The 566293-nt window shown below is 50.8% G+C and overlaps 9 protein-coding genes, 1 long non-coding RNA gene and 1 other non-coding gene across 41 annotated transcripts; 5 read left to right on the forward strand and 6 right to left on the reverse strand.

Annotated features, from left to right (window-relative positions):
• Positions 1-12530: 12530 nt before the first annotated feature.
• ZZEF1 (zinc finger ZZ-type and EF-hand domain containing 1) lies at positions 12531-143976 on the reverse strand. 7 transcript variants are annotated; one of them, XM_070061242.2, is made up of 55 exons: positions 143623-143976; positions 125396-125540; positions 120184-120378; positions 116804-116975; positions 115238-115437; positions 113690-113900; positions 110517-110633; positions 109301-109479; positions 107090-107188; positions 103726-103817; positions 103197-103345; positions 98327-98438; positions 97124-97336; positions 96076-96176; positions 95442-95611; positions 94413-94546; positions 91220-91287; positions 89638-89752; positions 86502-86661; positions 84490-84611; positions 84275-84397; positions 82914-83080; positions 82753-82834; positions 81793-81994; positions 80372-80520; positions 78545-78785; positions 74868-74947; positions 72752-72845; positions 70521-70989; positions 69280-69444; positions 65863-65982; positions 65064-65225; positions 62886-63015; positions 60774-60912; positions 58773-58938; positions 57906-58168; positions 56932-57089; positions 54360-54492; positions 54035-54174; positions 41733-42010; positions 40936-41110; positions 40288-40420; positions 34121-34320; positions 31473-31592; positions 29823-30014; positions 27846-27946; positions 26462-26597; positions 26003-26362; positions 23213-23356; positions 21884-22052; positions 20625-20723; positions 20027-20192; positions 17106-17259; positions 16430-16501; positions 12531-14784 (listed from the first exon to the last, which is right to left on the reverse strand). In XM_070061242.2, exons 1-55 carry the CDS (start codon positions 143974-143976, stop codon positions 14704-14706), a joined length of 8871 nt encoding a protein of 2956 aa, XP_069917343.2. In that variant the 3' UTR covers positions 12531-14703. The 7 variants fall into 7 exon arrangements, with proteins under 7 accessions (XP_069917343.2, XP_069917341.2, XP_069917345.2 ...); XM_070061240.2 differs by having other exon boundaries at positions 56920-57089; XM_070061244.2 differs by having other exon boundaries at positions 54432-54492; positions 91220-91290.
• On the reverse strand, positions 113241-113347 carry LOC127484587 (U6 spliceosomal RNA). Its single transcript, XR_007911639.2, has one exon. It is a non-coding gene; the product is annotated as a U6 spliceosomal RNA (small nuclear RNA).
• A 154-nt stretch (positions 143977-144130) lies between the features above and the next one.
• Positions 144131-160460, forward strand: CYB5D2 (cytochrome b5 domain containing 2). 13 transcript variants are annotated; one of them, XR_016224245.1, is made up of 5 exons: positions 144146-144430; positions 149099-149239; positions 153585-153771; positions 155764-156668; positions 158844-160460. XR_016224245.1 is itself a non-coding variant. In XM_089318237.1 (4 exons), exons 1-4 carry the CDS (start codon positions 144217-144219, stop codon positions 158866-158868), a joined length of 567 nt encoding a protein of 188 aa, XP_089174363.1. In that variant the 5' UTR covers positions 144131-144216; the 3' UTR covers positions 158869-160460. The 13 variants fall into 13 exon arrangements, 7 of the variants coding, with proteins under 7 accessions (XP_089174363.1, XP_089174365.1, XP_089174362.1 ...); XR_011383631.2 differs by having other exon boundaries at positions 144215-144411; XR_519247.5 differs by having other exon boundaries at positions 144291-144798.
• ANKFY1 (ankyrin repeat and FYVE domain containing 1) lies at positions 160452-237401 on the reverse strand. 2 transcript variants are annotated; one of them, XM_070061246.2, is made up of 25 exons: positions 237257-237401; positions 211236-211428; positions 204542-204660; positions 199677-199812; positions 193239-193362; positions 191781-191930; positions 189147-189312; positions 185750-185954; positions 183424-183492; positions 183015-183214; positions 180542-180639; positions 177078-177306; positions 175973-176071; positions 175569-175722; positions 174079-174247; positions 173235-173353; positions 172424-172580; positions 171293-171493; positions 170321-170497; positions 168854-169001; positions 168392-168482; positions 168002-168126; positions 166395-166541; positions 164514-164604; positions 160452-164130 (listed from the first exon to the last, which is right to left on the reverse strand). In XM_070061246.2, the coding sequence occupies exons 1-25, from the start codon at positions 237264-237266 to the stop codon at positions 163998-164000; spliced, it is 3510 nt and encodes a 1169-aa protein (XP_069917347.1). In that variant the 5' UTR covers positions 237267-237401; the 3' UTR covers positions 160452-163997. The 2 variants fall into 2 exon arrangements, with proteins under 2 accessions (XP_069917347.1, XP_069917349.1); XM_070061248.2 differs by lacking the exon at positions 204542-204660 and having other exon boundaries at positions 237257-237304.
• A 7166-nt stretch (positions 237402-244567) lies between these two features.
• Positions 244568-346591, reverse strand: UBE2G1 (ubiquitin conjugating enzyme E2 G1). 8 transcript variants are annotated; one of them, XM_070061252.2, is made up of 9 exons: positions 301779-301821; positions 301000-301118; positions 298634-298778; positions 274787-274859; positions 272751-272853; positions 269705-269797; positions 265126-265304; positions 259706-259830; positions 244568-245668 (listed from the first exon to the last, which is right to left on the reverse strand). In XM_070061252.2, exons 5-8 carry the CDS (start codon positions 272806-272808, stop codon positions 259744-259746), a joined length of 417 nt encoding a protein of 138 aa, XP_069917353.1. In that variant the 5' UTR covers positions 272809-272853; positions 274787-274859; positions 298634-298778; positions 301000-301118; positions 301779-301821; the 3' UTR covers positions 244568-245668; positions 259706-259743. The 8 variants fall into 8 exon arrangements, with proteins under 8 accessions (XP_069917353.1, XP_069917354.1, XP_069917351.1 ...); XM_070061253.2 differs by lacking the exons at positions 274787-274859; positions 301779-301821 and adding an exon at positions 346202-346591; XM_070061250.2 differs by lacking the exons at positions 274787-274859; positions 301000-301118; positions 301779-301821 and adding an exon at positions 346202-346591.
• A 50996-nt stretch (positions 346592-397587) lies between these two features.
• On the forward strand, positions 397588-446460 carry SPNS3 (SPNS lysolipid transporter 3, sphingosine-1-phosphate (putative)). 3 transcript variants are annotated; one of them, XM_002718858.6, is made up of 12 exons: positions 397591-397841; positions 400714-400779; positions 406669-406805; positions 407306-407457; positions 408025-408091; positions 409113-409261; positions 409991-410143; positions 416703-416892; positions 437621-437686; positions 443681-443779; positions 443862-444033; positions 446111-446460. In XM_002718858.6, the coding sequence occupies exons 1-12, from the start codon at positions 397655-397657 to the stop codon at positions 446182-446184; spliced, it is 1512 nt and encodes a 503-aa protein (XP_002718904.4). In that variant the 5' UTR covers positions 397591-397654; the 3' UTR covers positions 446185-446460. The 3 variants fall into 3 exon arrangements, with proteins under 3 accessions (XP_089174370.1, XP_002718904.4, XP_089174369.1); XM_089318243.1 differs by lacking the exons at positions 397591-397841; positions 400714-400779; positions 406669-406805 and adding an exon at positions 407034-407193; XM_089318244.1 differs by lacking the exons at positions 437621-437686; positions 443681-443779; positions 443862-444033; positions 446111-446460 and adding an exon at positions 430551-430710 and having other exon boundaries at positions 397588-397841.
• A 7215-nt stretch (positions 446461-453675) lies between these two features.
• SPNS2 (SPNS lysolipid transporter 2, sphingosine-1-phosphate) lies at positions 453676-487923 on the forward strand. 3 transcript variants are annotated; one of them, XR_011383633.2, is made up of 13 exons: positions 453676-454243; positions 466964-467029; positions 476474-476610; positions 481196-481347; positions 481466-481532; positions 482597-482739; positions 483040-483192; positions 483285-483474; positions 483705-483770; positions 485406-485504; positions 485582-485745; positions 485965-486119; positions 486500-487923. XR_011383633.2 is itself a non-coding variant. In XM_051825348.3 (13 exons), exons 1-12 carry the CDS (start codon positions 453871-453873, stop codon positions 486113-486115), a joined length of 1653 nt encoding a protein of 550 aa, XP_051681308.3. In that variant the 5' UTR covers positions 453721-453870; the 3' UTR covers positions 486116-486119; positions 486500-487923. The 3 variants fall into 3 exon arrangements, 1 of the variants encoding a protein (XP_051681308.3); XM_051825348.3 differs by having other exon boundaries at positions 453721-454243; positions 486073-486119; XR_016224246.1 differs by lacking the exon at positions 453676-454243 and adding an exon at positions 457609-457631.
• Positions 487793-501479, reverse strand: MYBBP1A (MYB binding protein 1a). Its single transcript, XM_008270864.5, has 26 exons — positions 501192-501479; positions 500922-501017; positions 500356-500439; positions 500200-500274; positions 499995-500102; positions 497409-497584; positions 497147-497314; positions 496915-497032; positions 495873-496162; positions 495562-495672; positions 494766-494891; positions 494507-494674; positions 494312-494411; positions 492586-492682; positions 492317-492468; positions 491997-492083; positions 491758-491916; positions 491499-491672; positions 491259-491410; positions 490470-490698; positions 490247-490372; positions 490092-490160; positions 489762-489875; positions 489526-489627; positions 488866-489011; positions 487793-488729 (listed from the first exon to the last, which is right to left on the reverse strand). The coding sequence occupies exons 1-26, from the start codon at positions 501381-501383 to the stop codon at positions 488096-488098; spliced, it is 4053 nt and encodes a 1350-aa protein (XP_008269086.4). The 5' UTR covers positions 501384-501479; the 3' UTR covers positions 487793-488095.
• Positions 501480-501584: 105 nt separating this feature from the next.
• Positions 501585-502163, forward strand: LOC138846190 (uncharacterized). Its single transcript, XR_011383634.2, has 2 exons — positions 501585-501723; positions 501893-502163. It is a non-coding gene; the product is annotated as an uncharacterized LOC138846190 (long non-coding RNA).
• An 843-nt stretch (positions 502164-503006) lies between these two features.
• On the reverse strand, positions 503007-506298 carry GGT6 (gamma-glutamyltransferase 6). The gene is made up of 4 exons (XM_008270862.5): positions 506036-506298; positions 505232-505434; positions 505032-505145; positions 503007-504821 (listed from the first exon to the last, which is right to left on the reverse strand). Exons 1-4 carry the CDS (start codon positions 506164-506166, stop codon positions 503800-503802), a joined length of 1470 nt encoding a protein of 489 aa, XP_008269084.1. The 5' UTR covers positions 506167-506298; the 3' UTR covers positions 503007-503799.
• Positions 506299-533347: 27049 nt separating this feature from the next.
• Positions 533348-552604, forward strand: SMTNL2 (smoothelin like 2). The gene is made up of 8 exons (XM_002718852.6): positions 533348-533839; positions 539580-539667; positions 540122-540364; positions 540882-540957; positions 541720-541908; positions 542918-543035; positions 543282-543433; positions 551039-552604. The coding sequence occupies exons 1-8, from the start codon at positions 533441-533443 to the stop codon at positions 551163-551165; spliced, it is 1392 nt and encodes a 463-aa protein (XP_002718898.2). The 5' UTR covers positions 533348-533440; the 3' UTR covers positions 551166-552604.
• Positions 552605-566293: the final 13689 nt, after the last annotated feature.

Consider the following 566293-nt stretch of genomic DNA (forward strand, 5'->3'; position numbering starts at 1 on the left):
AGATTGGGCTCCTGGCTCCCAGGTTCAGCATGGCCCAGCCCTAGCTGTCATAGGCATTTGGGGAATGAACCAGTGGCTGGAACATTCTCTCTCTCTCTCTCTCTCTCTCTCTCTCTCTCTCTCTGTCTCAAATAAATAAGTAAAAGTGTCTTGAAACACTTCAGGTGCCTGTTCTAGATTTCTGCAGCCTGAGGACGCTGACTGAGCCTGGCACGTAGCACAGGCCTACGTTCACCCTGACATCTGTGTCCTCGACCGTTTCTCCCGAGGCTTGGGGGCTCAGAGAGGTGAAGTGACTTGCCCAGGATGACGCATCTCTTTTTAATGTGCCCCCCAAAGCTCAGGGGTTGGAAACTTGACCCCTAGCACAGCAGTGATGAGAGGTGACCGGGTCACAAGGACCACGCCTCCCTGAACGGATTGACGTGGTTATTGTGGGGAGTGGGAGTGTGATCCTTGGGGAGGTGATTGGGTCCCCTCCCCCACTCCTGCTGTCTTGCCTATGTGACACCTGCTGCCAGGTCAGGACACAGCAGGGTCCTCACCAGACAGGGCCCCTCTCCTCCAGAACTGTGAGCCAAATACATGTCTGTCCTTTCCAGTGGCCCAGTCTCTGGTCGCCTGCGGTAGGAGCACAAAACAGCCCAGGGCTTGAGCCCTGAGAGTTGGGTTCCGGAATTCACATGGCACCTCTCACCCTGAGATGGGGTCAACGACTTTCCCAGCAGCTGGGAAGAGGGAGCAAGGTGCTCTGAGCGCCATCACCCACGGAGCCTCATTATTCTACAGGCCCGTTTAGGGGGCTCCAGGCTTCCTCCTGTGTCTGGTCTCAGCCTCACCCCCACCCCCAGCTTCTGGTCTCTCTGCTACGCTGAGCTCTCTATGTTGGGGCGGCCCCCCACTTCTGGCCAGCCTGCCCCCCTGGCCCCCTGATTTTCAGTGCCCTCTTAACCTCTCCCATCTCATTCCCCTCCCACGTTGTCTTCTGCTCCTGCTCTCTCTTCGAGCCTGACCTTCCCCATTCTCTCAGCCCCAAACCGTCATGAACTGAATTTGGTCTGTGGTTAGGACATTGGTCCTTTCCAAAATAGTGTAACAGTGCTCTTCTCCGGGGTTCTCAGGGGTCTGTGTGGTGTGGCTGAGACAACGGGGCGACCACAGGCCAGAGAATGAGGCTGGACCCTCACTGTATACAACAGTTCATGAAAAGAGAGCAAAAATGGTAACACTCTCAGAAGACGGCACAGGGGTACATTCTCATGACCTTGACCTTGCCCACGGTTTCTTAGATAGGACAGTGAAAGCACAGGCAAGACAAGACAAATGAGATAAACTTGGCTTCATCAGAATATAAAACTTGTGTGCACCAAAGGCCACTCACAGAACAGGAGACAGTAAGTCACACATTCGTTGGGAGTCCCGTTTCCAAAAGTCACCGGGGGGAAAACATGACTGGAATGCTAAAGCCTACCTGTAGAGCTCGCGACATGCACACTACCTCTAAGCTGCAATGCAAGGCACGGAGTCTGGACACTGGAGCCAAGCACTTCGGAGGGGTGAATCCAGCCCGCTCTTCCGCAGCCGCAGGACTTGCTGGGAGAGTTCACTGGCTCTGCAGGGACTTTGCGTATGCAAGGATCAGGACGCCAGCTTGCTGTGGGGCTGCCGGGGAAACCGCAGGCAAAGTCAGGGCCCTGGAGGTGGCCTGGCGCTTCTGGGCTGTGCGCCGTGCTAGGCAGTGGCGGCTCTGCCAGTCACAGCTGCATCTCTGGGCCTTGCAGGGCTCCTGGCCCCTAGTTCTCTGAACTAGTTAAGGCCTCTTTGGGTTGTAAGCAACAGACTCAGTTCAGGGTAGCTGAGCAAAAAGGGGAAAGTCTTGGCTCCTGCAGGTGGCTGGTCTCAGGTTGGCTATACCTAAGGACAACTGAACAGTGGCCTTCATTCTCAGACAGGGTCTCGATAGGCGTGGCAGCAGGCTCACAAGCAGCTCCAGCTGATGCTCTCGGCCCCCAACAAAGCAACCCCAGGGGAGAGAGAGAACGTCCCTCTCTAGTTGCAGCGAAAGTCCTGGGTCTGAATTTCATTGGCTGACCTGGGTCACATGCCCAACCCTGGACCAATCCCTGTAGCAAGGGAATGGAAGTCTCTGATTGGACAGGCTGCAGCCACGTGCCTAGTCCTACTCAGGGAGCCATAGCAAGAGAAACACTGGGGGGAGAGGGGGAGGAGAGCAGCAGAGGCCCCAGTGACCTCATCAGGGTGCTCCCGTAGATACAGGTGAGTGAGAGCCACAGGCCTGGGGGCCTCCTTGCTCAGTGTGGGTGGCTGTGAGGCCCGGCCAGGGCAGCAGCCCAGGGCCCTGTGGTGACTGCGGCCCTGGGGCTGCCCAGCTCAGGGCTCCGTGAGAAACAGGCGCGGGCAGCGCCTGTTTGTTCCAAACTCCCAGTGCCTCTCAGGCAACCTGGAAAAACACAATTCCCCAAGCAGGAAGCCCGCCATGGATTCCAGCCTGGAGCCCAGAATGCCAAACCCTGTGACAGATTTAAAAACAAAACTTGAAAAAGTCAATGTTCACAATAGAACATTCAAAAAAAAAAAAAAACCCTTTATTTTCCTTCTTTATTCTACAAGGACTACACATTTATTGTAGGACAAAATTCAAAATACAGATAAGCAAAAAGTGATACAATTTCCCATAATCTCACCAATAAAATTTTATTGCAAATTTTGTCAGACTTTACAGACAAAAATTATAGTTTTTCTCATATAAGTGGGATTGTTGACATCTCTAACTTGTTTTTTCACTTAGTAATATGGTGTGAATATGTTTACATATCAATAAATATACACATGCAATATTACTTTAATTATCTGCATTTTTAAAGATTTATTTATTTATTTGAAAGTCAGAGTTACACAGAGAGGAGAGGCAAGAGAGAGAGAGAGAGAGAGAGAAAGAGAGAGAGAGAGAGAGAGGTCTTCTATCTGCTGGTTCACTCTCCAATTGGCTGCAACAGCCAGAGCTGGGCCGATTCAAAGCCAGGAGCCAGGAGCTTCCTCCGGGTCTCCTACGTGGGCGCAGGGGCCCAAGGACTTCAGCCATCTTCCACTGCTTTCCCAGGCTGTAGCAAAGAGCTGGACTTGAACTGGTGCCCATATGGGATGCTGGCGCTTCAGGCCAGGGCGTTAACCCGCTGCACCACAGCGCCAGCCCCCATTTTTCTTTTTTTTAAGATCTATTTGAAAGGTAGAGTTACAGAGAGACGAGGTCTTCCATCTGCTGGTTCACCCTGCAAACGTCTGGGCTTAAGCCAGGCTGAAGCCAGGAGCCCGGAACTCCACCGGGTTTCCCAGGTGGGTGCAGGGGCCCAAGCACCGGGGCCTCTTCCACTGCTTTCCCAGGCCCATCAGCAGGGAGCGGGATGAAGTGGAGCAGCCGGGACTGCTCAGGGACTGGCACGCATGCCACCTTCCCTGGCGGTAGCTGTACCCCTGGGCCCGTCTGCACAGTGCTTAATTGCACTTAATACGTTCTCTAACGTGTTTGTGCTCAGGCCTCCCGTGCGGTAGGACACGCATCCTGGTGCCTTGCCCGACTGCTCCATGCACGAGCCCTGGGAGGGGAGCAGGGGGCGCCCGGAGACCCGCGCCCACCCCCCGCCTGGTCCCTCCCTCCGGCCCTCGCCCACGCAGTTACACCTGGCCCGGCTGCCTCTGCGCGGGCGGCCCTCGTCCACTGGAGTGCTGGTCTTCGGGGACTTACCCTGGCTGCTGAGCGCTGTTTCATTGATCCCTCGGGATCAAACAACCTTTTGTTTTTCCGAGTTTACATCTATTTGTGATTCTGTGGACACATTTCAATCATGAGTAACCTCTGCGGGGGGGGGGGGGGGTACAGAAGAGCCTTTCTCCCCTTCCCCTGGGCCCAGTCTAAGCCCACCCGCCCCGAGGCTGCGGGACTTTTTCTGTCTGAAGTAGATATTTAACAGTCATCCATTCAACTACTATTTGGCAAGCGCCGGGCTCTAATCTGGACACGCAGTGATGAACAAATGGGTATTGGGTCTACCCCCGTCCAGCTAACAGTTTCACAGTTTCAGAGAGTCTGATGAAGAGCGACCCGTTAAGTCCAGGAGGACCCAGGAGGACCCAGGAGGACCCAGGAGGACCCAGGAGGACCCAGGGCCAGCGGCGGCCTCCTCCAGCGAGCCCCGCCCGGCTGAAGCTCCGCCCCCCGAGCGTGGGCGGGACTAACCGCCGGCTTTCAGCGATGAGGCGGAAGTGGTGCGGTGCCCCGTGGGTTTGTGGGTTATAAAATGACTGTGGCTTCCGGCCCAGGCGCGCTTGCTCTTGGGTATTCCCGCTGAGGGCCGGCGGCTGGCCTGAGACGCGACCTCTGGGGAAGCCCAGGTGTCATGGCGGACCACGGTGGCCCTCAGTTCAGGGCCCGGGGCGCAGGCAGGTCTGTTAGCCCAGGAAGTCTGCGAGGCACAGGAGCCCCGCTCAGACCCCGAGCCCGACGGGGAGAGTGTGTGCAGGGTGGAACTCCCGCCCTGTCGCTCAGAGCAGGGCCGGCCATAGCCACCCCGGTCCGTGACGCTGGCGGGCTTTTCCAGTTTTCAGCAGTGTCCTGCGGTTTTCACACGAAGTTTTGCACGTCTTTTGATACGTTTATTCATAAGTGCTTTACTCTCTTCAATGCTGTTGTTAATGGAATTCTTTTTAAAGATTTGTTTACTTATTTGAAAGAGTTACAGAGGAGAGAGGGGGGACAGAGGTCGTCCGTCTGCTGGTTCACTCCCCAAATGGCCACAACAGCCAGGGCTGGGCTAGGCCAGAAGCAGGAGCCAGGAGTCGTCCACATGGGTGCAGGGGCCCAGACACTTAGGCCATCTTACGCTGCTCTCCCAGGCACGTTAGCAGGGAGCTGGATCAGAAGTGGAGCAACCGGGACTCGAATCGGCGCCCATATGGAATGCCAGCAGTTCAGATGGTGGCTTTACCCACTACGCCACGGCATCAGCCCCATGGAATTATTTTTTGAAAAAATTTATTTTATTTATTTGAAAGGTACAGTTACAGAGGGAGAGATTTTTTCCATACAGTGATTCACCCCCCAAATGGCCCCAACAGCCAGGGTTGGGCCAGGGGCCTGAAACTCTACCCGAGTCTCTCACCCAGGTGGCAGGGGCCCAAGGACTTGGGTCATCTTCTGCTGCTTTCCCAGGCACTGCAGCAGGAGCTGGACGGGAGGCAGAGCAGTTGGGACTAGGCTGCCGTGCTCATATGGGATGCCCGTGTAACCTGCTGCACCACAACACTGGCTCCTGGAGTTTCATTTTTGGATTTCCCATTAGAAGTTTAGAGAAATGCAATTGATTTTTGTGTACTAATATTATATCCTGAAGTCCGGTTAATTCCTTTGTTAGTTTCAGTAAATTTTCATGGATTCGTCCGTGTTTTCACAAGTAAAAGATCCAGTCATCCAAAAGAAGGACTGGCTTTGCTTGTTTCCAAACTGGATGGATGCTGCTCCTCTTCTGGCCTGGCTGCCCTGGCTGGACTCTCCCACGTGATGCTGAGTAGAAGCAGTGAGAGCGGGCAGCCCTGCGTGGCTCCTGACTTAGGGAGAAGCATCCAGCATCCAGGTGTTTCATAGCCGCCCTTCACTGGGTTGAAGAAATTCCCTTCTCTCCTGAGGGTGTTTTTTTTTTTTTTTCTTTGAGAGTTTTTATCAGTAAATTGTTTTGCATTTTGTCAAATGCTTTTCCTCTATGTTTTGCAATGAACAGTTTTTTTTTTTTTTTTATCCTATTGATATGGTATGTTACATTGGTGTTTTGGGGGATGTTAAGCCAAGCTTGCTTTCATGTGGTAGATCTCTCTTGGTCATGGTGTAGAATTCTTTTGGTGCAGAATTTTTGATGTGGATTTATCTGGCTCTATCATGTTGAAGACTTTTGTGTCCTTACTCATAAAAGATGCTGATGTGTTGGCCGGCGCTGTGGCTCACTAGGCTAATCCTCTGCCTGTGCCGCCGGCACACCGGGTTCTAGTCCCGGTTGGGGCGCCAGATTCTGTCCCGGTTGCCCCTCTTCCAGGCCAGCTCTCTGCTGTGGCCCGGGAGTGCAGTGGAGGATGGCCCAGGTGCTTGGGCCCTGCACCCGTATGGGAGACCAGAAGCACCTGGCTCCTGGCTTCAGATCAGCGCAGCGTGCTGGCCGCAGCGGCCATTGGGGGATAAACCAACGGCAAAGGAAGACCTTTCTCTCTGTCTCTCTCTCACTGTCCACTCTGCCTGTCCAAAAAAAAAGATGCTGATGTGTGTAGTTTTCTAGTGATGTCCTCACCTGGTCTTGGGGGTCAGTGTAATACTGGCCTTACAGAATAGGTTGGGAAGCGCTCCCTTCTCTTCTGTTTTTGGAAGGGTTTGTGAAGAATTGGTATTAAATCTTCAAAGGTTAGGACTCCCCAGTGGAATCATCTGGTTGTGGGCTTTGCTTTGTGCATTGCATTTTGATTGCTAATTTAATCTCCTTACCTGTTATAGGACTACTCAGATTGTCTGCTTCTTCTTGAGTTAGTTTTGCTAGTTTGTATCTTTCTAGGAATTTGTCATTTCATCTAAGTTATTCATTTTGCTGACACACGATTGTTCATATTATCCCTGTAATTTCTTCATTTTTCTCCCTGGAAGACAGGTATTAATTTCCCCCTCTTTCATTTTTGATTCCAGTAATTTGAATCTCCTCTATTTTCTTGTTCAGTCTTGCTAAAGACTTCTCAATTTTGTGATCTTTTTAAAGAACCAGCACTTAGTTTCATTGATTTTCTCTGTGGGTTTTTTTTTTTTTTTTGTATTCTCTGTTTTATTCATTTCCACTCTAATCTTTATTCTACTTTCTTTAGGTTTAGGTTTAGTTTGCCACTTTTTTTTTTTTAAGATTTATTTATTTATTTGAAGGGCAGAGTTACAGAGGCAGAGGCAGAGAGAGACACAGAGGTCTTCCATCTGCTGGTTCATTTCCCAAATGGTCTTAACAGCCAGAGCTGGGCCCATCTGAACCCAGGAGCCAAGAGCTTCTTCTGGGACTCCCTCATGGGTGCAGGGGCCCAAGGACTTGGGCCATCTTTTGCTGCTTTCCCAAGTGCATTAGCAGGGAGCTGGATTGGAAGTGGAGCAGCTGGGACTCGAACTGGCACCCATATGGGATGCTGGTACTGCAGGTGGAGGTTTTACCTGCTAAGCCACAGCGCCGGCCCCAGGATCTTAAATAGTAATTCTCTTTAGTCTTCTTGTCATGGCACTGTTTAGTCCATTCACATTCAGTGTCATTATTGATACAGTTGGATATATGTCTGGCATTTCACTTTTTGTTTTCTGTGTGTCTCACATCTTTTTTCTCTTGTTTTTTTCTTTTGCATTAAATAAGTATTTTTAGTGCAGAACTTACATTAATATTCACATTTACTATTTCTTAAGTAATTCCTCCTCCCTCCAGCCCCCGTTTTTCCTGCATTATTCCCCTAGTTGTTGACGCAGGTATCTTAGCAGAATGGTTTACCAGAGAGCTGGTGTTCAGCGCAGCAGGTTGAGCCACCACCCAGGACACCTGCATCTGAGTGGCAGTTCGAGTCCCCTCATGGAAAACCCGGATGGAGTTCATGACTCGGGGCTTCAGCCTGGCTCAGCTGCAGTTGTTGTGGCCACTTGTCACTCTGCCTTTCAAATAAATAAATTGTTTTTTTTTTTTAAAGGAACAGTTTATCGGAATAGCTTCAGTTTCAATAAAACATAGAAACATTATTCCTATATTGTTCTCCCTTTGCATGTATTGTTACACATAAAATGTTACAAAGTCAATACATTATCATTATTACTTTATTTAAGGTTGTTGTTTTTTTGCAGAAGCTGAGAGAAGAAACAAGAGCACACATACACACATATATATATAGTGAGATCTTCCATCTGCTGGTTCACTCCCCAGACGGCTGTAGCTGGTCCGATCCAAAACCAGAAACCAGAAGCTTCTTCTGGGTCTCCCATGTGGGTGCAGGCACCCAAGCACTTGGGCCATCTCCGTTGCTCTTCCAGGCACATTAGCAGGGAGCTGGATCAGAAGTAGAGCAGCTGGGACTCGAACTGGTGCCTGTATGGGATGCCAGCACTGCAGGTGGATGTTTAACCCACTACACCACAGCACCAGCCCCACGTGGTGAGTTCTATGTGAACTTTTTCTCATAACTTTTTTGCCAGGGCTGGCATTGTTGCATAGAGGGTGAAGCCGCTGCCTGCAGTGCTGGCATCCCATATGGGTGCTGGTTGAGTCCTGGCTGCTCCACTTCCTATTCAGTTCTCTCCTATGGCCTGGGAAAGCTGCAGAAGATGGCCCGAGTGCTTGGGCCCCTGCACTCATGTGGGAGACCAGGATGGAGTTCCTGGCTTCTGGCTTTGGCCTGGCCCAGCCCCAGCTGTTGAGGCCATTTGGGAAGTGAATTAGCAGGTGGAAGATCTCTCTCTCTCTGTAACTCTGCCTTTCAAATAAATAAATACATCTTTTAAAAAGTGGAGGCAAAATAAGGACATTCCCAGATAAAAACTGAGTGCGTTTGTTCTAGGAGACCTGCCTTCCAAGAAACACGAAAGAAGGTTCTTCAGGCTGAAAGCGAGTGACCTCAGCTGGCTACGTGACCCCACGTGAAAAACCGGAGTGTGCGGAGAGAGGTAACCATGCAGTTATGGAAGGCAGTGTCGGCGCATACTGTCTCCCCTTAACTCAGCTCAAAGACATGAAACAATGAGTACTCAATACACCATGGGCCTGTTACATACAGAAACACAAGTAACAAGACAGGGGTGGGGTCTCCCTCTCTCTCTGTCTCTCTCTGTAATTGTGACTTTCAAATAAAGAAATCTTTAAAATAAAACAAAGTGAAACACAGAAAACCCAAAGTGAAACACAACACGGTGAGTTTTAGCGTATTCATCATTGTGTGCATCAGTACCTTGACACCACCATCTAATTTAAAGACACTCCTGTTATCCCCTATCTATTAAGATTGTTTTAATTTATGTTTTTATTTTGTTTGAAAGGCAGAGAGACAAAGAGATCTTCCATCTACTAGTTCACTTCCCAAATGCCTGCAACAGCCAAGGTTGGACCAGGGTGAAGCCAGGAGTCTGGAGCTCGAGCTGGTCTCCCACATGGGTGGTGAGAACCCAACCACTTGAGCCATCCCCTGCTGCCGCTCAGGGTGGGCATTGGCAGGAAGCTGGATCCTAAGCAGAGGAGCCAGGCCTTAAACCGGGTACTGCGATGCAGGACACAGGCATTCCCAGTGGTGTCTTAACTGCTGTGCCAGATGCCTCCTGTTTTTTTCCTTAAGATTTGTTTATTTATTTGAAAGGCAGAGTTAGAGAGAAGGAGAGACACAGTGAAAGAGAGAGGTCTTCCATCTGTTGGTTCAGTCCCCAAATGGCCACAACAGCCCGCACGGGGCTGAAGCCAGGAGCCAGGAACTTCTTCCAGGTCTCCCACGTGGGTTCAGGGGCCCCGGTATGTGGGACATCCTTCTGCTGCCTTCCCAGGCACATTAGCAGGGAGCAGGACTGGAAGTGGAGGAGCCAGGACTTGAATCGGCATCCATAAGGGATGCTGGCATTGTAAGTGGCGGGTTAACCTGCAATGCCCAAGTGGCCACCCGGCCATCTCTGTTTTTTTAAACAGTATTACTGAGAAGCACGCTCACACTAGGTCAAGTGGAAAGGAGACTGTCCCTGAGATGAAATGGGCCAACTAGAGCCAACCTCAGAGCAACAGGAGGCAGCAGGCCGCTGCTGGAGCGCTGAAGCCTCTCACTGTCATTTCTCTGACCTGCGGCAGCGTCTGCTCTACGGAGCTGTGGCCCCGCTTTGTAGCACAGGGCTCACGGCCGCTGCCCCAGTTTCACACACTCTTTATATCCGGGACTGGACACACAGTCTGTGTGTCCTAAAACTCAAAACTTCAGGGCTGGTGCTGTGGCACAGTGGGTTAAGCCACTGCCTGCCACACCGGCGTCCCATATGAGCACCAGTTCAAGTTCTGGCTGCTCTACTCCCCATCCCCCACCCTAGGAAAGCAGTGGAACACGGCTCAAGTACTTGGATCCTTGACACACACACACAGATTGGAGAGGGGAGAGGAGAGAGGGGAAAGGGGAGAGAGAGAGGAGGGAGAATGGGAAGAGATGCAGTGTTCAGCATAGCTAATACAGGGCTAAAATAGCAACTTTTAGGACCCTGTGGGCGCTGGGAAATGGATGCGTGTTCACACACACTGCCCCGCTTACTTTAGGTCCATGTAACCGCAAGACTCCCTTGTGCAGAGCTGGGGTGACTGCCTTGTGGTTCAGGTGCCCTCTTGGGTAGAGGGTGTCCCTGTGGGAATTGGCCCTTCCCATGGTCCCTCAGTCTGGAAAGAACTGAACTTGGGGGAGGCAAGAAGAGGGGCTGGTGGGAGGGGCTTCTGGCAGTGGGAAAGGCCATTCCTTCCCCTTCGGAAGCCTGCAGGGAAGGTGGCCCCTCCCCCAGTGACTTGCTCTTGACCATGGCACGTGCTGCAGACCCTGCCTGGCCTCAGCTGCGCAGGGGGAGTGGCTGAAAGGCTGTGCTAGAACCAGCCAGCATGACGAGGCCACCAGACCCCTGGGCTTCCCGGGGGAACAGCTTTGTGAGCAGGCTTCCTTCCCTCCAAGTGTTGACATCCTAAGGTAACTCACCTTTTGCAAATAACGTTAGTCACTGAGAAAGATGATGTCTCCATTGCTTGCTTGATTCTCCACAAATTTCAAATGACTTTTGCCTGGTGTAGAAAGTGTTCTACTTTTGTTTATTGTAAATTACATGCTGTATCCAGAGAGAAGAGACACACAGAACGACTGTCTAGCAGCTTGATTTTGTCTTGAATCCCATGGCCTGCCACTAAATGACCCTTTCTGTTGGCACCTGCTTGATCCTGGAGTTCATTCTTTCTCATGAAGCCTCATGTTTCCACACCTTGTCCAGATGCCTGCCAGCACGTGTGGACTTTTTTTTTCTTTTTTAAATATTTATTTATTTACTTATTTATTTGAGAGTCAGAGTCAGAGAGAGGAGAGACAGAGAAGGAGGTCTTCCATCTGCCGGTTCACTCACCAAGTGGCTGCAACGGCCGGAGCTGAGCCGATCCGAAGCCAGGAGCCAGGAGCTGCTTCTGGGTCTCCCTTGTTGGTGCAGGGGCCATAGCCAAGAGCCAGGAAACAGATGCTGGCGCTGCAGGCAGAGGCGTCACTGCCTACGCCACAGCGGCAGCCCCTTGTGGATTCCTACACTCACTAAGGGCTCTGCTTGCCCGCTGCATGTTGGGCACCTTGCCTGGCAGATGGCTGCAGTGACTCACGGTGGCAGCGGGAGGATCTCCCAGGCACAGCTTCTGCCCAGTGGTCCTGGATGGCAGCCTGCGGACTCCTGGGCCTCTGCAGTGGTTTTTTATGTTTATTTCTTAAGAAGTTATCTGTTTATTTGAAAGGCTGAGAGTGAGAGCGAATCTTTTTAAATGGCTGCAACGGCTGGGGCTTTGCCAGGTCTAAGCCAGGAGCCTGGAACTCCATCCAAGTCTCATGTGAGTGACAGGGGCTCTAGTACTTGGGCCATCTTCTGGTGCCTTCTCAGCCAGGCGCATTAGCTGGGAGACGGGTCAGAAGGAAGCAGCCTGGACTCGAACCAGTGCTGTGCTATGCGATGCCAGCGCCACAGGCAGCAGCTTAGCTCGCTGGCCACGCTGGCCTCCTGAGTAGCTTGCTAAACATGAAGTTCCATCAGGGCCGGATGACATCGGTGTGAACAGCTCAGAGTGAAGTGTCACGGGAAGGCTCGGTGACGCCCAGCAGCCAGGTGCAAAAGGAGCAGGGAGACACTGCTGGGGTCCTTTCAGGTCCACCCTCAGCTCAGGAGCCCAGGAGGGAGCCGGCACCTCAGGGGATATCATGTGTGTGTGCGCACCTCTGGAGAGCTGTGCAGAAGGGAGAGGCCCAGGTGAATGAGAGCCCAGGGATCGCCTGGGGAGGGAGGTGCGGCCCCCTCCCTGAGGGCTGCAGTCCTGGCTCCGTGTGATGGGAAGGGGTTAACGGTCCAGCAACATTCAGGATGGGGCTAGAGGGCCTGCTTCCGTCCACTGACCCTGAAGCCCGTGGGCGCCACTCCATGTGCAGTGCGTGTGGAATGATCTCCACGAGAGAGACGTGAGCAGGGAGAAATAAAGCACACACACAGCTGTGCTTTTTTATATAGAATTTGTACAATATATTTCTCTTCATTTGCATATTTTACTCATAGCTTAACATTCTTTTTACAGGCTGAACTCACTCAGCTCATATAATCAAAATTCTTTCTTTCAACCAAATAAGAAAAATTCAAAATCGTAAACCCGTAAGAAAACAAATTAAAAACAATGATGAAAATAAGTCACTCCTCTCATTAGGAACAGTGTCTGTTTGTACAATATATATGATTTGGAACAGAATTTCTTTAGAGATTAGGCACATGTTTCCACAACACCTTATGCCTGCCAGGTTTCTCTCCATCCAGGCAGTCTTGCCTCCTAAGAAGGGTCAAAAAGTGTTGATCTCGATGGGAATCCTTTGGGATGCTGCTGCTCCAGGCTGGAGACCAGGAAGGGAGTTGGCCCGGCTCTGCAGTGCCACCAGGTGGCCAGAAGCAGGGGCACGATGGGCTGCAGGGAGCCTCGCCAGGGCCCAGGCAAGGGCAGCAGCTGTGTGTGAAGGAAACTCAGGCCTGTTCTATGCAAACTGAAGAACAGGGAGACCAGAACAGCGAAGGTGGGGCGTGGAGAGAAGCTATGAGGAGTCCAGCATTTATTTACAGTGGCTTTTCCTGATGAGTGGTTGGGAAGAGAGCTGGTGGTAGCTGTCACGAGTGGGAGGAGGTGACCCCTATGCCCTAACAGTCTGCCCTGTTTTAGTCAGTCGGAAGTGTGGAGGGTGTGGGTGGCGCATCTTCCCATTTGCCTTCCAGGCCCAGAGTGGGGCCTCTTCCCAACACAGACCAGCTCTGTGACAGCCCTCCAGGGAAACGCCTTGTGGTGACAACTACTTGAGTCTGAGTGGCAGAGAACGTGGGACCTCCGTTGTGGGTACAGGCAACTTGCAAAGCAAGATTGGTTTGCCCAAGACCAAAAGATGGGATAGGGGTTTCCACCCAGGAAACAGCACTGCCGCCTCACTCCCCACCCCCACTCCCCAAACCATGGGAATCAGGCCAGGCATGCCTGGACATCAGGGCAGAAAGGCCTGAGGCCACGGAGCTTGCCTGTTCCTGGCTCCTGTGACCACCCCCCCCCAGCCCCACCCTCTGCAGGATGGTTCCACCTGCCTGGGGCTGGGACTTGGCCGAGAACCTGATTTTGAGCCTGAAGGCCGCTGCACCTTGGCCTTCTCACAAAGCAAAAGTGCAGGAAGATGCCCCAGCCCTGCAGGCTCCAGCCTCCCAATCCAGACCTGTGCAGACGCTGCCAACAGGTCCTCAGAGGTCAGGGGCCACGCCAGGCCACGACTAGGCCAAGTGGTCAGGCGTGGCCCTGGCTGTGCTGGCCCCTCGGGTCTGGCCCAGACACTTGCCCTTTCATGGCAGCGGCCGCAGGCATTCTGCCTTCCCGCCAGTCCCACTGCGGCTGGTGCGGCGCCTGCGTGCCAATCCTGCTCACCCTCCACAGCGCGACTCTGGCAAGAGAACAACATTCAGCACTTCAGGGCAAGATGAAAACCATAAAAAGGAAAATGGGAAACAGCATATGCGAGAGCTAGTGTGGTTATTGCTGGATGAGCGACAGCCAGATGACCCCGCCGTCCTGGAGGTGGTGGCGTGACACTGTCCCCAGGCCGTCGCCCAGAAGTGAAAGCAAGCGGGTTTCTGGTTCACTCCCACCACGAGAGCTCCCCTGAGGGCACCTCAGAGCCATAGGTGCAGAAGCTAAAGACGATTCCTTAGGCTGCCGCTCGCACACCAAGGGATTTGACCGCAATGACTGGTCCCCTGGTCACTCCCCTGAGACCCTCTATGGGAACTGTGTGGCTTTGCTCTAAAAACACGAGGTGGGAACTGAACAACAGCTAACATGCTGCGCGGTGCCAGTGTGTGGGGCGCTCTACAGGCTTTCCTGAGGGCACTTGCTCTCAGCCAGGAGTCCCCGGGTGGCTGCGGCCAGGCAGGGAGCTAGCGTGACGCCTGCTTTTGCCTTGGTTGCTTGGAGGTCGGAGGAGGCTGGGAGGGGCTCCCGCCAGGTTTGGTCTGGTTTGAATCACCCAGACTCGAGAAGCAAGAGTGAAGAGGAGCTCCGGGGGAGGCCACTGCTGCAGAGGCCCTGCTGGGAAAGGTGGCCTGGGCCTTGCCTGACGGCAAGCGTGCAGCTCCAGCTCAGCTGAGACAAGGCCTCTCCAGAGAGACGGCGCCAGGTTTCCTGGCACCTGTGGCTTCTGTGGGTCTCATCGTGGAGATGGCCGATCCCTGAACAGCCGTCTCCGGCACCTCCTGAGCGCCCTTCTGAGGAAGTCTGCTCGGCACATCCGCACGTCTGGCCGTGCACGGGAGTTCCTGAATGAGCGCAGGGGTCTGCTCCACAGCCCCCGTGGACAGTGTAGCTGGTCCCATGCATGCCACACCGAGGGCTAGCATTCCACATTCCAGAGGCAGGTGGCCTTGTTCGGGTAGTTGATGGCCAGGCTGATGGCGGCAATGTTCTGCAGAGCCTGTGGGTGGAGAAAGAGTCGCAAGCCAGCCTCTGGTTGACGGAGTGCTGAAGCACCAGACCCAAGGCTGAGCACGACGGAGGGGACGGGGTGGGCACCTGGGATGAGCCGGACTGGTTTCCCTCCCCCGGGTGCCACAGGCTAGAGTTAAGAGCTGAAGAGCTACTGGGACCACAAGAAAACTCCACATTTAAGGCGGAATGAGCACAGCCCCAGCAGGCAGTCACAGGCCCAGGTGGGGGTGTCTCAGAGGGTGCCACCAGTCGCAGAGGTCTGGGGAAACAGTACAGACGCGCAGGAGAACAAAGCACTGGTGCTGGGGAGCCCAGGACACTGGGGTGGGAGGGCACTGGGAGTGCGGGTGCCTGGAGGCCAGACTGTCCTGTGTGCTGCAGGCGGCAGGAACGGGGAAGGGGTGGCAGGTGGGACATGTCTGGATGCGCAGTCTGAACCCTGGGCCAGTAAACTGGATGTGCTGGGGGAGGGCAGCTGAGGGCCAGGAAGGGTCCTCAGGGAGGCTGCCCTGCTGTTCCTGGTGTCTAGAGTGTCACGGCTCTGAGACGTGATGTCAGGAACTGGAGTGGTGGCAACATGGGCGGCCATTTGGAAGGAAAGGAATTGTTACTCTGCCTGGGTCTCAGGAGAAACCCCCCCTCCCCCCCGTGCTTCCTGTGTGGCTCAGCCCCACCCCGCATTAGCAAAGGAGAGCCCTCCTGTCGGGAGCAGTTGCCAGGGACAGAGTCCCAGACCCGCAGCCGGGTGCCCACCCATGTGACCCCGGTGGGGCTGGGCCCATCTTCCAGGTGTGCTAGCCACCTGTGAGGCCAAGGTCTGCAGATCGGGCCTGGCGGCTCCCAGTGCCATCCTGGGGCTGCAGGTCCATTCTCCACTTTGGTCCTCTCATGAGGACACGGTGGAGTCTCCCAGAGGCTGCTGCAGATGCGAGATTGAATGCAGATGAGACCTGTGTGCAGCTGTGTGCAGTAAGCCAGATGTCAGAGGGCCGTGAAACGGAACACAAGGCTAGCCTTCGCAGTGGTGTTTTGAAAAATAAGAACTGTGCTTCACAAAACAGGCTATTTATGTTAATATGAGATAGACTGACTATTGCTTTTTTAAAACAAATCGATAGCTAAATGTTTAGACGTTTTGTTTCATTTCTGAGCTGAGCTGTACATTTCAAGTTGCATGCACATTCTAACGGTATACACTCATCTCCACAGTGACCACGCACGCGCTTTCTGGGCCCTGAGCAGGTTAGCAGTGCGAAGGGTCCTGAGACCAAACAGCTGTCAAAAGAGGGCTCTCACGCCAGGGAAGCAAATGACATCCAAAAATATCTGCAATCTCACTCGATGGAAACTTCAGGGACCTGCCAAACTAAATTCAAGGCAGGGGTTGTTTGGTTTAAAGACACACATTCCTGCTAGTGTGTTCTGACCCCCGGCTTAACACGGATGACGCTGACAAATGGCCCGCCTGCCTCCGAGCACCAGGAGGAAGTGACTGACTTGGAACAGAGCTCCGTGTAAACTCGGGCTGGATTCTGCACTCCTGACGCAGTCTGTCCTGGCAAGGGGGAGGTGGGGACACCTGCCACTGGGAGTTGGCCCCAGATGGCCAGCTCTGCGAGGGGAGGGAGTACCTGTGCCGCACAGCGGAGAAGGTGGTCGTCCGTGGTTAAGGCCAGCAGGTACTCCTGCAGCAAGCCGAGCTCCTGTAGAGAAAGCGTGGGCTCTGTGAGGCAAGGGTGGCATGAGGCCGGATGCCCAGCACACCTGCAACAGGCCACAGCCACGGGGCTGCCCACCCGCACACACAGAGGCCTTGAGGCCCCTCATCGCACTGCCTCCTCGGAGCCACCAGAGGAGCCTGCCGGGGGGAGCCAGGTGCCTGCTTCCAGGGTTGGCTCTGCCCTGACCCAGCCACAAGGTGACCGGAAGGGGATGCCTCCCTGATTCCTCGCATATGAAGGGAGGGGATAAAAGGCCCTTTCATCTCTCACAATCAATGGGTCCATTGTGCTGGCAGGGAGGGAGGAGGAGGAAGGAGGAACTCATCCGTTTTATTTTCCAAAACTCACTATTGTCAAGGGCTGAGACCAGGCACTTGTCCCCCTTTGGCTTTAGGCCTCACAAAATAAGCAGGGTTGGTGCTGACCCAAGGCCCTCCCAGGGCTGGGGCGAGGCAGGCACCACATACGTTAGCCACACCTGCGCCCTAATGCAGGGCTACAAGCCCCCAGCAACGGGGCTGTGACCTGAGCCCTGCCCTGCTGCAGGAGGCAGCGAGCGCAGGGTGGGAAGCAGGCAGGGCCTCACCTGGGCACGGTTCTCGGTGACAAAGAAGAGCTCGGTGAGGGCACGGTGCAGGGGGAGAAGAATGCCGGGCTGCGTCACATCCTCAAACAGGGCGTACTCCATGTGGGTGAAGAGCTGCCACAGGGGCCTCAGCAGCGTGAGGTCACAGAGGTCACTGTGGGAGGGGCCAGGGGACATCAGGTGGTCAGGGGCAAGGCTGAGAAACCGCAGCTAGTACAGTGATTACAGACAGCGCCCTGCCCCCAACAGCTGCAGGTCGTCGCCAACAGCAAAGGAGGAAGAGGATGGGACCCAGGCTTCAACACGGGGCCCCGAGGAATCAGGACACCCTGCAGCCTGTGCGCGGGCACTGCGGTGCAGCTATAAGAAGGGTGGCTCTGGAGACCTTCCAGGGACAGGGCTGACCTCAGGACAGGTGTTCAGCAGGGGAGGCAAGAGAGCAGATGGCGTATACAAGATAAAATTTAGGGGTCGGCGCTGTGGTGTAACGGATAAAGCCGCTGCTTGCAGTGCCGGCATCCCATATGGGCACTGGTTCGAGTTCTGGCTGCTGCACTTCCAATCCAGCTCTTGGCTGTGGCCTGGGAAAGCAGTAGAAGATGGCCCAACTCCTTGGGCCCCTGCACCCATGTAGGAGACCCAGAGGAGGCTCGAGGCTCCTGGCTTCGGATCAGCGCAGCTCCAGCCATTGCGGCCAACTGGGGAGTGAACCAGTGGATGGAAGACCTCTCTCTCTCTCTCTCTCTCTCTCTCTGCCTCTCCTCTCTCTGTGTAACTCTGACTTTCAAATAAATAAATCTTAAAAAAAAAAATGAAAGCCAGAAAAGTAACTGCTGAAAACCCAATGGTGACAGCCAAGATTCTGGTCCTGGGCCCATAAACACCAGAAGGGCACACACCAGTCACTCAGCTGGGAGCAGATCTTCTGTGGCTAGCCTGGCTGAGAGTCTGGACAGAAGTTTTGCGACTCCAGAGGAAGTTGGTGTCAGAGGAGGAAAGCTCTGAAATGAGTAATATTCTGGGACTTACGGTGTGGTTACAGATGCATATACAACACTAGATTCTGCTGTTTCTCTTGTGACTTGAAGAATTCTGTTCATTTCAGGGTTGCCTTGGAGGCACTAGCTCCCCGCTCAGAGGAAGAACCCTTCCCAAAGTAAATAAGTGGGAAAATCTGGTTTGCTTTACAGAGCCAGCCTTGGAGCTGGGTTTTCAGGAAAGCTCTCAGAACGTGAAGTCAAAGGCACTGTGCCTCCGTCCTGGGGGCTGCCCCTCTGTCGGGGCCTCTGTGCCCTCAGACCAGCACCTCTCCAGTTTCCAAGAGCATTACAGCAGGGGTGACGAGGCAGGCTGCAGGCTGGGGATGGACGGGTGCAGGAGTGTCCCTACGAGAAGGCAGGCTGCCAGCAAACCATGCAGGGGTGGATCTGTGCTGCCTGCAGGAAGGGGTGTCTAAAGACCAAGGCGACGTTACATGCCTCTTGCATACCACTCAGTCAGCAGTGCTTACTGGAATATACACACAGCCAGGCCCGCGTGGCGCTCAGTGCCCCTGACAGCTGATGTGAAGACATGGTGGGAGCAGCACGCAGGCCCAGCTTTTGCTCTCTCCCTCCTTCCCACACACAGCCTGTGGCCTGCTCATGACAGCCACTGCTCTTTCTTCCCTGACTTGAAGAGTCCTTGATTTTTTTTAATGTCAATTCCACATTATATGAGAAGACAATCTGTCACTCTGAAGATCGTTACCCACTCTCACTGGCATTCTGTGTGTCTGTGTGCCTTAAACATGCAAGAAAGGGGACCAGTGCTGTGGCGCAGTAGGTTAAGCCTCTGCCTGTGGTGCCGGCATCCCATATGGGCACCAGTTCGAGTCCCTGCTGCTCCTTTTCTGATCCAGCTCTCTGCTGTGGCCTGGGAAAGCAGTAGAAGATGGCCTAAGTGCTTGGGCCACTGCACCTGTGTGGGAGACCCAGAAGAAGCTCCTGGCTCCTGGCTTCAGATCGGCGCAGCTCTGGCCATTTCAGCCATCTGGGGAGTGAACCAGCAGATGGAAGACCTCTCTCAGCCTCTCCTTCTCTCTGTGTAACTCTGACTTTCAAACAAATAAATAAATCTTAAAAAAAAAAAAAGCTTAACTATCAGCAAAACCAAAAATAAAAATTTTAATAGCAACAAAAATATTAAATACCAAGGAATAAATAACAAAATGTTGCACAAATCCTATACCTTGAAAACTATAAAATATGACTACGACCTAAACAACGGAGTGATATCCAAGTATAATGGTCATGGATTAGAGGACTCCGTGTGCTAAAAACCTTGATTCTCCTCCAGTTAACCTACAGTCAGTCAAAAATCTCACGAGGCAAGATGGGTGTGTTTGTGAGCAGATAGAAACTGACATACTAATTCTAAAAGTATGATATGCAGAGTTAAAGGTGTCCAAGACAATCTCAAAGGTGTAGAACAAAGCTGAGGGACTTATCCTAGTAGGTATGTAAATCTGAGCTACGGTGCTGAAGGGGGCGTGGTCCTGGCACACACACAACCAAAGGAACGAGAGGCCAGAGGCACCCGTACGGGCGGGGCGGGGCTGCTGCACTGCATGTGGTGAGAAGTGCAACTCCACGTGGAAAAGCGCACTCAGCCCCTACACCTCACAGCACGCTAAAATCCATTCCGGGTAGATTAGGGACCTAAGCAGGAGAGGAAAACAACCAAGCTCCTAGCAGGTCCCACGGGAACTACTGACGTTACCTACACAGGACACTAAAAGCGTTGTAAAGGAAACACTGATGAGGCAGAAGACACTGAAGTTACGTGCATCTCTTCACCAAGGACCCCACGGACAGAGCGCAAAGGCAAGCCACAGAGGGAGGGACAGCACAGTGCACGCGCCTGAGCCGGGACGAGCCTACCTGTGGGAGCAGCAGTGCACGATCCTCAGCAGCAGGTGGATGGCTTTTAACCGCTGATGACCGGTCTGGCGGCAGGCCACGCCCACCAGCCACTCCCAAATTTTGGCTAATGGGAGGTGAGGCACAACTCGTTCTTCTGACAACATTTGTTTCAAAATCTCGAAACCTGGCCGAGACCCCAAAACAAAGATATTTTACAAATAAACTGATGGTTGTGTACATTAACAATGACAGATTTTATAAACTGCTCAAGTTTTACTAAAAAGGAGGATGTAATTATGGTCATTTACATTTTTGCTGAAATGAAGACTTCTAAAGAAATCACAGCATTTTAAAGAACGAACATTCTTGGTGCCTCCTTTTTCCGAATGCCTTGGCAGACTCCGAGGACCAAGCACATTTCTTTGGCCCCATGAGAAGGCCCTTTCGTCAGCACATTCAAGTTTACAGCTAGCCAACCACAGCACAAGTGGAGAGACACACGTGGTCTGTGGGACAGAGCTGTGAGGGCTCCGAGGAAAAGGTCAGCTACATGAGGGTACCTACAGCCAGAGAGGCCCTGCGGCAGGCAGTGCAAGTGGGGAGAAAGCACACACACCTGTCTGGAAGCGCCCCAGGTGTCCAGCCGTCACGGTGAACTTGTAGCCCCATTCAGTGTTGCTCATGTCGGAAGTGAAGCGGTAGTACAGCGTGTCTCCTGGGCCACACGAGAATCAAACAGATCAGCCAACTGCAGCCACAGGCAATGGCAACTGGCCCGTTTTTGATGAGATGTATTAAACCCAATGATTTCCCTTTGCCATGTTAAGCTTAAACAGGACCAGGGCCGGCGCTGCGCCGCAGGTGGTGAAGCTGCTGCCTGTGACACCAGCATCCCATATGGGTGTCAGTTCGTGTCCCGGCTGCTCCACTTCCAATCCAGCTCTCTGCTTATGGCCTGGGAAAAGCAGCAGAATATGGCACAAGTATTTGGGCCCCTGCCATTCATGCAGGAGATCTGGAAGAAGCTCCTGGCTCCTAGCTTTGGCCTGGGCCAGCTCTGGCCATTGAGGCCATCTGGGGCGCGACCCAGCACATGGAAGAGTCTCTCTAACTCTGGCTTTCAAATATATAAAAAAAAATTTTTTAAGATGTATTTATTTATTTGAAAGGCAGAGTTACAGAGAGGCAGAGGCAGAGAGAGGTCTTCCATCCAATGGTTCACTCCACAGACGACTACAATGGCTGGAGCTGTGTAGATTCGAAGCCAGGAGCCAGGAGCTTCTTCTGGGTCTCCCATGTGGGTGCAGGGACCCAAGGACTTGGGCCATCTTCCACTGCTTTCCCAGGCCATAGCAGAGAGCTGGATCGGAAGTGGAGCAGCTGGGTCTTGAACCAGCAGCCATATGGGATGCTGGCACCACAGGCGGTGGTATTACACTCTATGCCACAGCGCAGAGCCCAAATAAATAAATCTTTTTTTTTTTTTTTTTTTTTTGATAGGCAGAGTGGACAGTGAGAGAGAGAGACAGAGAGAGAAAGGTCTTCCTTTGCCGTTGGATCACCCTCCAATGGCCGCCGCTGCAGCCGGCGCACCACGCTGATCCGATGGCAGGAGCCAGGATCCAGGTGCTTTTCCTGGTCTCCCATGGGGTGCAGGGCCCAAGCACCTGGGCCATCCTCCACTGCACTCCCTGGCCATAGCAGAGAGCTGGCCTGGAAGAGGGGCAACCGGGACAGAATCCGGCGCCCCAACCGGGACTAGAACCCGGTGTGCCGGCGCCGCAAGGTGGAGGATTAGCCTAGTGAGCCACGGCGCCGGCTCAAATAAATAAATCTTTAAAAAAACTTTATAGAACTACATATTTTTGATACTACCTGGAAGCTCAAAATCTTTCCATTTCTGCTGAGACCCGCTGAAATTGTGTCGATCTTGCTGAAAGTCACTACTGCTGGACATGGCGAGCTCATCACAGCCTTCCTCCGTGTTGCACTGAGAATCAAATTTGATTGAGAGGTAGATTGCACCAGGAATGTGAACTTTATCCTGGGGAGGGAAAAGAGAAACCCCTCTGTCAGTGCTGTGGGCTGCCTCGTGCCAAGCCCTGCCACAACTGGTGAGGCGGACGTGAGTACGGCACTGGCCCTCCTCTGCAGTTCTCAGTCCAGCTGGGACGTGGTACAGGGCAGTGCAGGCTCAGGGGTCCCAGTGAAGGGGTGCTCAGGCTGTTATGATCAGTAGAGGTGACGGGAGGAGCCTAAGAGAACTGGGCAGGGTGGGGGCGGTGAGAGCACACGGGGTCCATTTCAGGAAGGGAGCAAGCTGGGAGGTCTGGTGCTGACATCTCTGGGGTAACTGCTTGCTCTGTGGATGGGGTGCTTGGGGAGGGGGAGACAGCGAGACTCAGCCTGGAAAGGTTGGCAGGGAAAGACACTGAAGGCCTTGTGCACTAAAATAAGGCCTTTGCACTGCACGGCAGGGGGGCTTGGGAACGTCCACAAGCAGCAGCAAGGCTTGTAGGGCATCCACCAGAGAAGGGCCACTCCGCCACGGGTGTGGAGCAAGGCCAGGGCAGGCAGTCAGAAAGGAGCCACACAGGAACCCCAGACAAGTGAGAGAGAAGTCTGGAGGTGATGGAGAAGACAAGGCGATCCTCTTTGTACCCGTGTTGGGTGGAGGGAGTGGGGACGGAGCCAACAATACCGGGAGAGAGGAGGCTTGGAGGAAAGAGGATGAAGAGGTTCACACTCTGTAACCCAAACCTCAGTTGTGCATGGGGCTGTGTCACGCACGGCTGTGGCCCGGGCAGACGCCTCGCCAGCCCCAGCATTTGCTGAAGGGCTCAAGAGCCATCGCAGCGCTGTCAGTGAGAACGACCGAGTCTGCAGCACCTTGGCTCATCCAGAGTCCCACCTCTCCGTCCAGATACGAGGTTAGGATGGAAAGGATGAGGATTTCACTCTGCGTCATGTACAAAGGGGTGGCCAGGTCAGCGGGAGACAGTTAAGAGCAAGGGCTGGACCCAGACCCATGTGCAGAGGTGTGGCGGGAGCCGCCAGGGAAGAGTAGACTCTCACAGGGCGCCTTTCCCATTAAGGCAGGAATGACCAGGAGAGGACTCCGGCGAGCAGAGGAAGCGTTCTCTCGGGCAGGGGTGTTGGGGTGAGGAAGGAGGAGCTGCGAGGAGGCTGACAATAAGGCTTTACCTCAAAGTTGGTGTTGTTGTTATAGGGGTGCTTCGATTCCCTCACTTGCACCTCCATCCCTGGCTCCTCCATGAACTGGCAGGCGGCCAGCGCCATGGTCCCCAGCATGCTCTCTCGGCAGCCCTGAAGCACCTTCTGCAGGATCTGGTGGGACACAGGTGGGTACGTCAGGGCCTGCCAGTGGCATCCAGGAGAGAGCCTGCTTCAACCCCAGGCCCACCCGGAGAGGCTGCCATCATCTCGGACCCACAACAAGCTTCTGCAGCCCCAGCCCTAAAACCAGCTCCACCGGCCGCCTCGTGACCTGTCCTTGTTGTCAGTCAGGACACTGCAGTCCTTCTGGAATACACCACAGCAAGGAGGACTGGAAGAACAAGCGGGACCAGCCAGCAATGCTGCTGGCCCTACAGAGTCCCCAGCAGGGCAGGCGAGCGGGTAGTCACGGCACAATGATGAGTGGCCAGAGTGAGGCACTATGGGGACAAGAGAGGGGGAAGGACATGGCAAGGAGAGGACCCAGAGGGGCACGATAGGTCCCTTTAGCTTTTCAAAAAGATAAACATGGCCTGAGCCAAGCAGCTAGCTCATCCAGGCTGTGAGGCTGGGAAAGAATGGAGGGGAATAAAACAGGTCGTGGAGGGTGAATGACTCCTCCTGGGCTGTGTGTATGTGTGTGTGTGTTTGAGAGAGAGAGAGGGTGGCACAGGGGGAGGGTGACGGGGTCAGGGTGACAAGATTTCTACACCTGGAAACTGGAAAGATGGTGAGAGACTTTCTGCTTCAGCTGGAAAGGATCTTCTGAGGTCTAGATCGGGACATGTGCAGTTACTCTGGGTCTCTGTTTCCACACAGCAGGTGGTGGAAGGGATGCCTCCAGCCCTATGGAGTTTTGCTGACCCATTATTGTTTCAAAAGAACAAGGTAGGGGGCTGGCACTGTGGCACAGTAAGCTAACCCTCCACCTGTGGCACTGGCATCCCATATGGGTACCAGTTCATGTCCTGGCTGCTCTTTTTCTGATCCAGCTCTCTGCTTATGGCCTGGGAAGGCAGTGGAACATGACCCAAGTTCTTGGGCCCCTACACCTGCTTGAGGGACCCAGAAGAAGCTCCTGGCTCCTGGCTTCAGAGCTGTTGCAGCCATTAGGGGAGTGAATCAGCAGATGGAAGACCTTTCTTTGTCTCTCCCTCTCTCTCTCTCTCTGTAACTCTACCTCTCAGATAAGTAATAATAAAGAGAGAGAGAGAGAGAGAGAACAAGATAGGGGCTGGCATTGTGGCTTAGTGGGTTAAGCTGCTGCCTGCAGTACCAGCATCCATATGTGCGCTGATTTGAGTCCCAGTTGTTCTGCTTCTGATCTAGCTCCCTGCTGATGTGCGTGGAAAAGCAGTGAAAGATGGCACAAGTCCTCAGGCTCCTGCATCCATGTGGGAGACCCAGAAGAAAGTCCTGGCACCTGGCTTTGGCCTGGCCCAGCCATGGCCATTGTGGCCATTTGGGGGAGTAAACCAGTGGATAAAAGATTTCTCTTTCTCTCTACCTCTGCCTCTCTGCAATTCTGCCTTTCAAATGAATTAATCTTTAGAAAACAACAAAAAAGAACAAGGTAAACACTTGATTAAAAACAAAGAAAAAATAGTCTCCAATTTTTAAACTGAAACTTAAAATGAGAAAATTGGACTTGATAGAATGGCACTGATCCTCTTGAGAACCCCTCTGCCACTCAGAAATTAGAAGTCTTGGTCAAGCTTCCCTGGCCTGTTTTTCACCTGCAACACTTCCTCTAGGTTGCAGTGAACACAGCAGTAGGTGCTGGCAGAGTCTCTGACCAGGGCTGCAAATTCTACAGACAGTGGTTTAAACAGAATACAGGGCAGTGTTTGGCCTGGCAGTTAAGACTCCTGCCTCCCACACTGGAGTGCCTGGGCTCGACGCCTGGTTCCAGCTAATGCACACCCTGAGAGGCAAATGACCGGGTCCCTGTCACTTACATGGGAGGCCTGCACTAAGTTCCCAGCTCCAGCTTTGGCTGCGGTCTGGTCAGGAGCCATTGCCTGTATATCTTTCTACGTATCATCCTCTTTCTCAAAAAATAAAATAAAACAGAAGGCAAAAATCTCACTGGAAGCTTTCCTGTATCACAGGGAATAAGATACTAGAGAGTCCTACCTAACCCTGACCCCCAGCATTTGTATAACGTGAGAGTCTAGGGAACGTGGAAAGAGACAGGCAGGCTAAGAGTTATTAGGCTTGGAGGTATGAAACAAGAAAGCCAAAATGCTAAGGCATGTTTAATAGAATCATTATTTTTTAAAAAATTATTTGTGTATTTGAAAGGCAGAGAAAAACAGAAACAAAGAGAGCTCTTAGCCACTGGCTCACTCCCCAAATGCCTTCGATGGCTAGGGGGCTGCGCCAGGCTGAAGCGGGAGCTGGGAACTCAGTCCTGGCTTTCCATGTGGGCGGCACCCAAGTATCTGAGGCATCACCAGCTGCCTCCCAGGGTGCGCACTAACAAGGAGCTGCAATGGGAAGAGGAGCCAGGACGCAGAGCCTCACACTCCCAAGCAGTGTCTTCACGACTGCACCAAACGCCTGCCCCAGATCCTTACTTCAGATATTCTCTGAGCACTAAGCGTATGCTAGGCCAATCCCTGGGAGAAGCCAACAGTGCCACACCGGTACCCTCAGTCCAGAAAGCACTGGCTGGGGGTGTCTGTCCAACCCCCAGGGCGGCAGAGATGCGCAGGAAGGGGCAAGGGAGGAGCCTGCTCTAGTCGGTTGCCTTACCTTCTCCCACTGGTGCTTTTCTTCCAGCTGCATGAACATATCCAAAATGTAGGTCATATGGGCTGGGCCACTTAGCTCCAGGATGTCTTCACTCACTGGCACGTGCCCAGGCCACTCGGCAAGCAGGGACGCAAGCACATGGCGGGCGTAGAGGACGGCTGTGGCTTCATTGACACGGAAGAGGTAGTCCCGGACAGCCCTCTTGCTCTTGCAGTTCAGCTCCTTGTGCAGCAGGGCGGCGCTCTTGCTGCGGCGCTGCTTGGCGTAGCTCTGCTGCAGCTCACTCTCTGTGCTGGAGATCAGCTTCTGGGTCACCGGGTTGGACTCAGCAGTGGCTTGGTCGCAGTGTGCAGGCCGGGACTGTGAACCCAAGACCACCATTACAGAGGCCCAGCCTTCTCACAATGGAAGGAGGGGGTGTGGGAAGTGTAGACAGCATATCCAAGGTGGGTGACATACCAGGCACGGCAAGATAATCATGTCTGTATCCACAGCTCGGGCGCTTTGCTCTTCCAGTCTCAGGCTCCTACTGGGCTGCCATTTTTGAGCCAGGGACCGAATCCTTTCATCTGTAGTGAGTTCATCGCCATCAAACCTGAAGAAAAGGATCACAAGTCGGCTACGTAAAGTATAGACAGGCCAGAGTACACCCTGCAATCACACTTTTCGGAAATGCCGTCAGAGCATCCTGTGACCACACGATCACATTACTGCTTTCTGTGCTCTGCGGACTGCATTCACGGCGGGCATTCGTTCACGCACGCAGAGATGCACACATGCCTCGTGGCAGGGCATGAAAACTGCCCCCAGAGCCCATTCTCCCCTTTTCTCCTTAAGAAACAAAGCTCCCTGGAGCTTTTGCAAAGACACAATTGCCCAGCTACAGAAACGGTCTCAAGCCCCCGGCAGCTGGATGTAGTGATGTAGCGAGGGTCCCGCCAGGGAGAGGCAGGTGATGGAGCCTGGCACTTCCAGAGCCTCCCCTCAAATCATCGGACGAAGGACACACTCGTTTCTCTACCTTCCCCCTTTCATCGGCTTGGAGCCAGGGCTGGCGTGGGTGAGTTTCCTGACCATGCAGCCGAGAACACTACTTGGTGGAACAGAGCTGGCCCCACCCTGGATTGCTGTCCACCTCCAACTGTCAAAAGCAATTCCCTCTGCTGTGACTCAGGGTGCCTCTGCTCTCTTAGTCACAACAGCTCAGCCTGTGCCCTAACAGTTTTCATTTCACAGTATCTGCTTCAGTTCACAGAATTCAAGGCAATAAGTAAGAAAAACACAAAATAAAGTAAAAGAAAAATGAGAATAAGATGGCAAAACTAGGATATGAAGGTGTGGAAGGGGTATTCAGATTGTAGAAATACGAAGTTCTACACAATATGAACAGCTGGGTCCAAGCACTAGCTCTGAACCTCCCGGCCAAAAGAGGGAATTCTGTTAACTTTATAGTGACCTTCGTGGGAAAATGATTTGCAGTGGTGAAAAACCCATCTGTAAACCAAAGCCCTTGAGTGGCAGCTCCTACTCTGCAACCTGCACACAGAGGTGATGTGAGCGACATCTTGGTGTTCGCCTCCACATCTCAGTCCATAACAAGGGGTTACTCCAAGAGGCCGCCTACAAATCCAACGTTTGTCCAAAGAAGCTGGTCGCATGCATCAGAGACAATCCAGGCAGTGTAACATAGGTCACCTTTCACGTCCTTTCGTGCAGAACTACACACAAGTTCCATGTCTGCTGCCTGGCCAGTCAGGGTTGCTCCCCGGGGTCCCGTGTGATCCTCCTGCCCTCATTTGCTTCCTCACTCGCCATATTTTGGCTCGCTCTACATGCTCCTCACCTCTTCTGAACCTCCAGGAAGAAAGAATCAGTCCTTTTCATCTGCAGTTCATATATGGCCCGGAGGATGTGCAGGGGCGCATTCAGAGCATCGTGCGCCATCTGAAAGCAGAGCAGGAAGCAGGTGAGAAGCAATCCAAACGGGACGTCAGCATATCATGGATAATCTGAACTCAGAAGTGATCTTCAGGTGCAGGCATTGTGGCATAGCGGGTAAACTGCCACCTGCAGGGCCAGTATCCCATATGGGCACCAGTTTGAGTTATGGCTGCTCCTCTTCCGATCCAGCAGCCTACTAATGTGCCTGGGAAAGCAGCAGAAGATGGCCCAAGTGCTTAGGCTCCTGCGCCCACATGGGAGACCTGGAAGAAGTTCCTGGCTCCTGGCTTTGGACCAGCCCAGCTCCAGCCTAGCAGCCATTTGAGGAGTGAACCAGCAGATGGAAGATTTTTTATTTTTTTAAAATTTTTTGACAGAGTGGACAGTGAGAGAGAGAGAGACAGAGAGAAAGGTCTTCCTTTTGCCATTGGTTCACCCTCCAATGGCCGCCGCAGCCGGTGCATCGCGCTGATCCAAAGCCAGGAGCCAGGTACTTATCCTGGTCTCCCATGCAGGTGCAGGGCCCAAGGACCTGGGCCATCCTCCACTGTACTCCCGGGCCACAGCAGAGAGCTGGCCTGGAAGAGGGGCAACCCGGACAGAATCCAGCGCCCCGACCGGGACTAGAACCCGGTGTGCCGGTGCCGCAGGCGGAGGATTAGCCTAGTGAGCCGCGGTGCGGGCCGGAAGATTTTTTTTTTTAAAGATTTATTTATTTATTTGAAAGTCAAAGTTACACAGAGAAGAGAAGGAAAGGCAGAGAAAGAGAGAGAAAGGTCTTCCATCCACTGGTTCACTCCTGAATAGACCATATTGGCTGGAGCTGCGCCGATATGAAGCCAGGAGCCAGGAGCTTATTCCAGGTCTCCCATGTGGGTTCAGGGGCCCAAGCACTTGGACTATCTTCTACTGCTTTCCCAGGCCATAGCAGAGAGCTGGATCGGAAGTAGAGCAGCCGGGACTTGAACCAGTGCCCATGTGGGATGCCGACACTGCAGGCGGTGGTTTTACCTTCTACACCACAGTGCCAGCCCTGGAAGATTTTTCTCTCTCTGTCTGTCTCTGTCTCCTTTTCTTTCTGGAAACTATGCCTTTCAAATAAACACATTTTTTTTTAAAAGTGATTTTCAAAAATCATAAATCAGTTTATAATTGAATAACATTATATGGGCGTTGAAAAAAAGGAAATCAATAAAACTAAAATAATGAATACTAAAATACTAAAAAAATTTGCATTGTTATTGTAACTTCAAAGCAAACTATAAACACTAAAACATCAAAGGAACATATGGCAGCCAAACACAATGTTGACAGCCAACACTTATCACACTGCCTGCCTGCCAGCTTCCCCACAGCTGCCTCACACTCAGTCTGACAACTGGCACACAGCTCTGGGTGCCACACTCTGTTGACTTTTTCTTTTTTAATATCACTTGCTCTTCTGGTATCACTCTCCACTCTTTCTTCATGCTTCATATAGTCAGACCCTCTGATATCCAAGTCCTCACCGATTTTACACCGTTTTGAGCAACAGTGAATTATCCAGAGATGGTAAAAGTAGGATGAAGGGACTATAATGTGGGCCTTCCAGGATGGAAGCCCTTCCAGGGCTTTTGGAAAGCCTGGGCATTGAATGTAAAGTTTCCCACACACAACTGGAGCTTTTGAGAGTGTGGCCCAGAAATGTTAAGAACAACTGCGATGGGGCTTCTCTGTTCTTCTGGGTCGGTTCAGCACTACACAGAGTGTTTTTAAGAAGTGAATTCTCAGAATATCACACTGAAGCATTTCCCTGTTTTGGCTGAAAAACAGCCCATGTCAAAGAGCATGCACTCCTCAGAAGCCCTTCCTTGATCCCTAAGATGGCCTGAGTACGTACCAAGAAACATATTCTGGTGGGCTCGTCCAGGCCCTCGAGAGGGTCTAGCTTCTTCTGCTCTGGCTCACCAGGGCTGCTGACCGGCCGCTCCGCCTCTTCCTCTTGCTCGCCTCGCTCACTGAGCTCCAGCTCGCCGTGCTCGGCCAAAGTGTTGATCTCCTTTTTTGAGGAGTACAGCATGATGGACAAGATCTGCACAGAAGGAACATCAGGGGGTCAGAGAGTGAGTGGGGAGTGCATGGGAAGAGTACAGAATATTTGACCGAAGACCTCAGAACTCACACAAAGAATGGAAAATTCATACAGAAACATGAACACATGTGCAACTGTATTGTAATCAAACAAATGCTAATTAAAAACTATGGGGGCCTTTGTGTTTATTAACTTTTCCATTGACAATGTAAACTCATATCATCAAATGTTCACATCCTTTGACCTAGTAACTCACCTCGGAGGAACAATGTAAAATACGTAAAAAGTCAGGCTTTCAATATGTCAATAAAGCGTTAGTAATGGTGAAATACTGAAAACCATCTTCATGTACTGCATACAGCCATCAAAAAAGGTGGTTATGAGAACTATACAGAGACTTAGAAAAATGCCTACTGACTCCAATTTATTGAAATATTATATTCCTCATTCAATCTAAACTTGCATATACCCTCTGGGTCCATGGGGAAAATTAGAAGAAAACACACAAACGTGCTCATGATGGTAGCTCTGTTTAGGGAGTGATTGTCTTTCCCTTATATTTAAAAAAAATTTTTTAAATGGTTCTATTATTTAAATAATAAAAAATTTAATAAGTATTTTCTAAGAACAAGCATTCAAATGGTTTCCCAGTTACCTAGCCAAATCATTTTGTGGTAGCTGAAGGTTGTTCTTTTTTTTAAAGATTTATTTGAAAGGCAGTTATAGTGAGAGAGAAGGAGAAGCAGAGAGAGATCTTCATTCTGCTGGTTCACTACTCAAATGGCTGTAAGGACCCGGACCTGGGCCCGGCCAGGACGAAGTCAGCAGCCAAGAACTCCATCCAGGTTCCCCCCAGGTGCATTAGCAGGAAACTGGATCAGAAGTGGAGCAGCAGGGAAAAGAACCAGAACTCATATGGGATGCTGGTGTCACAGGCAGTGGCTTAACCCACTGTGCCTCAGAGCTGGCCGAAGCCTGCTGGCCTGTGAGTGGCTGGCTCACTGCCTCCCTGGCAGCAGCAGTCGCTCCTGGACCTGTAGCATCCGGCACAGAAAAGGCCACAGGGAACCGCGGTGATCTGCTCTGCTAAGAAAAAGCTAAGGTCTAGGAGGAATACCAATAAAACTAAGTGATCAACTAAAATCCTACATCCAATAAATGTAAGTGAAGACAAATTTAGAAAGCAATCTTAGCTCAAAGGAACTTTAAGGAAGAAATAATAGTTCTAGCGTATACTTGATTACCATGATATAATGGTCATTCATATGTTTCCATAGAAGATTTCTCTTCCAAGTTTCTTTGAACAAACATCAAATTCATTCTCCCTGACAGGGGAGGACAGATGTCAGAATCCCTATTTCCGAAGGGGAAGACAGCAACTGTACAGAGCCAGCTGGAATCAGCTGATGCCGCTCATGGCCCGGCAGGTAACCATGGGCGGGCAGCAGAAGCCCTTACTTCCAGGTCGCGGAGGAGCCACGTCTTACTGAAGCCAGTCCCTTTGCTGCACTTCTTCACCAGCAGCCGGAGCAGGTCGGTCTGAAGGAGGGTGGCGTGGATCTCCTCAAATCCGTTAGCCTGCAAAGCAAAGAAGGGGTGGTCTGCAACTGCCTCAGCCCGAAGCAGATGAAGGTCAGTGTCCCACCCCAGCTGGTACCCCAAGATGAGCTTCCAGTGAAAACTCAAGAATCAGCGGGAAGAACAAACTCTGAACCTTAACCATAACCCACTGTCCACTCATCCACTCTTCAATTTGTCCACACTGAACAAATACTTTATATTTATTTTAAAGATTTTATTTATTTATTTGAAAGACAGAGTTATAGAAAGAGGGAGAAGGAGAGGGAGAGGGAAGGGGGAAGGGGTAGGGGGAGAGGGGGAGGAGGGGGGAGAGGATGAGAGGGTGAGAGAGGGGGGAGAGAAGGGGAAAGAGGGAGAGGGGGAGAGAGGGAGAGGGGGAGAGAGGGAGAGGGGGAGAGAGGGAGAGAGGGAGGGGGGAGAGAGGGAGAGGGGAAGGGGGGGGGGGAGAGAGATCTTCTACCCACAGATACACTCCCCAAGTGGCTGCAACAACCAAAACTGGGCCAGGCTGAAGCCAGGAGCTTCTTCCAGGTCTCCCACACAGGTGGCAGGGGCCCAAGGACTTGGGTCATCCTCTGCTGCTTTCCCAGGCATATTAGCAGGGAGCTGGATTGCAAGTGGAGCAGCCCAGACTTGAATTGGTGCCCACATAGGATAATGGTGTTGCAGGTGGTGGCTTTACCTGCTACACCACAATGCCAGTCCCATTATTTTTATTTTTTAAAGATTTATTTTGGGGCTGGTGCTGTGGCATGGCAGGCTGAGCCACCACCTGTGACACAGGCATCCCATATGGGCACCAGTAGAGCAGTCCCAGCTGCTCTACTTCCCATCCAGCTCCCTGCTAATGTGCCTGGGAAAGCAGCAGAAAATGGTCCAAGTGCTTGGGCTCCTGCACCCATGGGGGAGACCTGGAAGAAGCTTCTGGCTTCAGTATGACCCAGCTCCAGCCTTTGTGGTCATTTTAGGGGTGAACCAGTGGATGGAAGCTTTCTGTCTCTCTCCATCTCTCTCTGTTAACTCAGCCTTCCAAATAAAATAAGCCTTAAAAAAAGATTTATTTTATTTATTTGAGTTGCAGAGAAAGAGAGAGAGGAAGAGACACAGACAGAAACACACACACACACACACACACACACGGAGAGAGAGAGAGAGAGAGAGAGAACGAACTCTTCCATCTCTGGTATACTCCCCAAGTGGCCGCAACAGCTGGGACTGGGCCAGACTGAAGCCAGGAGCCTGGAACTCCATCCAAGTCTCCCATGTGGGTGACAAGGGCCCAAGCCGCCAGGATTCGAATCAGTTCCCACGTGGGATGCTGGTGTCCCAGGCAACGGCTTACCTGCTGTGCCATGATGCCAGCCCCTCAACACACACCTTTAAATCTTATTATATTTAACTCCCGGCTCTGGACCTTCCAAAAGCTTTGCAGTGCTCTTCAGACTGCAATCCACGTGCACGCCTGCCCGCCCGGCCCCACCCTCCTCTCTCACAGTCCTACAGCACTGGCGCTGCTTTTGCTCTGCCAGCCGGCCTATTCCACTTCAAGGCTCGCTGCTCTGTCCTCAGGGAGTGCTCGGCCCAGTTTCCCCAGGGCTGACTCCTAATCTATCGCCCCACATTTTACCTTTCCAGATAGGCTTCTTCTGATTCAGGGCAGTTCTGCCAGCTCCCTGCTGTCTCTCTTGCCAGTTAGACTGTAAGAGAGTAGGGGCCTTCTTTCTGGTTGACAACACACTCACACCTTGGCACTCAACATTTACTGAATGACGGCTTCAAAGAGAGAGAGGCTCTCGGCCCTCAGGGAGCTCATCCTCCCTTTCTTACTGTAGTGTACAAAATGGAAGCAGCACATGGATGGTCTTAACCCCATCAATGCAAACCCTCAGGACTGGACCAGGGCCACTTAGCCCAGCCTGTGGTACAGTGCAGCCACTGAACACGAACTCACACACTGCGCGCCTGAGCTCCTTCCTTCATGAGCAACTCTGCTGGGAAGAGATCCTAAGAGTGCACTGAAACTTTACTTAAGAGATCTTTCCTGCGCATCAATGCCCTCACATACTGGAAGAGTCATGCTTCCCACATTCAAGGCATCTGATCTCCACACCAAGTTTCAGCCTGCTCTGTAACATGCCTGCTTCCTCCTTGTTCAAAGGTCCCAAGGTGCCAGCTTTATTCCTGCTTTTATCTCCCACAATAAACCAAGGGAGCCTCCCCATTTAGAGAGAGAAGTGAGGGAGCTTTTAGCTCATTTTTCTTCTCATCTCCCAAAGTTATATCCCCTTGAAGTAGTATAGGACCCAATTCCATGAGACAGTATTGAGACACAGAGAGAACCAAACTGGTAACTTTTACTACTTCTTTAAGGTTATTCTGTACAAAGCCCCATCCATCTCTAAAGATAATCAAGATCCCATGGTTAATCATCCACCAAAATCAGATGTCATTTCCTCCTCATTAATCCCCTGCAGATGTCAAATCACAGCCAGGTTCATTGTCAAAGAGCAGCAGCTGCCCATTACCTTTAGTGCTTTATATAATCCTTTGAGAGCCAGGGACAGGACCCACGTTGCCTCCACTGCCTCAGGACAATGGCTGTCCATGCTGGTTTGCAGAAGGTGACTGGCAATTAAGGCAAAGTGCTGGGAGTACTGGCTCAGCTGGGCCTGAGCGCTGCCGACTTCTTGTCCGCCTCCCTTCTGGACCAGCTGGTAGTCCTTCACTGATGTCAGGCAGGAAGAGGAAAGCACAAAAAGTACAGTTAGTGCTTCCTGCAGCTCAGTTCTTCCATTGTAATGTGCCTACCAAACGGAGAACTGCAAAAGCAAAAGTTCTCGAGCTCCAATGTAATTATGGATATTATTTATTTATTTATTTTTAAAACATTTTATTTTTATTTATATGAAAGGCAGAGTTATGGAGAGAGAGACAGTGGGAGAGACAGAATCTTCTATCCACTGGTTCACTCTCCAAATGGCCACAGTGGCCAGGGCTGGGCCAGGCCAAAGCCAGGAGCCTGGAACTCCATCTGGATCTTCCCTGTGGGTGGCAGGAGCGCAAGAGCGCCTGTCATCTTCTGCTGCTTTCCCCGGGCCCGTTAGCAGAGAGCTGGACTGGAAATGGAGTAGGTGGGACTTGAATCTGTGCTCATAGGGATGCTGGTGTTCCAGGCAGTGGCTCAACCTGCTGTGCCACAATGCCAGCCATATTTGTAATGTTATTCTAAATGTTTATTTTCATCTGCGAGAGCGGGAGAGAGAGAAAGAGAAAGAGAGAGAGAGAGAGGGAGGGAGGGAGAGGGAGGGGGAGGGAGGGGGAGGGAGAGAGAGAGAGAGAGAGAGAGAGAGAGAGAGAGAGAGATTGATTCATTTCCCAAATGCCTGAGGCAGCCATGGCTGGGCCAGGAAGCCAGGAGCCCAGCATCCCATCTGTGCCCACCCTGTGGATGGCAGAAGCTAAGCACTTGAGCCATGTGCTGTGTCCCAGGATGCAGCATCAGAAAGCTAGACTGCAAGCAGAGGTGACTGCGTATGAATTAGAATTCCTGACATGGGATGTGGGCATCCCGAGTGATGGTTTCACCTGCCGCACTACAGTGCCCACACCTGTAGGTACTGTTTTTAAGGCTAACTTACAGGTGAGAACAAAGATGTTGATGGAAATTTTTTAAAAAAAGATCTATTGATTTTATTTGGAAGGTAACGTTACAGAGATACAGAGAGCAAGAAAAAAGAGAGAACTTCTAGCTGCTGGTTTACTTCCCAAATGACTGCAATTGCTGTGGCTGGGCTGGGCTGAAGCCAAGGGCCAGGTCTCTTCCAGGTCTCTCTCATGGGTGCAGGAGTCCAAATACTCAGGCCATCAGCAGGGAATGGACCAGAAATGGAGAAGCCAGGACTCAAACCAGTGCCCATATGGGATGCCAGTGTTGCAGGTGTCCACAACACTGTCCCTTTATGGAAATTCATGAGAGTTTACAAGACTTCCACTTCCAAATAAGATGGAGTAAGAGGAGTCAGATTAAATAATCAGAACACCAGAAAACAAACAAACAAATCCACAAACCAGTCAAACATTCGACAACAGACAGTGTAGAACTACAAGCTCTGAGAATGAACTTAACTTTGGTTGGCCCTCCAATAACACCAGTTATCTGTAAAAATCCAAGCAGCACACAGAAGTCTCAGTGGATTGTGGAGATGGAGATAACAATGGCAGAGTATCACAGATAAGAAAGATTCGTAGGGACAAACGGGTTGGGGAGAATTTGCTGGTGATCCAGAGAAGGTTCCTCATGAATTGGATGAATATTGATTGCACATATGAGAGAGGAAATTAGGGCAGGAGAAACAACTAGCAAAAAGCAATAGAAAATTCCTGGAGCTCACAAAGAGCTGGGAATATTTTACCTTCCCATGAGTGTGAGTTAGAAGTGTCCTGGTGGAGGGTAGAAAGAATTTGAAGACATAGTGATCAAAATTTCCCCAACTTTGTGATCCAAATTTTCCCCAGCATTGTGGCACAGTGGGTTAAGCTGCTGCCTGCTAAGCTGGTATCCTATGAGTGCCAGTTCGTGTCTTGGCTGCTCCACTTCCGATCCAGCTCCCTACTACTGGTCTGGGAAAAGCAGCAGAGGATGGCCCATGTGCCTGGCCCCTGCACACATGTGGGAGACCTAGAAGAAGTTCTTGGCTCCTGGCTTCAGGCTGACCCTTCCCTGGTCATTGCAGCCATTTGGGGAGTGAACCAATGGATGGAAGATCTCTCTGTCTCTGTAACTCTGCCTTTCAAATAGATAAATAAATTTTCCAAAAAATATTTCTCAACTTTCCAGTGATAAAGACAAAACAGAGAAAGCAGTCAGGGAAAAAAGACACAGTAAAAAGAGTATCAAAGAATGACAGCAGACTTTATACCACAATCCATGCCAAGCCAGAAGACAGCGGGTCAGGGTCTTTAAAGTATTCAAAGAAAGAACTCTCAGCCTAGAATTTCTTTTCTTTTCTTTCTTTCTTTTTCTTTTCTTTTCTTTCTTTCTTTCTTTTTTTTTTTTTTTTTTTTTTTGACAGGCAGAGTTAGACAGTGAGAGAGACAGAGAGAAAGGTCTTCCTTTCGTTGGTTCACCCCCTCAAATGGCCGCTACGGCTGGCGCACTGCGCCGATCTGAAGCCAGGAGCCAGGTGCTTCCTCCTGGTCCCCCATGGGGTGCAGGGCCTAAGCACTTGGGCCATCCTCCACTGCCCTCCTGGGCCACAGCAGAAAGCTGGACTGGAAGAGGAGCAACCGGGACAGAATCCAGCGCCCCAACCAGGACTAGAACCCGGGGCGCCGGCACCACAGGCGGAGGATTAGCCTAATGAGCCACCTCGCTGGCCTCAGCCTAGAATTTCTAACTCTACAATGTCATCCAGACATTGGACAACAGAAAATGCAGGGCAATTTGAACACCTACACCACAAGTAATGTTAAAGTAAGTTTTTTCAGGCCAGATAAAAATGATATCAAATGAACTTTAGCCTACACAAAGGAAAGAAGGGCACAAAAAATGATGAAAATGCAGGTAAATGTGAAAGATATTGTTTTCTCATTTAAAAATATCTTTGAAAACATTTGGCCCTTTAAAGCAAAATTAACATATTGTGAGATGTATATGGAGAATCAATCAGAGGATGAATGCTCTCATGAATGAATTCATTCATTCATTAAGTTTTTTAAAGACAAGGATTGCTGGATTAAAAATAAGACTCTACTATGTCGTATCTACAAGAAATCCAGTTTAAATATAAAGACACAGGCAGATTAAAGGTAAAGGGTAGAAAAAGATATACCATGAAAATTCTGGGGCCAGTGCTGTGGCGTAACAAGTAAAGCCTCCGCCTGCAGTGCTGGAATCCCCTGTGGGTGCCAGTTTGAGTCCTGGCTTCTCCACTTCTGATCCAAGCTAGGGCCTAGGAAAGCAGCAGAGGATGGCCCAAGTACTTGGGCCCCTGCACTGCATGGGAGACCCAGAAGAAGCTCCTGGTTTCAGATCGGCTCAGCGTCAGCGGTTGTGGCTATTTGGGGAGTGAAACAGTGGATGGAAGACCTCTCTCTCTCTGCAACTCTGCCTTTCAAATAAATAAACCTTTAAAAAGAAAATGCTAACAAAAAAAATCAGAAGAGGCTATATTAACTGTTATCAAAACAAGGAATATTATTAGAGATAAAAAGGTACATTTCATAATGAATTGAGAACTAGACATACTCACAATTAATAGTTAGATACTTCAACAATTATCTTACAGTAATTTTGAAAACATGTAGACAGAAGCACATGGAAGACTTTAACAATACTTTCAATTAACTGACTTGACTTGAATGACCTCTGTAGATCACTTCACTGACAATACAGCAAGCACAATATCTTCAAGTGCACATGCAACTTTCACAAAGAATGGAAAGTCACATTGTGAACCACAAAACAAGTTGCAATACTTTTTTTTTTTTTAACAGACAGAATTAGACAGTGAAAGAGAGACAGAAAGGTCTTCCTTCCATTGGTTTACCCCCCAAATGGCTGCTATGGCCGGAGCTACAGCGATCTGAAGCCAGGAGCCAGGTGCTTTCTCCTCGTCTCCCACGTGGGTGCAGGTGCCCAAGCACTTGGACCATACTCCACTGCCTTCCTGGGCCACAGCAGAGAGCTGGACTGGAAGAAGAGCAACCAGGACTAGAACCCGGCGCCCATATGGGATGCTGGTGCCGCAGGCGGAGGATTAGCCAAGTGAGCCACAGCGCCGGCCCTAGTTGCAATACTCTTAAATAGGACTGGAATAATTAAAACTATGCTCTCTGATCACAACAGAATGAATGAATGAATGAATAAGAGAAATATATCTGGAATACCTTCCAAATATTTGGAAATTAAAAATAACCTTTAAAATAAGAGTAAAAAAGAAATCATAAGGTAAAGTAGGAGATATTCTAACCTGAGTGAAAATAATAATATAACATCAAATATTATGGGATATGGCTAAAGTCATACTTAGAGCAAAATTCATAGCAAAATGATTCTATTTGCAAGGAAGCGAGTCACAAGTCAGTGTTGATGTCTATCTTCAGAAACCTGAAAAAAATAAAAGCACAGTATACCCAGAGACAGCAGGAATAATGAAATTAACAATGATCAGAACAGATATCAATGAAAGAGAAAACAGAAATAATATAGAAAAACAAATGAAACTAAAGTTGGTCCTCAGAAAGATTAAAGAAATTGATAATCCCCTGGTTAGACTTGTGTAGGAAACAAAAGACAGAATACAAAAGATCAGAAATGACAGAAGGTAGTTAACATCCCATGTTAGGCTGAGAGAAACTACAGACCTAAATTTTATGGACCTAATTTTCTGCCCTAAATAAATGGAAGATATACCATGCTCATGGATCAAAAGATTCAATATTTTCAAGGGGTCAGTTCTCCTCAAACAGATATATAGATTCAATGCAATGCCAAGTAAAATCCCAGCAGGCTCTTTTATAGAAACTACCAGCTGATTATAAAATTTACACAGAAAAGCAAAGGAACTAATAGAACCAAAAAAATTCTGAAGAACAAAGTTGGAGGAGTTGATCTCAAGACAGTAGAGTATACATTCACAACATTCAAGACAGTGTGGCACTGGAGAAAGGACAGATACAGATTAATGGGACATAAAATAATCCATAAATAGATATATACATTTACAGAACAATTAATTTGCAATAAAGGTGCCAAAATAACTTGGTGGAGAACAAATGGTCCTAGAACAACTAACTATGCTCATAATGAAAAAAAACTCAGACATCCCTCACACAATGTACATAAACAGCAAAATCTGCCTAACGCTAAAGCTGAGTAGGAAAGAAAATCATTAGCAGCAGAACTGAGAACATAATAGTTCCAAACTCTAGGTGATTTGGCAAATTCAATCAAAAGGGTTTATTGGTTACAATGTAATAATCTTAAGTGTCCTGATGAAACAAAATGGAAGTCCATGAATGTCGATGCATTTGTTCTAAATACCTGACTCCCTAATATGATTAAATCAGAAAATAAGTGACAGTGGCAAATGGAGAATTAAAAACAAAACAAAACAGACTCCAAAAAACAAAACCATACACATAGCAACACAGGAAGAACCTTTAAAATTACTCCATTTTTGGACTGGCATCATGATACAGGTTAGGCAGTCTGGCATCGCATATGAGCAACAGTTTGAATCCTGGCTGCTCCACTTCCTCTCTGACTCCCTGCTAATGTGCCTGGGAAAGCAGAAGATGTCCTGAGTACTGGGACCCTGACACTGTAGGGGAGACCTGGATGGAATTCCAGGTTCTGGGCTCCTAGCTCCTGGCTTTAGCCTAGCCCAGCTCTGGCTGTTGTGGCAACTTGGGGAGTAACCAGCAGATGGAAGATCTCTCTTTTAATGTTTCTCCCTCTCTCTGGAACTCTGCCTTTCAAATAAATAAATGAATCTTTAAAAAAAATTATCCCAACTCAACCTTATCACTTCTGAGATAAAGAAAAAGAAGCTCAAGGAATGATAAATTTCCTTTAAAAAACCACATGCAAGAGGAAGAATCAAGACATCTTCACTGATTTTAAGTTATGCAGGGATCGGATAATTTTGTTAGATTCTTAGAAACATAGGAGACCAATAATGCTTGGAACCTGTTTTCCTTTTCCGAGTTTTGACATCGACGATCACAGCCCTGTTCTTCTCAGTGAAGTGCTTCAAAATGATCACGTTATGGGGTTCATTGGCATTATCTATATAAACACAGCGAGTTCCCACACACAGAACCTGGAACACGAGAAAGAATTCAGTAGCACCTTGACACAGGAAAGAATACTTCATTAGGCACAAGCCCCGCCCCTCCTTGCTGCACCTCTGACTTCACAAGCACTTAAGGACAAGGTTCTTCTCATCTAAAGGCCTGGCACAGAATTCGATTAAGTCCCTGTTGGGTGAATTCAGGCTTTTCCAGCCTCTTTTCAATCTCAATCAATTGAGATACAGGAAGATGCCAAAGAAAAGTCAACTGCTCTTTGATTCTTTGTAATTTGTTACAGTTATCAATGATTCAAAACCTTTTTATTAAACACTTGTTAATAAAATGAGCCAAATGGCTAACGGTTAGAAATCTAAACTGACGGCTGGTGTTACGGTGTGGTAGGTTAAGCACCCCACATAGGCGCCCTTTCAAGTCCGGCTGTTCCACGTGGGTAGCAGGGGCCCTTCCTCACTGCCCTCCTGGGCGCACTAGCAAGGAGCTGACAAAGATGAGAAGTGGCGCCCAGGCCTGGGCAGCGGCCTACCTGAGGGAAGCCGACCAGAACGAGCAGCGTGAAGATGTTGGTGTGCTTCAGCTGGAACGGCAGCTGCTTGATGCAGTGATCTGTGAAGGCAGCAAGGACGTCACGCCACAGAGGGGCGCTGTTGAGGGACCGCAGGATCTCCGCCATGGAGCACGCCCAGTCTAAGCCCACCCGGCTGGAAGGCAAGAGCTTCATTAGATGCCAGTGCACAGGCTCCAAACTTAACAGTCATTGCTGCTCTCCAAGGGAGACCCAGGAGCAAGCAAGCAGCTGTTATTATTCAACTTACAAACTACCAGAATGTTTTGTATGTAACAATAATTGAAACCCCTCCACAAAAGATTTGTAATTTATATACTTAGTCTACAACCATGTTTTTGAAAACCTCAGTAAGAAATCACCTACATGTGTGTACACATATGCACACTCACATTCACATATACAAAAAAGGCCTGGGAGGTAATATAGTGAAACAGCACTTGATGCAAGCCAGGGTGATTTCTTCCTTCATTCCTGGTCTCCAAATTTGGTCCTGTGGCTGTTACTCTTATAACGGAAATAGATTTACTTTCTTCCACTCCAACGCCTACACTTACTGCCCTCAGGAAAAAACAAACCAGGACATAGATCATGAGAGAGCCGAGGCAGAAGACAACGTGAGGCGGCTCAGCTGCTACAGCAATGGTTGACGGCACTGCTAACAGAGCCAATTTCATCCTCACAGCTCTGTAGCAGGCTGAAATGAAGAAAGGAACTCCAAGGCAGGGAGTGGCTGGGGAAGGAAGAGCCAAGGCTACCTGTCCAGACACACAGCTCCCAGGCTGCAGAGCAGGTGGGTGGTCTTCCAGCCATCGGGCACGACGGCACTGTCCCCTGCAGCAAACAGGTTGTGCTTGGCCGAGAGGACCTGGATCACGGCAGCGTCGACCTCTGCTGGTAGCAGACGGACGATCACCTGGCCGAGGAGGCCCAGGGTGAGGTGGTAGGTTTCGTTCAGGTGTCCTGCATTTGAGATGACCACCTGGAACATGAGTGGGAGCACGTGCTCGAGGTCCATCAGCGGGATGGTGGGGTCCTGCCAAGAGAGGGAAAGGCTGCTCAGGGCAAAATGCGTGTAACCACGGGCGACGGTGTGAACACAAACCCCTAAGTCAATGGCAAGAGGAGGGTGGAAACCCAATCCATTTATGTTGACGGGGGGGGGGGGGTGTTAATGAGAGGTCCTTAAGTCACTGGAGAGGTCTCCCTCAGAAGGCCGTTCTCAGGAGAAGGCTGGTCCTAAAAGGCTGTGTGTGGGGCCGCTGCGTGCAGTGCCAGTATCCTCTATGGACGCTGGCTCAAGTCCCAGCTGCTCCACTGCCTGGGAAAAGCAGAGGCAGATGCTTCAAGTGTTTGGGTCCCTGCCACCTATGTGGGAGACCTGAATGAAGTCCTGGCTCCTGGCTTCAACCTGGCTCAGCCCTGGCTGTTGTGGGCACTTGAGGACTCTCCATTCTGTAACTGTGACTTTTTTTTTTTTTTTTACAGGCAGAGTGGACAGTGAGAGAGAGAGAGACAGAGAGAAAGGTCTTCCTTTGCCATTGGTTCACCCTCTAATGGCTGCCGCGGCCAGTGCGCTGCGGCTGGCGTACCACACTGATCCGATGGCAGGAGCCAGGTGCTTTTCCTGGTCTCCCATGGGGTGCAGGGCCCAAGCACTTGGGCCATCCTCCACTGCACTCCCTGGCCACAGTGGAGAGCTGGCCTGGAAGAGAGGCAACCGGGACAGAATCCGGTGCCCCGACCAGGACTAGAACCCGGTGTGCCGGCGCCACAAGGCGGAGGATTAGCCCAGTGAGCCGCGGCGCCGGCCGACTGTGACTTTTAAATAAATAAATCTTAATACAGTCTGAGTGGGGCCCAGCCACACTCTCTGCTTCCTGGCTCACCATGTGATGGGTGGTCTGTGCTCCGCCACTGCTGCCCTGGTCAGGGCTGCCTGACCTTGGACTGTGAACCCCTAGAACAGGAGCCAAAACCAACCACTCTCCTCCGTGAGTAGCTTCTCTCAGGCACGCCTCTGTAGTGACAAACAGCTAACACACCACGCCAGCTAAATAGTTCATCTTCATGTATTATTTACAACTGACCTATCTGATGGAATTATGTAGTAGCTTTCACAAATACCACATGTACAATCAATTATAAAATAAACATTCTCAGGCATTATCTTTTTTTTTTTTTTTTTTGACAAGCAGAGTGGATAGTGAGAGAGAGAGAGAGAGAAAGGTCTTCCTTTTCCGTTGGTTCACCCTCCAATGGCCGCTGCGGCCGGCGCGCTGTGGCCAGCGCACCGCACTGATCCGATGGCAGGAGCCAGGTACTTATCCTGGTCTCCCATGGGGTGCAGGGCCCAAGTACCTGTGCCATCCTCCACTGCACTCCCTGGCCACAGCAGAGAGCTGGCCTGGAAGAGGGGCAGCTGGGACAGAATCCGGTGCCCCGACCGGGACTAGAACCTGGTGTGCCGGCACCGCAAGGTGGAGGATTAGCCTAGTGAGCCGCGGCACCGGCCCTGAGACATGATCTTAAAATCCTCGAACATTCATTTACTCTGAAAAATAAACTTAAAATATTTGTTTTCTACCCCTCTCAGGAAACGTCCATTGTAAAAGAATTCAGAAATACACAAAAGTTAAAGTTCCCCATAACCTACCCACTCCCAACACTCAGGAGATAACAACATCAACACTTTGATGAATAGCTTTTCAACATTTTTCTATATACATTTACATGTAACATATGTAAAATAAATATTTTAATTAAGTTGTTTTTCTTTAACATTATCCTGCAAATTACTTTGTTTTCAATTCTACTTTCCAATTCTGCACTAGTATAAACATCATTTAGCCTGACAGCCTAGTATATAACATTTCTATACACTGTTGACATTTGTTATTTTCACAGTGAAAAAAAAAACCACAAAATTGGAGAAAACCTTCAAAATTTCTGAGTTATAACCCTTTGTGTGATTCAAGAGGGCATTATGCCCACAACATGAAAACAAAGTCATTTAAGAACACAAAGTTGAAGAAGGTCTCGCCCTGAAGGGAAGGCTGGCAGGGGCCTCAGAACCACGCAGGGGAGAAGAGGCTCTGTGGAGAGGTAGCCTGGCAGGGCTCCGCCTAGCTGGGGTGAGGAGGGCATGCATGCTGGGAAATGGCCATGCCTGGAGTGCCAGAGCTGGAGCGCCACATGGGGTGGGCAGGGCTCCAAGCTGGAAGGGCAGTGTGGCAGTGTCAGGGTCCAAGTGGAGAGGTGAGGGCAACCACAAGGGGAGTTCAACAGCCTGGCACTGGAAGGAGCTCAAGTAGCATAAGCAGAATGCTGTCACTTGTCACAAAGTAGTAGCCTGCTGTGGACGACAGTGGCCTCAGTGCGAGGGGGCAACCTGACAGAGAGAAACAGGCTCAAGTGTAGTATGGAGGCATCTACATTGAGGGAGGCTCAGAGCAGGGTGTCAAGAGTCCAAACAGGGAGGGGAGGACACCCTTTATTTCTTATTTATTATTTTAAAGAACTACTTATTTAAGTCAGAGTTACAGAGAGAGAGAGAGAGAGAGATCTTCCATCCATTGGTTCACTCCCCAAATGGCCATAACAGCCAGATCTTGGCCAGGCCGAAGCCAGGAACCAGGAGCTTCTTTTGGTCTCCCACGTAGGTGAAGGGGCTCAAGCACTTGGGCCATCTTCCACTGCTTTCCCAGGCACATGAGCAGGGAGCTGGATTGAAAGTGGAGCAGCCAGGACTCAAACTGGTGCATATATATGGGATGCCAGCACTGTCACAGAACTGGTACCTTTTTTTTTAAGATTTACTTTACTGCTTTTAAATTTATTTGTTTTAATTTTACTTATTTGATTTTTTATTTTTATTGTTTCATTTAATTGAAAGGCAGAGTTAGAGATACAGAGAGAGGAAGGGAGGGAGAGAGCTCTCATCCACTGGTTCAGTACCCAAATGCTGCAACAGGGCTGGACCAGGCTAAAGCAAGGAGCTTGGAACTCCATCTGGATCTCCCACATGGGTGCAGGGGCACAAGTATTTGGGCCATCCTCCACTGCTTTCCCAGGTGCTGGATCAGAAGTGGACCAGCCAAACCCTGAACAAGTGCTCATATGGATGCCCAAGTCACAGGTAGCAGCCTAAGCTGTTGCTCCGGGAAGCTCCCCCCACCCCGCTCCGCAACATTCTCTGAGCACTGTGGCCCCACGGGGAGTGAGCCGGTCGATGGACGATCTCTTTCTCTCCGTCTCTTCTTCTCTCTCTGTAACTCTGCCTTTCAAATAAGCAATAAAATCTTTTTAAACGAATAAAAAAGGAAGAATGGCAGTAGGGATGGGAGACAGAATTATACAAAGCAAAATGGGATCCAGGATCCTCATTATTTAAGAGCTATAAATATAGGGCCGGCGCCGCGGCTCACTAGGCTAATCCTCCGCCTTGCGGCGCCGGCACACCGGGTTCTAGTCCTGGTCGGGGCACCGGATTCTGTCCCGGTTGCCCCTCTTCCAGGCCAGCTCTCTGCTGTGGCCAGGGAGTGCAGTGGAGGATGGCCCAAGTGTTTGGGCCCTGCACCCCATGGGAAACCAGGAGAAGCACCTGGCTCCTGCCTTCGGATCAGCGCAGTATGCCGGCCGCAGCGCGCTGGCTGCGGTGGCCATTGGAGGGTGAACCAACGGCAAAGGAAGACCTTTCTCTCTGTCTCTCTCTCTCACTGTCCACTCTGCCTGTCAAAAAAAAAAAAAAAAAAAAAAAAAAAAAAAAAAAAGAGCTATAAATATAGAAAAGGAGAAAACCATAATGGACCTGGTAGTTCTATATAGGAATTAGAAGGACTGAAGCGAACCATGATTTATACTGACCCCCCTCCCTAAATCAGGGGCATTCAACTTTGACACTACTCAAATTTGGTTTTGATACTTTTTTTCTGTTTACTACTTATTTATTTTATTTTTTTAACTTATTATTTATTTATTTATTTTTGGACAGGCAGAGTGGACAGTGAGAGAGAGAGACAGAGAGAAAGGTCTTCCTTTTCCGTTGGTTCACCCCACAATGGCCGCTGCACTGCGGCTGGTACACCGTGCTGATCCGAAGCCAGGAGCCAGGTGCTTCTCCTGGTCTCCCACGCAGGTGCAGAGCCCAAGTACTTGGGCCATCCTCCACTGCCTTCCCGGGCCACAGCAGAGAGCTGGCCTGGAAGAGGGGCAACCGGGACAGAATCCAGCTCCCCGACCAGGACTAGAACCCGGTGTGCCGGCGCCGCAGGCGGAGGATTAGCCTAGTGAGCCGCAGCGCCAGCCTATTTTCAGTCTATTTAAAAGGCAGAGAGACAGAAAGATAGATCTTCCAACTGCTGGTTTACTTCCCAAATGCCTGCAATAGCTAGGGCTAGGGCAGGCAGAAACCAGGAGCCTAGATTCAATTTGCATCTCCCACATGGGTGGCAGGGACCCAAGTACTTGCACCATCACCTGCTGCCTCCCAGGGTGTACATTCTCAGGAAGATGGATTGGAAGCAGAGTAGTTAAGACTCAAGCCTAGGCAATCTGTTATGGGCTGCAGGTATCCCAAGTGTTGTCTTAACTGCTGTGCCAACTACCTGCCTAGGGTCTGATGATTCTGATGTGTGTGTGTGTGTGTGTGTGTGCAGGGGTGTGGTTGTGCATTTTAAGATGTGTAGTAGGCCGGCGCTGCGGCTCAATAGGCTAATCCTCCACCTAGCGGCGCCGGCACACTGGTCGGGGCGCCGGATTCTTTCCCGATTGCTCCTCTTCTGGTCCAGCTCTCTGCTGTGGCCCGGGAAGGCAGTGGAGGATGGCCCAAGTGCTTGGGCTCTGCACCCCATGGGAGACCAGGAAAAGCACCTGGCTCCTGCCTTCGGATCAGCGCAGTGCGCCGGCCCTGGCGGCCACTGGAGGGTGAACCAACGGCAAAAGGAAGACCTTTCTGTCTCTCTTTCACTGTCTAATTCTGTCAAAAAAAAAAAAAAAAAAAAAAAAAAAAAGATGTGTAGCAGCATCCTTGGCCTCTACTCAAGGTTCCATTTGCATCCCTCCAAGCTGTGCCAACCTAAACTGTTTCTAGATATTGCCAAATAACCAAATGACACAGCTTCCAGCTTGAGAATCTGTGCCTGAAACATAAAAATAGAGGTAAAGTATAAAGGTATAAACGCTCACACACCCATACACCCACACACTAGTTCTAACCATCAGGAGGACTTAGGAGCAGAGACACACTGTTAGTGATCACCCTGCCTGGTGCTCAAACCTTGGTTTCCAAATGCTGTTCTCTACCAAAACCAACCAGGTCATGTTGAGAAATGATGGAGTCTGGGGCTAAAAGAGGGAGAGTTCAAGGAAACATCTTATGCCAGAAAACAAGGGAAGGTTAAAAAAATGATGAGGAGGAGCCGGCACTGTGGCGTATTGGGTAAAGCGGCAGCCTGCAGTGCCGGCAGCCCTTATGGGTGCGAGTTTGAGTCCTGGTTACTCCACTTCTGATCCAGCTCTCTGCTATGGCCTAGGAAAGCAGTAGAAGATGGCCCAAGTTTTTGGGCCCAGCACCCACGTGGGAGACCTAGAAGAAGCTCCTGGCTCCTGGCTTCGGATCAGCACAGCTCCGGCTGTTGTGGCCAACTGGGGAGTAAACAAAAGGATGGAAGACCTCTCTCTCTCTGCCTCTCCTTCTCTCTCTGTGTAACTCTGATTTTCAAGTAAATAAATAAATCTTAAAAAAAAAAAAAAAAAAAAAGATGATGCGGATACATCACACGGCCATAGAAGTCAGCCTGGTTGGGCTTCCCTAGCCAAATCCAGGTTAATTTAGGCATTGAAATAAGTAATCTGAATAGTGGATTATAACCAAATGAATAAAATAGGAAATCATGTACCCATTCTGATAAATAAGTAAATTATTAGTTATGAGAAACAGGATATTCATGTAGTTTCAAGGACTCTCCCAACTAAATATTTACTAGTAACAAAGAGACTGCATTGGAAAAGTCTGACACCACTTAAGTGACCAGAGTGGACGCAGCCAGTCATGAAATGAGGCGAAACTGTGTTTTGCTTGATAGGCTGCAAGGAGAAGGCATCACTGCTCTGTCACATTCCTGCCCAAGACACAAAACCCGAATCTAATCAAGGGGAGACTCCCAACAAACCCAAAGGCCTGAAATCTTCAAGTGACAAGGTCTCAAAAACTAAGAAAAGATAAACTGGTGAAGGTTAGAGGAGACTAAAAGGGCAAGACAACAAAATGCTACATATTAATTCTGATGCTCTTGCTTTAAGACATTTTTGGAGTTAACTTGGTAAAACTTGAACTGGGTCTAAGTACTAATTTGTCCAACTTTTGTGTAAGTCTGTAATTGTTTCAAAATTAGAGAGGGTATGGAACAAATGAGTTTTCAGATGGTGCTGTGGGAGTGTAAACTGCTCCAAGGAAAACCTTGCTAGCACAAGCTTGCTCTGTGCCCTTCTGTTCGCCAAGTGACATGCACAGCACTGTGTGGAGCGGCTCCAAAGTGGAAATTACTCACATACCCAAGAACAGTAAAGTGAACTTGAAAATTAGAGTATGCTCACAGGAAATGCATCAGAGTAGCAAATGCACAGACAGAGATGGAGTACAATGTAGTCCATTGACATAAAAAGTTTAAAAACAGGCGAAACCAATCTATGGAGACAGAAATCTTTGTATTATTGGATTGTAATAGTTCTTTATATATTCTAAATACAAGTCTATGTAAGTACTTTTTACACTAAAATAATAACATGTCTTCCCAGTTGTCTGTTTAGGAAAAATAAACAAATCAACAAAAAAAGCCAAGAGTGGCATATACATTTTAAAAGCTGAATAAAATAAAGATGGCTCACTTAAAATAATAATAATAATAATAATAATAATAAAAGCTTAGCAGGGGGGAGAGAATAGCCACCACAGTGGTGATTTCAACAAATCAACTTACAGAATTCTCTCAAACAAAAGATGCTGTATGTCAAGATGTAAAGTGTGAGCAAACTGAAGGCAAGCAGAGGGTGGACGCAGGAAATCCACTCTGCACTGCAGGAGATGCAAATGGGTGAAAGAGCAGCAAAGTCAAACGACAGGAGATGCTCCCCAAGCTCAGCTCAGCAGAAGAGCAAGACCATGCTAAGAAGGTACACAGCAAGAGAACAGCTACTTTAAATGGCCTGATGGATAACTGCACTCTAAGGAAGAAACCTTTTAGGAAAAAGAGATCAGTTTACGTCATCTTGCTGCTGGGCTTCTCATCAGTTCCTCTAAATGGCAGGAGACCAGGGGTTTGGAGGGGAAAAGGCTGGGTCTCTATAATTTTATGCCCACGTTATCTTCACAGGGGAGAGGGAAAAAAGACTTAAGCTTTTGGAAAAAAATATTGAGGAAGTATCCTAGTAAGACAAAAAATGAATTAAGATAAATAATCTGGTCATTATGAATTCATTTATTACCTATAGAGGAAGAAACAGTAGCCAATACCAATAATGTGCAATCAAAACAATAACTATCACAATTAATTCTAATGTGGTTCCAAAATTCTACAGAAAATAAAAGATGAAAAATCTAAACAATAAAGTAAAAAACTCTCAAAACAATCAACAAACCAAACAGACCATGTGGAGCTAAAATGATGGCTAACTTGAATATTTTGGATTAGATGAGTAAAACTAAAAGCATGCTAAAAGTCTCATCTGGTTTGAGAGAAAAGGCAAAAAGGTTACACACTTAATTGAGAGGAAATAAATGGAAAATATTTAACTACAACTACAATTAGATAATAAGTACTATACAGACTACATAAACCATTAGAAAAAGTAGGAGCACTTGCTAAGTGACACGGAAGAATGTATATGGAGTAGGCCAGGGTTGAGGGCATAGAGCACTTAACTAGCCCACCTCATAAGAAGTATACTATGTGAACAAGCACAGCTGGTCAGAACAAAGCTAAGATCAGCTTAGAAAAAGATCACTCTTGCGGCTGGTGGTGTGGCGTGGCAGGCAAACTTGCTGCCTGTGATGCCAGCATTCCATATGAACACTGGTTCCAGTCCTGGCTGCTCCACTTCTGATCCAGCTCCCTGCTAATGCCCTGAGAAAAGCAGTGGAAGACAGCCTAAGTGTTTGGACCCCTGCTACCCACGTAGGAGACCTGGATAAAGCTCCTGGCTCCTGGCTTCAGCTTGGCCCAGCACTGGCTGTTGAAGCTATCTGGAAAGTGAACCATTGGATAAAAGATCTCTGTGTCTCTTGCTCGCTCTCTGTAATAAATCTTTTATTTTATTTATTTGAAAGGCAGAGTTGCAGAGAGAGAGAGAGAAAGTCTTCCATCTGCTGGTTCACTCCCCAAATGGCCCTAACGGCTGAGGCTAGGCCTATCTGAAGCTAGAAGCCTGGAGCTTCTCCCAGGTCTGCCATGTGGGTGTAGGGACCCAAGGACTTGGGCCATCTTCTACTGCTTTCCCAGGCCATCAGCAGAGAGCTGGATCGGAAGTGGAACAGCCAGGACTTGAACTGGTGCCCATATGAGCTATCAGCCCTACAGACGGCAGCTTTTCCTGCTAAGCCAAAGCACAGGCCCTGATCTTCTTTTCTTTTTAAATAAAGATATCACTCTTAGAATGAATAACCAGTTGCAGAAAGGCCTCAGCTAGAGATGGCTTCCTCAGTGTGCAGCCCAGTGAGATGTGGAGGAGGAGCAGCTCTCATCCACATCAAGCCAGAGTCAGCAGAAATCAGTCCTGGCTCTTAGCACAGAAGCAAGCTTAGATGAGGTGCTTGCTCATAGTCTTCAAAGGTTGGCAAAGGAGGGCAAAGACCACAGTGGTGACTGTGCTGTCCTGAGTCTGAGGCTGCTGATGACAGAGCCACATGTGGACTGGACAGATTTACACACACACAAGGAGAACATACCGATTATCCTGCCAGACACCAACCCCTGTGAACTAGGACAGAGTTATAAGCAAGCTCCAACTCCCATGCAAATGTTCATTCCCTTGAGTCTGAGCATCTCTGGACAAACTGCTAAAGAAGTCCTTGGATCCAGAGATTTGAGAATTAGACGTTAGATTCTGGGGCAACCACTCTTCCTCAAAGGCCTGGCAGCTTGGGAAATTCTGTTTCAGTATCCTGCTGGCTCTGTTTCCTCTGTTTACTGGAAAAAAGACAGGAGACCGATGGAAAGATGTCAGCTATCCCTAAACTAATATATAAATTTGACTCCAGACCAATGAAAAGTTAATAGGATCTTTTCTTTAATGGGATAAACATGATATAAAAATTTATATAGGGCCGGCGCGGTGGCTCACTAGGCTAATCCTCCGCCTTGTGGCGCTGGCACACCAGGTTCTAGTCCCGGTCGGGGCACCGGATTCTGTCCCGGTTGCTCCTCTTCCAGGCCAGCTCTCTGCTGTGGCCAGGGAGTGCAGTGGAGGATGGCCTAAGTGCTTGGGCCCTGCACCCCATGGGAGACCAGGAGAAGCACCTGGCTCCTGCCTTCGGATCAGCGTGGTACGCCGGCCGCAGCGTGCTGGCCGCGGCGGCCGTTGGAGGGTGAACCAACAGCAAAGGAAGACCTTTCTCTCTGTCTCTCTCTCTCACTGTCCACTCTGCCTGTCAAAAAAATAAATAAATAAATAAATAAATAAAATAAAATAAATTTATATAGAAAATATGTAGGGGCTGGCACTGTGGCATAGAGGGTAAAGCCACCACCTGCTGTGCTGCCATCGCATATGGACACAGATTCGAGTCCTGGCTGCTCCACTTCCAATCCAGTTCCCTGTTAATGCACCTGGGAAAGCAGTAGAGGATGGCTCAAATGCTTGTGTCCCAGCACACATGTGGGAGGCAGGGATGAAGCTCCTGGCTCCTGGCTTTCGCCTGGCCAGGCACTGGTCATTGTGGCCATCTGGGGAGTAAACCAGCAGATGGAAGATCTCTCTCTCTCTCTCTGCCTATGCCTATGCCTCTCCCTCTCTGTAACTTTTCCAAATAAAATTAATCCTAAAAAAAAAAAAAAAGCATAAATAGCCCAGAAAACTACAAAAAGGGGGGGGGATAATGAAGACTTAAGTAAACTATCTAGATTATTTAAAGGTGTCAATGTCATAAAAGTTATTTTATTTATTTATTTTTTTTGACAGGCAGAGTGGACAGTGAGAGAGAGAGACAGAGAGAAAGGTCTTCCTTTGCCGTTGGTTCACCCTCCAATGGCCGCTGTGGCCAGCGCACCGCGCTGATCCGATGGCAGGAGCCAGGAGCCAGGTGCTTTTCCTGGTCTCCCATGGGGTGCAGGGCCCAAGCACCTGGGCCATCCTCCACTGCACTCCCTGGCACAGCAGAGGGCTGGCTTGGAAGAGGGGCAACTGGGACAGAATCCGGCGCCCCAACCGGGACTAGAACCCAGTGTGCCGGCGCCGCTAGGCGGAGGATTAGCCTAGTGAGCCGCGGCGCCAGCCCATAAAAGTTATTTTAAAAAAAAGGTAAGGAAAGTAGATTAAAGGAAACTAGGCCGGCGCCGTGGCTCAATAGGCTAATCCTCCGCCTTGCGGCGCCGGCACACCGGGTTCTAGTCCCGGTTGGGGTGCCGGATTCTGTCCCGGTTGCCCCTCTTCCAGGCCAGCTCTCTGCTATGGCCAGGGAGTGCAGTGGAGGATGGCCCAGGTGCTTGGGCCCTGCACCCCATGGGAGACCAGGAAAAGCACCTGGCTCCTGGCTCCTGCCATCGGATCAGCGCGGTGCGCCGGCTGCAGCGGCGGCCATTGGAGGGTGAACCAACGGCAAAGGAAGACCTTTCTCTCTCTGTCTCTCTCTCTCACTGTCCACTCTGCCTGTCAAAAAAAAAAAAAAAAAAAAAAGGAAACTAAATGAGCATGACATCTAAATGCAATGCAGTTCCCAAGTGTATCCTGACTTTTTTTTAAGGCTTGGGGGATAATTGGGAAAATCAGTATATAGGCTACACACATATAAAACAAATTATTACACCAATATTAAATTTTTACATTATTTAAGTATGATAATGATTGTGGTTGTACAGAAAAAATATACTTTTAGGAGACACATGTTGAAGTACTAAGCGTAAAGTGTTAATAATGGTTTCAACTTATTAAAAATCTAGGAGCAGGTATGCGGTCTAGCAGTTAAGCCATAGTTAGGATGCCCGTACCCCACAGCAGAATCCCTGGGTTCAGGTCCTGGCTCCACTCTCCACTCTAGCTCCCTGCTAATGTGCACCCTGTGAGGCAGCAGATAGTGGGTCCCTGCCATCCAGCTTCAGCCTGATGCAGCTGAGGCCACTGCAAGTCTTTGGGGTATAAACCAGCGAATGCAAGATCTATCTCTGTTTCTCAAATAAGTAAATAAATAAACTTTAAAAGGCAGATTTATTAAGTAAAGATGAAGCAAAATAAGATGAATCTAGGTGAAGATCTTCACTCACTGTTCAAGTTTTCTATGAGCTTAAAACTTTTAAAAATAGGGGCTGGTGTTGAGGAGCAGCAAGTTCAACCCCTGCCTGAGAAGCCAGCATTCCATGTTGAGAGGCAGTTTGAGTCCTGGTTTCTCCATTTCCAATCCATCTTCCTGATAATGTGCCCAGGAAAGCAGCAGAAGCAGCCCAGGTGCTTGGGTCCCTACCACCTATATGTATAACCAGGGTGGAGTTTCAGCCTCTGGCTTCAGGTGGGCCCAACCCCAGCTGTTGGGGCCATTTGAGGAGTGAACCAGCACATGGAATAGTTTTCTTTCTGTCCCTTTCACATCTCTTTCTATCTCTGTAATGCTGCCTTTCAAATAAATAAATAAATATTTTTAAAAAAACTTCTCAAAATAAAAAGATAAAAAATGCTCAAAATAATTAAAAATAAATCATAATGTACGTATTTACAAAAGATAGAGAGGGTCAAAGAAGGAAATAACTTCAAGATCCTACCCTCAGGGATACAGATACAACTGTTTAGTTTGTTTCCAACAATGCTTTCCAAACTTTTTTTCTATGCATGACACCAAACCCATCATCTCTCTTACCGACTTTAAGGGCGGTAACATGGCTGCTAGTAATCCCAAAATCCTCTTCTGGGAGCACTCAGCAAACACTTGCTCAGGGTGTGGAGTCACTGCCTTCTCCTCTATTGGCTTCTGAGATGATGCTTCTGCATTTTCTGTATCTGAGTTGTAAAACACCAAACTTTTAGAACCAGAACACTCCTAGTTCTACATATACAAAGAGGCAAGTAAGTCACTGTCCCTGTGCCTGCACAGAATCAAGCTGGGACCTAAACACCTGCCTTTGTGCAGATGCGCCTTTCTCAAGGAGGTCCGCCTGATCCCTACTGGCAGGGGCAGCCTTTACCTGGAAGTCCTGCAGGTGGGCCAGCATTTGCAGGCGAGTCTGAAGTCTGGGCCGTTAAGGACGCATCCTCACCTGCCTTGGCTCTCTGCTTGTCACCTGAAGGGCTGACTTCCTTACAAAAGGCTTCTTCCCCCTAGAAACAGAACGTTAAGTGTAAAAGAATTAAGGTTTCTTAAGACAAAAGTTTAGTCCATTAATATTATAACATTATAAAGTTATTAGCCAGTCTCCATAGGCCAAAAACTTTTGAATTTCATTAGAAAATGCCACTTGTTTCTTATGATAAGCTATACTTTAAAACAAGGTTGTCCAATTTCCTTCCTGTATACTGCGGTAATTATTTTACACTTGATCTTAGCCAAAAGGCTGAGAAGCAATGAATTATTTTAAAAAAATTATTTGAGAGGCAGAGAAACAGAAAGACAGAGACCTCATGCTCCAGTTCACTCCCTCAAATGGCCTGCAACAGCCAGGATCCTGTACTCCCGGCCTTCGGCCTTCGGGGCACTTTGCCCTCTTGCCTCACAGCTTATCTAAGTCACTGGGGAAGTCCTCCGGCTCCAGGCCTGGGAAAGTCAAACTCAGCTCCTTGGAGCCAAAGGTGGAGTGTTACACAACAGGAACTCCCCGGGAGGAGGTACTGCGCCCTCCGGCTTCCACACTGATCTCACACTCAACCTCCTCCTGAGAAAAAGGGGGCTCTAAGATTGTCCTGAGGGGGGCTGAGAATGGGAGAGGCTCTTGCCAGTTCAAAGCGTACCCTCTGAAATGGACTCTTCACGCCGTGTGGTACTCCGTGAAGACAATTCCAAAGCTCTGGCAAATAACTAGTCTCTATCTGCTTTCCTGTTAACACAAGACTTTACAGGGTCACTGAAGTGGCACCTTCTGGTATCCAAGGGGGACTCTTTAACTGGCCGAGGTCACTGCAGACAGAATCTTCTAGCTGATGCCCCTGGCTAAGATCGGTTTCTCGGTAGTTTAAAACAGAATACCCCTAGTCCCTGGATGGAGAAAAGGGGTAGACACACTCTTCTTAGGGCCTGGGATTGACTAGGAGAACTCAAAAAACAAGGGAGAACTCAGGAACAAGGCACTTAGGGCCCCAGAGGAATTTAGCCCTAGGGGCTCCTCACAGTGGCAACACTTCATTCTGCTGTGGGGATGGCGCTGGTAACTGCATGGAGACTGAGACACACACAAAAGTCCTTGGTTCCCTCCACTGCTGATGAGAAGGGAACCCAAAAAGTGGCAACAGCTCAAGAATAAAATAACGCCCTGAGGGCTCCTTGGAAAAGTCTCCTCCCAGTCCTCAGACCTAGGTCAGTCCTGAAACATCGTTCTGCATAAAGAATGAAGGAAGTGTTCTGAGGATAGTCGTGACATAACACAAGGATGTAAAAGGCAGGTGAGAGGATTCCCACTGGCCAAACATGGGGCAACATGAGTATTCGAATGAATAATGAAAAGCAAGAGACTTTAATCCACTGAATTAAAAAAAAATCCATGAGACCCTCTTATGCAAATGAGGAAACTGATGAATGTGGAGCACAGTGCTCAGAGATGGCGCGCCACAGGTGCTGAGAGTTCAGAAGCAGTCACACATGCTCCCAGCCTCAGAGGTGAAGACTGCTGATTCACCCGTCTCCCTGGACACATTTGCTCTTTCCCATCGTCATCGGGGGTAGTGAGACTGCCTGCAGAACAGGCTCGAGGGTCAGCAGTACTGACACTTGATACAGGCATGACATGGCCTGTCTTCTGCTGGCTCTCGGCTGAATGAAGCTACAAGAAATGCCCACGTTTTTGCCAGCCATCTTTGCTTCTGTCTCCCTCTACCTGACAATGGGATCCAGTGAGCTATAAACAAACGGGGGAATCTCTGAGCTAGCAACCTATCGGAGACAGAGGACAGAAACATGTATGGCTCCTGAGACAAAGCCGGGAGCATTCCCAGTGTGAAACCAAGCTTTGGAGGCACCTAACAGAAGCAATGCTGTGCTTGTCCACAAAACAGTCTTCAGTATCCACAGGTTACACCTGGACCCAGAACACCTCTTCCGTTCATACTGCTCTACATAAACCGCTCTGTTTACTTGGCAGTTTCCAGTATCACCTACTTGTTGACTGGATAGAAAAACAGCCATTCATATACAGGGTTCAATAAGAGCTGGGAACCAATCTATTTAAGTGCATCATCTTGTTCATCTTTACAGGGGGAAAAAAATCAACAGGAGGCAAGTTCATGGAGGTAGCTAACACTGGTGTGGAGCTTACCACACACGCACTCTGTTCTAAGCACATTCCACGTGCTTCTTCAGGGTGTAAGGTATGTGGCTTCTCACAGCAACCCCACTCCAGGTATCATTATCATTACTATCCCCAGCTTACAGGTGGAAAATGGAAGCAGAGTGACTGAAAGAGGTCTGACAGAGCAGGGATCTGAAGCCTTTGCAGCCGGGTCAAGGGTCCGTGCCTCAGCTACTCTGCCATGCTGCCCGAGGTGATCAGCTCTCTTAGCATTCAACCTATGACTGTGCCTAATAAACGAGTGATTTACATGGCAACGCACGCAAGGGTTTGCCTCTGGTGGCTCCTCAGCCGCCCGCGTCCCCTTCTTTGGCAGCGGCTCCTCTGATATGCAGCAGGGCCCAGGGACCGCCGGGGCCTGATGTTCTGGGGCAGAGTTGCCATCTGGCAATATACCAAGAAGAGCTAGAGCTTTAAGACCTACAGGAGAGGCAAATGAGAACACGGTTACAAGTTTCATAACGAGGGCTATTTCTTGCAAATGCTACAAAGCACATTGCTACTATTTGGAAATAGATAGCTGAGTTCTTCATGTACCAAACCCAAGAGCACTAGAGCACCACACTCCAGATCTTAGACAGAGAAAGTCTGGATGATGAGGGATATCTGCACTAAATTAATAACAGAAGACAAAAGATGTAACAGGATTGTCTACTTAAAAAATAATACACACTGCAACTTGATAGCCCCGTGCAACTAGATTCCTAAATGCCCCTAGGCAAGTGAATCACAAAATCTCCCTCAAGCACTGGTATTATCTGCCTGCTATGTAACACAAGTCCCATTCCCTGTGGTTAACTAGAATTGTTTGAGAGAAATTCAGCATTCACATCACTTTCTTCCTGGCACCCCTCAGTGAAGGCCGCATCATCTAGATATTTAGTGAGGCTATTTTACTTGTAAACAGCTGTCATCTAGAATACAGCTGTATGGAAGCAGATTTGCACTCCAGGCTAAAAAAAAAGTCTGCATTCTTTCAGCACAGTTTGGTAAATTACAAACTCTACCCACAGATAAAGAGTTTTAATTATTAATTTTTTACATCTTCATACACATCTAGAGAAACTAAATGGCAACATTTCTCTCAAATGAATCTGGGAACTGAAAATGAAGTTCCACACTAGGGTGAGCCTCCTATGGAAGACTGGAACCGAGTGCAGAATGCACTCCTGCCAGAGCGCGGCCTGCACCAGCAGCTGAGGGCTGCTTTGGTCTCTGCGCCTGAGCAGCGGTCACCTTTTCCCTGGTGAGCCTTCATCAGACAGTCCCCGACGAGCTTCATGCACTGGCTCCGCAGGGTGGCGGCGCTGCTGCGGGCCTCGGGAGCCAGCTTCTCCCCGTCCACATCCTCTGTACCGGCCAAGTGGGCACTGTAGAGCGCCAGAGCAGCGAAGAGCAGCCAGGAGTAGTTGTGGATGTAGGGCTGGATGAGCCTCTGCCGGTCGCTGATCCGGATGGTCACCATCGGGTAGGCCGTGATGCTGTGGGTAGGCAAATGGCTGCAAAGGCAAGATGTTTTTCAAGGCTGTAAGAATTTTTGAGGCTCCAACAAAGAGCCAGGGCCTCAGGGGAGCTGGCACTAGTCACCTCTAGGCTGTGGGTACTGAAAATTTAAACAGAGTATGTATGGGCCTCTCCCCTAAAACAGAACAAATACAGACACTGGCCTTACCATTTCAGGATTTCACAACCCCAGAAGACTGTCTATGGAAACCAGGTGACAGAAGAATTCCTGACTGCGATATTTGCAAAGTATGGTAACAGTATTTTGGTCATGTGAGAAGATGCCCATAAGTTTTAGAGACGGATACAAAGTATGTAGGAAGGAAATGACTTAAATTCTAAAATTTGCTTTAAAACACTTTAACACAGAAAAAAAGCAATAAACTAAGCTCACATTAAGACAAATCTTCCTAATTCTCACATCTGGGTAATGGGGACCTGGGGGTTCAGACTAGTCTACTTTTGGGTATTTTTAACATTATCTATTATTAAAAACTTTCTCTCTCTCCTTTTTTTTTTTTTAATTAAATAGAAGGTCCTTTCTCAAGTGAAGGAATATGTGAAAAAAGGCTCCCTGACCACAGGCAATCTGAGACGTACCCATAGGAGTATTTCTTTGTGGCATAGCATCCATAGCAAAGATCAAAGTCATCACACACATTGCAATTCATCCTCCGGCCTATGATCAAACCCTGGCAGTGGTCACAGGTAAACTCCATGTTGACCATCTCATGGTCATCTCCATGGCCCTCTGGCTTCACTCCACCTAGGGGAAAACCCAGCAGCATGAGGCAGGGGAGGCACAGGGCTTCTAGAAAGGCTAGTTTCCAAACCCAAACCAATCAAGACACCACGGCTGCTCCCAGTGGACTGCTCAGGAAGGCAGGTGCCACAGCCATCCTCTGCAGGTCGAAGTGCTTTGCCCAGGTGGCTCAAAGCCTAGGAACAATATGCTAGGCACGGAACCTCAGGGCAACAGGACACTGGATTTGACAGTGCAATGGTCTGATCAAATAAACTTGAAGTTCCCACCACGACTGCTGTTGCGGTCCCCATGCCACCTTGTGAGCTTCTCTCAAGACCCCACCCCTGACCAACCCTCAGCATCCACTGGATATTCCTGTTAGCAAGCACTGAGGAGCCAGCAGGTTTGTGCCCTCACTTCTTCAGTGCAGAATCACAGATGAAAACAACCTGCACAACTGCAGACCCACAGAGAGAGAAAACATCAGGACGGAGAAAGGGCACCATGGTCTCCACCTCACTCGAGTCCAGCGGGTCTCCAGGCCCCATCACAGATGCTGCTGACCCACTTCTCTTTCCACTGCTGCAAATCTAGCGTAGGCTCTCTTGTCATTGTTGTTACTACAACCATCTTATCTGTGGCACCATCTAAGCCCAGGAAGCCATCTTAGGCTCTGGCCTTGGGTGCTATCTTGCACAGTAAGCTTTGGGCCTAAGCCCAACCTGGCTTGCTAGGAGTATCTGTTTCTGGCTTGGCCCAAGCTCAGCTCCACCCCCACCCTAATGAGATTCACTGCTCCCACTTCCATACCCCCTACAAGGCTATAACAGGACCTGATTCCCGCACACACATTCCCTTGACCTCTCTCTCTCAACCCCTCTCCTTTTTGGCCCTCGTTTTGCTCTCCCCCTCTAGCCTGTAGGGTTCCCCCACCCAACAATAAACCTTCCCTTTAACTCTGGCGTTTGGTGTGTTTTGTGGTGGCCTTTCACTTGTGAGTACTACAATGGATTTCCTACAGGAAATTCTCAGACAGACAGAACAGCTTTCCTCCCACAAGCTCCGATCATGTCAGCATCCTGCGTGAGAAACACTCCTCACTGTTGTACACTGTTCACAGTCCTCAGCCTGCTACCGTAGGGCCGCCCTCAATCAGCACATTCAAGTGGGTCTGTCTCAGCTCACTGGAGGTGCTCACTGCTGTCCCGGGCTGGCTCTGCCCTCCATGGTGATGCTCTCCTCAGCGTTTCCTTCACATCATCCAGTTCTCGCTTTCCATGAAGACCAGCTGTCATCCCACCTCCCAGGCAGCACTCAACTTTCCCAGAAAAGTTCACATGTACCTTATCTATGACTCAGCACACACACTCTTGGACCAGAACACACTCTGTGGGCATGACCAGGCTCCCTGCTATGTGGGAGATGTTTCTAGGGAAGGAGTGGTGTCTACTGCTGGGCCATCCACACAAAGAGCAATCATTCACTCCTGTTGATCGGCTTCACCTCAGCACCTACAATCAAGTGTATCAAAGCATCTTTGAGGTTTGCTTTGTTTTCTGGGTGTGCATTTCACTACTTAGAAACACCCCATGATTCCGAAGCTAAAGCTATTTCTTGGAAACTCAAGTTAATGCACATTCATTGGTCCTAAGTTTATCAAGTGCCCACACCCAGCAGGATGGAAGGCTATCAGCTAACAGCCATGCAGTTCACCACTTAGTTGAGGAGATAAGGTTCCTATTTGCCAACAGAGAATGCAATGGAGCAGTACTTTTATTTACTACAGTGGCAGTATCACAGAAAACAGAAACAGATACTACTTTCTGGATACAACATACTCAATCCATGACAATTACCGAGGAAGCAAGTTTTGCAGAGATCCATATCACTGCATTGCAGGCACCGGTAGCGATGCCAGGGGGCAATCTCATCACACCCGTCACAAGAGATGTCCACGTTCAGCAGGTCACAGTAGCGAGCAATAAACATGTGCATCTGTAAGGTGAAACAAACAAAATTAACCATCAGGCTCTCTGTGGGGCCATCACTCATTAATCGAGTCAATCATTCATGAGGTACTTAACATGTTTCAGGCATTGTACTTGGTACTAGGGAATGAACCTGAGTGAGCTCAATGTCTAGCTGGGAACTTCCTCAAGCAAACATGCAAGATGAAAAGTGCTTTGATGGGCAGCCGGTGCTGTGGCGTAATGGGTAAAGCCGCTGCCTGCAATGCTGGCATCCCATATGGGTGTCGGTTCAAGTCCCGGCTGTTCCACTTCCAATCCAGCTCTCTGCTATGGCCTGGGAAAGCAGTAGAAGATGGCCCAAGTGCTTGGGCCTCTGCACCCACGTGGGAGACCCAGAAGAATCTCCTGGCTCCTGGCTTCAGATCGGTGCAGCTCTGGCCATTGCAGCCATCTGGGGAGTGAACCAGAGGATGGAAGACCTCTCTTTCTCTCTCTGCCTCTGCCTTTGCCTCTTTGTAACTCGCCTTTCAAATAAATAAATAAAATCTTTAAAAAAAAAAAAAACAAGTGCTTTGATGGGCAAATTCAGGAGACTTAGAGAATGCAGAGGGTGGCTATCAATGTGGATGAGAAAGGTCAAGGAAGATTTTCCAAAGGAGATAACTCCTCAGCAAGACCTAAGAAATAAACATGTATTAGCTGGGTGGAGCCTAGGGCAGAGGACATGTCAGAGAGAAAGCATAGCAAGTCCCACAGGGAAAAAATAGGGGCAAGACAAGGGTTTAAGAATTTGGTAAGAATTCTGTACGTAGAACACAGTTTGTCTAGGGAGCTACCAACTGTTTATAGATAGAAAACGAATGTGCTCAGATCTTAATGTTCTAAAAGTTCCTGTGGTTGTTGAACAAAGAATGGGCTGAAGGGGGTAAGACTAGAGTCAGGGAGACTGACCACGACAGAAGCCGACAAAGTGACCTGTAGGCCATAAGGGCTGGGACTGAGCCGAAAGTGGCATGCTGAGAAGTGGGCAGACCTGAGGGGTTTAAAGGAGGCAGAAGTGAGGATTCTTGGGGACAGACTGGATATGGGGTCAATAAAAGGGAAGAGTCAAGCACACCAGGTTTGTGGCCTGCATGCTCTGCTGGACAATGGCAGTGTTTGCAAATACAGGGGATGCTGTGAGCTCGTCCCAAAGGACTGCTTCCTAGGACTTCAAAAGGAACACCCTCTGGGGAGACAGTTAAGGAGCAAACAGACTGTTTCACTGGGAGGCACCTAAATGCTACAGCAAAGTTGATCTTTAGGGCCTGGAAACAAGGGATCCAAATTAGTAAGTCATCTTACAGAAGCAGACCAGTGCCTACTGGCCGAGTTGCCTTAGGACTACAGAATGGCTGCTAATGACATATTAACGCACAGGAGGGAGAGAATCCCAAGGCCCAGCTGGCGTGCCCCATGCAAGCACCACAGGTGCTGGCACACAGGAGACACCTAGTACCTAGAACACGAATGAACATGAGGCAGCAGAGCCTGGCACATGTGGCCGTGAGACACTGCACCTAACATGGATGAGGACACGGTGGGCTGTCTGAGCCTGGTGCTTTCCACGTCTGAATTGTGCACTTCAGATTCTGGGCATATAAGGCAGCTGCCACACTCAAGAGTCCTCGCTGAAATGTGGCTTCCCACAGTGCTGCTGCAAGGACACTCAGGCCTTTCAGCTGTTCTAGTTCTTGTTGTAAATTAATAAACTGCCACAGAATACTGTACATCAGCCCCATGAGCCCATTTTCTGCAAGTCTAGCTGTATGGGAGGAAGCTACGGGTGTGGTCACATTAGAACTCAGCTCCTCAGGCTAAAGAACAGACTCTAGAGACAAGAGAGGAGACTCTGGGGGCTTCCGGGTCCCCTGGCAGCCCTCCCAGAGGCAGCCCCCTAGCATTCTCTCTGCAAACCCTAGCACATCATTTCCGATTACACTGGTGAAGAGGTCTTACTTTCCTCTGCTTCTCTGGGTCTTCCTGGGCTATTTTTTCATACCAGGCCTCAAACATGCCATCCTGACACTCATCCATCCATTCCGAATTCTGCTTGGCATCAGCAAGTTCATCTTCTTCACTCCACTGGCTGAAAGAAGGACATAAAGAGAGAAAAGCGAGTCTTTCCCAGTAAGTTAAGTGCTGGTTAGTGGACGTTTTAAACTTCTGAGGGGAAAAGACCATGGTCTGTTAGATCAATAAAAAGGGAGAAGCCCTTTCCAAGCAGACAGCCAAGGGGAAGGACTGGAGCTTGAAAGGCTGGACCTACATGGCAAAATCCCATTTGAAGCCACTGGCGGTGGGTGAGCCAACAATGTGCCAAGCACAGGAGCCAAACAAAGTGATCTTTATACAAGTTTGTCTGGACATGCTCAGCACATCCTAGTGAATTGGCATGAGAAGGGAGTCAGGAGATGCTGTGCCTTCAGCTGTATCACATGCTGCTGCCAGCCCTTGACACATTATTTAGCCCAGGTCCTCAGTTTCCTCATTTCTAATAAAGGGCTTCAGGCCGACAGTCTCAGGGGTTCCTTTTACAGTTTGCTGTAGCAACCAAAATTTTAAACACAAGAGGATTTGCTTGACAGCAAGTACAAAATATTTACCAACCATCAAGTCCGCATTCATTTGTGCATTCTAAGAAAATGGTTTTAGGCCAACTCATACGTAGCTTTGAGTTAGCTGCTAGGAGAGACTGGTAGGAAGGGGGAGGTTCCACCCTCAAGGAGGACTGCATCACATGGGTGCAGATGAACCTTAAAACACTGAGCAGACTGACGGCTGAAGAGCCAGCATGCTGATGCCTCACCGCCCAGTGCCATTCCCCTCTCTGTGCCAACAGCACCTTCTCACAGCAGAGCTCTGGCTAAGGGGAGCTAAACAAGCAGAAGGCTTTAACTCGATGACAGTGCACACACTGTCCCAGTGCTGACTCATTTATTCCCTTCTTCTCTTAACACTTGCTCTTCTTCTCCTATTCTCTCTACTCCTTTCTTTTCTACACATACAAATGGCTAACAGATAAGAAGACTTGAGTGGGATGGAGAGATAGTTGTCAAAACTGGAAAGAGGGGCCAGGTGTCTGTCCAAGCTGTTAAGACACTTGTATCCCAGAATGCCTGGGTTTGAGTTCTGGCTTAGCTATTGACTCCAGCTTCCTGTTAATGCACACCCTGGGATGTAGCAGCTATTGGCTCAACTACTTGGGTCCCTATGTGGAAGACCCATATTGAGTTCCTGGCACCTGCGTTCAGCACGGATCAGCCCTGGCTGGTACAGGAATTTGGGGAGGGAATCAGAGGACAGGAGCTAGCCCTCTCTACCTCTGAAATAAATAAATACATTTTTAGAAACTGGGAAAGAAAAAAAATTTGAATCTTTTCTTCTAATAACTAAGTTCTTATAATGTGCAAGAGGTTACAGTAGCAACCATCATACACAAGTGTAACAGAAGGGGTCGGTGCTGTGCACAGTGGGTAAAGCCAGTAACTGTGGCACTGGTATCCCAGACTGGCACTGGTTCGAGTCCTGGCTGCGCCACTCCCTGGTAATGTGCCTTGGAAAGCAGCAGAGGATGGCCCAAGTCTTTGGGTCCCTGCACCCACGTGGGACCCCAGCTCCAGCCATTGCTGCCATCTGGAAGATCTCTCTCTCTCTCTGTCCCATCACCCACTACGCCGCCCCCCCCCCCAATAACTCTGCCTTTCAAATAAATAAATAAATCTTAAGAAAAAAATAAGTTTAACACAGAAAATACAGAAAAGGATTCTTCAATTTAGCAAGCTGGGCTAGGATGTCCGAAAATGCAGGGGATCTATGTCTTCAGAGTTCCTATTGCCGCCACCACCAATTTACGTGGCACTGCCAAGTGCCAAATCTGGCTGTAAAAATTTACAACTACAACTCACTGTCATGTTCTTTAGCAAAAGCCTTGGAGGTGGTACCACAGTTATCTCCAGCTTTAAAGAGAAGTAAACTTAGGCACACGGGGGTTAAATTACCTGCCAGTCACCCAGCTGGTACGTGGCAAAGCCAGGCTCTGACACCCACCACGTGAGCCTAGAGTCTACGTCCTCAGCCCTGGCTCCATGCCTCCTGCATTTCACCACCTACTGTGGGAGTGCAGGACGTTCTTACCTGATCACACTGTCATGGACACTTATGTTCTCCTGTGACATTTTCATGAGGAGATCTGGTAACTGAATATCAACAAAGAAGGCAAGATCACTGGGTTCCCAGCCCATATCCAAAAGATGAAGCAGGGCTGTTTGAACGCAGGAAAAGGCAGGCAGCAAAGACCTAGAGAGGCCACAAAGGCAAGAGTCACCAATCTGCCTGTCATCAGCGTGACCACGGGAGCCCTGTGAGCAGGCGTCTGCTTGGCGTGTAACTGGAAAGCAGCGGGAATGCTGCAGTGCTGGTCTGGGTTCCTTTCAAGTTTCTCAGACTCCACGGAAACATTTTCCAAAGCCGAACAAATGAGTTCTGTAAGGTTCGCACCCTGCCAGTACTACCACACGGCACCTTGTGGGAAAGGACCCAGTAGTAAAAGTCCCCTGCTCAAGAGCAAGGTCGGGCACCCCCAAACAAGCCGAGGTTACACAATTTAGATTTGCAGATGATCCTTTGGACCTAAGGTTTACTCTAACCCACTTGCTCTTCCTAAGGAGAAGACTGGAAGTGGCAGGTTTCAAAACTGTACTCAATACATCAAAAACTGAAAATAATATGCTATAAATTCTTATATAAACCCACACCCACCCTCTTTAAAATGTACATGCCAGATAGAAAACACTGGGAGAAAATATACTGATAAGCTAATGTTTATGATTAACTCTAGGAGGTCAGATTCCAGGTTATTTTTACAATACTTTTTGTGCTTTTCTATGTATTCAATAAATATATTCAATATCTAAAACATAAAGTTACCCAGTACCTGTCATTGATGCTACTAAATCCTTTAATTGCTTTGACCAAAAACAGAACAAGTTGATAGTAAGTGTCTCGAATTTCTTTGTGTAGCTCAGCACCACAGCCTTCCAAGTGTCCAAAATAACTAGAAACAGAAGAAATCACCAACGTACTTGTCAGAACACCTTTTACTTATGATAGTCACTACTTCTTACATGAAAAAGAATCAAGAGGAAGCAAGCTAAAGACAGTGGTGCAGAAAGTTAGGTAAGCACAAATACAGTAATTTTAGAAAGTAATGAATGGGGTGGGCATTTGGCATAGCAAACAAGACACAACTTGGGATGTCTGAATCCCATACTGGAGTGACTAGGTTCAAGTCTCAGGTTCACTTCCATTTCCAGCCTCCTGCTAACATGAACTCTGGGAGATGGCAAGTGATGACTCAAGTGGGGTCTTTTCCACCCATGTAGGAGACCTGGGTTGATTTCTGGGCTCCTGGCTTCAGCATGGGCCAGCCCTAGATACTGTGGACATTTGGGAAGCAAAGCAGCAGATGGAAGATCTGTTCATTTCTGACTCTCAGTGGGTCTTTCAAATGAAAATAAACAAATGAATAACTGTAAACACACTTTAGGAGCTGGTGTTATGGCGTAGCGGGTAAAGCTGCTGCCTGTGGGGAGTCCCGGCTGCTCCACTTCTGATCCAGCTCCCTGCTAATGTGCCTGGGAAAGAAGTAGAATATGGCTCAAGTCCTTGGGCCCCTGCACCTGCATGGGAGCCCTGGATGGAGCTCTAGGCTCTGGATCAGCTCAGCTCTTGGCTGTTGTGGCCATTTGGGGAGTGAACCAGCAGATGGAAGATCTCTCTCTGTAACTCTGCCTTTCAAATAAATAAATAAATCTTTAAAAAAAAAAAACCACCACACTAAAAAACAAGTAGTGGACAAAGCAGGAAGTGCATCCATTTGACTGAGTTAAGAGAGTTAGCCAACACAAGTCTGGGGATGATACTGTCTATCTCTGTTAATAAGCAAACCATGACTTGACAGACACTGTGCTAAGCAGTTTCCTCAATTACCTCATCTAATGCTCTCACACGATCATTCTTCACTGATGACATCAGCACACAGCTCACTGTCTTTTCTACATTGATACTTGTCACCACATCCATGGGAATGATGTCTTCATTCCCTTTTCTCTCAATTCTTGGCCACTGTTGCCTCCAATCATCTTCTCTTCCATCCCCTTAGTCATTCGAGTGTGATGGTCACTGCCTTGACCTTGTCGTCACAGTGATGGCATCACCTCTGAAATACTGACTTAGAACATCCTCCTCCAACTGCAAACCCCACCCTCCTCACCTGCCGTGTGCTTCCCAATAGAACATTTCTCAATCCCAATGAGTCCCTACCCATGAGGCCGCCTCATGTCACCATCTACTACTCCCACCGTGCTTTCTCCTTGCTCTCTTAGCTTGGATTCCATGGCCCACTACCGTAATCACACTTGAGCAAACACCAGCTCTCTTCCCTCTTTCTTCTTCCACCTGTATTCAAACAACTGAATGTTGCTGGGGAAACCATGCTGTCTAGTATCACTTTAAATTCACACACAAGGTCAGGTGTCATGGTGCAGCTGGTAAAGCTGCCAAATCCCATAGAGGAGTGCTGGTTCAAGTCTCAGATTCCAATTCAACTTCTCATTAATGTGTACTCTGTGGGTAGCAGATCAGACACCTGCTACCCATGTAGGAGATCTTGGTAGCTCCTAGGTTTGGCCTGGCTCAGACCCTGCTGTTACGGGCATTTGTGGAATAAACAAGTAAATGGAAGATTCTCTCTTCCTCTCTCTACTTTTCTGTCCCTCTGCCTTTCAAACAGATGAAATAAAAAATAAACATAGGGGGCTAAGCTGTGGTGCAGCAGGATAAGTTATGGCCTGTGGTGCTGGCATCCCATATGGGTGCTGTTTCAAGTTCTGGCTGCTCCACTTCTAATCCAGCTTCCTGCTAAGGTGCCTGGGAAAGCAGTGGAATATGGACCAAGTCCTTGGGCTTCCGCACCCATGTGGGAGACCCACAGAAGTTCCTGGTTCCTAGCTTTGGCCTGACCTGGCCCTAGTCGTTGCAGCCACTAGGGGAGTGAGCCAATGAATGGAAGATCTTTCTGTGTCTCCTTCTCTCTCTGTAGCTCTGCTTTTCAAATAAACAAATAAATCTTGCAAAAAAAATCCAACAAAACAAAAAAACCAACCAAACTATGGGGCTGTTACTATGGTAGAGTAGGTTAAGTTGTTGCCTGCAATACCGGTAACCCTTTTTGGATGCCAGTGTGAGTCCCAGATACTCCACTTCTGAACCAGTTCCCTGCTAATGCTTCTGGGAAAGCAGCAGAGAATGGCCCAAATACCTGGGCCCCTGCCACCCAGTAGGAGATAGGGATGGAGTTCCAAACTCCTGGCTCTGGCCTGGCCTGGTCCTGGGCATTGTAGCCAACTGAGGGAGTGAAGCTCTTTCTTTCTCCATTGTCTCTCCTTTCCCCTTTCTGTTAACTCTGCCTTTCAAATAAATAAAATAAAAATCTTTTTTTAAAAAGTTAACATTTAGGAATTGGCGCTGTGGCACAGCAGGTTAACGCCCTGGCCTGAAGCACCGGCATCCCATATGGGCTCCGGTTCGAGTACTGGCTGATCCACTTTTGATCCAGCTATCTGCTGTGGCCTGGGAAAGCAGTAGAAGATGGCCTAAGTCCTTGGGCCCCTGCACCCTCGTGGGAGACCTAGAAGAAGCTCCTGGCTCCTGGCTTCAGATCAGTGCAGCTCCAGCCGTTATGGCCAAATGGGGTATGAACCATCGGATGGAAGACCTCTCTTTCTCTCTCTCTGCCTTTCCTTCTCTCTCTGTATAACTCTGACTTTCAAATAAAAGAAATAAATCTTTAAAAAATTTTAAAAAGTTAACATTTAATATTGTTTCTTGTGTTTTTCTTTGTTGTGAATACAGTGCAAACTCCATGAGAGCAGGGACCTGTCTGCCTATCACTGTACGTGTGACACCCAGAACAGTACCTGGTCTGGTAGACTCACAAAATATCCTTGTGGACAAACGTCAGACCCATTGTGTGAGGTGCCTGGACTACTGTCGCTGCTCCAAAGTGAGCATGACTTTATTCCCACCTTCCAAGAGCCAAATGCGTATGGATTTGTGAGGAATACAAAACACTGTCTGGTAACATAAAGCTGATAAACTTGTCAAAAGAGTAAACATGTTTCTGGTACTGACTAAAAGGATATAACCTGTTTGTCCTTGGGATGAGGGGATGAATTAACTGAAAATGTGGATTTGCATGCTACATGGAAATGGTGGTGTTATCAGAGAAGACAATTACGTTGTTTTTTACAATGGCCTCTGCCTTCCTTACAGATACACCGCTTGTACTTACTTGGTGAAATCTTTCTGGCAGGTCAGGAGTTCCAAGAGGAAAAGTATATATGGCGGATGAAAGCAATGGGGCTGTCCAAGGGACTCTGCACAGTACTGAATTATCCTCAGGACTTCAAGGATGCCCTGGGCTTGCGCTTTCTTCAAGGCAAGAACCTGCACAACACTGGAGACAGAGCACAAGTCAGGAACATGCACAGAACTCCTGAGCCGGGACAGAGCGCAAACAGACCCTCCAGCCCAGTTCTCACGCCATATTCACAAAAACGAAACACCACTGCGAGGGATCGGCAGCCGCACACAGGGAGAGCACTCACAGTCATCACTCCACACGCATTCTGTCAGCTCACACCAGTCGTCCCTAAGTCCAGCAACCCATTTTAAAGAATTAATTCATAAAAAGCAATTTTGATATCCTTACTTCCCCACAGAAATAGCTTAATTATTAGGACAGGGAATTCTAACTTAAAACATTCAATACTAGGGCCAGAGCTGTTAGCGGGTAAAGCCGCCGCCTGTAGTGCTGGCATCCCATGATAGCTGCCGGCTGGAGTCCCAGCTGCCCCACTTCCTATCAAGCTCTCTGCTATGGCCTGGGAAAGCAGTAGAAGATGGCCCAGGTCCTTGGGCCCCTGCCACCCACATGGGAGACCCAGATGAAGCTCCTAGTTCCTCACTTCAGCCTGACCCAGCCCAGCCGCTGCAGCCATCTAGGGAGTAAATCATCAGATGGAAGACCTCTCTCTGTCTCTCCCTCTCTGTAACTCTGACTTTCAAAGAAATGAATCTTTTAAAAAAAAAGAAGTAACACTTCCAGAGAAGTATTTGCCCATGGACAAGCGATTCTACCAGAAAATATCAAATCCCAAATTTCTCCTAGGGTTAGAATAAGAAAAATATGCAAGCAGCAGCTACCAAAAGAAGGACTTCCTTTAAAACAAAAAAAACTTATGGCACATTATTGAGATATACTTGCATATAGTATAATGTCTAAATATTATAATGTATAAATATACACGTTATACATACATACTTTATATGTTAAGTATATTTTTAACATATAATGTATAAAATTTCCCTTTAAAGGGATATAAATCACCCGTTTTTTTTTTTTTTTTTCTTGAATATTTTAAAACAAGACTTGATTCAGCTAATATCTGCTTGTTTCAGCAGGAGCATTAAGCCTGTGCACAGCCTGGTCTCCAGGCTTGAGAGGAGCTGGGCCAGTGATGACGGGCTCACCTCTCCTGCGAGAGGGACTGGTCTTTGATGAAGTCCATGACGTCCTTCAGGACAGGGTACTTCTCCTTCACAGTGGGCACAGGTCTGGCCTCCTCCATGGATCGAAAGGAGAGCAGCCGGAGTCGCCCTCGGGTGAAGGGAGGCCGCCGGGTGGGTGTGGACGGTGATGAGGGCTCCTCGGCTGCGGCACAGGACCCTTCTGCAGCGGGAGGGCCGCTGCCAGGTGACAGCCTGGCCTGGACATCCACGCCAGGACTCCGCTCTCCGGCAGTGGCGGGTGCCGCTTCAGTGGGAGATGCTGAGGCTTGGAAATGCTCTTCCACCACAGAGCTGGTCCGCGGGCGCTTATCAAGGGGCTGGAGATGGTCCGGTTCATCCACAGCCACTTGTTTGTCACTGCTGTCTTTAGAATGTATGCCGGTAGGCAAAAATTTTAGTAACAGAAGACTCTTCTGAACACACTCTTTTGCTAAATGCGCAAAACAAGAACAACAATGGGAAAAAAGTCAAAACTAAATGTATGGCCTACTTCTCGAGAGAAAATAATCTAAGCTTCATAATTTAGGACAATAAATAGTTCTGCTATTACAGTAATATATGTTTATATCTATTGACAGAGCAAATCAAATCTTATCTCATATAAATCAATATCTCATCAGGAATACCAGGACATTTTTGGGAAAGTTTTAATGTGGACATTTCCCAACATCAAGACAGAGAATAGTACAAGGAGCCAACTGTGATAATTATCAAGTCATGGCCAATCTTGTTTCACTCCCCACCAACACCCCACTTCCTGAATAATTTCCATGAAGGAATCATATTATTTCATCTGTAAAAACTTTAGTATATCTCTCTAAATAGAAATAAGGGTTTTATAAAACAATATAAACTATGGTATCATTTTAAAAAATTAAGGATAATTTTAATTTTACTGAGTATTCAGGGTGAGCACATTTTAAAAACATAAGATTGGGGCCAGCGCTGTGGCACAGTGGATTAACACCCTGGCCTGAAGTCCCAGCATCCCATATGGGCGCTGGTTCAAGACCTAGCTGCTCCACTTCGAATCCAGCTCTCTGCTATGGCCTGAGAAAGCAGCAGAAGATGGCCCAAGTCCTTGGGCCCCTGCACCTGCATGGAAGACCCAAAAGAAGCTTCTGGCTCCTGGCTTTGGATCAGCGCAGCTCCAGCCATTGCGGCCAATTGGGGCATGAACCAGTGGAAGGAAGACCTCCCCCCCCCCCCCCGCCTCTTCTCTCTCTGTGTAACTCTGACTTTTAAATAAATAAATAAGAATCTTAAAAAAAAAAAACATAACAAGATATAGCTCAAAAAGCACCTGATGGGAGCAGAATTTGGCACAGCATCCCAAATCAAAGTGCTTCAGTGAAGCCTCATGTCAACCCCCTACTCCAGCTTCCTGCTAACGCACACCCTGGGAGGTAGCAAATGATGGCTCAAGTACTTGGGTTCTGCCACCCAAGTGAGGAGACCTGGGTAGAATTCCAAGTTCCTAGCTTCAATCTGGCCCAGCCCCAGCTGTTGAGGCATTTGGGGAGTAAAATATTGAATACTTCTCTCTCTCTCTCTGCCACATTCTGTCTCTCAAATAAATAAAATAATTTCTTTAAAAAAACACACAAGCCGGCGCCGCGGCTCACTAGGCTAATCCTCCACCTAGCAGCGCCGGCACACCAGGTTCTAGTCCCGGTCGGTGTGCCGGATTCTGTCCCGGTTGCCCCTCTTGCAGGCCAGCTCTCTGCTGTGGCCAGGGAGTACAGTGGAGGATGGCCCAAGTGCTTGGGCCCTGCACCCCATGGGAGACCAGGAGAGGCACCCGGCTCCTGCCTTCGGATCAGCGCGGTGCACCGGCCGCAGCACGCCGGCCGTGGCGGCCACTGGAGGGTGAACCAACGGCAAAGGAAGACTTTCTCTCTGTCTCTCTCTCTCACTGTCCACTCTGCCTGTCAACAAAACAAAACAAAAAACAAAAACACACACAAAACAACCTGATACCTCCTAAGAGAAGTAGTTAGAAAAACGCCTCATTTGGAGTGTGTTACTCCTTTCTGACATCTTCTCTGTGATAAGACTTTGGAAACTATACTTGGCACCTGTATTACGTTCTCTAGATCAACACAACCTCAACCAAAGTATCCAAAAGGCAAGTTGCTGGTCCTGCAATGGAAACGAAGGGCTGGCGGGACAGGGGACACGGGCACACTCACCCAGGATCTCGGGGTTTGCTTCAGCCGCTTCTGAGCCACGTTGTTCTTCTGTCTCATTGCCCAGGCTCATCAGAGACTTCTGCTTCATTTCTAACTGAGGGGAGGATTTGAGCCACATGATTATGCTGTCCTGACAGGGCTACAAGGGCAGTCACAGCGAACCACTTCAAAAGTGCACAGCACTGAGGTCATGGAGTGCTTTACAGCTATGGCCCAGCAGCTGAGGACACAGGACTGAGCTACTGATTGTCCTGGAACAGGCTCTGCAGCTGTCTAATCGTGCAAAATTACCTTCTTTTCAACTAAGTGTTACTTGGGAGGGTTTCATACCTATGACTTGATTATTTAAATAATCCCAGAACACTGATGCCGGGGTCCTTCAGCCAAAGCCCACCTACTACACATAAAGAAGCTGAGGTCTAGGGAAGGAAGAGGGCTTGCGCGGGTCACACACCTAGCTTGCTATGGAGTTGGGTCACAATTTCATCTCTACTCTACCTGAATGAGCGGACACCTCTAAGTGATGCTGAGACTTCCAGGCAGAGAACAGTGCTCTCAGGAACAGCTCAGGCAATGGGCACGGCGATGCTGACAGCTCAGACAGGAGGCAACATGGGACCCCGTAGGGGCCAAGGTTCTGGGGAGAACGTGGGCATCTTACCCAGCTGTTTGTCCAATGCTAACCCAGAAGCTCAACCTACAATGTGCCTTGTCAGCTGGCAGCCCCTTTGACTTGAACTGTCTGTGGTAGCTGATGTTACTGGAAACACTTTTTCTTTAAGCCACTACTTTTGCTTGGATATCTCTGTTGACACATTCCTCAGATGTTCCTCCTACCATGCTGAAGATATGGCTTTCAGTCTCTTTTGAGAAGTCCTCTCTTCATTTTGGTCTCTATGGAACCTGTACACATTGGCACCAAGTATGCTCTATTCACCACAGAGCCTGTCCAAGGCTGGCTGTTCCTAGATAAACTCATACATATCTTTTAACTACAGGCTTTGAACTTATCTTTATCTGTGCCTTGATATGTCTATTAAGTATCAGCCATTTAGATTCTTCCATTTATTAAATTCCTCATTTAGCTGTCTCAGATAACCTAGACACCCGCACATTCAACATGTCCAAGACTGAACTCACTTCCTCACTCCTAAATCCAAGACCACTTATCCTGATCAGTGTTTCTACCACCTAAAAGTCACTCACCAGGGGCCTGGGGACTAAGTCCCTCCTTCCTGTTAACCACTCAATGATCAAAGATAACAACCACAAAACTGATTCCTCATCTCCTAAACTGCAGAAGCCACCCCATCTAACTATTGTCATTACTTCTACTTCCAGTTTCATTATCCATCCTCTAATCAGTCAAAGGTTTTTGCCCCCAATTACTATACAATATTTGAGACACATGTAAATATATAAAGAACAATACTAACATATAGGTATCCATCTCCATGCCTTAGAAAGAAACACAGTTCTCCTGAACTTGGTGTTTACCATCCCCGTGCATAATTCTGCTACAGATTTGTATGTGTAACATATAGACCTGTTCTGTGCTTAAGCTTTACACAGCACCATACTTATGCATTCTCCCACAAGGTACTTTCCTTTTGCTCATCAGGTTTGTGGGTCATTCATGCTGATGACACATGTAGCTCTATTTCACTGTGACACAGCTATAGTATATTAGCATTGTATATTATTATAATTTCTTATCCATTTTCCCACTAACCAACATTTGGCTCCTAAATGTTACTGTTGTTGCAAGCAATGCTGCAGAATCATTTTTCTCAAACGCACACAGGAGAGGCCTCTTTTCCACCTACAACTGTCAGTTGCTGCCTGGTGGCAAGGCAGTGTTTCTCCCCACCAATCTAAGGAGTTCCACAGAGGGCTCAATTGAACCCTGTTCACTCTGAATATTTGTAGCACTCACCAAATGACTATCTCAAGGGTTCTAAATAATTTTACATCTATTCATGTCACTAAACTTCAGTTCTTAAAAAAAAAACTCTGAAGTTATATTCTTGAGAACAGAGCTACTTACCTTAATTACATGATATCATGGTGGGAAAACCCAGAACATATCAAAATGACATGCAAAGGAAAATCTTACCATCCATATTCGAATCCCATCGGCCAAAGAATACACCTGTGCAAATTCTTCACTCAGAGTTGTCTTGCCCCCGCTGTTTACTGGGGAAAGAAGGAGAGAGGAGGAGATAGCATTCAGTTAACACAACTCAACCCTGCCACAATAGGCACAAAGTGTCACCCATTTCTAAAGTTCAGAAAAGTCCTCCTGACACTCAGATATCAGGGGTGGTTAAAAAAAAAAAAAAAAGGCCTAAAGAAAAATCATCAGTTAAGCCACTAAAAACTTTATGGGCTCTGCTACTTCAAACTAAATTATTTCAGACTAATAGTTTCTGAAATGAAAATTATACTTAAAAGAGCAAAATATTTTTTAAAAGTTTAAAGAAGTATTAAAAGTGAGTAAAATATTATCAACACAGAGAAGAGCTCATGGTATAGTGAGTAAAAAAAGGCAAGTTACATATAGCACAAACAAAATGGTCCTATTTTTAAAGAGTATATGATAGGTCTGGCGCTGTGGCGTAGCAGGTAAAGCCACCACCTGCAGTGCCGGCATTCTGGGTGCTGGTTTGAGTCCTGGCTGCTCTACTTCTGATCCAGCTCTCTGCTATGGCCTGGGGAAGCAGTGGAAGATGGCCCAAGTGTTTGGGCCCCTGCACCCACGTGGGAGATCTGGAAGAAGCTCCTGGCTCCTGCTTTGGATTGGCGCAGCTCTGCCGTTGTAGCCATTTGGAGAGTGAACCAGCAGATGGAGGACCCCTCTCTCTCTGTCTGTCTCTCTGTAATTCTGACTTTCAAATAAATAAATCTTAAAAAAAAAGGAGTATATGAAAACATGGATGGATATTAAGTGTATGTGTGTGTATGTACAAATATTCTTAGGTAAAAGGCCTTGTGGATACATAGGACAATACTAAAAGAAGTGCTAAATGGTGAAACTGTAGTATTTTGTAAGTTCTTACATGAATGCGTATCATTTTTATAATCAGAACAATGAAAAACATTTTTTTAAATAAAGACTTATGAAACCTGTCTTCCCTCTTCATTCAAAATAAAATATCCTGTGGCCGGCGCCATGGCTCACTTGGTTAATCCTCCACCGGCAGCGCCAGCATCCCTTATGGGCTCTGGGTTCTAGTCCCGGCTGCTCCTCTTCCAGTCCAGCTCTCTGCTGTGGCCCGGGAGGGCAGTGAAGGATGGCCCAAGTGCTTGGGCCCTGCACCCGCGTGGGAGACCAGGAGGAAGCTCCTGGCTTTGGATGGGCGCAGCACCGGCTGTAGCGGCCATCTGGGGGGTGACCAACAGATGGAAGACCTTTCTCTCTGTCTTTTTCTCTCACTGTCTAACCCTGTCAAATAAAATAAAAAGAATTTTTTTATAAAATAAAAAAATAGGGGCCAGCGCTGTGGCGCAGCGGGTTAATGCCCTGGCTTGAAGCACTAGCATCCCATATGGGCGCCGGTTCTACTCCCGGCTGCTTCTTTTCCAACCCAGCTCTCTGCTATGGCCTGGGAAAGCAGTGGAAGATGGCCCAAGTCCTTGGACCCCTGCACACGTGGGAGACCCGGAAGAGGCTCCTGGCTCCTGGCTTCGGATTGGCACAGCTCTGGCTGTTGTGGCCATCTGGGAAGTGAAACATCAAACGGAAGACCTCTCTCTCTGCCTCTCCTCTCTCTGTGTAATTCTGACTTTCAAATAAATCTTTAAAAAAATTTTTTTTAATTAAAAAAATAAAATATCCTGGGGCTGGCACTGTGATACCACCTCTGTGCCAGCATTCCATATGAGTCTTGCCTGCTCCACTTCTGACTCAGCTCCTTGTTAATGTGCCTGAGAAGGCAGCAGAAGATGGCCCAAGTAGTTGGGAGCCTGCCATGGGAGACCCTGCTGGAGTTGCACGCTCCTGGCTTCAGCCTGGCCTGTCTCCGGCTGCTGTGGCTGTTTGGAGATTGAACCAGTAGATGAAAGGTCTCTTTTTCTGTCTCTCCCTCTCTCTGTTACTCTGCCTTTCAAATAAATAAAATAGATCTTTAAAAAAAAAACCATAAACTTCCTAGAAGAGTGTGACACTCTCTGACACATCGAAGTATAACTCAGTAAATATTTTCCAAAACCTAGAATGTGCTGGGCTCTGTAACAGGCACCAGTGTCCCCGCTCCCATGCAGCTTACACTCTGGCTGAAAAACTACTTCCTGCACAGGTTGGAAATACTCCAATGTTTGGATAAAGGTGAGTAAATCAGCTAGACGAAGTCTTTTCTCAATGTAGTGCAGTCTTAGAGAACGCACAAGTGGTCCTCATGTTTGTTATCTATATCATAAAGGTCGCCACAAAAAGAGCTGAGACGAACTATGCCTCCCTCGCACAAACCGTCAGGCGTTCAGGAAACGGCCAACACACAGGGAGATGTTTCTAGCTCCCCCTCTGGTTGTAGGCTTCTCCACTGCAAACAGGTGTGAGGTACGAATGTGGTCGACCTCTCCCCTAGCAGGAAGCCTTGTTTCCCAGCTTTTTACCCACAAGGCTTTTATCACTCTACTGGGAACTCCCTCAAATAACAAAGCGTGGGGCCTTCTTATTCTAATTTGATTACAAAGTGCATAAAGATTTTGCCCTTCCATAAAACCATACAGGTTACCTTCCCCACTCCATTCCTCAGCAAAGATATACTCTTCTCTTATGCCATTTGTTTCCATAAATCACTCATGCCTCAGTGTAGCTTCCTTTATTTGAGTACATTTTTAAAGGAGATAGTAAGATTTGAGGGAGTAATAGCGATTTTAGTAATCAGGAAATAAATACTCCACAACATGAACTCTACAGGACTGAGTACAATGGGTGGCAATGATAACAATATCAATAATAATAATAATAATAACACGGTTGGCAATTACCCCCTCTGATGGAAGGAGTATCTGTCCTCACTTATTTATCCACATTGTATAAGGAACACATCCCTTGCCAAAGTGCTGGGGGAAAGCCCCACCTCATCTGTAAGTAGGGTATGAAATGCTTTTCCCCTAAGTGAGCATGAGGGTAGATAGAGACTCTCCCTCTCTGTGGGTCCTGTGAGGTGACAGGCTATGCATGTGGTAAATACAGAGATGGTATGCCTGAGGGACAGGAGGAAAAGGAAGTGGTGAGGACAGAGCAGGCTACGGACAAAGGGCCCCTCCCAGGGCTGATGCGCCAAAGCAGCTGCATGCCTACTTCACACTCGCGTTTTCCTGTTGGGTTGTTAGCCTGTCAATAACTCATACAGCTGCAGTTTTAATTGGAAACTCTTAGAATGTGAGAGCCAACCACCTCTAAATCAGTTGTGTAAGATAAGGTCATAGGCACAGGAGATTGTCTGATTAATCTGAAGCTGCACAACTCGAGTTTTGAGCTGGGATTATAATCCAATCTAAATTTTCTTTCCAATAAATTTCTTGGCAGTTTCCTGTGAGAACTCTAGATAAAGACAAACCAGCTGCTGATTCTTGATTCTGAAACTCAACATTACTTGCCACAAGTTACACTCTGTTAACTATAAATAGCCATGAGTTGTTTGACTCTTGGCAAAGTATGACTAACAAGATGAAGTTTATAGTTGCAGAAATGTGTTTATATTTTAAATTTTCACTAAAAACAGGCTTCCTTAAAACTTAGCAATTAGCCTTCAGATCAAAAATATTCCCTGTAATATAAGTTACCATATTTTTGCAGCTTCTCATATAAATCTGGAGTGCGATACACCAGAGCAGCAAAGGTGGCGTTCACAGCTTGATCAATAGTGGAACCAGCAACTATATCTGTCTTTGGGGCCTGTTTTCTACATGCCTGTGTGAATCCTTTGAAAAGTTCTGAATATGGCCCACAGAAGTTCTGAGCAGGCTCTGACTGGGCAAAATCAAGGAGAAAACGGCGACAGGGATCATCAGGGATGTTCTTAACCTGGGAACCAAAACAAACAAACATCACATTTAATACATTCATTCAAAAAATAAAACTTACTGAGCCTCTACTAGGCAAAAGCAGAAGTATAAAACATGGTACATACTCTTGGAAAATTTAAATTTATTTTAGGGAGACCAGACAGAAAAATGGGTTTTAAAAAATTCAACATAAATAAAACATTAAAAGCATTAAAATTAGTACTACCATCAAGCAAATGATTACCCAGTGCCAAATGCCTAGAAGGAACACTGGGTACTGAAAATTCAACAGAGAGAGGTCCTGGCAGGTCAAAGTAATTCCAAAAAGCCTCCCTGGAAGATATGGGCTCTGGGCTGGACCCTGAGCCAGGGACAGGTGTGGCCCAAGGAACATAACCCTTAGCGGAGGTGGAGAGTCAGTGGGGAGACTGACCTGGCCTGGAGTCTCAGCGGGGGAGTGGTGGGAACTAGAGTCAGATAAGGAAGGTGAAAGGAGGCTGCAGGGAGCCTTGACTGCACACTGAGGACATTACACTTCACCCTGTGGGCAACAGGGAGCCATTAATGGTGCTTGGCAGTGGAATGACAAGATAACGCAGCGATTTTACAAAACTTGGTAGGTACCAATGCAATAATGCAGGTGCAAGATGAGGGCCTTGATAACGATGGAGACAGCAGAAAGGACAGAGATAAGCATCCCCAGGAAGAACCCCAAGGGTTTGCAGCTGACCAGACAGAAAGGGTGAGAACAGGGTGGGGATAAAGGGATGCTGGAGAACAGGGGCTTGAGGCCTGCGGGAATAACGAGACAGTAACAGAAGCAAGTGGTCTGGTTTCACACTTAGGAGTTAACTGACCAGGCCGCTGACAGGGAAATACCCCGTTGGAAGATGAAGATAGAGAATCGGAGCCTTGGCAAAGAACTGGGGCTGGAAACTAATACTTAGGCACTATTCCCACAGATGTGCAAGTAAAGAAAGTAGAGAGGCTGGAGTCCCGGGGGTTGTGGGAAAGGGGAGGCAAGCCTGAATGAACCTACCCTTTAGAGAAAGAAGAATAAAAAACGGTAATAAACACAGCAGCAGGGGCAGCTGGATACAAGAAAAGACAGTAGGCTGTCACAGAATCAGAGGAGAGAGGGCCCAAAGGAGCCATACTTAACAGCAAGGTATAGGAGAACACAAGTCGAGGAAAAGCCACTGGATCTGGCAACTAACTACTGAACCACTAGGGTTGTGGGAGAAGGGGAGATCATGGGGAGGAGAGAGATGAATGGAGAAACAGTAGGACAGAAATAGAGGAGAGACAGAAATTCAGAGCGTGCAAACTTGTTTGGTCTTATACACAGAAATAATGTGCTAAATCTAGGGAAAACAAAAGGCACAGCACAGATCATGTACTCTAGAGCCCACAGGTATTAGAAGAGACTTATTTGTGTCCTGACTCCAGCAAGGGATGTTGACAATCTTTCACAACAAATGAACCAGGGATAGCTTCTGCCCTCAAGGACCCAACAACTTAACAGGGGTGATAAGAAATAAACACAAATGTTTACAATTTGAACAGTTACTACTCCAAATAAAAAAATAATGGAAGAGCAAGTACCTCCTTACGATCGTGGTGTGGGTGAGTGGGCCAGTTCGCTTCTAATTCCAACTCTGGACAAATCTGATGCCGGAAGACAGGTTTCCACAAGGATGAGTTTAGAACTAAGGCCATTTTTGCCTGGGTTACTGCCATGTTATGTCCTAGCTCTGGAAAGAGAAGGCTTATGAGACATCTATTTCCCTTAGTACACTGAGGAACCAACAAAGAAAAGGTTAAAAAAAAAAAAAGTTGGTCATTAAAATTTAGAGGAAATTCACCTACATCTACCAGAATGTAACTGTGACACTTCAGAGTACCCTGGTAAGTCCTGAGATGCTGCTGCTGTGTGGAATTTCAGCTACAAGGTGCTTGTGAAACAACTAACCTGTTGAGTAAGCTAAAAACAGAATGTGAACCACGGCTAGGATGCAAGAGGAGGACACTGAGGTCACCTGCACTCACAATTTGTCAACTTATTTGGCAAAACAGAATCGATAACCACCACAGATGTGTCCATAAATAAACAGAGACAAAAGACTAGGGGGAAATAATCAACAATGTTAGTAATAGTTATCTCTGAGTGCTGGGGTTAAGAATGATACTACTTTTCTTTGGTATTAACCAATAGTAATTTTTCTTTTACAATAGGAAGTACTCAAAGATACAGAAATAAAATATACTAGAAAGCTTTATTCTCGAATTCTTATTACTTGGAAGAACTTAATTGTTAAAGTGAACAAGTCACTTTCAGACAAAATTCATATTCACATATCTACACATTTATATAACTATTCACATATTTAAAAGATATATAATTCATTTTATATTTTTGCTTCTTGTTGACTCTATGTAAATCTACTCATAAAAATAACGATCATGGGGTCTGTGCTGTGGTGTAGTGGATAAAGCTGCTGCCTGCAGCACCAGCATCTCGTATGGGCGCTGGTTCAAGTTCCAGCTGCTCCACTTCCAATCCAGCTCCCTGCTAATGTGCCTGGGAAAGCAGGGGAAGATGGCCCACATGCTTGGGCCCTTGCACCCACATGCAAGGCTCAGAAGAAGCTACTGGCTCCTGGCTTTGGATCAGCCCAGCTCTGGCCGTTGGGGCCATCTGGAGAGCAAACAAGCAGATGGAAGACCTCTCTCTCTGTAACTCTGCCTCTCAAATAAAATAAATTTTTAAAAAAACTGAACCTTAAAATATAATAATAATGACCATGCTGCTAAAGACCAGCCCCCACCCCTGGTGGGTCCTCCACAGAGCAGGGGAACTCAGCAAACCCTTTGTGAGGTGTTCTCAAGTCCGAGTCAAGAAGCTTCATGCCAATGGTGTCAGGCTCGGTTTCAAGGAAACCAAAAGGAGATATTATCAATTCCTTGCTCTGCCATCATGTGGAGATGTCTGCACGAGAAGGGAAGGAACAGGGGCATGGACTTACGATGCACAGATCTGAGTGCCATGCACTGGGAAGCCAGGCGTCCCATCAGTCGGGAGACAAGGAGCTGTAAGTCCAGCCCCCAGGACACAGCAACATCAGGCAGGCCGTAAGCAGTGACAGTGAATTTGTAGCCCCACTCGTTGTTACTGCTGTCAGAGTGAAAGAGGAACTGCAGCCGAGGACCAGCCTTAAAAGTCACTTTCTAGAGACAAACACAAGTCGTGTGATCAGACAGATTTCAGGAAGCAGCATTTCCATAAGAAGCACCCTTGTTGTGACTCAAAACATCTCAGATTTAAAATTGGGCCAAAACTACCAGGGGCAGCAGAAAAGGGTGACAAACAGAAAATTCCCAACAGCACCTTGTGCGGCAGCAGTGGTTAGAAAGTTACTGCTCAGTTTTCTAAATCCTGGATGATCAGCCACGACCTACTCAGCCAGTGACAGCAGAGAGCAAGTCAACAGTCTGCGGCAGCACCAGCCCTGCACTCCAGGAGCTCAAGCAGACCTAACCGTGAGGTGGACTCCTGGCTTTCCCTGCCGTGGTCTGGGCCTCTGGTGTGCCCACCGGGCCTTTCTTGCTAAGGATGACAGCTCCTAGTATACTCTGGACGGCACTGATACAGACCTGTGGGTGGCAAACTTTTCCTATAAGGAGTCAATGTCTTGGATTTTGTGGGCCATAAGGTCTCTGCTGCAACTATCCAACTCTGCCATTGCAGGAGTGCAGCAGCTATTAAGAAATGCATAAGCAAATGGGAATGGCTAGGTGCCAAAACCTTTGATTTACAAGACAGGGCAGACTCTGACATAAACCCACTTTTTACAGAAAGTCTAGTGAAAATGCCTCTTTCCCTTCACCCTTCGAAGATCATACTTCTCCTGCCCCTGCAAACTGACAGAGCGAGAGGAACTGGTGCAAATGTCGGCATTCCACCCCTATCTGGGAATACTACTCACCTTGGGCCACTTCTCAGTGCCAACTTTGGTGTCATAGCGTGTTTTCCCACCTCTAGCATCAGTAAACTCCAAATAATCATACCTGTGAAGGCACAATCTCTATTACTTTCCTTCTCTCATTTAGGATCCACCATTGCTTGGGGAAAAAGAATGTGTCTTACCTTTTTTCAGTTTCACATCTCTCATCAAATTCCACCTCAAAATAGGTCGCTCCTGGGCTCACAAAGACAGATACTTCATGGCAGTTGTTTTCATAGTTGTGGGCAGATTCCTTAGTCCAGGTATGCAGCACCACGGGCTGCTCCTGCTGCCAGGTCTCCACATCCAGCTGGGCAAACAAATGAGTCAGGAAGCGGCTCACATCACTCACACCCAGCTACTTCTGGCAGACAGCTCCTCTCTCAGTGCTCCAAGCAATGGGCTTGCACAGCCCTACAGGCTAAAAGGCATACATGCTGCCCCTTCGACACAGACAGATCAACATACCTCTCTCATTCTCCTGTGCTCACGTGCACTTTTATTACACTGTAGGGACTCTAGGGCCAGCTACTATCTTTTGACATCTATGACAGACTTTTGTTTTATAAGTCATTCCTAACATGAATCTCTAGTGGAAAAAGTGCTGAATTAGGAGTTTAAAGACTTCATATTCCTACCTGGGACCTTGGCAAATATAAGGCCACTTTTCTTTTTTTTTTTTTTTAAGATTTTATTTTTTTATTTACTTAAAAGCCAAAGTTACAGAGAGAGAGGAAGAGACAGAGAGAAGGCCTCCATCCGTTGGCTCACTCCCCAAATGGCTGCAACGGTTAGGGCAGGGCCAGGCTGAAGCCAAGAGCCAGGAGCTTCTTTTGGGTCTTCCACTTGGGTCAGGAAGCCAAGCACTTGGCCATCTCCTACTGCTTTCCCAGGCACATTAGCAGGGATCTGGATTGGAAGCAGAGCAGCGAGGACTCCAACTGGTACCCACATGGGATATCAGTACTACAGGTGGCAGCCTAACCCACTGCACCACAATACTGGCCCCTAGTCTTTTGTTTTTTGTTTACCTATTAAATATATATGCTCTTTCCATTGCTATAGGGCTGTTTTGAAACTCAAACAAGATAGAGAAAAAACTTCTGTGTACTGTAAAATTCAGTAAGGGGGAAAATTCCTTTAAATACCAACCTTCTAACTTGGTTTCAACATACATTTTTTTTTTCTGGACTTCAATCTGGTTATTCACTTACATGCTTTTTAAGTACCTTCATATGCTATCAAATGATGAGATTATCTACATATAGCTTCTTCTCTGTGTCTCTGCTTTTTAAACTAGTTATTTTTGTCTTTTAATTTTAAAATATTTCAAAGTACAAGGAAAAATTCAATGAGCCCTCTGTGTCTCCTTTCTAATGACAAGCAGACCAAATCAAGTTGGACTGGCCTTTTCCTTGTTGGGAAACCACTGATGAAAGAAAGAGGCTCTTCCAGCGGCAGCCTGAGGGAGGACACACAGCCACCCCCGGCCGCCCCGAGTTACCTTATTCAGTCCTCCTCCAGAGTCACTGCAGAGCTTCTTCAGCAGCTCCGTCAGGGTGCTGAACTCTCTCAAGAGTGTGCAGTGTGAAATGTCTAATGGGCACAAGTCCAGCAGGAAGATGACCTACAGGAAGATGAACAAAGCCCTTGGCATCTGGCTGGGGTGCACTCCCGCCCCTGGCCCCACTCATTACAAATAGCCACCCCTTTTCTTACCAGTTGACGAGCTGCCATGGAAAACACCGAATTACATAATTTTTCGACTATGGTTTTTCCACTATACTGCGACAAGAGGGATTCCAAAATTGCTCTCATGCTTGCCAGAAACTGACCCACATCTACCAAGACATAAAGAAAACAATGCATCTCATATAGGGTAGAACATTACTTATCAGTTACCACCAAGGGCAAAGCTGGGCAGGGCCAGAGGGGTAAGGACTCCATAGCAGAAACACCAGGGGACAGTCAGGCATCACACAGTGTTCTCCTCTGGTAGAGAAAAGCAGCACTGCTCTCAGGAGTTTGCTTACAAAGTGAGTGATCTGCTGTCTTTGCTACTTTTCAATGAAGTGGAGATACTACTTTGATGAGTGAAGCCATCAACCTCTCCATTTTTTTTAGTTTCACAATGGGCCCAAGCATTAGGGGCACAAATGCAATGGGCCAAGCTCTAGGTGGCAGGACCTATAACAGAAGTATATTTTTCTTTTCTTTTCTTTTTTTTTGGACAGGCAGAGTGGACAGTGAGAGAGAGATACAGAGAGAAAAGTCTTCCTTTGCTGTTGGTTCACCCTCCAATGGCCGCCGTGGTCGGCGCACCACGCTGATCCGAAGGCAGGAGCCAGGTGCTTCTCCTCGTCTCCCATGGGGTGCAGGGCCTAAGCACTTGGGCCATCCTCCACTGCACTCCCTGGCCACAGCAGAGAGCTGTCCTTGAAGAGGGGCAACCGGGACAGAATCCGGTGCCCTGACCGGGACTAGAACCCGGTGTGCCGGCGCCGAAAGGCGGAGGATTAGCCTAGTGAGCCGCAGCGCCGGCCCAGAAGTATATTTTTCATAGCTGCTGGGACCAAGTGTTTCAGAAATGAATTTTCCATATACAATTTTACAGAACCTACTAGGTTTCTACAATTTACTTTGGGTGTACAAGTCATAAATCTCAGTATTCTCCATAATTAGCAAAGGTCACAGCAGTGCTCACAAACCTTATTTAAAAATTCAGGACTTTTTTTGTACAATTTGAGCAAAACAGGAATGATATAAACAGACTTTCCTGAAGAGTGAGATACCATCCAAGGCTGCTGTATGATCATAGAGGTGAGGCCTAAGCTATAAAATGATCTGACTCTACAAGAAAAAATACTTAGGTACACTATCAGATTCAGACATGAAACTTCAGGAAAAAGACATGCGATGAGGGCAGACATTCCATGCAGTGATTGAGATGTCCATGTCCTATATCAGAGTGCCTGGGTCTGATACCCTGTTCTGGATCCTGACTCCAGCTTCTGGCTAATATAGATGCTGGGATGCTGCTGAGACGGCTCAAGTGGGTTCCTGCCACCTTTGTGGGAGGCCTGGCTTGAGTTCATGGCTCTTAGCTTTGGTCGGGCCCAGTCCCATCCATTGTGGGCATCAGCAGATGGGAGTACTCTCTCTCTCCTTTTACTCTTCTCTGTAACTGTCTCTTTTTCTCTGCTATTCTGCCACTTAAATAATTTGTTAAAAGATATAAAATTCTTTTTTTAAAAAAAAGATTTATTTATCTATTTGAAGGCAGAGTTAGAGAAGCAGAGGCAGATAGAGGTCTTCCATCCGCTGGTTAATCCACGGATGGCTGCAACGGCCAGAGCTGCGCCGATCCAAAGTCAAGAGCCAGGAGCTTCCTTTGGGTCTCCCATGCAGGTGCAGGGACCCAAGGACTTAGGCCATCCTCTACTGCTTTCGCAGGCCATAGCAGAGAGCTGGATCAGAAGTGGAGCAGTTGGAACTTGAACCAGCACCCATATGAGATGCCAGCACTGCAGGCGGCAGCTTTACCTGCTACTCCATAGCGCCAGCCCCAAAAGATATAAAATTCTATGTTAACATAAAAATAAGCAATCATCTGCATTATAATAAAGAAAATCATATGCACACTTGGTGCTTCAGTTAACAATCAAGACAGTATACACAGAGTTGAACCCCAAGCACCTATCTGTCTTCGTGGAGTTTGAAGTGACACTCACATTTTTCAATGAGGTCTGCGGCAAGATCTTTGGCTGCAGAATCGGTGCTCTTCAGCTGCAGGTAGCACCAGGAGAGCAGGCTGCCTTGGACAGACCAGAACAGGGAGAAGAGCACCGAGCCAGCCTCCCCTTGGGCCCCATGAAGCATCACCAGCTCACACTGCAAGAGAGAGACAAACACAAAGTGTTCATGGCAAGGTCATCCACAGGGCACAGCCAGGGCCCTCTCACTGGGAGCAGCTGTCACCGGCAAAACAAATTACTAAAGACAGGGGACTGGTCAAGGGAAAGCTTTCAACCTACACGTGACCCATAAGGACGGTGCTGGGAAACTCCTCTCCCAGCCTGCAGCCTCCCAGACCTTCACGAACGGTCACTGCTCCACAGGACATCTCCGTATGCCACCTCAGGAGCCCTGCCCCACTGCTTGCCTCTTTCTTTGCTCACATCTTCAAATCTCTTCTCTTTCTGGCTCCTTCCCAACCCTCCAATCAAATCTCTCTCCACTTTGAAGGACAATCCTTCATCCCTCTCTAGCTCTCCAATGTTAGCTTTTTTTTTCCTCAGGATTTCTTTGATATGCATATCACCTGACCTCTAGTGATAAACTCAAGATATACTCAAGAACTAGATAGTATATTTTCCCATAAGCCCAATTGGGAGATTAACCATACCAAACTGAACCAACCTAACCATCCCTCCAAAATGCAATGGAGAAATATATGGTGGCATGTTCATGAATTGTGTACCCAAGATAAACTACAGCACACACACCAACATGGATGGCTCACAAAAACACTGTGGAGTGAAAAAAACAAGTCACAAAAGGCTGTCCACCATATGATTCCACTGAAGGTCAAAACCAGCGCAAGCAGACCTACTGTGGAGGAATGGTCAGAAAGAAAAAGCAGTAGATGATGAACGCAAGGAAGTTAGAGGACCGGGCCTTAAGGACCCTGATAATGTCTAAGTCTATTTCTTTAAGTCACTCACCCATACTCCTTTGGGTGTGTACCTCATCAAAGTCACCTGCTCTGGTTTTGCTTTTCCTCACCCTCCCATTCCACCCCCTCTAGTGACACCACGCCCCAAAGGTGTTAGTTCACTGGAGCACACAGCCTCTACACTTCGCCTCCGGGGTTCTGTGAACCACCACCCACAGAAACTCTCTCCTCCCTCGACTTCTGTCTTCAGAATTTCTTTCGGCCACTCTTTCCTATTCCCCTGGTTGCCTCTTCTCTGTACATCTCTTGTGATACCTACAGGTGATATGATGCCACCCACAGCTGTGGCTCCAACTGTCACCTGTTTGTTACTGATTACAGTCTCCACACCTAAGTCCAAACACCCGTGAACTCAAGCTCTTCAAAGTCTATCCATTACCTTTCTCCCTCCCTTTCCGGTCACTGCCCTTTAGCCGCTCCCTCCACCTGGAATATCTTTTCTTCTCTGCTTAAACCACCACCTTCTCCGCAAAGCCTCTGGCCTGCCCTAGTCCCATCCCACTGACAAGGGAGGCACATTCCGTGCATGCTGCAGCGCACTGAGCCTGCTGCTCCAAAGCCACAGCGCACGGCCAGGGCCATCTAACAACAGTGCTGGCCTGCACCGCAAGTCAGCCTCTCTTGCATCCCCCACAGCTAGCAGGGTCTGGCCGAAGTAGGTGCTCACTGGATACTTACGGAATGAACAGGCTTATGAGAAAAACTTCAGACTAGGTACATTTCTGACTAAGCTTAAATTTTTTCCCTAATCTAACTCTACCCCTCTAGTTAATATAACTACAGATGTTCTTACTGAAAGATAATTCAAGGTAATAATTCAAGGCTGCAATAATCCCTGGCCCAGAAGGCTCAATGACATAATTAATTCCTTTGTATCACAAGGGAAAAAAGGACAAACATTCGATCTCCAAATGGTAAATGATGATGATAATTCTCTTGAACAAATGCTAGCTCATTTCCCCATACAAATCTTACAGCAAGTATGACCTAGTGGAAAGAAGACAAAACCCAGCCACAAGGCCTGGGTTTCTCTCCCAGCTCTAGCACCTACCAGGTCACATGGGAGACAAAACTGACACCTATAAAAACCAGGTGAGATCTCTATGTCTCTCCCTCTCTCTCTGTAACTCTGCCTTTCAAATAAATAAATCTTAAATAAACAAAGTAGCAGGAGTTCTAAATAGTGGTCAGCCTCAGAGTGACCTTGGCCAATGACAACCTACTCAGACTACAAGCTCTCTTGGGCCCATGGAAGTGAACTGGAGGTAAGTGCTGACTGGCCTATCCCTCTAGGGAGCTGGGAGTAAAGAAATCACCACTCTAACAGCACCTTGGAAACAGAAAAGCACAATCAAAAATGTAAGCAATTTAAAGATACCAAGTTCAGCCACAAGATACAAGATAAGGTATCTTGAAGCCTACCTCATGAAATACCTCAAGGGTGTGGTCTGGAATGTTTCACCCAAAGCTTTCTTACACTCTCTGGTTCCCACACTTCATACAAAGAGGAGACTGCACCTGCCCCTAGTGCACAGCTTCTACCACTTCAGAGTCTCCTGTGGTATGTGGTGAAAGTACAGATTCTTCAACCCCTACTCCGAGATCCTGAGTCAGTAGCTTGGGGCGGGGCCCAGAAACCCCATGTAACTCTGATCCAGGCGGAGCATGCACTGCACTTTAATGTTAAAAAAAAAAAAAAAAAGGCAAAGTTAAAAAAATTATCTTTAGGACAGGAAAAGGAGAAGTAGATTTTCAGATTTGACTGGTCTGTGAATCTGCTATGTGATTTTTGTTTTAAAGTCAAAGTGATTCTCCACAAAACACACACCGTACATCGACAACTATGAGCCGGCTTTGACTGGCACTACAAGGAAACTTGGCACAAATTCTTTCCTCTTCTTCACAGCAAGTCTCAGTACATCCATGTTTTTGTCCCTGGCCGACCACCCAGGGACAGAGAGGGGGCCCCCACCTGTCTGCAGGGGCCGACAGGGATATCTGTGCCTGTTGCTGACGGGCAACAGCAGGCACATTCGTAATGTAAAGAAGGGCGCATGGGAGGTGCAGGGCCTGCCAGATCACGTTCTCCTAAAAGCACGGGTGCGGAAAGCAGGGAGGCAGCAAGGCGGTACCTCTCGGGCAGCCACAGAGAGAAGCGTGTTCATGACTGCTAGGACTTCGCTGATGTTCATGTCGGCCAGCTCACTCTTCTCAGGTAACAGCAGGAGGCCACCTGGATCCTTATCACTGTGAGGACACAAATGAGTCATGACATCTGGCTCCAGGAAGGGGATTTTCACACTTTCTGCTTTAAAAGTGCCAAAAAAGAATCTAGGAAGATTTCACTGTCCATTCTATGAGGTGGGGGATTTGGGAGTCAGGAAGAGGCTGTGGTCCCAGCTGGGACTGTCACTGCCTGTCCACATGTAAGGGTAGACTCATCAATCACCACAAGCACTGATATGAAATGCACCTGATCTCATGACTGCTAACTTGACACTCCAGGCTAATGATTCCCTGTGTCTTCAAACGGTCTTCCCCTAGCAGCCCCAGGCTCTCCTCTCATCCCATTGCTCAATTCTGAACGTGTTTATACAGACAGTCCTCCAGGCCTGGCATCCGCATCAGTGAAGTGCTGCTCAGGCTATTAGCCACCTCCCTCCTTCAAGAGGCTGTTCTTGGAGCCAGCACTTGGATTAGCACTGGGCGCTGGTTCAATTCCCGGTTGCTCTGCTTGTAATCCAGCTCCCTGCTAATGCACCTGGGAAAGCAGTGGAAGAGGCACTCATGTGGGAGACCCAGATGAAGCTCTTGGTTCCTGGCTTCAACCTGTCCCAGCCCCAGCCGTGCGGCCATTTGGAGAGTGAAACAGTGGATGGAAGAGGTCTCTCTCTCCCTCTTTGTGTCTCCCCCGTCTCTCTCCCTCTCTCTATGTAACTCTTTTTTTTTTTCTTTCTTTTGACAGGCAGAGTTAGACAATGAGAGAGAGAGAGAAAGGTCTTCCTTCCATTGGTTCACCCCCCAGATGGCCGCTATGGCCGGCACGCTGAGCCAATCCGAAGCCAGGAGCCAGGTGCTTCCTCCTGGTCTCCCAAGCGGGTGCAGGGCCCAAGGACTTCAGCCATCTTCCACTGCCTTCCCCAGACCATAGCAGAGAGCTGGACTGGAAGAAGAGCAACCGGGACAGAACCGGCACCCCAAACGGGACTAGAACCAGAGTACTGGTGCCGCAGGTGGAGGATTAGCCTAGTGAGACACAGCACTGGCCTGTAACTCTTTCAAATGAATAAATCTCTTAAAAAAAAAAAAAAAAAGTCTATTCTTCCAGTAACACAGCCTGCAGGCCCATTAGCTTCTTTGGTAAGTATCTCTAAGTCTTCCCCTCCTGGCTCATTTCCTTCTGGAGATTACCATTAAGTCTTCTGCAATTGTTTTAAATGTAGTTGGGTTTGCAGACTTGAGTACAGGAAATCACTTAGAAACTGACACGTTCAAAGAGATTCTCAATGGGTTCAACTAACTTGTCTTACAATCACTGGGACTTGGATTAAGCTCTTGGCAAGAGTATTATTCTACCACCATTCACTCTTGTGAATGCCTAGTATCAACTCCAGAAACCCGGCTTGCTAGCTGAGTCAGGGGACGGGCTACTCTAAAAGCACGAGAGGGAAGGCAGAGCTAAAGAAGACCAATTGCAGGGAATTACAGACTTACCTAAAATACGTGCACAGTGAACGGAAAGTGAGCTGCAGGGACTGCTTGTGCTCCTGCTCGGTGACATTCTTCTAGAAAACCAGAAACTACATTCAGAAATCTATTTTATGGCATTCTAAAGACCCAGAGCACCAGGAAACACACCACCCATGGTTCCCAAATATGAGGAAAGCCAGGGCAGAAGGCAACCTCACAACATCCAAATAACAAAGCCAAGAAAGAACAAAACTGACCACCCACACAGATGGTGGCAGCTTGACTTTGGTCCACTGTCAAAGTTAACATCTGCAAGCTTTCCTTCAGGAAATCCTGACGCAAACGTTTACGAAGAGGACCTCCAAAAGATGTGTAGTTTTCATCCCTGGGCATACCAACTTGCAAGCAAAAGGCAGGAACAGTGTCCATCCCTTGTGAGCTATTTTTAAATAGGATTGAAGCTCTTTCTCTATTCTGTAGTTTTACAGTTCATGTGACCGAGTATTACATCTGACAGGACTACTGAGTGACTTTGGGGGTTATATTGGTTTCTAAATTCACTAAGTGTATTAGAACATATTGCCACGCAAGATACCAAGGAGAGTTTCCAGGGGATTGAAGACCCAAGACTCTGCCTGGCACGGGACAGTGGGGGAGATCAGATGTGGTCACAGTCACAGTACTCATCATTACCTGGAGAAGCACTGAGACTGAAGATGAGTTCAGCAGCGCCGTCAACTCTTCAGCATGAGAAGGGAAAAAAGAACCTTCCCCACTACTGTCAGAAGGGCCGGGCAAAGGGAAAGATCAATGGCTCTGCTAACAGACACTAGTGTCATTCATGCAGGAGGTCAGACGTCCTCTCTCTACTTCTCTGTGTGGGGCACATGCGGCACAAAAGGTCTATTTTCTACCTGGGCTGGCACTGTGGCACAGTGGGTTAAGTCACTGCCTGCAGTGATAGCATCCCATATGGGAGCAGGTTTGAGTCCTGGCTACTTCACTTCTGATCCAGCTCCCTGCTAATGTGCCTGAGAAAGCAGCAGAACCTGTCCCAAGTCCTTGGACCCTTGTGCCCATGAAGACCCAGAAGAAGCTCCTGGTTTCAGACTGGCCCAGTCAGCCATTGTGGCCATCTGGGGAGTCAATCAGCAGATGGAAGACCTCTCTCTCTCTCTCTCTGTAACTGCCTTTCAAATAAATAAAAATAAGTCTTTGAGAAAAAAATGCTCCTAGTAAAGCAGTGGAACATAGCCTAGGCCACTATAGTCCAGTGGCTCAGGCTGGCTAGTGCTGTCAAAGGTTGCAACTAAAAGATGTGAAAAGGGATGCCCAAGTTGATACACAAGCTTTACATACAGCTGAAATACAAAGACACTGCTCCTCTCTGAAATCTTCATCAACTACTTAGCCTCAGGATGATTCTCCTCTATAAGCCTAGTGCGCAGGGGTCAACATTCCTCAGCGGCAGGTACTCCAACTAGAGTGTGGCCCTTTGGCATAGGAGACAATTCTACGCTTCTTTTGTTCCTTTAGGCCTTTTTGCATACAGAGCTTTTTCATGTTTTCTAATTGGTTGTTTATGTATATAGAAAAATGTTTCCAGTTTTCTCAAATTATTTTTTACTAATTCTGTTAGTTGTCTCCACAGACAATAGAAAGCAATTTGCAATCAGATCTTCTGCATATAATTATTTGTCTTATTCTTTCCAATTGTCAATTACAGCTTTTCCTTGTCCTCCCACCCTGGTGAGGCCCTCCAATTCATCAAACAGAGGAAGTGACAGTAAATACCCTTGATTTGCTCCCCACGTTGAAAGGGACACACCTAGCGATCCATAATCAAGTGTGTTTATTAAGGCTTTGACAGTTAAGACTGTTCCTTTCTATTTTCCAGTCTGCTTTCTTGTACACTCTTATCTACTTTATCTCCTTAGATGGCTTATGTTTTCCTGCAATTTATCATCGTTGTAAGACAGGAATCTCCAAAGTTCCCTAATCTAGATAGTATGTTATGATCTAGAAAGATAATTTTTTTAAAAGATTTATTTATTTATTTGAAAGACAGAGTTACAGAAAGGTAGAGGCAGAGAGAGAGAAGTCTTCCATCCACTGGAATACTCTCCAAAGGCCACAATGGCTAGAGCTGAGCTGATTCAAAGCCAGGAGCCAGGAGGTTCTTTTAGGTCTCCCACATGGGTGCAGGGGCCCAAGCACTTGGGCCATCTTCCACTGCTTTCCCAGGCCACAGCAGAAAGCTGGATTGGAAGTGGAGCAGCCGGAACCAGAACTGGAACCCATATGGGATGCCAGCACTGCAGGCACTGCACTGGCTTTACCGGTTGCTCCACAGCGCCAGCCTCCGAAAGATAAATTTTTGTTGTTCTACATTAACATATTTGTAATGTGTCATACTCATTTTCATATAGAAATGCTTCCTTCATAATTTAAAACCTGGGAGCCAGTGTTGTGGTACAGTAGGTGAAGACGCCACCTGCAATGCCAGTATCCCATATGGGCACTGGTTTCTGTCCCAGCTGCTCCACTTCTGATGCAGCTCTCTGCTAATGCATTTGGAAAGGCAGCGGAAGATAGCCCAAGTGCTTGAGTCCCTGCCACCCACGTGGGAGATCCAGATGAAGCCTTAGCCTGGCCCAGCTCTGGCTTTTGCAGTCATTTGGGGAGTGAACCAGCAGATGGAAGATATCTCTCTCTGTCTCTCCCTCTCTCTTGTAACTCCACCTTTCATACAAATAACCTTTAAAAAAAATGGATCTTATGTACATGACATTACATTTGGTAACATGATGCTTTTATATACTGGGAGAATTTCTCACCCCTTTTACTACATGTCTGAAAGACACAAAGAAGGAAGGGGAAGTAGGAAGATGGGAAGTTTACAATTTGGTTTAATTAAATCTACTTTTGTATGCATTTTAAATTTTGCAACAATACAAAAGAGAAAATGTAGTAAGAAGCAAATTGCAATGATAGACTGTAGTGTCACTTTGTGAGGCGTCAGGTTGTAAAACAGATTATCTGTCATTCCCACGTTGAGCACACTGCCACAGCCTTCAATAGTGTGTCCCACAAAAACTTTGCATACAGTATTAATGGGAAACTGAAACATACTCAGAGAAAACAAAGACTATAAACTGCATCCCAACAGACGTCACAGATGTCAGGAATGGAAATAACACCTTCAGTGAATCATTACCATCATGGCGAAGAGATGGTTCCGCCGAGTCTGTCGATCAGGAAAGAAGACAGCAGCCCCATTGAGTAGAGTGTTTCTCACTTCCTGTTTCAATATCTCCATGGGCACAGAGTCTCCAGCTGCCCTATCTACCACTGACAGAATTGAATAGTAGAGTCAATATAATATAGTCCATGTACTCACTCACAATATATGTCAGCTAGGACTAGTCTATAAACCCACTATACTCTATTCTGTAGTTAAGACAATAGCAAAGAAATACTTTGCTATAAGTTAGGCAGTGGAGATCATTTGTTTGTTTACATTTAACTAAAATATGCACTGCGGAGCCAATGCTGTGACATAGTGGGTGAAGCTGCCACCTGTGGCACTGGCATCCATATGGCCACTGGTTCAAGTCCTGTGGACTCCACTTCCTGTCCAACTTCCTTCTGGTGTGCCTGGGAAGGCTGTAGAAGATAGGCAAAGTAGTTGGGTCCCTGCACTCCCATGGGAGATCCAGAGGAAGCTCCTGGCTCCTGGCTTTGGATCAGCTCAGGCCCAGCCATTGTGGCCATTTGGGGAGCGAACCAGCGGATGGAAGATCTCTTCCTCTCTCCCTATGACTGTGCCTTTCAAATAAATAAATAAATATTTTTTAAAAAACACCAAAAGCAAAAAAACCATGCACTGTATGTACCAGGTTTTATTTCATTGTTTCCCCATCCTTTTGAAATACAACTTAGCAAGGCCTTAAAAATAACTTCAAATAGGCATATGTGTTTCATTCTCAATTTATCATTATAAGCTCCTCCCTAAATCTATCAGCCTTATTCTACTCAGATGAAGCTAAGTATTTTCAGTATAACACAGCCATAATCTGAAACCAAGAGGCAAAGGTCAGTTGATGAAGGAATAAATCTTGAACTACAAATAATACAAAAGAACATCAGAGAAAGCACTCCTCTCCCAGAGCAGCAATCCCCTTATGGCTCGCATGACCGCAGGAACCCCCACAGGGCCGCATTCAAGGAAAGCTCCAAACCCTACCATTGCACAGGTGTGTGTAGAGTGCCTTGGCAGCAGCTGCGCCCGCAGGGCTCTGGGCGGGAGGCTTCCCCTCCTCTGCGGCAGCTAGCACATCTCTCTGCAGCACGGGGAAGCAGCTCTGCAGCAGCTGCAGAAGCAGGGTCTGGGCACAGATGCATTCTTCCCTCGGGCTGCAGAAAGACAAGAATGTCTAAGGGAAAAGGCAAGTGCTTTTACACTCCAGAACCACACTCTCCTGTAGGCCCTCGGCTCAGTAAAAACAAGCCAAGCCAAAGAAAGCAGGGTGGGACAGAAAGGACACTGTCCTGGGGGCTGTGAACACAGACCCCATTGCACTCTGCCCTCTGAGGGGAAGGAAATTCACCTCTGATGCTGCTTCTGCAAAAGGAGGATGAAGGCTGAGGGCTTGGGGCCAGAGCACTTTGGATTTTGAATTTTTTCAGATTTTAGAATATTTGGGCACATACAAAAAGATATCTTGGGGATGGGACCCAAGCCTAAACACAAAATCAATTTATGTTTCATATACACCTTATACACATGGCCTGAAGATAATTTCAAACAATGTTTTAAAAACTCAGTGTTTTTAGTAGTTTTGTTTATGATTATCACTTTATAATAAATTCTGACCTACTTTTTCTTTAATTTACTGTAAAAATTCCAGAAGATCTGCAAATCAAGACCCGCGAAGTCCAGAAAAGATTTATATTTTAAGCCACTTTCCTTTTGCTGCACCTAAAAGATTAGAGACCAGAAAAAATAAAATTTAGAGAAATATTGTGATTCCCCTTTTACTTTTCATTGTTAAGGGATGAAGTGGCTCCACATAGGTGACATTCCCATACAACTGATGCTTACTCTTCACCACTAAAACACTTGTAATCAACTATTTCTGGGGTAAAACTTTCTAAAATATGTGTGTGTGGTATATACGTACATATGTACTTAAATTTATTTACACACATAACCTGCATGTCCTCACACACACAGGCTTCCTGACAGTGCCACACCCAGAAGGTATTGTCCATCTGTTTGACAATGACTGCTGTTCAGATCTGCACGTGATCAGAGGGTGTCAATTCTGTTGTAAACAGGCTAGCTACTCCTAGGCCTCCCTCTCTAATCCTCCTGTCTGCTGTGACAGGACATTTGAATAACAAAGAGCAAACAGACCACACATCAATGGAGTCACCAGCCTCTGAAGTCGCCCTGGAGCAGTAGGCCACATACTTTATAGCGCTGGCTGTAAGAACCTTCCTATGAGTGAGCTGTCATTAGTGACTGTGAAAGTTGGTATCAGTTATCCAAGTCATCTCAAATTCTGACATTATTTAGGACTTATAGTGAATTCACCCAGACTTTACTAATTCTCCTAGGAAGATGAACCATCCATGAACTTGCTTTGTCTCCCTGGGGCAACCATGGCTGGGATCTGTAAGACACATTGATAGGTCTATTCGAGGAGACATCAACAGAGGCCACTCAGTGTGTACTGACTGTGACAGAAATGCCCCACGTCTCTTTCCTGGGTCTTTCAATGCCATCAAGCAGCATGTCTGTCACAGTCATTCACACTGCATGGCTTCAGCAGGGCTGGGTTTCATTGGATGGTGTTAATTTTCCTTAGCACTGTCACTCATGTTTCCTAAAGGAATGTAGTCTAATAAGTGAGGACGCCCTACCAGGTCATGTGCAAGCTGCTGGATGAACTGGAGGGTCCTGAGGAGCAGGGTGGCCCCAGAGACACCGTCTGTGTCTTTCCTGCAGTGGGCACAGAGGATGCTCTGCTCTGCTTCTGCTCTTGCAGGCCGGAGGTACCCACTGATGCTCAAGCCTTGCACTCCCAAACGCTCTGCGGACTCTTGACGGGTACAGAGGAACTTCACCATCAAGTACTAGAGGATAAAAGAGATTTCAAAAGGAATCAGAACCCATAGATATGATAAAAGGATGAAAGGTTTTTCTGGAGAGTTCCCCTATAATTTCCATAATTTATCAATATCACTCTGTCCAGTCAAAGGCAGACAGTGTTTGTATCTTCTCCAAGCAGAAAAAAAAGACAATACAAATGCTGAGTGTCAGGTTATGATAAAGATTATAATAGGTAGGGGCCGACACTGTGGCACAAAGATTACAACAGGCTAACAGGATCATGCCTCTTCTCCAAGGCAGTCACAGGGTAAAATGAAAACAGGTGTCCTACAGAATCATCTCAGAGCTGCTGGCTAATATATGCAACTCACGTGCTGGGAGCCCAGGAAGGGCTCTAAGTCTGCTCAAAGTTGAGGCCATTTTCAAATTTCTGTGCATACCATCTGCACTTTACATGAAGACGTCTTTGTTACAGGCCTCAACAATCCACTACTCAACTGCACACACATTTACTGGGCACCTACTAGGTAAGCCCTCATTTAAGCCTGTGATTTACCCCTGAAGTACAAAAAAAGTTAAGTGGCCAGATACTCACCCCTTCTTTCATAGCTATGGAAACACACCTCTCTCGCATTAATGCCTGTGCAACTGCTGTTCTTTTGGCCCTAGGTGCTCATCTCCACACACTGCAGCCTGACTAAAGGTGATGGCTCAGACAACCTCCGACACTGGCACTGCACTGCCTTTCCTGGGAAGCCTCATCTGGAGTTCCAGGCTGTTAGATATTCTTCCCGGGGACTCCACTTGCTTCCCCATATCTCCCTTTATCACAGCCCGTATCACACTGGCCCAAAGGTCTGTCTGTCCCACTAGCCAGGACTCCTGGAGGAATGATTCATCTCTGGGGCCCTAGTGTTGGCACAGGGCTGGTACACAATCAGCATGTAATAAATGCTTACAAAATAAAAGGCGGAGAGTAGGCCAACGTGAAGGGCAGGATCCCTAATGCTTACTTTGGCAACTCTGCACTGTTGTAACTTCACATCAGCTTCATCCCACTCTTCTTCCAGCTCAAACCAGCCAACAGGATCATCCTCTCCAAGGTCAGCAGATGAGCAACCAATCCTGTAAACACAATGGCAATCATAAAACATTTTCTTATTTCCATACTTCTCAGGAGTCTAACAAATAAGTCAAGTGGCATTTCATGTGCATATGCTCATATAGCCTGTCAATTAACAATCAAGGTCTGGGTGTGGACCTGGTACTTCTTTGAAAATACTTGGTAGTTGCTGGACATTTCTCAGCCTCATCTTATTTACTGGGAACTATATCAGCCCCCCAAACAACTAGGCAACTATGGAGAAGTTTTCCTTCTCTAGGTAATTGGTTTATCTGAAGAATGGGAGATGAAGCCATGCACTTTAGATGAGATACTCAGGATTAAAGTAAAATGCAATAGCTTGGTGTTTCTGGAAAGAACCAAAGGAGGGGGCTGGCCCTATGGCATAGTGGGTAAAGCTGCCGCCTATAGTACCAGCATCCCATATGGGCACTTGTGTCCCGGCTGCTCTACTTCCGATCCAGCTCTCTGCTATGACCTGGGAGGGCAGCAGAAAATGGCCCAAGTCCTTGGGCCCCTGCACTCATGTGGGAGACCCAGAAGAAGCTCCTGGCTCCTGGCTTCGGATCTGCATAGCTCCGGCCATTGCAGCCATCTGGGGAGTGAACCAGTGGAGGGAAGACTTTCTCTCTCTCTCTCTCTCTCTCTGCCTCTGCCTCACTGTAACTCTACTTTTCAAATAAATAAATAAATCTTTAAAAAAGAAAAAAAAATTAGTTCAGATGGAACCAGGAGCTAAAGTCACTACAGAAAGCATGTATTAGCCTATATATAGGTTAAAAAAAAATCATCCCTGGGCCGGCGCTGCAGCTCACTAGGCTAATCCTCCGCCTTGCACACCGGGTTCTAGTCCCAGTCAAGGCACCGGATTCTGTACCGGTTGCCCCTCTTCCAGGCCAGCTCTCTGCTGTGGCCAGGGAGTGCAGTGGAGGATGGCCCAAGTGCTTGGGCACTGCACCCGCATGGGAGACCAGGAGAAGCACCTGGCTCCTGGCTTCGGATTGGTGCAGTTCTGGCCGTTGCAGCCATTTGGAGAGTGAACCAATGGAAGGAAGACCTTTCTCTCTGTCTCTCCTTCTCACTGTCTGTAACTCTACCTCTCAAATAAAATAAATAAAAATCTTTCAAAAAAATCATCCTGTAGAAGATGTGAAAGACCTTGTCTGTCAGCAGGTTTAGAGGAAAACATCTATTTTTATATGTCCCATGAGTTGGACATGGCTGCTTAGAATTAAGTGTCATCTCTATCTATGACTAAAAAAGAAAAGCCATCTATGAAAAAAGTATATAAATACAATCGAAGGAAGATTTTAGGAGCAAGGGGCATTTGTTCTAATTTGTTTAAAGAGCTGAAGTTAAGATTGAGTAGAAATTACAACGTAAATTTCCAGTGGATGTATTCTACTCGCTGCAGTGGCTTGATATGTAGTGAGTTTTCCATCACTGAGTGTTCTACAGAGTCTACAAGATCATTTGTCAAGGATGCTGACAAAAGAATTTCAGCAGAGAATATTCTAGATCCTTGCTATTGGAAGTGTCGTCCATGACAGATAGCATCATGGTCACGTGGGAGCTTGTCAGAACTACGGAGCCAGAACTTGCCCTTACACAGGGTCCCCAGATGAAGTGTATGCACAGTAAAGCTATATTGGATGGCACCTGGACACATCCATCAAAGCCAGCACTCAATTCCATGGGGACTATAGTGGCATACATGGCTGTCTAGGCTTCTGCTCCAAGACTTCTAACTTACCAGTAGCAAGTAACAAGGGAGGCAGGACTACTTGAGGGGTTGTCAATGACCTCCGTGGCTACATCCAACAGACCTACTTGAAGGCTTTATCTTGTTGATTACTGGATAACTTTTTTTTTTTTTAAGATTTATTTATTTGAAAGGCAGCATTACAGAGAGGGAAAGAGAGAGAGAGAGAGAGAGAAACAGAGAGAGAGAAGGGGAGGAAGGGAAGAAAGGTAAGAGGGAGGGAGAGAGGGAGAGGCAGAGGCAGAGGCAGAGAGAAAGGGAGAGAGAGAGAATCTTCCATTCGCTAGTTCACTCCCCAAATGGCTGCAATGGCTTTAACAATCATTTGGCTGGGCCAGGCCAAAGCCAGGAGCTTCTTCTGGGTCTCCCACTTAGATGCAGGGGCCCAAACACTTAGCTGCCTTTGGCTGGTTTTCCGGAAGCGTATTAGCAGGGAGCTGAATCAGAAGTGGAGCAACCAGGATTTGAAATGGCATCCATGGCATTCCAGGTGGCAGCTAAACTGGCTGTGCCACAGTGCCAGTCCCAACTTCTGAATAATTTTTTACTCCATTTATATTCCCTACTCTTTTTTTTTTAAAGATTTTATTTATTTGAGAGAGAGAGTTACAGACAGTGAGAGGGAGAGACAGAGAGAGAGAGAGATCTTTCGTCCACTGGTTAATTCTTCAAATGGCCACAATGGCTAAAGCTGTGCCGATCCAAAGCCAGGGGCCAGAAGCTTCCTCTGGTCTCCGATGTGGGTGCAGGGACCCAAGGACTTGAGCCATCTTCTACTGCTTTCCCAGGCCACAGCAGAGAGCTGGATCGGAAGAGGAGCAGCCGGGACTAGAAGCGGCGCCCATATGGGATGCCGATGCCGCAGGCGGAGGATTAACCTACTGTGCCACAGCGCCGCCGGCCCCTCTATTCCCTACTCTTTAACACAGATGACCCCTGGTTTCATGAGGTCACAGCCCAGGCTTACCTGCTGCTTCTGTGGCTGAGTTCTTCTCTGTTGCCCCTTAAATTCTGGTGTATCTCTGCAGGGTGACCTAAGCTCCCTTCTCAGTCCACACACTCTTTAAGAATGATCTCTTCTATTCCTTCTAGTCCCACATTTAAAATGATCAATGATTCAAATCTGTACCTTCAATGCAAACCTCTTTTAGGCTCCTGACCTCTTTATTCAATTGGTAGTAGATACATCAAAGGCCTCCTAGAACTTCAAACTCAATAGGACCAAACCAAAATTCATCCTCTTCCTCACAAACCTGTTTTTCCCTAAAGTAGCTTCCATCTCAGGTAAGAGCATTGCCAATTTTCCCACCTGCCGAAGGCAAACACCCCTGACTTGCTGCCGCCCAAGCTTTCTTCTCACTCCCACGTGACATTCAGCTGTTACCAGGTCCTGCTGCATCTGCCTTCAAGCGTGTCCACCAGTCTGCATCACTTCACCATGGCTGCTGCTGCTCTAGCAGAGGTCACGCCCTCTGACTTCTTGGGCCACAGAGATACCTCTTCCCACTCCACCTGTCTTGTGCTCACTCACAGCACAAAGCACAGTGGTTCTAAAACTTCAACAATACACTCTACCCTCATTCCTTGCCAACTTTAAGGACAAGGCAGGGTTGAGGCTCTGAAACAGAGACAAAAAGACCTTTTTTTTTTTTTTTTTTTTTTGACAGGCAGAGTGGACAGTGAGAGAGAGAGACAGAGAGAAAGGTCTTCCTTTGCCGTTGGTTCACCCTCCAATGGCCGCCGCGGCCGGCGCGCTGCAGCCGGCGCACCGCGCTGATCCGATGGCAGGAGCCAGGAGCCAGGTGCTTTTCCTGGTCTCCCATGGGGTGCAGGGCCCAAGCACTTGGGCCATCCTCCACTGCACTCCCTGGCCACAGCAGAGGGCTGGCCTGGAAGAGGGGCAACCGGGACAGAATCCGGTGCCCCGACCGGGACTAGAACCCGGTGTGCCGGCGCCGCTAGGCGGAGGATTAGCCTATTGAGCCGCGGCGCCGGCCCAAAAAGACCTTTAATGACCTGGCCATTTGCCCGTCATGCCGCTTCATCTCTTACCACGCTCACCTCACAGTGGACCTCAGCAACCAGGTCTTACCAGTTGCTGGAGTGTGCCAAACTCTGCCTCGGGGCCTCCTAGCTGCTCTTTTCTTTGCCCAGGGCACCCTATCTGTCTTATGTAGCCTTCCCAACACAGTCAAGACTGCAAGTGTTATTGGTTACCTTCTGAGCTAAACAATAAGCTCTACAAAAAGCAGGGATGGTGCCAATTTCCTCATCGCTGTATTTCCAGTGCTTGGCATGAGGGTTGACACACACTGGATGCTTAATAAATATTTTTGACAGGAGTACTGGGGATTGTGGCAGGGGGAACCTGGCTAGGGGTGAGTCTCCCAGTGGCTGCCCACAATTTGGGCATATCTCATGACCCTGCCATTCTTTTTTTTTTTTTGACAGGCAGAGTGGACAGTGAGAGAGAGAGAGACAGAAAGGTCTTCCTTTGCCGTTGGTTCACCCTCCAATGGCCGCCGCGGCCAGCGTGCTGAGGCCGGCACACTGCAGTGATCCGATGGCAGGAGCCAGGTACTTAACCTGGTCTCCCATGGGGTGCAGGGCCTAAGTACTTGGGCCATCCTCCACTGTACTCCCTGGCCACAGCCGAGAGCTGGCCTGGAAGAGGGGCAACCGGGACAGAATCTGGCGCCCCAACCGGGATTAGAACCCGGTGTGCCAGCGCCGCAAGGCGGAGGATTAGCCTAGTGAGCTGCGGCGCCAGCCAACCCTGCCTTTCTTAAGATGTGTGCCCCTGGTCACTGAGGGTGCCGAGGAAGAAGCTATGAACAAATTAACACACATGTCTTCATATTTGCTCTAGGAAGAGTGGAGGTCATGGCCACTGAGGTGGGATATAGCACCTTTTCTACAAAGGCAAGAAAGTTTAGTTCACCAGTGAGAGAATGGATACATTCTTCTGAATTACAAAGATTTTTATCTTGCTTTTTACCTGCTTTTTACAAATTGCCTGAGTTCCTGAAGCTTCCATTTGTCATATTTTTCAAACCTTTTGAAGTGTTCTTCTGCACGGAATTTGTCAGAAGAGGAGTTATAGGCAAACACTAACCCACACTGGGCGCCAATGCCACCACGTCGGACCTGGAAACAGAGAACAGGATAAAGTATATTAAATGGCCAGAGTTCTGTTGCTGTTTGTTTCCAAATAATATGGTAAAATTCAAATAGCTTAAAGAAAAATCAAAACAATGAGACAATATTTCAAACACATTAAGTCCTAGAAAAGTAGGAAGACTGCTGCCCAAGAAATGCTTCCTAACTTTCCCAATCCCTATTTTCACACCATTGACACACAACCATCTGTTTATCCTCCTGTCTCTGCCCTCTGCTACAGGCCTGATGCACAGTAAATAATCATTAAACGTGTGATGAAAAGCCAATGACATGGACCTCTGAAACATAAAACATTTACTAAGAAACAATAAAAATAACACGCTTAAAGAAGGTAGCACAGGAATTACCATAATTCTGATCTGTGTAACTTGGATGGCAGAGTCAGTTCCTGTAGAAAAAATAGTGCTTGCTCTGGTTTTTCCAGTCTCTGTAAGAAAACCTGAAGAAGGGAAAAACTAAAGTTAGGATGAATGACTCGTTTTAATAACCCCAAGACCTAAGATCTCTAAAAACAAACCAGATTCTCTGAAGCAGGAGATTAAGTTCATCTGGTACCTTCATAAAAATCAGAAAAAATGTCCCCTTTGTACAGATGCAACCCACTGATGAAGCCCTAAGTAAGTAAAGCACTGGCCAGCTTCCATTTCTTCAGGCAAAATCCCCACAACCTTACAGGTACCCCTGCTCCAACAATAAAGAAATAAACACCTAAAGTCAGTTTCCAAGATGTTCTGTCACCAAAGACTGTGAAACAAACAGAAAATTATCACTGGGTGTCCCCTTGAATGCATTCCTTGGGTTATCTCCACTTACACTGACTCCAAGCTATTGTACATTTCTCTGTGTTATAGAATACTGATAGTAATGTACATGATTCATGTGCACAAAAATTAAAAAATTGTGTTGTATGGAAATGTAGCTGATTATTCCTAATGGATACCGAAATATTTGGAATATAATTATAAATTAATTTCAGCATTACTATTGGTTTACATATTTTATAAATTCTCTCTTGAATTGTCTGTAACATCTTCCTGGTTCCCTCAATAATTAATAAGCTAAAAAAAAAAAAGTGTGACATGAGTCCATCAATACTTGTATGAGTCATGATTTATCCCAGTTGTTGTTGTTAATTATCCTCTAAAACTCACAAGAGCTGTACTAGAGCCAAGGCTACCTTTCTGTAGCCTTTACCGTCTGTAAATGACATATCTCACAGACACACTCGAGTCAGTGCTAAATAATCGTTCTTCCTGGGGCTATGAATTGTTCTCAACTGCTCTGCCTATCAAAATAGGAAAACCAAGACTAATCCACGCAGCTAATTTCATTTCAATGGTCCAATAAAACAAAAATTTATGAAGTTGAGTCTCCAAATTATGTGCAAAATTTGTCACCAAAATCAAGGAAACTAAATTCAAAGGAATCTTTACTAATTCATAAAAACTATTATATGATATAGTTCTACCAAACATTAACTCTGTAGACAATTTTAGAAACCATATTGCCAGAAATGCAAACAAGTCTAATAACAGTAGAACTAAAAACCACCCCAATTATTTTGTCACCTTTTCCCAGAGGTCAGATGTCTATTTAAAGAAAGGCTGAAATACTGCCTAGAAGTTAGATGATTAATCAGCAATTTTAGTCAGTGACAACAAAGTAACTGAAGTCAATAATTTAAGTCAACAGAATCAGACAGCTTTTAAATAACACTGCCACCAAACACATACTTAAGTTTTTTTTTTTTTTAAAAAAGGTCAAAACAAATATATGAACACCACTATAAAACATAAAATCTTTGTTTTTCCTTTTCTTGGTGAGAAATCAGGTCACACATGAAATTGTGATATTTGAATCTACAACTATTTTTGACATCTTCCTTTTACTCGCCAAATTTATTCTTTAAGAAGACAGGAATAATCACGGATTTCAAAGCTTTAAAAATCTACCACTTCAAAACCTATTGGCCTGGGCTGGAGCTGTGGAGTGGTAGGTTAAGCCATCGCCTGCAATGCCGGATCCCATAAGGGTGCTGGTTTGAGTCCCAGATGCTCTGATCCTAATCCAGCTTCCTGCTGATGTGCCTGGGAAAGCAGCAGAAGATGGCCCAAGTGCTTGGGCCCCTGCACCCACATAGGAGACCTGGATGAAGCTCCCAGTTCCTGGCTTCAGTCTGACCTAGCCCATTTGGCCATTTGGGGAATGAACCAGCAGCTAGAAGATTCTCTCTCTCTCTCTCTCTCTCACTCTCACTCTCACTCTCTCTGTAACTCTGCCTTTTAAATACATAAATCTTTAAAAACAAAACAAAACCTATTGGCCAGTGTACCAGACTAAAAGGCAGTGGTACCAGGAACATAAGCCCTCCAGGTGCCAGCACTCAAGTTCTCTGGGCACTCCATGAGCACTGTAGTGCACTTGTCCATATCTGGCATTCGAAGTACACCTGTGAAAAGAGCTTTTACCCATCTAAAGGGAAGAAAAAAATTACTCCTTAATACCCAACAGTCCTGGCTGTGAGAACTTGCCCTATCCTATCTCTCTAGACTCATTTTTGTAGCAGAGCAAGGCAGACAAACATGGAAGCTGAAGAAGAAACAATGATGGCTAGGAAGGAGTGCCTGTGAGGAAATGCACCCATTCACATAGCACTCTCACACTTCTAAGAACCACAACAGAATAACAAAACCACAGATTACAGCTGGATTTTAAAAATCTACTCATTTAGGGCGTAGCAGGTGGAGCTGCCACCTGCAGTGCTGGCATCCCATATTGGCGCCAGTTCAAGACCCTGTTGCTCCACTTCTGACCCAGCTCTCAGCTATGGCCTGGGAAAGCAGTAGAAGATGGCTCAAGTCCTTGTGCTCCTGCACCCACGTGGGAGACCTGGAAGAAGCTCCTGGCTCCTGGCTTCTGATTGGCCCAGCTCTGACCATTGCGGCCATCTGGGAAGTGAGTCAGCAGTTGGGAGACCCTCTCTTTCTCTGTCTCTGTCTCTGTCTCTACCTCTCTGTAACTCTGCCTTTCAAATAAATAAATAAATCTTTAAAAAAAAGATAACATGACAAATTAAAAAAAAAAGACAAGCTAAACTTAAAAATGATGACTTTTTGTATTCCAAGTGGAAGAGTCCTCATTTTTGAGAACTTCAATTTTGAAGAGACTTCTGGCCCTCAAATATTGATAAGTTGTGACAGGTCATTAACATCTAGACAGATTATAACTAAGACATACAAACTGTTCAGAAGCCATGACCAACTGAAAAGCAATCTCAGGTAAAGACTGCATACCTCACGAATGTCAAAAAGATCAGAATGTGGGGTGGGTGTTTGACACAGCAGTGAAGTTGCTGCCTGGAATGCCCAAACGCCACATCTGAGTGCCTGGGTTCAAGTTCTGGCTCCTCTACTTCCTATACACCTGCTAATGCACATCCTGACAGGCAGTAGGTGATGGCTCAAGTACTTGGGTCTCTGGGACTCATGTTGGAGACTGCATGGAGTTCTGGGCTCCTGATTTCAGTTTGGTCCAGCTCTGGCTAAAGCAGCCATTTGGGGAGGGAAGCAGTGGATAGAAGATCTCTTTTTGCCTTCAAAGAATATGAAAATAAATAACTTTTTAATGAAAAAAACAAAAACAGAAAATCAGAATGTAACTTCACACAGCTGTCCTCTGAGCACACTGGAGACAGACAGTCCCACCACTCACCATCCCTTGTCCATGGCTCAACAAGCAGGTTTTCAGGGCCTGACTTCTCTTCTTTCCCTTTGACATCACAGGCCTGAAGAGTCAACTGGAGAGGTTTACCTGACAAAGGAAAGACAGAGAAGCCTGAAACTAGCACTGTGAAAACATAAAAACAAGTGTAAGGATCTGTGGAAATGGAGGACCTGTCATCACCCAGGCTGCTAACTACAGATTTGCCCATTCATGGGTGTCAGACTGAGTGGTAGACACTGCATTCCGTATCGGCATACCTGGATCTTATATCTGGCTCTGCCCTGAGTCCAGCTCCTGCTAATCTAGGTTCTGGGAGGCAGCAGTGATGTTCAAGTCATAGGGTTCCTGACACCCGTGTGGGAGACCCACATCTACTTCCGGTCCCCAGCTTCAGCCTGGTCCCACTCCCATTGTTGCAAGCATTTGGGGAGTGAATCAACAGATGGAAGCTCGCTCACTCGCCCTCTCTCTCTCTCAAATACATACATACACACATATATACATACAATAATTAATCACCTGTTCAAAAGCTAAAATAGGCAGTGATATCAAACAAAACTTGACACTATCTCTTTGTGCTTTTCTGAAAGAGACAAAGCATAGCTTATGTCCTGGAGTGATTCTAAGGAGAGGTCGTGAGCTCTCTGTCTCTCTGTGTTGCTCTGCCTTTCAAATAAGATGAACAAAATAAATAAATAAACATTCTTTTAAATTCAGGCAAATTTTGAAGGTTTCAAAAATTATAAGACTCAACTTTTGCTATAATGATCTAAAAGCTTTTTTTTTTTTTTATAATGATATAAATAGGGGCTGGCACTGTGGCACAGGTTAAGCCTCTGTCTGTGATGTCGGCATCCCATATGGGCACCACAGTCCCGGATGCTATACTTCTGATCCTGCTGCCTGTTAATGTGCCTGGGAAGGCTATAGAAGATGGTCCAAGTGCTTGGGCTCCTCCACCCATGTGGGAGACCTGGAAGAAGCTCCTGGCTCCTGGCTTCCGATTGGCCTAACTCCAGCCATTGCAGTCATCTGGGGAGCGAACTGGCAGAGGGAAGACCTCTCTCTCTGTCTGCCTATAACTCTGCCTCTCAAACAAATATATCTTTTTTTTTAATCTAGGGTATTTAAAAAATAATGTAATGAGTATGCATTACCCATGTAATGAGTACCCATTAACTATGTACCTACTATATAGCCCAGAACTAGAACATTCTTAAAAAAAAAGTATACTCCCCCTTTGCATTCCTCAATTATCCACTGTTAAACAACCATTAATCTGGAAAACACTTCAGCTCCAGACACTATCTAGCCCTCTCATCCAGCCATGTCTCTCCTGACCCCTTCCCTTCCAAAAAAGAAAAAAAAAAAAAAAAAAAGAGCTTTCCCTAGTTAGGAGACAGATTTGATTGACGAAACATCATCAATTGTCTGACATTAAAAGCTAAACATTAAGTCTATTAAGACAAAGCTCCATACATCATGGAAGAAATATCACAGTAAAGTCTCCATTACTGAGGAGGGCAGGATCTGACACCGCACTTGGACAAAAGCTTTACCACTGGAGGCTGGGATAGCAAACAAATCACCCCTCACGTGCCAACTGCAGGCAGCTGGGAGTAGTTGTGTGGGTTCCTGTGCTGAGATGGATTGGGAGGCCCCAAAGGAAGCTCAGAGAAAATGCTAGGATGGGTTACTGCTGGCCTGGAAGGGAAAGCCATGGCAAGCACTGACATGAGTCCTTTCTGGCAATTGCAAGGGGGTGCAGAGCGAAGCATTCTCAGAGAAGCACACCCCTGCATCATGTCTCCCTAGATTCCTCCTTCCTCCAGATGACAACTCCAACATCCCAGCTCTCCTGATCTACACAGTAAGACTCTCCAGTACCACCAAAGATGTGTTCAAGCCATCACCAAACTGAAGTGATTATGTCAGTGTATCTTGGGAGTATAGCCCAGGGGACACTCTGGGTTCCTCTTCTGCTGATCCTGCCATAAATGAACCAATTTCCTCTTCTTCCCCCCAAGCCCAGTCAGGCACATCCTTAGAGGATATGTTCAACCAGGAATCATGGAACAACTACAACAACCCAGTCTACAAACTACCCCAAAACACTAGAAGATGTCAGGAGGTCATGTGGTGAGGATGGCTGTAGGATGTGTCCAGTGCTGGCCCCTCTAGCACGCCCAGGTCATTTACCATATTTGAGGAGCAGGTTCTGCCTGACTGACGCCATGGATGAGATGAGGGAGGAGGCTTCGTACTGTGTGTCCAGGTGGTCAGTGATGGTACAAAGAGAGCTCATCACTTTGGCAACACTTCCTCTTGCTAGTGCAAAAGCCAGAAGAGTGAGTTCTACCTCTGGTGTAGAACAGCAGCTAGAAACAGAGAACACAAAACTCCACTTCTTAAAAACGTAAGATCCAGGTAGCTCCAATTCCCATATAATTGGCTACTGTAAGTAAAATTAGCCTGTCATATGTTTTCTATATGTTTATGAGAAATTGTTTTTCAAATCCCTTAAGATCATTTAAGGAAAAACTAAATCAAACCAAAGGACAAGGGAACGAAGCCCTCACTTCTGTAAGTGTAATCTACGAGAATCACTAATACTGATAAGCCAAAAATAAAGGCATTGCTGTGACAAGCCCGTGCTGTTAAGGAGCTGTGGGTAAGGAATTGGGAAGATCAGAGTCGAGCGTTTATTCCTTGAAGGACCAAAATGTTTACATCTGACTTTTTAAATGCATGACACTGAGACTTCTTAAACTGTCTAGGTGACTCAGGGACCAGGGTGTCCTCTGATATAGGGATGACCTGAGGGCTCCCTGAGGCAAAGCTGAGTGTCCCCACACGATGTGAGCCCTTCTGCTAATCTCTCAAAGTGCCCTTCCCAGTTCCACCGAGAATCAGGCTCATGGGACCCACGTGTAAAAGTATCCAGGCTCTGGGGAAAGGTCACAGGCTGGGGTCACAGTGAACAGAGAGGCTCTGCATTTGGTTGTAGCTGATCAGGGTTATCCCCCTACACACACACACACACACATACCCATCCCCTGCCCCAGTTATTGATGTCAGCAACACTGCTAATATTGGAGTTTGGATGGGTGAACTATTATTTCACTCTCTTTAGTTGCTGAAAATGAACCATTTTTAGTGGTGATCTTTTGAAGGTTAAAATATGCTTTTTTTTATTTAATAAATGTGAATTTACAAAGTTCAACTTTTGTATTGTTGTGGCTTTCTAAAATATGCTTTAAAAAGAGTTAACAATTGGGGGGGGGGCTATTGTAATCCATAAGCTGTACTTTGGAAATTTATGTTCATTAAATAAAATAAAAAAAAAAAAAAAAGAGTTAACAACAGATACACCCTCTATCCCCAGAAAGAGTTCACTCCCCAACCTTGACTGTACCTAGTTATCCTTAGGAGGAAACTGTCCACTTCTTCCAGAACGTTGGGAGAAAGGAAAGTTGAGAAATCTGTAGATCCTGGTGAGAGGGACAGTGGGGGCATGTGCTGCAGGGCCTTCCTAAGAAACAAAGTATGGATTCAGCACAAGGCCAAGCATAGTGTCAGACACAGAATAAACCAGTTAGAGCTCGTTGTGATCAATCCCTTGTCCACAGATAGAATGTCTACAGAGAATGTGGTACCCAACATAACAAATTAGGCTTTTCCCCAGGAGACAGACTGCTAAGTAGTTTAATTGGGTTCTTTTATTCTTCTTCTTCAAGAGTTCCATTTTCCTTAGCAAAGCTTATTTAACTCTATGGAATCCACTACTCTTTTTAAGAAGTGTGAACAAAGGACACACGTGCTATAGAAAACCCTGGACTTCTTTAAAAAACAAAACAAAACAAAAAAAGTGACCCCAGAGGCACAGTTGTTAGTCACTCCATAGAAAACATTTTATACACAACATCTTTTTTATTCATAAAAAAAATAAAAAATAAAGTTATTATGTTGTTATTTATTTGAAAGGCAGAGCAACAGAGAGAGAGAGACAGACAGACAGAAAGAGAGAGAATCTCTTCCAACCACTGGTTCACACCCCACATTTCCTCAAACCAGGGCTGGGCCAGACCGAAGCCAAGAGCCAGTAATTCCATCCAGGTCTCCCACCTGGGTGACAGGGACCCAAGCACTTGGACCACCATCTGCTGTGTCTCAAGGTGTAGCGGGAAGCTGGATGGGAAACAGAGTCTGGACTTGATCCCAGGCATTATGATACGAAACGCACATGTCCCAGGCAGAGGCTTAACCCGCTGTGCCACAATGCCAGCCCCTACACACAGGCTCTTTGGGCTCTATGGAATCTGAAAACGTGTTGTAGACAGATCAACACCAATCACTTTGTTCATGATTCTTTTTTTTTTTTTTTTTTTACAGGCAGAGTGGACAGTGAGAGAGAGACGGAGAGAAAGGTCTTCCTTTGCCGTTGGTTCACCCTCCAATGCCGCCGTGACCGGCGCCCTGCGGCCAGCGCATCGCGCTGATCCAAAGGCAGGAGCCAGGTGCTTCTCCTGGTCTCCCATTGGGTGCAGGGCCCAAGCACTTGGGCCATCCTCCACTGCACTCCCGGGCCACAGCAGAGAGCTGGCCTGGAAGAGGGGCAACCGGGACAGAATCCGGCGCCCCGACTGGGACTAGAACGCGGTGTGCTGGTGCCGCAAGCAGAGGATTAGCCTATTGAGCCCAGGCGCCAGCCTGTTCATGATTCTTGGCCTTTTACCTTTATCTCTGTCTTAAAGTTTCTCTTTTGTTGTTTCTTCTTAAAGTTATCTTTCTGAATTCCCTAACAGCTTTACCTTCTCTGAACTAGCAGTCATCTTACAAACTTATGCAATAATTAATGGGTCCTACTATGTGCCAGCAACTGTGCTATATGAGTATACTATGAAAATCTTGAATATATGGCATGGATATCTAAGAAATAATTCAAAAATATACAATTGACATTTTACAGTAACAGTAATGAGAAAGCCTGAAACAATTTTATTTCTACATTTCAAAGTAAAGATAATACAGAAAGCTAACACAGGGTCAGCTTCCTCACAGCTCCAATTTCTTTTTCCATCTACACAATAGCCATCTTTGGGCTACACCAGCATGGTAGCTCCTGTTAGATGCACATCATCAATGAGCAGCATATGAGTAGCATGCAGTCATTTATTGAATATATTTTCACTGACACAAGTAAACACTTATAGACTATGTCCCCAAATGTTTTTTTCTTATTTTTCCCATTACTGTCTTTTTTTTCAATAATTGTTTTACAATTTTAGAGTAATTTTAGACCATTGGTTTTTAAAAGTCAGCAGTATATGAAAATACCATTGCAGATGAACTACACAACTGAGCAGGCAAATACACTTTAAAATATGCCCATTCTTGGGGCAGGTGTTGTGGTGCTCCAGGCTGAGCCGCCACTTATGACACCAGCATTCCATATCAGAGTGCTGGTTCAAATTGCAGCTGCTCTACTTCCAATCCAGCTCCCAAATAATGTGCCTGGGAAAGCAGGGGAGGATGATCCAACCGCTTGGGCCCCTGCCACCCACATGGGAGACTTGGATGGAGTTCCAGGGTCCTGGCTGCGGCCTGGCCCAGCCCCTGGCTGTTGCAGACATTTGAGGAATGAACCAGCAGATAGATGACCTCGTTCCTCTCTCTGTCACTGCCTTTCAAATAAATAAATATTTGATGAACAAAAAGATGTCTAGAGAATCCAGTTACCAGCAACCTCTTTTTGGATGATACCTTGATAACCTACAGTAATATGCCTATTATGAGTAATTAAACTCACATATGATCCTAATATTTCATTGCCATTGACACGAATGCTTTCTGTTTTGTATGTTATACTTGGCTTTTTGTTCTAAGTATTTTAAGTCAAGGTGCTCTACATTTCAACATAAAGCAGTGTAGCATACGTAAAAAGATTTCACTCATTAGTGAACAGAGCTCTCAACCTGGGAGTCCAAGACCTACATTCAAACTGATCAGTCACCACTTCATCAAGCATTCTCAGCAAAGGTTGCAACATCCTCATTCACAAAACGAGGATAATTTTTACATGTATATTTCATTATTGGTGGCTAAAATACCAGACAGCATTTCAAAGTGTTTTTTGTTTTTTTTTTCTGAACGCTTCACGAATTTGTGTGTCATCCTTGTGCAGGGGCCATGCTAATCTTCTCTGTATCGTTCCAATTTTAGTATATGTGCTGCCGAAGCGAGCACACATTTCAAAGTGTTTTATCTGATAATGAAGTACTATATAAATGTGACTCCAGCACCAGTGAGCTTCTCATAAGACTGGTGCATTCAGCGAGCTGATGAAGGATGTTGGGGACCTGTGAGGAGGGACAGGAAGGAGGAGAACTGTGCTTCTTCAAAGTCTGTGACGTCAGAACATCAACCAAAGAAAGAGCCATGTGGAACTGCCCGGCACAGAGAGCACTGGGGCACTCGGGGCTGAGTGCTGACGGAGTGGCTCTGGAGGTAGGCAGCGCAGTGAAGCTCCCTGAGGGTGGGGAAGAACGAGTGTACCTCCGTGGACTGGCAACACTGAGACTGACTTACTGAGTGTTGTGCAGCACCGTCTGGACAAACGCGGGGTTCGTCTCCATGGAAGCCGTCACCAGAGAAGTCAGCAGAGACCAGTACCAGATTGCAGAGGCGTCTGAGACTGACACCCCAGACTTCTTAACTTTCTGAAAGCCAACGGCCCTCAGGCCGTGGATTCTAGTGTCACACCCATCACTAAGACAACGTTTTATGTTAATCTGGACATCTGTTGGGCAAAAACAACAAATTCAGTATTGGATTAACTTCTAAAGTCCCATCAATGTTAGGTTCCCAACTAAAAACAAAATAGGAATTGACATTTTGGAGAAAATTCTGAAGGTAAACTTTGGTGACAGAAACAATGTGTGTGATGGACTGAGTACATAATAGACTTGTCCCCAAAGCATCGACAAGTCTAAGGGATTACAGGAATAGTATGTCACGATAAGGGTGGCTTAAATCTTTACATCATGAAAGTTCTTGGGAATTTATGAGTCTTGGGAATTACACGGAGCATTTTAAAAATCCTGACTGAACACAAGGCAAGAACATTTCTAGAATTCTCCTAGAGTTCTGCAGTTTGAATTGAGCTCTACAACAGTAGCTGCTCATGAGCAGTTATGAGAATTTCTTTTCTAATAATCAAATCCAAATAGGTGGCAGAGACATGACTCACTTTTAGGAGATGTCACAATTTCTTATTTGGGTTGTAGAGGAGGAGATGACAAGCTAAAAAGGACACAACTTAGAGAAAAGACCGCCATAGCATAAGACAGGAAGCTTCTACTTCACAAACTTAAACTACTTCTTTGCCTAGGGGTGAGACACAAAGACTCTACCTCCCTAGGCCTCAGTTCCTTTGAGCAAAGTAAGAACACTTCTTTTGGCCCAGGAAAGCATTAGAAGAAATGAGACAAAACATGAAGCATTCCGGCTCCCTGAATGAAATAAGCCTGGAAAGAAATCACAGAATTGTGATTATTTCCAAAATGCTAGGTGTGAAGCAAGGTTAAAATAATATAAAACTGGAAACAATCTAAATGTTCAAGAATAAAAGATGTGTTAAATTAACGCATAACTGTACAACACTAAATAAAGGTGTTCATGAATATATGAGAATGCATTAAAAACATTACAAAGGAATATGTACAGAATATGTTTATAAAAATACGTACAGATATATGTACACACATACACACAAGCCTATTTTTTAGAAAAGCTGTGTGTGGCTGTATACATACACATACACACACAAATACACAAACACAGCAAAAGGCCTGGAAGGATCCACACCAGGTAGTCACAATGACAATCCCTGGGTAATAGGATTCTTAGCACTTTTCCCATTTATATTTTTCTATTTTTCCAATAAGAAAAGAGAAATAAAATACTTTTAACTAAAAAAAAGGCTTTACTATGATTTTCAAAAACATGTAAGATACGAAACAATGACCATTTTTATGTGCATGATGAGAAGCAAATCAAATCTCAAGAGAACATGAACAGCTTCTCCACCTCAGAGCCCTCACCCTTCCCCTGGCCATGGCCTTGTGTGGAACTCACAGAGCTGACTGATGTTGGCATTTTCCAGCAGTGTCACATAGCCAGTCACATTGCTGGGGATATGCACATCTCGGACTTCCTGAAGGTCACTGGGACCCCTCCCCACAGCCACCGTCACCTGCTGTGGCATGTAGCTCTGGTCAGTGGCAGCTACTGCAATGGACAGGTGCCTCAGCACAACATCTGGCTTCATTTTCAAGCTGGAAAACACAGAGAACAGAAACTGCAAATGTTCATATGGGTCAAGAACTGGCAGGGTTCATAAGCCACAATTCAATGATCTTATATTTGACATACAGACTCTTTTCCCAGTAGCAATTACCTTCACATGTTGGTTATGAATTTCAAAATCCTTATGATCTTCCTGAAACTCTAAAAATGTATCAGGTCAAAATTAATTGCCTATTTCCTTCTAGGCTATTAGTACAGGCAGGAAGGGAGAATATGAATAGTCTAACAAAATATATCTAGCAAGAAGCAAATTCTAAACTGTACTTGAACTGAGTAAACATGGATATTTCAAAAAGGTCATGGAAAGTCAAACTAAAAAATAAATGTATTTTGGTGCAAAAAATTTTGAAATTCATAAATTATTATCCCATTAATAGGCACTTTTCTTGGACATTTTGAGTCCTCTCACATACAAAGACTTCCTCTTTATTAAGAATTTGGGAGGGAGAGACAGTGAGCTAGTGAGCATTCCCATTTTCTGTTTCACTCCCTAAATGAATGCAATGGTTACGGCCGGGCAAGAGCCAAAGCTGGAAACTCAATCCATGTTTCCCACATGGGTGGGAGGAACCTAATTACTGGAATCATCAACATTGCCTCCAGGGGTCTGCATTAACAGGAAGCTGGAGTCACAGTCAGAGGTAGTTACTGAACCCAGGTCCTCTGATGTGGAACACTGGTGCTTTCATTCATTCATTCATTTGACAGGCAGTTAGACAGTGAGAGAGAGAGACAGAGAGAAAGGTCTTCCTTCCATTGGTTCACCCCCCAAATAGCCGCCACGGCTGGTGCGTTGTGCTGATCCAAAGCCAGGAGCCAGGTGCTTCTCCTGGTTTCCCATGCGGGCGCAGGGCCCAAGCACTTGGACCATCCTCCACTGCCTTCCCGGACCACAGCAGAGAGCTGGCCTGGAAGAGGGGCAACCGGGACAGAATCCAGCGCCCCAACCGGGACTAGAACCTGGGGTGCCAGCGCAGGTGGAGGATTAGCCTAGTGAGCCGCGGCGCCGGCCTTCATTGGCATCTTAACCACTACACCAAAAGCCTGCCCCAAGAAAGGATCTTAAAAAGTCAATCACATGTAAGAAAAGTATTTGCCCCTTGGGGTAATCATTTTCCTGAGAAACTAGTGGAAAAGATCTGGAATCACTACCATAAAATAAAAGTCAAAAGTTATTTCCTCCTTCAAAATGTGAAGTAATGATCCACAGTTATGATCACAGGAACCAGGCTGCATGATTTTACACGATTCCTTCCACATGGTTCTTAAGGAACAACCAGGTAATTGAGTAGAAAACACTGCTAGATTTCATAAAACAAAGACTACAGTACTCACCGAATCCAGTGGGAGCGGGCACTGCCATCTGACTGCCAGTAAGACGACGTTTCTCCATTTGTCATCTTGTCAATGTCTGCAGGGTTGGAGGATGTTTCTATATATGCATAGCACTTTGTCACTGACTTCAGTTTATCCATCTCTGGGCTTCTCGTTAAGTCTCCAGGGCTTTCTGCAGGATGAAAAACCAGCTTATCCTATGACATCTTCCACAATGGGAAAACGAGAGTCATTTAAAATATCTAACAGAAATGCTTGGTACTGGAAAGAGTGATGTTCTTTAAAATCTCCTTCCAGGGGACCCCGTGGCCAGGGACTGCCCTGTTACCTCCTGACAGGTTGACACTGAAATCACTGACAAAGCCACGCCAAGAGAAGAAAATGACATCACAGCTTGAATTTACATCTTCAATTAGGAGTGAGGCTTTTTAAGCCACCTGTGTTTCAAGTCCAACTTTTTCCACATCTTTCAGGACCCCAGTCTTCCTTCCTGTCAGTGATCTTCTTGTCAATCCACACATTTTTACATACATTATATGATGTACATATTTGAGCACATATAACAGCTAACACGTACTTGGGTGTTTACTGTGAGCTGGGCATTTTTCTACACATTTTCTGTGTATTAATTCATTTTAGAAATGAGGAAACTAAGGGACAAAATTTACTGTTAAAATTTCTTCTGTAAATTAGAAAAAAAGTAGTCAATTGTGTAAGTAATGTGTTACAAAGTAGATCTACATTCCCCAAAATGTCATTTGTCTTTGTGCTTATATTTTTTGCTGTGAAGAACTTTAAATTTTCAGTCTAATTTATTAATTTTTTATTTTGTAGATTCTGGGTTTCATTACTTAGAAAGGCTGCCATACATTTTATAAAGTGGAACTATTTTCTTTTTTTTATTTTTATTTTTTGACAGGCAGGGTGGACAGTGAGAGAGAAACAGCAGAAAGGTCTTCCTTTTGCCGTTGGTTCACCCTCCAATTGCCGCCACAGCCAGCGCACCACGCCGATCTGAAGCCAGGAGCCAGGTGCTTCTCCTGGTCTCCCATGCGGGTGCAGGGCCCAAGCACTTGGGCCATCCTCCATTGCACTCCCTGGCCACAGCAGAGAGCTGGACTGGAAGAGGGGCAACCGGGACAGAATCCGGCGCCCCGACCAGGACTAGAACCCGGTGTGCCGGCGCCGCAGGCGGAGGATTAGCCTATTGAGCTGCAGCGCCAGCCAAGTGGAACTATTTTCTTCTAATATTCTTATCATTTTCTTTTTTACTTAAAGTTTTGTTTTTTTTTTGTTTGTTTGTTTTTTTTGACAGGCAGAATGGACAGTGAGAGAGAGAGACAGACAGAAAGGTCTTCCTCTTCCCGTTGGTTTACCCTCCAATGGCCGCTGTTGCCGGCGCGCTGCAGCCAGCGCACCGCGCTGATCCGAAGGCAGGAGCCAGGTGCTTCTCCTGGTCTCCCATGCGAGTGCAGGGCCCAAGCACTTGGGCCATCCTCCACTGCACTCCCGGGCCACAGCAGAGAGCTGGACTGGAAGAGGAGCAACCGGGACAGAATCCGGCGCCCCGACCGGGACTAGAACGCGGTGTGCTGATGCCGCAGGTGGAGGATTAGCCTAGTAAGTCGTGGCGCCAGCCCTAGTTAAAGTTTTTGATCCAAGTAAAATTTATATTAGTGAATCAAATGGGTTAAGAATTTATTTTGATCCCAGTAAAAAATAAGAGTGAGAATAAGAGAGGGAGGAGATGTACAGTTTGGCACACGATCCCACGGATTTACCCCCAAGGATAAAGCTAAAAACTTGCCATGGGACTCCAAATCCCATTAAGCTGGGTGGTACTAATGCCATCTTACTAGTTAAAGTGATCATTTTAAGTGTGTAACTGAACATATACATAGGAATAAGTGTCAAAGGGATCACATAAATAAGACCAAGTGTCTGCTAATAACAATAGATAGAATTAAAAAGGAGAGAAATGATCCAGCATGGGAAGTAGGCCACACAGCAGACTCACAGAATGACAAATGCCCTAAACAGCACTCTGACCTCAGAATCAGGCCTTAAGGCATTCAGATCTGGCTGAAAAGCCCATGAGAGCATTTCAGGCTTGGAAAGCCAAGATACTGTGGCTACATATGGATACATGAAGGATCTCTGTGAGTGAAATCCCAGTGGAAAGAAGGGGCCATCAAAGAAGGAGGTACTTTTCTCTGAAGGGAGGAGAGAACTTCCACTTTGCTTAAGGCCCTGTCTAAATACTGACAGAGTTTGTGGACTCAAAAGGCTTCCATAGCCTTGGCAGCTCACGACAAGAGCCTCAGGTGATCACTGACGTCATAAATAAGAGTGTCAATTGTTAAATCAACAATAGCAGTCACTGTGCACTTACTCCCCATGTAGGACCTCCGTGCTTAATGAGTTGTACTATGAGAATTAACTGTAAAACTTGTATTCAAACAAACAGTAATTTATACTTTGTGTATCTGTGTGGGTGCAAACTGTTGAAACCTTTACTTAGTATATAGTTGGTCTTCTGCATATAAAGATAATTAAAAATGAATCTTAATGAAGAATGGGATGAGAGAGGGGAAAGGAGGTAGGACAGGAAGGGGGTTGGGAGGGCGGATATGGGGGGAAGAACCACTATATTCCTAAAGCTGTACCTATGAAATTTGTATTTATTAAATAAAAGCTTTCTAAAAAAATTATTTTTTCTCCAAATGGCTAACTGGTTGCTCTAGCCCCACTTGTTGACAACTCACCTTTCTGTCTTGAATTGTAATGCTGACTTTATCTGTCGCCATCTGCCCACACATAGCTGGGCCTATTTCTGGACTCTATTATCTCTCACAGGTCTGCGTGTACACACATGCATGTTGCCCTCACTGAGTCTGCAGCAGCTCCCCTCGGATACTCAACAAATACACCCTGACTATCTATATGACACAGTCCCAGGTTCTAGGGATAAGGAAACTAACAAGACAGACAGAATGCAAATAAATACATAATGCTACAACTGCAGATTGTAGTGCTATTTAAAGCACCTCAAAGGTAGAGTGACCAGAACATGGTGAGTGGGAGGGGTTAATGAGAACAGCATGAAAAGGCATCCTTGAAGTTGCATCTGAGCAGAGAACTCAGTGATGAGAAACCAGTTGTTGGAGAAAAGGGGGAGAGAAAAAGGAGGGGAAGACGATGGAAGATGAGGAGTGAGGAAGGAAGCAAAATAGATCACACTCTCATGCTACAAACTGGTCACCATTATATTTTCAGAAATAAAGGCAGGGAGCAGGATTTGCTCACCCCACGAAGCACCACATTCAGGAGCAATGATGACACAGTGCTATCAGGAGACACACGCACACGTGCGCACTCACCCTTCTCTTTCTGCACCAGCTGCTCCAGAGCCTCCTTCAGGACGGAGGACCGCATGGCACACATGTTGTTGCAGTGCTCCAACAGCGGGTATGGAATCGACGTGCTGGAGATGCGGTTGCGGTGCAGGAAGCGCAGGATCATTGATGAGTGAGTGCCAAGGCCTTCCTTTGACTCCGAAAATATGTCTGTGAAACCTAAACAGACATCAGCCATTTTTGGTGTTTTGGGGAAGCCACCACAATGGTTTCTACATCCTCTGTCTAGGAGCCTATCTGAATGGGCTGAGTTCAAAACAACCATTAACAACGAATTAATTTCATTTTTAGAAGACTTAATGTTTTGCTTCAATCCAAACTTTAAAAACTAATAAGCACTTAAATGCTAACTAGAAGTTTTTAGAAGTAGTTTTGCCTAGAGAATACAGAATAGAAACAAAGCGTATCACATTAGAGAGTTCAATTCATAACTGCTTTTATAATAAGCTGTATAAAACAATGACAATGACGGCACTACCACTGCCACAGTTTCTGACGGCATCTTAGAATTTGTAATATTTCCACATACATCATCTCACTTGGTCCTCCTATAGGGGGAGGTAGGTATGGAAGATGAGGCTCAGGTGACACACCAAGATGTCCACAAGAAAGGAAGAGGACCAAGAATACCCCCTCGCATGCCACGCAAGCGCTCCTTCTTTCACCCTCCGGAGTCTGTCCCGCCTGTGTACCCCTAAGGCCTCAAGCATCTTCTGCTCACACACCTACCCATACATTCTAAGTGGCTCCTCGGCTGCCTCCCATGCACCATTAAGCCAAGGAAGGTGCACCCTTTTTTAGAACACTTTCCTTTCTTTGTTGCTGTTGTTAAAGATGTATTTATTTATTTGAAAGGCAGAGTTGGGGTGGGGGAAAAGAGAGATCTTCCATTCCCTGGTTCACTCCCCAAATAGTCCACCAGCCAGGGCTGGGCCAGCCTGAAGTCAGGAACCAGGGGCTTCTTCAGGGTCTCCCACATGGGTGGCAGGGAACCAAGCACCTGGGCCATCCTCTAGTGCTTTCTCAGGTGCATTAGCAGGGAGCTCAATGGAAAGTGGAGCAGCTGGGACTCGACCCAGCGGTGGCTTTACCTGCTAAGCCATAGCGCCAGACCCTCCTTTCCTGATTCTTCATAGCCTACGTCAGCATGTCTCCAACCAAGGTACCCATAAGCCAGGAGTGCTGGGATTAAGTGAAGCAAGGATCAGCATGGTCACTTCCCTGGAGCTCAGAATTATTTATAGATTTGAAGATTTTTTTCCTAATGAATCATAACATACCTAACAAAAGTATGTATTATACATTAATTATATTATTATACAATATACATTATAATTGTACTGCTAGACAATTTTTCACAAACTTAGTACATTAATGTAAGCAGCACCCAGATCAAGACTCTAGAAGTTCTAGAAGTAAAACAAACAAATTTATTGGAGCAGAATGAAGCTCTGCATTATATTTCAAAATCAAACATGAGAAATTCTGAACTCGAAGCCGCCCATTTTGGTTGTATCTCTACTTAAAATCCTGGAGACATCTGATTTCCAAAGACTCAAAAGTCTTAAGCAACCCCTTCCACCTCCCCAGTAATACCCGGGCCTCACACTGATGGCACTGCTGACGCTGCACTGACGTGCCCCGAACCTATGGCAAAAACAGACTGATTCTTGGACCAGCATGTGAGCCCAGTGGTTAAGAACTGGTTAAGATTCCTGTATCTCACCATCAGAGTGCCTGGGTTTGATATCTGGCTGTGCTGCCAATTCTAGCTTCCTGCTAATGCAAACCTATGAGTCTGCTGTGTGGCCTGCTTCCTATGTTGAATCATTCTCTCCTTTTATATTCTATCTATTGTTATTAGCAGACACTTGGTCTTATTTATGTGATCCCTTTGACACTTATTCCTATCTATACGATCAGTTACACACTTAAAATGATCACTTTAACTAGTAAGATGGCATTAGTACCATCTAGCTCAAGGACTTGGGTTCTTGCCACTCACATGGGAGACCTGAACTAAGTTTCTAACTCCTGGCTTGAGCTTGACCCAGTGCTGGTAATTATAGGCATTTGGGGAATGAATCAGCTGTTGGGAGATTTCTCTCTTAATCAAAAACAAAACAAAACAAAACTGATTCTATCAATAAGAAAAGTGTTTTAATATGCTGAAATAAGTTGAACACATTCAGTAAAGATGCTGTCTTTCTTTTAGACACTTAAGCACCAATAGACTCATAGAAAGAATTCATTCTAGTGTGAGAACAGAGAGAAGCACTAGGAAACTGTGAAATCTCACCACAGAGTTGAACTCAGGTTACAAAGATCCATCCCAATGCTGTGATAATACAACTATTTTCAATTGGCTGTTAATGAAGAGTTTTGAGTAGAAAGTTCTGAGTTATAGCCTGCTATGCAAACACCTTTGGACTGAACCCTGATTTTTCTCAGCATACTCTCCCCTCTTGTCACAATCACATGACACAACATACACCAGGTACCATCTATTGGTGGGCTCCCTGGTCTCCATTCCTTTCCTCTCCTCCCAGAAAATCTCTCTGAGGTATCCCAGGAAAGCCCTACTACTATCCACATGCTGCTAATTGCAGAGGTGGGAGCAAAAGGCAGATGCTAAGCTCTAAGATGGCTACAACAACTCAAAAGTAGAATTTTAATTGCCACAAGATGAGGAAAAAGCTAATATGTAAAGACTATATAATATTCTACAAAAATTATGTAACCAACTTAGGAAAAATCAAACTACACATTCTTTATTAGGGTAGAGAAACTAGAGGCAGATGTTTGGTACAGCAGTTAAGCATACCACTTGGGATACCTGTACCCCCTATCAGAGTGCCTGGGTTCAAGTCTTGGCTCTGCTTCTGATTCCAGCTTCCTGCTAATGTGCATACTGGGAGGTGGCAGGTGGCAGCTCAAGAACTTGGGTCCCTGCCACCCATGTGGAAGACTCAGACTGAATGCCAGGCTCCTGGCTTCAGCATAGCCATACAGCTGTGGCGGACATCTAGGGAGTGAACCAGAAAATGGAAGATCTGTCTCTGTCTTCCTCTCTCTCTGATTTCCAAAAAAATAAGACACCAAAACCATCCTTCCCTAACTCAATAAATTCAACATATCACTCAGTGGAGCAGCCACAGGAGTCAGGAGCAACCAGATCTACATTTGTGTCCATCAAATCTATTTTGTGGTGGCTGGCAGTGTGGCATACCGAGTAAAGCTGCAGCCAATGATTCCAGCATCTCATATGGGCACTGTTTTGAGTCCTGGCTGTTCCACTTCTGATCCAGCTCCCTGCTAATGTGCCTGGGAAAGCAGTAGAAGATGGCTTGAGTACTTGGGCCCCTGCTACCCATGTGGGAGACCCATAAGAAGCTCTGAGTTCTTGGCTTCAGCCTGGCCCAGCTCCAGCTGTCACAGCCATTTGGTGAGTGAACTGACCAATGGATGGAAGATATTTCTGTCTCATCTCTCTCTCTCTGTAAATTCTTCCCTTCAAATAAATAAATCTTTTTTTAAAGATTTATTTGAAAGGCAGAATTACAGAGAAGCAGAGGCAGAGAAAGAGAAAGAGAGGTCTTCCATCTACAGGTTCACTCCTCAAATGGCCACAACTGCCAGAGCTGTACCAATCCGAAGCCAGGAGCCTGGAGCTTCCTCGGAGCTTCATACGAGGGTGCAGGGGCCCAAGGACTTGGGCCACCTTTCATTGCTTTCCAGGCTATAGCAGAGAGTTGAGATGGAAGTGGAGCAACTGGGACTCGAACTGGCACCATATGGGATGCCGGCACTGCAGGAGGTGGCTTTACATGTTATGCCACAGCGCCGGCCCTGAAATAAATCAATCTTTAAAAAAATCTACTTTGCGGGCCGGCGCCGTGGCTCAATAGACTAATCCTCCACCTTGCGGCGCCGGCACACCGGGTTCTAGTCCCGGTCGGGGCGCCGGATTCTGTCCCGGTTGCCCCTCTTCCAGGCCAGCTCTCTGCTATGGCCAGGGAGTGCAGTGGAGGATGGCCCAGGTGCTTGGGCCCTGCACCCCATGGGAGACCAGGAAAAGCACCTGGATCCTGGCTCCTGCCATCGGATCAGCGCGGTGCGCCGGCTGCAGCGGCGGCCATTGGAGGGTGAACCAATGGCAAAGGAAGACCTTTCTCTCTCTGTCTTTCTCTCTCACTGTCCACTCTGCCTGTCAAAAAAAAAAAAAAAAATCTACTTTGCTTCCACTGCCACCCCAGTTACACTGAGTATGAGAACACCAAGTACATGGAGCAGGAAAAGTCCTTAGATAAGATAAATATACAAAGCTTTTCCTTTCAAACTCAATTGCTTTCTCACAGGAAAAAAAATATTTCTTCTACTCCACTTCTGATCCAGCTTCCTGATAATGGGCCTGGGAGGGCAGCAGATGATGGCCAAGTGCTTGGGACACTGCCACCCACATGGGGAGACCAGGATGGAGTTCCAGGCTTCTGGCTTCAGCCTGCCCCAGCACTGGCTATTGTGGCTATTTGGGAATGATGGAAGATCTCTCTTTCTCTCTCTCTCTTTTGTGTGTGTGTGTGTCTCACTCTGTGTCACTCTACTTTTCAAATAAATAAATAAGCACACACACATATGCCCGATTTTTCATATGTACAACACAGAAGAAGCATGGTTAAACCTGACGCTATTTTTAGTCTTAAATTCTGAGTAGCAGCTTTCTAAAAACAAAAACAAACACTAAGTGCTTACCATGTGCCACACAGAAATAAGAAGGAAGGTCTCTGCCCTCACGGAACTCACAGTATAGTAGTGAAGACAGGCCCTGAATAACTGACTAATGAAATAATTACAATGGTAACACCGCAACAAAGAGATGCAGATGCTAACAGAACACACATCAGGGATCAGGGAAAGTTCTTAAGACATGGAAATAAAGAGATGCACTAGAGAGGCAGGCAGGTGCCTGAGTGACTCAGTCAGCCCGACACTGGGGAATGCAATCAAAGGGCTGCTTATACTGGATGCTAATTCAGATCAGGTGCCCAGTGAATACTGTTGGGGGGTTGTTTCCCGGTGTCCACAGCTTGCCTAATTGCAATCCATAGTACCATCGAGCTCATTCTGGTTGTAGCAGAGCCCTCTTGAACACTCGGCTCTCACATGACAGCCTTACCTGGAACAAGAGAACAGGCCTGCAGTTGTCTGATGATGTGGCTCAGCTCCCCCTGAAGATTAGCGCCACTGGAATTCTTGAGGGCTTCCAGCATGTTCTCAGCATCAACCGTGCCATCACCCTCAGCATCAAACTGGGCAAAGGCCTACAAGAGGAGAGATGCAGAACATCAGGTCTGTTCCAATTATTATTTTTTTTTTTATTTGACAGAGTTAGACAGTGAGAGAGAGAGACAGAGAGAAAGGTCTTCCTTCCATTGGTTCACTCCCCAGATGGCTGCCACGGCCAGCGCTGTGCCAATCTGATCCGAAGCCAGGAGCCAGGAGCTTCTTCCTGGTCTCCCATGTGGGTGCAGGGGCCCAAGCACTTGGGCCATCCTCCGCTGCCCTCCCAGACCACAGCAGAGAGCTGGACTGGAAGAGGAGCAACTGCGACTAGAACCTGGCGCCCATATGGGATGCTGGCACTGCAGGCGGAGGATTAACCAAGTGAGCCATGACGCCAGCCCCTGTCTGTTCCAGTTATTAAAAATAATTCTGAAGACCCTGATTTTAAATTTTCTTTTGGTTTTTTGGTTGCAGGAAGAAGAGTTCATAAATCATTCACAGAAAAATAAATTCAGGGTAGTGACTAGCTGTGTTTTTTTAAAAAAAATATTTATTTACTTATTTGAAAGGTAGAATTACAGAGAGAGAGGGAGGGAGAGACAGAAAGATCTTCCATCTGCTGGCTCACCATCTAAATGGCTGCCACAGCTGGAGCTGGGGCAGGCTGCAGGAGACTGGAATTTTACCATGGTCTCCACACATGGGTGGCAGGAGCCCAAATACTTGGGCCAACTTCCACTGCCTCCCCAAGTGCATTAGCAGGGAGTTGGCTCATAAGTGAAGCAGCTGAGATGAACTGGCACTCATATGGAATGCCAGCATTGCAGGCAGCAGCTTAACCCATTGCACCATAATGCTGGCTCCGACTTGCCGTGCTTTGTAGGGTATATGCAGATATGTGCATACAAAATGTTATCGTCTCATTTCTCCTCCAGGAGGGTAATTCCTCCTCCCCCAAAATAACTGCAGAAGGAAGCATCTACTGAAAATTTTTCCAACTTGCTGCAAAGGGCCAAAAACAAAGGCAGAATGACAAAGAGTTGTCTCAGAGGAGCTCCTCAAGTTTAGCTGGGCTTCTTTCTTAAATACTACTCTTGGAAACAAGCACTAACTTGGTTTATCTGCATCACAGCCTTGTTCTCACTTACCTTTAACCATAATCTCACTTGCCTTTTGCTTTGAGGGGAAGGGTAACAGTAGTATTGTATGTCTCTGTGTGCGCTTAAAGATTTACATTATTTACTTGAAAGGCAGAATGACAGAGAGAAGGAAAAGCACTTGGGCCATCTTCTGCTGCTGTCCCAGATATGCACTAGATCAGAAATGGAGCAGCTGAGATCTGAACAGGTGCTTGGATATGGAATACTGGCATCACAGGCAGTGGCTTAACCCACTGCACCACAACCCTGGTACCTGTGTGTGTGTGTGTGTGTGTGTGTGTGTGTGTGTTTAAAGAGGTATTCACTTTTAGAAATATAAAATGAAATATTTATGGATAAAATGTTTTGATGTCAAGACTTGCCTCAATTGGGCCAGTGCTTTGGCATAGCAGGTAAAGCTGCTGTCTGCAGTGCCAGCATCCTATATGGGCGCCGGTTCAAGTCCTGGCTGCTCCACTTCTGATACAGCTCTCTGCTATGGCTGAGAAAGCAGTAGAAGATGGCCCAAGTTCTTGGGCCCCTGCACCCATGTGGGAGATCCAGAAGCTCCTGGCTCCTGGCTTTGGATCGGCTCAGCTCCAGCTGTTGTGGCCATCTAGGGAGTGAACCAGCGGATGGAAGACTTTCTTTCTCCCTCTCTCTGCCTCTGTCTTTCCGTAACTCTGCCTTTCAAATAAATAATAAATAAACTTTAAAAAAAAAAAAGACTTGCCTCAAAATAATTTGTATAGGAGCCAGTGCTGTGGCGTAGAGGGTAAACCTGTTGCCTACAGTGCCAGCATCCTATATGGGCCCTGGTTTGAGTCCTGGCTGCTCCACTTCCAAACCAGCTCTCTAGTATGGCCTGGAAAAGCAGATGGCCTAAGTCCTTGGGCCCCTGCACCTGAGTGGGAGACCTGGAAGAAGCTCCTGCTCCTAGCTTCAGATTGGCCCAGTTCCAGCTGTTGCAGGCCATTTGGGGACTGAACCAGTGGATGGGAGACCCTTCTTTCTCTCTCTCTCTGCCTCTCTGTAACTCAGCCTTTAAAAAATATAAGTAAATCTTTATTTAAATTAAATAAATAAAACATTTAAAAATAATAATAGTAATAATTTGTATGGAAGAGGGAGAAAGTAGGTGGGATTTCGATTAAATAAAATTGGCCTTTTGGGAAAGCAGTAGAAGATGGCCCAAGTCCTTGGGCCCCTGCACTGGCGTGGGAGACCTGGAAGAAGCTCCTGGCTCCTGGCTTTGGATTGGCGCAGCTTTGGCTGTTGTGGCCAACTGGGGAATAAACCAGTGGATGGAAGACCTCTCTCTCTCTCTCTCTGTGTGTGTGTGTGTGTGTGTGCCTCTCTTCTCTCTGTGTAACTCTTTCAAATAAATAAATAAATAAATAAAGGCCTTGAGTTGGTACTTGTTCAAAGTGACTAGCAGGTTCACGAGAATTTATCTCACTCTTATCTCTATTTTTTTTTTTTTAAGTTTAAACATTTCCATTAAAAGAGGGAAAAAAAGGCAGATTATCCTCCATTATATTGGCAGAAAACTGGTGGCTGATTCTCTAGAGAGTGGTACAACATCTGTGGACCAGGCACATATTGAAATTTGGGGATTCAGGGTTACTTGTTAAATGTTAAAGATTCAACCTTCCCACTGGCAACCAGTCTCAGACGCTTCCAGGCAGGAGACTGGCACAGTCTTCTCTGGGAAACCCCTAAGCCCAAGGGAACAGGCCATGGCCATGGGCACTGGGACCTCGCAATGAAAGGGCCCAGAAAGTAAATCTCACAGTGAGGCTCAGACCACCGAGCAGCCAGTGTTTCAGTCCTTCATTTTTTAGTGAGTGGACAATCTAGGACCACTGCAAACATCTCAGGAAAGCCTAAATATAAAACACAGAAAAGCAACTAGGAGAAAAGAAAGACTATGCTGGGGGAAGAAAACTTCAAAAGGATGATTAAGGGGCTGGTGCTGTGGTGCAGTGGGTTAAAGCCCTGGCCAGCATCCCATCTGGGCACCGGTCCTAGTCCCCGCTGCTCCTCTTCCAATCCAGCTCTCTACTATGGCCTGGGAAAGCAGCAGGCCCAAGTGCTTGGGCCCCTGCACCCACGTGGGAGACCCGGAGGAAGCTCCTGACTCCTGGCTTCAGATCAGCGCAGCTCTGGCCATTGTGGCCAATTGGGGAGTGAACCAGTGGGTAGAAGACCTCTCTCTCTGTCTCTACTTCTCTGTAACTCTGTATTTCAAATAAAATTTAAAAAATCTTTTAAAAAAAGGATGATTAATATATTCAGAGATTTTAAAAGGTATTTTTAGTGCAAGCTTTACTGAGGTAAATTATTCACATACTATAAAATTCACCCTTTTAAAGCATTTAATTCAGGGGCCTGCCTAGCATAGCAGATTAAGCCATCACCTGCAATGCTGGCATCCCATGTGGCTGCTCCACTTCTGACCCAGCTCCCAACCAAAATCCTTGGGAAAGCAGAAGTGATAGCCCAAGTACTGGGGCACCTGCTCCCCACATGGGAGACTAAGGTAGAGTTCCAGGCTCCTGGCTTCAACTTGGCCCAGACCCAGCTGTTGCATACATGTGAAGAATGAACCAGTAGATGGAAATGGAAGATCTCTCCCTCTCTATCTCTCTCTAGTTCTGCCTTTTAAATAAATAAATCTTAAAAAAAAAAAAAAAAAAAAAAAAAAAAAAGAATCAAAATGGAACTGATTCAGCAGTCACACTGGAAACCAGAAGGCAATGGGAGCAGGGCCATCAACATTCTGGAAGACAGTATGTGTGAGCATGAGTGTGTGTGTGTGTGTGTGTGTGTGCATGCATGCATGCTGCAGGGACAGGAGGGCTCTTTCTAACCCAGAAGTCAATACTCAGCCAAAATTCTATCAACTGCGAGAGTAAGACAAAGACATTCTCACATATCCTAGACTGTCAAAAAATGAACTACTTAGTAATCTGTTTTCCAAAAAACTACTAGGAGATGTGGCCACTGCAAAGAAGGAATATGCCAAGAAAAAGGAAGAATGGGGCCCAACCAAGAGAGAAACCAGACCTCTGGATTAGTTTCTGAGATGGCACCATACGGCAGGGAGACAGCCCATACTAAAGCAGGTCAGAAAGCTCTGGAAAACACAGAAGATGAAACTGACTGCCGGCCCATGCATTTGAACATAGTGAATGCTTCTGTTAGAGGAGACTGAGACAACTGGCAGTGAATCTAGGACTAAATACCGATAGAGAACAAAAGAAATGTACCATTCAATTGTGAACTCCAAAGAAAATAGGAAGATGTAAAAGAAAGTAATCATGATTCAGCCATGTAAAGAATTTACAGAGATACAATAACATAAACTTTGCGGCCAGCGCTGTGGCGTATTGGGTAAAGCTGCCGCCTGCAGTGCCGGCATCCCATATGGGCGCCAGTTCAAGTCCTGGCTGCTCCACTTCCGATCCAGCTCTCTGCTATGGCCTGAGAAAGCAGTGGAAGATGGCCCAAGTTCTTGGGCCCCTGCACACATGTGGGAGACCCAGAAGAAGCTCCTGGCTCCGGATTGGCACAGCTCCAGCCATTGTGGCCAACTGGGGAGTGAACCAGTGGATAGATGACCTCTCTCTCTCTCTGTGCCTCTCTCTGTGTAACTATGACTTTCAAATAAATAAATAAATCTTTTTTTTTTTTTTTAAAGAAGGTGAAAGTGAAAGACAAGGAAAGTCTTACCTTGTATGGTGGGAATATAACTGAAAAATCAGAGAAGTAATATAAACATTTGATTTGGAAACATACAGGTAAGATGCTCAAGACCCAGCTAAAAAATTGAAAAGTAATTGTTCTGGGGGGTGAGACACTGCAGTAGGGTGTAGGGACTCTCATTTTTTGTTCAAGTCTGTGGACTCTAAACTTAAGTACATGTATAACTGGTAAAAACAAAAAACAAAATTTTCATTTTCATTTACCTGAGAGGCACAGAGAGAGAGAGTATCTCCATCTGCTGGTTCCCTCCTTCCCTTTCCCACAGTGGCCAGGAGGAAGCCAGCAGCTGGGGACTCAATCCAGGCTCCCCGGTGTGTGAGTCAGAAATCTAACTGCGGGAGCTATCACTGCTGCCTCCCAGGGTGTGCATCAGCAAGAAGCTGGGGACTGCACCCAGGAACTCTGACGTGAGAGGCAGGTGTCCTGACAGGCAGCTTAACCACTAGGCCAAACACCTGTCTTAAAAGACAAAACTTTTAAGCATTTACCTTAAGCAATGTAATGGTGGGCACTGCGTTGCAGCAGGCTATGCCAGCACTTGGGATACCCACATCCCATATGGGAATGCCTGGAAGCAAGTCCTGCCTCGGACTCCTGCCTAATATTCTGCAATCTACATGTTGTTTTTGTAATAATAAAGGGGAATTTTTAAATACTAAGAAATTTTAGGCCGGTGCTGCGGCTCACTAGGCTAATCCTCTACCTGCAGTGCTGGCACCCTGGGTTCTAGTTCTGGTCGGGGCGCCGGTTCTGTCCCAGTTGCTCCTCTTCCAGTCCAGCTCTCTGCTGTGGCCCGGGAGTGCAGTGGAGGATGGCCCAAGTGCTTGGGCCCTGCACTCGCATGGGAGACCAGGAGGAAGCACCTGGCTCCTGGCTTCAGATCGGTGCAGCGCATTGGCCGTAGCAGCCATTTGGGGGGTGAATCAACGGAAAAGGAAGACCTTTCTGTCTCTCTCTCTCTCTCACTGTCTAACTCTGCCTGTCCAAAAAAAAATAAAAGAAAGAAAGAAATTTTATACAACCAAAATATAAAACGTGGAGCCACTGGGTGAGGAGGCAGCTGGCACAGAGGGCCAGCCTCTATCTGCCTGGGCCCCACAATGTGGATATGACAGGCCCAGATCAGAGCTGCTTCCCAACTTTCTTCTATAAAGCCCACTGAGAAATAACACTCACATGACTCAAGGGCTGAGGCTGGAACGGGTGTTACCCACTTAGTTGGGAAAGATAGATTAGGAAATAGTACTGAAGCACTCAATTCCAGGCACCCTGAAAAGCATTTATAGCTGATAATTATTAATTCTTCTTAACAATAATAATATTTGTTACTAAACTCCACATTCTGTATAGGGAGGTCAGGTAACTTGCCCAAGGTCACACAGCTAGTATGTGACTCTAAGGTTCTGTGACCCTGTTTCTCCTCTCATAGACTGATAGTCTCTGGGTTCCTTGCAGTCTACAGACCAAGTGCTTAAAACCTCTTTTAGGGAATTGGCATTGTGGTGCAGTGGGTTAAGCCACTGCCTGCAACATGGGCATTCTCTATTGGAGCACTGGGTTGAGTCTTGGCTCAAGTCCCAGCTACTCTACTTCCAATCCAGATTGCCGCTAATGCATTTGAGAAAGCAGTCGAAGATGGTCTGAGTACTTAGGTCCCTGCTACCCAAGTGGGAGACCTGGATGGAGTTCTGGGCTCCTGGCTTTGGCCTTGCCCAGTCCTGGTTGTCTTAGCCATCTGGGGAGTGAACCAGCAGACGGAAGCTATCCGTCTTTTCCTTTCTCTCTCTGTCACTTTGCCTTTCAAATAAATAAATCATAAAAAAAAATAAAAAAACAAAACCTCTCTTAGCTTCTGCACTTCCTCCTTCTATAGAACCTGCTCTCTGCACCTCTGCCCAGGTGAACTCACTGTCAACCCTAGAAGCAAGACTTGTTCTCTCAAAATCTCAAGACAGCACTCAAATCCCGCATCACCAGAACTGCCACACCCAAGGGCTGCTGCACCTGCAAATGCTGCAGGATTCACGTCCTCCCATTTGATTCCCACTGCTTACTGCCAATAAAAATTGCCTATAAGCAAGACTATAAAACTAATGACACTTTTGCTGTTTGTACACAAATTCTGTTGATCTGTCAATAGTTAATGAATACAATAAAAAGAACTTTCAAATAAACAAAATCAAAGACATTTTAGCTGAGGAAAAAAAGTCATAACCGCCTTGCTAACAGCTTCACCAAATAAATATGGAACATAACTACTGTGGACCCCACAGTGTGGATGCGGTGCATAAACTATCATAAGAGCTAATATTTACTGAGCATTTACTATGCACCAGGCAGAGTTCTAGTACTTCCCATGGATAAACTCCTGTCTTCCACAACAACCCCAGAGGTAGGCTCTGCCTTATTACTGGTGAGGAACAGAGAGTAAGGACTCTGCTTGAGGCCGCATGGCTAGTGGATGTGGGTCCTGGGTTACCTAATCCTGGATGCCACACTATCAACCACGCGGCCATGCGCCCGCAGACACTCCAGAGACTAGAAGCCCAGAAGGGGAGGGGCATTCAGAGAAAACAACCCTTGAACTGAGCTTTAATGGATAACCACGAGCTGAAGAACAGGAAGAGGGTGAGGCCACCCAGGATGGAGGGGACAGAGTGTGAGCACTGATACGGAGTGCACCGTAGATGGTGAGAATGATGACCTGTTTGGTGTGTCTGGAAAGGAAGCTGAGGCAAAAGAGGAAGAGAGGGACAGAAGTCAGAGCAGAGAGCCTGGCCAAATAGGCTGAGGAGCCAAGATACAGCACAGAGGGCACCACAAGGCCCCTGGAGAATCTTAAGGGTGGATGGGGCTGACTGTCCCAGACCCACACAAGCTCTCACACTGGAACGGACCTGGAAACGTGCCCTTGTGCTGCCTACACCCTTTCTCCAGTGTCTCTGTAGGTAGTGAGCCACCTTCTGTTATGCACATTGGTGATGGAAGTTCATGAGCTTTGGCCAGTTCCAACAGCAATAACTCTCTCACAAATGAATGGAAATGTGCCACCCCGAGGTTATCACCCTGTGGGGTCATTCAGAGCACATCTGCTCCCTTTGCCCCAAGACAGCCTGCAGCTCACGTCACCAGGAGCAGGTCCTGTGTTTCCCCCAAACCATCCATTCCTCAACCAGCTCTGAATCTGGTAGGGTTTTCATCCTTTTCCTATCCTTTGGGATCCCTGTAGTGTGCCAATAATCCTCAGAGCAGGGCTTCTCCAGTGTCAGTGACTGATCCACTATAAGAAATGCATCTTGTACCATGACCCAGTATACAAGCAAGTATAACTGATATAAAAGTTTCATGAAACAATACAGTACTTTGTCTCAGCAGATAGGATATACTCTGATAGTTGCTATTCCCTTCCATTCTGTTTCACTTTTTTAACATTTGTTAAGATTCACTATGTGGATTTCCAACCCATCACAGGGGCAACTTGAAACACTTTACCTTGCAATACAGGGCCCCAAACTCAACTCAGAACTCTCGGTGCAGTCTAATAGTGCACAGTGCAGCAAGTGGCGCTTTGCCTCTCTAAGAGCAATGTTCTTGGTTTCTGTGAAGCCAACACCTGATCTGCTTCACTCTCCCTCTCCCTCCCTCTTCAGGCATCCTCCTCTCCTCACTAGGTGCTCTGCCAACCACACAGTAACTACTCAGGCTAAGAGGAAACCTGGATTTGAGTAGGGGGCAGATTTACCACTTATCTCTATGAAACCTAGCATAAGACTCTTGACCTCCCTAAATCTCAGTTCCTCATTCTGCCAACTCTCCTGCCTGTGGCTTACTGTAAGCATACAAAGGTTCATTAACTAGATGATGCCTGGTCAGCTGCACAGGCCTGTTTTCAATCTAGTTAGAAAGCCATATTGATCCACCTTGCAGACAAGAGACAGGAATGTGGACTGGGTGACTGTAGATTTCCATCCATTTGCCTTCGCCTCAGGGCAGCATGAGGTTGAGCTCACACCCTCTTTCATTCCAGTTTAACCTCCTTAACCACTATCGGGAGCCAGACTACATGGCAGAAATGAAAATGGATCCCAGAATCATCACACACCAGGAGAATGTGGGCGCAGACCAGCAGAATGCCACGCAGCGGCGTAAACGTGAAGGCTGCATGCTGGCTCAACTTGAGAAACACACGCCTTCAAAGTCAAAACAAAGTCTGGGTCTGATCCCAGTTCTGCCGCCGGTTGACCAGTTTACCTATCCATTTAAGACCTTAGTTTATTCATCTGTAAGACTGCATACAGCGTGTAAAGGGCTGTCACAGAGACTGGAGTAAACAGCAAAAGGGAACAGGAACACCATTAATTACAACTTTTTTTTTTTTTTTAGTTATGTATAAAGCATTGCTCTAGGTGCTTTACATGAACTAAATCATTTAAGCCTCAATCCAATTATGTAAGGCAGATACTTTTGTTAGGCTAATTTTACTGATGTAGCAACTGAGATACATGATGGTCAAGTCCGGGTGACCAAGATCACCTGGCTTGAGGTTTGATTGAAGTAGGATCTGCCCACAGCAGGGTGGCTCCAGGCCCAGTTCTCTCAAGCTCCAGCTAAAGAAGCACAGTGGAATGGGCAGAGTCATAAAGCGCAAACTCGCCAATGCCATAAACAGTCTCAGTACACCTATATTCAGCAGGTTATGGAAGGGAACCCTTCGTGGGGAAAGAGAGGGGGCAGGTGGCAAGCAGTGATCACAAGGTGCAGCAAGCTCAGACTACAGACTGAGTCACAAAGTAGCATCATTTCCCAAGTCTGGCCCTCCCACCTCAATGTATCTGCATGTTACACTTTCCAAACAAAATATCCTTTTCTTAGCCAAATCCTTCCTTCCCTCCTTCCCACAGGCAGAGTGGACAGTGAGAGAGAGACAGAGAGAAAGGTCTTCCTCTTTCCGTTGGTTGCCCCCCCAGCAATGGCTGCTGCGGCCGGCGCACCGTGCTGATCAGAAGCCAGGAGCCAGGTGCCTTTTCTGGTCTCCCATCGGGTGCAGGGCCCAAGCACTTGGGCCATCCTCCACTGCACTACCAGGCCACAGCAGAGAGCTGGACTGGAAGAGGAGCAACTGGGACAGAATCCGGCACCCTGACTGGGACTAGAACCTGGGGTGCCAGCACCACAGGCAGAGGATTAGCCAATTGAGCCACGACACCGGCCTCCACTCTTTCAAGCTTTCCTTTAGGGAAGCTTTCCTCAAATTTCATGCTACTGTTTAAGTCCTTCTCTGTGGAACCTGAAAATAGAGAGGACATAGGATGAACAAGGTCTGAAAGGATGGAGGTGGAAGGAGGTAGCAAAGGACAAAGTACCCTTATACAAAGGCAACTAAAAAAGGAGCTGGCTAGGGCCTGGCACTGTGGCTTAGGGGGTTAAGCCAAGGCCTGTGATGCTAGCATCCCATATGGGTGCTGGTTTGAGTCCTGGCTGCTGCACATGCAAATAAGCTCCCTGCTAATGCCCCTGGGAAAGCTGCAGAAGATGGCCTAAATGTTTGGATCCCTGAACTGATGTGGGAGACCCAGATGAAGCACCTGGCTTCATCTTGGCCAGCCCTGGCTGTTGCAGCCATTTGGGTAGTGAACCAGCAGATAGAAGCTTGCACTCGCTTGCTCGCTCTGTGTGTGTGTGTGTGTGTGTGTGTGTGTCTTTAAAAAAAAAAAAAATGGAGCTAGCTAGCCAGAGAGCACAGGGAGACCAGATGGAAAGGCATAAGAATCTACATGTTACTGTGGCATTCAGATATGACCCTGAAGGAAATGGGGAGCCATTGAAGTCTCTAAGGAAGGCAGTGCCATGATGAAGCACTTTGGAAATCAGGGAAAGGCAAAATAGAGCTATGGTCTTTTCATCTGTAGCTCTTCTGGATCATAAATCTCTCCCAAACAGCCAACATCATCATCTTGCCACAGCAAAGCACACAACCAAAATAACCTCCGACTCACCCTGGTTCTTTCCTTTTGTACTGCCTCATCACCACCAATGGCCATGCTCACCAAAGGCTTCCTGTGTGCAGCAGTAGGCAGGCAGACGGCAGGGGGCCTCACAGCCTAGTTACAGAACAAGGCCAGATGGCACACTCCAAGGGCCAGAGGGCCAGTATACCAGTCCAGAACAGGAGACAGGAGCCGCAGGGCTAGAGCTGCAGGCACCATGAGAGGAGCCACCTGCATCATGCCACAGAAGGCTTGGTGCTGACCAGGTGACAGTGCCAAGGTAGGGAATCTTTAACTGAGGGAAGCAAAGTCCACACCCAGGACAAGGCAGATGTCCCACTAGCTGGCACAAGGCTCATGCAGGGTCCGAGTGAGACAGACTGGCCTATGAGATCCAATCCACTCAGAGGAATACGGATTTGATCCCTAAGTTAGTAGGGAGGGTAGGCAATGCTTAAAGTCTGCTATGAGTTTATGGTGCACATACACAAATGACACCTCTCTGTCTTAAAGATAATGCCAAGCAATATCTCGTTATTCAAAGGTTGCAATGAGGCCTGTACCGTGTTCAAACTGCTAAACCACACTGAGGGCACTACAGGTGAAACTACTGAGCGCAGGCTGCAAGCCAGTGAGATCAGGCTAAGAGAAAGAGTACACAGCCCCTTCCTAAGGGCTTACAATCCAATGAATTTCACAAGAGGAACACCAAAGCTAACATAGCAAATTAATATAAGATCTATTCATGTTCAGTTCTCACCTTAAAGCCATCTCCTATCACCCTAGGCTCAGCACTTTGTTCTGCCCTAGGGTCTACATGATTTTCTAGAAGCATACCATATTAAGAGCACAAACATCTAATCTCCAACCTCTGAGGTCAAACAGAAACTTAATTTCTGTCTTCTACACTGGAGTCTATTAAATATTGCTCCCCGCGGGCCAATCGAAGAGCCCTCCTCCTGGACCACACCTGCCCTGAGGAAAGGTGTGCTGTACTATAAAAAGATAACCTTCCAGACTCTGGCCCATGGTACAACTCTTTATGACACCGCTTCAAGCAACCAAGGTACAGGAATGTGAAAGCAAGACAGCTGGGAGGGCATGGATCTCAGAGAAATTTAGGGGGCCAAAGAACAAGTACATTACACTTGGAAATTCTTAGCTTTGTAACAACTCATGTACCAGTGAGAGCCGATGGTGTGTTCTACCACATTAGCTCCCATAACAATGAGTGAAGGGAAATGGCTCATCATTCTAGCTGCTACTCTAAAGGCATTCTATCGCTATTTCACAAAAACCCTTGTATTAAACCATCACAGTTCATTTTCAGAGGCTTAGCTGTAGAACTGACTATGGAGCACACACAGAAGGTCTAAGGACAGACCTGTTTTTGAGGCTCAGAATCAAATGCACAGCCAACTTTTACTTTCTTCAGACAGCCCTAATGTAATTATGCCTCACTCTCAGATGGCACAACCACAGTGATGATCACAACCATTGGCTAAGCTTTCACCTGGAGTCACAGCTGCTCTCTTCACTGAACCAGTGCTAACTGGGGGCGGGGGAGTCACCAAATCCAAGTACAAGTCAAAGCCCAGCTTCCCACCCCGCCCAAGGTACTTATAAATCACTTTAAGTTGACGCTAAGTATTTTAAGGAAAACACAGGATACTTTCTCTCTCATTTGGATTACCCATGCCAGCGCTCCCCTAAAATGAAGGAAAAAACTAAAATAACAAAAAACTGAAAAGTGAATTATGTATCCTTTAGACTAGAGAAGGAACACAGGCAGGCAGCTCCCGAGAGGAGTGAGAAGCTGTCCTTCCAACAGACATCCTCGCCAGACCCTGCGGGGTCCTCAGTTCAGTCCCTGCTTCCTCCTCAGCTGCAGCCGTCGTCACCCTCCTGTCCCCACGGCTGGCCTAAGCTCCAGACGCCTCTGACCATGCTGTGAAGTGGGCAGCGAGACGAGGATACGGACGTGAAAGATGAAGTGCAAGCACATCTTTGGTGAGTTCCAAGTATGGACACTTACTACCCTGTCACATAGCTCTAAACTGTTCCGGGGAATTCTATAAAAATAAGATAACAGCTCTCAACACTTTAGAAATCACCTGTCCTCAATGCTATGCTTACGATTCCCTGATGTTTCTTTTTGCCATATATGTGACTACTGTGTCTTATAAAAAGATGCAACCATGCACAACTTTCTCTTCCCACATATTTCTGACTGAATGGCCTCTGGATTTAACTGTGCAAAACAGTCCAGGGCCAGGATTTAGGTTCTCACGGAGCCCCATGTTTTCATTCATGATCACAAGAAAAACAAAAAGAAACACATCAGAAAAAGAAGAAATAATGTAGCTCTTCTCTCACACAGCCTACCCCATGTACAAATGAGAAGACTGCCTATTCCAGGCAGGTTTCTCTCCTCACCTCCAGGCTGTACGTCCAGTAGTCTGAGAGACAGCTCCACTGACCACATTAAAATCACATGGTCAAAACCAAACTCAATGGAGTCAACGCTGTGGCGCAGCAGGTTAAGCCACAGCCTGTGGCATCTGCATCCCATGTGGATGCTGGTTTCAGTCCCAGCTGCTCCACTTCTTTTGGTCCAGCTCCTTGCTAATGTGCCCAGGAAAGCAGCAGAAGATAGTCCAAATGCTTGGGCCCCTGGCATCCATGTGGGAGACCCAGAAAAAGCTCCTGGCTCCTGACTTCGGCCTGGCCCACCTCGGGTCATTGCAGCCATTCAGGGAGTGAACCAGGGATGTAAGAGCTCTTTCTCTCTCTGGCTCTCCCTCTCTCTCCCTGCAACTCTGACTTTCAAATAAATAAATCTTCTGGGTCTCCCATGAGGGTACAGGGGCCCAAGGACTCAGGCTGTCTTCTACTGCTTTCCCAGGCCATACCAGAGAGCCGGATCAGAAGTGGAGCAGCTGGGACTCGAATTGGTGCCCATATGGGATGCCGGCACTGCAGGCTGCGGCTTTACCCGCTATGCCACAGTGCTGGCCCAAAATAAATAAATCTTTAGAAACAAAAACCCCAAACTCATCTTCCCCCTCCAGATCTTCCTTTCCTTAACAAGGTTCTTCTCTCAATAAATAGCACTGCCACCAAAACAGGAAACAACTGTTCACGTCAGTGATATAGAGTCATCTTTGGTTTCTCTCTCCTGGTCCTCTACCCACACTCAGTACGTCTCCAGTACTTTTTCTATCGCCTAATCGGCTCTCAGTTGTTCACTGCATGCCATTTCACTGTCACCAAATCCTTTACCTGGACTGTGATGTTAGCAGCTTAAAAAAATAAATAAATAAATAAATAAAAACCAGGTACTCACTTATTTGAAAGGCAGAGTAAGGGGTGGGGGAGGGTGAGATGGATCTTCCATCCATTGGTTCATTTCCCAAATGCTCGAAACAGCAGCCAGGGCTGGATCAGGGCAAGGCCTCTCAACTGATGATCTCCTGGGATCCATTCCAGCTCTTTCCCATTTGATTCTCCCCAATGTAGGCAAAATCATCACCACACTTTGCCTAAAACTCCAATTTCCAAGCTCTGTAACAGGCTCAAAGGACCTGTACGTCTGTTCCCTGCCTGCTACTCTAGCCACAGGAGTCAAAGATTGCTAACTACAACTCAATCTCTGTTCTCCTCTTCCTCAGAGACTAAATCCTGATTTTTAGCTGAATATGTGGTCATAGAATAAGGATCTTTCCCAACTTCTCTTAAAACTAAGTGTGGGGGCTGGCAGTGTGGCGAAGCAGGTAAAGCCTCGGCCTACAGTGCCAGCATCCCATGGGGCATCAGTTCAAGTCCCAGCTGCTCCACTTCTGATCCAGCTCTCTGCTATGGCCTGGGAAAGCAGTAGAAGATGGCCCAAGTCCTTAGGCCCCTGCACCCACGTGGGTGACCCGGAAAGAAGATCCTGGCTCCTGGCTTCGGATTGGCATAGCTCCTGCCATTGCAGCCAATGGGGAAGTGACCCAGTGCATAGAAGACCCCCCCCCCCCCGCCTCTTCTTCTCTCTCTCTATAACTCTTTCAAATAGATACGTAAATCTTAAAAACAAAGTGTGGCCGTGTAGCTGAGTTTGGGCCAGAGGCATGTGAGCTATGCCTTTAGGAGAAGGGGAATGGCCCTCACCTTCCTTTTCCCTTTCCTGCTCATTCTAAAGTGGAAATTGTCGGCAGGAGGAGCCATGGGGGTCACTGTGTGAAAGGTGCCTGTGGAGGAGAGGCAAAGTCCGCCTGGGTGGTTGTAAAATGCTGCATCAACTTGCACTCCCTTCCTGGACTTCTTTTACAAAGAAAGCAGCCTTTTTATTGGAACCACTGACACACTGGACTCTCCTGCCCTTGGAGCAGTTTGTCTAACTAACACATGTGCCAGATTTCTTCCAGATTCCCTGGGCTTTTGTGGATGCAGTTCTCTTGGCCTGAGACACTGCTGCCACCTCCAGCGCCCTGTCTACTTCCGCCTTCAACACAGGGCTGAAGTGCTTTTCTGGGCGTCCTGCTGGACTCCCTGGATGAGATTCAGTATACTTGCTGCTCACTCCTTCCGCTCTCCTTGGACCCCATGCACTGCCGCTTTAATGACTGGGTTCCTATCTGTCTCTTCCACCATACCATGTACTCTGTAAGTGCAAGTATCTGCACTGTCCACTGTCATCCAGGCAACTGGCACTCAGTATATGCCCAACAAATATTTGCTTAAAGAATGAATGAATAATATCACAACCCTTGAGTGATTTCTGGACCACACCTTGAGGATTTCTTGGTCTTATATTAATACACATAGGTACTAGTATTACATGTACTCTTGGAATTTTTTTAAATGGAATCTTTTCATTAATATGACCAATATTTTTAAGAGTCTGGGTGCCTTAGATATTTTTAAAGGAAAAAAATAAGAAACATACAAATTATAATATTTGAATTATACCCATGTACAATGAGACAAATTTAAGTCTCTGCAGGCATGTGATGAAGTGGTTAAGACACTGCTTGGGATGCCCACATCTCATATTTGGGGTAGCTGGCTCAGGTCCCAGACACTGGCTTTTGAACTAACTTCCTGCTAACGTGCACCCTGGGAGGCAGCAGATGATGGTTCAAGTGCCTGGGTCCCTGCCACCTGGATAAAGTTCCTGGCTCCTGATGTAGGCCGGGCCCAACCCTGTCTAGTGCAGGCATCTGGGGAATGAACCAGTGGATGGGATATCGCTCTTCCTCTTTCAAATAAATAGAGGTAAATAAATAAAAAGTTAAATAAACAGAGCCTTTTAATGGCATAAGTACCTGTTGGTTTACTGTTTAATATATGTGCCCTGACAATCAAGATTCATTTTTTTTTTGCTATTTTTTTTAAATTCATTTATTTATTTGAAAGGCAGAAAAACAGAGAGAAAAAAAGATTTTCCATCTATTGATTCACTCCCCAAATGGCTGGGGCTGGGCCAAACCAAGGCTAGGAGTCAAGAACTTCTAGGTCTCTCACGTGGGTGCAGGGGCCCAGGTACTTGGGCCAGTTTTCACTCCTTTCCCAGATGCATTAGCAGGGAGCTGGATTGGAAGTAGAGCAGCAGGGATTCGAACCCATGCCCATGTGGGCTGCTGGCACTGTAGGCAGAGGTTAACCTTCTATGACACAGTGCTGGCCCAACAAGAAAGACTCTACATGGCTTCTATAACTTACATAAAGTAAGCACTTTTATTTTATGTATTTATCTTTTGACAGGCAGAGTTAGGGAGAGAGCGAGAGACAGAGAGAAAGGTCTTCCTTCTGTTGGTTCACTCCCCAAATGGCCGCCACAGCTGGCGTGCTGCGGCTGGCGCACCGTGCTGATCCAAAGCCAGGAGCCAGGTGCTTCCTCCTGGTCTCCAATGCGGGTGTAGGGCCCAAGCACTTGGGCCATCCTCCACTGCCTTCCCAGCCCACAGCAGAGAGCTGGCCTGGAAGAGGAGCAACCGGGACAGAATCCGGCGCCCCGACCGGGACTAGAACCCGGTGTGCCGGCGCCGCAGGTGGAGGATTAGCCTAGTGAGCCACGGTGCCGGCCCCAGTAAGCACTTTTATATAATGTCAGATGAAAGAAACAGGACCCCAAGGAAAAAAGAGAAAGAGAAAGGAAAAAGAAAAGAAAAGAAAAAAGAAAAAGGGGCCAGGTTTGGCTTCCTGCTTAGGATGCCTACATCCCATATCTGAGGGCCTGGGTTCGATTCTAGGCTCTGGCTCCTGATTCCAGCTTCCTGCTAATGCAGATCCTAGGAGACAGCAGATGATGGCTCAAGTGGTGGGGTCCCTGCGGTTCACATGGAAGGCCTGGATTGCATTCCCGGCTCCTCTTTGCTGGGAATCAGCATTTGGAGAATGAACCAGCAGATGGGAGAACATTCTCTCTCAAAAAACCAAAAACCAAAAAAACTCGGGTTTGCCAATGACTCGCTGGGTAATCCTAACTCAAAAATTAAGTGTTTCGTACAGATAATTCCCAAGGTCTCGTTCAAGGAAAATGCTTTGCTGCCAAATCAAGTTACTCTGTGGATGCCTCGGTAGAGATGATGTTGGGGATTGTGGGGAAAACTGCATAATTCCAACTATTCACAAGGATCGACTTTAGGCCGTATGAGGGTTTAAAATATGGTTCCTCAAGGTTCTGAAAATAACAGCAAAAAACCCCAGGCTTTGCAAGATGAGAATGCTTTTCGAATGGGAGCCTTTCTAGAATGTTATTCTTCAATTGGCGCCCATACTGGATTCAGAAACTGCTCTGCAAAAACCGGCGCAGACCAAGAAGCCAGAATGGTTTCCTCTGCCACTCCCTGGATTCTGCCTACACCTCCGTTCTCTTAAACTATCCTGGAGCTTGACAGGGAGAGAAGGGGCTGATCCAGCGGTCGGCCAACTACACAAACGTTTGCACTACAACACGCAAAGATACCTCGGCCTGTCCCGCTCCGCAGCGAAAGGGACAGCCTGGCTCGGGCTTTCCACACCTCTGCTAAAGGTTAGAGAAAGAGCGAGAGCCCGGAGCGAACGGGCTGGAAGTGCCCCGTGCAAGTATGAGTCCCGGCAACCCCACGATCGCTCCCATCCCAGGCTCCCGCGGAACCTACGCGTGCTGGCCGCATCTTTCCAGAGCAACCGCCCACCTCCTCACGCCCTTGGGAGCCACTGCCCTGCCCCCGCGCCCGCAGCAGTCAGCCCGCCCTGACCTCCTCGAACTGCTCGCCCGAGCAGCCAGCGCCACGAGCCTCCAGCAGCTCCCGGAACTGCTCCAGGGTGACGGACTCTTCGCCGCGGCCCAGCCGCTCTTCCAGCCAGCGCAAGAGCGCGCCGTGGTGCCTCGACACCAGCGACTCGCAGGGCGGCGTGGGTCGCAACGCAGCCGCTGCCTCTCGCAGCCGGGCCGGTTCTAGCAGCGCCGCGGCGGACGGCAGCGACGGAGCCGCGAGGCCCGAGCCGGGGGTCGTAGCCGAGTCCGCGGCCCAGTCCTGGTGCGGACCCCAGCCCTCACCCCCGGCGGCTGCCGCTTCGTCTTCACTGCTGTTACTCGTAGCGTTCCCCATGAGATCGCCGTCTTGGGCGACCGGCTCTGCCGCCGCCGCCGCCGCCGCCTCCCTGCCTCGACCTGTCAACCTCCGACAGCACCCGGCGGGCGGGGACGGGGACGGGGACGGGGAGGGGACGACGGCGGCGGCGGCGGCTTCCGGCTTCCTGGCCGTCAAGGCTGGGTTGCTGTCGCAAAGGCACCGTCAAGCGGACCGTACCAGCTCACGACAGCTAGGCGAGGGCTTCGGCCGCAGTGGATGGAACCCTCGGGATTTTTGTCAGGGCGCGTCTGTCATAGCTTCTACGTCATTCCGCAGCCGCCTTTACGGCCATCTTTGTTGGGGGCGAAGCTCCTACAAGGCAATGGTTTTCGCTGCTGTTCCGCCTGCTCGGCATCCCTCCACGTCCACAAGCTATGCTGGAAAAGTACCACGATGAGTCAGAACCAGGGAGTGAGTTTTTCGCCCAAGGGTGCGAACGTGGGCGTGTGTGAGTCGCGCTGGTGACGTCACGGCCGGCGTCCCCGCCATCTTGGCTGTGGGTAGAGAGGCGGAAACTTCGGAAGTTCGGCGAGGTTACGGCTGTCTGGATGCAGAGGCTCTGCGGGCGTGGGCTCTTGCTGAGCCTGGCGGTGGCGGCGGCGGCGGTAATGGCAACGCGGCTAATGGGCTGGTGGCGTCCGCGCGCTAGCTTCCGCCTTTTCATACCGGAGGAGCTGGCTCGCTACCGGGGCGGCCCGGGAGACCCGGGCCTCTATCTGGCGTTGCTCGGCCGCGTCTACGATGTGTCTTCTGGCCGGAGGCACTACGAGCCTGGGGCCCACTATAGCGGCTTCGCAGGTATCGGCGAGGCGGCTGCCGCCTCGGCCTCCTTGTGCGCGACGCCGAATGCGCATCGTTCGTTTGTGCCTTTGTTTATTCCTGTGCTTCCTCTCCCCGTTCATCCGAGCCCCCGGCGGGAGGGTCCCAGCTGCACCCTCCGCCAGCTCCGACCTCTACGCCGCCTCTCATTCCCCTGCGTGACCTACGTTCGAGAAATTGCCTCCTTCCTTTGGTTTGTGACCCATCACCCACCGCCGGAAGTCGGGGGACACCGGCGTGGGCCAGGCCAATGCAGGGGTCCCCAGGTCACGGACATGAGTGAGACCCGTCCCCGCCCTCAGTCCCCTAGCGATTCCAAGCAGCCCCTCAGTATACCCCGATCTGAAGTCAGCGTTTCTTCCTCCGAACTCAGGGGTTTGAGTAGTTCTTGCTTGAAGTTCAGATGCGCTTGCGTTTCTTAGCAATGATGATGAGGTGAGGGCACAGGAGGGTGTGTGTGATCACGTTAACAGGCTTTTCATACTCCGAATAAAGCTGTGCATATGTTAGGCCGCGAAGAACAGTTGTCAGATGTGGTTTATTTTGCCCCCGAGAGGACTGAAAGATGTGACTTGTCCAAAGTCCTCACAGTGAGCACTGTGCGGCATGGACGAGGGCCGCCCGCAGCTGTAACGACCGGGGGACTGACCGTCTCCCGGGCTTACAGGCAGGGGAGAAGCAGGGCGAGTGACCAGGCTGCTGTAACACAGCATTTTCCTTGTTATCTTAGAGGAATTGAGAAACCACCTTTGGTGTTTAAGTGCAAGTCACTTCCCTGTCGCCAGGGAAGACAGAAGCATGACAGAGAAGGAACTGAGTCCCCTGGGTCTTGACAAGCGTCAGCAAAAAGGCCCCCTCCCCCCACGCACACACCCTGAGCTGGAGCTGGGGTCAGGGTGTTTTGCACCTGTCCGTTGAGGGGTCCCACCATAGGCTGCTGCAGCTTCATGGAAGCATGCACAGGGTGGGTGGGCACAAAACCTTCCCTGCGGGCTGCTGTTTCGCTGCTGAATTCCTTCCCGTGTGCCCAGTGTTCATCCGGCATCCATTCACTGACCACTACGCTTCGTCCCACTTAGTGCCTGGTGCCGAGAAGTCAGAGATGTCTCCAGTGTGCTCCCCACCGCCACAGTCTGGCAGAGAAGCCAGTTATGTTTATTGGTTCATTCTGGGGTGGGTGTGTACGTGTGATAAAAGTCACATAAAGTCTGCCCTGCCCTGGTACGTAATTCAGGAAACTTTGACAAACATTATTGTAAGCCCCAAGCGTTTTTATCACCCCACAGAGAAATTCCAAATCCATTAGCAGTTACCCTCATTGCCTCCCCACCACAGTCTCTGGTAACCACTCTCTACTCGATAGATTGGCCTGTTGCAAGCATTTCATATACACCATACACTTGTGCCTGGTTTCATTTAGCATAATGTTTTCAAGGTTCTTCCTTGATGTATTAGCACATATTAGGATTTCATTCCATTTTATGGCTGAATAAGCTTCCATTGTATAAATACATCACCTTTTATCGGGTATTTCAAGAAGTTCATAGAAAATATAATAAAAAGATGAGTTTGTTTTGGTGCAAAAAAAAAATTGAGAGCCATGCATGGTTTTTTAATAATATATTTTTATGTTTTTTGAAGATCTCTGGAATGCACAGATTTCAAAACTTTTTGCACAAAAATAAACTTACCTTTTAATTCCATTTTCCATAAATTTGCTGAAGTACCCTTGTATGTATTAGTTGATGAAGTTTAGGGTTCCTACTTTTGCCAGTTATAAATAATACTGCTGTGAAATTTGTGTATAAGTTTTTGTGTGAACAAATGGTTTCAATTCTCCTGGGTGTATACCTAGGAGGGGAATTCCTAGGTCATATGGTAACCATGCAATGTTACCATGCAATGTCAACTTTTTAGGGTTATTTTCTAAAGTGGCTACACCATTATCATTCTCACCGGGAAAGAATTAGACTACCAGCTTCTCCACAATGTCACCAAAACTTATATTGTCCTTTATTATAACCATACTCGTGGGTTGGAAGTGGGAGCTCACTGGGTCTTGATTATTTGCACTTCCCTAAAGCCTGATAATGTTGAGCATCTTTTCATATGCTTGTCGACCATCTGTCTGCTGTGGAAAAATACCTGTTCAAATTCTTTGTCCATTTTTTTAAAAACAAGTTTGTCTTTTTATTGCTGAATTGTAAGAGTTCTTTATATATTCTGGATACTAGACCCTTATAAAATGTGTTTTTAAAATATTTTCTCCCATTTTGTAGTTTTTTTTTCTTTCTTGATCATGTCATTTGATGTGTGAAAATTTTCTACTTTAATAAGTTCATATCATCTGTCTTTCCCCCCTTTGGCTGTTTGTGCTTTTGGCATGCTAAGAAACCATTGCTCAACCCAGGGTCACAAAGAATTACATGTATGTCTTCTTTTTTTTTTTTTTTAAGAATTATTTTATTTATTTGAAAGAATTAGAGAGAGAGAGAGAGGTCTTTTATCCACTGGTTCACTCCCCAAATGACCACAACGGCCAGAGCTGAGTTGATCTGAAGCCAGGAGCCAGGAGCTTCTTCCAGATCTCCCACATGGGTGCAGGGGCCCAAGAACTTGGGCCATCTTTCACTGCTTTCCCAGGCCATAGCAGAGAGCTGGTTTGGAAGTGGAGCAGCTGGGACTTGAACTGGTGTCTGTATGGGATGTCGGTGCTGCAGGCTGGGGCTTTAACCCACTGTGCCACAGCGCCAGCCCTAACATGTATGTCATCTTCTAAGAATTTTACACTTTAGCTGGCTCTTACAAGTCAATAATTTGAGTTGATTTTTGTTTCTGATGTGGGGTAGGGGTCCAGTTTCATTTTTTTGCATGTTGTCCTATTTGTTGAAAACCCTGTTCTTCCTGTTACTGAACTGCCTTGATACCCTTGCTGAAAATCAGTTGGCTGTAAATGTTTGGACTTCTTCAGTCAGTGTTTATGGGGAATGCACTGAAGATCAAGTACTGTACCAGGTGCCAGGGAATTGGTATGAATGAGTTCGGTGTGTTCTCTTCCCTTATGAAACCTACAGACTATTAGAAAATACAACCAGTAAATGGGTATCGCACAGTTAATGAAATGTTTTTGTAATAAAAGTTAAAAGAAAAACTGATGTCACCAGTGGAGGGAGGAGAGGAAGAGAAGGGAACAGTGAACAGTGAAGAAAGTGGCCGTGCAGGGTTGGCGGCAGCTGGTCCAGGCGCTGTGTGGCATGGAGGAATTTGGACACCGTCACAGGGCAGAGGAAAGCCACTGATGGCTGTTTTTGGCAGTAGAGTGACACAATCAATTTGTGTTTAAAATATCTGCCTAAGGAGTGGGTGTTGTGGCACAGTGGATTAAGCCATCGCCTTGGCTGCCAACATCCGTCTCTGAGGGCTTGGGATTGAGTCCCCTTCCACCTCTGATCCAGTTCCTGCTAACGCGCTTGGGAGGCAGCGGAAAATGGTCCAAATACTTGGGTTCCTGCCACCATCGTGGAAGACCAGAATGGAATTCCTGGCTCCTGGCTCAATCCTGACTGTTGTGGGCATTTGGGAAGTGAACTAAGGAATGGAGGATCTCTCTCCATCTCTCTGTTGCTCTGCCTTTCAAATACACAAACAAAACTTTAAGAAAAATCTGCCTGAGAGATGTATGTGGACTAGGTGGTGGGGTAAGACCTGCCAGGGGTCTGTTGCCGGGGTGCTGATGAGGCGACGGCAGGCCGGGCCTGCTCAGGGGTTTGTGGAGGCGGGAGGACTGACAGCAGAGCTATTTGCTGAGAGAACTGAGGACCCGAGGATGGAGCTACAAGGACCACCGGCCTGGGTCGAGCAGCTGGTGGGCGTTCGCTGAGATAGGTGCTGTGTCCTGGGCTGGGCTTGCAGCTGGGCATTGGTTCCACGTGGAGGTTTGGAAGTTGAGATGTGTATGACAAGTAAGTGATGGGGAGAAGACGCTTGGATATGCGGGTCTGGTTGCTGGGAGAGGTCTGAACTAAAGATGCCAACTCGATGAGCCCCTCGGGCTGGAGACACTAGGGACATGGAGAGGTAGGAGGAGGACCTGGCACGCGGTGTCACGGGAGCCGTTGCTGAAGTGAATGAAAAAATGAGACAGATGCCAGGGAGAGGCTGCCTGTGGTCAGCAGCGTCTGTCACAGAGGAGAGGCCATTCTGTCAGCGGGAGACAGATGTCTGAGTTGCGCACTGCCCATGGCTTACAGTCTAATCTGTTGGGACTGCCCTCCTGCAGGCCGGGACGCCTCCAGAGCATTTGTGACCGGAGACTACTCTGAAGCAGGCCTCGTGGATGACGTCTCTGACTTGTCCTTCTCCGAGATGCTCACGCTGCAAAACTGGCTCTCGTTCTATGAGAAGAATTACGTATTTGTTGGTAGGTAGGCCACAGGTCATTCCTGTGGGTTTCATTGGCTTGCTTTGCAGTTCTTTGTAAGGGGCTGGAATTCTTCAGGGATTAGACTCAAGGTTAAAATATGTAATTTTTTTTTTTTTCTAATTTGAGAGGCAAAGAGAGAGAATGTTACAGTCTGCTAGTTCACTCCCCAAATGCTTGCAGTGGTCAGGGCTGGGCTGGAGCTAAAGCGAAGAGCTAGGAACCCCATCCAGTCTCCCACGTGGGTGGCAGCAACCCAATTACTTGAGCCATCACCTGCTGCCTCCCAGTGTCCGCATTACTAGGAAGCTGGAGTCAGGTATTGAATCCAAGCCTTCTGATGTAGGACTGCGGGTTTCTTCACCACCTCCTTAACCGCTGGGTCAGACGCATGCCCCCTGCTGTGGAATTCCCACTTTAAACCCTGGTAGTGAGTGAGGCAGTGAGCCCCAGAAGTACATGGGTAGGACACCTGTTTCTCTCTCTCTCAATCTTGAGAGAGGATTGCCACGCCGCTTGCTTTGGTCTCAGTTGCACAGAGGCAGTGGTGGCTGGTGCCAGCCTTGAACAGCCAGCCCCAGTAGGGCAGCTCCTTGCCTCACTGCGTTGGGGCTTCTGGCTTCAGCACGCAGCCAGGAAGGCTTGAACTCCTTCAATATGTGTTTTCCTCTGAGGAGAGAGGCCTCCTCCCGAGTGAACTGCTTCCACCCCTATAACACAGGTTACCTCCTCTGAGAACCTCTAGCACTTTTACCAGCCCCACCCACATCCAGCTGGTCCAGGCTGTTTTCATATCATCTAATAGTTTTAAGATGTATTTATCTGAAAGGCAGAGTGACACACAGAGGATGAGATCTGCCATTCCCTGGTTCATTCCCAAATGGCCACAATGGCTGGGACTGGGCCAGGCCAAAGCCAGGAGCTGGTGACTCCATCCGGGTCTCTCACATCGGTGGCAGCGGCCCAAGCACCCAGGCCATCTTCTGTTGCTTTCTCAGGCCATTAGCAGGGAGCTGGATCAGCAGTGGAGCAGCTGGAAAACTCACTTGCTGCGCCCCAGTGCTGGCCCCATATCATCTAACGTGTACAGTGCACTCCCAGTCCCCACCTGGTCCCTTGCTGGCCTGTGTTGCCCTGATCGGCAGCACACCTTCTCTTATTTTCCTTAGTGTGCCCAGCTCCTTGCTGAGGCCATCGAAAGAACTCATCTCTGTCTATCTGCGCTTCAGAGCGCGTGGCTGTCCCCTGTCTCCAGGAGGTCACCGAATCAGCATTGAAACACTACTGGGAAAAGAAAGCCCAACACAAAGGAAGAGGAATGGAGTCCCATGAGGAAGGCCAAACACTTCGTACTGAGATTTGGGGAGCAAACTGGAAGTGTTTGGTGTGTGGGGTGAGGCAAGTGAAATAATCTCACTAGAACAAAGCTAAAGTGTTCGGGGAGGGTGGGGAACTAGGGTTGGAAATGCAGATTTGAGTTCAAGTAAGGACCTCTCTGAATGCCACCATGGATAAGTTCCAGTTCCAGGCCTTCTGGGGCCCGGGAAGGCTGAGCACAGCTTTTGCCTTCTGTTAGCGTGTCCTGAAGGCTGGAGGCCATGCCCGGCTCTTCCAGGTCCCCAGAAACCTGCAGGGTGTTGGGAATGAAGGCTTGTTGTTTTTTTCTATTGATTTATTTATGCATGCATACATACATACATACAGGTAGAGTTATAGACAGTGAGAGAGAGAGACAGAGAGAAAGGTCTTCCTTCTGTTGATTCACTCCCCAAATGGCTGCAACGGCCGCCACTGCGCCGATCTGAAGCCAGGAGCCAGATGCTTCTTCCTGGTCCCCATGCGGGTGCAGGGGCCCAAGGATTTGGGCCATCCTCCACTGCCTTCCCGGGCCACAGCAGAGAGCTAGACTGAAAGAGGAGCGACTAGGATAGAATCTAGCGCCCCAGCTGGGACTAGGACCCAGTGCCCATATGGGATGCCGGTGCCACAGCGGAGGATTAACCAAGTGAGCCACGGCGCCAGCCCCAAGGGAATGAAGGCTTGTTGTAAGAGTATATACTGTTGGGGGCCGGCACAGTAACATAGTGGGTAAAGCCACCACCTGCAGTGCCAGCATCCCATATGGGTGCCAGTTCAAGTCCTGGCTGCTTCACTTCTGACCCAGCTCTCTGCTATGGCCTGGGAAAGCAGCAGAAGATGGCCCAAGCATTTGGGCCCCTGCACCCATGTGGGAGACATGGAAGAAGCACCTGGCTCCTGGCTTTGGATCAACCCAGCTCCAGCCGTTGCAGCCATTTGAGGAGTGAACTAGCAGATGGAAGACCTCTTTCTCTCTTTCTTCCTCTCTCTCTCTTTATGCCTCAGCCTCTCTGTAACTCTGCCTTTCAAATAAATAAATAAATCTTTAAAAAAAAATCTTTTAAAAAAAGATTTATTTATTTATTTGAAAGGCAGAGTTACAGACAGTGAGAGAGACAGACAGAGAGAAAGGTCTTCCTTCCGTTGGTTCACTCCCCAAATGCCCGCCACGGCCAGTGCGCTGTGGCCGGCGCGCTGTGCTGATCCGAAGGCAGGATCCAGGTGCTTCCTCCTGGTCTCCCATGCGGGTGCAGGGGCCCAAGCACTTGGGCCATCTTCTGCTGCTATCCCAGGCCACAGAAGAGAGTTGGACTGCAAGAGGAGCAGCCAGGACTAGAACCGGCGCCCATGTGGGATGCTGGCACTGCAGGCAGAGGATTAACCTAGTATGCCACGGTGCTGGCCCTAATAAATAAATCTTAAAAAAAAAAAAAAAAAAAGTTGGCACTGAGGTAAAGTCTGGAAGCTATCTTGGCAGCCACACCTCAGGCCTCAAGAGAAAATGAGATGCTTTTGTTGTGCTCTGGGTATAGAATTGGCTTGGGGGTCCAGCCCTTGGTGACGGCCACTCCCATGACACAACTTCACGACTGCTTCCCTGTAGCCTGTACCACTGCTGTCCTCTCTTTGGGACTCACTGAATGCAGGGCTGCTGCATAGTGGGCAGCTGTCCAGACAGCACGTGCATTGCAGGCGTGCAGCTAGGGCCCTGCGCCCTTCCCTGATTCAGCGGACAAGGATTTAGAACGATGCTGGGTCCTAAGCTGTTTTGAGTGCTGGGCCTCACTCTTGGAGAGACGTATCATAAACAAGGAAATGGTTCCGAAAACTCCAGACAGGACTGTGAATAAAACTGATGTGCTACGTGTTTAGGGGCGTGTGGCACCTTAAGAGCAGATGGTAGCTAAGCTGGGAGCTGGCAGCCTCCTGGGAGCCTGGGGAAGCTTTCCGGGCTGAGGGCAGAGTGAGGCCTGGGTGGGGAGCAGTGAAGCATGGTCCAGGAACGGAAAGGAAATCGCAGTGCTGGAGCCTCGGGTACGAAACGAGGGCGTGGCCTGACAAGGCTGAGGAGGCGCACAGAAGTGAAATGGTACCCAAGAGGCCTAGTTGGAATTCTGCTTTGGGGCTGGCACTGTGGCACAACAGATTAAACTGCCGTCTGCAGCACCAGCATCCCATATGGGTGCCAGTTCGAGTCCCAGCTGCTCCACTTCGGATCCAGCTCTCTGCTAATGTGCCTGAGAAAGCAGTGGGGGATGGCCCAGATGCTTGGGCCCCTAAACCCACATTGGATACCTGGAAGAACCTCCTGGCTTTAGCCTGGCCCATCCCTGGCCATTGAGGCCATTTGGGGAGTGAACCAACAGATGGAAGATCTCACTGTGTTTCTCTCTCTCTCTCTCTTTAATTTTGACTTATAAACAAATAAATCTTTTATAAAAATCTGTGTTTCATTCACATGCTTTGGGACATCTTCAGACATGGACTTGACATGATAGGATTCCAGTTTGTTTTCAAAGTTTTACTTATTTGAGAGAGAGAGAAATTGATCTTCCATCCTCTGATTTACTCCCCAAATGCCCACAACAGCCAGGGCTAGACCAGGCCAAAGCCAGGGGCTGGGAATTCCACCTTAGTCCCCAACACAGGTGGCAGGGACCCAAGCACTTGGACCACATTCCACTGCCTCCCAGGTACATTAGCAGGGCTCCACTGGCAGCGTGCTCCAGTGTAGTGATGAGAAGGATGCTCTGGTACCCCTCTGGCGCACCGCAGCCCCGGGAGGGGACACCCTTGTCTGGGGTCTGGTAGGATGCTGCGAGACTTGGCATGCATGACAGCTGACGCCCCTCCAGTCCCTAATGAACCAGGGCCAGCCAGCCACTGGAACACTGAAGTCAGACACCTGGGGACCTTGAACTTCACTGCCCCTGCCCAAGGAGCTACGCGTGTGTCACACCTCACTCCCACTGTGTTCTCACCACAGGAAGGGTGATAGGACGCTTCTACAGTGAGGATGGGCAGCCCACCCCAGAGCTGACTCACGTAGAAGCCATGATCACCAAAGGCTTGGAGGCCAATAAACAGGAGTGGAAGGAGAAGCAGAAGTTCCCGCCATGCAACACCGAGTGGAGTGCAGTCAGGGGCAGCCGGTTCTGGTGTTCCCAACACAGGTACACGAGCTTCCCACCCCTCTCCCAGCCCAGACTCCCAGGCCCTCCCTGTGCACCATCCACAGAACCCAGGAATTAAGCCAGGGGACTGGTTGAGAACTCAGGTGCTGTGCACCAGGGATTCTCTGCTGCAGAGAACTCAGAAAGTTCCCTGTGGCAAACAGCTGTGTGACAGCATCGGCTCTGAGAACCCCCTGCCCCACTGCTTAAGACCTGGGGACCAGAAGGTGCCAGCACCGCTTCGTGCCTGCCTTGGCCTGTGTGGCCATCCACAGACCTTGATTTCCTGTTTTTATTTTTATTTTTTTTTTAAGATTTATTTTATTTGAAAGGCAGAGTGACAGAGATGGAAAGAAAAAGATCTTCCATCAACTGGTTCACTCCCCAAATGGCCACAATGGCTGGGCCTGGGCCAGGCTGAAGTCAGGAGCCTGGAGCTCCATCCAGGTCTCCCACATGGGTGGCAGGGGTCCAAGCACTTGGGCTGTCCTCTGCCGTTTTCCAGGTGCATTAGCAAGTTGCTGGATGGGAAGCAGGGCAGCCAGACTGCAGCCATCACTGTGATACAGGATGCTGGCATCACAGGCAGTACTTAACCTGCTGCATCAGTCACTCCTGCCTGCGGGGCCTGGGGAGGTGGGAGGGACCCACGCCCTCCTGGTGCCTTACCTTGAGAGTACTGTGGCTCCTGAGAGTCCAGGCAGTGTGAGCCACATGGAAACATCCTTTGATGTCGGGATAAAGGGAGGTGAGCCGGGCTAGGAGTGATGCCTGGGATCCAGGGGGGTTAGGCAGCTGAAGACAGTTCCTGTCCTGGTCATCAAGCCAGGCTAGGCTGGAACTTCAGCCTGAGTCCCTTGGATTTCCTGTCGCTCTGTTAAGGGATGAAGGAAGCCAGAAGCTGGCCCCTGAAGGGCCTCACGGCAAGGTGGCAGGAGTCTGCTCCTGCTAACAGGAGCCGGGCCTCACCCCTAGGGCCACACTCTGCCTCCATGCCCTCCTCCTCCACTCACTCACTGCGAGAGCAGGCAGGCCCACGCATCCCTCACATTGCCTCCGCCTTCATTTGGGGGAGCAGCGGGGAGGAGAGCCCCATCTTCCCTGGCCACCCATTTGGAACAGACACCTCCTGTGTCCTGTGTCTGAGCTGGTAGCTACCTGTCAGGAGGTGTGCCACCCCCCACCCCAGGCCTGTGTAGATGCTGTCCTCCCGCCCACAGCCCTCTGCCTGACCAGCCCCTCCCAGATCCTCCCCCAGAGCCCTTGGGGCCCTGTCCCTGTGCCTCAGCCCCGTGGGTGGTTCTCCACTCACAGGTGTGTGTGTCTGGATGGTTCCCAACCGGGCGGAAGTGGCTCTGATGCAGGTTACCCTGCCTCAGGCTCTCTGCAGCCTCCATGAGGCTTCAGTTACCTAAATCCCATTTTCCTTTGGTGAGGCCTGTGAGTCTGAAAGGCCACGGCTGGTGCCCTGACACATGGGTCTCTGCCCAGGATAGGAGGTTACTCCACCTGTGTAGGGTCTCTGAAGCCTGGAGACACCAAGGACTGGCCCCTTGCAGGGCCCCAGGCCACGAGCTTCCCAGAACAGCCTGAGCCAGCTGGCCTCAGCTGAGGGCCCCCGACGTGCTATCTCAGTTGCCCAGTCCCCACCAGGTGCCCTAGGATCAAGTCCCAGCCTGCCCTGGGAGGTGCAAGGGAAGAGATGAGACCCAGCAGGGTGGGAAGTGCCTAGGGAGGGCCAGGGCAGGGCTGAGGGTGGGCTCCGCCCTCTGCCTGGAGAAGGGGTGTTGGTGTGGTGCCAGGGCAGCTGGGGCGGTTGGGGGAGAGCACGGAGGCCCCGAGGCTGAACACTGCAGACGCTGCCCCCGCACAACACCAAGACGGCCGGAGGAGCCGCTCTGCTTTTCCTAAGGCCTGGCTTGCCCCTTCCGCCTCTGGCTCCCGCTTTCTGAGTTGCCACCTTTAAGAAGTCTTCTTTCCTTGTGCTCTTAGCGGAGGGGTGAGCAGAGACTGGATTGGTGTCCCCAGGAAGCTGTATAAGCCAGGGGCCAAGGAGCCCCACTGCGTGTGTGTGAGAACCACCGGCCCCCCCAGTGAGCAGATGCTGGACAACCCCACCCACAGAAATCGTGGGGACCTGGACCACCCTGGCCTGCAGGAGTACCCAGGCTGCCCACCTCTGGCCATCACGTGCTTCTTCCCACTCTGAGTTGGCGCCCTCTGATAAAACATGGAGAACCCTGCCTAGAGATGCCCTGGGCGTGGCTCCTGGCGTGGAACAGGAGGCCCTGGGAGGACTGGTCACTCTGCAGACATACTCGGCCTCCTCCCCGCGGTGTGCCTTTCTGCTGAGCGGCGCAGGAGCTGGGCAGCGGGACTGGGCGCCTCCTGGATGCGCTCCCCTGGGGCCACTTGCCATCTTCCTTCAGAACCCCGCCAAGATGGCCACGTTGGATAACTGACCATCACGGGAGGTCTGTGCTGCCTTCCCATAGGCTGCCTGCCCCTGCTGCTGGCCTGGGCCCTGCCAGGCGAGAGGGGGTCACATTCTTCCCCAGCCAGCGAGCAGAAACAGCAGGTGTCCCCCAAAGCCTTGAGGCCGCAGGGCACCCTGGCTGGATTCCCCGCTGGCTACACCTGTGACTCTAGCTCTTATGACCTTTCTCATAAGGAAGACCATGCTAAGGCAACGTGAATAAATCACCAGAAGTCCACTGGGTGGACAGGCCCTCCAGCGAGGGCTGCTGACACGGGCAGGCTCATGGTGGACGTGGAGCGCCTGAACGACGATGTCCAGCAACGATGCTGCCCCTCGTTCAGACCCTTATCAGATGGGCTTGTCTTCAAAGGGAGAAGTCTGCGTTTTGAGCCAGAGGTGGTTCTGCGGCTCACACGAGGTAAATGGAGAGCAGCACGTCAGGTGTGGAACCAGACGGTTCCCACTTCCGGTGGCTGGGCTGGAGGTGTGGGACGTGTCTCCTACCCATACCCTGGAGTTCTCAAGTAGAGGGGTGGAGGGCTATCCCTTTATTTACTTATTTAAAATGAAGGGAATTCCTATTTTTGCCCCTCAGTTTATTTATTTGAAAGGCATACAGAAAGCTGAGATCCTCCATCTGCTGGTTCACTCCCCAGATGGCCACAATGGCCAGAGCTGGACCAGGCTGAACCCAGGAGCCAGGAACTCTACTAGGGTCTCTCATGTGGGAGGCAGGGGCCCAAGCATGTGGGCCATCTCTGCTTTCCCACGTGCATTACCAGGGTGCTGGATCGGAAGTGGAGCAGCCAGCACTCACGGGGTGCCGGCAGTGCAGACAGCAGCTTAACCCACTGTGCCACGATGCGGACTGTGTTCAGCTGTCGCCTAAGCCTTCATCGCTGCCCCTCTTCTGTCTTTAAGTATCCCTTATGCTTCCTCCACCCTCTTCGTCAGTATCACCAACAGCTTTCCAGATTCACTGGCCAGTCCCTCCACTGGTGGCTGGACGCCCCTGGCCCACGCTGTTCTTAACCTGGTTCCGGCTCATGGCTGCTTCTGCCACCCCAGGGCCTTCCTCACCTCTAACCTCTCCCTGCTCATTCCTCCCACTTCATAGATAAAATGTTCCCCCTTAACACCTCTAGTTCTTTGTAGCTGCCCTGTGTACCTCCTACCACAGATGGCCCTCAAACACTTGGGCCGCCCTCCCCTGCCTTTCTCAGGCCACCAGCAGGGAGCTGGATCAGGAAGTTGAGCAGCCAAGACATGACCCAGGTGGCAGCTTAACCCACTCTGTCACGGTGCCAGCCCCCACCGGCTTAGCCTCCCCCATCTCTGCGGTTCAGCCTCCCTGCCAACAGCGGGACACGTCCTGCCTGTCGCTCCCCCTCTTCGTGGAGGAACGACACAGGACCCTGTGCTGTTCTTTCGTCTGCTCGGCCCTTCCCGGGTTTGCTGCTGGTTCTTCCCGGGTTGGCTACTGACCCTTCCACCTCCGTGGAAGGGTGGTTCCCCCTGCCACATTCCCCACTTCCGCAGGGGAGCGGCACACCGCCAGCCGGCTCTCTCGGGGGCTGCACAGGTGTTCCCCTTAGATGTTCCCCTTAGATGTTCCTGGTGCATGTTGTCTCTCTCCTCCTTTATAGTCCTCCTATGCCAATCCCAACTCTGCTACCCACACGCCGAGTACGCTGCTCTCCTCCAATCAGGAGCAGGTCCTACAGTTTATTGGTTGAACTGGAGGCAGCTGCGTAGAAGCTGTTTCTCCCTTCTCAGTGCCATATTGTGGGAGAGCAGATGCATAGAATAAGTCCTAATTCCAGTAACAGTCTAGTCCGAGTTGCTCCCCACACTGCCCTGGCAGCTCCTGTGGTTGCTTCGATTCTCCCCTCCATCTCTTGTACGGGACCCCGTTTACCACGAGGTCCTCCCTAAAAGCTCCCCTTGGGCTGGTCCTCATCTCCCTTCTCTGGCCATTCCTTCTCGGCCTTCCTGAAGCTCTGCCCGCCACACACTCCTCCTGTTGGCTTTTCCCTCCTTCCTCAGCACCTGGCCTGCCCACCTGCTACTCCAGGCAGCTCTCCAAGGCGGTCCTGGCCTTCTGTCTTCATCTTCCCCTCCAGCGGGCCTCCCACTTCTCCACCGGTGGCACCACTGTCCGCAGTGCACCACCGAGCAGGCAATCCCATGTCCCCGGCAGCCAAGTCCAGGCCACCCCACCTCCGGGTTCCCTCCTTTCCGTCCCCTGTCAGCAGTGCTGCACTCTGAGCGAGGCTGTCGTGTCCCACCTGCAATGCTGCACTCCAGCGAGGCATCGTCCTAAGGCTCCTGGGGGCTGCCTCTCTGTGAGGGTCAAGTCCCAGCTCTTAAGCCCCTGGGCGGAGGATGCCCTTCCATGGCCGCCCCTCCTTTCCCACAGGCTCTTAGGCCGCTCTGTCAGTCCACCTCCCAGGTCCTGAGACTGCAGCCCCCCCCCCCCCCCCCCCGCCCACAGCTGCGTCCCGAGGCCCGTTCCCTCAGTTGGGGCAGCACTTTGTGTTCGCTCCTCAGGGTCCTTCACAGTGGGGGTTTTTTTCTTCTTCTTCTTTTAAAGATTTGGGGCCAGCACTATGATGTAGTAGGTAAAGCTGCCACCTGCCCATGTGGGCACTGGTTCCAGTCCTGGCTGCTCCACTTCTGATCCAGCTCTCTGCTGTGGCCTGGGAAAGCAGCAGATGGCCCAAGTCATTGAGCTCCTGCACCCACATGGGAGACCTGGAAGAAGCACCCAGCTCCTGGCTTTGGATTGGCGCGCAGCACCAGCCGTTGCGTACGCGCGTCTACTCTTACTGTGGCATGAGGAGCTGAGGCCCAGGCTCCCCGACTCCTGCCTCAGTGTCCTTTGCTGCTCTGTACTACTGTGGGTGAACGCCCAGCCTACCTGCACCAGTCGTGACCGGGACTGTTCACCTAAGGATGACAACTGCAGTGACTTGAAGGCCTGGAGTTCAGTGACTGAGGCTTCCGCCAATGACCCTAACTAGAAACTAGTCATTGCCACTGTGCTGGCCAACGGCCAGGGCAGTCTCTGACCTCAAGGAGCTCATAGTGTGGTGGAGTAAACCCTGGTTGGAGCACCCAGAGGCCATTCTTGAAGCAGAAATTCAGGGATGGTGTGCAGGCCAGCTCCAGAGACGTCCAGGCCCTTGCCAACAGACAAGGAGCAAGACGGAGCTTGCCGTCACTGCGGCCAGGTGCACACTCGGCAGTGCCTAGAGGGGCCCGGGCTCGCTGCAGACCCTCAGCCGGCCTCGGGAGCTGCTCAGTCCCTTGCTTGATGAGAATCCATTTTCTCTTCGGTGCTAACACTTTAGGGGAGTCAAAGGACTCAGCAAGCATGGGCATCACTGTGAAGTCAAAGGCTTCCCACAGAGGTGGCCTGGGGCAAATCTGTGGAGGGGTGGGCGCCACAGACAGTGCATCCAAGGCTGAGCCTGCAGTCAGACCGCTCGTGGAAGGGCAGGGAGAAGAAAACCGACACCTGTTGGGCGACTGTGCCAGGAGCTTTGTTCTCACTTCATGCCCGTGCTGGCCCGGGGAGGTCTGACGGAGCCCTGTCAGGACAGCGCTGAGCTTCCCCCAGCTCTGAGCTCTGCCACACCAGGGAGTAGTGGCCAAGCAAAGGCTGGACCTCCGGAAGGACTCGCCACAGCTGCCTGTGCATCCCGAACTGCTGCTGAGGAGCCGGAGCTGGGGTTCTGCCTCCGCCCCGCACCCCCATGCCTTGCACGCTTTCTCTAGGAAAAGCTACTCCCTGAAAACTCGGGCCCGCAGACCAGCGTGGGGCTGCGCTGCTCAGGAAGCGGCACGTCAGAGGAAGGTCGCGGGCTGCACCCCACCCTTGAGAGCACTTCATAGTGCCAGGACAGACACCGCGGATCCTCTTCGGTTGCTCCTAGCTAACAGCCAGGGAGCTGGTTTCCAGGTCTTTGGCGAATGGAGGCCTCAGGGCACCAAGACTCTGCATCTGCAAGCTCCAGCCTGGGCCAAGGGCCCAGCAGCCGCAGCAGCTGCTTCTCCGCTCACCGTCCGTCTGAGAACTCTGAACCCAGATTCACTCACTCACTGGGAGTTGTCTGTTTTTGTTTAATATGTTGATTTTAATGCTTACCGGTACTTCTGCATTAGCAGTGACTACAAATATCTTATTAAAAGTCTCCACTTTAAATGCCCAATTTTGCCTCATTTTATTACAAGGAATTGTTACAGAAAATGCAAATACCAGTACTGGAAAAATATACATTCCATTCCATGGACTCCACGCAAACACTGCTGTTAAGCGCCGTGGTCCCTCAAGATGCATCCCCGCACACCAAACACCACTCTGACTGGCTGCGGGCTGCACAGGTCAACCCTGTGTGCGCCCACAGCTGCTGCCCGGCCCTGCACGTCTGCCCACCCGGCGTGCAGTGACTCAGGACTCCCTAGCTACGGAAGACCACCGCTGTCAGGTCTAACAGGTTAGTATGCTATTTATGCCGCACAGAGGACGTGCACACCAGGGATCTCCGAGAAAGTCTTTAAGGCATCTTGAACTTCTGGAATTGAAGTGTTTACTTTATTCCTTGTCAATACGCTCCACAAAGTGAGCCTGGGGCTTCCAGATCCCTGCCTGCGAGTGGGAGCTCCAGCGCTTTGGGAGGTTCTCGTGGGCTTGTCGGGGGAAACTGAGTCTCTGTGATGGAAGCGTCACGTGTACTTGCTCCTGCTCTGCCACCTGGGCGGCTGCCTTTCAGGTCTACACATCACACAGTTCAAAAGTGTTCTTTTTCTCCAGATAAAGGACACCTGGGTGGAGGTAGAGGCCCGCCTCCCTCCCAAGACCTCCCCTCCACTCCACGCTCACGGCCACATTAGTGCGGCGACGGCTCAGGACCACAGGTGTGGGACAGTTGTTGGGAAGACCTGTGGACCCACATGCACGCTGGGCTCCACGCAGGGACCGCTCAGGGAGAAGAGTGAGGAAGCTGAACGGGGTGGTCAGAACGACTCGGGCTCTGAGGTAGAGGACTACAGGTCATGTGGACCGCACTCATTGGAGAGAATGTGGCAGGTAACCAAGCAACCTAATCCAGACTCAACTACTGGTAATTGGGCTGACGACGCACAGGCAAGAACTTCAGATGTAACACTAACACGTCACGTAGTGAGACACCACTGAACGACAGCTGGAAACCAGAGTCCTACGTGTAGGCACTTAAGTTTGTGGGACGTCAGTGTGTTCGAGGATCAGAACTTCATTTAACCAATTCAATCTCATCAGCAGTCAGTGGCTGGGACTCCGTCTTTAAAGGGAAAGGCCTGTTAGGAGGGCACAGAGGAGCGGGAGGCAGTGCAGAATCAAATTTGGCCCAACAGCGCTGACTGGCGCGCAAGTCCCGTCTCAGAGAAGTTGATTCTTCCTGCGCTACGCACTGACAGCTGGCAGCGTTCCAAAGGAGTAAAACAGCTTTGGCTACCAGTACTTAGGCTGCTGATTAAAACTGCCCGAGGACAGCTAGGCAGTGTGGTGGTCAAGTCTTGATGGCATGGAGCGCACGGAGGGGACTCGGAGTGTGCCGAGGCCCGGCCAGGGCAGTGACGGGCGAGTCCACCCCGGGTGCCACTCGGGGAGCTTCAGCGGGGGCGGGAGAGTTCCTAAGACTGGAGACACTCCTTCACATCTGCCTGAAAGCACCCTGACGCCAACGCAGGATGTAAGAAACGTTTTCCCAGTCCGTGCTGCTCAGTACCATCGCTGTCTGCACGCTGCAGACACAGAAGTGCGAATCCACACTCACACGTGATCCTCAGGTGTTCCGTGCAATGAGGCAAGGCGCGAACACTGGCCTCCTCCCTGACTGGATTCCACCCTCCCTCATCCGCAGGGAGCGGGAGGAGAACGAGCAGGTAGGTACTGCGCACCTCAGTTCCCGTCTGAACCACGAGACTCCTACTCTACAGGACCGAGCTACCTAAGACCAATTCCTGTGGCCTTTCCACACGACAGAAAGTGGAAACTGATCGCATGCCTCGTGGGACCAAGTGTTTGCCAAGATTGGTTGTTTTTCTATAAAAATTCTATGTGACTTACGTCACAGCCCCCGCCCGGGGGGGAGGGGCTCTGCTAATTACTCTGCTTTTAAACGTACACAAGCTCATATTGACATAGAAAGCAGGTATATCTTATAAATCACAGAATTACATCGAAAAGTAGCACTCTGATCTATCAGCTCATTTTACACATATTTAGGCAACAGAAATATCAATGTACGACAGTGTGGAGGACACACCACTATCCAAGACAGAAAGAAACAAACCAAAAACACAGGCTATTGCAAACAAAAAGTTAGTCCCTTTTATGCATGAATCCATATTTCATTAATGCCAAAAATGTAGTGGTTATTAAATGTCTTAAAAAATCAGTATGTATGATTCAGATTATTAATCTCTGAGTATAACTAACAAATTATTTATCTCAGAGTTTGTTTTTAAGAAAAGCATTGGTAAAAGTTTCTCACTGTGCATTTTTAAAAACTGGCCAAACCTTCAACAGAAATCAAACACTTCAGGGTTCACGTGCGTCCTAGCAGCGGCTAGGCCCAGCAAGTTCTGGAGGCCTGTCAGCAGCCAAGCCCGAGTTCCCACAGGGGCTGAGCACGCTTGGCCAGGGCTGTCGGCTGCTGCCTCTTACAGCGTGAGAGGGGAGGTGTCAGCAAGAACCACGTGTGTCAAGGAGACGCGGCCCACAAGCCTCCAGCCTGAGGCTGCAGATGCCCCGGCACTGAAGTCTTCCCTACCCCCTCCTCCTCGCCTGCTCCAGAAGACACCGCAGGGGTCTTCCCTTTAAGATCAGTGTGAGCTGAGGTCCAGTCCAAGCTGAGCGTTAGAATCGCAGGTGCAAGGACGGGTGGGGCTGTTTCTGAATATGGATTTTTAAGTTGGGGTCACCAATGATGCAGCTATGTAAAAAGTGCAGCACAATCAAAGTGCATTTCCTCCACCACTCCACCGGCAGAGTGGCCGAGGACTCGGGGGGCAGCGAGACCAGGGAAGGAGACAGCGCCTGGAGATGTCTGGCTGCCCAGCCGCACCTGACACCTCATTCGCAGGAACACCGGTAAAGCTTTCAGTTGTTAAGGCCACAATTTTTTAGCTCTCATCTTTGAACCCTGTTTAGAAAGATTTCACCTTTTTAAAAGGGGTAGCTCACTAAAAAATACAGCTTAGCTTAAAAAACAAAAAAAGACTCCAGGGCAGAGGGTCCTATTTCCCTCGAAAACACTGTGCAGAAAAGCCCCCAGCCACCAGGCCCAGAGGAGAGCCAGCTCTCGGTAAGCCGCCAGCTTCCACTGTTAGGCCCCGCCTGGGGCGGCAGCCAGGAGGAAGACGTTATGGACGCTCGGAGATGCACACTAGGCTGCTAGAAGGGAGCGTGGGCTCAGTGTCGTTGGATGCTGCTAGCAGGATGGGTCTCACTTCTGTCACATTCACCACTGAGGCTACATGGCCTGGTCCAACCGTGACACTGAGTGAGTTTGGTCGCAGTCTGACACACTGACAGTCATACCGAATCATCTGAGATGGGGTCACGCCGTGGTCCTCAGCTGTCCAGTCTATTGCTGCAGGAGGATGACGCCAGCTCCTGCTCTGGGTGGGGGCGGGCTGGTGAGCAGAGCAGCTGCTGGGGAGGGGCGGAGGGCATGGCCCGGACCCTCCCGGGGGCTCACTAAGAGACCCCACCCAGAGTCAGCACGTCAAAGCAAATGTTGCAAACACGCACGGGCTTGTTGAGATCGAACTTTATAATGGGAATCTCCTTGGTCGAGCATTTATGGCACAGAAGACGTCCGCAGTGACGACTGTGGGAGCAAAGAAAGAAGCGTGAGGGCAGGCTGTGAGCGCCTGTGCCAGCCGCCAGCATGGCTGTCAGTCCACGGAGAAAACAGAACTCCAGCCATGACCGAGTTAAAGTGATACTGAAGAAGACATGTTTCAAAGATCACGAGCAGCTCAATGCTAACAGAAGAACTGCTTGGTTCGAATGGGAACAGCTCGGCAGTTCTCAGCAGGAAGCCCAGCGATGAGGGCGCCCTGGGACTCCAGCAGGAAGGCCGCCAGCCTGCGCCCCCCCGCCGCTCCATGTGGTCAAGTTCCGCCCAGGAGAGTCGGGGTTCTGGCAGGCTCATGCTTATCATGGAAAAAGGCAGAAGCAGTGACACGAGAAGTCCCCTCGGGCTCTTACCAGTGATGCTTGCGAGTCGTGACGCCAAACTTGGCGGTGCACTCGTAGCAGTTGGAGCCATCGCACCACGGAGGCTCCTTGGACAGCATATCTGCAACACACAGGAGGGGCCCGGTCCTGTCAGCCGGCCTGCACTGGGTGAGACAGCTCAGAGGGAGCAGCAGCCCAGAGCGCCAGGAGGGATGAGGGAGCACTCTAGCTGGCTCACGGAGAACAGCAAGGTGGCCGTGAAGAGCCAGCGCCGCCCGCAGACGCGGCTGGAAGGCAGTGACGTTTTGGGGGCGCAGCAGCAGTGTGTGGGGGACTCACAGAGTGGGGGCAGCTGGAGGGCGCAGACTACGCAGCCACAGGGAACACAGAGGAGGGGACCAAGACGAGAACCCAAGCAGCAGGATCTTTAGGACGTGGTGACTGAATAAGGGGCGGGATGTGTGAGGCAGGCAGGGGGTGGGGGTGGGGGTGGGGGTGGGGGCAGGAAGGAGACGCGGGTAGCTCCTGACTCCCGGCTGCGTGTGCGGCGGGCCCTGCGGTGGCGGGACAGGCGAAGGGCGAGAACTGCTGCAGCGAGCAGCTGCACTTGCGCGTCTCGGCCGGCGGCCAGCAGCGCAGTCTCCGCTCTGACGGCCCGCCAGGCACTGCTCTCACCGCTCTCTGCGCCGAAGCAGACGAACTCACGGGACGGGAGCGCGAGTCTCAGCCACGCACGCGTACCTGTGCCACCTGCACTGCGAGCCCTGCGCTCTAATGCTGGCTCCACCACGAACCAGCCGCACAGATCACCTGGCTACAGTGGTTTCTGACTCATTTCTGTGCCTGTTTGTCTTCCTGGGTGACAAAATGGCACAGGCAGGCAAAGGTACCCGAGGCCTTCGGATTCTTTCTGTGGGGAGGGGGAAGACTTGCAAACATGAAATCCTCAAGAGTAAGGCGCTGGCAGGGGCACGGCGAGTTAAGCCACCTCCTCGGACGCCAGCATCCCATATCAGAGTGCGGGTTCGTGTTGTGGCTGCTATGCTTCCAATCCAACTCCCTGCTAGTGTGCCTGGGAAGGCAGTCGAAAATGGCCCTTTGGCCCTGCCACCCATGTGGAAGACTCAGAAGGAGTTCCTGGTTCTTGGCTTCTGCCGGACCCAGCCCCAGCCGTTGTGGCCACCTGGGGAGCAAACAAGCGGAATAGAAGGAAGCTCTCTTTCTCTCTCTTTTTTTTTTTTTTGACAAGCAGAGTTAGAGAGAGAGACAGAGAGAAAGGTCTTCCATTTTCCGTTGGTTCATCCCCCAAATGGCCACTACGGCCGGCGCTGCGCAATCCGAAGGCAGGAGCCCAGGTGCTTCCTCCTGGTCTCCCATGGGGTGCAGGGCCCAAGCACTTGGGCCATCCTCCACTGCACTCCCTGGCCACAGCAGAGAGCTGGCCTGGAAGAGGAGCAACCAGGACAGAATCCGGAGGATTAGCCTAGTAAGCCGTGGCATCAGCCCTGCTCTCTTTCTTATTCTACCTTTCAGATGAATGAATCAATCTTAAATAAATAAAGAGACCAGGGCACTCATGCCTGCGGCGGAGAAGCGGGGCTGGCGGGGGACTGAAAGGGAGGTCATTTAGGAGGCTGCAGATGGGAGCCGTCAAAGGCAGGCTGCTGCAGGAGGCATGGTTGAGTGCTCTGCTTGGAGCTTGTGGATTTCTGGAAGGTTCGGGGAACACGAGAAGCTGACAAGGGCCCCAAGGCAGAGTGCTCTGGAGTCTGCTCAGAGCGGCTGCCCGGCACTGCTCAGGGGCCCTCTGCGCGTTCACAGTGCCATCACGTCCGCGATGGGGCCTGGAGACGCATGCAGATGACTAGCAGGGAAGGAGACGTGCACGGAGGGCAGCGGCAGGCCACTCACCTAACAGTCGGAACAGAAGCTGCTTGGTGGCGACCTGGTAGTTGAAAATGTTGACTCCCTGGTTGTTATTCACCCCGAGGCGGGCCCCAGCCCGGACAATGGCGCGGCACAAGTTGGCGTTCCCTTTCATGTACGCTAAGAGGAGCACTGTGAAAGATAGCCACAGCTGGGGCGACTTCCCGCCAAGCAGGTCGCCAGGCAGAACACTCATTAGCAACATGGCCCGAGGCTGTGGAGAGCGCCCTCCCCAGGGGACCACAGCGTGCTGCCCAGCTAGAGCAGCAGGCTCGCCCCTTCCTGTGCAGATCTGTGGCTCCAAGAGAACGGAGGTGAGGACCTGACACGGAGGGAAAGAGGCCGATTCCTTAGTTGCCTTCCCCTGGCATAAAAGGAAAACAAAGTTCTACCTACTTAGTGTACCTCAGCCTACAGATCTGTGAGCTGTGTATACTGAGAAGATAACAGTGCGAGGAACATGTTCCAGAAAGTCCTCCCACCCAGTGGCGCCTCCCCTGTGCACAGGTGCAGGCCCAGTGGGAACCGAGCTCTGGCCAGGCCCTCCCCTGGCCTTCCCTACTTTCTTACAGCCAACTGTGGCTCCCCACCGCTCACCTACCAGAACCTCTACCTAAAATCTTCCATTTTTACTCAAAATGACGCACTAAGATGAAGGTAATTATACCACGAAATGAGGAAACGGGCGTGGAAAGGTTAGCAAGTTTAGCCTGTCACCCTGCTGCAGTGTGACAGAAGCAGGCATCTGAAGCCAGTTTGGCAAATGGCCAGCCCGAACGTGGTGCCCCGGCCCTCTCCTGCCTGGTTACCAACACCTGGGAAGTGATGCCCCCACGCGTGCTGGCCCTGCAGCTCACCCCCAGAGCTGACTCCTCTGATGCTCGGGTTCATCACTGCCAACTAAACAGCAGGCTTGTGTATGAAGGCCAAGAACTGGCCGATGAAATACTTGGTCCCGTAGTGGCTGCATGTCTACCGCAGGCCAGGGAAGCCGGGTCTGGCCTGAGGGCGAACGAGTGCGAAAACAGCGGCAGCCAAGGCTCTCCGAGAGAACCACGTGCTGGGGACAAGGCAGACCAGGTTTCCATGCTGGAAACCGAGGCCCCGGCTATGCGCATGGCTTCCCTCACAGGGCTAGTATGAGTGTCCCACCAGAAGATGAAGGCTCCACAAATGAGCATGGAGACCGTGGGTACCTAGAGCAGAATTCCGAGAGCCCTGTCGGCCAGGCTCCTCAGCCGGGGTCAGCGCGTGTCTGCAGTGTGCTGCCTCTTCAAAGCACGTCAACCCATACTGAAACACGGCCCCTCCTGTGACTCCCCTGGGGGGCAATTCTGTTTTCTCTGCTGGAATTTGGGAGCTTGGGTAGGGCCCCAGGAGACCGGACGAAAGGCAGATGAGGGCGCTGAAAACAGTGGGATGGGCCTGTTTGGACATGGGTCTGGCTGCACGCTGTGCATGGTGGCCCTGCTCAGCCATTCCAGTCCATCACAGAGACGCAGTGTGCCAACTGCTCTCAGATAATGACAGAAGTGCCCGGGCTCTTGTTGTTCCAGGAGGCAAGGCACCAAGTGAGACACCTCATCCCGTACCTGTGTTTCCTTCTGCATCTGGCTTATCCAGAGGATACTCGGGCATGCACTCCAGGAAGAGATCAAAGATGGCTGCCGCGTTCTCTTTGCCGTATTGCCCCAAAATGTGCAGCGGTGACTGGCCTCTGTTAAACAAGTTGCAAAGTTGAGTGGGTACGCAGCAAATATTGCCATGGCCGTCATACCCGGAAGAAAGGACACAAAACAGGTCACACAGGTTTTCCTAAAAAGTGGTCTGGTCAGGGTGCCAAGAAGAGCTTGTCAAGTGCTGTAGTGGCGGGTTCTGCAGCCCACCCCTGGGGCTGACGCAGGCACCTGCGACCACCAGCTCTGGGCAACAGGCCTGGTGATGTGCAGCCCTGGTCCCTGCACAGCTCCAGACACACTCACCTGAGATTAAAGGCTTCGGCGTCCACTGTGCACTCTGTGAGGAGAACCCGGATGTTGTTGAGCCGTCCGTGCGTGACGGCAAGATGAAGAGCTGGGGAGTAAATCCTCTTAGTGCGCACGCTCAGAGGGACACGCGGGAAAACCGCCACTGCTCGCCCTCCCAAACCTCCCTCGAACAGCAGGGCTGCTCGCTGGCACGGCCGAGCTTCTCAGCGTGCACCACACCCCAAGCAGGAGTCGCGGCTCCAACGGCAGGAGCCTCCGCTTCCTGCTCTCAGTCGGCCTCTCCCGAGAAGCCCGCATCAGGCTGAGGACAGCTCGGCAGCAGGCTGGCTGCACGGCCAAGGGAGGCCAAGGGCACTCCCGGTGCAGCTCTGCTCCTGGAAGAGCCCGTCTCCCCAAAGGGCCGCAGGGCGCCCCACCCGGCGCGCACGGGCTGCCTGAGGCGTGGCCGCGAGTTACCGTTGTTCCCGTTCTCGTCCACAGCGGCGAAGTCGACTCCGTTCTCCAGGAGCACGGAGCAGATGGTGGGCAGGTCCTGCTGGGCGGCAAGGTGGAGGGCGGTCTGGCGGTGCTTGTTCAGTTCATTCACCTTGGCTCCTGCAAGAAGCTGTTGAAGTCCATTCCGTGAGCGGCTTCTCTCGCAAGTCAAGGCGCCCCTTGAGGGGCCCCACTCCGCTGGCTGAGACGGCGCAGAAGGAGCCTCAGAGAGCCGTGGAGGGCACAGGGCAGCAAGCCCCGGGCCGTCAGCCAGCCGCTCTCTGGCTTCGGCGTGAGCGACTGCATCGCGGGCAGTGATGCTCACTGCGCTCTAAGTAGGAGGGCCGCTGCTTGTGACTGTGAAAGCCAGCGGGATAAAGGACTCGACACTCAGACAACAGGACACGGAGCCAGGAAGGGGAGAAACACACATGGACTACCACGGAAAGACGTCAACGGTACAGTAAGTTAAAAAGAAACAGGCAAGGTTTGGAGACAGCTAGAAATAGGTCCCCCCCCCCCCACACACACAAGACACACACACAGAGACATAGGTATGTGAACACAGAAGCAGACACGGGTTTCAAAGATGTTTAAAAACCTAACAGTTGTGTGCTTCCTATCAGTGTTTCAGTCAACAGTGGGCCACGACCGTGACAGTGGTCCCAGGATGACACTGGCAGTGACAGCCATCTTAGCTGGCCTGAGCGTACCCAGATGCTCTGTCACCAGGGCACACGTGAGGACAGTCAGGGGTGAGAGGGCGGCACCGCTCTGTGCCCTAAGTTTGTCCACAATGGGCATGTACTGTTTCATATTATTTTTTTAAAGAACACAAAGAGCTACAGACTGCAGGCAAGAGAATTTTTAAACAATATCTTGTCTTTTCACATAGCATTTCAAGTTCATCATCCACTTCTTGTTGTTTTTAAAGATTTATTTATTAGTCTGAAAGGCAGAGTTACAGAGCGAGGAGACGGGGCATTGTGGAGGGAGGGGAGGAATCTTCTATCTGCTGGCTCACTCCCCGAATGGATGCAATGGGCAGGGGGCTCGGCCAGGCAGATCGAAGATCTGTCTGCCTCTGTCTCCCTCTCTGTTACTCCGACATTCAGATAAATTCATTTAAAAACCTTTGAAAAAATGTCCTAGACCTGTCTGTGGTGCTGAGAATCAGGAGACAGCTCACTTGGAGTGCCGGCTGAGTGCCTGACTGCAAGAAGGCAGACGACAGGAGGAGGTCGCCGCTCCCTGTGTCTCCCACCTGCCCTGGCCCGACTCCAGCTGGGCCTGCTCGGCACCTAAGACACGCCACTGCTGACACATGTGTCCTGAGTGCTCTGGCCTAACTCCCTAGCACCTGGCAGAACACCTGTGGCACGAAGGTCCACACAAGTTGCCCGAGGCATCTGTTCACATGCAACATGGGACCATACTGGTGTCACTCACCAAATTGCGGACAATAATCTCTGAGCCCGCCTGGACAGCCAGGTGTAAAGGGGTCAACTTGGAAGCATCCTGCACTCTGGAATTCACGTTCGCCTGGACACTGATCAGGAACAGGACACTCTCAATGTCCGAGTTCTGAACCGCCACGTGAAGGAAATTCCGGCCCTTGTTGTCGACCTAAGGCAAGAAGTGGGAACCAAAACACGAGTGGGCTCCTGCTGGGTCACGCCTCCTGGCGCCTGTAAGCCACGGAGACCAGTGCGGAGGTCAGGATGTAGACGCCCTGAAGCTGTCGCCCCCTCGCACACATACAACAGACCCACTCTGTGAGCGCCACCACGTCTGTGTGGTCGGGGAGGGTGCTCCTGGCCGACCCGATGCCTGGCATCGTCCTGCAGAGGGAACCCGAAGTGGAGAGCCACAAGAAGACAGGGAGACAAAGGCCCCGCCTGGGCCTGGCTGCTCGGGAGCAGGCAGAGGTGGACACTACCTGCAGTCTACCTGGCCCCCGCAGACAGCCCACAGCCAGGCCCCATGGGATTCAGCAGCTGGAGAGGGACGGTAAAGGACAAGGACCACAGGGCCTGCTGAGCTGAGCAACCGCCCTCCCAAAAACACCTGCAAGTTGCCCCAACCCCACAACACAGCTACCTGCGTTCAATTGCAATCTTTCAGACATTCATGCCTACAGCAACTAACGAACCAAGCAAAACCAAAGCACAGACTCAGGCGGTCCAGCCCCAGAGCTCCTACCACCAAGCCTGGCAGCCTCCCCGCTCTCCTAAGTGCCTCATCCTCCAGGGACTGGCCCACAGGCAGGGCAGTCAGGAGTCCGGAGAGGCCGAATTTCAGGAAAGGGGAGCGCAATTTCGAAACAGACCGCTTGGGACAGGAGGACGTGCAGCCGGTGACATCGGCTCAGGCTCCACGTGACGGGGTCTGCTGCGAAGGATGTGAGGCGTCAGCCCTCACCTGCTCAGCGGCCCCAGACTCTCGTTTGAGAATGGCCTCGGCGGCCTTGTTGTTCTTGTACGTCATGGCACAGGCGAAAGGGGTCAGCCCCTGTCTGTCTCGGACGTTCAAGTGGATGTCAGGATGAGAAATCAACAGCTGAATGATGACGCCGTGCTGGTTGCTGATGGCCACGTGGACAGGCGTCCTTCCTTCTGCATCCTACAGGGACAAGCCAGAGAGTTCAGCGTCCAACTGAAAGATGAACTTTAGGAAAAATATAAAGGGGGTACTCTTTAAGTCAATCTCTGTTATGAGAATCCACACCGCCACCCTGCACTCGAAACGTTTCTGACATGGCCAGACACAGGGGAGACTGGAAGCCCCTCGTCACCGCGCCGTGCTGGCAGCCCGCAGGACCTGCACTGCCTCTCAGCTCCGGCTCAGACACTCCCATCACACAGAAACCTGCGCAGACCAGGACACTGAAAAGCATCAAGGAACATAACTCACGGGGCAAAAACTGAGTTACTGGAACATTTTCCTAAACAAGGTACTCAGTGTGGGACTAAACCAACTCCTAATGGAAATCCTAAAGAAAAATAGGTAAGGGGCCGGTGTTGGGGTGCAGTGGGTTAAGCTGCCACTTGTAATGTCAGCACTCCGTATCAGAGGGCCAGCTTCCTAATACTATGCCTGGGAAAGCAGTGGAAGCTGGCCCACATGCTTGGGCCCCTCCACCCACATCGGAGACCCTGATGGGGTTCCAGGCTCCTGGCATCGGACTGGCCCACACCTGGCTGTTGAGGCCATCTGGGTGTGAACCAGCGGATGAAATATCTCTGTCTTTTCTTCTCTCTCTCTGTTGCTCTGTCGTTTAATTAATCAAAAAAAAAAAAAAAATTAAGCACCAGAAACAATGAATCTTCTTCATGCTGTAGCAAGGACAAAAGCAGAGAGAAGAAATCAATCTGAAAACATTACAATCACAGTGAAGGCCAGTGACTCAGGAAGTTACTTCACCTCCTGTATCAAAGCCCCCATTCACAGTACAGCAGAGGCCTGCGACCAGAGACGCTAAGGTCCATGCCATAGAGACTTCCCTAACTCTGGGGTTACCAATTTCCTCCCTGGAAAAGATAAAATACGTACCTGTGCATTGACATTGGCACCAAACTCCAGGAGGCACTGCACCGTCTCTTCCAGCCCCCAAGAGGCTGCCAAATGCAAGGGGGTTTGCCCATCTCGCGCCTCCTCTTCTCCTTCTCCACTAGCACCTGGCTGTCTGGGGCTATTCACGTCACAGCCACTGAAAAGAACGGAATGAACAGACGGCCGTGCTTCCGCCTGGACAATGCTGCTGACTGCAAAGCATCAGCCTCATCCGAGCTAACAAGGGGCTGCTGCTAGGGCTGCTATTCTTGGTCCTGGCTTCAAATACTGGAATCTGGGTCCCACAGCCACAGCTTCTTCTGCCACTCATCTTGGGTGCAAACTGGGTGTCAGAATTGTTAAAAGTTCCTAGGAGATTTGCACTGATTTCAAGCTTGAAGACACTGAGGTAAAGTCTTCCTGTTTACCCTTACTTCCCACAAATCCCGCTTTCTTTGAGGGGCTCCCTGCCTGCTGCTGCTCGTGTACCCGGGTGGGGTCCCGTAAGGGCATCTGGTCTCCTCTGGCCCGGCCTCCCGGCTGCAGTGTGAACCGCTCTCAGTGACTACAGGAGCCCGTGCAGGTGCCCAGGGAAGATGATCAACTTGAAGTCTAGTTCAGGGCTGTGTGCCTCCCCTCACAAGTGAGTCTGGGCCTTGCTGACTGGACATGACACAACAGTGACCCCAAGAGAGTCCGAATTATGAAAAAGCCAGGTATAAGCACATCAAGGCTGGAAGTAGATCAAACAAGGGTCAGTTTGCAATAAGATGAATAAGAAAATTTCAAGAGACACTTGGGCTGCTCGCACCTGCGAATCAGAAAGCAGGCAGTGGCCTCGTTGTTTTCATCGATGGCTCGGTGCAGGAGCGTCTGAAGGCAACCACTGGGTCCCGGACCCCAGCACGTGGCGTCACAGCCGTGTCTGACCTGCAGAGGAACACATGCTACTCACAAACACGGCCAAGCACAGGTGGATTCTGTTTTTGTTTTTGAACCAAGTCTGAGCTCTAGGTACAACATTAGCTCTCCCTTTCAAGATGTGGTTGATGATGAACTGATAATGACTTCAAATCGGTACTGTTCATTAGTTTACAGACCCCGTATGTAAAATCTGCTGTGTGTAAGTTCTTGCAGCAGGTCCTGTGGGACGGGTTTGAGAAATGTGAGTGTGTTGAATCTGTGCCTCCAGAGCCGCGTTCTAGTCCACACAGTAACACATACACCTGGGACCCTGGTGACAACGGGGGAAGATCTCCACGTGCAAAACGCTGCAGCGTTCCACGGCAGGCTCTTCAGAGAGCTGAGAGAGGACTTCCAGGGGGCCTCCTGAACAGAGGTGCAAGCCTGAGGTTGGGGAATTCACCTCTGTGCTGGCGGGGAGGGCAGCCCATGTCAAGTGATCCCCCAGGAGAAGACCCCTGAGGAAGTGGCCCTGCTCTCTACCTTCTAGGGCGTGTTCTCAGTAAAGACATGCTAAAATTAAGTGCTGGCCAAGACCAAGCTTCTTGAACGCAACTTTTCCAATGCTCGTCCTTGACCCAATCTGTCACGTGGCAAAGCTCCTGCTCCGGTGATTGCTGGCTGGGCAGCAAACCCATCTCTGACACAAAATATCCCTGCGTGTAGCAGAGGCTGTCCCGTGCTTGTCTCACCAGAGTGGAGGCAATGTCCTCCAGGTTATTTGCCAGCGCCAGCCACAGCGGAGGGTTCCCCTTCTCGTCTGGCACAGACATGTCGGCTCCTCGGGTACATATGGCGTCGACCACGAGTGGAAGCTGATTTCTGATGGCCAGCTGAAGGGCTGTCTCCCCATCCTGGGTCCTGTTAGGACATACCCAGCAAAACCAAGGTTTGTAGCTGGAGCCCAGCTACATCATGTCCCTTCTGTATACCTGACTCATGGTTATTAGTATTTTTCTCATGGAAATTACATGTGTCGACAGCATCTGTCCCTTTTGTCACCTTAGAAAATATAGCCATGCCTGCCGACTGGCCCCAGAAGAGAATGAACCAACATCCCCGCCTGCTGCACTCTAACAGGAACACAGCTGCATTAATAAAATACCACCCCAACCACCCACTCACCAATAGTTCCTTCCCTCACTCACTCCAGCTTGCTCGGAGCTAATGACAAGTTCCTTTGAAAATATAATCACAATAAAAATTTAATTCTGGGGGCCAGGCATTTGGTTCAGCAGTTAAGATACTACTTCAGATGCCTGCATCTCATACTGGAGTGCCTGGGTTACAGTTCCACCTCTGTTTCTAATTCCAGCTTCCTAATGCACACCACGGGAGGCAGCAGGCGGTGGCCAATGCTACCCAAGTGGGAGACCCACATCGAGCTCCTGGCTCCCAGCTTCAAACTCTCGCAGCCCTGGCTGTTTAGTGCAACTGGGGACTGAACTAGCAGATGGAAGGTATCTTTCTGCCTTTCATTAAATAATACATTTTAAAAATATTTAATTCTGTATCTTTTTCTACCCTCAAGTCTTTCTGGGAGCTTATTTGCTGGGATGTTCTTCACTGTGAGTGAAATTCCCACCAAAAAATTGACTGCACTGAACTTTCTGCAATACTCTGCACTGGTCCTGAGAGGCCGTACAAGAGCAAAACACAGGCCCTTCTCCAGCCCACAGGTTACTGAGTCTGCAGTTCCCACAGTGCATCTGTGCGTTTGCAGTCACTGTCTCCCTTTAACTGATTTTAAAAAGTTTATTTTTTCGAAAGGTAGGTGATGGAGCACACGCACACACACACTAGAGAAAGATCTGCCATCCACTGGTTACTCCTTAGCTGGCTAAAATAACTGGGCTGGTCCGGTCCAGGCTGAAGCCAAGAACCTAGAGCTGCATCTGGGTCTCCCACAGCAGGGGTCCTAACACTTGGCCATCTTCTGCTGCTTTCTCAGGGGCACCAGCAGGGAGCCGGATTAGAAATGCAGCAGCCAGGACTCAAAGCAGCGCTTCAGGAGGGGATGCCAGCATCACAAGTGACGAGTCAACCCACTGCACCACAGAGCTGACACCTATTCTTTTATTTATTGGGGAATAAAACTATTTGCTGCAGGAAGGCTACACTTTGCAACCACTGGATTTGGATGTAATCTGGTGTTACAGCGCACGGTGCTGGCTCAACCTACCTGATGTTTATATCTGCCTGATGCTCCAGGAGAAAGAGTGCGCTTTTGCTGTCCTGCCGCTGGATGGCCATGTGCAGCAAGGTCTGCCCACTGGACATGCTGTCATTGATGGAAGCCCCGGAGCCCAGCAGCTGGGCTGCAATCGTGTGCATGCCTGGGAAACACACAAGGCCTGGTGAACACATGCTCAGCCCCTCGCACGTGCTCAATACCTTACTACCACAGCCAGATCCTTCCAATCCTCAAAACCTGGACAGCACAGGCCAGACCCAAACACAAAACTTATTTCACAACCAGATGATTAGCCCCACCCCTCCTGCCCTCATTCCTGCTGGCTCACCCTCTGCCTGCTCTGCTGAGATCTGTCTGACTGTAGACATCAACAGCCTTTGGGCCAAACTTACCAGTCCACAATGCCAAGCCCAGCACAGTCTGGTCTCGGGAATCCTTGAGGCTGAAGTCCGGAATAATTTGCAAGTTGTTGGTGGCGTGAAGGGCATTGGCTACATTTTTTCAAAAGAAAAAGGGACACTTGATTTTACCATTCCATGGATCATACTTAAAGCATTCAAAGAATAAGAACAAACACAATTTCAAGTCAACTGCCTATAATGCGATCATTGCTACAAAGAGATCAGACAAACCTTATAAGAAGTTGAAGCCCAAATCTGATATTTCTAGAACAAGGCTTAGAGGGACAATTTTTTTAAAACACTGACTCTGGGGTCAGCACTGAGGCGCAGCAGATTAAGCTGACGTCAGCAACAGCACTGGCATCCCATGTGGGCAGTGGTTGAGTCATGGCTGCTCCACTTCTGATCCAGTTCCCTGTTAGTGTACCTAGGAAGGCAGTGGAGGATGGCCCAGGTGCTTGGGCCCTGCACCCACATGGGAGACCTGAAAGAGGCTCCTGGCTTTGGCCTGGCCCAGCACCAGCTATTGCAGCCAAAATATGAGAGCAGAGTCAAAGGTTGTAACACCTCAACCTAACAGGTGAAATGGGCAAGCCTCATCTATGCAGGAAAACACGGTAGGAAGAGCCCGATCACATGCTTCTCTGGCTGGAACTGAAAGATTTTTTGGGGGCACGGGGGGAATTGTGGGTAGTGTAAGAAATTGGCTATATACAGCTCAAGCGTAAGGGTAGGCATTTTGTCTAGTGGTTAAGGTGCCAGTTAAGACACTGACGTCCCATATCTAGAGTGTCTGGAATCCACAGGCAGTTCTGGCTCCTCCTGACTGATTCCTGCTAAGGCAGACCCTGGGAGGCAGTGCTGATAGCTCAAGTAATTGGGTTCTTGCCACTCACACAGAAGAGCTAGACTGGGTTCTGGCTGCCAGCTTCAGCCTGGCCCAGCCCCCACAGCTGGAACAATTCAAGAGTAAGCCAGCAAATGGGAGCTCTCTGATTGTAATTGTCTCTTGAATAAATAAACATCAACTCTATAATTAACTACCCCAAAGCACTGTCACGGGTCAGACTGAGGAGCAGTATGTCCGGCCACCTACCTTTCTGCTCCAGGATGACGGATACCACATCCGGATGGTTATAGGCAATTGCCATGTGCAGCGGCGTCTGCAGAGAGACACTGTCTGCGGAGCCAGCCAGGGACGCAGCCTCCTTTGGCAAGGGTACGGCCTCCTCCGTCTGCAGGTTTGGGTTGGCTCCTTGCTGCAGGAGCTCTGCAGTGAGGTTGGCCAGGCCGTGTCGACACGCTGTGTGCAGTGGGGTTTCTCCCTGAGTGGAAAAGATGGCCCACATCTGAGCACGCTGGGCTAGCAGATCTCTTTTCAAACACTCAAATGTCTATGCACATGTATGTTTATGTATGTAGGTACACACATATACACAAAATGAGTTTCCAAACACATGGAAGCAAACTGAACATACTGGTCTGTATCTTGCTCTTAACAAAGTTATACATCATTATCACTGGAAGTCAACAGCTCTTACTGTGAAAAACAGCAAGATCTTAGTTCCTTTTTCTTAAGAAACAATTCTCCTTTCCCAGAGCGAACCACTTTAACTTTGTCAGCTAGGTTTCTCCGTATTACTAACTTCTCAAAAAAAGACATATGGGCACTGGGTCAAATCCCAGCTACTCCACTTTCAATCCAGCTCTCTGCTAATGGCCTGGGAAAGCAGTGGAGGATGGCCCAACTGCACGGGCCCCTGCACCCACATGGGAGATCCAAAAGAAGCTCCTGGCTCTGGGCTGCAGCCTGGCCCTGTCCCAGCCACTGCAGACGTTTGAGGGAGAGAGCCAGCAGATGGAAGATCTCTCTCTCTTTGTCCTTTGATCTCTGACTTTGAAATAAATAAATCTTAAAAAACAAAAACAGAAAAAGACATTTATTTGAAAAGCAGAGTGACAGAGATAGAGGGAGAGGTATCTTGCATCCACTTGCTCACTCCCTAAATGCCTGTAACAGCCAGGGCTGAGCCAAGCCAAAGCCAGGAGCCAGGAACTCAAGTACTTGAACCACCATCTGCTGCTTCCCAGGTGCATTAGCAGGGAACTGGACAGGAGGCAGAGGAGCTGGGACTTGAACCCATGCACTGATATAAAATGCAGGTGTCCCCTAACACCCATGTCACTAACATGTTTTTACTGCTGCCTCTTCATTTTCCAGCGGCAAACACTCACTACCTGAGGGACCTGCCACTATGAGAGAACAGTGCTTTCATTCCTCGACCCCAACACGCAGTCTTCCATCCACACCACATCCTCCCCTAGCAGGGCTGCATCCTCTCATGGTGAGAGCCCTCTCAAGTTCATCCTCCTGCTTAGGGCTTCTTCCTACACTCTCTCTCACTGGGTGTGCTTCTCTACACCACGGCTTTTTTTTTTTTTTTTTTTTTTTTTTTTTGACTGGCAGAGTGGACAGTGAGAGAGAGAGACAGAGAGAAAGGTCTTCCTTTTGCCATTGGTTCACCCTCCAATGGCCACCACGGCTGGCGTGCTGCAGCCGGCACACCGCGCTGATCCGAAGGCAGGAGCCAGGTGCTTCTCCTGGTCTCCCATGGGGTGCAGGGCCCAAGGACTTGGGCCATCCTCCACTGCACTCCCGGGCCACAGCAGAGAGCTGGACAGGAAGAGGAGCAACCGGGACAGAATCCGGCGCCCTGTCCACGGCTTCTACCAGTGGCAACAAGCCCAGGTCTCCAGCTCCAAAGCCCTCCGTGGATCTTTTCTTCCAACAGGATCAAGTCCAAACGTCTTATACCACATTTCTGGCCCTTCCCCAGCACTGCTCTCAGCTGCTTTCATGTCATGTTTACCCTGCACGTCTACAGCTCAAGTTGCACCTTGCTTTGCTATGAAGGGTATAGTAGCAACAAACAAGCAACACCAGCTGACGGATAATGTGAACTCTAGGGAGGATTTTTTAAACTCGGGAGACAGCAGAGCACGTCTCTATACTATCAAATGCATAATGGGAAAAATTAATGAGAAAGAGAAAGACACATACAACTGTGGAACAAAGTTACTGAGAATGTGAGAGGGATAAGACGTAGAGCCCCCAGAAAGGAAGCAGCCCACGGTTCTAGCTGGACAGTAGACCACGTAGGAGACAGACGAGTGGATTTAACGGTGGAGGAGGATGGCACTGCCTTCTCCAAGACATTGCGGGGTATCCCAGACACCACCCTTGTCGTCAGGTGCCCTGCCCACCACCGTCCAGGGAGCGGCTCCACTGTCAGGAGCCTCCTGACCTCTCAGAGTGATTTCTAAATGAAAAAGAGGGCTCTTCAATCCTAACAGCACTGTTGCCTCTAGATCCACAGTGACAACTAAAAGGGGGTCATGCCCTTAAGCCTCTAGCACAAGGTCATTATAAAAAAAAAAAAATCAGTGATCTTTCAGATAAGAACATCCTCCCTATCTGAAAATAAAGAACCTGCAAATCACTGTCACTTAGTAGCAAATGTCCCAAACACTATGCGAATAAGCACTGACATTATTGTTTATTTTCATCGTAAGCGTACCTCATGAAATCAGTATTAGCCTCATGTTACAGATGAGGGGACTGAAGCTCAGAAAGGTAAGGACTTGCAGAAGGACACAGCGAGGAAATGGGATAGCTGGTAAACCAGTCACAGCCAATGTCAAGGCCACACCTTTTAAATTTCTTTTTTATCTATATAAGGTGAGCTAATTTCATGTGGCTCATATATACAGATTTAAGAGCATAATGATATTTCTCAGCCTACCCTCCCTCCCCACACTTTTGACGGTAACATCTACAGTCTCCCTTGTAGCTGTGATACACGTAATGAGCATCCACAAAGGAAAACCTCAGCAACGCACGGTGTCACGGAGAATCAGGGCCCTGTGATGGCAGGTTTCCACAGACGTGTGCTAATCTCTGTCAGAGTAGAGAGCACAGTATGCAGTCACAGGCCCGACGGACAAGCACTTAGGAAACGGCTGCTGAATGAACTGATCAATCCGTATTTCAGGCACACAAAACAATGTCTCACTCTGGTTTTAAATACACACAAGGGGGCCGGCGTTGTGGTGCAGTGGGTTAACGCCCTGTCTTGAAGCGCCAGCATCCCATATGGGCACTGTTCTAGTCCCGGCTGCCCCACTTCCCATCCAGCTCTCTGCTATGGCCTGGGAAAGCAGTGGAATATGGCCCAAGTCCTTGGGCCCCTCCACGCGGTTGACCCGGAAGAAGCTCCTGGCTCCTGGCTTCGGATCAGCGCAGCTCCAGTTGTTGCAGCCATCTGGGGAGTGACCCAGTGGATGGAAGACCTCTCTCTCTCTGCCTCTCCTCTCTCTGTGTAACTCTTTCAAATAAATAAATAAATATTTCAAATAAATACATACATACATACATACATGGTGTGACAAAAATTGAAACAAACAAACAAAAGAATCCATTCCATTCTTTCCCTACATAGTCACTGCTCTCATTTCTTCCTAGACCAAAACTACTTCCCACAGCTGCCCTGTCGTACTTACCCACTTGTTTCTGTGGTTGACATGGGCACCATTAGTTGCCAGGAAAAGAGCTGCAGCCTCATTTCCTGCTCCAGCTGCCCGCTGTAGCAAACAATTTCCTAGAGGAAAACAGGCAAATTCATTCTTCTATGTGCATGAAAATCAAGTTCCACATTACACAACACCTGCCCCTCCCACCATCTGACTACAGAAGCCCACCCCAGATGACCGGATGACCACTATCATTTCAGTCCACACCAGCCTGTCTGTCCATGGACAAAGCAACTGGGGAAGACCTGGGTTCGAAGAGCCACTGGCCACCAGTCAGCACCAGAGTTATGCCTCCTTGCTGGGGTAGGGAGAGAGCAAGACAGCAGCAAAGGAGGGCTGCTACTGCAGTATGGATGGTGGGATAGTTCTGCTGCGGCAGTCTGTCCTGCACGCTATATGTTTGACCGCACACCTCATTTTGCCCACTGAACTTGTGACAATCAGAATGTCGACAGATGCTGCCAAATGTCCTGGGGTGGGGAGAGCTGTCCCTTGCTGAGAACCACTGGGCCAGAGGAACATTTTCAAGACACTTGTAAGTTGAGTTCTACTGAAAATGACCCCTACAGAGCTCACTTTTATCCCAAGGACTCTAAACACATTTGTTCTCAGCTTAGAAACATTGTGCTTCCTGCTGTCACCTTGTCTAAATGAAAATCTTGGAAAGAAAAATACTATCTTTTTCTCTCTTCTCTTAAAATGGCTTTAGCCCTGGAACCATGTTTCTCAGTCTTTTGAAACCCATTTTCAAAAATGAATATAAAATCTCATGTTCTGTGGCTACACAATGTGGAAACCCAAACAAATTAAACACCAGGACTAAAAACAAGCTGAGGAAATGGGGTGCGCTGTTTACACCCTGTTTCCCTCTGTGCTCCCTCCTAGCTGACGGTCAGTGCGGTCCAGAGGCTGCATCCAGAGCTCCATCGTCACGTAGCCATTCCAGTGTGCACGGGCTTCAGTTGTTCTTGTTCTCCCAACAGAACAGAAACAACCTGTGATCACTAAACACGACTGAGCTGGCAAGAACCAGTGGACCAAGGACCAAGGGTGTTACATGTAAAATGAAAAATGGAATAAACTGACTGGAAACAATGAACAATTCCAAGTCTGTATGTAGTTAACAACCCAAACTAAAAGAAAGTAACATAAAATTGATGGAGATAAGCAAGGGAAATGGAAAAGTCCCTAAACAATGACAAATTTTAATATCCAAGCAGATCAATCACTAACATGATTTCAGATTCCACACTGCAACTAACCTTAAAGAAGTTATCACTTGATGAACTTTTATTTTTTAATTTTTGAAACATTATTATTTATTTGAAAGGTAGAGAGACAGAGAGAAGGAAAGAGAGAGAGAAAGAGAACTTCCACCTGCAGGATCACTTCCCAAATGGTTGCAACAGCTAGGGCTGGGCCAGACCCAAGCCAGGAGGCTATAACTCCATCTGGATCTCCCACATGGGTAACAGGGGCCCAAGTATTCTGGCCATCTTCCACTGCAGGGAGCTGGATCAGAAGTGGAGCACCTGGGACATGAAGCAGCATGCATATGGGATGCCGGCACTGCAGGCAGTGTTTTAACCTGCTGTACAACCCTGACCCCTGAAGCACATGATTTTAAAAAAATACAATCAAGATGCTTGTTTAAAATTAAGTACTTGCTGACGCCATAGCTCACTAGGCTAATCTTCCGCCTGTGGTGCCGGCACTCCGAGTTCTAGTCCCAGCTGGGGCACCGGTTCTGTCCTGGTTGCTCCTCTTCCAGTCCAGCTCTCTGCTGTGGCCAGGGAGGGCAGTGGAGGATGGCCCAAGTCCCTGGGCCCTGCACCCCATGGGAGACCAGGAGAAGCACCTGGCTCCTGGCTTTGGATCGGCGCAGTGCGCTAGCCATAGTGGCCATTTGGGGGGTGACCCAACGGAAGGAAGACCTTTCTCTCTGTCTCTCTCTCTCACTGTCTAACGCTGCCTGTCACCAAAAAAAAAAAAAAAAAAAAAAAAAAAAAAAAAAAAAAAAAAAAAAAAAAAAAAGTACTGAATAATTCATGTAGTAGTGTGCCACTGCCTTTCTAAAGTTTTGGTAAGAACATTTACTCAGCGGGGCAGGCATCCCACATGCAAGTGCCTTTTCACGTCCCAGATGCTCCATTTCTGATTCAGCTTCCTTCTGAAGCGCCTGGGAAGGCACCTGATGACAGGCCAAGTCCTTGGGCCCCTACAACCACGTGGGAAACCTGAATGGCTCCTGCCTTTGACCTGGTCCAGCACTGGTTGTTGCAGCCATTTGGGGAGTCAATCAGCAAATGGATCTCTTTTTCTATTTCTCTCTTTCTCTGTCAGTCTGTCTTTCAAATAAATAAATCCTTAAAGAAAAAAATTGACACAGCATTTCATGGAACAGCGGGACTTCAGCTCATCTTCAGGGCTCTGTCTGCTTTACCTGTCATCGCATCAGGGGCGTCAGTGTTGCTGCCACGCTGAATGAGTCTGGCGGCAAAGCTGTTCTCATCAAAGGAAGTCCCGTTGACCACGGGCAGGTCTTCAAAGGGGTTTACAGACTGGTCGGAGGACATGGTGATGGACTGTACTGCCAGCCACAGGGCTGTGCTGCCCTCATGGTCTTTGAGCTCCAAGTCTAATCTGAAACAAGAAGGCAGCGCCAGTGCAAACATGATTTTCAGCTACTCTGTATGCCAAGAGCCTCATTCTTGATTTGCATGTCTTGACCGACAAATGTATGTTACTTCTACTTATTAAAACTTGTAACAGTAGAAGGTATTTTAAAAGAATTATTTTTCACTCATGACCCCCCGCCCCCACTTTCTCATCCTCCGGGTGGCCCTACGTACTGTTTACACAGCAGCAGCTGACTGAACACGTGTTCGTTCCTGGCCATGATGGACAGGTGTAAAGGAGTCCTGTGGGATGAAAAGAAGAGGGGTCAGCACAAGCAGGCCCAGCTCTGGGCTGCCCGTCGCACAGGGCGGGCAGAATCCTGTGCAGAATCACCAGCAACAAGAAATTCCACATTTCTGCCACAAGGTTCCAAAACTATGGCATCAAAACGAAACAACAGACTTGCTTACATGTTGCCATATATTCAGTGGCCAAGAAGGACAAGAATGAAAAGAGAAGAAACATGACTCTCCAATTTAATTCTGATCCTTTACTGAATGTTGATCTGCTAACTTTTTAAAACCAAGTTGCGGGGCCAGCGCTGTGGCACAGTGGGTTAACGCCCTGGCCTGAGCGCCGGCATCCCATATGAGTGCCAGTTCTAGTCCCGGCTGCTCCTCTTCCGATCCAGCTCTCTGCTATGGCCTGGGAAAGCAGTAGAAGATGGCCCAAGTCCTTGGGCCCCTGCACCCATTTGGGAGACCCAGAAGAAGCTCCTGGCTCCTGGCTTCGGATCGGCGCAGCTCCGGCTGTTGCAGCCATCTGGGGAGTGAACCAACGGATGGAAGATCTATGTCTCTCTATCTCTACCTCTATCTGTAACTCTTTCAAATAAACAAAATAAATCTTAAAAAAAAAAAAAAAAAACGGTTGCTACCACAGGCATGCCCATTTGTTTTTTCACCTACCTGCTGCCAATTCTCAAATTTTTCTTCCCCTAAATTTCCTATTATACTCAACACACGGAGTAGCAATGGTGAAGAACTCATTAAGGTGCACACTGTCGCTGCTTTTACTTAGCACTTGAGTGCCCTGAAGGAGATGGCCATGCAGAGCACGGCCCACAGCTTGGCATCTGCCGCGGGAGAACGCACTGCCACAGTTCTCAGGTTGGAAAAAAATCAAAGAATCAACTGGCAGGAAATGGAGGCAATTATTTTGGTTATTTTAGTTACCTTCTAGCACATGATTTTAAGAGTCCACAAAGATATTACTTAAGTCCTTTATCCATCACACAGATCCATTTTCCTATTTTTACAGAAATCTATTTTCTGACAGGGTTTTCAAAGGCATAAAATATTGAGCTGCTAAGGTAAGTGGGTCCTACTTGTAACTGTTGATTCGGGTGGCTTTTTTTTTTTTTTTTTTTTTTGATAGGCAGAGTGCACAGTGAGAGGGTTACCATTGGTTCACCCTCCAATGGCCGCCGTGGCCAATGCGCTGTGGCCGGCGCACCGCGCTGATCCGAAGCCAGAAGCCAGGTGCTTCTCCTGGTCTCCCGAGGGGTGCAGGGCCCAAGTACTTGAGCCATCCTCCACTGTACTCCTGGGCCACAGCAGAGAGCTGGACTGGAAGAGGGGCAACCGGGACAGAATCCGGCGCCCCGACCGGGACTAGAACCGGTGTGCCAGCGGAGGATTAGCCTATTGAGCCGCGGCGCCGGCCGGCAAATCTGTATTTCTGACTTCAATAAAAATCAGAGTGAGGGGCCAGTGCCGTGGTACAGTGGGTTAATGCCCTGGCCTGAAGTGCTGGCATCCCATATGGATACCCATTCAAGACCCAGCTGCTCCACTTCTGATCCAGCTCTCTGCCATGGCCTGTGAAAGCAGTAGAAGATGGCCCAAGTCCTTGGGTTTCTGCATCCACATGGGAGACCCGGATGAAGCTCCTGGCTCCTGATTAGCTCAGCTCCGGCCGTTGCAGTCATTTAAAGAATGAATCAACGGACAGAAGACCTCTCTCTCTCTCTCTCTCTGCTTCTTTTCTCTCTGTGTAACTCTTCCAAAACTAACTAACTAAATAAATCTTTAAAAAAATATTCAGGGGACCAGCGCCATGGCGTAGTAGATTAATCCTCCAGCTACAGTGCCGGCATCCCATATGGGCACTGGTTCGTGTCCTGGCTGCTCCTCTTCCAATCCAGCTCTCTGCTGATGCCTGGGAAAGCAGTAGAAGATGGCCCAAGTCCCTGGGCCCCTGCTCCCATGTAGGAGACCTGGAAAAAGCTCCTGGCTCCTGGCTTCAGATTGGTACAGCTCTGGTCGTTGCGGCCATTTGGAGAATAAACCAACAGAAGGAAGACCTTTCTCTCTGTCTCTCCCTTTCACTGTCTGTAACTCAACCTCTCAAATAATTAATAAAATCTTTTTTAAAAAAATCAGACTGAATAATGCCAAACTGAAGAGTATGACGTCCCTGAATGCCAATTATGTGGCACCGTAAAATAACCCTCTGGGAACCGTCCCATAGGCACACAGTACCTGCTCCCAAACTTACCTGCCCTTGCTGTCCTGCATATTGGGGTTGGCACCAGCCTGCAGGAGGGCCTCAGCAATCTGTGCCATCTCAGACATCACACCTGCTGAGTGTTTCTTTGAACTGTACAACGCCACAAGGTGCAACGGTGTCTCCTGGGCACCCAAAGTAGCCGCATTGACAAGGGCCCCACTCTTAATGAGGAACGTGGCAGCGAAGAGATCTCCTTGAAAAGGAATAATGGAAGAAACAGTGCCACACACATGGCAACACTCAGGGTGAGTTGTTCTGGCCCGTGCTTCCTCACAAGGAGCGGTCAATGCACACAGAAGAGGGGCACCTGGGTGTGTGTGATGGAGCTCCTGAGGACGCCTGCGGGGCAGAACTCAGCACTGACATCACGAAGTACACACTCTAATGAAAACGTCTGTGTTTGGCACAGTGGTTAAGAGTCTCTGCTCCCAATTCCAGTTTCCTTCTAATGTGACCCTGAGAAGCATCAGTGATGGCTCATGTGATTGGGTTCCAGCTACCCACGCAGGGGACTTGCATTGCATCCTTGGCTCCTACTCTGGTCCTGGTACAGTCCTGGCTATTGCAGGCATTTAGGAAGTAAACCAGCAGATACGATCCCTCTCTCTCACTCTCAGTCTTTCTAATAAATAAATACATTCTTTAAAAAGAATCTTGTGGGCCAACATTTTGGTGCAGGGGGTCAAAGTCGCCACCTGGGATGCCAGCATCCAACATGAGCCAGTTCTAGTCCCAGCTGCTCTACTTCTGATGCAGCTCCCTGCTGATGCACCTGGGAAAGCAGCTGTAGACAGCCCAAGTACATTGTGCCCTCGCCACTCACATGGGAGCCCCAGGCTCCCAGGTTTCAACCAGGCCCAGCCCCACCATAGCAGCCATCTGAGGAGTGAACCAGCAGATAGAAGATCTCTCTCTTTTTCTCTCTGTGTAGCTCTGCCTTTCAAATAAGTAAATAAATCCCTTTTTTTTTTTTTTTAAAGTTTAAAAAACCAGTTAAAGTATTCTTGTCAAACTACCTTGGAAGATGACAGGGGTAACAAATTTATTGTAAGATTATGTATTAAAGGTCAATCTGCCCTGAATGTAGTTCTAGTCATAATTTAAAACATACAAAAACACTAAATATTTTATTTTACTATTATTTTTAAAGATTTATTTACTTCAATGTAAGAGGTACAGGGAGAGAGAGAAAATCTTGCATCCCCTGGATGATCTAACAAAACACTAAAATACCTGCAATAGCCAGGGCTGGGCCAAGGCCAAAGCCAGGAGCTGGCAATGCAATCCAAGCTTCCCATATACGTAGCAGAAACCCAGTGACTTCAGCCATCACTGCTGTCTCCCAGGATGCGCTCTGGCATGATGACAGAGTCAGGAGGCCGAGCCTGACTCACACCCAGGCACTCCAACATGGAATGCAGGCATCTTCATGGCTAGGCTAAATGCCCACTTTCCAAAGGGGTCATCTTGATGAACATGAACCTTGGCTGCCACGAGAATCTAATGTGTGTCCAGAACGAGATCTAAATCTCAGATATTCAAGCCCCTTACTCATCAAAAGCTTAGAGCAAGGTCAACAGTGAAACTTAGGTCTACTGTTCAATGTAATCATTTGGGCAGGACAACAGACTAGTAGCTCAAGCTGAAGGAGGAAACGTCAAGAACATTCCTGCAGGACTCGGACCTGGTATGGCAAGGAGTCCTGCTGTCCTGGGCGAGGCAAGGGCAGCACTTGACCCTGCAGAGCAACAGGCGGTCACTGTCCTCGGCACACTGCTGACTCTGCCCCTAGCTCCCCCAACTCTCTAGCAAAGCAGAAATAACCCCCACTCCTCATTACAGAGGAGATGACGACTCAGCTATCCACTGACTGTCCAAGGCTACAGGGCAACAGCTGAGCCAAGACTCAAACCCTGTTCCCTCCAAGCTGCAAAGCCAGTGCTCTGTCTGCCACACCTTGCCACCTCTCTAAGGTCAGCAACAATCAGGTCACTGCATCTACAGAGTAACCACATGCCTGCAGGCAACTGACACATGCAGAGTAGAAAATTATGTCATCTGAAAAGCAGCATCAAAAATGCATCACCAATTCTTGGCAATTCTTGTAACTAAGCAATCACTAAAATATTTAATAACTAGTCAAAGATGTTTTTTCACTAAACATAAGAATTTAACTCCAAGAGGAAAGAAACATAATCTCAGATTGATTTTTTTTAGTAACAAGTGTATCTGTTTCCAAAATAAACATCTCAGACACTAGACAGTGGGAAAGAACAATTCCCTCTGTGGTGGAAATTTTCCCCACTGAAGGCACACCCCCAGAGAGGTGCTTGGGAAAAATGCATCTGCTCTTGACACTGACACACTCTGAGGACTTCCTACACAACAGTGAGCAACATTTTCCTCTCCACCAGCCAGCAAGCACAGCCCTCTCAACACATACCTAGGACGCTTACACGAGAACCTGTGCCCAAAAACGGCAAAGCCACAGCTGCAACAGAGCCGCATCACGAGGTAACCATGTTCCACCAGCTAGAAGCCACTTGTGAATGGCCAAAGTGCGGCAGAGACAGTAACAGTGCAATAATGCATCATCAGAAGGGTAAAATACACATGATTATGATGTGCTAAAACGGGGTATTCTGCCTTGATCTCCATATGGAAACAACAAAACAGTGGCTGCAGCAAAGTACTTCAGTCAAGGCAACTATGCCTCTACAAAATGGAGTCTTGCGCTTTTCTGAAAGCTTTCCCCCCATACCGGAACTGTACCTCTCTAAATTTTCACTATGTCAAAAATGCGGGGAGGTGGGCCAGGGTTGTGGCTCAGCAGGTTAAGCCATCACTTGCAACACCAGCATCCCCCATCAGAGTGCTGGTTTGTGTCCTGGCTGCTCTGCTTCCAATCCAGCTCCCTGCTAGTGTGTTTGGGAAGGCAGCAGATAACAGCCCAAGTGTTTGGGCCCCTGTCACCCAAGTGGGAGACCTATATGGGTTTGTGGCTCTCAGCTTCAGTCTGGCTAAGTCCAGGCTGTTGTCAACTTTTGGGGAATGAACCAGTGGATGGAAGATCTTTCTGTCTCTCTCGCTCTCTCCCTTTCAAAGAAATAAATCTTAAGAGAGAGAGAGAGAGAGGGAAGCAGGCAGGCAGAGAGGCAGCCATTTAGCATAGCAGTTTGGGGTTAAGACACATAGCTGGAGACAGCCACATCCTATCCTGGAGTGCCCTCCTCACACCTGGAGATCACAAATCCTAAGTCAGGTAGCCTAAGAACACAGACTGAGGAAGTCTGCGGAAATTTCTAGAACACAGAGAGTATTCAAAAATTACTTGGGTAAAAAATCAAATCACCTGTAGAGAAATAACACAAAATACACTTCTTACCTCTCTGGATTCCTTTATGTAATAAGCTCCAGCCATTCTTGTCCACCATGTCCACATCAGCTTTGTGGCTAACCAGCGTCGTGGCAATACTCTCTAGGCGCCGGGAGAGGGCTAGATCTAATGCAAGATCCCCGTTGTGATCCACTTCGTTCAGTTTCCCAGGGAGCTGCGCAGACAAGCTACGTATCAGCACCCAGCCAGTGGAGAGCGCAACCTACTTTAATTTCTCCCATCGTGACCCATGAATATCCTGCCTTTCCCAAATGCCGAGTTTTAGAGCTATGACATTTATTACTTCCCAAATTCAACTGCATTCACAATCTTTTATCAGGTCTCCTCAGGGCATGAGCTTTCAGAGAGCACAGAATTAACGGCGAGAACAAAATGGCTGTATATAACACAGAAGACATCGTAAGACCACAGGGGGAATGCCGACAAAGAGACGGCAGGCTCAAGTGCCAGGGCGGAGGAGCAGAGAGCTTTACAGAAACCAGTGAACATTTCTGTGAGACACTGTGGCTTAACCATCTAATTCCTTCTGGCAGGTAAATATCTCCCCACACACTGAACATTTAGGGTAAAACATTCTTCACTCCCATCTGTCAAAAGAGCAACTACAATTCTTTTAAGCAGTTTTACAGGGCCGGCGCTGTGGCGTAGCAGGTAAAGCTGCCGCCTACATTGCTGGCATCCCATATGGTCGCCAGTTCGAGTCCTAGCTGCTCCTCTTCTGATCCAGCTCTCTGCTATGGCCTCGGAAACAGTGGAAGATGGTCCAGGTCCTTGGGCCCCTACACACACCCATGTGGGAGACCCAGAGGAAGCTCCTGGCTCCTGATCGGCACAGCTCTGGCCAATGTGGCCAATTGGGGAATGAACAAGTGGAGGAAAGATTCTCTCTCTGCCTCTCCTTCTCTCTGTGTAACTCTGATTTTCAAATAAATAAATAAATCTTAAAAAAAAAAAAAAAAAACAGTTTGACAGGCTGAATAACAGCCCACAAGGATGTCCACATCCTAAACTCCAGAATATGTCACCTTATATTACAAAATGCGCTTGGCAGATGTGATTAAGGTCAAGGATCTTGAGATGGGAAGAGAATCCTGGATAATCCAGGAGGGATCAACCTATCTAACCACGAGTGTTTAAAGGTGAGAGAAGGAAGGGCAGGTCTTATGGTGCAGCGGATTAAGCCACTGCCTAGGATACCTGCCTGCATCCCTCATCAGAGTGCCGGTTCAAGTCCTGGCTCCTCTGCTGCTGATCCAGCTTCCTGTTTACACATGCCAGGGGGCAGCAAGAGATGGCTCCAGTCCTTGAGTCCCTTCCACCCACACAGGAGACCCAGATGGAGTTCTGCAGTCTGGCTTTGACCTGGTCTGATTCCGACTGTTGCTGCCATTTGAGGAGCAAAACAAAACAAAAAAAGGAATAAAGAAAAAACCAACAAACACACACACACACACACAACTGTTGAAGGAAGCTCTCTTTGCTCTCACTCTCACTGTGCCTTTCAAATAGATGTGAGAAAAAATGTGAAAGAGGGAAACAGAAAAGTAGGACACAGAGATATGACACGAGATGGACTGGACCTGCCACTGCTGTCTCTGAAGATGAAGGCAAGGGCCATATGGTGGCATCTCAAAGCTGGGAACTGCCTTCAGCTGACAGCCTATAGGAAACAGGGACTTGAAACGAAAACTGATTTTGGCACTTGCAAGTTAATTATTACTGTTAACAACTACCTAAAAATATGAAGGGGCTGCATTGTGTGACAGCAGGTAAAACCACTGCTTGAGATGCTGACACTTCATATAGGAGTGCTGGTTCAAGTCCCTGTTACTCCACTTCCAATCTAACACCTTGCTAATGCACCTGGGAAAGTAGTGGATGATGGCTTAAGGACCTGGGCCCCTGCAACCCATGGAAGAGACCAGGATGCAGTTCCAGTTTCTTGGCTTTGTCCTGACCCAGCCCCAGCCATTGTGGCCATTTGGGGCATTGAACTAACAGTTGAAAGATCTCTTTCTCGGGGCCGGTGCTGTGGCATAGTGGGCAAAGCCACTGCCTGCAGTGCCAACATCCCATATGGGTGCCACTTCGAGTCCCAGCTACTCCACTTCCAATCCAGCTCCCTGCTAATACACCTGGGAAAGCAGTCGAGGATGGCCCAATTCTTTGGGCTCCTGCACCCGTGTGGGAGACCTGGAAGAAGCTCCAGGCTCCTGGCTTTGAATCAGCCCAGTTCCGGCCATTGCAGTCATTTGGGGAATGAAACAGTGGATGGAAGACCTATCTCTCTGTAACTCTACCTCTCAAATAAACAGATCTTTAAAAAGATTGCTTTCTGTGCTTCACTCTCTTTGTCAGTCTGAGTTTTAAATAAATAAAAGGTTAAAAATATAAAAATTAAGATGTGGAAGTGGTTCTGGAATTTGGCAATGCATTGAGGCTGGAAAATTTTGAGGACTGATTTAAAAAAAAGCCCAGACTGCCTTGGGAAACTCTTAGTAGAAATATGCACATCAGACCGTGCCAGTGAGGGCTCAGAGGAAGGAAGGAGCAAGACAGAGAAAAGCATGTACTGCACAGTTTTGGGAAAGGCAGGAAAAACGGACAGAGCAGCTACAGTACCTGTGAGTCCATTTCAATGAGGTAAAGGAAGACCACATCTTCTCTCTCCACTTTAATAGCTTTATGGAGCGGGTACTCTGTCTTGGACTTGATCATTTTGTACAACAATTGAGCACTCATGCTACTGAAGTCCTCCTTTCGTAAATCATCCTAAGGATTAAAATCATAGTGAAAAGCAAAGCAGGTACAAAGTACTAACGATAGCAACAATGGTCGTCACTGTGCCCTTAGAATGTGTCAGACCCTAGGGCTGGCGCTGTGGCACACGTTGAGCCACTAACCACAATGCCAGCACTACATACGAGTGCTGGCTGGAGCCCCAGGTGCTTCACTTCTGATCCAACTCCCTGCTAATGTGCTTGGGAAGGCAAGAGAAGATGGCCCAACTGTTTGGGCCTCTGAACCCATGTGAGAGATCTGGCTGCAGTTCCTGGCTCCTGGTTTTGGCCTGCCTGAGTCCAGCCTGTTGTGGTGATCTGGTGAATGAAACAGCGAATGGAAGATCTCTCTCTACCTACCTCACTCTCTCTCTCCCCCCTCTCTTTGTCAGTCTGTCTTTGGAATAAACTCATAAAAGAAAAAAAAGTGTCAGCCCCTAAGTAATGATTTAATATTTCCAACTCTTTTCATCCTCACAAAAGCCCTATCAGATGGGTACTTATCATTCCCATTCAAAAATAGGGAACTATGGCATGAGGAGGTTAAATGACTTCACACGTTCAGACAGGGAGTAAATGGCCATGCTGAGAGCCGGCATGAGCCATGCTGCAGGTGCAAGGAGAGCTGAGGCCAAGGGAGCAGCATGTGCAGAGGCCTCTCTCCCCACCACGATGGCAATGGGTGAGAACGTCTACAAGTGGCTCACAGCACTGAGTCACAGCCTGCCTCTACCACTACAGAGCTCTGGAGAAAGGCATGGTACCAGAAAGGTCACCATCCCCATTCTAATTCTTTAAAATCCAGTTCTTGTAGATGCTTTTTTATATGAAACACTGAGACACTTCTCACAATGTACCAATTCACAGATATAGTACAGAAAAAATAAGCACTAGCCATGGTATTTTAAAATGCAAAAACAAATGCAAGGAAGACATGTAAAGGCTGCAAACAGAGGAATGTAATGAACTTCAATTTACTGGCACTCTCCACCTGATGCAGAGCAGGACAGCTCTGAGAGCTGTGCTGAGGAGCCCGGCGCTACAGCCTCAGACGGGGTCCTGAAGGCAGTGACCTCTTCCCCACTTCCCCACGCCTGCTTCTGGCCCTGAACTATGTTCTGCCCCTCCACTCTGAAATCACAGAACCACCAGACTTTCAGAGCCAAAGTCACCTAACGCAACTACTTACCCTTCAAGTCTGTAACAAGAGACAACCAGGAGCCACACAGGCTACTTCCCAGGAAGCAGGTCCCAACCCCGGTACCCTGCCTTCCAGCGAGCGGGCTCTATCCTCACTCACCCAGTGACTGGCAATGATCTCTGCACAGTAGTTCATCAGTGTGCTGGCATTCAGCTCTTCTGCAGTCTGATAGAAGCGGATACAATTCCTCACATTCACCAGAGACATAACGCCCTTCTCGCATCTGTAAAAGAAAACTAGTGATGATCAATATTATTAGGGCAAATATACTTACAAATGAAGAAACCACAACAACAATCTGTCTACTGGCTGGCTACATCCAATAACACTGAGGAATAAGATCAAACAAGGTATTTATGAATAAATTACAGCAGCACTCCCATATTTGGAAATATTATAATTTCATTAAAATATTACATTGCTCAGTTCTGGTCAGATTCAAAACAACCTGCAAATAAACTTGTGAAGCATAATACCTCAACTGCCTTCAGAATAATCACATACACAGGCGATTATTAAAATCCCACGCGCCATGGATCAGCTTCTGTCCTTTGACAGTTAACTGTATGCACACCCCATCTGCACCACTCTATACTCAAATAGGGGTGCTTAGTAATATGTTTCTGGGGCCAGGACTGTGGCACAGGTTAAGCCACCTCCTACAGTGCCAGCATCCCATACGGGTGATGGTTGAGTCCTGACTGCTCCATTTCCAATCCAGCTCCCTGCTAATGTGCAGCAAAAGATGGCTGAAATCCTTGGGCCCATGACACCCGCATGGGAGACCCAAAAGAAGCTCCTGGCTCCTGGCTCCAGCTGGACTAGCCCCAGCCATTGTGGTCATTTGGGGAGTGAACCAGCAGACAGAAGATCAATTTCTGTCTCTCTCTCCTATCTCTGCCTTTCAAATAAATCAATCTTTAAAAATAAATTTTAAGAAAAAGAAATATGTTTCCAATAGGAGGCTGTATGCTTCATAAATTAACATCTCCTTAAAAGCTTCTGAAAGATGAATTATAACTCAATATATCTGTATTTTAAAAATCTACCCAAAATGCCTATAATGTAAATTGACAACTAAGCTAACAGTCAAACTATAGCACACTGAAAGAAAAACTGACTACAATGAGAAAAAAACAACACCACAATTCTTTCAGAATCACTAATAAAGAATACCACTACACAGAGGACAAGTTGCACAGGCAAACAGGCTTCTGGCAGCAAGAAGCAAGTACCACATCCTAGCACAGAAGACTCAGCACTGCAAAGACCCAGGCTTCCTCTATCCAGAATTCCTGGAGCCCCTACTCTTCATGCCCTTGCCTCCATGAAGCCCTAGAATCAAGTTCACCTCCAAGGGCAGCCAAAGAGAACTAATGTGATGTCAGGAAATTTTCCATCGCCTCTCCTATCCCACAACCTTCACAAAGACTTTTCTTTTCTTAAAGATTTATTTATTTGAAAGACAGAACTACAGAGAGGCAGAGGCAGACAGAGAGGTCTTTCATCTGCTGGTTCACCCCGCAGATGGCCAGAACAGCTGGAGCTGTTAACAGTGGAGAGGTAGAGTCAGAGACAGACAGAGAAGGAGAGGGGTCTTCCTCTCCAAGAACACAATCTTGGATTCCTCCATGCAGCATTGAATGCATGCACCAATCCTAAGAAAAGTGTGAAAGCGCTTTTTCTTTTCTTTTCTTTTCTTTTCTTTTCTTTTTTTTTTTAAGATTTATTTATTTATTTGAAAGATAGAGTTACAGAGAGGCAGAGGCAGACAGAGAGGTCTTTCATCCTCTGGTTCACTCCCCAGATGGCCACAACAGCTGGAGCTGGGCAGATCCAGAGCCAGGAGCCAGGAGCCTCTTCTGGGTCTCGCACATTGGTGCAGATGTCCAAGGACTTGGCCATCTTCCACTGCTTTCCCTGGCCATTAGCAAGGAGCTGGATCAGAAGTGGAGCAGCCATGTCTGGAACTGGCACCCATAAGGGATGCTGGCACTGCAAGTGGCGGCTTTACCCGGTATACCACAGCGCCAGGCCAGTGTTTTGTTTTTAACTGCCATAACAACCAAGGTGTAAAGCAGCACCTTTCCCAGGGCATTCTGACAACTACCCCAGGTCCAAAGCCACCAAGTGGGAGTGTAAGTTACATATATAACAAGTAAGCTCAGTTTTCTGCACCACGGCCACATCTGATGAGACACTCAGATTTCAGCGATGAAAGCGGAACATCTCAGAAGAAAAATCCTCTCCTCAGACCAAACTCTCACCACCTGGACGATGCCAAATGTTGTCTTGCCACCCTGGCATCCCAGCGCCAGCCTGCCACACAGCACAACTTTGAGGAATAATGACTCCTATCTGCAGAGCATTTCACCCTTACCGTTTTTATAGACAAATGCTCAGGGTCTGAAAACGCCATTCTCCTTCTTTTTACTACCAAATGACACTACACCATGAGACCCAAACTTGTTTCATGTGAGAACTGGCAGATGCTTCGTTTTCACTAATTCTAGGATCCCTGGAGTGCCAGCTTCCATTTGCACAGCCTATGAAGAGTAACTGAGATGATTTACACAACCGAAGAATATGTAGTCATATTTAAACATTTGGATTCTCAGTTCATGGATTCTCTTTGAAAATTAGCAAGACAGATTTTCCAATGCAAGAAAATTTTTTTGGTAATATGTATTTTTAATTTTAGATACAAAAAAGGATACAGATGAACAAACCCTAATTTTTAAAGCACAAAATCAGGCATATATTTAAGCATCTCGCAATTCCCACCTCATTTCTATAATAATCTGACATCTATGTAAAAGACATATAAATATTGGTGAAAGGAAAACCAAAACATGAACAGTGGTTCATTACACCATTCTGTATTTTCCAACCACCGTACACTGAACATGTTATACTCTCATAATCGGTGTAACAGTGATGTTATTGTCATACCTAGTAAATATCACTCCTGTTCACTAAAAATAATACTGAAAAAACCTTCCTTTTCACCAAATTGGTCTCAGCTTCAAAACCACAGATTCCTAAACCACAGAAATCCTTGCATTCTGAAACCGAGGACCTCCCGTGTCACACAGAACTGCACACGTGTGCCAGAGCCCTGTGACTTACTGTCTCAGACACGTCATCCCTCCTGCACATGGCAGCAGACACTCAGAGACCCTTCAACGGCAGCCTGTGAAACCACTGCTGAGTCTTCCATCCCAGCACTTAAGAAAGCTGGGGGCTGGCGCTGCGGCTCAATAGGCTAATCCTCTGCCTACGGCGCCGGCACACTAGATTCTAGTCCCGGTCAGGGCGCCGGATTCTGTCCAGGTTGCCCCTCTTCCAGGCCAGCTCTCTGCTGTGGCCAGGGAGTGCAGTGGAGGATGGCCCAAGTGCTTGGGCCCTGCACCCCATGGGAGACCTGGAGAAGCACCTGGCTCTTGGCTTCGGATCAGCACGATGCACCGGCCGCAGTGCACCGGCCATTGGAGGGTGAACCAACGGCAAAAAAGGAAGACCTTTCTCTCTGTCTCTCTCTCACTGTCCCCTCTGCCTGTAAAAAAAAAAAAAAAAAAGAAAGAAAGCAAGTTGTGCCGACCACCAACAGTGGGAATTCAGCATCTGTCAGTGCTGACAGTTACGAAGCCTCATCAGTCAACACACAACAAACATTTTCATTTTCATTAAAGAAATCTCATACACATTACAATGATCTAAACAATTGTAACCCCACGGCACTTTTATCAGAGCAACTTAATTTATGAGCAACTTTGACAAGGTCAATGGGATAATGCTCAGGAAATCTGAGGAAAAACAAAACTTAAACCACACTCTTATCTAATTAAAATCAATTTCACTCTCAGATGGTTCAGACTCACCAAGAAAACCCACAAGAGTGAGTTGTAAGGCCTTGACGATAAAGTTCATTTAACTAGTAATCTACTACTCGCTATACAGAATGCATCTAGAGATTTTAGACTTTTTTTTAAATATTGGACTTAGACACTAAAATGCACTCAAGTTCACATCAATTATAGTTAGGAATAACCTGTCTACTGATCCCTGTGGGGCACAGCAAGCCACCCAGGGGAAACGTGGTGAAAACAGAGCAAGCAGCTCTAGGTGGCAAAGCCTCCCTGCTTCCCTGAGAGCATCACAGGAACCAGTGGAGCACCTCTGGATGGCTGAAATCAGCCCTTCACACAGCCAGGAGAAAGGCCATTTCTTCACGCACCCAGAAGAATGTAACAGATCACCACGTGATGTACAAGGACACTCCATCAATCGAGCTGAGAAACAACAGCCACGTCTCCAACTCACACCCAAAGGCATTCTAGGGTCGGTGTTGCAGCATAATGAGTTAAGTTGCTGCCGGAAATGCCCACATCTGATACAGCACAGCCTTAAGTCCTGGCTGCTCTGCTTCCCATCCAGCTTCCTCCTAATGCACCTGGGAAAGCAGCAGAAGATGGCCCAGGAACATGGGCCCCTGCACCCACATGGGAAACCCAGTTGGAGTTCTAGGTTCCTAACTTTGGCCTGGCCCAGTCCTGGCCATTTGGGGAGTGAACCAAGATGGAAGATCTCTCCTGCTCTTTTTGTCTTAATTATTTCAAATAAATAAATAAATCCTTTTTAACATGGGGAGAGGAAGCATTTTAATGCCTGTTTTCTGCTCTTCTAAAAGGTGAACTTGGAAGAACAGGAGAAAATTCAATATAAAAAATATCTACTTGGGGGCCAACAATGTGGTGTAGCAGATAAAGCTGCTGCCCGTGATGCTGGCATCTCATATGGGCGCTGGTTCAAGTCCCAGCTGTTCCACTTCCAATCCGGCTCCCTGCTGATGTGCCTGGGAAAGCAGTAGAGAATGGCCCAAGTGTGCCCCTGCACCCACGTGGGAAAAACGGAAGAAGCTCCTGGCTCCTGGCTTTGGTATGGCCCAGCCCTGGCTGTTGTGGCCATTTGGGGAGTAAATCAGCAGATGGAAGATCTCTCTGAGTCTCCTTTATCTCTATGTGTGTGTGTGTGCGTGCACGTGTGTGTAACTCTGCCTTTCAAATAAATAAAAATGAATCTTAAAAAATCCACTGGGGCCGGTGCCGTGGCTCACTTGGCTAATCATCCACCTGCAGCGCCAGCATCCCATATGGGCCTGGGTTCTAGTCCCGATTGCTCCTCTTCCAGTCCAGCTCTCTTCTGTGGCCTGGGAAAGCAATGGAGGATGGCCCAAGTGTTTGAGCCCCTGCACCCACATGGGACACCAAGAAAAGCACCTGGCTCCTGACTTTGGATCGGCGCAGCGCTGCAGCTGCAGTGCGCTGGCCGTAGCGGCCATTTTGGGGGTGAAGCAACGGAAGGAAGATTTTTTTTTTTTGACAGGCAGAGTAGACAGTGAGAGAGAGAGAGAAAGAAAGGTCTTCCTTTTTTGCCGTTGGTTCACCCTCCAATGGCCGCCGCCGGCCGGCGCATCACGCTGATCCAAAGCCAGGAGCCAGGTGCTTCTCCTGGTCTCCCATGCGGGTGCAGGGCCCAAGCACTTGGGCCATCCTCCACTGCACTCCCTGGCCACAGCAGAGAGCTGGACTGGAAGAGGGGCAACCGGGACAAATCCAGCGCCCTGACCGGGACTAGAACCCAATGTGCCGGTGCTGCAAGGCAGAGGATTAGCCAAGTGAGCCACAGTGCCAGCCATGAAGGAAGATGTTTCTCTCTGTCTCTCTCTAACTCTGCATAATTAAAAAAAAAAAAAAAAAAAAATCCACTGTATCTCTTTCGGGAATCTGAAAAGCACTAGCTTAAATGAAATAAGATCTCACAAACACTGTTTATGAAACCCATTGAGCCATACTCTCCTCCAAGGACTCCAACTGAGAAAGTAGACTAAAACATCTAAGGAACCAGAATGGGAGGGAAAGGAAAAGGTTTGGACACCGGATTCTATTATTTCATAGTCAATTTATCGGTTTACACAATTTGTGATCGCAGGTAATAGATGAATGGAAAGAGAATACCAAACAGCTTTGCCAAAATTTAGTTTACAAGATAACACAAAGCAAAGGAGATACCAACTGTCTCCTCATCACCTTTAAAAAAGAACACCTAGAGGGCCAATGCTGTGGCACAGCAGGTTAAGTCACAGCTTACAATGCTGTATCCCATACTGGAGTGCCAGTGGAGTCCCAGCTGCTCCACTTCCAATCCAGCTCCCTGCTCATGAGCCTGGGAAAGCAGTGGAGGATGGCCCAAGTCCCTGGGGCCTTGCCACCCATGTGGGAGACTCAGATGGAGTTCCAGGTTTCTGGCTTCAGCCTGGCCCTTCCCTGGCTGTTGCAGCCATCTGGGAAGTGAACCAGTAGACAGAAGATCTCTCTCTCCCTGTCATTTTGACTTTCAAATAAATAAATAAACCTTTAAAAGAACACCTGGCAAAAGTTATTTCCGTCAGTAGAAGCAGTTGCTTTCCCAGAGCTTGGCATAACGAAAGCTCAGCCACCACCGTTGGAGGTGCTTGAACAGATCTCTGTGACTTGCCTCTCCCTAAGGAGCTGCAGCTGAAACCGATTCGCTAGTTTCATCAACTCAGTCAGGAACACATCATCTTCTCTGAACTCCAACTCATCTGTGTAGATCCAGCGAAGCATTGTCATTGTCACCTCAGGGTTAGCATCTAGTAAGAAAGCAGACAGAAAAACTGAAAATCCTCGGATGACATGCTTACGCTTTCTTCAAAATCCCTAAAATCTGAGGCTAAAGAAGTAAATTACAGTATACTCAACTCAAAGAAACATTACTCTCTGTGGAAGCAGGACCAGAAAAATGCTAGTTTTACATGAGTGTTGGGTGAGGGAAACTGAGTTAAAGAACTCAGTCAAATAAACTGAGGAAAATATTTGAGAAATATGATGACTTAACACTTCAGCAAAAAAGATCTGACAAATAAAGATGAAAAGATGGACACCCGATGGAAAATGGGCAACCGATAGTTATTTCACAAAGATCAATAATAAAACGGTCAATAAGCCTTACAAATAACCAAATAAAAACTCAGAGTTTATCTTTCTGTCTCTCAGACTAGCAAAGATTTTTAAAGTACACAACCTTTTACACAGCAATCACACATGTAAGATTATTATCAGAAGAAAACAGTGGGCAACTACAGAGACACATATGTACTTGATGCTTAGCACAATACTAATACATTTAGTAAAGAAGAAGTAGAACAAAAACCTTACCAGCCCAATAATGGAGAACCAACTAAATTATTTTATATATATATATATATATATCAGAAATATATGCAGTAATTAAAAATAAACAGATCTATATTCAACATAAAAATATATGTTACATAGCACATTAAGAAACAAAAATAGATTAAAAACATATGTACTTGGACAGGGGTTTAGCCCAGTAGCTAAGACACTGGTTAGAATGCCCACGAGTACCTGGCTCCAATACCTGACTCGGGCTACTGACTCCAGCCTCTTGCTAATGCTACAGAGCAGCCATCAACAACTCATTTTATAATTAAGCAAATTGTGCCTTTTTCCTGGACTCAATATCATGAAACTGTGTTGTGCTGATGGTCATATTCTTTCTGTTCCCAGTTGATTAATCACTATCTTTATGAGCTTCTTTTTATTTTTATTAAGGTATATTGACCAAAAATACATATATTTATAGTGTACAATGTGGTATTCTGATATATGTAAATACCAAAATGGTTAAATCAAGCTAATTTATCCATTAAATCACATACTTAAAACTTCGTAAGGCACTTCAAAAAGTTCATGGAAAGTGTAGTAAAGTAAGTTTATTTTGGTACAAAAAAATTCTTGAAACTTATTGAGTGTCTTTATATTTAAGGTGAAAAAAAAGCAAATTTATACTTTTTTATCTTTATATTTTGCAATATTCCAGCCTCAAAAGCAGGCATCCTGGCACAGCAGTTAAGAGGCTGCTTGGGATACTCACAAACCCTATCTCAGGGCCTAGGTGTGAGTCCCACTCTGTTTCTGATCCACTTCCTGCTAATGCACTCTGGGAAGAAACACGTCACAGTTCAAGTACTTGGGTCCCTGCCCCCAACGTGGGATACCTGGATTGAGTCCTAGGCTCCTCACTTTGGCCTGGCCCAGTTCTGGCTGTTTCAGGCATTTGGGGAGTAAACCAGTACATACACTCATCTATCTGTCTGCCTTTCACACAAATAAATGATTTCTTTTTTTCATTTTCAGGTTTAGAGAAAAGGTGTAGCTCACTACCACATATCCTTTACTAATTTTCTCCTATCTTTCATAACCATAGAATTATGAAAATTGGGTAACTGGGTAACAAACACAATACTATTAGCAATACTAACCACAGACCTTTGTCAGCTTTACCACTAATGTCCATCTATTTTTTTATTTATTTATTTATTTTTTTTAAGATTTTTACCTATTTATTTGACAGGCAGAGTTACATACAGAGAGAGAGAGAAAGAGAGAAACAGAGAGAAAGGTCTTCCTTCCATTGGTTCACTCCCCAAGTGACCACAACAGCTGGAGCTGCGCCGATCCAAAGCCAGGAGCCAATACTTCCTCCTGGTCTCCCATGCGGGTGCAGGGCCCAAGCACTTGGGCCATCTTTTACTGCTTTCCCAGGCCATAGCAGAGAGCTGGACTGGAAGAGGAGCAACCAGGACAGACTCTGGCGCCCCAACCGGGACTAGAACCCGGGGTGCCAGCGCCGCAGGCAGAGGATTAGCCTATTGAGCCGTGGCGCCGGCCTAATGCTCTTCTTATGATTCAGAATCCAATTAAGGATTCCACACTACATGGAGGATTCTACACTTGAGTTTCCTCTAATCTGTAATACTTTTAAGTGTTTCTTGTCTTTCACAATCTTGACATATTTGTGTATGAGTAAAAGCAGTGGGTATTTTGTGGATTGTTCCTCAAACTTGGGTTTGATGTCTTCTTGTGAAGACTGAAGCTCTGGCAAGAACCCAACAGAAGTGACTGTGCCTTACTCAGGGTATCACATAAGGCACAACAAATTTTTGTTGTTGTTGTTGTTTTTTTGACAGGCAGAGTGGACAGTGAGAGAGAGAGACAGAGAGAAACGTCTTCCTTTGCCGTTGGTTCACCCTCCAATGGCCGCTGCGGCTGGCGCGCTGCGGCCGGCGCACCGCGCTGATCCGATGGCAGGAGCCAGGTGCTTCTCCTGGTCTCCCATGGGGTGCAGGGCCCAAGCACTTGGGCCATCCTCCACTGCACTCCCTGGCCACAGCAGAGAGCTGGCCTGGAAGAGGGGCAACCGGGACAGAATCCAGTGCCCCGACTGGGACCAGAGCCCGGTGTGCCAGCGCCACAAGGCGGAGGATTAGCCTAGTGAGCCGCGGCGCTGGCCACAACAGTTATTTTTTTGAACAAAAGATGAATTTAACAAAAATATTCAAATGCCTTTTTTTTTTTTTAATTTTTTGACAGGCAGAGTGGACAGTGAGAGAGAGAGAGAGAAAGGTCTTCCTTTGCCGTTGGTTCACCCTCCAATGGCCGCCACGGCTGGCGCGCTGCGGCCGGCACACCGCGCTGATCCGATGGCAGGAGCCAGGTGCTTCTCCTGGTCTCCCATGGGGTGCAGGGCCCAAGCACTTGGGCCATCCTCCACTGCACTCCCTGGCCACAGCAGAGAGCTGGCCTGGAAGAGGGGCAACCGGGACAGGATCCGATGCCCCGACTGGGACTAGAACCCGGTGTGCCGGCGCCGCAAGGCGGAGGATTAGCCTAGTGAGCCGCGGCGCCGGCCTCAAATGCCTTTTGAATACTGGGTATATAATGCCCGCTAAATTTCATGAACATATGCTAAAATTCTCATAAACAGCAGAATTAAAAGTGTTTGTTCTAAATTTTAAGGAATATCAACACATAAGAACTACAAAAGAAAATCACGGTATCTAGAGTGTCAATTTTTCTAAGGCTGTAAGATCTGTGCAAGGAAGTTTAACTTTGTTTGCTGCTTCATCCCTGGCACCTTGAAAAGAGACTACCACTCAACACGCTACATTAATGGAATAATTCTGAATAAACAGATCTCAATCAGTTCATAAAATGATCTTATCAAGTCCATTAGTGTGAAGAGTTCAACCTTTAAAACACAGCTTGTATGCTATTTATGCACTTGTTTACAAGGCTTATTTTCAATCTTCTTCCAGCTGCTGGCCAGTATGAGGTGTCAGTGCTTCCAGGTATCACATAGCACACAGAGTTCCCAGGCAGTTTCAGCTGCTGCAACCTGATTCAGGCACTGACACCCAGACCCTGACAGTAAGCAGGACTGCTGGACAAAACATACAGACACACACAGGCTACATATGCCACCACCACCTTGGACCTCTCATGACATATTTAAAAGATTAATTTCATTTTACAAAAAGTAAAGATGCGGGGCCGGTGCTGTGGTGCAGCAGGTTAAAGACCTGGCCTGCAATGCCGGCATCCTATATGGGTGCCGGTTCGAGTCCCAGAATTCCTGTGTGGGTTTCAGGGACCCTGTGATGTGAGCCATCATCTGTTGCTTCTTAGGATGCACATCAACAGGAAGGTGGAATCAGGAACAGACCCAGGACTTAAACCCAGGCACTAGGACATGGGATGTGGGTATTCAAAGCAGGTTCTTAAGCACTGTTCCAAAAGCCCACCCCAAAAGTGGTATTTTTGGGTTCACTTACCACCATACTAACCCCAAATCTATACAATATCCATAGCATAAAATAAATAAAAGCATTTAATAGCCCAGTGTATCTATAGTAACAATCTTAAATTTTATTGTGTATATGTAAGGCATACTCCTATAACACAATGTTAGGAGATATTTATATAAACTGGTTACTGTGGTGAAACAAATGAATCCATTTACCTTCTCACAGTTATCCACATCCATTCAAATTCTTAAAATCGAAAGTCATTTTGATGTTAAAAAAATACTATTAATTCTTCAGTGTAACTGTTACTTCTGAGTTCAGGACTTAAGGTTCACAAAAAGAATTCTGGCAGTATTATTAAATTGTGGGTAATGTGACAGCAGGACTTTTCTTGGAGTGGAAGGAGTTTTTTTTTTTCTGTGTGCACATCTTATTTATAATGTACTACTATATGAATGACCTTTATGGGAAGATACTTCATAAGAACATTGTAGATACTAGAATAGTTATGACTCGGTAACTAGATATTAAACAGAAGCACATACAAAGTATAACCTACTTAGTCATTAATTATTTCATAGTCTCCCCATCAATTGACAAGAGTCATTTTCATCAAACCCCAAGTATCTTACAAGGACACACCATAACTTTCTGCCATGATCTCTTGTGCTGGCAGTCTTGTGTCCCTGGTGGTCTGTCAGAGGCTCACCTGACAGGTCCAGCTCCTTGGTGGAGGCCAAGTTGGCCAGACTCCAGCTGTCACTGCGAGCTGCCAGGACAAACTTGTGAGCGCTGATGTGCCTGTCCCCAACCTTGATTTTCAAGTCACTGATGAAGAAAAATATCCATACATATGAAAAGAAAAATGTCATAATTACGTATAGCCAGAATTCACAGCTGATAAATACATGGGTATTGACTGATCAGCATGCATGTGCAAAAGAAAACAAATCATAGTCAAATTATTTCTATATGCCAGTACTGAATCCTGCTGGGGTGTGTTTACAGTATGCTGCTAGCAATGTTTTCTATTTCTGACATCCAGCTTTAATTCACATGGGATGCACTGCATTCAAATACATCCCCAAACAGAATTCCTATGGTGGTGAATCCACAAATTAAGTAGGATGATTAATATTCATGTATGAAGCAGAGATGTATTTTATGCAGAATAAACCAAGGTAAGCCACCAGGGAGAGGAAGATGGCAAGCTTGAAGATGATGACAGCTCTGTGAGTACAGTGCTATTATGTTCCAGATTAACACTCAGGCAAGGCTAAGAAGGAAAAACTATGAACAAGTTAGTTATGACAAAGCAGTCGAGAATGTGAAACCCAATACCTGAACTTGTGTTCTCACCGGAAATATTCAGACCTAATATTGGTCACTTTTTACTCAAACATTTACAAGGAAACTGGGTGGAAATCTTTTTCAAAACATGTTTTCACATTTGTAAAGCTTCATTACACAAAAAGAGCTTCCCAAACAGATATTTATGTTTAACTCTGAAATGTCAAATGTTAAGAGCAGACAGCATCTGGGCAGTTAACAAAACATCTAGACAACACACTGGGCTGACGTAAGCAAGGACCATACGGCTACGCTGGCAGCAATGCCAAGTTGTGAATTATCATCATCCTGCTTGTATCTGAATGTTTTTTCTACTTTCCTATTTCCCTTTAAAATCATTTGTAGTACAGGCATTTAGTGCCACAGTTAAGGAGCTACTTGGTATACCCACATCCCACACTGGTGTGATGGGGTTCTAGTCCTGGCTCTGCTTCTAACTCCAGCTTCCTGCTAACGCACATGCTGGAAGTCAGCAGGGGGGTGGCTCAAGTACTTGAGTTCCTCCACCCACACAGGAGACAACCTTGTGCAGCTTTCCCAGGTACATCAGCACAGAGCTGGATCAGAAGTGGAGCAGCTGGTACTCAAATCAGTGCTCATATGTGATGCTGGCATCACAGGTGGCAGCTTAACCTGCTGTGCCAAAACAACAGCCCCCAGAATACACTTTTTTTTTGAAAAAAAAAAAAAAAAAATTTTGTTATTTATTTATATGAAAGGCAGAATGAAAGTAAGAGGGACAGCCAGAAAGAGAGAGACCTTCCATCCACTGATTCACTCCCCAAATGCCCACAACAGCCAGGGACAGCCAAGGGTGATGCCAAGAGCCAGAAACTCCATCCAGGTCTCCCACGTGAGTGGCAGGGACCCAAATTCTTGGGCCATGATCTGTTGCCTCTCAAGCACAAGAGCAGGAAGCTGGATCAGAGCACAGAGTAGCCAGGACCCCAACTGGGCACTCCAACATGGGATGCAGGTGTCTCAGGTGGACAATCAACCTGCTGTGCCACAGAGCCCAGCCAAGAGTATTATTTCTGTGTAACGCTTGATACAGACCTATCTTACCCCACAAAAGCACTACCTTTAATATAAAAACTACTATTTTTAATTTAATGTGTGTAAAAGTATAGTTTAATCATATAATAGTATTAGCAGTTCTAATTCTATCAAAGATCAAGCTGTAACTAATTATAGCATATTAAATCATAAGATTAATAGTAATTGTTATAAACTACTATTAACATACAAGGACACTGTTTATCAACAAATAAGGAAGAAATGGAATTAATACTCTGTTTAAAACAGAATACAAGAGGCCGGCGCTGTGGCGTAGCGGGTAAAGCCGCCGCCTGCAGTACCGGCATCCCATATGGGTGCTGGTTCAAGCCCCTGATGCTCCACTTCTGATCCAGCTCTCTGCTATGGCCTAGGAGAGCAGAAGAAAATGGCCCAGGTCCTTGGGCCCCTGGACTCATGTGGGAGGCCCAGAGAAGGCTCCTGGTTTTGGATAGTCACAGCTCCGGCCATTGTGGCCAACTGAGGAGTGAACCAGGGGATGGAAGACCTCTCTCTCTCTCTCTCTACCTCTCCTTCTCTCTCTCTGCGTAACTCTGACTTTCAAATAAATAAATAAATCTTAAAAAAAAAAAAAAACCAGAATACAAAACTGTCTCAAATCACATTCTATGATAAAAGTTTCAAAATTTTAATGGAAACAAGAAGTTATTTATTGGGGACAAATAATTTCTGGCTCTAAATACATTTCTTTAATATTAAATTCTAATAACTGAGGCCAGCGCTGCGGCTCACTAGGCTAATCCTCCGCCTTGTGGCGCCAGCACACCGGGTTCTAGTCCCAGTCGGGGCACCGGATTCTGTCCCGGTTGCCCCTCTTCCAGGCCAGCTCTCTGCTATGGCCCGGGAGTGCAGTGGAGGATGGCCCAAGTGCTTGGGCCCTGCACCTGCATGGGAGACCAGGAGAAGCACCTGGCTCCTGCCTTCGGATCAGCGCGGTGTGCCAGCCGTAGCGGCCATTGGAGGGTGAACCAATGGCAAAGGAAGACCTTTCTCTCTGTCTCTGTCTCTGTCTCTCTCACTGTCCACTATGTCAAAAAAAAAAAAAAAACCTTCTAGTAACTGAATAGAATTCTGACTGCTATTTTAACAAAGCTAACATTTAGTCACAAAATTTAAAAATGAATGTTTTTATAAAATTCCTACCACCATTTGAATTTTGTTATGTCAAAATTTTTAAATGAAAGTAAATTAAATTTTTTAAATTAGTAGAGGTTATTAATGAAAATTTTAAAAATTTATTCTCCTTTTTATTTGAAAGGCAGAGAGAAGGAGAGAAACAGAAAGAAATCTTCAATCATGCTTCATCCTGCAAATGCCCACAACGGCAAGGACCAGGCCAAGCTGACGCCAGAAGCCCAGAACTCAAACCAGGTCTCCCACACGGAAGCCGGGACCTAAGTACCTGAACTGTCATCTGCTGCTTCCCAAGGTATGCATTAGCAGGCAACTGGATCAGAAGTGGAACGGCTGGGACTCGACCAGGCACTGTGATATGGGATGTGGGCATCCCAAGTGGCAAGTTAACTGATGTGCCAAATGCTCACCTTAATAATCAATTTTAAAAACATGAATCAAAAATGGAAAATCTGGGGCTGCTGTTGTGGCACAGTGGGCTAAGCTACTGCTTGCTACATCAGTATCCCACATTGGAGCACTGGGTCAAGTCCTGGCTACTGTCCCTGAGAAGGCAGCAGCAGATGGCCAAAGTGCTGGGGCTCCCACCACCCACATGGCAGACCCAGACAGGATTCCCGGCTGCTGGCAACCATTTGGGGAGGGAACCAGTGGATGGAATTTATCTCCCCCCAACCAAACCCACTTGTCACTCTGCCTTTCAAATGAATCAGTCTTTTAAAAAAATGAAAAATTGACAAGTCCACAAAGAATCTACATGTTAGGTAGGAAGTCAGATATGAGCTTACATGTATGTGTGACATAAAGGCCTAAAGAAAAGACATCTATGTCCAGCATATGCATCTGCATCTCAAAGTCATCCGTTTCAGAGGCAGCCCTGCCCCTTCTACCGGATAACCTGCAGCCCAGTATCTGCATTTCAAATACCCTGCTCTGGATCCCGATTCTCCAGGGGGTCTTGCTTCCTTTCCTCTAAACTCAGGATGGAGCCACGGAGCCAGCTAGGCTTCAACGTGTGAAGGCAAAGACCCATCTCTTTAACCCCCACCCACGCCCTCCCACCCGGCCTCAGCCGGACTGCGCGCTCAGCCATCTGCTTCTATGCTGAGTCGCCCGCCTGCCTGGCCAGATGTAATCTCTCCACTCAACCATGTAACCTTGCTCCTTCCCATGTCCGAGCAACTGCACTCTCTCCCAGGTCCTGTCTGGAGAGGTGCTCGTCCGTTCTTACGGATGTCCCTGCCCTAATAAACCTTGCTATTTTACTTTCCACTACTCTGTCTCACGCCTGAATTCTTCCCTTCCTGAAGACAAGAACCCTGCCATTCTCTGGTAACATACATAGTAACAACTGATAGCCTAGCAATCTTTTTAACTTGATTCAAGTAAACAGTATTTTCCTGTAAAATGTAGACAGTAGGATATTGTTACTAGAGAGAAAACAACTTCCATCTAGAATCTCCTAAGCACTTAAATAGGAAAAAATAACAGCTTAATTGGTAAAAGAATGAATAAAGTAAATAACTACTCATAATCATCATCTTTACCTTATGGAACCAAAAAACCTTCTCTTCTGGGGTAAAAATAAAAGAAATTCACCAATTTCTTTCACATTTCTCATCTTAAAAAATTGAAAACCTACATGTCAGTGACTCCAATTACTGATATACATGTAAAAATAACATATAAATTCCTGAACAAAAGGCACACTAAAAGATACCACTTTAGAAACTGATTTCCCGAGGCCGGTGCTGTAGTGCAGTGGGTTAACGCCTTGGCCTGAAGTGCTAGCATCCCATATGGGCAGTGGTTCGAGACCCAGCAGCTCCACTTCCAATCCACCTCTCTGCTATAGCCTGGGAAAGCAGTGGAAGATGGCCCAAATGCTTGGGCCCCTGCACCCACATGGGAGACCCGGAAGAAGCTCCTGGCTCCTGGCTTTGGATTGGCGCAGCTCCAGCTGTTACAGCCAATTGGGGAGTGAACCAGCAGATGGAAGACTCTCTCTCTCTGCCTCTCCTCTCTCTGTGTAACTCTTTCAAACAAATAAATCTTAATAAATAAATAAATAAATCTTAAAAAAAAAAAAAAAGAAAGAAAAGAAACTGATTTCCCTTGGGACTGCTGCCTGCAGTGCCGGCATCCCATATGGGTGATGGTTCGAGTCCCAGCTGCTCCACTTATGATCCAGCTCTCTACTATGGTCTGGGAAAGCAGTAGAGGATGTCCCATAGTCCTTGGGCCCCTGCACCCACATGGGAGACCTGGAGGAAGCTCCTGGCTCCTGGCTTTGAATTGGCGCAGCTCCAGCTGTTACAGCCAATTGGGGAGTGAACCAGCAGATGGAAGACCTCTCTCTCTGCCTCTCCTCTCTCTGTGTAACTCTGCCTTTCAAATAAATAAATAATAATAATAATAATAAAGGACATTAAAAAAAAGAAACTGATTTCCCAACTGCAGTTACTCTATCTCAAGAGCTCAGTTCTCTACTCAATTGTAGATGACACAGGTATTCAACCTTCTTCAGACAAAAGTCAGGTTTTCAAAGCTGGAGATACCCTGAAATAATAAAATCACACCATAAAACTGGTGAGGCAAACACTGAAAGGAGGAAACTGCCTCCTCTCACTCTCATTGTCTCCTAAATGACTACCTGATATTGTAATTCAAAGTAAATGATGGGTGCTCCACTGGGGAAGCGCCTTGGAGAGTGGGAGTGACAAGTCTGTAACAGAAATGTGCCAGGCTTCCCTGGCCTAGCAGGAAGCAACATGTTTATTTGTGGAAAAAACGACAATGAGCTATATTTTACAAGAAGCTACATCTATTAAATTTAGGGAACTGTCCCGTGTACCAGAGTACATACTTCTATTTTTGGGGTATTAGCTTTCTCTTTAAGCGATAATAACCCAGTTTATTTGGAAATACTAAGTCTCCCCTCATCCAGTCATCCACCTCCCTAGCAGTGAAGCGCTCTTCTAGGTGCATATTCACATATTTGCCTCTTTCACACCCGACATGCCAGTTCAGTGCTCCCTTGGTTCTGGTCTGGACGACATTCAACACTACAGGAGCTCTCTCTGCTCGCTCCCTTTACAACTTCCCCTACATGAGATTAATAGGTTCATCTTCCTCAAACACCACTGTGACTGTAAGAGTCCCAAAACTCAAAAACACTTTCTTCTGTACTTCCTAGAGGATCAAGTCCCCACTCCTCACCCGAGCATCCCAACCCCATACACCTTACTTTTCCCCTGCTGCCCCACCCCCACTCTCCTTTAACCCTCTCATCACCTTTGAGCCTTTTCTCAGCTACTCTATGTGTAATATCACCTTTCCTATTAAATATCACGCAGCCTTTAGCATCTCCCTCACAACTCGCTCACAGCAATGAACAATGAAGCACTTACTAATTTAATGCTCACAACAACCCTAAGGCAAGTAGTAACCAGTAACCCCATTTTACACATTAGGAACCCAAGGTGTGCCATGAAACTTGAGAGGTCACACAGACAGGAAGTGGCCAGCTGAGCTCCTAACACGGACTGAGTCCAACCTCGACCAACACGCAATACCTACTGCCCTAGTTGAAAGGCCTTCCTCTGACTGTGCCCCTCCGAATTCCTTGATAGGTAAGCTACTTCCTGTCTGCACTGGCAATGTTATCACCAGGACTCCCATGCTCTGTGAAGATAAGGAGACAAAGATCTTGCCTCAAGGAGCTTAACGTTCTAGGGAATAAAAGCTTGCAAATACCCTGATTAGAGAGAAATTCGGCAAGAAAGTTACCGTGGCCCAGGAATAAAGCTCCCCCAGGACTCGCCCTGTGCCCAGGAGCTCACCTGTACTGCTCCTGCTCATACAGGTCTGCCACTATCGTCAGCAGGCGGCTGATGAAGGACTCATTGGTGCTTTCCTTGTTTGCCTGTGCAGCCAAAAGAGTGCATCTCTTCTCCGTCTCTGCCAGTTTCTTCTGTAGCTTGACATACTCTTGCCGGAGCAGCATCAAGTGCTTCTCCAACTTGGCCACCTCCTCTGCAAGGGAACAAAGAATCAAGTTTGCTGTGGCAGGTGTAAGGCCGACAGCCCTCACCACTCCCTCTCCCCACATCAAAATGACTGGCCACACGATGCTACTGTTTCTCAGTGACAGTCCTATCGATCACCAATGGCTTTCAGGTGCTGCTGGTCACTGGGCCAAGAAAACCATGAGGCACACATGAAGATGCTGATGGCACCCGCCCTGCAAATCCTTCGCTGTAAAGCCAGGCATCCCAAGGGGAGGACATCAAAACCACCTAGCAGACTCTGAAACCACTAGCAATGGTAACTTTTACAAGCCACACGCTCTTCCAAAAGCCTTACCCAAATTCTCTGTGATACACATGACAACCCTACCAGTTAGGTACTATTGCTAGCCCTAGTTTATAGAGAAAGACAAGAGACGTAGGACACAGCTGATGAATTTGCCCAAGGCCATAAAGCTCATGAGAGGCGGAGTTGGTATATGAACCCGGGCATTCTTTTTTTTTTTTTTTTAAAGACTGATTTATTTATGTGAGCAGCAGAGTTAAAAAGGGAGAGATCTTCCATCTGCTGGTTCACTCCCCAGATGGCCGCAATGGCTGGAGCTGCGCCAATCTGAAGCCAGGAGCCAGGAGCTTCTTCCTGGTCTCCCACTGGGTGCAGGGGCCCAAGCACTTGGACCATCTTCTATGGCTTTCCCAGGCCATAGAAGAGAGCAAGATCAGAAAAGGAGCAGCTGGGACTTGAACCGGGGCCCACATGGGCTGCTGGTGCTGTAGGCCGATGTTTAACTACTACGCCACAGCGCCAGCTGTTGAACTTCTTACCACCTTGAGTCCAGGCTGGAAGCAACTGACCTGTAGATTGGCTGGAGCTGAGCAGGACCGGGCATCCCCAGGCCCAGCAGGGGGCAGACTTGAGCCTTGTGACTGCCAAGGCCACAGCTCTGGAGCGGGCTGCACGCACACCACTGGGCCACTGAGCGTGGCCGGGCTCCCACCCACCAGGGCCCTTGGTCCCTTCTACAGCAGCAGCTCCTGGGAGCTCATGTGAGGGAGGGCGAGGGGCTAACAGAGGGCACACTACAGGCTCCCCTCTCTGCCCCAGAGATGGGCTGTTTGCTTTCTCCCCTCCCCCATCTGTCAGCTGGCTCTAGGGAGTGAGAGCCAGGAGAGCTTGGAAGGGTCCTGCGGCCAGCAGCTGTGATGCCACACACGCAGCTCCTGTTCCATCTGCCGGCACACAGCCAAGTAGTCACGTGGAGTCCTGTGTTCAACCAGGGCTACGGGGCCCAAACTTGGGTGACACCCTAGTGGCTGAGGGCAAAAGGTCCCCTCAGCACCTGGACCTCAACACCTGGGACTGCCAAACAGCCTGGGGGGTTCTGAGCGACAGCCCACCATGGCCCACTCCGCAGGCCTTGGGGGCCCTTCCTCGGCCCTCCCCGGCTCCTGGGGAGCAGGTGGCAGTCCAGGGCCCTCCACGCCCACTGCGTCCCGTCTTCCCTCGGGGCTCTCCTGGGGCCTACTCCACCCCACTTTACAAGGACATCCGTCACTCTAGGCCGCCGCCCGCAAGGCTGGCATTTTAGCCTGGTCGTCTCCCTGAAGACCCTGGTCCCCTGTGTGTGTGTGGGGGGGGGGGGGGGTCACGATCCAGCCCCCAGAGGCACACACAAAGGTGAACAGGCCGAGCCCTGCACCCCTGGCCCAGGGGTGCAGGCAGAGGGCCAAGGGCGTGAGTGCGCCCCAGGGGCTCCGCAAGGGGCAGCAGCTACAGCTGGCCCAGGGCCTGCTGGGCATTCTTACCCCAAGTCCTGGGACCTTATTACTCACTACCCCACACTAGCTGACCCCTTCCTTCCTTCAGGAACCATTGTTGACTAACAATGGTTTAAATGGAAGCAAGGCACAGTCCACGGGCAGGTAGCAAGGTGGGAATTCATTAAACATTTACTAAGTGTCCACTGGTGCCACAGGGATTCCAGATCTTGATACTGGCCTCACGCCCACTTCCCACCCAGTTTGCCTCATTCTCAGACACTGTTCTGAGAAAACAGCTACTGCCAACAACGCCAAGGTAGCGGCACCTACTCCCAACTCTCATGCTTCCTCAGAGAAGAGTTCCCTCCTAGCCAAGTTTAATCCCTCCACCTCTGCTCCAGATCCCATCCCCCTCCCCTCCTCTTCAGCACCTGTAGCATCACCCACCCCTTCTCCAGCAACTTCAATCTTTCAACTGGGTGCTTAGACCTGTTCAGGTCTCTGAACACACGTGCAAGCACCTCTGCCTTCCCGTCTTTAGCTAGCCCTCACCATTCCCGCATCTGCTGCTTGCCCGGCGAGCCCTCACTCTGTCCCCATCATTTCCTGGAAACCCTTCTCACCAGTCACTCTTCAATCGTCAAATCCAACAGACCCGTGCCAGCGGCTCTCCTCCTACAGCCTCCCCACACAACACACAGACTGCTGTCTGGCCACTCCTCTTTTCTTATTTCAGTAACCACAAGGCCACCCTTGCTCCAATTCTGTTCTCTGTCTCTTTCATGTGCTTCCCTGCACCCTGCCCATGCTTGGGCACGGTCACCTCCTGGTCCTCTTCTAAAGTGAATGTTCTCCCAAGTCAGGCCAGACTAAGCTCTCGTCTCGCTCAACATAAATTTCTCACTGGGGCCTGCAGACACCTCATTCACAATGCCCTAAATCAAAGCTTCAAGTAATATGCTTACAGTGGCCCTGGAGACATAACTGACACCAGCCTCTCCCAGATACCCAAACCAGACACGGGGAGTAGTCCTGGATGTCTCCCATCTACTCACATGGCACCTATGCTCAGCCTGTAGAAACCACTGACTGTCCCGCTTAAACATCTCAGGGAATCCTTCCTATCTCCTGTATCTCCCATGTCCGCTGCAACTTTAATTCAGGCTCTTACTCATCCCAGCTGATCTCCAATGAGAAAGGGGTCAAGGCTGCATTCTCAGTGCCTAACACAGAGCCTGATACACAGGTGCTCACTAAATATTTGATCAATTAAATTGAATAAGTAAACTGCAGTTCTATTAAATGAGATCCCTTTCCTCTCCTCAACTTCATCCTTCTCCCACCTGCTGCTCAATAGCTGTTTTCTTTATAAAAAGTGAGACAGTTAACTACTGATTCAAAATCAAGAATGCTTAAACTAAGTGGCACAAGTTTGAGGTTATGCAAACGCGCTTTAAAAACTATGTAACATCGAATACGCATATTCAGAGTACTTTTAAAATTTATTTATCTTTAAAGATTTATTTATTTATTTATTTATTTGAAAGGCAGAGTTACAGAGAGAGAGGGAGAGACAGAGAGAGAGAAAGAGAGATCTTTTATCAACTGGTTTAAACCCAAATGGCTGGCCTGGGCCAAAATCGGGAGCTCCAATCTGGGTCTCTCACATGGGTGGCAGGGGCCCAAATATTTGGGCCATCTTCTGCTGCTTTTCCAGGCACATTAACAGGAAACTGGACTGAAGTGGAGGAACTGGGACTTGAACCAGAGCCTATATAGGATGCCAGCATAGCAGGTTAACAACTTAACATACCACCGCAATGCCAATTCCCTAAATCTATTTGCATTGACTTGAAAGGCAGAGAGATGGACACAGTCAGAGATCTTCTATCTGCTGGTTCACACCCCAAATGCTTTTAACAGCTGGGACTCGGCCAGGCTGAAGCCAGGAGCCCAGAACTCAACCTGAGTCTCCCACACGAGTGGCAGGGATCTAACCACTTTAAGACATTACCTGCTGCCTCTCAGGTGCACACTGGCAGGAAAATGAATGGGGGGCCGGCACTGTGGCATAGTGGGTAAGGCTGCTGCCTGCAGTGCTGGCACCCCATACAGGCGCAGGTTCGTTACCTGCCGCCTGCAGTGCCGGCATCCCATACGGCCGCTGGTTCGAGTCCCGGCTGCTCCACTCCCGATCCAGCTCTCTGCTATGGCCTGAGAAAGCAGTGGAAGATGGCCCAAACGCTTGGGCCCCTGCACCCATGTGGGAGACTAGGAAGAAACTCCTGGCTCCTAGCTTCGGATTGGCGCAGCTCCAGCCGTTTCAGCCAATTGGAAAGTGAACCATCCCCCACAAAAAAAAAAAGAAAAAGAAAAAAAAAATTAAAAAAAAAAAAAAAAAGTGAACCATCGGATGGAAGACCTCTCTGCCTCTCCTTCTCTCACTGCGTAACTCTGACTTGCAAATAAATAATCTTTAAAAAAAAAAAAAAAAAAAAAAAAAAAGAAAGAAAATGAATTGGAAGCAGAGGCAGAACTCAAACCCAGGCAGTCTGACAGCAGATGAGGGTGTTCCCGGCATCTTAACTGCTGCGTCAAATGCCTGCCCCAGAATAAAGTATTTTTAACAAAATAAAGCAAGCAGTGAAACTAAATATATTTTACAGTTCCATTTTTATTATAAATACTCCCATTTATGAAGAGTAAAAAGACAAATATCATGAAAAATCAGCAGGTAAAGCCAAGAAGGGGGATTTATTTTTCCTTTGCACTTCTCTACCTATTTTAGGTATTCTATAATAAACATATCCTGCTTCCATAATTAGAAAAAAGTGTCTTAAGAGAAATCTATTTAAATATTACTAGACTGCCTTCTTTGTACATACAGTAGGGAACATTTTCCCCCTCTTCTAGAGGATCCACATAAATAAATGCCTTAAATTTAAAAAGTGGATGCAGGTGTCAGGTATAAATCAATATTCCTGGTAAAATACATTCGAAAAGCACCTACAAATAAAGTGAAAATAAATAACAATTTAAAACTAAATAAATTTTTTAAAAAAGATTATAGTAAATAATTAGAATTATGAAGAAAAATAATCAGTTTCTAATCTCCAAGTATATGAGAGGTTTTTTTTAAGATTTATTTTTTATTTATTTGAAACGCAGAGTTACAGAGACAGAGAGAAAGGCCTTCCATCTGCTGGTCACTGCCCAAATGGCCAAAATGGCCACGGCTGGGCCAGGCCAAAGTCAGCAGCCTGGACCTTCTTCTGGGTCTCCCACGTGGGTGCCGGGACCCAAGCACTTGGGCCATCCTCCGCTACTTTCCTAGGCACATTAGCAGGGAGCTACAATGGAAGCGGAGCAGCAGGGAATTGAATCAGTGCCCATATGGGATGTCATCATTGCAGGGGGCAGTTTAACCCTCTATGCCACTGTACAAGCCCCATATACAAGGTTTTTTGTTTTTAAGATTTATTTATTTATTTGAAAGTCAGAGTCACAGAGAGAAGAGAGGCAGAGAGAGAGGTCTTCATTCGCTGGTTCACTCCCCAATTGGCTGCAACGGCCGGGGCTGCGCCGATCCGAAGCCAGGAGCTTCTTCTCAGTCTTTCATGCAGGTGCAGGGGCCCAAGGACTTGGGGCGTCTTCTACTGCTTTCCCAGGCCATAGCAGAGAGCTGGATCAGAAGTGGAGCAGCTGGGACTCAAACCAGTACCCATATGGGATGCCAGCACTGCAGGCAGTGGCTTTACCCTCTCTGCCACGGCGCTGGCCCCACCACATACAAGGTTTTATAAATCACAAAACTTTAGGATCGGAAGGGGCCTCAAAATCATCTCTTTTAGTTCAGTTCCCAGACAATGAATCTGAACAGACGAAAGGGGACGAGCTGTGACTAGCAGTCTACGGACCCCAACTCTCACCTCCGAGACCATGCTATTGACCATTACTGCCAGGCTGGCTGTGTAATAATCACTTAGGCAGTTTGAAAGCTCAATCCAGATACAGGACCCAGATTCAGAAAATCTGGGCTGAGTGAAGCATATTTTTAAACAGTTCCAGGATTTGGCAATTACTGCTCTGAAGAAAAAGTTCAGCCCACAGCACATACCTTCCCCCAAGCCACATATAGATAATGGCATAATCCAGTCATTCATTCATTGAAGTTAAGCACCTACAGAGTGGCAACAAGTAAGTAAAGGAAACCATCCACCATCCTGGCCCATTTTTTTCGAAGTTACAGGGTAAATGAGAAGATGGGCAATTCAATAAGCCCATTCCCTAATGCACAAGGGCACTCCGACAGGGGACACAAATGAGGCATGAAGCAAGAAGACTTGGCTGAGGCTGGATGAAAGTGGTGTTTCAAGTCAAGAGACTTACATAAAGCCTTTAGTATGTGGGAATGGCTTATTTCGCTCAGAAAATACAAGGTAAAGGCTTCAATCTTCTACCTTCTTGGTCAGAATCTCCAAACAGACACTGTGTATAACCAGATTTCTTTAAGAGAAACAGAATTGTAAATCCAAGCCTAGCCTAGTCTTTTTTATGATTTATTTATTTGAAAGGCAGAGATAGAGAGAGAGAAGGAGAGAGACAGAGAGATCTTCCACCTGCAGGTTCACTCCTCAAATGGCTGCCACGCCCAGGGCTGGGCCATCAAAGCCAGGAACCAGGATCCTCATTCACTTCTCCCACATGGGTGCAGGTGCCCATGCATTTGGGCATCTTCCGTTGCTTTCCCAGGCGCATCAGCAGGGAGCTGGATTGGAAGTGGAGCAGCCAGGACTTGAACCAGTGCCCATATAGGATGCCAGCACTCCAGATGGAGGCTTTACCCACTATACTACAGCACTAGCCCTCCAGCCTAGTCTTTTAAGAGCTCACTGACAAAAATGATTGTCAGTCTCTCACTTCTGCCTAAGTCAAACGAAAAGGATGGCCAACTTGGTGGCTGCAAGATTATATCCCATCTGCTGGGAGGTAGCTTCCAGGTGTGTGTGGTGGTAACCTATGCCTGTGCATTGAAAAATTTTCTTCCACAAAGCAAACTGAACCCTCTCATTTTGGTTTCAATCATATGATCTCCTACGCAATTTAAGTTTTTACCCCCCAAGAACCTCGACCTAGCATGAATATCGCATTAGTACATAACTGCATTTCCATTTCACTTCAACTATCGATGTGCAAGTACCTACTATGTGCAAGCATGTTAGATTAGGAGTTGCCCTTTGAGAGTTAAAAGGCCATCTAATGTGCATTTCTTCCAGATGAAAAATGTAGCACCAAAGTAGTAGCTACAAGGAGGGAACCGACAGGAGGGGTGAGAACAAAAATGTCACAAAAAAATCCAGATGCTGATTTCTGTGCTGAGGTGTTGCAACTCAGGCAAAATCATACAGAAGATCAGTGGAAGACGTTAACGTGAGCTAGTCCAAGGGAGGAGGGGTAAGGCAGGACCATGAGGATGTTTGCCTTTAAATGGAATGGAGGAGAGTCTACAAGTTGTTTCAGTCTTCTTCGTTGTCACTCTCTCAAAGAAACGCTGTACTTTTCCTTGGGTATCAGTTACACACATATAATACCCAAAACTATAGCAACAGCCTCGTCTCTCTCCAGAGTGCCCAACACAAATTTGTGGCTGCTATTTGGACGCTGACACAGACATCAACTGCAGAAGTCTGAACAGAGAAGAGGCAAGACAAAAGCAGGGCTTTAGGATGACTTGGGACTCTTGATCACAAATTACAGATGCTTCCCTGCCCAGCACCTTCAGGAGGTGGAATCCAAAGGACCACAAAGGTACTCAGGCAGGTTTTAAGCCTCCCAGTAGTACTGCGATTGTCAGTACCAGTGTGGTACACAGTATGATGCGGAGAGTGCTGCTGGCTGGGCTGTCAGCATTCTGTGGGGGAAACCATCTGTCTGCAAACAGCAATGCAAAGGTGCCCCCTGAACAATGGCAGCATCCCCAGGCTGTAGAGTCCAGACAAGAAAAAGTACAAAATTGCCATATGCACAAAATCGGAGCACATTTACAGCACAGCACAGCGGTTAAGGACACAGGCTCTGGGACTCGGCTCCCTGAGAGCAAATCCCTTTCTAGTTGTGACATTTTAGCCAGGCATCTCCTTCTCCAGTCCCTGGAGGCTGTTGTCAACATTAAAAATGCTAATACATATATTGACCACAGGACAACAGTTGCCTTGTAGCGAGCACTCACAGACGTTAACTTTCACTTTAATTCTTAGAAAGGCAACACGGGGCCGGCGCCGCAGCTCACTAGGCTAATCCTCCACCTTGCGGCACCGGCACACCGGGTTCTAGTCCCGGTCAGAGCGCCGGATTCTGTCCGGGTTGCCCCTCTTCCAGGCCAGCTCTCTGCTGTGGCCAGGCAGTGCAGTGGAGGATGGCCCAAGTGCTTGTGCACCCCATGGGAGACCAGGAGAAGCACCTGGCTCCTGCCATCGGATCAGCGCAGTGCGCCGGCCGCAGCAGCCATTGGAGGGTGAACCAACGGCAAAGGAAGACCTTTCTCTCTGTCTCTCTCTCTCACTGTCCACTCTGCCAGAAAGAAAGAACGAAAAGAACGAAAGAACGAAAGAACGAAAGGCAACACGGGCTAACGCTTCACAGCATGTGCTCCAGAGCCTCCCTGACTGCGTGCGTTTGGTCCCAGCTTACCCATGGACCAGCTGTGTGACCCGGGGAGATTACTCCATTTTCTACTGTGGAAAATGGGAATAATAATAATGGTATCTTTGGGGCAGGTGCTGTGCAAATGTGCACCCTGGGAGGCAGCAGATGGCAGCTGAAGTATGTGGTTCCCTGCCATCCACGCAGGAAACCTGGATGGAGCTCCCAGCTTTCACCTGGCCTGGTCCCAGCTGTTCTGGGTGTTTGGAAAGGGAACCAGTGAATGGCAAATCAATCAATCAATCAATCAATCTCTGCTTTTCAAGTAAATAAATAAGTCTTCTAAAAAATAATAATGGTATCCCAGAGTGTGGCCAGTTTTCAGCTATGGTTTCTATTTTCTATCCCCAGCCCCAACTTCCTTTCTGAAAATCAAACCTAGAAATTTAAATAATTAGATAAAGCCTACAGTTCCATCAAAAGAGCTATGCATCCATGAAGAACGTCAACAACTTCCATTACAATTTCATGTTTCTCTCCAAATAATACCCGTGTGTTCTATGTCAGACATGTTAATAAACAGTATTTCTGGTAGTTCATCAGTCTTTACCAAAGATGTTTAAGACAAAAAAAATCTTCATTCACTATGAATAGACTGGGCTGAATTAAAAAACAAAAACAAAACAATGACAACAAAAAAAAACCAGCCTATTGCCTCCTCTGCCCCTCAAAAAGCTAATCATCTCTTTGGAAATTACATAGGACAGTCTAAAATGAACCAAGTGGGGACACGTGGTTGTGGCACAGCAGGTTAAGCCACTGCCTGTGATGCCAGCATCCCATATGAGTGCTGGTTCTAGCTCCCTGCTAATGTGCCTCTGGAAGGCAGCGATGCCACCCACATAGAGATCGGCTGCAGTTCTAGGCTCCTGGCTTTGGCCTGGCCCAGCCTGAGCTGTTGCAGCCATTTGAGGAGTAAACTAGCAAATGGAAGACCTCTCTCTCTGTCTCTCCCTCTCTCTCTCTCTCTGTAACTCTGCCTTTCAAATAAATAGATATATCTTTAAAAAAAATTTATTTTAAAAGCAACCAAGTGTGATCTAGCACTACTCTACCATTGTAACACAAAAGCATAAACAGATGTGTGTCTGTTTCCCCCCACCCCAAGTTTTATTTTAGATGCTTAAAATTAAATTTCATGGTATTTTCATGTTAATTTTTTTTCACTTTCCTCCAATTACTTTAAAATACTGTTTTTAAACATACTTAATTATATAATATATTAGGTCGGCGCCGCGGCTCACTAGGCTAATCCTCCACCTTGCGGCGCCAGCACACCGGGTTCTAGTCCCGGTCGGGGCGCCGGATTCTGTCCCGGTTGCCCCTCTTCCAGGCCAGCTCTCTGCTGTGGCCAGGCAGTGGAGTGGAGGATGGCCCAAGTGCTTGGGTCCTGCACCCCATGGGAGACCAGGATAAGTACCTGGCTCCTGCCTTCGGATCAGCGCGGTGTGCCGGCCGCAGCGCACTGGCCGCGGCGGCCATTGGAGGGTGAACCAACGGCAAAGGAAGACCTTTCTCCCTGTCTCTCTCTCTCACTGTCCACTCTGCCTGTCAAAAAAAAAATAAAAAAATTAAAATTAAAAATTATATAATATATTAATATAGTTAATGCTTACATATTGTGTGAGTGTGTGTGTGTATGTGTTGTATATATGCAGGGGATTCAGTAAGTTCATAGGAGGAGAGTATTTGGCCTAGTAGTTAAGACACCGACCGCATTACACATCAAAATGCCTGGATTCAACCTGAATCCAGCTTCCCAATAAAGCAGACCCTGGGAAGCAGCAATGATGGTTCAGAGATTCAGTTCCTGTCCCCAAGCGGGAGACCTGGATTAAAGTTCCTTGCTCTGGGTTTCAGCTCCAGCCAGGGGTGGCTGTGGGCGTTTGGGAGGTGAACCAGTGGAAGGCAGCATGCTCTCTCTCTCACACTTCAATCCCTCACCTCTTCTTAAAAAAATAATTTTTAAGTTCATGGAAAACTTACACTATTTTAAAATTCCATTTCCTCTAAATGTTTTTAAGCACTCTCATACATATAATACATATACATAAATGCTTAGGTCAAGGACTTCACAGACAAGTCAACATGTCTCAGGTCACATCTGGCTGACAGGCCATAGTTTCTCAATCTGTTCCCCCATTCTGGGCTATTTTTAAAGAATTAAGATATCAAAACGCACAGGGAAGAGAGCAACGAATCTGTCCCAAACACCTGGCATCCCATATCCTCCCACTCCCCTCACAGCTTCAAGACATGCTTCTCGGCCAGCGCCGCGGCTCACTAGGCTAATCCTCCGCCTTGCAGCACCAGCACACCGGGTTCTAGTCCCAGTCGGGGCACCAGATTCTGTCCCGGTTGTCCCTCTTCCAGGCCAGCTCTCTGCTGTGGCCAGGGAGTGCAGCGGAGGATGGCCCAAGTGCTTGGGTCCTGCACCTGCATGGGAGACCAGGAGAAGCACCTGGCTCCTGCCATCGGATCAGTGCGGTGTGCCAGCCGCGGCGGCCATTGGAGGGTGAACCAACGGCAAAGGAAGACCTTTCTCTCTGTCTCTCTCTCTCACTGTCCACTCTGCCTGTCAAAAAAAAAAAAAAAAAAAAAAGACATGCTTCTCTCCAGGCATGCTCTCCTCACCCTTACGCCCACAGGTGACCCGCCTGTCCACCCTGGCTCCAGGCCTGCCTGCCCAGTCTACCCTGCACACTCCTCTCTTGCCCTGTCCATCTCTGACAACAGCCCTCTTTAGCCACTCCTTCCTTCCTCACCTCCCTAAGCTGCAGACTTGGCTTCTATCCAAAACCACTCTACTAAGCAGGTTTAGTCAATGATAAACGCAACCCCTTAACTACCTTTTCCTTATTTTCTAACTTACTCAGCCCTTTCTTCCTGAAACTCAATCTCATTCTGGGCTTCCAAATCCTGAATGCTCGTTTTCTTCCTATCTTTCCCACAGGTCCCTCATCTCTCACTCTGACACCCAACCTCTGAAAAGGACAGGTACTGCTGGAAGGATGCTCTACTGGTACTACAAAGCAAACATCTTCCTCAAACCAAACTCCTCTTCCTCCTTCCACCTCATCTGTTAGCCAGACCCGAAAGCTAATCTAATTCAATAGCAAGCATGTAACACTTAGGAATAAATTAACAAAAATTTAGCAAAAACTGTGCCATGTGTGCATACTGAAAAGTTTAAAAGACGACTGACAAAAATTAAAGGCAATCGAAGTAAATGGAGAGTTAAACTATGTTTCTGAATTTGGAAGGTTCAATACTGTTAAGATGTTTCAGTTCTCCCCAAATTAATCTACAGATTCAACACCATCCTAATAAAAACTCCCAGCAGACCTTTTTTGTACAACTTGATAAAATGGTTCTCAAATTCATATGAAAATGCAAAGTATTAAAGGAGCCAAAACAATTTTGGAAAATAATAAGAAAGGTTGAGCACTTCCATGACATAATCTGAAGAATTTTTACACTCAAAAGCTACAGTAATTAGGACAGTGTTGTACTGGCATCAAACTAGATACTTAGAACAATGGAACAGAACCTTCACACACATAGCCAAATAATCTGACAACGGTGCCAAGGCACTTAAACCAGGATAGCACAATGGGACTGGAACAACTGGGTATATCCATTAGGAAAAAGCAAAAATGAAAACCCACTTTTCAAACAATTTTCTTCATATATTTGAAAGGCAGAAAAACTGAAACAGACCAACCGACACAAGACTATCTTTCTTCTGATTCACACCCCGAACAGCCTACAATGGCCAGACTGAGCTAGGCCAAAGTCAGTAGCCCAGAATTCAATCTGGGTCTCCCACATAGGTGGCAAACACTCAACTACTTGAGCTATCACCTCCTACCACCCAAAAACTCCAAACTCTTATATCTCACTGTATGTAAACTACCTCAAAACCATAGACATAAATATAAGGGCTGAAACTATAAACTAAAACACAGAAAAAGTCTTAGTGGTCTCAGATTAAACAAAGATTTCTTAAACTGTGCAAAAATTACAGGGGACAAAATGAATAAATCGAATTTTATCAGTTTTTTAAAAATATTCTTCAAAAAAACACAAGAAAATTAAAAGGCAAGCCACAAATTAGGAGAAAATATTTTCAAAATTTATCCAACAAGATTTGGAGTCAGATTATATTACAGATTATATTACAACTGCCTAAATCAACCTAGTAAAAAGGACAAAAAATTTCAACAGACACATCACCAAAGAAGACAAATGTATGGCAAACAAGCATATGAAAATAGGTGCAACATTAATCATTAAGCAAATGCAAATTAAAACCACAAGGAGCTACTATTATACATTCACTAGCATGGTTACAATTAAAGTGACAAAGAGGTCGGCGGCTCACTAGGCTAATCCTCCACCTGCGGTGCCGCACACCAGGTTCTAGTCCCGGCTGGGACACTGGATTCTGTCCCGATTGCTCCCCTTCCAGTCCAGCTCTCTGCTGTGGCCCGGGAGTGCAGTGGAAGATGGCCCAGGTCCTTGGGCCCTGCACCCGCATGGGAGACCAGGAGGAAGCACCTGGCTCCTGGCTTCAGATTGGCGCAGCATGCCGGCCGCAATGCACCAGCCACAGAGGCCATTGAGGGGGTGAACCAACAGAAAAGGAAGACCTTTCTCTCTGTCTTTCTCTCACTGTCTAACTCTGCCTGTCAAAAATAAAGTGACAAAGATATGCAGAGGTGGAATTTTCACACATTCCTCATGGGAAGACAAAATAGAACACCCATTCTGGAAACCAACTGGACAGTTTCTCATAAAGTTAAACATATGCTTGCCAGTGACCAACAGTTTTACTCCTAGGTATCTGTCTCAAATAAATGAAAACATGTGTCTCATAAAGACTTGTACCTGAACGTTCAATGAAGCTCTATTCATGGAAACGGAGAACAATCAATGGTCCAGCTGGTGAACAGATAAAACTGTGGTGTGCCCATACTAAAGAATATTTGGCGATAACAAGGAATGGACTATTGACACACGCAGCAACACGGACAGATCTTGGAAGTGGAAAGCTAAGTGAAAGAAGTCCCACCCAAGAGACTACAAAACCACAGAATAGGTAAGCTATAGTGGCAGAAAGCAAACCAGTGGTTGGAAGATGCCAAGGGAATGAACCAAGTGCAAAGGAGTTCCAGGGGCTGGTGCTGTGGCGTAGCGGGTAAAGACGCTGCCTGAAGTGCCGGCATTCCATAGGGGCACCAGTTTAGTCCCGGCTGCTCCATTTCTTTTTTCTTTTTTTTTTTTTTGACAGGCAGAGTGGACAGTGAGAGAGAGAGACAGAGAGAAAGGTCTTCCTTTTGCCGTTGGTTCACCCTCTAATGGCCGCCGCGGCCGGCGCGCTGCGGCCGGCGCACCGCGCTGATCCGATGGCAGGAGCCAGGAGCCAGGTGCTTTTCCTGGTCTCCCATGGGGTGCAGGGCCCAAGCACCTGGGCCATCCTCCACTGCACTCCCTGGCCACAGCAGAGGGCTGGCCTGGAAGAGGGGCAACCGGGACAGAATCCGGCGCCCCAACCGGGACTAAAACCTGGTGTGCCGGCGCTGCTAGGCGGAGGATTAGCCTAGTGAGCCGCGGCGCCGGCCCCGGCTGCTCCATTTCGAATCCAGCTCTCTGCTATGGCCTGGTAAAGCAGAAGATGGCCCACCTCCTTGGGGCCCTGCACCTGCATGAGAGACCTGGAGGAAGCTCCTGGCTCCTAGCTTCGGATTGGCACACTCCAGCACCAAAATGGGGAGTGAACCAGCTGATGGAAGACCTCTCTCTCTGCCTCTTCTTCTCTATGTAACTCTGACTTTCAAATAAATAAATAAATCTTAAAAAAAAAAAAAAAAAGGAATTCCAGGGAAATGTTCTATCATGAGGTCAGTGCTGTGGTGTACAGGGTAAAGCTGCAATGCCAGCATCCCATACAGGCACCAGTTCGAGTCCCAGCTGCTCCATTTCCAATCCAGCTCCTTGCTAATGTGCATGGGAAAACAGCAGAAGATAGTCACCCACATGGGAGACCAGAGAAAGCTCCAGGCTCCTGGCTTCAGATGAGCCCAGCTCAGGCTGTTGCGGTCATTTGGGGAGTGAACCAGCAGATGGAAGATCCATCTCTCTCTCTCTCTCTCTCTCTCTCCGTCTCTGCCTTTCAAATAAATAAACATATCTTCAAAAAAAAAAAAAAAAAGAAAGAAAGAAAGAAAGAAAGAAATGTTCTATCGTGACTGTGGTGGTGGCTGCCTGCCTGTAAATATCTGTCAACCAACAGTTAAAATTTGGATTGCACTAGCTGTCAATTTCTCCTCTAGAAAGTTTCCAACAACAAATTCCTTCCTCTGGGCTGCACCTTGCATCTTTCCAAACACCACTGCAGCAACATTTCCATAAGACTTAAACAGCATTCATAAACATGTAAAAAACCAGTCATTCTGCTTATCTTTCTACCTCTCTCCTATTCCACACACATCATGAGTCTTCCTAAAATGCAATTCTACTAACCAAAGAACTCCAATTGTTCCCCACTGTCTACAGAAGTACAAGTTTCCTAACACAGCTTTCCGCTTCCCTTAAGTATCTTGAGGAACTGTCTCGCTCACCTCATTGCGATACCTTGAAATGTGTAGCATGCTCTTCAAGCATTTAGAAACTTTAGAAATATTTGATCTAATACCTCGAATCATGTGACACTGCCTATAGCGGAGGCTGAAAAATGCCCCATCTTCCTTAAAATACCTGTGCTCTAATCCCTGGAAACTGTGCCACCCTGCATGAGGGGTCGCTCTGCGGATGTGAGGAAAGATTGCAAGGTGGGAAATTATCCTGGATGATGTGGGCAAGCTCTTAATGTAATGACATGTATCCTTGTAAGAGGCAGACTTGAAATGCCCAAAAAAAAAAAAAAAAAAAAAAAAAAAAAAAAAAAAAAAGCCACTGGAGAGAGACCAGGAAGAGATTTAAAGAGTGATAACCACAAACCCAGGAAGGCCAGGAGCCAGCAGGAGCTGGAGGAATCAAGGAACTGATTCTCTCCCAGAGGCTGCAGAGGGAGTGTGGCCCTCCACAGAGCTCGTGGGTGACTGCAGAGCCACAAGAGAACACATCTGTGCAGTTTTAAGCCATGTGCTACGGAAACATGTTACAGCAGCCATAGCAAACTAATACACCTCTGTTAAGGACAACAGTGGAGATTTTAAAGCCCTAGTAACTGCTTACTGCTTTGGTATCAGCAACAGTTTTACAGAGTAACATTAAGTGTAAGTTTCCTGAAATGTTCAGCAACAAAAGAGAAAGGGGAAATTAATATCATCTGTATGTCTTCCAAGGCAGTCAAATTCTTCACATGTGTTATCTCAGATTCCTACCATATTCCCAGTACACTAAGCTGAAATTCACTTTCAGTGGATTGCCTAGAATTACACAATGAGCAAGAGAGACGCTAGAGATTAAGAGATTAGAAGACAGTCTTCAGCCAGCGCTCATCCCATCTTACCATGCCTGACTTCAACTCCAACATCAGGACTTGAAACAAGGCTTTGCTAATTAATCATTAGCTAATTAATCTTGAAACTAAATCTTCTTTCCATTTCCCATCTTAAATTCAATCTCTACCCCTCTCTACCTTCTCTTAATTTTAACCCATACTGTATTCATCAGGTTTTTGGATTAACAAAACCCTGACAGTTCACTCTTAAGTTATTTTACATTCTAGCCATAATGTTAGCACTGATGTAAATTTTGTTTTTTAACTGGTAGAGCCAGAAACTGAATCCAGGCAGTATGGATCCAGAAACTCTGATTTTTTTTTTAAGATTTATTTTATTTATTTGAAAGTCGGAGTTACAGAGAAGGGAACGCAGAGACAGAGAAAGAGAGGTCCTCGATCTGCTGGTTCACTTCCCAAACGGCTACAATGGCCAGGGCTGGGCCAGGCCAAAACCAGGAGCCAGGAGCTTTATCCAGGTCTCCTACATGCAAGCAAGGGCCCAAACACTTGGACCATCTTCCACTGATTTCCTAGGCACATCAGCAGGGAGCTGGATCGGAAGTGGAGCAGGCGGGACTAGAACCAGCACCCATATGGGATGCCGGCACTGCAGGCGGAGGCTTTACCTGCTATGCACCAGCACAGGCCCCTCTGATGCAATTATTTGATGACTAAATGACTTGATCCCTACTCCATTTTAACTGCATCCATGAGATAAGAGAATGACTGTAAAGGCTGTGATAAAATCCTATTTTCAGAACTACAAGACTAATTTTTTGCCTCAGATAAATTAGGGTCTGCATAGAGTACTTTATTGAAGCCTCACCTCCCCAGACAGCACTTTCCCCTGCTGACATCAGAAAAGCAAAGCTCCTCGCTGGTGATGAATCACTCTATAAACCTGTCACAGGAAGAAATTTTCTTTCAATGGATCATAAAATGTTCATTAATCAGGACTGCTAAATATCAGAAATCTGTATAACAGAAGACAAAAAAATAAACAATCATTTACTGTTGAGGACTAAAGTTCACCAAACCCTAAGGAAAGGGAGAAGACAGCAAGGACAGCAATGCCACCTGGAAGAGATGAGGCCTGGCCTGGGGACGCCTGCCACTCTGCATCCTCCCAATCTCCACCCCCCACGCCAAAAAATAAATAAAGCATGAATGCAATTAAAGATATACATTTCACATTCTGACTTTGCACCCTTTAAAAAAAAAAAATCTAGTGAATGTTACTGTCATAGCCTGGACAATCTGACAGTCCAAAAGCCATGATTTAACCAAAGTCTGTTTTAAAAGTCTTTCACTCTGGTCAGAGGTGGAATTTGCCAGTGAGGTCTTCTTAGGTAGGCAAGACAACATCATGCACTTGTGTCTGTCATATCTGTTTAAAACACAGACTCAGCAAAGCTGTGTTTCATTCAACATCGATTCAGAGTGGGATCTGTTGATCTTTGCTGAAGCTGACAGATGCATCAATCTGAGGTTTTAAATGCTCCCTGGGTGATTCTACTGTGCGGGGCCCTCTGAGAGCTGCCAGTCTGAAGTAACGGAGTGGCAGTGGGGAGCAAGGAACAGATGTGACAGCTGCACAGGACTGGTGCCACAGCTGGGGCTGGATGGCAGGGCCACTCATCAGCAATGCAGAGGAGAAGACTCAACAAACAGTAAAGCTCAGTATGCATGCTCATTTCAGAAACCCCGCCTTCCCCCTCTCTTTGGCAAGTCCAGTAAGACTGGCTTGCTCATTTTGTCACCGCCAGCACGGCAGCTTGCAGCTACCTGAAATGTATTTTCCTGAATGGAATTCCGTTCTCTAAAGTCGTCTTTATCTAGATGTTAAAGTCACAGTGTGGCTTATCCATCTTGTAAAACCTCACCATGCTGAGCACTGATGATAAGGATGGCTCCACAGGACACGCTCAACAAATACTAGCTACCTAACTAGCTAATGTCCACCCCACATGCCTGTTTGACTGCAAATCCTTCTGACCGCCTGCTAGACATAATTAATTACCTTGAGGCATACTGGGCACAGCAGAGTAAGCCCAAAACGAAGTCCAGATACTTGTTCTCAAATCTGTTCTTCCTCTTCCGGTTGGCAGGCCAGCCATGAACTGAGTCACTCAGGCCCAGTCAGTCTGGTATGTCTCTTGCCAACATTCAAACAGGTTTTTAAAGTTCCATCTCCTACACTCTCTGTCATCTCTCTGTCATTAGTCCTTGCTAGCCCCAATGCCCGTTACCAAATGCCTCCCCAGTTACCAGAACCTCCTCTCTGGCCAGCCCTCTCCCCAGATCCGTCCTCCTCACCGAGGCCACTTCAGTGAGCCTCCCACAGCCTTGGTCACACCACTCCTAGGCTGACACCTCTTGGGAGTGTCACCCGACCAGGGAGTAACATTCGAATACTTTTCCGGTGCCTTTCGTGATCTGGCCCTTAACATGCTTTTCCCATTTTACATCGCACTCTTCCTTCCACTGAGGGTGGTGACCTCTCCACGTCACTATTTTTCAAAACCCAGCAACAAAAGCTTTCCCTGACCACCAAACACATCCTCCTACCTCCACTGGGAAATCTTCTGTTCTGAACTCTCAAAGGAACTCCTCAGCATTTTTCACCTTACAACAGTTTCCCATACACGACTTTTTTAACTTCCTCTTCTAGACTCAGGCGTTCCCTACAAATGGGCTTTCAGTCTGGTGAGTCTTTTGCAACCACTGACCACATCTCCCTCTACCCCTACTGCATGCGCGTCCCACCCTCCTCCCTACAGGACCTTATCAGGTGGAGTTCAATACCACAGGTCTGTGATCTACTGAGACTCAAGGGAGCCTGGGGACAAAGCAACTGCTTGTTTTGTACAGCATGACTGTATATCATAATGCCTCCAATCCTTTTAGCAAGTCCCCTTGCCTCTGACTGAACCCTCATATCTCAGCACAATTGAGCAGCTCTACTCTGAGACATCTGCAGTCACTGCAGTGAATTGTATTGTTGTTATTGTTTTTTTTTTTTTCATTTACTCAAAAGGCAGAGTACAAACGAGGTTTCCTCCATTCACTGGTTAATTCCCCAGCTAGCCACAGATAGGCAGAGCTCGGTTGGGTCAAAGCCAGGAGTCTCAAACTCTACCTGGTCTCCAATGTGACAGGGTCCTAAGCAACTGAGCCACCATCTACTGCCTCCCAGCATGCGTTAGCAAGAAGCAGGATTGGAACTGGAGTAGCTGGAACTGGAACTGGCACTCCAATATGTGACGCGTGTCTTGGAGCAGTGGCATAATCTACCACACAACAATTTGCCCTGGTAAATTTTCCCCATCAAAAAAAGTCCCCAAGGAGAAAGCTAACACCTACAGCTGATAACGGAACTGAAAGAATGGACAGGCAGCAAAAAAAGGAACGGTATGAAAAGGATAGGGCAAGGCCGGCACTGTGGTACAGCAGGTAAAGCCCCTGCCTGCAATGCAGGCATTCAAAACGGGCACTGGTTCAAGTCTCAGCTGCTCTACTTCCGATCCTGCTCTCTGCCATGGCCTCGGAAAGCAGTAGAAAATGGCTCAAGTGCTTGGGCCCCTGCACCTGTGGGAGACCCGGAAGAAGCTCCTGGCTTCAGACTGGCCCAGCTCCAGCCACTGTGGCCATTAGTGGAGTGAACCAGCTAATGGAAGACCACTCTCTCGCTCTGCCTCTTTGTAACTCTGACTTTCAAATAAATAAATAGAAAGGAGGAGAGACAGAAAGACAGAAAGAAAGAGAAAAAAGGGATCATGCTTGAGAAGTCTGCAGACTATATGTGATTATCAGAGGCCTAGGACATTTGTAGGATAAGTGCAACAATAAACAGACACATGTTTTTCCCTAAAGATTTATTTATTTACTTGAGAGAGGGAGAGACAAAGAGAGAGGTCCTCCATCTGCTAGTCCTTCCCCAAATGGCCGCAATGGCCAGAACTGGGCCAAAGTGAAGCTAGGAGCCAGGAGCTTCCCCAGGGCCCCCAATGTGGGTACAGGGGTCCAAGCACCTGGGCTATCTTCCACTGCCCTCCCAGCCCATCAGCAGGGAGCTGGATCAGAAGCAGAGCTGCCAGGACTCAAACTGGTGCCCAGATGGGATGCCGACGCCATAGGCAGATGCCTAACCCACTATACCACATTGCCAGCCCCACAGATAGCTTTCAAAACATGAAAGACGCCGTGGCTCAATAGGCTAATCCTCCACCTTGCGGCGCCGGCACACCGGGTTCTAGTCCCGGTTGGGGCGCCGGATTCTGTCCCGGTTGCCCCTCTTCCAGGCCAGCTCTCTGCTATGGCCAGGGAGTGCAGTGGAGGATGGCCCAGGTGCTTGGGCCCTGCACCCCATGGGAGACCAGGAAAAGCACCTGGCTCCTGGCTCCTGCCAGGATCAGCGCGGTGCGCCGGCTGCAGCGGCGGCCATTGGAGGGTGAACCAACGGCAAAAGGAAGACCTTTCTCTCTCTGTCTCTCTCTCTCACTGTCCACTCTGCCTGTCAAAAAAAAAAAAAAAAAAAAAAAAAAAAAAAAAAAAAACCACACATGAAAGAGAACAAGGTTTCTTGGCTCCCATTTTTTTTTTTTTTTTTCATTTGAAAGAGTAACAGAGAGATGGAGATGGAGATATCTTTCAACTACTAGTTCACTCCTTAGATGGCTGAAATAGTCCAGGGCAAGAACAGGCTGAAGCCAGAAGCCAGGAGCTCCATCCACTGGCTCCCAATTTCTACTAGCCTACAGATAAGCATTCTTTAGAACAGCACTATCCACCAGCACTTTCTGCAATGATGCAAATCTCTAATCTGCACTGTCCAGTGAGAGAGCTACTAGTCACTGGCTATTGAGAACTTGGAATGGGACTAGTACAAAGGAACTAAGCTCTTGATTTTTTTTTTAAATTTATTTATGTATTTGAAAGGCAGAATTGCAAAGAGAGAGAGAGTCAGAAAGAGTGAGATCTTCCATCTGCTGGCCACTCCCCAAATGACCATTGCTGGACAAGACAGGAGCCAGGGGCTTCTTCTGGGTCTCTCACGTGGATGCAGGGGCCCAAGCACGCAGGCCATCTTCTGCTGCTTTCCCAGGAGCATCAGCAGGGAGCTGGATCAGAAGTGGAGCAGCTGGGACTTGAACCGGCACCTAAACGGGATGCCAGTGCCGCAGGTGGCAGCTTAACCCACTACACCATAGTGTTGGCCCCAAATTTTTATTTAATTTTAACTTAAGCAGCTCTTTGTGGCTAATGGCTATTGTATTGACCTGTGAATGTCCAGAACATGGATTGTCTTCACCTTGTTAGCTGAATTGTCCAAAATATTTTCCTGACCAAATTCTGTTACATTATTAAAAGTCTACAGTTAATTTTCTGTTTAACAAACCAGGGGCTGGAGCTGTAGCATAGCAGGTAAAGCCGCCACCTGCAGTACTAGCATCCCATGTAGGCACCGGTTTGTGTCCCAGCTGCTCTACTTTTTTTTTTTTTTTTTTTTTTTAAGATTTACTTATTTATTTGAAAGTCAGAGCTACACAGAGAGAAGGAGATGCAGAGAGAGGTCTTCCATCCGCTGGTTTACTCCCCAACTGGCCGCAAAGGCCAGAGGTGCACCGATCCGAAGCCAGGAGCCAGGAGCTTCTTCCGGGTCTCCCATGTGAGTACAGAGGCCCAAGGACTTGGACCATCTTCTGCTGCTTTCCCAGGCCATAAAAGAGAGTTGAATTTGCTCCACTTCTTTTTTTTTTTTTTTTGACAGGCAGAGTGGACAGCGAGAGAGAGAGACAGAGAGAAAGGTCTTCCTTTGCCGTTGGTTCACCCTCCAATGGCCGCTGCGGCCGGCGCACCGCGCTGATCCGAAGGCAGGAACCAGGAGCCAGGTGCTTTTCCTGGTCTCCCATGGGGTGCAGGGCCCAAGCACCTGGGCCATCCTCCACTGCACTGCCTGGCCACAGCAGAGAGCTGGCCTGGAAGAGGGGCAACCAGGACAGAATCCGGCGCCCCGACCGGGACTAGAACCCGGTGTGCCGGCGCCGCTAGGCGGAGGATTAGCCTAGTGAGCCGCGGCGCCGGCGAATTTGCTCCACTTCTGATCCAGCTCTCTGCTATGGCCTGGGAAGGCCATAGTCCTTGGACCCCTGCACCTGCATGGGAGACGCAGAGGAGGCTCCTGGTTCCTGCCTTCAGATTGGCTCAGCTCTGGCCATTGCGGCCAACTGGGGAGTGAACCAGCGGATGGAAGACCTCTCCCTCTCTCTCTCTGCCTCTCCTCTGTGTAACTCTTTTAAATAAATCAATTAATTTAAAAAAAGCATTTACACTTTTTTCAATTTCCACTTTTATTTGAGGAAGGAGAGATGAGCAGCCGTTCAAGAGGCAAGTAAGAGAAAGAGTGTAAGCCAGGGCTAAAAACACCAGGGCTGTGCCAAGGCTGTTCTTCAGGTACGGTTCCTCCTGACCCTCCCAGGTACCTCCCTGTTAACGCTGAGGAAACGCGGGCCAAGAGCAATGAACTGACTTGCTTATGATCGCAGCTTAGTTACATGAGGATCCAAACCCAAGTCCAGCAGCAAAGTCTGACCCACGAAGCATCACATATGTATTGTTCAGATTAAAGCTGGCTGGATAAAAAGTGGGTTAGGCAGCTCCTGGCAGAGTAAGGATGGGGCAACAAATGATGCTCAATAGATCCACACTGTCCTCCAATCCCAGCCATGCTTCTAGACGGGGAGAGACAGCAGTGGACGAAACAGAACACATGCTGCCCTCGGTGGGTTTATATCCCAGTGAGGGAGGCTTTCTAGTGATACGAGTAAATGGAAGTTGGCTGGCCGGCTGTGGCAGAAACAGGAAAACTGACTGCTTCAGGCCAAGGGACAGAGCCGCAGAGGTGACGCAGGTGAGGCACATAGCAGGGAGAGCAAGGAAGTTAGTCAGCATGCCGGGGCACGGCGTGAGAAGCAAGGTCACAGTTTAAACAGGGGTCAGACCCTGTGGGACAAGAGTCACTGCAAGGCTGTGGAATATACTCCATGATCATGGAGCACTAGGAGAGGTGGGGATGGACAAGTTGATGCGTTGAGAAGAGTGAAGTGACGTGATACGATTTATGCTCTAATGGGAACACCAGAAACGGTGAAAACAGGCTGTGGGGAAGGAAATCCAAGGTGAAACAAGTTAGAGCAGGCAGCCCAGGTGGCAGGCTTTTGAAGCTTTTCACTTGAGTGAGGAAGGAAGCTGAGATCAGTAGGATAGCTGCAGAGATGAACACAGGATGGAAACAGAAAACAATTTTAGGACAGGCTATAGATACATACACACGACAGTGCATCAAAAAAATCGTCAAGGGGCCGGCACTGTGGCGCACTAGGTTAATGCTCTGCCTGTGGCACTGGCATCCCATATGGGCGCTGGTTCTAGTCCCAGCTGCTCCTCTTCCAGTCCAGCTCTCTGCTGTGGCTTGGGAAGGCAGTGGAGGATGGCCCAAGTGCTTGGGCCCTGCACCCGCATGGGAGACCAGGAAGAGCACCTGGCTCCTGGCTTCGGATCTGCCCTGCTCCCACCATCATGGCCATTTGGGGAGTGAACCAATGGAAGGAAGAACTCACTCTCTCTCTCTCTGGAACTCTACCTGTCAAATAAATTTAAAAAAAGAAAGAAAAAATTCATCGAAAATGGAATGAAAAGAAGTTCACTTTGGCACTTTGGTGCAAAAAAAATTAGAAATCTTTATGTGCAGGGTCCGCAGAAAGCTCACACCAATTATGAAAAAAAACCATGCATATGTAGTCAAATCAACAGGCACAGTACAATGGAAGGAAAGACTTTTCTGAAGGAGTCACATACGAAGATACTGTACACGCAGTCCCTCAAGGTTCCATTAACTTTTCCTGCACATCATTTCCCTCGTTCTCATGCCACCAAATGACAACTAGTGTCAGGAAGTTCCCCAGAAGTAGTTCACAAAAAACCCAGTTGTTAGATTCTTGCTACTTATATTTAAATGAGCATCTCAGAAAGACTTGGGCCAACTCTGACAAAAGTGGATGCAGCCCTAAATAAACATTTCCTTGCTCATTTTGCTAGACTTTGCCCAGGAAGCACTTCCAGTTTAATAAGCTAACTGGCCCAGAAGGGCTCCTTCCATTCTTCCTAGTCAAAGCTTCCAACACTGTTTCTAAAAACCTTAAACGTGCACAGTGAAACTCCAGAATGGTAAACCAAAGACTGACTTCAACCCTCCGGACTGCACTTACTGGTCAACTTCATCCTGAGAGGCTGTTTTGTTTGAGGTGTACACCCCACTGGGGAGATCTCTCCAGCCCACCCTGACACATTATCTCAAGACCTGCAGGACAATCATCAGTGGACCACTGACCGCTGCAGGTGTGAGCTCCTCAGGCTGGAACCTCACTGTCAAGCACAGAGGTGCTCAGGGAAACTGCTAAAAGGGAAACTCACCAGCTACACAATCTCAGCCTTGGTAACAGACTCCCCCTCCCCTACCTCCCAGCACACTGCAACTGCCCTCTCTCTAACAGCGCTGCGCTGCCCACGGCCTCACACAAGGCCTTCTTGAACTTTTTTACTCCACCTGTCTGCTCTATGCAACAAGCCCCACTTCACTGGCTGCCGCCCGCTGAGTGAAAGAGCACTGGGCGATTTACCCAAAGCTAGCTTGAAGGATGCTTTAGCAATTCTGTTCCTTCCCTTGCTCCTCCGTGTTCAGGCAACATTCTCCTGAAGTTCCCCCTCCAGGGACTCTCACGTGGTAGAAAAAGCAAAGACAAAGCCTAAGTGGCAGTCCTGGCTATGTCTATATAACATTGGCCTCAATGCCTTTATCTATAAAGAGCCAGGCCCCCTAGGCAAAGTTATTTTGAAGTCTAATGCTCATGAGAAAAACCTACAAACTGTCAAGAGCTATGCAAATCCATGTTCCATCCAACCAATGACAGGTCATAAGCAGGCACAATGCACACGCTCAATACACCAAGTCAAACTAGGACCATTCTCCAATCAAGAGGCAGGTAAGAGAAGCACTCTGGCAAGGTCGCACAGGTCAGCGTGAGGTCCCTGGAGGTCACTCCCCATCTCTAGCTTCCTTTTCCCTCCTACCTGTACAATGAAGCTTTGACAAGGAGGAATTTTAGTGTTGGTAAGGGAGGCACGACCTGACAGATCAAACTACCCTTTGCCAGGGGTATCAGAAATATATCACCAGAATGGACCAGACTGGGAGGCAGAGGAGTCCAGTATTAGCGCTCCTCGTGCGGGCAGTGTGACCTTGGCCAACTCCCTTAGCAAGCAAACCCATCGCCCCCATCCCCATCTGCAAGCCCAGGAAGACAAGAATTCCCACCGGGCTGCCCGCCGGGGACCAACGTGCGCGCCCACCTGGGGTGCGGGCAGCGCAGCCCCGGATCTCCCACCCTCCGTCCGGGAGGCGCCCCGAGCGCTCCCGCGGGAGAGGGATGCACCCCTTCCGGATGCAGGACGTGCCAGGACAGCAGTTTCGGTTTCCTGGGGACAGGGACTGCTCCTCCCGCCGTCCCGCGCCGCCCTCGGGAGCCCCGCGGCTGCGCTCGGTCCCGCCACGGGACCTCCCACCCCGGCTCCGCAGCCCGCCGTGGTCCCGTGGGGTCGGCGGCGGCGGAAGGGGCGTTGCCATAGGAACAGCGCCCAGGACCCCGGCCCGCGGAGCCCGGGCGAAACAGGGAAGGAAGGCTCGCGAGACCCGCTGTGCCCCATGCGACCACGCCCGGACGTCCCCTCCCAGGGCTGCTTCGCCCGGCCAGCAGCGCCCCCACAGCTTCGCGCCTTCCCGCGCGGCTCCACAAAAAAACCCTACCTTCCGCCATGTCGGGCCCGGCCCTGCCTGTAGCCTCGCGAGAAGTGCGCCGTTCAGCTGGGGCGGCGCGTAAGGAAGGCACCAAGTATCGCGAGAACCGCGGTCGGCGCAGCAAGGGGAGGAGTCGAGGCTGGGAAGGAGGCGACTGGAAGCTGAGGGAGTGACCGGGCGCGGGGTGAGGCTGCGAGCTTGCTCTCGGTTCGGCTGGTACTTTGCAGACTCGGGACTTAGCTAGCGCCGACTGAGCTCTGTCCCTTGGCCCCACAAAGGAAGGACGCGGCGAATGTAGACTAATCTGGTGAAGCCTGGCTGTGAGAGGCGCGCGGGGAGGGGTTAGGAAGGGGCCAGTGCGGCGGTGACGCTGCTGACAACGGTCGACAGCCCGGGGTGGGCGGGATGCTGTGCGTGTGGCCCCGCACTCGGGAGAAGCGATGGGTGTAGACGAGAGGCGGGTCCCCTGCTAGGCGCCCGAGACGTTGAGAAGCGACAGCGTGCCAAGTGTAGGGGCCACAGAGCGCTTCGGGTGTATGGGTGACGTTCTTTATTCAGATTTATTTACTTGAAAGGCAGAACGATAGGGCGCGGGGGGGAGAGATAGAGAATCATCTTCATTCCCTTTTCAAATGGCCGCACCAGTTGGGGCTAGGCGAAGCAGGAGCCAGAGCTCCATCAGGGTCTCGCGAGGGAAGCTCCTGGGCCATCTGCTGCCTTCCCGTGCGCGTTAGCAGGGAGCTGGATTGGAACTGGAGCCGAGACTCCAACCGCACTCCGATATGGGATGCCAGCAATGGAAAGTCAGAGTTAAAGGGAGAGACAGAAAGAGATCTTCCATCTGCTGATTCACTCCCCAGATGACCATTGCTGGGCTAGACGGGAGCCAAGAGCTTCCTCTGGATCTCTTACCTGGGCGCAGGGGCCCAGGCACTAGGAGGGCCATCAGCAAGCAGCCAGACGGGAAGGGAAGCCGCCGGGACTCGAACCCGCACCCTTGTGAGATGATGCTGGGGTCGCAGGTGCCAGCCCCTGGGTGAAGTTAGGGACTGCAGGGGAGACGGTGACCTTGGGGCCAGCCAGGAGCGGGTGAGGAGATTGAAAGGAGGCACAGTGAAGAGGATGGAGGTGTCGGTTCACAGCTGGACAAGTTCTCTGTGCTGCCAAGGCTGAGCATGAGCAGGCGGTGGCGTAGAAAAGGAATCTGGGATTTAGGCAGTGGTAATACAGGGTCAGGGGTTAAAAATCTGAGAAAAGGGGGAGTTTTTGGACTGATAGACACCTAGGAGGTGCAAGGGGTGTATTAAACTAAGAACAACTGTGTGCTCAGGAATTGTTCCAGTGTAGCAGGATACTAAAGGTTTTTTATTTATTTATTTATATAAAGGTTTGTTTATTTGAGAGGCAGAGTTACGGAGAGGGAAGGAGGGAGAGGCAGAGAGAGAGAGAGAGAGGTCTTCCATCCACTGGTTCACTCCCCAGATGGCTGCAACAGCCAGAGCTGAGCGGATCTGAAGCCAGGAGCCAGGAGCTTCTTCCAGGTCTCCCACATTGGTGCAGGGGCCCAAAGACTTGGGGCATCTTCTACTGCTTTCCCAGGCCACAGCAGAGAGCTGGATTGGAAGTGGAGCAAATTCAGCTCTCTGAATTTATAAATCTTTATAAATAAGGTTTCTGGGGCCGGTGCCATGGTGCACTAGGTTGATCCTCCGCCTGCGGCGCCGGCATCCCAAAAGGGTGCCGGTTCTAGTCCTGGCTGCTCCTCTTCCAGTCCAGCTCTCTGCTGTGGCCCGAGAGGGCAGTGGAAGATGGCCCAAGTGCTTGGGCCCCTGCACCTGCAAGGGATACCAGGAGGAAGCACCTGGCTCCTGGCTTCGGATCAGCACAGCTCTGGCCATTGTGGCCACTTGGGGAATGAACCAACGGAAGGAAGACCTTTCTCTCTCTTTCACTGTCTGTAACTCTGCCTGTCAAATAAAATCTTTAATAAAAATAAAAAAGGTTGTTGTGTCTACTGAGAATAGTTTATAGGTGTTGCAAATGCTGAGACTTCGGGGTCTTCATAGGGGCCAGGTGAGCCACTTTCTTCTGTTTATCTTGAAAATATCCTGCATGTTTCCTGGGCCATAAGCTAAAAATGACAAAAAAGTGGTTGGGAAGCGCTGTCGTAGCTGATGCCTGTTTTGCATAGGTCTTATCTTTGCTCCACCAGCACCAGCTTAGGGTCTGGTATATGAGGGTACTTCAAAAAGTGCTTGGAAAAATAGAATGAAAGGTATTTTGGTGCGAAGTTCTTTTTGACATCCTTGCGTATTTTTCCCAATATACATTTTCCATCAACTTTTTGAAGACCATTCATATTTCAAGATATTTTGCACAAAAATAAACCTTTTAAAGTACCCTTGTATAGCAGGCCTTCAAAAAAAAAAAAAAGTTACCGATGTGAGCTCCCCTGAGTCAGAAGTGAGTTCAAATCTGGCTCTGCAGCCGACTTGCTGTGTTAATTGTAGACAGGTTTCTGCGAGCTTTATGCTGCCTCTTAGATTCTCCCTCAGGGAAGAAACTGCCTGGAAACCATGGTTCTTAATGAGCTAGAGAATGCTGAAGCCCTCTGAGAATTTGATGGGAGCCGGGGACTTTCTCCCTAAGAGCAGCACACGTGCACGAATGGACACATTTGCACCCTTTCAAGAGTGTACTTGGACACACCTGAAGGCACTGAGTTCAGGGAGGGGCTTGACCTCTTGTCACACCCGCCTTTCCAGGAGAGCTCAGAAGAGCTAAAAGCACCTCCCCTCAGAAATGGCTTCGTGTAAGTCTATCTCTGTGCCTTTGTCTTCCAGAACCCTGAGCCCCAGGAGCACTTAACAAAGCCTGCCAGCACTCAGGGAGCTACAACATCCGCTCTCATCTGAAAGACATTTTGCAAAATCTGAGCCTTAGGACGTGGTTTATTTTAGACCCAACTCAGGTTTTGCTGTCTTGTCAACAGGAATTTGGTGTAGAGTTGTCTCTGGCAAGCAACGTGAAGTGCAGAGAGGGAGTAAGTGTCGTGTACCTTAAGAGCACAGGGATTCCAGACTGGCAGTCCAGTGAACTTGGTCCAAGTGCCAGCCGCACCGTGTCTGTGTGCGACCTCGGAGAAGCCAGTGGTCCTGAGCTGTGGCTTCCAGCTCACAGTGCCGAGGACCTAAGGAACGTGATGGAACTGAACCCTGCTGCGCAACAGACTAGCTCTGCGATCCTGACAGACTAATCCGAACATGCTAGCTCAGGAGAAGCTCCTACTTTGGAGGATCATTGTATCCTCTGTGAAATAACATTAGCACAAGCCTGCCACAAGGTAGGGGCTCAGTTAACTTGAAACTTAATTCTGGTGCCTGTGAGGAATACGTGAGTATATACAATACAAGTGCTACTAATTCCTAACTGATATGGAGAAGGGGCTAAAATCTAGTTTTTTGCCTAGGATTTCCTATGCAGCTCCTCCGTTTTAAGATGTATCTGCGGGCTGGTGCTGTGGCTCACTTGGCTAATCCTCTGCCTGCGGCGCTGGCATCCCATATGGGCACCGGTTCTAGGCCCGCACCTCTTCCAGTCCAGCTCTCTGCTGTGGCCCGGGAAGGCAGTGGAGGATGGCCCAAGTGCTTGGGCCCTGCACCTGCATGGGAGACCAGGAGGAAGTGCCTGGCTCCAGGCTTCGGATTGGCGCAGTGCCGGCCAAAGCGGCCATTTGGGGGGTGAACCAACAGAAGGAAGACCTTTCTCTTTCTCTCTCACTGTCTAACTCCGTTTAAAAAAAAAAAAAACAAAAAAAAAGATGTATCTGCTCCTTTTTGTGAAAGCTGTTTCCTTCAGTTTATCTAATCCATGTGAACAGGACTCAAGAATTCCCAATCACTTCACTAAATCTCAGTGTACAGTGCTAATTCACCAGGCCAAAACTCTAACCTTACCCTAGCAGACAGATTATACCTCTGAAACTGAGCAACCAGAAACACCATAGGCAGGAAATTGTTCTGCAAACTGAATCTTGTTGGGTTTGCGGGCCCCCAGAAAATGAAAAGTTCAAATCCGCTGAGGTGGCTAACAGCCCCAACTATATAGATCTTTCCTGGAAGCCCAATGCCTTATACACACTAGGCAATCACTATTCCTTTGCATTTGAAGCAGCATGCAAATAAACTTGGTTTGCTCTGTACCTTGAGTAGATACCATCAGATACCATCCAGACCCTTCCAGAACAGTTTTACTCCAAATATATTTATCAGGGAGGTGATCCTCACTCTTCCCAAAACTGCTCTCAGGGAAGACTTTCTTCCTGATTAAGAGGTCTGGCTCCCTGTTCTTTTCTGAGTATTAAGGAATAGGAACAGCCACGGGCAATTTGCATCCAGACAGACAAGTTATCAACACCGATCACTCAGTGTGTATTAACTATTTGTAAAGATTCAGGGGAAAAAAAGCTGTGTATTAAATCTTGTAAAGAATCACAAACCAGTGTTCAGTCCTGCCTCTTTTGCTACTAACTTACTAAGTGACCTCGGCTTTATCTGGTGATTAAGATGGCAGCCATGGTCTCTTCCAGTTAACATTCCTCATCGATTAGCTTTCAAGCCAGGTCAAAGGCAAAATCCCCAGTATTCTAATTTGTGCTCACTGTAAGACTCTAGATCACCAGGCACAGAAAATCTGATTAAAAGTGGAGCTTAGGGGGCAGCACTATGTTGCAGTGGGTTAACGCTCTGGCCTGAAGTGCCAGCATCCCACATGGGCACCAGTTCAAGTCCCGGCTACTCCACTCCTGATCCAGCTCTCTGCTATGGCCTGGGAAAGCAGCAGAAAATGGCCCAGGTTCTTGGCCCCTGCGGCCATTTGTGGAGTGAACCAGCAGATGGAAGACCTTTCACTCTTGCTTCTGTCTCTCTGTGGCTCTAACTTTCAAATAATAAAATAAATCAAAGTGGTACTGCGGACTGGGCATTGGGGTGTGGTGGGCAAAGCCGTCACCTACAGCACAGACATCCCACAAGAGCACCCGTTCATGGCCTCGCTTCTCCAGTTCCTATCCAGCTCCCTGCAAATGGCCTGGGAAAAGCAGCAGCAGATGGTCCAAGTGTTTTGGGCCCTGCCACTGAGGTAGAGACCTAGATGAAACGCCTGGCTCTGGCCTGGCTCAGCTGTAGCCATTGCAGCCACTTAGGGGGAGAACCAGTGGATGGTGGATCTCTGTTACTCTGCTGTCAAGTAAATAATTCTTTATAAGTGGTGCTTGGCTGTGTTTTGGAATTTTAAACAGCATTTATCACATTGGAAGTCAAGTTAACTTCTAAAATGTTTCCTTCTTTAAATAAAAGTTTGTAAAATTCTTTCTCAGGGTTTCCCTATGGGCACTTTGCTTTCATGTGCTGCTTATATGTATAGAACCCCACAATTTGTTTTGAGACCTGCATCCTAGAACCAAAATAGCTCATGATACAGCCTCTAAGTCATCATTTATTGATTTATAGAGCACCTATCACATGATTGAGGTGCTTTACAATACCGTAAACATCACAACAGAACTCACACAGTTAAATACAGTCAACAAATTACAGAACTAAGAAAAAAAACTGGAATGAAGCAACATTATGTCGAGTTTCAAAGATGCTGAGAGTTATCAGTACAAAAAAGGGAATTCCACCAATTGGAGACCAGACGGGGCAAAAATACGCAGGCACCATGGCCCAAAGTGGGATGATTTGTACAGGGTGAATGAGCATATAAAATAATTTCACAACCAGAAATGAAGGCCATTAGATACCTTCACAACATGATTACCTTATAATGGCAAGGAGATCAACCTTATGAGGATTTTAGCTCAAAAGACAAAGCCAGAAAACACTGAGATCATAAAACCTACTATGAGCACAAACTGCAATCTATCAGCATCTACAAGAACTTGGAACAAATTTAGGCATCAACCAACAGTTCCACAACCCAAAAGACTACGTGGATGTTGTTGACACTTGGCACAAAGTTAGGGGAAGGAATTCTTTTCCTAAAGCAGAGAAGAACCACCTCACACTAATGATAAGGTGAGGTAAGACAAAAGCCACCTGGGTCAGTGTCACCTGAGTGTGGGTTCAGTATCAAACACGGGGGTGTTGGAATTCACATTGTCTGGTGAACACTGGGAAAGGCACAGATGACATCTCTGACAGGAGAAAGGAAGTCGTAACACCAATCTAGGATCAGGACCCCAGGCAGAAAAGAGCATGAGAAGAGAAGAGAGATACCCTTCCGTGGGCCTCCCTTCCACTCCCCCAAGTAAGCTCTAAAGAACCACGTGGTAATACCAGAGTCACTGCATTAAAGTGGCACTTGAAGTTCAAAAGTAGTTGTCCCTGAGTTACTAGGTCTTTTGCTACTTGCTAAAGGGTCAAATCCCAGGTTTTAAAAACAGACTTCTTAGCAGAATTATAACAATACAAGAGCAAAATTCCAACTCCACTTAGCCACAAGCAACCACCATGTGGACAATTTCTAATTTAAGAGGTACAGGGCTTGTAGGTATGCAGTGCTGGCATGCTGGGGCAACAATTTTTACAGAGATTTTTGAGGAAAAAAGTCACAAAGTTCTTAAAGATAGGCTGCAATGAAATCAAGTCAAACAATATTTACACACATAAGAGTTTTATGATGTGTATGAGATTTTTACAATGCTTCAGAATCAAAAACAGACTGGGATTTAGAAAAATAACTATTCTGACTACATCCTCAACCATTTTATTTTTGCTTTAAAACACTAAGTTTGCAGAGGTCTAGGTTGTTGGCAGGGATCCTGTCACTCTTCTGCCAAAACATTCTTCCAAATTCCAGAGAGCAGAAGTGCACCAATTCTCTCACAAACACTGTGCTCCAGCTGTCCTATCCTGAGGTCTAGCCCATGCACACCACAGAATACCTCCTGTCCCCAACCTCACAACCTAGACATATGCAGGCCTGTCTTTAATGTCACACACACTCATTTTAACATTTGAAGTTGTTTTAGAAAACTGCATGGTATGAAGCATACCTATGCTCAAACATCACTCAAATCTAAGAGGCTTGTCAATGACAGAATCTATACATCAGCAAAGCATTTGCCCATGTGATACTTTTAAGACTCAGGTGACAAACTAGTTAGAACCCAACACGCGTACTGTCATGGCCATGTGATATTCAAGTACTAAAGTTCGTTTGCATAAAGAATCAACCTGAGATTTTTCAAAACTGCACTTCTCTGGCATTCAGTATTATAACCTTCATTCAATACAATAAAAGCCAACAACTTGACAATTATTGGAAAAAATTATATTTTGGAAGAACTCACTACAGAAGGTGACAGAATTCCAAAATCAAATTACATGAAAATATACACCGCAATTTCTTTGTACAATAGGTGAGGGCAATCTGCAGAATAGAAGAATATAGGAAAAGAAATGTGAAGGGCAGAGAACAGGAGGAGGGTAGCAGACCCAGAAGTAAAGTAGAAAGCTGGAAGATGTGCATGCTTTATTTATCCAACCTTAACATTAGGCAACTGAAGGGCAAATAAAACCAAATTGAAATCTTGCGCTCTTTGGGGTAAACTGCAGGATGTTGGATTCAGAACCAGCTTTTTTTTTTTTTTTCCTTTTTTCTTTTTTTTTCTTTCTTTAAGTTTTCTGGGGGTAATGACTGGGTTCAAGAGCTCTCAACAGCCAGAAGAGATTATTGCTACATCCAATCCAAGAGATGGGTGCAACCAGAATACAAAAAGGACAAAGCACCTGGAGATGACCACTCCTCTGAAGTCATCATTAGAAATCAAGTAATTGCTTATTAAGTATTTCAGTATTAGAACTAAATGATTGAGACAGATGAGATGAAAGCAAAGGGGAGTGTGCCAAAACAAAAATATACAAAAGTTTAGTAAGTGAAAAGAGTTTAATGAAGCCTCAATGGTTTAAAGGAAATTAAATGGAAACTTTTAATCCTAATTGCTTTTCATCTGACATGCTTTAAGGAGTCTTGTAAAACTGATAAGAAACAATGAATAGGGAAAGAAAACCTGCTAAAATCTTTTAGAATTTACACGATTCTTATTCTACTACAAGAAAGCATTATTTGGTACAAGGTGTATTTGTGGATGTACATGAACAGCATATATATTATCCGGATCATGTTGTGCTATGTACAGGTCTTTACAATTCTTCCTGAAGGTTAAAACAGTTCATTAGAATTCAAAATGCGTAATCATCTGTAAGTTGGCACTTGTTAGGCTCTTGTCAGCACTGATAACTGGCATGTTTTATTGCGCCCAGTTCCAGCCAGTGTTTGCCAACTTGTTACAACAGAAGTCCAGCAATAGGTGGGTAGAGTGCAGGAAAAACAGTGCCATGTTTCTCAATTGGAGACCTACAACAAAACAAACAGTATTATATAATGAATTAGAATATTACAAAAGAATTGACTAGAAATTGTTGTTTACATTCTACTTCCTTGGCAACAAGTTCTTAATTTCATTTTAAGCTCACTTTTGTGCATGTGCATTATGGTAGACACTAGCCACATGTGGTTATTTAATTTTAAATTAATTATTAATAAAAATTAGTTCCATAGTCATACCAGCCACACATCAAGTACTCAGCAGTCACATGTGGCCAGTGGCTGCCCCTCTTGCCAATGCAGATATAAAATATCTCCGTCATCACAGAAGCTCAATTGTACAACACTGATTTAAGATTTTTCAATACTCCAACTGTCTTTCAACTTTTATTACAACTAGAATCAAAACCAGAAGGACTACTTAAAAGTCAAGCAGAAACTTTCTAATATCTGAGGATATTCAGAAGAAACTAAACATTGACATACTCGTCAACTTGGTAAATTCTATCCAGTTCTCTGGGCTCAGTTCAAACCCATTTTCTCCAATGGACCGCCCACAAATGACCTTCCACCCCAACTGGAGTTTCTAATCATTCAACCAGTTGATCTCATATCCTCAATTAGAATGCAAGAACACAGTTAAGTAAAAACTACTACCATCTTATCAAGAGCTTCTTATGTGCCAAGCAGTGCTAAGGGCTTAAACTACTGAACACAATGCTCACCAGCATCACATAAGTAGCCGTGTGTGATTTAAATGTTAGGGGTGAGGGAGAGCCCAGGGCAGCAGAGAAGAAACACCCATTACTACTCCGTCTTTAGATGAAGTGCTCCAAAGAATTCAGAAATCTCTGCTGCCAAGGCAGCACAATTTTGAGCAAAGAATTCAGACAGAAGATGCCTGAAAATTCAAGTGATAGAACTTTAAACTCCTGTGCCAAATGTACTTTAGAATTAAGGCAACACTGAACTCATATTAGCCACGTTCAAAGTTCACTGTGTCTCCTAAAACCCAGAGTGAACATATTAATTTTACAATTACCCAAATTTTATTAAACTAAAAGCTCTGCTGTGCAAAGAATCTGAGGGCCAATCTGTGGCTCTGCATGTGCCTCCTTGCAAATTTAGAACAAACCTTGAGAGGTAGAATCACTGCTATTTCCTATCCAATGCAGCTGCTCCTTTAGCAAAGCACAAACTGCCTAACAGAATTACTTTCACCAAAATCAGGTTCCACCTTTTGCAGACAGCCACACATATGAACATGCATCTTTTTTAAAAATATATTTATTTTATTATTGATTTGAAAGGTAGAGTCACAGAACAGAGAGGAAGAGACAGATCTTCCATCTGCTGGTTCACTCCCCAAAAGGCTGTAATAGCTAAGGCTGAGCCAAGCTGAATTCAAGAGCCTGGAACTCCACCCAGGTCTCCCACAAAAGGGTAGTAGGGGCCCAAGCACTTGAGCCATCTTCCACTGCTTTCCCAGGCACACTAGCAGGGAGCTGGAATAGAACTGCGGTAGCTAGGATACCAATGGGTACTCATATGGGATGCTGGCATTGCAGGCTGCAGCTTAACCTGCTGTGCCACAACACAGGCCCCCATACATTTTTTTTTATTAGAAAACCTAAAGACTTATACTGAAATCCAAGAGATAATGTTAGGGAATAGGTATTACAACTTTTAGGAAATGGTAACTTGAATGTGCTCCAAAGACTCAATCACATCCTAGCCAATCAATCTCTAAGGACCAAAAGAAAACCAGGTATGGAGTTTGGACATTCAGTAACCACTTCCCTATGCTATAAATGGGACATTTCAGAGCCACAAAAGAATCATTTATGAACTGTTTCCATGAAGTTTTAAACAAGCCACAGAGTACTGACTGCTGCTGAAAGTCATTAAACACCGGCCATCAGGAAACCCAGCCTTTTAACAGTGAGGATTCAGCTTTAAATAGCATTAGCTTCTTCAGCAGAAAAAGAAAAATCTGTGCCCCTCACTGTGACTAAACTGTATTCTGAACAGAGAAGAGGCCTCAGTATAGAAAAAGCAAGTTTGCCATTCTTTTCTTTGGCAAGATAAATGTGAAAACTGAAACGCCTGTATAACACTCTCGAAACAATGCTGCTGACCTGAAAGTTACGTTTTTGTAAGCATATCCTACTTCTGATTTAATACATCTGCTTTCAATATTAGTTGAAATTATATCAATTGAATGTGTTTTTTCCCTCAAACCTCCTCTTTAATTATTTCTGCTTCTTACACTGCCAATCTGGAGATGGTTTACCTCCTAAGGATTTAAATGTCTTGTCCCACTTAAGAATATTTCTAAAACTATAATCAAGTCACACATTTTTATGTCTACCAACCTTTTATATTTTTAACAAGATTTATTTATTTATAAGGCAGAGTTATAGAGAGGCAGAGGCAGAGAGAGGTCAGTCTTCCATCCACTGGTTCACTCCCCAGATGGCCACAATGGCTGGAACTGGGCCAATTTAAAGCCAGCAGACAGAGCTTCTTCTAGGTCTCCCACATGGGTGCAGAGGCCCACAGCATTGGGCCATTCTCTACTGCTTTCCCAGGCCGTAGCAGAGAGCAAGATTGGAAGTAGAGCAGCCGGGACTAGAACCAGCACGCCCAAATGGGATGCCAGCACTGTAGGCAGTAGCTTTACAGCACCAGCTCCCCAACCTAACTTTGTGCAAAGGCTGAAAGGGGGCAGCATTGTGGAGCAGTGGGCTAAGGCTAAGCCAGTGCCTACAACGCCAGTATCCCACAAAGGAGTGCCATTCTGAGCCCCACTGGCTCCAATTCCAATCCAGCTCCCTGCTAATGCACCTGGGAAGACACCAGGAGATAGCCTAAGTACTTGGGCCCCTGCCACTCCTCTGGGAGACCCAGATGGAGTTCCAGGCTCCTGGCTTCAACCTGAACCAGCTTGGGCTGTTACATTCATTTGGCGGGTGAATCAGAGAACAGAAGATTGATCTCTTTCTCTCCCCCCCTGCCTTTCAAATAAATTAATTAAATCTTAGGAAAAAAAAAAACCTGAAAAATACAAAGTAGTCCAGTGTGCTCCCAAACAACAATTACTTTTTATGTTAAACACAGTAATACAAGTAATTGCTCCAATAACTTAACAATTCTTAAGTGAAAACAATCCATGAGGAAAATGGCTAATATAAAAAATGTCTTCCCTACTGCCTATTTTCACAAATATTTGCAAACACTTGGGTTTCTTGGACATTTTAATTTTTTTAAAGAATGTTTTATTCTTTTTAAGATTTACTTTATTTATTTGAAAGAGTTATAGAGAGAGGTAGAGACAGAGAGAGAAGTCTTCCATCCGCTGGTTCACTCCCCAGAGGGTCGCAATGGCTGGAGCTGAGCTGATTCGAAGTCAGGAGCCAGGAGGTTCTTCCAGGTCTCTCACATGGGTGCAGGGGCCCAAGGACTTGGGCAATCCTCCACTGCTTTCCCAGGCCATAGTGAGAGCTGGATCGGAAGAGGAGCAGCCAGGACTCGAACCAGCGCCCATATGGGATGCTGGCACTTCAGGCCAGGGCTTCAACCCACTGTGACACAACACCAGCCCCAGACATTTTAATTTTAATTTTATTTGAAAAGCACAGAGAGACACAGAGACCTTCTAATCTGCTGGTTCACTCCCCAAATGCCCACAACAGCCAGGGCTGGGCCAGGCCAAAGTCAGGAGTCAGGAACACCATCCACATGTCCCACATGTGTGGATGATCCTGTGCCTGGCTGGGAAACTGCCTTGTCTAGCCCATGCAGGAAGTTAAGAGGGCATGACACACCATGCCTCCCAGGAAACACTCTGGTTGGGGGCTCAACACACTGAGACCCACACATGACTTGACTGCTGGCAGACAGTAGGGACCCCAGGCACATTTCCCCCACCCCCAATTCCTGTTGAGGGGCCTCATGATTGTCAACTAGGTAAACAGCTCCCAGGTGTGGCCCAGACCCATAAGATCACCTGGAAGGCTATGGAGGCTACATGACCTTCAAGCTGATTGGAGAAGCATAGAGGTGCCTGTATCAGCTGTATCCTATGAAATTAGTGTTGCTACCCTGAAGAAGCTACTCCCCTTTGCCTGCCCTATAAAAGCTTGTGCCTGATTGTTAATAAACAGACATGTTCACCGAAACTGTCTCCGGTACTTCTTGTTGAAGAACACTGTCACCCTAGCATCTCAACAGTGTGGCCTCATAGGATGAGCCCACACACATGATTGACAAAGACCCAACTACTTAGGGCCATCACCAGCCTGCGTCCCAGGGGGCACTTAAGCTGGAAGCTGGATTGGAAGCAGAGGAGACAAGACTTGAACCAAGCCAAACTTTTTTTTTTTTTAATCAAACTTTCATTTTATGGCTGCGTTCTTTGTGAGTTTCCTAATATCCAGGTGATCAGAAAAGCTCAACATTTCAAGAACCTTGATTTTAAGGAAATGTGAAACTGATCAGGATGTGGCCACTCAGGAAAATCATTTACTTCAAATGTGGTCCCAAAAAGACCATAACTGCTCTGGAGGCACAGAAGCATATATTTGCAACCACACATCCCCTTATTTATGTAAAATGATTGCATTCACGCACCACATCTGCCTCTAGGTGAGGCATGCAGTGTTCTATCCTACTGTTTGAGTCAGCAAATGCCCAGGAACCTGAATCAGTTTCCCTTGGAAACAGATCCTGAGGCAGAGATTTGATTAACTAAGGTTTACTGGGCAGTGCTCTCAAAAACAAGAATGAGGAAAGCATTCTTACCATATGCAGACGCCTAACTAAGCACAAGGACAACTGAAACAAAATTCCCATCACACCTGCCTAGGAATGGCCTGACAAAGAGCTCCAAACCTCGAAGAACCTTTGTACCAACTCATTCAACTCTTCAATCAACCAGTGATCATGGGATCACCAGACGAGGGGCATAATCAGGGTAAGTCTTCTCTTTTAGTTGAGGCAATTCCTAGAGATACACTGCTGTTTCATCAGCAGGCAACATTCCCAGCACCTTAGGGAAGCCAGTCTCCCCACTAGGCTGGAGCCCATAACATCCACCACACTGAGCTCATCCTCCCTATGCTCACTGCTCCCTCTGAAGTCAAATGTCATGTTGTGAGCTAACATACAGAGGCCCACATGACAAAGAATCAAGGGAGGACTCCAGCCATAGCCAACAAGGCACTGATTCCACAACTACTTGAGTAAGCCTGGAAGCCAATGTATCCTGAGCTGAGCCTTAAGATGACTGCAGTGCCAATCAACACCTTGACTGATCTTCAGAGGACCTAGATAGAACAAAAGGATTAAGCTAAGATGCATACAGATGTCTGCTCCAGGAAGACTATGAGATAATAAATGTTTTTCAGGGTCAGCATTGTGGCCTACTGGTTGCAAAGCCAGCATCCCATAAAAATGCCAGTTCAAGTCCCATTTGCTCAACTTTCCCGCCATTTCACAAATGAACTAGTGAACAGATCTCTCTCTTTCTCTTCAAATAAAATAAAATAAATCTTGAAAAAAATAGAAAATATTAGACAGGCCATGGATGTTGATGTAGATATTTTAAAACCACTTAACGGGCTGAGAATGTGGCAAAGCAGGTTGAGCCTTTGCCTGAAACCTGGTGGGGAAGCTGGTTTGAGACCCAACTACTCCACTTTTGATCAAGCTCCCTGATAGTCTGCCTGGGAAAGCAGAGGAAAATGGCCCAAGTGCTTGGACCCCTGCACCCATGTGGAAGATCTGGAAGAAGCTCCAGGCTGCCCATTGCAGCCATTTGGGGAAGTGAGTCAGTGGACGGAAGATTCCCCCTGCCCCCCTTCTTTCTCTCTCTCTGTAGCTCTGCCTTTCAAATAAATAAAAAATACATTTTTTAAACAACAAAACACTTCACAGCCAACTTTACTTTTAGTTCAGTAGAAATGTTTGCTGCAAGTTTCATTTCCCGTCTACCTCCCTTCTCATGACTGAAGACACTGGATGCTTGGGCAGCATGCTGACAAGCCATGACTGGAACCAGCCTTCAGGGAGGGTGACAGGATAGGCTGACTGCCCAGTGGACATGGCTTTATTCAAGGCCACAGGTTTCTATGGTATTCAGCTTTACATATAGAAAATTTCTTAATGATAAGGAAGATTAAAGGTTAGGCACCTAAATACCTAAATAAAAGGAAGCTCTACTTTTATTCAAACATCTGATTGCATATACAATTCCAAGTGCTCTGTGCATTGAGTATATGAGTATATATAAAGTCGTTTTTAAAAGACATTAGCTAAGTTAAAGATTTTTCATGTGATACACCTCTAAGCCAATTTTCAAGTAATTTCAACTTTATTTCAACCCAAACCAATGATAGGTCCAGATACTCACGGTGGTTTCCTTCCTTCCTTCCTTTTCCTTCCCCTCCCTCCCTCCCTTCCTCCCTCCCTTCCTTCCTTCCTTCCTTCCTAGCTAGCTAGCTAGCTAGCTAGTAGAGTGGCTAAGCAAGATAGAGCATGTGCCCTTCCACCTACTGGTATGCTCCCCAAATGTCCACAACAGCTGGGGCTGAGCCAGGTGAAGGCCAAGAGCCAGGAACTCTATCCAGGTCTCCCACATGAGTGGCAGGGGTCAAGCACATGGCCATCATCTGCTGCCTTCTCAGGCACATCAGCAGGAAGCTCAACCAGAAGTTTAGCAGCTGGGACATGAACTAGCATTCTAATATGGAATGTCAGTGTCATTGGCAGTGGCTTAATCCATTGTACTACAATGCTAGCCCCCAAATAAATAAAATTTTAAAAAAGATTTCTAATTATTAGTTCAGTTTCATCATTAACAGTATACTAGAGTGTTTACCAATTAACCTGGCAGATGAAATGAGGTATTCTGGCTGATTTTAGGCCTATATATTTTTGCAAAATGGACTTAAAAAAGATATATGTTACAGTTCAAATATAAATTACCTCAGTTGTAAAAAAGATAACACAGTAACTTACAAAACATCCTAATAATGCTTCAGTAGTACATTTTAATTTTCAATATACTATCAAGGTAAATATAAAACTCTTGGCTATTTCCAATATTCACTGTTGATAAGGTAAAGTCATGAAAGCTTAGGCTTCAATGTGGCTAGTTCACTCCTCTCCACTTTCTGTCATCAAGCTCTTTTTTTGGCTGCAAAAAAAGCATGGGTAAAAAGAATAAGCCCTGAGAGTATTGTTATGCATAGGAGGATGTAATACCTCTTACAATATGATGAGCTGAGCTTTATAACCAGGACGAATATCAGAAGGCAGTACAGGCATCCATGGAACATGCCTAATACCAGGAGACTAAGAGCTCAGTAATAAGAACTTGACCTAAGGAGGCAGCAGGAATCACAAGGGGAAAGCCAGGTAAAGACAACTAACCAAATGTGAGAGAAGTGTCAGAGATAATCATAATGAAATAAGGACAGGATTATTAGCAAACATAGGACAAAAACCAACGGGCTAGATAGTTACAAAGGAAATAATTCAAAGACTGCAAAGTGATTGGGAAATCTGATGGTAAGAGGGACAAATGTTCAGCATTTCAGGTAAGGAGATCTGTAAGTTCAGAAAACATGAAAAGAGGATGAACTGTGGATATAATTTAGACTTACTTTTGTATCTTTGCATTTCATACATTTATCATAAAACAAATAATAGAGAATATGATACTGGTTCAGAGACAGACAAGTTAACCAATGCAAAACAGAAAGAACAGAAACATGTCAATACATAGCTAGAAACTTGAAACTAGTATAGTGTATCAGTGGTGAAAGAAAGGACTTTTCAGCAATGATGTGGGCAACAGAAATACAACAAGAATGGGAGAGAAGGAAGTTCAACGTCTGACTCATGCCTTACCAAAGAATCACTTCCAGTGGATTCAACAAAGATATGTAAGGCAAAGCTATAAAAACACTTAGAAGATAGTATAAAACAGTATCTACAGGGCAGGCGCTGTGGTGCAGTGTTAAGCCTCCGCCTGCAGTGTCGACACCCTATAGGGCGCCAGTTTGGGTCCTGGCTGCTCCACCTCTAATACAGTTCCGTAACCTACACTCAACTAGAAGATTCAGGAGAGGCTCCTGGCTCTGGCCTGGCCCAGCCCCAGCCAATGTGGCTATTTGTGAAGTGAATTACCTGGATGAAACATCTTGCCCTGACTTTCTCTCCTCTATCTCTGCCTTTCAAATAAATAAATCTTTAAAAAACACACACAACACACACACACACACACACACACACACAAACACAAAAAAGCCAGCAGCTTTCCAATGACAAGGAATAGAAAGATTTCTTAACTAAGAAATAAAATGTAAAATACATAAAGGAGATGATTGGTAAGCTCAACTGCATTAAAATTAGGAACCTCTGTTCATACAAAGATATCACAAAGACACTAAAATATCAAAAATCTATCTCACAGAAAGAGTGAGAGGGGCCAGTGCTGTGGAGTAGTGGGTAAAGCTGCCGCCTGCAGTGCCAGCTGGCTACTCCACTTCCGAACCAGCTCTCTGCCATGGCCTGGGAAAGCATCAGAAGATGGTCCAAGTCCTCGGGTCCCTGTACCCACGTGGGAGACCGAAAGAAGCTCTTGGCTCCGGGCTTTAGATCGGACCAGCTCCAGCTGTTGTGGCCAGCTGGGGAGTGAACCAGCAGATGGAAGACTACCCCTGCCCCCTGCCCTCTGGAGTTCTGCCTTTCAAATAAAGAAGTAAATCTTAAAAAAAAAAAAAAGGGGGGGGGGGTTCAGGCATTTCACACTGGAAATTTCAGTGGTCAAACCCATGAAATGATAGACAATTTCATGGGTAACAGGACAGAGTATATGAAGTCCACAATGACTATCATTTTACAGCAGATTCAAAACTCCTCAGAGGGCTGATAATATCAAATGTTAGAAACGAAAAGACACAGAGCAAATGGAATCCTTATCCTTGCTAATGGGAGTATAAACAGATGCAATAATTTTGAAAATAATTTGGCTTTATCCAATCAAAGTGTTGTACATGTACCCTCAACATAATCCTACCCCAGGGATATACTCCAAATAAACATTCATATTACATGTTAGGAGTAAGCAAGGATAGTCACACTTTTTCAACAGCAAAACAAGACAGAAACAAAACACTACTATCCGGAATCAAAAAATAATTGCAATGAGATTAAAGAGAGGTAATTTACCTAATCGAGAACTATATAATGGTAAAGACAGATAAAGATACACACAACAAAGATCAATTTGAAGAATGCAATGTAGTGTTGATCAATAAAAGTCACAAAAGAATATATTCATGTAATTCCACATGAGAAGATATCAAAAATTTCATAAAGAGATTTAATTAAAAAGAAGCAAGCAGGGGCCAGCACCCCATGTGGACACTGATTCAAGTTCGGGCTGCTCCACTTCCAATCCAGCACCCTGCCTATGTGCCTGAGAAAGCAGTGGAAGATGGCCCAAGTTCTTGTGCCCCTAGACCCCTGTGGGAAACCAAGAGGAAGCTCCTTCCTCTGAATTGGCTCAGCTCCTGCTGTTGTGGCCATTTGGGGAGTGAACCAGCAAATGGAAGATCTTTCTCTAACAGCCCTTCAAATAAAATAAATTTTTAAAAAATGTTTTTTAAATGGTAGCAGACATTTTCCATAAACTTTTTTTTAAAAAAAGATTTTTTTTTTTGTTTGAAAGGCAGAGTTACAGAGAGACAGAGGGAGGGGGAGAGAGAGAGACCTGGGGGGGGGGGGGGACACTTCCATCTGCTGGTTCACTCCCCAAATGGCTGCAAGGGCTGGAGCTGGGTCGATATGAAGCCAGGGGCCTGGAGCTTCTTCCAAGTCTGCCATGTGGGTGCAGGGGCCCAAGACTTAGGCCATTTTCTGCTGTTTTCCCAAGTGCATTAGCAAGGAGCTGGATCAGAAGTGGAGCAGCCAGTAATCAAACCAGTAATGCCCATATGGGATGTTTGCATTGCTGATGTTGGCTTTAGTCCCTTCCATAAACTTTTTGAAGCTCCTCAACATATAATTTAAGAACATGTTTATATTACTTAGGAAGCACACTTGGTAAAATCATGAAGAAAAGAAATGGAAACTAAGAATTAAGACTAAGAAATTATGGGGGGGGGGGGGCGGGGGAGCTGTTGTAATCCATAAACTGTACTTTGGAAATTTATATTAAAAAAAAAAAAAAAAAAGACCAAGAAATGCAGGAGGGAGGAGGGCATGGCCTAAGGAGATATAAAAGGCCACAACATTTAATTTTTAAAGATTTAATTATCTGAGAAGTAGAGTTAGAGAGAGAGGAAGAGACAGAAAAAAAGTCTTCAGTCCGCTAGAAGAAGGCAAAATGAGGAGCATCCAGCCCCTGATGAAGCAGCAGAGAAAGAAGCCAAGTCTGGTTAATATCATTCACCAGGCCGGCGCCGTGGCTCACTTGGTTAATCCTCCGCCTTGCAGCACCATGGCATCCCATATGGCCGCCAGGTTCTAGTCCTGGTTGCTCGTCTTCCAGTCCAGCTCTCTGCCGTGGCCTGAGAGGGCAGTGGAGGATGGCCCAAGTGTTTGGGCTCCTGCACTCGCATGGGAGACCAGGAAAAAGCACCTGGCTCCTGGCTTCGGATCGGCGCAGCGCTGGTCATAGTGGCCATTTGGGGAGTGAATCAACAGAAGGAAGACCTTTCTCTCTGTCTCTCTCTCTCTCTCACTGTCTATAACTCTACCTGTGGGGAGCAACTCGGACTAGACTAAGTTACTGGAATTAAGACTTATTCTATGCATCTGCTCTCCCACAATATGGCGCTGGGAGAGAAGAAAACAGCTTCTACACAGCTGCCTCCAGTTCAGCCAATAAACTGTAGGACTTGCTCCTGATTGGAGGAGAGCAGCGTACTCGGCGTGTGGGCAGCCGAGTTGGGATTGGCGGAGGAGGACTATAAAGGAGGAGAGAGACGGCATGCACCAGGAACATCTAAGGGGAACATCTAAGGGAACACCTGTGCAGCCCCTGAGCGAGCCGGCCGGCGGTGTGCCGCTCCCCTGCGGAAGTGGGGAAAGTGGCCAGGGGGAACCGCCCTTCCACGGAGGTGGAAGGGACAGTAGCCAACCCGGGAAGAACCAGCAGCAAACCCGGGGAGGGCCGAGCAGACGAAAGAACAGCACAGGGTCCTGTGTCGTTCCTCCATGAAGAGGGGGAGCGACATAATGGTGCCGTGACTCGGATATGAAGCCTAGGCAGGGCTTAGTGTCGTTCCTCCACGAAGAGGGGGAGCGACACTACCTGTCAAATAAAAAAAAATGTTTAAAAAAAAAAAGTATCATTCATCATGTGTTATTAGTGGTCCTGTCTCCCTTCTTATACAATCCAGAGAAATATTTTTATCAACTATTTTATAAATTCAAGTTTTTAGTAGCTCTGGAAACATTTTTAAGAAGGAGAGAAGCGTGGGGCCGGCACTGTGGCGCAGTGGGTTAACACCCTGGCCTGAAGCGCCGGCATCCCATATGGACGCCTGGTTCTAGTCCCGGTTGCTCCTCTTCTGATCCAGCTCTCTGCAATAGCCTGGGAAAGCAGTGGAAGATGGCCCAGATCCTTGGGCCCCTGCCTTCGCAGCTCCAGCCATTGCGGCCAACTGGGGAGTGAATCAATGGATGAAAGACCTCTGTCTCTCTGCCCCTCCTTCTCTCTCTGTGTAGCTGTTTCAAATAAATAAATCTCTTTAAAAAAAAAAAAAAAAGGAGAGAAGCCCACCTCATCCGATTTTTTAAGTGTAAATGATTTTCTTTAAGAGTTGAAATCATTTGCTGGTTGTTTATTTTTGACACAACCAGAAAAGAGTGGCATATTGAATTACGGGAGGCTTTGACTGTCTTGGGTATGAGCTGAACATTCCATAAGTGTGGGTAGTTTTTATATCCTACAATACAACACATACTAAATGGCAATCTGGAGTCTCAGTTGTGCATTTGATTTGTCTTGAGCATCTTCACTCATGTCTCCTGTGTGGTTTAGATTTGTTTCCTACAGAAAGTCTCTCCATGATGCTGTCAGAACCATGTGCACTCTGTAACACCTTGGTTACGGCAGTGCATTCTCCTAATGATGTTGTTAATGCACTCCGAAAGACTGAGAATTTAAGGATGTCGTGTATATGATAATAAGTTGCAGATGGGTGAGATTTATGTAACAGCAACATTTGAGGATACTCATACTTGATAGCCACTTAAGGAAGAGTTGTTTCCAAATCTGAAGCTGGAAAGTCACTAGAATAACTTTTTAAAAAAGAATGACAATTAAAAAGAAGTGGCCCAATAACGGACGTGTGCTTCAGTTCATCCACATCATACATCTCTTCTAAGTCTCAGGGGTGCCTTCCATCTCTCTCTTTGCTAGACTTAAGATAAAACTTACACACAGATACTAAACAGTAAAAGAGAAACTACTCCTACTGGCCCTATCAGATAATATGGTACAATGGTTTGGGCAGTATAATAAATGATATTTTAGAAAAATAAGAAAAAGATTTAATTCATCCTTTCCTTTCCATACACAATATACAGTATAAGAAGATGTAGGGGCCAGCACTGTGATGCAAAAGGTTAAGCCTCCGCCTGCAATGCCGACATCCCATATGGGTGCCAGTCCCAGCTGCTTTCCTTTTGATCCAGCTCCCGGCTAATGGCTTAGGAAAGCAACAGAAGATGGTCCACGTCCTTGTGGTCCTGCACCCACATGAGACACCTGGATGAAGCTCCTGGCTTCGATCCAGATCAGCTCTGATTATTGCGGCCATTTGAGGAGTGAACCAGCAGATGGAACATCTCTATCTTGGCCTTTCAAATAAATAAATAAATAAATAAATAAATAAATAAATAAATAAATCTCTCTCTCTCTCTCTCTCTCTCTCTCTCTCTATATATATATATATATATATAAAGCAAGATGTAGAAACTTCAGTATCCAGCAGTGGTCAGGGTGGGAACCCCAAAGATAAAACCTAAGAAACTCGGCCGGCGCCACAGCTCACTAGGCTAATCCTCCGCCTAGCGGCGCCGGCACACCGGGTTCTAGTCCCGGTTGGGGCTCCGGATTCTGTTCCGGTTGCCCCTCTTCCAGGCCAGCTCTCTGCTGTGGCCCGGGAGTGCAGTGGAGGATGGCCCAGGTGCTTGGGCCCTGCACCCCATGGGAGACCAGGAAAGCACCTGGCTCCTGGCTCCTGCCACCAGATCAGCGCGGTGCGCCGGCCGCGGCGGCCATTGGAGGGTGAACCAACGGCAAAGGAAGACCTTTCTCTCTGTCTCTCTCTCTCACTGTCCACTCTGCCTGTCAAAAAAAAAAAAAAAAAAAAAAAAAAACAAACAAACAAAACACACACAACTAAGAAACTGAACTGCAATAAATACAATTCTTTTTTTAGATTTATTTATTTATCTGAAAGTCAGAGTTACACAGAGATAGAAGGAGAGGTAGAGATAAAGAGAGAGAGACAGAGGTCTTCCATCCACTGGTTCACTCCTCAAGTGGCCGCAATGGCAGGAGCTGCGCTGATCTGAAGCCAGGAGCCAGGAACCTCCTCAAGGTCTCCCACACGGGTGCAGGTGCGCAAGGACCTGGGTCATCCTCCACTGATTTCCCAAGCCAAAACAGACAGCTGGATTGGAAGTAGAGCAGCCAGGACTTAAACCGACGCCCACACGGGATGCTAGCACTGTAGGCGGCAGCTTTACCCACTACGCAATAGCGCCAATAAAAACTATATAATTAGAAATTTTGCTACCACTAAAAAGAAGCAGACTGTCACCATACCAACCATGTGAACACAGAATGTCTAATTAAAAAGTTGAGTGTATTAAAGAAGAAAAACAAGCAGGTTATATTAAAGGCGGGAGAACCAACAAAGTACTGGATAATATCATGAAAAAAAAGAGGCCAATGAAAACAAGCAATTCAAATATCTAAATCACAAGTTTTCTAAAAATTATATAATAAATACAGTAAAAAAATTAATAAAATGAACTTACCCCTGAAGTAAATGAAGTTACTAGCTGTTGAATAAATGTCACTCGAAAGCAGTCTCTTGGCTTTTTCTTACACAGCGGGCAACTTTCCTTTTAAATTCTCCATTTCTGTCTTCCCTCCATTCTTTCTGTATATAAAAACATAAAGATTTTATAGAAACTCCTTATAATCTTTAAGTTTTAAAATAATCTTTTAATAATTTATGTTCTTTAAATGTAAAGGTTGATAAAGTACATAAGTCAAATAATAACTTTTGCAAGGCTCTCTGCTGAAACATAGTAGCAGAAATCTCTTAGGCGAGCTACCTCAAGTCTCTTCCAAGAAGAACACAGTTTTGGGACCAGCGCTGTGGCATCAGTGGAGTAAGCTGTGGTCTGCAGCACTGGCATCCCATATGGGCGCCAATTCAAGTCCCCGCTGCTCTACTTCCAATCTAGCTCTCTGCTATGACATGGGAAAGCAGTATAGGATGCCCTAAGTCCTTGGGCCCCTGCACCTGCATAGGAGACCCAGAGTAATCTCCTGGCTCCTGGCTTTGGATCGGCGCAGCTTCGGACGTTGCGGCCAGCTGGGCATTGAATCAGTGGGTGGAAGAACTCTCTTTCTCTCTGCCTCTGCCTTTCAAATAAATAAATCTTTTTTTAAAAAAATCTATAATATACAAGTGAGACATTTAGACTACTTGAACAATACAACTCTCCCTATTGAAAAAAATCAGACAAAAAATGTCTCCTATGTATGGCGAATGGGTGGGATGCATTACATAGAGTAAGTGCTATTTCTCATGGAGGAGAAGCAGATGACAGTACACTATCATTGCTAGACATATATAAATGGAACACAAAATAGCACTGGCACAGTTTCACAGGAGAAGAAAACTGATTTTACTTAAAGGCAAAATACTGCAGGAGAAGGAACTTCTCATGAAAATGCGCACCCAGCCTGTTTTTTATTTATTTATTTTTTGAATGTCAATCCATTTAAGGATAGTGAAAACAGACATCCTCAATCCTGTCTTGGACAAACAGACTCAAAATTGGTTTTGCCCTCAAACCACTCACTGTATAAACTGGGATAAATTATAATGCTGACATGAACAAAGACTACCACGGAACCAAAAAAAAAGGGAACTGCAGCGGGCATCTGGTACCAGTTAATGACCACATCCTGTCAGAGGCCTGAGTCTGAGCCTTGGCTCCTCTTCTCATTCCAGCTTCCTGCTAATGCTCTCTCTGGAGGAAGTGGTAAAGTACTTCAGTCCCTGCCAACCCATGTGAGAAACTCAGTTCCAGGCTCCTGGCTCCTGCCTGGCCCAGCCCACAATGTGGGCGTTTGGGGAAAGAACCAGGAAATAGCAGATTCCTCCCCTGCCTCCTTCTGTATGTATGTTGTGTATGCATGGATGTGTCTGCCTTTTAAATAAAGTAAGGGGCCGGCGCTGTGGCTTAGTGGATAAAGCCTCCACCTGCATTGCTGGCATCCCATATGGGCGCTGGTTTGAGTCCCCGCTGCTCCACTTCCGATCCAGCTCTCTGCTATGGCCTAGGAGAGCAGAAGATGGCTCAAGTCCTTGGGCCCCTGTATCCACGTGAGAAACCAGGAAGAAGCTCCTGGCTCCTGGCTTCGGATTGGTGCAGCTCCAGCTGTTGTGGCCAAATGGGGTGTGAACCAGTGGATGAAAGACCTCTCTCTCTCTCTGCCTCTCCTTCTCTCTGTATATAACTCTGACTTTCAAATAAATAAATCTTTTTATAAAATAAGATAAAATGAACATTAAATTAAATTTTTTTAAAAGAAGGGAATTAAACCAGGTCAGATAAAGAGTCTTTCAGGAATCATCAGGACTGACTGGGAAAGAAAGTTTTGAACATTTTTGGGGGAAATAGAAGAACATGAATGTAAACTGGGCATTGGACTATCTTAGCTAATTACAGTAAATCTGGTTAGGTAAAATAACGCTCCTCTAGTTATATAGAAGAGTGGACATTTGCTAAAATATTATGGGTAAAGTGTCATATATGAGTAATGTCTATAATTACCTCATTTTCACTTTTAAGGAAAAGGAGGAAGAGGGCAATTTCAGTCAAATGGAGAAGGACAGTTTCAAGAAAAAGATCACTAAAAACAGCATTCCAGCAGACAGAGGTAAGACCGAGGGCAGGCAGACAGGGAGATTGACCATGATATAGGTAAGTAAGGGCTCGAGTGAATTGCAGGGGCTGGAAAGAAGTTTAGACAGACTTACACAATAAGACTGACATTCTCGGAGACGTGACTGTACAAGGGTGACTTCTAAGTGAAGGGTAGATGGTGGTTCCTAAGCTAACACTGCTGTCTGTTGAGTCTACTGTGTAACAGGTAAATTAGCAGGGAAGTGATATTATCACACCCATATTATACAGGGGAAACAGCAAAAAAGGGGGTGGATACCATGGTACAACATGTTAAGCTACCATTTGGGACACTGGCATCCCATATATGGAGTGACAGCTAAAGTCCTGGCTACTCCACTTCCAATCCAGGTCCCTACAAATGTGCATGGGAGGCAGCAGGATGGAGCAGCTCAGCCCCAGCTATAGCAGTCACATTTGGGGGAGTGAACCAGCAGGTAGACGATCTCTCTCTTTCTCTGTGTTATTTTTTCAAATAGATAAATAAATCTTATTACAAGAATAGTAAAAAGTAGTTATGTTTACCTCTTTGCTCTCCTGAGACCCTCACAAAACAACCATACTGGAATTTTTTTAAAAAGGTATAAACTGGGGCTGGCATTGCAGGGTAATAGGATAAGCCTCCACCTGGGGCACCAGCATGGTGCCGGTTTGTGTCCAGCCTGCTCCTTTTCCAATCCAGTTCTCTGTTGTGGCCTTGGAAAGCAGAAGATGGCCCAAATGCTTTGGACCTCGAGCTGCGTGGGAGACCCTGGAGAAACTCCTGGCTTCAGATCAGCCCAGCTCCAGACACTGTGGCCATTTGGGGAGTGAACCAACGGATGGTTATCTGTGCCTCTCTCTCTGTAACTCTGTCTTTCAAATAAAATAAAGTCTTTAAAAATAAATAAAATGTGCCATAAAGAAGAGGAAGCAGTAGTTGGGCAAGTCTCATTGGAACTCAATAATGGGAGAGAGGATTTATGAAACATTCCTGAAGAAGCTACATTTCTAAGGGGCAAATCTGAGAAATGCCTGCGGTAGAAGTGCAGCTGGGGACAGCCGCTGTGGTGTGGTGGGCTAGGCCTCCACCTGTGGCACCGGCATCCCATATGGGCACAAGTTCATGTCCTGGCTGCTCTTCTTTCAATCAAGCTGTGACCTTTGCTGTGACCTGGGAAAGCAGTAGAAGATAGCTCAAGTCCTTGGGTCCCTGCACCCTCGTGGGAGACCCGAAGAGGCTCCTGGCTCTGGAAAGGAACAGCTCCAGCTGTTGTGGCCAACTGGGGAGTGAACCAGAAGATGGAGGACCTACCTCTTTCTCTTTCTCTTTCTCTCTCTCTCTCTGCCTCTCCTTCTCTCTGTGTAACTCTGACTTTCAAATAAATAAATAAATCTTATTTAAAAAAGAAGGATTTACTTTAATATTTGAACGTCACAGTAACAGAGAGAGAGAGAGAGAGAGAGATTTTTCCATCCACTGGTTCACTCTCCCCAAATGGCTACCGGCTGCAACAGCCATGAGTGGGCCATGCTGAAGCCAGGAACCAGGAACTTCCTCTGAGACCCTCATCAATTATGAGACATTCCTCCAGGATGAGGCTTCTGGGCAGAAGGACATCAGCCAAGGCAAAAAAGGAAGAAATGTGATCCAGGAAACAGAAATGAGACCCACTGTGGAAAAGCAGTGGAGGGGAAACGTAAGCAACACAGCTAGCAACAGGTTGAGAAAGTCTGGAATCTGGAAGATTCCAGGTGAGAGATCTTTATATTTGATGCTAACTCGACACAGAAACACAGACCTACTGTTGCCATTTTGTTGATTGTCTTGTGCATTTTCCTTTCTTCCTCTCTTGCTGTCTTTCCTTTGTGATTAAGTGGTTTTCTCTACTGGTACACTTTGATTCTTTACATTTTATCTTGTGTGTATCTACTATAGGTTTTTTTTTTTTTTTTTTTACAATTTATTTATCTATTTGAAAGTCAGAGTTACACAGAGAAAGGCAGAGGCAGAGGCAGAGAGAAAGAGAGAAAGAAAGAGAGAGAGAGAGAGAGAGAGAGAGAGAGGTCTTCCATGCGATGGTTCACTCCCCAACTGGCCGCAACGGCCAGAGTTGTGCCAATCCAAAGCCAGGAGCAGCCAGGAGCCTTTTCCGGGTCTCCCGTGTGGGTGCAGGGGCCCAAGGACTTGGGGCATCTTCCACTGCCTTCCCAGGCCATAGCAGAGAGCTGGATCAGAAGTGGAACAGCCGGGTCTCAAACTGGCACCCATATGGGATGCCAGCACTTCAGGCCAGGGCATTAACCTGCTGCGCCATAGCGCTGGCCCCTCGACTATAGGTTTTTGCGTCATGGTTAACATAAGGCTTACCAAAACTGAAAACAACTTAACTTTGATCACATTTAAAAACAAAACAAAACAAAACAAAACAAAACAAAACAAAACAAAACAACTGTTACTGACGGTGCCACAGCTCACTTGGCTAATCCTTTACCTGCGGCACCGGCACCCCGGGTTCTAGTCCCGGTTGGGGATGCCAGATTCTGTCCCAGTTGCTCCTCTTCCAGTCCAGCTCTCTGCTGTGGCCCGGGAGGGAAGTGGAGGATGGCCCAAGTGCTTGGGCCCTGCACTCGCATGGGAGACCAGGAGGAAGCACCTGGGTCCTGATAGGCGCAGCGCGCCGGCCATAGCAGCCATTTGAGGGGTGAACCAACGGAAAAGGAAGACCTTTCTCTCTGTCTCTCTCTCACTGTCTAACTCTGCCTGTCAAAAACAAAACAAAACCAAACAAAGCAAAACAAAACAAAACAAAAACTGTTACTACGCAAATCCCTACCCTGCATTTTCAACTTTTGATGTCAAGACTTACATCTTTTTGTTATATGATCATTAAGAAATTATTGTGCTATAATTTTAGCTATAATCAGTAGAAAATTCATGAGCTCTATTTTAACTATAATTAATATATTCTATTCTTGCAAAATTACTAACAGTAGGTTTTAAGTTCTTAACACAAAAAAAGCCCACAAAGATAAATATGCAAGGAAATATATGTGTTCAATAATTCCATTTAGCCATTTCACAATGAATACATATTTCAAGACATGTTATACACAATAAATATATAATTTTTGTCAAGAAATATGTTTATACACATAAACAAATACATATATACAGATGGGCAGACAGTAGTTCAGGTCAGATTTTATCAAAAGCAAGAGTGGGGATTGGGGGGAGAGGGGAAGGAGGAGACACACATGCGACCACTTACCGCGGCATCAACATTAGCTGGTGAGTCTCCATTAGGGTCTGCCAGCATAGAAATGACACTTATCATGATGGTTTCCACAGTATGGATAGGCAGCCAACGTTCCTCTGGCTTTTCATAACCATATTTATCTTCCCCAGGCTCATGAAGAATAGAAATGCAAACATCACCATTTTTATCAACTGAAAAAGTAAAGAGTCTTGTTTAATACATCACTAATTTGGTTGTACATAAAATATCTATTACAAATAGAATTACAACATCACCTACACACGGATATGAAGGAAAGTAAACCATTTCCCCCCATAAATAGCTAACCAATAGACTCGGGATCAATTATTGAAAAGAAAAGATATTTTTCCCATCTTAAAATCAACTGAATGGGAGCCAGTGTCATGGTACAGTGGACTAAGCTGCTGTCTGTGATACCATCATCCCATATGGGTACCAGTTCGAGTCCCAGTTGCTCCACTCCTGATTCAGCTCTCTACTAATGTCCCTGGGAAAGTACTTGGGCTCCTGCACCCATGCAGGAGACACAGATGAAGCTCCTGGCTCCTGGCTCTGGCCTTGCCCAGCCCTGGCCGTTGAGGCCGTTTGGGGAGTGAAGAAGTAGATGATCTTTCTAACTCTGCCTTTCAAATAAATAAATACATGGGGGAAAACACACACACACACACACACACACACACACACACACAACTGAGCAACATATGCTCCTCTGGTTATCTCCTTTCTCTGGAGATTTTATATTCATCTTCCCTATTTACTTACTACTTAGGTACTTTTTCCCCCCTTTCTGAAAATTGACTTCTCCTTGTCAGCTGTTCTGGACAACATACTCTCCTGGGTAATTTTATCAATCTAAAGCCAACCCCCTTCTGGACCAATACAACTGACATGTTAACACCTTCCTGACACATTTTCCTCCATTTCATGAACCCTTTTTGTACTCATCTTGTAGTTTTCCTTTTTCTTAATCTGACTTTTGATATTATCCTAATCTCCAACTTTAATCATCCTTTCCCTAGGTCAATTAACTAATCCATTATATTGCAATCTTATCATCTTGTAACTTCCAATGCCATAAGCTCACTGCTGAATCCTGGACTAATTTTAGCTAACTGGATGTGCTAATTATACCTAAAGAAAAACACGCCCAAAATTCAATGTACCTAAGCCACACAAAACTTTTACCTATCATATGATATACCAATCACATAATTTTAAGTGCACAGTTTAATGGTTTCCAAATGGCATAGTTACGAGTTGTCCAGCTATCACCATAATAAATTCTATACTATTTACCATTACTCAAAAAAAGAAACCCTGTAGCTACCAGCAATCACTCTTCATTTCTCCCCAACTTTTTCTCCAGCCCTAGACAATCACTACTGCAGTCTCTGTGTCTCCAAATGTACCTGCTTTGGACACTTCATATAAACTGAATCATACACTATGCAATCTTTTGCCATTGACTTTGGCAAAAATTAGAATGTTTCAAGGTTCATTCGTGTTGAAACCAATTATCAGTACTCCACATCTTTTTATCCAGTCTATGGATAAAATACATTTTTGTTTTCCCATTCATCAGCTGACAGACACTTGGGGTGTTTCCACTATCTGGCTAATATGAATAACACAGCTATGAACACTAATGTTCAAGTTTCTTGTGGTCATATGTTTTTCATTTTCTTGACTTGTATAATAGGAATGGAATTGCTGGGTCATGTGGTTAACAATTTGAGCAGCTGCTAGAATGTTTCTAAACATCTGCACTAGTTTACACTCTTGCTAGTTGTATAAGACAGTTCTAATTTCACTACTTTCTAATCAACGTTTTATCTACCTAAAGTCAACCCCTTTCTGGCCCAACACAACGGACATGTTAACACCTTTGCTACAGCCATTCTACTGGGTATAAAATGGTGTTTCATTATGGTTTTGATTCTACAATGATTTCTGTGAATGGCCCCAGATGATCTCAAATTCTTAATTCTCCATTACCATACATATTTGGAAGTCAACAAGTAAGAGTTACAAAACTATCCTTCCTGCCTCTATTCTTAGTTTAAATTTTCCCTGTATCTTATCCAAACCAGTGATAAAATCCTCTATATCCTGGGGCCGGTGTTGTGGCTCAGCAGGTAAAGATGCCGCCTGCAGTGCCAGCATCCCACATGGGCACTGGTTCAAGTCTCGGCTGCTCCACTTCCTATCAAGCTCTCTGCTATGGCCTGGAAAAGGCATAGAAGATGGCCCAAGTCCTTGGGCCCCAGCAATGGCATGGGAGACCTGGAAGAAGCTCCTGGCTCCTGGCATGGGATTGGCACCGCTCTGGCCATTGCAGTCATCTGGGGAGTGAACCAGCAGATGGAAGACCCCTCTCTCTCTCTGCCTCTGCCTCTCTGTAACCCTGTCTTTCAAATAAATAAATAAATCTTAAAAAAAACAATCTTCTAGATCCCTGCTAGCTGCCTGGCTTCCCCTTCAAATCTTCCACCAGCATAAACAAAGGGAAAGAGAATCAAGATGGGGGCCAGCATTGTGGCACAGCAGGTTAAGTCACCACCTACCAGACCAACATCCCACACGATTGCAGTTTTGGGTCCTGGTTGCTCCACTTCCCAATCCAGCTCCCTGCTAACACATTTGGGAAAGCAGCACAAGACAGCCCAACTGTTGAGTCTCTGCCACCCATGTGGGAGACCCAGATTGAGTTCTAAGCTCCTGGCTTCAGTCTAGCCCAGCCCTAATCATTGCAGCCATTTGGGAAGTGAATCAGTGGATGGAAGATCTCTCTGTCTCTCCCTCCCTCTCTCTCTGCCTTTCAAATATATAAACCTACCTTTAAAAGAAAAAATAGTATTTTCTAAGTACCATTCCTTGACTCCTTCCTTCTGCCAAACATCTTGATGGTACCCTTCACTATCATCTCACAATGTCACCATTCTGTTTCCATGTGAGTCTCTTCCACAGACAGATTCTAATATCCTTATGGAAAGGGAGCCACCTTTGTACCTTCAGTGCCAGATAAATTCAGGTACTCTCTTATCCAGGTTTTCCTTCCTTTCTCAATTCCAAAATAAAGTTACTCCTTCTGTAACTTACTCTTTCTCTACCTGCCATTCCTGCTACATCACCTCATCAGGTATCCTTTCTTCACAAATTATTCTCTCTCCCAAGTCTTGATTATTTCTCTCTCTAATGTCTCTCTCAAGACCTACAAAATGAAAAGTCTCTTTAATATGGGAGGAAAAATCTCATTTCATCACTTGTCCTGTTTACCTACAGAGGCTACTGCTATCCCTTCTCTTACAGGAAGGGAAATCCCATGTATTTGCTGGCACAGATACTCTCATTTAATTTTCACAGAAAATTAAAAGCCTCAGGAGGCTTTGCATGGAATTACATGGCTAATTTGTGGCACAGCCAAAATTCAGAAGCATTATATCATCTTCTGAGATGGCTACAGACTGCCAATCACACATCAAGTAACTCAAACAAAAGCAGGAGAAAATGCCAAAATCCTAGAAAAAGCTAACTGTCAAAGGAACAAGGGGCACATGTCATCAACTCAAGGACCCGCACAGCTGCAGGGTTACTGCTAATGCCTTCTACCACTCCTACACCGTAGAGATTACCCCCTTCTTACTGCTACAAAAACCGGTATCTTCTATGATCACTGTTGTCTCAGAGTCTATGAAATATAGTAAGTAGTTCCCTTGGTTGCCAGAAGTTTTTCATTTGTCAGTTGCAGGCTCTCATAATATCCATTTTTTTCATCTTGAATTCAAGAATATACTTAAAATCCTTTTTATATGACCTCACTTAATTTACTCATTCATTACTCTCACTGATTTTTTTTTTGCTGAAACTAGTATATGCTTCTGTTTCTTGTAACCAAGGCTTGAAGATGATAAGCAGAATGCATATTAGTATAGCAGCCTGAAAAGACAATTCTGATTACATGCAGTCAAAATAATTAGAAAAGAAATGCACACAAGCTCCAGCATACAAATCAAGCTCAAGTTTGGGGTGACTATGTATAACAAAGCTTTTCTAGCTGCCCTTTGGCTCATAAAATAATTTTACATGGTAGCTCGTTTGGGGGTTAAAAAAGTCAATGTCATCACTTCGTACACAACAGCATTGGAAGCTTTCCAAATGTACGAAATACAATATGCTATTTCCATCAGCCAGCTAATGCAGTCAGAGGGACATTACTTTTTTACAGCTGAAAATACAGATGAGAGTTAAGAGCTGCCCATGGTCTAAAAGACAAGATGATAAAATACAAACACAAATTCAAATTAATGATTTCTAAGCTCTCTGTAACAGCATATCTTTAGATATCAGAGTGCTATAAAATTGCTTTTGGGTTGAAACTCTGAGTCTCAAAAAAAGCTGGGGGCTAAGAAAACAAAAAATTATCTTTTCCATGTGATCTTGTTACTCCTCTTTTAATACAAGGACAAATACACAATGAACATGGAGAACCTAGCACAAAAATTTCTCATTGACCTTGAAATCTTTAGTGATAAGAAATCATATTTGCAAACATAAAACTAGATGAACTTACCATTTGGGTGCCAGATTTCTGTAATGAATTTCATTTTAGGAGGCCGGAGGGGATAATCCTTTGGAAAAGTGAGGTGAGCCTTAAAAACACCACCTTCACTGGAGGAAAAAAAAAAAAAAAAAAAAAGGCAAATTCTTGCCTGTAAGCTCTTGCTTATAAGAACACAATCATTCAAACAAATATAAAACAAGAAACCAGCACTAGCAATAAAAATAAATTCAATGGGGGCCAGCATTGTGGCAAAGTGGGTTAAAGCTGTTGCCTGGGATGCTGGCATCCCAAACAGGCGTCAGTTCATGTCCCACCCGCTCCACTTCCTATTCAGCTCCCTGCTAATGGCCTGGAAAAAGCAGAGCAAGATGGCCCAAGTACTTGGGCCCCTGCCAACACGTGGAAGACCCAGATGAAACTTCTGGCTTTAGTCTGGCCCAGACCTGCCCGTTGCAGCCATATGGGAAGTGAACCAGCAGATAGAAGATCTCTGTGTGTCTGTCTCTCTCCCTCTTCTCTGGGAAATGAACCAGCGGATGGAAGAACTCTCTCTGTCTCTGTCTCTCTCTGTAACTCTGCCTTGCAAATAAATAAATAAATCTTAAAAAAAAAAAAAAAAAAAAAAAAAGAGGTACACAACCAATAGTCTTTCTCCTTTTCCCTTCCTTTCAAAGGCAGACAGGGAGCAAGACAGAAAGATCTTCCATCAGCTAACTGACTCACCAAATACAACAGTTGGCTAGTTTGGCTAGGGTCAAAGCCAGGAGTCAGAAAAGCAACCCAAGTCTCATATATGGGCGGCAAGAACTCAATTACATGAGCCATCACAGCTACCTCACAGGATCTGCTCTGGTGGGAAGCAGGGGTCAGGAACCAGAGTCAAAATCAAACCCAAGTATTCCCTGTGGGTTGCAAGCATTTTCACTTTTGGCAACTTTGAGAATCCTAGTCAAAGTCCAAATTTCCAAGAGGTCTCCCTTACTCTCGGTACTGAGTTATGGAAACCTCACAGGATCAGACACTATTATTTTACCATATTTATTTAAATGACACACAAAGTACTATATGCTGCTGTTGGAAACTCTGTCCAACATTGTTCTTTTTGTCACTATCATTCATTTACTTTCACTCACATTTCATAATTTATCCACTATTCTAATATCTGATTGCTTTTGTTTCTTATGACAAGCATTGGAACATTAAACATTCTAAACATTTCCTAGGCACAAGATTTTTACTCTAGAAATGAAACTGGTAAGATCAAATGTAAGTAATTGTTCAAAGCCACACAACTAATAAAAACAGTAGTAATGAACAGAGGCAGTCCTCAATGCCCAATTTCTTAGCATGACACGAGAAATGACATTCCCTCCAGAATTTCATTATACAACATATGTCTAAGCCTCTAAATCTTAAAACAGAACTGTAAAAAAATTTTCTGTTAACAATCTTCCAACTGTAAAAGAATGCTAACCAGAGAGTTTGGTTAGCTGATCCTTCATATTCTTTGCCAACCTCAGGTAAGAACAAAATATAGCTTAGTCCTTGAACAAACCAGCCAATAGTGACGAAAGAAAAGGAGAGTTATGGGATGGGCACTGTGGCAAAATTACACCTCTGCTCTGGACATCTACATCTGACAACCTAGTGCTGGTTAGAATCCTGGCTACTCCACTTCTGAATCAACTACCCACTAATGCATTCTGACAGGCAGCAGATGATGGCTCAAATGCTTAGGCCCCCGTTACCCACATGGGAGATGTGGTTGGAGTTCCTAGCTCCTGACTTTGGCCTGGCCCAGTCCTGGCTATTGCAGGCTTTTGGCACGTGAATCAGTGGGTAGGAGAGCTTGCTCTCTTTCCCGACTGCTCTGCCTTTCAAGGAGATGAGAACAAACATTTTTTAAAACAAAAAAGAGTTAAAGATAAAGAAGGTATGCACTAGTCACTAATACAAACACAAGATTTGTAATTATACTGTAATATCTGGGTTTCAAACTTAATCTTTAGAAACCTGTCGGGCCTACCTGAAATTTTTCATTTTTGTGGATATGGGTGGCTATCCACACTGTTTAATAATCAATCTGAAGATAGCAGGTATCCCACACCAGTTGCATAAAGTACACTTCATAGAATGAGAGCCTCAAGAATCTTTTCTAAATACCTTTACAAAGATTCAGTAATGGGTAGAGCAATAGTAAAAATTTACTGCTACACAAAGATGAGAATAATGATTAATTTAACACGCATGTCGAGCACTGGCACTTTCTAGCTACTGATCACACAGAACAAAAAAAGTGTGGAGTGCCCTCTAGTGACTACCTGGAGGTTAATGATGCTATCATGAAGCCTCGCATCAGACCTCACAGCATTTTTCCATGATCTAATCATCAATCGGAGAATTGAGCACAGAGGTGTGGGTGTCATCTAAGTTCATGCCAACTGACCTTCAACACTACAATATCTCCCATTACAGGCCTCTGCTGCCCTTCACAGGCTGTCATTTATTCCCAAGAACCAAGTACTGGCCCCCAAGAGCTCTCCTCAGACAACTCTGAGATAGGCTCCACACCCTTCATTCCCCTGAAGTAACTAAGAATATCACTAGCTTCCTTACTGTTGGACAACAAAAGCTTTTTAAGCATTCTATTAAGTACTTAATTCTGGGTAGCACTTCATTTTTGACAGGCAGAGACAGAAAGACAAAGCTTCCCTCCACTGGCTCATTCCCCAAATGCCCACAAAGGTCCTGACCAGGGCTCAATACCAGGAGCCAAGAACTCAATCCAGGGTTCGCACATGGATAGCAAGGACCCAAGCACTTAAGTCACTTACGTATTTCAGAAACAATTATATATTTTTAATACAACAGTTTTTCGACATTAAAGCTTGAAGTAAAATACAAACACCTAGTCAAATTCAGTACAAATGATACTTAAATACAGCCATTTCACTGCTCCTTATAAAGTAATTTCATTTGAGTTTGCCAAATATACTTTTAATCTCAATTAATTAAAAGAACTCCATTTTGAATGTGTCAGTTTCATCATACTTACTATAGTGTATCTGGAGGACCAATAATAAGGACTTCCCATCGGTAGAGATCATTGTCATCTATTAAACCTGCTGAAAAGCCTTCCACTGGATTTTTGTTGAGTTCTGTGGAAAGAGAAAAATTTGATCAAAATTTTTAAGCACATATCTTCACCAAACAAATTACAGAATTTGAGCACATATGTTCTAAGTTCTAAATCATTAACCAAATGTCCTCTAGGGGAAAATGTCACCTATTGGCCAAAATATTGCAATTTCTATACTCAAACTATGAGTAGAGCAAACCATCAGAAGATCGTGTGTCCAACTTAGCTCTTATCTTACTAGGTGATCTTATTTATTTATTTGTTAATTTTTAATTTTTGACAGAGTTAGCAAGAGAGAGAAACAGAGAAAGGTCTTCCTTCTGTTGGTTCACCCACCCGAAATGGCCGCTACAGATGGAGCTACCCTGATCCGAAGCCAGGAGCCAGGCGCTTCCTCCTGGTCTCCCATGTGGGTGCAGGGCCCAAGCACTTGGGCCATCTTCCACTGCCCTCCCGGGCCACAGCAGAGAGCTGGACTGGAAGAGGAGCAGCTGGGACTAGTACCCGGCGCCCATGTGGGACTTAACCAAGTGAGCCATGGCACCAGCCTTACTAGGTGATCTTTAAGAGACCTTGTTAAAATGCACTCTCTCTCTCTCTGCCCTTCCTTCTCTGTGTAACTCTGACTTTCAAATAAAATAAATAAATCTTTTTTTAAAAAAATGCAAGGGTGTTAACCTATGAACTGCATTTTAACCTTGCTTTGTTAGTGCATAGATAAATTTACTCAGTGCCAACTAGGTTTCAGACATACTAGAAAACTGAGGTGGGAAAAAGAATTGAGGGGACAGCACTGTGTCATAGCAAGTAAAGCCATCACATGCAACAATGGCATCCCATATGGGCACCAGTTCAAGTTCTGGTTGCTCCACTTCCAATCCAGCTCCCTGCTAATGCTAATGCACCTAGAAAGCAGTGGAAGATGGCCCAAGTGCTTAGGTCCCTGCCACCCACAAAGCTCCTGTCTTTGGCCTGGTATAGCCCCAGACATTTCAGCCATTTGGGGAGTGAACTAGCAAATGGAAGTGCTCGCTCTCTCGCTCTCTCTGTAACTCTGCCTTTCAAATAAATAAATCTTTAAAAAAAATACTGAGGAATGGAACAGAGCAAAGATACAATATGGACAACTGTTTTCTACATGTGCTACCTCATTTCTCATCTTTCTAGGCAACACTATTACACGAGTATTGCTCAATTTTCTCCAACACTGTACCCAAGAGTCTTGTGAAAGATTCTATAATCTACACAGAAATTACTTATTGTTGCATTTTCCATCAGAAGTCCTGTGGAGTTTTATAAATATAGGTGAGTAGGCTTTGAAAAACTAGCATTAATGGAACATTCTCCTTGAACATTTCTTTACCCTTCCCACAAACTATTATCATTTCTCAACTTTGACAACATACCATAAATTCTTAAAATATTTTAGACATTCTTTCTCTGCTTTTCTTCCACTGACATGATTCTTTCCTTTGCTTGTTTCATATAAATTAGGCAAAAGCAAGGTTGAAGAATGTTCACCTCAGTGTCCACAGTGTGGCATAGTGGCTTAAGCTGTCACCTGCATAACTGGCATCCCTTATGGGCACAGATTTGAGTACCAGCTACACTGCTTCTGGCCCAAGTGCTTGGGTCCCTGCACCCACATGGAAGACATGGATGGAGTTCTGGACTCCTGCCTTCAGCCTGGCATAGCCCTGGCAGTTGTGGTCCTCTGGGGGAGTGAACCAGCGGATGGAGAATGTGTGTGTGTGTGTGTGTGTCTCCTTCTCTCTATAACTACTTTTCAAATGAGTAAATACATCTTAAAATAAATAAATGAATTGATAAATAAATGTTCATCTCGCTTTTGCCCGTAGTATGGATACCTCAAGGTCTAGACCCATGAATAGAGAATTTTCAAAATTGTTTTTATTTGTCACAAAAGACAAAAACAAACAGACTGAACTCACATCTGTTTCACTCCCCCGAATGCTTCCAATAGCTGTAACAGGATGAACCAAATTTTGTAGAGTAGAAGTTAAACTAACAAAGTGAAAAATAACATGCAATTACTCAAAGAGTTAAACATAGAAATAGCATAAGACCCAGAAACTCAACTCCTAGGCATGTAGCCAAAAGAATGAAACCTACGTCCACGCAGGAAGTTGTACATGAATGCTTAGAGCAGCACTACTCATGACAGTCAAAAGGTGGGAACAACTCAAGTGTCCATCAAATGAATGAATAGATACGCAAACTGTGGTATACACATAAAGGAATTTTATACTGCCATAAAAAGAAATGAAGTACTAATAAATGCTATAACTTGGATGAACATTGAAAACATGATTTCGTCTACATGATATTTCTAGAAAAGGTAAATCCAGAGACAAAGAAAGCAGATTAGGTATTCCAATAGATTGGGGAGTGGGGTGGGGGAAGATGGGTTGTGATTATTTTTTAATTATTAATTGCAGGATAGAAACAAGCAGCAGCACAAGTGACTTAGAAGAAAACCAGAGGGCAATTCTATCAAAAAAGTCAAAGAAATGTATTTCAAGGAGAAAGTAGCCAACAATGACAAATACAAACTTTTTAGAAACGGAGCCTAAATTCAGTGTACTAGGCTCAGTGAAAAGAAAACTGAGGCTGCACTGGGCATAAGCAATTTCACTGCAATGGTAATAAGGCTGGATCCATGTAAGCAGTGTGAGCTGATGAAAGAAGGTCAACTGGAAAAATACGAGCAGAAATTTTTTGACAGTAGAAGGAAAAGTGTAGTAGTCACAGGTAAATAAAATTCAAACAAGTTTTTTTTTAAATAGGAAAAGCTGAAAAATGTCTAAGTATCTTATCTGCATTTGAATATTAATCTAAATACCGTACAACTACATTAAAATCCAGATGGATCACAAATATAAAACCTAACAGAAAATACATAATTTTTTAAAATATATATCTAATACTATATCTAATATATATGTAATATAATATATAATGTGAATGGAGGTGGCTTTTTTTTTTTTTTTTTTTTTTTTTTTTTTTTTTTTTTGACAGGCAGAGTGGACAGTGAGAGAGAGACAGAGAGAGAAAGGTCTTCCTTTTGCCGTTGGTTCACCCTCCAATGGCCGCCGCGGCCGGTGCACCGCGCTGACCCGAGGGAGGAGCCAGGTACTTATCCTGGTCTCCCATGGGGTACAGGGCCCAAGTACTTGGGCCATCCTCCACTGTACTCCCTGGCCACAGCAGAGAGCTGGCCTGGAAGAGAGGCAACCGGGACAGAATCCGGCGCCCTGACCGGGACTAGAACCTGGTGTGCCAGCGCCACAAGGCGGAGGATTAGCCTAGTGAGCCGCAGCGCTGGCCCTGGAGGTGGCCTTTTTAAGCAGACAAAATTCAACAGTTCAATTACACTACACAAAATATTTTTAAATAGAGTACTGCAATAAAGTCTAAATGTAAGTGTCTAGAAGAAAGTATTTGCAACACAAAAGGTGAAAGTCTAAGATCCCCAACACAAATAGAGTTTCCTATCAATCAAAACATGTCAGGGAACATGCAAAGAGTACAAATAACTGAGAAGAAGGGATAAAAATAGCTAACATGAAAACCTCACCTATGGGCCAGCACTGTGGCGTAGCAGTAAGGCCACTGTTTGCAGTGCCAGCATCCCATATGGGTGCTGGTTCGCGTCCCGGCTGCTCCAATTCTGATCCAACTCTCTGGTATGGCCTGGGAAAGCAGAAGATGACCTGAGTCCTTGAGTCCCTACACCAATGAGGGAGATCTGAAAGAAGTACCTGGCTCCTGGCTTCAGATGGGCCCAGCTCTGGCCATTGCAGCCATTTGGGGAATAAACCAGAGGATGGATGACCTCTCTCTCTGCCTCTCAAATAAATAATCTTTTTCTTTTCTTTCTTTTCTTTTCTCAGGCAGAGTTAGACAGAGAGAAATGTCTTCCTTTTTCCATTGGTTCACCCCCCAAGTGGCCGCTACGGCCAGCGTGTTCCGGCTGGCACGCTGTGCTGATCCGAAGCCAGGAGCCAGGTGGTTTCTCCTGGTCTCCTATGCAGGTGCAGGGCCCAAGGATATGGGTCATTCTCCACTGCCTTCCCAGGCCACAGCAGAGAGCTGGACTGGAAGAGGAGCGACCGGGACAGAATCCGGCGCCCTGACCGGGACTAGAACCCAGGGTGCTGGCGCTGCAGGCGGTGGATTAGCCTATTGAGCCACAGCTTCGGCCCTGAATTTGAATATGAATTTGTTGTAACTTTAAAATATGTATATTTTAAGTTCTGTTTTTAAAAAATGATCAGCCTAGCAACTTTAAACATCCCTTGTACCCAGAATAAGGTCTCCAAATATGAATTTACCATTAAAATGGACCATCACTCTTCAGAGAAGTAGCTGGCTCCAGGTCAAGGGCAAGAAATGCTCTTTTAAGCTCATTTCATATATACCAGATAAAAAGGAAGCTGACAAATAACACTATAACGACTTAAGAGCCAACTTAAAGAGGCTCCCACTGGCCAAATATGGGGCAATTTGAGTACCAATAAAGTTAATGAACTCAAAGAGTACACTTTCAAAAGTGTTTTTTGGTCCCCACAGCCTTGGAAGTTTGGTCACCAGAGCCTATGATAGGGTGAGGGTGTGGGAGCACCTCACAGTCCTACATGGGTGCCCACTCTCTTGCCAATCCATCAAACCAGACTCAAAGTCAGTGAGGAGCAAAAGATTTACTATTTGAAAGGCAGAGTAGCACAGAGTGAGGGAGAGACAGACACAAAGATCTTCCACTCACTGGTTTACTCCCTAAATGGCCGCACCAGCCAGAACTGGGCCAAGCTGAAGCCAGGAGCCTGGGACTCCATCTGAGTCTCCCACAGGCGTAGCAGGAACTCAAGAACTTGAGCCATTGTCTGCTGCTTCATAGGCACATTAGAGGAAGTGGAGGAACTAGGACACAGCTGGGAAAGCTTTCTGATGTGTGATACAGGAATCCTAAGCAGCAAGCTTAAACAACTGTGCCATAATGGATGCTCCATGTTTTGGTTTGGTTTGGTTTGGTTTTTTATATTTATTTGACAGATAGAGTTAATGAGAGAGAGAGAGACAGAGAGAAAGGTCTTCCTTCCATTGGTTCACCCCCCAAATGGCCGCTACAGATGGAGCTACCATGATCCGAAGCCAGGAGCCAGGTGCCTCCTCCTGGTCTCCCATGTGGGTGCAGGGGCCCAAGCACATGGGCCATCCTCCACTGCACTCCTGGGCCACAGCAGAGAGCTGGACTGGAAGAGGAGCAACCGGGACAGAATCCGGCGCCCATGCCCCATGTATTTTTTAAATCCATGAGTTTATAACTGTTATATCAAAAACAAAGAAGTAAGGATAGGATGCTTAAAAAATAAAAAGCAAAAGAACCAAGATTTAGGGTTCCTTTTCTATACAAATTTTTTTTGCTATTTAATCAAACAGCAATTACCATTTGATCAAATGAAAGCACTCTATAGAAAAGCTTCAGAGGCTGGCTCTGTGGTGTATCAGGTAAAGCTACCTCCTACCTCCTTTAGTGCCAGCACCCCATATGGGCGCTGGTTCCAGTCCCGGCTGCTCCATTTCCAACTCAGTTCTCTGCTATGGTATGGGAAAGCAGTAGAAGATGGCCCAAGTCCCTAGGCCCCTGTACCCATGTGGGAGACCTGGAAGAAGCTCCTGGCTTCAGACAAACACAGCCACTGCGGCCAACTGGGGAGTGAACCGGATGGAAGAAGATTCATATTCTCTCTCTCTCTCTCTGCCTCTCCTTCTCTCTGCGTGTAACTTTGACTTTCAAATAAATAAACAAATGTTTAAAAAGAAAAAGCTCCAGCTAAATTGAAAATACTTGCTATTTTTGTCATTTTAATATATAATTTTGCATTTTATATTCGCATTTAAGAAAGACAATCAGCCATTAAGTAACTCCTGACAAACAAGCCCTTATTTATGAAGGAGTCTTACCTCAAAAACCTGAATCTGTTCAGTCCTCTAGATTCAATTACCAATTTACAAAAAACAAGGACAGAGGAGCAGCCCCTGGTATTGCTAGGCCAGTTTGGATTCTTACGTCGCATATCAAAGTGCCTAGGTTTGATGCCCAGCTCTGCTCCTGGCTCCAGCTGTTGGGAGACCTGGATTGAGCTGCTGGCTGCTACCTTCAGTGCCAGCCAAGGTTGTTGCAGGCAGTTAGGGAGTGAACCAGCAGAAGCAAGCTTGGGAGCTTTCTGCCTCTCTATTACTTAAAAACAAAGAGAAGCCGGCGCCGCGGCTCACTAGGCTAATCCTCCGCCTAGCGGCGCCGGCACACTGGGTTCTAGTCCCGGTCGGGGCGCCGGATTCTGTCCCGGTTGCCCCTCTTCCAGGCCAGCCCTCTGCTGTGGCCAGGGAGTGCAGTGGAGGATGGCCCAGGTGCTTGGGCCCTGCACCCCATGGGAGACCAGGAGAAGCACCTGGCTCCTGGCTCCTGGCTCCTGGCATCGGATCAGCGCGGTGCGCCGGCCGCAGCGCGCCGGCCGCGGCGGCCATTGGAGGGTGAACCAACGGCAAAAGGAAGACCTTTCTCTCTCTCTCACTGTCCACTCTGCCTGTCAAAAAAAAAAAAAAAGAGAAACATATTTAAGGATCCCTGGGACACAATAGAAAAATCTCCTCTGCAGGAAATTCTAAAAGACAAGAACCTTCAGCAAGGGGGACAAAAATAGAGAACTGAATTCAAACATTACAAAAAATGTATGACATTGACAACACAAATGAAAATTTGAAGATGGACTAGATAGGAAGTAATACTCAAAAACACTCACTTTTGAAGGTGTGATGATGGTATTGGGTTGGGCTTTCTCTCGTGTTCAAATGTACTGAAATATTTACAGACAAAGGTACATGCTTCACCATTGTAAATTAGAGGGCAGAGACAGATGAAAGAGGGCTGTCATGAGGCTCAGTGAATATACAGATGCTCATAACACCAGTCTGTCTACTTGGGTTTTACTATATGTTTAACAAAGATCAAGCTGAATGTTCTTTTTTGCAGGACTTGATTACAAATCTAGTTACCAAATTAACTGAGAAAATATCACTTCCGTTAATTAACTTTTAAGATTTATTTATTCATTTGAAAGAGAGACAAGAGATATTGACTGATGGATTGATTGATTCCATCTGCTCATTCACTCCCTAGATAGCCACACCAACCAGGACACAGGCAGGGCCAGGTCCGAGCCAGGAGCTTCAACCAGGATTCTCACGAGGGTGCCAGAAACCCAAACACTTGGGTCTTCTTCCTTTCCCAGGCCTCCCAGCAGGGAGCTGGATCAGAAGTAGAGCCAGGACAGGAATGGGCATTCATATGGAATACTGGCATTTCAGGAGGTAGTTTTATCCACTATGCCACAATGCTGGGTACCACATTAATTAATTCTGCAAGATTTCAAGGTATGTTAATTTAATCATCACTACAGATTTCTGAGAAATTTAGAAGTCTGCTTAAATTTTTTTTTTTTTTTAACTCTTTACACAATGCCATGGGCTAAAACTAGCTAGTTTCCTAATCAAAACCATAGGAATATGGAGCAAACAAGCAAAGCAGGTCAGAGATCCTATCTTGTGAAAATTTTTTCAGGATGTTCCAAAAGGATTTGTTCAGCAGAATTATAGATCACATCCTAAAGTAACAAAGGGGAACATTTTGCTACCTGAAGTATACTTCACCTTCCTTGTACTCTCTTCAAACACTTATCTAAATGTTAGTAAAGATTAAGTCCTAAGTATGTTTGTTGCTTGTGCTTAAATACAATAGCATCAGCATATATCTAAGCCAAGATTTGCTGCATTAGGAATACCTCAGGGCCGGCGCTGTGGCACAGCAGGTAAAACCGCAGCCTGCGGTGCCAGCATCCCATATGGGCACTGGTTAGAGATTCGGCTGCTCCACTTCTGATCCAGCTCTCTACTATGGCCTGGGATAGCAGTAGAAGATGGCCCAAGTCCTTGGGCCCCTGCACTCACGTGGGAGACCCGGAAGAAGCTCCTGGCTCTGGATCAGCACAGCACTGGCTGTTGTGGCCAAGTGGGGACTGAACCAGTGGATGGAAGACGTCTCTCGCTCTCTGTCTCTCCTTCTCTGTTTAACTCTTTCAAATAAATAAATAAATCTTAAAAAAAAAAAAAAGAAAGAAAGAAATGTCTCAAAGTACAAAATTGTCAGGCCCTTACACCACATTATACTTCCTTTGACCTTGTCTAGTTTTTTTATTTCCCCTGAAGATTTTATTATATATTTGAGAGGTAGAGTTACAGACAGTAAGAGGGAGAGAGAGAGAGAAAGGTCTTCCATCTGCTGGTTCATTTCCTAAATGGCCACAATGGCTGGTCCGAAGCCAGGAGCTTCCTCCCGGTCTCCCACGTGGGTGCAGGAGGCCCAAGCACTTGAGTCATCCTCTGCTGCTTTCCCAGGCCGTAGCAGAGAGCTGGATCGGAAGAGGAACAGCCAGGACTAGAACTGGTGCCCACATGGGATGCCAGCACTGCAGGCGGAGGATTAACCTACTGTGACACAGCACCAGCCCCTTGTCTAGTTTTTGGAAATAAATTTGATAAAAGACATGAATATGTGGGCCAGCGCCGCAGCTCAATAGGCTAATCCTCCACCTGCGGCACCGGCACCCCAGGCTCTAGTCCGGTTGGGGGCCGGTTCTGTCCCGGTTACTCCTCTTCCAGTCCAGCTCTCTGCTGTGGCCAGGGAGTGCAGTGGAGGATGGCCCAAGTCCTTGGGCCCTGCACCCCATGGGAGACCAGGAGAAGTACCTGGCTCCTGCCTTCGGATCAGCGCGGTGCACCGGCCGCAGCGTGCCGGCCGCGGCAGCCATTGGAGGGTGAACCAACAGCAAAGGAAGACCTTTCTCTCTCTCTCTCTCTCACTGTCTACTCTGCCTGTCAAAAAATAAAAAATAAAAATAAAATAAAAAGACTTACTTTATTTGAAAGGCAGAGTTCCAGAGAGAAAGAGAGATCTTCCATCTACCAGTCCACTCCGCAAAATGGCCACAACAGCCAGGCTGAAGCCAGGAGCCTGAGTCTATCCAGGACTCCCCAGGGACCCAAGTACTTGACCCATCTTCCACTGCTTTCCCAGACACATTAGCAGGGAGCTGGAGCAAAAGTAGAGTACCTGGGAACTGAACCGGCACTCTGGTATGGGATTGCTGGCATCACAGGTGGTAGCTTAACCTGTTGTGCCACAATGCCAGCCCCATTTTCACACTTCTAGATTCTGCTTCACATTAGAAAATTTTGATCATAATCTTTTTTATTTAATAAATATAAATTTCAAAAGTACAACTTTTGGATTACAGCAGTTCTTCCCCCCGTAACCACCCTCAAACTATCCCATCTCCTGCTCCCTCTCCCGATCATAATCGTGGGCATGAAGTGTGGTAGTATGTCAGACAGCCCTATGCTTGAATCCCAATTCTCACTAGCCTGTCAACTTAAAACAATCACCTTTTCTCTTTTACTGAGTCTTATTCCCCTCACTAGTAAAGTGTGGTCAGATCCACAGTAGTATTGCAAAATAGAATATATGTCAAAGAACTGTCCTAGCTTAGGGTACACGAAATGCTAGCTGACCATTATCCTCCTTTAAAATGCTCATCAGACTACAGGATGTAAATGGAACACAGTGATATTGTTATCACCTCAAGAACAAGCCCACACCCTAAGCAGTTCTTCTGGGAAAGATGGCCCACCTCCAAACACCATGCCCAACTATTTGCCTCTGGCAGGAACTAACAAACCCCACACCTTTGCGCCCTGAGAGTGAGTAAAGGAGACCTTCCAGTTTTTCAAATGGGAATTACAGTTCTGGGGGAAGCGGCAGCATCAAAGCCTTACCACTGTCCACAGTCACAGTTGAGATCTCAAGAAGAAAGCCAACAGGAAAGAAGGAAGCCAAAATGAAGAACACACTAGAAAGCAACAAGAACAGGGATCTGTACAGGATTCTTGTTTCTTACACCCAGTACCACACCTGCTTTTCCAGAAATGTTTAAGAGTCAAGTTTCCTTTTCTTATCTAAACTTATTTTAGTTCAATTCCTATCAGTTTCCAATGAAGAGTGCCGCCTTCTTTTTTTCTTTTTTTGAAGAGTGCCTTCTGAAAGTCATATTCCAGGGCTAGCGTACGGCGCCAGCATCCCACATGGGCACTTATCAGTTCAAGTTCCAGCTGCTCCTCTTCCAATCCAGCTCTCTGCTGTGTCCTGGGAAGACAGTGGAAGATGGTCCAAGTGCTTAGGTCCCTGCACTGGTGTGGAATAGCCAAAAGAGGCTCCTAGATTCAGGTTGGCTCAGCTCCAGCTGTTGTGGCCATTTGGGGAGTGAAGCAGTGGTTGGAAGACCATCCCACCTCTGCTTTTGTAACTCTGCTTTTCAAATAAATAAATAAATAAATCTTTGAAAAAAAAATATAATGTCTAGGGGAACAATCTTAGACTGGTGATCAGATAAGACTTCTTCAAAGCAACATTGGGAGTGAACTGGGAGATGGAAGACCTTTCTCTATATCTCTCTCCCATTCACTGTCTGTAACTCTACCTCTCAAATAAATAAATAAAATCTAAAAAAAAAAAAAAAAAGTCATATTCCTAGGTTTAACTCCCAGTTGGTTTCTATTCAGTTTCCCTTCTAATCCTGTGTATCAGTTTCTCAACTATTCTGCCCTGAACCATATCACATTGTGGGTTAGGGGATGGGGTTGAAGGGGAGGCTACAAATGAGTATTAGGTGGCAGTGATAGACCTCCCCACTCACATTCCTGCATCCATGACCAAGATTCAAGTTTTAGTAACCTCCAAGTGAGGCTGACGTCTTCTCTAACTCCTTGTTGTCATCAATTACATAGATGCCCCCACACTCAAAATTCTCCTAACACAGTGATAAGGTTCTTGAATCTCCATTGCCACTCCTACCAACACCTAGTAATAAATGTAAAAATCTAAGAAGACTTTAGGAAAACAATTTCAAAGAAATGACAGAAGCATGTCAGCTTTTGTTGAAGAAGTCTTGGGGGATCTAAAGGTAAGCTTTCAAAACCAAAAACAGTGTGAACAAATCACCAGCATAACTTTAAGAAGTCACAGTTTAAATGAAAACCTAGTTATAGTTAAAAAGAGTAAAGTTAATAGTGCCGGCATCCCATATGGGCACTGGTTCAAGTCCTGGCTGCTCCACTTCTGATCCAGCTCCCACTGTGGCCTGGGAGAGCAGTGGAGGATGGCCCAAATCCTTCGGTCTTGTCCAATCCAAAACCAGGAGCTGGGTATTTCCTCCCGGTCTCCCATACGGGTGCAGGGACCCAAGCACTTGGGCCATCATCTGCTGCCGTCCCGGGCCACAGCAGAAAGCTGGACTGGAATAGGAGCAACTGGAACTAGTACTCGGCACCCCAACCACTACTAGAACCCAGGGTGCCGGCGCCACAGGCACAGGATTAGCCAAGTGAGCCATGGAGCAGGCCCTAAATAAATCTTTAAAAAAGAACATGGTGGGGCTGGCACTAAGGCATAGCGGGTAAAGCCGTTGCCTGCAGTGCCAGCATCCCATATGGGCACTGGTTCGAGATCTGGCTGTTCCACTTCCGATCCAGCTCTCTGCTATGGCATGGGAAGGCAGTGGAAGGTGGACCAAGTGCTTGGGCCCCTACACCTACGTGGGAGACTTGGAAGAAGTTTCAGATCAGTGCGGCTCCAGCAGTTGCAGCCATCTGGGGAGTGAACCAGTGGATGAAAGACCCCTCTCTCCCCCTCTCCCTCTCCCTCACTCTGCCTCTCTGAAACTCTGCCTTTCAAATAAATAAATAAATAAGAATATAAAAAGATCACAAGTAAAATAAATACATAAACCTTTCTGTAGTAACAAAATATGCAGACTGAAAACATACTCCAGCACCTGTGAAAACCAGCACAGAACAAACAACTAACATCTGCCAAATGAATGCTATGGGCATCCAGGAAGAGAAAAGAGCAAGCAAGACAGAAGTAGGGAAGAATCAGGTCCACCTCCGAGGCCTCTGCCATAGCAACACAGATACAGCTTCTTGAGTAACTACAGAAATCTGAGGAAGAGTGTGATACAAAAAAAATGAGAGACCCAAGGAAGTGGTCAAAAATAGAACAGCAATAATGACTCCCAAGTACTGTGAACTAAAGGATTTAAGTGTCACTTCTTGAAATAATTACTGGGAAATAACAGAAAATAAATAAATTTGTATTATAAACCCCCTGGTGAAAGGACAAAGGAGTTACTGATTCCATGTAAATACAAATAAACCTAAGCAATCACGAACGGTTGTAAACTGACAGAAATCTTGACAATGTAAAAATAGAATTCATACTTGGAGAAGAGAGAGAAAGGAGAGAAAGAAAGGGAGGCAGAGGGGCCAGTGTCGTGGCTCAGTATGTTAACTCTCCGCCTGGGTGCCAGTTTGAGTCCCGGCTGCTCCTCTTCCAATCCAGCTCTCTGCTATGGTCTGGGAAAGCAGTAGAAGATGGCCCAAGTCCTTGGGCCCCTGCACCAGCATGGGAGACCAGGAAGAAGCACTTGGCTCCTGGCTTCGGATCAGCACAGCCCTGGCCATTGTGGCCATTTGGGGAATGAACCAACGGAAGGAAGACCTTTCTCTCTGTCCCTCTCACTATAATGCTACCTCTCAAATAAATAAAATCTTAAAAAAAAAAATAAAAGAAAGAAAGAAATCCATGTACAGTGGAAAAAAAAGTTTGAAATCTATTCCTAGTTGCATATTCCCTCACTCTAGACATTAATAAATCAACGGATTGGGCTGGAGTTGTGGCACAGCAGGTTAAACCCATGAGAGACCTGGATGGAGTTCTGGGCTCCAGGCTTTGACCTAGCCCAGCCGAGGCTACTGTGGTCATCTGGAGGCCGGACCCCTAAAATCATACATAGAAAGTTGAATTAAAACTCAAAAAAAAAAAAAAAGGAAAGAGGCAAGGCATTGAGGTATTGACCATCTAGATGGAGAAAGTAGGTCTTAAGGCATTCTAGGGCAAAAGATGGATCCAAAGCCAACTGAAAAATCTCTATTTCTTATGCTAACTAGTGGTGTGGTTTAACCTCATTTCAATGGCTTTAAAAGGATAGAAGACAACAATTTCACAAAAAAAGATGAAGATTAGGAAAACACACACACTGGCCCCTTCCTATCCATGTCCTCCTCTTCCTCTCCCTCCACAAACACGAAGCTTCACAACCAGGAACTGTGGAGGACATAAGGCCAAATGTACTATAATATTTTACAACATCCAAATTCTCATAATTTATTTACATCAGCTACCATATTATGCAAATTGGAGACACTAGTATGCTGTAGACTATCACAGTATCAAAGCAATATAAATTCTGCCAACTCTGCTCCATTATAAAGTTCCAATTTAACAATCATGAATAAATTCCATACAAAATATCATAATAATGCAAGAAATTGTCTTCTTACTAAATCTTTTGCTGTGTCTATTTCCAAATTTTAAAAAAAATGTTTATTAGGGAGATGGTGTGAAGGAGAAGAGAAAAAGAGAGATTTTCCATCTGATGGTTCACTCCCCAAATGCCTGTAACAGATGAGGCTAGGCCAGGCTGAGGCCAAAGGCTGGAGCTCTAGCCAGGTCTCTCATAGGTAGCCAGGACTCAACTACTTGAGCTATCATCTGTTTTACCAGGAACACTAGCAGGAAGCCAGGTTGAACTGGCACTTGGATATTAGATGCAGTTGTGCCAAGTGGTGGCTTAACCTACTGAGTCACAACATCCACTCATATTTTTTAAAAAGCTATGTATTATGCTGACATTATGGTAAAGCAGGGTAAGCTGCCAATTGCAACGTCAGCATCCCAGAGGGCTGCTATGCTTTAAAAGCAATCTCTTTTGCTTCATCAATTATATATAAATTTATATATGAAAATAACCATTAAAAGATAGACTATTGCTTTCTAGTAGCTATTATCTATCACATTTTCCTAGAGTTGTAACTTAGGGTTCTTGAGTCATTCATTTAGCAGACAAACAGGCAGAAAGTTCCCATCCACTGGTTCACTCCTCAAATGCACTCTCAATAGCCAGGACTGAACTGGACTGAAATCAGGAGCAAGGAAATCAATCCAGATTTCTCACACAGGTAGCAGGAACCCAGCAACTTGAGTCATCACTGCCAAACCTATCCCTAGGGTAGCAATACTGGAACATGTTTCTCTAATTCAAATCTCTATTTGTATCTGCTTTTGCTTCTTATAATTGCACTAACAAAAGAAAAGAACTCTGCTGCCTGATCAGAACTGGTGCTCAGGCAATATAACCTCTCCTGACAGGCAGAATGTCCCTGCTAAAGTACTTGGGAAAGCAGTGGAAGATGGCCCAAGTGCTTGGGCTCCTGTGCCGACGTGGGAGACCTGAAGAAGCTCCCGGCTCCTGGCTTTGGATTGGCTCAGCTCCAGCCATTGTAGTCATTTGGGGAGTGAGCCAGCAGATGGAAGACCTCTCTATCTCTACCTCTCTCTGTTTAACTCTGCCTTTACGTGCTTAAAAACAAAAACAGAGGGCCATCTTACACTTGCATAAGAAAAAGTGTCAGACTATTACTCCTTTTATATAGAAAAATTGATTAAGCTGAAGCCTTTGTTAGTGTACTCTGAAAACCCCACACACAATGTACTCTACCAAATTTTCTTATACTATGAAATTCACAAAGAATTGCCTGATGTAAAGGAAATTCCATTTTTGAATGAGAAGCCATGTTACTACCATTCAAATATCCATAGTGGACCAAGCATTTGGCACAGAGGTTAAAATATTGCTGAGGGTGCCTGAATCCCATATTGGAGTATCTGGTTCAAGTCTTGCTCCACTTCTGATCCAGCTTTCTGCTAATGCATAAGATGTTTCAAGTGTTTGGGCCCCTGTACCTACGTAGGAGAAACTGCAGGCTCCTGGCTTCAGATCAGCCCAGTTCTGGCCATTGTGGCCATTGGGAGAATGAACCAGCAGTGGAAGTGGAAGATGGACCTCTTCTCACCCTACCCCCACCCCCTACCTCTGCCTATCCAATAAATAAATCTTTTTTTTTTTTTTTTTTTAATCTACCTAGGGGCTGGCGTTGTGGCAGGGTGGGCCATCTTCTGCTCCTTTCCCAGGTGCATTAGCAGGGAGCTGGATTGGAAGTGGAGCAGCCAGGACTCAAACCTAAGCCCATATGGGATGCTGGCGCTGCAGGTGGTGGCTTTACCCAAAACGCCACAGTGCCCACTCCAATACTATTATTTTTAATTGGCAAGCTGAAGTATTGAAGCATAGGGTCTCATGTCTACCACTTAGTTTCAAATGGCCCAACTGAACTGGAGCAGGAAGAAGAGAAGACTAAGAGACAGCTTCAAACTCCAGTTTGAAAAATTTTACTGGGCTAGAAAAGCTCATTCAGAATAACTTAAATTCCCCCAAACCCCCCCAAAAAGAAATCTGACAGTTTTTAGAAACCGATTCTGAAATTAAAGGATGCCCACATAATGTACTTATATGCCTAACAGTGTTTATACTAAGGCTTTTATTCTACTCTAGAAATTTAAAATTTAAATTTAGAAACCTAAGAGGGAAAGTATACTAGAATCAACTTATCTCTACATTTTTCATTAGTGTGAACAAGGGGCCGGTGCTGTTGTGGTGCGGATAAAGCCACCTCCCGTGCTGGCATCCCATATGGGCATCGGTTCAATTGCCAGCTGCTCCTCCTCTCATCCAGCTCTCCCCTATGGCCTGGGAAAGCAGTAGAAGATAGCCAAAATCCTTGGGCCCCTGCACCCACTCAGGAGACGCGAAGAAGCTCCTGGTTTCCGATCAGCGCAGCTCCGGCTGTTGCAGACAATTGGGGAGTGAACTATTAGATAGAAGACCACCCCCCCAGCAGATGGAAGACACCCCCCTCCACCTCTCCTTCACTCTCTGTGCAACACTGAGTTTCAAACAAATTAATTTAAAAAAAAAATTTAATGGAAACAAAACAGGAAATTGTCTTCCAATTGAGTATATAAATTATGATCTCAGTAGTAACACGTGAACTACTAAGCATCAAAGTTTTTCAAACTGAAGGCAAAACTCTGCAGTGGATCATGAAAACAATTTGGTAAGTTGTCACCAAGTAACTCTTCCTTCAGAGGAACAAGTTACACTAGAAAACATCAAACTCTACGAAAGTACTGTGGTCATGAAAACATATATAGAGAATGGGGAGAGGAGACCACAATATGAAATGTGAGATGTCCAGGTAAAATGTCTGAAAAGAATCAGTTAAAAAAAAAAAGAAAAGAAAAGAAAAGAAAAACCTGTACTTTTTGATAGTGACAATGATCAACATATTAAGGCTGTTGGCATTTTTGCATGATTGCAGGTGGAGACTTAGCCCACTATGCCACAGCACTGGGCCCCTGTATTTTATCTCATTTACTCCAAAAATTTTGTCACTGATCAAATCCACCTCTACATACTGGCTACAAGAAAATTTAAAAGCGAACTGACACCAGTAGTCAGTACCCAGATTTGGTATATATTTTAATATAATTTTTATTAATTTATTTTCATTTTATTTGAAAGGCAGAGAGACAGAGAAAAGAGAGAGGCATACGAAGAGAAATCTTTGATCTACTGGTTCACTCCCAAAATGCCTATAATACCTGGGGCTTGTCCAGGTCAAAGCCAAAAGCCTGAAAACCAAACAGGGTCTCCCATGAGAGCCATCACCTGCTGCTTCCCATGGTGTCCATTAGCAGGGAGCTGGAATTGGAAATGGAGCCAGGCATTCCAATATGGGATGCTGGCAGTCCAAGCAGCTGTGTCAAACTCCCAACCCACCTTAAGTTATTCTAGTGAACACTGTATGTCTCTACCCACATTTTCCCCTTTTGTTCTCACTTTTAATTTATATCAACTTGTTGGAATTTATTGATTTACCAAATATTTATTGAAGCAGGCCTTTAGCCTCGTGGTTGACAGCTATATTCCAAGTCAGAGTACCTGTGTTGGATTCCTGGGTCTGGTTCATGACTACAGCTTCAGTGCAGACCCTGGGAAGCAGCAGTGATGGCTCAATTCGTTGAATTTTTGTCACTTTACTGAGAGACCTGGATTTCATTCCTGGAACCCAGCTTGGCCTCAGGCTGGCCCAGCCATTGCAGGTATTTGGAGAGAGTGGAGCAGTGGAGGGCAATTCTCTCTGTCTGCCTTTCCTTCTAGGCACTGGGGATATGACAATGAAGAAATCAGTTTCTGCTCTCTAAGACTGTTCATTTTGGTAGAGGAAGACAAACACATATACCTGGGGTTGGCCTGTGGTGCAGCGGTTTAAAGCCCTGGCCTGAAGCACCAGCATCCCATATGGGCGCCGGTTCTAGTCCCGGCTGCTCCTCTTCCGATCCAGCTCTCTGCTATGGCCTGGGATAGCAGTAGAGGATGGCCCAAGTCCTTGGGTTCCTGCACCCACGTGGGAGACCCGGAAGAAGCTCCTGACTTCGGATTGGCGCAGCTCCAGCAGTTGCGGCCAATTGAGGAGTGAACCAGCGGATAGAAGACCTCTCTTTCTCTCTCTCTCTCTGCCTCTCCTCTCTCTGTGTAACTCTGATTTTCAAATAAACAAATAAATCTTAAAAAAAAAAAAAAAAACACATACCAAGCAGTTACAATTTCTATGAAGAAAAATAAAGCAGGATAAGGAGAATGAGGAAAGTGCTACTGGTGAGTTGGTAGTTTTGAAAACCTGCAAGTGGAAGTGAATGTGACCATTAACATTTTCCACAAACGCTCATAAACCACTATAAACCACTTTTAGAAAAGAGGAAGCCGGCGCTGTGGCATAGCATGTAAAGCCGCCACCTAGTAATGCCGGCATCCCTTGTGGGCACCGGTTTGAGTCCCAGCTGCTCCATTTCTGATCCAGCTCCCGGCTAATGTGCCTGGGAAAATAGTGGAAGATGGCCCAAGTCCTTGAGTCCCTGCACCCACACGGGAGACTCAGAAGAAGCTCCTGGCTCCTGGCTTCTGATCGGTGCAGCTCCAGCAATTCGGGGAGTGAACCAGTGGATGAAAGACTTCTTTTTCTGCCTCTCCGTAACTCTGCCTTTCAAATAAATACATAAATCTTTAAAAAAGAATACATCCTCAGCTGATGCACTCTATTCTCCTGGCCCTCAGCTTTGGTGACAGGTCTGGTTTTCTCCTCTGAACTCCACTTTTCAGTGCTTGAATTGATCACTTTCTTCCACCTGCCCTCCAAACACTGCCTTCCAAGAAGATCTTGCCATTTGCTCTGTTTGCTCAACAATCTTCCTCCCAGCACTTAGACACACCCAAGGCTTCAAATTCTACCTTTTATAGAAGATGACTTCCAAATTTACCTCCAATGAGCTTCAGAAAGCTTTCCCAATCATGGACCTCGTCTAAACTCACCCTTCTTCCTAAACCTGTTTTTCCACTTGATTTTATTTTAATTATTTCATTTCAATCTCAAAACCTGGCAATCATTACATACTGCTCATCTCTCTGGTTACTTACATCCAACTAGCCTTTAAATGTCACCACTTCTAATATCTTCCCCCATGATCCAATCTACAGACTGCCAGTAGATTAATCTTTCTTAGACATAGCTTTGGTCACTAACCCAGCCCACTGTGATCTGGCTTCAAAACAAGCCCTTCCATCTTTATTTCTTACTACATATAGCCTCCCTACCCCTGAACACATTGAGTGGTACTCACACAACTGCAAAACCACACCTAAACCATATAGTGTCCCTTTTACTCATACTAATCTCCCATACTAAAATACCTAATTTATACTTCAACCTAGCCCTTACTTTTTTTTTTCCAAGATTTACTTATTTATTTATTTGAAAGTCAGAGTTACACAGATAGAAGAGAGGCAGAGAGAGAGAGAGAGGTCTTCCATTCGCTGGCTCACTTCCCAGCTGGCTGCAATGGCCAAAGCTGCACCGATCCGAAGCCAGGAGCCAGGAGCTTCTTCCCGGTCTCCCATGTGGGTACAGGGGCCCAAGGACTTGGGCCATCCTCTACTGCTTTCCCAGGCCATAGCAGAGAGCTGGATGGGAAGTGGAGCAACCGGGTCTTGAACCAGTGCCTATATGGGATGCTGGTGCTTCAGGCCAGGGTGTTAACACACTGCACCACAGCACCAGCTCTAGCCCTTACTTTTGATTGCTAAAAATCAACCAAATATTTAAAAGTCCAGGTTTAAACATCAGATCCTGCTAAAAACAAACAAAAAACAAAGGCAGGCACTGTGTCGTAGCAGGTCAAGTGCTGCCTGCAGCAACGGTATCCCATATGGGTGCCAGTTTGAGTCCCAGCTACTCTACTTCTGATTCAGCTCCCTGCTAATGTGCCTGGAAAAGCAGTAGGAGATGGTCCAAATATTTGGACCCCTGCCACTCACATGGGAGACCTAGATGAAGCTCCTGGCTTTGGCCTTGCCCACCACTGGCCGTTGTGGCCATTTCAGGAAGTAAACAGTGGATGGAAGACCTCGCTCTCTGCCACTGCCTTTCAAATGAATAAATAAATCTTTAAAAAAAAAACTTTCCAAGTCAGAAATATGCATTATCTTGTATCTCTTGAATTCGAAACCTGTATTATAGAATTTTCCACATCTGGCTATATAAACTAATTTTTTTGTCCTTATAACTTTCATCTATAAGATACTGAAGGGGAGTCAGTTCCTTCAGGGGAAAGAGGGATACTAAAATTCACCTGTTCCTATATGCATGAACCCTACATATACATACTATACTTATTTTAAGTAAGAATCATGCTAAATATATTAATTCAAAGCATTTGTTGACTCATAGAAGAACTATTAGTAATTAGAAGTTTACAAAAATGTTTAAATTTAGGCTATGCAGGGAGTGGGTATTTAGCTAGCAGTTACAATGCCATGTCCCACGTCAGAATGCCCAGGTTCAATTCCCAGATCCACCTGCTGACTCCAGTTTTCCGCCAGTGAAGACTGTGGGAGGTGGTAGCGGTATCTCAAGTAATTGGGTTCCTGCAACCCAATGATTGAGTTACAGCTTCCTAGCACCAGTCTCAGCCAGGCCCAGCCATGAGGACATTCTTTCTCTTTTTCATTCTTTTTCTCTCTGCCTCTCAAAAAATAGTAATAAAAATAATCTAGGCTATTGAACTGATGCACAATCACACTTGATTGTAATTATGAAGGTTTGGGTATTGATTAGGAATAATTAGAACAACTGACTCTGGGTTTCAAAATAGCCTCAAGTCTTAGGACACAGCTTTAATAGGCACTACTTTGCAGCTACTTTACTGTTACTCTCATTTTCCCCCAATCCTGGGAAAAACAGATTATAGACTTAAATTCTAACTAACTGGTCTCGGAAACAAGTATTTACAGACATAGACATTCAATGTTTCTACTCTAGTTACAGCACGAGCCTCCAGGATGTCCAGACCTCCCGTTTCCCGTGTCCTAAGACTCCAACCTGTAGCTAACTATAACACATTCACCAACAGTACTCTTTCTAGTGTATCAAGAATAATACAGGGGTGGTTGCTGTGGCATAGTGAGCTACGCCTCCGCCTGCAGTACAAACATCCCAAAATGAGGGCACCGGTAAGGTAAAAGCCCCGGCTGCTCCTCTTCCAATCCAGCTGTCTGCAATGGTCTGGGAAAGCAGTGGAAGAGAGCCCAAGTGCTTGGGCCCCTGCACCCAGGTGGGAGACCCAGAAGAAGCTCCTGTCTCCTGGCTTTGGATTGGCCCAGCTCTTGTCTTTGTGGCCATTTGGGGAGTGAACCAATGGATGGAAGACCTCTCTCTCTCTGCCTCTGTCTGTTAACTCTACCTCTCAGATAAGTACATAAAATGTTTAAAGGGCGGGGAGAGGGTGCCGTGGCTCACTTGCCTAATCCTCTGCCTGCAGCGCCAGCATCCCAGGTTATAGTCCCAGTCGGGGTGCCAAATTCTGTCCCGGTTGCTCCTCTTCCAGTCCAGCTCTCTGCTGTGGCCCAGGAGTGCAGTGGATGATGGTCCAAGTACTTGGGCACTGCACCCCATGGGAGACCAGGAGGAAGCACTGGGCTCCTGGCTTTGGATCAGCGCATTGCGCCGACCATAGCAGCCATTGGGGGGGGGGGGGGCGGGAACCAGGGGTAACCAATGGAAAAGGAAGACCTTTCTCTCTGTCTTGCTCTCTCACTAACTGCCTGTCAAAAAGAAGAAGATGGTTCCATTCTCTCACACTTCAGCTGACTTAATCATCCATGCTCTGGTTCAGTGTTTCAAAACTTCAAGTAACTATTTCTTCACTTGGGTAGTAGTCATATGGTATTTGTTTTGTAAGGACTCTTTAAACTGTATATATTTTACACTGCATGTACTATACATATTCTTTTTTATTTTATTTTTTATTTTTTTTTATTTGACAGGTAGAGTTATAGACAGCAAGAAAGGTCTTCCTTTCGTTGGTTCACTCCAAAATGGCTGCCATGGCCAGTGCACTGCACCGAACCGAAGCCAGGAGCCGGGTGCTTCCTCCCGGTCTCCCACACGGGTGCAAGGACCCAAGCACTTGGGTCATCCTCCGCTGCCCTCCCGGGCCACAGCAGAGAGTTGGACTGGAAGAGGAGCAATCAGGACTAGAACATGGGGTGGCGGTGTCACAGGCGGAGGATTAGCCAAGTGAGCCACGGTGCCTGCCAAAAATTTAATTATTTGAGAGATAGCATAACAGACAGTGAAAGGAAAAGAGAGAGAAAGGTCTTCCTTCTGCTGGTTCACTCCCCAATTGGCCGTAATGGCCAGAGCTGCACTAATCCGAAGCCAGGAGCCAGGAGTTTCCTCTGGGTCTCCCACCTGGGAACAAGGCCCCAAGGACTTGGCCATCTTCCACTGCTCTCCCAGGCCATAGCAGACAGGTGGCTCATAAGTGGAGCAGCCAGGTCTTGAACCAGCACCCATATGAGATGCTGACGCTTCAGGCCAGGGCATTAACCTGCTGCGCCACAGCGCCGCACCCACATAGGCTGATTTTCAAGAAGAGTGACCAATCATTCAATGGGGAGAGGATACTTTCTCAAAAAAACAATGCTGTGAAAACTGGATATTCACAAGCAAAAGAATGAAGCTAGAATCTTAAACTAGCTCCAAAATTAAACTCAAAATGGATCAAAGACCTAAACCTAAAAGCAAAACTATAAAACTCTTAGAAAAAAACGTGGCAGAGGGGTGGGGGTGGGGTGGGGCCACCTTTACGACATTGGATTCAGCACGTCCTTACACCATGTCCAAAACACAGGCAACAACATGGAACAGCACATAAATGGAAGCCAGGCATCCTCCCAACTCCGTGTGCAGCAGATCCTACCCTCAAGCCTTTGATGCAGCCCACACCCAAGCCAGCACCACTAATACTAACTATGAACTAGAGATTCTCATGGCACATACTCAGCAGCAGTGCCGCTGCAGTGCCGACATCCCATATGGGCACCAGTTCGAGTCCTGGCTGCTCCTCTTCCGATCCGGCTCTCTGCTATGGCCTGGGAAGGCAGTGGAAGATGGCCCCAAGTCCTTGGGCCCTGCACCCGCACGGGAGACCAGAAGCACCTGGCTCCTGCCTTCAGATCAGTGCAGTGTGCTGGCCACAGTGGCCATTGGGGGGTGAACCAACGGAAAAGGCAGACCTTTCTCTCTGTCTCTCTCTCTCACTGTCCACTCTGCCTGTTTAAAAAAAAAAAAAAAAAAAAAAAAGAACAAATTTTTATGGTTAAGGGTCTTAACAACCACTGAAAATAGGGATCCATTCAAATTAAGATTGAGCTATCTCTGGTAACCAATTCATAAACCAATTTCTCACTTTTCAACTTTTTTAAAAAAATGTATTTATTTTCTTTTTTTTTTTTTTTTTTGAAAGACAGAGATCTTCCATCCACTGATTCACACCTAAAACAGCCAGCTGGGCAAGCCCAGCGTCAGAAGCATGGAACTCAATCTGAGTTTCCTCCATGAGTGACAAGAAACCCCCAAGTACTTCATCACCACTGCCCTCCAGGGTATGCATTAGTAGGAAGCTGGATCAGAGGCAGAGTAGCTGGGACTTGAACCTGGAATTCTGACATGGGTTTCGGGCATCCTAGGTAAGGCCTTAACCTCTAGCCAGACACATGCCCCTCACAACTTAATTTTAACTGTGCTGCCTAGTGTGCAGCCATTTAGGCTTTTTATAGGTATGATGTTTATGTTGGTTCTTTTCAAAAATATGTTACTACTTATTTATATCAATAAATTTTTCTTATTTTATTTATTTGAAAGTCAGAGTTACACAGAGAGAGGAGAAGCAGAGAGAAAGAGAGAGGTCTTCCATCCGATGGTTCACTCCCCAACTGGCCGCAACGGCCAAAGCTGCGCCGATCTGAAGCCAGGAGCCAGGAGCTTCCTCCCAGTCTCCCATGTGGGTGCAGGGGCCCAAGGACTTGGGTCATCTTCCACTGCTCTCCCAGGCCACAACAGAGAGCTGGATTGGAAGAAGAGCTGCTGGGACCAGAACCGGCACCCATACAGGATGGGCGCTTCAGGCCAGGGCATTAACCCATTGAGCCACAGCACCGGTCTCATCAGTAAACTTCTTAAAGCTAAAAAAAAAAAATAAAGTTAACAGTTTCCCCTAAAAAAGGACTAAAACACCAACAAAAAGTTCTAATGGAATTATACCAAATAGTGAGAACTTCCCTGGTGACATTCCATGACTCATTAGCAGAAAGCTTAAGTATTACACCCTTTGAATGCAAAGAGGAAAGCCAGGTTACCCATAGCAATGAGTTAGATCTCATACATGTAAAAACCTTTATAGTTAAAAAAGTACTTCATGGAAGTATCTAATAATATAACACCATCTATGGTATGAGGCAAAAGGTCATATTTGGAGGCAGCAACAATGCAAACCCTACATGATCACAATGGATTCTTTTTTTTTTTCTTTAAAGATTATTTATTTGCAAATCAGTGTTGGGGGGTGGGGGAGGGTAGAGAGAGTGGGGTCAGCATTGAGGCTCGGAGGGTTAAGCCACTGGCATTCTACCTGGGAACTCCAACTACTCCCCTTTCTAATCCAGCTCCCAGCTAATGTGCCTGGGAAGCAGTAGATGCCCACCCATTTACTTGAGTCCTTGCCACCTATACAGGAAACCCCAATGCAGCTCCTGGTTCCTGGCTTTGGTTAATGGAGCCATTTGGGGCGTGAACCAGTAGATGAAAGAGCCCTTTCTCTGGCTCGCTTGCTTGTGCTCTCTTTCTCTCCCCATCTCACTCACTCTGTTTTTCAAAGAAAGAAATAAGTAGATCTTTAAAATAAATAAATAAAAGTTCCAGATAGTATTGAAAACATAGTAAAAAGAGGCATTTTAACACAATGATAGTGGGATATAATTAGCAAAAGCTTTCTAGATAGAAAGTAGTGATGTGTATAAGAATCTCAAAAAAATGTTTATCTTCCTTGTCATGATCAATCCTAGAAGTTTATCCTGAGAAAAAGACTGCATACAAACATAATTCATAGGTAAAATGCACAAAAGCATTGGCTTTAACTTAAATATTTTATAAAACAACCTGAAAATCAAAATATGGAGAATATTATAGTACTACTATATGAAAGAATGCTGTAATATTTAAAATACTTTGAGGGGCTGGCGCTGTGTCGCAGTGGGTTAATGCCCTGGCCTGAAGCACCAGCATCCCATATGGGCACCGGTTCTAGTCCCGGCTGCCCTTCATCCAATCCAGTTCTCTGCTATGGCCTGGGAAAGCAGTAGAAGATGGTCCAAGTGCTTGGGCCCTTGCACCCGCGTGGGAGACCCAGAAGAAGCTCCTGGTTCCTGGCTTTGGATCGGCATAGCTCCAGCCATTGCAGCCATCTGAGGAGTGAACCATCGGACGGAAGACCTCTCTCTCTCTGCCTCTCCTCTCTCTGTGTAACTCTGACTTTCAAATAAATAAATAAATATTTAAAAAATACTTTGAAAGGGAATTTCAATATGTGAAAATATCTACAACTTCTTAAAAATAAAATATTGCAAACATATTTAACTCTTAAAAAACATGTACTTATTAAAACAAAATGAAAAAAATTTTGGCCTTATCCTCTATTCTGTCTTAAAATTCAAGAAGCCAATAGGAATATGTATATTTACCCCCAGTCCCTCTAAGAACTTAAGTAAGGGGCCAACCTTGTGGCCCAGCAAGTAAAGCCACTGCTTGCATCCCATATCAGAGTATTGGTTCAAGTCCTGAGTCATGGCTACTCTGCTTCCAATCCAGCTTCCTGCTCATGCACCTGGGAAGGCAGCAGAAGATGGCCCAAGTGCTTGGACCCATGCTACCCATGTAGGAGACTGGAATGGAGCTCCTGGTTCCTGGCTCTCTGGCCTGGCCCACACCTGGCTGTTGCAGTCATTTGGGGAGTGAACCAGTAGACAGAAGATCTCTTTCTCACTGTCTCTCTCTGTGTGTCACTCTGTCTTTCAAATAATAAATCTTTAAAAAAAAAAAAAAAAGACTTAAAAAAAAAAAAACTTAAGTAAAGCAACTGTTTAAAATAACTTTCTCAGAGACTACGTAGATTGCCTGTGTGCAGAAAGATGAAAACAGATGAAGGATGTGAACTGAGATAGCAGAGCAGAGGGAGCAGAAGAGTGGATACTCACAGAGGGGATGCGGCGAAGGAGGAAGGCTAATCTTCTGGGCAGAACCCCAGAGAGGCGCAGGTTCAGTGACCGCTGTGCGAGGAAGGTCAGTAGTGACAAGAGGGACTGAAAACATCTGTCATAGCAAGAAGTCGACAGAGAATTTCTAAAGTTGATAAACCAAAAAATAAACACTGTAAGCATATTATTTAGAAGCATGGAGTTAAGCCCCCAGGAGATCTGAACCAAAAAGGTTTTCAAAGGCAGTTGCCTCAGGGGAACGGGGCCTGTCACTACTCTGTCTTGAATTACTGATTGCTTTCATTTGATTTTTTTTTTTTTAGCTTTTTACAGAGAAAGTATCAATTTTTAAGGCTTTATTCTTTTTTATTTTATACTTTGTTCATTTTCCTGCAATACACAACACAATCCTACATTTTACTTCCTTCCCACTAAGAAAGGGGTGTATCTCTCTTGGCAGTGTTTTTCAACTTGAAGTCATGCAGTCATGAAATACATCTAGTGGGATATAACCTCATTTTTTTTCCTAAAAGAATAACAAATATAAAACAGGTTGGTAAAGCTATCATTTCAGTTATGAATGTTTTATTTAAATGTGTGTACTTGGGTATTATGTAAAATATCTTTCTATTGTCTCTTCTCAACCTAGCATCCAGAGGTGATACCATGAAATGTGAATTCAGATCATGTCGCTTTTCCAATGGCTTCCAGTCGTCACTGAGGGTGAAAACCTGTGAGGTCCCTCAGAATTAACCAGCATGCCTCTCTAACCTTCAGCTAACTGCTCTGTTATCTTCCTCCAACATTCAAATCCATCCCCACTTCAGGGACTTCATACTTGCTGCACCCTCTGCAGGACTCACACTCACTCCCAACCTAATTCTTGGGACAAATGTCATCCTATTTTAAATTATAACCCTCACAATTGTATACATTCCCTATTGTATCCTCCTTCTCTGCTTTATTTTCCACATTCTACTCTACAGCTTTGCATTAATTCTATTTCTCTCCCCTACCCCAACTAGAATGCAAACTCAAAATGAGCAAGGGTCTTCATTTGTTTACTGATGTCGTCCCAGGGTCCATGCTGCTCTCTGGCAGCAAGCAGTAGCTGAATTAACAGATTTGTTTAAAATACATACTATCTTAGGAAGAAGCTACATTAAGAAATCCTGTTAGCAATGTTAATTGATGAAGATAAGCTACAACTTAGACTCTGGAACTATAAATGCCAGCTATTCACAATACTGAAGAAGTTGCTGGCATACTCATGTATTACTGAAATATTAACATCAATAACATAAAGAATGCTTGTATCTCAGCCATTGCTTAAAAAATAAGAACAAATTAATGGAAGACCCTGTTCTAAACAGCTAAGACACCTTAAAGTGCAAAAGTCGTATACCTTTTTGATAAGTCACAGTGAAAGTCTCACTGTTAGCATCACAACTTATACACATTCACAATTTCCACTATGTTCTTGAACCCTCAATGAAGAACCGAGGCACACCAGGATCACCTTCATTTTGTCAGAATAAAACAAAGAGCAAACTGAAATTCGGGAAAAATCATATAGCAGATCTTTTTATTGTAATACACATGGATGGCGGAGAATCTGACAGTTATGAATGATCTAAACGAATCTTTTGTACTCTACCTTCTAACTCATTGAATCAAAAAGGCTTCAATAGATTTTCAACAATTAAGAGAAAAAAAAGTCAATGAAAAATTCTACCTCATACACAAAAGCACACATGGGCAAAGCACCTTTCTGTATAAAAGAAGTTTATCCAACTGCAAAAAGAAGTATCTTTAAGGCTGCAAATGCGTAACAGCTTTTCCCTCTCATGCCATTAATAAACACATTTTACTAATCACTCATTTTGTGTTTTTGGAGAATAAAATATGACAATCAGTTGCTTTGCAAGTGTTATCCAGCCTCTCAAAAACCATGTGGTTTTACCTGTTTTTACCACAAGAAGTAAAGGCTTTTTAATAAAGCAGGAAGTAAAATGAGGCAAGTTGAAAGAGCAGGTCACAGAAATGATCAAATAAAAGTAATGAAGTACTGAAGTCACTGACAAAATGAAAACCACTATATATATATATATATATATATATAGGAAGTAGTAGACCTGATTGGATGAAAACAAATTTATGAAATGAAAGACAATCTCAAGTAAATTACACAGAGCACAGCAGAAAAGAACAAAGGAAGCGCTTAGAAAAATAATGAAGTGGAAGACAGGAAATGCAGATTAACAATCATAAAACTGATGTTTCTTGAGGAAAGAAAAATAAAAATGGAAACACATTAAAGGATACATAAGAAAATATTCCTAAATCCACATTTTGGAAAGGCTTACCATGTAACAGGAAAATGTAATAGAGAATTCACACCAAGATCGAGATATATCCTGATGAAGTTACTTAACTTCAAGGATAAAGAAAGAATCCTACCAATACCCAGGCAGAAGTAGGTCACCTACAAAGGGAAAAAAACAGTCAGGCTGGCCCCAGACGTCTCTAGAGTAATCCTAGATGCCAGAAGGTAACAGAATTGTGTCTACTGGGTACGAAGGGAAAGGGAGATGCATGAAAAATTCTGTGACCAGCCAAAATATCATTTCATTTGTGAAAGCCACTTATTGACATTCTCAAAAATAAGAATTCTGAATACAGCATTCAAATATAATCACTCCTGGAAAATCTACTTGATAAACACGATAGGTGTAAATATATTTTAAAGGTACAGCTTTATAATAACCAAAGAACTACAAACTACCATATCTCATCTATTCTAACGTACACTTTTTCTCCATGTTAATATATCTGAAATCAGCATGCATATTACAATTGATGATATTTCGGTTTCTTTGACAGCATTTAACCATATCAGTGGTACACAAAATAATGAAGCATACAAGTCAATGGTACCTGAGACACAATGAAAAATGGTATGCAACTTCAAAAAAAAAAAAAAAAAGCACAAATAAGGAAAACAAACTATGTATTTTTAAAGGAAAGGAAAACCAAGCAAAAAGGCAACAAGAACAAAAAAAACTAATATTACAGAAGCAAAACCAAATATGCAACATTAATGGGCATGAGTAAAGGCATCTCAAATTGGGTCTAAAAGACTAACCTTGATCCAACTACATGGGGTCTACATGAGACAAACCTAAAATAGAGACTTTGAAAAGTTAAAAGTAAAAGGTTAGACAAAAGCATACCAGGCAAGTACAAATACCCTTAATAACCAATTGAATTCAAAGCAAAAGAATATTAAAGAGGGAAAAAGAGGGTCACTTTTTTAAATGATCAAGATTACAATCTATAAAACAGACACAATGTTTATAAAACTATATACAGTTGAAGTAAAAGCTTTAAAGAAATATAAGAAAAACTACTGAGCAGAAATAAGAGTAATGAAAGGCAATCACCATTTCAATCCTGAAAGATCAAGCAAAACAATAAAAAAGGGCTGAACCTATGATGGGATAAGATCAAGTCTCTGGAACATTACAAACCTGATCATCTATTCAGGCAATTAACACTTCAAAACTTCAAGAAAGGAGAAAGAGTTCAGACCACAATCTGGCAATGATGGCATTAAAGCACTCCCTTTACTGTGACAGACTCGATGACTCATGTAATCTTTCTCCATAAATCACCCCAAAGTTGGAAACAAAAAACAATAGTTATCTGGAAAGTAACAATTACAAAAAGCTACCTATACAGAAATGCTTGTTGTACAAATAAAGCTATGCTCAGAGGAAGAGAGATCCACAGCCTAAATACTTCAACTGATCGAGAATTAAAATAAACATGAGGCCTCTGCCTACAGTGCCAGCATCCAAGCTGGGCGCCAATTCGAGTCCTGACTGCTCCACTTTTGATCCTGCTCCCTGCTAATGCATCTGAGAAAAGCAGCTAAAAATGGCCCACATCCTTGGGCCCCTGTAACCACCCGGGAGACACGAAAGATGCTCCTGGCTCCTGGCTTTGGCCTGACCCAGCCTTGGCCATTCTCTTGGAAAGTGAACCAGTGAACAAAAGATCTCTCTCCTATCCTCTCTGTACCTCTGCCTTTCAAATAAATCTTTAAAAAAAATTAAATTAAAAGTACTAAGCATTCAACTCAATGTTAGAGAAAAAAAAAGACTGTGGAAATTTTTTAAATCTACAAGTTACTCAATTAAAAGACAGAAGCCAGTAGAACTAATTCTAAAGTGTAGGAGTTGCATTTTGATAGGAGGAGGAAATGACAAGGTAAACTATTTGCTGGATTTTAAAAAAATAATATAAAATGAAAGGCTGAAAAAGGAGGAATAAGATGATACAGTGGAAATCATAACAAGTATGAAGTAAGTTTCTAGTAAATCTTAAGCTACTAGGTTTTCAAATGTGGATGCATGGTCAAATGCAATCAAGTAGAATTAGAAAACAAACACCTCAATAACCTACAAGAGCTGAACAAGTGGTTACCCAGAGTTATCTTCCCAACCACCTCAAATACCAGTCTCAGACACTTCCGTCGCAAGTAAAACTCCTAAGGTAATTCTTTTACTGAATTGTCTTGGGGCACAGGTGTTTGGCACAGCAGTTAAGATGCCACTTGAGATGTCCACATTCCATCAAAGTGCCCGGTTCATGTCCTGTCTCTTCCACTTCCTACCCAGCTTCCTATTGGAAGGTACCCTGGAAAACAGCAGATGATGGATCAATATTTAAGTCCCTGCCACTCACTTGGGAGACCCAGATGGACTTCTGGGCTCCTGACTTCAGCCCAGCCCAGTCCTGACAGTTGCTAACATTTGAGGAGTGAACCAGTAAGAGGATCTGTGTATGAGTGTGTGAGAGTTAAAGTGTGTGTGTGTGTGTGTGTGTGTGTCCCCATCCATCCATCTTTTTTGTCTTTCGAATAAAATGAAAGTATATTTTAAAAATTGTTTTAAAAAATGTAAACAGAAGCAGGTATTTGGCCTAGCAGTTAAACTGCCATTTGGGCCACCAAAATCCGTTATCAGGTTTTCAGCTCCACTACTGAGAGGCAGCACGGGATAACTCAAAAACTTGAGTCCCTGCCACTTACACAGGAGATCCCCAGGGGTAGGGGTAGAGAGGAAATGAGTCCTAGGTTCTTGGCTTCCACCTGCAGGCATTTGGGGAATGAGCCAGTGGGTAGATCTCTCCTTTCTCTTCCTGTGCTCTCTCTCTCGCCTCTTATGTTTCCTCCTTTAAAATAAAAACTATATTTTTAAAATTGTAAATGCAAATAAACAACTTATAAGATTGGAAAGAGAGAGGCCAGTGCTGTGGCACAGTGAGTTAAGCCACCACTTACAAGGCCAGCATCCTCATATAAGAGTGCTGGTTCCAATCCCGGCTGTTCCACTCCTGATCCACCTCCCTACTAATGCACCTGGGAAAGCAGGGAATGATGGTCCAAGTACTTGGGTCCCTGCTACCTTTGTGAAAGATGTAAATGGAGTTCTGGGCTCAGCATGGCCCAGCCCTGGCTGTTTTAGATGGAAATCTCTCCTCCTCTCTCTGACATTATGCCTTTCAAATTAATCAACCAATCGTAAACAAAAGCAAAAAATGTAAAAAGTGTTTATCAATTGGAGACAGAATAAGCAAAGATACAATCCAACAAGCACTAGATAGTAATGTTAACTTATAAAATTTCTAAAGAACACAATTTGCACCATTAAAACTTATTTCTCATCCTTTAAATTAAATACCACTTCTAGGAATTTATTCTACAGAAGCACTAACATGACTGAGAAAATTACAACTTAACTCCTCTTAAAGCACCACACTTCTAATTTTTGATGTTACATTTGCACATAGTAAATTACTTGCTCCTCTTTCATAGTTGCCTACCTGTTTTACTTTCTGAAAGATTTCTTCAGTTTTATCTTCCAACACACCACACCCTCTTGGATTTTTAAATTATTTTCAAGAGCTCCTTTCCTTTTTACAGAATCCTGTTCCTGTTTACAATTTTACTCTTCTCTTTAACCTAAATTTTCTTAATGTTTTCTTCGCCCTGTCTGAGTATATTTCCTTCTGGTTATTTTATACCTCTACTGGTTTCTTTTATGTAAGGAAGTTTTCTTTTCCTTATCTGATAAAACTTAATTGTCCGTATTTAAGAGTAGAGAACTAAAAAACAGAGGGCCTGGAATCTGAGTGCCTGAGCAGGACCTGAGAACTAAGCATTTCACTATTACAGAGTGGGTGAAAAAGAATTCTCAACATAGCTTCAACTTGTACTTCTGTGAGTGACACCTAGCATCTGATGTTTTTCAAAGCAATCTTTAATTTTCTATAGACTGTTCATGCCCTCATCCATTTTTCTATTGGGTCCTTGGCCTCATTTACTTTAGACAGAAATAATAGGTTCTCATGTTCCACATGTAAATAACTGGAAGGGAGGAGGCGGTAGGCTCCAAACAGGGAAGAAAAAAAAAAGATAAAGAAATGGAAAGGTGGGGACAGCTCTGTTGGGTAGCAAGTAATGCTATCACCTACTGCGACAGCATCCCATATGGGTGCTAGTTCATGCCTTGGCTGCTCCACTTCAGATCCAGCTTTCTTCTAATGCACCGGGGAAAACAATGAAAGATGGCCCAAGTACCTGCTGCCAAACCAAGTTGCCAGGAGCCAAAGAAGACACTCCTAGCTCCTGGCTTTGGATTGGCCCAGTTCTAGCTTTTGTGGCCATCTGGGGAGTGAACCATTGGAAGGAAGATCTCCCTCTGTGTGTGTGTGTGTGTGTATAACTCTGCCTTTCAAGTGAATAAAGGGACCGGCACTGTTGCATAGTGGGTGAAGCTGCCGCCTGCAGTGCTGGCATCCCATATGGGCGCCCAGTTCGAGTTCCGCATGCTCCACTTCTGATCCAGCTCTCTGCTATGGCCTAGGAAAGCAGTAGAAGATGGTCCAAGTGCTTGGGCCCCGGTACCTGCATGGGAGACCTGAAGGAAGCTCCTGGCTCCTGGCTTTGGATCAGTGCCTCTCTCTGACTGTTGCAGCCATCTGGGGAGTGAACCAACAGATATAAGACCTCTCTCTCTCTCTCTGTAACTCTGCCTTTCAAATAAATAAATAAATCTTCAAGTGAATAAATAAATATTGGGGGGAAAAAAAGAAGGAAGGGAGGAAGGGAGAGAAGACAGAAGGAAGGAAGGAAATGGAAAGGCTGGGTACCTGGTTAGATTGGGTTACATTGTGTATGAGTATATTGCACTACACCTCCTAAAAATGTACAAAGTATTTCATGTTCATCCAAAAATTTTTTATTAAAAAGAAAACAAAACAAAACAAAACAAAACAGATCCCCTATTAGAGTGCCTGGCTGAAGTCCCAGCTCTTCTGCTTCTTATTCAGCTTCCTGCTAATGTGACCCTGGGAGGCTTGAGGGACCAGCACTGTGGCGAAGCAGGTAAAGCCACCACCTACAGTGCCAGCATTCCATGTGAGTCCCGGATGCTCCACTTCCAATCTAGCTCTCTACTATGGCCTGGCAAATTAGTAGAAGATGGCCAAGTCCTTGGGCCCCTTGGGCATGGGAGACCCAGAAGAAGCTCCCGACTCCTTGGCTTTTTGGTGCAGCTCCAGCCATTGCTGCCATCTAAGGCGTGAACCAGCAGATAAAAGACTTCTCTCTCTTTGCCTCTCTGAAACTCTGCCTTTCAAATAAATAAACGAATCTTAAAAAAAAAAAAAAAAAAATGGCCGGCGCCGCGGCTCACTAGGCTAATCCTCCACCTAGCGGCGCCGGCACACCGGGTTCTAGTCCCAGTTGGGGCGCCGGATTCTGTCCCGGTTGCCCCTCTTCCATGCCAGCCCTCTGCTGTGGCCAGGGAGTGCAGTGGAGGATGGCCCAGGTACTTGGGCCCTGTACCCCATGGGAGACCAGGAAAAGCACCTGGCTCCTGGCTCCTGCCATCGGATCGCCGCGGCGGCCATTGGAGGGTGAACCAATGGCAAAGGAAGACCTTTCTCTCTGTCTCTCTCACAATTTACACTTCTGAAATTACCATAAAGAGTATATATTGTGTTAATCCCCACCTACTAGACTTTAAGTCAAACTTAAAGATTTTGTGTACAGGGGCCGGCACTGTGGCATGGCAGGTAAAGCCGCCACCTGCAGCGCTGGCATCCCATATGGGTGCCGGTTCAAGTCCCAGCTGCTCCATTTTCCGACCCAGCTCTCTGCTATGGCCTGGGAAAACAGTAAAAGATGGCCCAAGGCCTTGGGCCCCTGTACCTGCGTGAGAGACTTGGAAGAAGCTCCTGGCTTCAGATTGGCATAGCTCCAGCCATTGCAGCCATTTGGGGAATGAACCAATGGATGGAAGACCCCTCTCTCTCTCTCTGCCTCTCCTTCTGTCTGTGTAACTCTTTCAAATAAACAAATCAATCTTAAAAAAAAAAAGATTTTGTGTATCAGTTCTGTTGATGTCATTTACTAGATGTGCTTTACTAATATTTCCTATACAAATGCATAACAGGATAGCCTATTAAATAAATTTAATGTTTATTCAAATAAAAAGTTTAAAAAAAAAGAAAGAATTTCTTTATACTGTTGGTTTTCCAACATAGCTTATTTCTGCTTCACTCTTACCTTTTTCTCTTTCTCACCCACTTCAAAACTTTTCAAGAACTCACGGTGGGGGGCGGGGAGGGGGGCGCTGGCACTGTGGGAAGGCTGGTTGAAGCACTGTCTGCAGCACAGGCATCCCATGTGAGCCTCGGTGAGTCCCAGCTGCTCCACTTCCTATCCAGCTCCCTACTAATGTGCCTGGAAAGTCAGTGGATGATGGCCCAGTGCTTGGGCCCCTGTACTCATGTGGGAGACCCAGATGGAGCTCTTGGCTCCTGGCTTCAGCCTGGCCCAGCACTGGTCATTGCAGACATTTCGGGACTGAACCAGAGGATGGAAGATCTCTCTCCTGTCTCTTCATTTCTAACTCTGACTTTCAAGTGGATATATAATCTTTTAAAAATATTCATTTTTAAAAAAATAAAGAATTCACAGAAGATGTGATATGGGGGAAGGGGAAGCAGTGCTTTAAAAATTTTATTTGATTTCATTTTATTCTCAACTATGTGTTCTATGGGCAGAAATTACTTTCTCATCTCACAGTGCACATCATTAACTGAAATACACTCACCAACATTTCTATCTTCCATTTTCAATAGCCATCCCAAAATGGTACTTCTTCCACAAAACCTTTTCACTGCAGGTTAAGTCTGTGCCCCAGAAGAAGCTTCTGGCTCCCGGCTTCGGATAAGCGCAGCTCCAGCCATTGAGGACAACTGAGGAGTGAACCAGCGGATGGAAGACCTACCTACCTACCTACCTACCTTCAACATAGCTTATTTCCTTCCTTTCCTTTCCTTCCTTCCTTCCTTTCTCTCCCTCTCTGCCTCTCCTTCTCTCTCTGTGTAATTCTTTCAAATAAACAAATAAATTAAAAAAAAATTGCAATCACAACACTTACACGGATGTATGATTTCTCTGCTACTTCTATCCTAACCCACTTATTAAAGGAATTCTATTTTCTGTCACACAAAAATGACAGTTTTGCTAAAGGAACTTTTACCCACATATTAAAGAAAATCAAACACCTTTAAAACCATAACACACAAAACTAAATGTTTCTGATTAGATGTATGGAAATCTTGTCTTTCCGGGATGTGCTTTGAGTTGTACTCTGTGTGAACAGCACCTGTGGTAGTCAACATCTTTGCAAAGAAAACATGATATCATTGGTAATTACTGACTGATCCATCTGGCTTGAGGTTAAAGCCAGTATTTCCAGTGTATTACTCACAAGAGGGAAAGAAAGAAACCTGTCGTGTAAATCATATTCTAACTTTATAAATAAACATTAAAAACTTAACGAGTTCATGTACAAAACTGTTTATAGCTGACTGCATAAGTGATCAGTTGTGATTAAGTGATTAATATCAATATTATGTTCTGTAATTACCCCTTTGCAGAACTGACTGATTTAATACTCAAAAATATACTGTAAGGTAAACAGTAAAATTCTCCACAGTTCTAACCTGTTGTCTACATCTGCGTCCAGGCACTGTGGATGTCCTGTCCTTGTTCCTAGACAACTCTGCCAAACAGGGTAGTAAGCAGATCCTGTCTTGTTTTCCCCAAAGACACTGCTCCAGAAACTTCCCCCTCTGCTAAATTCAATCCCAATAACAAACAAGCTAACACTCCTCCAATCTTCACAAAAACAAAAATGAAGACCACACCACTTCCAAATGCTGTCCTATTTCTTTTTTTAAAACTATTATTTTATGTATTTTATTTTTGAAAGGCAGTTAGAGGGAGAAGGAGAGAGAGAGGTAGAGAAGGAAGTGGGAGGGGGAGAGAGGGAGAGGGGAGGAGAAAGGGAGAGAGGCAGAGGGGAGGGGGAGGGGGAGATGGGTCTTCCATCTGCTGCTTCACTCCCCAAACAGCCAGGGCTGGGCCAGATAGCTTCATCCAGGTCTCCCACATAGGTGCAGGGGTCCAAGACTTGGGCCATGTTCTACTGCTTTCCCAGGCACATTAGCAGGGAGCTGGATTGGAAGTGGAACAGCCCAGATGAGTTGCAGACAGAGGCTTAACCCACTATGACACAGTGCAGCCCCTGTTCTATTTCTCTTATAGCACAACTTTAAAGAGGTATCTCCATTCCCAACCTCCGCTTTCTTTCTCAAGCTCACACCACTGCACAGAATTGCCCTTCTATTGGTCACCTATCAGTCCTTATCTTACCTGAGCTTTTGTTTGACACAGCTGATCTCCCTATGGCCTTAAAACTTTCTTCACTTGGATCACAAGTCACCACATGGTGACTTTCTTTTAACCTTACAGACTACTCCCCCTCATACTCTGTCACTAGTTTCTGGTAATTTCTGTCTTCATAATGTCAATGTACCCAAGAATTAGTTCCTAAGCTCCTTCTCTTTGTCTACATTTCTCCCCTTATTGATAACATTCAACCTTGCAGTTTACACATAATCTACATACTAACAATTTCTCAACTTGTGTCTCTAATCCAAACCTCCCTCTTTACTGAATTCCAAATCAAACACAATAAGCTGCCTGTTTGACTTTCCTGCTTCAGTGTCTAATAGGCAATTCGAATTGACCATATTCAAAACCATGCCTCTGCTCACTTATCCTCCTTGTCCTGCAGGCTTTTCCATCTCAGTTAATGTCAACCCCATCCTCTTGGTTTCTCAGGTTCTACATCATGCATCCTTGACACACACTCACAGACTACTCCTCAAAAATTCTGGTCCCCTACAAATCGTGACAACTATATTTAAAAAAAATAATATCCAAGAATTCAACCACTTACCCACACCACCATCCTGCTACAAGCCAATACTCTGTCTCACCTGACTGCCCCTGCAGTCTCTATTCTCAGCAGGTCCAGAATGATCCCGTTTAAATGTATATCAGATTATGTCGCCTCTGTATTGAGAAACCTGCAACAATCCATCTCATCTGGAGTTTGTTGTTTTTTTTTTTAATTTACTTGACAGAGTTAGACAGTGAGAGCGAGAGCAAGAGCGAGAGCGAGAGAGAGAAGGAAAGGTCTTCCTTCTGTGGGTTCACCACCCCCCAAATGGCCACTACAGCCGGTACGCGCCAATCCGAACCCAGGAGCCAGGTGCTTCCTCCTGGTCTCCCATGTGGGTGTAGGGCCCAAGACTTGGGCCATCCTCCACTGCACTCCTGGGCCACAGCAGAGAGCTGGACTGGAAGAGGGGCAACTGGGACTAGAACCTGGCGCCCATATGGGATGCCGGCGCCACAGGCGGAGGATTAACCAAGTGAGCCAAGGCACCGGCCCCACATCTGCAGTCCTTAACCATAAAAACCCACACAGGCTCCCCTCCACGCCTTCGCCCAGCTCAGTGCCTCCATGCTTATCCATCTGTGCCTGGAAAGCTCTTCCCCAGACCTCACCCCCAACTTTTCATTCCCTTTCCATACTTTATTTTCTCTTCCTGGCACTCACCACTAACACATCACATTTCTTTTTTTTTTTTTTTTTTTTTTTTTTGACAGGCAGAGTGGACAGTGAGAGAGAGAGACAGAGAGAAAGGGCTTCCTTTGCCGTTGGTTCACCCTCCAATGGCCGCCGCGGCCGGCGCGCTGTGGCCGGCGCACCGCACCGATCCGATGGCAGGAGCCAGGAGCCAGGTGCTTTTCCTGGTCTCCCATGGGGTGCAGGGCCCAAGCACCTGGGCCATCCTCCACTGCACTCCCGGGCCACAGCAGAGGGCTGGCCTGGAAGAGGGGCAACCGGGACAGAATCCGGCGCCCCGACCGGGACTAGAACCCGGTGTGCCGGCGCCGCTAGGCGGAGGATTAGCCTAGTGAGCCGCGGCGCCGGCCCCACTAACACATCACATTTCTAACTTAATTATCTAGTTTATTGTCTGTCTTTCCACACTACATGTAATCTCCAGTCAGCAAGATTTTTATGTTCTTTTCTTTAAAGAACCACTATGTTTACCAAAGTAGGCACTCAAATACCTGTAGAGGGAGAATTAAATTTAAAGACTGAATTTGGTAAATTGGCACTTTTAATTGAATGTGCTGGTGAAAAAAAAAAATTTTTTTTTTTTTGACAGGCAGAGTGGACAGTGAGAGAGACAGAGAGAAAGGTCTTCCTTTGCTGTTGGTTCACCCTCCAGTGGCCGGCGCACCGCGCTGATCTGAAGCCAGGAGCCAGGTGCCTCTCCTGGTCTCCCATGGGGTGCAGGGCCCAAGCACTTGGGCCATCCTCCACTGCACTCCCTGGCCACAGCAGAGAGCTGGCCTGGAAGAGGGGCAACCGGGACAGAATCTGGCGCCCCAACCGGGACTAGAACCGGGTGTGCCGGCGCTGTTAGGTGGAGGATTAGCCTGGTGAGCCGCGGCGCCGGCCCAGTAAAATCATTTTTACATGATCCTATGACTTCAAAACTATAAAACTTTATTATAGAACCAAACCCTCCTTCCCTATAAATGAGGGTGAGAAAATTTATCTACACTTCTTCAAAGCATTTTTCCAGAGGGGCAAAAATATATTAACTGGCAAATATCTCTTCAGTTGCAACACATACAAACTCTAGAGACTAAAGCTCTGATGTTGCTGGAGAAAAATAGCAATAACTACTACAAAAAAAAAAAAAAAAAACAGGCAAACACACACACTGGCACTCCAACAGGTTTCTAAATCACAGCTAAGTCCTTCATTTGTGGAAGGCAGTGCTGAAGTTATCCTCAATGTTAAAAAAAAAAAAAAAAAGTTAACATGAGTAAACAGTGTAACCAGAAAACAAACAATAAAGAAAAACCAGTTAGAGATGGTAACATTAACTGAGCATCCAACAACATTAACAGTTCAGACCTCAAATGATCTACAATCTAGAAGCCCAAACAGAGGCAGGCATTTGGCACAGGGGTTTAAGATGCCTGAGTTGAACTCCCCACTGCACTTCTAATTCTAGCTTCCTGTTGCCCACCTGGCTCCTGGTTTCATGTCTGGCCCAGACCTGGCTGTAGCAGCCATCTGTGCAGTGAATCAGCAGATGGAAGATCAATCTTTTTTTTTGCCAGGCAGAGTTAGATAGCGAGAAAGAGAGACACAGAGAGAATTATAAACAGCAAGAGAGAGAGACAGAGAGAAAGGTCTTCCTTTACCGTTGGTTCACCCTCCAAATGGCCGCTACAGCCGGTACGCAGCGCCAATCCGAACCCAGGAGCCAGATGCTTCCTCCTGGTCTCCCATGCGAGTGCAGGGCCCAAGGACTTGGGCCATCCTCCACTGCCCTCCCGGGCCACAGCAGAGAGCTGGACTGGAAGAAGAGCAACCGGGACAGAACTGGCGCCCCAACCAGGACTAGAACCCGGGGTGCCGGCGCCGCAGGCAGAGGATTAGCCTAGTGAGCAGCAGCACCGGCCAGAAGATCAATCTTAATCTCTCTCCCTTCCTGCTTTCTCTCCCCCACTGCCTTCTTCTGTCACTCTGCCCTTCAAATAAATAAATATTTTTAAAAGACAAAGGCACCCATAAGTAAATGTATAAACAGAATTAAAATAAAAAAACATAACCATACCATCAGCATCATATTCTTTAGAAACCAAGACATTTGCTCATAGAATTTCCTCCTTTCTGAATTTTACTGATTGCATCCTCCCATGCACAGTGTTGCTGAACATATTCTTCAATACCCTGCATTTCCCATAAACTGGTAGATCTAGAGGCTTGATCAGTCAGATCTCTGAAAGGCAGAGATCGATCTTCCATCCACTGGTTCACTCCTCAAATGTCCCCCAAGAGCTGGAGCTAAGCCTGACTGAAGAGATGAGCTTGGAACTCCAACCTGGCCTCTCCACTGAGTGGCAGGGGTCCAAGAACTTGGACAATCACCTGCTGCCTCACAGAATGACTTAGCAGGAAGCTGGATTGAAAATGGGAGTAGCCAGGATCTCTAAGCAGTACTGCAATGTGCTGTTTAACCCAGCACAATGCTCAGGCCAAATTTAAGTATTTTCACAAGAAAATTTTACAATGGTGTTACATCACATCAGGAAACGTGATCTCATTAGCCCCTCCTTTTATGATTTGTGGATTCAGGTGCCATTAGTCCTTCAACTACTGACTTTAAAAGTTGTTAATCAGAGCCGGCGCCACGGCTCACTAGGCTAATCCTCCACCTTGCGGCACCGGCACACGGGGTTCTAGTCCCGGTCGGGGTGCCGGATTCTGTCCCGGTTGCCCCTCTTTCAGGCCAGCTCTCTGCTGTGGCCCGGGAGGGCAGTGGAGGATGGCCCAAGTGCTTGGGCCCTGCACCCACACGGGAGACCAGGAGAAGCACCTGGCTCCTGGCTTCGGATCAGCGCGATGCACCAGCCACAGCGTGCCAGCCATTGGAGGGTGAACCAACGGAAGGAAGACCTTTCTCTCTGTCTCTCTCTCTCACTGTCCACTCTGGCTGTCAAAAAAAAAAAGTTGTTAATCAGGGCTGGTGTGGCTTAGCAGGTAATACCACAGCCTGTGATGCTGGCATCCCATATGGTGCAAGTTCATGTCTCAACTGCTCCACTTCATCTGATCCAGATCCCTGCTCACAGCCTGAGAAAAGCAGAAGATAGCCAAGTATTTGTTCCCCTGCCACGCACTTGGAACACCAAGATGAAATTCCTAGCTCCTGGTTTCAGCACTAGCTGTTGTGCCCATCTGGGGAATGAACCAGGAGATGGAAGATTCTGATTCATATTTTCTCTCTCTCACACACTGACTTTCAAAATAAACTTTTTAAAAGATTCATTTATTTAGAAAGGAAGAGTTACAGAGAGGAAGAGAGAGACAGAGACGTCTTCCATCCGCTGGTTCACTCCCTAAACAGCCAACGCTGGGCCAATCCAAAGCCAGGAGCCAGGAGCTTCCTCCAGGTTTCCCACACGGGTGCACAGGCCCAAGGACTTGGGCCATCTACCTCTGCTTTCCCAAGCCATAGCAGAGAGCTGGATCAGAAGTGGAACAGCTGGGACTCGCACCGGCACCAATATGGGATGCCAGTACTGCAGGCGGCAGCTTTTCCCGCTATGCAACAGCACTAGCCCCTCAAAATAAATCTTAAAAAAGTTGTTAGTCGGGGGGGGGGGGGGGGGCAGCACCATGGCTCACTTGGTTGGTCCCCAGCCTGCAGCGCCGACATCCCATATGGGTGCTGGGTTCTGGTCCCGGTTGTTCCTCTTCCAGGCCAGCTCTCTGCTGTGGCGGGGGGGGGGGGGGGGGGGGGGAGGCTGCCATAGCAGCCATTTGCGGGGCGAACCAACAGAAAGAAGACCTTTCTCTCTGTGTCTCTCTCTCTCTCTCACTAACTCTGACTGGCAAAAAAAAAAAGATAAATGCCTGAAATTTTTAGATCATTTGCAAGTGAATTAATACATGATTAAAGTCTTCCATCATATTATGTTAGGCAAGAAATCCAGAAAGGACAAGCAAAGGGACAACACCAAATGGGCAATATAAAATATAAGAAAGCCCCAGACTCATGAAGAACAATCTGCTGTTCATCATTTTCTGAGAGAAAAAATGGCAACGTTGGCCGGCACCGTGGCTCACTTGGTTAATCCTCCGCCTGCGGCACCAGCATCCCATATGGGCACCGGAATCTAGTCCCAGCTGCTCCTCTTTCAGTCCAGCTCTCTGTTGTGGCCTGGGAGGGCAGTGGAAGATGGCCCAAGTGCTTGGGCCCCTGCACCCACATGGGAGACCAGGAAGAAGCACCTGGTTCCTGGCTTCAGACTGGCATGGCGCCGGCCGTAGCGGCCATTTGGAGGGTGAACCAACAGAAGGAGGACCTTTCTGTCTCTCTCTGTCTAACTCTATCAGTCCAAAAAACAAAACAAAACAAAAAAGGCAACATTAGGTCTTCCCTACAACATTTAACCAAAGGCCACCTAACAAATAATTGCATAATCTCTTCAACTCAAGTTCAAGCAGACTCTACTGGATTGAAAGTATAAATCTACCCAATTTGAACTTGAAATAATATTGTTCCACTTATTTTTTCATGTTTATTTCTTTATTTGAAAGGAGGAGGCAGAGAGAGAGAGAGAGAGAGCGCGAGCAAGAGAGCACGATGGAGAGGGAAACGTCTTCCATCCATTGGTTCACCCCCCAAATGGCAGCAACAGCCAGAGCTGGGCCAATCCAAAGCCAGGAGCCAGGAGCCAGGAGCCAGAAGCCTCCTCCAGACCTCCCACATGGGTGCAGGGACGCTTGGGCCATCCTCTACTGCTTACCCAGACCATAGCAGAAAGCTTGTTCCATTTCTCTTTATAATGAAAATGAAGATACAATTTACTTTGCAGGATTTTCTTTTAATTCAGAAAGTTGGCTTATTTCCAGTAATTTATTAATTTCCACATATATTCTTTTATTGATCCCTTAGAAAGAACTTAAAAAGTAAACATAAAGAGGCCAGCATTATGGCTTAGCAGGTAAAGCTGCCTGTGATACCGATATCCCATATGGGTACCAGTTCATGTCCCGGGCTATTCAACTTCCAATCCAGCTCCCTGCTAATGTGCCTGGGAAAGCAGTAGAAGATGGCCCAAGGCCTTGGGTCTCTGCACCCGTGTGGGAGACCCGGAAGAAGCTCCTGGCTCCTGGCTTCGGATCGGCTCAGCTCTGGCCGTTGTGGCCAGTTGGGGAGTGAACTATCAGATGGAAGACATATCTCTATCTCTCTCTCTCTCTCTCTCTCTCCTCTCTCTCCTCTCTCTGTGTAACTGACTTTCAAAGAAATAAATAGATCTTAAAAAAAAAAAAAAAAAGACATTCTTGGGACACCTGTATTCTGTATCAGAGTGCCTGAGTTCAAGTTTCCATTCCACTTCTGATCCAGCTTGCTGCTAATGAGCAGGTGATGGCTCAAGTATTTGGGTTCCTATCAGCAACGTGGGAAACCTGAGTGAGTTCCACATTCCTGGTTTTGGCCTAGCCCAGCTCTGGCTATTACAGGCAGTTCAGGAGCAAATCAGTGGATGGAAGATCTCTACTGTCTGTCTATCTGTCTCTGTCTCTTTCACTTCGCCTTTCAAATAAATAAAAAATAGTTTTAAAAAACAGTAAATATTTTTTGAAAAAAGGCTTCAATAATACTACAAAGAAGATACTTGTAGCAATAACAAAGCAGGCAAACAGCCAGCCATTGAATTTATTATTGAATTTATTCACATAAAGAGACATCTGGTATAACACTGCTTTACTGCAAAAAACCTTACTCAATAAATGTTTACCAACTTACTAAGACTTGTTTACTCTTCTAATAGTCACCTATTACACAATTCTCATCTTACAAGAGAAGATCTCTTGTTGATTTTCAGAGCATGAAATCAGAGACAGGTTCAGTATGTAGATCTACAAGTAAAAATAGAACAGATTCCAGGGACTCAAATTGAGAAGGCAGAAGAACATAACAAGTCTTATTTAAGAAAACAAGCTATGTTTCTACTCAAAAATTACAAAAGGGATGATAAATTTCATACCACTTGGATACAAAGTATTGAAATTCTGGAACTAGTTTTACTTTAGGATTACCAATAGGATTAGAACATCTGTTATTTATATTTCAATAATTCAGTGTTCAGAAACTTTTTTTAAGATTTATTTATTTATTTGTGAAGTCAGAGTTACAAAGAGAGAGAAATATCTTCCATCTACTGGTTCACTCCCCAAGTGGCCGCAATGGCCAATGCTGGGCCAGGCCAAAGTGGATGGTAGGGGTCCAAGCACTTGGGCCATCTTCTGCTGTTTTTCCCAGGCCATTAACAGGGAATTGTTTCAGCAGTGGGGCAGCCAGAAAGGAACTGGAGCCCATATATATGGGATGCCAGTGTTAACAGGAAGCGGTTTACCTGCCATGCCACAACATGGCCCCAGTGTTCAGAAGTTCTATACAACTTATTCTCTTTATAAAAATAACTAAGTGGGGTGAGCATTTAGCCTGTTGTCAGGACACTGATAAAGATACCTGTATCCTGGCACTGTGGTGTAGCAGGTAAAGCCACTGCCTGCAGTGCCAGCATCCCATATGGATTCAAGTCCTGGCTGCTCCACTCCCAATCCAGCTCTCTGCTTCGGCCTGGGAAACAGAAGGTGGCCCAAGACCTTGAGCCCCTGCACCCACGTGGGAAACCCAGATGAAGCTTCTGGCTCCTGGCTTTGGATCGGCTCAGCTCCAGCCATTGCGGCCATTTGAGGAGTGAACCAGCAAAGGGATGCACGTTCACTTGCTCGCTCGCTCTCTCTCTCTCTACCTCTACCTCTGGCTCTCTGTAACTCTTTCAAATAAATAAATAAATATCTTTTTTTAAAGATTTATTTACTTATTTGAAAGTCAGAGTTACACAGAGGGAAGGAGAGGCAGAGAACAGAGAGAGGAGGTCTTCCATCCATTGGTTCACTCCCCAATTGGCTGCCAACAGCTGGAGCTGCGCCAATCCAAAGCCAGGAGCCAGGAGCTTCTTCCGGGTCTCCCATGCGGGTGCAGGGGCCCAAGGCCTTGGGCCATCTTCTGCTTTCCCAGGCCACAGCAGAGAGCTGGATCGGAAGTAAAGCAGCGGGGTCTTGGACCAGTGCCCATATGGGATGCCAGCACTGCAGGCAGCGGCTTTACCTGCTACATCACAGCGTTGGCCCCAATAAATACATCTTCGGGGGCAAAAAAAGAAGATACTTGTGTCCCAGGGCAGGCACTGTGGCACTGTGGTGCAGCAGGTTATCCACTGCTAGGGACACCCACTTCCCGTATCAAAATAACAACTCAAATCCAGGCGACTTTGCTTTCAATCCAGCTTTGTGATAATGAGCCTGAGAAGCTGTAAATGATGGCTCAATCACTTGAGTCCTCTGGGAAGACACCTGGATGGAATTCCTGGCTCCTGGTTATGGTCTGGCCTAGTCCTGGCTACTGTAGCTATGTGGGGAGCAAACTAGCGATGGAAGACCTCTCTCTAACTCTGCCTTCCAAATGAATAAATCTTTAAATAAATAAAAGGCAATCTGGGGGCCAGCTATGCTGCAGCGTGTTAACGCCCTGGCCTGAAGTGCAGGCATCCCATATGGGCGTTGGTTCACGTCCCAGCTGCTCCTCTTCTGATCCAGCCCTCTGCTATGGCCTGGGAAAGCAGTAGAAAATGGCCCAAGTCCTTGGGCCCCTGCACCAGCGTGGGTGACCCAGAAGAAGCTCCTGGCTCCTGGCTTCGGATTGGCACAGCTCCGGCAGCCAATTGGGGAGTGAACCATCGGATGGAAGACCTCTCTCTCTCTGCCTCTCCTTTCTCTGTATAACTTTGACTTTCAAATAAATTAATTAATTTAAAAAAAAGACAATCTGCATACCACATCAGAGTGCCTGAGTTAAATTTCTGACTCTAGTTCCTGATTCCAGCTTCCTACCAATGCATACCCTTGGAGACATCAAGCAATGACTCAACTAGTTGGGTTCCTACCATCCACAAGAGAGACCGAGGTCGAATTTCCAGCTCCCAGTTTCAGCCTGGACAGGTATTTGAGGAGTGAAGGAAAAATCTGCCTCTCTCTCTCTCTCTCTGTATGTCTCTTAAATTTCTAAATGACTAACCTTAAAATACAAATCTGAATCACTACCAGAAATATGAAAACCAAACTTAACTGTTAGGTATACTTTCTACTTTTCAAAAGAAGGCTTTACTTGTAGATCATTTCTTACATTAATTCAATAAACATCAAATATTAATGCTAGTCAAATGTATGAGACTTGTTTCCGCACTTAACCTGAAAAAATCCTAAATATATGAATTAGAGAACCAACACATTCAGTTTTCAGAGTCCTTCCCAGTAAGGGAAGTTAGTATAATATCATCTACACAACTTATACTTTCAACCGAAGTCAAGAATTGAGGAGCGGGAAGAAAAACAAAAAAGAATAAAGATCTTTGAGTAACAGGTATTGAGGGCCCAAATACAGTTGTGGAAATTCAAGAATTAAAAAAAGACTGTGTAGGGCCCAGTGTTGTGGTGCATAGCCAGTATCCCAGAATGGAGTGCCAGTTAAAAGAGCCCCAACTACTCCACTTCTGATACAGATTCCTGCTAATACACCTGGGAAGGCAGCAGAAGATAGTCCAAGTATTTGGGCCCTGGCCACACATGTGGGAGACCAGGATGGAGTTTCTGGTTCCTGCCTTGGGCCTGGTCCAACCCTGGCTGGGGAGTTTAATCAGCAAATTAAGATCCCTTTGCCTTATGAATAAAATGAAAATGAAGTCAGTTTCTTTAAATAAAACAAACAACAACAAAAGAAGTATGTATATAAAGAATAAATACATTAATAGAGGAAAAGAGATTTTTCCAAGAAGAAACATCTAAAAACAGGACATTTAGCTTTTTTTTTTTTTTTAAAGATTTATTCATTTATTCGAAATACAGAGTTACAGAGAGGCAGAGGCAGAGAGAGGTAGGTCATCCATCCACTGGTTCACTCCCCAAATGGCTACAACAGCCAGAGTTGGGCTGATCTGAAGCCATGAGCCAGGAGCTTCTACTGGGTCTCCCACGAGGGTGCAGGGACCCAAGTACTTGGGCCATCTTCCGCAGTTTTCCCAGGCGCATTAGCACAGAGCTGGATTACAAGTGGAGCAACCAAGACTCATGTAGTGCCCATATGAGATGCTGGCGCTGCAGGTGCAGGCTTTACCTACTACACCACAAAAACGGGGCATTTAGGGTTTATTTTTAAATATCCTACCATGCCCAAGTATGAGGCACTTTACAAAGATACATAAAAAGCAAAAGAACATAAATAAAAATAAATGAGGGAGGCCAGCGCTGTGGCGTAGCAAGTAAAGCCGCTTCCTGCAGTTTTGGCATCCCATATGGGCGCTGGTTCAAGTTCCGGCTGCTCCACTTCCAATCCAGCTCCCTGATAATACACCTGGGAAAACTGGAAGATGGCACAAGTCCTTGGGTTCCTGCACCCACGTGGGAGACCATAAAGAAGCTCCTAGTCCTTGGGTTCAGATCAGTCCTAGCCATTGGAGCCATTTCAGGAATGAAACACTCTCTCTCTCTCTATTTCTCTCTCTGCTTCTGCCTCTACTTCTGCTTCTGTCTCTCTGAAACTCTGCCTTTCAAATAAATAAATCTTTTTAAAAAATAATTAAAAATAAATGAGAGGGGCCAGCGCTGTGGCGCAGCGGGTTAACGCCCTGGCCTGAAGCACCGGCATCCCATATGTGCACCGGTTCTAGTCTCGGCTGCTCCTCTTCCGATCCAGCTCTCTGCTGTGGCCTGAGATAGCAACAGAAGATGGCCCAAGTCCTTGGGCCCCTGCACCTACGTGGGAGACCCAGAAGAAGCTCCTAGCTCCTGGCTTTGTTTCAGCACCGCTCCGGCCATTGCAGCCATCTGGGGAGTGAACCAGCGGATAGAAGACCTCTCTCTTTCTCTCTCTCTCTCTCTCTCTAACCCTGTCATTCAAATAAATCTTTAAAAATAAATAAATAAATAAGAAAAAGAGAAACAAGGTAGAAACATTAGATAAAATCAGAAAAGTGGGTAATTTAAAAATGTATAGAAGGCTAGCAGCCTACAATTCTGATTCTAACCTAGTGTGTACTTAATTTTTTAACAATTATTCAAGATGTCTAGCAGCTAACATGAGAAAGGAAATCTGATCGATAGTCACCAACTACTGACAAGAGTGAAAAAAATTTTTTTAAAGATTTATTCATTTATTTGAAAGTCAGAGTTTCAAGAGAGCTGATTAGAAAGAATTCTGTGTATTTCTACAAGAATGACCTTTCCCTGAGAGGCCCCCTTTGGGAGGACACTGTAATGTAACATTTTCACAGTACTCAAAATGAAGTTTCATAGGGCTGCTGCTCCTAGTCTATCTCCACAGGTAAAGCTGGCGAGACACCACACTAGAGCAGGAGTCAGTAACAAGATCTCATTGCAGGTTAGGTTTACAGCTCTCTGCCTCCTCTGGAACAGAGTTTAAGACTATGCAAAACAAAAACACCTAACTTGTTTCTGGAAGGAAGTAATGAGAGCTGGGCAAGTTGTTTCAAAATCCTATGGGAATTTAAATGAAAGAGAAAGATTAGTCCTCCTCACTCCCAACAAAAAAAGCCCAGACAATTTTAGATATAATTTCAAGAGATTCTCTTCTACAACATCCATCCAAGGATTCCCATAGATCTCATACCTAGAAATTTGATAAAGAATGAACTGACTGCAGAGACTTCAATCAATCCTCAATTCAATTCAAATAATACAGCGCATCTTGGCAGAGCTGAACACGGGGGCAGTCAATGTTACACTGGGCTCCCAGGCGAAGCACCTCCAGTACAGTTCCACACCATCCAAGGGGCCAGCTAACAGTAAACTAGAGAGAGGCAACATCTTAGGGGCCTTGATGAGTCCTATCACCCAAGACAATTCTAGGAGATACTTAAAATGAATGAATACTCTTCAGTGAGTTGTATCCACCACCCCTAACCATTCTGAACCTGAGTTTCCCCAAATGCCTCAGCTTTTTCAAACACCTGGCTAGTTCCCAATAACACTCAGTGATGCTTCCCCTAACTCCTGCTACATGTTCCTTCTATTTTATGACAATTACAGGTTCAACTGCTAAACCAAAGAAACTCCAACAAGAAGCAACTTCTCTACTGTCTTCCAAACCCAACAGCATTTTAAAATATCATTCAAATATTTACCTAAATGAGACCATTTCTGATCAAGAGTAAATTCTCCTTAGAAACTTAAGTTTATCTGTTTGAAAGGCACAGCAGTGGTTCACTCCCCAAATGCCTTCAACAAGAGCTGGGTCAGGCCAAAGCCAGAGGCCAGGGGCTCCATCCGGGTTTCTCACATGGAAAACTGCCTCCTCCCAGGAGGCACAATGGCAGGAAGCTGAATCAGAAGTGGAGACAACTAGATTCCAGGCACTCTGATATGGGATGCAGGCATCCTAAGTAAAAGTTTAACCTGCCATGCCGTAACATCCACTTATCCTCTGAAATCTTTCAATTTTCTTTCTAATATAAAAATAAGTACATTTCTATACCAAATAGTATGGCTAAGGTAACTAACTTAGTTAAAACTAAATGAGAGGCAGGTGCTCTGGCATAGCAGGTAAAGCAACTGCCAAATGGAGGATGAGCCAGCGAACAGAAGTGCATACATTCTTTTTTTCTCCTTCTCTTTATCTCTCTCTCTGATGCAATACCTTTCAAATAAATAAGTAAATCTGTAATATATATACACATATATATATACATGTATAAAGTAGTATGAGATTACCAAAGAACTACTAATTTTTTTATTCCAAAGTTTTTTTTATCACTTGACCCACAAAGAAACAGTCTCTAAAGGGCCCTTGGAAGATCTATCTAGTAAATGTGAATATATCAGCCAAGATTCAGGTTAAAAACACCAGGTCGCACTCAAAGTATTTTAAAGAGATGGAATCTAAAGAGAAATTGGGTGCTTACAAAATTATTGGAAGGGCTAAAAAAAAAAACTGAGTCATAAAAAGAATTTCCAGTATGACTTCCAGAAAATACAGAATTGACCTACCAGAAGCCTTGGAGCTAAAGTTCAAGAACAGAGTCCAGCAATCATGATTCAGATTCAGAAAGATGAAACCAAGAAGAAATCACTTCATCACTTCTATTCAACATGTCCTGGAGGTCATAGGCAGTGTAATAAGAAATAAACAGCATACAGACTGAAGAAGTAAAATTGTGATTACTTGCAGATCATGACTGTATATATAAAAAGCCACTAGATCTAATAACAAGGCGGTAGGATACAAGGTCAAAATACAAAATTCAATTGTATTTCTATATAGAAGCAATAAATGAGAATATAAAATTTAAATAATATAATTTACAACAGCATCTTTAAAAACAACAATGAAATACTTGGATACATTTAGAAGCAAAGCAAGGGGCCAGCACTGTGGCACAGAAGATTAAGCCACCATGTGCAACACCAACATGCCATACTGGAGTGCTGGTCTAAGTCCCAGCTTCTCTGCTTCCAATCCAGCTTCCTGCTAATGTGTCTGGGAAAACAGTATAATAAGGCTCAAGTGTTTGGGCCCCTATCACCCACGTTGGAGACCAGGATACAATTCCTGGCTCCTGGGTTCAGCCTGCCGCAGACCCAGTTGTGATGGTCATTTAGGGAGTAAAAGTGGGTGAAAGATCTCTCTCTGTGTCTTTCAACAAATAAAGCTTTAAAAAAAAGTATACTTTTTGGGGCTGGTGTTGTGGATAGTGGGTTAATCCACCAACTACAATGCAAGCATCCCATATAGGCACGGGTGTTTGTCCTGCTGCTCCACTTCTGATTCAGCACTCTGCTAATGCTCCTGGGAAAGCAGCAGAATATGGCCCAGTTCTTGGGTCCCTGCACCCATGCAGGAGAGCCAGCCATACTCCCAGAGGTCATTTGGAGAGTGATCCAGAGAATGAAAGATCCTCTGTCACTCTCTGTAAGTTTGCCTTTCAAATAAATAAATAAATCTTAAAATAAAATGGGGGAGGGGGCGCAGCGGCTCTGTGGTATAACAGGTAAAGCCGCCACCTGCAGTGCCAGCATCCCATATGGGCAGCAGTTCTAGTCCCGGCTCTCTGCTATGGCCTGGGAAAGCAGTAGAAGATGGCCCAAGTCCTTGGGCCCTTGCACCAACATAAGAGACCCAGAAGAAGCTCCTGGTTCCTGGCTTCAGATCGGCACAGCTTTAGCCATTGTGGCTATTTGGGGAGTAAACCAGCAGATGGAAAACCTTTCTCTGTCCCTCCCTCTCACTGTCTGTAATTCTACCTCTCAAATAAATAATCTTTTTAAAAAGATAAAATAAAGGGGTTGGCACTTTGGTGTAGCAGGTAAAGCTGCCGCCTACAGTGCTGGCATCCCACATGGGCACCAGTTAGAGTTCTGGCTGTTCCACTTCCGACCTAGCTCTCTGTTGTAGCCTGGGAAAGCAGTGCAGGATGGCCCAAGTCCTCTGACCCCTGCACCTGCATGGGAGACCTAGAAGAAGCTCCAGCCACTGCACCCATCTGGGGAGTGAACCAGCATATAGAAGATATTTCTCTCTGCCATTCAAATAAATTAATCTTTCAAAAAAATAATAATTTAAAAAGTATACTTTTTGAAAAACAAAAGGGTAAGACCATATATGAAGCGCTACAACTCTGCAAAAACTGAAAAAGACTTTTAAATAAATGGAGAGCTATAGCATGGAGTTGGTCCTCTGTATATAAAGTCAAACTAAAAATGAACCATAATGAAGTAGATGGGAGAGGGAGAGGGAGAGGGAGGTGGGATGGGAGTTGGGAGAGGTGGTGTGGGGGAAAGAACCAATGTATTCCTAAAGTTATATCTATGAAAAAATACATTCATTAAATAAAAACTTAAACAAAAAACAGTTATATCATGTTAATGGAATGAAATTAAGATGTCAATTCTCAAATTAACCTATATATTCACTGTCATTCCACTTGAAATTACAGCAAACTATTTTGTAGAAACTGACAAGCTGACTTGAAAACAAAACCTCGAAATGCAAACAAATCAAAAAAAGAGTAAAGGCTATAACATGGATGATCCTTAAAATTTTACATTAAGTGAAAGAAGTCATAATACAAAAGAACTCAGATTATATTATCTCACTTAAAAATGAAATACCCCAAAGAGCCAGGGACAGAAAGTAGAACACTGGTTGCCTGGATATGGAGTTGGGGAAAAAAGAGTGGCTATTAAAATGTACAAGATTTATCTTAGGGTGATGAAAAAATTCAGAAGCAGGCTTTCGGCCCAGCAGTTCAGAGGCTGCTTGACATGCCTAGATTCGCGTTTTGGCTCCATTTCTGGCTCCACTTCCAACTATAGTTTGCTGCTAATGCACAGACTGAGAAGCAGTGCTCATGGCTCAAGTACTTGGGTCCCTGCCACCCAAGTAGGAAACATGGAGTGAGTCACCAGCCCCCAGCTTCAGCCTGGCCCAGCCCCATCTATTGTGGGGAATTGGGGAGTGAACCATCAAAGATATTTCCATCTCTCTTGCTTTCTGTGTTTGTCTATCTTTCAAATAAAGTAAAATAAATGAGTGAAAATTTTTAAAGCAGTATTATTGTATTAATTCTTCATCTTTGATAGCCAGAAGTTAAATAAATTCATGAACTGAGAGAAATCACAGGAGCAGGCATTTGGCCTAGCAGTTAAAATGCTCATGTCCCACATCAGAATACCTGGGTTTGAGCTCCCACCTTTAGCTTCTGATTCTAGTTCCCTAAGGCAGACTCTAGCACGGCTCAAGTAACTGGGTCCCTGGCCGGCGCCGCGGCTCACTAGGCTAATCCTCCACCTAGCGGCGCTGGCACACTGGGTTCTACTCCCAGTCGGGGCGCCAGATTCTGTCCCGGTTGCCCCTCTTCCAGGCCAGCTCTCTGCTGTGGCCAGGGAGTGCAGTGGAGGATGGCCCAAGTACTTGGGCCCTGCACCCCATGGGAGACCAGGAGAAGCACCTGGCTCCTGCCATCGGATCAACGCGGTGCGCTGGCTGCAGCACACCGGCCACAGCGGCCATTGGAGGGTGAACCAATGGTAAAGGAAGACCTTTCTCTGTCTCTCTCACTGTTCACTCTGCCTGTCAAAAAAAATTAAAAAATAAATAAAATTTTAAAAAAGAGAAGTCACTAATTACAATGGTAAATTCTCTCCTGCAGAATGGGATGAGGGAACTTTTCATTTTATTCTTTTTAATTTAAATAATTTTCTTGAAATTTTTGAAATACCCTCACATAAACAAGTATGGCATCATATTTCACAAATTTTATTTTTCTTCAGTGCACATTTTTTTTTGTAACATTTACTGATTTATTTATTTGAGAGGCAGAGTTATATAGAGAGGGAAAGACAGAGAGAGGTCTTCCATCTGCTGGATCACTCCCCAAATGACCTGAACAGCCAGAGCTGGGACGATCCGAAGCCAGGAGCCAGGAGCTTCTCCCAAGTCTCCCACATGGGTGCAGGGGCCCAAACACTTGAGTCAGCTTCCATTGCTTTCCCAGACCATCAGCAGGGAGCTGGATTGGAAGTGGAGTAACTGTGACTTGAAATAGCACTCATATGTGATACCGGCACAGCAGGCAGAGGCTTAACCTACTATGTCACAGCACCGGCCTCAATGCACACTTTTTAAGATTTATTTTTGTTTATTTGAAAGGCCGAATGAGACAGATGGATCTTACATCTACTGACTCACTCCCCAAATGGCCACAACAGAGGAGGTTGGGCCAAGGCCAAAGTCACAAGCCTGGAACTCCATCTGGGTCTCCCACATCGGTAATAGGGGCCCAAGTACTTGGGCCATCTTCCACTGTTTTCCCAGGAGCACTAGCAGGGAGCTGGATTGGAAGTGGAACAGCCAGGACCCAAACCAGTATTCACATGGTGTATTAGTATTGCAGGCAGTGGCTTAATCCACTGTGCTACAACACCAGCCTCAAGAATTAAATCTTAATAAAAAGGATGTATGGCTTAGTCATAGAGTAGCATTTAAAAATAACAAACTAAGTCTGTAAAAATAAAGATGTCTGCACTATACTAAGTGAAAAATCAAGAAGAAGAATGTTTTAAGGAATATTGTTTTTAAAATAAAGTATGTGGTAAAGGCATGTTGGAAGACAATTTTGCAGTTTCATACCAAGCTAAATTTAGTCTTACCACACAACCAGCAATGGGAATGAATAAACAAACTATGGCACAATGGAGTGTATACAATAAAGTATACAATGGAATACTATTCAGCACTCAACAGCAACAGGCTACTAATTCATGCAACAACACTGATGAATTTCACTAAACCAAAGAAGCCAGACCCCAAAGCTACACATAAAATTCTGGGGAAAACAAACATCTAGGAGAGAAGACAACTCAGTGGTTGTCAGATTCACGGAGGAGGAAGTGGTTGACTACAATGAGAACACAAGAGGAAATCTGAGGGTAGAACACCATCACAATGCTCAAAGTTTCAGATTTGGGGCTGGGACTCAAACTCAGGCACTCTGATATACAATGCAGGAATCCCAAGCAGTGACTTCATGGTTATGCCAAACGTCCAACACAGAAGTTTGCTTTTTAAAAGGCCTATCAGTGATACTGCTCCTCCAACAGCTATAGCACATGGCTGACACTCTGATGAGGGTAGGAGTACAACACCTTCTTCAGTACCACTGCTGCTGCATCTGTCAGAGTTAAATATAAGCTAAACTGGCTAACAACAGTTTGTTCTGTTTCTTGGGGCAAATATTAAAGGCAGAAACAGAAGCAAAGGTATAATCATAAGGGAGAATGAAAAAACAACGAGGGAAGACACTGAAAATATAGCACTTCCCTCGGGGAAACATCACACCCCAGATGTTCACAGCAGTTTGAAACAAAGAAATTAGCACAACCTAAAGTCCTAGACCTTTAATGAGAACAATATAAGCTACCCAATATACTGCTAAATACAAAGAAAGGGATAAAAATTACTATCTCTGCTTAGCCGGGTTAAAAGCGTTTAAGAAAAGCCTCAGAGTAATACTTCTCCACATAAGCCTTGAAATGAGTCTTAGAATCCTTAAGCACAGAGGACAGGAATTAGACACACTTCAAATACCAGATACAGCCATTAACCAGTTTCCCTTCCAAAAGTTACACACATCAGAGGTTAACAGTGGGCAATGGTATAAAAAGCAGTAGTCTTGGAAATAAAGTGACCTGGATTTAAAGTATAGTTTTGCCATTTACCTACTAAATAAATTTTGGGGGTGAGGGGGACCTTGATCTTGCCTTGAATTTCTTTTTTTAATTTATTTTTAGGATTTATTTATTTATTTATTTATTTATTTGAAAAGCAGAGTTAGATAGAGAGGGAGAGATCTCCCATCCACTGGCAACAACGTCCAGGGCTGGGCCAGGCTGAAGCCAGGAGCCTGAAACCTCTGCTGCTTTTCCAGGCACATTAGCAGGGAGCTGGATTGCAACTGGAGCAGCTCTAGGACTCAAACTGGCACCCATATGCTGATGCTGCAGGTAGCAGCTTAACCAGCTACTCCACTCTAGCCCTGCCTTGACTTTCTTTTAAAAAATTAAGTATGGAGGGGGCCAGCGCTGTGGGTTAAAACCCCGATCTGCAGTGCCGGCATCCCATATGGGCACCAGTTGGAGTCCTAGTTGCTCCACTTCTGATTCAACTCTCTGCTATGGCCTAGGAAAGCAGCAGAAGATGACTTAAGTGTTTGGACCCCTGCACCCACATGGGAGACCAGGAAGAAGCTCCAGGCTCCTGGCTTTGGAGCAGCCCAGCTCTGGTTGTTGCAGTGATTTGGGGATTGAAATAGTGGATGGAAGACCTCTCTCTCTCTCAACTCTGCCTTTCAAATAAACTTTTTTTAATTAAGTATGGAATGAATTTTAATACATTCAACTTCAAAGAGTATTATTTTCACTAAAATCTTTAACAATAAAGGTTCTTTTCAGGATTTCAGTTTACAAAAACAGCAAAATGCAATGGAAAGACAAACAATCAAATGTCAACAGGCTGCAAATTGCTGGCTGGTGTGTTATGTAATATATATATTCAGCTTCTCCAGATTTTCTATAATGGACACGTTTGTAATTAGAATTATTGCTGAGGTGGGTATTTAGCCTAGTGGTTATCTGATCTGGTCCAAGTATTTGGTTTCCTACTATTCATGTGGGAGACTTAAATGAAGATCTCTCTTTCAAATAAGTAAATCTTTAAAAAACAAATAAATAAGCTGCCTAAGTCCCACATGGAACTTCTAACTTTAATTCTTGGCTGCTAGTACAGACCCTGGGAGGCAGAGGTGACAGCTCTAGTAAATGGGTCTCTACCATCCACATGGGTGGGTGACCAAGTTCCTGGCTCACAGCTTCAGCCTGGCCCAGTCAGACCTCTTGTGGACATTTAGAAAGTGAACCAGCACACACACACTGGGGGATCTTTGCTTGTTTCCCAGCTTTTCAAATTTGAAAAATAATAGTTAGAAAAACCAGAGTCACATCTGAGTTACCCATTAAAGAAATGCTTTGCCAGAAAAGGACCTTGCTGAAACACTGCTGCGGTTGTGTTCCAACAATTGCTACTAGTCACAGTTACATTTTAAACAAGTAAATGGGGGAGAGGAGGGAGTAGTGTAAAAACAGGAAGAATGTCTTAACGACTGTGAAGTATCTGTTTTAGAATTACTAAAAAATATAGCCTGGTCATATCAACCAAACTGTTTTAAGTCTACAACATAGTAGGCACTTAGAAATTCTCAGCAATTTTTTTTTACTATTTTATTTAAAAGGCAGAGAGACAGAGAGAGATCTCCCAACCACTGCTTCATTCCCCAAATGCCTACAACAGCCAAGCCTTCGCTGGGCTGAAGCCAGGGGGCAGGCTCTCCATCCAGGTCTTCCATGTGAATGACAGGGACCCAAGTATTGAGTCGCCATTTGCAGCCTCTCAGGATGCAATAGCAGGAAAACAGAACCAGGGGCAAGGACCTGATCCCAGGCACTGAGACACAGGATGCAAGCATTCCAAGCAGCATCTTAACCTTTGAAACAAATACCTGCCCTCTCATGGAGATAGGACATTTTGTATAATGAACTTAATAAAGTATGGGCTCAAATGTATCTTTCATCTAATTTTTCCTGTTCATTTATTGTTCTTCCTCAAACACCATTCCATAATGGAATGGAAATTTCTAAAATCTGGCTTTACCACAGATAACTTGGATTCTGATCATGTCACTTCTCCCCCTCCTTAAATATAATTTTATACCGCAGAATGTTTTAATATTTTAAAAGACTTTATTTGAAAGAGTGAGAGAAAGGGAGAGACAGAGAGATCTTCCATCCACTGCTTCATTTCCCAACTGGCCACAACAGTCAGGGTTGGGCCAGGCAGAATCCAGGAGCTTGGAGTTTCTTCCAGGTCTCCCACAAGGGTGGCAGGAACCCAAACACTAGGACCATGTTCCACTGCTTTTCCCAGTCATCAGCGGGGAGCTGGATAGCAAGTAGAGCACCTGAGACACAAACTGGCACCTATATGGGACGCATGTATCAAAGGTGGCAGCTTAACCCACTGCCCCACTGTGGGGAGCAACTCGGACTAGACTAAGTTACTGGAATTAAGACTTATTCTATGCATCTGCTCTCCCACAATATGGCGCTGAGAAGGGAGAAACAGCTTCTACACAGCTGCCTCCAGTTCAACCAATAAACTGTAGGACCTGCTCCTGATTGGAGGAGAGCAGCGTACTTGGCGTGTGGGCAGCCGAGTTGGGATTGGCGGAGGAGGACTATAAAGGAGGAGAGAGACAACATGCACCAGGAACATCTAAGGGGAACATCTATCTGAAGGAACACCTGTGCAGCCCCCGAGAGAGCCGGCCGGCGGTGTGCCGCTCCCCTGCGGAAGTGGGGAAAGTGGCCAGAGGGAACCGCCCTTCCACGGAGGTGGAAGGGACAGTAGCAAACCCGGGGAGGGCCGAGCAGACAAAAGAACAGCGCAGGGTCCTGTGTCGTTCCTCCGTGAAGAGGGGGAGCAACGCCACACAATGCTGGCCCCTTAATTAAAAAAAAAAAAAAAAGTTATTTATTTTAAAGGCAGAGACAGAGTCAGAGAGGGATCTCCCATCTACTGGTTCATTCCCAAATGCCTGCAACAATCAGAGCTGGAGCAGGCCAAAGCCAGAGTCCAGAACTCAATCCAGTCTCCCATGTGAGTGGCAGGAGCCCAAGCACTTGGGTCATCATCCACTGCCTCCCAGTCTGCCTCCTAGGTGCATCAACAGGGAGCAGGCAGGGCAGCCAGGATGCAAATCCGCCATCTGATATGGGGTGTGTGGCAAGCAGGGACTTTAACCTGCTGGACCATAATGTTCTACCCCAGAATTTCTAAGGTCTTCCACAAATACCAACCTCTCCAAATATTGTTTCCCCAACAGTTCACAGTTTATCATATAATCCAACCACACTGAACTGTTTTCAGCACAAAACTTCTATCTTGCTGCTGCTTTTTCCTTCACTCTTAAATTTTTTCCTATTTGTGGTCAAATTTTACAGATCTTTTGAAGGTCACAAACACTACCAGCTCCTCCCCCACAAACCAGACAGGCAGAAGTGAGCTTTCTGTAACTTCTAACACTGTAAAGCAGCTCTCTTACAGGACTCATACTTTCTACAAACTCCAAGTTCCCAGAACGCTATCTTTTCCATTTGGCATTGCTATAGCACCCAAACAGGCATCAAATTTGCTGAATAATGATTATCAGACAACAGCAAATGTGCATAAATGAGCGTCACCCCAGATATCAGAGAATCTTCTGAAATTATACCCAAAATTATGTTGGTGTACTTCTCTCAGGACATCTCTAATTCTTAATAGATTCTCAAAGAATTCTAAGAACACCCAAAATGTTAAAGACACCACTCTGATAAGGAAAGAGCAAACAGACCTCTTCCTGCAGCCAGCTCTGTCAGCATTTAACAGGCTACCTTGGGGAAAGCACCAATCTCTCTAAACCTCAACATCTTTATCTCAGAAAGGGAGTAATGTCTAATTGAAAGATTTGCTGTGAGAGCTAAATGTGACCACATAAGAAAAGTCCTAGGATCACAAAGAGTATGTGATACACACTCAATAGTGCAAGTTTACTTTCTGCCCTGCTCTCTCCTTTAAATACGGTAATATATCCATGACATGAGCCAGGTTAGTCCTTTCATAATTTTATTTTATTTATTTCAAAGAGTTACAGAAAGAGGTAGAGCCAGAGAGTGGTCTTCCATTCCACTGGTTCACTCCCCAAATGACCACAACAGCCAGAGTGGAACTTATCCGAAGCCAGGAGCCAGGAGCTTCTTCCAGGTCTCCCATGTGGGTGCAGGGGCCCACGCACTTGGGCCATCCTCTGCTGCTTTCCCAGGCCCATTAGTAAGGAGCCAGGTTGGAAGTGAAGCAGCTGGAACTCATATGAGATGCCAGCACAGCAGGTGGTGGCTTAACCTGCTGTGCCACAGTGCTGGCCCTAGGAAAGATTTTTTGATTTTGTTTTCTAAATGTTCTTAACAGAACTGAAATCCTGATTCTGCTGTATGTATCCAAGACAGTCTTTCTCTTAAGACTTCTGACCTCCCTCTACTCCCCCATAATTAATCATTCCTTCTTCAAAGCTACTTTCTGTTCCCTGACTAGATATACATAGACTAACACTGCATTATAACTTTGTTTACTTACTACTACTAAATGCAGCACTTTAAAAATGGTAGACCAAATACCTTTTCTTTCCACCATCATCTCTATGCAGCTGCACATAAAGACTCAACAACTAAAATTTATGCTGACTTCTAATCCTATTTCCCAAATAACAACACAGTAAGTTTAAATGAGTACTGTTATTTAAAATTAAGATGGAATGTTTATCTCAAACTACAGATTTGTTTCAACTTCCTTTTCTTTGAAAGTATTGATGTGGCAACTATGTTGCTATTTGTAACCATGAATAGTAAACTCTCCAGTTGAAACAGACAGGTAAAGTGCTTAGGTTAGAGGAAGGTTTGTGGGCTTTTTTTAACTTTTTATTTTTAAATAGAAAGTCACAAACAATGGAAAAAATAATATACAGTCTCCTACACCCTTTTTTAAAGTTTATTTACTTTTATTTATCTCAAAGGCATAGTGAGGAGGAGCAGTTATCTTCCATCGGCTGGTTCACTCACCAAGTGCCCACAAAGCTTGAGCTAGTCCAGGCAGAAGACAGGAACCAGAAACTCCAATCAGGAGTTCCATGTGGGTGGAACTAACTCCAACTACTTTAGCTATCATCTGCTGCCTCCCAGGGTGCACATTCAGGAATCTGGATTAGAAGCTAAGGTGAGACTTGATCCCAGGCACTGTATATGGGACAGGGGTGTTCTAAAAGGTGGCTTAATCACTACACCACAATGTCAACCCTCTTCCTATATCCTTATCCAGTCTCTCCATAATGTTAATATCTTGCATAACTCTAGCACAACATCAAACCCAAGAAACTGACATTGGTACAATCTATACACTTTAATCAAATTTCATCACTCATGTGTGTACGCACACACACACACACGCGCGTGCACACATAGCTCTAGGCAACTTTCTCATGCTTACAGATTTGTATAACTGCTCTCAAGATACAAAACTGTTCTGTCACTTAAAAAAATATTTAATTTATTTACTTGAAAGGCATAGTTATAGAGAGAGAGAGGGAGAAACAGAAAGCTCCTTTCCGCTAGGCCATCCTCAAATGGCCACAACAGCCAGGGCTGAGCCAGGCCGAAGCCAGGAGCTCCCACGTGGGTACAAGGGCTCAAGCACTTGGGCTATCCTCAGCTACTTTCCCAGTGCACCAAAAGCGAGCTGGATTGCAAATGGAGCAGAGAACTGGCAGCCACACAGGATGCCAGTGTCACAGGCAACAGCCCAGCTCACTTTTGGGTGTCCAAAAAAATCTGAGAGCAGAGTTTCAAAGAGATATTTGCACACCATTTTTACAGCAGGACTATTAACTAAAGTCAACAGCAAGCCAAATCCAAGCACAGATGAATAAATAAAATACATATTCATTCAAACATACGTTCATACATTAGCAGGAAACTGGGGTTGAGAGTACAGCCAGGACTTCAGCCCAGGCACTCTGATAAAGGACACAGGTGTCCCAAGCAGCTTGTTAACCACTGTACCAATGCACAGCCTCCCCCCCATCAAAAAAAAAAATCTATATAAATAAAAGTATATAGTATGTAAGCTTTTGAGATTGGCTTTTTTCAGGAGTTAGTATAATTCCAAGTTCTTTTGTTCAATAGCTTGTGTTTTCACTGCTGAGCAGTACACTCCCCTAGTATGGATGTACCAGTTTGTTCACTCAGCCACTGAAGGACATTTGGGTTATTTCTAGTTTTCACCTATTACTAAGAAATCTACTAGGAATGTCCACATAAGCTTTCATTTCCCTGAAATAAATGCCAAAATGTGCAACCTCCAGACTGTTTTCTACAGTGGCTGGGATATTTTACATGTATGAGATCAAGATTCCCCACTTCCTCATCAGCAATTGCTGTTATCACTTTCTTTAAAAAAATTTAACTATTCTGATAGGTTACATGGTGATACCTTATGTGGTTTCAATTTGCATTTCCCCAATGTCTAATATGTTGAACATCTTTTCATTTGCTTATTTGCCATCTGTGTGTCCTCTTCAGTCAAATATCTGGTTATGTCTTTTGCCCATTTTCTAAATAAATTGGCTTTTTTTTTAACTGTTGAAAGTTTTATATAGTGTAGATACAATCCTTTGCCAAATATGTGGCTCAAAAATATGTTGTTCCAGCTGTGGCATGTCTTCTCATCCTCCTAACATGGTCTGTCACAGCAAAAGTTTTTCATTTTGACAAAATTCAATTTATCAATATTTCCTTTCATGAATCATGATTTTGACATCAAGTCTAAAAAGTCGTCATCTAACACTACTTTGTCTTAAAATAGAAACCTTAATAAGTACATCTCACATAACAACAATGCAAGTACAGTGCATGCCCATGCTAAAGCAATTCAAAACTGTCATTAATTTTTTTTGAATTCTTGCTTAATAAACTTATTTAAAAGCAAGCTTGCTTAACAAGATTAAAGAAAAAAAAACCTTCTAGGTAAAAAAATTAAGGTTCCTTGTTCTTATCCTTTTAATATATCTGTAATCAAGAAAGGTAAACAGGCCGGCGCCGCGGCTCACTAGGCTAATCCTCCGCCTAGCGGCGCTGGCACACCGGGTTCTAGTCCCGGTTGGGGCGCCGGATTCTGTCCCGGTTCCCCTCTTCCAGGCCAGCTCTCTGCTGTGGCCAGGGAGTGCAGTGGAGGATGGCCCAAGTGCTTGGGCCCTGCACCCCATGGGAGACCAGGATAAGCACCTGGCTCCTGGCTCCTGCCATCGGATCAGCGCGGTGCGCCGGCCGCAGCGCAGCAGCCATTGGTGGGTGAACCAACGGCAAAGGAAGACCTTTGTCTCTGTCTCTCTCTCTCACTGTCCACTCTGCCTGTCAAAAAAAAAAAAAAAAAAAAGGTAAACAAATAAAGCAAAAAACAAATGTTAACATAACAGCAGAGGAAGAGCCCTAGCAGTTTTCTAAGTTATTAAACATAGTTTGAATAAAAGAAAATATCACAAAAACTGACTTTCCACCAGTTTCCTTGAACATAATGTCATAAACAGAGATATACACTCTATAGCAACAGTAACAAAATGCTGTATTTTTCCCAGAAGTCTTCTGGGAAAGAAGCTATCAATGAAACAGCCCCAATAAAAATTTCTAATTTACTCAAATAAAACTGATACTACGGGGCTGGCGCCATGGCTCACTTGGTTAATCCTCTGCCTGCAGTGCCGGCATCCCATATGGGTGCCAGGTTCTAGTCCCAGCTGCTCCTCTTCCAGTCCAGCTCTCTGCCTGGGAGGGCAGTGGAGGATGGCCCAAGTGCTTGAGCCCTTGCACCCGCATGGGAGACCAGGAAGAAGCACCTGGCTCCTGGCTTCGGATCGGGGCCATATTGGCCATTTGAAGAGTGAACCAACGGAAGGAAGACCTTTCTGTCTCTCTCACTGTCTATAACTCTGTCAAATTAAAAAAAAAAAAAACAAAACTGATACTACTTGCACAGAGAAAAAAGTTTAAAAGGCTATATTTTAACATTTAAGTATCTTATTTCAAGGTGGGTATTTGGTGTACTGATATTCCATTAGGATAGCTGGGTTTGAGTCCCACCTCTGCTCCCCATTACAGCTTCCTGCTAATGCTATCCTGAGAGGCAGCAGGTAATGAATGGCTCAAGTACTTGGATCACTTGCAAGACCCAGACTGAGTTCCTGGTTCCCCAGCATTTGGGGAATAAACTAGTAAATAGCAGTTCATGCTCACTCTTCTCGCTGATGCTCAAATAATATAAAATTTCTTAATTTAAAAAAAAAGTTGGCCAGCGCCACGGCTCACTAGGCTAATCCTCCGCCTTGCGGCGCCAGCACACCGGGTTCTAGTCCCGGTTGGGGCGCCGGATTCTGTCCCGGTTGCCCCTCTTCCAGGCCAGCTCTCTGCTGTGGCCAGGGAGTGCAGTGGAGGATGGCCCAAGTGCTTGGGCCCTGCACCCCATGGGAGACCAGGATAAATACCTGGCTCCTGCCATCAGATCAGCGCAGTGCGCCGGCCGCAACGCGCCAGCCGCGGCAGCCATTGGAGGGTGAACCAACAGTAAAGGAAGACCTTTCTCTCTGTCTCTCTCTCTCACTGTCCACTCTGCCTGTCAAAAAAAAAAAAAAAAGATAATGTATTTACCCTTTACCATTTTCCATCCATACCAATAATTAGTGTTCACTAACAAAATTTGGAAAATGTTTGCTTTTTCTTCTTTGTACTTTCCTATACCTGAAAAACCATTAACCATAAATCACTACACTATGTTTACTTTGCCAGATTATTTCCATAAGTACAGTTTCTTGAAAATTTATTCCCAACAAATCAATGAAAGAAATTATTAGATCATCTGAACTCTAAAAAATGATTAAGTAATTAAGAAATCTCACAGCCGGCACTGTGGTGGTGTAGCAGGTAAAGCTGCCACCTGTAGTGCCAGCATCCTATATGGGCGCCAGTTCAAGATCCACTGCTCCACTTTCAACCCTGCTCTCTGCTATGGCCTAGTAAAGCAGCAGAAGATGGCCCGAGTCCTTGGGCCCCTGCACCCATGTGGGAGGCCAGGAAGAAGCTCCTGGCTTTAGATGGGCCGAGCTCCAGCCATTTGGGGAGAGAACCAGCAGATGAAAGACCTTTCTCTTTGTATAAATCTTTAACAATAAACAAATAAATAAAATAATTGAGTACATTTTTAAAAAGTCAGTCTTGATCCTAAATTGAACTGAGTCCAAAAGAATGACTAATTATTTTACTTGCTAGTGGGGCATACCCATACTAGTTTACCATAAATTAGCATACCCCCCAAAAAAATCTTGTACTAAATTTCCCAAGGCTAAATAATACAATGATTAAAACTCACCTTGACTCACTCTTCACCCAAGGAATCAAAAGGCAACAAGTCAGCAGTACTCAATGAATTATCAGAATCTTCCACACTAGGTATCACTCTATTAAATAGACCCAAGGCATTTAATTTCTCTCTTTTTTTTTTTTTTTTTTTGACAGGCAGAGTGGACAGTGAGAGAGGCAGAGAGAAAGGTCTTCCTTTGCCGTTGGTTCACCCTCCAGTGGCCGCCGCCGCTGGCGCGCTGCGACCGGCACACCGCGCTGATCCGATGGCAGGAGCCAGGTACTTATCCTGGTCTCCCATGGGGTGCAGGGCCCAAGCACTTGGGCCATCCTCCACTACACTCCCTGGCCACAGCAGAGAGCTGGCCTGGAAGAGGGGCAACCGGAACAGAATCCGGCGCCCCGACCGGGACTAGAACCCGGTGTGCCGGCGCCGTAAGGCGGAGGATTAGCCTAGTGAGCCGCAGCGCTGGCCTCATTTAATTTCACCATATACATAGAAGTACCACAAAACAGAATGTATTGTATAATAAGAAACTATATAATAAAACTACATACTTTGTTACTGCTTTCCAGTAAATAGAGATTATTCTAATATGCTGACACAATAAGTTACAGAATTTAGCTCAATTAATATATTCAACAGTATTTTACTTAATCTTTTAAATATTTATTTATTTTCAATTTATCTGAAGGCAGAGACACACAAAAGAAGACAAAACGTCCAGCTACTGGTTCACACGCCAGAAGTCCATGATAGCCAGGGCAGGGCCAGCCTGAAACCAGAACTTAATTCAGGTCTCCCAGGTGGGTGGCAGGGACCCAGGGGGCACATGAGCAGGAGACCAGACTGAAAGCAGAGAAGCTGGGTCTTGAATCCAGGCACTCCAACATAGAATGCAGGAGTCCCAGGTGGCACTGAAATGCTGAGTCAAACACCTGCTCCAGCAGTATTTCAGATTTAAAAAGTAAGGTCACCAGGGAGACACAGTGGCATCCCATACTGGAATGACCAAGTTTGAGTGCTGGCTCCACTATCCATTCCAGCTTCCTACTGAAGCACATCCTGGATAGCGACTCAAGTACTTGGGGCCCTGCCATCCAGGGAAAGAATTCAGGGCTCCCAGCTTCTGAATGGCCCAGGCCTGGCAGTTACAGGCACTTGAGGAGTGAACTAGTGGCTGGAAGATTGATCACTCTGGATCTTTCCAAGTTCACATAAAATGGGGGGGGGGGGGGGGACTGAGGCCATCCATTACAAAAGACTAATGCAGAGGGTGACTAATGCTGCGGCTCACTTGGCTAATCCTCCGCCTGTGGCGCCAGCACCCAGGGTTCAAGTCCCAGTTGGGGCACTGGATTCTTTCCTGATTGCTCCTCTTCCAGGCCAGCTCTCTGCTGTGGCCCGGGGAAGGCAGTGGAGGATGGTCCAAGTGCTTGGGCCCTGCACCCGCATGGGAGATCAGGAGGAAGCACCTGGCTCCTGGCTTAGCAGCCATTTGTGGGGTGAACCAACGGAAGGAAGACCTTTCTCTCTGTCTGTCTCTCTAACTCTGCCTGTCCAAAAAAAAAAAAAAAGACCAATGCAGAAAGTACATTTCATTCTGAAGTATTTTAAAGAAAATAAAATCATTGCTATAAAACTGCTTCATTATCAAAAATACTAACTCAAAGGGCTGGCACTATGGAGTGGTAAGAAAATCTGCCACCTGCAGTGCCAGCACCCCATATGAGTCCTGGCTGCTCCACTTCTGATCCAGCTCTTCACTATGGCCTGGGAAAGTAGTAGAACTGCTTGGGGCCCTGCACCCACGTGGAACCCTTAGAAGAAGCTCCTGGCTCCTGGCTTTGGATCAATCCAGCTCTGGCCGTGCTGCCATTTGGGGAGTGAACCAGCAGATGCAAGGCTGCCCTCTCTTTGCCTCTCTGTAATTCTGCCTTTCAAATAAATAAATCTTAAAAAAAAAAAAATACTAACTCAACAACAAATTATTACTTAAGTCATTTACTCTTTAATGTAAAAATAAATACTGATTAACTTAACAAGGCTATTTAAAATTCTTTAACACATCACTTTAATTATTTGATGTGGCAGCTCAATACACAATAGCTAAGATATGGAATCAACCCAAATGTCCATCAATTGAAGACTGGATAAAGAAATTGTGGGATATGTACACCATGTAATACTACACAGCAGTTTAAAAAAATTGAATCCTGTAATTTGCAACAAAACAGAAGAAACTGGAAAACATTATACTTAGTGAAGTAAGCCAGTCCTAAAATGACACATACCATATGTTCTCCCTGATCTGTGGTAACTAACAGAGCACCTAAAAGGTAATCTACAGAAGTGAAACTGACATGCGCGCAGACTTTGAATAGCCCTGTCTGTTCAGAAACAGCTTTTCTTTTCATACTATTTGTTGAATTCTTTACTTAGTATAACCTTATGTGTATAAAGTTAATTGAAATCTTTTTTTAAAAAAGTGAACTGAAAATATCTTAGGGGTCGGCGCTATGGCGCAGCAGGTTAACACCCTGGCCTGAAGCGTTAGTTCGAGACCTGGCTGTTCCACTTCCCATCCAGCTCTCTGCTGTGGCCTGGGAAAGCAGAAGATGGCCCAAGGCCTTGGGCCCCTGCACCCGTGGGGGAGACCCGGAAGAAGCTCCTGGCTCCTGGCTTCGGATCAGCGCAGCTCCAGCTGTTGCATCAATTGGGGAGTGAACCAGCGGGTGGAAGACCTCTCTCTCTCTCTCTGCCTCTCCTCTCTAACTCTGACTTTCAAAATAAATCTTTAAAAAAAAAAAAAGAAAAGAAACCTTAGTAAAAAAATAAGGATGAAAATAGGAGAGGGAGAAAGAAGAAGGGTGGGAGGGCAGGTAGGGTGGGAAGAATCACTATGTTCCTACAGTTGTATTTATGAAATGCATGAAGTTTATATACATTAAATAAAAGGTTTCAGGGAGAAAAAAATTTTCATGTTCCCTCAATTACAAAGACTATAAATCATACAATGGCCCTCTTTCAACCAAATGTCTGTTTCATTTATGCTTTCAGTTGTTTTGTTTTGTTTTTTAATTATTTGAAAGAGTTACAGAGAGCAGGAGAGTTAGAGAAAGAGATCTTCAATCCAGTGGTTCATTCCGCAGTTGGCTCCAATGGCTAGAGTTGAGCCAGGCCTGGAAATTCATCTTAGCTTCCTACATAGGTGCAAGGGCCCAAGCACTTGGGCCATCTTCCACCTCTTTCCAAGTTGCATTAGCAGGGAGCTGAATTGCAAATGGAGCAGCAGGGACTTGAACTGGTGCTCATATGGGGACCTGGCACTCATATGGGATGCCAGCATTGCAGGTGACAGCTTAACCTGCTGCACCACACAACACTGTCCCTTCATTTATGCTTTTTTTCTGACAGGGATGCACAATAGCTGCATTATTTCTCTAACAGCGTAATGATTTCCAGATACAAAAATTCCCAAACTTTTAACTTTTCTTCCATTTCTAAATATGTGAATTAACGTCTCTTTAATTTTTGTTTAAAGATTTGTTTATTGCTGGTGCTGTGGCATGGGGGTAAATTTGAAAGAAATACAGAGAGAGTAAGAAATATCTTCCATCCACTGGTTCACTCCCCAGATGACTACAAAGGTGGGGGCCAGGTCAGGCCAAAGCCAGGAGCTTCATCTGGGTCTACCACAGGGACGGCAGGGGCCCAAACACTTGAGCCATCTTCCACTGCTTTTCCCCAGACATTAACAGGGAGCTGGATAAGAAGTGGAGCAGCACAGACATGAACTGACTTTACCAGCTATACCAAAGGCTGGCCCCAAGTTAACAACTCTTAATAATACACTCAACACCCAGAATCTTCTACTTAACAGAGTAATAATCAGTTATTCTATTTCTTTCCGATTAAGATTGTTAATGGGACTATTTCCAATTAAGACTGATAAGAGTGCCATTATATTGCAAAAAGGCCAGCAAGAAGTGTTAAGTCTTCCCAATTTGTTTGAACAGCCTAGGAACACCAGGGCTACTAACGAAAACACAAAACTAGGAAGCGGGTGCCTGCAGATGGCCCTCCACGGAGAAAAGAATAGCTAAGGGCACCTTAGAACTCAGAACCACCAGCTTCGCAATCAAGGGCTACTTTAAAGGTTGGATTCCTGGAGTCAGTACTGCGGCTTAGCAGATAAAGCCACAGGCTGACACACTGGCATCCCATATGGGCACCAGTTTGAGTTCCAGCTGCTCCACTTCTGATACAGCTCCTTGCTTCCACCTGGGAAAGCAGCAGAAGCTGACCCAAGTGTTTGGGCCCCTGCCGCCCACCCACGTGGGAGACCTGGATGTAACTTCTAACTTGGGTATGACCCACACCTGGACCTGGCCATTGCAGCCATTTGGGGATTAAGCCAGCAGATGGAAGATATCTCTCTGTGTGTAACTTGCAGAAAAATAAACCTTTAAAAAAATTTAGTAGAGTTAGGATACGAAATTAGCCCAATTACACTAAAATTGTCAACACAAAAAAAATTAGTGCAGGGGGCCGTTGCCATGGCACAGTAGGTTACTCCTCCTCCTGTGGCGCCGGCATCCCATATGGGCACCGGTTCTATTCCCAGCTGCTCCTCTTTGGTCCAGCTTTCTGCTATGCCCTGGGAAAGCAGTAGAAGATGGTCCAAGTGCTTGGGCCCCTGCACCCGCATGGGAGACCTGAAAGAAGCTCCTGGCTCCTGGCTTTGGATCAGCGCAGCTCCAGCCATTGCGGCCATTTGGAGAGTGAACCAACGGAAGAAAGACCTTTCTCTCTGTCTCTCTAACTCTGCCTGTCAAAAAAAAAAAAAAAACTTAGTGCTACCTTCAGTCCAAGATAGTAAACGCAAAGGTATTTTCCTCAATTCTGTAATGTAGGCTTTGGGTTGACCATGGCTAAAATACTTTTCACGGTTACCTTAAGAACCTTATGGGGGGAGGGGGAGCAGTGGCATTGTGGCACAGTGGTTTAAGATGCTGCTTGCAAATCCAGCATCCAGCGTCAGAGTCCCTGCTGTTTGGCTTCTGATTCAGCATCCTGCTAATGCCTAGGAAGGAAGCAGGAAGAGGGCCTTAGGCCTTAGCCACCCATGTAGGAGACCAGGATGGAGTTCCAGACTCCCTGCTATGCCTGGCCCAGCCCTAGCTGTTGGCAGCCATTTGGGGAGTGAACCTGTAGACAAAAGACTTCTGTCTCACCCTCTGTGTCACTCCACCTTTCAAACAAATATATAAATCTTGAAGGAACAAAAAAAAAAAAAAAAGTTATTTCATACAATAAATGTTATTAAGATGGAAAAGTCAATTTTGGTAGTTACTAGACAAATTGACTTGTATACTGAAATATTTAATGCCCTACTTCATGACTGTATAAATTACTGTTCCTTGGGGAACAATATATCCAATTTTTAAAAAGTCTCTAAAAGAAGGTCCGGATTCTAGTGGCACCACCAGCAGCACCTGAGGACTGAGATAATACAGGTAAAATGTCCTGTACAGTGAGTGCCTAGTGCATATCAGCCCATGTAAATACACATACACAAGACCCTTCTGGGGACAGCACTGGGGCACTGCAGGTAAAGCGCTGCCTGCAGCACCACCATCCCATATGGGTGCCAGCTTGAGTCCCAGCTGCTCCACTTCTGATCCAGGTCCCTGCTTCTGCTTAGGAAGGCAGCAGGACAGCCCAAGGGCCTGGACCCTGCCACCCACGTGGGAGCCCCAGATGACGCCCTGGCTTCAGCCTGGCCCAGCCCTGGCCACTGCAACCATTTGGGTAGTGAGCCAGCAAATGGAAGATTGATCTCTCTCTCTCTCTCTCTCTCTCTCTCTCTCTGCCCCTCCAACTCTCAAATAAATAAAAAAAGGAGAAAAAAAAAACCCTTTCTAAAAAGATTCACAATTGTCAATAATGATGGTGTCCATGATAAATCTTGGGGTCAGAGATAGAAACACTACTTTTTTTTTACCTCTGCATTTCTAACCATTACTTATATAATATTTTTTCAAAAAATGAAATTTTCAAAAATTATCTCCTATGCTGGGGATTTCTTAGTATTTAACAAAACACACTGCAAAGGTTTAACCACCAATTCTGAATTCGCAAAAGAGTAAGTCAGAGTCTAATAATATCCACACTGACATACACAACCTATCTAATTTCATGAATCTGTTAGGTGTTCTTACTTTCTTCACAACGGCCATTTTTCTTTACTGAAAAACCTCAACCCAATGGTTTTCCATCTGCGATGAGTTTGTTCCTCAGTGACATTTAGCACTAGCGAAGTTTTTGGTTGTCACGACTGCGGGATGTGTAACTAGCATCTAGTGGGTAGATGCATGGTACAGGCCCCTATAGCACTAACTAGCCACAATGTCAGCATGCCAAGGCTGAGAAACACTGCAACCCAGGAACCATTTTGCTCAATTCCAAAAGTAATCAGGTTCTTCATTACAGTCAAAATACACTGGGTAAAATTCTCCAAGTAATGGATTAAGATCTTTACGGACTGGCAGGCTAAGAGCTCAATAAATAAAACTACTGTAGGTTCTGGAATTCTAGCAGACAAGATGGCTTACAGGTTTGCTATCTACTCGGTTCAATACATCTCAAGATTCTTAAACCATTTAGTATATCTTACAAAAGTTCACTCTGATTTCAAGAGATTACATTTTACCATTCTTCCCTGTTTCCACATGAAGCTCCCATAATACACTACTAAAACGAAACAAGGCCTTTATTTAAGTAAACAATTATCAGGTCTTTCCAAATAAGCTTGAACTACATTTAGTTAACAAAGTGCCTTGGCCTACTCTTGATTACATTTTGAACATGTTCATTAAAATCCTTCAAAAACTTAAGAATTAAGAGCAGTTTCATTATTTATAATCAAAAAGGTTAACAAAAGTTAATCAGAAGCTAAGCAACTTGACAAATTATAAACAAAACCACCCTCCCCTCTACATTAAAACATTTTAGTGTGCCCTCACAGAAAATCAACCACCAATAAAGAGCGCTCAGAAGTTTTCCCGATATTTGAGATTATTATTGTTTTAAGAAGAATGCAAAATGGAATAGAGTAACATCAAAATCTATTGTTGGCTCACAAATGGCTGGAAATAGTTTTGACATATTGCTGCTGTTCACACCGTATTTGTCTTAATTTACTTTCTCAGTAACTGCGTAACTCCTTTTATATCACTTAAAATGTGTATCTTTTCCATTATGTAAGAGTTGAGTGCTATTTTAAAACCAACTTAGTACTTTAATACTATTTACTAGCTCACCACATTAATAAAACTTAGTCTGATTAAAGAGTTCTTACGAAGGCCAGAAAAAAAATTCCTTCCTCCAAAACAAACGAAAGGACACAGAAGCTGTGCTTGCAAATATAAAACACATCAAGTTGTTATTCTTCCACTGCTATTCTAACATATTCTTCTTGGTGGGCAGTGCCAGTAGAACCTCCAAGTCACTCCCCCTGAACATCTAGAACTTTAATACTTGTCCAAACCTGCTTGCTCATGGTCTAATAATAAACCCAATTATACAATCTCTAACAGCCCCTGACAACCTTTTCCTTAAGAAGCCGCAAAGGTAATTTAACCACTGCCTCCAACTCTTAGTAAATCTATGGCGAAGTTTCTTCCCTCCAGCCGTCAGCTTCTGCGGGAGCTGGGGGCTGCCGGCCGCGGGGCGGGGAGGGGAAGATGGCCTGCTCGCAGAAGGACATACTCAGCGCGGCCGACGGCAGGGCTAACTGCTGGCTCATTTCTCTTTAAATCTGGCAGCACGTGGGGCGGCATTGTGAAGCCACCAACCCGCCTCCCCCCTCGCACTCCGCACACGTCCGTCCCCAGCGCGCATGCTCCGCTCACACCGTCCTAGCAGAGCAGGAGCCAACCCCCGAAAAAGTCAACCTGGAAGCCGCAAACGGCCGGAGGCCGGGACAATGGGGGAGGGGGACGCAGGCTCCCGCGGGCCAGCAGGGCCGGCCGCCGCCCCGGGCCAGAGCGCGCGGGCGCAGCCCCGGGGGTCTGCAGGCCCGCGCAGGGCCGCGGTGGCGGCGAGCACAAAGCCCCGAGCCGGCCAGCGGGCGGCTCTTCCCTCTGCCCGCTCCTACCCTCCCCCAGCCCGGCGGCGCAGCCCGAGCCCGTGCCAGGCGGAGGCAGGCAAGGCGGCGTCCCGCACCCCGCCAGCGTCCCGGGCGCCCGCGCGCCAGCGCCCAGGCCGCGGAGGCCGGCGCTTTTGTTGTCGGCCACAACTCCGCCGACCCGGCGCTGCCAGGGGAGAAGTTTTGCGCGCCTCACCTATCCGGCCGGGGGCCAGTTCCGCTCGCCCACTCCCGCCGCCGGCTGCCCGCCGCGGCTCCGACACCCGAGCCAGCGACGGCGACCGCGCGGGGCCCAGCGGCTCCAGCCTCCCCCCACCCCACCCCACCCCCGCCACCCCCCGAGAGGGTCCGGAGGCCTCGACCGCACCTGAGCCCGGGACCCGCCCCTCCGAGGGGGCTCGGCCCGGCCGGGGGCCCGCAGCCCCTCCCCCGCAACGTCCCACCGAACCGTGGGGGAGGGGGCAGCCTCCCCTCCGACCCCCGGGGCGCCCGAGGGCCGGGGCTGGGACGCGTCCCCGCCCCCAATGCCCTCCGAGACCCGGGCCAGAAGTGCCGGGCCCGTCTGGGACCCGTGCCGCGGACTCCCCACCCCTCTCAGGCCTGGTCTCCGCCGGCCGGAGCGGCCGACGTGCCGTCAGCGGCTGTCCGCGATCGCGGCCAGGCCCGCCGCCCGCCGCCCTCCCGCTCACCTGCCAGCTGTCTTCGCAGTAGCAGCGCCGACTGCAGCTCCGTCATCCTCCCCGCCAAGGGCCCAGGCTGCCGCCGGGGCGTTCGGAGAGCTGGGGACAGGCTCTGGGGGCGGCTGGAGCTGGGTGTGCTGAGGAACCCGGGCCCCGCGGACGGAGCGCCGAAGCAGAGGGAGGCCGGGCTGGGGCGGCAGTGGTGGCGCCTCGTTGCCGATGCTAGTCGCTGGGCTCGGCTCTTCTCACAGCGCCTCACGCCCGGAAGGGGAGGATACCCGGGCCGCCGCGGCGCGCACTGGGACTTCACTCGCCCGCTTCCCTCCTTCAACCCGCCCGTCGGGCCCCACCGGTGCCTTCCCCGGCCACTGCCTCACGGCGCGCAGGGCCGCTCCGCGCAAGCGCGCTGGGCCTGCCTACTTCGGAAGCGGCCCGCCCGCTGGCCCGACCCCTCTGCCTCTCTGCTCCGCCCCCGGCGACGGGGCCCCGCCCACTGCGCGCCGGGGCCCTGGCAGCCGCCATCTTGGGAAGGTCCACGCCCGCTGACAGCTGAAGTCTCAGCTGGTGGACGCCCCGCGGACGCCATGACGAAGAGGTCGCCAAGGGTCAGGACGCCGCCTCGGGGGTGAAGCAGGTGGTGTGGGAATGAAGGGCCCCGAGAGAAGTGGCTGGTGTCTAGTTGTTGGCGAGCACCCAACGGCTATCTAGCATTGCATACATGGTCCGCGAATTACTCATTGTTAGAAAGCCGAACTTGGTGCTGGTGTGCCCCATGTTAAGCCATAGACTTAATATAGGTTCCTGATTCAAGTAAAGGATGCACAGAAACACCCTTGGAATAAAGTGTTCTGTATCTCGTAGTGAATGCTCTCCGCGAGTAAAATGAGTTGACAATAGCAGAATCTGATAGATAAAATTCAAACTGACATCCAAAAAAGCATCTGTCAAAGTTTGAGATGCAAGGCTTGGGAAAACCAACCTCACCCTGCAGTCTGTTCTCTTCCCAGTTCTCGCAGTCTATATAAAGACATGGAGAAGGAAGAGTAATACCTTATGACACTCGGATTTATCTGTTCCTTCTGCAAATGTTTATTAAACTCGTAGTAACCATGTACTTTAACTACGGGAGACACGGAGAAGCTGTGTGTGGGAATGCGGTCTGATCCTCTGCTCTAAAGGGCTCACAGTCTCTGAGCTCCAGCCAAGGTCAACAGGAGAAGCAGATTCTAACACTTCTTTTTTAAAAAGATTTATTTATTTATTTGAAAGAGTTGAGCGGGAGAGACAGAGAGAGAGAAAGGTCTCCCATCTGCTGGTTCATTCCCCAAGATGGTCACAACAGCCAGGGCTGGGCCAGATCAAAGCCAGGAGCCAGGAGCTTCTTCCAGGTCTCCCACATGGGTGCAGGGGCCCAGGCACTTGCGCCATCCTCGGCTGCTTTCCCCACGCCATTAGCAGGGAACAGAATTGGAAGTGGAGCCTGAACTCGAACCAGTACCCATATGGGATGTGGTCATTGCAGGCAGCAGCTTTACCCGCTACACCACAACATTGGCCCCTTTAACACATCTTTGTAACTATTAAAATTATTGTAAAAAGCTATCCTCTTCACTATCCTTCCCCTCTCCCCGCCAAGCCCCAGAGCAAGAATTAAAAGGAACAAATAAACACTCACTGAGTAAAAACCATTTTGGGGATAACACCTAGTGGCTAACCCAGGTTTTGTGAAGCCTAAACTTCACCCAATTTGAGAGAAAAGAATAAAAAATAAGGTTAAAATGCAACCATTTATTGAGAGTGAAAAATAAATCACAGCAAAGCACTATGGGCTTGGAGTACAGGACCCCTTCCCTGAGCTCTGTGAGGTGCTGCCTGCTTGCAAGCTGGCTTCCTCTCTCACCTAGAACAAATGTCACCCTCAGAGGGCACGGGTGACCTAAAGTCCTTAGTTTTACCAAGAATCCGTTTCTAGCAGCACTCCTTTCTGAGTCAAACATCTTTCTTTTTAAATACACTTTTAGGAGCAGCATTGTGGCACAGAGGGTTAAGATGTCAGCTCTGAGGCCTGCATTACGTAAGAATACCAGGTCAGGTTCCAGGTGCTTCACTTCCAATCCAGCTCCCTGCTAATGTGCCTAGGAAAGCAATTCTTTGGGCCCTTGCAACTACATGAAGAACCAGATAGAGTTCCAGGCTTCTGGCTTCAACCTGGCCCAGCTCCAGCCTTTGCAGCCATTTGTGTAGTAAACCAGCAGAAGGAAGATTTGTCTTTCTGTCTTTCTCTCCCTCTCTCTCTGTCACCTGCCTTTCAAAAAAAAATAAAATAAATCTTTTTTAAAAAAGCATTCAATATGCAGCAAATTTATGATAAATAACTTTGAGTGTTATCAAAGTAGTATACTCACGTAGTTCATAATCAGTGTATTAAGGCTTAGAGTGAAAATGTGACTTGTAGCACCCTTCCACAGGCTGAATCCTGCCCGCCACAGGCAAGCCCTTTCGATTCCTCTAGCTATTTCTTCTTGTGGTTACCTCCATTTCACTAAGAGACTTGTAATGGTTTTTCTTGATTTATCAATCTTAGCTCTTACATGTTTTTTTCATTTAAAAATTTTATTTATTTTCCTTTTATTTGAAAGGCTTTTTTTTTTTAATTTTCACTTTATTTTGGAAGGCAAACACTAGTTTGTTCTGTAAATAATGCCTACCACAACAAGGACTGGACCAGACCAAAGCCATGAATGTGAAACTCAGTCCTACTCTCCCATGTGGCTATCAAGGACCCAGATGCCTAGATCAACACCTGCTGCCTCCCAGAGTGTGCATTAGCAGGAAACTGAAATCAGAAACAGAAACAGGGGCCAGCACTGTGGCCTAGCAGGTTAAGCTGCCACACACAACTCTGACATCCCATATGGGCACTGGTTCTAAACCTGATTGCTCCACTTCTGATCCAGTTCCCTGCTAATGCATCTGGGAAAACAGTGGAAGATGGCCCAAGTGCTTGGGCTGCTGCACCCATGTGGAAGACCCAGAAGAAGCTCCTCGCTCCTGGCTTTGGCCTAACCCAGCCCTGGTCATTGTGGCCCTTTGGAGGAGTGAACCAGAGGATAGACGATATCTCCCTCTCTCTTTCTGTCTCTCTCTAACTCTAACTTTCAAATGAAAAAAAAAAAAAAAAAGAAAAAGAAAAAGAAAAGAAAAGAAAAGAAAAGAAAGAACCAGGAGTCTACTCTAGGCATTGATATATGGGACATGGGCGTCTCAAGCAGCATCTTACCCCCTATACCAAATGCCCACCCCTATATATTTATTCTTGTTGTAATTGATAAGGGTTTAACTGCCTTGTGCCACCTTCCCTTCTTTATTCTCCTAATAGTAAATCATCGTGTTTAGTTATATCAATACATAGTTTTTATATTGTTGTGACTTTTATAAATGAGACAAATATTGTCATGGAATATAATTATATTTATTTCTTACACAGTGTTTTGTTGTTTTCTGTCCGTTTGTTGGGTTGGAGTTTCTGATTCTGTTCTTCTCCATGCAGTGCCTTGCATAGAACACTGTCCTTTGGCTCCCTAGGCCACCTCAGCTGCTCCTGTATCAGTTATGCCGTCAAGCCAACCTCCCACCTGGAACCCTCTGAATACCCCTCTAACCTGAGATGTTTTGGGTCATGCCTTTTGCAGGGAAGTCTTTGGAGGACTTTCCCTGGCTGCTCCCCTGGTGTAGGCCCACTACACCCTGGCTCTCAAGTCCAGCTCTTTTGGTTTACTCCTCTCTAAAATTGTAACATATTATAATATACCTTCTAATATGGATGAGTTTGGCAAGTTTTCTTTTTCTTTGTGTGTGTGTGTGTGTGTGTGTGTGTGAGCATGATGGATGATTCACACTCCATAATATGCATGATAACCAGACAGATACACTCAATTCTGGTATTGAACAGGAGTGGTTCTGTAGAAATGGTACACTTAACTTTTTTTTTTTTTTTTGACAGAGTTAGTGCGAGAGAGAGAGAGAGAGAAAGGTCTTCCTTCCGTTGGTTCACCCCCCAAATGGCCGCTACGGCCGGAGCTGCGCTGATCCAAAGCTAGGAGCCAGGTGCTTCCTCCTGGTCTCCCATGCGGATGCAGGCGCCCAAGCACTTGGGCCATCCTCCACTACAAAATGACAGAGAGAAAGAGAGAGAGAAACAGAGATCTTCTATCTGCTGGTTCACTCCCAAATGGCTACAATAGCCAGAACTGGGGCCAGGCCAAATCCAAGGGCCAGGAACCCCATCTGGGTCACCCATGTGGGTGGCAAGAACCCAAATATTTGAACCATCATCTGCTGTTTCCCAGACACATTAACAGGAAGCTGCATCCAAAGTGGAGTAGCTGCTACTCCTACCAGCTTTCTGTTATGGGATGTGGCTATCGTAATCAGGAGCTTAACCCACTGCACCACAATGTCTCCATCTTTCATATTGTAAAGTATCATAATATTATGCTTTGATATGTGTGTAGATTTTTTTAATTCATTATACTCATAAAGAATTTTGTGGTGCTAGGACAATTGTTTTTAAATATAGAGATAAACTAGGATAAGGAGACAGTCTGCATTTTTCTAGCATCTTAAAATACATTTATAAAAAAGATTGATTTATTTATTTGAAAGGCAGTTACAGTTACAGAGAGAGAGGGAGAGAGACCAAGAGAAAGAGAGAGAAAGAGAGAAATCTTCCATCCACTGGTTCACTCCCCAAATGGCCACAATGGCCAGAGCTAGACCAGGCTAAAGCCAGGAACCTAGAACTCCATCCAGATCTCCTGCCTGGACACAGGGGCCCAAGGGCTCAGGCCATCTGCTGATGCTTTCCCAAGCGCATTAGCCAAGAATGGATGGTAAGTGGAGCAGCCAGGACTTGAACTGGCACCAATATGGGATGCTGGCATTGTGACAGCAGCTTAACCTGCTGTGCAGAAATGCCAGCACCTGAAAATTCATTTTTTAAAAGATTTTATGTATTTATTTGAGAGGTAGAGTTACAGACAGAGAGAAAAGTCTTCCATCTACTGGTTCTACTCAGTCGTAGCTGAGCCTAGCCAAAGCTAGGAGCCTAGAACTCCATCCAGGTCTCCCAAGTGAGTGGCAGGGGTCTAAGCATTAAGGCCTTCTTTCATTGCTTTCCCAAGCACATTAGCAGGGAGCTGGATTGGAACAGAAACATGCAAGACTTGAACTGACACTCAAATGGAGTGCTGGCCCTCACAGGCCATGGCTTAACCCTCTGAGCCTCAGCACTGGCCCCTGTTCACTTATTTTTATTTGAAAGGTTAAGTGACATAGAGGAAAGGAGAGAGAGAGAGAGAGAGAGAGAGAGAGAGAGAGAGCCCACGATCTTTCATCCATTGGTTCAATCCCCAATGGCCACAATGGCCAGGGCTGTTCCAGGCCAAAGCCAGGAGCCTAGAGCTCCATCCCAATCTCCCATGTGGGTGGCAGGGACCCAAATACTGGGGCCATCTTCTGCTGTCATCCTAGGCACATTAGCAGGAATCAGAGGCAGAGCAGCCAGAAGTCAAACTGCAGGCAGCATCTTCACACACTGTGCCACAATGCCAGTCCCAAGAGATGTATTTTGATGATTTGTACTTTAGCTGTTTATGAGACATCCAAGCAGAGATGTCAAAGTAGCATAAAGACTGGAGCTGAGACAAGAGGCCAAAGCTATAGATATAAACTTAGAGAGGTCAGCATTAGGTCTCCCAGGAAAGTGTATGATGAGATTTTATTTTATTTTATTGTAGAAAAGTCTAAAAATGGGCCCAGAGACACCCATATGATTGGAGGTCAAGGAAAGGAGAATGATCCAGCAATGGACATTGAGAAAAGAACGCACAGGGGCTGGCACTGTGGCATAGCAGGTAAAGCCGCCACCTGAGGGCCAGCATCCCATATGGGCGCCGGTTCAAGACCAACTGTTCCACTTATGATCCAGCTTTCTTCTATGGCCTGGGAAAGCAGTAGAAGATGGCTCAAGTGTTTGGGCCCCTGCACCTGCATGAGAAACCTGGAAGAAGCTCCTGGCTCCTGGCTTCAGATCAGCACAGCTCCGGCCATTGCAGCCAATTGGGGAGTGAACCAACGGATGAAAGAATCTCTCTCTCTCTCTCTCTCTCTCTCTCTCTCTCTGCCTCTCCTCTCTCTGTGTAACTCAAAATAAATAAATCTTTAAAAAAAAAAAAAAAAACACACACACACACAAAGAGGAGAAAAGTCAAGATAGGAAAGAGGAGAAAAGCCAAGACAGAAAAATGTTTCCAGGAGGAAAGAGTGGTCAACAGCCACATGCTACTGGCAGGTAGAGGAAGATGAGAGCTGAGGCGTGTGCACTGAACTTGACCCTGGGGAGTTGGTGCTGCCCTTGCTGGAGGATCTTGATGGAGCAGAGCTGACAGCAGGCACAGAAGAGTGAGCTGAAGGCTGGCTGCAAACTGAGGAAGTGGAGATCTGAGCGTTGAGAGCTTATTTGAGGTTTGTGGTCATGAACCAGCACCACAGCTGGTGAGTCCAGCTGAGTATTTATTTCTCCAGTGATGTTCAACTGCTCAGGTGCAGTGCTGATGGTTCGATTCATTCAGGGAGGAGGGGTAGCCAGGCAAGTAAAGCGCAGCTAGAGACAGACTGACAATTTTGTTGAGGGTGTATGGAGAGAGTGATTGGAATGACAGACTGTTCTCTAAACTAGGAGGAGAAGTGAAAACAAGAGGGAATTGATGGACAGTGAAAGAGTAATACAAGTCATGGTGTCTTGCTGAGGTTGGGAAATTGTGTGCTATGGACACTAAACCTGGTGACGTGGAAGGACAGGAAGTGGTGGTCGGGAGGAGTGACTTGAAACTGAGAATTTGGGTGTGTTCCAGTTATGGGTGATGGGTTTGTCTCATGGGAACCTGAGAGAAGCTGGTTGGTGGGAAGGGGAGGAAAGGAAGTCACATGGGTGACAGGCAGGATACTGGAGGGGTCCTCACATGGTTTCGTTCCCCAGCAAGCCAAAGTCACTGATAAACGACAGGTCTGCAGGTAATGCTGGCAAAGAGGAGTACCTAGCAGAATGGCTGGGTGCGATGGGTGCCATTGACTCCCAAAGAGCTAGGGGTAGGAGAAAAAAAGGAAGAAAAGGCTGGCAATCAGCGGTGGGCAACAAGGAGGGTATGCTAAGCCCCCTGGCCCTGAGATCCCTAGAAGGTACAAGAAAAGTCAGGCTCCCTTGAGAGGGTTAGGGAAGCTGAGTCCTCGTAAGAGAGCTCAGGGAAGCCAGGAGACCGAGAACCTAGTACCCAGTCACCCAAGTCAGGGACAGGAGAGTCACCCGGTGCTCCCACCTCACCCCTGCATCTGATGGATCACCGAGGCCTAACTGCTCCCTGTAATTCAAGCCCGGTAGACTGCCACCTTTGAAAGAGTCTCCTGGCCACAGGTCTTGACCCTCCCTCCCTCATCTATTCCCAGCAGCCACAGGAAAGTATTAAAAATGCGAATCTGCTATTGTCTGTCTTCTACATAAACTGCACAGTGGCCTCCTACTGTTTGAAGACGAAGTCCAGGCTCCCTGCTGTGGTTCACTTGCCCTTCACCATCCAGTGCCCAAGGACGCTCCAGTTTCCTCCTAACTCTGCCATCCTGGGCCTCTTCTGACGCTCTTTGCTTCTGGCACATTGTACTTTTGTTTTTGTTTTTTATTTCTTGAAAGGCAGAGAGACATAGTTTCCATCCACCGGTATACTCTCAAAACACCCACAACAGCCAGAGCTGAGCCAGGCCAAAGCCAGGGGCCACAAATTCAATCCAAGTCTCCCACGCAGGTGGAAGTGACCCAAGTACTTGAGCCATCACCTGCTACCTCCCATGGTGCACATTAATAGGAAATTAGAATCCAAAGGAGAGCCCAAAATGGGGCCAGGACTGGAACCAGGCACTCTGATATGGGATGTGGGCTTCTGAACCACAACGCCAATCTCCTGCCTCAACATTACATTTCTCCTTCCTCCAAAAGGTCAAGGTGTTCTTGTTTTGTTTTTTGCACATCCTGGTCTTCCCATTTACTGTTCCAGTGGCCCAGAACACCCATTTCTGCTAAGTATCTGCAACAAATTCCTACTCACTCATCCTTCACAGCCTTGAAGCAATTTCCTTTGGAATATCCTTCCCAATCTCAAAATGAATCTTATCCCCCTATGCTTCCTATTTCCAGCATGTAGTACATTTCTTATCCTAGCGCTTATCATGCAGTATTGCAATTATTTTTTTCCTTTCAATTATATATGTTTGTCACAATTATTTCACTTTTCTGGTCTTAGGACTTAAAATAAAGACGCTATTGGTACCCAACCAGTGTCTCTTGAATGAGTGAGCTAATCATAAAATTAATAACAGGAGGCCGGCGCCGCGGCTCACTAGGCTAATCCTCTGCCTTGCGGCGCCGGCACACCGGGTTCTAGTCCCGGTCGGGGCGCAGGATTCTGTCCCGGTTGCTCCTCTTCCAGGCCAGCTCTCTGCTGTGGCCAGGGAGTGCAGTGGAGGATGGCCCAAGTGCTTGGGCCCTGCACCCCATGGGAGACCAGGATAAGTACCTGGCTCCTGCCTTCGGATCAGCGCGGTGCGCCGGCCGCAGCGCGCCGGCTGCAGCGCCCTGGCTGTGGCGGCCATTGGAGGGTGAACCAACGGCAAAAGGAAGACCTTTCTCTGTCTCTCTCTCTCACTGTCCACTCTACCTGTCAAACAAAAAAATAATAATAATAATAACAGGATCATCTCTCAAGATTACTATAGGCCTCTGCTTATAAAATCTGGTTTGTGTACCTGGCAGAGAGTGGCACAGAGTGTATCCCAAGGTATTCTTGAAGACAAAAAAGAAGACTCTTGGATTATTAATTTTACTAACTTTTTTTGGATTAAAAAACAAGAAATACTTATAAAAATGTATAATTTCAAACATATATATTAGAAAAGAAGAAAGATATTTTTATTGTAAATAGTTGGGAAAAGATTAGCAAAGTAAGCCCAAAGAATGGTACTAGGCACAAGCAGATACCCATATACAAATCCATAGTTGGATTCCAAAACTTTGCACAAAATTTAACTGGATCAAAGAAATAAATGTAAAAGCAAAACTATAACCCTCTTAGAAGAAAAAACAATCATAAATTTTTGTGACCTGGCATTGGGCAATGGCTTCTTAGATATGACACCAAACATAGATACAAAGAAAGGAAAAAATAAGGCCGGCGCCGCGGCTCAATAGGCTAATCCTCCACCTAGCGGTGCCGGCACACCGGGTTCTAGTCCCGGTCGGGGCGCCGGATTCTGTCCCGGTTGCCCCTCTTCCAGGCCAGCTCTCTGCTGTGGCCAGGGAGTGCAGTGGAGGATGGCCCAAGTGCTTGGGCCCTGCACCCCATGGGAGACCAGGAGAAGCACCTGGTTCCTGCCATCAGATCAGCGCAGTACACCGGCTGCAGCGCACTGGCCATGGCGGCCATTGGAGGGTGAACCAACGGCAACAGAAGACCTTTCTCTCTGTCTCTCTCTCTCACTGTCCACTCTGCCCGTCAAAAAAAAAAAAAAAAAGGAAAAAATAAATAAGATATCATCAAAATTTTAAGATTTGTATTTCAAAGGATACAATAAAAAATGAAAAAACACAGAAAATGGGAGGAAAGTGTTACAAATTGTGTATATGATAAAGGATTTGTGTCTGAAGTATATAAAGAATGCCTGTGGGGCAGGAGAACAGCCTAGCACTTGAGGCCCTGTTTATGGAGTGCATGGCTTTTGGTTATAGTGTTCCCACTATGGCAAAACTGGAAGCAGTGGTGGCTCAAGTACTTGGGTTCCTGCCACCCACATGGGAATCTGGATTGACTTCCTGCCTCCGGCTCCCAGCTTCAGTCACCAGGCCATTACCAGCACTGGAGGAATGAACTGGCACATGGGAGCACTCGCTCTCTCTCTCTCTCTCTCTGCCTTTCATATAAGTAAAACATTTTTTTTTTCTTAAAGAATGCCTAGAACTCAATAATCAAAAAACTCAACTTAAAAATGAGCAAAAAGGGGCTGGCGCTGTGGCAAAGTGGGTGAAGCCACTGCCTGCAGGGCCAGCATTCCATGTGGACACTGGTTAGAGTCCTGGCTGCTCCACTTCTGATCCAGCTCTCTGCTATAGCCTAGGAAAGCATTAGAAGATGGCCCAAGTCCTTGGGCCTCTGCACCCACATGGGAGACCCGAAGAAGCTCCTGACTCCTGGCTTTGGATCAGCTTTGAATTTGCAGCCATTTAGGGAGTGAACAGCAGATGGAAGACCTCTCTCCCTTCCTCTCCCTCTCTCTGCCTCTGCCTCTCTGTAACTCTTCCTTTCAAATAAAGGAATAAATCTTATTTAAAAAAATGAGCAAAAGATCAAAATAAGCATTTCTCCAAAGAAGATATACTAATGATCAATAAGGTCATGAAAAGATGCTCAACATCATTAGCTATCAGAGAAAAGCAAAGCTAGACCACCATGAGAAACCACTTCACGTCTGCTAGGATGGATAGAATAAAACAGAGAACAGTGTCGGGAGGATATAGGGGAATTGGAACCCTCAGACATGATTGGGAAAAGTGTAAAGTGATGCAGCCAATACCAAAAACAGTCTGCAAGGTTCTCAAAAATATGAACGTATGGGGCCATTGTGATGGCTCAGCCGGTTAAGCCAACAACTGTGATGCCAATGCCCGGACCCCATGTGGGTCCTGGTTAGAGTCCCAGCTGCTCCACTTCTCTTCCAGCTCCCTGCTAATGTGCCTGGGAAAGCAGAAGTGATAGCTCAAGTACTTGGGGCCCTCTCACCCACATAAGAGACCCAGATGGAATTCCAGGCTTCTGGCTTCATCCTGGCCTACCCCCAGACATTGTGGCTATTTGGAGAGTAAACCAGCAAATGGAAGATCTCGCCCTCCCTCCCCACCCACCCCATAACTCTACCTTTCAAATAAATTAATAAATAAATAAATCTTAAAAAAAAAAAGATTAACATAGAATTACCATATGACCCAGCAATTCCCCTCCTAGATGCATGCCCAGTAAAATTAAAACGTATGCTGGGGCTGGTACTGTAGCACAGCAAGTAAAGCCACTGCCTACAGTGCCAGCATCCCACATGGACACTGGTTTGAGTCCCAGCTGCTCCACTTCCAACCTGGCTCTCTGCTATGGCCTGGGAAGCAGTAGAAGATGGTCCAAGTCCTTGGGCCCCTGCACTAGCATGGGAGACCCAGAAGAAGCTCCTGGCTCCTAGCTTTGGATCAGCCCAGCTCCGCCGTTGTGGCCATTTTGGGAGTGAACCAGCAGATGGAAAACCTCTCTCGCCCTCTCTGCCTCTGCTTCTCTGTAATTCTGCCTTTCAAATAAATATTTTTGTTAAATATGCCGACACGACACAAAAACTTGTACTTGAATGTTTGCAACCTTGTTATGCATAATACCCAAAAAAGGAATCTCAATGTCCATCAACTGATGAATGGTGCAGCAGAAAGTGGTACAATCATATTAGGGAATATCATTCAGCCTTTATAGAGTGGAATATTGTTACATATGACAACACAGTTGGGTGTTCAGGACATTATTCTAAGACCCTTGTTAGCACAAGGGTCAAGATGCCACTTCAGATTCTTGTATCCTATACTGGCGTGTTTGGCTCAAGTCCCAGCTCCTCTCCCACTCCAGATTCCAGCTGCCTGATAATGTACATCCTGGGAGGCAGCAGGTGACGGCCCAAGCACTTGAGTCCCTGCCACCCCACTGTGGGGAGACCCAGACTGAGTTCTAGGCTCCTGGCTTTGGCCTGGCTGAGTCCTGGCTGTTGCAGGCTTTTGAGGAGTGAACTGGCAGGTGGAAGATCTCTCTTTCTCTCTTTCTTTTTGTCTCTCTACCATTCAAATAAAGTGAAAATAACTGATTTTTAAAAGCATTGTGCTTGTCCACATGTTATATGATTCTACTTATGAAATGCCCAGAACAGGCAGTTCCATAGAGAGTAGACTGGTTGCTGCCCAGGGATGGGAGTGCAGGAAGGGGCGTGGGAACTGAGTCCTAGTGGACACAGGATCCTTTCTGGGGCAATGGGAATGATCTAACATTAACTGGTGACCTTTGTAACAACTCCGTGAATATATGTACTATATTCTATATACTAATATATATACTATATTCTATATACTAATAACGATTGAATTGTATACATTTTTCTTTAATGAATTGTGTGGTATTTCAATTAAACCTTAATAAAGCTGCCTTAAAAATAAATAATATGGGCCAACACTGTGGTGTAGTAGCCTAAGCCTTGGCCTGCGGCACCGGCATCCCATATGGGCACTTGTTCGGGTCCTGGCCACTCCACTTCTAATCCAGCTCCACGCTGATGCACCTGGAAAAGCAGTGGAATGTGGTTCAGCTGCTGGGGCTCCTTCACCCACGTTGGAGACCTGGTTCCTAGCTTTGGATTGGCCCAGCTCTGGCCATTGAGGCCATTTGGGGAGTGAACCAGTGGATGGAAGATCCTTCTCTCTCTCCCTGTCTCTCTGTAATTCTGCCTTTCAAATAAATAAATAAATCTTTTAAAATAACTAAATAATAAAGACACCCCCAAAATAAGAAAAACAAGAGCACTGGAGAGAGATGACAAACACTGAACAGGAAAATCAAGAAAGAGGAATAACAAAGCTAAGATACCAGTGCTCTTCAAAATCTAATACAGTGAATAAACTTCTGGCAAACTTAACAAAAAAGAAAGTACAAGTAAAATTAGGATGAAAAGAAGCAACACTAAAGGTAAAAAAACATAAAAGGAGCGTGGGCAATAGGTGCCCTGCACTGATTCCAAGCTCCTCCCTCCACACCTGAAGGAATTCAAGGTGGAAGCACAAAGGCATAGAGCAAAGCAGGATTTACTTAAAGCAAGGAAAGGCGCACACTCAGCAAGTGTGGGGGCTGGCGTGGTGGCATGGGGTAAGCTGCCACTTACAATGCCAGTGCCCCATGTCGGAGGTTCGAGTCTTGGCTGCTCAGCTTCTGATCCAGCTCCCTGCTGATGGCCTGGGAAAGCAGCAGAGGATGGCCCAGGTATTTGGGCCTCTGCACCCACATGAGAGACCCGAATGGAGCTCCTGGCTCCTGGCTTTGGACTGGCTCAGCTCTGACCTTTGTGGCCATTTGGGGAGTGAACCAGTGGGTGGAATTTTTCTCTGTCTTTCCCTATGTCTCCCTGTAGCTGTGCCTTGCAAATAAATGAATTTCTCTTTTTAGAAGCAGCAGCAGCAAGGATGGCTCCACAAGCGGGAGAGCCTGGCTGAGGCTGTGGTAAGTCTTGTGGCACCACTCTGCCCAGGTGTGTGATTTCTTAGTGCCCGCGTGCCCAAATGTGGAGGCAGAGACGCTGGGCAGGTGGAATGATCAGAGCCTGGTGATACAGAAAGACGAGCAGCCAAGAGAACCGCGGATGCGGTGAAGGGCTTGGAGTGATGGCCAAGTGACCCTCTGCCACTGAAACAAGTGTGCTACAACCCACAAGAATCCGTGTCACCGGCTCCGTTCTTGCTGACTGACAGTAAAGCTCACACCAGCGTCTTTTCCTGAGTGTGCTGACCTCCCCCCACTATTACCAACTTCCTGTCTTGGCCATCCACATCATGCACAGGCGTTTCGGCGTGGCGATGGGCATGTGTGGCGGAATTTGTTGCATGCACAGTCACCTAGCACCCACTTCTTATATTTTGGTAACTCCCCACCTCCCACACGTAGATGCTGGCACTTGCCTGCCCAGCCTTCTTGACAGCCGGGCCACCACTCAGTCGCCCCCGCCTTAGAGTAGCACTCAGGACACAGTGGTATGAGAGAAGACGTCAGCTCTGTGGGAGCCTCCTGACCAGCAAGCGTGGCGCGGCTCCCAGAGGCCTAGCAGCAGTGACCCTGCCCAGAAGCTGCTGAGTGAGCTACTGCAGAAGTGCCCGGCCCCAGCGGGGTTCTGCTACAAGCCTGCCAGCAGCCTGGCACTGTGCTTGGCATGGCTCTGGAGCAGTAGTGTCTGCTGGGAATTTAGAGTGAGCTGCCTAAGTGATTTTATATGTTCTGAAATCACATTTTTAAAAAAATTAAAAGGTGAGATCATTTTAATAATTCCATTTTAAGTATGATTATCCAAAATATTATCATTCCAATAGGAAATCAATAAACTACAAGAGTATTAATAAGATCATTTATATCCTTTTTGTAGGCTAAATCTGAAATTCAGTGTTCATTTAACACTTAAAAACTACATCTCTTGGGGCAGACATTTGATACAGTAGTTAAGACATTGCTTGGAATGCCTGCATCCCGCATGGAAGGGCCTGGGTTTGAGTCCCGGCTCTGCTTCTGGTTCAACTTCCTGTTAATTTGCATTGTGGGAGGCAGCAGGTGATGGCTCAAGTCCTTGGGTCCCTATCACCCATGTGGGAGACCAGAATGGAGTTCCTGGCTCCTGGCTTCCTCCTTGGCCAGACCTGGCTGTTGAGGACATTTAGAGATGTTGGGGACATTAGGGAGTGAATCAGCAGAAGGGAGATTTCTCTCTTTTTCTCTTACTTTCTTTCTGGCATTCAAATCAAATAAATACATTTTAAAAACTAAACAGCGCATCTGAAGTCAGACTAGCCCTGTCGGTCATTCAGGTGCTGGTTGTTCCCGTGTTGGCATGGCAGGTTAGAGCCTCCCAGCCCTGTTCTCTGACTCTCTCATACCTTCTTTAAGCTACCACATAAATAGCCTTCCATAAATTCCTCTCCTTAAATGCATTAGAAGAAGTGCTGCTATTTTGTAACTCTAGATCATTTTGTGAAGTTTATCACCACCAAGTATGTTGGTTCCATGAGTATAGAAATTCCTTCCTTTTTTTTAAAGATTTATTTTATTTATTTGAAAGAGTCACAGAGAGAGGTAGAGACAGAGAGAGAGGTCTTCCATCCGCCGGTTCCCTCCCCAGATGGCTGCAACAGCTGGAGCTGCACTGATCCAAAGCCAGGAGCCAGGAGCCTCATTCAGGCCTCCCACGTGGGCGCAGGGGCCCAAGGACCCGGGCCATCCTCCACTGCTCTCCCAGGCCACGGCAGAGAGCTGGATTGGAAGAGGAGCAACTGGGACTAGAACTGGCACCTGTGTGGGATGCTGGCACCGCAGGCCAGGGCGTTAACCTACTGCACCACAGTGCCGGCCCCCTTCCTTCCTTCCTCCCTTCCTCCCTTCCTCCCTTCCTCCCTTCCTCCCTTCCTCTCTCTTTCTCTTCCTCTCTTCCTTTCTTTCTTGAAAAGGATTTATTTATTTGGAAGGCAGAGTGGTGGAGAGAGAGGGAATCTTCCATCCGTTGGTTCACTCCCCAACTGCCTGCCACAGCCAGGGCTGCACCACGCTGATGCCAGGAACTCAGAATTCAATCTGGGTCTTATCTTTTACATATTCATTCCAGCAGTGTGTGCAAATGAGGAGTAGGCAGTGGAAGGCAATCATGTAGCACTGAGGCCCTAATCCCACCCTACACACAACCACAAATCTTGTCCTTAAGTGCCTACCCTTCTGAGCCGGCACTGTGGCATAGCAGGTAAAGCCACCGCCTGCGGTGCCAGCATCCCATATGGCCACCGGTTCAAGTCCCAGCTGCTCCACTTCAGATCCAGCTCTCTGCTGTGGCCTGGAAAAGCAGTGGAAGATGGCCCAAGGCCTTTGGCCTCTGCACCCATATGGGAGACCCGGAAGAAGCTCCTGGTTCCTGGCTCCTGGCTCCTGGCTCCTGGCTTTGGATCGGCGCAGCTCCAGCCAGCCATTGCGGCTAATTGGGGAGTGAACCATTGGATGGAAGACCTCTCTCTCTTTCTGTCTTTCTCTCTCCCTCTTTCTCTCTCTCTGCCTCTCCTTCTCTCTGTGTAACTCTGACTTTCAAATAAAATAAGTAAATCTTAAAAAAAAAAAAAAAAAGGCCGGCACCGCGGCTCACTAGGCTAATCCTCCGCCTAGCGGTGCCGGCACACCGGGTTCTAGTCCCGGTCGGGGCGCCGGATTCTGTCCCGGTTGCCCCTCTTCCAGGCCAGCTCTCTGCTGTGGCCAGGGAGTGCAGTGGAGGATGGCCCAAGTGCTTGGGCCCTGCACCCCATGGGAGACCAGGAAAAGCACCTGGCTCCTGGCTCCTGGCTCCTGCCATTGGATCAGCGCGGTGCGCCGGCCTCAGCGCTCTGGCCGCGGCGGCCATTGGAGGGTGAACCAACGGCAAAGGAAGACCTTTCTCTCTGTCTCTTTCTCTCACTGTCCACTCTGCCTGTCAAAAAAAAAAAAAAAAAAAAAAAAAAAAAAAAAAAAAAAAAGAGCCTACCTTTCCCAAACAAAACCAAAAACCAAAGGCATTTAAGCCAACCTCATAGCGATTCTATCGGGATAGAACCTGCGCTTGAGTTCTCTGGCAGGAGTTGTCCTGGGGTGGTTTCCCCCCAGGGTGCATCACTCTGCACAGAGATGCAGAACGGCACAAGATGAGCAAGGCCACGCCCACTTACCTTTGACAAAGTCCCCTACCCACTCAGTGGACCCTTCCCCCAAAGCGTACCTGCACCTGGTTACCCTGTTTACTCTGCCTTGCAAAGGTGTCTGTTGACATAACTATATGATCAAAACAATAAGAATAATTCTTCCAAAGGAACTGCAAAGGCTGCTGCCAAGGCCCCCTGGGCTCACCAAGCTCCTGCACTGCCAAAGCCACTCCCCTGTATCCCGCAAGGAGGCGCTTTGTCTGGCTGCAGTCAGCTGTGCCAGCCTGGCAGGTCAACAGCAAAGCCTCTGGACACTGAGGGGCATTGGTATTTTACCCCAGCTCGTGGGGAGAATTTTCTACTCCTCTCTAAGCATTTCTGGGATCACCTTCCAAACAAGCCTCTTGCTTCCACATCTTTGTCTCAGGGTCTGCTCCTGGAAGAATCCAAACTAAGACGGGGCGCATTGCCAAACATCAGCAAAGGCCAGTGGCACCTGACTGAGGCTCATGCTCTGGTCCCATAGGAGGACTTCGCTTGGCAGCCAACTCAGGAGTTTTCCATTCGCTCATCACATACCTCGTGGGGGAAGGGGACTGCTTGGGAGACTTAACGCATACTTTAGGACTTCTTCCACTTAGTGTTGACTCGCCCAGGCAGAGACAGAGAGAAGCACTGAAGGTTGGGGGGTGGGAGGGTGGGTACAGCCTGCCGTAACAGTGCTCTTCTCTATTCATGGTGTTCATTCTTTGTTTAGAACTGCTTTCCGTGGAAAATCTCAAGTGTGTGCAAAAGTAGCGAGACCATAATAATCAATTTCTTTGTACCCGTCATCAGGTTTGACAATCATTATCTCATAGTGAATACTATTTCCTATACATACTCCTACCCATTTTCCCCACTCCATCTCAAATTAATTTTTTTAAGATTTATTTTATTTATTTGAAAGGCAGAGTTAGAGAGAGAGAGAGAGAGAGAGAGAGAGAGAGAGAGAGAGGTCTTTCCTCCACTGGTTCACTCCCTAAACAGCCACAGTGGCCGGGGCTGAGCCAGGCTAAAGCCCAGAGCCTGCTCTCTCACATGGATGGCAGGGATCCAAGTTCTACCACAAAACCAAAATAGAATGTGATTTTACTTGAAAGCATTCAACATCTCTAAAACAGAGAGGTAGACAAAGATCTTGCATCTGCTCGTTCACTCTCCAGGTGCCCACAACAACCAGGGCTGGTCCTGGCCAAAGCCAGGAGCTTGGAACTTACTCTGGGTCTCCTACATGGGTGACAGGGGCCCAAATACCTGAGCCGTCACCTACTGCATCCCAGGGTGCACATTAGCAGGAAGCTGGGTCAGAGGCAGTGACAGGATTCAGCTCCAGGCACTCAGATATGGGACGTGGGCATCCTAAGCAGTGGCCTAACCCTCTGTACAGCCCCCACCCAATCTCTCAGTTTTAATTTACCTTTCTTTCATTATGAATGACATTGAGCATCTGAGGCAGTTTATAACTGAAGTAGGGTCTGGTTCCTACTGCAGGCTGGGCCACTGTTGGCAAGAGAGGACCTGGGAACTTAGCCCTCCTGGCAGCTGTCTCCCCCGCCCCCTCACCTGGGATGAGTAACAGGTTCTCTTACGCGACTGGAAGAGGCTTGTTTTATTCCAGCACTCTGGTTTGTCCTGCTTTTCTGTCCCCGAGGGCTGGGACTTAGCTTCTGATGCAAAAGTGGACAAATGCACAGCAAGATGAGGCCTGCTTTTATTGGAAACAGAGCTGGGCTGGATGGGCAGTGGGGGAGCTCAGGTGGGGGAAATGAGTCTGTAGCCAGCACTGGGGATGCACCTTACGATACGGCAGAGAAGGTGCCAGGTGAGGTGAGGTGGGGGAGAGGCAGATGGGTGACCCCAGGGAGAAGGGGGAGGGTTTGCAGGGAGATGAGGAGTGAGCTGGAGGTTGCCTGTGGATGAACCAAGGAAATGAGGAAGTGATTGTTGGCTCGGTGTCCTCCCATGAAGCATAGGAATGGCGGGGTCACATGTCCAAACAAGGGATGTCGACGCCACCAGTCTGGCCACAGCAGGTTCAGTCACCTCTGGGGAGTGTCCTGGCCCAGGCTTTCTACAATGACAGAGTCTCATTCTTTTTAAAGATTTATTTATTTGAAAGGCCGAGTTGCCCAGAGAGAGGAAGGTACAGAGAGGGAGAGAGAAAGAAGAGAGACAGAAACAGAGATCTTCCACCCTGTGGTTCATTCCCCAAATGGCCACAGTGGCCAGGGATGTGCCAGGCTGAAGTCAGGAGCCAGGAGCTTCTTCTGGGTCTCCCACGTGGGTGCAGGGGCCAAGCACCTGAACGATCTTCCTCTGGTTTCCCAGGCCATTGAAGAGAGCTGGATTGGAAGTGGAGCAGCCGAGACTTGAACCAGCGCCCATATGGGATGTCAGCATCGCAGGTGGCGGCTTTACCCACTATGCCACAAAACGCTGGCCTCAGTGTAGTTCTTTGGAAGGCTATTAACACAGAGCCAGTGTCACTCCTGATTTACCATCTGGGTATAGCTCCTTCTCTGCTGTCCTTCTAGTTCAGGAATTAGTGGGCTACAGAGTGGACTATTGACCTTATGGCCAAGACAGGCTGGATGGAGTTGGAGGAAGCAGTGGGCAAGTGGGAGGTTGGGGAGCTGGGTCCAGCAGAGCGCAGCCGAGCCCAGCCAGAGTGTGCTTGCTGCTGGCTTAAGAACCAGGCCTGGAGTTCATTGCCCTTCCTGGGCCTCAGGGTTCTAGATTCTTCTCCCACATTTCTTCTAGTGTCTCTTGCCTTTGAGAACACTCATTGGAAGCACTTCTTTCTCTTTTTGTGAGGATGCCAGATAAAATATAGGACATGTCCTAGAGATTAACAATGCACCATTTTGAGGATTAAAAAACCTAAGTGACCTAGGCCTAGTAGGAGCCCCTATTACTCTCTATTTTATTTTATTTTTTTTATTTATTTTTTTATTTATTTATTTTTTTGACAGGCAGAGTGGACAGTGAGAGAGAGAGACAGAGAGAAAGGTCTTCCTTTGCCGTTGGTTCACCCTCCAATGGCCGCTGCAGCCGGCGCACCGCGCCGATCCGATGGCAGGAACCAGGAGCCAGGTGCTTTTCTTGGTCTCCCATGGGGTGCAGGGCCCAAGCACTTGGGCCATCCTCCACTGCACTCCCTGGCCACAGCAGAGGGCTGGCCTGGAAGAGGGGCAACCGGGACAGAATCCGGCGCCCCAACCGGGACTAGAACCCGGTGTGCCGGCGCTGCTAGGCGGAGGATTAGCCCAGTGAGCCGCGGCGCCGGCCCCCCTATTACTCTCTAATGGCTGATTTTGTTCCAAGTCTGGGCATGGATGCAGTGGTTGCAAAGAAACTGAACACCGGCTCACAAGGCAAAAACCCAGTTCGTGATGGAGTATCTGGGAGACCTTACTGCCTCTTTTTTTTTTTTTTTTTTTTTTTTTTTTTTTTTTTTTTTTTTTTTTTTTTTTTTTTTTTTTTTTTTACAGGCAGAGTGGACAGTGAGAGAGAGACAGAGAGAGAAAGGTCTTCCTTTGCCGCTGGTTCACCCTCCAATGGCCGCCGCTGCAGCCGGCGCACCGCGCTGATCCTGGCAGGAGCCAGGAGCCAGGTGCTTTTCCTGGTCTCCCATGGGGTGCAGGGCCCAAGCACCTGGGCCATCCTCCACTGCACTCCCTGGCCATAGCAGAGAGCTGGCCTGGAAGAGGGGCAACCGGGACAGAATCCGGCGCCCCAACCGGGACTAGAACCCGGTGTGCCGGCGCCGCAAGGTGGAGGATTAGCCTATTGAGCCACGGCGCCGGCTGAGACCTTACTGCCTCTATACCTCTCTCATGATTGTAGCTGGTGACTCTTCTTGGGTTTTCCTGAATAAACCCTGTCCCGCTTCCCTTTGGAGGAGAAGCTGGATACGGAGGCACCATTCTGCCACCTCCTTGAGCACTGGCATCCTAACTGAACTTTTTCCCTCCCTTTTCCCCAAAACTTCATCCTCTGAATCATTGGCTCCTCTTGCCAGGAGTATCTGGTCTCAGGTGCAATAACAGACTGGCAGTAAAATTTGAATTTCAGATAATGAAAAAATTTTTAGTATACGTATTTCACTATGTATACCATATTTTTTAAAAAAAGATTTATTTATCTGAAAGAGAGAGTTACAGAGAGGTGGGAGGGGTCTTCCATCCTCTGGCTTACTCCCCAAATGGCTGCAATGGCTAGAGCTGAGCTGATCCAAAGCCAGGAGCCAGGAGCTTCCTCCTAGTTTCCCAAGTGGATGCAGGGGTCCAAGGACTAGGACCATCTTCCACTGCCTTCCCAGGCCATTTCAGAGAGCTGAATTGAAAGTGGAGAAGCTGGGACTTGAACCAGCACCCAGATGGGATGCTGGCACTGCAGGTTAACCTGCTATATCACAGCACTGGCCCCAAGCTACTGTATTTTTATTTGCTAAATCTGGCATCCTGGGGCAGACATGTGGCCTAGCAGTTAACACATCTGTTAAGATAGCCACGTTGGGTGTGGACACCGTGACACACGGGTTAAGCCACTGTTTGGGACATCGGCATCCCATATGGAGTTCCAGTCCTAGCTACTCGATTTCTGAGTTCTTACTGATGCATTCTGGGAGGTAGCAGATGATGGCTCAAGGGTTTTGGCCCTGCCACCATGTGGGAGATCCGGATGGAGTTCCTGGTTCCTGTCTTCAGCCTGCCCCAGCTCTGGTTGTTGCAGGCATGAGCGAACAGTGGGTGGAAGATCTCTGTCATTCAGTCTTTCAAGTACATGAAAAATAAATACGTGAAAAATAAACAAGCATTTAAAAAGAGTTGCCCATCTCTCACATCAGAGTACCTGGGTTTGATACCCTGTTTGCTCCTGGCTCCAGCTTCCTGCTAACGCAGACCCTGGACGTCAGCCGTGATGGAGACTCAAGGAGTTGGGTTCTTGTCACCCGTGTGGAAGACCTAGACTGAGTTCTGGGACCGTGGCTTTGGCGAGAAGGTCCAGCCCTGGCTGTTGCAAGCATTTGGTAAGTGAACCAGTGGAACGGATCGCTCTGTCTCTGAAAACAACCAGGCAAGCCCTGGTCCTGTGAGCACGAGGAGGGGACCTTCACATGGTGACCATGACAACCACAGGAGGGCATTCACTCCCCTTTCCCGGGAGAGAAAACTGAGGCCCCAGGAAGCCATGCGACTTGCCTAGGGGCAAACTCTGACTCCAAAGTTCAAGCTCTTTGCACTCCCCAGGCAGCTTGGGGAGCCACTCTGGGGTACAGGAAAGCCGTGGCGGTTGGTTCCACCCTGCAACGGACACAGTAGGGAAAAGGGGTGGGGGTGTGGTGGGGGCTGGGAAGACTCGGGGCCCGAATATTCATAGCGCTTTTGAAAGCCCGGGCCTCCTAGTTATAACAATCTCTACCGCAGTCATTTGCATCGTTCTCCACGGTTGACAAAGGGTGTTCCCAGCAGTCAATTAGAATGACAAAGAAAGCAGATGGGAGAGACGGGGGCCTGCCGCAACCCTCGGCGGGCCTAGGGACGTTTCCTGAGCACTCGTGGGGTGGAGTAGGATGGGTGGGTATTGGGCAGACCCTCCCAGCCGCATTCCAAAATTTCCCCGTTAGGAACCTGGGCCCACCGCAGCGTGGATCCCGCGGCACGTAAAAGAGCTTGAGTAGGGAGTTTCGGGTTCCCGCGCCGCTTGAGATGCCCCAGTGGGTGTGAACACAGATTCTGACACTTCCTGTTGGGCTGTATTCCAGAAACTGGTCCCCGGGCTCAGCGAGTGTCTTCTTGGTGGGGGATCGGACTGTGCTGGAGCCCAGACTCCGAAGGTGGGTTAGGGCCAGCTGGAGGGGCGGGGCTTGGGACACCTGCCAGGGGGTGGGGAGGGAGACGCTGGAGACCTTGAGAGAAAAGAAGACTTATGTAAATCAGTCCTTGTTTGCTGTCGGATTCTTTACCTCAAGTTCTGCCCTGCCGTCGGCTGAGGCTGTGAAATACTCCGGGCGTTGAGTTTTTCTTCCTCTTTTGCACGCCCTGAGGGGCTGCGGGTAGGTGGAGTTAGGGTGCACTTAGGCCACTAGGGATTCAGGAGCACCAGAAAGCTAGCAAAGCAGCTTAAAGGAGTCTTTCAGAAAAGGCTAAAAAAGAAAAATGATGTGGACTTGGGCGTCCCCACCTCTCAGTTTCTTGACTGGTAACTGAAGGGTTTTTTTTCTTACCTCATTTCCCCTGTCTGAATGTGTAGTCTTTTTTAAAAACAATATTTATTTTTATTTATTCAAAGACACAAGAAGAGAAAGAGACAAATAGGAAAACAGAAAAAAAGAGAGTTCCCATCCCCTGGTTCACTCCCCAAGTGACTGGACTGGAGTGGGGGTGGAGGTGGAGACAAAATTGGGGGCTGGGAACTCAATTTAGTTCTCCCACGTGGGTGGCTGGAACCCAGCTGTTTGAACCATCACCTCTGCCTCCCAGGGTGTGCATTAGCAGGAAGCTGGAATCCAGAGAGCAGAGCGGGGAGTTCTCTAAATGTTGATTTATTGTGGCCAGTGCTGTGTCTTAGCTGGTAAAGCCACCACCTGCAGTGCTGACATCCCATATAGGTGCCAGTTGGGAGTCCCAGCTGCTCCACTTCTGCGCCAGCTCTCTTCTGTGGCCTGGGAATGCAGTAGAGGATGGTCCAAGTGCTTGGGTCCCTGCACCAGCATGGGAGACTCAGAAGCTCCTGGCTCCTGTTTAGGTCGGTCTGGTTCCAGCCATTGCGGCCATTTAGGGAGTGAACCAGCAGATGGAAGACCTTTCTCTCTTGGAGCTGGTGCTGTGGTGCAGCGGGTTAATGCCCTGGCATGAAGCGCGGGCATCCTTACATGGGTGCTGGTTCTAGTCCCGGCTGCTCCACTTCCAATCCAGCTCTCTTCTATGTGTAAGGTGTCCGGCGCGCAACAAATCTTCCCAGGCAGACGAATCAATTAATTCATAGTCTTTTATTGGGGTTCTGCTCCTGGGTGAGGTTCCATGGTCCCAACAGAGCGGGGCCCGGGAAGTCGCGCATCAGAGATTGGGAGAGCTCCTTTTATAGATTCAGGGCGTGGGGGTTAAAGGTTGAGGCGGGTCTGATCCTCATTGGTTGACCTTTAGGCACCCGCAGGGACCTTGGCAAGGACTTTCTTCCCCGGAAGTAGGCCTCTCCATTCTCGGAAGTGTAGGCCTTCCCTCCTTGTGGATCCCAAAGCTACCACTATGGCCTGGGAAAGCAGTGGAAGATAATCAAGTCCTTGGGCCCCTGCACCCACGTGGGAGACCTGAAAGAAGCTCCTGGCTTCTGGCTCCGGATCAGAGCTGTTGCAGTCATCTAGGGAGTGAACCAGTGGATGGAAGACCTCTGTCTCTGTCTCTACCTCTCTCTGTAACTCTTTCAAATAAATAAAATAAATATTAAAAAAAAACTTTTCTCCCTGCCTGTAACTCTACCTCTCAAGTAAATAAATAAAAAACAAATTTTTTTTTGACAGGCAGAGTGGACAGTGAGAGAGGCAGAGAGAAAGGTCTTCCTTTGCCGTTGGTTCACCCTCCAATGGCCGCTGCGGCCAACGCGCTGTGGCCGGCGCACCGCGCTGATCCGATGGCAGGAGCCAGGTGCTTCTCCTGGTCTCCCATGGGGTGCAGGGCCCAAGCACTTGGGCCATCCTCCACTGCACTCCCTGGCCACAGCAGAGAGCTGGCCTGGAAGAGGGGCAACCGGGACTAGAACCCGGTGTGCCGGTGCCGCAAGGCGGAAGATTAGCCTACTGAGCCGTGGCGCCGGCAAATCTTTTTTTTTAAACAAGATTTTTACTTTTATTTATTTGAAAGGCAGAGAGAGAGAAAGAGAATCTTCCCCTGGTTCACTCTCCAAAAGCCAACAACAACCAGGTGTGGGTCAGGCTAAAGCCAGGATCCAGGAACACCATCTGGGTCTCCCATGTGTGTGGCCGGCATCCAAGAATTTGAGCCTTCATCTGCTGCCTCTTAGGGTGTTCATTAGCAGGAAGCTGGACTGGAAGCACAAGCAGGAACTGGATCCCAGGCACTCTGATATTGGATGCAGGCAGCCTGAACAGGGGTTCAGTACCACAACACCTGCCCCCAGAGTCAGGACTTGAACCCAGGTACTTCAGTATGGGATGGGCTTTCAGGGATTCCAACCGGCTTCTAAGTGCTGGGCATAACACCCACCCAAAACATGTAATCTTTTGGGCCAGGATTGTGGCATAGCAGGTAAACCACCACCACCTGCAACACCAGCATCCCATAAGGGCACTGGTTCAAATCCTGGCTGCTCCACTTCTAATCCAGCTTCCTGCTAATGGCCTGGGAAAAGTAGTGGAAGAAGGCCCAAGAGCTTGGGCCCCTGCACCCACGTGGGAGACCTGGATGAAGTTCCTGGCAGATGTCTTTGGCCTCACCCACCCCTGGCCATTGCAACAATCTGGGAAGTAAATCTGCAGATGGAAGATCTCTCTCTTTCTCTCTCTTCCTCTCTCTTGCTGTAATTGAATTTCAAACATAAATCCTTAAAAAAAAAAAAAAGTGTAATCTTTGTCTTGTGGGAAGAGAAAACATGAAAAGACCTGCTGATATGACCACAACTTAAACACTGGAACAATCCAATTCAAAGATTTCCCCTGGATAGAATCATTTGATATGAAAAATGAGTATTAGATAACCATTGTCAAGCCAGATTTTAAAAAACCCAAGTAATCTGCAAGTCAGAGGTTGATTGTGTACAAGATCCACCTCCAGAGAAGACATTCATTTAATAAAATCTCAGGCCATCCGGAGCCCTCCAGCCCACCGGACATAGCTGTGTCTGTGGTGTGGCATCCTCCCCAGTGCCCAGTGAGGTCCACACGAGTGTGGGGTCAACACTCAGGTGGTGCCTGAGGGAGGAAATGGATGGAACAGGTGAGTCAGAACTACAGAACTTTGCCTCAGATTGCACTGTCTGCAGGTGGGGTGTGTGGCTTTCCGGGAATTTGAGAATGGGGGGCCCTGACTCTTTCTGGACGTTCTATGGGGAATATTCGGCCCAGGTAACACCTGTGGATATTCAGCTACACCTGGGGCCTGGCTGTGCCACCTCCCTGGGTGTGTGGGAACATGTGGGGACATTCTTGGTTGTTACAAGGACATGGGTACTGCTAGTGACTGGTGCCAAGGGGCCGGGGATACTGAACTCCTGCAGTGGGTGGGAGTTGGTCCTGTCAGGGAGGAATTACCCCTCTCCTGATGCCAAAGGTAAGACACAGAAACGCTGCAGGATGGGGCCAGTGTTGTGTGCCACAGCGGGTTAAGCTGGTGCCTGTAACACCCACGTCCCATAGCGAGCGCCAGTTCACAAACTCACCCCCAAGAAAAGAAGATTCAAGGTCATCTCTGACAACTGGATCAGGAAAAAATTAAAATGTAAGAAACAGGCCAGCACCGTGGCTCACTAGGCTAATCCTCCACCTACGGCGCTGGCACATGGGGTTCTAGTCCCGGTCAGGGCGCCGGATTCTGTCCCAATTGCTCCTCTTCCAGGCCAGCTCTCTGCTGTGGCCCGGGAGTGCAGTGGAGGATGGCCCAAGTCCTTGGGCCCTGCACCCCATGGGAGACTAGGAGAAGCACCTGGCTTCTGGCTTCGGATCAGTGCGGTGCACCGGCCACAGCGCGCCGGCCGCGGCGGCCATTGGAGGGTGAACCAACGGCAAAAGGAAGACCTTTCTCTCTGTCTCTCTCTCTCTCACTGTCCACTCTGCCTGTCCAAAAAAAAGCATTGGATGGCCTTTATGGCTTTGAGTTACTTATTGTCTTACTGAGCTTCATGAAGTCAAACCAGAGCTTCATAAAAATGTCAACTTTTCATCCAAGTCCTGTTGAATTTAAGGTTCCACCCTCTGAAGAGGAAAACACAGAGAGAGCAACTTAAAGGACATTACGAGGAGACAATAAGGACTGTCTGTATTCTACAAGGGGTCAGATCTCTTCGAAAACTCAGCTGTTGGGGAAAACAAGGAAGGGCGTTATTTTAGATGGACACAGGCTACAGGACCAAGGTTGTGATGCAGCTGTTAAGCTCCTGCCTGAGACGCCGGCATCCCGTATCAGAACGCTGGGTCAAGGCCTGGCTGCTCTGCTTGCTTCCTTCCTTCCTTCCTTTCATTCTTTTTAAAAGAGATTTATTTATTTGAAGTCAGAGTTACAGAGAGAGAGGGGGAGACACACATACACATACAGAGAGAGAGAGAGAGAGAGAGGTTTTCCATCTAATGATTCACTCCCCAAATGACCACAATGGTCAGGGCAGGCCAAGCCAAAGCCAGGAGCCAGGAAGTCCATTCAGGCCTCCTACATGGGTGCAGGCGCCTAAGCACTTGGGCCATCTTCCATCGCTTTCCCAAGGCCTTTAGTAGGGCGCTGGATCGGAAGTGGAGCAGCCAGCACAGGAACCAGCTCCCATAGGGGAGGTCAGCGTTGCAGGTGGCAGCTTTACCTGCCATGTAACAGTGCCAGCCCCTCCACTCTGCCTTCGATCCAGCTCTCTGCTAATGTGTCTGGGAGGGCAGGAGAAGACAGCCCAAGTCCTTGGGCCCCTGCCACTCATGTGGGAGGTTTGCATGGAGTAACTGGCTCCTGGCTTCAGCCTGATCCAGACCTGGCTGTTGTGGCCATTTGGGGAGTAAATCAGTGGATGGAACATCTCTCTCTCTCTAACCTCTATCTTTCAATTAAATAAATAAATATTGAAAAAAAAAAAAAAAAACCAAGCAAAACAAAACAACAAGAAAGGCAAGGGCACTGCTACTGGTTAGTCTTTCTTGCTTTCCCCAGGGAAGTGGGTCAGGGAGGGCCCTGCAGCACCCCCCCCCCCGTTCCCCCGGGACTGGCAGGTTGGTGTCAGCCCAGCAGAAGCAGCTAAGTGTGGCCTTAGAGGGTTGGGACGAGGGATCTCATAGAGCCTTTGTAGTGCACACACACAGGCTCACACAGTGGTGTACAGACACAGTGTGTCTGCTCATACAGGCGAGGTGAGCTGTGCAGGGAGGCTGAGGAGGGGGAGAGGGAAGGCGAGGGGGAGGGGGAGGGGAGGGCATGCTGGGGACGAGGTAAGCGGAGAAGCTGGGCTGCAGGGACTCCCAGGAGGCCCGCTGGTCCCGATTCCCTTTCTGGGAACTCAGAGTCTCTTCGGCCAGCTAGAATTAAGTGTCTCCCTGGGGTTCTGTGTTTGGAGCCAAGAAAATGCCATTCTTCTTGAGGGATGGGGCCAGCTGGTGGCTGGCAGGCACTGGGCGGTGAAGACACGTGGACGGCCGCTCATGCCAGACCACACTGTGGCCTCCCACAAGCTGCAAGGGCACAGGCAAGCAGGGGGTGGGGGTGGGGGGGCCCTCCTGGTGGTCCTACAAACGCTGCCTCTTCCTCGTGCCCTCCATGCTAGCCACCCTTGTCCGACTCTTGCTGACCGTCTGCCCCTGTTCCTCGGCTTCCTCCCTTGGGTTTCCTGCCTTGATCGTGAACCCCACCCCCGAGGCCCTAGTTGTATTCCACAAACCTTCACCTGGCCCGGCCCAGCCCTTGGAGCTGGTTTCTGCATTTGTCTCTAGGCTCTGATGTGGGCTCCCAGTTGAAAGCAATTTCTGTGCCCATGGAGATAGGTAGGGAAGGCGTCAGAGGAGCCGAGATACAGAGAGGCACACGTGTAGCTAATAGTTTAGAGATAATAGCAGGCACAATTAGCATACGGGTACTTTAAAAAAAAAGTCACACTTAAAGCCCTCTCCACTCTAAAGTCTGCATTGTGGTTCAACCCCCAAAATCAGTACTAAAAGCTCTGTTTCTTTTGATCCTTAACAACCCACTGGAATAGCTCTCTCAGCCACAGGTTGACCAGTGCTAGCAGTCTGAATCTGCACACCCCTATTTCAAGGGCAGAGGCCATCCAGTCCTATTGGAGGAGGAGGAGGAGGGGGAGGAGGGAGGAGGGAGAATCTGACGTCACAGCCTGCAGCAGCAGTTCCCACCCTGCATTTGACCCAAGCTGGAGGTGGCCGGCCCCAGCCCCCCTGTACCTTCCCAACTCTGAGTTTTGTGATGCTGACAGTTTGGCACCGGGAGAATTTACAACCCAGCAATTGGCAGAGGGTCCAGGATCCTTCGCTGTCTCCCTCAGTAGGTTGTCAAACATTGACCTGCGTGCCCCAGGAGTGGAATCACCTGGCTTCCCCGACACCTGCTGAAGCTCTCAGCTTGGGCCTCTGCATGGGCTCCAGGGGCAGGAAAAAGGCAGGGCCAGGATTAGAGAGGGAGTGGAGTGAGCGTGGGGAACAGGCATTTCCAGAGCTGTGGGTAGGCTGGCTTAAGTGGCCCAGGGGCCCACCCTTGTCCTCAGCGTACCTCTGCCACTACTTTGTGACATCATTGAGTGACTTAACTGTGCCCAGCCTGGGTCCTCTTTTCTATAAACCAGGGGTAATGAAATTTATGTCAACCCAGCGTGAGCAGTGAGCAAGGCCACCTCTGGGACACACACAGCACAGGGCTGGCACAAAACGAACCCTTGACAAATGGCAGCTCCCTTGCCCTCCTTCTGTCCCACCGTTGGCAGATTGTAGACACCGCTAGTTAGCCTGAGTCACAGGAATCTTGAATGCACCCGCTCGGTCAGACTGGCTGTCAGATTGTATTTTTAAAAAATCCAGGGTCATGCTATTTACAAAAGACACGCCCGAGATGAGGATACGGAAGGTTGAACATAAATGGGTAGAAAACACAAGGACTTACCACAAAGAGAGCTGGTGCGGCTCTACACATAGCCCACACAGTGGTGTGTAAGGTAAAAAGTATTTATGAAGCAAAACAGGATCAGGGGTGGAGAACTTTGTTTCCTGCCAAGATGCATTTGGCATCATTCATAGGTCTTTCAAAATGATCAACTTGAAAATTAGCTGGCTGTAGATTGATTGAATTTTGAATCTCATCTGCAGTTGCCTTGGCAGGGCCAGGTCAAATGATTTTACAGCCTTATACGGTCTGTGGGCTGGACGTTCCCCACGCCTGTGTCGTGATCATAGGAATACATCTCAAGCTGTGTTCTCTAAGAATGACTCTCAACACACTCGTATAAAGCAGACATTGAGGGGCTGGCGCTGTGGTGTATCGGGTGAAACTGCTGCCTTCAACGCCACTATCCTATATGGGCACTGGTTTGAGTCTTGGCTGTCCCACTGCCGATCCAGCTCCCTGCTAGTGACTTAAGAAAAGTAGTGGAAGACGGCACAAGTGCTTGTGTTCCTGTACCCACAAGGGAGACCAGAGGAGGCTCCTGGTTCCTGGCTTTAGCCTGGCCCACTCCTGGCTGTTGAGGCCATCTGGAGGTGAACCAGCAGATGGAAGATCTCTCTCTATCTCTCTCTCTCTCTTTCTGTAACTCTGACTTGCAAGCAGATGAATAAATTTTTTTTTTTAAAGAAAGCAAACATCAAGGGACAGGCCAAGCATGATATTGATATAGGGCTTGTATTTAGCGTTTGCAAGAAAAGCCACAAAAAAAAAAAAAAAAAAACCACCTTTCTACAACTCAGCAATAAAAAGACAAATAAACGGATATAAAAACGGGCAGAGGGCTTATCATTTTTTCCTGAAGAAAATGGACAAATGGCCTCGAAGGACTTAGAGGGGTGCTGAGCACCAGCAGCCAACAGAAGATGCAAATCCAAACCCCCCCACCCCGGACGGGCTGCCATAGAAAAGAGCAGTGTTTGCAAGGACTCGGAGAGACTGGAGCCTCCTCTGCTGCTGGTGGGACGTGGATGGCACAGTGCTGTGGAACATGGGCTGGCAGGTGCTTGGGAGGTTGACCGTGGAGCTATCACTGGACCCAGCATCTCCACTTCCCGGCACAGGCCCAATCGATTGGAAACACACAAGGCGTCTTCAAAGGGCTTGTGGAAAATGTATGGGATTGGGGGCTGCCGTGGTGCAGTGGGTTAAGTCACTATCTGAGACACCGACATCCCATATGGGCATCTGTTGGAGTCCTGGCTGCTCCACTTCCAATCCAGCTCTCTGCTTATGTACTTGGGAAGGCAGTGGAAGATAGTCCAAGTGCTTTGGCCCCTATCATCCACGTGAAAGACCCAGTGGAATTTCTGGCTCCTGGCTTTGGCCTGGCTCAGCTCTGGCTGTTGTGACCATCTGGGGAGTGAACCAGCAGATGGAAGATCTCTGTATCTTCCCCTTTCTCTCTCTCTGTAACACTGCATTACAAATAAATAAACCTAAGAAAAAAATGCATATTATGAAAAAACTCTGCATGGATTTCAAATTATTTTTGCACCAAAAAAACCATGTACTAACTTGTTATAACATTTCTGGATTGGTGCAAGCACTCGGTACAGCAGTTAGGTTGCTACTTGGCACACCTGGATCCTATATTAGAGTCCTCGGTGTGAGTCGCACCTCCTCTGCTTCTGATCCAGCTTTCTGTCATAATGCATGAGAAGGAAGCAGACAATGGTTCTTGGGTTCCTGCTACCCAGCTGGGAGATCTGAGTTGAGCTCTGAACTCCTGACTTTCGCTTGGCCCAACCCTGGTTGTTGTGGGAATTTGGAAAGTGAGCCAGTGCATAGAGGATCGATCTCTTTCTCAGATAAAATGAAAATAAAGTAATAAAAATTTTTAAATGAGGCCGGCGCCGCGGCTCACTAGGCTAATCCTCCGCCTAGCGGCGCCGGCACACCGGGTTCTAGTCCCGGTTGGGGCGCCGGATTCTGTCCCGGTTGCCCCTCTTCCAGGCCAGCCCTCTGCTGTGGCCAGGGAGTGCAGTGGAGGATGGCCCAGGTGCTTGGGCCCTGCACCCCATGGGAGACCAGGAAAAGCACCTGGCTCCTGGCTCCTGCCATCGGATCAGCGCGGTGCGCCGGCCGCAGCGCGCCAGCCGCGGCGGCCATTGGAGGGTGAACCAACGGCAAAAGGAAGACCTTTCTCTCTGTCTCTCTCTCTCACTGTCCACTCTGCCTGTCAAAAAAAAAAAAAAAAAAAAAAAAAAAAAAAGAAAAAAAAATTTTTAAATGAATTAATAAATCATTTTTAAATATTTATTGATTTGAAAGGCAGTTACAGAGAGGCAGAGGAAAAGAGAGAGAGAGAAGGAAAGGGGTCTTCGATCTGCTGGTTCATTCCCCAAATGGTTGCAACCACTAGAGCTGGGCCCATCCGAAGCCAGGAGCCAGGAGTTTCTTCCAGGTCTCCCACATGGGTGCAGGGGTCCAAGGCCTTGGGCCATCTGCGTCCATATGAGATGCCGGAGCTTCAGGCCAGGGCATTAACCTGCTGCGCCATAGCGCCAGTCCCAATGCTGGCATCCTTTATCACAGCACTGGTTCAAGTCTTAGCTGCTCCTCTTCCAATCCAGCTCCTTGCGAATCTGGGAGAGCAGCAGTTGAAGGTCCAAGTGCTTGGGCCACTGCCACCCACGTGGGAGACCCAAAAGGAATTCCTGGCTCCTGACTACAGTTTGGCCCAGCCCTGGCTATTGTAGCCATTTCGGGAGTGAACCAGCATGTGGAAGATTCTCTCTGTGTGTGTTTCTGTCTATCCCCTTCTCTCTCCCACTGTCACTCTGCCTTTCAAATACATAATTAAATAAATCTTTATTTATTTATTTGAAAGAGTTACACACAGAGAGAAAGAGGCAGAGAGAGAGAGAGAGAGAGAGGTCTTCCATCCGCTGGTTCACTCCCCAGTTGGCCACAACGGCTGGAGCTGCGCTGATCTGAAGCCAGGAGCCAGGAGCTTCTTCCAGATTTCCCACGTGGGTGCAGGGACCCAAGGACTTGGGCCATCCTCTACTGCCTTCCCAGGAAAATAGCAGAGAGCTGGATCAGAAGTGGAGCAGCTGGGACTCGAACCAGTGCCCATATGGGATGCCAGCACAGCAGGCAGAGGCTTTACCTGCTATGCCACAGGACCGGCTCCTAAATAAATCTTTTAAAAAGAAACTTGTTTGTGTCCTAAATGTAGAATACATATGATTAACAGCAGAAACAATAGCCCATACCACAATTCTGAGGAATTACAGTTGAATAGATTTTCTGCTCAATGGCTGCCAAAACTGTTACACCTAGATCAGCTACAGACGAGAGCAAAACTTTCAAGGGGAATTTTAAGCAAGTGGGAGCCAGATCCTGAGGCACTTCTTGGAGGGATTGGAACAGGAGTTGGAACAGGATTTCCTAGTATGATCCTGAAGACGAAGCACAAAAGCAATGGTTGCCAAGAGGCTGAAGGGTGCAGTCGGCAGACTTGGACAGTTCAAGAGCAAAGGTCAAGACAGCATGGTGGGGACGCTCAAGGCTTTTTGCTGATTACCTTTCTGAATTAATCCTGATTCATTTATGGAGAAAGTCAGCCAAAGCTTTTGGCCCGGAAGAGTTTTACCAGAGCCCTTTTCCACCACAGCAAGGCTTCTGCTCATTCATCCTACAGGGTAATTTTGCTACAGATCATTCATTCATTCATTTGTGACGGAGAGAGCTCCCACCTGCTATTTCACTCCCTAAATGTGCACAACAGCTGGGACTGGGAGCCAGGACCCAGGACCCCTGTGCAGGTCTCCCATGTCATTTGAGCCATCACCACTGCCTCCCAGTCTGCAGTCGCAGGACGCTGGAGTGAGGAGTCGGAGCCGGCAACTGAAGCCAGGTTCTCCAGTGCCCAACACATGTCTCTCTTAGAGACAGACAGGGCTCCCTCCCTAAATGTGTGGGAGCTGGGAACTCGGTCTGTTTCCTCCCCATGGGTGGCAGGGACCCCAACTGCTTGAGCCATCACTGCTGCTTCCTGGGTGCTGGAGTCAGGAGCTGAGCTTGAACTTCGGCTCTCTGATGAGGGGTGTGGGAATCCCAACCAGCTGCTTACCCACTAGCCAGGTGCTCATTTCTCGCAGGAGTTTTGGTGGGAAGTCATTAGGCACCCACCCACCTTACAGTTCCAATTTGGATCCTTCTGACTTCTTTTTGTTTCCTAGTCTTAAAAAATAAATAAATAAAAATAAAAATCTTTAGGGTAGGCGTTGTGGTGTAGCAGTTTAAGCCTCTCCCTACGATGCTAAATGAGTACTGGTTCTAGTCCCACCTGCTCTGCTTCTGATCCAGCTCCCTACTAAAGGGCTGGGAAAAACAGTGGAAGATGTCCCGAGTGTTTGGGCCCCTGCACCCACATGGGGGCTCTGGATGAAGCTCCCAGTTTCTGGCATTGGCCCGGTGCAGCCCTGCCTGTTGAGGCCATATGGGGAGTGAACCAGCAGATGAAAAAATCCCTCTCTTGGAGCTGGTGCTGTAGATTAACGCCCTGGCCTGAAGCACCGGCATCCCATATGGGCGCTTGTTCAGGACCCAGCTGCTCCACTTCCAATCCAGCTCTCTGCTATGGCCTGGGAAAGCAGTAGAAGATGGCCCAAGTCCTTGGGCCCCTGTACCTGCGTGGGAGATGCGAAAGAAGCTCCTGGCCCCTGATAGGCACAACTCTGGCCATTGTGGCCATCTGGGGAGTGAACCATTGAATGGAAGACCTCTCTCTCTCTCTCTCTCTCCCCTCTCTGCATAACTCTGACTTTCAAATAAATAAATACAACTTAAAAAAAAAAAAGAAAAAATCTTTCTCTAAATAACTCTTTCAAATAAATAATCCTTAAAAAGAGAGAGAGAGAGGAAAAACTCTGACATGAATGCTTATAGTAGCATCACTCCTACTAGGCAAAAATTGGAAGCACCCATCTGTCCAGCTGAAGAATGGATGAACAGTAGTGTGGCCATACAATGGGGCATTCTATGGCAACATAAAAGGAATGCTGATAAACGCTGCAGTGTAGGGGGCCTTGGCACCACTGTGCGAAGTGGGAGCAGCCAGTCACAAAAGTCTAGACGCTGCACGATTCCATCGCTCTGAAATCTCCAGAGCAGACAAATCCCTAGAGGCTGTCGGAGGCTGTACGGGCTTGGGGGAGCTTGTGGCCAACAGGGAGCTTGCTAATGGGAGCAGCGTTTCTTTTTGAGATGATAAAACTTTTTTTTTTTCATAAAGATTCATTTATTTGAAAGACAGAGTAACAGAGAGAAAGATCTCTTATCTGCTGGTTTTGTAGGGATCTGGATCACACGTGGAGCAGCTGGGATTTGAAACAGCTGTGCTGTGATATGGGACACCAGTATGGCAGGCGACAGCTTAACCTGCTGTGCCATGACGCTGGCCTTGAGATGCTGAAAACCTTTCCAAGTTGATGTGGTGATGGTTCTACAACTGTAAAGCACTTTAAAAACCACAGAATAGTGGTGCAGCAGGTTAAAGGTGCCACCTGCTATACCAGCATCCCATGTGGGCTCTGGTTCGTGTCCCGGCTGCTCCACTTCCAATCCAGCTCCCTGCTAATGCTTCTGGGAGCGCATCGAAGATGTTCCAAGTGTCTGGGCCCCTGCACCCACATGAGAGGCCCGGATGAAGCTCCAGGCTCCTGGCTCCAGCCTGGCCCAGCCCTGGCCATTTCGGCCATCTGATGAATGAACCAGTGGATGAAAGATCTCTCTCTGTTTCTCTCCCTCTCTCTCTCTCCTTCTCTCTATAGCTCAGCCTTTCAAATACATAAAATAAATAAATAAATAAAAGCCATTGAATTGTATGTTTTAAGTGTGTGAAATGGTGTGGTAAATGGATTATATAAAGCTGATTTGTTTATATATACAGTTGGCCCTTCATGTTCCTGGGTTCCACTGACTCAACTGGTAAATAACCCTATAAAAATTCCAGAAATTTCCACAAGGCAAGCCTTGGATTTTCCACGTGCTGAGCACTCTGTGGAGCCCATGCGAAGGGAGTGATGTGCAGGCTCCCTGCTGTGGCCTCTCTGCCCAGTCACTGTTGGAGCCCTGTCTACCTCGTTTGTGCTCTGATCCTGTCTGTGCTGAGCTGCTCAGACTTCTTTCTTGTCATCCTTCCCTCAACAATTCAGGACAACTGTTTTTTTTTTTTTTTTTTTTTTTTTGAGGCATGGAGCCCTAGGACGGACAAGGCCCAGCCTCCAGGGAAGGGACCCTGAGAAGAGAAGGGAGAGGCGGGCACAGCCTCTGCGGTTCACTTCCCTCTTCCCTCCTGCTCTGCTTCTGCCACCTGGTGCGGTCTCAGCCGGAGGAACCTGTGGTCTACACCTAGCAGACGGGACGAATGAGGCCCAGAGACAAGCTGGGTAGGGTCCAGGCCCTGGTCCTGTGCTTGGATGGCTGAGTCACTGGACACCGTCCATTCCAGGGCCACCCCCAGAAGGCACGGGCTGATTTCCAATGTTCTTGGAGCCCCTCGCCGTGACCCACCGGCAGGCTGCAGACTGACGGCGCCATGGAAGAGGTTCTCGTCTTGGTCTCTGTCGACACCTGCTGGCCACTGGGATCATCGCGCTGCCTTTGCCTCAAAGCAAAAAGAGCTTCTTCCCTGGTCACCTCCAGTCTTCTCCTTTCACAGAGAAGCCACACAGCAATTCAGTCTCTTCTTTATTCCTCACCCGTGAATGAGTATGGCCTGAGTGCCGGGCACCATGGTGCTGGCGACACAGCAAGCCAACAAGACAAGGGAGTAGAGGACGAGAAGGTCCAATCACACAGTGCCAGGGGCCACCTGGAGAATTCAGCTATATGGAGCTGGGACAGAGAATCCTGGAGTGACCCTTCACATTGAGTAGTCAGGGAGAGCTTCTTGGAGGAGGTGGCATTTACGAATCTGAATGATGCTGTGCAAAGATTTCAAGGAGTGGCAATCCAGGAAGAGGGAGTTGATCAAGATGCTGCCATGGTGGTGACCAGAGAAAGCAGCATGCTGGAAGCACAGTAAGTGAGCAGAGGCTGAGCAGAGATGTGGGGTCATCCTGGCAGGGTCATCAAAGGGCTGAAGTCGCAGGAAGGGGTTTGATATTTACTCTGTGTATGGTGGAAAGACTTTGGAAAGTCTCCCGGCCCCACACCTACCCCACCTTGGGTGTCTAAGCAGGGGAATGACTTCATCTGGTGTCCATTTTTTTTTAGATTTATTTATTTGAAAGAGTTACAGAGAGACAGAGAGAGAGGCAGAGAGAGAGAGAGAGAGAGAGAGAGAGAGAGAGAGAGATATTCCATCTTCTGGTTCACTCCCCAAATGACTGCAACAGCAGGGGCTGAGCCAGGCTGAAGCCAGGAGTCAGGAACTTCATCCAGGTCTCCTATGTGGGTGCAGGGGCCCAGGCACTTGGGCCATCATCTGCTGCTTTTCCAGGTGCATCAGCAGGGAGCTGGACCAGAAGTGGAGCAGCTGGATAGCCCATATGGGATGCTGGCACTGCAGGCGGTGGCTTTGCCCGCTGTGCCACAGCACCGCCCCCTGGTGCCTGTTTTATGGACATCACTCCTCTGGCTGCTAAGTTGCATGTGGGCTGACGGGACAGGGGTGTGGGCAGAGGGGGCATCAGCATCTGCAGCTGTGACCCAGGAGGATGTGGGCGTGGAGGGCCTGGGCCAGAGGTCGTGGGGGGATGGCTGAGGGCCCCGGGGAGGGGAGGGAAGGGCTGGGGAAGGGGTTGAGAGCAGGACACAGACTGAGGGGATGTTGTGGTCACAGAAGTGAAGCTTCAGTCTCAATCCCCAAGGTGGTGCTGACGCTGCTGCTGATGCCGGGTGTGGTGGCCAACATGGAGGAGAGATCTTCACGGGACACGTGGAGGGAGCAGGAGGCCCACAAGGTAGAGGTATTATTCACCCAGCTGGTGATGTCACCTGGGTGGTGACAGGAGCGTGGGGACAACGAGTCAGCATCTTGGGTGAATGAGAGGATGAGCAGGCGTGGCTGAGTCTGGCCATGTGGACTTCCCAGGAGCTGAGTTTATTTTAATTTTATTTTTAAAAAAGATTTTATTTGAAAGGCAGAATTACAGAGAAAGAAGGAGAGACAGAGACAGAGACAGAGAGAGAGAGAGATCTTCCATCTGCTGGTTTGCTCCCCAAATGACCACAATAGCCAGGGCTGGGCTGGGCCAAAGCCAGGAGTCTGGAACTTCATCTGGGGCTCAGTATTTGGCTTATTTGCTGCTGTTTTCCTAGGTGCATTAGCAGGGAGCTGGATTGGAAGTGGAGCAGCCAGGATTTGAACTGGTGCCCATATGGGATGTCAGCATCGCAGGTGGCCATTTAACCTGCTACACTACAACACTGCCCCCTCCTTTTTTTTTTTTTTTTTTTTTTGTTTAAATTTATTTTTTTGAAAGGAAGAGGGGTGGAGAGAGAGATCTTCCATCTGCTGGTTCATTCCCTAACTGCCAACAATAGCTAGGCTGAAGCCAAGAGCCAGGAACTCCATCTGTGTCTCCCATGTGGGTGGCAGGAACCCAAGCACTTGAGCCGTCACCTGCTGCTTTCCATGTGAATTCACAGGCAGTGGGATTGGAAGCAGAGTAGCAGAGTAGCAGAACTTGAACCAGCACTGGGACATGGGATGCAGGCGTCCCAGGCAGTAGCTTAACCCAGTACATCATAAAATTTGGAAGGCGTCCGGCGTGTAACAAATCTTCCCAGGCAGACGAATCAATTAATTCACAAGCTTTTATTGGGATTCCGCTCCCGGGCGAAGTTCCCCAGTCCCAACTGAGCCGGGGTCAGGGAAGTCCCGCGTCAGAGGCTGGGAGGGCTCCTTTTATAGATATAGGGCATGGGGGTTAAAGGTTGAGGCGGGTCTGATCCTCACTGGTTGACCTTTAGGCACAAGGTCCCTTTAGGGACCTTGACAAGGACATTTCGTCCCCGGAAGTGCAGGTAGGGACTCTCCATTCCTGGAAGTGCAGGCCTTCTCTCCTTGTGGATCCCAAAGCTACCATCCCGACCTTTTGATGATAGGAAAAGGGGCGACGATGAGTCTCTCTGGTTACTTCCTGCTGATTGGGGACATTGTCTACAGGGGCCCGCTGGGGGTATCTTGGGGCTCCGCAGGGACAGGCATGTATGGATGGAGAAACTAGTTGACCACTACTCTGGAGGCTTCCTGGATTCGATCTTTCATGAGCCTGAGAGCACAAGGGGCAATCATTACAATTATCCCTACAGTTATTAAGGGTCCCAGGGTTGGCAGTACCCAAGGGAGAAAAGAGGAAAATGGATCCCATCCTTGTTGTCCCTGGTACTCCTGTTGTCGTTTGGCAATGCGTTCCTTAAGTTGTTGTGCCATGTTTCTGACCACTCCAGATTTGTTAGTAAAAAAGCAGCACTGGTCCCCCAGAAATACGCATGTTCCCCCTTTTTCTGCTAGTAAGAGGTCTAATACCCTTCTGTTTTAAAGGGCTACATCAGCCAGGAAGTCAATCTGGTCTTGCAGTGTTATAATGGAGGCTGCAACATTTTGTAGTTCTGTATTCAACGTGTTTGCCAGTTGCTGTATCTGGGTAGTACCATACGCCAGGCTAGCTACTCCTGTCCCCACTCCTGTAAGAACACCTAGTGCTGCTAGAAAGGGAAGGATAATTATGTCCCTTTTAGCTTGGGCATTTTGCAGCACTGGTATCAGGAGAGACTGGTTTTGGGGCACCACAGAGACCTCTGAGAGGACAATTACAGGAATACAGATATCAGTTGCATTAGGCGGTAGGCAGCGGAATAGGGAGCTCCCACACTGGAGGAAGTGACCTCCGGTTAAGCAATCTCCCGGCTTTATAGGGGTCGTGGAATTACAGAGAGTGGAGTTGAAAAAAGGGTTGGGGGATAGTGGGTCAGGAGATAATGATGAAGTTAGATTGAAGCACTGGTGTAGGTTTTTTGGGTGAGGGAAATTAGTAAGTAAGGGAGAAGTTGTCTCATTGGTGGGTCCAGGAGTAGAATTTGTTGGGACTTCGATAGTTGTAAAGGAAGGTAACAGGGTGGAACAAATCCAGCAAACATCAGTCAGAGAGCTCTCAGAAGAATTGAGGAGCTGGTAGACAGAAGAGATATATGACAGCCAGTCAGGGTGCGACAGGCGAGGTGGGTTGGGTCTCCGTGGGAGAGGTGGCAAGGGTCGCCACTGAGTGGTTGTTGGTGACAAGTTTTCTCCCAGGTCCTTGAGCACCTCCTTAACCCTAGCAACCTCCTGTCGTCGGTTAAAGTCCTGGTGCCCTCCCTCGTCCCTATAGCCCCAGTGAGTGGCCGGTGTCATACAGACCTTTGATCTGGGGGGTTTGCCAAAGCAGTCACGTCTGTGAACTCCACCACGGCGGACAGTTACCTGGAATGCTGCTAATCCAGCGAAGGAACATCGGAATTGTGGTGATGTTCTCTCATAGCACGTGGCTGGAAAGTAAGATAGGCAGGAGGAGCACGAACATGTGGGCAGGGACTGAGCCGAGACCTAACCCTAACCCTAACCCTAACCCTAACCCTAACCCTATCTCAGGAATCAGGGGTAGGACCAGGAGGACTAGGATTATGGACAAACTTAAACTTGGTAGGCCCCAGAGCAGTGGCTGTCCAGGATGACGGTGGCCCTGGGGGAGGGGAAGGTGCCCTCTTGAGGCGAGATATATGATACCAGTTTTCATGACCCAGTAGTTTGGCTGCAGTTGGAGTGGTGAGAATTACGACGTGGGGTCCCGTCCAACGGGGATGGAATGGCTGGTCCTGGGAGGATCGGAGTAGGATGGAGTCCCCCGGCTGGAGAGGCAGGACCTCTGGACCAGCTGGGTGATGAGCAGATGGGGGTGGGAGATGTCGGTCAGTGTGTTCCCTGAGAAGTGAATGAAGCAAGGTGAAGTAGGGGAGGGAAGAGGCCAACGGCGGGGTGTGGACCCACAGGTTATGGTTAAGGAGGAATGGTCTTCCATACATGTGCTCAAGTGGGCTAAGTCCCAGGGGCTTACACAGAGCTGCACGGAGCCTGGTGAGGGCCAACGGGAGTAGTAGTTGTGGCCATCCCATCCGAAGCTGGATGGGTAGTTTAGTAAGCTGATCTTTAGCATGCTGTTCGCCTTTTCAACTTTACCCGAAGATTAGGGGCGTATGGGATGTGTAACCTCCAGGTGGTGCCAGGGGCTTTTATAACTTGTACACCCGTGATACCAAGGCCAGCCCATTGTCCGATAGGATAGAGGTAGGCAGCCCGAATTGTGGGATGATGTGCTGTAATAAGATTTCAGCCACCACGGCTGCTGTTCCTGTAGGGAAGTCCTCTATCCACCCGGGAAATGTGTCCACCATGGTTAGAATATACCGTAAGTGTTTGTGAGGGGGCATTTGAGTAAAGTCTACTTGCCAGTCTTCACCAGGAAGGTGGCCTCTCATCTAGTGAGTGGGTAACTGGGGCTTTAGCTTTCCCTGGGGGGGTGTCAAGGAACAGATAGAACAGGATGAGTGAACCTGTTTAAGGAGATCTTTAAGAGTAGGACAGTAAAACAGAGGGGTCAGAAAATGGTAGAGCGAGTCCGGGTTTATACGTAGAGTTGTGGATGTCAGTTAATAATGGAAGAGAGTTTTGAATAGGGAGAGCGATCTTGTCTTTGAGAAAAATCCACCCCTCGGGGTGTTCCTTATATCCGCTTTGTAGTAGTTGGAGTCTTTCCTGAGGGAGGTAAGCAGGCTTAATAGAGGTTGTGAGAAACAATAATGGGGCGAGGGGCTCCTGTGTAGGTGGGCCTTGACTAGTAAGTGTCCGAGCCACCAAGTCTGCTTGCCTGTTACCCCTCGACACCAGATCAGTCGTTTGTTGGTGGCCCTTGCAATGGATTATCGCCACCTGGAGGGGCAGAGTGAGGGCCTGGAGCAGAAGCCGGTGGGTGTGGGCAGCATTAACTACGGGCGTTCCCCGTGACATCAGGAATCCCCTTTCCTTCCTATGGCAGAATGAGAATGAGCTATGAGAAAAGCATATTTAGAGTCTGTATAGATGTTGACCCTTTTGTCCTTAGCAGGTGTAAGAGCTCGGGTCAGGGCATGGGGTTCTGCCTTCTGGGAGGTGGTTCCTGGGGGAAGGCATTGCGCCTCTATGGTCTTATTGAGGGTAACCACTGCCTATGCTGCTCTCCGCACCCCATCTGCCCCCCTCACCGAGCTGCCATCCACAAACAGTGTTAGGTCAGGGGAGTCTACTGGGTGATCTAGAACATGGTCTGTTGGGGTCTGGAAGAAATTTAGTACTTCAGAGCAGGAGTGAGAGTCAGGAAGAGGGTCCGCAGGGGAAGATGGGAGCAGAAGGGGGGTGGCTGGGTTTAAGGGTCGGGAGCAGGCTACCTCGGAACCCCTGGAGAAGCACAGTCCACATCAACTGTCAGGCCTGGTGAGTGTCTCGGTCTGTCCAGGTGAAGGCAAATAGGTATTGAGAATCCGGGTGTAAAGGAATAGAGAAGAAGGCATCTTTAAGGTCTAGTACTGTGAAGTGGGAGGTTTTGGGGGGACATGTGATCAGTGTATAGGCACCAGCAGCTGGATAGGGATAACTGCGGCATTGACCAGGCGGAAGTCTTGGACTAGTCTATACTCACCTACGGTTTTCATACTGGGAGCATGGGCGTGTTACAAGGAGAGTTAGTGGGTATTAGGAGATTTCGCTGGAGGAGCCTGTCAATGATGGGTTTAAGGCTGCATCTGTGAATTTCAGAGATGGGGAATTGAGGTCGGTTAGGGTATGGAGTGCCCTCCTGGAGTTTAATAAGGGCTGGCTGGTGGTGGGTTGCCATCACTGGTGTACAAATTCCATACCTGAGGGTTGACCTTCGTGGGAGAGATCGGCCATTGGGAGTTCGATGAATCAGGGGAAGGGGTGGGAGAGGTTAGAGAAGCTGTCAGAGGGATTAGGAGAGCAGCTGAAGGTTGCCGCAGTAGAATCTGGAGTCTGGAGCCCAGTTGGAACAGGATGTCCTGTCCCAGTAGGGGGACCAGGCAGGAAGGGATTACCAGGAAGGAGTGGGCGAATGGGTGGTCTTCCAATTGACAAGACAAGTCTGGCATGCACCTAGGGTGGGAGGGAGTCCCATCAATCCCCATTACGGAAATTGAAGAGGGCAGGAGTGGGCCCGCATAGGCCGGCAGGACAGAATAGATAGCCTCTGTACCCACCAGGAATTCTGTGGACTTACCTGCTACCTGGAGCATTACCCTGGGCTCAGTGAGGATGATTGGGGTCCTCGAGTCTGGGCTCTGTCAGTCTTCGGCCGTCCCTAGCAGTTGTAGCGTGGAGTCCTTTTGGGAAGTCGGGCTTCCGTGTAGAGGCACAGGAGTCGGGCCTCCCCTGGGCAGTCGCTCTTCCAGTGGCCCGGTTGGCCACATGTGGGGCATGGCCGGGTGGGTGTGCGAGGATTGGGGCATACTCGAGCCCGATGTCCCTCTCATCCACACTTGAAGCATGCCCCGGGGGCTGGTTTCCCTTGACCCCTCTTCCCTCCGCCGGCTGCAGGGCTGCCATCGGGGCCTGAGTCTGGAGGGTGACCTTTTTCTGCATCCTGGCCTGTTGTGCCTGCTCAGCTGCCTCTTCTCGAGTGTTATAGACCTTGAAAGCTATCTTTACAAGGTCTCTAACGGGGGTCTCTGGACCATCCTCCACCCTTTTTAGTTTTTTTCTGATGCTGGGGGCAGACTGGAAAATGAAATGAGAGGCCAGAATCGCTGCCCCTGAGGGGGAATGAGGATCCAGTTTGGTGAACTTAGTTAGGGCCTCGGTGAGCCTGTTCTGGGCTCCAGTTAGGAGAGTGGGATCAGTTAATTGGGCATTGTCAGCCTCATCTTGGGCAGCCTGTGGACCTGTACTCGTTCCTCGGAAGTGAGAGAGGAGGAAACGATAAAATCAAGGTCTTTCCAGGTGAGGTCGTATGTTTGAGAAAGGTATCTTAACTCTTTTATGAACATAGTTGAATTTTCTGAAAAGGAAGGACCCTAGTCTTTCCTCGATCTGTGCTAGGTCTTTTTTTTTTTTTTTTTGGACAGTCAGATTTAGACTGAGAAAGAGAGAGAGAAAGGTCTTCCTTCAGTTGGTTCACCCCCCAAATGGCCGCTACGGCCGGTGCTGTGCCAGTCCAAAGCCAGGAGCCAGGTGCTTCCTCCTGGTCTCCCATGCAGGTGCAGGGCCCAAGGATCTGGGCCACAGCAGAGAGCTGGACTGGAAGAGGAGCAACCGGGACAGAATCCGACACCCCGACCGGGACTAGAACCCATGTGCTAGGTCTTGTAGCGCGACAAAACATGGACATGCACAATACCCTCAGCCCCAGCCACCTCTCGAAGTGGGAGGAGGTGTCAGGGCTTCTGGTCATGTGACTACATGCGCATGCTTACGGGAGACAGCAATGTCACCTGGGTGCCAGTCATAGGTAATGGGGAAAGGGGTTCATCGCAGGTTATGGTGAAAGTGGGGTTAGATGAAGGACCAGTTTCAGGGGGCAGAACAGAACATGGCGGGGTGGCAGGGGGCGGTACAGAATATGGTGTCGAGGAGGCAGAGGGAGGGGCAGAACATGGTGGCGGGCGGAAGAATGCGCGTATGGGGTTGGGAAGTTCCTGGCTAGCTGCAGGGTCCCCAGGAACTCAGGAGGGTCTGAAAAGGTGGAGGGTGGAGAGTTTTGCAGTAACACAGAAGAGGTGTCCTTAGGAGGTGAGGCTGTGATTCTGGCCAGCAAGATGTGGGCCGTAGAACAGGAGAAGAGAATAGGGCGGGAGTGGAAGTCCCAGAAAGCCTGGACATACGGGACCTCTGACCGTTTTCTCTCCCTATGGCAGAAATTGTCAAGGTCGGTGAGGACACTGGGATCCAAGGTTCCCACAGGGGGCCACTTAGATCCGCTGTCAAGTACATAACTAGGCCATGCCTGGGTGGAGTAGAAGATTAGGTGTTTTCTCCGTAGGTCCTGGGCCAGTCCCAGTTGCTTCAAGTTCTTTTTTTTTTTTTTTTTTTTTTGTCAGGCAGAGTGGACAGTGAGAGAGAGAGACAGAGAGAAAGGTCTTCCTTTGCCGTTGGTTCACCCTCCAATGGCCGCCGTGACCAGCACACGGCGCTGATCCAATGGCAGGAGCCAGGTACTTATCCTGGTCTCCCATGGGGTGCAGGGCCCAAGCACTTGGACCATCCTCCACTGCACTGCCTGGCCACAGCAGAGAGCTGGCCTGGAAGAGGGGCAACCGGGACAGAATCCGGCGCCCCGACTGGGACTAGAACCCGGTGTGCCGGCGCCGCAAGGCGGAGGATTAGCCTAGTGAGCCGTGGCGCTGGCCTTGCTTCAAGTTCTTTAGGAGGCAGGCCAGGGGGCATTTTGAGTCCCACCCTTGGGATTGGCCAGATCCCATGGTCTCCCCGGCAGCCCGGGATCTACTGGAATTCGGGCAAGGCGTCCCCTGTCACGGACTTCAGTAGACAGATAAGAGGTCAGTCCTCTACGGGGCCAAGCCAGCGGTGGGACATCTCCACAGCCGCTGGGAAGCTAATCAGCGGAGAACAGATTTGGAGGTCTCTGTCCAGACAGTGAAGCTGGCCAGAGATTGCAGAGACTGGACCAATCCAGAGGAGGGAGGGATAGCAGGGGAGGAGTTACTTACAGTTGGTCGAGCGTGGTCCATAGTCAGCCTGGGGCACCAGACAAGTTCAGGGAGCAAGGGGGCCTCGAACCCGGAAAGGGGAGGTGTGCACCCTCAGCTCCCGGGTTTCAGCACCATCTGCAAGGTGTCCAGTGCTAACAAATCTTCCCAGGCAGACGAATCAATTAATTCACAGGCTTTTATTGGGATTCTGCTCCTGGGTGAGGTTCCCCGGTCCCAACAGAGCAGGGGCCCGGGAAGTCACGCGTCAGAGGCTGGGAGGGCTCCTTTTATAGATTCAGGGCATGGAGGTTAAAGGTTGAGGCAGGTCTGATCCTCATTGGTTGACCTTTAGGCACCCGTGGGGACCTTGACAAGGACATTTCGTCCCCAGAAGTGCGGGTAGGGACTCTCCATTCCCGGAAGTGCAGGCCTTCCCTCCTTGCAGATCCCAAAACTACCAAAACTCACCCCCACAATACATTTCTTCAGCATATTTTTGGATGACTGTTCAGAGAAACAGCTCTGGAAAGCCGCCCTTTTCTGGGAGATAGTCGCATCTGCAGCAGGCAGGAGTAAACAGCATTTCCCTGCGGCACTGCGGTATCTGGATCTGCCCGGAGACTGTCCTGGGATGTCGCACATTCTTCTGACGTTACTAAGACAACCTTCCTTCCCGGTGTAGTTGGCTCTCCTCACCCTCAGGTCACCACCTCCCCAGCAACCTCAAGCTCCTGTTCCCTTCTGTAGCTCCAAATGCTATTAAAACGCCCACCATGGGCTGGCGCAGCGGCTCACTAGGCTAATCCTCCGCCTAGCGGCGCCGGCACACCGGGTTCTAGTCCCGGTTGGGGCGCCGGATTCTGTCCCGGTTGCCCCTCTTCCAGGCCAGCCCTCTGCTGTGGCCAGGGAGTGCAGTGGAGGATGGCCCAGGTGCTTGGGCCCTGCACCCCATGGGAGACCAGGAGAAGCACCTGGCTCCTGGCTCCTGCCATCGGATCAGCGCGGTGCGCCGGCCGCAGCGCACCGGCGGCGGCAGCCATTGGAGGGTGAACCAACGGCAAAGGAAGACCTTTCTCTCTGTCTCTCTCTCACTGTCCACTCTGCCTGTCAAAAAAAAAAAAAAAAAAAAAAAAACCAATAACAAAAAAAAAAAAAAAACGCCCACCATGGAGTCCTGGCTGTCCACTTCCAATCAGCTCCCTGCTGTGGTCTGGGAAAAGTGGTAGAGGACAGCCCAAGTGTTTGGGCCCTTGTGCCCCTGGGGGAGACCCGAATGAAGCTCCTGGGTTCTGGTTTCCACCTGGCCCAGCCCCGGCTGTTGCTGCCATCTGGGGAGTGAACCAGCAGATGGCAGATCTTTCTCTCTTACTCTCCGTCTCTCTGTAACTCCGCCTTTCAAATAAATAAATGATTTCATGCACTCTGAGTTACTAGATCATCAAGAGACACACATTTTTGGGCATTTGTATTGTTTCCACCCTTGGTTATTGTGAATTGTGCTGCTGCGAGCATCCAGGGACAAGTTTTTGTGTGGACATCCATGTTCCTTTCTCTCGGGTATCAACCTGGGAGTGGAGTGGCCGAGTCACAGGGTCGCTCTGATTGAATCACCACTCGCCAGCAGAGAGCAAAGCTCCTCATTTCTCCATGTCTTCCCCGGCACTTGTTATTCTGTCTTTTTTATTTTATCCATCCTAGTGAGTATGAAGGGAGTGGTTGTTTCCGTCTGTTTTGTGCTACTGTAACAGAATACGACAGACAGGGTACTTTATAAAGAATATAGTTATTGATTTATTGAACATCTTCCTCCTTTTAATTTGACTTGAAAGAGGGAGAGAATGAGATATACGTAGATGTAGGTAGACAGACCTCCCATCTGCTTGTTCACTCCCTAAATGTCCACAACATCCAGGACTGGGCCACGTCAAAGCCAGGAGCCATGAATTCACTCTGAGTGTGGGTGACAGAGACCCAAGTCCTGGAGCTCTCACTACCTCCCAGGGTATGCAGGAAGCTGGAATCAGAAGCAAAGCCAAGACCCCCACGCAGGCCCTCTAATATGGGATGCAGGTGTCCCTGTGTTCTTTTTCTTTCTTTTTAAGATGTATTTATTTATTTGAGAGAGAGAGAGTTACAGAAAGAGAGAGGGAGACAGACAGAGAGAGAGGGAGAGGGAGAGACAGAGAGAAAAGTCTTCCATCTGCTGGTTCACTCCCCGAATGGCTACCCTCAATGGCTGGAGCTGCGCCAATCTGAAGCCAGGAGCCAGGAGCTTCTTCCAGGTCTCCCATGCGGGTGCAGGGGCCCAAGGACTTGAGCCATCTTCTACTGCTACAGGCCATAGCAGAGAGCTGGATGGGAAGTGAAGCAGCCAGAACTAGAACCAGCGCCCATATGGGATGCCAGCATTGCAGGTGGCGGCTTTACTTGCTAGCCATAGTGCCAGCCCCAGTATAATTCTTATCATAATAAAATTATGACTGTTGTTGGAAGCTGCTAAATGTTGGGGTGATCTGCTGGGCAGCAGTGGCTAACCAGTTCAAGCTGTCACAGCACTGCTTGCCTCCTGAGCTCCCTGAACAGTAGCCAAGAGGGGACAGACACCTTCTCAGGGGCCTGCTCTCCCAGGTGGCTGCGGGGGCTTCTTCATCCCCAGTGGTTTGGTGGTGGGGGCATCTCACCCGGAGCTGGGGGTCAGGGATCTCCTCTTCTCTCTGGTGGCATGGATGTTACTGCTGGAGCAAGGCACATCGGGAGGCAGGTCTGAACCTCAGCCTCATGTCCCTGGGGCTCCAAATTCTTTTTTTTTTTTAATTGAAAGTTTTAAAGGTTATTTTAAAAAATATTTATTTATTTATTTGAAAGTCAGAGTTACACAGAGAGAGGAGAGGCAGAGAGGGGGGGGGGGGTCTTCCTTCTGCTGGTTCACTCTCCATTTGGCCGCAATGGCTGGAGCTTCACTGATCTGAAGCCAGGAGCCAGGAGCTTCTTCCAGGTCTCCCAGGTGGGTGCAGGGGCCCAAGGACTTGGGCCATCTTCTATTGCTTTCCCAGGCCATAGCAGAAAGCTGGATCAGAAGTGGAGTAGCTGGGACTCGAACTCTAGGTTCCTGGCTTTAGCCTGGCCCAGCTCTGGCCGTTGCAGCCATTTGGGGAGTGAACCAGCAGATGGAAGGCCTCTGTCTATTTCTCCCACTCTGTCTGTAACTCTGCCTTTCAAATAAATCAGATGAGACTGGGAAGCAGTACAACAACAGGGGAAGGGTGTAGAGCATGGAACCGGGGAGGTAGGCACTCAGCACCTTGTCTCCTTCAGTCACTTCAGTCACTCAGCACCCTTCAGTCTCCTCGCTGAAAAGTGACGCATAAGGATTATACCCAGGTCCCAGGTGCCCAGTATGGGGCAGGTGCTGCGCTACTGTTTGCTATTGCTATTGACAAGGAAAGTGAGAGAAATGAAAAAGAGTAAGGGAAGAAAATTTTACCTATAATCCTATCAGCCTGGGTGGCACTGTGGCATAGTGGGTAAGGCCACCACCTACAGTGCTGGAATCCCATATGGGTGCCGATTCAAATACTGGTTATTCTACTTCCCATCCAGCTCTCTGCTATGGCCTGGGAAAGCAGTAGAAAATGGCCCAAGTCCTTGGGCTCCTGCACCCATGTGGGAGACCTGGAAGAAGCTCCTGGCTCCTGGCTTCGGATCTGCGCAGCTCTAGCCATTGCAGCCAATTGGAGAGTGAACCATTGGATGAAAGACCTCTCTCTCTCTCTCTCTCTCTCTCTCCACCTCTCCTCTCTCTGTGTAACTCTGACTTGCAAATAAATAAATCAATCTTTGGTAAAAAAAATCCTATCAGCCTGAGTCAAGTGCTTTTAACCCTTTGAGAATTGCCTTTTGCTTTTTTGTTACACATACACGCTGTGTACACAAGGTTGGTTCCATCCCTTGGTAGGCAGTATGATCACAACTCTAATCTCCCCAGGTGGCTGCCCATTCCTTCCTTATTAGCAACAAATCCAGTAGCTTGAGACCATCCCGAATTATCCAGGAAATATGGGGGTTTACGTCGGGCCTGGAATCCCTCGTGACTGCTATTGCTTCTGAGGACCACATGGTGTCACTATTGCAGCCTGGTCCCAGCCAGTCACAGGGAGGAAGTGGTGGTGAATGATGCTTTCAGAAAATGCACTAAACTGCGCTGGGAAGGCGGTGGGCTTGGGATCCCAAGCTTGTGGTTCTCAGAGTTCAGAAACTCCTTTTCTGCCATGGGGGGTGCAACCCTGTGTTCTGGCATCTGCTACCTCCTGGATCCAGAACCTGAAATTTTCATTGCCTCCATGAGAATTCATACTAGTTGCCTTTTTTTTTTTTTTTTTTTTTTTTTAAGATTATTTGAAAGGCAGAGTTACAAACACACACACACACACACTCACAGAGAGAGAGAGATCTTCCACATGCTGGTTCACTTCCCAGATGTTTGCAACAGTTCATGCTGGGCAGGACTGAAGCCAAGAGCCAGGAGCTTCTTCCAGGTCTCCCATGTTGGGTGGCAGGAGCCCAAATACTTGGGCCATCTTCCACTGCTTTCCCATGTGCACTAGCAGGGAGCCGGATGGATATGGAGCAGCTGGGACTTGAACCTGTGTTTATATGGGATGCTGGTGCCACAGGTGGTGGCTTTACCTGTTGTGTCACAGCACCTGCTCCAGTGCTTCTTCTTTTTTTAAAAAATATTTATTTTATTTATTTGAAAGACAGAGTTATAGAGAGAGGTAGAGACAGAGAGAGAGAGAGAGAGAGAGAGAGAGAGAGAGAGAGAAAGAGAGGTCTTTCATCCACTGGTTCACTCCCCAGATGGCTGCAACGGCTGAAGCTGTGCCGATCTGAAGCCAGGAGCCAGGAGCTTCTTCCAGGTCTCCCATGTGGCTGCAGGGGCTGAAGGACTTGGGCCATCTTCTACTGCTTTCCCAGGCCATAGCAGAGAGCTGGATTGGATGTGAAGCAGCCAGGACTCAAACCGGTGCCCATATCGGGTGCCGGCACTCAGGCGGCAGTTTTACCCCCATGCCACCGCCCTGGCCCCCTGAGTTGCTGCTTTAAATCCTCCAGACGCAAAGGGTCAAACCCAACCTGCAGGGCCGGTGCCATGCTCACTTGGTTAATCCTCCACCTGTGGCACCAGCATCCCATATGGGCGCCGGGTTCTAGTCCCAGTTGCTCCTCTTCCAGTCCAGCTCTCTGCTGTAGCCCGGGAGGGCAGTGGAGGATGGCCCAGGTCCTTGGGCCCCTGCACCCACATGGGAGACCTGGAAGAAGCACCTGGCTCCTTGCTTCGGATCGGCACAGCTCCGGCTATAGCGGACATTTGGGGAGTGAACCAATGGAAGGAAGACCTTTCTCTCTGTCTCTCTCTCTCACTAACTCTGCCTGTCAAATAAAAAACAATATTAAACAAACAAACAAACAACCCCCCCCACCTGCTTCTCCTGAGGATACCATTGCTCCCTCACTCTTGTGCGGCTGCAGGTGCAAAGCTGGGGTGGGGGGCCAGACGTTGTGTGCCCCCCCCCAAGGGCGACTTTCCTTCGCCCTCCCCCTGGGGGCCAGAGGTGGCCTTCCTGGGGCTTCTCTTGCAGCTGTAACATGGGCGTGTATCTCCAGCCTGGCTGAGGAGTCCCCAGGACCGCCAGCTGGGCATTTCTAGGAAAGAGGAACACATATCGGGGGCCTCTGAGGTGCAGAGCCTCAGGACGGGGGCAGGGCAGCCCTCAGCTTTGCCTGCGGGCATTGGCTCCCACTGGCAGTCGCCTCCCACATCTGGGCTTCTGCAGGCAGGTACTGAGCAGGCGCAGGTCATCCCAGGCCTGTAGAGTGCAACGCCCGGCCGCTGCTCTGAGCCGGGTCCAGGCCTGGCTCCCACTGTGTCTCTCCTACAGCCTGCCTGGCCCTGTCTCCGTGAGTGGGGCGTAGGGAGCTTTGTCTCACTTCCCGTCCTGGGCGCCTCCCATGCACACTGCAGCCCTGCAGTGACAGGCTAGACCCGAGGGAGCACGGAGTTACCCAGAGCAGGGGTGCCAGGAGCCCTCTTCCCCGAGAGCAGGCTGAGGGTGGTGAAACCCCGCAGGCGAGGCTGCCGTCGGCTGCCTAACAGTTAGAGCAGCTGCCTTGAGGTCGGGAGCCTGCATACCCACAGGAAGTGACTCGGTGTCCTTCCGATGTATCTTTAGCCGTGCAGCGGTCCTGGGCACGAGCCTCAGGCTGGCCCAGCTTGGGGGGATGTCTGCAGAGCAGCCCCAGCCTGGGCCAGAGGGGCTGCAGGGCCAGTCCCTGGGGCCATGCAAGCACTCCGGGGCCTCAGGGCAGTGTGCCCCCTGGAGCCTGCCCCGCTGGAGAGCGCACGTGGCTGCCGCCGTTCTCTGCTACATCAACCTCCTGAACTACATGAACTGGTTCATCATCGCAGGTGAGGAGGGGATGGCCACCCCAGCGGCCGGCCGCCGAGCAGCCGCAGTGGCCTTCTGTCCGGAGCGCTTTGTTTCCTTGGAGCACACCTCATCCCTGGATTGATCAAGGGTCCCAATCCAGCCCCAAATTACCAGGGGGCCCGGCCAGTGTGGCGCGGGGACGTGGCGAGGGTGTGTGGATATGGTCAGCGGGACTGGGGAGGGGGTCTCTCAGGCCATGGCTTCCAGGCTCTGGATGGAGCTGCTGGGTGAGGCAGCCCTTGAGCAGCCCTTGGCGGCCGCGTCTGTCCCCAGGACTGCAGGCTGCCTGCTTCTGCAGGGCTCGGAGTGTGCCTGCTTCCGTCTTCCCATCACGCACGCATTCATGCGAGCCTGATGCTGAACTTGCTTTGCTCCTGCCACTTGTTCATTCAAGCTCTGGGCTTTTCTTTTGTCGTTGTTCACTCAAGATTGACAACGCACTGTGGGGAGGACACCACATCCTCCCCACCCCCACGGGGACCTGGGAGGAGTTCAGACCTGCAGCTCGGACACCCTGGTGGGAGACCCGGATTGCATTCCTGGCTCCCTACTTCAGCTGGGCCCAGGCCCGGTCATTGGTGGGCTTGTCGGGGAGGGAATCGCCGTCCGGGAGCTTTATATGTCTCTCAAATAAATAAGTAACCAGAATACTAAGGGGTGGGCCTTTGGGGAAGCAGGGATGGTGCTGCTTCAGACACCACTGTCCCATGTCAGGAGGCCTAGATTTGAGTCCCAGCTCTGCTCCCAATTCCAGCTTCATGCTGATGAGTCCCTTGGGAGGCAGGGATGTTAGCTAGCTCAAGTACTTGGCTTCCTACCGCCTATGTGGGGGGCCTGCAATGACCTCCCAGATCCTGGCCCACCCACTGCTGCTTTGGGCATTTGGGTAGTGAACCAGCAAATAGGAGATTTCTGTCTGTTTCTCTATAGTCCTGTCTCTCTGCCTTTAAAATAGATAAAATAAGGTAAATATTAAACCAGGTGAAAGGGGGCAGGCATTGTGGTGTGCTGCTTATGATGCTGGTGTTTCATATGGGCACCGGTTCGAGTCCTGGCTGCTCCCATTCCGATCCAGCTCCCTGCTATGACCTGGGAAAGCAGTGGAGGATGGCCCAAGTGGTAGGGCCCCTGCACCCACGTGGGAGACCCGGAAGAAGCTCCTGGCTACTGGCTCCAGCCTGGCCCAGTCCTGACAATTGTAGCCATTTGGGGAGTGAACCAGAAGATGGAAGATCTCTCTCTCTAACTCTGTCTTTCAAATAAGTAAATCTTTAAAAAATAACTAAACGAGGAAAAAGGGCATAGAAGCTTGTATTCAGAGATGCTGTGACAACCGGCCCCAGACCAGATGTCCCCACAAACGTCTCTTGCTTCACGTCTCTGAGCTGTCGCTCTTCAGCTGCCTGCCGCCCCGTCAAGGAGCTGTGGATGCTGGGCTTTCGTGGCGTGGGTGCTTCTGCAGGGCCCACCTGGGACCTCTGCGCCCACCCGGTGGTGCTGCCTCTGGCTGGCATTCGAGGTCCAACTCTCCCAGCTCCAGCCGTGCGGCCTTGGGCAGCCCGAGCCCGTCTTCTGCGTCATGGGGATGATGATGGCCCCTGCCTCTTAGGATAACAACTGCAGGTGCTCCGCTCCTGGCCTTCCTCTCGGCCATCTCCGCACTTAATGAAAGTGACAGTGACAGGGGGAGAGCCACAAGGTCCACAGGAGCAGGTGCTGCCGACACTGGCCCTTTCTGAGATACCACTGAGGGCCTCAGGAGATTTCGGGGAGCAGAGCCTGGTGTCTAGGGGCTCACTTCTCTCTGCATTAGGCTGAGCATCCACTGCACCAGCCTGCGGCTTAGCGAGATCTTGCAGGGAACTCAGAGGTCCGCGGGTGCAGAGCAGGCGCTCAGCTCGCTCAGGGCCGTGGGACTGAGAAGGGACCGAAGTCCCGGAAGCTCCGTGCGTGCTTGCTCACATCTGTATGCTCGTGCTTCTGGGAGAACATGCTAGTGTGCACACGTGTGCAGGCCAGGTGCTGCGTGTCTTTGCATGTACATGCTCATGCTTGGATCTGTGCCTCCATGGGGGAGTGTTGTGTGCATGAGCTGGGCTGCTGTATTGCACAACTCCAGGGGCTTCCATTTACACAGTGGGGTAGGTGTGCACCGTGCAGCCAGCTGCTCTGACCACCGTGTGATAGCAGCCGGGCGTGAGGATACGCATGCGCGACTTTCTGTGTACGCCTCAGTCTGTGTGTGCTAGCCTGGGTTTACGTGTCTATGAGCGTAGGCTCTGGTATGTCTGTGCCTCTGCAAGTGTATTTTTTTAATAAATAAATGAAAGTCAGAGTTACACAGAGAGAGGAGAGGCAGAGAGAGAGAGAGAGAGAGAGAGGTCTTCCATCCGATGGTTCACCCCCCAAATGGCCGCAATGGCTGGAGCTGTGCCGATCCGAAGCCAGGAGCCAGGTGCTTCCTCCAGGTCTCCCACGCGGGTGCAGGGGCCCAAGGACTTGGGCCATCTTCTACTGCTTTCCCAGGCCATAGCAGAGAGCTGGATCGGAAGTGGAGCAGCTGGGACTTGAATCAGCGCCCATATGGGATGCCGGCACTGCAGGTGGTGGCTTTACAGCTCTAGGTGGTGTATTAAGTGCTATGGGAAATCTCTGTGCCTCCACCAACTTTGTGAAGTCCTGCATGTGTGTCTGTATGTCTGTGAGTGCGTGCTTGTGTGTGCATACACAGGTGGGTGTCGGTACCTTCAGTATGTGTGTGTGTATGTGTGCATGTGCACGTGAGCGGGCAGCAGCCTCCATGGGCTGCACAGGCCACTTCTCACCTCTGGAATGCCGCCCTGCCCACAGGAGTGCTGCTGGACGTGCAGAGGTCTTTTCAGCTCAGTGACAGCACCGCCGGTTTGCTTCAGACTGGTAAGGCAGGCATGCCTGGCCCCGCGGCTGGGGCCCTGGGCGTCCACCGAGGCGGGGTCTTTCAGTGGCTGCTGTTCTGTGCCCAGCTCTGTCCCCTGGCACAGAGCAGGGGTGGGACCTGGGGCTGGGAGGAGGAGAGGAGAGCAGGGGCTGAGGCCTGGAGTGTGGGGTGTGTGGGCCGAGTGGGGGAGACAGGGTGGGAAAGGCCCTGGGCACCGGTGTGATGTGGAGTGGGTCTCCTCCCCTCTGCATTTGTTAAGCTCAGCTGTGCTCCCGACACTCCTGACCTGAGGTTCCTCTCACAGACCTGACAAATGCAACCACCGGGACACAGCTCCTCCCTCTGCCTCAAGGCCCCTCCCTCCACCTCAAGCCCCCCCCCCCCCCCCAGTCCCCTCCCTCCACCTCACAAGCCCATCTCAGCTCAGAACTCAGCTCCTGAACTGGAGTATGCATACCCCAAGGGACAAAGCTCCCAGGGGCACCACGAACACCGAGTTTGGAGAGATCCGCATCCAGATCCCCAGGCCTATACCTTTCTCACCTGAGAGCCAGCATCCACTCCCCCTGTCCCCTTTACGGTCACCTGTCCACCATTTTTAGTTAAAAAGAAAAAAGGGGCCGGCGCCACGGCTCAATAGGCTAATCCTCCACCTAGTGGCGCCGGCATACCGGGTTCTAGTCCCGGTCGGGGCACCGGATTCTGTCCCAGTTGCCCCTCTTCCAGGCCAGCTCTCTGCTATGGCCCGGGAGTGCAGTGGAGGATGGCCCGGGAGTGCAGTGGAGGATGGCCCAAGCGCTTGGGCCCTGCACCCGCATGGGAGACCAGGATAAGTACCTGGCTCCTGGCTTTGGATCAGCACAATGCACCGGCCGCAGAGCGCCGGCCGCGGCGGCCATTGGAGGGTGGGAAATTATCATGATTTTATTGAGAGAAGCAGACAATTGACTACTTTTGCAGCAAACTTGCTCCCACTGCCTGCCAAGCCTGGAACTGCCAAGCTAGGAGCCAGGAACTCAGTCTGGGTCTCCCATGGGTGGTAGGGACCCAACTACTTGCGTTCTCCCCTTCTCTACCATCCAGAGCCGAAAGAGGCACCCCCATGTGGATCCATGGCTCTGGGCTGTGGTAACCTGCCGGGCACCAAGCAGGGAGACCCCCTGAGGCGTGGCTTCTGCAGGGAGTCCTGGGAGCAGAGACACACGGGGCCTTCCTCCGGACGCATGGCAGTGGCAGGGGGCCAGGCCTTGTCTGGCTGTGCCCGGCAGTCTGTTGCTTATCTATACGGAGCATTCAGAAGGGAGATAGTGGTATCAGCGATGGGCATCAACACATTCGCTTCGCTGGAAAGAAGGCAGCCAGCGCTTCTCTTAGATTCTGGGCGGCTGGTGCAGCCGCTGAGGCCGGGGGCAGCCCTGGCTTGCTCCTTAGAACCTGCGGCAGATGCCCTTCGGTGACTCAGTGAGCTCGTCTTCAGCCTCCGGGATTCAGATGAAAGCCGTGTCAAAGAAACTTAGTTGTCCCTCGGTGTCTGCCGGAAACCTGCTTCAGGATTCCCATGAACATTAGAATTCGTGGGTGCTCCAGTCTCTTATTTATCTTTACTTTTTAAAGATTCACTTTATTTATTTGCGAGGGAGAGGGAGAGAGAGAGAGAGAGAGAGGAAGAGGGAGAGAGAGAATCTTTCATCTACTGGTTCACTCCCTAAATGGCCAGAATGGTCATGGCTGGGCCAGGCTGAAGCCAGGAGCCAGGAGTTTCTTCTGGGTCTCCCATGTGGGTGCAGGGGCCCAGGGACTTGGGACATCCTCCGCGGCTTTCCCAGGTGCATTAGTAGGGAGCTGGATCAGAAGTGGAGCAGCTGAGACTTGAACTGTTGCGCACATGGGATACTGGTGCTACAGTCAGCAGCCTAACCTGCTGCGCCACAAGCCGGTCCCCTGGAGTCTCTTATATAAGATGGCATGGGGTGGGCGTTTGGTACAGAAGTTAAGATGCTGCCTGGGATGCCCACATCCCATAGTGGAGTGCCTGAGTTTGAGTTCCTGATGTGTTTTGATTCCAGCTTCCTGCTAATGGCCACCCTAGGAGGCAGCAGGCGAAGGCTCTGGCACTGGGTCCCTGCCTCCTGTCTGGGGGACCTGGGTCGAGTTCCGGGCTCCTGGCTTTGGCCTGGCCCTGTTTTGGCTGTTGTGGACATTTGGGGAGTGAATGTGAGCCAGAGGATAGGAGATCTCTTTTCTGTCACTCTGCCTCCCACATAACCTTGACCTTATTTTAAAAAAGACGAAGGGTCCCTGGAGCGAGCGCTGGACTGGACGAGCTCTGCTGGCCCAGGGGTCTCTGGGGCTCTGGGCTGGCAGCAGGTGCTGCCTGTCCTGTGTATCGTGGCCAGCACCCACAGGCTCTTTGATTAAACAGATAATGGCAGTTGAGTCCACACTTTCCTTCTCTGGGGCTCGGGGCTATTATTACAAAAAGGTCCTGATAAGGGAGGGTGGTATAGGGAGGAGGCGTGGCGGGGGTGAGGGAGGGGAGGGAAGCAGGAGCCTGATGCGGGGCTGGGCCCTCCCCTGGAGGCCCCAGGGACCCCGAGGTCAGAGGCCGTCAGGGGTCAGGGCCCCTCTGCCCTCCAAGGGCCAGCGAGGCTGCTGGAGTCGTTAACTAATAACACTGAATACAAACACTGACTGGTTTCTACCACCTGCCAGGCACTATGTAAGAGTTTTCCACATAAACTCATCTCACCTTTATGACAACCCTAGGAGGCAGGTGTTCTTCTTAGGCCCATTTTATAGGTGATGAAACTGAGGTTCAGAGAGCTTATGGCACTCGCTGAAGCCGGAATTCACAATCCCAGACGTCTGCCCCAGAGTGCCTCTGAGGTCGTTGCTGCCACCTTGTCACGGAAGTGATTTGGATTTGGAGATGCTGAGCACGAGGACTGCCTGCCTTGCTCTCAGGACAGGCACCTGCAGCTGCCCAGGCTCTGCACAGTTAAGGCGTTCATATCCTGCAGTACCCGCCCCCACATCCCATGAGAGTGCTAGAAGATGGGGGAAATATTTTATGACCCCGGGGTGATGAGGATCTGCATAAACAACACAAGGACTTGGGCCGTCTTCTACTGCTTTCCCAGGCCATAGCAGAGAGCTGGATCAGAGGTGGAGCAGCCGGGACTAGAACTGGCGCCCATATGCAGGTGGTGGCTTTACCTGCTACATCACAGGGCCGGCTATGTATTTATTTGAAAGACAGTTACAGAGAGAAACAGATCTTCCAGGCACTGGATGGAAGGTGCTTCAAAAGTTCATCCTGGGGCTGGCGCTGTGGCGTAGTGGATAAACCGCCACCTGCAGTGCCGGCATCCCATATGGGCACTGGTTTGAGTCCTGGCTGCTCTATTTCCAATCCAGCTCTCTGTTATGGCCTGGGAAAGAAGTAGAGGATGGCCCAAGTCCTTGGCCCCTGCACCAATGTGGGAGACCTGGAGGAAGCTCCTAGCTTCGGATCAGCACAGCTCTGACTGTTGCAGCCAATTGGGGAGTGAACCAGCATATAGAAGACCTCTCTCTCTGCCTCTCTTTCTCTTTCTGTGTAACTCTGACTTTCAAATGAATAAATAAACTTTAGGAAAAAAAAAAAGTTCACCCTCCAGGGGCTGGCATTGTGGCGCATCAGGTTAAAGCCTTGGCCTGCAGCCCCAGCATACCATAGGGCTTTGGATTGGCTCAGATCAGCTCAGCCATTGCAGCCATTTGGAGAGTGAGCCAAGACCTTTCTCTCTGTCTCTTCCTCTCTCTGTCTGTAACTCTACCTCTCAAATAAATAAAATCTTAAAGTTCACCCTCCGAATGGCTGCAACAGCTGGTGTGGGCCAGACCGAAGCCAGGAGCCTGGAACTCCATCCAGGTTTCCCATGTGTGTGCAGGGGCCCAAGCACTTGGGCCATCTGCTGCTGCCTTCCCAGGTGCGTTAGCAGGGAGCTGGATTGGCAGTGGGGTAGTGGGAACTTGAACCAGCGCCCATATGGGATGCTGGCATTTGCCAGCCCCTAGTATTATGTGGTTGATAAAAGGGGAACATGGAAGGTTAAACATTTGCCCAAGGTCACAATAACTAGAATGTAGTGGGCCAGGACTCGAACCCAAGTGGTCTAGAACTTTTCAATCCTTAAAATGAATATGAACGACTAGGATAAATTGTTTCCCAAATAGATTAAAGCCAACCCCCAGGGAGTACGCGTTTAGCCCGGTGGTTAGAATGCCCCTGTTGCACATCAGAATGCTTGGGCTCCAGCTCCCAACTCCAGCCTCCTGCTAATGCCCACCAGCACCCGGCGATAACTCCAGTGCTTGGGTCCCTGCCGCTCATATGGGAATGGCGTTCCCGGCTCCCGGCTTCAGCCTGGCTTAGCTTTGCTTTTGTTGTAAGCACTTGGGAAGGGAACCAGTGGATGGAGATTTCCATCTGTCTGCCTCTGCTTTTCCAACAAAACAAAACAAAACAAAAACCATGCAACAGCAGGCCAGAAGAGGATGGGGCCGATGTAGAAGGCAAACACTGGAACTGTTGCTCAAGTTTTCCCGGGGAGTAAGGGCAGTGCAGATCCTAAGGTCGGTGAGACGCCGTTTGTTTGCCACCGTTAGGTGAACAAGATGAATCGGCTGGCGATCCAGTTTCTGCAGGGGTGCTGGCTCCTACTTCTGTGTGGGTGAAAATTGATACAGCCTTCCTGGAGTAGGCCTGTTACAATGTTAAATGCAATCGACACCAAAGACTCTCTGTGGAGCACTGGGTTGAACCGTATTACAGTGCTGGTTTTGTAGGTCAAAACTGGCCTAATTTCCTCAATTGCCTATGGCTCAACCCACTACTAGGGCTTGTTGTGGGGGGAGTGGGGCGGGGCTGGAAGCTGAGCTGGGAGTGTCTGGATGGTCACTGGACTCAGGAAATGTCAATCATGAACACCAGCCTCCAGTGCTGGGTGTGGCTGTCTGAAGCCTAAGGCCCTTTCGGGGTAGGGCTTGGTGGGGAGGGGGCAGAGCTGATGACCCTCCCAGCTTGGAGGCAAGGACGCACCATTCTCCAAGTGGGGGTGGGGGTGGTTTTATTTAAAGGGACAGAAGCCTGTCCGTGTGGTAAAGGTGTATGATCAAGCGACCACGTGGTGGTGTTACTGTCCTCACAGAATAGTGAACACATCTCAGTCCGGCAGTCAGCATTAGTCAGGATTTACTTTTAAACCTGGTGTAGAGGCCGGCGCCGCGGCTCACTAGGCTAATCCTCCGCCTTGCGGCGCCGGCACACCAGGTTCTAGTCCTGGTCGGGGCGCTGGATTCTGTCCCGGTTGCTCCTCTTCCAGGCCAGCTCTCTGCTGTGGCCCGGGAGTGCAGTGGAGGATGGCCCAGGTGCTTGGGCCCTGTTCTAAACCGCCCTCACCTGCTGCCCCACACCCCGAGCTGCCCTTCCGCTCCTGCTTACTCCTGCCCCCAGCCAGGTGTCTGAGGGGGCAATCAGAGCATTCGCAAGAGCCAGGCTCGCAGGGTGGACACAGGCTTGTCAAGCCAGCAAGCCGGCCTCCGTTCACACCAGGGGCTCCATCTACTCCTCTTCCGCCCTTTCCCCAGCTTGGGGGTAGGGGGTGGCGGCGATGGAAGCTTCGGTGAGCAAGCAGCAGAGCTGGCATTTGGAGCTGGCCCCGCCCGCATGCCCTGCGCTCCGGTTGTGGGTTGTGCGAGGATTGTGAGAGTCACTTCAGCTTTTCCTCTGCGTGCTGGGGCCCACTGCCCTGATACCAGCTGGGGGCGCTGGAGCCGGGGCAGGGGCTGCCTGCCTGCCCACTGTTGTGGAGGATCCAGCTGCCCCCCTCGTGTGTCCCCTGCAGTCTTCATCGGCTGCCTGCTGTTGTCTGCACCTGTGTTTGGCTACCTGGGCGACCGACACAGCCGCAAGGCCACGCTGATCTTCGGGGTCCTGCTGTGGTCAGGGGCTGGCCTCTCTAGCTCCTTCATCCCCTGCCAGGTGGGTGCCCACACCACTGCCCAGGCCCCTGGGACCTCCCTGCCCCAGATTCCTCCCTGCTGCAGCCCTGGCAGAGCCAGGTGGGGATCTTCGGCTTCACTCCTGGCTCAGGCGCTGGGGGAAGAGGCCACAGCACAGCCCCCGGGCCCCAGCTGGGCAGAGCCGTTGGCCTTTCTTAACAGGAGGCTTCCTCTCTTGCACCTGCTGCCGCCACCCTTGGCTTCATTTCCTGCTCTACCGTCTTGGGGAACTGTCCTGGTTAGCAGAGGCCAGGCCCAGAGGGGCTCCTCCTCCCCCCATCACTGCCCCGTGGGGCAGGCGGTGGCTGCAGGCACCAGCAGGGGGCGCCCGTGTGATGCTGGGAACATGGGGTGGAGAGAGGAGTGAGGTACCTGTGCCTGCAAATTGTCCCCTCAGCCCCTGTGACAAACCCTTGGGTCCCCTGCCCTGGGGCGGGGGCGATCTCTGACCTCCCCGTGGTCTTGGCTCCCCTTGCCCAGTACTCCTGGCTCTTCTTCCTGTCGCGGGGGGCCGTGGGCACCGGCGCGGCCAGCTACTCCACCATCGCACCCACCGTCCTGGGCGACCTGTTCGCGGGGGACCAGCGGACCCGAGTGCTGGCCATCTTCTACATCTTCATCCCTGTTGGAAGGTTGGTGGCAGCCCCGGAGCCCCTTCTCCAGGCGGTGAACGGGGGGCCAAGGGAGCTGGGGCAGGAGATGAGCTGGGACCTGGATCCCAACGCTACCCCTTCCTCACCACCTCGCTTTGCTGCTGCGAGCCTCAGTTTCCCTATCTGTAGACGGGGCTGCTCCTGGCAGGAGTGAGGAAGGCCGCGTGGCTTGTGCAGAGAGGGACCAGCCCTCCTGGGAGGTGAGGGGCGGAGCGTCAGGGCCTGGCCCTGCATCCCTTCCAGGTGGGACAGCGTAGGGTTCACAGTCAGGTCCCTGAGACCTGACCCGGGGCTCCTAAGCTTGCCTGATTCGGGCAGGGCCGAGCATTTGGTGAGGGGTGTGGGGTGGGAGTCCTCAGACTGGGGGAGAGTGGCGCTACAGGGTGGGCCCGGAGCCAGAGGCCACTGCCGGCTCAGCAGGGACAGGGGCCATCTGGACCCCCCGTGCTCACTGTGGCAGTGCCGGGGTTCCCGCACGTGGGCTGGCCCTGGGCGCGCCTCCCTCCTTCCTGCTCTCACTGCCGCCTCTTGGTCCCTCCATCACAGTGGTCTGGGCTACGTGCTGGGGTCGGCTGTGGCGGAGCTGACCGGGAACTGGCATTGGGCCCTCCGGGTGAGTCCGGCTTCCTTTCCTCCTCTTCCCTCGCTTCCCCCCGGGCTGGCAGGGACTTTCCAGCCTTGCTGTGGCCTTGACCGCTTGGCCTGGTGCCGGGGCGGGGGGTGCTCAGACAGGGGGGCGCCGTAGGGGCTGGTCTGACATGAGCAGCTGTGGACCTGCAGACCCTCACGCGCAGCACGGGCTGTGGCAATTGTGGCCCTGCTCGGTTTATGGGATGGTGTGACTGTAAGCAAGTCGCCTCCCTCCTGGGAGTTTGTCTGTCTGGGAAGTGGGGGTAGAAAGTGCTGCCTATGAATCCTTCGGGGCTCATGAGACAAGGGATGGGAAGGTTCTAGTCAAGGGCCAGGGCACACAATAAGCCCCTAAAGATCGACGGCAGGGGTTCCTTGGGGACTGGAGCCAGGACAGCTGGGGACACACCTGGGCCCCATCGGGGCAGCAGCACTGGCCGAGACTCAGGTGGGGATGGCACTACTTGGGGGAAGGAGTCAGTGCCAGAGGGGGCTGGGGTCTGGTCCTGCGTGCAGGTCTCTGCTGGGCCCCGGCGCTGAGGGAGCCGGCGTCTGGGGCCGTGGAAGGCAGGGGGGTGCCTGTGGCCGGGTGTGTGGTGAGGGGCCAGGTCTGACCTGGCTGAGTAAGAACTTTCTCCTGGTGTGAACACTGTGAAGGCTGCCTGGGCAGGTAGTGAGATCCCCGTCCTTGGGGTATGAGCAGGGGCCCCCAGGAGAGCCTGCGAGGGCAGGACCGGCGTGGCCGTTGGAGGCACGAGCCAAGAAGAGGGCCGGTTCTTGGGGCAGCAGTACGGATCCTGTTCTTAACTGTCTCGGGTCTGGTGATGCTCCCCGCCCAGGGGCTGGGAGGGCTTGAGAAACAGCGTCATGGCCTGCTCTGGGCATAACCCACACTTGGGAATGGAGGCCTGGACTCTGTGTTCTGGCACCCTGGCTGGTCACCCCAGGGTCTCCTGGGCTGCACGGCGTGTAGCCCTGAGCTTCCTGGGCCCTTCTGTCCCCAGATCTTGCCATGCCTGGAGGCGGTGGCCTTGATCCTGCTTATCCTGCTGGTTCCAGACCCACCCCGGGGAGCTGCTGAAGGGCAGGACACAGTGGCCCCGGGGGGCCCAAGGAGCAGCTGGTGTGAGGACGTCAGATACCTGGGGAGAAAGTGAGTGACCCTGCCCCCCCAATCCCTGCAAGCCACAGAAACCTCTCTGTCTGCCCCACACCACTGACTTCCATGCCTCCACCTCCGGGGAGCCCTCCCTGGTTGTCCCAGTGTTCACAGCTCTTTTCCTCCTCTCCGTTCCCATTCACATCTGAGATGCACCTCCTTTACTTGGACTTAGTCCCAGTCACCTATCCATGTGGCAAACAAGGGCCAGGAGAATGGCAGGTGGTATGAGCGCCAGCTTTGCCTTGCCACGCCCCCAAGTGAGCCGGAGACACGGAGCCTCACTTTCCCCATTCCCTCCAGCTTTGCCTGCTTCACTGGGCTGCTGGGAGTTGGCCAAGGCCTCGCCAGGGCTCACGGGAGGGCACTGTCCTCTGTGCCAGGCCTGGGGTGCGGGCTGGGGCAGGCAGGAGTTCTGCTGAGTCCGAGGCTCCGTGATGGGTGCAACGTAGGGTGTGGGCAGGGCTCACCTGCTTTGGTTCCCAGGTGGGGCTAGCTCCCCCGAGCATGCAGTGCTGGATTGAGGCTCTACGTGTGTGTGTGTGGGGGGGGGGGATGGGAGGGAGGCTCCCAGGGGCATCAGGGAGGCTGGAGGCAGGGTGCGTTGGGAAAGATCCAGAGGCATGAGCTTGTGGGACCTGAGTTCCCGAGGGGGTGAAGGTGTGGACGGGCCCCTGGAGCCCCAAGTCCTCATGTGACCCCCATGGGCACCCTCTCTTGCAGCCGGAGCTTTGTGTGGTCGACCCTCGGGGTGACAGCCATGGCCTTCGTGACGGGTGCCCTGGGCTTCTGGGCCCCCAAGTTTCTGTTCGAAGCCCGGGTGGTTCACGGGCTGCAGCTTCCCTGCCTCCAGGAGCCGTGCGGCAGCCAGGACAGGTGAGGCGCTGTCGGAGGCCGCGAGCCCTGCACCCAGTCTTCCTGGGCACGTGGGGGGAGACCTGCTCGGGAGCTGGGGGCCAGGGCCTTGCCCTCCTTCACTCGCTCTGGGTCAAAATCCCTGCCTTCCCCGTCTTGGGACTGCTGTGGGCGTCCGGGACACATTGGTCGGGGAGAGGCTGAGGCTTCTGGGAGACCCGGGAGATGGGAGCCTTAGAAATCCATCCTTGGGAGGGGCCCCTGGTGTCTTACAGGAAGGGAGCCCATTTTACAGATTGCAAATCGAGGCCCAGGAGACCTCCTTACTTCTCCGGTTCAGGGGCTGCATTCCTTTGTTCCGTGCCTCCTGGGAGGCGCTGGGAGGGTGAGGAGCGGCCGGCCCCCACTTCCTGCCCAGCTGTCCTCCTGTTCTCCTCTTTCACAAGCTTTATTTCTTTATTTTCCATTTACTTGCAAGCCTGAAAGAACGAGACACATCTTCCATCCGCTGGCTCGCTCCCCGAGTGGCAGGGCTGGAGCAGGCTGGAACCAGGAGCCTGGAACTCAGCCCCAGATACTGCCGCCTCTCAGAGTGCACAGCAGCCGGAAGCTGGGATTGGAAGCTGGGGTGGGGCTGCCACGCAGCTCCCAGACAGGGGATGCGGGCAGCCCAAGGGGCATTTAACTGCCACACCCATGCCCTCCCCACCCCGTGCTCCGCTTCTGTCCCTGCCACCTGACTCAGTTCCCCCAGGACCCCAGCAACCCCCTGATGCGGGCTCAAGGACAGCTTTTCCATCCTGTCTCCTCCTCTGTGAAGCCCTCCATCCCTGTCTCCTGCTCCTCCGATCTGGTTGGTGCTTTTGGGGCTCCTTGCAGACCCCTCTTTCTCTGGGATTCAGCCCTGCGGGGTTCCCAGCAGCCTCGTCTCTCACCTCTACCTGGCACCCAGCGTGGCCTCATGTAATTTCCAGGATGCCCTTGGCCTCTCGCTGGTCCGCGCGTGTGCCCCAGCAGTGCCCTCTGCGCCCGTCTCCTTATCTCCTCATCACTCAGTAAACTGAGACTTGGTTCAGGCAGCGGGCCAAGCACTGTCCATGAAGAACCTCTCGTGGAAGGCATTCCTATTATTTCTGCTTTGTAAAGGAGGAGAGGGAAGATCAAAGAGGTTAAGGAGCTGGTCCAAGGTCGCATAGCTGAGCAGTGACAAAGCCAGGACCCAAGCCCACTGGACTCCGAAGCTGGTGCTCTGCCCCTCTGCAGCTTGCTGGCCCTGCACACCTCCTGTGGTTAATCTTCACGCATCTGTCTCCCCGCCCAGCTCACAGGAGGCGCTCACGGAGCGCTTGGGAGTGAGCTCGTGGAACGAGGCTGGGATGTGCATCCTGGCTCTGTGGCCGGGTGGTTCTCCCTCCAGAGGTGAAGACTGGGTGATCCCCATAGCAGCTTGAAGAAGTGCAGCACAGGGGCCGGTGCTGTGGTGTTACAGGTGATGCGGCCTCCTGTAGCGCTGGCATCCCTATGGGCGCGGGTTCGAGTCCCGGCTGCTCTACTTCCATCCAGCTCCCTGGTATGGACTGGGAAGGCAGTGGAAGATGGCCCAAGTGCTTGGGCCCCTGCACCCATGTGAGAGACTTGGAAGAAGCGCAACCTGGCTCCTGGATTTGGCCACACGTGGGAGTGTGAGTTGGCTTCCTTTGGTTAACAAACGACCACAGATGTGGTCACTTACGTCAGTAGAAATTTTTTCATATTTTATTTTTATTCTCTTAAGATGTATTTATTTGGAAGGCGGAGTGACAGAAATAAGCAGGGAGAGAGAGAGGTCTTCCATCTGCTGGTTCACTCCCCAAATGGCTACAATGGCCAGTGCTGGGCCAGGCCAAAGCCAGGAGCCAGGAGCTTCTTCCAGGTCTCCCACATGGGTGCAGGGGCCTAGAAAGTTGGGCGATCCTCTACTGCTTTCCCAGGCCATAGCAGAGAGCTGGATCAGAAGTGGAGCTGCAGGGACTCGAACTGGCACCCACATGGGATGCTGGCACTGCAGGCAGTGGCTTCACCCCAACACCGCAGCGCCAGACCGTCTCATAATTTTAGAGGCCGGAAGTTGAAAATGGTGTCATTGGGACAGAATCAAGGCATCAGCAGGACTGGGTTCCCTCTGGAGGCGCTGGGGGACAAACCGGCCTGGCCAGTTCCTTGGTGACTGCCGGCATTCATGGGCTTGCGGCCACATCGCTGCCATCCCTGTCTCCTCGGTCTCTCTTTTAAGTCTCCCGCCTCCCTCCACGGCCGACATTTTTTTTTTTTTTTTTTGACAGGCAGAGTGGACAGTGAGAGAGACAGAGAGAGAAAGGTCTTCCCTTGCCGTTGGTTCACCCTCCAATGGCCGCCGCTGCAGCCGGTGCACCGCGCTGATCCGATGGCAGGAGCCAGGATCCAGGTGCTTTTCCTGGTCTCCCATGGGGTGCAGGGCCCAAGCACCTGGGCCATCCTCCACTGCACTCCCTGGCCATAGCAGAGAGCTGGCCTGGAAGAGGGGCAACCGGGACAGAATCCGGCGCCCCAACCGGGACTGGAACCCGGTGTGCCGGTGCCGCAAGGTGGAGGATTAGCCTATTGAGCCATGGCGCCGGCCCCACGGCCGACATTTGAGATCACATTCAGAGCTCTCCTGAATCGTGCAGGACAGTCTCTCCATGCCAGGGTCCTTAATCCCAGCTACCAAGTCCCGCTCTGTGCAGCTGGCCACGTTCACGGGGTTGAGAGGTCACGATGCAGAGACAGCCTGGGGGCTGACGCTGAGTTGAGCACAGGGGGGCAGAAGGTCTTGGCGGTGGGGTTCTGCACCCTCCTCAGTTAGGAGGAGCCATGGGTGCTTGGAGCAGGGGCAGGAGGCTGCCCTGTGTGGGATTCTAGCACTCAGTACTGAAGTGGCCCAGATGGAAGGCGCTACATGGGGTAGGTAGTGAGTTTCCCACCTGTGGGGGCATGTAAGTGCAGCTTGCACAGCCACTTGGCCGCGCCATTGTGCAGGGCAGCAGCGTAGAAATCACAGGCCTTTCGGGCCCCGTTGCCCCTGAGAATCTAAGGCCTCGTGTGGGTGGCAGGAAAGGAGAAGACTGGTGGCTGCAGCATGTTCCCTGCCAGGCTGCTGGCCTGCTTGACTAATCAACCCTAAGGCTCACAGAGACGCCAAGAACCTGCCAAGGCCGTTTGGCCCAGGACAGCATTCATCTGGCATTTGGGTCACTTGACTGGGCTGAGCTGGAGCCTGGCACCACTTGGAAGGCCGGGAAGGTTCGGTGAGGGCCTCTAAGCTGCCCAAGGACTTGCTTGCTTCCGTCTGGCAGGCAGAGGGCCGGGAGGCACTGGCTCTGCCTTTGAGGGGCTGTGTGACCTCAGGCAAGTTCCTGCCCTCTCTGGGCCACACACTCTTTCCATGCACCGAGGGGATGGGGTAGGAGAATGAACCTCAGCCTGTAGGGTGTGCATCTCACAGCAGGTGCTTAGAGGAGAGTTTTCCTTCCCTTCCTTCCTTCCTTCCTTCCTTCCTTCCTTCCTTCCTTCCTTCCTTCCTTCCTTCCTCCCTCTCTCTCTCTCTCTCTAAGTTTTTAAAAAGTGACAGGGAGGGACACACAATCTTCTATCATCTGTTTTATTCCCCAAATGCTCACAACAGCTGGGACTGGGCCATGCTGAAGCCAAGGATTCCATTCCAGTCTCCCACATGGATGCAGGGGCGCAAGCACTCGGGCCATCCTCTGCTGCCTTCCCAGATGCATTAGCAGGGAGCTGGATTGGAAGCGGAGCAGCTGGGGCTTGAACTGGTGCTCTGATGTGGGGTGCTGGCATCGCGAGCAGAGGCTTAGCCTGCTGTGACAACAATGCTGGCCCCAGAGTTGTTTCTCTCATTTGTTGGTAACCATCGGCTTGTACCTGTCATGGTTGCACCTGCTTTGCAGGGCGCTGGCCATGCCACCTGCTTCAGAAAGCATTTAGGTCTGGGAGGGGTGCCTGGCTGGGGTGGGGGGACCCCGATAGGGAAGCTGCAAAGCACAGGGTGGGTTTAGAGGACTCTGGCATTGGTGCAAAGTGAAGGAGGGGAGGGCAATGTTGGTGGGGCTGTCAGTGCTGGCCCGGAGCTTGTCAGAGGGTCGCAGGGAGGGCTGCAAAGGTCCCAGTGTGATTTGTGTTTCTGAGAGTTCACGCTGGTCCTGGTTCCCACTGTCCCTCTGAACTCCTTTAGGAGGATGCTTGGGGGCTGGCATTGCAGTGGGCGAAGCTGTTGCCTGCAATGCCCACATGGGCACCGGTTTGAGTCCTGGCTGCTCCATTTCCAAGCCAGCTCCCTGCTAATGCTCCTGGGAAAGCAGTAGAAGATGGCCCAAGTGCTTGGGCCCCTGCACCCATGTGGGAGACCCTGAAGAAGCTCCTGGCTTTAGTCTGGCTCAGCCCTTGCAGTTGGGGCCACCTAGGGAGTGAACCAGATGTAACTCTGTAACTCTGACTATCAAGGAAATAAATAAACATTTTTTTTTAAGAAAAGATGTATCTATTTGAAAGAGTTACAAAGAGCAATAGAGAGAGAGAGGGAGCAAGCGAGCTTCCATCCATTGGTTCACTCCCCAGTGGCCACAATGGCCAGAGTTGCACCGACCAAAGCCAGGAGCCAGGAGCTTCCTCCAGGTCTCCCATGTGGGTTCAGGGGCCCAAGGACTTGGGACATCTTCCACTACTTTCCCAAGTGAATTAGCAGGGAGCTGGATTGGATGTGGGGCAGCAAGGACTTGAACCTGCGCCCATACAGGATGCTGGTGCTGCAGGCAGTGGCTTTAAGAACAGCACCAGCCCCAATAAATAAATATTTATAAAAAATTGGGCCATCTTCTGCTTTCCCAGGCCATAGCAGAGAGCAGGATGGGAAGTGGAGCAACCGGGTCTCGAACCAGTGCCCATATGGGATGCCAGCACTGTAGGCGGCGGCTTTACCTGCTATTCCACAGTGCCAATCCCCCCCCCCCCTCCACTAAATCAATCTTAAACATAAAAACTTGGGAGGACTGAGCAGGTGAAGGTGTGCATTGGAATCCTGGCTCTGTCATTGACTACCTGGGTAACCTTGGCTTTAACCTTTCTCGGCCTTGCCTTCCTCGTCTGTCCACTCGGGAATTCTGGGAGGGACTCTGTGAACCCACATGTTTCTGGCGTTCCAGCTCTGTGCTCCCAGCATAGAGTCAAGGAAGTCAACCAAGCGCGGCCGCTGTTCTCCAGGAACTCACGGGCCGGGAATGACATCGAGGACAGAGACACAGGAAGTGCTAGGGAAACTGACGAGCGTGGAGCAGTCAGCAGGGGACGAGGGGAAGGCGTCCCCAAGGAGGGGACAATTGTGATGGGTCCTGAAGGATGAGTAGGAGCTTGGTGGGTGGAAGAACTTGTGAAAGGTGTTCCAGTTGGAGGAGTGAACATACGAGGCGGAGAATCAGACACAGACAGCACCTCACCTGGGGGAAGAGGGGCATAGAGCTGAGGCCTGGGGCTGAGGCGTGCCAGGGTCAGCTTGTGATGGAACACACATGCCACCCAGAGATGGGACTGTGTCTGGTGGGGGTGTGAGAGCCGGTGGGGAGCCTCAGGCAGGTAGGCAGGGACGTGGGCAGGTCCGTGTTTCACAGAGCACCCTCCGGGAGACTGTCCGGGGGTGGGTTGCTCCCTCCTTCCTTCCTTCCCAGAGAGAGAGGTGGGGAGAGACAGAGCAAATCTTCCATCTGCTGGGTTCACTCCCCAAATGGTCACAACAGCTGGCCCAGGCCAAAGCCAGGAGCCCAGAGCTCCATCAGGGTCTCCTACTTTGGTGGCAGGGACCTGGCCACTTGGGCCATCTTCTGCCACCTTCCAAGGTGCATTAGCAGGAACTGGATCCAAAGAGGAGCAGCCGGGGCACAAACTGGTGCTCATCTGGGATGCGGGGGTCGCAGGTAGTGTCTTGACCTGCTGTGCCATATGCTGGCCCCGGGGGACTTTGAAGGGATGGTCTCCCCAGGAGGAGCCCCGTGGAGGTGCAGTGGGTGTAGGCAGAAGTGGGCAGGCGGTGAGGTCAGGATGAGGAGCCTGGAGGGGGTGGGAGAGGAAGGGTGGATTCAGGGAGGGAGGTTGCGAGCAGTGCCCAGCCCATGGCCGGGGCCATCACAGGTGCTCAGAGTGTGGTTCCACTCACTCCCTTCGGGGAGACCCTGGGATGAGGCTTTCTAGATGGGGACATTCGGGGTGGTGAGAGGCTCGGGGAGGTCCCAGGGGTGCTACGAAGATCACCAGCACCACCAGCGTCTGCCCCAGGATGAGGCAGGAAAGGGGATGGGGTAGGCAGGAGGGCGTGGGTCCCTGGCCCAGGTCTCAAGGCCCCCGGAGCACCAGGAGGGAGGGGGCGAGGTAGTGAGGCTGCTGCCACCAGCCACACTCTCCGTGGGTGCCGGACTGTGCACCTGGGCCTGGGTCAAGACACGGGAAGGGGCAGGGATGACGGGCCCCATCCTGAACCCATGCACCTGACCACACTCTCCCTGCTCTTTCTCATCAGCCTAATCTTTGGGGCACTGACTGTCGTGACCGGCATCATTGGGGTCGTCCTGGGGGCAGAGGCTTCGAGGAGGTACAAGAAAGTCAATGCGAGGGCTGAGCCCCTCATCTGCGCCTCCAGCCTGCTTACCACGGCCCCCTGCCTCTACCTGGCTCTCGTCCTGGCCCCGACCTCCCTGCTGGCCTCCTATGTAAGTGAGGGCCCTGTGGGAGGTGGGCTGGGCAGGTAGTGCCCGTGTAACAAATTCCATCTTTATATTTTTGTATTTTTAATTTATTTGAGGGAGAGAGATTGAGATCGAGATCTTTCATCCACTGGTTCACTCTCCAATTGTCTGCAGCAGCCAAGACTGGGCCAGGCCCAAGCCAGGAGCCTGGGACTCAATCCGGGTCTCCCATGTGGATGGCAGGGACCCAAGCATTTGGCTATCACCTGCTGCCTCCCAGGATGCGCATTAGCAGGAAGCTGGACCAGAAGCAGACCGGGACTCAAGCCTCCAGAACATTGTTTTAACCGTTGCACCAGTGCCTGTGCCTGCGCCAAGAGCCTTAGTGCTCCTCACAGGCAGAACATGTGCTCTCGTCCGGTGCCATCAGACAGCAAGGGGCTGAGTCCCCAGACAGGGAGCCCAGGTCAAGGCCGGATCCGGGAATTGCTATGTGCAGTGGAGTCCCTGCCCCTCAGGGCCCCAGCCCTGCTTGTCCCTGCCAAGGGGAAAGTGCCACCTCTCCGGGGCTGCAGCCGGACGGACTGGTGCCCCACCCGCACCCTGCGGCATGGCACTGGGCCCGGATGCCCTCGCAGGTGTGGCCAGGTCCACCGAGCTGGCTGTGCTGGGAAATGCACAAACAACGGCTCTGCTGTTCTCCCGCCCACGACAGATCCCGCCGCTTTCCTAGTCCCACGTGTCAACCTCCTCTCGTCAGGACACTGGCGCTGCTCCCAAATCATGGCTCTGTCCAGGCCCAGAAAGCTACGCTGGGGAGAGGGGGCTCTAGGCTGCTCCTGCTCTCCTTGTTCCATCTTCTGTGCTTCATCCCCGCCTCCCCGCCCAGGGCACCTGCCATTCTGACCCCTCCACGCCAAGCAGGCGGAGAGGGGTGACCGGACATGGGCCAAGGATGACCTGCCTGGATCTGGAGCTGGTTTTGCCACTGTCAGTGCCTGTGCATGGCGGATGCCCGGATGCTGGGCTGGGAGACACTTTTGAGGGTTGGTTGGGATCTCTGGCGTTGGCCTTGGCATTGCCCACTTCCTTGATGCAAGTGCTGCCTGTCCAGCTGGACCTTTCTGCCCAGGTAGATGGCAGTGGGCAGGCCCCCCTCCCTGGTGTCCTTGTGCCCTCCTGGGTGGGCTGAGGAGGGGCTGCCACCTCTGTTGCTGCCCCCCACTCACTGTAGTCTGCCCCATCTGGCACCCTTACCCTCAGACCTCCCCAAAGCCCGTGCTCCCCAGAGGCCAGGGTGCCTCAATGTGCCTGGTGATCCCTGTACCGTGGCTTTGGTGTGGGGGAGGCAGGATGTAGCTAGCGTCCGGTGGGGGAAAGGCCCATTTCCTTCCTGGCAAGCCCTGGCCTGTGTGTGTGGTGGGGGTTGTGTTGCCTGAAGTCGCTTGCTCAGTTTAAGAAGGGACCTCCTGGGCCAGGCCTTGTGACTTAGTAGTTGAGATGCTGGCTGGGGGGCCACTGTTGTGGCACAGTGGGGCTGAGTGGCTGCGGGCAGCATCAGCACTGCTTATCAGAGTGCCAGCTTGAGTCCTTGCTGCTCTGCTTCCGGTCCAGCTCCCTGCTAATGCACCTGGGAAGGCGGCAGGAGATGGCCCAGGTGTGTGGGTCCCTGCCACCCATGTAGGAGTCCAGGAGGGGCTTCTTGGCTCCCAGATCTGGCCTGGCCTGGACCTGAAGGGTACAGCCATTTGGTGAGTGAACCAATGGATTCTCTCTCTCTCTCTCTCTCTCTCTCTCTCTCTCTCTCTCCCTCTCTCCTTCTCTCCCTCTCTCCCTCTCTCTCTGTCACTCTGTCACTCTTTCAAACAAATAAATCTTTAAAAAATATACTTAAGAAAGACACCACTTGGGAGGGCTGCACCCCACAGCAGAATATCTGGATTGAGTCTCTCCACTTCGGATCCAGGTTCCTGCTAATGCACACCTTGGTGGGCAGCAGGTGATGGCTCAAGCACTTGGGCCCCTGCCACCTATGTGGGAGACCTGGATGGAGTTCTGTGTTCTTGGCTTCGACCTGGCCCAGGCTCTGCTCTTACAGGCATTTGTGGAGTGAAGCAGTGAATGAAAGGATTCTGGCTTTCAAATAAATGAAACTGAAAACAAAACAAAACAAAACAAAACACACAAACAACAACAACAAAAACAAGAAGGAAGGGCTCGGATCAATACATCCTCCCAGGCTGGCGGTCCGGAGGCCACTAGCCACGCTGCTTTTCCCAAAGGCGTGACCGGGCCCCTCCACTGTCCTCAGCCCCGGCTCCAGCAGAAACTCCCCACCGCCCCTTCCCCTGGTGCCCTTATTCCGTCCTCACGATGCCCAGGTCGGGAAGGGGTTCTCTCGGCCCATCTGACAGATGGGAAAGCTCGGGACAGGCAAGACGGCAAAGCCTGTGACTTCCCTGCCACACGGACCTTTGCTGCCCCTGGGGGAGGGAAACCAGCCAGGCATACACTGCACACGAATAAGGAGGTATTCCAGAAAGTTCCTGGAAAGATGGAGTTAGAAGATGAGCTTACTTTGGTGCAAAAAAAAAAAAATCTATGCATAGTGTTTTGTTTGTTTGTTTTACAATCCTTGTTTTCTGTGACCAAAAGTTTGGAAGAGCTCCTTGTGAATGCCTTGATGCTACTGGCTGAGGGAGCAGAGGCCTGTGGGGACCAGAGGGGGTGACGAGGCCCGTCAAGGCCTGTGCCTGCACCTGCCAGCTGGGGCCGTGGACCCCCCACCAGCTCTGCGGCTGCTGCTGTCTTGGTTGGCTCCGGGAGGCGGCTCCTTGGCTGTCTTTTGGGGACACAGCTGCCTCCTGCCCTGCAGCCTGGCACCTCTCCAGGGCCGCGTGGCTCATCTAGAAATGACATTGCGTCTTGGCCAACCACGCCAGCTGGAGGGGCTGCTCTGGGCCTGGGGGCTGAGGGCAGGGTGGCGACACGGCTGGGCCTCCAGGCCTCCAGGGGTGGCGCCATTCTGCTCTGCCCCGTGGCTCTGTCTATGCCTCTGGGCTCCACCTGGCCATTCTGCCCTGGGAGTCTGGCTCTAGGCACCCCTCCCCACCCTTGCAACCATCACAAAGGCCATAGCACCTGGGGATCTCTCCCGTCCCCTTCCGCCCTGGTGCACCCTCTGCCGGCCTCCCCAGGACTGTGTAGGAGCCGCCATCCCGCTGCTTAGTGATCTGTCTTGCAGGGTTTCAGACACTGTGGACCTCCCCTGCTCAAGAGCTTCACGTGGCTCTGGTGCCTAGGAACCAGGTCCCACTCCTCATCCTCATGAGTGGCCCTTTCTTCAAAGCCTGACCCCCTCCCCCGCACCTCTTCCACCCCTCCTGACTCCCAGGATGCAGCTCCCGAGTCCCCTGCCTGCACCCCTGCCCCATATGCCCAACATCCTAGGCATCCAAGAGCCGATGCAGCTCCCTCTCTCCCCCCGGAGCCTTCCCTGGTTGCCGGGCCTGGCCCTCTGCCTCCAGGCCCTGGGTCATGGTGGCTGGCACTCTGACCCTGCCCGGCCCCAGCTGTGAGTTTTCACAGAGCCCAGATCCAGTTCCAAGCTTTCCCTATGCTCCCGCCCCGAGCATGGTGTCAGGCACCTGCAGTGGGTATAAACCACAAGTGAGCTGCTTGCATTTCATTTATTTAATCAACAAATAGTGGCAAGCCCATTAGGCGGCCGGGTAGTTGAAAAGCTGTGGTCATGGCAGCAAATAAGATGGGCCAAAACTCCTGTCTTTGGGGAACGTGCACCTAACTGGGGGAGACAGAAAATGAGCAGGAGACTGGAGTACAACTCACAGCATTTCAGATGATGAGAAATGCTTAGGGGATAAGGAGAGTGAGGAAGGGAATTAGCGAGTGTGTGCATTTTGAGGGAAAGGCATCACTGAGGAATGATGTCTTTATTTATTAGAGAGAGAGAACAGGGAAACAGGTTTCCCCTTTGCTGATTCATTCCCCAAATGCCTGCAACAGCTGGAGCTGGGCCAGGCTGAAGCCAGGAGGGAGGAACTCAATCCAGGTCTCAAGTACGCATGGCAGGGACTCAGTTGCTTGACCCTTGACCAAGACCCCTTGCAGGGTCTGCTTTACCAGCAAATTGGAATTGGGAGCTGGAGCCAGGACTGGAACCACGCACAGCGATGTAGGACGTGAGTGTCCCAACTGGCATCTTATTGCTATACTGGATGTCCACCCCGGGAGGTGACTGTTGAAGGAAAACCCGTGGACAGTGAAGGAGTGCATGAAGTAGCTGTTTGGAGGAACAGTGTTCCCAGCAGAGGGAACAGCATCTGTGAAGACCCTGAGTCAGGAAGGGGAGGTGTGGGGGGGCAAGGACGGAGATGTGGGTGCCAGATTGTATATGGCGCTTTGGGCGTCAAGTGGAATTGGCTTTTGCTGGGAGTGAGATGGGGTTTTGTGCTAGGAAGTGGCTTTTGTCCTGTGCATCTGCTGAGACGATCATCTGGTTCTGTTCTTTATTCTGTTGTTATAATGTATTATATTGACTGATATTTATACAAGTATTTTTTAAAAGATTTATTTATTTATTTGAAAGAGTTACGCAGAGAGAGAGAGAGAGAGGTCTTCTATCCGATGGTTCACTCTCCAATTAGCTGCAACAGCTGGAACTGTGCTGATCCAAAGCCAGGAGCCAGGAGCTTCTTCCGGGTCTCCCACGTGGGTACAGGGCCCCAAGGAGTTGGGCCATCTTCTACTGCTTTCCCAGGCCATAACAGAGAGCTGGATCAGAAGTGGAGCAGCCGGGTCTTGAACCAGCACCGATATGGGATGCCGGCACTTCAGGTCAAGGCGTTAACCCGCTGCGCCACAGTGCCAGCCTGTTTACAAGTATTTTTTTTTTAAAGATTTATTTCAAAGGGTTACGGAGAGAGGTAGAGACAGAGAGACAGGTCTTTCATCTGCTGGTTCACTCTCCAGATGGCCACAATGGCTGGAGCTGTGCCAATCTGAAGCCAGGAGTTAGGAGCTTCTTCCAGGTCTCCCATGCGGGTGCAGGGGCTCAAGGACTTGGGCTATCCTTTACTGCTTTCCCAGGCCATAGCAGAGAGCTGGATCGGAAGAGGAGCAGCTGGGACTAGAACCGGCACCCATATGGGATGCCGGCACTTCAGCCTAGGGCTTTAACTTGCTGCACCACAGCACCAGCCCCACAAGTATTTTTTTTAAGATAAATTTATTGAAAGAGAGAGAGAGAGAGAGAGAGATATCAATCTTCTATCAGCGGTTATTCCCAAAATGGCTGTAATGGCCAGGGCTGGGTGAAGCTGAAGCCAGGAGCCAGGAACCCCATCCAGGTTTCCTATGTGGGTGACAGGAGCCCAAGTTCTTGGGTCATCTTCTGCCACTTTTCCAGGCATGATAGCAGGAACTGGATGGGAAGTGGAGCAGCCAGGACTTGAACTGGTGCTCTGATATGGGATGCTGGTGTTACAGGTGGCGGCTTAACCTGCTCTGCCACTGTGCAAGAAAGTGAACCAGCCTTGCATTCCTAGGGAATACTCGCCCTTGGCTGTGGTGTATAACTAGTTTCACATGTTGCTGGCTTTGGCTTGGTTGTATTTTGCCAAGGACTTTTGTACCTGTGTCATAGGGGATACTGGTCTGGAGTTCCTTGAGGCATCTTTGGTTTTGGTGTTAGGGTAATGGCCTCAGAATAAGTTGGCAAGCATTTCTTCCTCTTCTGTTTTTTTGGAAGAGTTTATGAAGGATTTGTGCTCATTCATCTTTAAATGTTTGGTAGAATTCACCAGTGAAGCCATCTGGTTCTGGGCTTCTGTTTGTGGGAAGTTTGTTGATTACTCAATATTTGCTTGTTAGAGGTCAATTCAGATTTTCTTCTTGAGTTTCTGTCCTGGAATTTGTACATTTAACCTAAGTTAATTCAATTTGTTGGCATGCAGTTTGTAATATTCCTTACAATCCTTTGAATTTCTGTAAGCTCACTAATAATGTCTCCCTCTTTCATTTCTGATTTTGGCAATTTGAGTCTTTTCTCTCCCCCCCTTTTTTTCTGTGTCAATGTAATGAAAGGTTTGTTGCTTTTGCTGATCTTTTCAAAGAACCAACTTTTGGTTTCACTGACTTTCTCTGTTGTTTTCTGACTTATTTGGCTTACATTTTATAGCAGCCTCTGGCTACTCTTGAGAACAGATCTGGGGGACAAGGGCAGAAGCAGAGAGAATTAGGTCGCTGCTGTAGTGCAGGTGAGAGATGATGGGGCTTGGACCAGAGTGACAGCAGTGGAGGTGGGGAGAAGTGATGGGATTATCCATACAGAGTTTAAATTTTTGCTGATTTATTTGAAAGGGAGGGAGGGAGAGAGAGAGAAAGCAAGCTGTCATTTTTTCCTTTTCCAAATGCTGCAGTGGCCAGGGCTGGGCCAGGCCAAATCCAGGAGCCGGGAACTCAATGCGAGGTTTCTCGTGTGGGACACAGAGTCCTCCTAGGGTCTGCACTGGCAGGAAGCTGGACTCAGCAGCCAGAGCCAAGCACTGAAGCCCAGGTGCTCCAAGGTGGGATGCAGGCAACTTAACCACTAGCCCACATGCCTGCCCTTTAGATGTATTTTGAAGGTGAGTTCTAGAATATTGGCTTGGGCTGCTGGAAGGGAAAAGCTGTTACCTGCGATAGGAAAGTGAGTAGGAGTCGCAGGTTTTGGAGGAAGATTAACGGCTTGGATTTGTACGTTCTGGGTTTCTGGTGGGAGGTTGACGTCCAAGTGCAGATATTAACAAATATTTGGATATAAAAGTCTGAAGTCCAGGGAACATGACATCTCCTCTAACCCTTCAGTGGGCGGGAACTTGCTGCAGCTCACCATGACACACGGGAGTAGGTTTTTGGGAACTAAGGGCATAGAAAGGGCATGCAAAGGGGAATGAAGATCTGGCTTTTGTTGGGCTTCAAGAGAGAAAGGATCACTTTAGCTTCTTTATTCCACCAGCCTACCCTCCTAACCATCCACTCACCCATCCATCCATCAACTCACCCACCTATCCATCCATCCGTCCATCCATCCGTCCACCCATCCGTCCGTCCGTCCGTTGCTTCTCCTTCTCAGACTGCAGGAACCAAAGTCCTTCCCCCACTGTCTTTGCTGCTGAAGGAGCAAGTCCAGGGGAGACCAAGCTCCAGGATCTTCTCGAGAAGGGCCTGTGGGAAGGTGGGCGTGTGCCCTTGTGTGTTTGAGCATCCAAGTGTGCATATGGTCAGGCCTGTGAATATGGTGTGTACATGTGTGCTCTTGTATGTACATCCCTGAGTACATGTGTCTGCATGCTAAATGTATATTGTACTCGTGTGTGTTCACACACGTATGTGCTGTTGTGTCTGTGCATGGGTGTACACACACGTATGTCAGGGCATGCGGACAACCATGTGGGACATGGGTGCACGTGTGTGTGTGCGATCGAGTGCAGCTCCTCTTCTCCTACTGGTGTGTGTGTTGCTGCATCGTGTGGGAAGGAGGGGTTTTGGTGGCGCGAGGTGAGCTCCCAGATTTCCCAAAGTGGAGGCTGCGCTTCATGCTCCACAGAGGTACAATCTTCTGAGCGTCTGAAATGTGGCCTGGGGCTTTCCCCGGGGAAGCCCACGCGCCGCAGCCCCCCAGCAGGCCCGGAGGGCTCTACCTCGTCCATCCTGCCCGTCCTCCTGGCAAGGGAAGTGGACTTCCCGGCTGTTAATGAGGATCCAGACACCCACACAGCAGGACTTGGCTCACACCCCTCCCCTGGCCTTCTTCCCAGAGCTGCTGCCCTTCAGAGGAGAAGGGATTTGTGCGTGGAGGAGGGACTGAGTCTAAGGCTCCGCTGTCACTGCTGAGCGGCGGCTGGGGGCGTGCCTGCACGTTGCAGTCCCCTCGGGTGGGCTTTGTGGGCAAGACGAAGGAGCAGGAAGGGGGCATGAGAGGGACAAGCTCTGGGGAGTCTGTGAGACCTGGACGTCTCCCGCTTCTCCATGTGGGCCGTGTGACCTCGGGCGAGACCTTCACCTGCCTGGGCCTCTACTTTCACAGCAACCGAAAGCGAGTGCCGATCTTGACCCTTCCTTTCGTTGAGGACACAGATGAAGCTTTGAGCCTGCCCTACTTACTCTCGTGGCTTCAAACAACATAAACGTTTGTTTTGCTCGCAGGTTTGCAGTTTGGGCAGGGCTCGGGGGTGGGGGAGGATTTTTCCCTCTGCCATTTGACATTAGCCAGGCAGGACAGGATGGGGGTGGGGTGAGGGACCGTCAAAGCTGGGGACCGTCTGGCAGCTGATTCTCGCTGTTGGCCGAGACCTTAGCTGGAGCTCTTGCCTGGAACACCTGCCTGTGGCCTCTCCATGTGGCCTCAGCATCCTCACGACTCAGTGGCCAGATCCCAAAGGCTGGCATCCTGAGATGGAGAGCCAGGGGCGCCACGTCGCCTTTTGCGACCTGCCCTTGAAAGTCATACTTTTCTATTCTGTGCTGGAGCTACAACTTCCCATGCAGGTTAACCAGGCAAGGATGCGGGCGCCATCTTTTGATCTGAAGGAGCATGCGCAATAGGAAACAGGGCAATGGCCGCGTACCGGGATAGTACGGTCGGCCCTAGTGCCCCTCCGTGCTCCGGGTCCTGTCGCTGTGTGACGTCGCACGGAACAGCGTGCATGTGGCCGTGAACAGGCGTGAGTCTCTCGTTCCGTGCTGCTCTTGTTTGTGGTCCTACTGGTGAGAAGCCAGGGGTCAGGTGCCTACTCTCCAACCCGAGGGAGCAGATACTGTGTGAGACCCCAGGGAGCAGAGTGGCGGCCCTGGTGAGGTGGCTGGCAGACAGGGCTCTGCTCTTCCCCTCATCACATATTTCCCTGTCGCCTCCTCCGTGTCAGGTGCTGTTCTAGGTACTGCAGGTGCAGCACTGTACACAACGGGCAAGAAATGAACAGTAGGTTGGATGGGGCTGAGTTCTGTGGAGGATCAACAGAGCGGGGACAGGGGGCAAGAAGAGTGATGGTGGGGGGTGGGCGCGGGGGTGTGTGGCCTCGCTGAGGTGATGTCACTCAGTAGCAGCCACACGGGGCCACGTGACTGTGGGGTGGATGGGCAAGAGCAGCAAGTGCTAAGGACCTGTGGGAGAAAGCACACCCAGTGTGTGTGGGGAAAGGTGGCTGGCGCCGAGTGAGCGGGGATGAGGGCAGAGGACATGGTGGTGGTGGAGCGAGCCTGCGAGATTGTCTGGGTCTGGCCCTGCCCAGGCAACTTCAGGTGGGACCCAAAATTCAATAAATCTATAGCCGGCTAATTAAAATTTTTTTTCTTTTACTTATTTGAAAGGCAGTGTTACAGAGAGGGAGAACAGAGAGATGAAGATCTTCCATCTTCTGCTTCACCCCCCCGCCCCATCCTCCTGTTAGGGCTGCAATGGCCAGGACTGGGCCAGGCTGAAGCTGGGAGCTTCATCTGGGTCTCCCATATGCAGGGAACTGGATCAGAAGTGGAGCAGCTGGGACTTGAACTGGCACACAGATGGGATGCCAAATGTTGCAGGTGGTGGCTTTACCTGCTGCACTGTGGGGAGCAACTTGGACTAGACTGTTACTGGAATTAAGACTTATTCTATGCATCTGCTCTCCCACAATATGGCGCTGAGAAGGGAGTAACAACTTCTACGCAGCTGCCTCTCGCCAGCTTGAGTGATGACCTGCAGGAGCTGATCCTGCTCCTGATTGGAGGAGAGCAGCGTACTCGGCGTGTGGGTAGCAGAGTTGGGATTGGTGGAAGAGGACTATAAAGGAGGAGAGAGACAACATGCACCAGGAACATCTAAGGGGAACATCTAAGGGGAACACCTGAGCAGCCCCCGAGAGAGCCGGCCGGCGGTGTGCCGCTCCCCCGCGGAAGTGGGGAAAGTGGCAGGGGGAACCGCCCTTCCACGGAGGTGGAAGCGTCGGTAGCCAACCCGGGAAGAACCAGCAGCAAACCCGGGAAGGGCCGAGCAGACAAAAGAACAGCGCAGGGTCCTGTGTCGTTCCTCCACGAAGACGGGGAGCGACACTGCACCACAAGGCCAGCCCCTAGGCAGGCTAATTTTTAAGTATATGATTCTGTACAGCCTGCAAATGATGTTACAGGTGTCCGACGCTCCTTGGCAGAAGAAATGCTCCTCACTTCTGTTGTGGGGTCTCGGGCAGCGCTCTGAGAAAGCAAAACTGGAAGTCGCAAAATCTCTTTAGGCACAGGCCAGGGACTGGACGAGGCCAAGAACTTGTTGCAGGTCAAGGCGCCGTGGGAGGGCAGCCCAGGTCCACCGTGGGCCGAGACCACCGGATGGCGGTGTCTAGAGGCTGCTTGGTGACAGTCAACCACATGGTTAAGAGTCTCTTCCTGGCTGCTGTGTTGAGTGCGAGCAGAGTGAAAAGGGACAAGCAGGGGAGTAGGGAAACAACGAGGGGGTTTTCCAATCCCCTGGCAAGAGATGGCTGTGGCTTGGGCTGGGTGTTTGTGCAGGACATGTGGAGAGTGGGCAGGTTCTGGGTTTATGCTGGAAGTAGAATCAACAGCATCTCGTGCCTGGTTGGGTGTGAAGTAGGAAAGAAAGGAGGAGAGGAGGGTGACCCCAGGGTTCTTGGCCCGAGTCACTGGGAACTTGGAACTGCCATTCACAGATGGGGCAGCCTGGGGGACAGAGGGTTTTTTTTGTATTTTTTTTTTTTGGAAGTGAAATTAAGAGTTCCATTTTAGACATGTTAAATTTGAGAAGCATCTGGCTGGCGCTGTGGCAGAGCGGGTAAAGCTGCTGCCTGAGACACTGGCATCCCATATGGGCACCAGTTCGTGTCCTGGCTGCTCCACTTCCTATCCAGCTCCCTGCTAATGGCCTGGGAAAAGCAGTGGAGGACGGCCCAAGTGCCTGGGCCTCTGCCACCCATGTAACAGACCTGGAAGAAGCTCCTGGTTCCTGGCTCCAGTCTGACCGTGGCCATCTGGACAATGAACCAGCAGGTGGAAGATCTGTTGCTCTCGCTGGCTCTCCCTCTCTCTCTGTAACTCTGACTTTCAAGTAAACAAACCTTTTTTTTTTTTTTTTTTTTTTGACAGGCAGAGTGGACAGAGAGAGAGAGACTGAGAGAAAGGTCTTCCTTTACTGTTGGTTCACCCTCCAATGGCTGCCGCGGCTGGCGTGCTGTGGCTGGCGCACCATGCTAATCTAAAGCCAGGAGCCAGGTGCTTCCTCCTGGTCTCCCATGCGGGTGCAGGGCCCAAGGACTTGGGCCATCCTCCACTGCACTCTCGGGCCACAGCAGATTGCTGGACTGGAAGAGGAGCAACCGGGACAGAATCTAGTGCCCCAACCGGGACTAGAACCTGGGGTGCCGGCGCCACAGGCAGAGGATTAGCCTATTGAGCCGTGGCACTGGCCAAAGTAAGCAGATCTTAAAGGCAGGGGGCACTGGCATAGCATTGCAGGTGAGGCTGCCTCCTGTGACACTAGCATCCCCATATGGGTGCTGGTTTGAGTCTCGGCTGTTCTACTTCTGATCCAGCTCCCTGATGATGGCCTGGGAAAGCAGCAAAAGATGGCCCAGGTACATAGGTCCCTGCACCCACGTGGGACACCTGGAAGAAGCTCCTGGGCCCTGTCTTCGACCTGGCCCAGCCCTAGCCGTTGCAGTCATCTGGGGAGTGAACCAGAGGATGGAACATTCTCTCTCTCTCCCTGTGTCTTTCTGTCTCTCCCTCTCTCTCTGTAGCTCTTTCAAATAAATGAATGAATTAATTTAAAACATCTATTTAAAAGAGTTTGAGAAACATTTTACTACCTTCTGCTGGAGATGCTGTGAGACCATGGGTCATACTCGAGCCCAGAGTCCAGGAGAGCAGTCTTGAATGGGTTGTTTATAGCCAGGGGTTTAATGAGGCCACCCAGGGAGAGTGCACGGATACCGAAAGGAGGAGGCCTCTCCCAGGCGACAGCACAGGTGGACTCGGCTGCCGTGGGGAAGTCAAGGACTGGGACCCACCATTCAGCTGACCACATGGTATCTGGTGACCTTTATATTTTTATTTGGGGGAAACCAGAAACCAAAAGCAAAAGCGGAAAGAACAAAGAAGAAAACAACAGTTACTCCTAGATTAAAAAAATCCTTTGACAGTTGGGTAGAGGGAGAGAGAACTCCTGTCCAACTTGCTTCCCAGATGCCTAGGCGGAAGCCAGTTGGAACCAATCCAGGTCTCCCATGGGTGGCAGGAACCCAATTCCTTGAGCCATCACTGCTGCCTCCGAGAGTCCGCAGTAGCAGGGAGCCGGAGGCAGGAGCTGGCGGTGGGCGTCAAACCCACATACTCCGATATGGGATGTGGGGGGCCCAACTGGCGACAACCGCTAGGCTGAACGTCCACCTCCACCCACGCTTTCATCCCTGGGATTAACTACTGTTAGCATCCTGTTCTGTTTGTTATGTCATTAGGCAACCCTTATTCTGTGTGTGTCTGTCTATACACATGTACAGGTCTATGGTTAACTAGGATATTTTATTAAATGTGGGTCATATTTATGTGTAATTTACAGAAAATGATTTACTGAGGTCTGATTCACATGCCAGTGTACAACGGCACACCAAGAACACACAATTCAGTGGGTTTTAGTACAGTCCTAGTGGAGCAGCCATCTCCCCAAAGACGACAACATTCCCATCACCCCGAAAAGTAGCACAGCACACGTCAGCGGTCAGCCCCCACGTCCGCCAGCCTGTGCTGCCCCGCCGCCGGTCCAGGCAACCGCTGCTCTCTCTTCTGTGTTTACCGATTTACCTATTCTAGATGTTCCACAGAAACAGAATCATAATATAGGCTAATTAATTTATATAGAAAGACTTGAAGACATTGAAATGAAATCAAAGCAAATTAAGTTCCAATTAGCTTCAAAACTGCACTCCACGGATCCCAGCAGCCCTTACAGGCCCCCCCCCCTTACTGCTCCCCTAATCTCTTGGTTTTGGTTATATTTTATTCAAATTTTGAAACTGTATTACAATTTTTTAAAAAGATTTATTTTTACTTATTTGTAAGAATTAGGGAGAGAGAGAGAGAGGTCTTCCACCTGCAGGTTTACTCCCCAATTGGCCTCAATGACCGGAGCTTGCCTGATCTGAAGCCAGGAGCTTCTTCCAGGTCTCCCACGTGGGTGCAGGGGCCTAAGCACGTGGGCCATCTTCCACTGCTTTCCCAGGCCACAGCAGAGAGCTGGATGGGAAGAGGAGCAGCCGTATGGAATGCTGGCACTGCAGGCGGTGGCTTTATGCCACAGTGCTGGCCCCTCCTTGTGTATATTCTTTTGAGACATAATGAATCAGGTCATTGGCCCATTTTTTAATTGATTTTCTCGTTTTGAATTATTTAAGTTCCTCGTGTGTTCTGGATGTTAATCCCTCGTTGGATGAATAGTTGCAAACGTTTTCTCCTATTCTATAGGCCTTCTCTTCACTCCGCTGATTGTCTCCTTTGCTGTGCAGCACGTTTTGAATTTGACAAAACCCCATTTTTGACAATATCTGCTTTTGTTGCCTGTGCTTTGGGGGGTCCTATCCAATTATCTTTGCCCAGACCTGGGTGCTGAAGTATTTCCCCCGTATTCTCTCTTCTAGTACTTTCCCACTTTGGAGTCTTACACGTGAGCGTCTGATGCATTTGGAGCTGATTTTTGTACGTGGTGAGAGAGAAGGGGTTGAGTGTCTTTCTCCTGCAGGTGGACAGGATACCCAGTTTTCCCGGCCCCATTCATTAAAGAGATTTTCCTCTCACCAATGTATGTATTTTCTGCCTTTGTCAAAAGCCAGTTGGCTGTAACTACGTGGGTTTATTTCTGGGTTCTCTATTCTTGTGAGTTGTATTTTTACCTTTTCTAGATTTGTAGCGCTCACAGTCTGTTCTGCAAGCATAATAATCCCGTTAGTGGTTTGCCCGCCTCCCATATTTAAATCCATTCAGTGCTCACTTTCTCGGTCTGTTTGCACGCAGTCTCCTTTCCCGAGTTCTTTATTTTGCTGCAGCTCCTCTCCGGGTACACTTTGTGGTTAAGCAGCTTGAGATCCTCTCTCGTCCTTGGCTCCCGACTTGAGCAACATCTCACGGGGTGTGGGGGTCTTGGGTCACCTTCTCTCCTGCATTTCTTTGCAAACATTTGCTCCGTTGTCTCCTGGGATCAGGTTATTGCTATGGAGAATAAAGGTAGCCTGCTGTTGTTGTTGTTGTTGTTTAAATCCTTCATGTTGCTCCTCTTTTCCCATCCGGTTACCTGAAGATTGCATTATTCATTCTTGCAAGTCAAGAGCTTAGCTGGTGTATTTGTCATCTATTGCTGTGTGACAAGTCACCCTAAAACTTAGCAGTTATTTATTTATTGAACAATTAATTTATTTATTTGAAAGACAGAGCTACAGAAAAAGAAGAGACAGAGAGGTCTTCCATCTGTTGGTTCACTCCCCGGTTGGCTGTAATGGCCGGAGCTGAGCTGATCCTGAGCCAGGAGCCAGGAGCGTCTTCCAGGTCTCCCATGCGGGAGCAGAGGCCCAAGCACCTGGGTCATCTTCTACTGCTTTCCCAGGCCATAGTAGAGAGTGGGATGGGAAATGGAGCAGCCAGGACTTGAACCCCTGGCCAAATGGGATGCTGGCACTGCAGGTAGAGGATTAACCTACTCCACCACAGTGCCAGCCGCTTACCACTGCTTCTCTTTTTTTTTTTTTTTTTTTTTTTTTTTTTTTTTTTTTTTTTTTTTGACAGGCAGAGTGGATAGTGAGAGAGAGAGAGAGAGAGAGAGGTCTTCCTTTTGCCATTGGTTCACCTCCAATGGCCGCCGTGGCCAGCACGCTGCGGCCACACACCGCACTGATCCAATGGCAGGAGCCAGGTGCTTCTCCTGGTCTCCCATGGGGTGCAGGGCCCAAGCATTTGGGCCATCCTCCACTGCCTTCCCGGGCCATAGCAGAGAGCTGGCCTGGAAAAGGGGCAACTGGGAAAGAATCTGGTGCCCCGACTGGGATTAGAACCCGATGTGCCGGCGCCGCTAGGTGGAGGATTAGCCTATTGAGCCGTGGCGCTGGCCATCACTGCTTTTCTGCCTGGCTACTAACATTTTATTTCTATTTCATGAGATTGTGTCCTTTTATTTGGTAAAAAGCCCTAAAGCCCACTTGTCCTCTGACCTAGTAGGTTTTTTTTTTTTTTTTTTTTTTTTTTTTTTTTTTTTTTTGCCTCTGGGGAGAGGGCAGTCTGTGAGGCATCTCAACCCTGTCTTTACCCAGGGGCAGCCCCAGGTGGCCGTCAGGCCCCTTGTAGCCCAAATGTGACCGTCACTCTGAGTCCCCCTTGCACAAGGAGGCGGCTGCCGCCACATCCAGCAGGACTGATCCCGTTCCAGCCAGCAAGGCCGCCTCCAGGACTCCCCCTGCCCTGAGCCCGGATGTGTGTCCACCACCATGGCTGTGGCCCAGGGCCAGTCTAGGGTTCAGGGTGTGGCTGTGGGCTCTGTCCTCTGGGACCCGGGCCACTTGAGTGCCCCAGCACTGGGCACTTCTCAGCTGGGACCTTGGGGGCTTCTTGGGTCAACGCTTTTCCTCAGAGGGGCTGAGAGAGGCCCTGCGCTGGTCTGCAGGCCCTCCCTCCCTGCCAGGTCCCAGCAGGTGCCTCTTCTTGGATGGGCGGCGCAGCCACCACCCACCAGAGCACTGCTCTCTTCGCCCTCACTCCCCACCTGTCTGCCTACCAGGTTGTTGGGCTGCTGCCGGCCCCTGGAAACCAGGCGGTGCCCTGGTGCCCTGGTGCCAGTCCCTGCAATTATAGCCTGGCAAGCCCAGGGGCACAGAATGCCAGCCGGTGTGGCAACGTGCTGGCTACCCGTCTGTGCCCTGGGGCCTGTGTCCCGAATGGCTCAGCCATACCAGACGGGGAGTTAGTCCATGATGGGGAGGGCCAGGTCTTAGCTCTGCCCTGGGGACCACGACCCCACGGGGGACATTTGCCGCCTTCCTTGCTGGTGAGACCCAGAATCCATTATGTGCAGTACAGGATAATAGCTGCGCAGTTGGAAGATGCGGATGGACCAAGGCCAGTGCACTGCCCTTCCACCCCACAGGAGCCGACCCTTCTCTGGGTTGGGCACCCCATCTCCCCCTCTTCTTCCCCGTGCTTACCTGTGCATGCAGGTGCGTGTGTGAGGGTGTGAGTGTGTGCCTGTCCATGTGTGTGCACTGCATATTTGTGTACATGCATGTGTGTGTCACTTGCTGTACCTTTTATGAGATGACAAGCAGGCATGGGTACGCGCTAGGCTGTGATTTGGCGAGTACCAGCCAGCAAGTCGGTGTTTGCTACCACTGTGCGGTTGGTGCCTTAGCCATGCATGTAGGAACATTAACATAAACTGTTATTTACTTACTTATTTTTATTTGAAAAGCAGAGAGACAGAAACAGCTCTTCCATCAGCTGGTTCACTCCCCAGATGCCTACAACAACCGGGGCTGGTAACCTGGAACTCAATCCAGGTCTCCCATGTGGGTGGCAGGAACCCAAATACTTAAACCATCACCTGCTGCTTCCCAGGGTGTGCGCCCACAGGAAGCTGGAATGGGGAGCTGAGCCAGGACTCGAATCCAGGCACTCGCTGTAGGCATCCAAAGTAGCATCCCAACCACTCTGCCAAATCCCGCCCCTTGAATCTTCTTGGTTGTTGTCCTCGTTAGCTGTCCGTGTGTGCACTTGCAGTGTGAGAGTCTTTGGTGTCCGGCCCGGACACTTGCAGTGTGGGGCCTCGTGCAAGTTAGCTGTCAAGTGCGTACGAGCATGTGCACGTGTGCTGGGGCGTGTGTGTGTTTAGGCTTCTCTGACCAGGCCGGGAACATCCGCCTTCTCTGCTCCAGTCTTTCATGAGTCACAAACGGCAGAGGCCGGGGCTGGGGGGGCCCCATCATTCTCAGGCCCCAGGCCGTGTTCCCAGGCCCTGTGGCCCAGCAGGGGACCAAGTCAGGGTGCAGGCTCTGGGGAGACGAGGGCAGAGTCGGATTTCCCTTTTGGAAGTCCCCTCCCGGGCTGGGCTGTGTCTGTGGGGATGTGTGGGGCCTGGGAAAGTGGTGAGGAGAGGAGGCGAGAGGGTCCTGGCAGCAGTGGCCGGAGGGTGAGGAGCAGCTAGGATGCAGAGGGACGGGAGTCAGTGACGAGGGGCGGGTGAGGGTGAGCGAGGCCCGCCCTGGCACCAGGCCTGGGGGGCAGGGAAACAAGGGGCCGTCTCAGAGCTAGCAAAGAAGCACCTTGCTGGCGGCCAGGTGGCCTGGAGCCTGTGTCCAGGCAGGAGCGGTGACGTGGTGTGGCGGGGGAGAGGGGCACAGGGAAGAGGAGGAGTTTGGGGACCTGGGTCGGGTGAGGTGCCCAGGATTGTCCAAGAAAGGCCTGGAGCTGCAGCGTTGAGACCCCTTGGAGGAGCAGCTTGGAACAGGTGCCTAAATTCTTCCAGCCAGGACACTGTTCATTTGTTTGTTTTCTCACTGCAAAAGTCAAGTGCGAAGGGGTCACGGCAGTGGCCACTGAACTCTAGGCCTGAAGCTGTGCCGGGGCTGTGGCACCCAGCGAGGGTGCCCTGTGCATTGGCAGGGGCTGCGGTGCTGGAGGGGTGTGTGGAGCACCCGGGGGGGGGGGCAGGCAGGGTGGGGCCGCCCCTGGAGGTCACAGCCCTTTGCCCAGAGCCCCTCCTGGAAGCCCGCCTGGGTGAGGCTGCCATTACGGGATTAGAAGGCGGCCTCCCGGTCCCTCGGAGCTGGAGCTGCCGCGGCCTGGAGCCCAGGATCTGGTGGCCCAGTGCCGGTTTCCAGGTGTGTCTGAAGAGACCTGGCGTCGTGGGGCAGCTGGTTTGGCCTGAAAGGCCCCATTGTGGCTGCACCTCCCTCTGCTGGGCTCTATTTCGGGCTCAGGATCCACCCTGCTGCAGCTGGAGGAAGGAAAAGGTGTATTTCAGTGTGTCCTGTGGGGGTGGGTGCAGGGGCAGGGGCGGGGCAGCCGGGCCCGGCCAGCGCCGCAGGTGTGGAGCCCATTGGAGTGCGGGCAGGGCTCGCGTGTGGCCCCAGGAAGGGGGGGCGGCAGCCCCAGTCAGGCTGGAATGCAGGTCCGTGGCCTGCCTGGGCCCCACCTAGGCCCTGCCCAGCAGCGGCTTCCTGATTCCCACCCCTGTGGTCACCCAGAGGGAGACCCACCCTGCCCTCCAGGGCCTCCCAGTTTGAGTGCCAAGGGCCTGAGGCAGTGGCCGCAGGGGTGGGGAGAACCCAAGAGCCAGCGGCTGGCCTCCCTGGCCTGCTCTGCCCACCCCTGGCCACAGCTGGGCCACGGACCTGCCCCGCCCAGTGCCGCAATGCATCCTAGCCTCTCGCCCCTGCTCCTGGGGGTCCTCCGCCTGGCCTTTTTTTTTTTTTTTTTTTTTAAAGATTTGTTTATTTATTTGAAAGTCAGAGATACAGAGAGAAGGAGAGAGAGAGAAAGAGAGAGAGAGAGAGAGAATATCTTCCATCCATTGGTTCACTCCCCAAATGGCTGGGCCTGGGCCAAACCGAAGCCAGGAGCCAGGAGCTTCTTACAGATCTCCCACGCGTGGGCCATCTGCTGCTGCTTTGCCAGGCCACAGCAGAGAGCTGGATCGGAAGTGGAGCAGCCAGGACTTGAACTGGCAACCACCATATGGATGCTGGTGCTGCAGACGGAGGCCTAATCTCCTGTGGCACAGCGCTGGCTCCCTGGCCTGGCCTTGATGCCCTCCTGGGCCTGCCCTGACCCTGACCTCCTCCCCCAGGGCCTCCCTCCCCCTCCCTGGACTTGGCACCCAGGTCCCCCAGGCTAGCATCCCCAGGTCCCGTGGCCACCAGGGGCCTCCTGACCTGGCACAGGGCAGCCGTGGGGGAATGGGCCCTCTGGGAGGTGGAGTGGTGTGTGCCCTTGGGCCTGACTTCCCTGCTCCATGGGACGGGTGTCAAGACAGCCACCTCCGCTGCTCACCTCACCTGAGGTCGGCGGGCGAGTAAGTGGACACACTGGTGCATAGTAGGTGCTCAGGCGGTGGCCCTGGCTTCTCCCAGACCTCTGAACACCCCGCTTTGTTGCCTGAGGCTGGGCTGCCCCAGCACGGCCCCGTGACTGCAGGAATGGCTAATTCCACCCGGCACTAAGCTCCCAAGAGCGCTGAGAAATAAGATTGTGCTTGGCTTTCTTCTCCTGCTTCATTAAAGACTTCCTGAGTGAGGGGAATGAGGATTGTCCTAATCCCTGGGCACGAGGCGGGGCCGGGGAGCTGGGGGGAGGCCTGCCGGGGCCTGTGGTCCTAGGGCAGGGCTGGGCTCTGGGGGGCCAGGAGCCTTGTGTTCCACCCCACAACCTCAGGCAAGCCTTGGCCTTGCTGGGCTCGCTTTTGCTGTCTGTGCAATGGGTGGCTGAGGCCTTACTCACCAGCCAGCGCTGCTCTGGGGGTGTCGGGGGAGAACAGCCGGGCAGCCTGGTATACACAGGGGGTGCCCTATCAGCATATCCAGAGCTCAGGAGGAAACCTCTGAGCCAGCCCCTGGCCTTTCTCCCCTCCCCTAAAAGTACCCTGGGCGTCCTGGCTGTCTGCTGCGGGTGTCCCGTGGGTGACCTCAGGCTGGCCATCTCCCATCCATCAGGGAGGCTGCTGTTCTCGGGCCTGGGGCCTGACGTCACTGCTGGGTCATGGTCGCTGGCCTGGCCTGGCCAGGAATGTCCACAGACCCCTGAGGCTGCCAGAAAAATAGTTGCAGACCTCACTCACCCCTGGGAGTCTTGTGTTTTTTTAAAAAAGTTTTAAATTTACTTTATGGGGCCAGTGGATAAAACCACCACCTGCAGTGCCAGTATCCCATGTGGGTGCTGGTTCGAGACTCAGCTGCTCCACTTCCAATCCAGCTCTCTGCTGTGGCCTGGGAAAGCAGTAGAAGATGGCCCAAGTCCTTGGGCCCCTGCACCTGTGTGGGAAACCCAGAAGCTCCTGGCTCCTGGCTCCAGATCAGCCCAGCTCTGGCCATTGCGGCCAGCTGGGGATTGAACCAGTGGATGGAAGACCTCTCTCTCTCTCTCTCTCTCTCTCTCTCTCTGCCTCTGCCTCTCTGTGACTCTGCCTTTCAAATAAATAAATAAATCTTTTAAAATTTAAAAATTTTTACTTTATTTGAGAGGCATAGAGAGAGAGACAGACCAAGGGAGCCCCCATCCACTTGTTCACTCCCCAAATGCCTGCAATGGCTGGGGCTGAGCTGAGGCTGAAGCCAGGGGCTGGGAATTCCATCCGGGTTTCCCACATGAGTGGCCGTGACCCAGCTACCTGAGCCATGTGGCTGCTCCCAGATCTGCATCAGCAGGAAGCCAGAGTGAGGAGTGGAGCTGGAAACTGGACCCAGGCACGCTGATGTGGGACCTGGGCGTGCTGACGTGGGACCCAGGGGTGCTGACGTGGGACCCAGGGGTGCTGACGTGGGACCCAGGCGTGCTGATGTGGGACCCAGGCGTGCTGATGTGGGACCCAGGGGTGTTGACATGGGACCCAGGGGTGCTGATGTGGGACCCAGGGCGCTGACATGGGACCCAGGCTTGCTGACAGCTGCTCAGTGGTGCCCCAGTGTTAGCCATGATGGAGGACGTGGGGAGCCTCACCTGCTGCCTCTGCCCACAGGTGTTCCTGGCCCTGGGGGAGCTGCTTCTGTCCTGCAACTGGGCGGTAGTCACGGACATCCTGCTGGTAGGTGTGAGGAGCAAGTGCAGGGATGGCCACCCCCAGCGAGTAGGGGGAGCGGGGATCTGTAGCCCTCAGAGTCGCACTTGACTGTTGAGTGGTCTGGGGGTAGAGCCATTGACTAGTGACCCTGGACCAGAGGTCCCCCTCCAGCACTTGTACGTCCCCTCTGACCATCACCCCCGTTTTGTAGATGAGCAAGTGGAAGCTCAGAGAGGGTGGGTGCCTGCAGCAAGGTCACACAGCGCCAAGGCCTTGAGCCAGGCTATTTGACTCCAGGGCTTCCTGCCTCCACCACAGGCTCCTTGGCCTCTGCTCAGGGAATGCAGATGGGGAGACCGGGTTTCAGAGCAACGCAACCAAGTCCAGTTGCGTCCAGCCTGCCCCAGCTTGTGCAAAGGGCTGGCTCGGTCTACAGCAAGTGTGACGCTGCCCTGATCATGGGGCCCCACCCTATCCGGAGTCCTGCTCGGCCCTTCCCTGACACTCACACTCTGTGCAGCCTCCTGGCCTCCATCCGGGGCAGGCAAGGAAGGACTTGGAACACTTGGAGCCCGGTGCCTTGTGGCACCCTGAAAGCCCGCTTTGCAAGGCTGGCACAGCCCCCCGCCGAGCACACGGGAGCCAGAGCAGCAGAGGGCCACGCACTGCCCATGTGTGGGCTTGGAATCGGTGGGGCAGACGGGGGTCTCAGGCCTGCTTCTGCCACTCGCCGGCTGTGTAACCCAGGGCAAGTCTCTCTGTGCCTCTGAGCCTCAGTTTCCCTGAGCAGGCAGTGAGATCCAGGGTGGGGAGTGTTGGCTCCCTGCCTGGTGTGGAGAACGCTGGCGAGGATTCTCATCACAACTCAGGGCTTTCCATGTCTCTTCTTCCCTTCCCCAGGAAATCCTGGCTCTGAGTTTCTGACCGGGCTGTGGGGATGGGTGGCCATTCAGTTATCCAACGAGGCCTGCTTGATTACTGCTGTTGACGGGATGCTCACTCCCTGAGGAGATGTTCCACCCTCTCCACATGGCCCAGGGCTCCTGGGTAATCAGGTGCAGGGCTCGTGGGTCCTTTCTGCCCCTCCCTCCTCCAGATGAGGGACTAAGGCTGGAGCCTAGCCCCAGCCCCAGGCCCACTGACTGGCCTTGGTTTCCTTGTTTATACAAAGGGAAAGCACTTTTTTTTTTTTTTTAAAGATTATTTATTTGTTTGAAAGACAGAGTTAGAGAGAGAGAGACCTTCCATCTGCTGGCTCACACCTCAAATGGCCACAACAGCCGGAGCTGGGCTGATTTGAAGCCAGGAGCTTCTTCCGGGTCTCCCACACAGGTGCAGGGCCCAAGCACTTGGACCATTTGCTGCTTTCCCACGCCATAGCAGAGAGTGGGATTGAAAGTGGAGCAGCCGGGACTCGAACCAGTACCCATATGGGATGCCAGCATGGATGCCAGTGCTGCAGGCAGTGGCTTAGCCCTTTAAGCCACAGCACCAGCTGCAGAAGCACTTCTGATGCAGGGAGACAAACACGCCCCCCTATATAGCTCGTGCTCTCTCAGGCGGCTCAGAGGGCACTGCGCCTGCCCCCCGTGGCTTCCTCCGCCTGCCCCCTGCTGTGCGGCTCCCTTTTCCACCTGACAGCCCCACAGATATGTGAGGACGGTACCTGTGCCTCCCAGGGTCTGTGCTTGCCAGAATGATTAACCTGCAGCACCAAAGAGGAGGGTGAGCTGGCAGCGGGGGAGGGAAGTTGGGAGCCCTTTGGTGTGACCCGCCCAGGGACCTGGTTGGCCTTGTCCAAGGAACAGGGCTGGGGCCACTCCAGCCTGCCCCAGGGCCCCCGTGGACCTGGGAGACCTCCAGCCCCCACAGCTTAGCAGAGCCCCCACCTCATCAAGCCGTCCTGTCCCCTTCCCCTGCTTTCCCTCCCCACCCTCCTGAAGCCCTTGGCTGCATTTGGGGGGTAGGAGCCTGAGGGGCAGGTGGGGGACCCTTGCCCTGTCTGATGTGGAGGGACCCGGGTGCAGACAACCCCCAAGCCACGTGGACCAGGGAGGAGAGGGGGTGGAGCCTGGATAGAGTAGAAGATCCCAGGGAGCTGGCATTGCTTTTCTTTCCCCCTCCCCTCCACTCCCCTCCCCTGCTCTTCTGTTCCCTTTTTCTCCCTCTCTCCCTCCCCCTCCCTCTCTCCCCCTCCTTCTCCCCCTCTCCTATTGATTTATTTGAGAGGCAGAGTTACAGAGAGAGGGAGAGACAGAGAGGGAGAGGTCTTCCATCCACTGGTTTACTCCCTAAATGGCCGCAACGGCCAGGGCTGAGCCAGACAGAAGCCAGGAGCTTCTTCCAGGTCTCCCACGTGGGTGCAGGGGCCATCTTCTACTGCTTTCCCAGGCCATAGCAGAGAGCTGGATTGGAAGTGGAGCAGCCGGGACTTGAACCAGTGCCCATATGGGATGCTGGTGCTGCAGGCGTTGGTTTTACCTGCCACGCCACAGCACCAGCCCCATGGTATTGCTTTTCAAGAGGTGGGGAGAATGCACGGAGAGGGGCCGTGAGTAGGGGCTGAGCAGGTTTGGGACCCTGGGCTGGACAGGGCAGGCAGGCAGGGTGTGGGGCCACACTGTGTGGCAGAGAGCTGACACAAGCCTCCTTCGCTGGCTGCAACTGCTCCTGGGGCAGGAGATGAGCTTCGTTTTGGACAGGAGTCCGAGGGAGTGAGGAGGCCTTGGAGGCTGTGCAGAAGGAGAGGAGGAGGGAGCAGAGGGCGTAGAGGCCTTCACGAGGGCAGCTCTGAGCTAGAGAGGAAGCCATGAGGGGCTAATGGGGGAATGGGTGGAGAGCTTGCAGGTCAGCCTGGGGGAGGGCGTCAGAGGGACTGAGGGTAGCAGAGCTGAGGAGCGCGGCTCCTTTGCTCTTGCTCCCAATCCCACCGCTCCCACTGTGTGACCCTGGCCAAGTGACTTAACCTCTCTGGGCCCTGATTTTCTCGACTGTACATTGGGTCAGGTGGTGGGTTCCTACCAATCACACCCCAGGCTGTATACAGGGAATGAGTGACCACCTGCCTCATGCACATTACTGGGGGATGGGGGGCAGCCAAGGGCTTCAGGAGGGTGGGGAGGGAAAGCAGGGGAAGGGGACAGGAAGGCTTGATGAGGTGGGGGCTCTGCTAAGCTGTGGGGGCTGGAGGTCTCCCAGGTCCACGGGGGCCCTGGGGCAGGCTGGAGTGGCCCCAGCCCTGCTCCCTGGACAAGGCCAACCAGGGCCCTCACCAGCCCTCAAATCAGCCCTGCCTTTTATCCACAAGGAGGAGAATCCAGATTCTTCCGGAGAAGGGGCCCTGGGGCTCTCGGGCTGTCTGCCCTATCCGTGATGACCCGGCTTGGGGCAGCCTGTTCGCAGTTCAGGTGCGAGGCCAGCCCTCCTCGGAGTCTGGTTCAGTGGGTCTGGGTGGCAGCTGGGGACTGGCATTCCTAGAGGAGGTGCCGAGTGGTGCTGACTCAGCACGGTGATGCTTGCAGCCTCCTTGCAGGACCCAGGGCTGCAGAGCTGGCCCTCCGGGGGCCACCGGCCTCTGCACAGTTCCCACTGCTGCTCCTGGGCACTTTCTGTGGATGAAGATTCGGGGCTCCCTCACAGCCAGGACCCCCCTCTGGCAGCCTCCCCAAGCTCATCTGGACCTCCCGAGCCTCCATCTCCCTGGGCTGAGTGCTCCCCCAACTCCCTCCCCCCACCAATCTACAGCTCCCTCCCTGCTGTCTGTCTGTACCCCACCCAGATGGCTCAGAGCTAGCTCGCCCCACCCACTCTGTTCATGCACTCCCTCTGTCCGGTCTGTCCCCTGGGGTTCCCACGTCCTCAGGAGACCCCCCCGCCAGCCCTGTTGTCCCCCTCCTGTCCCCTGCCCCCCAGGTAGCCTCTGCTCGGTGTCTGTCTCGCCCTCCCAGGGGTGTCTGGCTGCAGGGCTGGGGGGGGGGGGAGCGCAGGAGGAGGCAGGCTGCCAGGGAGTCTGCACCTGGCAGTTGCCGGGTGACTTTTTGCAAGCCCTTGGTGGGCGCTGGCTTTGGCCCTGGGCTATAAAGGGAATGGCTCTTCTAAGAAGGCAGAGCCAGAAACAGAGGTGTTTTTGTCTCATAATAGAGCGCGCCTGGATTTTTGGGAACCCAAGAACCTCTCATTTCTAAAATTACCTCCTGGGCTCTCCAGCTGCTGCTGGGCCCAGCCTTGTCCCCACTCCCTGCTATATGGAGACAATGAGGATCCAGGAGAGGCCACGGAGCGGGGGCGCTTCTGTTTCCCACTACTGGCAGCAGCAGCAGCAGTAGCCAGGATAGGCCCAGCAGGTTGGTGCTCCTGGGAGGAGAAGAAGGGGCCAGAGAGTGCCCCTCCCTCACCTGTTCCCCTCCCCCCGCCCTGCGCCTTTTGGGACCTCTAAAGGCCGCCACCCTCTAGGAAGCTCTGCCTGTCTCCCTAGAGCCACCAGTGACTAATCACATAATTATGGGGTGAGAAGGAAGTCCTGTGGAAGCTGGGAAGCTGTGGTCAGCCCCTTCTCGGGCCCGCGGCCAGGTCTGGGGATGGGCACAAAGCCCAGCCGCTCGCACCACCTGGCCCCAGGAATGCCAGCCGGCCGCGGTGACTGCTGCCCCTCTGCCCGGCCCCCTCTGCTCTGTCCCCTGGGCTCCCACCTGCATACCTGGGCTGACACAGCGCCTGCCTGTCACCAAGTCCGCTCTCTCCTGTCTACAGTGCTAGTGATGAACTTGGCCTTGTCTTTCTCCGTCTTCCACGCCTTGTACAACAGACTCAGAAGTGATGCTGGAAACGCCAGCTCCTGCTGTTCACAAGAGCAGGGTGTCCCAGAGGCCAGGCCCGGGAGGGAGGCCGGGGGAGTGACGGAGCCTCTCTCTGGAAGTCTTCCTCATCTGTAAGACCTAAGCCAGTGCACACATCTCCCTCCCGGGTTACTCGAGTTGTTGATACATAAAATGCGACGGGAAGCACTCAGTGAATGGTAGCGTGTGGCTGTTTCTGTGGGGTTTCTCCTGGGCCTAGTCTTCTAGAAAGTTCCACTTTTCTGAATGGCAAACTTTCAGTGAATCCCTTCTGGGCCCCCTGCCTTGCTGTACTCCAAAGGAAGGTGGACAGGGGCTTTGGCGCCTACACAGGGTAAGAGATAGGTGGAGGCAAAGAAAGGATTCCTCCAGGTGCTGGGTGACAGGCATCCTGTTAGGGGTGTGAGGGCTCAGGATGGGCATCTGACCTCTGAGAGGGCTTCACAGAGGAGGTGACCCAAAGGCAAGCCCTAAGTGGCCAGGGACAGGGTGGGGGGAGCAGGCCAACAGGGACACAGCAGGTTCAAATGCCCTGTGGCCTTCTGCCCCTGCAGTCTGATTTCCACACAGAGCCCCTGGATACCAGCTGAGTAACGATCATGAACTAACCCTCCAGGTAGGGAGATCACTGCCTGCATTTGGACAGGAGGCGATGAAGGCACAGAGAGGTGAAGAAACTTGCCCAGAGGTGCACAGCGAGTGGATGGGATCTGCGTCTCACCCCAGAATTTCTAGCCTTAATCCCCTCACTCTTCCTTGGTGGGGTGGGGTCCTCTCCGGCACAGAGGCTGCCTTTGAAGTCCCCGAGAGGCCCGAGCCTCTGTTCCACCCCAGCCCGGCTGCCTGCACACCTGGCTGTGCACCCACACGTCACCCTGCTAGTCTGCTGCCTCCTGCACTCCTGAGCAAAGCCCCATCGCCATGGTCGTCGCTGTGCCCAGTTACAGAGCAAACTCTCAGGAGGGAGCCCCCCATCCTGTGGAACTAGGGTGCTTCCTGAGCCTCTGATGGGCCCAGTGCTCGGCGTGGGGATGCTCAGGGCGGGAGCTCCCTCCCACCCCGCTCACCTGGCCAGCCCGCTGCAGCTCGGGGCAGGCCCCTGGCAGGTGGGGAACAGGAGGCGGCTGTGAGGGATACCCCCGTGCCCTCCCTGGGGCTTCCCTGGTGTTCCTGTGTTTTTCAGTCCGTGGTGGTGCCCAGGTGCCGGGCGACAGCAGGGGCGCTGCAGATCACAGTGGGCCACGTGCTGGGGGACGCTGGCAGCCCCTCCCTCACTGGACTCGTAAGGCGTGTCTGAGTGCGTGCGGTGGGCGGGGCTGGGGGCGGGGCTGGCTGCCCTGGCTGAGCCCGCCCCTCCCTGGCAGATCTCCGGGGTCCTGCTTGCCCGACGCCCTGACTCCTACCTGCAGCGCTTCCTCAGCTTGCAACAGAGTTTCCTGTGCTGCGTCTTTGTCATCGCCCTGGGTGGTGGCTGCTTCCTGCTGGCTGCGCAGCACCTGGAGGGAGACCAGATCCGGGCCCAGCAGCCTGGCACAGGTATCCTTAGCCCCACACCCTTGGCAGGCTCAGGGCTCAATGGCACGGGGGCAGGGAGTACCAGCCGCCTCTGATCCCGTGGCCCTTGTTGGTTCGTTCAGGAAATACTTATTACACCTCTGCCATGTGCCAGGCAAGGTTGCAGATGTGGAGGGAGGGGGCGGGGGGGGGAGAAGTCAGCCAAGTGCAAGCCCTCATGGAGTCGACACTCTAGCAGTGAGTGGGGACAGACCAGGAACAGAGAAGGCAGCAGGTTAATGTGTTCCAGGTGCTAAGGAGAGACAGCAGGAAAGGGAGTGGCCAGGGGCAGGTGGGTGCAGCTTGAAATTTAAGAAAAAAAAATATATATTTGAAAGTCTGGTTCACTCTTCAAATGGCCACAAAGGCCGGGGCTGGGCCAGGCTGAAGCCAGGAGCCTGCACCTCCATCCAGGTCTCCCATGTGGGTGGCAGGGGCCCAAGTACTTGGGTCATCTTCTGCTGCTTTCCCAGGTGCATCAGCAGGGAGTTGGATGGGAAGTGGAGCAGCTGGGACTTGAACTGGTGCTTAAATGGGATGCCCACATATCAGGCAACAGCTCAACCCACCATGCCACAATGCCAGCCCTATTTTTCCTTTTTTTAAAAACAGGAAAATTGGGGCTGCCACTGTGATGTAGTGGGTAAAGCCTCCACTTGCAGCGCCAGCATCCATATGGGTGCCAGTTTGAATCCTGGGTGCTCTTCTTCCAATCCAGCTCTTTGATAATGTGCCTGGGAGAGCAGTAGAGGATAGCCCAAGTGCTTGGGCTCCTGTAACCACATGAGAGACCCGGAAGAAGCTCCTGGCTCCTGGCTTCGGATCAGCCAGCTCTGGCCATTGTGGCCATTTCAGGAGTGAACCAGTGTATGGAAGACCTTTCTTTCTGTCTATAACTCCAGCTCTCAAATAAATGTAAATCTTAAAAAAGAGAGGAAAGGAGAAAAAGTGTGTGGGAGGGGTGACGTGCAATACCATTTTTTTTTTTTTTTGGACAGGTAGAGATAGACAGTGAGAGAGAGAGACAGAGAGAAAGGTCTTCCTTCCATTGGTTCACTCCCAAAATGGCCGCTATGGCCGGCGCCGTGCTGATCCAAAGCCAGGAGCCAGGTGCTTCCTGGTCTTCCATGCGGGTGCAGGGCCCAAGCACCTGGGCCATCCTCCACTGCCCTCCCAGGCCACAGCAGAGAGCTGGACTGGAAGAGGAGCAACCGGGACTAGAACCTGGCCCCCATATGGGATGCCGGCGCCGCAGGCAGAGGATTAACCAAGTGAGCCATGGTGCTAGCCCCCGCAATACCATTTTCTAATTCAATCCCCAAGTGCCGACAACTACCAGAGCTGGGCCAGGCTGAAGCCGAGAGCTGGGACCTCAGTTCAGGTCTCCCCTGTGGGTGGCAGGGCCCCAGCTACTTGAGCCATCACCGCTGCCTCCCCAGGGTCTGCATCAGCAGGAAGCTGGAGTGAGCAGTTGGAGCTGGGAATTGAGCCCAGGTGCTCTGATGTAGGATGTGGCCATCTTAACTGCGAGGCTAAACACCAGCTCCCTGAACTGTTCAGTGGTCAGGGAGGCTGTCACTGTACTGGTGACACTGGAGCCAAGATTTGGAGAAAGGGAGAAAACTGTGGAACAGCAGGTGCAAAAAGCCTTGAGGTGGGAATGCACCTGATGTGTCTGAGGCCAATGTGGCTGGAGTAGGAGTGAGAGGGACAGTGACAGGGGTGTTGGCAGCAGGAAGGGGTGGGAGCTTGGGGGGGGGGGGCGGTCCATGTGGCATTTCCAGCTGTGGAGCCCAGGTGGCCTGATTTTCACTGTAAAAGCCTAGCCCTGCCTGCTTCATTGAGAACATTCTGTAGGGGGTCAGTGTTGCTGCAGAGAGGCCACAGAAGGTTCTGGAGCCATCCAGCGGGGAGCAGTGGTGGCCTGGAACGCAGCGTGAAAGAGTCGGGGCTGGGACATTTCACAACGGAGCCCAGAGGGTCTCCTGACAGATAGCGCCCAGCCTGGTCCCAAAGCTCCCCTGCCCCTGGGGCTGGCTGAACGTCTTTCCTCCCACAGGGACCCAGGACCACAAGGACGTGGAGAGCCAACGCCTGCTCTCTGGCACCGGTGCCTCCACAGAAGACCCCTGAGGCCCTACCCGGCCACACCTCGCCTGTGGCCACCACGGCGGCCGCACCTCTGCCCACCTTTGGCTGTGGCTCAGGGAGCCCGGCCGAGCTGCACCTGCTGCATTTTTGCTCCCAGCTAGAGAGCTGGCAGGGCCCAGTGGCTGGGCTGGGAATTGAGCTGTCAGCACCCTCTGTGGGAGGCCTGGGCCTGTGCCCGCTCCCGGCACAAGGCCCCTCCAGGCTGGGGTCTCAGCCTGGCTGCTGACAGGCCCCGATTAAAGTGTGATTGGTGCAAAGCCCATGGATTTCAGGCTTTTTAATTTATAGCCTTGCGGTGTCTCTGCTGGGAGGAGGAGCGGGCCCAGGACATGGCTGCAGGATGGCCTCTAAAGTAGGGACATTGGGGGGGGGGGTCCCCACACTGGACATGTCAGTCTGACCCAGCTTCTGCAGTCTCTGAGGTCACAAGGGCACAGGAAGCCTCTCGGAGAGAATTTATCTCTGAACAAAAGTGGTCTTGGACATGGTCTTCTGCTCGGCGGCTGGTGTGGACCAGGGGCTCCGAGCACCTGCTGCACACACAGCCATGTGGAGGGCTTGGCAGCTGTCAGGCGCTCTCCTGACCATGCTCTGGTCTGCACCCCCCCGCCACGCATGCCCCTGACCCCAGCACAGCCTGTGGGGAGGGGCCGGCTCTGCGGGACCCTCGCCTGGCGCTGGGTTGGAGCAGCTGGGCCCAGCGGCCCGGCAGGAGATGAGCAGCTTCCAGGCGGGCAGCAGCGGGGAGGCGTGCTCTTTCTCCCCGGGAGCCCTGAGCCGGCGCTCTGCGCCGCTGGAGCCCCGCCAGGCCGTCACTCGCTCACTTGTGATCGCCACCTTCACCAGGCTGGGCACTGCCTGCCTCGCAGCAGCTGTGGGCAGAGCGGGGACCCAGCCTTCGGCGCGGCCCCTGCCTCCTGTAGGGTCTGCCTGGCCTGTTGGTTGTAACAGGCCCCAGCTCTCCTGCTCAGCGCACACCTGCCTCCCAGTGCCAGCTGTCCCTTGGGAGCCGGCGTCCCCAGGCTCACCAGCCCCTTGGTGCGCATCTTGGAGCTCATGAAAAGGGCTTGCAGCAAAGTGACCAGGAAGTGGATCCATGCAGCTATCTGGTCTCTGCTGAGAAGGTGGTCTGTCTGTGCTGCAAGCTGGGACGCCCTGGGCCCTCTCAGGACGCACACGGTGAGCGACCCGCACCCTTTCTGGCTCTCTCAGAGCCACACACTCCCCAGCTCTAGCTGAGTGGGATGTGGGCTGTGGCTTTTCTAGGCTGGGTTTCAACCCACACGAGCGCTCCCCCGCCAGGGGCCAGCGGCTAGGAGGGAAGGCCAAAACCTCATTCACACAAACGTGTATCAGTGGGGGTTCGGCAAGGTGTCGGAAGGTGAACCAGACTCCAACCCTGCCCTTGGGCCTCGCAGCAAGCGCTGGCCTAGGCCAAGTGAGGCACGCCTATGGGCAGAGGAAGGGGCCCCACGTCCCATGTCTCCCAGAAGCCTTCAAGGAGTGGCTTGGGAGGAGGTGTTGGGCATGGGAACAGGACAGGTAAAGGGCCGGGGGAGTAGCAGGTGTGTAATGAGTCATGGAGGGATGTGGTGTGGCCAGAGAGGAGGGGGAGGGGGTGAGAGAGACCTGTGGGGCCAGAGGGACTTCAGATGCCAGCTGAGGAGCTGGGCCTCTCATCCTGGTACCCAGGGTCGTTTCTTCTGGCTCAAGTGCGTTCTGACATTTGCAAGGGCAAGGTGGTGCTTCCCAGCTGGGATATTGTAGGGTGTTATTGTCCACAGTGGCTTGGGGCAAGCTGGGAGCTCTGGGACTGGTGGGCCCTGGGGCTGACAGAGACCCCTGTCTCCCCTGCAGCCAGCCCAGGCCCCCGCTTTGCTCAGCTCCCACTTCCTGCCTCTTTGGGGCCGGTCACCATGGGCTGAGGCCACTCAGGCTGGAGTGCTGGAGTCTGGTGACTGGAACCCGTCCTCCCAGCCTGAAGGGCACTGGTTGGGTAAGCCCAGTCGCCAAGGCTCTGTGCTTGTTTGCTGGGAATGTCAACAGCAGGAAGAATGCTGCTCGGCCGGACAAATGCTCCTGCCTGACCTCGCTCCCTCACACGTCAGTTACTCTGCACACACACACACACACACACACAGCAGCCCATTCCCGCCCCCAGGTGTCATCCTGGCAGGCAGGTGTGCCTGTCCGTGTGCATGACCTGCACACGTGCTCATCTCTGTGTTGGTGTGTGAGCCTGCCAGAGTGTGTTTTGCGACTGTTGGTAAAAGCGCTCCTCCACTCTGACATGAGGCTTTGGGGGGGTGGGTGTGTACATCTGGATTCCTGCTTCCCGCTCCTGGCTTTGCTCCTCACAACAGCAGTCTTTGTGGATCTCTCTGTCTCCTTCCTGCCCCAGTGAGTGACTTCCCTGCCCGCCTGGGTGGGTGTGCGAGGTGGTGTGAGCTAACGCAGCCTCTAGAGTTGGAGCTGGGAGCATGTGCTCCTTCTGCGTGGCTGCATCCATCTGGGTTGTGGGTTGCACATGACAGCAATGCCTTACACAGGATAGATTTCTTGGAAGCACCTTAGGAGCTCACAGGATGGATGGGAAGGGTAGACTTGGCAACCAGGGTTCCCAGACCATTGCATTTGGGAGTCTTTGCCAGAGCTCCACGTGTTTTCTCCCCCTATTCTCTCACCACCTACTCAAGATTTAGAGCCCTGGGCAAGAGAGTCCAGCTGGGCTGCCTCGGATCCCATGCCCACGGCTTGATTTACAGTAGGGTGAGGACTGAGAAAGCAGAATGCTCTTAGGAAGGGGAACGCATCCTGATCATCAAAACATAACAGCAATGAAAGAAAAAAGCGACAAAAACCCCAAACAAAATGCCCACTGCAATAATTTGGGGCAGGTCGCTGGCCCTGTCTAAGAGGTGGCCTCTCCATGGAACAGAGAAGAGGCTGGACTCAGCGTCCTTGAAGAGATTCTTCGTTTCTGATCATGTGAGTCCACGATCAAAGGAGACTGAAGCTTCTAGAATTTAGAGCATGTTATAAACATTCCAATGACAGAATAGGAACTTCTGTGTTCGTGGGGGACTCGGAGCCATCTGTTTGGAGCAGGGGAGGGGAGCAGAGACGGAGTGTTCTGAGCAAAGCTCGTGAGGCAGGCCCAGGCTGGGGGCGGGGCTGGGGGCTCCAACAAGCCCGCAGCTTGGCAACAGCAGGAGCAGAGAAGCGGTGCCTTCTCTCCACCCGTGGGTGACGATTCGTGAGGAAGGCTAATCAAAGGGTGGAGGCACACAGCAGGTGGAGGCCAACAGAGGGTGGAGGCGATCAGGGAGAAAAATGCCTTTTTTAGAGGGGCCGGGAGAGGGATCTGGCTGGTTTCTGAGTCACTCGGCAGCAGACACATGATGCAAATCACCACACATTTCCTGAGCACCTGCGAAATGTCATTTACTCATTCAATCAACAAACATTCTCTGAGCATCTCCTCTGCACTAGATCGGGGTGATGAATCAGACAGGCTATGGGCCCTCGAGACTCCCAGGCTGGTAGCGGGGAGTAGGGGTGGACTCCTGTACAAACATAATCAGCATAATGAGTCTGGCATGCTGTAGGGATACACAGGTTACTCAACAGCCCAGAGGAGGAAGTGACTGAAGGTCCAGGTGTCTGGGAAGGCTTCCTGGAGGAAGCAGTGTCTTCACATAGCTTATTTTTCTTTTCTTTTTAAAAGATTTTTTATTTACTTGAAAGAGTTGCACACAGAGAGAAGGAGAGGCAGAGAGAGAGAGAAAAGTCTTCCATCTGCTGGTTCACTCCCCAGTTGGCCACAACAGCCAGAGCTGTGCTGATCTGAAGCCAGGAGCTTCTTCTGGGTCTCCCACATGGTTGCAGGGGCCCAGGACTTGGGCCATCTTCTACTGCTTTCCCAGGCCATAGCAGAGAGCTGGATCAGAAGTGGAGCAGCCAGGACTAGAACTGGCGCCCATATGGGATGCTGGCACTGCAGGCAGCAGCTTTACCCACTACACCACCGTGCTGGCCCCTGCATATAGTTTCTGGAGTTGAAGGTGGGAGAAATGAGCCAGGTGGGCAGCAGAGGCAGAGCACCACTAAAGGGTCCGGGGAGGGGGTTGCTCAGGTGATGCTGTCCGTGGTCCTGAACCATCAAGGCATCAGTAGGACAAGTGAGGGCAGGGACTATAAACAAGTGTCCTGATTCTTGCCCCCTGCCCTGGATCCAGTCACTATGCGTTCCTTCTCGGAGCTCCATGTTCAGGGTGGTAGAGAGTAATTTTGGGAGGTGAGACTGGAGACCATCCCAGTCCAGGAAGGGCTATGTAGAGTCCTGGAGATCGAGTTAAGGACATCGCAAACCTGTAGGCAGCAGGGACCCATAGGAAGGCTCGCGCAAGACAGTGATGGGCTCATATGCATGATTTAGAAAGTTACTGGCAAGAAACATGGAGAAAAGACTGGAGAGGACGCTGGAGCAGGTGCTGTTGAGCTTTATAAGGGTCCAAGTGAGACGGAGAGAGGTTTGAGCTAAGTTGGTCATGATGGGCACGTTGGAAGATATTAAAAAAAAAAAAAATCAACAGGCCCTCGACGTGGGAGTTGAAGGAGGAGTCCGAAACAGCTCCCACGTTTCCTGCTTGGTGACAATGTGGGTGATGCTGCCATTTGTCAAGAGATAAATGCCCCGGGGCGGGAGCAGGTCCGTGTTGGATGCACTGAGCTCAAGGTGCCTGTGGGATATCTGAGGGGAATGTGCAGGAGATGAGGTGGGTCTGGTGCTAGAGGCGAGGAGCCGTGTGTAGTGGTGGAGGTCCTGAGCACAGGGTGGTCACTGAGAGCCAGGCATGAGTGAGGGGCTGCCAAGGGCGAGGGTGCCATGGAGACAGGAAGGCGAGGCCTGAGCTTTGGGTACACTCACATGCAGGACAATGGGCTCCGGGGGTGTGGACCGGACTCCTAATCCCACAGTGTGCCCTGCCACCAAGCACGCTGGGGAACGTGGCAGCCAATACCTCCCTCTGGGAGACTCCCCATGTACCCTGTCCCAGGAAAGGCTCTGAAGGTCTCACAGCACAGAAACCCCACCATTTCCCCAATATCCTCACCCTTGACCTTGCCCTTAGAATAATGACCATGACTATCCTGCGCTCCATTTGTCTCAAGGTTATGATCTGGACCTGATAAGTGACGCATAGCCAACCTTGAGTTCAGCTTCTCTTTATGTTGAAACTGAATCCTCAGAAGCTGAGGGTAGCCTTGTGGGGCGGTAGAGGAAGTAATGGGTTAGGAGGTAGACACACCTAGGCTTAGTCCAGGCTCCATCATTCGCTAGGTATGCGACCTTGGGCACATTGGTTCTCAGTTCCATCATCGAGTTCCCAGGTCTCAGTCCCATCATCGAGGAGCTGGCGATAAGAACTGGCAACAGCCGGTGGTCTCACGGCACTGACAAAGGCTCCCAGAAGACCACCATGATTTTCTTAGGGCCACTCAGCCAGAAAGGGCTTCTCATCCTCCCTATCACCCTGCACGTGGTGGCCCTCAACTCACGTAAGGACCCACTCGAGAGACTGACATTGAGTTCAGACTCCAGGAAACCCCCCACAGTGGGAGCTGCTGACTTGCTTGATGGCAGCTCAGAAGCTCTCCAAATCCGAAGGCTTAGAACTCTGCCTCTGTCCCGTGCTCTGGGACTCACACACCCAGCGCAGGAGAGGGAGGGCTGTGGAAAGAGAAGTCTCTCCTTTCCAGTCCAGGACTAAAACTTGCTCCCTGGCCAGGATGAATTTTGGGGGGAAGGAGAGGAACCTCGGATTTGGGCTTAGAGTGTGGTCATACCTTCTTCTCCACCAGACACAGTTCCACAATGGTCCTCCAGTTACAGAGGTCAGTGCTGGGGGTCCCCTTCTAGTCCCAAGGAGCTCCTTCTCCCGTCCTTGCTTGTTGGTCACCTGTCATCCCAGGCCACCTGGTGCAACTCCCCCCATCTTATTTGCAGGTCCAGGTCAGCAAGCTGGAAAGAGGCAGCAGGCGATTCTCAGAATGAAATCTGTTTTCCTAACCCTCCTGTCACAGCCATTCATACCCAACATGCTGAAGCATATTTTTAGTCACTTTGCAGAATTTAAAATACACCTCGAAGGCGCCAAGAAACACCAGCTTGAGGATTCACTCTGCTCACAAGAGACTGTGCGCCGGGTGCCTCGCGCTATGTCACAGGTTGGCTATGCCATGACTCACTGCGGCCAACACCTTCGCATGATGCACCTGCCGGTGGACACGGGCTCGGGAGCAGCCTGCAGTGATGTAAGCGCCCAGCCCTAGAGGATGCTGTCCGAGCCTGGGTCAGCTCCTGCCCTGCCTCTGACCAGCGATGGAGTCATTTCCGTGCCCTGGGACTTGCCAGATTTCTAGCCAGGTCTAACACTCCATCCTCTGTATTTTATTTCTTGCAGGCTTTTAATTTCCATCGAAGCCCCAAAGAGAAGAATGTGGGAAGAGTAGGGGCAGGGGGAGTGTCACGGCACCTCTGAGATGGATTGTGGTGGTCACCAGCCCACAAACTACCCCACCACTCTCCAGAGGAGACAGAGTGACCACTCCTGTGCTTCCACACTGCCGAGTCCCACCCTCCCACCTAACCCCAGACAGAGGAGCCAAGACCCCGAGAGACAGCAGGGTGTCTTGTCCAGAGCGTGGTGGCCTGGGACCCAGCTGCGTCTTCCACCCAGGGCTTTGTGCTCCCCTGAGCGCACAGATGGCTGTCTGAGGCCTGGGTGGGAGAGGCTCCTTCTTGGTTTCTGTTGGGTGCCCATGGGAGCCCTGTTTCTCCTGCCAGGGGCTGCCACTCTGTGGCACAGGGGCCAGGATCTGGCACAGGATCTGGGGGTGCACGCTGGAATGGGCACGGGGGAGCCTGAGAGCTGGATCCTAGGTTCCCTGGGGACCGGGGCGACACACAACCTTCCCTGCCTGGTGGAGGGCTGGCTCCTGGGCCAAGCCCTCGCCAGTCCTGCTCCGTGGTTCTTAGGCAGCCCTTCCTGAACCAATTAAAGCAGGCCGTGTGAGCAGCTGTTAGCGCCACAGGCTGTCCAAGAGGGGCTCCTCGTTCAACTGTCTGAGACCCTTCCCTCCAGGCTGTCCAGATACCCTAGGCTCGAGCCCTGAGCCCTCTCCCAGCATGGGCCAGGAGTCCCCTGGGGTTGGGCGGAGGGTACGCAGTGGGTACGGGGGCGTCCCGCTTTCCGCCCGCGCCTCCACTCTCAGGCCCGCAGCGCTCGGCCCACCCGCCCCGGGTGCTCGCCGGCTCCGGCCGCCGCACGGCTCCCGGCGTGACTGCGCCCCCGTCAGGCGGGAGGGGCCCTGCGGCCCGCTCGCCCCCACCCCCCGGGGCAGCACGTGCGGGGCGGGGCTGTGGCCCGAGCCCGGAGCCGATTGGGCGCGGGCCTGGCGGGCGGGGCCGAGCCGCAGCTGTCAGCCGCGGCAGCTAAGGCGGCGCATAGGGCCGAACGGTGGCAGCGCCGCAGCCGGAGCGAGGAGCCGACGGGGACCGGCCGGGATGGTGCAGCGGCGGCTCAGCGACGCACGCACGCTCTGAGCGGGCCCGGGTTGGGCTCCGCGCCCTCCGCGCCCCCCGCCGCCCCGATCCCGGCCGGCATGATGTGCCTGGAATGCGCCTCGGCGGCGGCGGGCGGCGCGGAGGAGGAGGAGGCGGACGCGGAGCGGCGGCGCCGGCGCCGGGGGGCGCAGCGAGGGGCTGGCGGGGGCGGTTGCTGCGGGGCGCGGGGCGCGGGCGGCGCTGGAGGAGTCGTGCCCGCCGACGATGAGGTGCAGACCCTGTCGGGTAGCGTGAGGCGGGCCCCGTCCGGACCTCCCAGCACCCCCGGCACCCCCAGCTGCGCAGCTGCCTCCAAGGGCCCCAGCGCACAGCAACCCAAGCCGGCCAGTCTGGGCCGCGGTCGGGGGGCAGCAGCCGCCATCCTCAGCTTGGGCAACGTGCTCAACTACCTGGACAGGTACACCGTGGCAGGTGAGCGAACCCCCTACCCGGCTCCCGCCCCTGCTACGAGGTGTCCCAGGGGAACTTGGGGTCCAGGCCACCTTATCCAAGCCCTGCGAGGAGTCCCTAAGGGCTCTCTGTTCAGGTACAACCAGGCAAGTGACGTCTCCGAGCTTCTGGGGTCGATCCAGAGCCATTGCTCCCGACCGCTCCAAGGGCCAAAGGTTGCAGGCGTCCCCACCCCTGGAGCAGCCGGCGCGTCCCCGCCAGCCTGGCCGGTCCATCCGTCGTCCTCCAGTCTCCTCCGCCGCTCTGCATTCTTGCCTCCGCGCCCCCCTCCCGCCGCAGCCGCAGGTTTCTCTGCTCCTCTTCCCCTAGCCCAGGCCGTCGGTCAGTCCATGGCCAGTCAGTTCCTTCCTTCCTCCGTCGCTTCCACCCCCCCTCCCCCCGCGTGCGTGCGGCGAGTGTGTGCGCCCCTTGCGAGTGTGCGCCGGGGAGACCGGGTGTGTGCGCGCGCGTGGCGGCGCCGCTGTGTGTGTGAGCGCGTGGCTGATAAAGGCTCTGGCCTGCGGGAGCCGAGGGAGGGGCGGGGCGGGTCCGCGGCGCCTGGGGACCCAAGATGCGGTTTGCAGCTGGCCGGAGCTGGAGGCCTGAAGACGTCTCCTTCTGCTCCGTGACGCTTGGGGCCTGGGGCTGGGGGGCTGGAGAAGGTGGGCCCCGTCTTGGGGAACCAGTTTTGAGCATGGGACCAGGATCCATGGAAGAATGGGGCTCCAGGCTCAGATATGCCCCCAATGCACTTGGTGTGTGACCTTGGGCTGGTCTCTGTTTGCATCTCTTTCCCCATTGCTGAGTTGTTTGATCCCTGGATCCCTTGAGATGGTTGGGGCCCTGGGGATTCCTCCTGCTGCTCTCCTCTTGGGCTTCTCAGGGGTCTAGGGGTAGGAGACTTGCCCTAGGCAGAGCTGTCCGGATTGGGAATGGTGTAGCTTTGAGTAGAAAGGCAGCTGGCTTGGCTGGCCTGGAGGTGGGGAGGGGGCCAGGTACTAGATACCTGGCGTGCTGGCCCAGGACCTGCCAGAGAGACAGAAAATTTTGGATAGACCCTAAAGACAACTCTGTGATGATTGAGAAGAGAGCCCTGGCGTAGACCACCTGCCCCTGGGTGCCTTTCTCAGTGTCTCAGCAGCCGCCTCAGTTGAATGGAGTTTGGAGTCAAGTGGAGGGGAGGAAGCTCCCTACTTCCCCGTTCCTGAGTTCCAAACCCTTGACCTTTCACCCCTCCACTGGAGGGAGCTGTAGAGAGGTAGCAGCAGTGTCAGTCTCTGGGGGACCCTCCCCAGGTGGCTCTGGGCTTTGGTCTCAGGAGAGAGGTGTGCAGAGTGTACAAGTGTACCAAGCCCTGCCACCTGTGTTCCGTGGCGTGTGGGGCCCGGGAGCTTCGGTGCCACCCTGTGGGGAGAAGTCAGAGGACACTGGGGGCCTGTGGTCAGGACACATGTGGGGAAGCCAAGGTCGGGAGGGCCCGTCTGGTGCCAGGTGGACCCGTCAGCCCGTGCCTGGGGGAGAGAATGGCGCGGCTTCCTCCCGCCCCAGCGCACCCCAGCGCACCCCAGCGCACCCCAGCCGGTGTTTTTGGGGGAGCTCTGTTTAGCTCTGCCAGGGGCAGGGGCAGAGGCAGGGACCAGGGGCCTTGGGTGCTTATCTGCCCCTACCTTGACTTGGGCCCCAGTGTCATGCTGTCAGAATGGGGGAACACACAGGAGCTTGCTGGGGCGCTGACAAGGGAGTGCTGGGGGGCAGTGGCTCCAAGGGGCGTGGGGCAGCGAAGGAAGGGCCGGAAAGCCCTGTGCAAACACCGCCCGGCTGTGCGTCCCTGCCTGCCCCACCCCACCCCCGACACACACAGATTTCCTTTCCGGATAAGCCTGGCTCCCTCCCTCTCTCCCTTTCTCTATAGTAAACTCCCTTATCCACCCCCCACCACCACGTTCAGTTTTTAGGAATATTTACGGTCTCCATGGTAACCACCAGGGCTTGGTGTGTCTTCTGCCAGTGCCGGGGGAGTGCTCACCCCGGACCCGAGCCCACCTGTTGCTGACGCCCACCCGGGCCAGAGGCAGGGACTCAGGCCACTGCTCCATGCATGCCCTGTGATGAGTGTGCTCACCTGGCCCCTGAAGACCTCGCACTGCGGCCCAGCTGCCCCACCAAGAACTGGGAGGGGGGCGGGTTCTCATTCTTTAAATCCTTACTGTACATTTTTTTTATGGTATAGATCAGCTCCGTCCAAAGGGAATCTAGCGCAAGCCACATGTTAATTTGACATTTTCAGTAGCCAGATTTTTAAAAAGTCCAAGAAATAGGTGCAGTACAACTCATCCTATATTATACTTAACTCAGGGTCGCTCTCATATGTCAGCATGTAATCAACATGAAGACTATTAATCGGGGATTCTGCCTTCTTTTCTACAGCAAGTCTTGCAAAGCCAGCGTGTGTCTTACCTTCACAGCGCTTGTCAAGGTCACAGTGGCCGGTGCAGGGCAGGGTCGAGCCCGGGCTCTGCAGCCCACCAGCTGTGTGCCCTTGTAGACGCCACCCGTGCCTTCTGTGTGATCGCTTCCCCTCTCCGCCCCCCAGGCTGAGCAGAATGAATGGGAGGGGCTCTGAGACACCTGGGAGGAGGCCAGACTCCCAGGAGGGCGTCCCAGATGCCGCCTTCTCTTTCATGCTCTCTCTCTCAAGCTGTGCCGCGGGCCACACCGCCCTTGCCTTGCTCGTCTGTGTCGATGACCGTCCCTTTCAGGATGCTTTGCAAACCCCTCCCTTCTCCAGCGGGGCAGCTCTGCAGCCTGGGACGTGAGGAGCTCCTGCCCCAGCCTTCCCAGTGCCACCCAGCTAATTACGGCCTCTCCTGCTCCCCATGAGAACCTCCCGAGGGCAGGTGAGGAGGGCCAGGCTCTCTTGGCTCCTGCTAATGAGCCTTGCCTCAGGTGGCTGACATTGCGGTAGGCCACAGACCTCGTCCAGAGGCCTCCCCGTGCGGACCAGGCCCTGCCGTCCAGAGGTCCGTGGCTCACCCAGTGCAGGGAGGTGGGGGTGTGCCCCGCTGCTGGGCTGGGAAGGGGCAAGTGCACGCCCTCCTGGGCAGGTGAGTTGCATTTCAACTTGGCGCAGGTGGTTTGAGCTTCCCTCGGGCTCCCGGCTCCTGCTCCCGGGCTCCCTGTGGCAGCCACCCCCTTGAGCCCACCCTTGGCTGCCAGGGCAGAAGAGGGACTCCTCAGGCTGGGGTCCCCAGCCCTGAGCCTGCCGCCTCTCCTTCCTGCCACCAGAGAGACCTCTGCCCCTGTGGCTCCCAGCAGAGCAGAGGGCGGACGTGGCGGCGCTTTGCAGGAGGGAGCCTGGGCTGTGATTACGGTTGGTAAATGAGTGACTATGTGAGAGAACTAAGCCCTTCCCCGCCTTCTCAGGGGCACCTGTCCCCTTCCCCGACCTGTGTTCTTTCCTTTGATCCAGCCCGTGGCGCACTGGGCACTCGGCTTGGGCGGGGTGGGGGCTGGCCAGGAGAGGCAGAGCCCTGCCCTGGGGGAGTCCTTTTCTGCCAAAGAAGCTGAGATCGGTATCCATGGCAACGGCTCACTCACACGAGCCCAGAAGGAGAGATGAGCACAGGGACCCAGCCAGGAACACAGGCCTGGTGGGGCGTGGGGGCTTCCCTCGAACAGCTGAGGCAGCGTAGGAGGAGGAGCTGCCAGGCTGGGGCTCCCTCTTCCTTGGACTTCTTTTTTCCTCTGGCTTATGAGTCTGTCCCGGGCTGACAGGTGGGGGAACTGAGGCACTGTGGCTTTCTCTCTGGATGAGGACTGCCACCTTCAGCTCCGCCCTTTGGGGGGCCTTGGCCTGGTACTGTGGGGAAGTCCCAGCTTGGGTCTAAGGGATGGGGGCAGGAGAGTGCACCCCCAGGTGAGCCAGGGTACCAGTGTCCGCCTGCCTGGCTGCCAGCCGGCTGTCTGTTTCCTTGCCCTGCTTCCTCCTCACTGCCCCTTAGCTGCCCTGCCCATGGTGCTGCTGACCTGCCCAGGAAAATGCCTTGACACTCACTGCCAGGCTGCTTCTGGCCCTGGCCTGTGCCTCGGTTTCCCATGTCGTGAATGGGACAGGCAGGCTGCAGGTGACGGCCTGGGCTGAGCGGGGGGCTGCCTTGCTCACAGAGCACAAGGTCCTATCCCTTGCATAAAAGGAAGCGGCTCTTGTCCCTCCCTCCCTCCCCCTGGAGGGGGGGTGAGTGTGCCCGGCAGGCATCCCCAGCAGGAGGTGAGGATGAGGGAGGCAGAGAGAAGGCTGGCTGCCTGCGCCCCAGCCTTGGGCATCGTGGTGAGCCTTGTCTCCTGGGCTGAGCCTCCCACTGCTGGCTTTGCCCGCCTGGGCCAGCTGTGCTCTGTGCCCAGGTCTTAGAATGCACGGGGGTGACTCTGCCCCTCCCTCGCTGTGGTCCAGATCTCACTCCCAAGGGGAGCATCGGGGCAGCAGGCCTCAGGAGCTCTGGTGTGCTGGTCTGCTCTGCCTGCTCCTCCCTCCCCCAGGACAACCAGCTGCCAGCCTCAAGTTCCCCTGGTGGGTCTTGGCAGGTGTCGGGAAGCTCCCCAGGCCTCTAGGCTGACTCCTGGTTTTAGCCACACCCTGTCCCCTCTCCATCAAAGCTCTCATCCCCGTTTCCGGTCTCCCTCCCCCTCCAGCCTTGAGGGGCTGGGCTGGGCTGGTCATAACAGTGACTCCCACATGCATGGAGGCTGGCATGGTCTTGGGCCTTGGTGACTGAGTGGCAGACTTGCCCAGCCCTAGCTGACCCAGTGGGCTGAATGAGCACTGGTAGGTTCGGATGGCCCAGGATAAAGACCAGGCCCCTGCTGCCAAGGCCAGGGCTGGCGCGGCCCCTTTGTCTCAAACAGGGCATACAATGAGCCTCTGGGAAGGAAACGGAAGAGATGGCCAGCGGCAGTCCCTGTCTGCCCAGTCCTCGGCCCTGACAATGGGTCCCTCCGCCCGCAACCCCACAGAGTGACTTCCCTGCACTTGAGGTCGAGGGCTGGCCAGCCCTGCTGTGCAACCTGAGGCGCACCCTGACCCTCTCTGATCTCTGAATCCACGATCGATGATTTTGTCATCTGCTTGTGTGAAGCAGAGGCCGCGTGCTCTCCTGGTGGCTGGGAGTTGATGAATGGGGTCCCGGGAGAGCCACGGCTGACGGCAGATGCACTGAGAGTAGAGCAAGAAACAAGCAGGAGCAAGGGCCGAGCCAGAGCCTGGCGGCTGGGGATGGAGCCCTGGCCTCCTGCCGCCCTCCCCGGTCCTCAGTCTGCTTAGAGAACTGGATGGGGCCTCCGTGCACCGGGCCTTGTAGTTCCAGGAGCTCTTTGTGGTCCTCATCAGGGCCAGGCACGGGTTTGCTGAGAGGGGCCCGGAGAGGCATGATTAGGCTTTGTATACTGTAAAGGGCTGTGCCTGGGGGAGCGCGGCCTTAACTGGTCACGTGATTGTTTTGAGACCCACGTGAGGATAGCTGGGGTCGGGGTTGGGCAGAGGGCAGTTGCAGCCTCTTTGGGGGCTGAAGGTGATGAGCACAGCCCAGCTCCTGCCAGGGCCTATGGCCTCAGTCCCATTCACCTTCTGAATCCCAGCGTTCCATCTGGGAAGTGGGAGCTGGAGGCGTGTGGGTGTGGCCTGCGAAGAGGTCTTACCTCTTCCCCGCCCTCTCCATCAAGCCTCTGCCACACCCTTGCGGGTCAGGCTGAGGCTGTAGCTTCCTTGCACCCGGCCCCTGGCGATCTTGGGAGTGCCCGGACCAGCACAGGGCCGGGGAGGCTGAGCAGGGAAAGGAGCGGCTGTGCAAAGCCCCCAAATTGCTAAGGCCGAGTCTGGTTCCAGGAAACCAGCCCCAAATGATAGACTAGGAGTGCAGGACAGAGGCCCGGCAACCCGGCCCCGCCCACCCTGGCTTGGAGACACAGGGAAGAGGGAGGGCTCGCCGGGCTGGGGGATGGTGCCTCTCCAGGGCTGGGGCGGGGGTGGTCTTTGGGCAGAGCTCTGGCGGAGCAAGGGCTGTTTTTCTAAGGGGCTGGGACTCTGGGCTGGGGGCCTCATCTTCATGGGCCGTCAGAGGTCCCCAGTGCGCTGTCCCGGCTGTAGTGACCCAGATCTGCAGGGTAGTGTAGAAGCAGGGACCTCGGAGCCTGCAGAACAGACTCGGATGCAGGGAGGTACCCAGCAGGGTGCACAGGACTCCCGGGCTCCTTCTCAAATGGGCACCCTGGGGCTCAGAGCAGTGGCCACACCTGGCTGCTGGGAGCAGGACGTTGCTTGCCCTGTGGAAGCTCGGGGTGGGGTGGGGGTCCCTGGATCCGGGGGCTGCCTCGGCTGGTGGGGGTGCCGGCAAGGACAGGCTGTGGTTTCCCGGCCGGGCTTCGCCATCCAGAGCCAGGTCAGCAGAGCCAGGCTCTCAGGCCTCTGTAATTACTGGGCGAGAGCTGTGGCCCGGCGCCGGAGCAGGGGTGAGCCTCCGGGAGCGAGCCAGCTCCGAGGCCTCCACAAGGGGAGCCGGGTCCCTCTGAGAGGGACGGGCACGTGTCTGTCTGTCTCCCTAGGCATCTGCCCCCATTTTCGAGGACAGAAAACTGAGGCGGGGATTCCTCACTGTTCTCAGCTGGGGCTGTGTCCTGCCCTGCCAGTCGGGGATCTTGGATAGCATTTATGCTATTTATTGAGTCCCTACTGTGTGCCAGGCATTGCTCTGAACACTTCTCATGGATAAAGCCCCTTAAGCCTCATGACAGCCGGAGGAGGCAGGTGTTAAAATAAGGGGCGGCGCTGCGGCTCACTAGGCTAATCCTCCACCTTGCGGTGCCGGCACACCGGGTTCTAGTCCCGGTCGGGGCGCCGGATTCTGTCCCGGTTGCCCCTCTTCCAGGCCAGCTCTCTGCTGTGGCCAGGGAGTGCAGTGGAGGATGGCCCAAATGCTTGGGCCCTGCACCCCATGGGAGACCAGGAGAAGCACCTGGCTCCTGCCATCGGATCAGCGCGGTGTGCCGGCCGCAACGGCCATTGGAGGGTGAAACCAACGGCAAAGGAAGACCTTTCTCTCTGTCTCTCTCTCTCTCACTGTCCACTCTGCCTGTCAAAAAAAAAAAAAAAAATTCAGCCCCCTTAGGGAGGAAAGGCTGGTGCAGGCAGGCAGAGGCCTCGCCCAGCAGGGAAGGTGGAAAGCCAGGGCTGAAGCCCAGATGGGCTCCGGGGCCCGTGCTCCTGAGAATTGGGCTAAGCTGCCTGCTGCCCAGGGAAAGGCTCAGGCAGGGTGCAGGTGGTGTGACAGTGACTGTGCTGAGGGGACAGAGGCGGGCGCAGGTGGCCTGTTCCAGCTGACGAGGCAGGAAGGGACGGCGGGTCCTGCTGTCCGGCCTGAGCCGAGGGCTCCCGAGGTCAGTGTGGACTTCCTCTTAGACCTGGGCCTTTCTGAAGACTGGGAGTCAGCGAGCTGGGCTGGGGGAGGCCTGGGGTCTGGATCTGGCCCCACTGGGCCACGGGGCGGGGCAGGTGTAGGGGGTGGGTCTTGAGGGACCAGCAGTAATGGGAGTCCTGCGGGCAGTCAGGCATCCCAGTGGGCGTGACCTTGGTTCTGTGTCTGGAAGGACGAGGCCGATCCTCACAGGTGGAGGTGGTTGGCTCAGGAATGGCACACAGCTGTGGTGGAGGCTTGTTAGCCATGATGGGCGGGTCACAGGGGACTCGGATCAACTGGGTCAGTGCCTGTTAACCTGGAAGTACATTTGTGGGTGCTTGGAGAGCTGGGGAGGGCCCCCAGGAAGCTGCTTTTTAGCGAGCACCCTCCCTGAGACTTCTATGTGTTCCTAGGCAGGTTTGGGAATCACTGATCTCCCCAGGGTCTTCGTCTACACTGGGAGAAAGGCAAGTCCAGGGAGGTAGTGGTCCCACTGTGCGCTTTCCCTGTGCCCGGTGAGCATGTACGCATGTGTGTGTAGTGGTGGGAGAAGAGCCAGGTTGGGGTCGGGTCCTGGAGGCCTCCCATGCTAGGAGCCTGGGGTGGCCACGCTCAGTGAGCAAATGCAGGTGCAGAGCCCAAGGCCGGTCTGTCTGTGTGTGCACCGCCTTCGTTAGTCACCAGTGGTGTTAGAGGAGTTCACAGGCGATCCTGGGCTGACAGCCCCAGATCCTCGAGTTCAAAAATGGCCCCGTGGTCTCTGGAGCCCCAGCGCAGGACGTGGCACTCAGCTGGAGACCCTGAGAGCCATGAGCTGAGCTCAGGGGTGTGCGGATGGGCTGGCAGGGGCTGGAGGTAAGGGTCCCAGGGCTGCCCTGCAAAGAAGGGACCCCCGAGGATGAGGGCAGCAAGGGGCCGACTTCCAGGTGTCAGGCTTGGCTGTAGCCGTGGTGCCGCTGAAGCCGGGTCCAGGAGGCTGGCAAAGCTGTGGGGTTGGTTCCAGGAGCCTCAGCATGGCTGGAGGAGCCGAGTTGATCAGAGGTGGGAGCTGATGTGCCGGACGCCAAAGCCAAGGGCTGACCCAGCGCTGGATCCCTGCGAGGCGGGGGACAGGTGGCCTGGGCCATGGCACCCTCGCCTTGGACAAGAAGTGAGACGTCCAGGGGCTCGGGAGGGGTGTAACCATTGCCAGCGGATGAGAGACTTCAGGTGTTCTGATGTTCTGGAATGTTCTCTGGGGCCAGGTGGCAGTTGTGGATTGGCTTTGAGGTGGTTGCCTGGAGAAGCTTGAGCCGTGGCCGTGGGTTGGCTGGGGGCTGATGGTGCGGGAGCCCCACCTTGCGTGGCCTGGGGCTGGTGGGCTGGCGGGGTGGGCCCGGCCTGCGCTGTGGCAGGCTGCTACTGGGCATGAGGCCCGTGCTGTGACCTACCAAACCTCAGCCTCCAGGAAGGAGGCTAAAAATAAGGCTGTGGTGACGGAGGGAGGGGGTGGTGGGCCTGCGCCAGGCTGGAGCCCAGAGGAAAATCTGAGGCGACCAGCAAGCTGCTGTGACACACGCTTCCCACGCCAGCGGCCAGCGGCCTCTCACCCTCCTGTGGCCACGGCCGGAAGAGGGGAAGAAGGCCCAGAAATGTTCACAAGGGCCTGGCCTTGGGCTCTGCTCCCTGGGAGGTTTCTCTGCCTGGACCCAAGGCCTCGGACCCACGGCTGGGCTCCAAGGGAGAAGGGGTGCAAGGGAGGGCACCCACATTTTCCTGTGTCCTCATGGGGTCGAGACTGTCTAGGGCATTCCAGGGACCTTGGACTCCCTTTGGGATGTGGAGGAATGTGCCTCCCTCTTCCAGGGGCTCTCTGCAGTAGAGGAAGTCAGGGCAAGCTTCCTGGAGGAAGAAGCCAATGCTGGGGCTTGAAATCATTGGATGGGAGCAGGCGTTTGGCATCTCATATCTGAATGCTTGGTTCCAGTTCCAGCTTCCTGCTAATGTACCCGGGGAGGGGTGGGGCGCAGCAGGTGATGGCCCAAGTGCTTGGTGCCCTGCCACCCATGTGGGGGACCTGGATGGAGCTCCAGGCTCCTGGCTTCAGCCTGGCCAAGTTCTGGCTGCTGCGGGCATTTGGGGAGTGAACCAGCAGACCAAAGAGCTCTGTGTCTCTCTGCCTTCCAGATACATAGAAAGTTTGGATGGGGAGGTGTCTAACTGGAAGGCCGGGATGTGCCGCGAGGAGCTGTGGACGCGTGCCGTCCTATGCCACCCTCTCTGCATGTCCCTCCCAGCGTGCACCTGTTACGGCCCGAGGTCCCCTCTCAGGGCTGTGGGTGGGGCCCCTCCTGCCACCTCCCTTCATCCTCCCGACGCCAGCCCTGGGATAGCCCCTGTTCTGGGTTCTGGAGTTGGCTCACCGTGTCCCTGGCCTCACCTGCGGCCTGGCGGGGGCGGGGGGGATGTTCTCCCTTCCACCCTCACATCCACCCCACAGAAATGCTGTGGGCCCTGGGCTGGGGGACAAGAGCAAGCCCTGCGGAGGCCCCCTGGCGCAAGAGCTCTGAGACCTGGGTGCTGCTGGGAAATGTGTGTTTGTTGTCTTCCTGTTCCCTGGCACACAGCTCCGTAAACCCTGAGGGCCTCGAGTGAGAAGCAGGTCTCAAAGGCGAGTGAGCCGGCCTGTGGGCTCGGCTGCTGCGGGCCGGGGCTGGCCCCTCGGAAGACCGAGGCAGGGCTGCATGGCTGGACTCCCGGGTTCATCTTCCGCCCTCCAGAGGGACTGAAGGGGGAGTTGGTCACCAAAGGCCAGTGATGCAGTCAATCACTCTGATGACCATAAACCCCCAAAAGGCTCCCGGAACACACGGGGGGCCGTGGGAGCTCCTGGGCCTTTCTCCGCGCCTTGCCCCATGCACGGCTCCACCTCTGTCCTCCTTTATGATAAACCGGCCCATGTGGCCCTGAGTTCTGTGAGCCACTCAAGCAAATGGCTTGAGCTCCAGCAGGGGTCTTGGGGACTCTGGTTGGTAGCCAGCTGATGACAAGCCCCGGGACAGCAGTGTGGGGCCTGCAGCTGGCACCTGAGGTTTGGGGCACAGTCTCGGGGACTCAGCCCTCGGCACCTGATGCTGCCTCCAGGTGGATGAAGTCAGAACAGACTTGGGCCCGAGGACAGCCGGGTGGGCTCCGTGGACTCCCTGCTTGCTTGTCGGGTAGGGAGGTGGCCTCTGCCTTGGCTGTCAGAGTGCTCCGTGTCGTGCGCCAGCAGTAGGAAGTAGCAGAGTGGATTGTGCCCCCCTCAGTATTCTCAGTCCTGGTTTCAGATCGCCCCTCTGCATCCCAGTGTGCTGAGTGACACATGGCTTCGTGTCCTCTGTGGAAAGGGGAGGATGGTCACACCAGCACCGTGTGCAAGGATGCAAAGATACCCCGTGGAGCCTTGGACGGTGCCTGGAACTCGGCAGGAGCCAGCCAACCAGTGGCTGTTAGCTCCTGGCCACACTCAGTCCCAGGAGCCCATATCCACGTCCACAGGCATGGGAGCTAACGTGAGGGGCCGTGGAGAATGGGGGCAGCTAACTTGGTAAGGGTGGTGGGAGGGGAGAGGTCAGGGAAGACTCCTCCCTCCATCTGCACTCATTCTTAAGGGAGCGGCAGGACTGGGCATGGCGCATGGGACTGTTGGGATAGCAGAGGCCCCTGTGGACTTGGGGGTGTGGGCAAGAGGGGTGGCAGGGCTGAACCTGCAGCCTGTGTCCCGGTGGAGTGCTGGGGAGCCGCAGGTGATGGTGGCTCAGAGATGGAAGGGACCACGCTGCAGAAGGACCGGGTCGCGGGCTGGATGGCGAGTGAGATCAGGCCCATTCCTGCCACCTGCCAGCCGCTATGGGGCTCTGGGCCTCTGAGGCCAAGTCAGGGCCCTTGGAGGTCCCCCTTTGGTGGCCCTGCCACTGCAGGCGCAGGACCAGCCCCCGCCTTCTGCCTTCAAGGCAAGGCCACAGTCCCGCAGTGGTTGTTAAGTCATTAACGGCCTCTCACAGCCTCTTCATTACGGGTAATTATGGTGATCCACTTGGGGCATTAACAAGGAGGGGCCGGCTCCTCGGGCTGTCAGGCTGCCGGGATCCCAGCCGGCTCCAACCCAGCATCCTGGGAGGGCGACTGGTCCTGCCTGGGTCTATAGAATGATGGGGACAGTCAGCTCTGCCCACCTGTCGGGCTGGACCCTCAGAGCCTGCGGCTTAACCTGCCAGGCCTCAGTTTCCTCATCTGTCAAGTGGGGGAATAGCACCGGCCTCCTAGGCCAGCTGAGCATTAACCAGATCAGGACGCAGTTGACAACCCATGGTGAAGAGCTCTGGGCATCCTCAAGGGCCTCTCTTCCCCGCCTCGGGGGGCTTCCAAGGAGAGGGAGGGCCCTTCTCTTCCCTTCTCCCCAGTGTCTCTGCAGATGTGTGTGGTCAGGGGGCTCTGGCACAGGTCCTGTTGTCCTCAGCAGTTGAGGCAGAGGTGCCGGGGGCCAGCAGGGCTGGGGACTGTGCTTAGGAGGCCTGGCTTCGCACTCCAGGGGAGAGGGGCCCAAGACTGTGCCGGCCCCAGCGGCCGTGGCTGTGATTGCCGGCAGCCGTGGGAGGTGTCTCGGCTTCCACCTGCCCCCTGGGCGTGCAGGACCCGCCTGGGGGAGTAGAGCAGCTCACACACCTCCAGGAGTCCCCTTCCCCAAGGAAGCAGGTCTGGAGCCTCACCTGCTGCCCTGTGCATCCTGGCTCCTGCACCCGAAACTTGGTGGTCTCGGTTATAATTCCCAAGGGCAGCTGATGTGTGTGTGTGTGTGTGTGTGCGCATGTGCGTGTGCGTGTGTGCGTGTGCACAGGTATGAGTGAGCCAGTGGGTGTTGCTGCCCCACGGGCAGAGCCTAGGTTGGTGCTCAGGTCCCAGCACCTCATCTCAGGCCAGGCTACAGGTGAGCCAGGGGCCCAGGCTGCCAGATAGGGGGTGCGGCTCACCTGTTTCCACAATTCAGATCTCTGTGGTGGCTGAGAGGTGGGACCCCAACCCCGGGTTGAGCTCCGAGAGGGAGCTGGGCCTCTGAGGTCCCCAGAGGCCTGGAAAGACTGGAGGCCATGGCAGAGAGAGGATCCTGCTGAGGGGCCCGGGGTAGGCTGGGCCAGGCCGTGACTGGGGTCTCCCTGCTGGGGTGGGGTGGGGTGGGGTGAAGAGGGCGCCGGGAGCCAAGCTTCACCGCTAAGCATCCCCTGTCTTCCCCCCACAGGGGTCCTCCTGGACATCCAGCAGCACTTTGGGGTCAAGGACAGAGGCGCCGGCTTGCTGCAGTCAGGTGAGGCCCCCTCCCCTCTCCGCTCCCTCCCTCGCGTCAGTGTCTCCGGTCCTCTTCTCTCCCCTAGTCCTGACTCTGTGAACAGTGGGGGCCCTGCCCTGGGGCCCGCCGTTGTCACCCACAAATGGTGCCAGCTCGCTGAGCCTCTACTGCTTTCCTTGAGAACAAAATGAAGGCCTGCCACCTGCCTGGAGGGGCACTGGGAGCTGAGTGAGAACGCGGGCCCGGGGCCCAGACCGCAGAGTGCCCTTTCGCTGGGGTCCCAGGCTCTGTCGGGATCAGTGATGCGGGGTGCGCTCCGAGAGGACAGGGGGACCTTGGGAGCTGGGGGAGGCCCCCCGAGCCTTGGAGCCTTGTTTGTGTTACTCTATCTCTTCTACCCATTCCTTCCAACTCTGGGAATCAATTCTTAGATGACAAAGCAGAAAATGCCACCTAGGCAGCCCCACACCCAGGATAAGAGTCTGAGAACCTGGGTCCTAGGCTGGGCATGGGCTTGGAGCTCCTGGTCCCCTGAGGCCCCGGCCTTGGGATGGGCTGCCACGGGCAGGGTTCGGGCAGTGTGGGAGGCCAGTGCAGTTATCCCAGCCTTTCGGCCTCTCCCTCCAGGGACCACATCTCCCTTGTCCCTGCTCCCCACATGTCCTGTCGGACTTGAGCTGCCGGCTCTCTGGCCTGGCTGTAGCCATGTGGGCTGTGCCCTCGCTGGAGTCCTGAGAGCTAGGCGGAGAGTCAGTCCAGGGCAGGGGCTCAGGGGGCCTTGTCCTGACTTGACCCGCACTTTACTGTGTGACCTTGGCCTAATGGCTGCCCATCTTGGCCCTGGACTCGGGTATGTTGGAGAAGCACCGTGGTTTGCATTCCATGAACCCCTTCCCCTGCCTGGCTCTCCTTGCAGGGAGGCGGGGATGAACCCCGGCCAGGAACCTGCCTGACCTGTCTGGGTGGCATTCCGGTGTGCACATGAGCTCATACCATGTTTTGGCCATGGCCACGTAGCCCGCCTGGCCTCCTGGCCTTGGATCCTGGGTGGGGCTCAGAGCCAGGCTGTGCAATGGTTCTGGTGGTTAGGCCTCATATGTGAGACTTGACTGAGCCAGGGTGAGCAAGGTCGTGTAGTTCAGTGTCCCCCAAGGGTGGCCAGCTCCCTGCCCTGGCTCGGTTATAATTCCCCTTCCCCCGCCCTGTGAACATGCATACACCCAGGCCTCCCTGGCTGGGTCAGAACAAGTCGGCCTGAGACCGGTGCCCCAGCCTCCCAGGCTCCACACACGCAGTGACCGGCACTTAGAGCCGGGAGGGAGCAGCTCAAGACAGATGAGGGGCCGGCGCTGCGGCTCACCAGGCTAATCCTCCGCCTTGCGGCGCCGGCACACCGGGTTCTAGTCCCGGTCGGGGCGCCGGATTCTGTCCCGGTTGCCCCTCTTCCAGGCCAGCTCTCTGCTGTGGCCAGGGAGTGCAGTGGAGGATGGCCCAAGTGCTTGGGCCCTGCACCCCATGGGAGACCAGGAGAAGCACCTGGCTCCTGGCTTCGGATCAGCGTGGTGCGTAGGCCGCGGCGGCCATTGGAGGGTGAACCAACGGCAAAAGGAAGACCTTTCTCTCTGTCTCTCTCTCTCTCTCACTGTCCCCTCTGCCTGTGGAAAAAAAAATTAAAAAATAAATAAATAAAAAAGACAGATGAGGGCGTGGGAAGCAGCTGGTGAGCAAGGGGCAGGAGAGGGTCAACCGCCAGCCCCCCCCCGCGTGGTCCCTTGAGACACTGGGGACCTGGCTCGTGCTGTATCCCTTCTGGTCCCGGCCTTGCCCATGGATCGGAGCAAGGCTTTCCCCTGATCCTCCTCCACTTGACCCCCAGTGCTGCGGACTGAGCCACACGGCCTTCTGGGGGTGGGGGGTGTCAGCCCAGGGCAGTTGTGAAGCTCAGAGCACCCTAGTTTCTTCCAGTGCCCCAGACGTGGCTCTGGGCAGGGAAGTCGCACAGCCTCTCCTCCTCCTGGCCACATGGTTGTAGGTGGACAAGCCTCCCCTTCCCACCCCCCGGCAGTGTCTCCTTTGATTCGTCCTGTGACCCCAGGGATCCTCCTGTGTCAGCTGCCTTTGCCGAGGGGATGGAGCCAAAGAGGGGCAGCGACTTGGCTAAGGTCATGTGGTGAGAGTCACCAGCTTGGAGTAGGGAGCCCCATCGCTGCCGCCTATGTGGCTTGGGGAACCCTGGCGTCCACCTTCTTGGTGTCCCCGGAGGGTGGCTCTATGCCATCATGGAACCCAGCTTTCCCAGAGACCCGTGGGCCCACACCCTGTGGCCCTTCCCTGCCACCTACCCTGGCACAGCTGCGATGGCTCCCAGGGAGCCCTCAGCCCCTTGGCCATTTGAGCCAAGAAGCCAGGCGAGCTAGACCAGGATGTGACTCAGTGGGCAACTCGGCAAGTCACCTAATTGGCCTGTGCCCCGGGCACCTGTCTCTTCCCGAAGCCTGATAAGGTCGGAGCCAGGTGGAGGGCGCCAGCCAGATGTTGGTGCTTGCCCAGATCAAAGGGCCAGGGCTGGGAGCTGGGCTGCCTGCTTATTTGTGGGCACCAGGGGCTGCTGGGCTGGGAGACGGGGTGGGGGTGACTGAGGGCCAGGCCCGGGCCTGCCCTGCCCCTGCCGTGCCCCCCGGCCCAGAGCAGGGGAGCTGGCTGGGAAAGGCCTCTCCAGGCAGCCCCGCTTACTTGCTTGTAGCCCCCAGCTCAGCTTCTGAGATAGCCCATGGCAGATCCTTGGTCTGGATGTTTGGGGGATGTGAGAGGCACCCCCCGTGGCTTATACCCAAAGAGACAGCTGCCGCCACCCTGCTGCTGGCCAGGCCCTGTGTTGAGCTCTGCCCAGACTCTCTTTATCCGTGGGAGCAGACAACAACTCATCCCATCACCACCCAGGCCTGGGGGCACTCTGGGAGCCCAGGCGGAGGGCAGAGAGGGCACCTGGCTCTGGTTGGGGGCAGTAGACAAGGTGTCCCTGAGGAAGGGACCTGGGAGTGGGGCTTGGAAGGGTGAGTTGGAAGGGCGAGGGCTTGGAGCCAGTTTGTTGGAGGGGCCATGGGAGAAACCCCTCGGCTGCTAAGCTGGAAGAAGTCCGCCACGCAAACCTGTCTAAATGCCGTGGCTGAGCGCAAAGGCGTGAGCTGGCGGGGAGATTCTTGGGTGCTGGGAGCGAGGAGCTGAGCTCACACGTGGAGCGGGAGCTGGCACAGAGGCCAAGGGACGCGGAGGGCTGGGGACCAGGTGTATCTCCCAGAGGCTCATCACAGTGTCTTCAGTAGAGACAGTCGCACTGGGAAACACTCTCAACCCACATAAAAGCAGAGAGGACAACGAACGTCCATAGACTCATCACCCACGTGCAGCAGAGCCGCCCGTCTGGCCCAGTTTCCAGGCTCCGGGCGGCTTTGAGGTCTGGACAGTGCAGGCCCGAGTTCCAGCGGCACGTGGGTCTCAGTTCCCACCTGTGTTCAGGACAAGGTTCCTGTTTCCCTTAAAGTTTTTTTTTAATTTTTTCATTTATTTGAAAAGAAGGACCCCCCCTCCCCTGCCACACACACACACACATACACAGATGGTCCTTCTGCTTGGTTACTCCCCCAAAGCCAGGGGCCTGGAACTCGATCCAGTTCTTCTATCTGGGTGCAGGGATCAAGTACTCGAGTCATCTCCTGCTGCCACCCAGGGTGTGGACGCTGATCAGAGGGGAAGCTGGGACTTGAACTTGGGCCTCCTGCCGTAGGACATGGTGTCCCAAACAACATCTCCACTGCCGCACCAAGTGCCCTCCCCTTGTTGCTGATTCCGAGCTGTGTGCCCGCTGGTGGGCAGTTTCTGTTTCAGGTGGTATTCTCTTTCAGGGCACAGACACTTGTGGCTGTGACTATGCAGAGCCTGGTTTCCGTCCCTGCTGGTGCAGGTCTGGGACTTCCAGTCTCTTCCTCCTGCTCCCAGGGAGGTGGTCACGGATGACCCAGAACCGGCATGGGAGGCAGGTGACCATTCCTGCCGAAGACAAAGTTAGCAGAGCACACAGGTTTTTTTTTTTTTTTTTAAGATTTTATTTATTTGAGAGGCAGAGTTACAGACAGAGGGAGAGACAGAGAGAAAGGTCTTCCATCTGCTGGTTCACTCCCCAAATGGCTGCAATGGCCGGAGCTGTGCCAATCCAAAGCCAGGAGCCAGGAGCTTCTTCCAGGTCTCCCAAGCAAGTGCAGGGGCCCAAGGACTTGGGCCATCTTCTACTGCTTTCCCAGGCTGTAGCAGAGAGCCGGATTGGAAGAGGAGCAGCCAGGTCTCGAACTGGCACCCATATGGGATGCTGGCGCCGCAGGCAGAGGATTTACCTACTGCGCCACGGCGCCGGCCCCAGCACACAGGATTGGTGAGAGCAGGTCAGTGGGCTCCCAGCAGGACGAGGCCTGAAGAGCCGCAGGTATTACACTCGCCTGAAAGGCACTGACAGTTCACAGCTCCAAAGGAAAGAGTAGCATTTCCAAGACAGGAACAGCACCTGGTGAAAAACAGAGATGTTTACCAGATCCAAGTTCAACGCTCTAAAGGTGAACAATGCAAGCATTAGACATTTGGTAATGAGATGGGTTAACGAAGAGGAGAGACCCAGCTGAGGAGAAAATCAGTGAATTAGAAGGCGAGTCTGGGGACATCAGCATAAGGCAGCACACAGGGAGGCAGGCAGGAGTGAAGACCCCGTGTCACGATGCCTGGCTTCAGCAACCTGAGCTGGTGGGGGAGGGGTGGGGCGGACGCTGGGCGGGGCCTTAGGGTGGGGGCTGAAAGGCTAGAGAAGGCATCTTGGAGCAATAGGGGGCCCGAGGAGTTCTGGGCGCAGGGCAGGCCCGAGTACAGTGTGTGCATCCGAATGTTTACTGGGGCCAAGAGTGGGGACTGTGTGGTAGAAGAGGCTGGAGGCTGCGTGGGGCTGGGGTTTGTGGGGTCACGAGGAGGCACCGGGATGGGGGTGGGGAGCCAGGGCAGAGTGGGGACAGAGGAAGAGCCAGCTCAGACTGAAACCAGACTGTGCCTCTGCGCTGGGGCTACGTCTCCTTCTGCCCTTGGTCCTGGGCCCTCCTGGGCCCATCCAGTGATGTCCTCTGCAGAGCCAGGCCGTCCCTGTTCAAAGGGAGGCCCAGGGGCCAGGCCAGGGTACAAGGGGAGGGGGCTCCCGTGTGTTCTGCAGAGTGTGAGCGTGGTGGGCCGTCTGTCCTTGGTCCTCCTTGAGGAGAGCAGAGTCTGACCCCCGTCCAGCCTGTGCCCGCCGAGCGTCCTCCCTGCCCCCAGCACAGGGAGGGTGGTGAGTCTTCACTCAGGAACCGGGCAGCCAGTCTGGGCTGTATAAAAATAGCCCTGGTCCTGCCCAGGCCATGCAGGAAGCCAACACAGGCTCCGAGGCTGTGGAGTGGAGCCCAGGGGCCCCTGGCTCAGCCCTGGCTCTCTCCTGCCCTGAGACCACTTTCTGGGGTCACACAGGCCACAGGCACGGGGGACCTGGAGCTGCCAACAGCATAGAGCCTCCAGTGGGGGTTGCTTCGAGCTTTCGGGTGCTGTCAGCACCCTGGTCTCTGACGGCCATGGGAGGTGGCCAGCGCCCCCTCCCCTGACTTTCTGATGCTTCGCGCCAGCCCTGCAAGAAATGATGGGAGGAGGAGGAAGTGGAGGAGGAAGAAGTGAGGCCCAGTGCCCAAGCCCCTCTCCCCCTCAGGGGGCAGTGGGCGGGGTGCTGGCTCCTCCCACCCTGCTGTCCCCAGCCCTGCCCCCACCCTGGCTCCCTGCCCTGCAGCTCCATTGTCCCAGACCTGTAGGCTCAGCACACGGGAGTGAGCGAGGGCTTCCCCACACCCCGGCCACAGGATGTCCTTGTGTGGGAACTGCCGGGAAAGCCACTGCCACTGAGGTTGGGGCGGGGCCGCCAGGCTGCCCAGAAAGCTCTCCTCGAACAAACAAAGACCGCGAGTTTGGGGGCTGGTGGGCTGGGGAAGCTTCTAGCTGGGGGCCGGGCCTGGGCAGGTCTTTTTTCCAGCAGAGCTGCCTGCAGGCTGCACCGGCCTCTGGGTGCCCGCGCGACACGGTTCACCCGGTCAGGCCTTAGCCTTGGCCCCTGTGCCTTTTCTTCTGCTGGGAGCGCTATTCTTCTTCCCTTCCTTATGCTGACTGCGTCTAGGTCCCCAGCTGGCCTAAGCTGGCTCCCTGGACTGAGACGGGTCCTCACTGCTGTCTACCCTGTTTGAAGGGGGGCACTGCAAACAGGGCTGGACCCCAGCTCCCGCCCGCCCCTGAGTTCCCTTGTCCCCAAGGGCCGGGCGGTGGTCCCAGACCCTGCCTGACTTGCCATGGTGTCTGAGGCACGTTCCTCCACCTCTCAGTGTCTCGGTGACCCCAGCTCAGTGAGGCTCAGATGCATGGTGATCTCGGCCAGGTGGGAGCCAGCAGGTGCAGGCGGCTGTGTCTGCTTCCAACTTGACCTCCAGCCCAAGTGCTTCTGTCCACTGGGATGAGCGGGCAGGCAGCAGGCGGGGCTGCCTCTTTCTCCACGGTAGGCTTAGAGGTTGGGGGTGGCCAGGGTCTGTGCGGGGGACCGCGCATGCTGGGACTCTCCGTGGCCCCTCTAACCGAAAGCCAAATCTGGTGCAGGTCCTCCCTGGCCCTCCCTGGCCTGCTGGTGCCACAGCCTGACCTGTCTCCCTGCTGTCTCTGACCTCGGAATGTCGGCTGGGACCTTTCCCCTGCGCTGCCCAGTGGTCAGTCTGTGATGGGATTTAGAGCGAGGATGCTGGAGCCCGCCTACTGGGGGCTCGCGTCCTGGCCCCGCCACACACTCGCTCTCCTCCCCATGTCTCCTCTGTGAGACAAAGATAACAGAACCAGATGAGAGCATATGCGTGTGTGTCAGGGTGCATCCCAGTGCCTGTGTAATAAGTGCTCCATAAATGATAATTGCAGTTATGATTAACAATAAGTATGCCTCGTTAACCACTATACGACGTTGCTTACGAGACGTGGGATTTGTGTTTTAGTGTATGTTAGCGGTTTTATGTGTTGGTATCATGGCAAACTCCTATGCATGCGTTCACGTCACCATGGCCAAAAGCCTTCCTTCCCTCTCCTGCTGCTTCCCTCAGCATTTTAGCTCCTGGGCAGCCCCTGAATGGGACCTGTTCCCCGGCCAGACGCGAGGCAGCCCCTTCTCTGACTCTTGTCCACTGCCCCCTGCCCCTGGGCAAGGACAGGCGCAGAGGCCAAGTCGTCTTCCTCTCCTCCCCCGGAAGCCGTGCAAGTGCTGATGAGATTGAGTCTCCATCCTGCCCACATCCTGATGGGACTTGGGCCGGTCCTGGGACATGGGCCCAGCAGGAAGAATGCTGGTTCTCGCTATGAGGAAATAGCTTCTGCCTTGACTAATGTACACAAGGCCCGGTGCTGGTCGCGGCCGGCGGCTCTGAGCGGGGCGTGGCCCGGGCACCTTACGGGCAGCGGCTGGTCCAGTTCTCAGAGCCAGCGGGAGCTGCTATTTTTATCTTCCTCTGACAGATGAGGAAGTTGGCATGTGGGAGCTGGGCTCCTCCTGGCTGGTGAGAGCAGACTGTTGAATTTTCAGGAATTGTGTGAGCTGCTTGTTAAACACAGCCATTGTCAGAAACAAAATGATAGGAACTTACTGTTCCACAATTTATAGTAAAAACAAAGGCGATAGAGAAATACTCCAAAGTCGTCCTCCCTCCTTATCTCAATGCATTTGGCTGTTGCCCGTGACCTGCAGCCAGTGCCTGTGTTTTATTGGCAGGGTCACACCGATGCCGGCGGCAGTGCGTCCCTGTGCTCCTGCCCTGCCCTGCCCAGCCACGGTGGACATGTCCACTCGGGTTTTCTGCGAGCCGCTGTCACGCCTTTCTCAGAGAGGTCAGCTCGCACGTGGTTGCCCAGCAAGGGAGGGACGAGGCAGGTCTGAGGTGGCAGAGTCCCCTGTACCTGTCTGCCAAGCCTGCCTTCCGCCATGGCTCCCACACTCATCGCCCTGCCCTCATAGCCTGACACTGACGTCACCCTCCTGCAGCCTAGGGCAGGGCCCGCCATCCAGTCCTCTCCCCTCCTGCCCCTCTTCTCTCCTCCCCCCCGGGTCTCGGGTCCTTCCACGCACACAGCCTGGCGGTCAGAGGCCAGCAACTGGCTGCCTTGTCTGCCCAGCCCCCGCATTGTCCGGCCATCTGCCCCTCAGCTGCAGGCTAAGGGGCTTTGTGACCCGGGGCCTGCCCTGCCTTTTCCTCCCACCTGGGGAGGTCCTCTAAGACTGTACCGCCTTCTTGTTCTGGAAGAACAAAACCAGCAGCCCTTTTGTTTGGCATCTTCTGTGTTCTGTTCTCGTCCCGGAGGCCACGGTCAGCAAAGTGGGTCACGAGGCCCTGCCCCATCTGGGCCCAGCCTTGTGTCCTACCCACGACCCCTCCGTCTCTCTGCTGCAGCCGCTCTGGCCTCTTGGCTGTTCCTCAAGTGTGAGGAGTACACTTTGCCCCAGGGCCTTTGAACTTACTGCTCTGGCCCCACTGTTTGCAAGATTTACTTCCTCATCTCCTCCAGGTCTTTGCTGCAATGTCCCCTTCTCTGATCGTCCACTTAGACTCGTGCTGCCTGCTTTGCCTCTCCCTTTCCTCACATGTACACTTCCTGTACGCTGTGTCCAGCCTTTCCCTCTCCTTAGTACCTGTCCCCATCTCATGCACTAACTTATTGTTTGAGCCATCGATTGATGATTGATTTCTCCTCCTTTCACTCTAGTGAAAGTCCCGGAGGGTGGGAATTTTTGTCTATTTTGTTCACTGTTGTGTCCCGGACACCTGTAATGATACCTGGTGCATTGTAGGTACTAAAAACAAACAACAAAAACACTGTTGAATGAGTAGAAGGCTGGGTGAATGGAAGGTGGATCGTTGAGTGAATGAACGAATGACTGACAGGGCTTCCGTCTGTCAGGAAGTAACAGCTGGAAGCAGGGGTGGCTGTGTGGTCTGGCAGGTGTGAGACCCACGGCTCCAGGCTGCCCTGATGTGCTGTGTGGCCTTGGGTGGATGGCTCCCCCTGCCGCCTCTGAACCTCTTCCCCAAGCCCCCTGAGAACAGTAGTGTGGCACACATCTGTCCAGCAGGAAGTTACAGCCTCTGCAGGGGGGACCTCGGGCCAGTCACTCCCCTCCTGGGGTCTTCTCCATCTGTCAGATCCGGAGCCTGGCACGTGGGAAGCACTCAGCCGAGATAGGACCGACCCGGCCTGCGTGGGGGCGGGGCGGGGGTGTGACCTTGCCCCCCCCCCCGCTTCCTCGGAGGGGGCTGAGCCCTGCGTGGCAGCGCCAGGCCAGCGGGCCCTGCCCGGGACCCTGTGCCGCCTGCGAGCTTCCCTCTCCCCGCACAGTGTTCATCTGCAGCTTCATGGTGGCCGCCCCCATCTTCGGCTACCTGGGCGACCGCTTCAACAGGAAGGTGATCCTTAGCTGTGGCATCTTCTTCTGGTCGGCCGTCACCTTCTGCAGCTCCTTCATCCCCCAGCAGGTGAGCTCGTCCATCTTCCCGGGGGCCGCCAGGCTGCGGCCTGGGCTGCTCTAGCCCGGGGGTCCAGCTCTGTGGCCGGAATGCCAGTCAGTGCTGTCCAGGGCGGAAGGACAGGGTGGGGCGGCATGGACTCGGGGTGGGGGGCTTTCATCGGCCCGCCTTGTGGAGCGGGCCTGCCCCGTGCTGGCCTCACCTATGGGGCCTGCCCGGCCTCCCTTCCTTTCTTTCTTTTTTTTTAAAATACAATTTATTTCTTTATTCGTTGTATTTAAGGCAGAGAGAGAGATCACGCATCCTCTGCCTTACTCCCCCAGGGTCTGCCGCAGGTGGGGCTGGGCCAGGAGCTTGGAATCCAAATCTGGGTCTCCCACCTGGGTGGTAGGAACCCTAGAACTTGAGCTGTCACCTGCTGCCTCCCAGGATGGGCAGCAGCAGGGCAGCCAGGGCTTGAACCAGGCGCTTGATCTGGGATGCCAGAGTTCCACGTGGCATCCGGACCCTTGAGCTGAATGCTTGTCCCCCTCCTATCCCTGAGCTGTCCCCTGACTGGGGAAGGATGCCAGCCAGGCTCGGGGGGAGCAAGCCTGGCCGAGCAGCAAGGACCCTGGTTCTAGTCCCGGCTCTGCCGCTGCCTTGCTGCGTGACCCTGCGTGAGTCACCAGCCCTCTCTGGGCCATGCTCAGTTTGCTGTCTGAGGAGCAGCAGTGAGCTCCCGGGACCCAGGTCCCGAGGGGGTCAAGGCCGGCCGTGCCTGGACATGCTCCTTGCTGGACGCCTGCGGGCTGGGTCTAGGTCGCCCTCTCTGTGGCCTGCTCAGCTCTGTGACTTGAGGAAGCCTCTCGACTGTTTCCTCATTGTGAGAACAGGGGTGACGCCACTGAGCTTGCAGGTCAGGTCCCCTGCGAGAAGTGGCTGAGCCAGTGAACGTCCAGACCCCAGAACACGGCAGGTGCTCTCCTGCTCCCATAGAGCAGGCGTGTTCCTGTGAGGGTGGTGAGGTCCCTGTCGCCAGGGGCATTCAAGGACACGGTGGACAATCACACGGCAGCTGCTGAGAGAGACGGGGGAAGCCAGGAGAAGACTAGGATTTTTTCTTTTTTTTTTTTTTAAAGATTTATTTTATTTGAAAGTTGGAGTTTCAGAGAAGGAGAGGCAGAGAGAGAGGCAGAGAGGCAGAGAGAGAAAGAGAGAGAGAGAATATCTTACATTTGCTGGTTCACTCCCCAAATGGTCATAATGGCTAGCTGGGCCAGCTCAAAGCCAGGAGTTTCATCCAGGTCTCCCACATGGGTGCAGGGGCCCAAGCACTTGGGCCATCCTCCACTGCTTTCCCAGGTGCATTAGCAGGAAGCGGGATGGGAAGTGGAACAGCCAGGACTCGAACCAGCATCTATGTGGGATGCTGGCACTGTAGGCAGTGGTTTTACCTGTTAGGCCACAACACTGGCCCTCAAGACCAGGATGTGTCCTCCAGGGGCTTTCTGCTGGGCCCTGTCCTTGGAACATCCAGGCTTGCAGATGGCAAAAGGTACAGACCATGGGCTCAGGGTCCCCACGGACGGAGGACACAGCATTGTCTAGAAATTCATGGGGTCAGGGAGGTCTTTCTGGAGGAGGCAGCCTGCGAGCTGGGCAGGCAAGACCTGGCAGTTAGGCCTCTTGGTGAAGACGGTGTGGGCAGAGGGAGCCAAGTGGCAGGTGCAGAAGAGGCGTGTGGGGCTGGTGAGGAAGGCAGGGGCTGGGTCCCCTCGTGTGGAACCTTGCATGCTGGGTGGGGGGGCTGGCTTTCCTCTCAGGGCAGCAATGGGCCCTGAAGGGTCTGGAGAAGCACAGTGGAGGAGCCAGGGTACGTGGGTGGAGGGGCTGTAGAATCAGCAGGTTTGCACGGGACAGCTTGGCTTCCCAGAAGGAAGTTCAGGCCCATGGAGCACTGAGCCCAGAGTGCTGGGGACAGCCTGGCGGCCATGGTGCTAGGGGCTGCTTAGACCAGACGTCCCCAGGGTCCCTTGGCCGCCTCCTGCCCCTGGGGTTGCTTTTGGGACTGAGAAGTGAGTCCAGGACCGTGATGCTAGGGCCGGACTCTGTGCCGGGCCGGGGAGAGATGAACCCGTCGGTTCTCGCAGTCACAGTCCAAGTCCCACAGAGGTTTTTGGTGGACCTTGGCGATGGGATTCGGCAGTTAATTTGGCAGGAAAACCACCCAGGGACAGCCAAGAACACTGCGAAACATAACAAGGAGGGGATTTGCCCGATCAGCTCGCAAAAACACAGCGGTTCCCAGTCCAACAGCCACGGCGATGGAGTCCGGCTCAAGGAAATCCTTGTTTCTATGGGGATTGAGTGTAGGGTGGAAGCTACATCCCAGCTCACTGGTTTGGGACCGGCTGTGCCTCTGCATGGATGGCCAAGCAGCCTGCGAACAAACTCCAGAGACGTGAAGGTCAAGCAGGAAGCCAGCTCCGCCAGTCTAGAGCATCTATGTCAATCAGCAGAACAAAGAGAAAGGACCCCAGGGCAAAGATGAGACCAGGGTGCTTGTAGGAAGTCCCAGGAGAGGATACCCAAAGGGGCCCACGACGCAGGACCGCAGGGAGATGCAGGTCGCTTCACAGCCGTCAGATTGGCAACAATGGCAAGGGCTGCCAGTACCGAGTGTTACTGGGGCTGTGAGGAAGTCGGTCTCGGGCGCCGCTGGAGGGAGTGTGGACTGCTGAGCCTCTCTGGGGAGCAGAAAGGCAGGGTTTGACAGAATTCCAACCGCGCGCACCCTTCAACCCAGCCCGCTACTTGGAGGAATATTCCCGAGACAGGGACTCCGGCTCCACGCTGCACACGAGAGCGTCTCAGGAAACGGAATTAGCAGTTTACTTTTTGCAAAGCATTTTTTTGCAATCTATGCATAGTTTTTTTCTACCCATTTTTCATGAACTTTTCAAAGACTCCCCGTGTGCGTGGACTTCAAATTTGGGCACCAAAATGTTTGCCCTTTAAGTCCTTTATCCTGGGAGCAAGCGCTAGCTTAGCCTGGTGGTGAAGACCCCCACATCCCACATTTGGAGTCCGTGGGGTTGAGTCCCAGCTACCTTTCTGGACTCGAGTTTCCTGCGAATGCAGACCCTGGGAGGCAGCAGGGATGGCTCGACTGACTGGGTTCTTGCCACTCACACAGGAGACCTGCACAGTGCTCCCAGCTCTTGGCTTTGGCCCGCCCCGCAGCCCCCACTGCAGGCATCTGGAGAGAGCCAACAGACGGCCGCTCGCTCTGGCTCTCTGTCGCGCAAAGAAACCCATTTGAAAACTGCAATTCCATTCTCCACAAGCCTTTTGCAGTGCCCTGGTCCGGGCGAGGACTGACTGTGCTGGACAAAAAGCGGGAGCTCCCCACGAGGGTCTGTGTGACCCAGCAGCGATGGGTTTCAGAAAGACGCGAGGACAGGGAAAAAGCAAGTTGTACCAATGCAGTGAGAGGGTCTTTTACCAGCGCGCGGGCAGGACACTAAGTGGTGTTCACGGGTACCTAAGTGTGCAAGCCCAGGCAGAGATGGATTCACGACAAACCAAGAGTCTGGCAGGTCCCTGGGGAGCCGGCTGGGGGTTCACAGGTGTAGATCAGTGCAGGAGTCTCTCCCCGCTCTCTCAAATGTAACAAGCATCCAATGGGAGGTGGTTTTTATGATTTGGGGATGGAGGAGGCCTTCCTGAACGAGATGTAAGATCCAGGAGCCATTAAACCGGAAGTCAGCAGACCTGACAGCTTCGCATTCAGCCACCTGCAGCCTCTGCAGGGAGAAATTCTCCAGACACAAAGAGGCCAGGGCCCGTCTGACAGCAGCAGTGCAGGCTCAGTGCCTCGGGCGGGCGTGGAAGACGCTGATACAAATCAATACGAAGAAACAAAACCGAACAGCCCCATGGAAATACAGGCACAGGCCAGGAGCAGAGGATTCCCCGGCAACAGCAGAGGCGGGTGGCTGGGGGAGGTCTTGGAGCTGGGGATGCTGAGGGTGAAGAAGCCCAGAGATGAGGGTTCTCCCCTAGGCAGTGGGGCGGGGGCGGGGGCGGGGGTGGACGTGGGCGTGGCTGGCCGGATGGGCGGTCAGGATGAGGCTGGGGAAAGATGACCATGCCGGGTTCTCAGGCCCTGGGCAGCTGGGGAGGCAGAGGGGGGCAGGTTCACATCAGAGGGATAGCCCAACCAGCAGCTGGCACGGCCCCACCCTACCCTGCTCAGCTGGGCTTTGTCCATTGATGTTGGGTGGGGGGAGGGGCTCAGCTGATCTAGCCGCTCCCCGCCCGGGAGAAGGACACACTGGGGGGGGGGTCAGACCCAGAGTGGAGGTCCCCCAAGTTGGGGCAGACACAGGTGCGACCCCAGAGCTGATGGGACCAGAGGACGCCCACCCCAGCACCTGGCCAACTCCTGTTCACACCCACTGTCCACCAGAGGGGGCACACTGAGGCCCAGGGGAACCTGAGGGTGGACCCCCCTGCCCTCCGCAGGTGGGGCGAGGTGCAGAGTGGGAGCTGAGGCTGGGTGGGCAGAGGAGCAGGGCGGTCCCCGGCACTCCCCGCCTTATCTCCGCAGTACTTCTGGCTGCTGGTGCTGTCCCGGGGGCTGGTGGGCATCGGCGAGGCCAGCTACTCCACCATCGCGCCCACCATCATCGGCGACCTGTTCACCAAGAACACACGCACACTCATGCTGTCTGTCTTCTACTTTGCCATCCCGCTGGGCAGGTGAGGGGGAGCCGCCGGGCTTGGGTGCTTTGCGCTGATGCCCACCCCTTCCCCCGGGGCCCGGGCCTGGGTGTGTGCGTGTGCAGCCCCAGCTAACACACATCTGTGTTCCCTGCAGCGGCCTGGGCTACATCACCGGCTCCAGCGTGAAGCAGGCGGCTGGGGACTGGCACTGGGCCTTACGGGTAAAGCTGCTCCCCATGTCCCACAGTGAGGCAACCCCGACTCTCGCCCTAGCTAGGGTCTCCTGAAGACAGCGTGGGCCAGGGTGGAGGTCTCCATCCATCCAGAATGAGGTGTCCGGAAGCAGCCCCCCACCCCTGCCCTCAGGGTTGGCCCTGGCCCCCCCTCCCCCCCGGGAGTCGCAGGTTGGCCAGATGAAGGATTCTCTCTGTATCCGGAAATTCCAGGACCACGGTGTGGCTTCCTGCTTCCAGCCTGGGCACTGTGCTAGCCCGGGGCTGGGGCCAGGCCTCCGCACGGGGCCCCCGGGGGTCTGGAGCCACTTCCGGTCCCACCAGAGGGATTGGGGCAGGTTACCAAGGCCCCAGGACAGCGCAATCGGAGGAAACAGAGATCCCCAGTCTGTCGGAGGAGCGGAAGCTTAAGACAAAGTGTTTTTTCCTCAAAAGCAGGAAGGAAGCAGCCTCCGTGGAATTTGGGGGTGGGGGGGGCGAGGGGATGCATGGAGAGGGGCTCCCAGGCTGAGTGGGGGTGGGGTTGCATTTCTCAGGGCTGGTGGAGGGGATGAAGCCCGGGCCCCAGACCCGTGAGCCCTGTCCTGGGGGCTCTACCTGCTGTATCAGGTGGGAGCTGTGTGTTCAGGCAGGCCTGGTGGCCTGGCGTCTCGTTCTCTGTCCCCAGGGACTTGCCCTCTTGCCCCCGGTTGTCGTCCCATGTGTCTGTCCGTCCGCTGTCCACGCGCCCAGCCACCCGGTCTTCGAGCCCCCTTCCCTCTGTCCAGTCTCTCCTCCCTTCACCTGTCCGTCCCTCCCATCAGCCTTCCGTGCACCTTCCTGCGAGTCCTACCTGGGGTCTGGACAGCCTGCTTGCAGTCCCCAAGCCCTTCCCTGGCCTCGTGGCCAGGGGTACTGCCTGCTAGCCCCGTGAGGAAGGCTGGGCGGGAGCCAGCCCAGGGAGGGCACTGGGGGCTCAGAGACGGCCGGGCTTGCCTGAGCCCCTCCTGCGGTGGCAGGGACAGAGCTGGCTGGGCCCTGGTGTCTTCACCTTGTACGCCTTGCCCCACCAGGTGTCCCCGGTCCTGGGCATGATCACGGGAACGCTCATCCTTGTGCTGGTCCCAGCCACTAAGAGAGGCCATGCTGACCAGCTCGGAGGGCAGCTCAAGGCCCGGACCTCGTGGCTCCGAGACATGAGGGCCCTGATCCGAAAGTGAGTACTGCTGGGGGTGGGGGGAGGTGGTGTGGTCTCCTGCAGGTGGGCTCGCTGCCATTCTGCTGGCCCCTGGGCCACCAGTGACGCTTTGGCTGCTGGGAGTTTTGGTTCTGGCAGCCTGAGCCCTCACTCCCAGATCTTGTGAGGGGTGGCATTCGAGACCTTCTGTCTACCAGGAGGTGTGGGCCAGTGGGTCAGGAGAAAGGAGGCCGCCCCCTGGGCTCTGACTGGGGCGGCCAGCGGCAGGTGGAGGCGTCCCAGTCCCAGCTCAGAGCCGCTGCCCTGGCCTCTCCCCAGCCGCAGCTACGTCTTCTCCTCCCTGGCCACGGCGGCCGTATCCTTCGCCACGGGGGCCCTGGGCATGTGGATCCCGCTCTACCTGCACCGCGCCCAAGTGGTGCAGAAGACGGCAGAGACCTGCAGCAGCGCCCCCTGCGGGGCCAAGGACAGGTGGGCAAGGGGGCGGGGCGAGGGAGAGCGGACAGGGCAACCCCTGCCCACCCCACCCCCAACCCGTGCTCCTCTGCCCTCTGTCCCCACAGCCTCATCTTTGGGGCCATCACCTGCTTCACGGGCTTTCTGGGCGTGGTCACGGGCGCAGGAGCCACGCGCTGGTGCCGCCTGCGAACCCAGCGGGCCGACCCTCTGGTGTGCGCTGTGGGCATGCTGGGCTCCGCCATCTTCATCTGCCTGATCTTCGTGGCCGCCAAGAGCAGCATCGTGGGTGCCTATGTGAGTGCAAGGGGGTGCGGAGTGATAGGGGAGCTGGGCCAGAAACATGGGCAGCCTCGCTGTGTCCATGGCCAGTCCAGGGACTCTGGGAGCCCTCAGGACAGTGGGCGGGTCTTGAAGTCTCTGAATAATCTCGGATTCTGCTGGGAGATGTGGGGCAGGGGTGAGAGGCTTTGGGGGCGGCGTGGGGTGGCAGGGCCCCTGACGGCGGTCACACTCTGTGCCGGCAGATCTGTATCTTTGTCGGGGAGACGCTGCTGTTCTCTAACTGGGCCATCACGGCAGACATCCTCATGGTAAGCCAGGCGGCCGAGGTGGCTGCGTGCAGACTTGGGCCTCTTGACCTCACCCGGGTGGGGGTTGGGGGGTGGCTGCGGCAGGGAGTGGAAGGAAGGGATCAGGGGTTTGGGGTGTGTGTAAGGGCCTGCCCTGAGAACAGAGCGCTGAGCAGGCAGATGGGGCGGGCTGTGGGGGCTGGGCGCGTCTCGAGGCTCAGGTTTGTGGCTGGTAGTGCCAGGCTGGCACGGAGGTGGTGCTGCCTGCCAGTGAGCCTCCTCCAGGGTCTGAGCCGCCATGGACCCGCCTCTCCCAGCTCCGCCTGGGTCCCAGGCGTGCCTGCCCGAGTGCCTGCGGCTGGCCAGGGTGGACAGAGGCTGTCTTCACAAGGCCAACAAAGGGCTCCAGACCAGCCAGGCACAAAGGGCTCTGTCTGAGCGGCTGGCCGGCCGGGGCCTGTCCCCCTGGGCGGGGACCGGAGCAGGGTGGGAGGAGCCAGGAGGGGGTTGTGTGGCAGAGTAGGGTTGATGTGACACCTGCTCCTACCCTCCAGGCTGGGGCTGGGAGGGGACTCAGAGGAGACAGTGCAGGGACCAGTGGTGGGGATGTGGTCTGGAGGGGCCAGGCGGGCCCTGGGCAGGGTGGGAGGATGCTTGAGAGTCCAGGACAGGAGCCTGGGCCCCAACGGCCCCCCGCCAGCTCCTCCTCAGGAAGCCTTGCCCTGGCCTGGCCTTCCCTGCACACCTGTTACCCCAGGGCTGCCTCTGTCCATGGGCTTGGGGGGAGGGGGGACGGTGTGACTCAGCTCTGGCCTCAGTGTGGAGCCAGGCAGCGTTACGGGTGGAGTGGGTTACCGCGCAGGCCATGGGTGAAGGTGGGAGCAAGTAGTGTCGGAATCCAGTGCCCTTCCCTCCCCTCCACCCCCTTGCAGGGGCAGCCCTACCAGGGTCTGGGTCCCAGAGAAATCTGTCCCAGTTTGTGTCACAGCCAAGTGACTAATTAGTGCTAGAAACGGGGCCACACTGTCTCATCAGATCCAGGTCTCTTCCTGCCCTTTCAGCCTCCCCCCGAGGAGGGTGCCCCATGGGCACTGCTGCCCTCACACGTGGTCCACGAAGGCGGGGCCGGAGCTTAGGGGTGGAGGGCGGCTGCCGGGGCCCAGGGCTGGTTCTCGGGAGCTGGATCTGCAGCCTACTGGTGCCTGGCATCATGGGATAGGCGGGGGCCCTCCCAGGCTGAGTCCTGCCTCAGGCCAGCTGTCAGCCTAGCTGGGTCGGCATCGGGGGAGAAAACCAGGAGACTTCAGCTGTGAGAGGCGCGGGTGCCTTGGGGATGCAACGTCTCTGGGCCTCAGCGTCCCCAGGACCAGAGCCCAGTGCGGGACAGCAGGCAGCTTGGCCACACAGCAGAGGGCGAGCTGGCGGAAGCTTCGCCATGTCGTATCCCCCCAGGAGCCAGGGTGACCCCAATTTCTTCTCCCCTTGACTGGATGTGGAGGCGGGACAGGTGGAGGCGGTGGCCTGGGCTGGGGATGCTCCGGGTGGGAGGGGCAGAGCCCAGGTCCCCAGCGAAGCAGAGATGGTCAGGAAAAAGGCCAGGGGCTGGGTGTCTGGGAGCGAGGGAGCCCTTGCCCACTGGCCTGTGCCTCTCCGCAGTATGTGGTCATCCCTACCCGGCGGGCCACGGCCGTGGCCCTACAGAGCTTCACCTCGCACCTGCTGGGGGACGCAGGCAGCCCCTACCTCATTGGCTTTGTGAGTAGCCCAGCCGGGGGGTGAGGGGGGGGCTCCCGGAGGTGGCCTGCTTTAACCACCCCCCCACCCCCCCGCAGATCTCGGACGTGATCCGCCAGAGCACCAAGGACTCGCCGCTCTGGGAGTTCCTGAGCCTGGGCTACGCGCTCATGCTCTGCCCCTTCGTGGTGGTCCTGGGGGGCATGTTCTTCCTCGCCACCGCGCTCTCCTTCCTCAGCGACCGCGCCAAGGCCGAGCAGCAGTGAGTGGCAGGGGGTGGGGGTGGGAACCGCCCCTCGGCTCCCAGCTCACAGGCCTGGGCCTGGCCGGGCCACCCTTGGTCGTTGGGGACTTGGGGTTTTCTCAGCAGGGACCCCTCCTATTCTTCTTGTTTCCTGACTTCTTTCTCTTCTGCTCTTTCCTCTCTCTCCTCTCCTCTCCCTACCCCTGGGCTCTCCCACCTCCCCCTGGGGCTGACGAGGTCCCTGCCCAGCACCTCCGCTCCGCTGGCCCCCGCGATGCCACGTACCAGAGCTGTGCCCGGCCCCCGCTGACGCGCCACCCTGACCCCCGCCCGTCTCTCCCCCAGGGCGAACCAGCTGGTGATGCCGCCCGCATCCGTGAAAGTCTGAGATGGTGAGTGCAGGCCAGGCCGCTGGGCGCTGCAGCCCTCCTCCCACCAGGGCCTGCTTACTGACAGCTGGCAGGGGTGGGGAGCAGCTCCTTCCAGTAACCCCGCAGGCTCCCCCCTTCCCAGGGCAGGGGCACAGGTCAGGGCTGCACTGGCCAGGAACTCCCTGCTGTTTGGACTGCAAGTCCAAAGTCCTCATGGAGGTGCCAGCGGTTCACTCCTACTTGGAGTGGGGGCTGTAGCTTCCCAGCAGTGCACATCCCGGGGTCATGGCCCCTGAAGCCGGGCAATAGGCCTGTTTTCCAAACAGCAAGGGAAGCCAATGGGTGGGGGAAGCTTGGAACGGTGCCCAGACCCCTCCCCTGACCTGGATCCCTTTCCCCAGGTGCTGCTGGGACCATGACGACTCCACCCACCTCCCTGACCTGGGAGGTGTCCTCCAGCATCCTGGACCTGCTAGGCTCTCCTCAAGCCGCCTGTGTGACCCATGGCTGGGTCCCCACCCTCTCTGGGCGGGGAATGCTGAGTGGCCCTGGCTCCAGGAGGCCGTGCCCTCGGTTAACCAGGAAGGCTTTGTGTGTTGGAGCCACGCGGCTGAGCGGACTCCTGGTTTTGGGTCTGGGCCACAGGGGCCCTGGAGCCAAAGACGACTGCCTCGAGTGGGATCTCCAGCAGAGCCTGGCCCGCTGCCGACCGATGTGACCTTGGGCAAGTCCCTGCCCTCCCGGGGCCGCGGGGTCAGGGGGCTGGACTTTCCCACGCAGCCTGCCTGCCAAGGCACACTCCACCGCTGGGAAGAGCCACTGGAGTCTATAGCACGCGCAGGAGGGACGGCCCCGACTTCAGGGCGACAGTTCAGGTGCTGAGGCTCCCGAGGGGACACTGGACTCCACCTGGCAAATGGAGCTGGCCACTTGTCCCGGCTGCCCCGGGCTGGCTCTTAGCCTGGCAGGCCTGTGGGTGGGGGCCATCCCAGCAGGGGGCTGGCATCCCCAGAAGGCCCTGGCAGCAGCTGCACACATCTGTGCCCCAGGCGAGACCTCTGGGTTCCTTACTCGCCTCTGTGCGTAGGGCCGTGGCCCTTCGAGCACCTCCACTGTCCACCCCATCCCTGAACCCACTGCTTTCCCCCAGGCCGGGCCTGCGCCAAGGGCAGGGCCCAGGGGACCATTCCCAGAATCTATGGGGCAGGGGCCAGAGCTCTGGCTGCTGTGGCAGGAAGCAGCTATCTGCCTGGCTTCCTCCCTGAGACCCAGCTTCTTGGAGGCCCCCAAACACCAGCTGCTGTAGATCATGCACATGGACACACTCGACAGCTTCCCCAGGCCTTCCCCTCACTCCCATCTGCACCCTTACAGACCCTTACAGCCACGCCCGGGTGCAGCTGCCAGGTTCACACCAGCCCCCCCACCCTTGCTGCACTCAAGGTGCTTCTGGTCGAGGGGCGACCTTGCGGCCAGGAGTCCCCACCAGCTGCCATGGACAATGCTCTCTGCCCCTTAGCACCCGGCCGGCTGTGGCTTCAGTGGTGTGCAAGCTAGTGCCCTGCCCCCACCCTGCCGAGCTCTGGGGCACCCTGGGGGCCTGACCCTCCCCCCAAGACCACCCTGGCTCCCACCTCTGCCTTGGCCGGGGCCCCAGCGATGTTTTCTTGTTGTACAAGAACCAGGTCCAAGTGTTGCCTCCTCTTCCTTCCGGAAGCCAAACTGCTCCTTTATTTTTTAGAGCTGCTCATTGTGAATCTCAGAGTCTTAAGAGAAGCCAAATATATTCCTCTTGTCGACGGAGAAATAAACCTATTTAAATGAGGCCTGTGGCTCTGGTAGCACAGTGGGGGGGCAGGCCTGTCACCTGCACGGCCCCTGCCAGGCCCACGGCGCCGCCCCTCAGGGGCGGAGCCAGAGGCTGCAGCTTGTATTAAAATTACCGTGAAAAAATAGGCGTCTCTGGGGCTGCTGGGGGGGTGGCAGGGGGGTTGTGCTCAGGGCGTTCGCACCTTCGCCTTCTTCTTCTTGGCCCCGCTCTGGAACAGGAGCGGCCCCCTGGTGGACAACGACAGCCTGGCCTTCTTCCGGGGCAGGGCCGACTGGGGAGACTTGCCGGAGACCCCCTTTTTGGGAAGGGCCTTGGGACGCTGCTTTTCACCTGCAGGCTCCGTGGGGGACGCGAGAGCGGCTCCATTCACCTGGGCTGGCTTCTGGGGCTTCGGGGTCCTGGCCGGGGTGGCAGCAGGGGCGGGACGCTGCTTTTTACCTGCAGGCTCCGTGGGGGACGCGGGAGCGGCTCCATTCACCTGGGCTGGCTTCTGGGGCTTCGGGGTCCTGGCCGGGGTGGCAGCAGGGGCTGGACGCTTGGCAGGGGGTGTTCCGTTGACCTGGGCCTGGGCAGGAACTTTGGCCTTCGTCTTCTTCCTCTTCTTGCCTGTGCTGGGGGGTGGGTCTGCAGCAGCAGCCGCTGGCTTGGCTTCCTTGGGCTCCTCTTGTGCGGCTTCCTCAGACTTGCGTTTCTTACGCTTCTTAGTCTCGGGCAAGAACCCCTTCTTCTTCCGCTTCATGCTAACAGGGCTCTGGGGAGCCCTGGGGGCTTCTTTGGCATCCTTCTCCTGCTTGGGGCGCCTGGAAGGAAGGGAACAAGGTAAGAGGAGCGTCCAGGGACGACAGGAACCACTGCCGCTTGGTGGTCGCAGGGGACCCAGGCCACCTGGAGCGTGTGCCGCCCCTCCCCAGGGTGGAGCCTCCCGCGGGCACTTACTGAACCCCCAGGCTCTTCATGGCCTGCCAGTACAGGTCACATAGGCGGCTGGAGCTCCCCGACTGTGGCCCCTTCTGCCAGCTCTGTGCCAGGTTCTGCTGGCCCTGCAGCACGCCCAGGAGCCCGGTGAGGTCCACAGTCAGCTTCTGCGGAGGCAAGAGAAGGCTGGGGCTCTCCCCGGATCCCGGCCCTGTCCCCCAACTCTTGCCCAGGTACTGCCTCTCCAACAGCCCCCGGTGCGCACTGGGACCCTCAGCCACTCCTGCAAATCCTGGGTCTTTCTCCACTGGGGAGGAAATGGGGTCGGCCGGCCGGAGCCCCCCGCACAACAGCAGCTTCTGAGCCTTGCCTGATGCTAACACCGCTGAGCCCGGACTCCTGCCCCCTCCAAGTGCTGTGCTGGCCCAAACCCTGCTCACCCCTCTTTTAGGCTGTGACCAGCACCTCCTCCCGGGGCACTGGGAGCTGTAGACCCCACCCCTCCGTGCCTCCAGGTGTGCCACCCTGACACCTGGGACCAGCCCCAGCTCGGCTCAGCTCCTCACCGCCCCTCCCACTAGCTCCAGCCATTCCTGGGGCTTCTCATGCCACTCCCACTCCCACCCTCCCGACACCGGCACCGCCTGGCCCAGGCAGGGTCCCACAACCGCCCAGGCTCACCTCGTGACTGACGGCCCTGAGGACACTGTTGAGCAGCTCCAGGGACGACCGCTCCTTCTGCTGCTCAGACTTGGTCTGTGCCGTCCCCAGGGCCCGCAGGTTCTGGGCAAGAGAATGGGGTCACTTCCTTGCACCCCCAAGAGTGACCCAAGACCCTCCCGAGGAAGATGGAAGCCAGAGGGAGGAGTGTCCCTGAAGACGGCCAGATCCCAAGGCCCCCTCCCTGACGGCCGTACCTCAGTGAGCCGCGCCACGACCTGGCCTATCAGCTGCCTCCACTCGTGGTCCTCAAAGCACTGCTTCAGCTCCCGCATGGTCAGAGTCCTCTGGAGCAGCAGACAGGCCTGGACCTGGGACAGGGACAAGGCGGTCATCAGGGGCTGCTGCCAGATGAGGGGGACACCGAGGCCTGGGGCAGAGCCTCAAATGCCCAGTGTCCTCCATACAGTTCCCAGTGTGCACCCCCAAGTGCTCCGCCCCCTTGGCACTGCGGGTGGGTGCTGGGCCACAGCAGTACTCTTGGGTAACTAGGCAGGCCCTGGGCTGGGATCCAGGAAGTCGCTTACCTGGTTGTGAGGCCGTGTTGAACCTGCCAAGTGCTGGACCAGGGCCGGGAGCAGGCTCTTACAGATCACCTGCGGGGGGCAACAGGGACCATAAGGTGGGGACCAGGCTGGGCAGGGGTGTGGGGGAGGTGGCCAGAGGTGGTGCTGGCACTCACCGGGTAGCGGGAGAAGAGACTGAGGAACATGGGAACGGTCAGCGGGCTGTTGCGCTTGGTCAGGAACGAGCTCAGTGCGGCCGAGTACACCGAGGTCACGCGGTTCAAGTCCAGGCAGCTGGTAGCCTGGGCCAGGTCAGAGAGCTGGGGTGAGACCAGGAGAGTCCGCGAGAGTCACAGCCCCGCTGCCCCGCTGGTGGCGCCCAGGGCGGCACGCACTCACCTGCGGGCTTCGGGTCTTGGGCTTCTTCTGGCTCTTCTGCGTGCACTTCTCAGCCGGGCTGCCCTTCAGCACCCGCAGCAGGTAGAGGGAGCCATTGAAGTGGTAGAGGGCGACGGAGGAGTCGGCCTGGCGGCCAGCTCGCTGCACCAGCTGCTCCAGCTGCGTGTGCACGGCCTCCGCACGGCCACCCACGTCCTGGCAGCAGCGCCGCGCGCGGAACAGGTGGTCCCTGTGGGAGGGGGCTGAGCTGACCACCTTGCTCTCTGCCCAGCAGAGCCAACCCGAGGAGAGGGATCTCAAGTCCCTTTTCACTGGTGGGGAAGAGACCCAGAAGAAATGGGATTTGACCAAGGCTGCAGAGGGGACAGGCCTGGCCCCGGGCTCCCATCTGCACTCCTCTGCTGTGGGTCAGTGGACTCCAGCTCTAGACACGAGTCCAGGGCCTGTGTGCTCAGAACCCACCGTGGACGGCAGGCTGGGGACAAAGTGGGGACACTCGTCTGCACACACGGATGCTGGGCCGGCATGGGCTGTGTTGGAGGTGACTGGCAGTGACCCTCCCTCTCCTCCGCCCCCTCCCCAGGCCGTGTTGGCATTGGTTGTCTCTCCGATGCCTGCAGCTGCTCTCGGCCTACAGTCAGCCCTTCCAAACGCTTTTCCGTCCCAGACCCCTGCGTGTGAGGACCTGTGTGCCTCTAGGGCTGCAGTGGCCGGGGTTCACGCCTTGGCCCCCCGGAAAGCCCAGCTCTCTGGAGCCCCGGGAGCTCCCACCCGCCCCGCGGCGCTCACGTGAAGATGCGGGCTGTCTTGTGCAGCAGGTCACGCTCCTGCTTGCTGCTGCCGCCGCTGCACCGGATGATGCTCAGCAGCGGCTCGATCAGCTCCAGGACCAGGGGGTGCTCGGGCTGCTTGGTCACCAGCACCTCGACCAGGTCCAGCACCTGCGGCCGGGAGGGGCGGGTGAGCCCACGCACAGCCGGGGCCGGGGAGGGCGCCATGGGGCTGGGCGCCGGGGGGCTGGCTCCTCACCCGGATCTGGAAGTCCCGCCGGAGCGCCTTTTCCTTCTGCAACTTGTTCTTCTCATCCCGCCGCGCCTGGATGCGCAGCTTCTGCTCGGCGAAGAGGCTGGCGAGGTTCTGGTCCAGCGCCATCATGGCGTCATCCCCCAGCTCCTCCCCATCGTCCTCACTGTCCGCGCCACCCTGAGGGGAGAGGCCCACGGTCAGCCTGGTCGTGGAGGGCACGTGGCAAACACGGCCTCGCGCCGACCCCCGGCTCCCTGCTCACCAGCGCCTTCCCGGCTCGCAGCACTTCCATCAGCTGCTCCCGGAAACCCGGGTCCACATCCCCGTCGCGCTCCTCCTCCTCGCTCTCGTCCTCGTCCTCCTCGTCCTCGTCCTCTTCCCCCTCACTCTCCGAGTTCTTGTCGTCATCCTCGTCCTGGTCCTGAGAGGCCAGAGTGTCACCCTCCCCTCTGCCCCTGGGCCTGTCCGCAGCTGCCCCCCGGGCCCTGCCCCCTCCAGCACCTCCACACTCCTCGCTTGCTTCCCAGCGGCGACGTCGGTCACCACCACGTTGTCGTCCGCATCCTGGCCGCTCTCGGGGTTCACCACCTACGAGGAGACCAGGACGCTGCCCTCTCTGCCCCCCTCAAAGTGCTGGGCCTCTGGCCGCCTGCCCCGCTCAGGCGCTGTCCACAGGATGCCGAGAGCAGGCTGGCACGGCAGCTCAGACTCTCAGGCCACGGTGAAGAGGCCAAGGGGGCAGTGATGTGGCCTCCACAGAACAGACCAAGGTACTTGGCGAACCCCACCATGGGATCCGTTTCCCAAGGGCCCCAACTCACAGCCAGGATCAACTGCAGGGCCCGTGGAGTCAGGTGGGGGCAGATGTGGCCAAACACACTCCGGGCCACCTGGCGCATCAGGTGGCTGGGCTGCGCCAGCAGGGACAGCAGGATCTCCACCATCACCTCCACCCACGGCGGCTCCTGGGTGCCTGCAGCGGGGAGAGGGCGGAGCTGGGCAGGGCGCCGTGGACCTAGCTGAGCCCCGGGTCCCTCTCATGCTTTTTTGGCTGTGCCCTGCCCACCCTGGCCCAGGAGCTGTGACCCACTGATGGCCTTGGAACGGGGTCGCTGGGCCTTCTCCTCCATGCTCTTCTTGATGCAGGCCTGGATGTCCCCGAGGAGGTCACAGCTCTCTGTAGGAGACTGTAGGCAAGGCAGGACAGAATCAGGGGCCTGGTCCTGCTCCCAATCCTTACAGACCTGGGTGAGAGGCTGGCCCGGCTGTCACCAGGGGTCCAAAACAGAGAAGTCTGCAGCATCAGAGCTGCGCTTTTGCGCACCTGCGATGCAGTTACATGACCCACCAGTGCCCAGCAATCAGTCCCCAGGTTCCTCGCAGGCCTCCAGAGAGGCCTAGCCTGACAAGGCCAGTGAGAGGCACCAGGAAGACCACTCACAATTCCGAGTTATCCCTGGCCTGGCACCTGGCTCTGCATGAGGCCAGTCACTACCTGCAGTCCATCTCGTCAGGATGGCTGGGTTCCAGGCCCAAGCCCGAAAAGCAGTGTGACCCGTGATACCCAAAAGGCGGGCCTTTTCCTTATGCCCCAGTGGGCAGCTCTAACACTGGAGCCCGTGGCCAGGGCCGTACTGCAGCCTCCTTTCCCCAAGGCCAGAGCTCCCAGGGCCTGGGACAGGCTCTCTGCACCTGCTCTAGAATCATGGGGCCCTGCTGCTCCCCAAGAACTGGCAATCAGTGCTGCGAAGGGCACAGAGGCTGGACTGTACCCACACAACCCGTCCCCAGGCTGGGCTCATGCTGCCCACGGCCTAGCAGCAGAAACCGCAGGCAAGGAGGGACCTGGCTGAGCGCACGACGCAGCCCTGGGAAACCTCCACTGAGACCCAGGCTCAGAGCGAGGCAGCAGCAGCGAGGGCTGGGTGGTGCCGGCACTGAAGCTCCAGGAAGCTGGAATCTCCTTGCTGGAAAGCATGGGCAGGGAGCCAGGGGCCTGGGGTACTCTGCTGGGAGAGGCAGCAGTCCTAGCCCACGACACTGTGTGAGACACAATGCTCCTGGACCCCTGTGGGGAAACACCCATCCCAGCCTTGACCACCAGCTCTGTGTGGGGGAGGGGGGGATGTAAAACAGGACTCCAGGGCTGGCACCCCAAACTGTAGCACCAGTTCAAGTCCTGGCTGCTCCACTCCCAATCCAGCTTCCTGCTAATGCACCTGGCAAAGCAGGGGGAATGGCTTAAGTGCTTGGGCCCCGGCACCCACATAGGAGACCCACAGAGAGTTCTAGGCTCCTGGATTTGGCCTGGCCCAGGCTGGGCATTTGTGGCCACTTGGGGAGTGAACCAGAAGATGGAAGGGCTTTCTCTCCCTGTCACTCTTTCAAATAAAACAAAATAAAAACAAAAGCAAACCAAACCCAGGATCCTACCACCGGTTCACAGGCAATGTCTCCGTGGGGGTGGGGCCTCCCTCCTGGGGGGGGAGCAGGACTCCTCCCTTCACAGCTAGCGCCTCTGGGGAGGCTCTGTGGGGTGGGCAGACTCCCGGCTGACAGCTGTGTGGCACTGGGGAGGCTGCCGTGCCTGTTTCTCCACCTTGTTTCAGGGTGGCGGGGCTCACGCAAGACAACGTGCGCAGAGAGCACAGATCCCCAGCGGGAGCCCTGGCAGCAAATGGAGATTTTTCCCTGGGTTCTCATCCCAGCCAGAACAGGGTTCTGGGAAACCTCCCTACTTCAAGTCCCCAGAGCCATCCCTGGTCACCCAGACAGCCCCGAGTCACCCAGGCCCCTTCCCTGCCAGACCGCAGTACCTTGAATAGGTTGATGCCCACCAGGAGCAGCAGGTGCTGGAAGGCAGTGGCCTTGGCCTCTGAGGAGCGGGCCTCCAGCTCCTTCAGTGTCTGTAGCATCCTGGGGGAAAAGGTCATGGTCACGGTCACGCTCTCAGGCCATCCCACCAGTCACTCCTGGGGTCCCCTCCCACTTCCCAGGTCCCAGGTTCTCACTGGTCCCAGGCCTCGCGCTGCTCCGTCGTGAAGGGCGTCACAAGGGCCACGTTGCGGCTGTGGTTTAGCAGCGTGTTTGCCAACTGCACCAGGCGGTAGGTCCAGGACTGCCCGCCTGGGCCCTGGGCTGCCGCCTGCTTGAGCTGCGTGCTGAGGGCCTGGAGCAGGCTGCACAAACAGTGGGGTGAGGTCACAGGGCGGCCCGGGGACAGCCACCTCCTCTCCCCCCACCCCCATCCCCACGCCGGCCCAGGCTCACCTGAAGAAGGCACTGCCGATGACCTCCCGGCCCCGGGTGTCCAAGGGCGGAGAGAACTGCTGCTTGGTTTCTGGGATCTGGCCGGTGGGCTTCTTTGTTTTGAAGAACGAGTGGAACAAGCAAAACCTGCGCCAGGAGAGCACAGGCTTGTTGCCTTTTTTCCAGGTCTATTGTATTGTTATTTACTGGAAATGCCAAGCAGTAGAGAGAGAGAGGTATCTTCCATCTGCTGGCTCACTCTCCAAATGGCCAGGCTGAAGCTAGCAGCCTGGAGCTTCATCCAGGTCTCCCACTTGTGTGGCAGGGGCCCAAGCACTAGAGCCATCACCCACTGCCTCTCAGAATACATGAGCGGGAACCTGGATTAGAAACCTAGTATCCAGGACCCAGATCGGCCCGATGTGGGATGTGGGCGTCCAAAGTGGTGGCTAACCCGCTGCGCCCTGCCATGCATTTGCATAGTCTCCCCCGGGAAGACAGCACTGGGCCAAGCAGAGCTCCTCCCTTGGAACCAAGGCAGGCGCAAGGCTGCGTAGCCACGGTGAAGCCACATCATCACGTCTGTGAACGTAGCGAGGGGAAAATGAGCCTCGGCTCCATGCCCGGCCCAGCTAAGGCAGGTGTCGGGTAGGCACAGGCTTTCCTGAGCCCGAGGCCCCTGCAGCCCTGTACTCCCAGGCTCCCGAAGAATCCCCTACATCTCTCTGTGCCGGGCCCCACAGACAACTCGCCGTGAAGGCTCCTGGCTCCAGGGGGGCCCACCCAGAAGAGGCCAAGGGCCCGAGCACGTCTGTACCTGGCCAGCTGCTCGATCAAGGCCTCCTCCTTCTCCTGCACTAAGTGGTCCACCAGGTTGACCATGCGATGGATGATCCATTTCCGCAGCCGGAACACAGCTCGCTCAGGCCTGGGGCGGGAGTCAAGGTCATGTTTAGAGATGGCAGAAACACGCCACCCCTTGGTGTCCCCGACAGGTAACCAAGGTCCCCCTGCATGGGACCACGTGAGGACACTGAGGCCACCTTCGAGAGCCAAGGCCCTCCTCTCCCTCCCTTCTGTGGTATGGGGCCACAACCCTATGGGAGGGAGGGTCCCGGGCCCACTCACACGTGGGGTGTGGTGTCCTGGGCTTTCTTCTGGCTGTTGGTGCTGAAGTCAACCAAGGAGTCCATGTCGGGCTGGAGAAGCATGCCCTGCAGCCAGGCCACATAGCCCTGCAGGGCACGGGGGCTCAGGAACCGCAGCACACGCCAGAAGGTGGGCACGACGGGGAGGCCTTGGTTGGTGACGGACGAGAAGGCCACCAGCACTGTCAGCTGCCGCTCGGGGTCATCCTGGCTTCCCTCCAGAAAGGCGTTTACGAAGTCGGTCATCTCAGGAACAAACCTGTACTTGTTCTGGAGACACGAGAGTCAGGCTCAGTGCTGGCCCCACCAGCCTCTTCCACGGCAGGTTTAATCCCAGGCCCAGGGGCTCCCCTGCCCCTGTACCCAGCTAGGCTGTGCCTAAACTCTCTGTAGCTTCCCCATTGCTCTGCTCCACCACTGCCCGATGCTACGGCCTCCTGACGCCTGACTGTGGGTGGGGTCAGGCCGCTTTCCTGGCCAGCCAAGACCACCCGGAGTCCACACCCCATTAGGCCAGCTCGTGGCAGTCACCCTGCTCCCATACATCCTATCAGCCAGGGGTCGTAAGCCCCGTGCTTTCGTGCAGCAGCTTGTCTGGCCCAACACCCTCTTGGGCAGGGCTGTTCCTACTATAGTTTCATACAGGAGGGACTTGGAGCAGAGAAGCCCAGCAGTAACTTCGCAGTCACAGGACCCCGCGTGGCACGAGCAGGCGGTCTGGCTTCTCACTGCATGCTCGCAGCCACCGATCGGCTGTCTGAACCCGGCCCGCGCCCAGGAAGTAAGAATGACTCTCCGAAACCCGCTGCGAAGACTAAGCGTGCGGCGGGAGACAGCAGCCCCACGGGAACCGCGCACCGGCAGCACCACTGTGCTCCCTGTGGCAACGCCAGCTGGGCGTGGGCGGTCTGACCACCCCCTACTTCCAGTCAGAGGCAAAGGGGTCCTGGCAGGTCACCTCACCCCGAGGGCAGTGACGCCAGGCCCCAGACGCCAGGTCCTCCACAGAGGAGGGCACCCACCTGGACTGTGATCGAGTGCTCCCCGAAATAGCGGATCAGGTCCCCCCGCAGCACCAGCTGCAGCTGCTCCTTGGACAGCAGGGGCAGGGCCGTGCCCAGCAGGCGGAAGCACATGTAGCTACAGGGGAGCAGGATAGAGTGCAGTCAGAGCCCTGCTTCCCTGGCTGGGCCTCGGGTGACGCCCCTGCCCCCCAACAGACGGGGAAGACCCCAGGACAAGCGGCGCACGCACCTGACCGGCCAGAGCTGCTTCTGCAGCAGCCCCTGCTCCACAACCTGCTTCCAGAAGCGAGGAAACTTGTCCTCCTCCAGCGCCAGCTGCAGCATGCCCAGGGCCACGGCGGGCAGCCGCTGCTCCTTCTTCACGGAGGCGGCAGCCGTCTTCAGCACGTCCACCAGCCTGCGGCCCACAGGGCGTAGGGGTGGCTCAGGGCCAGGCGCCCGGGGCAGCGGGGACACCGCGGGGGGCCCTGCTCCACCCGCCGCCCTCACACCTGGGGATGTTCTCGTCGGAGAACAGGTTGACAGAGCCCATCATCTTCTCCAGCTTTGTGGGCACCTTCTTCCGGGCCAAGAGGAAGAGCGCCAGGTGCTCCGGGGAGCTGAGCACCACATCCAGGTCGGCCTTGAGCACCTTGGGCAGCATCCCCTGCAACACGGCCTCCGGCACCTACGGCAGGCACAGGCACAGGCTCAGGCACAGGCTCAGGAGGGCAGCATCCTTATCCTCCATATTACTCTCCCTGGGGGCGTGCCCTGCTTCCTGGGCCTGGCTGCCTGCACACAGCCTGTCTCGGGGGAACGGCCACTGTCTACCCCCGGCCTCAGGATCCTTACAGGCCATTCCTTATAAACAGCTCAAACTCCCAGAAGCCGGGTTTTTAACAAGCACCCCCTGATGCCACCGGCCTGGAGGTGCCCTTGGACTTCTCCCTTCCCGAGGTTTCTGAGCCACTTCTGACACAAGGAGCTCTGAGCCAAACACTTCCTGTGGGGAACATGCCAGTCCCTGCCCTCTCCTACAGCGGCAAAGGGCTCCCTACCCCAGGTTCCCAGGTAGGGCAGGGGCGCCCCCAAGGGGCCAGCCTTGAGCACACAATAGCAAATGAGCCTAATGCCCTGCCGCGTGCAGGGCCCTGTTCCAGAGCTGCGCTGCCCAACCAGACAGCCGCCAAGCACTTGCAACGGGGAACGGGCAGGCATGCTGCCTGGTGGTTGAGACACCTCCTCCCTGTCGCAGTGTCTGGATTTGATAGGATACCCAGCTCCCGACTCCGGCTTCCTGCTAGTGCAAACCTCAGGAGGCAGTGGTGATGGCTCAAGTGACCGTGGGCCCCTGCCACCCACGAGGGACACCTGGGTTGAGCTCTCAGCTCCTGGCTCTGCCCTGGCCCAGGCCCAGCTGTTGCTAGAATTTGGGGACTGAACCACATGTGATAAAGTCAAAAGAAAGTTTAACCTGGATGGAATGCGTTAAAAGTATAAAACGACCAGTTTCTGGACTTAATATGATAGATTATAAATATAAAATATCAACGATTTTTCAGATGGCACGTCACAATGAGCTTTAGGTATATACAAGACTAATGACATTACTCAACTACATGTTACTTTTTAGCTTTCCCCAGATGCTTACTAACAAAAGTTTGCAGAAAATGGAATTGAAAGGTGAGTTTATGGGGCCAGCAGTGTGGCATAATAAATAGGTAAAGCCTCAGCTGGCTCCACTTCCCATCCAGTGCTCTGTGAAAGCAGTGGAAGCTGGCCCAAGTGTCTGGGCCCCTGTACCCACGTCATGGGAGACCTGCAAGAAGCTCCTGGCTCCTGATTTTGGGGAGTGGGATAGCAGATGGAAGACCTCTCTGGCTTTCCCTCCCTAACTCCTTCAAATAAATAAATAAATCTTAAAAAAAAAAAAAAAGAGGTGAGTTTATTTTGGCACAAAACATTTTCTTTTTTCTTTTTTTGACAGGCAGAGTGGATAGTGAGAGAGAGAGACAGAGAGAAAGGTCTTCCTTTACCTTTGGTTCACCCTCCAATGGCCGCTGTGGCCGGCGCACCGCGCTGATCCGAAGGCAGGAGCCAGGTGCTTCTCCTGGTCTCCCATGGGGTGCAGGGCCCAAGCACTTGGGCCATCCTCCACTGCACTCCCTGGCCACAGCAGAGAGCTGGCCTGGAAGAGGGGCAACCGGGACAGAATCCGGCACCCCGACCGGGACTAGAACCTGGTGTGCCAGTGCCGCTAGGCGGAGGATTAGCCTGTTGAGCCACGGCGCTGGTTGGCACAAAACATTTTCAAAATCCACATACATGGGGATGTGTTAAAAAGTTCACGGAATATGTATCTTAATGAAGGAAAATATATATAAATTGTATCAAACTGTATTTTCATATACCATCTTGACTAAACTTTCTACTTTCAAATAAGCTTTCTAAAAGTTACAGACAGTAACAGATATATCCTATATTGAGTCTCCCATGTGGGTGCAGGGGCCCAAGCACTTAGGCATCTTCCACTGTTTTTCCCAGGCCACTAGCAGGGAGCTGGATCCGAAGTGGAGCAGCCGGGACTTGAACTGGTGGCCACGGGGATGCTGGTATCGCGGGAGACAGCTTAATCCCCTGCGCCATGCTGCGGGCCCCTCAACTTCCACATCCCTTAAGATATGTTGATTTACTTCTTTGAAAAACAGAATGAGACAGACATGGAGAGACAGAGATCTACTGCTGGTTCACTCCCCAAATGGCCTCAGTGGCTAGGGCTGGGCCAGGCGGAAGCCAGGAGCTAGCATTCCAAGCAGGTCTTCTGCGTGACCGTCAGGGACTCAAGCACTTGGGCAGGCCATCGTCACTGCCTTCCCAGGCGCATTAGCAGGAACCAGATGGGAAGCAGAGCAGCCAGCACTCAAACAAGGCCTCTGATATAGGATGCTGGCATTGCAAGTGGTGGCTTACCCGCTGTACCACAGCTTTAAGAAGGACCCTTGTGTGGAACAGGGCTGGCCTAAAGCCTCCTCATCCACTACGACATTTCCACATCGGGCAGTGTCACCCAAGGCCCAGAGCCGGGAACCCCTTACCTCAGAAAGGATGTCCACCAGGGCCTTCTGGGGCTGCTCCTGAAGGTGGTTGTGGTGCTGGGCCAGGGTCTGCAGCAGCTTCACGGACTTCATCAGTGCCTCCTGGTCCTGGGACGCACACAAGGGCACGGGGTATGAGCAGGGCGTATGGCCCCCCAACACTACCATGCCAGTCCTTGCCCCATTGTGTTCCCAAGATCCTTACCTTCACCAGACGGCCCGACTGAAAGAGGGCTAGCACCCCAAACAGGTTTGCAAAGAGACTGGGTCTCATCGTGGCCTAGAAAAAGATTCCAGGCCCAGGTGAGCCAGGCCCAGGACCCCCCATCCCCGCCACCCCTGCACCCAGCCCCCCGGTCACCTTCGGCACCGAATCCAGCCCGTATTTTTCTTGGATCTGCTGCAGGATGCTGCACAAGGGGATGTCTTCAAAAGACTGCAACAGCTGCCAGGGGCGGTGGCAGGAGGAAGAGAGGGGCTCAGGGCGGTGGCCCAAGCGCGCCAACCTTCTCTGTTTCCTGGAAGCCTGGGGTCCCCACCCTCCCCCTCAAAGTCCTCTCTGAAGCTGCTCTCACACACCCGAACCCTGCCTCTCTACCCCTCCTCCACCAGGGCTTCTAGGCTGCTGAGAGCCCCCAGATACCCTCACCGCCTGCGACTTCCACGTCCAAGTTCCTCGCACAGCGCCCGAGGGGGCTGAGCGCCCTGGGCCTTGCCGGAGCCGACCCCAAACCTCCGCACTCCCAGCAAGTGCACCCCAAAGCTGATCAACGCACGGACCATCACTTAGTCCCACTCACTCCCCATTCCACCTGCCAGGACCTCTCGGCAGGCAGGCCCTGCTCCCACCTCCTCCACGTTAGGCCGGCCTCCCATTGGCTCAGCCGCCCCGACCGGCACGGCCTTCTCCGCCGGTAGCACCCTCACCTGCGCTAGGGCCAGGCTGTAGCAAGGCCGAACGTTTTCTCGTCCCACCCCGAGCCCAGTGATCAGCCGCTTCAGAGCGTATTTCATCTCCGACCCCTGTGAAAGCAAGCGCATCGTTACCGACGAACGAGGACAAGCACCAGCCTGCCCTCGCCCCACCCCCCCCCCACCCCGGCATCCAGGACCGCGAAGCACGTGCTCTGTCCGGCCCCCGTGCCCCGTCCCCGAGCAGGGACGCCCGTGGCGCCACGGCCCCGGCCGCCGCCATACCCTGGGCCTCGTGCGCAGGTACTCCAGCAGCTTCTCCGTGGCCTCCAGCCGCGTCTGCTGCTCCGGCTTCGCGATGTCCCAGAAGAAGTCCAGGAACTCGCGGCTGTGCTTCAGCAGGCCGCGGCGGTCGGCTTCCGCCACCGCCTCCGGAGACATCGGCTCCGCGAGCTCCTGATCCTCCATCTCCGCCATGCTCCCGAAACACGTGTGCGGCGCAGACCGTCGCCTCCGGGTCAGGTCGCGGCGCCTGCGCACTGGATCTGGCGCCGGGGCGGGGCAGCCAGGAGGGAGGCGGGGCCTGGGAGGGCAGTCCTTCCGCCCTTCCTCCTCTTTGCTCTTCCGCCCTCACTGGGGCGGTAAATCCTCGCCCTGCAGCCCCAGGCGCCCTGTCGGCTTCGCGGCTCACTCCAAATCTGGGGTCTCAGGGGAGCACATCGATCCTCTAGTCCGAGAGCGGCCCCTGGGCTCCAACATGAAGCCACCCAGGAGTGAAACCACCCAGGAGTTACTGATTCCTGAGCGCCTACATTCGGTAGGCTGGGCTAGGCGGTGGTAACAGGGCCCCTGCTGAGCAAGTAGACAGATATATTTTAAAAAGATAATTAGGGAGAAAATAAAGAAGGAATGCAGGGGTCAGAGGGAAACGCACTGCACCTGTTTACTGGTGTAGTAGCCTAAGCTTCTCCCACCTGTGGCCCTAGCATCCTGTATGGGCGTCATGAGACCCAGCTGCTCCTCTTCTACTCCAGCTCCCTGCTACTGCGTCTGGGAAAGCAGTGGAAGATGGCCCAAGTCCTTGGGCCCCTGCACCTGCGTGGGAGACCCGGAAGCTCCTGGCTCCGGATCCGCCCAACTCCAGCCATTGTGGCCATCTGGGAAGTGAACCAGCAGATGGCAAAACTTTCCCTGTCCCTCTCTAACTCTACCTCTCAAATAAATAAGGTCTTAAAAATACCATCATGCTACTCACAACAGCAGTTTAAAACTTGTGAATTATTAAAAAAAAAAAAAAAGACCCCATGATTTCCTAGGGCAAAGATTGAAGGGGACAAAAATCCCAGGAGGGACCTAAGCAGTGGAGGAGCAAGGCTGCACAGGATGGCAGGATGGGGTGGTCCTGCAGTTTCTTACGCAGGGGCCAGCACCGGTCACATGTGCATTTCTCGGGTTATTGTGGCTGGCACTTGTGTGGTGGGCGATGGACTACAGGTGGTCAAAGGCAGGAACAGGAACTCCAGTTGGAGACAATGATGTGTGGGTCCCAGGCAATAGGACAACAGGTCAGATACTGGCTAATTTGGAGCTGGCCAGGGTAAGCAATGGATTATTACATGTTGGGGAAGAGGAAAAGAGAAGAAAGCCAGGTTTGGGACTGAAAGAACTGTGTGGATTGGGGTGCCATGGGAGAACGGGTTGGGGGGAGATTCTCTTTGGGGCTGGGGAGAGGCGGGGAGGGAGGGTTCTGTGAAATCAGAGATGCCTTTACCATGGGTGGTGAGGAGGGTGCTGGTGGCCGTGCCCATGGCCTGAGCAGCTCTTTCCAGAGCGCCCTTGTCCAGCTCCAGCCCCATGTACAGGAACCCCAGGGCACCTCCTTCTCAGCCTCTCAATGGCTGCCCTGCTCGGTTCTCAAAAGTGAAAGTGACAGATTTACCTTGCAAACGCAGTGCACAGGAGGTAGCTGATGAACAAAACAGGGAGAAGCTGAAAGCCGCCAGTGCAGGCCATGGCCGTCTCTGGGGACTGGTCACTCGTGCTGCCCCTAGGAAGCCCTGGACGGCTGATGGAAAGTGAACCAAGAAGCAGGAAGGGGACTTGGCATCCCGGAGACTTGACCTTTATTTTGTGTCCAGTCCAGCTGAGGGAGAGCCGCCCAGGGCGGCTTGAAGGGGAGGATGGGGGATGCCAGCAGGACACGCAGCCTGCCTGCCCTGCGCCACTGGGGCTCAGAGCCCAGGCAGGGGCTTGGTGTTCCTCCCTTTGTCCCAGAGCTGGGTGGATTAGCCCTTGGCTGTTTGCTCTTTCCTCCTAATCCTCAGGTTCCTTAGCTGATAAAAGAGCCAGAAATTGCATCCACTGAGAATGTTTTGAGCCGGCGCCGCAGCTTACTAGGCTAATCCTCCGCCTTGTGGCACCGGCACACCGGGTTCTAGTCCCGGTCGGGGCACCGGATTCTGTCCCGGTTGCCCCTCTTCCAGGCCAGCTCTCTGCTGTGGCCAGGGAGTGCAGTGGAGGATGGCCCAAGTGCTTGGGCCCTGCACCCCATGGGAGACCAGGATAAGCACCTGGCTCCTGCCATGGGATCAGCGCGGTGCGCTGGCCGCGGCAGCCATTGGAGGGTGAACCAACAGCAAAGGAAGACCTTTCTCTGTCTCTCTCACTGTCCACTCTGCCTGTCAAAAAAGTTAAAAAAAAAAAAAAAAAAGAATGTTTTGAAGAATGACTGAGCTGGCCCCGGATGCCAGAATTCTCATCCAGGTCACTGACTGGGCCAGAGGTTGTGGACTGAGCCAGCAGTGAGAACATGATTGATACACAGTCTTAAGGCACTTGACTTGCTGGCTTCTGCCCCCAGGCCTGAGACAACTCTGCTCCCTACCAGCCCCCCTTAGAACCCCTGGAAGGGGCAGCAGCCACTGGGGACACTGGACACGTGGGCGTGTTCTGCATGGGCGGCCACCTGGAGCAGGGTCCCTTGGCCACAGGTCCTGGGGTTCGCTGTTGGTCCATGCTGGTGCTGGGTTTGGGACCCTGCAAGATGGCTGAGCAAGGCGTGAGTCATGGCTTTGGCCATGTGCGGGGTCCCTGAAGCCACCAGCCCTAATACATCGGCCTCCATGTCGTCCGAGCTGCTACGGAGGATGAGGGGGCAGGCCCAGGTGCTAGGTGCAGATCTGGCCACCAGGTTGCTGAGCAGGATCCCCGTGCTCGGGGACAGGTGTCCCGAGCCGAAAGAGCCATTGAGGGAGGAGGCGAGAAGAAGCACAGAGCCACTGCTGTCCACGGAGGCCAGGACGCTGCTCCCAGGGGTCCTGGCAGTTTGCAGGAGCGGTGGGCAGGGGTTGGGACTGGGTCCCCCTGAGTGTAGGACTGCTTCCAGCTGGGTCAGCAGTTCTGGGCCAGCTGAGGGGCTGGGCGTGGTGAGCAGGAGGCCCTGGGGCACGGGTAGCTGCAGTGCCGGCTCCAAGGTGGGTATGGGCCACACTGAGGGCACCTCCAGCCCCAGGTCTCCGGCCAGCAGGCTCAGGAGGGCATCCCTGGCAAGGGCTGGGGTGGGGGCAAGCGCTGCCCTGCGTAGCACAGCTGCCAGCTGTGGGTTGGTGGCTCTGGCCCCAAGGCCCAGGGGGGTCCCATCAGCATGGCAGAGCAGTGGACAGAGGCCCTTTGTGCCCTGGGCCGCCAGAGCCCTTGCCAGAGTTGCATCCACCGTGAAGCCCTCTTGAGCCAGCTTGGTGGGCCCCAGCAGCAGATGTGGCCAGGACAGATGGCCAAAGCGTGCATGCAGCAGGTGCAGGGTAGGCAGAGTCGCGGGCAGCCCCAGGCCCGGGGCCAGCGTCTGGGCTGGGCCTGACGTCAGGGCAGTCGAATTGCCTGAGGAGCTGTTGAGGAAGAGGCCCCAGAACGTGGCACCTGCGAGGAGACAAAGGAAGCGCCCAGGGGTCGGGGCAGTTCCAGGTGAGGGGTCACAGACTTGTCTGAGGGCCAGGTTAGTGACAGAGTTTGAGATCAGGGGTTAACTCAGGGCTCCCAGTCTGGGTCCAGCCTGGGGGTCAGGGCTGCTGACCGCCAGAGACCACCGAGGCCCTGGTGGGGTAGCTGTCTGGCGTCTCGGTCACTTACCTAGCCCTGTGGCATGAGGGTGCACCACTGCCAGGCACAGAGCGGCGCCCACTCCGGCGTCCACGACGTTTCCCCCTGCAGTGAACAGCTCTCGGCCCAGCTGGGAGCATTCAGCTGCAGCGAGGAAGGTACTATCATGGGGGGGCCCAGGACCAGCGACCCCCGCCCGGGCGCCTCCCTGAGCTGCCCCCGGCGCTGACCTGCAGGGCTGATGATGGCACCGTGGTGGTAGACGCCAGGGCGATGGGAGTGGCCCCCAGGGGGAGGGGCCGCAGAGTCCGAGGCTGCTGCCGAGCCGCCCCTAGTTCCGAGGTGCCTGACAGCCAGGGAGCAGGCAACGGCCAGCAGCAAGAGGGCGGCCGCTATTCGGGCCCAGGCTCCTGGAAGCCCACGGAACTTGTTCCTGCGGAAAGGGGCGTCCTGAGCCAGGGCTGGGCAGGGGGGCACTGGAGAGCTCCAAGAGAAGCCGGGAGATGGTCCCCCAAATGTTTGCTTTTACAAGAGGAGTATGGCTTTGCCAAGGACACGAGGGGGTCCAGGCAGAGAGCCCAGCGTGGGCAAAGCCATGGAGGTGGGGAAGAGCTTGGGGAAACTGAGGCTAGCTTGGGAGGGAGTGCCTGGAGAGTCAGGGTCAAGCCAGTTGGGAGGCCCCGAGGAAGGCTTGACAGGTGGGGTGGTGGTGGTAGGGCATGAAGCAGGGCCCAGCCAGGTGCAGGCCCCTGTCTGCCTGGAAGGTGTCACCCGTGCTGGGGGTGGGGTCTGCGACCTGTGGCAGAGCAGCAGACAGCCCAGGGACTGGCTTGGTACAAATGTCCCTCCAGACTCAGGGACCTTGGATGGACTGGTTTAGGCCGGGTCTGGGACTCTGGCCCAGGGTCCCCCACTCAGCAGGAAAGTCCCTGGAGCTGAGCCAAGCACAGGGCTGCCTGGCTGCCCTTAGGGGCTCCGGACAGAGGGACTGGCCAGCCTCCGACCCGAGAAGCCCAGATCCCTCCCTGACTCACCCAGCGGCGTCCTGGGGCCTCCAGGGGTTGGGAACCAGTGGCTCTGCTGTCTCTTCTTCCTCTTCCTCCTCCAAGCTGGGCTCCCAGAGCTGTAGCTTCTGGTAGAACACCGGCTGTGCGGCGGGTTCCATGGCCTCCCTGCCAGCTCCAGCCCTCCTGCCCTCCTGCCCACCAGCCTTTCCACTGAGACACGGAGGCCCGGCCCCAGTGGGCGGGCTGGAGGTGTGGTGACCTTGGGAAGGTGGCGTCAGAATCTAGAACAGGTCTGGGCAGGGTGCAGGCAGGGAGGTAGCAGGGAGCCTGGCCCATTAGGACATGAGCCCGAGGGGCTCTCACGACAGGTTCCCAGCGCAGCTGCCTCCCAGGAGTCACAGCTCCGGGAACTTAAGAAGCCCAGCCCTATGGCCACCCGCCTTGCCACCCCAGACGCCTGCTGGGCCCCTCCCCTTGGGGGAGCAGCCCGAGTTCCTGGTCCGTCCAGACTCCAGTCCAGGGACTGGGGACTTGACTTAGAACTACAGCTCCATGGGGGAATCTGCTCTCTGGCTGGGGTCAAGGTTCAGCCCAAGGCTACTGGGAGGTCACAGTTTTACTGTCTGAGGATCACTGCTTGGGTTGGCAAAGGCAACACCCTGGGCACGTCAAGTGGCTCTTGTCCAGCAGGTGGCGCCATCGCCTAGAAACCATGAGTTTTCTTGACCTTTCCCCTGGGATCCCAGACAAGGCCCTAGTCTGTGGCCAAGCAGCTCTTCCAGTGTTTGTGACAGGCCCACATTGGAAACTGCCCAAGTGCCCATTATCATCCCAGTGAACGCTGTCAGTCGCACCCTGGGATACTCTGCTGCCATGAGAGTGGACCACTGACAATTAGGTGCAAGAAGAAAGTGGACCTGAGCAAAGGGCACACACGCTATGCGCTTCCTTTATGGGGCAGGAAGTCCAGAGGCCGGCAGGGCTGCTCTCTGCTCCTGAGGGCGAGTGGAGGAGGACCAGGTGGTGCTGCTTGTTAATCTAGGGTTGGTTCCTGGTTGTGTGGGTGTGTTTTGATAAAGCATCAGGCTGTGCGTTTATGAGCAGGGCACTTGTCAGCATATGGCATGTCAATAAAAATATTGCTTAGAGAGCTCAGGTGTTTTCTTCAGGAGCATAGCAACCTCACACAGCAGCCGTCCTCTCATCCTACGTGTTCCTCCAGCCACTTTCCCTGCTCACGGCCTCGCCCTCTGCTGTCACCTGGGGAGCTTGGTAGGCAATGCGGCAGGGCCCCTCTCCCAGGGGTTCTGGCTGGGGTGGGGGCGGGGGTGGGGAAGGGGCAGGGAATGGCTTTCCTAACTCCCAGGTGCTGCTGAGGTCATAATCCCGGAGCCAAATGTTGAGTAGTTCCAGGCTCCAAAATCAGGACACCTGCAGTCTTCACGGCCTTGCCGCCCATCCCCCCTCCTTAGTCTGCTGCAAGCCAATTCCCATCCCCACGCCCCAGAGAAACCTTCACTCTAGATGTGGGGACTTCTTGGACCAATAAAAAAACAAGGGGGGGGACATTTGGCTCAGTGGCTAGGGGGCCACCTGGGACACCTGTGTAATGTATCGGAGTGCTAGGATTCCATGCCAGGTCTCGCTTCCTGCCTTTGGGGAGTGAAGCAGAGAGTGGGAGATCTGTCTTTCAAATAAAAAGTGTAAAAGCCAAAGCCATCACCGAGAGCCAGCAGCGCTGGCTTGCCACCTTCTCAGGGGCCACTGGTGGTTGTGGGGGGATCACAACGAGAGTCAGCACTCACCTCATGCAGCAATTCGATTCCACTTCCTGTCAGCCCGTTGCGGGGAGGTTGGACCCTCGGGATGAAGGCCAGTCCTTCCTTCCTGGACTGCAGCTGAACCCCGCCGAGGGCTGCCCCCAGCTCCCGCCCCAGCCTCAAGGCTCCCCTTCTCCACAGTCATGGCTCTTGGCCCCTGCCCTCCCAGCCAGCAGCCCTCTGCTCTGCCCAGCTCTTTGGGACCAAGGCCTCCTGCCCGGGACCTTGCCCTACATAGTCTTATTCCTGCGACTCTCTGCCGGGGCAGTACTGCTGGTTAGCAAAGCTCCAATTCCATGCCAGATGGGCTCTGGGGCCGAGTGGCTTTCAGGCTGAGGCAGCCGCAAGGGCATATGGAGTCTGTCTGGGGAGGCTGCCGGGCAGTGGCTGGCATCGGTTTCAAGAGACCCGAATGTGGCCCGGTGTCTGCCCATGACCCGCTGTGTGATGTCAGGAGAGCTGTTTAAGCTCCGAGTCTTGACTCCAGCTCTGTAAAATGGGATAACAATACCCATCCTTCCAGTCGTGGTGAGGGTTGAGCAAGAGTTACCTCTTGGGATGCTTGCAGATCTGCATGCCTCGTTCCAGTCCTGGTTCCTCCTCTCCTGACCCAGTTTCCTGCTCACGCACATCCTGGGTGGCAGCAGATGGCTCAGGTACTTCCATCCCTGACACCCATGTGGGAGACCTCCCAGCTTCGACCTGGCACAGCCCTGCCCCTTACTTGTTGCAAATATTTGGGGGTGAGGGCAAACCAGCAGATAAACAACCTCTTTCTCTGTCTCTTTGCCTTTCAAATAAAATGAAAAAATAAGTAATTAAAAAAGATAGGGAAAAGAGCAACTAGGCCAGGGTTTAGTAAAGGATAGACCCTTCGAAGAACCTGAGTTCCTTTCTCTGTTTTTCGGGCACCAGTCTCTCCCAGTGCTGAATGGTACGGGGAACCCCGCCCCCTGCAACTGCCCGGGGCATGCATGTGCACACACACGCTGTGTTATCCTGGCAAGCTTAAAAACAAAAAAACAAAAAACACGCTCCCACCCAGACAGACCAATGGAATCATTAAATCAGAACCTCTGGGTTGGTGCGGCAGCCACAGAACTCAGCTGCAGTGACTTAAACAAAAGCACCCATCTTCTGGCCCCTCTTTCTGCCCCAGACCCACACGGATGGAAACAGTGTCTCGGAGAGTCGGAGCCCTAGCCCTGCAGTCCTTAGAGCTCCCCAGGTGAGCCTATGGGCAGCCAGGTGAAGAGGAGGGCAGCTGTCGCTGCTAATGCCCCAGGGATGGGCTTGGCAGACAGACACTCACACTGGGCGGGGGCACAAGCAGCGCAGGGCTGATGAGCCCTCGTCTACCCAGTACGTCCTCCTGCAGGCTGGTGCTCCCTCCACCTAGAAAGGATCCCAGACAAGGAAGGGGACTGGCCAGCAGCTAGCACTTCTACAATCTGTGCAGGCTCCAGAAAGCACAGAAAGGCTCCTGTCTGTCCTCTCTGGCTCAAATCTGCTCCATGTTTGTCGTATCAAAGACTTGTCCCAGTTGATGTTTCTATAACGTCATAGTGCCGGCCCCGTTGGAGCTCATCATTTCTGAATGCCATTATGGTCTGTTAGAACGGGGACTCTGATGGTTACTTGATAAAGGGGAACTTGAGCTCTACAGAGTTCATGGTGGGTCTGGTGGAATTCTTAACCCAGGCATGGCTATGTGCACGCTTTCTGAGAACGCAGTTGGGGGAAATAGCCCAGCAATGATTGTGACCTTCACTTTGTTTCTCAGAGTAGGAGCCTCGATCCTAATAAGAGCCAAGTGGGGCCGGTGCCGCCGCTCACTAGGCTAATCCTCCGCCTAGCGGCGCCGGCACACCGGGTTCTAGTCCCGGTTGGGGCGCCGGATTCTGTCCCGGTTGCCCCTCTTCCAGGCCAGCCCTCTGCTGTGGCCAGGGAGTGCAGTGGAGGATGGCCCAGGTGCTTGGGCCCTGCACCCCATGGGAGACCAGGAAAAGCACCTGGCTCCTGGCTCCTGCCATCGGATCAGCGCGGTGCGCCGGCCGCAGCGCGCCGGCTGCGGCGGCCATTGGAGGGTGAACCAATGGCAAAGGAAGACCTTTCTCTCTGTCTCTCTCTCTCACTGTCCACTCTGCCTGTCAAAAAAAAAAAAAAAAAAAAAAAAAAAAAAAAAGAGCCAAGTGGAACTTTCGGGAGTGCTTCCTCCACCAGCATGCCTCCACAGAGGAGTTGCCAAGGCACACTCTGCCACCAAGGGCTTGGAAGCTGAGGGGCACTGATCCCTGCCATGCTTCAGCGTACGTCAGTGGTCTGTGTAATGCCAGACGGGTGTTGGGACATGACAGCAGGTGTAGTCCAAAGAGGTAACTCACATTGCAGCTGCTACTCCAGGGGCTTCTTTATTGCGGAAAGTCAACACAGCCCCTGGAAGATGCAGAGTCCAGAAGCCGCTGGTTTTCCCCTGGTTAGGGCAGACTGCACCTAGGCAGTCTTGCACAGGGATTTGGCGACCCAGCATGTATGGCTGAGTGTAGGGATGTGAACGGCGGCAGCTGGTGCCGACAAGTGGAGACAGCGGGGCCTTCATCAGTTGTCTGCACTGTCATTCTGAGCACTGGCGCTGGCCGCTTAGCCTGTGAGCAGTCCCCCAGTGGGGCCTCCTCCTCATCCACTTTCTGTGCCCACACACCAGGCATAAACTTCTTTTCTATTTCATTCTTTGCAGACAGCTAATGACACTGATGAGCACACATACTTCCTGGGGTCCCTGCAGGGCAGCTGAAACCTTCTGCAGCTTGTAGCAACAGAGCACACGGGCACCAGCTCTGAAAACCGGAGGGCAGGAGGCGATCTGTGCACCCGGACCTTGCTGGCTCCCAGGAAGCATCTTAGACCCAGCCCCAGAGTGGAGGAAGTTCAAGTCCAGTAAGAGGTCATTGTTCTGTCAGTCACTTCTATAATAGTGACTGTTTTCTTTCCTTCTTTCCCTCCCTCTTCTCTTTTTTTTTAAAAAAATGTTTACTTATTTATTTGAAAGTCAGAGTTACACAGAGAGAGGAGAGGCAGAGAGAGAGAAAGAGAGAGAGAGAGAGAGAGAGAGAGAGTCTTCCATCCGCTGGTTCACTCCCCAATTGGCCGCAATGGCAGGAGCTGTGCCGATCCGAAGCCAGGAGCCAGGAGCTTCTTCTGGACCTCCCACGAGGGTGCAGGGGCCCAAAAACATGGACCATCTTCTATTGCTTCCCCAGGCCATAGCAGAGCTGGATCAGAAGTGGAGCAGCCAGGACTCGAACCAGCGCCCATATGGGAAGCTGGCACTGCAGGGGGCGGCTTTACCTGCTATGCCACAGCACCGGCCCTCCCTATCTCTGTTTATTCATCTGAAAGGCAGACTGACAGAGAAAGGATCTTCTATCCTCTGGTTCACTCCCCAAATGGCCACAATGGCCAGGACTGGTCCAGACTGAAGCCAAGAACCTGGAAATCCATCTGGACCCCCTACATGGGTGACAGGGGCCCTAACACTTGAGCCGCCTTCTGCTGCTTTCTCAGGTGCATTAGCAGGGAGCTAGATAGAAGTGGAGCAGCCAGAACTCAAGATGGTGCTCAGACAGGGGGACGTAAGCTCTGGAGGTGGTGGCTTCCAGTAATGTTTTTAACAAGATTTTTGTCAATTCTTTGTATTTATTTATTTTTAAAAATTTTTAAAGATTTATTTATTTATTTGAGAGGTCAAGCCACAGACAGAGAGAGGGAGAGACAGAAAGTTCTTTCATCCGCTGGTTCACTCCCTGAATGGCCACAATGGCTGGAGTTGGGCCTATTTGAAACCAGGAGCCACGAGCTTCCTCTGGGTCTCCTACGTGGGTGCAGGGGCCCAAGCACTTGGGCCACTTTCCTCTGCTTTTCCCGGGCCATTAGCAGGGAACTTGTTCAGAAGTGGAGCAGCTGGGACTCGAACCAGTGCCCATATGGGATGCCAGTGCCACATGTGGAGGCTCAGCCTACTTACTACGCCACAGCACCGGCCCTGTCCATTCTCTTTTATTTTTTTATTTGAAAGGCAGAGGGAGAAGGAGAAAAAGAAGGCCTTCTACCTGCTGGTTCACTCCCCAAATGCCCACAGCAGTCAGTGCTAGGCCAGGCTGAAGCCAGGAGTCTGTTACTCCATCTGGGTCTCCAATGTGGGTGTCAGGGCCCAGCACTCAGCCCGTCATGGCTGCCTCCCAGGAGGCACATCAGCAGGAAGCAGAGGATCCAGGAACTCCGATACGGGATGAGGACGGCACAATAGAGGCTTAACCCCGCGTCACAACGTCAGCGCCTGTTCTGTGGCATTCCTAAAGCAGAAGGGACGAACCCTGAAGTGCCTCTGGGACCTCTCTGCCGGCTCCATCTAGTTCTTTGTTCCCAGCTTCTGTCCTGGTCACGAGTGTTCCAGCTGCCGCTGGGCACCAGCTTTCCCTGAGCTGAGTCTGGCTTCTTGGCTGCCTGGGAAGCTTTGGGCTGCCTACTCGGTTCTTCCTAATCACACCCACATTCCTCTCTATTGCACGGAGTCTCGCGGAGTTCCAGGACTGGGGGCTGGACAAGGGCGAAGTGACCGCAAGATGGCGACAGCACACCACAAGCTGCATTTGGGTGGCTTCTTGGGATGCCCCAGGAAAGTTGCTTGTTGACTTTCTGGAGGGCCAAAGAACAAAAATCAACTGCTTGCTGCGAGAAATGTTGTGTGAAAATTAGCTGAAACTCTGCAGGAAAATGTTCAGTAAATCCCCAGGGAGTCATTCTCTACCGCCATAACTCTGTTCCTGCTCACCCATCAAACAAAGGTGATTTTGCTAGAGTTCAGATGAGAAACCACGAGGTATCCATCTTACAGCCCTGATCTGGCTCCCTTTTGTTTCATTTCACTTCCTAGACTTAAAATAATCTTTCAAGGTGGCCGGCTCTGTGGCATAGAAAGTTAAGCTACAGTCTGCAGCGCTGGCATCCATATGGGTGCCAGTTTGAGTCCTGGCTGCTCCACTTCTAATTCAGCTCTCTGTTAATGTACCTGGGAAAGCAGCAGAGGATGGCCCAAGTGCTTGGGCCCCTGCATACATGTGGGAGACCCGGATGAAGCTCCTGGCTCCTGGCTTTGGACTGGCCCAGCCCTGACCACTGCAGCCGTTTGGGGAGTGAACCAGAGGATGGAAGACTTCCCTCTCTCTGTCTCTCTCTGTAACTTTGACTTTCAAATAACTAAATCTTAAACATCTTTGAAGGCCATCCACTTTTAGTTATATATATATAGTATATGTATAATATATACATATATGTATATATATAATATATATATATATTGCATCAACACGGCTACATTCCCAGAGCCCTCAGTTCTTTTTGGATAGATTAAATGGTTCTATCATCATTTACAAAAGTGTTTTAAACTTGATGGAACTTACATCAAGAAACACAACTCATATTTTATCTTTTTAATTCCATTTTCATAAGCTTTTTGAAGTTTCCTCATATGTACCACAATTGTTCACTCATTGACAGAAATTAGTTTTTTTCCAATCTTTGACTATTATGAATATAGACAGCATTTGTGTACAATTCTTTGTGTGGACCTGTTTTCACTCCTCTTGGTTAAATATCTAAGAGTGAAACTGTTGGATCATGTGGTAAATGCATGGTTAACTCAATAAGAAACTACCAAACTATGTTTCATAGCTTCTGTACCATTTTGCATTCCCACCAGTGATGTATAGAAGTTCCAATTACTCTATATTCTTTTTTTCTCTGTAGAGGTATTTTTAAAATACTTATTTATTTATTTAAAAGTCATATTTACAGAGAGAGAGAGTGAGAGTGAGAGAGAGCGCTCTCCCATCCATTGGTTTACTCCCCAGATGACTGGAATGGCCAGGGCTGGGCCATGCTGAAGCCAGGAGCCAGAAGCTTCTTCCAGGACTCCCATGTGGATGGCAGGGGCCCCAACACTTTGGGGAATCTTCTGCTGCTTTATCCAGGCCATTAGGACATTAGCAGGGAGCTGGATCAGAAGTGGAGCAGTTGGGACACAAACTAGCACCTATATGGGATGCCGGTGTTGCATGAGGTAGCTTTACCCACTATCCCACAACACCAGCCCTTGTAGGGTTCCTTTTTTAACATATTCTGATTATTTACATCTGGACAAACACAGCCCACTCCAAGCGCACACATTAAATAGAATGTTGGCAGGGCCGGCGCTGTGACACAGTGGGTTAATGCCCTGGCTGGAAGTGCTGGCATCTCATATAGGCTCTGGTTCGAGACCCGGCTGCTCCACTTCCAATCTAGCTCTCTGCTATGGCCTGGGAAAGGAGAAGATGGCCCAAGTTCTTGGGCCTCTGCACCTGCATGGGTTACCCGGAAGAAGCTCCTGGCTCCTGGCTTTGGAACAGCGCAGCTCTGGCTGTTGCGCCCAATTGGAGAGTGAACCAGCGGATGGAAGACCTCTCTCTCTCTCTCTGCCCTCCTCTCTCTGTGTAACTCTGACTTTCAAATAAACAAATAAATCTTAAAAAAAAAAAAGAATGTTGGCTACTTGCATGTACAGGATTTTTAAACAATCTGTACAAAATCAATGGTTTAAGATCATGAAGATACATTACAAAAACTACCACCAGGGAGTGGATGCTTAGCCTGGTAATGAAGGTGTCACTTTCTCACATCAGAGTGCCTAGAGTTGATTCCTGGATCTGGCTCCTGACTGCACCTTCCTGCCAGTGAGGACCATGGGAGGCAGTGGTAACAGCTCATGTAACTGGGATCCTGCCTTCCACATGGGAGACCTGGGTTGAGTTCCTGGCTCCCGGCTTTGGCTCTGGCCCAGCCCTGGCCATTAAGGGCATTTGCAGAGTAAAATAGCAGATGAGCACTCTTCCTCTGTCTGTTTGCCTGCCTCTCTGCCTCTCAAATAAACAAAGAAGAAAAAAAACCCTGCTAGTCCTTATACTACAGTATGCTTATTCAGTGAAACTCGTGACAAGAGAGCCACACAGTGTGTAATTCTGATCCACTAGTACCAGTCCACTAGCTGTTCTTTATTCTCGATAACACTTGAATACTGCCAGTTTGTAAGGTTTTAGCCCTGTGTGTGCTAACATTTGCATTTTCATTGTGGTTTTAATTTCTAATTTTTAAAGGTTTTATTTATTTATTTGTAAGGCAGAGTTGGAAAGAGAGAAAGAAAGAGAGAGAGAGAGAGAGAGAGAGAGAGAGAGAGAGAGAGAAAATGTCTTCCATCTACTGGTTCATTCCCCAAATGACCACAACAGCCAGGAGCCAGGAGTTTCTTCCAGGTCTCCCAGTGGGTGCAGGGGCCCAAGCACTTGGGCCATGCTTTCCCAGGCACTTTAGCAGGGAGCTGGATCGGAAGTGGAGCAGCTTCGACTCAACCAGTGCTCATATGGGATGCTGTCGCTGCAGGTGGCAGCTTTAGCCACTATGCCAGAGTGCCGGCTCCTGATTTGTATGTCTTAGAGTCTAACGATGTTGAGCATCACTTTATCTGCTTGTTGCCATTCATATATTTTCTTTGTTGAAGAGTCTGTTCAAATCTTCTTCCCATCAGGAAAAAATCAGGTAGTCTTATTACTGAGTTTTAGCAGTTTAATAAAGTTTTGCAAAGGTTTTCTTTCAGTCTGTATCTTGTCTTTTATTTTTTTCCATAGCATTTTTTTTTTGGATAGGCAGAGTTAGACAGCGAGAGAGAGAGAGAGAGAGAGAAAGAAAGGTCTTCCTTCCGTTGGTTCACCCCCAAATAGCCGCTACGGCAGGCGCGCTGTACCGATCCAAAGCCTGGAGCCAGGTGCTTCCTCCTGGTCTCCCATGCGGGTACAGGGCCTGGCACTTGGGCCATCCTCCACTGCCTTCTTGGGCCACAGCAGAGAGCTGGACTGGAAGAGGAGCAACCGGGACTAGAACCCGGTATACCGGTACTACAGGCGGAGGATTAGCCTAGTGAGCCATGGCGCCGGCTCCATAGCATCTTTAAGGATCAAAATTTGTAAAAAAATTTTTAAAGATTTACTTGAAAGGCAGAGTGACACAGAGACAAGGAGAGACAGAGAGAAAGGGATCTTCCATCCACTGGTTCATTCCACAAAGGGCTGCAATAGTTGGGTCTGGTCCAGGCCAAAGCCATGGACCTGAAACTCCATCTGGGTCTCCAAGGTGGTGGCAGGGACCAAAGCACTTAGGCTCTCTTGTGTTACCTTCCCAGGTGCATTAGCAGGGAGCTGGATTGGAAGCAAGGCAATCAGGACTCAAACCAGCGCTCTGATATGAGATGCGGGCATTGCAGGCAGAGGCTTAACCTGCTGCACACACAACACCAGTCCCCTCTTTATACTGGCCAGAAGCAGACAACAAATTCTTAAAACTATAGCTCACAATACATCGGAAAACTCAAAATATTCAAGGATATATGTAATAAAATGTCAGACTAATACACAGAAAACTATAAAATATTGCAGAGATAAATGAAAGAAGATCTAAATAAATGGAGAGCTATACCATGCTAATGGATGATAATACTCAATACTGTCAGTTCTCCCCAAATTGGTCTAAGGAATATCACCACCCCAAACAAATTTTCTGCAGACATTCTTTCTTACAAACTGACAAGTTAACTCTAAAATTTAGAAAAAAGAATTTAAGAAGAATTTTGTTGGAGGACTCAAATTATCCAATCTTGAAACTTATTATGAAGCTATAATATTCAAAATGGTGTTCTCTCAGTGTAAGGATGGGCAGAGGTATCAATGGAACAGGGAAGAGAAATAGGGCCCCCACACACTGATTTTCAACAATGGTAACTCAGTGGGAGAGGATGATCTTTTCTACAGTTGGTGCTGGAACAGGCAGATACCTACACGCAAAAATAAAAGGAACCTTGACCTTTACCTCCCACCAGATCCCCAAATTAATTTGAAGTAAGTCACATAAGAAGTAAGTAAACATAAGAGATAAAATTACCACACATCTAGAAGAAAATATAGGACAAAATATTTCGCAATCTTGGGTTAGGATATGAAACAAAGCCAAGATGATCAGTAGACTTTATTCTGGGACTAATTAGCCCTACTACTAATGGGTGAGCCTTCTGGGACTCGACTCTGATTGATGCATTACAAGTCTTTCTGTTTTGGCCATGTCTGGTCTTGTTGACCCTGGACAGTGAGGGCTGCCCAATACTTCCTTCTTCAAGAAGGAATTCAGGAGCCAGTAGGAGAATAGTAAAAGATGAGCAGCGAGCATTTTATTGAGAAAGCAAAGATACACTCCACAGAGTGGAGTGGCCACATCTCTAACTGTGTTTAGCATTTTATGGGTCATATAATGAAAGTGGGGTACATTCTGAAAAGTGAGAGGGGGGCCAGTGCTATGGCGAAACAGGTTGGGTCGTTGCTTGTGATGCCGGTATCCCATATGGGTCTCATTCGAGTCCTGGCTGTTCCACTTCCAATCCAGTTCCCTGCTGGTGCGCCTGGGAGAGCAGTGGAGGATGGCCCAAGTGCTTGGACCCCTGTTACCCATGTGGGAGAACCAGATGAGGCTCCTGCCTCTTGCTTGGCCCAGCCTGGGCCATTGTGGCCATCTGGGGGATTGAACCAGCAGATGGAGGACATCTCTATATCTCCCTCTCTATCTCTCTGTAGCTCTGCCTTTCAAATAAGTAAATAAATCTTAAAAAAAAAATTAAAAAGTGAGAAGAATAGTCATGGGTTTTCTGAGAAGTAGGTGGAGATTTCCCAAAAACTAGCTACAGTCTGTTTTTGTTCCTTATAGTGTGATATTCCCATCGTGGCAGCTGGTAGATATGTCATATAGCATACTGATGTATTACAATGAGCACCTAATTACCTGTGGGGCAGTCTAGGACCCCCAAACTGCTAAGAGCCTGGTCCAGGCAAGGGGTTTGTTTATCTTTAGAGCAAGGAGAACCAAATCCATACCTTGTAGCTCTTGGAATCTACAGAATAATAGGAAGTTCTTTTTTTTTTTTAATATTTATTTGCTTGAAAGGCAGAACTGCAGAGACAGAGGAGAGAGAGAGATCTTCCATCCACCTATTCACTCCTCAGATGGCCACAACCGGGACTGGGCCAGGCCAAAGCTAGGAGCCAGGAACTCCATGCGGGTCTCCGACATGGGTGGCAACGACTCAAGTAGTGGGCCATCTTCTGCCGCTTTCCCAGGGCATTAGCAGGGAGCTGCATTGAAGCGGAGCAGCTGGGATGGGAGCGTTCATGTGGGATGCTGGCGTTTCAGGTGGTGGCTTGACCTGCTGCATCACCATGGCAGCCCCAGAATAACAGAACTATGAACTCCAGATGGGTCAGCTGCTTCCTCCGCCTCCCTGTCTCACTGTGTGAACTCCAGATGTCGTCTGGCCTGCTACTTTCTGGTGATTTTCCCGGGCCTTGGAGAGTTTTCTTCTCACGCATGAGCTTGTCGGTTCTCAGCCCAAACCTCAGGCTACGCCTGTGCAGACATCTGCAGCTCTTTCTCGTGGAGGTTCCTTCCTCAGCACTTTTTCCTACAAGTTCTTTTGGATCGGGAACTCCGGTCTTCGCCTCCTCAACTGGGCGAGACTCTTGGGTTCTGTTTGGGATGGCCCGGAAACTTGCCTAGGCTGCGAGGTGAGCTACGACTTTCACGTTGTCTGTCTGTCTCCTCTCAGGTACCGCAGTCCTGGGCTGGCTGTTGTTCAACGCCTAAAAATACTTCTCAGGTCCTTTCTCCAGATTCCTCAACGCTTACGGCAGAGCGGAGCAGTTCCCGTGGCAGTCGGCCTTTCCCAAGCAGGATGGATTTTTGAGGCATGAATCAGGGACCAGTCTAGTGTGTTCTTTAAGTCCCTAAGCACTTGTGTTTCATTTTTGCGTTACCCCCATCCCTGGAACAGTCGACAGCTACCGACACGCCCCGAGCTCTCTGAAGGGTGCTATTGCAGCCACTTTCCTGGGCCCTAAGGTGAGGGATGGGCACCCTGCTTCTTCTCCATCGCTGGGGTGGTGGTAATCATGCTATCTGATTTTTAAAGCTTTTATTTATTTGAAAGAGTTAACAGAGAGAGGAGCCTTTTTTTAAAAAAAATTTATTTATTTGAAAGTCAAAGTTATACAGAGAAGAATGGCAGAGAGAGATAGAGAGAGGTTTTCCATCTGCTGATTCACTCCCCAATTGGCTGCTTCTTCTGGATCTCCCACGTGGGTGCAGGGGCCCAAGGACTTGGGCCATCTTCTCCTTTCCCAGGCCATAGCAGAGAGCTGGATTGGAAGTGGAGCAGCCAGGGCTAGAACCAGTGCTCATATGGGATGCTGGCGCTACAGGTGGAGGCTTTATCTGCTATGCCATAGCACTGGCCCTGAGAGAGAGAGGTCTTCCATCTGCTGGTTCACTCCCCAAATGGCTGCAATGGCCAGAGCTGAGCTGCTCTGGAGCCAGGAGCCAGGAGCTTCCTCCAGGTCTCCCATGTGGGTGCAGGGGCCCAAACACTTGGGCCATTTCCTACTGCTTTTCCAAGTCATAGCAGAGAGTTGGATCAGAAGTGGAGCAGCCAGGACTCAAACTGGTGCCCATATGGGATGCTGGCGCTGTGGGCCAGCACTTTAACCCACTGTGCTACAGTGCCGGCCCCCCAGCTCCAATTTTTTTTTTTTGACAGGCAGAGTTAGACAGTGAGAGAGACAGAGAGAAAGGTCTTCCTTCCGTTGGTTCACCCCCAAAATGGCCGCTACAGCCGGCACTGTGCCGATCCAAAGCCAGGAACCAGGTGTTTCCTCCTGGTCTCCCATGGGGTGCAGGGCCCAAGCACTTGGGCCATCCTCCACTGCCTTCCCGGGCCACAGCAGAGAGCTGGACTGGAAGAGGAGCAGCCGAGACAGAATCTGGCGCCCCAATCAGGACTAGAACCTGGGGTGCCGGCACCACAGGCCCCCAGCCCTAATTTTAAAACAGTTCTTAGCCTGTGTCCTTTTCAGTGAGCTGGGAAGGTGGTCAGCTAAAGGTGGCAACACTGGTTCTCAACACCTGTTTGCAAACTCTGCTTTAGTGGGCTGACCTCACTCTGGAGTGTGGAACCCCACTGGCATCATTGTCTCAGGTCTTAGTCAATACTGTCTCAGGTCTTAGTCAATACTAAGCAGGCGCTTAGTCAATACTGCGATAAACCAAGTTCCCTTCTCATATCCTTGCTAAGCCACCACAGGCAGGCTTCCATCACAATCCCTAACTCATCCTTATCCAGAGAGGCAAAACAGCTTCTGGATGCATAAAGATTTTCACTAAAACAAGGTCACTGGGTGGGAATGGGGCAGGGGGAAGTGGCAGGGATGAGCTGTAGTTGCAGGGTGAAATGGTAGGGATGGGATGGAGTGTACCCAGAGGGGCTGTTGGGAACCGAGAGAAAGGAATGTGGCCTTGGGGGCTAGGGATGGTGGGAGGAACTCAGGGCACGGAGGGGCTGGGAGTCACCGAAGGAGTGGGGGACCCGGACGATGGAGGGGACTTAGTTTGGGACAGGGAAGACATGGGAAGGGAGATGGGGCCAAACAGCAATGAGGGAGCTGGAGAGAAGCAGAGAGGACTGGCTGGGACTGGGAGGAACTGGCAGCTGTCTCGTATGGAGAGAAAGGAAAACACTGTTTTTTATCGTGGTGAAATGCTAGTTACCATTTTCAGTGCTGTTTAGTGTACAGCTCGGCGGCATGAAGGACAGTCCCATTATTGTGCAACCAGCGGCACAATCCCTCTCCAGAGCCTTTTCATCCTCCCATACGGGAAGCCTGGGCCCATTAAACAGCTCTCCCCTCCCCTGAGGCCCTGGTCACCCCTCTTCTACTTTCTGTCTTACACAGAGAACAATGTAAACTGTGATCTTGTCCCTAGCGGAGCCGTGCCGGACTGGGTGGGAGAAATGGGGTGACCTGGGGGATGCAGCAGAGGGGGGAGCTCCATGGGAAATTGGGAGGTGCCGGGAGGATGGGTCTGGGCTGGGAGGGGCTGAGGGCACCTGGCTGGGGTGAGGCGTTTTGGGGGCACTGGGTGATGAAGGAAGGGGTAGATGGGGTGACACCAGGCTGGCCACCTCCAAAAGTCACAGCCTTTCCCAATACACTCGGGCCCTACTGTGCGACCCCCTTGTGCGGCAGGTTTTCCCCACCCTGCCCTGCCCTGCCCTGGCTGTGTACATTACAGCTGCTGGACCCGGCCTGGCTGCCAGGATTCCCCTAGCCACCCACCTACTACCTACTGGCCAGCACGCTCTCATCCCGCCTGGGTGAGAAGTGAAAGGGGACTTCCCCCCTTCCCATCTCTCTGGGCTAGGGGCCTAGCTGGAGGCTACATTACACCCTGTCCGGAGCGTCGGGGCAATTCAAAGTCCCCACGTAACGGCCCATCTGGGAAGTGGGTGAATGATCTCCCACAGTCCCACGTGAGGACCTAGGCACTGTGGGATCAGGACAGACCAGAGGAACTGGGGCACACGGGGCAGAGGGACAGGGAGCTGGATGACACAGAACTGCAATGCCATGGGGGACCTGAGTTGGTAACCTATGGAGATGGGGAGAGCTGGGATTCCGTGGGGAGCCCAGTGACAGATGCTGTGCGGAGGTGGCTGGCTTGCGAGGGCAGGGGCAGGTTAGGGACTGGTGGGGACCTGCTGGGGGGGAGTGCTGGGAGGAGCTGAGGGTGAGGCTTAGCCGCAAAGGGCCTGGGAAATGATGGGAGCTACATGGCCATGGGGGAGGGGCTGAGGGAGCCGCGCCCTCCTCCTCCCTTGGTAGTTAAGCTTCCCCCTTATGATTAACAGATTTCTCAACTTCTCCTTGTGGTTCTCCCAGTTTGGGCGTTGCCCATTTTAGAGCTGAGTTAGGTGCACACCGAACAGGAATCCCTGCCTGACGTGGGCCCCACCAAATCCACCCTCCGCAGGGCAGGATCGTGTCCTCCCCTCTCGTGGAGCCCTTCAGAGACTGACACCCCCTGCTCCTCCTCTGGCCTCTCTGCCTCCGAGCTCTGCCTGCATGCTCTCCCCACACGGGGACTGCCTGCCTCATTCTTCCTCTCTGAGTCTCAAGAAATCTTTGGACAGGGCCTGGTCAGGCCGTCCTGGCTCTGTGAACCACACGGCCAGCGCCTGCCCCCAGTGGAACGTCCGCTCCCCCAGGGCAGGGCCCCTGTGTGCTCACTGCCGCCCTCCCCACACCTGGAACAGTCCCTTGAGGTCCCTGAGTGCCCAGGAAGTGGCTGTGGCTGGGGCGGGCACTTGGTGCGGCGGTTAAGACGCCGCTTGGGGTGCCTGCGTCCCGTATCAGAATGCCGGACATGTGAGTCCTGTTTCCCACTCCTGACTCGAGCTTCCTGCTAACGCGACTCTGCAAGTGGTGATGGCTCAAGTTGGGTTCCTGATGCCCACACGGGGACCTGGATGGAATCCCCAGCTCCCAGCTTCGGCCTGGCCCTGCCCTGGCTGTGGCAGGCATTTGAGGAGGGAACCAGTGATGGGAGATCCTGTCTGCTTTTCAAATAAACAATTTTTTAAAAGAAAGCTTATCTGAGAGGTAATGGCAGGAAGCTAGAGAGTGAGGGATGGCGACAAAGCCAATCCAAGTGTGTTATTGAGGTCTCCATTGTGGGTGAACTGGGCTCAGTTCCTCTGAGGACCCCCTGAGGAATCTATACAAGGTCTTTCAGAATTGATACCTGCAGAGCTGCTGAGAGAAACACTAACCTTTCAGCTCCCACGCTTATTTCGGTTATTAAAAAAAAACTTTATTATTTATTTATTTGAAAGGCAAAGTTATACCGAGAGAGATACCGAAAGAAAGCTTCCATCTGCTGGTTCACTTTCCCAAGGGCTGCAACAGCTGGAGCTGGGCCAGGCTGAAGCCAGGATCCAGGAGCATAATTCGAGTCTCCCATGTGGGTGGCAGAGGCCCCAACACTTGGGCTATCTTCTACTGTTTTTCCCAGGCCATTAGCAGAGAGCTGGCTTGGAAGTGGAGCAGCCAGGCCAGAAACCGGTGCCCATATGGGACGCTGGCTCCACAGGCAGCAGCTGTACCCATTACACCACAATGCCATCACTCCAAATAAATCCTGAAAAACATTTTAGTATCAACTAAGTAAGATTAATGATTACAGATGATATTTAGATTTGCCAATGTATTTAACTGATTTATTGCTCGTTATTTCTTCTTGCAACTCACTGCCTTTTTGTAGGTTTAGCTCTTTAAGTGATGTCTGAAAATGATGTATTTCAATCGCTGTTGCTATAGCTATGTACCCAACTCTAGGTTCAGGTTTATTTTTGTGCCTTTGAAAATATTTTCTGGCTTCCAGTGCTGTTTTTTAGGTAATCAGCTTTTTCTCTCGTAGTAGAATGTTTTATTGATCCCGGATATTCTAAATTTTGCTAAAATATGGAAATAGGAATGGGATTGTGCTTGTTCATCATGCTTAGATTATTTTCTCAATATAAGGACTTATGGGTTTTGCATTTCCTGTTTAATCTTCCATTTCATTATCTTTCTCTAGCTGTATTCGGTTAGCTACTCAGCCTACTTTAAATCGTATTTAGTTGAGGGGTAGAGAGAGTGAGAATGAGCTCTCCTATCTGCTGGGTTCACTCCCAAATGACCACAGTGGCTGGGCCAGGGCCAGGGTGAAGCTGGGAGCTGGGAGCCAGAAATACAACCATCCAGGTTTCCCACATGGGTGGCAGGAACCCAATGACTTGAGCCATCACTGCCACCTCCCAGTGTTGCATTGGCAGGAGGCTGGAGTCAGGGTGGAGCTGAGAATCCAATCCAGGTTCTCAGGGGTGGGATGCTAGTACCCCAACTGCTAGCTAAACACTGCCCCCAGCCCACCTTTTGAGTTTTATTATTATTTTAAAATACTTTAAAAATTGATTTGTTAGAAAGGCACAGAAGGGGTCAGCGCTGTGGTATAGCAGGTTAAGCCACCGCCTGCAATGCTAGCATCCCATATGGGTGCCAGTTCGAGTCCCGGCTGTTCCACTTGCCATCCAGCTCCCTGCTATGGCCTGGGAAAGCACAGGAGGATGGCCCAAGTGTTTGGGCCCCTGCACCCGCATGGGAGACCTGGAAGAAGCTCCTGGCTCCTGGCTTCAGCCTGGCTCAGACCTGGCAGGTGTGGCCATTTGGGGAGTGAACCAGCAGATGGAAGATCTCTGTGTCTCCCTCTCTCTCTGTAACTTGGCCTTTCAAATAAATAAAATAAATCTTTAAAAAAAAAAAAAAAGAGAGAGAAAGTGTGTTCTCAACTGCTGGGTCATTCCTCAAATGCCCACAGTGACCAAAGCTGGAACTCAATCTGGGTTCCCACGCGGGCTGTAGGGACCCAACTGAACCCCCACTGCTGCCTCCCAGGGTGGGCACTGGCAGGACGCTGGAACGGGGGGCTGGGTCTCGCGTGCGGCCGTCTGATGTGGGATGGAGGCGTCCCTGAGATATTCTACTGTAACTTCAATTCTGTAATTTCTAACGCGTTTTGTTTTTTCATTTGTCCTATTAGTTCATGATCGGCTTTTCTTTATATTTGAGGACCCGCCTTTCCAACTCTCAAATGTTATTTTTTTAAGGTTCAGCCCTTCTGAATGGTTTGCTTTCTTTAAAAAAAAAAAAGGTTTATTTGAAAGGCAGAATGACAGAGAGGGTGAGAGAGACGGAGCGTCCATCTGTTGGGTCACTCCCCCAAGTGGCTGCCACCGCTGGGGCTGCCAGGCCGAAACCAGGAGTTCCATCCGGGCCTCCCCCACGGGTGCAGGGGCCAGGCAGGGCCCCTCCGGGACTGGGCCACACTGGGCTAGGGGACGCCGGCCACGGCTGGTCTGCTTGCCCGGGACTGGTCTTCTCCGCGGTCCGCACCCTGCTTTGAGGTTCTCTGGAGACTCCTCAGGCCGCGCGCTAGGCCTCAGCCCAGCCTGTGTCGGGGTGCGCTCAGTGCCCGCCCAATGCCGCAGAGGCCAGCCCAGCCCTGTGGGTGGAGGCTGCGCTGCCTCCCACACCACAGTCGCCAGAAACACTGAAAGCCGTCCCTCACAGCGTGTAGAGGAGAGCTCCATCAGGGCCTGAAACCCACCGCAGGTGGAAAGCAAGAAAACCAGGCTGCGGTGCCCGCTCCACCTCCAGGTGACCACATCCTCTTATTTTTTTTTTTTTATTTTTGACAGGCAGAGTGGACAGTGAGAGAGAGAGACAGAGAGAGAAAGGTCTTCCTTTGCCGTTGGTTCACCCTCCAATGGCCGCCACTGCAGCCGGCGCACCGCGCTGATCCGATGGCAGGAGCCAGGATCCAGGTGCTTCTCCTGGTCTCCCATGGGGTGCAGGGCCCAAGCACCTGGGCCATCCTCCACTGCACTCCCTGGCCATAGCAGAGAGCTGGCCTGGAAGAGGGGCAACCGGGACAGATTCTGGCGCCCCGACCGGGACTAGAACCCGGTGTGCCGGCGCCGCAAGGTGGAGGATTAGCCTATTGAGCACATCTTCTTATAAAGAAGGGGGTGGTACCCCCAAACCGGACACAGGACCCCCTACGGGGTCTGAGCACCTGCCCTGGTCCCCACTACAAGCGCATCCTGGGAAGGGGGGGCGGGTCAAGCCGACAGTTAAAGAGACAGCATCACTTTGCAGAGGTACAAGAGTTCCATCTCCTCTCCCTAAATGGCTACAACAGCCAGGGCTGCGCAAGGCTGAAGCCAGGAGCCAGGAGTTGCACCCTGGTCTCCCACATGGGTGGGAGGAACTCCAGTAGTTGGGCAGTCTTCACTGCTTTCCAAGGCGCATTAGCCGGAAGCTGGATGGGAAGTGGAGCAGCCGGGACTCGAACCGTGCACAGCTTAACCCACTGTGCCATGACACTGGCCCTTCTCTTCATGCCGCACGCCTGCTGTTAACTCAGTTGTGTTGTACAGTCAGAGCCGGGGATGTGCACACACCCCAGAGCTGCACGCTGCGTTTCTGAGTACTCGCGACAAGCCTATTTTGATCTGTCGGGGACCAGAGGCCACAGGAGAGGAGTAAAAGCAACCTCTCGTTTTTTGTTGAGACAAGTTTTAAATATATGTGCCTATTTACTAATTTTCTTTAACCACATGCACACATGTCACCCATATGTACAGGAGAACCCTTTTATGTACGGGGATGAAATCCAAGACCCCCAATGAATCCCTAATATCCCAGATAGGTAGGTCAGAATACATATACTGTGCCATATATATATATATGTGTGTGTGTGTGTGTGTGTGTTTAATTTATAAATTAGGCACAGTGAGAGATGAACAGCAACAATGATAAAATAGAACAATTATAACAATAAATTTACGATAAAACTGATAAGGATGGCGTCTGTACTTGGCTCTCAAAATGGCTCATTGTATTATACTCACCTTTTTTGACCACAGGTAACTGAAACTGTGTGCACGGTCACAGGTGCCAGACCCATGGCCTTCGTAAATTACCAACTACTTAACTCTCATGACCATCCTGGGAAGCAGATTATTATGATCCCATTTTACAGACAAGGAAACCGAGGCATCAACAGTGCTGAACTGTGGGTGGGATTCAGGGCCCCGGGCTTGCGCTCACCACTACTGGACGTGCTCTGTGTGTGTGTATATGCCCGTGTGCTAGCTTGCATGTGGCAGTGGGGCCATGAAGTCTAGCTTGACTGTGGTACGATTTTCTACAGTAACAAGATGCCCCAGCTGCAGAAGACCTAGGGGCTTGGCCCAGACGGGCTCTGCCCACTTCTTCCCTGCCTGCTCATGGTGTCTCTCGGTCCAGCTCAGACTCAAGGGCAGGAGGGTACCAAGGAGGCTACAGCAGGGGCCTCTCCCACTTTGTTCTACCCTCTCCCACTCCCATCCCACCCTTGGGAAAATACGTTCCTGGCAGACAGCAGGGACCGCCCCCACCCCCAGGATGGCAGAATGTAAAGAGGGCTAGCACGCCGCCCCCACTGTCAATGTCTTGTGCAGAGAGAGACAGGGGCATGGACTTGGGGGCAGCAATGGGTCCAGAGAAATGGACACAGAGTAAGAGCTGGGACAGAAAGGAGCCGAGACAGAAAAAAAGACACAGGACCCTCAAGATGGAGACATCCCTGGAGGGGGCTGAGAGTGAAGTAGCTGGGAGGTGGGCGGGACAAGTATGAGCAGAAGTGGGGCAGTGCAGGGAGATGGCCCCGGGGGTCTGGGGGAATTCTGGGACATTCTGATTCAGAAGGACCTAGACCCAGGGACGCCCCCCACCCCGGGCCCACCCCAGCGACCAGTGTGGCCCTTCCTCGGGAGTGGGTGGGGCTGGGTTAGAGTAGGTGTGCATGGTGTCCAGTCCCTTCCCTGGGCCATGGGCTTGGTGTCCCTGGAGCTGGGGACAGGTGCTGGCCTCTCCTTGCCCTCCCCTTGTGCGGGGCCAGCTGGCCCCACCTTCCAGGGCCAGTGTCGGGTTCCGGGCTGTTCCCTGGGGGAACTTTGATCTGGAAAGAATGAGAGTGACCGATCTGGCTGCTGCCCAGGGCCGAGTTGTGTCACTGAGACCTGGCCTGAGTTGCCCCTGCCGCCTTCTGGCCCACTGGGACACCAAGCAGTTCCCCCAGACTCAGGAGCGGCTGATGGAGTCGTTCTCCCTCCCTGGCCCACCCAGTCAGCCCGTCACTGTTCATTTTCTACTTGGGGCACTCATGCATCCAGGACCTGCTCCCCTGACTCCCCCTGCAGTGCTGGGGATGGGGGCTGAGCAAGGGGGACAGAGGGATGAGGGAGACAAGGTCCCGCCCTCTGGGGGCCCCTAGCCTAAGGGGGCAGGGCCGGCTGCCTGGGGAGGCAGGAAGGAGAGGGTGGTGGGGGTCAGTGGAGGAGGAGTGGAGACAGCTTCTCAAGGAAGGCTTCCCAGAGGCTGCGGCTTTTACGCTGGGTTCGGAAGAACTGACCAATCTTTGGCAAGCGGAAGCGGTGCTTGGAGCCGGGGGCCCGGGCAGGCAGTGTTTGAGGAGTGTGGAAGAGCCCTGTGCATTTGTTGGGTGGGAACTGGGTGGGTAGGGGGGTCCCCGATCAGGAAGGGCCTTGCATGCCACCCAAAGGCATGGCTCTGTCGGTGGAGTGGGTTCATGGATGGGGCAGGGGTCCTCGCTGGGACAGTTCAGAGCATGATGCCTGGGGGCTGCCGGAGGAGGTGGCGGCCTGGTGGCCCTCTGGAAGAAGGGCAGCTGCCCCTGGGACCTCCCCTGCCCGGCCCGCGGTCCCAGCCAGTGTGCGCAGTCCACTCAGCCCTGGGCTGGCCCCGGGCCTGGCCCCTCCACCCCCGCTGCCCACTCTGACTGACGAGGCCTTTTGCTGGGCTGAAAGCAGACACTGCCCAGCCTGTGGGGCCCCTGGGGAAGGCCCGTAGTAAGCCGGAGCCCAGACGCTGAGCCAGGCCCTATAAATAACCCCTCCCCCGGCCCCTTTCCTGGGAAGGGGGAGGGGAGGGACTTGGGCCTTTGGGTGGGAAGTTGTGGGGGGACTGAGGGAGAAAGGAAAAGGAGCCCAGAGTTTGGGGCCCACATGTGCCCCTCAGGGCAGGGCAGACAGAGTTGCATTCAGAGACTGCTGTCACAAGAGGAGGTCCCGAGCTGCCTTCCTCTCATCCCTGGGAGGGTTTCCCGGGGGCCCTGGAGTCTGGATCTGAGCCGTGAGGGCCCCCAGGCTGTGCTGGCCCGCTCCTGAGAGCCTGTCTCCCGTGGCCCAGGACACAGTAGGCTGGGTGCTTGTCGAGCCCCTGTTTCCCCGAGGCTCAGACGAGTGCTTGCTGCTCCGGGACCTCTGTCTGCTCTCCTGGCTGTGTGGTGGGAGCTGGGATGGTCAGGCCCTGGGGCCTGGGCTTAGGGGCTGGGACCCCAGGAGGCTGGGTACTGGGAATGGAAAGTGTGAGCCCAGCAGCCTTATCTGGGCTGGAAGCAGCTGTCCCCACTCCACACCCTGTGCAGCCGGCCTCTGGGGGAAGGACCACGAGCCCTTCCGGCCGGAACTGGGAGGTCTTTGTTCTCTGTGGGTGGTTCCTCCTCCACTGGGGTCCTGAAGGGCAGGAAGCTCTGCTCTGTCACCCACTCCCCAAATAAGGCGGCCCTAAGAACTGCACAGGCAGGAGCCTTTGCAGAGGTGGTCCCGTGGCACCCAGGGTGAGCACCTTTGGCAGAGCTACACCAGTTTGGTAGGGTCCACCCTTGCACTCATGCTCACGCTCAAACATTTGGTCCACGCGTGCCTGTGGACATACGTGACACCTAGGGACAAGCATGTGGGTGGCATTGGCTGCATAGGATGCACTCTGCTGCCTATGCCGACACCTGTAATGCAGACGCACACGTACAACTTCTCACGATCGCCACCTAGGCGCAAACCCTCTTCCGCACGTGGAAGCTTATAAACTTGTGCCCCTCCCACTACATGTATGTGCAGTGGAGACTCCAGAATTCTTTCCCCTATACAGACACACCTGCACCACGTGGGACAAAGACTGGCATGACAGACATGCCCAGATGCCCACTGTGAAGGAGGAACTGGTGGAGCGGAGGGCAACTGGTGTTCCTTCTTCCTAACCCCCTAGGGGCCGAGGGTCCTGGATCAGCCCCTGTGCTCCGCATCTGTTAGGCAAAGCTGTGGGGAAGGAATAGGGCAGTGGCCTACGTGTCCCTCTCCTAGGCACTGCCCTGGGTCCTGGCTGGAGATGAGACTTGGGGATTACAGGACGTGGCCACCGTGGGACCTCTGCACAGCCTCCCCCATATCTTCTACCCCCCTCCTTATCACTCCGCCTGGCTCCTGAACCCAGCAACCTGGCAGGAAAAGATAAATGCAAGCCCTGAGTCCCCACCCCTGTGGAACTCAAAACAAGGCAACGGTTTCCAGGGCCAGGGGCTGGCTCTCAGGAGCTGGGAGGAGGAGGAGGAGCTGGGGCTGGTGTGTTTGATGGGGCTGGGGGAGTTCAGGGCTGGAGTGTGCCTCTCCTTGCAGGTGGTGTTGGCATCCTCCCCTCAGCCACCTGCAGCTATAGCCTGGTAGGGGTAGGGTCTGGCTAGTCTCTGCACCTTGCTCGCTAGCAGGCCTGGTTGCCAGGGCCTCTGTAGAGGGGTGTGGCAGAGCCAATCAGGGCCTCACAGATAATGGGTCTGACCCGGTCCTTCCTGGCTGGAACAGCCTGGAAAGATTTCCAATGAGATTGACAGCTGTTGCCTTTGACCCAGAGCAAAGGGGGATGGGACCCTGGAGATGTGTCCGGGAGCCGCCCCCCCCAACAACTCACAATTCCATTGAATCACTTTCTCTGCGACCCATTTTTGTGAATGGTACCCCTGAATGCCCCAGCCAGAATTTGGAGGCCATCCTTGCTCCATCCCTCCCCTTCCCTCACTGTCCATCCATCCAGCAGTCCACGCCCACTCTCCATGAGTTCCCTCCTCCCAGACATTCAGTACCCAGCATTGATGAGCCCTCACTAAAGCAACACTGCACCAGAGGTGGAGGCAGACGGCCCTGCTCTCTGCAGATGCGGTCTGATGCATGCCTGGAAGTATGTGTGTGTGCATCCATGCCTGTGCACCTGGGGGTGCAGAGAGGGAAGCAATGGTCCCAGGCAGGTGGGCAGGGTCCATCAGTCTTCTTTTGAAAGGGGAGGGGAGAGGAATCTTCCACCTGCTGGTTCACTCTCTAGCCCACAATAGCTGACATCTGGGCCAGGTCAATGCCAAGTGCCCAGAATTCCATCTAGGTCTCCCAGATGGGTGGCAGGAACACAAGTACTTGAGCCATCCTCTGCTGCCTCCCAGGGTGTGCGTTAGCAGGAAGCTGGGTCAGAAAGAGAGTGGCGACTCGAACCCAGGCACTCTGATACGGCGTCATTTCATGGGCCAATGTCCACTCCTTGCGTCCTTCTCCATCCCCCAGCCCGACCTGTGTCGCCCAGGGCCCGAGGGGTTTGGGAGTGTGTGGGGCTGTTAGGGAAGAGGGCTGGAAGCAGTGTGTCAGGCAGGGAGTCCGGTCTTTGCAGGCCTTGCTGCGTGGTCTGGGGCCTGCCCTAACCTCCCTCGGGGACTCAGTTCCCCTGTCTCAAGCCCAGGGCTCTAACTGCTCTTGCTTTGTGGTTCTGTCTTGATAAGGATTTGACCCTGTGGGCTGGCTGGCAGGGGGACTCTGGATGACGCGCCATCCCACCTCACTTGGAGCCTCGAACTGGAGTGAAGCAAGGGACCAGCAGGCAGTGGAGGGGGGCGTCAGAGCCAGGTGAAGGGGAGCCGGCAGGGCAGGCGCCAGGGCCCCCAGGCCTCAGTGGGAGGTCGGTCTCCACTTGCTCGCTGACATCAGGGCTGGTGAATGCGGAGGGAGTTCAGCCAGGTTCATCAGCCCTCACCTCCCTCACAGCCTGGTACTGGGCAGGAGGGGAGTATAGGGGGAGGGAGCCCCCCGGGGCCTGGGAGCAGAGCTCACAGCACCATGCCGCTCCGCCCCCATCCCCTCCCAGCCCCCTCCTCACACTCCTGGTTCATCTCTTTCTCTCCTAGGCTCAGCTCCAGCTACTGACTCAGTGGTCTGACTGCCGAGGGCGAGGAGCCAGGGGGGATGGTTTGAATCTTGTACCATCTGCTTTCCCAGGACCCGCAGCGAGCACCCATCTCTGCCCTCGACAGAGTCTCTGCTACAGCCCTGGGAGAGGTTGGGCCCCGTGCCCAGGCAGCCCTGCTTAGGTGGCTCTGGAGGGACCGCATACCCAGCTGAGGCTGGACAGTGCAGTGCCTCTGCAGTCCACCCCGCCCTCTGCTTCCCAGCCCCTCAAGGCTACCCATCCAGGTGTATACCCAGGTGCACAACAGCTGTGGGGCCAGGGGCCAAACTGTTTAGCCCCTCCCAAGACCCCCTGAGAGCAGGCCTTCCTTGGGCCCTGCAGCACGAAGACTGAACTTCTCTGGCTAAGATGGGGTTTTGCACCTCCAGGCTCCTGTGCTCAGAGCTGTGGGGCCCATGATGCCATCTGGGGCAAGAGCTACTTTAGCGGCATCTCACAAGGTCTCCATCAGAGATTCCACCCTGAGAAAGGAAGGCTGTGTGCCTCACCCTGTCCAGACGGCTACTTGGAACACACACACACACACACACACACACCCAAGGCAGTATGCACTTTTTGGCACTTGACTTTCCCATGAAATAATTGCTGGAAGGCTCCATGGATTAGGTAACCCAGCGTTCCTTCCTGTCCCTGTTTGCAGGGGGCGGGAAGGGGGATCAGCACTCAGCATCTGTTAGACGGATCCAGCTCCTTGGGGGGCATCAGAGGCCCGTCCAAGAGGATCTGTGAGCTGCAAACATCCCTGGAAGCGGAACCTGCCGGGAACAGCCTGTCAGACTCCTGGTTCCTGTGGGTCCTCTGGCCAGCCTGGGGGCCTCCCGCAGGAGCACCAGGCTTGGGAAAGGGAAAGCTGCTCAGGAAAAGCAGGACCGGATGTTCCCATTTTTATTTTAAGTCAGTCTTACAACTTACAGTATCTGTCCACCATCCTTAAGCAACTCTTTCCATTCTTTCCTGTTGCTGTGATGGTTGGGATGTGGGTGGGTGGGCTTGGAAGGGGGTTAGGAAGGAGCATTGAGAGGCAGCAGAGCTGGGGCCCTGGCCTGAGGGCATAGGCCAGTGACTGAGCCTCTCCCCATGGGGAGGCTGCTGGCTGATTAGTCCCCAAGCCATCAGGCTCAGGATTCCAGAACTCAGCCCTAAGCGCACGCTCTCCTAGCTGCCGGCCCTGAGGCTCTCCAGGATCTCCTGACAGGGGCCCTTGGTGAGCCTGGAGCCCCCACTGACCACGGGTGGGAAGGGCATCGGGATCTTGCCACACAAGAGCAGGACTGGGGGACAGGGACAGGGACAGGCTGCGGGGACAGGGAGGGGACTTCACCACCTATCTCCTTCTCCCTGCCCTCTTGTAACAGGTGCAAGAAATACCAGGCAAGGCCTCCCAGGTGAGCACCTGCTTGAGAGAGCTTTGCCCAACCGCACAGGGAGGGCGACTGTTGCGGGGGGTGCTGCGCCTCGCAGTTCTCCCGGAGCAGCGGGGATCCGATCCCAGGAGAGCCATGGGGGAAAGCATACAGTGATGTCTATACGGCGCCCCGAGCCTTCTTCCGGTGGGCCTGCAGCCCGCCCCTCAGGCTGCACGCGGCTCCTTCCGAGCTCTAGGGGACTCAGATTTGGCACTTACTCTTCTAACAGCAGCTCCACACCTCCTGGGAGAAGAGGCGGGGCGGGAGCTTCATCGGCTCCTCCCTGAGCCCCTACCCGCAAGGTCTCGCTGGTCCCCGAACGGGCCCCGGCCCCGCCCCCTCAGCCCCGCCCCCCGCACGGCGCCCAGTACTGGGGCTCTCCGGGCCAGCTCCGCCCTGCGCCCGCCCCTCCGGCCGCCCCTGGGGCGCAGCCCGCTGAGCACCGCCAGTCCCCGCACCGAGCTGCAGAGCTCGGGTCTCCTCCAGTTTCTGGCCCGCTCTCAGATCGGTGCGCCCCGCTCGGCCATGGAGCCCGGCCCCGACGCCGAGGAGGAGCGCACAGTGCGCGAGGCGCTGGGCCGCTACGAGGCCGCGTTGGAGGACGCGGTGCGCGCGCTGCACGAGGACATGCAGGGGCTGCAGCGTGGCGTGGAGCGGCGGGTGGCCGAGGCGCTGCGCCTGGCTGGCCCTCTGGCGCGCACCGTGGCCGATCTGCAGCGCGACAACCAGCGGCTGCAGGCGCAGCTCGAGCGCTTGACGCGCCAGGTGGAGGCGCTGGGCTTGGCGACAGGGCTGTCCCCCGCGCCCGGCACGCCCAGCACGCCCAGCCCTCCGCCAGCGCCCGGGGTTCCGGAGCGTGCGCCCCGCCTGGGCACCGCACGCTTCGCCAGCCACGCCACCTTCTCTCTTTCCGGCCGCGGTCAGGTGAGCCTAGGGGAGAGGGGCGCAGTGCGCCGCGTGGGTGCAGGTGCGCTTGCGCCAGGGAGTGAGGTTCCCGCGCCTTGGCCCCGAGTGCGTGCACCAGCGCTCGTCTGCCAGGCTGGGGCAGTGCCTCCACCGATCGCTGGGAATCGGCGACCGGCTTCCTGCCACGCTTCGGAGTTGGAGAGGACAGGAGAGGCACTGCTTGACCCACCTGCTGCACCCGTCTGGGGCCCCCTCTCTTCCTGAGAGCTGGGCTCTGTTTTCCCTGAGTTCTGCCTCTTTCTTCCCTCTGTCGCAAGACGCTAGGGCTTGGGCGCCCAGGTGTGGGCGCTGGGCGTGTTGGAATGGTCAGCACCGTCATTCATGCGCCTCCTGCTTGCTTCACTGAGGCCTGACGGCTGGGGTTGCTGATTAACCCGGATTAAGAACGAGCTCCTAGGTGTGTGTGGAGGGAGACTCTGTGTGGTCCAGCTCAGTCCAACCTGCACTGGTGGGAACCCGACACTGCAGGGGGCAAATCTCTTACCATTAAGGGAGGGGGGTGGGGAGAACTGGCCTTGAACAGCGTCTAGATTTCTGGGGTCAGTGGCTGGCCAGAGGCCCACACCGAGTGGGGACCCGGCGGGGGGGCAGAGGCTGGTGTCGGCAGGTCACTACCTTGAACATGGGCCTCTTGGCGTGGCAGGTCCTGGGTAGACGGTTTCCATGGTGTGTGTGCAGTGGGCCTTAGGCAGGACTTTCCATGCTGCTCCAGCCTGTGCCCCAGGTTGGGTTTTCAGGGTCTGAGTTTGGGCAGTTTGCACCTGCTGCCCCTGCTTGGCTCATTCCCAGGGCTTTCAGGTCTCCTGCTGTGGGAAGAGCTGCATCTCAGGGGACCACAAGGAGGGCTTCATGGTTAGGCCTTGCTGGGGGAGGGAGACGGCCCCAGACCTAGCAGAACCCAGTGAGCTGCAGCCAGAGATGGTCTGCTGAGAACACAGAAGGAGTGTTGGAGGAGGGCTGCTGCTGCTGCAGGGGGGTGAGTGGGAGCTTCCAGGTGTGGGAGTGGGGCTGTGTGAAGGGCCCCTGGAGGCTGGCAGAGGAGCTGGGCTTCCCCCCTCCCTGGGGTGGGTGGGTGATAGAGCCTCTGGGTGTCCCAGTGCTCCGTGGAAGTGTGTAGAGACATGGATCCACTTAGGTGCGTCCTATGAGTACGACCCTGCTTGTGCATGGTGTGAAGTCCCCACCGTGAGCCCACACGTGCCTAATCAACTTGTCACCAGTCGTTTCTGAGGTTGTTTTAGCATGCGTTGCTCCTTTTCTGCTTATGCAAGCAGCTGTCCCAGTTTTAAGAAACACAATGGCAAAGTCATAGGTATGTAGACATGGATATATGTACACGTACATATGTGTACATGTGCAACCTCTCTCCAGGCATGGGCCTATTTTCAGTGGCAGCTCCCCACTGTTCACTAGTGCCAATCTAGTGCTCTGGGTTCTGGGTGGCGGGGGAGGGGAGGGGCGGGGACCCCCTTGTGTGTGCTCACTGACGCGGGGATGGATGGTGGTGTGGAGGGTGGCTGGAGATAGGTAATAAGTATGTGATGGCCAAGGACGGGCCTGCCTGGGGCAGATTCGGGAAGTGAGGCTGACTTCTGGGTCACAGGTCTGGGCGCAGCAGTGGGGTTGCTTGGGTCTTGCTCAGTGTGCGGGGCCGTGGACACCCAGGTGATGGTGTCCCTGGGCAGGTGGCTTCCTGGGTCTGCTGCTGTGGAGAGTAGTCAAGGCTGCAGGTGAGGGGGCTGCACAGGCAGAACCAGCAGTCGAAGTGGGAGAGAGGGGGCAGGTCTTCGGGGCAAGCGTTATGGAAGGGGCCCTGGGCAGAGGCCTCATTCAGAAGGAAGCCAAAGCCAGGCCAGGGAGCCATGGGGGGGGGGGCGGACACAGGAGGACCCCGCTGGGGACCCCTTCTGGAAGCAGAGGTTGAGGCATGAGGCTGGAGACCCACCTGGACCCCAGAGAGGCCCGAGGGGCAGGAGCCGCAGGGCAGCTGAGTGCTGGGGGTGAGGACGGCCCGTCTCTAGGAGGGTCAGCGTCTCCCTGCCTGCCTGTTGAAGCCCCGGGGCCCTGTTCTCTTGCCACCCACGCTCTCAGGGCCACCGACGCAGCTCTGCACTGGTTCTGGCAGCGAGAGGGCCGTGCAGCACCATGCACGTGCTCCTGCTCATGTGCCGTGTGTGATCGGGTACGTGGTCAAGAACGAGGGTCCGGGACTCCCGGGCAAGGCTGCAGTGTGGATGATGGGATGGACAGAGTCACAGCTGGGCACCATGCGGCCAGTTGTCCGGCATCTCCTGCTCCATGCTTGGGGTGGGGGTCTGGGTGCGAGGGGCTTACCTGTGCACACAAGTCGGTGGTGGACGCACTGCTTGGTTTGTGGTCAGACCTTGTTGAGGTTGGTGTTGCGATGCCCATTGTGGCACAAGCAGTGGGATTGAGAGAACTTTTTGCTTTCAGACTGGGGGCTGCAGGTGCTGGAGGTAGGGAAATACACAGATGTCCCAGAGCTCAGTGTGGGACGGGGTGGCTCAGGTCACACCTGAGTGCACAACCCTTGACCTTGCTGCAGCACAGGATGACACAGGAGTGGCCGGGGAGGAGGATGTGGGCATCCCATAGGGTGAATCAGGGTGGACTTCCTGCAGGAAGCCGAAGACCCTGGAGCAGATAGCAAACACTCTTGGGGCGTTTGCTGTGAGGCATTGTGGGCATTTTCTCCCAGCTGGATGCAGTGTGTCCCTGTACATAAACCAAGGGCGATTGGCCTGGCTTTGTCGGGCTCTGTGTGCCCAAGCCAGGAGCCGCTGCTGTCATCAGGCTGGAGTCAGGAGCCAGCTGGGGGCTTGGGGTGGACGGGGCAGCCTGAGGCCAGGGCCTGGGCCCCGGAGGCTGAGCCGGGGTTGTTGCCTGGCCTGGAAATGTCATCGCTGGCCTCGTGGGAGCTCCTGGATCCCCGTGGTGGCCGAGGCGGCGGAGTCCCACGGGAACAGCTGCCAGGCGCTGGGTGTCGGAGGCCTGGCTGTGAGAGAAACCAGACTCCCTTATCTGCCTTCCTTTCCCAGCACCCTGTGATAAGCCAGCCGAGGGCTCAGGGGCCGGGTGGATTGAGTCCTTCAAAGCTGTGGTGAGAGCCGAGTGCGAGTGCGGTGGGAAGTGTCTTGGGGTGGGGTCCAGGGGCTGTGTATGACCTGGGCTGGGGGGCTGGGCAGCACCCAGAAGATGGCCTTTCCCTCCCAGTGGTTCTCCTCCTCCTTAAAACAAAGCCAAGATGGGGGATCTTGGTGGGCGTGGGGTGAGGGGAGGAGGCCAGCCCAGGATCTGTCCCCTATGCAGGCTCTCCAGGGATCTCTGCCCTGGCCCCAGCACTGAGGCGCCCCTCCCTCCCTGGCTCCCTTCCCCAGGGCTCCCACCCCCTGAAGAGCAAGTGGGAGCCCTAAGGTGGGCTTGGATATGGAGGACAGCCTGCTCTGGCCCTCCTGGGTCAGCTCCTGCTTACCCCAGCCTTGGTCCGATTCCTCCCTGTCACCTGGCTGAGACAGGTCCCCCAGGGGGCTGGGTCCTGGGAGACATTTGTCTTCTCTGCCCTCCAAGGCCAGAGCGCCTTGGGGATGGAGTCACGGCTTGGGGAGGAGTTCTGATTCAGGAACCGTGACAGGTGTGGGTGAGTTCAGGGGCGGCCCTCACCCCCACCACCGACTGGGCTGGAGAGGTTGTAGGGGATCCCAGAATAGCCCTTTCCCTAGGGGAGGGTGGGGGAGTCAGGTGCAAGAGCTTGGCTGGTGCAGAACCTACTTCCTGTCTGGTCCCTGGGGCACCATGGAGCGTGGGGTCCCTGTATCAAGGGGGGCCCTACAGAGACCCACATTCCTGGGAAAATGGGAAGTGATTTCGCCATCAGCCTGCAGCGACCTGTGGAACTTGCCAGCCCAGAGCAGGAAGGGTGAAGTGATCAGGGGACCCCAGAGCTGAGCAGGCCCTGGCAACACGGGGGCTGGGGTGTGGTCCTGGGACAGCTCCCACCGCCGCCTGGAGTGCTGGGAGTTGCACCACACCTGGCCTCTCCGCCAGCCCCTACAGGCTTCCCTGGCTCTGGGCCCTGCACTCTCTCACTCCCTGGCCACCTGCAGATGTCCCTCGCCTTGCCTCTGAGTGTGGAGGAAGCCCCCAGTCCCCTTTCCAGGCTCACTCATGGCTGAAACTCGTGTGACGCCTTCATTTCTCTCCAGCCGCCCCCTTCCCGCTCTTTCTGGGGCCATCACCAGTGACCCCATGGATGCTGTTTTGAGTTCACCTTGACCTCCAGGAGGCTCCGAGCCGAGCGCCCTTATTTCCTCGCCCCTAGGCCTCCTCAGTGTTCTGCCGGGTTCCTTCTGGCTGCTCCTTGCTCCCCAGCCCCCGATGCCTCTTCTGCTTTCTGAAATGTGGGTGCCTTATCCCAGGCCTCCCCCCCGCCCACCACACTCCACACTGCCTCTGTCTCTGCTGGGTTTCTCCATCACTGGTCCTTCCTTTCTCTTAAACTTCAGGCTCAAGTACCCAGCACCCTCCTCACTACCTGATGTTCCTGGACACTCATCGTGTCCCAGACCTGAGTCCTTGTCTCCCCTAACCCTCGTGTGCCCCGCCACTCTCCCATCAGCTCCTGGAGAGTGTTCCTCAAACAGAGCTGGGGACTGTCGGCGTCTCCTTGTCTAAGGAGTCAAGTCCAAATCCTCATGCTGCCCGTGTCCCGGATGTGCATGATCCAAGTGCCTGTGACGTCATGTCCCCCTGCCTGGGCAGACACTGGTCGCACTGCTGCCAATGCCTCCCCTCCCCATCCCCTGGCTCGGGCCTCTCTGCTTTTGGGGGCCCCCCTGCCCTGCTGGGCAGGATGGAGTCTGTCCTAGGCACCCTCCTCCGAGTCTGGCTCCTCTGCAGCAGCCCCAGCCCCCTCCGTGGTGGGCTCTCAGTACAGTTCCCGGTTGGAGTCTCCCCCATCCGCTCTTGCCAGCCAGACCCCCTGCAGTCCCACAGGCACTCTCAGCCCTGCCCTCCCCCTGCCTGGGAGGAAGAGAGAATTTCTTCCTGGCCACACCTCCAGCTGTGTGACTGCAAGACCTTGGGCAGTGCCTCTCTGAGCCCTTGGGTCCCCTCTTGCTAGCACCCACCCGGCGGTCAGCGGCGAGCTGGGGGAAGGGCCTGCTGCTTGGTAGACACCCGGACGGGACCTGCGTAATCGCTCCCGTTTCTCAACGAGGGACGCTGAGGCCCGGAGGGGACCTGCTGTTGGACATGTGGTTGACAGCCAGCCAGGATCCAGGGCTTCCCCGCTGGCTGATGGCCTTGGCTCTCTGTGCCCCCTGCCCGCCCCACCACTGCCGCAGCCCAGGGTGAGGCAGGGTAGAGGGGTGCATGGGGCCAAGCAGCCCACAACTGCACCCAACAATTCCTGTGTCCCTGTGGCCATGGTCCTGCCTTAGGGGAGGGGTGGGCCCCCTCACCTGTCCCCCTTGGGACCCTCAGTCCAGCCTTTGTCTCAGCTTTCATGGACACTGGGTTGAGCCTAGGGACATGTTTGCCTCTTGGGTTCATCCATCCCACCTTGCTGTGTGACCTTGGCCCATCGCTGTCCCTCCTGGGGGCCAGGAGGGGATTTGGGAAGGGACTTCAGGGGGCGGGGCCCTGATGCTGGGCCTCAGTGGTGTCTGTGCCCCTGTAGAGTGTGGATCAGGACGACGCCGGGGAGCCAGAGCCCAGGAGGGCCGCCAACACGTGCATCCTGGAGAACGGGCACCAGCCAGGAGCAGGTACGGGCTGAGGGCCGAGGAGGGCGGCCTGGGTGGCGCTGGCGGTCAGGCCACCCATTGGCTGGGGAGGGGGGCCCCAGCAGGCGAGAGCTATCAGGAGCAGTGCCTCATTCGGAGTGAAATGGAACTTTTTAGACGCAGAGGGAAAGGGGAGACTTTGGAAGGTAGTGAGCTTCCCCGTCCCTGGAGCAAAGCAAGCAGGGACTGAGGAATCGTCTGAGCCCTGAACAGGGTGGACACTAGAGTGATGAGCCAACTGGTATTGACAGCACTGGCTACCAGCGGAAGTAGGGAAGGATCAGCTCCGGATGGAACAGCAAGACATCCCCAGTCGGGGAGGACAAGGGGCCGGGAGTGCTCATGGAGGCCTTCCTGGAGGAGGTGGGGGGAGGGCTCAGGGAGGCTGGAACCCTTCCAGGGTGTCTGAGGCTCCCGTGGCTGTCACATGTTCCAGGTCCAGGCGATGGACCCTCTGAACTTGCTCAGACCTTCCCGGCACCAGAAGCCCCGAAGCCTCGCCCCGTGAGCCTCTCCTTGCGGCTGCCCCACCAGCCGGTCACGGCTGTCACCCGAGTCTCCGAGAGATTCTCTGGGGAGACATCGGCTGCAGTGCTGTCACCCACATCTGCTGCCATCCTGGGGGGCTGCAGTCCCAGCCCCGGCGAGACCACCACCCCCTGGACTCCCAGTCCGAGTGGTATGAGCAGGGCAGCATGTGCTGGGGCAGGCCTGCCTCAGGTGGGAGAGGGAGGGCAGGTGCCGGGGAGCCGTGTGGCGGGGCAGACCCAGGGCCACCTCTGCCCGTCCTTGTGACCCCTTCCCTTAGCCTGTTTGCTCTCATGAGGGCGGGGTCCATCCCGGCCCGAATGGCATGAGACAGAATCCTCCATCATGGGGGACCTCTTCTCATAGGTCAAGGTCATGGTTAGAAGGTGGCCTCCTGCCCCAGGCTCCCCAGGCCTCAGCGGGGCTCTCTGAGCTCCCAGAAGGAGGCTTTGGGAGCAGTGTTTGCTGACCACACACAAGCAGGTGGCCCTGGGCTCCGAGCCCTCGGGAGCAGGTGGGGGACCTTTAGAAGACCTCTAGGTGTCGCTGCTCTGCGATCCTCTCCCCTCTGCTGTCAGCCAAGGCGGCACCGGGTGAGAGGAAGGGGGCCGGTGGTGGCCGCTGTCCAGGCAGGGTTTGTGACCTCTCTCCCTCCCTTCATCCTGCAGAAAAGACTCCCTCTTTTGCCCGGTCTCTGCCCAGCTCTGGCTACGGGGCGGTGACGGCAGGCAAGCTCAATGACAGGTGAGTCTGCCCCGTCCAGCTATGCTGACCCTGGGAGCAGGTGCACTCTGTGGGCCGGTGCCTCTGGAGAGCTAAGGCAGGAAGCCCGAGGGTCTGTGTGAGCAGGAGGAGACCGGGCTGGGCTTGGGGTGGGGGGAGTTGTTTAGGGAACTGGGCCTGCAGCCTGGCTCCTCCGTGGCCCCTTCGAAGCAAGTCAGTTCAAGATTGGAGGGGGTCTCAGCCCCCACTGGAGGAAGCACTGTAAGAGAATCTTCTGTTTTCTCTTCCTCCACCCTAGCTGGCTGGGGCCTCAGAGCTGGGTACCCCCTGCCCACAGGCAGAGCAGGAACGTAGAGGAGCCTCGGGCTGCGGCAGGGCAGTGGGGCCCCTGGTGGCCTCTGTGCCCCCTACCCAGCCCCCACCCCGGCCAGCTGCACTGTGTTTGGCACTGGGGTGGGGGGGAGTTGTGAGTTTCTGGCAGACTGATCTGGGGAGAACAAGGAGAGACTTATCTAGTGGGGATGGGGTGGGGAGGGGTCAGGTCTTTAGGGAGGAGGTGTCCCCTGCCCTCCGCAGGCACCGAGACCTCCCCGGGTTGGGCCTGCTGGCCAGGCCTGCTTTAGTTCCGAAAGCCTGCAGGGGCTGGAGCAGCTGCGGCCTCTCTGCCTAGCCCTGGGCGCCCCCTCTTTTGTGCAGCTGTCTGCCTCCTTCTCGCTGGGGAGACTCGGGGACCTGGCATGCGAGGTTGGGTCTGTGTCCCTGACTTGGTGGTTCTCTCCTTAGCCCACCACTGGTGACGCCACCCCAGTCACCTCCATCCCCCCCGCCGCCACCGGTGCCGGCCACGACTCAGGCCCCTCGCCAGGGGGAGCGCCGTCGGGAGCTGGTGAGGTCGCAGACGCTGCCCCGCACCTCCAGTGCCCAAGCTCGCAAGGCGCTGTTTGAGAAGTGGGAACAGGATACGGCGGGCAAGTACGGACACGCACCCTAGACTGGGTCCCGGCCCCCAGAGCAGGCCCAGTGTCGGGGTGGGGGGCTGGGACCATGGCTGAGCCATGTCCCGGGTTCCAGAGGGCAGTTTCTTAGGATGAGACCTTTTGGGCAGGGGCTGTGTGTGTGTGTGTGTGTGTGTGTGTTGGAGGGGGTCCTAGAAGTGAGGGAAGAGGGCTGCAGGGCATGGAGCCAGCCTCTGCCCTTCCTGCCCCCCCCCCCCGGGGCCCCCAGGCCTGCCTCATACCTGCGTTCCTCCTAGGTGGTCACTCCTGTAGCCTCTGAGCAGCACAGGGCACCTGGAAGAGATTGGGATTCTGAGCTGGAGCTGGACTTGCTCAAAGCCTTGAGGGGACCCAAGTTTCCCGCTGGCCACTACCCCAGCCCCTGGGAGACAGGATGCTTGGGCTACAGCCCACCTTTGCATGCATATCTGTCCAGTCTTCTTGTCCGTGCATGGTGTTGATACCTGCTGTGTGCAGGGCGCGGCCCAGGCCAGCCCCCATGCTACTCTGGTGAGGGAGATGGGCCCCTCAAGTGTCCTCACTGACCCCCAAGCCACCTCTCTTGACCATTAGGGAATGTCCTTGGGCCCCGAGAAGGAAGCCATCCCTCCTGGCTGGGAAAGCCGTCCTGGAAGGAGGCTGTGCACCCACAGGGAGGCTCAGAGGAGGGGGTATGAAGGGCAGGGGCCATCCAGGCAGGGGCATCCGGTCACAGGGGCTCAGGTCCTCCGCATCAGGATTACCCAGTGACCCCTGCTCCCTGACGAAGGAAGTAAACAGGGGAGCTGGGGGAGGGGGGCTGGGAGGGAGTGACGACCCTGCCCCAGACCAGCAGGGAGGGTGTCGGGGGCCGTGGCTGTGGGCACTAAGGCAGCGCGTGGACACAGCGCCTCCCCTGGCCGAGCAGAGCACCCCACCCCACACCCTTGCTGGGAGGCGGCAGCTGCCGGGGTGGCCCCCACAGCAGGTCTGGCCTCCCTCCACAGGGGGAAGGGGGAGACCAGGGCCAAGCTGAAGCGGTCCCAGAGCTTTGGCGTGGCCAGCGCCAGCAGCATCAAGCAAATCCTGCTCGAGTGGTGCCGCAGCAAGACCGTGGGCTACCAGGTGAGCTGGGCCAGGGGCCTGAGCTGACCTCCCACCGGCCCTCCTTCTCCTGGCCGGGGCGGGGGGACCCAGAGCAGTGGGACGTGGGCTGCAGCAGCCTGGCTAGCGCCCCTTAGAGGGCTCGTCGCTGAGCTGGGGGCCTTGGGGAAGGCCTGGGAGAATGTGGGATTGCCTGGGGTGCAGAGAGCTGGGGTGGGAGCTGTCATTGCCCCGCCCCCCCCAACGCCCCCACCCCGCTGCCCACAGCACGTGGACCTGCAGAACTTCTCCTCCAGCTGGAGCGACGGCATGGCCTTCTGTGCCCTGGTGCACTCCTTCTTCCCCGACGCCTTCGACTACAACGCCCTGAGCCCCACACAGCGGCAGAAGAACTTCGAGCTGGCCTTCAGCATGGCTGAGTGAGTATGCTGGGGCCCACCAGCTCCCAGCTCCATGTCTGATCCTGGCTTCTGCCTGGGCCAGGGCGCTTGGGGGCAGGCAGGCTGTGGGCAGCTGTCCAGTGTGTCTGAGGCCTAGAGAGGGATTTGCTCCCCATGGTAGAGTGAGGGCTCGGTTCCTGCTGGTGCTGCCCCTTCTGCTGTGTGCCCAGCCTTGGGGTGCCCGGGCAGGGCATGAGGGGCAGTAGAGAGACATGCAGTGGCTTGGGTGAGCCCGGGCTGCTGATCAGCAGGAAGTTGGAGGGCACCCAGGACACTGAGGAAGTAGCTTTTGCTCCTAACAAGCGGCCTTTCTTCCCTAAATATCGTTCTGGCACTGAGTGTGACCTCGCCTCCATTTTCCATTGTGATAACAGAATGCCCGAGAGCAGCTCATTTACAGAGGAAACAGGTTTGCTTTGGTGCAGTCTGGAGGCTGGGAAGTCCAAGACAGGGGCATGGGCCTCTCCTGGGCTCTGGTGAGGGCCTTGTGCTGCTTCAGGCCTTGGCGGAAAGCAGGCCAGGCAGGAGTGAGTGGAAGAGACGTGGGGAAGAAGGCAGCCAGGTGCCCTGTGACAGCTCGTTCTGGTGATCACCAACCACTCCATGGAGAGCTGCATTCTGGAGGGCCGACCACTTCCGGCCCAAGTGCTGAAAAGGCCGCTGCCTTTGAACACTATTACACCGACGACCAAGCCCCAACATGAGTTTTGGGTGGGGACCTGCCTTCTTAAATCCTGCTCCTAGGGAGAAGATTAGGGGAGGCGGGGCTGGTTCTGGGATCGGGCTGTTTGAGAAGCCGGTTTGGGATTGATTGATTTACTGGCTGAGGGCAACGCCCGCGGGATCAGAAGGCTGGCAGAGCAGGATCTGTCTGGGGGAGGGAGAATGGACAGGTGCACGTTCAAGCTGGGGCAGGGGATTCAACAAAAGGACTCCTTGCAGAAATGTGGGCAGGAGGGAGGGACATGAGGCAGGCACCGGGCAGCACCCCGGGGTGACAACAGGGTGGAGCTGCTCGCTGCTATGTCGGGGAGGGCTGTCAGCTGGGCGCTGGGTGCTGGGCTTGGGACAAGCGTATGCAGCCAGCTCGCAGTGACCCAGCCAAGAGGGAGCTGTTGGATGATACTCGGGCCTCACTCTGCTGCTGCCCTCATGCTGGGGCTTCTTGTTGGCTGATCCCAGCGACAAGAGGGAGGGCCTGGGAGCCAGCAGGGTGGAGATCAGGGATGGCTGTGTGGTGTGGGGGCCGCCTGGTGCTTAGCTCTGTGACAAGCTGACCTTCAGGCTGACCTTCCTGGGGGCACAGGCGCCCTTTTCTCCCACCTCGGGCCTGTGTGTTGTTAGCTCCCAGGGTCCGTCTGCGTGAGACCGTGTGCCCGCAGTGTTCGGCTCTTCCTATGCTGCTTGGGGCTGTAGGAAGCCTCATCCCAGGCCTCCTTGCTCCATTCCTGGCCCACCAGGGCCTTGAGCCCAGCCAGGGAGGGAGCTGAGCCAACGAGTCTCGTCACCTGCCCTGGGTACTGGAAGCCCTGCTAGGAGCAGCAGCAGCTCTCCCGGCAGGCCCTGGGGGCGGGCAGAGGCGACAGGAGCCTGTGGCTCTGAGCATCTGAGTTTTTGGGGCTATCAGTCCTGGCCCGTCGTGTCACCTTGGCTGGCGCGCCTGGACTCTGGGCCCTCTTGGGGTCATAAGAACTCCTTGTATACTTTCAACCCTCCTCTGTCGCGGCCGCCAGGGATTAGCTGTCATCCTAATTGCAGAAACAGCTTTGGACAAGCGCGTTATGCAACTGGATCCAGACGCCAGGGAAGTTGAGCCAAGCGCCCGCCACAGCACAATGCCGGGGGGGGGGGGGGGGCGGGCGGGGGCTGGCTCCCCAGAGGAGGCCCAGCTGCTGGCGGTGCAGCCGTGGCGACTGTCAAAGATCAGACTGTTGGAGTGGGTGGGATCTGGGCTCTGACATGGGTGCCCCAACACCCACCCCAGATTGGGGAGGCCAGGCTGCACGTACAGAGCTCTTCTCTAAATGCAGCGGGCCACACGGTGCCAGCTCTTGCCCTGGCCGCTGGACCCAGCTGGGCTGTCCTGGGCCCCAGGGTGGTGGCTCTGCACCCCAGCTTGCAGGGATCACAGCTTCCCTTGGCAGCCAGAGCCAGACAATTCCAGGCTGTGTTTTCCCAGCACCAGGTCCGAGTTCGTGGAGCCTCCAGACTCCGTGCAGATGTTTCTTGGAGTCCTAGCCAGGGGAGGCAGTGGTGGAGGGTAGCCCGAGCTCTCCCCCTTCCTCCCGAGAGTCAACAGTGGGCCACAAACCTTGGCCTGCCGTGCCTGTGGCTGGAGCCTGCTCCCGCTGGGGAGGGGAGGACTGTGTGATGGGGACGATGGAGGCGTCCAGAGCAGGCCTGCGTCCTGAGCCTCCTGTTGTGAGTCCCTGGCAGGGACCTGGGGCAGAGGGTAGGGGAAGCTGGGGTCCCTTGGGAGAAGAGCAGCTTGGAGCGCCTTGGTCCTTATAAACTAGGTTGCTTAGAAAAGCTGGCTGGAGAGCTCAGGGCCACCTGCCTGGGGGTCCAGGCTCTCAGCGCCTTCAACAGATGCCCCTCAGGGGCGTGACAGCTAAAGCCCGCCAAAGACACAGACAGCTATGCAGGCGGAGCCCAGAGCTCAGCAATGAAGCCTGGGGAAGCAGGCAGTGCGGGAGGAGAGGAACCTGGGGCCCGGGGAAGGTGGTGGACACGGAGTCCTCAAAGCAAGGGTCCACCCTGCAGCAGGAAGGAAATGTTCCAGAACCTTCCAGGAGCAAGTGCCTTGACAGCACCCAGTCGGCAGTGTTGTGTGCTGCCCTCCCCCCACTAGCTCAAGGTCCCAGAGATTCCCCAGGGGCCTAATCTGTGTGAGTGACGCGGTGCTGACAGCACGGCGAGCGTCCCCGGCCTGACAGGTGTTCAGGGCCTGGCCCGAAGACGAGCAGTCCCTTTTATGGAAGGGGCCGAGTCGGCCGGCGCCTGCCGGTTTCTCCCTGTTCCTGCACAGTGCCGGGCAGGACATGTGGCCGAGGCTTCCCGCTCGCCCTGCGGGGAATGTGTCCTGCTCTCGGGTTTCGCCGGCAGAGAGGGGCTTCCAGGCTATTTGTGGTACCCATGTGTCTGTCTCAAGCCAGCCGTGGGCCCTGGCACCCTCCGCCGCATTTAGAACAGGCTTAAAAATGTAAAAATAACCCCCCCAGATCCCTGCTGCCGGCTCTGTTACAGGTCAGCCCCGGGTGGCTGCTGAGCACAATGGGCGGGGGAGGGGGAGGGGGAGGGGTGGGGACCACAACCTTCCTCCACCCCCACCCCCACCCAGGCAGGGCCCCCAACAAATCTGCCTTAAAATTGATGGTGTTCTCCTTGGGGCTTTTCTGTGTTGTTTAATAATTTAAAACACATTTCTATCATTTTTACAAAGGTAAAGTTTTAAGTTTTTTTTTTTTTTTCTTTAAAGACTCGGGGCCTCTAAGGTTTTGTGACAAGGGTATTGTGACAAGCTAGTGCTGCCCCTTTTCTGGGCTCCTGTTGTTGGAGCCTGGTCCTACCTGTGCCTGCTGGGAGCCCTGCTCCCTTGTCTCCCAGGGAGAGTCCTCGCTTTGTGGGGCGGGACAACCTGTCTGCCACTCTGCTTTTCAGATACATGGTAAAGTAGAAGGAGCCTTGGAGATGGTGGCCAGCGCTGGGTCCTGCCAAGCCTGTCTCAGGAAGCCCTGTGCTCAGTTTTAAGATATATTTATTTATTTGAAAATCAGAGTGACAGAGAGAGGGGGAGAGACAGAGAGAGGTCTTCCATCTGCTGGTTCACTCCCCAAATGGCCATGACAGCCAGGGCTGGGCCAATCTGAGGCCAGGAGCTTCATTTGGGTCTCCCACGTGGGTGCAGGGGCCCAAGCACTTGGGCCATCATCTACTGCTTTTCCCAGATGCATTAGAAAGGGAGTTGGATCAGAAGTGGAGCAGCCAGGACAGGAACTGGCGCCCATATGGGATGCTGGCGATGCAAGCAGCAGCTTTACTGACTGCCTCACAACACCAGCCCCACCCCCATACCCTTGTCAGCTTTTTTTAAGGATCACAGTGGGGCAGGGGACCTGATGGAGGCCCAGAGCCCTGGTTGCCTGCTCACAGCTCGCTGCCCAGCCCGGCCGAGGTGCGTGACACCAGGGTGAGGCCTATGCTTCTGATCCCAAAGACCTGCTGCCTGGCAGAGGTGCGGCCGCCGAGCCGAGGTCAGCTGGCGGGGGGGGGGGGGGTCGTCTGCGTGCTGTCCTCTGCACAGCTGGGACACCCCGACCACTCTGGGTGCCTCCAGCGAGGTGGGCTGCAGAGCAGGGCCCGCGTTTCCCCTTGGGAGGACAGTCAAGGGGCCCGAGGTACTTGGTTTCAGGTGAAGACGTGGACATGAAGGTTCTCTTCCGACGGGCGCAGGGCTCTTTTCCGGGGACAGAAAGTTAGACTGAGGGTGGCCCTGTGGGGATAATAGGCAGAAAATACAAACAGGCAAGAAAGCAGAGAGGCGCAAGGAAAACTCTCAGGGCCAGAGCCACCTGCACAGCGGCTTGGCCTGTCCTCGGGGTGGGGGGTTCAGGTGCCCTGGCCGGGACCTGGTGGCAAGCAATGGGGCTGGGCTGGCAGGGACTGTGCTTCTGACGGGGACCTTAGCATTCTCTTCCTAGTGAGGTCGTAGTGTGCTGGTCCTGTCCTCGTCTGACGTGGGGACCATCGGGGCCACCCCATCAGGGCGATGGCCTGGGCACCTGTGGCACCTGGGATCCCCCGAGGAGCCGGCCTGGGAGGGGCAGGGGGGAGCTCTCCCGTGGGCCAGGTGAGGTGGAGGACACCAGATGCTGAATGACAGCTCTGAAAGGTGAACTTGGCTCCCTGACCTCAGGTGTTCAATCCTTGGCTGTCAACAGGGCCCCTTAGCGGGCTGCCCCGGCGCTGAGCCCTGGCCTCTCCTGTGCTGAGAAGGGAGGGCCTGTTTGTCACCCGCGAGGCTGCTGGGCCCTCTCACAGGCCACTCGCTCACGCCCCAAGGGGAAGGCAGGGACGGGTCGTGGGGCAGATGTGACATTTGGTGTCTGGTAAGAGGCCTGGCATCCGGCCAGCGCCATACAGCAGGGCCCAGTGGGAACATTGTGGTTTTTGCTGTGTAGGTGTCACATCCAGGCTTCTTTTCTCCGTGATCCACTCTGCATCTTAAAGCCAAGTGTGATGATAAAAACAGCAACAATCAGGGCCAGCTTTGTGGCCTGGTGGGTTAAGCTGCCGCCTGCAACACCAGCATCCCATGTGGGCACCGGTTTGAGTCCCGGCTGCTCCACTTCTGATCCAGCTCCCTGTTAATGCACCTGGGAAAGCAGCAGAAGATGGCTCAAGTGCTTGGGCCCTTGCTACCCTTGTGGGAGACCTGGATGAAGCTCCTGGGTTTGGCCTGGCCCAGCTCTGGCAGTTACAGCCATCTGGGGGGTAAACCAGCAGATGGATGGTCTCTCTCCCTCTGTAACTCTGCCTTTCCAATAAACAAAAATAAATCTAAAAACAACAACAACAACAACCCACAGCGACAATAACAATCCCCTACATTTGTTGAGCTCTTTTGCTGTGTGATGCATGAACTCCCTGATCCTCATGCCCCTGTGAGAAGGGGAAACTGAGGCTGAGAGAGCTAAGTGTGTTGCTGGGGTTTGAACCTTGAAAGTTATGCACTTACTGATTCAGGAAAAAACAAAACCAGACTGAGAGTCCCTGGAGCCCTGAAGGTAGGGCTCTGACAGTTGGACCAAGTGCAGCGGGTTTGCCTTGTGGTTCTGCCCTTGTGGTTCAGGCCAGCTCCACTGGATGCCCGGGGGACCCAGGTCAGACGGTATAGGGGCAGGGGCTGGCATCTCGGAGACGGCTGCTGCTGTCTCAGAACTCAGTGCTCTGGGCACAGGGCAATGTCTGTTTTTTTTTTGTTTGTTTGTTTTCTTTTCTTTTCTTTTTTCCTTAAAGATTTATTTGATCAGAGCCGCCAGTCACAGTGCTGGCATCCCATATCAGTGCTGGTTGGAGTCCCGGATGCTCCACTTTCAATCCAGCTCTGGCTAATGTGCCTGGGAAAGCAGTGGAAGATGGTCCAAGTCTTTGGGCCGCTGCACCCATGTGGGAGACCTGGAGGAAGCTCCTGGCTCCTGGCTTTGGCCTGACCCAGCCCCGGTCCTTGTGGCCATTTTGGTAGTGAAGCAGCAGATGGAAAACTCTCTGTCTCTCCTTCTCTCTCTGTAACTCTCAGATAAGTAAGTAAATAAAAAGAAAAATCTGTCTTAAAAAAAAAAAAAAGACTTCTTTGATAGAAAGGCAGAGCAGACATAAAGAGAGGGAGAGAGGTCTTCCATCCATTGGTTCACTCCCCAAATGGCTGCAACAGCCAGGGCTGGGCCAGGAGAGAGGAACCCCATCCTGGTCTCCCACATGGGTGGCAGGGACCCAAGTTCTTGGGCCGTCATCCTCTGCCTTCCCAGGTGCCTTGGCAGGAAGCTGGATTGGAGATGGAGCGGCTGGGACTTGAACCAGCGCTCACTGTGGGATGCTGGTGTCCCAGGCAGCAGTTTGTCCACTGCGCCATCCCCACAGGCTGCTGTCTTGACCTGGGTGTTCCCCATCGCACTTTGTGAGGCCTCCGCCTCCCCCAGCACAGTGAAAGGCCACAGTTTCTACACAAGTCCACATGGTGGCCTGGGAGCTGAGCCACGGTCTCCTGGGGCAGGAGGCACGGGGCCCTGGGGGGCTGGGTGTGGGATGACAAGATGATTCTAAGCAGTTTTTTGAATCCCCGGTTATGACCCACTAGTAGGTTGTAACATGTATTTAGTGGTTCATGACCAGCATTATCAAAGAGGGGGAGGGGAAGAAGGGTAAACTTGAAATGTTGTAGGGAAAACATCAGTAGCAGCCATGTGCCGTGTTGCTGTGAAACTACCCTGTAAATGGTCGGTCCTCGGTGCCCCTGGGGGCTCAGTTCCAGGCCTCCCCCAGGACCCCAGATCCACAGTGCTCAAATCCTCAGAATGGCGCATTGTTCTCAGGTCACCCACAGCCCCCGTGTGCTTTCCGGTCAGCTCTCAATGACTTCCACCACCAAACACAACGTACCTGCGGTGTAGATACCGCCGTACTGAACTGGCAACAAAAAGAAGTCTGCTCAGTGCGGGTGCAGCTTGTTTGTTTTTAATTATTTCAATCTGTGGTTGGGCGAATCTAAAGATGTGTGGCCTGGGAGTATGGAGCACTGGCTGTACATGTGTGTGTGGGTACAACACACCTGCTGCATATGTGTGTGTGGGTACAACATGCCTGCTGCGTACATGTGTGTGGGTGTGACATGCCTGCTGTCCATGAGTGTGTGGGGCTAGTGGCTTAACCCACTGGGCCACCGTGCTAGCCCCCAGGCCGGGATTATTTAAATCCCTGCTGTTGGGCACATGAAAACCCTGGGCTCCTGGCTGAATCCGGTTTTGGGGACAGTGGCGATTGCTGATTGCTGGGTCTGTGGCTCTGACGAGGGCTTTTCTGTTTCAGGAGCCTGGCTAACTGTGAGCGCCTCATCGAAGTGGAGGATATGATGGTGATGGGCCGCAAGCCGGACCCCATGTGTGTCTTCACCTATGTCCAGTCTCTCTACAACCACCTGCGGCGCTTTGAGTAAGGCCCTCGGGCCTGCAGAGCCCCACACGCGAGCCCGGGAAGAGCCCGGGGCTGCCCGTGGCCCCCGAGTCAGGACGACCCCACCCCGGGGAGGAGCTGCCTCCCGGAGAGAGGACGCGCTGTGACCGCCCCTCACGCCCAGCTGGGCCCTGACTTCGCTGTCACAGCCAAAGGCTCGGAGGCACAGGGAGAGAAATTGGTGCTAAGGGACGCTCTTCCTCCAGAAATGCCTTCTTTGTAGATTCTGGAAGCTGAATTACTGTCTCCCCCTCCGGGGTTTTGATACATTGGCTGGACAGGGTTCGTTGATTACCCCGTTTTTTTTTTTTTTTCTTTTTTAATCAAAATACCCAGTGTTTTCTACTTCCTCACACCATCGTAGCTCCCTCTCCTCCTTCTCTGTGGGCCCCGGTCAGGCAACAGAGGGACGGCTTTGTCAGCAGCGTGGCGAGAAGCCCGAAGCCTGGGGAAGGAACAATTTCACCGCCCCCAGGTTCCGCCAAGTCACTCCTGTGCCCTGGGAGGTGGGAAGGCCTTTGCCTTGGTCCCGAGTTCCCCTGGTCTTCCCAGGAGGCCCCACACGTGTGTGGCTAAGGATGGGCTTCTGGGAAGGTGGCGCTTTGGCGGGGAGGGGATGCCCTTGGTGCTGAGACAGAGAGGTTTGGTTCACATCTTTTATAATTTGCTGCAGATATTTATGGAAATGAAACCCATCTGTACGGTTGACTGTTTGTACATAAAGAGATGTGTCTGTTGGAGCTCGCGTTATTTCTGTGGGTCCGGGCATGAGGGTTAGTTCCCGAGGGAAAGACGCCCGCGTCTCATGGGAAGGGTTTCTGTACTTAACTCCCTTGCTTGCAAAAATGAGGCTGACACTCGCTGTCTCTGCATTTGCCTGTCTGTCTCCCGTCTCTGCTGTCCAAGAAGGGTCCCCCTTGTGGATCGGTGACCCTGGGTAAATGGGGATCCCAGAGGGCAGGTTTTGGGGTGGTCCCGTGTTTGGAGCAAACTCATTGGCAGTCTACTGTCACAGCTGTTTGGTGTAGGATTTTAATAGAAAAATCGTTAGTTTCTACAAAGCTGCAGCCATTAGCTTATTCTTACCCAAGTGTCATTTTGTGATTGGGTTGGATTTTAGCCATGGACTTTCTTTTTGTAAGAGGGTTTATTTTATTTATTTGAAAGGCAGAGGTGTCTCATTCACTGGTTCACTCCCCAAAGGGCAGCAATGGCTCAAAGCCGGGAACTTGGGATTCTATCCAGGTCTACCCACCTGGGTGGCAGGGGCTCCAGCACTTTGGGCCATCTGCTGCTTTCCCAGGCGCATTAGCAGGGAGCTGGATCAGAAGTGGAGCAGCCAGGACTCGAACCAGCACTGTGATATGGGATGCCCGCATTGCAGGCTGCTACTTAACCCACTGTGCCACCTTGCCAGCCCCCAGCCATTGGCTCCTAGAACTCCTCTTTAAGGAGCTAATTGCCTTCATGTCCTGAGGCTGGCTCTTGGCAGCAGTGCCCGTGTGGTGAGTTGGAAGTGTCTGCAGCCACACGGCAGAGCACACAGCCCAGGGAGCAGCTGTCGCAGTGTCTTTGTTGATTGAGACTGACCTCTCACCACATCCTTTGGAGTCTCTCGTGCTGGGAAATATTCCCTTTTCCAGCTTGCTCTCATCTCTGGTAGGCGTAGGAAGTTGAACCATATTATTAGCAGAGGCACGTAGCTGAAGCTTAGGGTTTCAAACCTAAAGCCAATTTGGGAACACCGGGGCTCTATAAACGGCACGCCTCTACGTCACTGAGTAGTCACACATGTGGAGGGGAGAGCTCCCGGGCTGCGGACCTCTGCACGTGACACAGAGCAGATGTCACTGAAACCAAGACCTCTCAGCCGGAGAAATACGGACTAGCTGCTCCTAAACAAAGATTTATTTACTTATATGCAAGGCAGAGTGACAGACGGAAAGCAATTCCGGGCCAGGCTGAAGCCGTGAGCCAGGAACACCATCCGGGTCTCCCATGTAGGAGGCAGGGACCCAGGTACTGGGGCCACATTCTGCTGCCTTTGTAGATGCATCAGCAGGGAGCCAGACTGGAAGCTCGAACCAGCGCTCCCATGTGGGGTGCTGATGTTATAACCTGCTGCGCCACAGCGCCGGCCCCAAGATGAGCTCTTTTTAAAGCTGGTTCCAGACAGCACTGTGGCTCACTAGGCTAATCCTCCGCTTGCAGCGCCGGCACCCCGGGGTTCTAGTCCCGGTTGGGGCACCGGTTCTGTCCCAGTTGCTCCTCTTCCAGGCCAGCTCTCTGCTGTGGCCGGGAGTGCAGTGGAGGATGGCCCAAGTGCTTGGGCCCTGCACCCCATGGGAGACCAGGATAAGCACCTGGCTTTGGAGCGCCGGCCGCAGCGGCCACTGGGGAGGTGAATCAACGGAAAAGGAAGACCTGTCTCTCTCTCACTGTCCACTCTGCCTGTCCTAAATAAACAAAGCTGGTTCCGTCAGCCTCCTGTCTGGCCTTTTGGGCTGGGGGCAATGAGGGTTCGTTAGGGGCTCCTGAGTTTTCAGCCTGGTTACCTCTGGGACACTGTGGTCTGGGGGGAGCACGAGGAGGTCTCAGGATCCCAGGGCGTTTGGAAGCCAACATTCCGGGTGACACTGAAGTGGCCTGTTGGTAAAGCCCCTGCCGCTGGCTCTGGGGCGAGGGGGGTGCCACATCCTCCCTCTTCTCCCGGGAGCGGGGGCGCTGTGTTTTGGAGCTGCTGTTTCTCCAGATAGCTCCTCACCTGCATTTTGTTCAAGCTTATTCAGGCTCATGCGTTTCCCCAGATGAACGATTAGCCAGAGCCCCGCGGGCTTCTGTGTTTCTGCCAGCTGATGGCTGTTTTTCATGGCAGAAACGGGCCTTGGGCGCTTTCCGAGCGAGGTGCGGCACAGGCTGGCGGGCTCGTCTGTCCCCGGCCAGGTGTTTGGGGAACAGTTTGTTAAGGCCAATGGCTTTCGCAAATGTGTTAGATGACCAGACGCGCTCGGCTTTCCCAGCTGCGGTGCAGGGTTCTGTAACTGGAGGAGCCCAGCATGAGAGGATATTTTATTTTCTGCTTTTATGAGTGGGTCTATAGGACTCCAAGCAATTGGATAGAAGTCGCAAAGTGCTGATTCAGTGGGGGCAGCCTTGGGTGGGGCATCTTAGCCAGGCAGTGAGACCAGTGCTGGTGTAGGCTTCTCCTGCTGCTGACGGGTGCCCAGCTCATCCTGGTGACCCCACGGAGCCTCGCTGCCCCCTCCCTTGGCTCTGCCCTTGCAGCTGCGTGATTGGCTTCTGTTGACCGGTCCAGGCATTCGCAAAGGCCCTTGCCAGCAGATACTCCAACGTCTCTTGTACCAAGTGTCCCGAAGCATCAGAGCGATTAGTTTTCTCCAAGGTTTCATTTTGAAAAATTTCCAAATTCACAGAAGAAACAACAGGATAATTCAGTGAGTGTTGGGATTCCTCTGCCTTGGTTGTTAGTGTTCTGCCTTGGTTGTGTGTTCTCTCTGTTCACTTGTGGCTGTTCTTGTCTTTTCTTCCCCCGCCCCCTGACCCTGCTGGGCCATTCGGAAGTAGGGGTCAAGTATCGTGAAACTTACCCCTGAATATGTCACAAACTTCTTACAAAAATCAGAATATTCTCTCGTATGAGCATGGTGTTAGTGCACCTATGAATGTGAACCCTCCATTTAATGTACAGTCTACATTCTAACACCCCCACCACACACACACCTGTTCCCCATGCCGTTTATGACTCTTTGGGAAAGTCCAGGGGCCCCAGGGTGGACATCTGGCCTAGAGGTTAAGCCACCAGTTAGGTTGCCCACGTCCCCTGCCACAGCTCCTGATTCTGCTTTCCTGCTAGTGTGGCCCCTCAGAGGCAGTGGTGGCGGCCCACGACCCACAGTAAATGGGTACCTGTCACCCGCGTGGGAGGTCTAGATGGAGTTCCTGTGTCCCACCCTGCCCCCAGTCCCCGTGGCAGATCTCTGGGTGGTGCCTCCCCGCCCCCACTGTGTCTGTCTCTTAAAAAACAAGAGCTCATGATCCAATTAAAGATCACACAGTGCTTTTGATTATGATGTCTCTTAGTGTCTTTCTAAATTTTCTATTTATTTAAAAGAGAGAATCGTCCATGTACTGGTTCACTTCCCAAATGCCTGCAACGGCCAGGGTTGAGCCAGGCTGAAGCCAGGAGGCCAGAACTCCATCTGCGTCTCCCATGTGGGTGGCAGGGACACAATACTTGAACCATGATGTGCTGCCTCCCAGGGTGCATTAGCAGGAAGCTGGATTGGGAGCAGAGCCAGGACCCAAACCCAGGCAGTGCAGTATGGGATGCTAGCGTCCCAGGAGGCGGCTTAACCCAGTGAGCCACATGCCTGCCCTCCACCCCCTTTAGCGTCTTTAACCTGAAACAGCCTCTCCTTGAAGAACCAGGCCAGCTGCCCCGTAGGCTGCCCCACAGTCTGTATCTTCCTGTTCCCCAAGCAGATGCCGGTGAACTGCCGTGGACAGAGCACGACCCCAGGGATGGGCGTTCCCTGGGCATCCCCTCAGGGCCACACCCCCTGCCTGCCAGGCCAGGTCCAACTGGGTGGCGAAGGCAGTGGCCCCCACCTCTCCTGGAGCCCTCACTTCATTAGCGACAGGCAGGGGTGATGCTCTGGAGACCACGGGGCATCCTGCTCTCCAACAACCTCTGACCCAGCACCTTTAGGGCTATTAATGGATGACTTTTGCCTGAGTCTGTAATTATATTGGGGGTTGAAAAGCGTATTTTCAGGGCTGGCATGGTGGCACAGTGGGTTAAGCTGCTGTCTGCCACGCAGGCATCCCCTATGAGCATGGAACCCGCTCCCTGCTAATGTCCTGGGAAAGCAGGGGAAGACGGCCCAAGTGCTTGCACTTCACGTGGGTGAAGCTCCTGGCCAGCCTTGGCTGTTGCAGCCATTTGGGGAGCGAACCGGTGATCGCAAGCTTGCTCTTTCTCCCTCTCTTTCTAAATCTCTGCCTTTCAAATAAATACTTTTATTTTTTTTTTAAAGGACAAGCATGTTTTCAAAGTCCTGCCATTTCCTCCGTGTTTGTTGGCTGGTGCCGTGTAGAGCAGGCCTTTCCCTTCCTGCACGTCAGGGCATGAGCGGGGTCAGGGACTTTTCAGGCCCATATGCTGCGACTCCTTCCTATCAATTGTTCCTTCTGGTGCTCAAATTGCCCAGAGTCCATCCAGCGAGAGAGACAGCTCCGGTGTCCCTGTGCCCTGGCCCCCGGACTCTGCAAGCAACCTTCTTGCTTTCTGCCACAAAGATCCAGGCTGACCTTGACATTCCTCGCCCGAACCCCAGCATCAGCGGTTTCCCGGAGACGTCCTCACCTCTGATGGTGGGGATCCTGTGTGTCAGTCGAGATCCAGGTGTCTGCTACCCCCAGGTCTCACACTTCCGGGCCAATAGGGAGACAGAGCTAAGGCATTTGAGAGAGGGGGCGGCCAAGCACACTGGTACCTCCCACTTGGAGGGGGGGTTCACCTAGCAGTTAAGACACTGCTTCTCCGTCAGAGTGTGGATCTGAGTCCTGGCTCCCCCTCCTGCCCCCAAGCTCCCGCTCATGCAGCCCCTGGGAGGCAGGGCTGTTGGCGCAGTGCCTGGGTTCCTGACGCCCACGTGGAATACCTGGGTTGAGTTCCTGGCTCCTAGCTTCCAGCTTTGGTCCCAGCCCAACCCTGGCCATTGCAGGCACTGGGGACCTGAACCAGCCTAAATAAATTCAGTAACCCAGGCTTCACCTGTCCCTTCTTTCACATTTATTTTTCCTTTTCTCTGATGACCCAGATTCCCAACAATTTCAGTATATTTATGAATTTCTTCTCTGCCACGATACACAGCCAGGAGCTTCAGAATTTTTAAACTGTTGCTGTTGTAACAAAAAAACCCACCCAGGGAGGTTCCGGATTTCTTGGCTGCTTTCTTCACGCCCCTTAGAACACATTCGGCAAGCACTCACAGCCTAGCGTGGTCCAAAGTTGCTGGCATGTTTTTCTCTCTTGCCAGTCATGCTGTAAGTTTGGTTGGGTCCTGGATCAGGCAGGGGGAGGACTGAGGTCGGGTGTCACCTGTCCCACTCATTCTTCCCAAGAGCCCACGCTGGGCAGCCTGTTCACCTTCCTTCATCTTCCAGGTAAGGCCGTCAGCGTGTTTCTTTCCTTTTTTTTTTTTTTTTTTTTTTTTTTTTTTTGACAGGCAGAGTGGACAGTGAGAGAGAGAGAGACAGAGAGAAAGGTCTTCCTTTTGCTGTTGGCTCACCCTCCAATGGCTGCCACGGCTGGCGCGCTGCGGCTGGCGCATTGCGCTGATCTGAAGCCAGGAGCCAGGTGCTTCTCCTGGTCTCCCATGGGGTGCAGGGCCCAAGCACTTGGGCCATCCTCCACTGCACTCCCTGGCCACAGCAGAGAGCTGGCCTGGAAGAGGGGCAACCGGGACAGAATCCGGCACCCCGACTGGAACTAGAACCCGGTGTGCTGGCGCCGCTAGGTTGTGGGGCTGTGGTCGGGGTGAGCTCCTGGCAATGAGACACAGACTTGTGAGATGTTGCTAACTTCCTCTCACAGGTGCTGTGCTATTGTGCACACCCACCAGAGACATGTGACAGGCCCCGCCTCCTCCCCTAATGGGAAGTGTTGTCATATTGTGAATTTTTGTCCTTCTGACAAATGATAAATTGTTACAGGGTAGTTTCAATTTATATTTCTCTTACAAGTGAAGATGAGCATATTTTCACATTTAGGAAACATGTGCATTTTTTTACTATGACATCTTTTGTTTTCTCTTTTTCTCCTTGATGAAAAAAAAAGAGAGAGAGGTGGATTCCATCCATTGGTTTACTCCTCAAATGCCCACAAAAGCCAGAGCTGGGCCAGGCCAAAGCCAGGAGCCAGGAACTCCATCCAGTTCTCCCAAGGGGATGGCAGGAAACCCAAGTACTTGGCCGTGATCTGTTGCTTGGATTGGAAGCCAAGGAGCTCGGACCTGAACTGGAGCTCAGATACAGAATGTGGGCGTCCCCGCCCCCCTCTGTGCCACAGTGCCTGCAGTTGGGGAACTCTATATATCAGGAAGGTCTCCATGCCTCTGGCTCCCAGCTCTCCCCACCCACTGGGCACCCTTACCTGGCTCCCCTCACTTCTCCCTGGGGTTAGAGCTCCCTGCGAATGCTGGCTTCCAGGCCCTCACTCATGCCCAACTCCATGCTGCCTCGATGTTAGGACAGAGGGAGCCTCTTTTTTTTTTTTTTTTTTTTTTTTTTTACAGGCAGAGTGGACAGTGAGAGAGAGAGACAGAGAGAGAGAGAGAGAAAGGTCTTCCTTTTGCCGCTGGTTCACCCTCCAATGGCCGCCGCGGCCCATGCGCTGCGGCCAGCGCACCGCGCCTATCCAAAGGCAGGAGCCAGGTGCTTCTCCGGGTCTCCCATGGGGTGCAGGGCCCAAGCACTTGGGCCATCCTCCACTGCACTCCCTGGCCACAGCAGAGAGCTGGCCTGGAAGAGGGGCAACTGGGACAGAATCCGGCGCCCTGACCGGGACTAGAACCCGGTGTGCCGGCACTGCAAAGTGGAGGATTAGCCTAGTGAGCCGCGGCGCCGGCCCAGAGGGAGCCTCTTAATGCAAACCTGATCCCAACACCATCTTCACTGCAGGGGGTCCCACTGTCCCTGGATGATGGATTCCTGGTGGGGCCTCAATGGCCAGCCTGGCCCCATGTCCCCAACCTCCACTGTTCCCTCGGCTTCATTTCCCTGGAATCTCGCCTCCTTGGCTGGCCTGTTAGCATCCCTCTGCCATCCGGTGCCCAGCGCCCACAAATGCTAACTTGTTGTTCATGGCTCTTTTTTTTTTTTTTTTTTTTTAAAGAATATGTATTTGAGGCCGGCGCCACGGCTCACTAGGCTAATCCTCCGCCTTGTGGCGCTGGCACACCAGGTTCTAGTCCCGGTCTGGGTGCCGGATTCTGTCCCAGTTGCCCCTCTTCCAGGCCAGCTCTCTGCTGTGGCCAGGGAGTGCAGTGGAGGATGGCCCAAGTGCTTGGGTCCTGCACCCCATGGGAGACCAGGAGAAGTACCTGGCTCCTGCCATCGGATCAGCACGGTGCGCTGGCCGTGGTGCACCAGCCGCGGCAGCCATTGGAGGGTGAACCAATGGCAAAGGAAGACCTTTCTCTCTGTCTCTCTCTCTCACTGTCCACTCTGCCTGTCAAAAAACAAAAAAATAAGAAAATAATAAAGAATATGTATTTGAAAAGCAGAAAAACAGAGACAGTGAGAGATCTTCCATTCACGGGTTCACACCCCAAATACCCACAATACCCGGGGTGGGGCCAGCTGTGTGATGTGGGTGTCCCCCTCTGCTTCTTAACCCCTGGGGCACGCACCGTCCCCACTGCTCCTTTTTGGTAAACTCCCCAAGGACCGAGCGTGGGCTGGGCTCCCTGCAGACTAGGAGGCTCTCCTTGGGGATTTTCTGGATGGGTGGTGCTGGTGCCAGGTGGCTGCAGGGCAGAGTGGCTGTCAGGGGCCCCTGGACCCCGCCGGAGCTTCTGAAGCTTAAGTGCTTCCTTTCAGAATTAATCAGATGCCACGAACTTCCTCCCCAGGGACCTTGCTGGGTCAGTGGGAGGGGGTCCCTGGGGGCAGCAGCTGTTGGTGCTGAAGGTGCAGGTCCGAAGCTTCTCCCGGCCAGACCAGCACCACCGTTTGTCAAAAGCTGCAGATCTTAGCCCCAAAGCGCCACGGCCCTGCCTCGGACAGGCTACCGTGAGTGTCACAGGGAAACCACCAGCCTCGTCTGCTTCCGTCATTATCACAGGAAAAGAAAGAAAACCCAGTTGCGGTTAGAAAGGAGCGGTGGCGAGGATCCCAGCCAGAGCCGCCGTGGGGAATCCACTGCAGTTTGGCAGAGAACGAGTCCCACAAGTGGGGAGCGTCTATGGCTCCCCCTCCTCGGCACTGGGAGCCACAGAGCGTTCAACAGGGCGAGTCAGATGCCACCCCAGCCCAGTGCACGCGGGGTCCTGTCCCAGAGCAGTGCTCGGGCTGGATCAACTCCAAGGCACGCGACTGAGTCACAGAGCAAGGAAAGGAGCGGTCCTCAGCCCCCCCCACCCCACCCCGGGGGGCCTGTGAGCGGCTGGGGACTACGACCAGAATTGTTCACCTCTGTTCCCACTGCCACTCTCCTGGGGACTCCACTGGGCAGGACAGCCCCGCCCACAAAATGGCCCACCCTCATGCTGCTGAATCACCTTAGTCAGGGCTCTGACATAACCAGAGCAGGGTCTTGCGAGTAACTCACCAGGAACCACAGGCCGGGCGGCGGCCTGGCATGCAGAGGGTTAACAGTGCTCACAACATCTTGTCCCCTCCTCCCCCCTCCCCAGGGTATCCCTCCTGCTGGCCCAGGCTTGCTCTGATGGGGACAGATTCTCCTCTGCCCCAGATCCAAGGCCCCCAGGAGGACCAGGACCAGGGCACAGCACCTTGTGTCCTGACCCTCTTGTGCCAGCCATTGCCCTGCAGCGTCTGTCACTTTACCCAGAGGAGGTGGCCGTGGGGAAGCGGGGAGTATTTTCAGCCAGGGGCCCTCACAGCTGCTGTATCAAGTGTCTCTCAGAGGCAGTGCCTTTCACGACAGGTGTGTTTTTATTCGGGAGGAAAAAAATAACAGACTGAATTTAGAGGGCTGGACTGCCTCCCGGTCCCCAGCCCCGTCCCCATCCACTCCCCAGGGCCATCCACAGCGAGGGCAGTCACCAGTTGTAAAATTGCGAGGTCTCCATGCTTATCTTTAAAACAAGCCGCGTGACTCACCCAGCCAGGGTCTGCTCCTCTTTGCCAGGCCATTAGTCCTGCCTCAGGAGCCAGGAAGGGTTTGGGGAGGGGGATTAGTGACGGGCATCTGGGAGAGCCCTGGCGGTCCTGGGTCAGAGGTCACAGCCTAGCTAGTGTCCTTGGATTGTGCTTGGTGACCCCGGGGTGAATATGAGCTCTTTTGGGACAGAGAAGGTGCCCAGTGGAACAGTGGAAGGGGGAGTGGCAGGGGGGTCCCCTGAGACTGCGCTTCTGTTGAGTGGATGGGGCATCTTTTCCTAGCCACGCTGTTTGCTTGTTGCCTGCAATGGCTGGAACTGGGCTGGGGCTGAGCTTCAGAGCCAAAAACGAGAACGCAGTCCAGGCCTCCATGGGAGTGGCAGGCACTAATGACGTGAGCCATCATTGCTGTCTCCTCCCAGTGGGAAGCAGGAGTCAGGAGCCAGAGTCAGACCCTGAACACCAGTAAGGGATGCGGGGGGTCTTCACCAACCAAGACCTTAACCACTAGGCCAAATGGCCGCTCCCTCCCTCTCCATTTTTAACATTCATTTTATGGAGGCAAAAAGTGCATCCTTCAAAAAGCTCGTTACTTCTTGTTGTATCCGTTCTTGATACAGGTGCCTGCATTGCTAAGTCCCGGTACTAAAAGATACAGTGGAATGGGGAGCCCCTCCCTTCTCTGTCCCCAGCCCATCTGCTTTGTGGAAGGAATGGTGCCCCTGCCGGACTCCGCGTCTGTCTCCAGGTTGCTAACTGACCTCCTTTCGCTCTTCTTGCTCTTTCCTTGGCACCTGCCCATTGGTGTCCCACCTAAGGGAGGGGAAGGTGGCTCTCCCACATGTCCGTCCTGCATGCCCACTCTGCTCACTTCACAGCTTTGCTTAGATGGACGGCCAGAGCTGACTTCACCAGGACCGCACAGAGTATGCAACCCTAAATGTCCCCACCAACTCTCACTTCTCCCCCAAGCCTCCAAGCCTCCTGCTGTTGTGGTTCTTTTTTTTTTTTGAAAAATTTTTTTGACAGGCATAGTTAGACAGTGAGAGAGAGAGACAGAAAGAAAGGTCTTCCTTCCATTGGTTCACCCCCCAAATGGCCGCTAAGGCCGGCGTGCTGCACCAATCCAAAGCCAGGAGCTTCCTCCTGGTCTCCCATGCAGGTGCAGGGCCCAAGCACTTGGGCCATCTCCACTGCCTTCCCGGGCCACAGCAGAGAGCTGGACTGGAAGAGGAGCAACCAGGACAGAACCGGCACCCGGATCGGGACTAGAACCTGGTGTGCCGGTGCCGCAGGCAGAGGATTAGCCTAGTGAGCCACGGCGCCGGCTGTGGTTCTAAAACATGGCCACATTTTAAAAAATAAAGAATTTGGGGCCGGCGCTGTGGCACAGCAGGTTAACGCCCTGGCCTGAAGCGTTGGCATCCCATATGGGTGCCGGTTCTGGTCCTGGCTGCTCCTCTTCCAATCCAGCTCTCTGCTATGGCCTGGGAAAGCAGTAGAGGATGGCTCAAGTCCTTGGGCCCCTGCACCCACGTGGGAGACCCAGAAGAAGCTCCTGGCTCCTGGCTTTGGATCGGTGCAGCTCCAGGCATTGCAGCCATCTGGGAAGACCTCTCTTTCTCTGCCTCTCCTCTCTCTGTGTGGCTCTGACTTTCAAATAAATAAATTACCTGGCTCCTGCCATCAGATCAACGCGGTGCGCCGGCCACGGCGGCCATTGGAGGGTGAACCAACGGCAAAAGGAAGACCTTTCTCTCTGTCTCTCTCTCTCACTGTGCGCTCTGCCTGTCAAAAAATAAATAAAAAATTTGAAAGGCAAACACACACACCGAGAGAGAAACAGAAATAGAAAGAGAGAGCGAGAGGGAGAGGGAGAGGGAGAGGGAGAGGGAGAGGGAGAGGGAGAGGGAGAGGGAGAGGGAGAGGGAGAAGGAGAGGGAGAGAGAGAATGCTGTCATCCTTAGGTTCACTCCCCAAATGCCTGAAACAGCCAGGGCCAGGCCAGGCGGAAGGCAGGAACCTGGAACTCCATCTGGGTCTCCCACATGGGTGGCAGGGACTCAGGTACTTGAGCCATCACCTGCTGCCTCTCAGGTGTGCATCAGCAGGAGGCTGGACTCTGGGGTGGAGCAAGGACTTGAACCTGGGCGCTCAGCATGGGATGCAAGCCAAACAGCTCCCCACACTGTCTTGGACTCTCCTCCCTTGGGAGGTGCCCTGCGCTCCTTTCCCACTTCGCCTGTGGGGATTTGGTCCCGAGCCACGGGAAAGCAGTGGAAGTGACACTGGGCTGCTTCTCCTGCAAGGTCATAGAAGGCAATGCCATTCCCGTCTTCCCTACAACCTGTCCTTATGGAGCCCTCGACCACACGCCCCGTGTCCGGCTCTCCTGGAGCCCCCGTGCTGGAATGAGAGATGTCCCGGCAAGCGCAGCAGGCCCCTCCCCCAGCTCTCCAAATCCTCTCCCAGAGGCACCAACATGGGCGAGGAGGCTGAGACGACGCAGACCCAGCCGTCACGTGAGCGCCGGCTGGCCGAGCCCAGTCAGCTGTCGGGGCGAGGGGTGCTGTTCTGTGCAGCACCGTGGGCGGGAACGTCGTCCCACGGTGGCCTCCCCGTCTCGTGGGGCTGCCACCCATCCTTCCAGCACCTCAGATGGTTTTGGCTTCCTCTCTTTCTTTCATTCCTCACGTTCACTGTGTCGGGAAGCATTTTGGCTCTGCCTTCAAAGTGTACCTAGAATATGACCGCTTCTCACCGCCCGCAGTGCCGGCACCCTGGTCTAAGCCACCAGCTCCCAGACGGGCCACCACTGCCACCTTTCATTTTACTGCAGTCCCACCTGCTCTACCTGCAGGCTCCTGCACTCTGTTCCCGCCTGTCACTCCTCTGCACCCCACCCCTCGGGGGTGCCTGAGGCCGCACAGGGGACTGCAGGAGCTCCATGTTCTGGTCCCTTGTTCTCTCTCTGACCTCATCACTTGACTTCTCTCCCCAGTCCCGCGCTCACCCCACTCTCTGGCCTCTTCTTCAGCACATTCGCATCACTTCTACCTTAAGCTCTCTGCATGAGTCGTTCTCTTCATTCATGTACCTGCCGTCATCCTGGCATTTCTCAGGGCTGCTACTTCCACAGCATCTTTCTTAGTTTACTCCCTCTTTTTGTTGGTGCACATCCTACAGTATCTACCTAAGAGGGGATTTACATATGAGGTAAAATTTGAGTTCTTGGAGCCGGCGTTGTGGCTTAGTAGGTTAAGACTCCACCTGCAGTGCCGGCATCCCATATGGGTGCTGATTCGAGTCCCTGCTGCTCCCCTTCTGATCCAGCTCTCTGCTATGGCCTGGAAGAGGAGTGAAATATGGCCCAAGTGCTTGGGCCCCTGCACCTGCGTGGGAGACCTGGAAGAAGCTCCTGGCTCCTGGCTTTTGATCAGCCCAGCCCTGGCCATTGTGGCCATTTGGGGAGTGAACCAGCAGATGGAAGACCTCTCTTTCTTTCTCTCCCTCTCTCTGAAACTCTGCCTCTCAATAATAAAAAAAAATCTTTAAAAAAACGATTTGAGTTCTTACATGTCTCAGATGCTCTTATTCTATCTTCCTATTTCACTGTTCATTTTGTTATGAGTATTTTAGCCTGAGAATCATTTCCCATAGAAGTTTGAAAGGATTATCTTATTTCTAGTGTGGTTATTTAGAAACCCAATGCCAACAGATACCCTTATGTTTTATGTATACTTGTTTTTCTTTCTGGAAACTTTGAGAGTATTTTATTTATTCTGGGTGTTCTGAAATTTGCAATGTGCCTTGGTACGGGTCTTTAGTTACTATGTCTGACACTTGGAGGGGCCTTAGAGGTGTGAACCCTTCTGTTCTGGAGGATGGCGTTGTTTTTGCTGTAATTTCTCTCCTTGCAGGTCTCTTTTTCCCTGTTCTCTCCCTTCAGAATTCCTACTAGTTGAAAATTGGATTTCCTGGATGGGTTTTCATTTTTTTTTTTTTAAAGGACTTATTTATCCAAAAGGCTGAGGGATAGAGGGAGAGGGAGAGGGAGAGGGAGAGGGAGAGGGAGAGGGAGAGGGAGAGGGAGAGGGAGAAGTAGAGGTAGAGGTAGAGGGGTCTTCCATCTGCTGGTTCACTCCCCAAGTATCTGCAATGGCCAGGGCTGGCCAGGCCAAAGCCAGGAGCCTAGAACTCTGTCCAGGTTTCCCATGTGGGTGGCAGGGGTCCAAAGCCTTGGGCCATCAGCCACTGCTTTCCCAGCTGCATTAGCCCGGAGCTAGATTAGAAGCAGAGCAGCTGAGACTCAAACTGGAGCTCAGTTATGGGATGACAGCATTGCAGGCAGGCAGTGGCTTAACCGCTGTTGCCATACTACTGGCCTCTGGTCCTCATTCTTATTTGTCCTCAATTCTTATCACAGGCCGAGCATCCCTCATCTGAAAATTCAAAATCCCAAAGGCTCCAAAATCCAAAAGCTTCCAGATTACGGCTGCTCAACCTATAAAGTCTATGTAAATATGACAAAATCAGAACAGACAGACCCTCTGGAATCTGACACTTCTGGTCCCAAGCGTTTCAACTAAACAGTCACCCAGGGAGCAAACTGGAGTTTGAGCTGGGGCAGGAGCCAAAGTGTCGGAATTTGGAGCCACCTGGTTGTCGAGCGAGAATGTCCGTCTTAATCTCTGTGGGCAGCGGGGATGGGAGGGCCAGGGGAAGCCCACCGGCCACACCACCTTTCTTTTTTTGATTCATTTAATTCTTTTAATGATTCGTTTATCTGAAAGGCAGAGAGAGAATTGATCTTCCACGTACTGCTTCACTCCCTGAAATGGCCGCAAAGGCCGGGGCTGGGTCAGGCTGAAGTCAGGAACCTGGAATGCCCTCCGGGTCTCCCATGTAGGTGGCAGGGACCACACACCTGGGCCCTCTTTGCTGCCTCCCCAGGTGCACGAGCAGGGGGCTGGATGGCAGTGGAGCAGCCGGGACTTGAACTGGTGCTCCGATATGAGATGTGGGCGTCCCAGGTGGTGGCTTACCCCGCTGTGCCCCAACGCTGGCCGTGATACCTGCTTATGTTCAGAAGGGGGAGGAGAGGGGAGCGGTCTAAGCAGCACCCCCCAACCCCGCTAGTCACTCACCCGCTTTCCATCCCTGCCCTGTCCCACCTGGCGTAGCTCTTGTCTCTGAGCCCTTAGGACGGAGGAATCTCCATGGCCAAGTCCTCCTGTCCTC

Source organism: Oryctolagus cuniculus, chromosome 17 (genome assembly GCF_051225735.1).
Source record: "Oryctolagus cuniculus isolate XC-2025 breed Fujian yellow rabbit chromosome 17, ASM5122573v1, whole genome shotgun sequence".
Taxonomy (NCBI): Eukaryota; Metazoa; Chordata; class Mammalia; order Lagomorpha; family Leporidae; genus Oryctolagus; species Oryctolagus cuniculus.

Excerpts from the sequence above, each read along its gene's own strand:
- SPNS2 (XM_051825348.3), top strand. The coding sequence starts at position 453,871 with ATGATGTGCCTGGAATGCGCCTCGGCGGCGGCGGGCGGCGCGGAGGAG. Across the intron at positions 476,611-481,195 it reads GCTCCTTCATCCCCCAGCAG|TACTTCTGGCTGCTGGTGCT; the intron begins GTGAGCTCGTCC and ends TTATCTCCGCAG. Across the intron at positions 483,475-483,704 it reads GCAGCATCGTGGGTGCCTAT|ATCTGTATCTTTGTCGGGGA; the intron begins GTGAGTGCAAGG and ends CTGTGCCGGCAG.
- ZZEF1 (XM_070061245.2), bottom strand. The coding sequence starts at position 143,976 with ATGGGGAACGCTACGAGTAACAGCAGTGAAGACGAAGCGGCAGCCGCC. Across the intron at positions 84,612-86,501 it reads CGCAGACCTCATTGAAAAAT|ATGTGGGTCAGTTTCTGGCA; the intron begins GTGAGTGTCACT and ends ATGTCTTGGTAG. Across the intron at positions 16,502-17,105 it reads TCACCGAGAACCGTGCCCAG|GAGCTCGGCTTGCTGCAGGA; the intron begins GTGAGGCCCTGC and ends CTTTCTCTACAG.
- CYB5D2 (XM_002718859.6), top strand. The coding sequence starts at position 144,549 with ATGCAGAGGCTCTGCGGGCGTGGGCTCTTGCTGAGCCTGGCGGTGGCG. Across the intron at positions 149,240-153,584 it reads GAAGAATTACGTATTTGTTG|GAAGGGTGATAGGACGCTTC; the intron begins GTAGGTAGGCCA and ends TTCTCACCACAG. Across the intron at positions 153,772-155,763 it reads TTCTGGTGTTCCCAACACAG|CGGAGGGGTGAGCAGAGACT; the intron begins GTACACGAGCTT and ends TTGTGCTCTTAG.
- GGT6 (XM_008270862.5), bottom strand. The coding sequence starts at position 506,166 with ATGGAACCCGCCGCACAGCCGGTGTTCTACCAGAAGCTACAGCTCTGG. Across the intron at positions 505,435-506,035 it reads AGGCCCCAGGACGCCGCTGG|GAACAAGTTCCGTGGGCTTC; the intron begins GTGAGTCAGGGA and ends CCCTTTCCGCAG. Across the intron at positions 504,822-505,031 it reads CCCTCATGCCACAGGGCTAG|GTGCCACGTTCTGGGGCCTC; the intron begins GTAAGTGACCGA and ends GTCTCCTCGCAG.
- SPNS3 (XM_002718858.6), top strand. The coding sequence starts at position 397,655 with ATGTCTGCAGAGCAGCCCCAGCCTGGGCCAGAGGGGCTGCAGGGCCAG. Across the intron at positions 397,842-400,713 it reads GAACTGGTTCATCATCGCAG|GAGTGCTGCTGGACGTGCAG; the intron begins GTGAGGAGGGGA and ends CCCTGCCCACAG. Across the intron at positions 400,780-406,668 it reads CGCCGGTTTGCTTCAGACTG|TCTTCATCGGCTGCCTGCTG; the intron begins GTAAGGCAGGCA and ends TGTCCCCTGCAG.
- UBE2G1 (XM_017348822.4), bottom strand. The coding sequence starts at position 346,247 with ATGACGGAGCTGCAGTCGGCGCTGCTACTGCGAAGACAGCTGGCAG. Across the intron at positions 272,854-346,201 it reads ACTGCGAAGACAGCTGGCAG|AACTCAACAAAAATCCAGTG; the intron begins GTGAGCGGGAGG and ends CTCTTTCCACAG. Across the intron at positions 269,803-272,750 it reads GGTCCTCCAGATACACTATA|TGAAGGTGGTGTTTTTAAGG; the intron begins GTAAGTATGATG and ends TTTTTCCTCCAG.
- MYBBP1A (XM_008270864.5), bottom strand. The coding sequence starts at position 501,383 with ATGGCGGAGATGGAGGATCAGGAGCTCGCGGAGCCGATGTCTCCGGAG. Across the intron at positions 490,161-490,246 it reads GTCTCTTCTCCCGCTACCCG|GTGATCTGTAAGAGCCTGCT; the intron begins GTGAGTGCCAGC and ends TGCCCCCCGCAG. Across the intron at positions 489,012-489,525 it reads TCAGGGCCGTCAGTCACGAG|AAGCTGACTGTGGACCTCAC; the intron begins GTGAGCCTGGGC and ends TTGCCTCCGCAG.
- ANKFY1 (XM_070061246.2), bottom strand. Across the intron at positions 191,931-193,238 it reads AGATCATTGCCAGTCACTGG|GATGATTTACGAAAGGAGGA; the intron begins GTGAGTGAGGAT and ends TTTAATCCTTAG. Across the intron at positions 173,354-174,078 it reads AGGACATTGCCTCCACTCTG|GTCAGACACGGCTGTGACGC; the intron begins GTGAGACAAGCA and ends GTTCCTCTGCAG.
- SMTNL2 (XM_002718852.6), top strand. The coding sequence starts at position 533,441 with ATGGAGCCCGGCCCCGACGCCGAGGAGGAGCGCACAGTGCGCGAGGCG. Across the intron at positions 540,365-540,881 it reads CTGGACTCCCAGTCCGAGTG|AAAAGACTCCCTCTTTTGCC; the intron begins GTATGAGCAGGG and ends TTCATCCTGCAG. Across the intron at positions 543,036-543,281 it reads GCAAGACCGTGGGCTACCAG|CACGTGGACCTGCAGAACTT; the intron begins GTGAGCTGGGCC and ends CGCTGCCCACAG.